General features: G+C 47.4%; 2 protein-coding genes across 19 annotated transcripts; one reads left to right on the top strand and one right to left on the bottom strand.

The window, feature by feature from the left end:
• Nucleotides 1-104047: 104047 nt before the first annotated feature.
• On the bottom strand, nucleotides 104048-278684 carry LOC147703752 (uncharacterized). Of its 14 annotated transcripts, none has more exons than XM_086932090.1 (7): nucleotides 187253-187734; nucleotides 167777-167808; nucleotides 159514-159620; nucleotides 158662-158782; nucleotides 135101-135212; nucleotides 113452-113596; nucleotides 104048-107323 (listed from the first exon to the last, which is right to left on the bottom strand). In XM_086932090.1, the coding sequence occupies exon 7, from the start codon at nucleotides 107307-107309 to the stop codon at nucleotides 104328-104330; it is 2982 nt and encodes a 993-aa protein (XP_086788216.1). In that variant the 5' UTR covers nucleotides 107310-107323; nucleotides 113452-113596; nucleotides 135101-135212; nucleotides 158662-158782; nucleotides 159514-159620; nucleotides 167777-167808; nucleotides 187253-187734; the 3' UTR covers nucleotides 104048-104327. The 14 variants fall into 14 exon arrangements, with proteins under 14 accessions (XP_086788216.1, XP_086788217.1, XP_086788219.1 ...); XM_086932091.1 differs by having other exon boundaries at nucleotides 158662-158775; nucleotides 187253-187671; XM_086932093.1 differs by having other exon boundaries at nucleotides 158662-158736; nucleotides 187253-187388.
• Nucleotides 187727-446500, top strand: INO80E (INO80 complex subunit E). 5 transcript variants are annotated; one of them, XM_086932096.1, is made up of 9 exons: nucleotides 187813-187933; nucleotides 212694-212776; nucleotides 260433-260503; nucleotides 260882-260934; nucleotides 261528-261603; nucleotides 353537-353651; nucleotides 382730-382873; nucleotides 420522-420629; nucleotides 445961-446500. In XM_086932096.1, exons 2-8 carry the CDS (start codon nucleotides 212696-212698, stop codon nucleotides 420612-420614), a joined length of 633 nt encoding a protein of 210 aa, XP_086788222.1. In that variant the 5' UTR covers nucleotides 187813-187933; nucleotides 212694-212695; the 3' UTR covers nucleotides 420615-420629; nucleotides 445961-446500. The 5 variants fall into 5 exon arrangements, with proteins under 5 accessions (XP_086788220.1, XP_086788222.1, XP_086788223.1 ...); XM_086932094.1 differs by lacking the exon at nucleotides 420522-420629 and having other exon boundaries at nucleotides 187727-187933; XM_086932095.1 differs by lacking the exons at nucleotides 187813-187933; nucleotides 420522-420629 and adding an exon at nucleotides 187980-188126.
• Nucleotides 446501-576716: the final 130216 nt, after the last annotated feature.

Raw genomic sequence — 576716 nt, 5'->3', positions numbered from 1 at the left:
GGCCTTTGGACGCGGTGGCAGACTGCTGACCACCCCTGCCCTTATGACATTTTTGGAAGGGCTTCCTCTGGAACTGCTGCTGTTGTTGCTGTCCAGACTGCTGTCCTTGCCATCTACCTTGCGCCCCGTACCATCTTTGGAACGGGCGGTAGTTTTTCTTCTGGTCCTTGGGCTTCTCCAAGCCCACCGCTGTCAGAATCTCGGCCTCCGCCTTCATGCGGGCCATCTCGTCGTCAGTGTGCTTCCCGAAGAGGGTCTCTCCCGAAAAGGGCAGATTGGCCACCTCTGCTGTGCTTCGGGCTTTAAAGATGTCAATTTTAGCCAATCGTGGTGCCTCTGGTTGATACCATGGCAGTAACCATGGGCTGCCAGGAGCGACGAGTCCGCAGCTGCGCTGATGAGCTGATTTGACACCAGCAACCCCTCGTTCAGGATCTCCATGAAGTCCTCCTTCTTCTCCTGAGGGAGGAGGTCTGTTGGAGAGACTCCCACAGAGCCTGATCATTGCGCCCCAACAGTGCTGATGCACTGGCAGCCTTCATGGAGGTAGCGGCCGTCCCGCATACATTCCTGCCCGCTGAGTCCAACCAGCGACTCTCCTTGTCCGGAGGCACATTAGACGATGGAGTGGTGGAATGTTGCTTTCTCGCCGCCGTCACTATTACGGAATCCGGAATGGGATCCGTCCGGAGGAAAGCCGGGTCTGTATCAGGTGCCTTGTACTTCTTCTGCAGCCTTGAGGAGACTGCCTTCGTCACTGCCGGAGTGAGAAAGAGCTCCATTGCGGGTTCCACTAACCCTGGAACCAAGGGCAATAGAGGCCGAGACAGGTGCTTATTGTGAAGAGTTTCAAAGATGACGGAGGTCGAGAGCGTGGGCACCGTCAACGTGATGCCCAGCTTGTTAGCACCCCTCAGCAAAACCTCCTGAAAGGACACCACATCGTCCACCGGGATACCCTCGTCTGAGGGGATTCGGATAAGGTCGGAGAATATTCCCTTGTGCTGGACGATCCCGTGCTGTACCGAGACCGACCCCTCCTATGGCGTAGTCTGGATCTCGTCGATGATCAACGGCGACTCCTGGACCTCCCTCTCTCCGTCCGGAGCAAGATCTGGGTCTACTAGGCCATGGGCGTTCCGTGGGTGCCTGAGGAGAGGCCGATTTTGGAACCTGCGGCGGTGGCCTGACCGGGGACCGCGGCCTAGTTGCCCCCTTAGGCGGCGTTGGAAGGTGCGGCAGTGAAGTCTACCTCGGAGGCCTTGGTGGTGCTGTACGTGGAGGCACCGGAGGCGGCAACTGTGGTGGTACACGTGGAGGAACCGGAAGAGGAGGCGGCGAAGGAGTGCGCAGCGGCGGCTCCTTCAGCAGTGGAGGAGGAGGACTAGGCGTCCTCGGCTTAGGAGGCGAGTACACCTCAGAGTACACCGAGCCCGGTGACTCCGTCGTCTTCTTCCTGGGTGTAGGCGATCGAGATGCAGCGCCCCCTGTCGGTGAACAACGTCGCAGTCTTGCCCCAGATGACCTGGAAGGACTCCTGGCTCCAGAACGCCTCCTGGAGGAAGATCTCTTCCTCTTATACGCTGATCGCCTCCTCGGCGTCGAAGAACGCCTCCTTGACTTCGACGAACGTCTTCTCGACGTCGGCGACCTACGCCTCGACGACGGGCTCCGCCGTCTCCACGTTGATGACCGTCTTGTCGACGTCGAACGTCTTCTCCGCTTAGACGTCGGTGAACTCCTTCTCAACGCTGACCTTCGAGTCGACGTAGAACGGTGGTGTCGCCTCGACGGCGAGCGCCGGCTGAAATCTTTTTGACATCGATGTGTAGACGACGAAGATGATAATGTCTTCGGCGGCGACCTCGACGGTGGTCTCGTCTGTCCCCTCGACGGACGTCGTCTCGACCCAGAGCCCTGGGGAGAAGGGGGAACAGACCGCCGTCATGCCTCTCGACGCCGTGGTCGATGCTGTCGACGGAGAACGGCGACGCTTTCTGACCTTCTTGACGCTGGGGAGCTCCCCAGAGGCCTTAGCACGTGCAGAGGAGGCAGATCCAGCCTTTCCAGACCCACCTTGGCTCTGCAGCCTTCTTTCGTCCAGTCCTTGGAGCCTGATCTTCCTTCTGTCTCTCAGGGTCCTGGAGGAGAAAGACTGGCAGATCTCACACTTCTCAGGTAAATGAGAAGAAGGGAGACACAGGATACACAGTTCATGTGGATCTGACTTGGCCTTCTTCCTGGAGCACTCCGGGCATTTATCAAATAATGAAGGCATATTTGATAAAAAATAGTGTGCTCAGATGATAGAAAAAAGAAGAGGGCACCAAAACACGTTGTGTGAAAACACTTTAACACTCAAAAGTGCAAATATTCTTTAATAAACCCAAAAAAGGGAGAGCTCAGTGCTCCAGGGTCCTGCTAGCAGGAGCCGGAAAAAAGAAATGAAAGTAAAAGGGACCCGCTGTGCATTCCGGGATACTGAGAGAGTTCTGGAAAGTTTTCTTAAAGGCACAGAGTCCCTGTCTGAGCCACATAATGGCAGCCTATGGGGCTTGTCTGTCACCCCTTTTTCTCTATCATTCCTGAGGTTTTTGTGAGAAAAGGGAAGTTTTCTCTGTGAGGAAAAACTGGACAGGCTGTGCTGTTTGTGGTTTTTGGTGGAATTTCTAGTTGAAGTACTGGACAGTGTAGCCTGTGGATATATGCTGCATTATCTGTCTTTAAATTCTCTCTTAAGTGTCTGTGCAGGTCTGCATTTTTTTGACAACTTAAGAGAATATTTTTGATTGCTCCGGGTCCACGCTCATGAGCGGGACTATTCACTAGATTATGACTATACACAGAGATCCCCTACTACATAAACAGTGTTGCCCAAAGAATATATCCTGGATGTTAATATAGTCATGCCATTGTCAACAAAGGCTAATGCCTTTTCTAGGTAAATCCTATCAATTTCTCGCAGTCTCTCAGCTTCTTCATGTTGGGAGATTTTCCAAATGTCATTATAGAAAGCATATATGAAACATTTCTGATGTGGTTTCCTGGGGCCAAATAAAAAATCCCTTAGGTCCACATCCTCTGATAGTAAGAATAAGTGTTATTTCACATGTGTTAGTGTTGAGGTTTTAGCCAATCGAGGCATAGCTTCCCAACACGGTATGACATTACCACCCCAGATGTTCTCTTTGTACATATTATGGGTCTGGCCTATGGATACTATACCCTTCTGTGGTTCCCCTGAATCTTTCTTTACATCTAGTAGTGTCTGTGGGCCAAACCAACCATCCCTTCCAATTGGGGTCTGATCTATTGTATGTCATCTATTGTAGCCCCTCCTTCTGATGTATCATTTTTCTCGTTTGTGTAGGAATCCAAGGTGTGTTCAAGTCCTTGCTCTTGGCTATACCAAGACAGGAGGTCTGCTGCACAGTTTCTTTTAGAAAAATCATCTGCTGCGAAAATGAGGCATGCTCTAAATAGCCTTCAGTTCCCTGGGCTTGCCAATCCCTAGAACCCCAGACTGATTTTAAGTCTATAGCGTCTTTCCATAAGTGGATATACTGTTCAGACAGCTGGGTAATAAAGGAAGCAGAGTAGATCGGTTTGGGGTTTGTTAGCATGTTTTTCTGTGCAGATGTAGGTGCAACCTTATAGTAATATGAGGTTGGATCTGAAATATTAAACCCTGAAAAATATGACAATTTCTGTGCAAACGTTTTTGGACATCTTTTTGGAGGTGTAGGGCAATGTTCCCATTGGTGATAAGGGAAAACATTCCTAGGGCTGCTGGATTTGTGTAGAAAGTTATGACCATAATGTTGATAACAATACATAGTGTCAAAATCTGAGGTCTCTTCCAACATTTCATTGCTAGAAAATGCAGCAGATTGTTAAGACAACATATTATTCACCGTTTCAAAATCCTAATCATCTGAGAATATACTGGAGGTAATAATATCATTTAAGGAAATTTTAAACAAATGTAGTATTTCTAAAAGTTCTGTTTGACCAAATATATCATAAATAACCTTGTCCCATACTATACCATCAGCTATGGGAACTGCTGTAATGTTCACTGATGACAAGTCTCTTTGTTCCCGATGTGATGAAACATGGCGTTTTAGGACGAAGTTCACTTTTGACGCCGCAGAGCTTTGGCGAAGATAAGTTCCAGTAATAATTAAGTGGAAAGTAGTCACCAAGCCTACCGAGAAAAGAAAGAAAAGTATCCTGGTGATTATCCAAAGTTCTATCCAAGGTGACACCAGGTAAGTCTTTTTAAGAAAGATGAAGAAATCCTTGATTTGATGTTTGAGTTTTTGGGGCTGGCATAGTTTAAGGTTCACTTGGATCCAATTAAAAAGGTATCAAAGTCTATGAAATAGCCAGATATGGTTCGATTTATATTTGGTAGCTCGGCAGGTTTTGTTGAACTTGTTGATTGCTCTTGTTGAGGCATGTTTAGGTAGACATCTGTGTTAGGTCGACTTGAAATTGGTCTTTCATTTTGAATTTCTGTTGCAAGAGGAACTAGTTCCATCACATCGTTGTTTATTCCAGTGCTTTGCAAGGGTGACTCTTCAAACGTGATGAGCCTTTCCGTCGGAACTTTCTGTATGGTAGCGAGAGGACGTTGCCTACCCAGGAGCCCACAAGCCCTACTATTCAGTATTGGCCACATAATGTGGTTTTATCAGATCTATGGAGTCACATTTTTTCTCCTTTTTTCCAGCTAGAGGCGGCAGAAGTACAGTTCTTGTTCCTTCAACTGCCAGGACAGGTACAGGCTTTCTGTAAGATGGTCTGAATTCTCTTTTGTCTGTTATCTTTTCTCTGACAAGATCTCTGACCTTAGGAATCCAGACAGGTCTTGCCGTGACTGACTTGACTTCCCCAGTGGCAAACCTTTTCACCTGGACCTTGCTCTATAGATCCCTTGCTTCATTTAGTTCCTGTAAAACAGCCAAACGTTGATTAATGTCAAAAGGTTTTTCATCCGCCATGTGCCTTCATGATCTAGGTCAGGTACCCACATTCTCGTCCCAAAAAGGACCTCATAAGGAGTGACCCCGCTGGAGAGCTTCTTGGCATATTATTTAAGGCACTCTGGACCCCGTATAGGTGATTGACCCAACTACCACCCGTGCCTAATACTTTAACTGTTAATGATTGCTTTAAGTCTCGGTTCTTCCTTTCCACAACCATATTTCCCTCAGGATGGTACAGAGGGGAGTACCACAATGCTACACCCAAACTTCCCATGGCCTCCTTGTAATCCCTAGAGCTAAACACGGGGCCGTGGTCAGAATGTAATGTGCCAACTGCGTATGTACCTATAAAGACTCGCAAATGTTTGATAACAGTTTGAGCGTCAGCGGAGCGCTGAGTCAACACCCATTGTATATCGCTCACTTGTCCTGTTTCTGTTGATTATATACTATGCTCCTACTGTAAAGCGCTCCAATACCTTTGGGTCTTGACAGCGCTATAGAAAACTTCTCAAATAAAATAAAAATAGGAATATTGAGCAGGAATCCACTGCAACCATTATGTACTTGTAAGCACCATCAGATTGTAAGGGGCCACAGTGGTCCAAATAAACACACGTGAGAGGTCTGTCTGATATCAATAATGTCTGCGCTGGACATGTTACGGTGGAGCCTTTCATCTGTTGACAGATGTTGCACTTTAAGACATAGTCTTGGGTCTGCTTAGTTAACACTGGCCACCAATAGTGTTGTTTCAATAAAGACACTGTTGCTGTAATTCCTGCATGTGCAGAACCCAGACCCTCGTGTGCAGCTAAAATTAAGCCTAATCTTCAATCCATGTTTGGTATTACTCTATCCCCCCTCCTGAAATCTGAGCAAATGGAACATTGTTTGCATCTAACTTGTAGGGGTACTTGAGTGGAAAACCTTTCGGAAGTGCTTTGTTGTCTTTGCGTGAAGCAAGACAGCTACCATTATCTGTCCGTCTATTCTCGTTCGTGAATGAGTGATTGCAGCTACGGATGCAGTTCGTACTGTCCCCTTAGTGGCTTCATCACCCAATGTATTCCTTCAGCGTGAATGCCATCAGGTTGATGACTCAGCGTGTGTATCTCGTGAGCTCTTGGTAGCTCGTTTTTCAACTCTGCCACCTGTTCCCATAGCATTTTGTGCTTTATTGTGCCACCTTTTGAGACTTTAAACCCATTTTGCCCCCAATAATGTAAATATTCATTATATGACTGGACACAGTAAAACGAATCGCACACAATTAGTGTGGGGAATTCATAATCTGTTTTAACCAGTGCCAGTTAAAGAGCTTTTAGATCCGCTAACTGAGCCATGCAGTTTCCTAAGGACTGAGTCTTTGTACATCTCGGATGGAATTTGCCATCCTTCATCCTACCCTTAACAATTGCACGTGCGGCGCTGTATTCTTGTTCGCTATATTCTTGTTTACTCTCCATGGCCGGTTGAGCAGATCTGTCAGTGTAAATTATAAATTCATACGGATCATGAAGCATAATTTTATTCTGGAGAGGATATTCTTATTCATATTGCAGGAATGCCTGTGTTTTTAAACTTGGGTCATACCTGTATTCTACATCGGATGCTGTGAGAAATAGCACCATTGTATCCATCACAGATGTAAAGCTTTAGCATGGGAACGCTCGCCTTTGTAGCAGCCTGGGGTCACAACAATTAGTATTTCCTGAGCCAGTGCTCTCTCTCTTACTACAGCAGTCTGTACTGCTGTCAGAATTTTCTGTGGATGCAAAACGCATCTCAGCATTTGTGTACAAATGTGATTTGTATGCTATTGTTTCACCTTCATTGTATGTCAAGTAGGTGTACTCAGATTGACCCACAACTATACGAATCACCAGGTTGCGGATATTTACACGTGTCTAAGTGTTTAGATGCTATCATGTCAGCTTGTAGAGAACAACACATTTCTGTGTGTTCCTGTGTCCATTGCCTAACTAAAAAATTAGGTCTTATTAGGTCGTAGAAAGGTTTAATCCTTTCTCTGTAATCCAAAATGTATTTTTTGACGGAATTTAGGAATCCCAGTATTGATTGAATTTTTTAAAATGATTTTGGAGGTTGGAACAGTGCACACTTTTCCAGAAAGTTCGCTGCCAGACTTTTTCCTTCACTTGAAAGCTCATATCTCAAAAACAGGTCTTTGAGGTGGGCTATTTTGGATTTTTTAAAGTTAATCTAGTAGTCCTCTGAGGCACATCCCAAAATGATGGTACTTACCTTGGTCTAGTGTTCCTCCATGTCATCATCCGTCAGATAAATATCATCTACATAGGATAATGCCTCTTCGTCCAGAGTCTGAAGTATTTCAGTTACTCTGGCGGAAAATAACCGAGGGCTGTTCTTATATCCTTGGGCTAGTCGACAAAATTGCCGTTGTGACCCCAGCGCTGAGAATGCTGTCTAATATCTGCTCTCAAGCGCTATATTTTGGGATATCTAATGTGGTTTTGTATTTTTTCCGTACAATGTTATTCATTAATGCAGCACTATGTGTGTTTTGTACCGCAAATGTTTTTGTGCGTGAGTTCAGATGTCTGTAATCTAAAACTAGACGATATAAGTGATCAGGTTTCATTAAGGGAAACAAAGGATTAATCATTGATGAGGTGCATGTTTCAACCACACCTTGGTATTCAGGTTGATCTAAGATCTCCCTGACCTGTTTTTTGCTTTTTGTTTAATTGGATACTGTCTCTGTAGAATAGGAGTAGATTTTAGTGGTATCACGTGGTGAGCTGATTGTTCATCCCACCCAACATGGTTGCGATATAGAAACGCTACAAGGCAACAGGCGAGCCATTTCAGCCATACCCATAAGGAGAACTCTCAAGATAGTTTATTAATTTACTTTCAGCAAAGCTGCGATTTCAAACATTGAAGTTCATGTATAGCACTTGTAATTTCTCAGGCGTAACCATACCGGTATTAGCAGCCTACACACCACACCCTGACATTGAGACAATGCCAGGACGAGGCTTACTTATACATCATAAAGAATTAATAAAACTTTACAGAAACATGACAGTTTGTGACGAGAACACACACACTTCATCCAACACCGGCTACACGACCAGGACCAGTCTAAAATTCTACAACCAAAAATTACACCACAAACGTTACACGCAGTGATGAGTAAAATGCCCATTAAATGTGAACAAATGCCTTTCTGGATAGCAAAAAAATTAACAGTTGAAGGCAGTATTTCCACACACTGGTCCAAAAAAAAGCAAAGAATATTAACCTGCATTGTGTCAATGTCAGGGTGTGGTGTGTTGGCTGCTAATACCGGTAATGTTGCTCCGTCTCTTCTGAGCGGACCAAGTCTTACTCTATTTCATGTACAGGGAGGGTGCCTTTAAACCAGTATAAATGTTCCTGGTAAGTTAGTGGAATTTCAATGTCCTCATATGGACTATATTAGTTCGGTATGTCGTCTTCGACATAGTAATGAAATGTTTTTGTTGGTGCATTTGCCTGCGGGAATCTAATCCATGAATAGAATACCTCCGTTCAATATGATGTGTCCCTCAAGGACGAAAGTTACTTGCCCACCCTTTTACGCTAAATCGTATGCTGCTAGTTTTAGTGTGATGGCATTTCTGACATGTCTATTGCACTGGCATCTTCTTTGGCTGAGAAGTTCAGCTCAATTACTGGGTCTTCCTGTACCACCATTGTTTTTAGTAAGAAGAGCTTTTCAAGAGAACTGAGATCAGGTTTATGCACAATAGGAACAATGTATCCTTCAAGCTTGATTAAACTAACAGCCAATACATAGGATTTTGCCTACTCAGCTGGGGGGATTTTGTTCCCTCCCACTCCAGTCGTCTCTGGGGAAGTGTGAGCAGGGGTCTCTGAGAATAGCACAGCTGAACTACTCAGATTTGACAATTAAATAAGTACCCAACCAACGTTGGGCGCCATGTCGTGTATTTATATAAGATCGGCGCGTTTAGACAACATGGGCTTGGTGTCTGAACCAATTCCAGACGCCCCCACCGGGTACTGGGCCTAAATGCCAGCTACCTCACAGTGCCACTAGAAACTCCTCTTATTAAAGAGAGAATAGTTCTTGGCAACTATCTAACATGACAACCCTGATCCCTCAGAATCGTGAAAGCAGTACAATACCTTTTGCTCAGTCACTCGTGCTCACTTAGTCTCAGAAATGTACACAGAATAAAAGGTGTGGACGTTTTCAATAAGCATTTATTGACCATTCATCATTATAGTGTAAAATAGGTGTGCTGAGACGATCATTAGACAGTAACAGATATAAACGATTAGAAGCACTAGAAAAGTGAAAGGATGATAAATATCTACCATTTTGTTATAATCATGAATACAGTCAGGTATATGAAATGCACAATAAAAAGTGTTTGCTCCTATGATGCAATCCTAACTAGATGTACCTAAGTGTACCTAGCATGTATGTAGGTGTTAAAGCCAAGAATCCCTCTAGGATAAAGTCGACCCCATTACCTGAAGTGAGAGACTGTGGGACCCCCGTCTTGGTCACAAGTTGGACACCCCGCAAAGGATTTTCAGACTGCTGCGAGCTCGAGTGTCTGCATGCAGGAATCTCAGGGTCTCACGTCAGAGAGTTGGCATGGAAGTTGTGATCTCTTCTCTCTAATTCAGCAAGATGTGATGTTTATATACCTGAAGGTATCCCCAGGGGTTATACCTTGCTGTGCTACTGTCGGACTAAGGATGGCAGCAGGAATGAAGCATGTACATAGTCATTATGCAGGAAATGATAGTCCTGCTGATTTTCCGAGAATCCTGCATCCTCATGCATAATGTAGGAGCCTATTGTTCAAGGAAAACCCCACATACTGGAAGGACTACTATAACTAGGTAAACGGTCAGTCCTAGCAGCAGTTATGTATGTAATGTAGGGACAAATATAGGTGAAAGGTTGGGATGTTACTTCAGCCTATATTGGGGTACCTATTTGGAATAGAACATATGGCATGAATGCATCATGCCTCTTCCGGTGTTTAGACCTCCTGAGAGCAGTGAACAAGTACTCCAAAACCCACGCAGAGGCCAATTAAAGGCATTGTTTCTGGATTACTTTTTTATTTGGGTGATCAGTCTCACCACAGGTTAAACCGTTTGAGCGCACATTGGGAGAAGATGAACTGCTGGGAGGCCGGCAAGAGCCACCACATCCCCTGCCAGTTCAAGATGACTGTTTTCGTGGGATGCTTATGCTGTATTGCCAGGCGCTTGCATGCCCGGCACAGTCTGGATCCCGCACATCCTCATTGTGAGCGCAGCGATGCTGCCCCAGAGGAAGCTCACCCAAGTCTGCACGAACCCACCAGGACTGGTAAATACTCGCTCGTTTGTTTGCTATGGGACATAGGTGTGTTTACAGGGCAAGATTTGCCACTTCTCTTTCCAGTTCGATGTTGCTGTGGCCTTAGGTTCCGGGGAATGCGGAGGATGCTGTGGCTGCTTTGCCAACCACTTGCATGTCCGGCACAGTCCTGGACCCTGCAATTCTCATCATGTAGGAAGGTGAGTAAGGAAAATGCTACTTACCAGTATGCATCTGTTCTTGGGATGTAGAGCTGCAGAGTTACACACTGTGCATAGATGGGCACTTAGTGTTGGGCCCGGATATTTGCAGTTTGTTTTTGTTGTAGAAAAGTCTTTGGAAGTCACAGGACAGGTGACTCCTCCTTTGGATAATACTGCGCATGGGCATCGGCTCCATCCCCAGATTGTTTTTTCGCCATTAGGGAAGTGATGGAGCTGAACAAGAAGTAGTGCTGTCCATGTCATTTGTATCTAATGAAGATAATACTGGAACAGATAAAGGCAGCTGGGGAGGCGTGTGTAACGTTACAGCTCTACATGACAAGAACAGATGCATACTGGTAAGTAGCATTTTCCGTTTGAGGCATATGAGCTGCAGATTACACACTGTACATAGATTGTATAGCAGTACCCACTTTTAGCGGAGACTACCCGCATCTGTTGCAGTTGTTTGAAACAGAGCTTTTAGTACAGCCTGGCCCACAGTGGCTTATTGTTTAGTTTGCACATCTACACAATAGTGTTTTGTGAATGTGTGCGGTGTAGACCATGTAGCTGCTTTGCATATATCATCTAGGGGAATGTTGCCTAAGAATGCCATTGAAGGCCCTATTTTCCTCTTAGAATGGGCTTTCGGAGGAATTATTAACGTACATTTGGCTTTCTGGTAACCTATTTGTATGCATTTAACAATCCACCTAACTATCCCCGATTTTGATATGGGGTTGCCTTTATGTGGTGGTGAAAAATACACACAAAGTTGTTTAGTTTCACGAAAAGTTTGTGTCATTTCAATGTAGTATTGTAATGCTCTTTTGACATCAAAGGTGTGTAGAGCTCTTTCTGCGACTGTTTGTGGCTGCGAGAAAAATACGGGCAGCTCAACAGATGGATTTTGATGGAATGGTGAAATGACTTTTGGAAGGAATTTAGGATTAGTACGTAGAACCACTTTGTTATGATGCATTTGCAGAAAAGGTTCTTGAATGGTAAATGCTTGTAGTTCACTAACTCTTCTAAGAGAAGTAATAGCTACTAGGAAAGCTACTTTCCAAGTTAGGAATTGCAATACACATTTATGTAACGGTTCAAAGTGAGGTCCCATTAACCGTGTGAGAACAATGTTTAAGTTCCACACTGGTGAAGGTGGCATTCTGGGAGGGATTATTCTTTTGAGTCCTTCCATGAAAGCTTTTATAGCAGGTACTCTAAAAAGAGATAGATGTCTATTTTGTAAATATGCTGCAATGGCAACAAGGTGTAATGGGGCGTGGTCTGGACGCCGATGGCGGAGGCGGCGTGAGCGGCGAGCTCCGTCCCTGAACCTGCCGCTCATCCTGAAAAACTGCCCTGATAACGGTGAAAAAGAACGCAAAGGACGTAGGAAGGTGGTCGGAGGCTTTTGTGCCCACCGGGTGGTGAATTGATACCTCCGGGAGCCCCTGGATGTGTGTTAAAGTCAAGAGCCGCATCGGTATGAGCGGAGGCAAGATGACGGCTGGACCCGATCGAGGGAGCTAGTTCGAGACCACGCCGGAACAAGGCGCAGGGGCGCGAATCTGGGCACGGACAGCAGCGGAAGTGCGGTCGACCCACTGCGGCCTCGCATGAACTTATGAGGCGGACACGAGTTGAGGCGGACTGGGACTCGGAGTGAACGAAGCAGCCAAAATGGCGGCCGTGGAGATGAAGGCATCAAGTAAAGGGCCCAACGCTGAATGCACAGCGCAGCCAGGAGCAGGCTGGTTATAGGGCACGAGCAGACCAGAAACGCTGCACGTGAGAGCGGAGGACCAGGAGTCGACACGGGGCTCCAGTGCCCCGGTTTTGGAGTTAATGAATTGCGGTGTGTCTCCGAGGGCACGACGACAGAGGCCCAGGACGGTGAAGCAGAGGCAGGAGTGCCCTGGAGCGGTGCAGCTGGAGCGGAGGTGCTCGAGGCTCCCTTACTGGGGTCGTCGGTGAGTGCGGTGTTGCGGGCCTGATCTTAGCGCTGCGGAGGTGGGGGCGGAGCAGGCTCGCGGCGCTGTGCAGCCTGGGGCTATGGAGGGCCGGCCGGCGATATGCGCCCATGGCGGACGCTAAATACGGTCGCACGGACCAAGTTTAGGGGGCCGAAGACAGGGGCTACTTACTGCTGAGACATGAAGCCCAAAAGTAGGAAGGAGGAAGATGCGGACCCTGCGGGGGCCCACGGAGACGGAGATGTCGATGAAACGTCAACATCGGAGCAGAGATTGAACAAATGCTTTGATCAGATCCTGGATGCCATAAAAGCAACAAAAGAGTCCCTCCATCAGGACATATCTCAGGTGGCAACGGGACTGGGGTTATTAAGAGCGGATCATTCAAAATTGGCTCATAGGGTCAAAGAATCCGAACTGCTTCTTCAAGACCTCAAACCAGCGGTTGTCACAGTAGAACATAAACTGGATGATGCACTAAGGCGACTGGAGACCCTGGAAAGGAGGGCAGAGGACGCAGAAAGCCGCAATCGGCGCAACAACGTCCGAGTGGTGGGACTGCCGGAGCGGATTGAGGGGACGGATATGGTTGTATATCTGGAGAATTGGTTTAAGACTACAGTGGCTCCAACGGATCTATCACCCTTCTTTACACTAGAGAGAGCGCATAGGGTCCTGGCCAAACCACCTGTGCCGGGCCGCCCTCCTCGCCCGGTGGTAGCTAGAGTCCTTCATTATAAGGATAGAGATCTCCTAATCCAAAATGCACGCTCGGCTGGTCCTTTTAAAGTGGACAATAGTGCTGTAACGATATTTCCGGATTACACCCAGGAGATACAAAGGCATAGGGCATCATACCTATCTGTTAAGAAAGAGCTTAGGGAAGAAGGCATACAGTACTCTTGGTTGTTCCCAGCTAAACTGAGGGTGATAACGGATGGGTCGACAGTTCTTCCAGACACCAGAGGAAGCTTGGTCGTGGCTTGAAAAGTACAGGGCAGGCACGGATCGTAGGACTATGGGATATAATGGAATGCCCAAACCACCACGGATGCGCCAATCACAGCGTCTCCGCAAGAAAAATAAACTACAAAAAGAACGGCAACGTGCACGGATGGCAGCTGATAAGGGCCCGGAGGTGACGCCCAGATTGGCTGATGATCTGTAGGTGGCTTCTAGCGGATTGAGATCACAGAAGACGAACTGTACTACAGACTCTGGGAGGCCTGGTAACGAATGTGAACTTTATCATTGTGCCTTAATATTGTGGGGTGACGGGGGGATGGCGCGGGAGCTGCTGCCTGTTGGAATCAGACCACAACCCCACTGCTCTTAAGGCAGCCTGTAGTGGCTACTGCAGGATAGTAGTATGTGTTTTGATATGGTAGTTTGGACGGGGACTAATGATGTGTTATTGGGACCTGTTGGGGGGGGGGTCAGGAAAGTTTTGAGGGTTTTTTTGTGTTTGGGGTTTGGCAGTGCTGGTGTGGGCACACAAAACATACAGGGGAAGGAGGACTGGAGGGGTTGCAATGGGAACGTTACCCGAGTTAAACTGTATCACATGGAACGTGCGTGGATTACATACTATGTCAAGGTGTCACAAGGTACATGCATATTTAATGAGAAGGGGGATACAAATCGCGTTGTTGCAAGAGACGCATCTTACCAAACAGGAGTGTGTTGCACTACAGAAAAGATGGAGGGGTCAGGTGTTTGGCACCACTTACTCGGCGTTTGCCAGGGGAGCATTGGTGTGGGTAAGGGCGGGAATCCCATTTCAGGCCACACAAACCGTGGTAGATCCTGAAGGCAGAAATGTGGCGGTAGCGGGGAAGCTATATGGTAGAGAGATGGTACTATGTAGCGTATACGCTCCGAACGTAGACCAGCCCCGATTCTTTGACACCATATCTGGAAAATTAGCGTATTTCCTGGCTGGTCAGGTAATAGTAGGTGGAGACTAACTCAATTACGGCTGTGGAGCTGGACAGGTCACACCCCCGCTAGGGGAATCCCAGGTCCGAAAGATCGCAAAGAAGAGAGCTGAGTGGCAGAATGGGTGGGGGTTAATTGACGTGTGGCGAGTGCAGCACCCTGAGGATAGAGACTACTCCTTCTTTTCTGCTCTTCATGAGCTACATGTTAGAATTGACGCAGTGCTGTGCACCCAATCACTAGCACCATTGGCAACACACTCCGAGTACCTAGCAAGGACTATATCTGATCATAATCCACAATTGGTGTCCTTTAAATGGCAGCAGGTGAGGACGGAGATTCCCACATGGCGACTTAAACCAGACACAATGGAAGATCAGTCCTTTAGGGACGATATCCAGAGGGGTATTGAACAATATTTCACTATAAATAAGAAGTCAACATATGCTAGAGGAATGGAGTTGAATGCTTTTAAAGTAGTATTGAGGGCTCTGTATTGGTAAATATAGGGGGGAAAGTAGTGTGGTGTTGAATGATGTCCAGAAGGCAGAGGAGGAATTAAGGGAAGTTGAGAAGCTGAGACCGGAACAGAGAGAGTTGCAGGATCGGCTTCTAACGGCTAGGGAGCGCTTGGCCACTGAGACAGAAAGGTTACGTAGTCATGACTGTGGTAAATTTTAATTACCTATACGGAATTTATGCGGTAAAGTTCAATAAGAATAACTCAGTCAAAATGAAAGGCAGAGTCCGTGGCATCTGAGGTTTATGAAGGTTTTATTCCTTAAAAAGGAATTGGTTCGAACCAGGTAGCATGATCCATCACCACGAGGGTTCAGGATGGGAATTGCAATGGACATGTACAATGATTTATTAACAGGATATCATATATATAGTCAATGCATACAGTAGTATTGAATGCAGAAGGCGTAACAGCTGAGAGAAACGAGATAAGAACAGGAGTACGTAACAGAAGGCGTGCACAAGGGCGTACACGGAGGTGTGTGCTAGAAACGTCACATAGAGGTGTCATGAATGGGTGGATCCCTAGAAGGATCCTGCAGAGTCAGCAAAAACATGTGGCAGAGATGCGCGCGCAGCAGCATGATGTGTGATTGACGTGTAACTGGAGGGTGAAGGGGACTTGACATTTAGCCCTACATGTGGAGACAGAAGTCTGGGGTGTCAGAACAACCTAATCCCAAATCATATCTATTATCTTGTGTTTGAGGAACTGTATTATCTAGAAGGAAAGGTCTCTCGGGCAGAGGCTATTCTATACTGACTGCTAATGCGTGCATATGCGACTGCGTGTCTACGTGTAAGGCAAGGGGGCCATGGGCCTACCATGGTAACGGAAGCTATGAATTACTTGCATGGAGACAGAAAGGTCGGGCCCTGTGCTCTGCAGCTGGGAAGGATGTTTACCTAAACTACTAGACAGGAATGTATTTTTCGAGGAGCGGAGAAGATAACTTGAAGGCTGAATACAGTCTTGGCAGGCGAGCAGGCCGAGCCAAGCAGCGCTAGCCACGCAGGGAGTAAGTAAAAGGTCATGGATACAAATGCAGGTCCAGGCTGTAGCTTCCAGAGGCAGAAGGCAGGAAAAGGCTTGAATGGCAGAAAACAAGGCCCAACTCGCCAGGGCCAGAAAAACGTGAAAGTGCACCATGTAAAGACGTTGGCAAGGCACACTTAGGAACTGAATATCGGACCCATTCATGGTAGATCTGAAAGAGGACATGTTAACGTTGGACGCAAATGTATTTGCGTCTTCATAGCTGGTTGTGGAGGGAACTTACATGTACTAGAAGCACGTACATGGATCGTTGGGGTCTACGATAGGGGACACAATTGACCATAAAAATTCATATTACCTCATTCCCTCCTTGTCCCCTACGGACCCTTCATGATATATCAATCCTCATTAATCTATCAATCTGTTCATGTAACATCATTTGCTCTTCTTTCTTCTTACGGCGTTTTGAATGTGAACTTGAATGAGGAATACATGATGTGGCGCACAAGCCGCAAATCGCTGGCCCACATTGCAGACATAGGCAACAACTGAATACTATAAGAAGGGCTATACCTAGGAAGGATAGGACTTTCCATCCCCAGGCTGACAACGTGGTCCAGAACCAACCGGACCAAGTCCAGGTGCCTGGATTCTGGTGTATCAGACTTGCAATCTTATGAAGACGGGTAATGGCTTTATATACTGATGGCGCGTTTTCTGGAATGAAAACACAGCAGCTCGATCCGATGACTCTACAAGCTCCGCCCCTATCGGCCAGGATGACGTCAAGGACGAGACGATTTTGAAGAACAACAATCCGCATAGCAGACTGCTCCTCTGTTAAGTTACCTAGGGCGGAAGTAGTTTCATTCACTACAGCTTCAAGGGTTCTAGTTAATTTTCGTATCAGTTTACTATTAAAGACAGCACCTAAGTAGGGAAAGAAACCTTTATTGAAATCTGTGTATTGCTCCCATGCCGTTTCAGTGTAGTCGACAATCGGGAGATCTCTCTGTGGTCTATTGTGTACTAGATGGGTATCCCTATGATAATCAGGAGGGGCTAGAAAAACAGGTGGCAGAAGGAATGCAATGTAACAGGTGCCATCCCAGTCTAGAGGTAAACGTATATATGCGGTATGACCACAAATGAAGTAGGAATGACGAGAAGCTTTGAATGTAGACTTGCCCTTATCACTGAATTCGATCACAGTAGTACATTTACTATGACCCAGGTGTACTGAACCATTCTTTCTGACACATAATTCACCTTTGACTGGAAGTACGGACATGGCGGGCAAGACTGGTTCTGTTTCGGATTCAACACTCAGAATCATGAGGTTAAGTGTAAAGTTACCTAATCCATATACTTCATTTTCTAGATCAGTTCCCGTCCTTTTGGGGAGACCCTCCTTGTCAGGGAAACATACTTTATGCAGAACAGTGTTCAGGTTTCCCCATACCCAGTTACCCTGGTAAACTACAGAATCTGAATTCAAGGAATTAATCAAACTAAACCATGCACCACAGGATCCATTGTGTGTGAACGGGTACGGAAAAAGAGGCAGAACTCCCTTGTATTTCTGATAGGGAGGGAGTCGGCCACATATCCAACAATTTGTAGCGTTGCTGGTCTGATGGGAATGATGTAACATACTAATGAATGTATTGTTGCGCAACGCAAGTCTGTAAGACAATTCATGCGGGGGCAGTTCACTGAAAGAATGCTCGGCAGTAACATTGAAGGGAGACTGTGCACGCTTGAAAATAGGATAGTATACATGTAGAAGCACACTTGCAGCAATAATCATAAGGCTCAGAAAAAACATAATCAATAGTGTCACAATGCAGTGGCTGCAAAGAGATTTGCAATATTCACGTTTCTTGAGCTGTTTCTGTCTATCTCTCTCTCTGTTGGGGTCTAGGGGATACATGTCAGAAAACACGTCTAACCGATTCACCTAGGGGAGGACTTAAACAATTAAACTGTCTGACTTGCTAGACCTCAATTTTTCTTTATACTCCTGCTGTGGAGTTTTCTCTATCAGGGGAAGTTTAGAGTCACTAGAATCTGGACAGTCCTTAGAGGGGGAGGGGGAGTCAGTCTCTGGCAATGCATGAAATCTCTTCACGTGACTCGAGTGGAGCCATCCCTTGCGGCCCTCCACCTTCACTGCGGTCCTGGTTGTAAGAAGCACCAACTTCGGCGCCTGCCAACGGGGCTCCAGCGGACTTTTCCTGTCGAAGTTCCTCACGAGGACGATGTCTCCTGGAACAACGTCATGCGGTTTCACCTCGGTGTTGTCGGGAAAGGCTGCAGCGACCTGTGAACGACATGATTGTAGTGCAGACATCAAGGAGGCATGGTAATCTGTCAACATATTACAATCGACATCGGTAATTTTTCTAGGCAAAGTCGTCCCCCACATATTCGGTGGCCTACCAAAGACCACCTCGTACGGGGATAGCCCTGTTCTGGAGTGTGCGACTATTCTTATATAGAAAAGAGTGACTGGCAAAGCTACTATCCAGTCGACACCTTTCTCCCTACAGATTTTAGCAAGACGAATTTTCAGAGTCTGATTATGACGTTCCACGAGACCTGCTGCCTCGGGATGCCGGACACAGTGGAACTTCCATTGGTAGCCTAGCAGGAGTGATACCTGCTTCATAAGCTCGGACGAGAATGGCTGACCGTTGTCTGAGTATACGATGCGGGGCAAACCATATCTGGGGAAGAATTCACGAACCAGCTGCTTGGCAGTGGTCGGAGCAGTGTAATCTGGGACTGGATATGCTTCTGTCCAACGGGAAAGTGCACATACAACTACGAGGACATATTTGAAACCTCGACAACGTTCCATCTGGATATAATCCATCTGGAGGACTTCAAAAGGGTGATCGGGAGGATGAAATCCACCTTGCTCTACGGGAATGCTTTTACCTGGGTTGAACTGACAACAAATCATGCACGTACGCACTTTCTGTTTGGCTGCTGCTCGTAAATGTTTGTTGAACCAGAGGTGTTGAATACTGTCTAACATGGCTTTTTCTCCTAAATTCGCTGGACTGTGTACTGTATTAATGATAACTTGAACCATAGAGTCGGGGAGAAACCATGTGGATTTTCCCTTCGTCATCCATCCCTGTTCTGTCTGGATCCCTCCTAGTTCAGTCCATTTCTTGATTTCGTCTGGTGTAGCATGTGTCTGTATGTCAATTACATCTAGGGCGGGATCCTTAACTGTCATGCAATGTGTCAGTGTCGCGACTATTGTCTTTGTCAGGTCAGTGGTGTGAATCTGATTCTGAGCTGTATGTTTTGCGGTTCGGTCTGCCAGGTCATTACCCTGGGAAATAGTATCTGTAACCTTTGTATATGCCTTGCACTTCATGATGGATATTGCTGTAGGCAGATGTATTGCATCTAACAGAGTCTGAATGAGAGGACCGTGTTGAATTTTGGCACCGTGAGAAGTCAAAAAACCTCTCTCTCGCCAGAGGACACCGAAGTCGTGTACGACTCCGAATGCATAACGGGAATCTGTGTATATGTTAACTCTCTTGCTCTTGGCTTGAATACAGGCTTGTGTCAGAGCGATGAGCTCTGCTGCTTGGGCTGACAGGGTGTCAATACAATTTGTTTCAATGACTTCAGTTTCTGTTGTGACTGCGTAGGCGGCCACTAATTCTCCTGTACTTGTTCTCGTGCATGAACCATCCACATAAAGTGTCAGGTCTGGATCTGGTAATGCGGTGTCTGTCAAGTCTTGTCTGGGTTTCGTCGTGATGGTAATGACTTCAATACAATCATGTGCCAATGGGTCTGTTTCAGTTAATGGCAAAAGTGTAGCAGGGTTCAATGTATTACAACGTCTAATTTCTATGTGTGGCTGAAACAATGTCAATTCATAACCTGTCAATCTTGCTATAGTCAAGTGTTGAGTCTGTGTTCGGTTTAAAAGAACTTCCACGGAGTGTGGAACTTGTACTGTTAATGGATGTCCTAACACTATTGAATCACTTTGTCTGATTGCTAGAGCTGTTGCTGCAACTGATTTCAAGCACGCAGGCAGAGCCTGGGCTACTGGATCCAATGTACTAGAAAAGTAAGCACACGGTTTGTGTGAACCTGCTTGATCCTGCGCGAGTACCGACAATGCAGTACCTTCACGTTCTGTGACAAAAAGTGTAAAAGGCTTGCTGTAACATGGTGTCGCTAAAACTGGTGCTTGACATAAGGCTTTCTTTAAGTCGTCAAAAGCTTGTGTATGTTCCTGAGTCCAAGGGAGGACAGTCGAAGACGCTGCCTCCTGAGTTGTCAACTGAATGAGTGGCTTTGCTAGAAATGCATACTGAGGGATCCATTGTCTGCAGTAAGAAGTGAGGCCTATAAAAGCCTGCACCTCCTTTTGTGTCCTGGGTGGTAACATGCTTGCAATTAACTGGATGCGGTCAGGCGTTAGCTGTCTCCCCCATTTGGACAGCAAGTGCCCAAGGTACACCACTTGCTGAACACAGAATTGCAGCTTCGAAGGGGACACCTTGTGCCCCTTGTCAGCCAGGAAATGTAAAACCGTCAATGACGCTAGTTCACATTCAGGTTCACTTCGGGCGGTGATCAGTAGATCATCGACATACTGGAGCAGGGCAGTGTTGTCAGGCATGTGAATACTGTCGAGTTGTCTTTTCAGTGCTTGGCTATAGATGCTGGGGCTTTCTGTGAATCCTTGAGGTGCGCGTGCAAATTTGAAGCTTCGTCCATTTAAACAGAATCCGAAAAGGTATTGGCTTTCCGGATCAATTGGGACACTAAAGAAGGCGTTCTTCAGATCAATTACAGTAAAGAACGTTGCCTCAGAATCAATAGCTGTCAATAGAGATGAGATATCTGGGACCACAGGGTACTGTGGTACAATGCATTTATTCAATTCGCGCAAATCAATAACTAATCGATAGACTGGTGGTGCATTGGGATCAGTGCGTTTAAGAATTGGAATGATAGGAGAATTACATAAATTCGAGTTGGTTTCTACAACCACTCCTTGTGCAATGAGCTCGTCAATGATTTTCAGCAAAGCCACTACAGCATCTGGGGGTAACTTGTATTGTCGAATTCGTGGTAAAACAACTCCTGGCTTGAGTGTGACTCGATACGGTGTAATGTGCATACAACCTACATCAGTGGGGCCTTGCGCCCATAAATGTGCAGGTACATTCTGTAATCGGGGATCAATATCTCTCAACACATAGTGACCTTTAAAGTCACGCAAAAACAATCGTACTCCTTCCGGAGAACAGCAAATAACAGCTCCTAGAGCTTTCAGAGTCTTGATACCTAGCAAGTTTTCTGGACATGACTTTGTGAGCAATAAATCTGTAGTACGTGTTAATGGACCAACTGCAAGGGGAAGTGGTTGCGATACTTCATTAATAATAGGCTTGCCTGAAAAACCAAGGGAAACATTCTGTGAGCCTGAGAGGGGTGCCCCTGGGACCTCGTCATGACTTATCGTTGTTCGGCTTGCCCCTGTATCAATTAAAAACTTTCTGTCTTTCCCTAATACTGGACTGTGTACATAAGGACCCTCTTGATCTATAGGAACCTCAATAAGAGGCAAGCCAACTTCCCTCTCTAGGCTGTTTCATGTGTATCGCTGATAGTCGGGATAATCAGTCTGGGCATACTGGTACATCTGCTGTGATGCATGTTGTGTTGCGGCAATCGGTTGTGGCTGTGGTACCGCTACTGTCTGTACTGTCTGTTGTGAGGCTTGCATAGGCTGGATATTCTGGGGTGCTTGTTGTTGGAACTGGTCCTGTCTAGGAGGACGCGGTCTCTCTTTAGTTTTTCCAGTAAGTATATTATGTTTCAAAACTGCACAATCGTTTATATAGTGACCTGGCTGTTTACAATAGTTGCATGTCCCTTTAACAGGAGCTGCTGAATTATTAGACTGTGTCGTGCCCTTTTTCTGACCGTCAGCTGGAACTGACTGAGCAACTAACATTTTAATTTTCGTGTCTTTCATGCGTCTCTGTTCGTGTTCTTGTTCTTCTCTAATTCTATTCTGGTAGTACTGTAACATTTGTAACATTTGTGAAGACGTATTTGCCTGCCATGTGCTCTCGACTTTCTGTACACGATTTTTAACTTGGGGCAGGGAATTCTCGACTAACTTGGTTACGAAAAGATGTGGATATGACTCGCTACTTGCTTTCAGGCCACTATTAATACCAAAACATTTCTCAAATCGGGAATAAAAATCACTAGTGTCTTCATCGGGTTTCTGTTTACAGGCTGAGATTGCATCCCAGTCCTCCTTTTTCGTTGCTAATAAACGTGGCAATACTTGCACTAACAATCCTGGTAATGCTTTAGATTTGTCCCCAAGCCCTGTTCCTGGGGTTCGAAGATTTTCTTCATTTCCTAATGCAGTCCAATCAATCTTTTGTTCTCCCACCTCCCAATCTTTTTCTTTGAGTTTCTCGTAAATACCGGCAGGCATTAACACTTTCAATATTTTCATAATGTCGGGATAGGTATAATCCCCCATGAGTAACATGTCTTTGATTTCACGGTGGAAACCTGCAGGGTCTTTATCGTGACTAGGCACTAATTTCTTCATCTCCAATAGTTCCATTTTAGTTATGGGCGTGTACACAAATACGCATCTAAAGGTATTATCATCATTCTGGACTGGATGTACTTCTCGCAAGGGATTCTGTCTGTCTATGTAATACATTTTTCTTTCTACGGGTGGAGCTGGAACAAACTGTTTATTCAGAAAGGTATTATACCTGTGTCGATGTTCTAGAATTACTTTAATTAAGTCGGTACCTAGACCTCTCCATTGGGGCGAGAGTAGTTCTATTAAAATATCAGGTAAGGGACCTGGATCAGAATGTTGGCCTTTGAATAATGTAATGAGATGCTGAATCATATATATTCCAGCAAATTTCTGTTCGTCAGGGGAAAGGTTTAAAAAGGTCTGCGCTAAACCGTCATCACTATATTTCTCAGGATTGTCAGCCCATTGTACTGCTGACCTGGCCAATTCTTGTTCATCCATGGTATTGAGTACATGGTACCCCCTTCGTTCTTGAAGTATTCTATCAGTAGCCTGAAATAGATGTTCAGGGGTCTTCGGATTTGACATGGCAGCTTGAAAAATTCTTTTACTTTCTGGGCGTACCGGTCGCATTGAATTATTAAAAGGTCTTCCCTTACCTACGTATGCTATCATTTCTCTAGCTGGTAATTGTCCTGTTGTCGTTTCTGGTTGTTCCTCCTCCTCCGAGGATTCATTCTGATCTGTATCTATTTCTGGTTCTGGCTGTCTTCTCTCGTGTATTTTTAATACTGCTTTTCGGATCCTTCGGTACATGTTATCTATACAACCCTGTTTATCATGTTTTCCGTCTGCTATATTCTGACCCCATTTATTAAGTGCTCTCATTTCTTCCTGGTCTACACCAGGCCTGTCTTGGTCTCTTATTAGGCAGTTTATGAAAAACCGTAATATCATGCCTTGAGTGTCGACTTTTTGGTAAGCCATGGCCTCGCCAATACTTTCAGGACCTTCCCCTGTTTGAACAAAATGATATATTCTGTCTAGATGATCAACCATTCCTGGTAGTTACAATAAAAAGTTTGCGACTCGTCGCAACCGTACTGATGCAAGCATCATTCTGTCGTCTTTACCGGGTACTGGATCATATCTACAGTCTGTAAGAGGCTCTTTAAGTATGTCGTAATTAGCTGTTTGAGGTGTACGTTGTTGCGCTAAATCTCTATAAGTCAATCGGTGTGCTTGTGGTGGCGTTTGAAAACCTCCTGTCGCACCTCCTGAGGTGCCAGGTCCAAAAGGATTTTGTGGATGCATGATAGGAAGAATAGGTGCAGGAAGAGTTGGGAGAACAGGTGCAGGATGTAGAACGGGAGGAGGATGTGGAGCGGGAGGAGGAGTCTGTTGTTGCGGAAGTAGGTTATTATTTCGGGGTGGGGTGCCGTCATCGGGTGGTACATGGACACGTCTATTTGCATATGCGGGAGCTACGTCGTCTAAATAGGAAGAAAGAAATATGTCTTTTGTGGTCTTATGATGTACTTTAGTCGGGAGCAATGGAGGGGGCAGATCCTTCGGTATTTCCGGAGTGGCCTTAGGTAAACCCTCGGCCAGCAGAGGATACATACCATTCATAAGAGTGTTTCGTTGTTGGTCTACTTGTTCTGCTTTTACTCGTATCCCCTCCTCAACTAATACGTTTTCTTGGGCTTTGTCTGAATCCTCTCTATGTTTTTCTGCTTTTCTGAGTGCTTTCTCTGTGCGCCTGTGCGATTCTTTACGCCATAGTTCAATGGCGTCTTTCTGTGACTGTCTGGCTTTCTTTTTCCATAACGCTTCTTCTACTCTCATGATGCAATCGGCATCCCATGTCCCTGTAGCGGGCCATGTCTGACTCTCTACTAAATCTTTGGTATAGTCTACCCACAGATCGAGATATAATATGGCATCTAGGCCATGTTTGTGGTACATAAAGTGCCCTGGAGTGTCCCTAGGTGGAACAGGCACTGCTTCTTCTAGAATCCCTTTTCTAGTTCCTATCTGTTTCAGTTTGGAGAACAACGGCATGTTTCAGCCGTACTACGTGGGACTTGATACTTACTTGAGCTTGGACACAACTAATACAGTAAACACAATAATGTAGATCGAACAATCACTCATACCACGACATTAAAACATACTAAAACATTTCAGAACGAACAATAATGATTAGAATAAAACTAGCTAATTGCATACTGGATATACTGCTAAACAGTACAGATACACCGCTAAACAGTGCAGACCGGGTCTGTGTACCCAAACCCGTCTTGACCGGCACAAATTAATGCGCTCGTCTAGATGCGTCCCTGGCAACGGTACTCACCGGGAAGCACGGAACAGAAGGCCTCGGAAACTCGATACTGGACTGGACCGGACTCGACTCGACTCGTGACGTAAGCACTTCGGAACTGGTGGGCCTCCGGATACCTTGGACTTTGCTCTCTCAGCTAGGCTCTGGTCGGGATCCTCCGCACTCCTCACCGCCTCGTCTGGGTGTCGATCGCAGCCTCAGTCACCTCCGTTGGCCTGAGGGAGATACAGGAAATCCTGCGGGTACGCGTAGTTGTCCGTCAGCGCTGTGGCAGGGGACCAGGCCTTCAACGCACCGCCGGCGCGTGGGGTGGGGGAGGGGTCCCTGTTCGGGCGCCAATTTTGTGGTAAATTTTAATTACCTATACGGAATTTATGCGGTAAAGTTCAATAAGAATAACTCAGTCAAAATGAAAAGGCAGAGTCCGTGGCATCTGAGGTTTATGAAGGTTTTATTCCTTAAAAAGGAATTGGTTCGAACCAGGTAGCATGATCCATCACCACGAGGGTTCAGGATGGGAATTGCAATGGACATGTACAATGATTTATTAACAGGATATCATATATATAGTCAATGCATACAGTAGTATTGAATGCAGAAGGCGTAACAGCTGAGAGAAATGAGATAAGAACAGGAGTACATAACAGAAGGCGTGCACAAGGGCGTACACGGAGGTGTGTGCTAGAAACGTCACATAGAGGTGTCATGAATGGGTGGATCCCTAGAAGGATCCTGCAGAGTCAGCAAAAACATGTGGCAGAGATGCACGCGCAGCAGCATGACGTGTGATTGACGTGTAACTGGAGGGTGAAGGGGACTTGACATTTAGCCCTACATGTGGAGACAGAAGTCTGGTGTGTCAGAACAACCTAATCCCAAATCATATCTATTATCTTGTGTTTGAGGAACTGTATTATCTAGAAGGAAAGGTGTCTCGGGCAGAGGCTATTCTATACTGACTGCTAATGCGTGCATATGCGACTGCGTGTCTACGTGTAAGGCAAGGGGGCCATGGGCCTACCATGGTAACGGAAGCTATGAATTACTTGCATGGAGACAGAAAGGTCGGGCCCTGTGCTCTGCAGCTGGGAAGGATGTTTACCTAAACTACTAGACAGGAATGTATTTTTCGAGGAGCGGAGCAGATAACTTGAAGGCTGAATACAGTCTTGGCAGGCGAGCAGGCCGAGCCAAGCACCGCTAGCCACGCAGGGAGTAAGTAAAAGGTCATGGATACAAATGCAGGTCCAGGCTGTAGCTTCCAGAGGCAGAAGGCAGGAAAAGGCTTGAATGGCAGAAAACAAGGCCCAACTCGCCAGGGCCAGAAAAACGTGAAAGTGCGCCATGTAAAGACGTTGGCAAGGCACACTTAGGAACTGAATATCGGACCCATTCATGGTGGATCTGAAAGAGGACATGTTAACGTTGGACGCAAATGTATTTGCGTCTTCATAGCTGGTTGTGGAGGGAACTTACATGTACTAGAAGCACGTACATGGAGCCGTTGGGGTCTACGATAGGGGACACAATTGACCATAAAAATTCATATTACCTCATTCCCTCCTTGTCCCCTACGGACCCTTCATGATATATCAATCCTCATTAATCTATCAATCTGTTCATGTAACATCATTTGCTCTTCTTTCTTCTTACGGCGTTTTGAATGTGAACTTGAATGAGGAATACATGATGTGGCGCACAAGCCGCAAATCGCTGGCCCACATTGCAGACATAGGCAACAACTGAATACTATAAGAAGGGCTATACCTAGGAAGGATAGGACTTTCCATCCCCAGGCTGACAACGTGGTCCAGAACCAACCGGACCAAGTCCAGGTGCCTGGATTCTGGTGTATCAGACTTGCAATCTTATGAAGACGGGTAATGGCTTTATATACTGATGGCGCGTTTTCTGGAATGAAAACACAGCAGCTCGATCCGATGACTCTACAAGCTCCGCCCCTATCGGCCAGGATGACGTCAAGGACGAGACGATTTTGAAGAACAACAATCCGCATAGCAGACTGCTCCTCTGTTAAGTTACCTAGGGCGGAAGTAGTTTCATTCACTACAGCTTCAAGGGTTCTAGTTAATTTTCGTATCAGTTTACTATTAAAGACAGCACCTAAGTAGGGAAAGAAACCTTTATTGAAATCTGTGTATTGCTCCCATGCCGTTTCAGTGTAGTCGACAATCGGGAGATCTCTCTGTGGTCTATTGTGTACTAGATGGGTATCCCTATGATAATCAGGAGGGGCTAGAAAAACAGGTGGCAGAAGGAATGCAATGTAACAGGTGCCATCCCAGTCTAGAGGTAAACGTATATATGCGGTATGACCACAAATGAAGTAGGAATGACGAGAAGCTTTGAATGTAGACTTGCCCTTATCACTGAATTCGATCACAGTAGTACATTTACTATGACCCAGGTGTACTGAACCATTCTTTCTGACACATAATTCACCTTTGACTGGAAGTACGGACATGGCGGGCAAGACTGGTTCTGTTTCGGATTCAACACTCAGAATCATGAGGTTAAGTGTAAAGTTACCTAATCCATATACTTCATTTTCTAGATCAGTTCCCGTCCTTTTGGGGAGACCCTCCTTGTCAGGGAAACATACTTTATGCAGAACAGTGTTCAGGTTTCCCCATACCCAGTTACCCTGGTAAACTACAGAATCTGAATTCAAGGAATTAATCAAACTAAACCATGCACCACAGGATCCATTGTGTGTGAACGGGTACGGAAAAAGAGGCAGAACTCCCTTGTATTTCTGATAGGGAGGGAGTCGGCCACATATCCAACAATTTGTAGCGTTGCTGGTCTGATGGGAATGATGTAACATACTAATGAATGTATTGTTGCGCAACGCAAGTCTGTAAGACAATTCATGCGGGGGCAGTTCACTGAAAGAATGCTCGGCAGTAACATTGAAGGGAGACTGTGCACGCTTGAAAATAGGATAGTATACATGTAGAAGCACACTTGCAGCAATAATCATAAGGCTCAGAAAAAACATAATCAATAGTGTCACAATGCAGTGGCTGCGAAGAGATTTGCAATATTCACGTTTCTTGAGCTGTTTCTGTCTATCTCTCTCTCTGTTGGGGTCTAGGGGATACATGTCAGAAAACACGTCTAACCGATTGACCTAGGGGAGGACTTAAACAATTAAACTGTCTGACTTGCTAGACCTCAATTTTTCTTTATACTCCTGCTGTGGAGTTTTCTCTATCAGGGGAAGTTTAGAGTCACTAGAATCTGGACAGTCCTTAGAGGGGGAGGGGGAGTCAGTCTCTGGCAATGCATGAAATCTCTTCACGTGACTCGAGTGGAGCCATCCCTTGCGGCCCTCCACCTTCACTGCGGTCCTGGTTGAAAGAAGCACCAACTTCGGCGCCTGCCAACGGGGCTCCAGCGGACTTTTCCTGTCGAAGTTCCTCACTAGGACGATGTCTCCTGGAACAACGTCATGCGGTTTCACCTCGGTGTTGTCGGGAAAGGCTGCAGCGACCTGTGAACGACATGATTGTAGTGCAGACATCAAGGAGGCAAGGTAATCTGTCAACATATTACAATCGACATCGGTAATTTTTCTAGGCAAAGTCGTCCCCCACATATTCGGTGGCCTACCAAAGACCACCTCGTACGGGGATAGCCCTGTTCTGGAGTGTGCGACTATTCTTATATAGAAAAGAGCGACTGGCAAAGCTACTATCCAGTCGACACCTTTCTCCCTACAGATTTTAGCAAGACGAATTTTCAGAGTCTGATTATGACGTTCCACGAGACCTGCTGCCTCGGGATGCCGGACACAGTGGAACTTCCATTGGTAGCCTAGCAGGAGTGATACCTGCTTCATAAGCTCGGACGAGAATGGCTGACCGTTGTCTGAGTATACGATGCGGGGCAAACCATATCTGGGGAAGAATTCACGAACCAGCTGCTTGGCAGTGGTCGGAGCAGTGTAATCTGGGACTGGATATGCTTCTGTCCAACGGGAAAGTGCACATACAACTACGAGGACATATTTGAAACCTCGACAACGTTCCATCTGGATATAATCCATCTGGAGGACTTCAAAAGGGTGATCGGGAGGATGAAATCCACCTTGCTCTACGGGAATGCTTTTACCTGGGTTGAACTGACAACAAATCATGCACGTACGCACTTTCTGTTTGGCTGCTGCTCGTAAATGTTTGTTGAACCAGAGGTGTTGAATACTGTCTAACATGGCTTTTTCTCCTAAATTCGCTGGACTGTGTACTGTATTAATGATAACTTGAACCATAGAGTCGGGGAGAAACCATGTGGATTTTCCCTTCGTCATCCATCCCTGTTCTGTCTGGATCCCTCCTAGTTCAGTCCATTTCTTGATTTCGTCTGGTGTAGCATGTGTCTGTATGTCAATTACATCTAGGGCGGGATCCTTAACTGTCATGCAATGTGTCGGTGTCGCGACTATTGTCTTTGTCAGGTCAGTGGTGTGAATCTGATTCTGAGCTGTATGTTTTGCGGTTCGGTCTGCCAGGTCATTACCCTGGGAAATAGTATCTGTAACCTTTGTATATGCCTTGCACTTCATGATGGATATTGCTGTAGGCAGATGTATTGCATCTAACAGAGTCTGAATGAGAGGACCGTGTTGAATTTTGGCACCGTGAGAAGTCAAAAAACCTCTCTCTCGCCAGAGGACACCGAAGTCGTGTACGACTCCGAATGCATAACGGGAATCTGTGTATATGTTAACTCTCTTGCTCTTGGCTTGAATACAGGCTTGTGTCAGAGCGATGAGCTCTGCTGCTTGGGCTGACAGGGTGTCAATACAATTTGTTTCAATGACTTCAGTTTCTGTTGTGACTGCGTAGGCGGCCACTAATTCTCCTGTACTTGTTCTCGTGCATGAACCATCCACATAAAGTGTCAGGTCTGGATCTGGTAATGCGGTGTCTGTCAAGTCTTGTCTGGGTTTCGTCGTGATGGTAATGACTTCAATACAATCATGTGCCAATGGGTCTGTTTCAGTTAATGGCAAAAGTGTAGCAGGGTTCAATGTATTACAACGTCTAATTTCTATGTGTGGCTGAAACAATGTCAATTCATAACCTGTCAATCTTGCTATAGTCAAGTGTTGAGTCTGTGTTCGGTTTAAAAGAACTTCCACGGAGTGTGGAACTTGTACTGTTAATGGATGTCCTAACACTATTGAATCACTTTGTCTGATTGCTAGAGCTGTTGCTGCAACTGATTTCAAGCACGCAGGCAGAGCCTGGGCTACTGGATCCAATGTACTAGAAAAGTAAGCACACGGTTTGTGTGAACCTGCTTGATCCTGCGTGAGTACCGACAATGCAGTACCTTCACGTTCTGTGACAAAAAGTGTAAAAGGCTTGCTGTAACATGGTGTCGCTAAAACTGGTGCTTGACATAAGGCTTTCTTTAAGTCGTCAAAAGCTTGTGTATGTTCCTGAGTCCAAGGGAGGACAGTCGAAGACGCTGCCTCCTGAGTTGTCAACTGAATGAGTGGCTTTGCTAGAAATGCATACTGAGGGATCCATTGTCTGCAGTAAGAAGTGAGGCCTATAAAAGCCTGCACCTCCTTTTGTGTCCTGGGTGGTAACATGCTTGCAATTAACTGGATGCGGTCAGGCGTTAGCTGTCTCCCCCATTTGGACAGCAAGTGCCCAAGGTACACCACTTGCTGAACACAGAATTGCAGCTTCGAAGGGGACACCTTGTGCCCCTTGTCAGCCAGGAAATGTAAAACCGTCAATGACGCTAGTTCACATTCAGGTTCACTTCGGGCGGTGATCAGTAGATCATCGACATACTGGAGCAGGGCAGTGTTGTCAGGCATGTGAATACTGTTGAGTTGTCTTTTCAGTGCTTGGCTATAGATGCTGGGGCTTTCTGTGAATCCTTGAGGTGCGCGTGCAAATTTGAAGCTTCGTCCATTTAAACAGAATCCGAAAAGGTATTGGCTTTCCGGATCAATTGGGACACTAAAGAAGGCGTTCTTCAGATCAATTACAGTAAAGAACGTTGCCTCAGAATCAATAGCTGTCAATAGAGATGAGATATCTGGGACCACAGGGTACTGTGGTACAATGCATTTATTCAATTCGCGCAAATCAATAACTAATCGATAGACTGGTGGTGCATTGGGATCAGTGCGTTTAAGAATTGGAATGATAGGAGAATTACATAAATTCGAGTTGGTTTCTACAACCACTCCTTGTGCAATGAGCTCGTCAATGATTTTCAGCAAAGCCACTACAGCATCTGGGGGTAACTTGTATTGTCGAATTCGTGGTAAAACAACTCCTGGCTTGAGTGTGACTCGATACGGTGTAATGTGCATACAACCTACATCAGTGGGGCCTTGCGCCCATAAATGTGCAGGTACATTCTGTAATCGGGGATCAATATCTCTCAACACATAGTGACCTTTAAAGTCACGCAAAAACAATCGTACTCCTTCCGGAGAACAGCAAATAACAGCTCCTAGAGCTTTCAGAGTCTTGATACCTAGCAAGTTTTCTGGACATGACTTTGTGAGCAATAAATCTGTAGTACGTGTTAATGGACCAACTGCAAGGGGAAGTGGTTGCGATACTTCATTAATAATAGGCTTGCCTGAAAAACCAAGGGAAACATTCTGTGAGCCTGAGAGGGGTGCACCTGGGACCTCGTCATGACTTATCGTTGTTCGGCTTGCCCCTGTATCAATTAAAAACTTTCTGTCTTTCCCTAATACTGGACTGTGTACATAAGGACCCTCTTGATCTATAGGAACCTCAATAAGAGGCAAGCCAACTTCCCTCTCTAGGCTGTTTCATGTGTATCGCTGATAGTCGGGATAATCAGTCTGGGCATACTGGTACATCTGCTGTGATGCATGTTGTGTTGCGGCAATCGGTTGTGGCTGTGGTACCGCTACTGTCTGTACTGTCTGTTGTGAGGCTTGCATAGGCTGGATATTCTGGGGTGCTTGTTGTTGGACCTGGTCCTGTCTAGGAGGACGCGGTCTCTCTTTAGTTTTTCCAGTAAGTATATTATGTTTCAAAACTGCACAATCGTTTATATAGTGACCTGGCTGTTTACAATAGTTGCATGTCCCTTTAACAGGAGCTGCTGAATTATTAGACTGTGTCGTGCCCTTTTTCTGACCGTCAGCTGGAACTGACTGAGCAACTAACATTTTCATTTTCGTGTCTTTCATGCGTCTCTGTTCGTGTTCTTGTTCTTCTCTAATTCTATTCTGGTAGTACTGTAACATTTGTAACATTTGTGAAGGCGTATTTGCCTGCCATGTGCTCTCGACTTTCTGTACACGATTTTTAACTTGGGGCAGGGAATTCTCGACTAACTTGGTTACGAAAAGATGTGGATATGACTCGCTACTTGCTTTCAGGCCACTATTAATACCAAAACATTTCTCAAATCGGGAATAAAAATCACTAGTGTCTTCATCGGGTTTCTGTTTACAGGCTGAGATTGCATCCCAGTCCTCCTTTTTCGTTGCTAATAAACGTGGCAATACTTGCACTAACAATCCTGGTAATGCTTTAGATTTGTCCCCAAGCCCTGTTCCTGGGGTTCGAAGATTTTCTTCATTTCCTAATGCAGTCCAATCAATCTTTTGTTCTCCCACCTCCCAATCTTTTTCTTTGAGTTTCTCGTAAATACCGGCAGGCATTAACACTTTCAATATTTTCATAATGTCGGGATAGGTATAATCCCCCATGAGTAACATGTCTTTGATTTCACGGTGGAAACCTGCAGGGTCTTTATCGTGACTAGGCACTAATTTCTTCATCTCCAATAGTTCCATTTTAGTTATGGGCGTGTACACAAATACGCATCTAAAGGTATTATCATCATTCTGGACTGGATGCACTTCTCGCAAGGGATTCTGTCTGTCTATGTAATACATTTTTCTTTCTACGGGTGGAGCTGGAACAAACTGTGTATTCAGAAAGGTATTATACCTGTGTCGATGTTCTAGAATTACTTTAATTAAGTCGGTACCTAGACCTCTCCATTGGGGCGAGAGTAGTTCTATTAAAATATCAGGTAAGGGACCTGGATCAGAATGTTGGCCTTTGAATAATGTAATGAGATGCTGAATCATATATATTCCAGCAAATTTCTGTTCGTCAGGGGAAAGGTTTAAAAAGGTCTGCGCTAAACCGTCATCACTATATTTCTCAGGATTGTCAGCCCATTGTACTGCTGACCTGGCCAATTCTTGTTCATCCATGGTATTGAGTACATGGTACCCCATTCGTTCTTGAAGTATTCTATCAGTAGCCTGAAATAGATGTTCAGGGGTCTTCGGATTTGACATGGCAGCTTGAAAAATTCTTTTACTTTCTGGGCGTACCGGTCGCATTGAATTATTAAAAGGTCTTCCCTTACCTACGTATGCTATCATTTCTCTAGCTGGTAATTGTCCTGTTGTCGTTTCTGGTTGTTCCTCCTCCTCCGAGGATTCATTCTGATCTGTATCTATTTCTGGTTCTGGCTGTCTTCTCTCGTGTATTTTTAATACTGCTTTTCGGATCCTTCGGTACATGTTATCTATACAACCCTGTTTATCATGTTTTCCGTCTGCTATATTCTGACCCCATTTATTAAGTGCTCTCATTTCTTCCTGGTCTACACCAGGCCTGTCTTGGTCTCTTATTAGGCAGTTTATGAAAAACCGTAATATCATGCCTTGAGTGTCGACTTTTTGGTAAGCCATGGCCTCGCCAATACTTTCAGGACCTTCCCCTGTTTGAACAAAATGATATATTCTGTCTAGATGATCAACCATTCCTGGTAGTTACAATAAAAAGTTTGCGACTCGTCGCAACCGTACTGATGCAAGCATCATTCTGTCGTCTTTACCGGGTACTGGATCATATCTACAGTCTGTAAGAGGCTCTTTAAGTATGTCGTAATTAGCTGTTTGAGGTGTACGTTGTTGCGCTAAATCTCTATAAGTCAATCGGTGTGCTTGTGGTGGCGTTTGAAAACCTCCTGTCGCACCTCCTGAGGTGCCAGGTCCAAAAGGATTTTGTGGATGCATGATAGGAAGAATAGGTGCAGGAAGAGTTGGGAGAACAGGTGCAGGATGTAGAACGGGAGGAGGATGTGGAGCGGGAGGAGGAGTCTGTTGTTGCGGAAGTAGGTTATTATTTCGGGGTGGGGTGCCGTCATCGGGTGGTACATGGACACGTCTATTTGCATATGCGGGAGCTACGTCGTCTAAATAGGAAGAAAGAAATATGTCTTTTGTGGTCTTATGATGTACTTTAGTCGGGAGCAATGGAGGGGGCAGATCCTTCGGTATTTCCGGAGTGGCCTTAGGTAAACCCTCGGCCAGCAGAGGATACATACCATTCATAAGAGTGTTTCGTTGTTGGTCTACTTGTTCTGCTTTTACTCGTATCCCCTCCTCAACTAATACGTTTTCTTGGGCTTTGTCTGAATCCTCTCTATGTTTTTCTGCTTTTCTGAGTGCTTTCTCTGTGCGCCTGTGCGATTCTTTACGCCATAGTTCAATGGCGTCTTTCTGTGACTGTCTGGCTTTCTTTTTCCATAACGCTTCTTCTACTCTCATGATGCAATCGGCATCCCATGTCCCTGTAGCGGGCCATGTCTGACTCTCTACTAAATCTTTGGTATAGTCTACCCACAGATCGAGATATAATATGGCATCTGGGCCATGTTTGTGGTACATAAAGTGCCCTGGAGTGTCCCTAGGTGGAACAGGCACTGCTTCTTCTAGAATCCCTTTTCTAGTTCCTATCTGTTTCAGTTTGGAGAACAACGGCATGTTTCAGCCGTACTACGTGGGACTTGATACTTACTTGAGCTTGGACACAACTAATACAGTAAACACAATAATGTAGATCGAACAATCACTCATACCACGACATTAAAACATACTAAAACATTTCAGAACGAACAATAATGATTAGAATAAAACTAGCTAATTGCATACTGGATATACTGCTAAACAGTACAGATACACCGCTAAACAGTGCAGACCGGGTCTGTGTACCCAAACCCGTCTTGACCGGCACAAATTAATGCGCTCGTCTAGATGCGTCCCTGGCAACGGTACTCACCGGGAAGCACGGAACAGAAGGCCTCGGAAACTCGATACTGGACTGGACTGGACCGGACTCGACTCGACTCGTGACGTAAGCACTTCGGAACTGGTGGGCCTCCGGATACCTCGGACTTTGCTCTCTCAGCTAGGCTCTGGTCGGGATCCTCCGCACTCCTCACCGCCTCGTCTGGGTGTCGATCGCAGCCTCAGTCACCTCCGTTGGCCTGAGGGAGATACAGGAAATCCTGCGGGTACGCGTAGTTGTCCGTCAGCGCTGTGGCAGGGGACCAGGCCTTCAACGCACCGCCGGCGCGTGGGGTGGGGGAGGGGTCCCTGTTCGGGCGCCAATTTTGTGGTAAATTTTAATTACCTATACGGAATTTATGCGGTAAAGTTCAATAAGAATAACTCCGTCAAAATGAAAAGGCAGAGTCCGTGGCATCTGAGGTTTATGAAGGTTTTATTCCTTAAAAAGGAATTGGTTCGAACCAGGTAGCATGATCCATCACCACGAGGGTTCAGGATGGGAATTGCAATGGACATGTACAATGATTTATTAACAGGATATCATATATATAGTCAATGCATACAGTAGTATTGAATGCAGAAGGCGTAACAGCTGAGAGAAATGAGATAAGAACAGGAGTACATAACAGAAGGCGTGCACAAGGGCGTACACGGAGGTGTGTGCTAGAAACGTCACATAGAGGTGTCATGAATGGGTGGATCCCTAGAAGGATCCTGCAGAGTCAGCAAAAACATGTGGCAGAGATGCACGCGCAGCAGCATGACGTGTGATTGACGTGTAACTGGAGGGTGAAGGGGACTTGACATTTAGCCCTACATGTGGAGACAGAAGTCTGGTGTGTCAGAACAACCTAATCCCAAATCATATCTATTATCTTGTGTTTGAGGAACTGTATTATCTAGAAGGAAAGGTGTCTCGGGCAGAGGCTATTCTATACTGACTGCTAATGCGTGCATATGCGACTGCGTGTCTACGTGTAAGGCAAGGGGGCCATGGGCCTACCATGGTAACGGAAGCTATGAATTACTTGCATGGAGACAGAAAGGTCGGGCCCTGTGCTCTGCAGCTGGGAAGGATGTTTACCTAAACTACTAGACAGGAATGTATTTTTCGAGGAGCGGAGCAGATAACTTGAAGGCTGAATACAGTCTTGGCAGGCGAGCAGGCCGAGCCAAGCACCGCTAGCCACGCAGGGAGTAAGTAAAAGGTCATGGATACAAATGCAGGTCCAGGCTGTAGCTTCCAGAGGCAGAAGGCAGGAAAAGGCTTGAATGGCAGAAAACAAGGCCCAACTCGCCAGGGCCAGAAAAACGTGAAAGTGCACCATGTAAAGACGTTGGCAAGGCACACTTAGGAACTGAATATCGGACCCATTCATGGTGGATCTGAAAGAGGACATGTTAACGTTGGACGCAAATGTATTTGCGTCTTCATAGCTGGTTGTGGAGGAAACTTACATGTACTAGAAGCACGTACATGGAGCCGTTGGGGTCTACGATAGGGGACACAATTGACCATAAAAATTCATATTACCTCATTCCCTCCTTGTCCCCTACGGACCCTTCATGATATATCAATCCTCATTAATCTATCAATCTGTTCATGTAACATCATTTGCTCTTCTTTCTTCTTACGGCGTTTTGAATGTGAACTTGAATGAGGAATACATGATGTGGCGCACAAGCCGCAAATCGCTGGCCCACATTGCAGACATAGGCAACAACTGAATACTATAAGAAGGGCTATACCTAGGAAGGATAGGACTTTCCATCCCCAGGCTGACAACGTGGTCCAGAACCAACCGGACCAAGTCCAGGTGCCTGGATTCTGGTGTATCAGACTTGCAATCTTATGAAGACGGGTAATGGCTTTATATACTGATGGCGCGTTTTCTGGAATGAAAACACAGCAGCTCGATCCGATGACTCTACAAGCTCCGCCCCTATCGGCCAGGATGACGTCAAGGACGAGACGATTTTGAAGAACAACAATCCGCATAGCAGACTGCTCCTCTGTTAAGTTACCTAGGGCGGAAGTAGTTTCATTCACTACAGCTTCAAGGGTTCTAGTTAATTTTCGTATCAGTTTACTATTAAAGACAGCACCTAAGTAGGGAAAGAAACCTTTATTGAAATCTGTGTATTGCTCCCATGCCGTTTCAGTGTAGTCGACAATCGGGAGATCTCTCTGTGGTCTATTGTGTACTAGATGGGTATCCCTATGATAATCAGGAGGGGCTAGAAAAACAGGTGGCAGAAGGCATGCAATGTAACAGGTGCCATCCCAGTCTAGAGGTAAACGTATATATGCGGTATGACCACAAATGAAGTAGGAATGACGAGAAGCTTTGAATGTAGACTTGCCCTTCTCACTGAATTTGATCACAGTAGTACATTTACTATGACCCAGGTGTACTGAACCATTCTTTCTGACACATAATTCACCTTTGACTGGAAGTACGGACATGGCGGGCAAGACTGGTTCTGTTTCCGATTCAACACTCAGAATCATGAGGTTAAGTGTAAAGTTACCTAATCCATATACTTCATTTTCTAGATCAGTTCCCGTCCTTTTGGGGAGACCCTCCTTGTCAGGGAAACATACTTTATGCAGAACAGTGTTCAGGTTTCCCCATACCCAGTTACCCTGGTAAACTACAGAATCTGAATTCAAGGAATTAATCAAACTAAACCATGCACCACAGGATCCATTGTGTGTGAACGGGTACGGAAAAAGAGGCAGAACTCCCTTGTATTTCTGATAGGGAGGGAGTCGGCCACATATCCAACAATTTGTAGCGTTGCTGGTCTGATGGGAATGATGTAACATACTAATGAATGTATTGTTGCGCAGCGCAAGTCTGTAAGACAATTCATGCGGGGGCAGTTCACTGAAAGAATGCTCGGCAGTAACATTGAAGGGAGACTGTGCACGCTTGAAAATAGGATAGTATACATGTAGAAGCACACTTGCAGCATTAATCATAAGGCTCAGAAAAAACATAATCAATAGTGTCACAATGCAGTGGCTGCGAAGAGATTTGCAATATTCACGTTTCTTGAGCTGTTTCTGTCTATCTCTCTCTCTGTTGGGGTCTAGGGGATACATGTCAGAAAACACGTCTAACCGATTCACCTAGGGGAGGACTTAAACAATTAAACTGTCTGACTTGCTAGACCTCAATTTTTCTTTATACTCCTGCTGTGGAGTTTTCTCTATCAGGGGAAGTTTAGAGTCACTAGAATCTGGACAGTCCTTAGAGGGGGAGGGTGAGTCAGTCTCTGGCAATGCATGAAATCTCTTCACGTGACTCGAGTGGAGCCATCCCTTGCGGCCCTCCACCTTCACTGCGGTCCTGGTTGTAAGAAGCACCAACTTCGGCGCCTGCCAACGGGGCTCCAGCGGACTTTTCCTGTCGAAGTTCCTCACGAGGACGATGTCTCCTGGAACAACGTCATGCGGTTTCACCTCGGTGTTGTCGGGAAAGGCTGCAGCGACCTGTGAACGACATGATTGTAGTGCAGACATCAAGGAGGCAAGGTAATCTGTCAACATATTACAATCGACATCGGTAATTTTTCTAGGCAAAGGCGTCCCCCACATATTCGGTGGCCTACCAAAGACCACCTCGTACGGGGATAGCCCTGTTCTGGAGTGTGCGACCATTCTCATATAGAAAAGAGCGACTGGCAAAGCTACTATCCAGTCGACACCTTTCTCCCTACAGATTTTAGCAAGACGAATTTTCAGAGTCTGATTATGACGTTCCACAAGACCTGCTGCCTCGGGATGCCGGACACAGTGGAACTTCCATTGGTAGCCTAGCAGGAGTGATACCTGCTTCATAAGCTCGGACGAGAATGGCTGACCGTTGTCTGAGTATACGATGCGGGGCAAACCATATCTGGGGAAGAATTCACGAACCAGCTGCTTGGCAGTGGTCGGAGCAGTGTAATCTGGGACTGGATATGCTTCTGTCCAACGGGAAAGTGCACATACAACTACGAGGACATATTTGAAACCTCGACAACGTTCCATCTGGATATAATCCATCTGGAGGACTTCAAAAGGGTGATCGGGAGGATAAAATCCACCTTGCTCTACGGGAATGCTTTTACCTGGGTTGAACTGACAACAAATCATGCACGTACGCACTTTCTGTTTGGCTACTGCTCGTAAATGTTTGTTGAACCAGAGGTGTTGAATACTGTCTAACATGGCTTTTTCTCCTAAATGCGCTGGACTGTGTACTGTATTAATGATAACTTGAACCATAGAGTCGGGGAGAAACCATGTGGATTTTCCCTTCGTCATCCATCCCTGTTCTGTCTGGATCCCTCCTAGTTCAGTCCATTTCTTGATTTCGTCTGGTGTAGCATGTGTCTGTATGTCAATTACATCTAGGGCGGGATCCTTAACTGTCATGCAATGTGTCGGTGTCGCGACTATTGTCTTTGTCAGGTCAGTGGTGTGAATCTGATTCTGAGCTGTATGTTTTGCGGTTCGGTCTGCCAGGTCGTTACCCTGGGAAATAGTATCTGTAACCTTTGTATATGCCTTGCACTTCATGATGGATATTGCTGTAGGCAGATGTATTGCATCTAACAGAGTCTGAATGAGAGGACCGTGTTGAATTTTGGCACCGTGAGAAGTCAAAAAACCTCTCTCTCGCCAGAGGACACCGAAGTCGTGTACGACTCCGAATGCATAACGGGAATCTGTGTATATGTTAACTCTCTTGCTCTTGGCTTGAATACAGGCTTGTGTCAGAGCGATGAGCTCTGCTGCTTGGGCTGACAGGGTGTCAATACAATTTGTTTCAATGACTTCAGTTTCTGTTGTGACTGCGTAGGCGGCCACTAATTCTCCTGTACTTGTTCTCATGCATGAACCATCCACATAAAGTGTCAGGTCTGGATCTGGTAATGCGGTGTCTGTCAAGTCTTGTCTGGGTTTCGTCGTGATGGTAATGACTTCAATACAATCATGTGCCAATGGGTCTGTTTCAGTTAATGGCAAAAGTGTAGCAGGGTTCAATGTATTACAACGTCTAATTTCTATGTGTGGCTGAAACAATGTCAATTCATAACCTGTCAATCTTGCTATAGTCAAGTGTTGAGTCTGTGTTCGGTTTAAAAGAACTTCCACGGAGTGTGGAACTTGTACTGTTAATGGATGTCCTAACACTATTGAATCACTTTGTCTGATTGCTAGAGCTGTTGCTGCAACTGATTTCAAGCACGCAGGCAGAGCCTGGGCTACTGGATCCAATGTACTAGAAAAGTAAGCACACGGTTTGTGTGAACCTGCTTGATCCTGCGTGAGTACCGACAATGCAGTACCTTCACGTTCTGTGACAAAAAGTGTAAAAGGCTTGCTGTAACATGGTGTCGCTAAAACTGGTGCTTGACATAACGTGTGGGCATACAAAACATACAGGGGAAGGAGGACTGGAGGGGTTGCAATGGGAACGTTACCCGAGTTAAACTGTATCACATGGAACGTGCGTGGATTACATACTATGTCAAGGTGTCACAAGGTACATGCATATTTAATGAGAAGGGGGATACAAATCGCGTTGTTGCAAGAGACGCATCTTACCAAACAGGAGTGTGTTGCACTACAGAAAAGATGGAGGGGTCAGGTGTTTGGCACCACTTACTCGGCGTTTGCCAGGGGAGCATTGGTGTGGGTAAGGGCGGGAATCCCGTTTCAGGCCACACAAACCGTGGTAGATCCTGAAGGCAGAAATGTGGCGGTAGCGGGGAAGCTATATGGTAGAGAGATGGTACTATGTAGCGTATACGCTCCGAACGTAGACCAGCCCCGATTCTTTGACACCATATCTGGAAAATTAGCGTATTTCCTGGCTGGTCAGGTAATAGTAGGTGGAGACTAACTCAATTACGGCTGTGGAGCTGGACAGGTCACACCCCCGCTAGGGGAATCCCAGGTCCGAAAGATCGCAAAGAAGAGAGCTGAGTGGCAGAATGGGTGGGGGTTAATTGACGTGTGGCGAGTGCAGCACCCTGAGGATAGAGACTACTCCTTTTCTGCTCTTCATGAGCTACATGTTAGAATTGACGCAGTGCTGTGCACCCAATCACTAGCACCATTGGCAACACACTCCGAGTACCTAGCAAGGACTATATCTGATCATAATCCACAATTGGTGTCCTTTAAATGGCAGCAGGTGAGGACGGAGATTCCCACATGGCGACTTAAACCAGACACACTGGAAGATCAGTCCTTTAGGGACGATATCCAGAGGGGTATTGAACAATATTTCACTATAAATAAGAAGTCAACATATGCTAGAGGAATGGAGTTGAATGCTTTTAAAGTAGTATTGAGGGCTCTGTATTGGTAAATATAGGGGGGAAAGTAGTGTGGTGTTGAATGATGTCCAGAAGGCAGAGGAGGAATTAAGGGAAGTTGAGAAGCTGAGACCGGAACAGAGAGAGTTGCAGGATCGGCTTCTAACGGCTAGGGAGCGCTTGGCCACTGAGACAGAAAGGTTACGTAGTTATGACTATAAGCAGTATAGAGCAAAGGTACATGCGGATGGAGATAAAGTAGGCACGCTCCTGGTGAGAATGGCGAACCAAAGAGACCTAGTCCTAAATGTCCGATCAGAATCCGGGGAGGTGGTCTATTCTCAGACTGAAGTTATTTCCCGCTTCTTCAGGTACTATACCACTCTATACCAGAGTCACTTAGAGGCGGAAATGTCTGATATTGAGGATTATCTAGCAGGGCTCGCGCTTCCGCAGCTAGAAGAGGAGGACGTTAAGGAACTTGGCCAGGCTGTCACGATAGCGGAGATCAGAGGGGCAATCAAATACATGGCTAGAAACAAGACCCCAGGGGTAGATTGTCTCCCAATAGAATTTTATGCAACATACATCCACTCTCTAGCGCCCCAGTTGCAGGAGGTTTATAATGAAGTGTTTGAATTGGGTAAACTACCTGAATCCATGAGGGTGGCGCTAGTCGTCCCCTTGTCGAAACCGAGAAGAGAGAGCGAGGACGTGACCCCCTATAGACCACTGTCCATGCTGACAGTGGACTACAAAATACTGAGTCGCATTCTGGCTTCAAGGTTACTACCTCACATGACGGCCTTGGTTCATGCTGATCAGGCGGGGTTTATACCAACTAGGAACACCTCACATAATGTCCGGCGCTTGGTGGGAGTATTAAGTACTGATCTTGGGGCGGAGGCGACGCCAGCAGTATTATCAGTGGATATAGAAAAGGCGTTTGTTAGCCTTGAATGGGAATATCTGGATAGGGTTCTAGAGAAATTCGGACTGGGCGAGAATTTCTGACGTTGGACAAAGGTCTTGTATTCCTCAGCAGCAGCTAGGGTTCGCCTGGGCTCAACCATATCGCCAGAATATCCGGTACGGAGAGGTACGAGCCAGGGGTGTTCCCTATCACCACTGCTGTTTGCATTAGCAATAGAACCATTAGCGGTCTATGCCAGATCAGGGGCAGAGTATAGCGGTTTGGTCTGCGAGGGATTTCCGTATTATATATCATTATATGCGGATGATTTGCTCCTGTTTTTAGCGACCACTACGGTCGCCCTGGAGGGGGCAGTGAGCATGTTGAGGACCTTTGGGAGGCTATTGGGACTGCGGGTGAATTGGAACAAAACATGTGTATTCCCACTGAGGGCGGATACACTCCAGCCGCAACTAGATGTTGATTTGGTATGGGAGCGCTTGTGCTTCACTTATCTAGGGGTACGGATATTTCATAAAGTAGAAGATATGTTGGAAGGGAATATAGGGCGCTGCATAAGGGCACTTAGGGGTAACATGGCATTTTGGGCAACACTACCCCTCTCGGTGTTGGGGAGAGTTGCACTACTTAAGATGGTGGCCTTACCACACCTACTCTATTACTTCCGTACACTCCCGATATGGGTGCCTCCTCGGTACTTCCGGGAGCTGAGGACACTTACCATCGATTTTCTATTGGGAGGGGGGGGGGGAAGACGGAGAAGGGTAGCAATGGATACACTGTTGCAGCCGAAACAGGAGGGGGGACTAGCGGTCCCTAATTTTGAACTATATTATTTGGCGGCACAGCTGCAGATCCTAACAAAATATAGCACAGGAGTTTAGGGGCCCAAAAGAAGCGCGCGGATCGGGGATACCGAGGCATGTCCTATCTTACATAGTTCTGCAACAGCACCTAGTGATCCGGGATTTAACCGTGGAAGAGAAGACCCTGAGAATGTGCTGGAATAGGAGTCAAAAGAGAGCAAAAGTGGTGCACCCGTACGCACCCGAGATCCCTCTAGGCTTGCTAACCGCATTGCCACATGGAGGGGACTGGTCTCAACTACTGGAGTGGGAGGAGATGGGGTTGCAAATGGTGGGCGACCTATATGCCGATGGTGAGTTGTTGCCCTACGAGGCGCAACAAGAACAATTCGGACTTCCGGACGGAGGTTTTCTATTGCACATGGCAGTCACCACTGAGATGCGGAAGCATTGGAAGACCGGGCAGTCAGAACGGCAGACCACGATGGCTTGCCAGTATGTGGTGATGGCGGAGGGAACGGTCAAAGCGGTCACTTGCCTGCACACACGAATGCTAAATGAAGGGCTGGTACCTCCGACGGGTCTCAAACAGATGTGGGAAGCGAGTGTGGGGAAGTCAATACCAGACGCAACCTGGGGTAGCAATATGTTAAGGACCTGGAAGGGATGTAGGAATGCACAAATTCAGCAGGTACATTTCTTTACGATTCACAGGGCGTACCTAACACCGGGAAAGATCAGGAAGTATTTCCATGTGCAGGACGCGGCATGTCCCAGATGCCTGGCACCCGATGTAGAGATAGAACACATGATGTGGGAATGTCTGAAACTGGGGACATACTGGACTGAGGTGGGAAAGCTTCTTAATGAGGTCACGGAAAGGCAAGTGGAATATACTATGGCGACTTGTTTGTTGCTGTGGTTTCCTCACACCAGGAAGACCAAGATAACTAACAAATTAATTGATCTGGGCCTAATTCTGGCACAGAGGGAAATCACTTGACACTGGAAGTCAAGGGAGGGTCCATCCAGTAAGCGATGGGCGAACGAACTCCATAAATGGGCCCATAGTGAGACCATGGTCAGATTGCGCCAGGTAGCCCGTACGGCTAATGAGAAAAGTTTGGAAGCAGCGCGCACATGGACCGAACTAGTGAGGGTGTTGAGTGATACCCTAGCCCCAGAAGAAGAATAAACCGAGAAAGTTTAGAGAGTTGTTCCATGTGAGATACAGATGCATAGATGGAATCCAACAGGTCTCCTCCATTTGAGTTGTTGGAAGAAATTGTTGTAGCCCACACCACCTGCAGTTCGGGGGGAGGAGGGGTTTAGTGGGGGAGTTCGAAACATTCGGTCCCTTTAGTATAATAGGACCTATTAGTACCCAACAGATGGTATGTTCTAAAGTTCTAAGTAGGAGGACTTAGGCTGATGACTCCATAAAGAATAGGATGGGAACAGAGCACTACTAGTAGTTCACTACAGATAGATATTTAATACCACCAGGACGAGGCTCCAAACTGAAAATACTTGAGTAATACATACCACTAAGTGCATGGGTTTGGTTATCTAGATGAGTAGAAGGGTGGTGAACTATAAAAGCAGTTGCTATACGTCTCTGACACACAGTGACTAAGGTTTTATCACGCGGGTGCTGCTCGCGACATTGATAACGAACGCCGCCCGGCCTCCGGGTTGTGGGCTAAATGGCTGTCATACTTATGTTGTACTGTAAATGAGCATGCCGCGATGTACGCTGGTGAGTAAACCAGATTGAATAGATGTACAATGTCTAGCTCTACAACAAAAATAAAGTTTAAAAAAAAAAATGGCAACAAGGTGTAGTCTGATAGACATATAGGCTAAATTACACTTTTGAAGGTGTAATAGGCATCCTATGATGTGTTGAATAGACCCATCTAAAGGATTTATGTGGTTGTTTTGACATTAGATCACAAACAGTTTCCATTTAGCAGCATAACATGCTCTAGTAGTGAGACGTCTAGCTTCTTTAATAACGTTCATACATTCTGGAGGAAGGCTGACGTAACCAAACTCTATGACTTCAGGAGCCAGATTGCTAGGTTGAGTTGAGCTGGGTCCGGGTGTCTGATCTCTCCATGGTTCTGTGTTAATAGGCGTGGAGATAGGCTTTGTTTCTGGTGTGGTACCACAGATAGTTGCAGCAGCGTGGTGTACCACTGTTGTCTGGCCCAAGTTGGAGCAACTAGAATGAGTGTTAGGGAATGTTGCTGTAGCTTGCGTACCACTAAAGGAAGTAGTGGGAGAGGAGAAAAAGTGTACGCAAATTGTCCTGACCAGTTCAACCATATCGCATTGTCTTTGGACAGCGGGTGTGGATATCTGGCGGCAAAGTTTGGACATTTTGCGTTTTCGTGGGTGGCGAAGAGGTGTATCTGAGGTTGTCCCCACATTTGAAAGAACGGTTGAAGAACTTGCGGATGAAGTTCCCACTCGTGGATCTGCTGTGTCTGTCGACTTAGCAGATTTGCCATGGTGTTTTGTACTCCTGGATTGTGTTGGGGTAAGAGGAAGATCTTTAGTGGTATAGCCCATCTCCATAGCTGCTGTGCTAACAGAGAGCTGCAGAGAGTGTGTTCCCCCTTGTTTGTTTATGTAGTACAGGGCTGTCATATTGTCTGTGCGGACTAAGACAGCTTTGCCTGATATTTGTTTTTGGAATGCTTTTAGGGCTAGAAAAACAGCTTGTAACTCCAAGTGGTTGATGTGGAGTAACTTTTGTTGCAGTGTCCACCTGCCTTGCATGGTGTGATGCAGTAGGTGAGCTCCCCAGCCGGAGAGCGATGCGTTCGCTGTCAGGATTATTTGAGGAACTGTCTCTAGAAACGGTTGGCCCCTTGAAAGGTTTTTGGTGCTCCACCATTGCAGAGAGCGAGGAGTCCGACTGTCTACCAACACTAGGTCTGTTAATTGACCACAAGCCTGGTTCCATTGGCGTGCTAGGCACTCTTGAAGTGGACGCATTTGCAGTCTTGCGTGAGGTACTATAAATATGCAAGACGCCATCATTCCTATGAGTTGCATGAACACTCGAGCTGGAAGCGAGTGTTGTAGTTTGAATCTTGTTAGGAGAGTTTGTACCCTTGTTATCCTTGCTGGAGAGGGATAGGCTGGTGTTTATTGTAGCACCGAGATATTGTATGTGTGAAGGTTGCAGATGTGATTTGGTGTGATTTACTGTGAATCCCAAGTTGTGGAGCAGTTGAATGGTAGCGTGAGTGTGTTGTACACACTGGCTGTATGAGCTGGCTTTTATGAGCCAGCCGTCTAGGTATGGGAAGACGTGAATATCCTGTCTTAAGTGTGCTGCTACTACTGCTAGGCATTTGGTAAACACCCTTGGTGCTGTTGTGACTTCGAATGGGAGCACTTTGAACTGGTAGTGGTGCTGCCCGTCCAGCACAAATCTGAGATATTTTCTGTGCGCTCTGTGGATAGGAATGTGAAAGTAGGCATTCTTGAGATCTAGTGACAAGGAAGTTGTTTTGTAACAGGAGCGGAAGGACTTGTTGGAGTGTGACCATATGAAAATGATCCGACTGTATGTAAATGTTTAGAGGTCTGAGGTCTAGAATAGGTCTTAGAGATCCATCCTTTGGATTTAAGAAATGTAGAGTATACTCCTTTGTTTTGCTGATGCATTGGGACTATTTCTATTGCATTTTTGTGCAGGAGGTATATCACTTCCTGCCTGAGCAGTGACAAATGTTCCTGCGACATTGGACGCTGCCTGGGTGGTATGTTTGGGGGGGGGGGGGGGTGTTGTTAGTTCTAGACAGTAACCTGGCTGAATTGTTTGAAGCACCCACCTGTCTGCTGTGATATTTTCCCAGGCTGGTAAGTGTTCTTGTAGTCTTCCCCCGACAGGAGTGGAATGGGGCGGGGGAAGGGGGGGGGGGAAGAGTCTTTGGGCAGGGGTAGAGGCAGAGCGGGTTTTTTTTTTATCCTCTGCCCTTATTGTGGTTACCTCTGTAACCACCCCTTTGGTAGCCCCTACTATAGGTGGATTGTGTGGGGGCTTTGTACGAGGTAGAAGGTGTGTCTGAAGAGTATCCCCTGGTGGCGCCTCTGTAAGATGAGCGGCGAAATGAACGTCTGGGAGCCTGCGACTGCAGGGCTCCCATAGATTTTGCCGTATCTGTATCCTTTTTCATCTTTTCAAGGGATACATATATGTTGGGTCCGAATAAGTGTTGCTCATTGAAGGGTTGGTGAAGTATAGCACTTTGGACTTCAGGTTTGAACACTGATATGCGTAGCCAGGCATGTCTACGCAACAAAACACTGGTGTTAACTGCTCTGGAGGCAGTGTCTGCTGCATCAAGTGCACAACAGATGGAGGTGTCTGTAATATTTTTCCCTTCTTGGATAAGCTCATTTGCTCTATCTTTGTACTTATCAGGGAGGAGCTGCATTAACAAATCTAATTTGTCATAATGTGCCCTGTCATATCTTGGCAATAATGCTTGTGTATTGGCAATACGCCACATGTTTGCTGCTTGAGACGCAGTTCTTTTCACCAATGCGTCAAGGAGCTTAGACTCTTCATCTGGTGGGGGAGCTTCTAGTGATGTTTGTGAATTTGCTCTTTTGCGTGCATTGGAAACCACAAGCGAGTCTAGTGGTACTGGGCCTTTAATATATGCTGGGTCTGAAGGGGCAGCTTTATATTTCCTCTCTATTCGTGGGTTTATAACCAGAGTTCTAACTGGGTCTTTAAAGACTTCAGGAGCATGCTTAATCACTCCTCTAAGCACGGGTAAAATGGATAAGGATCTTTGTGCATTATCAAAGGTATCCATTAGGAAGTCTTCATCTACGGGGTATGTACGCATGTCCACCCCATGATACTGCACAGCTCTGTGTACTAATTGATTGAAGCCCATAGTGTCTTCTGGTGGGGAAGGCCTAGAGGGGTATATGTCTTCCTGAGGGACATTTGGGATGTTATAATCATCCCACGGGTCAGGTGAGCCTGGAGGAATAGATGGATCATCTGCATTATTCCCTATATCATCCTTGTTGTCATCATATCGTATGAATGAGGTTGTAGGGGAATGTTGTGGTAGTGATGGCATAGGTGGAGGAGAAGGGGAAGGAACTCTTAGAGGAGAGGAGCCATGTCCTTTTTTGCACGAGGAGCCGGTACAGGTGTATCTAGTGGTCGTTTTTTTTTTTTAACTTAGAGTTAAATCGACCAGTGATTGGATCTTTAACCAGAGTCTTTTGTGCAGGGTCTGGGTGAAATAAGTCCTCAATAAGTATATAGAGGATCCCTGGAGAGCACCGTTCATTCACTCATTCATACTAGAAACCACCATTGGTCATAAACTTTTTTATACCGTTCAGACTTTTTTTTATTAAAACAAAGAAAAAACATACATAAATAGATAAAAATCAGTGCATTTCAGAATTAATGTTGTCATTTAAAAACACAAAGAATGAACAGTCCATACAGTGGGTAAAAAATCACAGTTACAAATTAATTCACCAATTTATAAGTGAAAATCAATATCCGGTCTAACATATAACAGGGTATCAACAGATCCTAACTTCAAGCATAACAATTTACTGTAAAGAAACAATGTCAGCAGTGTGAATTCGGAATCGGAAATTAAAAATAAAAATAAATAAAACCCCAAGAGTCAAAAGCAACCGTTACAGTTGTGAATTGTAAGATTCATAGAGCCCTGTCGATAGTTTTCAAACAAATCTCTTTTTATCCTTTTTTTGGTGGTGTACCAGAGATTTACTGGGCTTGAATTCTTTGTGTCAAAAAAAGGCGTCGACGCGTTTCGGTGTCACTGCCCTTGGATATCGGCACACCTTCCTCAGGACAAAGATTCAAGTCCCTTGGGGTAAAACTCACGTTTCCTCCTGCGTGTTAGAAAAGTAGTGGATCAAAACATTATCAGTACTAATTGATTGAAGCCCATAGTGTCTTCTGGTGGGGAAGGCCTAGAGGGGTATAGGTCTTCCTGAGGGACATTTGGGATGTTATAATCATCCCACGGGTCAGGTGAGCCTGGAGGAATAGATGGATCATCTGCATTATTCCCTATATCATCCTTGTTGTCATCATATCGTATGAATGAGGTTGTAGGGGAATGTTGTGGTAGTGATGGCATAGGTGGAGGAGAAGGGGAAGGAACTCTTAGAGGAGAGGTAGCCATGTCCTTTTTAGGTCTCGTAGCGATACAGCGCGTCAGCGCTGTACTCGCCGAGATCTTATGTCAGGGAGCATGCTTCCCAGGAGACAGTCTGGGTCGCGCGCTTTGCCTTTTCCGCCGGCCGCGCGCGCGCGAACGCGCTCGCCGTGTCTGTCTCCTGGGAAGCATACATACACAGGCACCCTCTGCACGCATGCGCACACACAGACACACACACACAAGCACACATACACGCACGCACACATACAGAGACCCCCGTCGCGCACACACACACGCTCCTCCGTTGCACACACACACACGCTCGCACACACAAGCGCACCGCCCCCCATCCCACTTACCGCCAGTCCGGTCTTTCCCCTCATCTCGCAGGACACCAGTTTATGCATCCCCTCTCCTCGCGCGCCACAGTCCACGTCATCACGTCATCACTTCGCCCGACAGAAAACGTGCCACGTGACGTCGCTGGTGGTGTTGTTATTCTGTCCCAATATGGCTGTGGTTCCCAAAGTGTGCGCCGCGGCGCCCTGGTGCGCCGTGATGAACAGCCAGGGGCGCCGCGCAGCCATGCAGGAAGTCAGATGCAGATGATCAGAACAGTGGCTTTTCAAAGTATTTTTCCAGCTTATCTTCCTTTTACCCGTGTGTTGTGCCCTGCCCTGCCGTGCCTTGCCTCGCCTGACCCTGTTCAAATCGGTAAGTAAGTGTCGCAGACGAATGTAGGAATGTCTCATCACAATGCTTTTTAATTTTTCAATCGTTTGAACAGTAGCAAGTGCAGTGGCGCGCGATTTCACTGAGCTCCGCTTGAAAGCCCTTCGATTTTGCGGGTAACGTGAGATTCATGCCAAGCTTTAGAAGCGAGCCAAATGATCAGAACCGTGGCTTTTCAAAGTCTTTTTCCAGCTTCCTTGTACCCGTGTGTTCTCGGCTTTGCAGTGAGAGATAGTGTGAAGGGAGTTCTACGTGGGAAGCCCGAAGGTGTCAGAGCGCTTTCACAATAGGAACAGTAATGATAAATGTGAAAATTACAAGTGACCAAATTACAAAACCAAACGTTAAGTTACATGAGGCAGTAATATGAGCAAACAAAATACAAGAGGTAGCAAAAGGTACATTATAGGGGGCGCACAGTGGCAGCTGGGGGCGGGGGGGTGTTAAATAGTCCGGAATTAACCAGGACAGGTGGGAACAAAGCAAAGCACACACAAATGAAACTTCTGTATTTTGCAGGCATGACTGCACCCATGCAGTTTTTCACTGATGGGTTTAAAAAAATGTATTTGCAAAAACTCCGGGTAAAAAGGAAAAACAACAGTCTGGTGCTTTAATGCTACCTTCATGGAGTGGAGCTCAGAATTTGGAGGTATTTACCACTTCCAGTAAATACCCGATCCTCATCTTCCAGTATTTGCAGGTGCATTAAGTGCCCCACCCTATGCCACCCTGCTCAAAATCAGGGCCTCATTATATGTAATTTAACCTCACATGGCTATCGTGAAAGTGCTGCACAGGTCAGGCACTTGTGGGCCTACGTGGAATGCCCAAAGATGGCAGAGCGCTTCACAATAGGAACAGTAATGATACATGAGAAAATTACAAGTGACCAAATTGCAAAAGTTAAGTTGCATGAGGCAGTAATATGAGCAAACAAAATACAAGAGGTAGCAAAAAGTACATTACAGGGGGGAAAAGTGACATGTGTGCAAGTTGTAAAAACGTACAAACTACAAGTAGAGGTATAATACTGCAATAAATGGCAGACACTCGAGCACAAGAACACATTGGGAAGGCACTTCCATAGTCATGGAGAAAATAATTTTCTGTACTGGAAGGTCTTCCTTAAGATAATAGAGAGGGCGTGAGTTACATTTGGAAGTGTCTTTGAAGGAGGCGAACTTTGAGGTCAGTTTTGAGGCCTGGGAGGAGGTGGTGGCTCCCGAACACATGCAGAAAAAATTGGTTTTCTCTGAGAAAAAGGCCCCCAAGCAGGGCGAGTTTGTCACTCCCTGGTGAAACTAGTGACGGGTAAACGGAGTGTGGCTGATCCAGGGGCCACCATGTCCCAGGGCGCCTCCATGCATATTTTGTTACTAATATCATTATAATACCTTCATTGCGTCCCAATTACTTTACGGAAGACAACAGGAAGTACTCCCGAGGTCGGGCTTACATCCCGCCCACTGGTAAAAAAAATAAACGGTGGGGAGCCACGGCCAACTGCCGATTAGGTCAAGGGAGCCACGGGTCAAAAAAGTTTGGGAACCACTGCAATATGGCGTCTATCATGGAAGGTCCGCTAAGCAAATGTCCCTGGTAGGTACGGGGTCGAGGCCGTTCCATAGCGCCAAACCGCACTCTGTCGGCTGCTCCGCGGGTCTAGCCCCTGTACTGCCTGGGTCCTAACGAGTCAAGCGGGTTGGTTCTCTCGCACGGGTTAGTGAGGCTGGGGTAGAGTCAGTCACATGTATAGTTAACTCTCTAAGCAAATGTCCCTGGTAGGTACGGGGTCGAGGCCGTTCCATAGCGCCAAACCGCACTCTGTCGGCTGCTCCGCGGGTCTAGCCCCTGTACTGCCTGGGTCCTAACGAGTCAAGCGGGTTGGTTCTCTCGCACGGGTTAGTGAGGCTGGGGTAGGGTCAGTCACATGTATAGTTAACTCTGACTCGGCTCAGACTTCTTAGATTTTGTAGCAGAACTTACTACTTCATTTTACTCGTCTTAATATTATCGCCACAGCCTCTATGCTTTAGCCATTTACACCATCGTTTCTGCAGTCGGTGCATTTCAGAATTGTGGTATAAAATACCTATTTTCCTAGCCTGTGTATGTGTACCTCAAATTACTTTAGATCGCTCTATCTCCCTTGCCGCCCACACCGGATTGGCAGGTAAACTCTGATTTTAAGTTTCTATTTGAGCTCTGGTAGCAGTTACCAGGTCTAACCAAACCCCTATCCTTCTGCCGTCTTAATTTAAGATACTGGGTCAAACTACTTTCTGAACCCTGTTTGTCTGCATGCGATCACCTTATTTTACTAAGTCGGTGAGCTGTGTGTGGTGCAAGTTTAAGAGTAAATCGATTTTCCTCTCTTAAGCTGAAAAGACCAGCCGCTCTTATCAAGTGAATCGGAGGTCCGTATTTAAAATCTAGAACACTAATGGCTCAAAGTGCCAACATGCTGAAAGTGTCCTGTGAGATTTTGCCTCTAAAAAAAAATTAAGTAAAAATGCACCTACGTACGTACTGCGGTCCTCCCCATCTCTTCTGCATGTCTTTGCTCTAGGTAGGCTCTCTTGCTAAACGACTCTTTGGAGTTGGTACGTTTGGTTTGTGCTTGTCAAATGTGCTACTTCCTGGTGCTGTTTAGAGAGGAAAACGAGGTCTACCAGCATCTGCACCCTGCAATGGAGGGTTGGCAGGCGGTATGAATGCGGGTGGGTGAAGGCGTTTCAGATGGACTTGACGTGTGGGAGATTTGTAGCTTGACTGTTTTTCAAGGGTGCTTGGCTTTGGTGTGATGCCCATTTTGGTCTTGTATGGGGTAGCCTGCCTTTGCATGTGCCCTCTTTGGTAGATTTAGGGGTGTATTTCTGTTGTAGGTATGTCGGAGGCTAGTCGGTTTTCTTTTATTCATTATGCTTATCTTGATTGGTTCTAGGTGTTGGTGTACAGGTCCTGTTATTAGACCCGCCTTAAGTGTTAAGCAGAGTAATTTTGTGTTCATCTTTAGATACGAAATTTACTAAAGTGGTTATGTCTGGTTGCATAGTTGGGAGTAATTCGATCAAATCCTACCTCAGGAGCACAAACTTAACAAGTACGAGAAGCTGTTACATTCACTGCTGTACTAATAGCGCAAAATGCACCCTCTGGAAAAAGGCGCAAAATGCTAGTTATGCTCCCTGTGTAAATTGCATAATCTTGTGCATTTTTACTTTCATTACACAGCAAATTACATACTTTACGCCCCTGCTGTGTGTCACTAGGGCACATCCTGATGGGGCAAGGGTTGTGCATATGGAGTGAGGGGGTGCTGCATTTTCTGCTTGTTCTCTGGTTGTGGCACACCACAGATCCATACTCTAAGGTGGAGGCACCCTCTGGGTAGGCCCTCACACTGGTCAACTCTTGCTGTGTGCGAGGATGGATCCATTGTGTCTTAGGGTTTAAAGAACATAGGATGACTTTTGGAGAGAAGAAGAGTGGAGGTCATGTGCGATAAAGTGCCTGGCAGCAGCAGAGAGCGCTGTGCTGACATCAGTGACAGTTCTGCCTTCGTAGCACCCTCACGCAGGCCCCGTGGTATGGACAGCGCCTTGCAGTAATGGCAGATGCACTCTCGGCGCTGCACAAAGCGTCACTACCTCAGTGTGCATTGGAAGCCGCAACACACACTAGACCGCGCCTAGAGGTAGTAATTAAGTGCAGTGTGCCCTGCCAGCTTACAAACACACTGCCGCCATCAAGGAGAGTCACCAGGCACTGCGCTGCTGCTCGCTTCAAGGCACCTAGGCGTGTGCACACAGCGTCACTCAGTCACGCTCTTCCTCTCATCCCATTCTTTGCCCAGTTGTCTTCTCTTCTTCTCCATTTCAACCTCTTCTTTCTCTATCCCTCCTGTCTCATGTGCTCCTCCCGGGTTTGTGTGGTTTCTCGTTTGTTTTTTTCCTCTCTCTCCACAGTGCTTGTATCCGTGTTCCACCTTTCTGCTCCTTCAGTGTTCTCCCTTTTCTGTTCTACTTTCCCCTCACCCCACCTTCTCTTTGCCCCTTACCACACCTAACCTTCTCTTCGCGGTCTTTCCACATCTTCCTTTTACATACTTTTCCCTTCTCCCCTGTCCCCAAGCTGAAGACAGTCAAGGGGGGTTGTAAATCCAGTATTTGTAAAGCACGAACAGTTACCCGGAGGCATCCCGGCGTTGGGGGCCGTCAGGAATATTACGCAATTTATTGCCCAGAGTCACATGGTGCTGGGCTGACTTGTTTCCGTTTCCCACCCGCTCCTACATTACGACCGCTCTACCTCACACCAGCTTTTTTATTTATTTATTTTAATTGGAGCTTTTGTGCTAAAAAATATTTATTTTTCTATTTGCCGTCTTCCAAACTGAATTGGAAAAAAAAGAAAACTGGAGCAAAACACACCTATGTAATGTCAGCGAAGTGCGCATACATTCTGATGCATGCTTTTGACAGTGGAATAACTGCACAGCCATTGTGTGGGCATTTTGTTATACATTTTTATTTTGATGATTGTGGGCAGCATCTCAATGCTTTGCAGCCCCACCAAAGGCAATTGGCAAAGCTAATACAGGCTTGAGCAAACTGGAAACACCCAAGGCACAGGCAGAAAAGTCGATCAAATCCTCAAAACCCCTGCTTCTGCTCCCACCCCAGCCTCTCTCCATGGAAAGTTCTGTCCTGACGTCCCTTTCCCCTTCAGATACAACTGCCCTCAGCCTGGTCTCCTGAGCCTCCATCTCTGCTCACCACCCATACTTCAATGGTACATTCTTAGACTTTGGTACATCAACAGAGGTTAGATTTTTGCCTCACTCTTTAGGGTCTTGAACCTCAGTGACATCATCCAAAAGAATATAGCATCTCAGGGGCCACAAACACAAGCACAAAAACAAAGCAGGGAAAGAGGACTTCCGACCAGTTATTGAGGGCCTCACCCTTACCCACCACTATCCGGTCCTACCCTCTTCAAGGGAAACTCACCTGATTTCCAAATCTCCTCAACAAAGACATTCTTTTGAAACCATATTAACGTATAATACTGATTGGCCCAATCCTTCTGCTATTAGTAACACCAATACAGACTTTGCTAAAAATTTAATGCAACCCATTGTCATATACAATGCCAATAACTCAAACTTTAATGCTGCGAGACCTATTGCATTGCAAATGCTTGTTTGGATGAGGAGCCGGTACAGGTGTATCTAGTGGTCGTTTTTTTTAACTTGGAGTTAAATTGACCAGTGATTGGATCTTTAACCAGAGTCTTTTGTGCAGGGTCTGGGTGAAATAAGTCCTCTGCAGGAGGCCGATCTCGTGGTACGGAGGGAGGTTTTGGCACCGAAGTAGCTTCTTTGGTTTTTTTGGCACTGCCTTTAACAGGAGAAACAGGAGTCTTTTTCGGCTCCGATGGTTTTTCGGTTACAATGGTTTTTTCGGCTCCGATGATTATCTCAGTTCCGCTGCATTTTTCGGATCCAATGTTTTTTTCGGTTCCAGTGATCTTTCTGAATCCGAAGCGTGTTTGCTTGGTTCCGACCTGGGTTTTGGGCCGAGGGACTAGCGGTATGCTTCGGCGCCGATTGTTTCGATGCCGGCGTGTCAGGTGATGTTGTCTTTTTCAGTGCCGATAGGTGTGCGCTGGCACCGTGGGGAGGCCGACTAGAGCCCGAGTCACTGGAAGGCTTAGCTAGCTTCTTAGCCGGGGCCAAAGGTGGGGCAGTAGAAGCAGTGTCTCGGTGTGCACCCGAGTGTGTGACAGGAGCCTTTTTTGGGAGTGTCGAGGAAGAGTTAGGGTAGATGTTCTTACTTACGACCCACTGTGATGGAGTGATGACCTCGACTTCGGAATCTTCTGCCTCGGAGTTGCTGTCGACGCCATGTTGTTCTGCGACGTCGACACCCTCTGCGAAGATGTCGTCTTGAATCGGAGCTGAAGATCGAGCCATTATTCTCCTAGCTCTTTGGTCGCGGATCGTCTTCTTGGAGAGGAAGGAGGCACAAGCGGAACAATATCTGGCCTCGTGCTCCGGGGAGAGGCAAAGGTTACACACCTCATGAAGGTCGGTGTGGGTAAACTTCGACCCACATTGAGGACACTTTTTAAATGGCGTCCTTTCCATGAGCTGGAGTTGAGGCCTAGTTAGGCCTGAAGGCAGTCGTCAACGACGGGAATCAAAATCTTCGATGTTGAAGAGTAGTGTTGACTGGAAACGCGTTCGAAACGAAATTCTGGAAGCTGGTGAGGATTGCGCGTCGAAGGAAATCGGTTCCAACACTGAGCGCTTGAAACACATCCGAGCCCGGTGGCGGGAAAAAAACAATCTGGGGATGGAGCCAATGCCCATGCACAGCATGATCCAAAGGAGGGGTCACCTGTCCTGTGACTTCCAAAGACTTTTCTACAACAAAAACAAACTGCAAACATCTGGCCCAACACTAGGTGGCCATCTATGCACAGTGTGTAATCTGCAGCTCATATGTCTCGAACAGATTGTTTTGATTTTGTAAATTTGTGACCAGTAACCCTACACTTTAAGCAGTTAAAACACACGTCAAGAGATGAACCGCTGGTGGTTCAAAATTGCTAAGCGGTGTTAAGTTCGTATATTTATTCCCTATATCATCCTTGTTGTCATCATATCGTATGAATGAGGTTGTAGGGGAATGTTGTGGTAGTGATGGCATAGGTGGAGGAGAAGGGGAAGGAACTCTTAGAGGAGAGGTAGCCATGTCCTTTTTTGGATGAGGAGCCGGTACAGGTGTATCTAGTGGTCGTTTTTTTTAACTTGGAGTTAAATTGACCAGTGATTGGATCTTTAACCAGAGTCTTTTGTGCAGGGTCTGGGTGAAATAAGTCCTCTGCAGGAGGCCGATCTCGTGGTACGGAGGGAGGTTTTGGCACCGAAGTAGCTTCTTTGGTTTTTTTGGCACTGCCTTTAACAGGAGAAACAGGAGTCTTTTTCGGCTCCGATGGTTTTTCGGTTACAATGGTTTTTTCGGCTCCGATGATTATCTCAGTTCCGCTGCATTTTTCGGATCCAATGTTTTTTTCGGTTCCAGTGATCTTTCTGAATCCGAAGCGTGTTTGCTTGGTTCCGACCTGGGTTTTGGGCCGAGGGACTAGCGGTATGCTTCGGCGCCGATTGTTTCGATGCCGGCGTGTCAGGTGATGTTGTCTTTTTCAGTGCCGATAGGTGTGCGCTGGCACCGTGGGGAGGCCGACTAGAGCCCGAGTCACTGGAAGGCTTAGCTAGCTTCTTAGCCGGGGCCAAAGGTGGGGCAGTAGAAGCAGTGTCTCGGTGTGCACCCGAGTGTGTGACAGGAGCCTTTTTTGGGAGTGTCGAGGAAGAGTTAGGGTAGATGTTCTTACTTACGACCCACTGTGATGGAGTGATGACCTCGACTTCGGAATCTTCTGCCTCGGAGTTGCTGTCGACGGCATGTTGTTCTGCGACGTCGACACCCTCTGCGAAGATGTCGTCTTGAATCGGAGCTGAAGATCGAGCCATTATTCTCCTAGCTCTTTGGTCGCGGATCGTCTTCTTGGAGAGGAAGGAGGCACAAGCGGAACAATATCTGGCCTCGTGCTCCGGGGAGAGGCAAAGGTTACACACCTCATGAAGGTCGGTGTGGGTAAACTTCGACCCACATTGAGGACACTTTTTAAATGGCGTCCTTTCCATGAGCTGGAGTTGAGGCCTAGTTAGGCCTGAAGGCAGTCGTCAACGACGGGAATCAAAATCTTCGATGTTGAAGAGTAGTGTTGACTGGAAACGCGTTCGAAACGAAATTCTGGAAGCTGGTGAGGATTGCGCGTCGAAGGAAATCGGTTCCAACACTGAGCGCTTGAAACACATCCGAGCCCGGTGGCGGGAAAAAAACAATCTGGGGATGGAGCCAATGCCCATGCACAGCATGATCCAAAGGAGGGGTCACCTGTCCTGTGACTTCCAAAGACTTTTCTACAACAAAAACAAACTGCAAACATCTGGCCCAACACTAGGTGGCCATCTATGCACAGTGTGTAATCTGCAGCTCATATGTCTCGAACAGATTGTTTTGATTTTGTAAATTTGTGACCAGTAACCCTACACTTTAAGCAGTTAAAACACACGTCAAGAGATGAACCGCTGGTGGTTCAAAATTGCTAAGCGGTGTTAAGTTCGTATATTTATGCATTCTCTTTGTCACACTGACCCTATGCTGTCTATCGTGTCTTGAAATTCTTTGCATTACTCTTTATGCAGCGCTAAAATACCATAAACCTTACCCTCTTCGTATTCTAAGAAAAATGTTCAAATTTAGAAACGAGTACGTTGTGAAACTGGAGTGCAAAGCTGCTTGTAACTAAATGAGGTCCGTGGCCAAGATTAATCACCGGACATGCATGCACGCTGATCACTGGTGGTGACTTGAGCGGACACAATCATTCACCACAGATCTAGGGGCAGATGTTCTGGTCCCCCCGACGGTTGGCTTTCTGTTATTTTCTGGTGGATGTAATTTTAATTTCAAACATTTTGTTGATCGACAGTTTCATGTTCTTAGTGCAGTCTCGTCCAGACCATGGCAACGCCGTACATCTGGTGGCCTTGGTGACACTTCTGCAAAGAGTACAGCATGTTCAGTATGAAATATTCATATGTGCATTATCCTTCATGAGATCTTTAAAGTTTCAGTAAAAATTCTGCATACGTGTAGAGTGCAGCTACATGGCCATTTCTCATTGGGTAGGTTGGGGGCTTTAAAGGTCCAAACACCTGAAGCTAAAAACAATTGTTTGGAAATGGCCAGAGGTATGCAGCCCTGCAAGGAAATCTAAAAATCTCGACGGGCAAGCTCCATTGAAGGCTTGCAGGACTGATGATGTCAGTCTTCATCCCAAAAGATATGTCTCTGCTCAAACTGCTCTTTAAAAAGGTAGGAGCACTTAAACACAACTCATACTCATTAGGGTACTTCAAAACTACTTGAATGAAATGGGTTAAAGGGACCGCAGTGCAGGGAGATTAAAGCCCCCTCACGACTGAACTCATAATCTATATGAGGGGCGCTAGAGGGCGCGCTTGCGGAATGGCTGCCTAGACCTGCAGCTCCCGCTCCTTGGTCACTTATCCTGCCGTGATCCTTCGCCACGGGGTGCCGCGGTGCCCCCAGGAGACCGGATTCCGCATCCGGGGGGTGCTATCCACAATTGTGTCCAGTCTGGTGTGGCTGCGATCCCCAGAGCCGAAGATACGGGCTTCTGAAATCTGCCCGGTGCCTGCTCTGGAGCTGCCTGAGGCGGGCGCTCGGCCGCCACAACTGCGCGACCTCGGTGCCTGCCACAAGGCTCCCAGGCCGCAACGGACCCTCGCCTGCCCGATCCTGCTGAGACGGCGTGCGGACAGGACGGTGAAGGTAGGAGACTGCTGCCTGCTCTCCTTGGGTCTCCCCCCGGCCGTCACCGAGCTGCCACAGAAGGCGGGCTGCTCCTGCCGCGACGCCTGCAAACGCGGCACTACCTGGCCGCCGTGCCTGTCTCCCCTGGCGCCACAGCCCCGTGCGGCGATGCCCGCCTGAAATCCTGAATCGGGTGTAGGGGATGCCCCATCGCGCGGATTTCCCCTGGCACTTTCCCGCATTGCTGGGTTATGAACTATTTCGAGCGCTGGATGCGCTGGGGGCTGTACACATATCACACAGCTGCCATACAGAGAGGCGCCAATCAATCTATGTGCCACGCTATTCCCGACACTGACCTGCCTCCCTGGATCTGACCCTACAGCCCATCGGGGAGGGCCGATGCTCTGGCCTCTGCACTACCTGGCTATCACACAACGAGTGCCTGCTACTGCAACAGGATGCCCAGGACTGGACTAGTAACCACTACCACTGGGCGGTTGGTAACCATATAGCGCTACTGGTGATACCGGCTGCATTGCGATATACCACAGCACACTGAGCCTGGGACCCTATTACCTACTCCTGGCTGTTTACTACCCACAGTGCTCTGTCGCCCTATCTCTTCCTTTTTGGCCTCTCACTTGCCTCCGGTCACAACCATGGGACGGCCTGAGACTCGCCAGCCTAAGCTGAGCTTCGATAACACACGCAGAAGCAACACGTCGACGCAGATGAATCCGGGGCCCAGCGTACCGCCACCACAGCCTGCCCCACCCATCGCTCCTGCTGCGGACCTTACCAACCTGATACAGGAGATGCGTCAAGGCTTCGCCACCGTCGTAGAGAAGGTGGACGGCGTCACGGCTAGGCTGGACGCCCTGGTCCATAAGGTAGATCGCCATGAGGAGCGCCTTACATCTGCGGAACAGAGAATCTCCGACAACACCGATGCCGCCGCGTCCCATACGACGCAACTAGCGAGAATGGACAATCTCCTCCGCATCATAGCGGCAAAGAATGAGGACTTGGAAGCGCGTAGCCGCCGGAATAACATCCGCATTACGAATGTGCCGGAATCCACTGCTACGGGCAGGATGGAGCTCTACGTGGAGAAACTGCTCAAGGGTTCGATCGGAGATGAAGCTTTCTCATCCCAGTTCATTGTGGAGAGGGCCCACCGATCCTTGGCGCCTATGCCCCAACCAGGCCTGCCTCCGAGACCTATCATTGCTCGTCTTTTGAATTATCGGGACCGCGACACGGCCCTCAGGGCTGCCCGGACACAAGGATCGCTGCGGTTTGAGGGCATTACCTTCTCCATTTATCCTGATTTCACCCCGATGGTCCAGGACGAGCGGCGCAAATTCCTCCCAGTGAAGAAAAAACTGCGGGAGGCCCAAATAGACTACGCCCTCTTGTACCCAGTGAAGCTTAGAGTCACCCACCAGGGCAAGCAACGCTTTTTCACCAACCCGCAGAAAGCTGAGGATTTCCTCAAGACGATCCGAAGAGCACGCAGAGATGGACAGGCCCCTGCAGACGAACAAGAGAATGACGACCTGCCTCCTGAGCACCATGCAGACTAACGGATCTTACACACTCTGACTCACATTTGCATCATACCGGACCACTAGCTGGCACTGACTCACCACTTGAGAATTGGGGAGATGCGTGAGCGGCGATCATCTGGACATTGCACCCCAGTGGTAACGTATACCAAGGACCACTCTCTCGGCCCTAGACTCCACCGAGGGCGGTACAGTTTGGAGCTATGGGCCGGATAGTGGCAGCGCGTACTTTCTGATGTACCCCTATTGGGTGTTCCCCACTGACTTATTGTTTGTTTGGCTGTTTGCCTCTCTGAAGTTGGGGGGGAGGGTGAAGGGGGGGGGGGGGTTCACGTTGAGGGGATCCAAGGCTACTGGCATGTTTGGGATGCTGGGGTGGGTGGGGGGGGGCTAGTTTTTGTGAGGTTAGCATTGAATGCGCTGTGTATATATTACTTCGCCTGGTGTATGACTCGGTCCTTTGGGGGTGGCGGTGGATCCTTTGTTTGGCCCTCTTGGGCACTTTCATCTTTGCTTTCGCTATGTCCATGGCTGCTGTGAGCACTGCTGCGCGACTGACATGTCTATCGTGGAATGTCCGGGGGCTGAACAATGCTAAAAAATGCAGGAATGTTATTGCCTACTTGAATAGACATCATGTACAAGTTGCCATGCTGCAAGAGACGCACATGCCCATACGCAGGGACAAGTCCTTTGGACTCAAATGGGCGGGTACCCGTGCCTTCTCCTCCTATTCGACATATGCGAGGGGTGTGGCGATTCTCATTGCCCGTGGCGTGCCTTTCCATCGCTTTGGGGAGGAGGTGGACAGGGAGGGGCGGTATGTTTTGCTGTGGGGCAGGGTAGGGCATGACGTCTATTTATTTGTCTCTATGTATGCACCGAATGTTGACTCGCCTGCCTTTTTTTCCACACTGTGGGGTAGGATTGTTTCCATAGGAGCACGACATGTCGTCTGGGGTGGTGATTTTAATCTGGCGCTGGCGCCCCCCCTTGACAGGGCGGATGGTGTTGGCTCCTACAAGCCCCGAGCCAGGGAGATTTTGGAGGGAGTGGTGGAGGAGGGTGGTCTGTTTGATGCCTGGAGACACCTGCATCCCCTCGGACGGGAGGGCACACACTTCACACCTCACACCGGGACATGGGCGCGCCTGGACTATCTCTTGGTTACCCAAGACATTACTATGGAGCTGATAGGGGTTGACCACTTGCCCAGAACTTTTTCAGATCACAGCCCTGTGAAGTTGCAGTTCAGAAACCCTGGTTGGGACAGTCCGAGACCACAGTGGAGGCTAAGCCCCGACGTGCTCCTTGACGAGCTCTTTCGCACAGAGCTGGGTGAAGAGATTAGAGAATTCTTCCCTAGAAACAAGGGCTCAGTGGAGTCGGTAGAGCACATATGGGAGGCTTTCAAGGTCACTATTAGGGGGTTCTGCATTTCCAAATGCCACGGGGTACTACGTGCTATCCTGCGCACCATCACCACACTAGAGACAGAGCTGCGTGCTCTGGAGCTCCAAATGGCGGTAGATGATGATCCACGCCTGCAGGTGACCTTTAGGGACACGCTATCCAAATATGAGGAAGAGGCTGCCAGGGAGGCGAAATACCGGGGTAAACACTGGGTGGCCCGGAGATACTGCGAAGGGGAGAGACCTGGGAAAGTGCTAGCTTCACTCACACGCACGCCACGCGCACACAACACTGTCCTAGAGCTTACGGATGCAACTGGCGCCGCCATTAGGGAAACGGATGCGATCCTTACTCCATTCACGACACACTACTCGACACTATATACGTCCACTGCGGAGGAGGACGCTCCATATGCCGAATACTTGAGCGAAGTGGCCCTCTGCTGGCTTAGTGATGGAGATAGGGAATTCCTTGCGGCGCCCTTCGAGCTCGATGAGATTCGCGAAGCCATCATGTCCCTCAAAAACGGTAAAGCCCCGGGGCTCGATGGCATCCCGGCTGAATTCTATAAGGCCTATATCGAAATCATGGCTCCCGTGCTGAGTGAGGTGTTTGCCGAATCGTTGGCTGATGGGATACTGCCCTGCTCTATGCGGGAGGTGGTTATCACCTCGCTTCTGAAACCGGATAAGGATCCCACCTCCTGCGACTCTTACCGCCCACTCTCCCTTTTGAATTGTGACGTCAAGATCCTCGCCAAGGTCCTGGCCACACGACTTTCACTACTCATGACCAGACTTGTCCTACCTGATCAGTCTGGATTTGTGGCGGGCAGGTCTACGTCTCATAATCTCCGCACCCTTTTCTCCCTGCTCCGCACAGTCCACCCTGATATCCCTGTGGCAGCTGTGTTCCTGGACGCCTCCAAGGCGTTCGACTCTGTCGAATGGCCCTACCTCTTCTCGGTCTTGGCCAGCATGGGTTTCCCTAAAATGTTCTTGGCCTGGGTGCGCCTCTTATACACAGATCCCACGGCAAAAGTGCTGATAAATGGAAAATTGTCGCCACCCATCACCCTTACGAGAGGCACCCGCCAGGGGTGTCCGCTCTCGCCTCTATTATTCGCTATTGCAGTGGAACCTTTGGCTTGCCGTCTACGCCAATTACACCGAGCAGGAGCGGTACAATGTCTGCAGCGGCAAATCGATGTATCCCTCTATGCGGATGACATAACGCTGTACGTCAAATACCCGGATCAACACATTAATCCCCTGCTTCGTGAGTTTGTCCTTTTCGGAGGTCAGTCGGGCGTTCACATCAATTGGTCTAAATCGCAATTTTTTCCTCTCACGGATGCTGTGCACGATTTCCCCCTAGATTACCCATTGGTGTGGTGCCGTGATGATCTCAGATATCTTGGGATTCGTATTGCGCGCACCAGGGACGAGACACTCCGCTCCAATTATGGCGTAGCCGTGACCAAATTTACTGCCTCCGTTGATAGGTGGATCACGTTGCCTCTCTCCATGGCTGGTAGAGCTTCCCTTATAAAAATGATATTATTGCCCCGATTCCTGTACCTTTTCCTCAATATTCCCTACTACCCTGGTGCCTTTTTCTTCAGGACACTTCGCACGGAGCTGCGCAGACTTTTTTGGGGCGGTAAGTCTCCCCGTTTGAAGTGGTCGACATTGACCCTACCCTACGACCAAGGGGGGTTTGATGTCCCCGATTTCGAAACGTACTATTTATGCGCGCAGGCGCATTACGCCTATCATTGGATGGCCCCCACTCCCTTCATGCCACACATAGCGGTGGAGGACTGGATAGTACACCCCCTCCCGCTGAATGGCCTGCTGCACTGTCCTGAGACTTCCAACACCACTTCGAATACCTCGGTTTCTTGCACGCTGGATGCATGGCGTCGCATTGCTCGCCGACTGCTTTGCACGCTGCCCTACTCCCCCAAACTTCCTCTTACTTATCATCCACGTCTTGCCTTGCTATCGGAAATAGGGTTTCGGCACCTTTGTGGCAAGCTTCTTATCGCCTGCTGGGGAGATCTGTTCCACAACGGACTTTTCAAATCAGCCGATCAATTTTTTGGAACGCATAACCAGTCGCCCCTTGACCTATTTTACTATATCCGACTACGTGCTGGGATGCGTGACATCCTACCTGACTATCCTGATGGGCCTGCGACCCTACCGCCACTACACTATCTTTTAGAGTCACAGGACGGGACCCATTTGGTCTCTGGGCTCTACCGCCAGTTTCGCGGGGCTGCTCCTTTACAGGCTTCTGCTGCCCGGTTGCACTGGACGGCGGAACTGGGAACAGATGTCTCGGATGACCAATGGAAATACTGCTGCGTATTAACTTCCCGCATCTCGGCCAGCTGCAGATTGAAAATAATACATTATAAATTCCTTCAGAGGATATATTACACGCCGGTCCGGAAATTCAGGTTTGGACTGGCCGATAATGATCGCTGCGAACGATGCCGTGCTGAACATGCTGATTTTCTCCACCTGGCATGGTCCTGCCCCCAGGTTGCTGACTACTGGCGACAGGTCATCGAAGCCGTCGCGGAAATGGTAGATGAGGAGGTTCCTGCGGACCCTCTGGTAGCCATCCTTGGATATACCAAGCAATTACCTAGGGGATGCATAAAATTCATTGACATAGCATTGCTCTTGGCCAAGAGACGTGTCGCTTGCCGCTGGAGCAGGGGCAGAGCTCCCAAGTTCAAGGACTGGCTAACTAACTTAACATACTGCCAAGACCAACACACCACCTTTGCTGAGCTGCTGCCTCTCTCTTGCCGGCCTGGGAACATCTGGGATCCACTGGTACACTATTTGCTTAAACGCTCACCAGACGATGTGCAGTCAAGCGACGCACCCGACTCTCCCCAGCTACAGTGACACTTTTCTAGACATTGCCTGTGACCCTGGATAAACAGCGCTGCCTTCTTACCCCTTTCTGTGCCTAAGCGTCCTCCCTGCCACATAGGCGGACGGTCCCGCCTCTGGTAAACTATGTCCTTCATACCCTGCTGATCCTGAGACTACACCCCGCGAACTTCCATTCACACTAGAAATCAAGACTAGGACAGTCACTTTTCCCGCACAGCGCCACCTGCCAAGACAGCCGCGATGCACCGCTACCATACACTAACGCAACACAGTCATGCGACACCTCTAAGTTTGTTACCTCGTTGGGATGCTTCGTGGTTCTCGTTTCACAGACAACAAAACAATAGTGAGACTCTTCTCTCGCTCAAAAAATCTGTTCGACTGCTGCTCATCCTCGCTTGGCCTGCTCCACCGGATACTGATGTGATATAGCGACACCCTATACTTTGCCGCCGGGCCCCCGGGATGCCGGCTCCCAGGCTGTGTATTGTTGCTTCTCCATTGCTGCCGGCCTCCGGGTTGTAGGCGATCCAAGCTGTGTATCCTACTACTTTTGTCTCAATAAAGCAGATTTGAATCCCAAAAAAAAAAAACCAAAAAAAAAAACCTCATAATCTATATAAGAACCCCATTTACAGTTATGTGGGCCACCACTATATTGCTGGGATGATAAACTCGCATTCTGCTGCCAAGTTTGTGGCCTATCCTCCTCCCACCATTCAATCTCAGTTTCCATGGCCTGATGGGTTAGGCGAGGGAGGTGAGACAATAGATTCGTTACACACCAAGGTCTGCCCTCTTGTATGTTTTTCTTCTTAAGACAAACCCCCAACATGGGGGTTTCTCTTCTGAAAATATAACTAAAGACCCCCTATGTTTCATAAGTTTTGATGAAGTACTTACAGGATATTTGTGAACCTTTTCTTTTTGGGATGGCCAGGATTGTGATGGGGATCAGCACAGAACCAACACTAGCACTTGGTGTTAAAAGGGGCAGCCAGATGACAAAAATAAGGTCTATCATCACTTGCATTGAGGCTGCACAAAGGTGACCACAATGGAAGAGCCAACAGCGGCTCGACTGTCTGAAATTATGTATATGAATGAAGCAACAGAATTTGAGGAAAATTGTTGCCCAACTCTGAATGGGGCCACCAGTGTGTGTGGCACTACCTGTTTCCCAATAGTGGCTGGTGCAAGAATACTTCAAGCAGAAAGGCTGATGGGCCAACCAAATTACAGATTCAGCAAGATAGGGCTTTAAGTGCTCACCAGTTACATTAGACAATGCCACATTTTTGTTTTTGTTGAGATCCTGCTTTAATTAAGGTTTTCCCCATCAGTCATTACTTGCCCACCACACAATCCCTTCCTGCTTCCCCGCTTGACCTGTACCCCCACTACCTCCCTTGTAGCTGCTGCTTTTTATTTGCACAATCCAATAGTATTGGAGCACTTGTTTCGTCCTCCATCTTGTCATAGCGTTAACACCAGCAGATGGTATTGCAGCACTTTTAGTTCTCAAAAGTTACATTACACAATGACACATCCATTGTTATTGGCCAGGGGGACGTGTACGCGATTTGACCGCAATCTCAAATTATTCAGCCAAACCAGAGATTCAAATCTGGTTCCCCAGTCGGCATCCCTGGCCGTTACACCATTTCCTCACCACTTCAAAGCTCCTCAACTGTTTCTCACTATCACTTCCACATTTGTTCAGCAAGACCCAGTCAACACTAAACAAAACTTGGCAAAGCCAATAGTTCTAGGCAATGCCCAAGCTTTTATCCTTGTTAATGTGAATGTCTTTTAGCAGCACATCTGCTGTTCAGCAAGGCTGAAAGTCACTGAAAGCCCAGAATCACAGGATGTTGAGCAGTCTCTTCGCACCCTCCCTCCCCCATGCTGAGTTTATTGTCCTGCCCTCTCCCACATGAAAGCAATCTGACGTAGCCTTTTGCTGGCCGCATCATGGCGCCTAGTGCAGCCATGCTGAACAGCCGATGTGCTACTAGACAACATGGCTTAAAGACATTCACATTGACATGGCCAATAGCTGGGGCATTGACGTGACCTATTGCCTTGGCCAATGCTTCTTTACTAGGCCATTGGGATGCACTAAGGCCCCGATTCACAGATTTATTTAAAGATATATTTCTGGTTCCAAATCTGACTTATTCAAATTCTGTTCCGCTCTGCACAGAACGTTTCCAATTAAACGAGATGAACCTTCTACTACTGTAACTTACTTCTCTTCCACTGTTACAGTAAATCCCACAGCTTTCAAATCAGATGAGCCGATATCTGTCAAACTTGGAATGATAGCAACATTGACCTAGTCAGAGGACTAAGATTTTTTACCTTTACGGAATACATCAAAGACAAGATTACATGGACATCATTCTGGTACCGGTTTTATAACGTTTTAACATTCTGATTTACGGAGACTGGCTGACTACTCTCTCCCTTTAGTTTCTGGTGATTTTCCATATCACACTTGGGCTTTATAGGCCTCTATGCAGCACCATTGTTGTCTTTTTCCAGATCCTGCAACTTACCTTTGCTTACATGATTGGGCTTTAACTAAATCACTTTTTTCTTTTTAATCCTTAGAGGGGCGCCAACAACTGGCTTTCCTTTTAAATTTCTATGCGCGTGCCAGGATAGCAGCTTTTGACATCTCCCATAGGAGAGATTATAATTTGATGTCAATCTTAAAATACTTTATGCTGCAATCTTCGTTTAACTAACATTGGACAAAGAGATATATACACTGACCCCATTCCCTCTCCCATTGCTAATAGGGGAAGCTGCCATGTCACAATTATGCCTGAGGAAAGGACCCACCTCCTCCACCACATTTTCTGTCTCATAAGACTGAGCTTTTACCAAGGCCTCACTTACAGGCCTAACTAGTCGGCAGACAAATGTTCACTTTTTGTAATTCCCCGGTTATATTCTGTAAGAACAGGGAGTGTATTCAGTGATTTGGATTTAGCACAACCTATGCTACTAAAATGCCTTTCAAAGTCCCTTGCATGAGTAATAAAACATCAAATAGAGCAGATGGAGTTGTACTATTCTTTGTTCAAAGTACTTTATTCGGTTAAAATTAATAACCATAAAAGCATACAGCGTACAAATTTCATTTACAATAAAATATAGTTAGAAAAACATAAATCAATTTTCCCTGTGGACAGACAGTAAGGAGTCAACCCAACAAGATAGATTTTGAAAGTTAAAAAAGAAACAATTACAATCGAGGAAGTGAAATGAATATGAAACTGTATCTGGGCTATGTAAAAGAAAGCACATAGGCGACATCAATTAAGATTCATTACATTTGACAAAGCAAAAAGTTAACTGTACTTATTGGATGCTTTCAGATTACCATATCTAAGCCATGAAGAAGGTCATAACGATTGTAGGTGGGTATCTTGTAACTACTCGTTACGGGGCCCCTCCTGCCCATCCAGTGGTTTTCCTCTACGCTCCATCTTCTGGGGGGCAGATACGCGGTTCTGGGATAGAAATCGGACAATGCTTTTGTTGCTATGGGCCAGTCTCCTATTTGTGGGTCCCAACTACGTAGATATGGGATGACCTCGTTATCCCTGAAGTTAACAATTACCAGGTCTCCAACCATGTCCTTAGGACGGGAACCTAACCATCCCACCCTTCTGATATTTAAAATTATTCCATCAATATTAGATGGAAGTGGTCTATTCTTAGTTAACCAAAATTGTACTTTATTTTTGAGGTCCTGATGCCCTTCAGTTTTCCCGTTTGTAAGCACCGGTATTCCCGAGCGGACGCACACATAAGGTGCTGCCTCTGGTGGTAGATTTATACAATTGATTTTTCTGCGCATATTACCTTGGTTAGCAACGGACCCCTCAGAGCTCGTGGCTACTACTGACGGCCCTGCTCTAGCGGCAGATCTCGGTTCCTTTGTCGTTTTCTTGGGTACTTCCTTGCTTATTGAGGCTAGTAATGTGGAATCTAGTGACTGTTTTTGGGCAATTATACTATGTGCAGTGGTTTCGAGCAGATTGTAAGCAACTAGGCTCTGCGTTGCTTACTTAGCTTGATAGTTTCTTCTATCGACGTGAGCTTTTCCCCAATTCTCTCTATCCTTTCTATAAGTGGGGATAATAACGTTTTAACCAGTTCTTCAAGCTGGGCCAAGAGATTGGATGGTAAAGTGGATACAGAAGTTTCCAGTATTGGACATGCTTTGAGTGGTTCAGGTGTGATGGTGGCATTGACCGAGGGGGGACTTGAAATCATTTTTGGATGTCGCTAGACTCCCCCTATGTTCCGCACCTTTACGCTTTCTGTTCTGGGGAGGGACCTGGGAATGCGTGATCGCTTGAGTGTTAGCTTTGTCTATTAATGGAAAAGGGGATTCCAGGGGGCTATTATTCGGGTGGGGAGTTTTACTAAACTGGGGGCATCTATTTCCCTTAGGGCATGTTGGGGGACTGAATTGCTCAGTTCCCTGTGCTACAGGGAAGTACCTAGTGTTACTAATTTCATTTATTTCCCTCAGTAATAAAGAATTCGGTGAGTCAGTTGAAATCAAAGGGGATCGTTTGCAGGATATAGAATCTGTAGACAAACTGCTCTTACCCTAATTAGTTCGTAGTCCAGTGTCCCCTTGAGTGACCCCCCCCAGAGAGAGTGTTTGTTTGGAGGCCCCTTTGAAAGCCATGGTACAACTAAGTTATAACCAATAATAACATACACGAAACTATATCGGTCCAGTGGGTATCTTAATAACCAATAGGTAGACCATTTAGAGGAAGCAGAAGTATTCATGGATAGTCTCTAGATGTGCATACCTTAGTTCATGTACTTAGTCCCCCAAAACCAAGGGGGGTTGCCCGGCCCGGCCTCCTCTAGCCTCTGAGGGCAACAGAGGGCCCGCCCTTTCCCCAGGCTTGGCCCGGCGCGCGTCCTGCGTGCGCGGCTGTGGGCCTGCCTATATGCGGGGGAGGAGGGGGGCGGGAAGAGTCACAGGTGCGCCTGATGGTCTGCACGCTCTGCCCACTGGGACTCGCAGTCCAGACCCTCTGAGGCAAAGAACGAACAGTCAATCAATCCCTTCCACAGTGTACCCAGGGGAACTTCTGGCAGGACCTTCCCTCCTGATGGCAGCGAACAAGCGCCACGAAACGGCCGCGAGCCGTAATAAGCTGAGGGGGAGGAGGGGGGCGGGAAGAGTCACAGGTGCGCCTGATGGTCTGCACGCTCTGCCCACTGGGACTCGCAGTCCCGCACCCTCCGAGGCAAAGAACGAACAGTCAATCAATCCCCTCCGCAGTGTATCCAGGGGAACTTCTGGCAGGACCTTCCCTCCTGATGGCAGCGAACAAGCTCCACAAAACGGCTGCGAGCGGCACCCCACTACAATCTCAAGACTCAAAATCCAAAAAAGCCAGAATTTGCCAAGAGTGCCGATTTTCAAGGCTGTGCCTAGATGAGTTTTGTCAGCCAATTGCCACTATTTCTCCACGTTACAAAGTGGCCCATGTAATGCAACACATTATCAGCAATGTATAAATGTATAAAAAAAGAGAGTCGATTTTCATGTAGACTCAAGATCCTGACCCAGCGGGCCCAAAAGAGGAGCTAAACACTTGCTATGGCCAATTATGCTCTCAGTACCTGGCGGTTTCACCCGCTGCAGCGGTCTTCAGCTGTCTTTCTCGACGCTTGCTCCCAGCGCGGCTTGCGATGTATCTCAGCTCTTAGCGGTTCTTCCTGCCTTAGCCGGGTGTCCCGATCCTGCAGCCTCCAGAGCCTTTTCCGCGTCCAGCTGCGAACACATACCACAACTCCGCCTCGGCTTGATCACAGCTCTCCACTCCGTATCGCGGTCACCTGGCTGCGGATCGGAGTTCCGTCCCGGTGGCTAGTTCTAAGCTCCTTGCACCCTGCATACACCGCCGTTGATAGCGGCGGCTCAGCCCAGATCAAATCAGGTCAGTCCGACCCCCGCACATCCTCCAGCCACCTCCTGTTGTAGTATTCAGTTTCAGCGAAGATAAAGATTTTAGTCTATATTCATTTTGTGGCAATTGGTCAGTAGCTACTTTTTCTCAACTGCAGACATTCACTGGGTTCCCGAATTATTGGTACTAAATTGCTCATAGACCAGAATGTAACATCACAGATTATTTGCTGTAGGCAATGTGAGGATGAGAGTCTTGGTTCTTATAAACTCTTAAAGGTGGTAGGCAAAACTGAAGCATCCAAGTTACATATCATGTCCTGATCAAGGTGCTTGATAATGTCCTGGGTGCTACACCCAGCAGCTTCTTTCTGGGTATCGGCCTCAACACCATATTTTGCTGATTTTTCCCCTTTCGCCTAGAGAAAATGCTTTGTTACATATTTCCTAATAGAATTTGATAATGGAGATCTATTATCCAAGTCCATTAGGGAATCTATATTAGACTTCAATCCACATCCTGTATTTAATTTTGATTCCTCTGGATCCTTTATCCTGTTTGAAAGCTTTCTCCGCTGGTCATTACAAGTTTTATTTGACCTGAGCAAATATTTTTATTGTAAATGCACTGAATTTTGTACTTTTTCCATTGTAAAGTTAAAAGAATTTGGAGCGGTGTTCAACCCGCTACAAGCTCCTTCCTCAATAGGTAGACTAACACTCTAAAAAGCTGCCCCCCTCCTGTGTTCTAATATCAACCATGGCTGGCTACCCAGCGTTACAGTCAACAGAAGGTCAGTGGATGGAAGCTCTTGCTGCAACGTGGGTGAAGGCCCTTCTTTTCAGGGGGCACTCGGATCGCTTCCACAGCACTTGAAACATCAGCAGAATGCTTCCTTTCCTCAGGGGTGATTTTTAGGGGAAATTAGATGCCGAACTGTGTTCAGCTCACACTCACTCATTTATTAAGCAAACAAATTTCTGCAGATTTAACTTCTAGGAGGAAGCAACACCAGTCCACAGGTTGCACACTTGCCTAGCTTGGTTGTTTCCATGCTACTGGGCTCTACTCACCAGTGTTTTCTAATCACTGCCCTACCGAATTTACTTTTGTTAGATTGCCTGTTTTTCGTTCCTAATCTTTAAAGATGAAAGGCAGCAGGAACAGAGGAGATAAGCAGGTAGGGGCTGGCCTCTCAGTCTTCAGCTGCAGCCCCCAGCAGCGATTCTTCCTAGATAGCGTTCTTGCAAGGAATGCTTCTTGGTTTGCCTAATACCAATTTTCTTAAACTCCTCCAAAGACAAACATGCAGATTCAATATTGCACCCTTTTGTTAGAGTGACGCGTGTGCAAGTACAGCTTTCAGCTAACAAAAGCTTGGATGGTATATACTTTTGTGGACAAAGGCGATAGAGCTCTGAGGCGGGGGACGGCAGTGAGAAAGGATGTGAGTAAAGAGGAGAGGATCAAACTTAGCACAGATGTTGCAAAAAACACAGATGCCTGGACCAGCCACTTCTGAGCCGGCCCCAGCGCCGCCTTACGCTACCAGAAGCGCTTCTGCCTTTTACCCACTGCAGAGCCGAAAACAGATGAGCAGCCCCTCTCACCCCTTCTCAGAATAGAGGGCTGAAATTCTATGGCAGGACTCAAGGCTCCGATTATGCTTCTCAATCTTTACTACCCTCAAAATAGCAGCCAATTAAAAAAAAAAAAAAAGTGTAAATAGATTATAACACAATATGTCCCATGAGGCTTTGAACCATGCCTCATATAAACCCACCGAAAGTCTCTTGGTATCATCTACAAAATAGAGAGCCATCTTCCTGCATCTTTCTATGCTGCTCTGCATTCAAGATAAGTTCCTATTTTGTTACATTACCGTAATGTATTTGGGTTTATGCTTGTGGGTTTATTGTTCTCAAGAATCTTGATTAGCAAACGCGCTGTTGGCAGCTTATCTCTATATCTTTAACAGTTTTGTCCTCCGTTTCTGCACTGTGCACCAGCGCTCTTTCCCTTTTGTTGCACCGCATACTTTTTCTTTCCAATTTGTAATGCTTTAATATTGACATCACTTCCCTCTGCCCCAAACGTGCTTAGCGCAGCCGCAGGGTGCGGACAGCTTTCCTGGGAACTAGGTTGCTTGCAGAGCCCAAATGGGCTACTCGCTCGCATTCCTCTGGGAAGGCTACCGGTGTGCATTTCTTTCGCCCAGCAGATTCCCTGTGAACACGCTGGTGCCTCCTTCCCCGAGCTGCAAAAAAAGTTTTTTTTCCCCAACAACTTGGCCACTTTTTTTTTGCCTGATTCCTCTAGGCTTTTGCGGAGTATTTCTCTGCTTGCGAGTCATTGGCAATTTCTTTGCCCTCCCTGTGGATTAATAATTAAAGTCCAGCTGCCAGCTCCTGCTCCCACTGACGTCCTGGGCTGGGCTGTAATTATATATATATATTCCAGCTCCAAAAAACCTCCAAATTCAAAAGGAAGTAATCCAGCACTCGAGGGGTGATTCCAAACGGCTTTCTAATTAACAGTGTTGACAAACGCGTTTCGGAGAATGCTCCTTCGTCAGTGTCGATGCGTTGAACATACGCAGCGCCAATTAAATCAATCATTATACATCCTGTGACCTCCCCTTCTCTTGTCACCCCGTTCTCTTTTGACCCTTTAAATATTGTACACCTTAGATCCTCAGATTGGATCCCTGCTCCTGCGGTGGTGGAATAAATGCAGTTGAATCTGGGCAAAAGCTTTGATAAGGAAGTCCAGTCTTGTATAAAATCTGAATGCCCTAGGGCTGATCTTCCTCCCAAAACTGCTTTCACCCCGATACGGACACATCCATTTTCACCTGGCTTCAGAAATACAATAAAGAGAGTCAAAAAAAGGGCAAAGATAGAGCCCTCCTGTCCTGGCAGATAAGCTCCTCGATATTTTTGGCCCCTTGGCCAAGATCCTTGGATTGGCCCTCCTGGCGCAGGAGACCAGTTCCCCTGCTCATCTCGAAGTGCCAGCTGGTTGGACACAGAGGGTAATATGCCTCCTGGGAAATGCAAACTGCGCAATGGCTTCTGAACGCCCCAAATCAGTGGTACTGTGCAGTGACCCACAATTGGTGGAATTGGAGACTGCTGAACTGGGCTCCCTGGCTTGGGGGCAGTTATTTGGTGATCGGTTTGTGAAGGACACTGCAAAATTTGTCAAAACCTTTACCTCCATTGACAAGTCTCAATCATCTCTGAAGCGAGCCTTCAATCCTCTTTTTGGCTGTGCGTGGCATAGGACGCTCGACCCACTGCTTTAATCAGCAATGTCCTCCACAAGGATACAACCAAATGTGCAGGGGTTTCACCCAGAACCCAGCTCAGGCAGGCTTCCACCTAATCAGATCCAGAGAATTCAGGGGTGGGTTTAATAAGAGTTATCGTAACTCCGACAACCAGTCTTCAGCAATGGACAGCTCTCAACCTCTTCTTCCTCTGGGGGCAGACTATGGCATTTTTCACACAATTGGGACAAGATCACTTCCGATTGCTGGGTACTCAATACAGTTTGAGGTTATCACATAGACCTGTCCCATTCCGTCCTCCCCCTCCCCTTTTTTCCACAAACAAGACAGGTATTTTATAGATTACGAAATTCTAGAGATTTGGTCAATAATGGCCATTGCGCCTACATCCCCTCATCCACAGGGTTTCTGCAGCAATGTATTTTTGGTACAGAAGAAGAGTAGAGGTCAGAGATTAGTTCTGAACCTCAGACAATGCCACCTTTTGTGATTTGCCGACATTTCAAGATGTAAGGCATCCATCTGCTGAGGGATCTATTTCAAGAACGAGATCAAATGGTCCGTCTCGATCTCAAAGACTGGTCAGTCCTCATTTGTCCCTCTCAGATGGGACCTTTAGTTGTAGGATTATCAGTCTCTACCATTCGGTCTCTTGTCAGCACCAAACTTTGAAACGGGTGGTTGCTCACCTATGGGAGATTGCATTATTGTTTACCTAGACAACATGCCATCTTAGATCAGGACCAGCCTCAGCTTCGGACGCAATTGTCTTTGGCAAAGTCTTTTCTACAAATACTGGGGTTTTTGATAAATACCAAAAAAATCCATGAGGATTCACTTTCAAGTAGAATTCTTGGGGTTTTGGGTGGATTCTGTCATGGCTCTATTGTTGCTTCCTCCACGGATAGTGAAGTCAAACGAGAATTGAGGTCTACTCTAACTAAACATGGTGTCTGAGATCATTGGCTCGGATTGTGGTGGTTGCTAGCATCATTGATTCAAGCAGTGTTCCTGCGTCTGCTGCACTACAGAGAACTTCAACACCTGAAGATTCAGTATCAGTAACAGGGTTTCAGTTATGATCACATGATTCCATGCCCCCCCCCCCCCCCGACGCCCAAGAAGAGCTTTGGTAGACTCCTTCATATGGACGTGTGGAAGGCAAGGCCACTTTCGGGGACTCTCCCGAAGCGGACGTAGAATTAGAAGTCAGTTGTTTGGGCAGGGGAGCCCGATGCAGATATTTTTCTACCAGTTGCCACTGGTTGGCCAAAGAATTACGAGTCCACATCAACTGCCTGGAATTTCTGGCAGTTTTCTTTTGTTGCTAAAAAGCCACTCTCTCCTTTTAAGAGCAACAGCTGCATACTCCAGATGATAGGCTTTGTCTACTGGTTCATTACACCAGCCACTTAGGCGGGGAAAGAGATTGCGCCTTCTGGAAAACATTACCAGCGATTTCTGGCACTTCTACCTGTCAAGGCAGATAACTGTTCTAGTGGATTTCCTTCCAGAAGGACAATTGAGTAGCAGATTAGAATTCCAGGTTTCAGCGATTGGAAACTCATCTCTCGCATCTTCCAGAGAATTGTGTTTTTTCTGGGGAAGAGTCAAATGGACCTTTTTGCGTCCCAATGGAATTTTTGTATAGTAATTGCATTTATACGGTGCTTACTACCCCCGATGAGGCGTCAAATTCGCTTTTTCAGCGAGTAGCATGCTCCTCCGGAACCAATAAAGAAACAGTTTTGAAGCTGGAAACCATATCCGATGGCCACGGCGGCGGATGCCTTTCTACAGACATGGACGGGTCAGGTAAACTAATAGTTTCGTACCCGTCGGTGTAGTTTTGCAGCTTGATGATCTTTCTGGATTCACTATGCTGTGCATTATTCCGCGGTCTTGTGGTTGGGTCCGGATTCGTAGTTTTTTTTTGTAGCCCAGGTGGGCGTCGACGTCCCACCTTCGGTGTATTTCCGGTGAAGTCGGCACGCTTTCTGCGGAAGCTCCCACTCCTGGGCGCCATCTTCGGATTCTTTTTTCTCGTGTTCGTCTTGTTACCGAAGTTATGGCAATTTTCAACTAAAGTTTTTTCACCGCTTTAACCTTTAAGGCTTCTTTTCCAAGTATTGTCTTTGTTTCAACCACCTTATCTCTCCAGCCTCATCTTTCTGGCAGAGGTGGGTGGGTTAGTTCGCTAGTGAGTCCAGAAAGATCATCAATCTGCAAAACTACACCGACAGGTAAGAAACTATTCGTTTTGCAGCGTGAATCTTTCTGGATTCACTATGCTGTGCATAGACTTTGGAGCGGTTTCTCATGTTTGTGGCGGCTGGGTGGAAGATGAGCGTTGGTTATTGAATATGTGTTGAAGCACCCTTTGTCCGACTTGTGCTTCCTTGTTCATCTGTATATCCACACAGTAGTGCTTCGTGAACGTGTGCACTGAAGCCCATGTTGCCGCCAGGCAAATGTCCTGAATTGGTGTGTTACCTAGGAAAGCTATTGTAGCTCTTTTTTTCCTGGTAGAGTGGGCACGTGTCCCCTCTGTTAGTTCCTGCCCTGCCTGCTTTTGGCAGAACTGTATTGTTTGGGCGATCCATCGCGCAATTGTTCCTTTAGTTACTGGTTTCCCCATGAAACTGTTAGCGAAGGACACAAAGAACTGCTTTATTTTCCGGTGTTCCTTTTGTTCTCTCAATGTAGTGCATGACTGCCCTTCTGGCGCCCAGAGTGTGCAGTGCCCTTTCAGCTCTTGTTGCCGGTTTTTGGAAGAAACTCGGTATATGTATAGTTTGATTCAAGTAGAACCTTGACACCACCTTTGGCATGAAGTGTGGGTCTGCTCTCATCACCACCCTATCGCTGTGTATCTGTATATAGGGTTCCTGTAGTGTTAGTGCATGCAGTTCGCTCACTCTGCGCAGTGAAGTGATTGCTACCAGGGAAGCCATTTTCATGGGCAGCATTTCTAGGGAGGCCTTGTGAATCTGTTCGAAAGGTTCCTTCAGGAGTTCCGTTAGGACTAGGTTAAGGTTCCATGCAGGTGGTGGCAGCCTCTTTGGCGGTGCGATCCTCTTTGCTCCCTCCAGGAATCTCTTAACGCCCTGTAATGTGAAGAAACTCTTGCCCGTTTCTCCTCTCGTGTAAGCGACTATCGCTGCCAAGTGAACCCTCAGTGAGGATTTTTGTCGAGCAGGTGCGTGAGGTACTTTAGCACTGTTGAGTCCTTTTTAGGTTTTGCCTCGCCAAAAAGATGCGCTCTGCGCATCTTTTTTGCGCAGGCAAAAACTAATGAGTACTGTAGTGTGGGTTTGGGTCGGCCCTCGTCATTCATTGGCTGGCTCCATAAATGGAGCCTAGCCATTGGACGAGGGGCCTGTCCGTCAATGCCGGACCAGACACGGGGGCGTTCCCGAGATTTTTTGGCTTTTGCCGACGTCACGCGACGCCGGGAACGCCCCCGAATCTGGTCCGGGATTGAGGGCACCCGCCGGGAAAGGGCATGAAGGTCAAACCAAGCTGCAGGGAGGTATCGCCGGCAGCCCGTCATCCGAGGAGATGGTTGGCTGCAGGGAAAGTAGGAGGCATGAAGATTATACTGTGCTTACTTTGAGCAGCTGAGCTGGTTGCAGGGGTCCACCAGCGCTCGTATTTGAAAACCCGCACTTATTATTGTTTTAACACCAGCCTCCATCCAAAATAAGAGAGAGAAACGGGGTGAAGACTGATAAAGAAAATGACGGTAAAACGCTGACAAAGGGAGAAAGCAGGGATTAAAAAAACCCATGCATGAGTGAAATAAATGGGCAGGATATGTATGGTGGTTCATGAAAGAGATATGAGGTGGAGCTTCAGAGTGGAGCTTCAGAGTGGAGCTTCAGAGTGCAGAGTGGAGCTTCAGAGTGGAGCTTCAGAGTGGAGCTTCAGAGTGCAGAGTGGAGCTTCAGAGTGCAGAGTGGAGCTTCAGAGTGGAGTGCAGAGTGGAGCTTCAGAGTGCAGAGTGGAGCTTCAGAGTGGAGCTTCAGAGTGGAGTGCAGAGTGGAGCTTCAGAGTGCAGAGTGGAGCTTCAGAGTGGAGCTTCAGAGTGGAGTGCAGAGTGGAGCTTCAGAGTGCAGAGTGGAGCTTCAGAGTGGAGCTTCCGAGTGGAGCTTCCGAGTGGAGCTTCCGAGTGGAGCTTCAGAGTGCAGAGTGGAGCTTCAGAGTGCAGAGTGGAGCTTCAGAGTGCAGAGTGGAGCTTCAGAGTGGAGCTTCAGAGTGCAGAGTGGAGCTTCAGAGTGGAGCTTCAGAGTGCAGAGTGGAGCTTCAGAGTGGAGCTGCAGAGTGCAGAGTGGAGCTTCAGAGTGGAGCTTCAGAGTGGAGCTTCAGAGTGGAGCTTCAGAGTGCAGAGTGGAGCTTCAGAGTGGAGCTGCAGAGTGGAGCTTCAGAGTGGAGCTTCAGAGTGGAGCTTCAGAGTGCAGAGTGGAGCTTCAGAGTGGAGCTTCAGAGTGCAGAGTGGAGCTTCAGAGTGCAGAGTGGAGCTTCAGAGTGCAGAGTGGAGCTTCAGAGTGCAGAGTGGAGCTTCAGAGTGCAGAGTGGAGCTTCAGAGTGGAGCTTCAGAGTGCAGAGTGGAGCTTCAGAGTGGAGCTTCAGAGTGCAGAGTGGAGCTTCAGAGTGGAGCTTCAGAGTGCAGAGTGGAGCTTCAGAGTGGAGCTTCAGAGTGCAGAGTGGAGCTTCAGAGTGCAGAGTGGAGCTTCAGAGTGGAGCTTCAGAGTGGAGCTTCAGAGTGGAGCTTCAGAGTGGAGCTTCAGAGTGGAGCTTCAGAGTGGAGCTTCAGAGTGCAGAGTGGAGCTTCAGAGTGGAGCTTCAGAGTGCAGAGTGCAGCTTCAGAGTGCAGAGTGCAGCTTCAGAGTGCAGAGTGCAGCTTCAGAGTGCAGAGTGCAGCTTCAGAGTGCAGAGTGGAGCTTCAGAGTGCAGAGTGGAGCTTCAGAGTGCAGAGTGGAGCTTCAGAGTGGAGCTTCAGAGTGCAGAGTGCAGCTTCAGAGTGCAGAGTGGAGCTTCAGAGTGGAGCTTCAGAGTGGAGCTTCAGAGTGGAGCTTCAGAGTGGAGCTTCAGAGTGGAGCTTCAGAGTGCAGAGTGGAGCTTCAGAGTGGAGCTTCAGAGTGCAGAGTGGAGCTTCAGAGTGGAGCTTCAGAGTGCAGAGTGGAGCTTCAGAGTGGAGCTTCAGAGTGCAGAGTGGAGCTTCAGAGTGCAGAGTGGAGCTTCAGAGTGCAGAGTGGAGCTTCAGAGTGCAGAGTGGAGCTTCAGAGTGCAGAGTGGAGCTTCAGAGTGCAGAGTGGAGCTTCAGAGTGCAGAGTGGAGCTTCAGAGTGGAGCTTCAGAGTGGAGCTTCAGAGTGGAGCTTCAGAGTTCAGAGTGGAGCTTCAGAGTGGAGCTTCAGAGTTCAGAGTGGAGCTTCAGAGTGGAGCTTCAGAGTTCAGAGTGGAGCTTCAGAGTGGAGCTTCAGAGTTCAGAGTGGAGCTTCAGAGTGGAGCTTCAGAGTGGAGCTTCAGAGTGGAGCTTCAGAGTGGAGCTTCAGAGTGGAGCTTCAGAGTGGAGCTTCAGAGTGGAGCTTCAGAGTGGAGCTTCAGAGTGGAGCTTCAGAGTGGAGCTTCAGAGTGGAGCTTCAGAGTGGAGCTTCAGAGTGGAGCTTCAGAGTGGAGCTTCAGAGTGGAGCTTCAGAGTGGAGCTTCAGAGTGGAGCTGCAGAGTGGAGCTGCAGAGTGGAGCTGCAGAGTGGAGCTGCAGAGTGGAGCTGCAGAGTGGAGCTGCAGAGTGGAGCTGCAGAGTGGAGCTGCAGAGTGGAGCTGCAGAGTGGAGCTGCAGAGTGGAGCTGCAGAGTGGAGCTGCAGAGTGGAGCTGCAGAGTGGAGCTGCAGAGTGGAGCTGCAGAGTGGAGCTTCAGAGTGGAGCTTCAGAGTGGAGCTTCAGAGTGGAGCTTGAGTGGAGCTTCAGAGTGGAGCTTCAGAGTGGAGCTTCAGAGTGCAGAGTGGAGCTTCAGAGTGCAGAGTGGAGCTTCAGAGCGGAGCTTCAGAGTGCAGAGTGGAGCTTCAGAGCGGAGCTTCAGAGTGCAGAGCGGAGCTTCAGAGTGGAGCTTCAGAGTGGAGCTTCAGAGTGGAGCTTCAGAGTGGAGATTCAGAGTGCAGATGCAGAGTGGAGCTTCAGAGTGCAGAGTGGAGCTTCAGAGTGCAGAGTGGAGCTTCAGAGTGCAGAGTGGAGATTCAGAGTGCAGAGTGGAGATTCAGAGTGCAGAGTGGAGCTTCAGAGTGCAGAGTGGAGATTCAGAGTGGAGATTCAGAGTGCAGAGTGGAGATTCAGAGTGCAGAGTGGAGATTCAGAGTGGAGATTCAGAGTGGAGCTTCAGAGTGCAGAGTGGAGATTCAGAGTGGAGCTTCAGAGTGCAGAGTGGAGATTCAGAGTGGAGCTTCAGAGTGCAGAGTGGAGCTTCAGAGTGCAGAGTGGAGATTTAGAGTGGAGCTTCAGAGTGCAGAGTGGAGATTCAGAGTGCAGAGTGGAGCTTCAGAGTGCAGAGTGGAGCTTCAGAGTGGAGCTTCAGAGTGCAGATTTAGAGTGGAGATTCAGAGTGCAGATGCAGAGTGGAGATTCAGAGTGCAGATGCAGAGTGGAGCTTCAGAGTGCAGATGCAGAGTGGAGCTTCAGAGTGCAGAGTGCAGATTCAGAGTGGAGCTTCAGAGTGCAGAGTGGAGCTTCAGAGTGCAGAGTGGAGCTTCAGAGTGCAGATTCAGAGTGGAGCTTCAGAGTGCAGATTCAGAGTGGAGCTTCAGAGTGCAGATTCAGAGTGGAGCTTCAGAGTGCAGATTTAGAGTGGAGATGCAGATTTAGAGTGGAGATTCAGAGTGCAGAGTGCAGATTTAGAGTGGAGATTCAGAGTGCAGAGTGCAGATGCAGAGTGGAGATTCAGAGTGCAGATTCAGAGTGGAGCTTCAGAGTGCAGAGTGGAGCTTCAGAGTGCAGATTCAGAGTGGAGCTTCAGAGTGCAGATTCAGAGTGCAGATTCAGAGTGCAGATTCAGAGTGCAGATTCAGAGTGGAGCTTCAGAGTGCAGAGTGGAGATTCAGAGTGGAGCTTCAGAGTGCAGAGTGGAGATTCAGAGTGCAGAGTGGAGATTCAGAGTGGAGCTTCAGAGTGCAGAGTGGAGATTCAGAGTGGAGCTTCAGAGTGCAGAGTGGAGATTCAGAGTGCAGAGTGGAGATTCAGAGTGGAGCTTCAGAGTGCAGAGTGGAGATTCAGAGTGGAGCTTCAGAGTGCAGAGTGGAGCTTCAGAGTGCAGAGCGCAGAGTGGAGCTTCAGAGTGGAGCTTCAGAGTGGAGCTTCAGAGTGGAGCTTCAGAGTGCACATTCAGAGTGCAGAGTGGAGCTTCAGAGTGGAGCTTCAGAGTGGAGAGTGGAGCTTCAGAGTGGAGAGTGGAGCTTCAGAGTGGAGCTTCAGAGTGGAGAGTGGAGCTTCAGAGTGGAGAGTGGAGATTCAGAGTGGAGAGTGGAGATTCAGAGTGGAGATTCAGAGTGGAGAGTGGAGATTCAGAGTGGAGAGTGGAGATTCAGAGTGGAGAGTGGAGCTTCAGAGTGGAGATTCAGAGTGGAGAGTGGAGATTCAGAGTGGAGATTCAGAGTGGAGAGTGGAGCTTCAGAGTTGAGATTCAGAGTGCAGAGTGGAGCTTCAGAGTGCAGAGTGGAGCTTCAGAGTGCAGAGTGGAGCTTCAGAGTGCAGAGTGGAGCTTCAGAGTGCAGAGTGGAGCTTCAGAGTGGAGCTTCAGAGTGCAGAGTGGAGCTTCAGAGTGGAGCTTCAGAGTGCAGAGTGGAGCTTCAGAGTGGAGCTTCAGAGTGCAGAGTGGAGCTTCAGAGTGGAGCTTCAGAGTGCAGAGTGGAGCTTCAGAGTGGAGCTTCAGAGTGCAGAGTGGAGCTTCAGAGTGCAGAGTGGAGATTCAGAGTGCAGAGTGGAGATTCAGAGTGCAGATTCAGAGTGCAGATTCAGAGTGCAGATTCAGAGTGCAGATTCAGAGTGCAGATTCAGAGTGCAGATTCAGAGTGCAGATTCAGAGTGCAGATTCAGAGTGCAGATTCAGAGTGCAGATTCAGAGTGCAGATTCAGAGTGCAGATTCAGAGTGGAGCTTCAGAGTGGAGCTTCAGAGTGGAGCTTCAGAGTGGAGCTTCAGAGTGGAGCTTCAGAGTGGAGCTTCAGAGTGGAGCTTCAGAGTGGAGCTTCAGAGTGGAGCTTCAGAGTGGAGCTTCAGAGTGGAGCTTCAGAGTGGAGCTTCAGAGTGGAGCTTCAGAGTGGAGCTTCAGAGTGGAGCTTCAGAGTGGAGCTTCAGAGTGGAGCTTCAGAGTGCAGAGTGGAGCTTCAGAGTGCAGATTCAGAGTGGAGCTTCAGAGTGCAGAGTGGAGCTTCAGAGTGGAGCTTCAGAGTGGAGCTTCAGAGTGGAGCTTCAGAGTGGAGCTTCAGAGTGGAGCTTCAGAGTGGAGCTTCAGAGTGGAGCTTCAGAGTGGAGCTTCAGAGTGGAGCTTCAGAGTGGAGCTTCAGAGTGGAGCTTCAGAGTGGAGCTTCAGAGTGGAGCTTCAGAGTGCAGAGTGGAGCTTCAGGGTGCAGAGTGGAGCTTCAGGGTGCAGAGTGGAGCTTCAGAGTGCAGAGTGGAGCTTCAGAGTGCAGAGTGGAGCTTCAGAATGCAGAGTGGAGCTTCAGAATGCAGAGTGGAGCTTCAGAGTGTCAAGAGCAATGCCAATAGCTCTAACTTTAACAAAGGCAAAACCATTGCATTGTAAATGCTTGTTCATCTTATTGTGTAGCTTTTCCCTCCTGCACCACAGTGTAAATTTCTTCCATTTCGCTACGTAGCACTTCCGTGTGCTGGGTCTTCGTGCCTCCCGAAGTACCCTTAGGGTGCTTTCTGGCAGTTTCAAATGCGCAAACTCGGTCCTCAGTAGCCACGCTACGAGGCTCAGGCTCTCTAGCTCCGGGTGCAGCACTTCTCTGTTTTGCATGGAGAGTAGGTCCTTTCTTCTCCCGAATCTGTGGGGTGCACTCTGTCATCTCCATGATCTGAGAGTACCATGTCTGCCTGGCCCACTGTGATGCCACCAGTATCAGGGTCATGTTGCTCGCTCTGCACTTTGAGTATCAGCGGTATTGGGGGAAAAGCGTAAGCAAATGTCCTGGACCAGTCTATCCATAGGACATTCCCCAGGGTGACTGGGCAGACGCAGGAACACTGCTTGAATCAATGATGCTAGCAACCACCACAATCCGAGCCAATGATCTCAGACACCATGTTTAGTTAGAGTAGACCTCAATTCTCGTTTGACTTCACTATCCGTGGAGGAAGCAACAATAGAGCCATGACAGAATCCACCCGGTCTACCGAAGGTGTCCCCAACTGTCGAAGAGCCTTCTCGTCTCTTGTGCATTGAGTTCCCACTCGTGGGATGCCGATGTGTCTGCTGAGGCAGTCTGCTTCTACATTGTCCTTTCCTGGTAGATGTATGGCTAGCAGGTCTATCTTGAGTGGGATGGCCCATAGCCATATCTCAGGGCTAGCTTCGAAAGCGGGGCCGATTGTGTTCCTCCCTGCTTGTTGATGTAAAACATCGCTGTTGTGTTTTCTGTCTGGATCAACACTCTCTGGTTGTACAGTTTTGTTTGGAAGGCCTTTAAAGCTAGGAAAACGGTCTTTAACTCCAGGTAATTGATGTGTTTGGCCGCATCTGCTGGTGTCCACAGGCCTCTTACTTAAGTTTCTCCGTGTGAGCACCCCATCCACTCTGGGAAATGTCTGTGGTAATGGTCACTGTTGGCGTTGGTTGCATCAGAGGCTTCCCCCTTGTTATGTTCCCCAGGTTCCACCATGGCATCTCTTTCTGCACTGCGTGCGTTACAACCACTAGATCCTCCCAACAACCTGTAGCTTGTGACCATTGCTCCTGTAGTCATTCCTGTAAAGGTATCATGTGGAACCGTACGTTTGGCACTAGGTGTATGCATGATGCCATCATGCCCATGATTTTGCTCGCGGTCCTCACTGTCCGAGCTTGCCCCTTCTGGTAGAGCTGCGTCGCCCTCACAAGCGCTATCGTTCTCTTCACGTTGGGGAACACCTTGCTCTGTAAGGTGTCGATCTGTGCTCCCAGGAAGATTTTTATTTGTTCTGGTTCCAGGGAGGATTTCCCCCAGTGGATGGAGAATCCTAGGTTCATCAGTGTGCTGGTCACTCTCTGTGCGTGCTGCTTGCACGTTTTGTATGAGCTTGCTTTGATCAGCCAGTCGTCCAGGTAAGGGTACACGTGTATCCCCCTTCCCTTCGTAGGTGTGCTGCGACTGTTGCGAGGCACTTTGTGAAAACCCTTGGTGCCGATTTGAGCCCGAACGCCAGGGTTGTGAACTGGTAGTGGAGGTGTTTGTGGCCCCTGTTCATTGGGATGTGCAGGTAGGCATCTTTTAGGTCTATGGTGACCATGAAGTCCCAGCCTTGCAGTTTAGGAAGTACCTCTTGTAGGGAGGTCATCTTGAACATTTGCGTTCTTACGAACTTGTTTAAGAATCTTAGGTCCAGGATGGGTCTCATAGTTTGATCCACCTTTGGTACCAGGAAGTATGTGGAGTATACACCCTTGTTCCTTTCCCTGTAAGGTACTGGCTCTATGGCTTGTTTTTGCAGGAGCTCCTTTGCTTCCTCCCGAAGGAGCTCTAGGTCTTTCCTTGCTAGTGGGCTTCTTTTTGGTTTCCTGTCCGTTGGCTTACCCTCCAACTCTATGCAGTACCCGTACTGTATGATGTGGAGTACCCATTTGTCTGATGTTCTACTCTTCCACTCCCTGAAGAAGTGTTTCAGTCTTCCTCCCTCTGGTCTTACATGTACGGAGGTGTCTAGTTCGTGTAACTCCCGTCTGATGTGTTTGTGCTCGACCCTGGGAGTTTTTGCTCGGGTGGGCACATGGAGTTTTATGAAGTCACTTAGAGGCAGGCTGCTGTTCCCCTCTCTCATGTCCACGTCCATTCCCTCTCCCACGAAAGGACTTGCCTCTTGGTTGGTACTGCCAGGACTGTTTTTGCTGCCCCTGCTGCGTCTGGGTGTCTGCTTGGTGGGCTTGTTGGAACGCCTTGTGTGATGTTCCTGGCTGGTTTCCTCCCCTCCAGTTAGGTCTTCGTGACGGGGTGCCCCTTTTAGTACCTCTGAACTGAAATGCCCCCATGGATCTTGCAGTCTCGTTATCCTTCAGTTGGCTGAGTTTTTCGTCAACTGGGGCCCCGAACAGCGTTTCTCCGTTGAACGGTGTGTTGAGGATGCTGTGCTGCACTTCTGGCTTGAAGCCCGAAATTCTGAGCCAGGCTTGTCTTCTCTCAGTGATGCCCATCATCATGAGCCTGCTGGAGGTGTCTGCTCCGTCCAGGGCAATCTTGAGGCAAGAATTGGCTACATTCTTCCCCTCTCCAAAAAGGTTTTCAGCTCTTTGCTTGAATTCCTGTGGCATGTTCTTTACTAACTCGCCCAGCTCTTCCAGGATCCGGTATTAGTGCCTGTTGAGCAGAGCATTGGAATTCGCCATGCGCCAGTGCATTGCGGCATTGCGTTCAATTCTTCTCCCCACCAGGTCCATCCTCTTGCTTTCTTTGTCTGGAGGTGGCCCAGAAGTTGTAGGCGCATTGGGCCTCTTTCTTGCCGTGGCTGCGATGATGGTGTCTGCTGAGACAGATCCCTGAATGTAGGGTGGGTCCTTGGAGGAATGTTTATACTTTTTCTCCGACCTGGGAGTGACGGCTTTGCATGTAGCTGGTGCTTTGAAAGCCTCTTTTCCCTGTGCCAGGACACGGTCGAGCATGGGCAGAACTGGCTCCTTGTTTGTGTAGGGAGCAGTGTCTCGAGAAGAAAGTATGCTTTCTGCTTTTCTTCGAGTTTTACTTTGAAAACTACAGCTGCATTCCTGATGACTGTGTTGTAGACCCCCATGTCATCTGGCGGTGAAGACCTCGAGGGGTACGTGTCGACTGCTTCCTCTGGGCTCTCTGTGTCGACGTCCTGCCAATCTATGTCCTGAGTCTCCGAGGATGCAGACCCGAGGAGTGTCCTGCAGTCATCGTCTCCCTCCTCCTCGTAGTAGGAGGCCTCCTCCTCTTCTTGGTCGTCGAAGGTCTCGACGTACACCGACTGTCCTTCGACGTCGTAGTCCTCCTCCTCAGTTTCCTCGACCACCTGTAACCTAGGTTTAGTCAGGATTGTGTATTCTTTCATCCTGGCATCGAAATCTTTCTTCCGCTGCAGGATGTTTTCCATCTCGGCCTCGGGCGTCTTTTCTTTTTCTCTATTTTGGCCGCGTGGTCTGCGTCGAATGGATCGTCCGCTCTTTTCGGCGCCGAGCCGACTTTCGTCGTCGAAGGTTTCGGTGCCGAGCTGGCTCACGTGTCCTTCGGTGGCGCTGAAGGGTCCTTTTCACTCAGCGTCATACACTCCTTCTCGGGGGGCGATTTTCGACGTCTTTTGCTGTTCTCCAGCTCTCGGGAGTCCTTCTCAGAGGATCCGCTGTGCCTTGGTGTAGCCGCGGACGCCGAAGTTTTCGGCATCAGCACTTTCTAGGTTTTGCCCTCAATTTTTTGAGACTCGGGGTCTCTTGGTGCCCTAGGGGCCGTAGAGTCTCCTACCTTCTTTGGAGTCTCCGTAATGTCGGTCTCTACGACCGTGTAGCCGTCTTGTTCGGCGGCGGCGTTATCCTCCTCGTCTGATGATAGCCCCAGGTCTCGAAACGATGGTGGCTGTCCCTTGCCCTGCATGGTGGCGTTGGCTATCCTCGTCTCTTTCTCACTGGAAGAGTCTTCGGCGTGAAGGCGGAGCAGGTGTTGCAGTCCTCGCTCTTGTGGTCGACCGGTAGGCAAAGGTTGCAGGCCGGGTGCTGGTCCTTCTGCGCGTACTTGTGGTGGCAGTTAGGGCAGAATTTGAAAGGAGTGTTGTCCAACTCATGCGTTCAGGGGGCCCCCTGAGCTTGCATTCTCCGATGGACGTCAAAGTTTTTGAAGTTCTTCTTCCCCTTCGTCGTCCTCTTCGATGATGTAGTCTCCTGTAGTCTTATCAATCTCTTTTCTTGCAAAAAAGTGTGTATTTTTCTTCTTTCTCCAAAAAAGTCTGGAGCCCTTTCGGGAACGATCCAGACCCAACCGCGGAAAAAAAGAATCTGAAGATGGCGCCCAGGAGTGGGAGCTTCCGCAGCAAGCGTACCAACGTCACCGGAAATACACCAAAAGTAGGACGTCGACGCCCACCTGGGCAACAAAAAAACAAAAAACAAAGAAAAGACTACGAATCCGGACCCAACCACAAGACCGCGGAATAATGCACAGCATAGTGAATCCAGAAAGATTCACGCTGCAAAAGGAATATGCTACTTACCAGTATGCATCTGTTCTTGGCATGTGGGGCTGCTGACATTCATATCTGTGGATAGATCGCCGCCTAGTGTTGGGTCTGGATGATTGCACATTGTTGTCCTGGAAGAGTCTTCGAAGTATCACGAGATAGGTGGCTTCTACCCTGGACTACAGTGCGCAAGGGCATCCTCTCCATCCTTAGATTGTTTTTCACCATTGTGGCAGAAATGGAGTATGGTACAGTAAGAGATGGGCATGCAGGAAAGTAAGAAAGTAATAATGAATGCTGCAGCTGCGACAGGCACCGGGAGGAGGATGGGCGATATGAATGTCAGCAGCCCTACATGCCAAGAACAGATGCATACTGGTAAGTAGCATATTCCGTTCGAGGCATGTGGGCTGCTGAATTCATATCTGTGCTTAGAATGTATAGCAGTTTCTCCCTTTGTGGAGGCTACCTGTGCCAGCTGCAGCAGTCTGAAAAAGAGTTTTTAGAACAGCCTGTCCTACAGCTGCTTGCTGTTTTGAATGTACACCATGTGGCTGCTCTACATATTTCCTCTAGAGGAATGTTTCCTAGGAAAGCCATGGATGCCCCTAGTTTGCGTGTAGAATGCGCTCGGGGGAACTGTTAAGGTGCGTTTTGCTTTAATGTAACATATTTGGATGCACTTAACTATTCATCTGGCTAACCCAGATTTTGAAATGGGGTTGCCTTTGTGTTGTGGTGAGAAGGCCACAAACAATTGTTTAGTCTTTCGAAAATCCTTAGTTCTATCAATGTAGTATAGAAGTGCTCTTTTGACATCTAGTGTGTGTAGAGCCCTTTCAGGTACTGACTGGATTTGGAAAGAACACTGGCAGTTCTATTGTTTGATTGATATGAACATGGGATACCACCTTGGGCATGAATTTAGGGTTTGTTCTAAGAACGACCCTATTTGCATGTATTTGGATGAATGGCTCTTGAATAGTTAGGGCTTGTAGCTCGCTAACTCTTCTAAGTGAAGTAATTGCTACTAGAAAGGCCACTTTCCATGTTAAAAATTGTAAATCACATGAATACAATGGCTCAAAAGGTGGTCCCATTAGTCTGGTTAAAACAACGTTTAGGTTCCAGACAGGTGAAGGTGGGTATTTTGGGGGAATTATTCTTTTGAGTCCCTCCATGAATGCCTTAATTGCAGGTACTCTGAATAGCGAAAGATGCTGTCTGTTCTGAAGATAAGCTGCAATGGCAGCTAAGTGTATTCTTATAGATGAATAGGCTAAATTGCAACAATGTAGGTGCAAAAGATAGCAAATGATATTTTGCGTTGAAGCATCTAGTGGGTTTATGTCATTGTTATTGCAGTAAATGACAAAACGCTTCCACTTTGCAGCGTAGCAAGCCCTGGTTGTAGGTTTTCTTGCCTCTTTGATAATGTTCATGCAGTCAGGAGGTAAGTTTAGGTACCCAAACTAAGACTTCAGGAGCCAGATTGCAAGATTCAGTTGTTGCGGATCTGGGTGCTGTATGTCTCCATGGCTCTGAGTGAGTAGAGTGGGTGTTAGCCGCAGCCTTTGATGAGGCACCACGGAAAGTTCTAGGAACGTTGTGTACCATGGTTACCTCGCCCATGTTGGGAGGAACCAGGATCAGGGTCAGTGAATGCTGGTGTAGTTTGCGTGCCACTAGCGGTATTAAAGGTGCTGGGGGGAAGCGTATGCAAATCTGCCGGACCAGTTCATCCATATTGCATTGCCCTGCCATTGCGGATGTGGGAACCTGGCGGCAAAGGACTGGCATTTTGCGTTTTCTTTTGCGGCGAACAGGTCTAGCTCTGGTTGTCCCCACTGTTGGAAGTATGGTTGGAGCACTGTGGGGTTAATCTCCCACTCGTGCAGCTGTTGGCTGTGTCTGCTGAGCAGATCCGCCACTTGGTTGTGTTTGCCTGGGAGGTGTTCCGCCATGAGAAAAATGCTTCTTTCAATGGCCCACTTCCACATGCTTTGTGCTAGATGTGATAGCTGTGGAGAGTGTGTTCCTCCCCTTTTCTGTATGTAGTACATTGCTGTCATGTTGTCCGTCCGGATCAACACAGCTTTGTTGCATAAATGTACTTTGAACGCTTTCATTGCCAGAAAGATTGCCATCATTTCCAGCAAGTTGATGTGCATTTTCTTTTGTTGTGCTGGACACTGCACTGTGTACTGAAGGACATGGGCATCCTATCAGGGATGCGTCCGCTGTCAGCACTATTTGTGGTACAGGCTCTTGGAAGTCGTCCCTTGCAAAGGTTTTGTGGATTCCACCAATGCAGAGAGTTGTATGCACGACTGGTTACCAACACTAGGTCTTTCAATTGTCCTTGAGCCTGGTTCCACTGCCGTGCTAAGCACTCCTGTAACGGACGCATGTGAAGTCTGGCATGAGGGACTATAAAGATGCAGGAAGCCATCATGCCTATGAGTTGCATAAACACTCACGCAGAGAGCGAGTGTTGGGGCTTGAACTTCTTGATTAGCAGCTGCATACTGTTGATTCTTGAAGCGTTTGGGTATGACTTTGCTGTCAGAGTATTTATTGTTGCTCCCAGGTACTGCTGTACATGGGATGGCTGAAGGTGAGATATCTGGTAATTTACCGTGAAGCCTAGGCTGTGCAGTTGATGAATTGTTTTGGACATGTGGCTGCCACACTGCTGGGCTGACTGTGTTTGTATTAGCCAGTTGTCTAGGTACGGGTAGATGTGAATATGTTGTCTTCTTAAGTGTGCAGCCACTGTCGCTAGGCATTTTGTGAACACTCTTGGAGCTGTTACACCAAATGGAAGGACTTTGAACTGGTAATGTTGATTTAATAGCGTGAACCTGAGATACTTCCTGTGAGCTGGATGTATTGGGATATGGAAATATGCGTCTTTGAGATCTGAGGTTGCGAGGAAGTCTCCTTGCTGCAACAGTGCCTCTGCCTCGTTTCACCAACACCTCGCTCAGCCGATTTTGGCACTGCTGCAGGCGAGTGTTTGGAGAATCATCCACCACACCTGGCACAGCGGACACGCCCATTGACGCTGGCCACGCCCCCTTTCTCTCCTATGTAAGCGCGCGCTGACTGCTAGCGCAGTGTTTACTGAACCACTCCTGAGGCGAAAAGCCGGGAGCTTTGACGGGGACCTCTGTGATTTTTAAAACTATTGTGTGTAACTTGTATTTTATCTCACTCACCCTTGGCCTCTGCCTCGTTTCACCAACACCCAGCCCAGCCGATTTTGGCGCTGCTGCAGGAGAGTGTTTGGAGAATCATTCGCCACACCTGGCAAAGCGGACATGCCCATTGACGCTGGCCACGCCCCCTTTTTCCTCACCCCTACCTATATAATATGTTCACTCACCGGAAGCGCAGCGGACGAGCGCAGCGGGCGCGACGATTGCACGCTTAAGGCAAGCTCGTCTGCGCTCGTCCGCGCCAGAGACTAGCCACTCTGACACGGGTCAGCCACATCTGACTCCTAAATCAACCATTCTCACTTATACTTCTGAACAACTTCGGAACTTGAACTGCTTAACAGAAGTGTCACACCCCTTACCTCATCTACTTTACACCAATCTCAATATAGGGCCGTACAAATGCCCATGCTGCACCTCCCCTATACACCCCGCTATCCCCATTCCTAAGGTCCTAGGAGCACTTATTAATGTCCGTTCAGTCTCTAAACACAAACTTGAAATTCTGGAATTTATCGAGCTACATCACATAGACCTCCTCTTCATCACCGAAACATGGGGTGATGACTCCTCAGGCCCAGACTTTAAAGCAGCCATTCCCGAAAATTACTGTGTCTGTAGACTTGATAGGAAGAAACGTAAGGGTGGAGGAATAGCTATAATATATAAAAACCACTTCAAAGTCAAATTTCTCGACTTAAATGATAGCACCTGCGAGGCTGCTTCTTTTTCCATCACTATTTCCGATATCCAATCATTTTTAGGTATCCTACTCTATCGCCCTCCGGGGTCTAGAACGAAATTTCTTAATAACCTCAACAACTTAATCGAGCTCTCCGCAGGAGCTTCTCATTTCAACATACTGGGCAATTTTAATTTTCATCTTGAGGCCTTATCTGACACTGACACCTTGACGCTAACTAATGATCTAGTTGCTGTTGGCCTACAGCAAATTGTCACGCAGCCCACTCAAATAGCCGGTCACACTCTTGACTGGCTATTTACTAGCAATCCTCATTTGACTTTATCAAACGCGACCCCTCTCTTATGGACGGACCATTCAGCAGTCTGTTTTTCTTTAAAACTGACTCCTCTGCCTTCTCACCCACCATCCCACTCTCCTACTACGACAAGAAATTGGAAAAATGTCGAACCTTCCCACCTTTCAGCTTTGCTGCTAGACAGTATTACTACTACTGAACATGATCCCTCTCTAGCTTCTGTCAACTATTTGAACAGCCTAAATAAGGCTCGTCATACCCTAGCTCCCCTTCAAACCTGCCATCACACCAGACTTTCCCCTTCAGCCCCATGGTTCACAAAATCCCTTCGACTGCAGCGTCAACAGTGTAGAAACCTTGAGAGACGCTGGCGTCGCCACTACAATGAATCAGAAAAAATCACCTACAAAAGTGCTCTCTCGAGATACAAAGACCTCATTACAATGGAAAAATCATCCTACTACACTTCTCAGATCACCCAGGCAAAAAATTCAGCAAAAAAACTAGTTCAGGTAGTTACTCATCTTTCCAACCCTCCTTCCCCCCAGCTTCCATGGAACCCAATCCCTTTGCAACTCCCTCGCAACTTTTTTCAAGGAAAAAGTCACTGACATTTTCTCAGCCTTTTCCTTTGCACCCCCCATTACTTCAACCAATTCCCCTTCCAATAATGATACACCTTCACTTCCGTTCTTCGAAGCTGTTACGGAGGAACAAGTTCACCGACTCATTCTGGGCACAAAATCAGGATCACCTCTATATCCTTGTCCCCCTGCCATCCTTAACCAAATTCCTGAAGCTATCTCTCCTATCTTAACGTCCATTTGCAATTCCATGTTTACAACCGGTATCTACCCTTCAGTATGGAAAGAGGCCATTGTTAAGCCACTTCTAAAAAAACTTACCCTCGATCCCCTTCTCCCTGCCAGCTACCGTCCCATCGCCTGCCTCCCCTTTCCAGCAAAAATTTTCGAAAAGGCGATGAACTTGCAATTATCTAATTTTATAGACAATAACAATTTATTAGACGAGACTCAATTCGGTTTCAGACGGGGTCACGGAACTGAAACCGCGCTACTCAAAGCAGCAGACGAAATCAGAACAACCCTAGATATGGGAGGAGCTGCGGTACTTATATTGCTAGATCTTTCAGCAGCTTTCGACACGGTCGATCATGTCACTTTGATCGACCGTGTCTCAGCTATAGGAGTCGAGAACAAAGCAAAAGACCTTCTAGCATCCTTCCTAGCTGATCGTCCTCAAACCATCAAGATGGCCAACTTCACTTCCCAAACGTTCACTCTCCCCTGCGGTGTCCCCCAGGGCTCCTCGCTAAGTCAGACACTTTTTAACATTTATATTTCGGACTTAGCGAGGGTAATAAAATCTTACCGCATTGCCCTGTCAACCTATGCTGATGACACCCAACTTGTGCTTTCTGTACACAACAACAGGACATCAGTGGCTGCAAACTTTCAAATGGGAATGAAGGCCATCAGCTCCTGGATGTCATCTAACTGTCTCAAACTAAACTCTGACAAAACAGTGGTGATGACATTCGGGAGGTTGAACCCTACTTGGTCCCCTCACTGGTGGCCTTCGGAGCTAGGAGATCCATCTCAACCTGTCACCAAGGTTCGCAACCTTGGAGTCATATTTGATGACAAATTGACATTTCATCATCACGTCAATGCAGTGGTCTCCTCTTCTTTTTACGTCTTAAAAAGATTCAAAAAACTGCTCCCTTACCTTCCATCATCGGCCGGCAAAACTTTGGTTAGCACATTGTTTTTTTCAAAAAACGATTATTGCAATGCTCTTCTATTGAATGCTCAGAAAAAAGTTATCAATCAACTCCAACTAGTCCAGAACGCCTCGGCCAGAGTCCTTTTAAACATCCCCAAATCAAAAGCCATCTCCTCCCACATCCGCCAATTACATTGGCTCCCGGTCAGGAGCCGTATAATGTTTAAAGCCCTGTGTATCACTTACAAGGCAGCCAACAACGTGGGCCCTCAGTTCCTTAGAGCAGCTTTCTGCCCGCTTGATCACCCAAGAACTCTTCGTTCCTCGTCGGCACATATGCTGAAAGTCCCTCGAACAAAAAAGGTCAACTGGGGTGACAGGTGTTTCACTATCGCTTCATCCAAACTCTGGAACACACTGCCCATCCACATCAAAACCGCCCGAACTCTCCTTAGTTTCAGGAAGAAACTGAAAACCTGGCTCTTCCCAGTATAACTTATCACTTCAGCGATGGTTCGGTATTCTAGCGCCGAGACACCCCCGGGTATTTGCGCGCTCTAAAAATGGCTCAAACATAGAGTGAGCATATGAAAATGTTCTGATAAGATGCAATGATTATGGGGTCTGAGGTCCAATATTGGTCTGAGAGACCCGTCTTTTTAGGGGATGAGGAAGTATAGTGAATATACTCCTGTACCTTGATGTTCTAATGGTACTAGTTCTATGGCCCCTTTTTGCAGCATGCGGATGACTTCTTGCTGCAATAAGTTGAGGTGTTCTACAGACATAGGACGGTTTTTTGGAGGCATGTTGGGTGGAGTGGAGGTTAGCTATAGGCAGTAGCCATTTTGGATAATTTGCTGTACCCACTTGTCTGTAGTGATGTTTTCCCAGACTGGTAGGAATTGTTGTAATCGTCCCCCGACCTGTGTTATATGGTCTGGGGGTAGCACTAAGGAGTCACTGTTTAGTATTGGTAGAAAGGAAACAAGCTTCCGGGGACCGGTTTCTGGCATTACAGCCGTCTTCGGCCCGGCTTGCTTGAATCCTGATGGTGCAGTGAGCAAGGGACTCATGTCTGAGCATACCCTACCACGCGTCCATCACCACCCCCTTTTCTGAATCGTTTTGTCCACCACAAGCGTGGAAGGGTATGCTCAGATGTGAGTCCCTTTCTCACTGCACCATCAGGATTCAAGCAAGCCGGGCCGAAGACGGCTGTAATGCCAGAAACTGGTCCCCGGAAGCTTGTTTCCTTTCCAGTAAAAGAATTGGCTTGGTAGTTTGGTCTGCCCTGTTCCCATGATGCACTGGGCCAGGAATAGACTAATTTGCATGTAGCCAGGTTTTGAGCTGGGATGGTGCAGTGAGCTAAAAAACGGTGATGGATCAAGCCCTGATCTTTTGACTGGGTACGAGTGTTCTGTTTAATTCAGATACTCTGTCCATCACCACCCCCTTTTCTGAATGACGTTTATGCATCAGGCTTGGGCTCCTTTCACCCGCTAGAGAGATTCTTCTGCATGGAAGTGACGGGTGGTTTGGGGCCTTCTACGGTAGGTGGATCCTGTGGGATCCAAGTTAAAAGATATTTTGAATTTGCTTTTAAGTGTGCTGACTCTGGATTATGTTCCGGGTCAGTAAATAACTACAGGTCAGCTTTTTACACTGGACACGATCTTATTGATTTCAAACCGGTTTCCGGTGGTCTATGTTCTAAACTCAGATTACGGTATTTGCACCCATTAAGATGTGACATTCTGAACTGTGGTAACTCTTCGTTGAGTGTTTGGAACGGTTTTCTTGTTCAGTTTATGGACTGAATGAATAAGGTATTTGTTGAGCGCACGGTGGCCAAGCGGCTTCCTGGCGCTGAGAGCTCTACTGAACAGAACAGAACGGGACTGAGGAGGTTAACAGGAGTAGGCCTGGGCAAACAAAAAGGTTTTAAGCGCTTTGCGGAAGTGTGAGAAAATGGGGATTGAACGCATAGATAGAGGAAGGGAGTTCCAGAACCGGGGGGCAAGAACAGAGAATCTAGTACCACCAGTGCGGGATTTGCGATAGCGGGGAACAGTAAGGAGGGCAGAAGTTGAAGAGCGGAGGGTACGGGCAGGGATGTGAGTGGAGATCAGGGTATTGATGAACGCCGGAGCAGAGCGATCAACAGCCCGGAAAACTAGGCACCCTAGTTTAAATAGGGATCTCTGCAAAACAGGTAACCAGTGAAGTGATTTGAGGACAGGAGTGATATGGTGAGTTTTGGGAAGATGAAAAATAAGACGGGTAGCCTGGTTCTGGATTGCTGGAAGACGGCGGGTTTCGTAGGCGGGGATGCCCACGAACAAGCTGTTTCCATAATCAAGGCAGGAGTTGATGAGGGCCGAAATGATAATTTTAAGGGAATCCAGGGAAAAAAACGGGAGATTTTTCGAATCAGACTGAGGGAAAGAAAGCAAGAGGACACTACAGAGCTGACCTGGCCATGCATTGACAGGTCCTGGCTGACCTTGATGCCCAGCGTTTTGACAGAGGAAACCGGGGTAGGAGGGGGACCAAAGATGAGGGGCCAGAAAGCAGAGGACCAAGGACTGGATGAGCCACTAGTCAAGACAAGCTCAGTCTTGTCTGGGTTGAGCTTGAGATGATTGGCGCTCATCCATCCGGAAATAAAAACCAGAGTGGAACGAAAAAATGATAAGGAGTGAGAAGAGGAGGAAAGGTCAAAGACGAGCTGGAGGTCATCTGCGTAATTATACACAGAGACCCCCAGATCAAGAAGAGAAACAATAAGGGGACGAATATAGAGGTTAAAAAGAAGAGGAGAGAGAGAAGAGCCTTGAGGAACCCCACAGGACACCGGGAGGGGAGAGGCGGAAAAACCAGAGAGGTGAACAGCTTGTGAACGTCCTGTAAGAAAGGACGTGATCCAGGAGAGAGCAGAACCCCGAATGCCCGCTGCGCCGACACTGTCAAGTAAGATGGTAGGATCAACCGTGTCGAACGCAGCGGACAGGTCGAGGAGAACCAGAGCTTGAGGGGAGTTGGTATCGGCCTTGGCTTTCACCTCATCAAGAACCGCAAGCACCACTGACTCCGTAGAGTGGCCCGAGCGGAAGCCCGCTTTATGGGAAGCGAGTAGATGGTTCTGCTCAACCTAAGAGGAAAGGCAAGAGGTGACGTAACTTTCAAGAATTTTGGCGAGAGGGTAGGAGAGAGATGGGTCTGAAGTTAGAAAGGAGAGAAGAATCCAGACCAGGTTTTTTAAGAATAGGAAAGACGATCGCAGATTTAAATGAAGAGGGGACCAAGCCAGTAGAAAGAGAGGCATTAAGAAGAGAAAGGGGAGTGGTAGGGCAAGAGGTAAAGCGAGTTCTCAGCATGCGAGCAGGAGCACAATCGGCTGGAGAGCCGGACTTGGTTTTAAAGAGCAAGGCAAGAAAAGATTCCAAGGAAATGGACGGGAAGGAATCGAAGGAAGAATTAGGAGCAGGGGGGGCAGGATGATGAGAGGGGAAGGGTGTGGTAGGAATGTTAGATTTTATTTTAACGATCTTCTCGATAAAGAAGTCGTTTAAGGAGGAGCAGAGGGCCTGGGAAGGAATGAGCTTGGGGCATACACGATCAGAGGTGGCCAAGTTGTTGACCAGAGAAAAAATCTCTTTAGATTTGTTAGCAGACAATGCGACCTGCTCAGAGAAGTACTTGGTCTTAGACGCAAGGATGGCTTTCTTGTAGTCGTTCAGCAGGCGTTTGTATTTAGCCCTGAGGTCGGGGCAGTAATTACGGCGCCAAAGACGCTCAGAGCGTCTGAGTTCCAGTTTAAGAACCTTGAGTTCAGAATTGAACCATCTGTGGGCTTCATGTGGGCGAATAGACTTAATGATCTTGAGAGGGGCAACTTGGTCGCAGGAAGAAGATAGCCAGTTGCTAACATCAGCGGCCTGGGTATCAAGAGAAAGGCCATTAAGGTCAGGGGGAGAAGATGCAAGAGAAAGAGAGAGGGAATGCAGATCCGCACGGTTCCAGCTGCGGGCAAAGATGTTCTTAGGGCGAAGGGGTTTGTGAAGGGAGCCAAGATTAATGGTGAAAAAGATAAGAGAATGGTCAGACCATGTGCAGGGAAGAATGCTAGGAGGAGAGACTATGTCCTGAGATGACCAGACTTGATCTAGTGTATGGCCAAGGTTGTGGGTGGGAGCAGAAACATGGGACTGGAGGTTAAGGCACAAGAGAGTGGCCGTGAAGTCCTTGGACGCTAAATCCTCCCTGGGGTCTCGAGGCCAGTAATTGAAGTCTCCCAGCAGGAGAACCGAGGAGTTATTAACTACAAGCGTAGCAAGGAGTTCCTGCAGGGAGGCCACAAATAAGGGCATACTCAGGGGGGGCGGTACACAAGGACGACTGTCAGAGGGACGGGAAGGTTAGTGGAACGGGCAACCAGAAAGTCCACCCCAGCTATAGAAGGTTGAGAGAGAAGCTGGAATTGAAGACTGGCCCGAACAACCATGGCTACACCCCCTCCGATCCTGCCGTCACTGCGATCAGCCCGGAGGGCGTAATAGGAATCGGGGAGGATGGCCAGGATATCAGGAAGTGAAGCCTCAGAAAACCAAGTTTCTGTTAAAAACAGAATGTCAGGAGAATCTGAGGTAAGAAGGTTGAATAATTGCAGTTGGTGCTTGCCTGCCGAATGAGTGTTGAGAAGACAGGCAGAGGCAATATGAGAAGGAGGAGAAGTAGTGATAGAAGGCGTGGAATCCTGGGAGTGCAAGGAAGGGATAGACTGCAGGAAAGCAGCACGGCCAGGATGGGGGGCGTAAATACCTAAGGAAGTGAGGTGCTGCGTGAGGGAAAGAGGAAGAGGCACATCAGCCGAGCAGGAAAGGAGTTGCACAGATGAATATGCACGCGGAGGGACAGGGTGAGAGGCCCCAGGTCCCGGCCTGTCGCGGACGGGCGCAGACGGGCTTAACTTAGGTGTAACTTCCAGCGCCTTCGTCACGCTCGCTGCGCTCGTCTGCTGCACGGCCGGGATAGAAGTGCCATAAAGTAGGCCGCAGGAAGCAGAAGGGGCGTGGCAGGGGGTGGAGGGACAGAGGAGCTACTGCTCGAGATGGAAGCCACGCCCGTCCCCGCCCCAGTGACCTGCCGGTCAGAGGGGGGAGAACGCTCAGCGTGGGGCGCTCTGGTAGCGTGAGCCAAGGGGGGTGAAGTGGCGGCGGGGGTGAAGTGGCGGCGAGGGGTGCGCGGCGTCCAGAGCGCAGCCCCAGGACAGGTAAAGTCAAAGTCTTAAAAGCGTTTTATAAGTGCAAAGTTGCGCCACAGCAGGTAGCGTTGTTGCTCCCGGCGAAGCCTCGGGAGGTCTGTGTTACAGGAAGAGCTGGGGCGGGACTCGCCAAGTCCGGAAGAATTAGCCAGGGGGGGGGAGGGACAGAGGAGCTACACCGCCAACCCCAGAGCAGCCCGAGATGGAAGCCACGCCCGTCCCCGCCCCAGTGACCTGCCCGTCAGAGGGGGGAGAACGCTCAGCGTGGGGCGCTCTGGCAGCGTGAGCCAAGGGGGGTGACATGGACCTAGTTTTTATTGCTTGAACTGCGTGTTCGCAAACAAAGAGGCAGAAAGAGGGCGCCTCTCTATTTTGTACATGATACTAAGACTTTTGGTGGTTTCTAGGTGGTGTGGTTCAATATTTACTGTTGCAATGCATTTACAGTTTTGGGAGTAGTAAAGATTGAGAAGCATAATCTTCCCCTCCGTGTCCTTAATAGAATCCAAACTTCTTGTGGCAAATGCTAGAAAATATTCTATTGTGAGCCCTTAGGTCCAGCAGCTGAACCCGGAGCTCACCCGCCACACTCTATACAGGGGGTGACCAAACGTGAGCCGAGAGGAACAGGGGTAGACACTGGCAGAAGCCAGCGGAGGCCGGCTGGTCAACAGTTTCGAGACTGCACCGTGACCAAAAACCAGTGGTTATTCAGTGTCTCTGTGGGTCCGCAGCTCTGCTTCTGTTTGAAAGATCTTGGGGTGCATGGGGCCCTCCCAGCTGCAGGGGTTGCATAGGCAGTAGGCTATGGGTGACTTTATATAGACCTTTACCCTTTGTTGCAGCAGACTGAGTTTAGTCTATATCGGTACACCTTACCTTTTGCAAAATAGAACACTATATTTATTCATTATTCTACTTATTTCTGTGCATGTTTGCAACAGAAGAACAATACTGTTGTTTTTTGGGCTTTATCGTTCTGCCTTTTGCTAGAAGGCCAGAAACAGCTGAACAGCCCCTTTCACCCAACCTCACATCTAACAGTCTTGTATAGATTTAAGCAAATGTGGCTAATCACACGGATGCCAGCCAACATAATTAAGGTACTAGTAAAGCGAAAGTTAACTTTGATTATTCAACATGAAGGATTAAAAAACAATAACAGTAATTTTGAACATTACACTTCAACAAAAACATCAGTTAACTCTAAAATGCCATTAATTAGCGTTTTATAAAAACTGCCACTGTGAACAATAGTGAACCCAAAAGAAATACAACTGAAAGTTACCTTCCTTTTGGTGATCTTCATTCTGTGTTAAGCTAACGCCCATGCTGCACTACCGCATACTTTTTCTGCATACACAAGCTAAAACAAAACCTGCGCTTCCAAAAGGCAAAAAATATATTAACTGTTGCTTGAGGGCTGCAAAGAGCTTTGTTGAAGACATTTCTCTCTTACACATAAAATACTGCGCAATAAGTTTTTTAAATGTTTGGCAAGCTGAAAGAGACTACATCCTGAACACACACAGACACACAAAAAAAGCATTGGTCATGCCAATAGGTTGCACCTGTGGGCGAGCTATTATTGGCTTTGGCAACAAGATGGGTAATGGAGGGGGGTGGAGGGGTGTTTGTGGATGAAGTGGTGGGGGTGCAGTAGTAGGATAACTGAATAGATAACAAAAAATTATAAATGAAATGCTAAGCTCCCTTGGAAGACCGAACCGGGCATTTGATCCCGGTCTTTGAATGCATAATCAAGGACGTTGTGGAAAAGTACATTGTATAATTGGAGGCAAATGTCTTGCCCACAGAGCTCTACAAGTCTGGGAACTTCTTGGAAGTTCTAGAAGCTTAAGCCTATGTTTAGACACGCACCCAATTGTGTAAATAAAACCCTTTTTTCATTTATCTACATTACGCCGTCCAGTAAACCAGCATTTAAAGGCCCGGATTTCACTGTTCTCCTTTTCCTCTCACCATAAGGAATTAAAGAATGAGCAACAATTTCTTGAAAGCATATTTCTAAACATTTCGGTGAAGAGGTAGATAGCCTGGGCCGTACCATCAGGTAACATGGATTTGATACTCTAGCGATGAGTCACAGCTGAAGACTTCATATACAACTTGGTTCATTGCCTTTACGAAGCTGCTACTCCTCATCTAAGTCTGAATCTACTATCCAAAATTGTCTAACTGGTTTTCCAACAGCAGGGTTCTGCACAATTTTTCACTTTAACGCCAAATCCCTCTAAACCATGATGACCAGCAAATTAAACCTCATCCATTAACAGGGCCACTGGAATGGAATTATGGGGCAAGGTAGGGCCAAATTATGCAGGGGGTTGAGTAAATTCTGCGGCAAGAAAAGGCAAAATGTGCAGCATAATGCTGCACATTTTGTAATAGTATTACTTCATTATTTCAACACTCAAATATAAGCAACAGAAAGGTGATCATATAAACACTGGCTGACTGCTTGGAGCATTAACCAATAGAAAAACTTGGGTGCCCCAGTTAGCCCAGTGGAGAAACAATTCACTTATAACATTCCTGCAAACTCCACTCCATTGAACTAGAAAACTAGAAATCTCATGCTAGATCAGCTGTACGCTCACATAGACACTTGGTCCTTAGTGAGGTGTCTGCCCTCTTTATATTGGAGTGTAGGGACTTCTGAGTCTTTTTCCCCCTGTGTATACCCAGTCCCTCTGCTTAGCATTGGGGTAACTCCCTCCTCTTTTGAAAACAATACTGTGCCATTTGAGGAGCAGAAACTTTCCATGAAGTGGAAAACGCTTATTGAAAACTGCCGTTGTGGAGGCTGTGGCTGAAAGGGAATGTGGCGGACTATACACCAACACGCTGCAGTACTACACCTTGTAGTCGGATTACGTAATTTTATTTTTCTCAGACGTCTCAGTCCACTGTGACACAAACTCCATGAGACATGCCTTATGGTTAGTTAAGCATTCTTTATTACTATTGTCACCGATAAAGCTGGACAAGCCTACTGCGAAACATCCATGGGGTGGATGCTTACGATGCACTGCTATCAAAATGGAAGTCTAAGGTTCTACACTTGGAACATCAGTCATACTACATAGCCTATTGACTAGTGTTGAATGAAATTTTTCTATGAAAACTGGAATAGGCAAAGAAAGTTTTAGTTTGCATGCAGAGCGTAATCAGGAGTTGCTCCATGAGAGGAAAAACGAACAAACACGTGCGGCTCCGTATTCAGAATGTTCATGGAGGTGGCGCAACTCCTCCTCCAGCAGCCATGAAAGGCGTGTGGGGCTGAGAGGGATTCTTGTTGTGCAGCCTCTACAAGAGATTGAGCGCGAGCCCTGCACCTGGGTAGAGGTGGCCATGTTGCTGGTGGGAGGAAAGTGGCTGCAACAGTAACTGAGGGGCCCAGGAAATGAACAGCCCAGCTAGTGCGCACTCCGTATCTTCCCACGTTATATTTGTCTAGGGAGGGAGCAAGCAGCGACAAAGCTGCATTTAGTAACACTTCTACGCAAGTTTGAGCACGAGCCCTCCAACGGTGTAGAGGGGGCCATGTTGCCTGCGGGAAGCACCACAAAGGCACACTGATGTGGATGCCTACTTTGTCCCTTGGGACACTGGAGAGTGCATAAAGAACACTGGAGCCTGTAAGGAGGTCCCTGCTAGTGCCCCAGGTAAACTGTGGTGTGCACGCGCAGGAAGAGAATGTTGAGGGGGAAAAAAAAGGCCCTACACTGAAAGTAAAAAGAGGACGCAAACAAGTCCAGCGGCAATACTCCAGACTCACAAAGTACATACAACAGATCATCCTGCAGCAAAAGAACTGTAGGCTCGACCTAAAAATCTGTAGGTTTTATTTAGGCAACATTTCTTCTTACCACCCATGTGATTATTTCCTGCGGGTCATCCTTTTGTCTCCCGTGGCATAGCAGGCACCTCCAAGCTCTATGACAGACAAAATGATCTGAAGGCTTTGCCACACAAAGGTGGGTTTAATAGCCTACTCTAAAGGAATCTAATTTCACCTATCTCCCGAGAGGAGAGGAAAAGAAAAAAAAGGTTAAAACAAGAAATTCCTAGCTCGAACTACTCAATAGAGGAATATGAACAGCATGTGAATCTAAAAGAGATTCATGCCTTAAAGCATTTCCCAGGGAAAACGCAGGTTGTGCGCTGCTCGTACTACTGTTCTGCGACAAGGATATAGAAATGTGAATTATGGAGTATTACTCAGTCCTACCAGTTGCGTCCGATAGTGTCAAATTCACCATTTCTATATAGGTGGGGTGAGATTTTAAAGAAGTTCTCAAGCTTGCCAAAACGGGTTATTTTGACAGGCCAAAGTTGCAGTGAAAACATGCATCAATATGCTACGTAAGCATGCATGCTTGTCCGGTCACTGCACTGGGCTGCAAAATACGTACTGCAGCCCACTGGTGACATTTAACTTAAAGGCCCTGGGTACACCTTACGAACCATATGCTAGACATATAGATAAGGTAAATATGCCAAATAGGGGTTGGCCAATTATTTTACCACCGGTTACAGGGATACAATGCACATATTAATATAGACAGCATAAATAGGGTTGAGCCAAAAGGCATAAAATTTGAGGTGACCCTTAAGAAAGGGCAAATTGCCAACAAATTCATTCATTCCTTTGCCGTCAACTATGGCATGTGACACTTATTTTGCACTGTTAAGCATCTACCATGTTCAGGTTTTTTCCCCAGCCATTTCCACTCATTATTAATGGCTACAGTTCTCCACTTATTAGAAACCAAATGACTGGAGCATAAAGAAATGAAAAATTGCCAACCTTTGTTTCATTTTATTTATTAAGAACAAACAGGAACTAGCTGCACTCTAGACATGTAAAAAATGGATTTATTTAACACAGTGTCCAGAAAGGCTTTTCATGGCCTACAATGGAATGAAGATGCCCTCTTTACCGGTAAAAAAAACCCTGCCCGTTTCATATTCTGATAATACTGATCAGCATCTGTTCTTTTACCCTCTTCAGTTGAACTGGTTTGCTTTCGTTCTTCTCTTGGCTCATTCAGCAGGTGTGCCACCTTCTATTCACAGCTTCTAAGGACTACTTAACTTTGGTGGCCTGCCTCGTCTTTTCAGCTCACCACCCGATCCGTCACTGGCAGTCTTGCTTGTGCTGTCCTTTGGTGGCCTCCCTTTGCGACCAGGCTTCTTTTTCACATCATCTTCCTCCACCTCTACTTCGCTTCTTTCACTACTGCTCTCGGGTTTGCCCCCTTCCATCAACACAGCTACATTTTCTTCACTCATTAGCGACTCAGTTTTGTCCTCAGTGTTACTTTGATCCGGTCTTGCTTTAGGTGGTCTTCCTCTTTTTGCAGATGTAATTGATTTTTCTGCCTCCACTTCCCTGAAATTACCCTTGACCAGTTTTGCTTTGGGTGGTCTTCCTCTTCTTGGGGTTATAACCTCATGTGACCCATCCTGCTCTTCCTCGACCTCCTCAGTACTGCTCAAAGACTGTTTTGACCTTTTTGGGCTTAAAATCCCTTTCGGCCCCGCCTCTTCTTGCTCCTCCTGCTCATTTGACTCTTGCTCTTCCTCCTCATCCTGCTGCGCTACCTCCTCTTCTTCCACCCCCTGCTCTTCCTCTTCCTCCCCCTGCTCTTCTTCCTCCTCCCCCTTCTCTTCCTCTTCCTCCCCCCGCTCTTCTCCCTCCTCCACCTGCTGTTCTTCTTCCTCCCCCCTCTGCTCTTTCTCCTCTTTCTCCTCTTCAAAACTCTTAACCAGTGTAACCTTTGGAGGTCTTCCCCTTCTTCGATTTTCAGTCACCTTTGATCTTTCCACCTCTCCTCCCTCAATACTGTCATTAGATTGTTTTTCTTTTGGTGGCCTTCCTCTTCTTTTTATCTCAGTTGGCCCCTCTACATCTTCAGAACCACTTTCAACTGTTCTCATCTTTGGTGGCCGTCCTCTTCTTGGACTTGTAATCACTTCTGTTTTATCATCCTCCTCCCCCTCCTCCTCCTCCTCCTCCTCCTCTTCTCTGCTGGTCTCCGCAACTTTTACTTTTGGTGGCCTTCCTCTTCTTGGAGTAGAAATCTCTGCTGGTTCCGTCTCCTCTTCTTCAGTGTTGCTCTCAACCACCCTCACTTTTGATGGCCTCCCTCTTCTTTTTATCTCCTTTGGCTCCTCTACCTCTTCCTCTGTGCTACTATCATCTAATCTCGCCTTTGGTGGCCTGCCTCTTCTTGGACTTGCAATTACTTTCGGTTTTTCATCCTCCTCCTCTGAGCTGGCATCTACCTGTTTCACTTTTGGTGGCCTTCCTCTTTTTGGACTTACAATCTCCTCTTGATGTTTGCCCTCTTCCTCAGTGCTGCTCTCAACCAGCCTCACTTTTGATGGCCTCCCTCTTCTTTTTATCCCTGTTGGCTCCGCCACTTCTCCCTCTGTGCTACTATCATCTAATCTGACCTTTGGTGGCCTTCCTCTTCTTGGACTTGCAATTACTTTTGGTTTTTCATCATCATACTCTGAGCTGGAATCTGCCCGTTTCACTTTTGGTGGTCTTCCTCTTCTGGGGCTTGAAATCCCTTTTGTTTCTTCAGATTCGTCTTCAGTACTGGTCTCAAACGATCTTGCTTTTGATGGCCTGCCTCTTCGACGCACCTGCCCTAATGAGCCTCCGTCCTCTTTGCTACTACTGGACAATATTGCTTTAGGTGGCCTTCCTCTCGGTCTATTCTGCTTTGGCGGTCTGCCTCTTGATCGAGCCAGCTTTGGTGGTCTTCCTCTCGATCGAGCCAGCTTTGGGGGTCTTCCTCTCGATTGAGCCAGCTTTGGTGGCCTTCCTCTCGGTCGTGCCAGCTTTGGTGGCCTTCCTCTCGGTCGAGCCACCTTTGTTGGCTCACTCTCGTCTATCTCCTGGCTCTCTTTGTAGAAATTAGCAGCTCTTGCTTTTACAGGCCTTCCTCGTTGACTTATTTGTAATTTAACAATCTCTTCGCCCTCCTCATTGTCACCAGCATCCTCAGTACTACTCATGTGTGTGCTTTTTGGTGGCCTACCTCTTGGACGTGCAGGCTTTGTTTGGACTTCCTCCTCACTCTCTGAGTAACTCTTGGGTGGTGTTAGTTTTGGTGGCCTTCCTCTAGTTCTGGTCTGCTTTGTGGAGCCTTCCTCCTCTCCACGGCTGTCACTGTCCTCTGTGCCACTAGAGGCCAGTCTTGCTTTTGGTGGTCTTCCTCTGGGTCGCGTTGGCTTCACCGGCTCGTCCCCCTCACTGCTACTCGTAGCTATTTTTTCTTTTGGTGGCCGTCCTCTTGGACGTGCTGGTTTTGCAGGTTCGGTCTCCTCTGTACCACTTTGTATTAGTCTTGCTTTTGGGGGCCTTTCACTTAGGTTCAGACCTACACTGAGGGGCTTTCTTTTTGGTGGCCGTCCTGGTGGCCTGGACTGCTTTCCATCCTCATTGGCACTATTAGACCGTTTTGCTTTAGGTGGCCGTCCTCGCCTTGGACTACCAAGCTTTAGCCTTTCCTCTGCATCGTCAACCACCATCTCATTTGTCTCGTCATCGCAATGGCTGGCTGTGTTATCCCGTGGCAGCAAAACTCCTTCACCAGTGGTCCTTTTCTCTCCAGTTTCCTCACCACTGGAGCAGTCTTCTCCGTCTTTCACCTGCACTACTGTTTTCCCCAGCGGCTGTGCCTTACGGCTGCTCCCACCTACCAGATGAGGGGGATCACACTGCTGCTTCACTTGTACTACATGTTTTGGTGCCTTCTTTGGCTCACATTCATTTTCTTGGTCACTTTTGTTCCTTCGATTTGCAGCTTGTATTCCCACAACCTTCTCCTGGTCCTCTTCATTCTCAGTGTTTACTTTCTTAGAACTTCCTTCCAACTCAGATTCATTTTCACTGCCTTTAGCACCTAAATTTTGAGACGCAGTGCCGTTTTCATTCTTTGACTTATCTCTGGAACCCTTACGTGTTGTCTCCACTGCTTTTCTTTTTGAAGACTGTTTGGAAATGGGCAACTTGGTCTTCACATGATCGATTCCTAAATTCTCCATGTCAGAGTTCTTGCCTGTAATTATATATTTAAAAAACAAAGTGTCTGTTAAGTTTCTAAATCATTTTGTAATAGAAACTGTCAGCAATCATATTGAGCCTTACAAGAAACCAACCAAAATAGTGCAACTTCACATAGTGCAAAAACTCACAATGTAATCATTTCGAACCGCACACCAAAATGTGAGAACAATGCAGTCTAACAACGCCCATTACTATAATTATGCCTAGGTCCCACTCTGTTACACATCTGCAAATATTCATTAATGCTAGTGTTGTGGTATCAACAAAAATGAAGTGCTGTTAATTGTGATGTACTGTGGAGTTATTGAACTTTAGAAATGCAGGTTATAGATAAGTAAAAAGAAATGGAGTCAAAGCTTGGGTTATAGATGTTTTCTCATTTAGACAATTTGTAGGACCACACGGGCCTTATGTATGAAAAGCGTTGCATGACACAAAAAAGGACCAGGATCGAGAGCACATAAAAAGTGCAGCAACATTCAGAAGTTCTGCTGAGAGCAGTCTTTTCAAATGTGTTCAAGAGGATTGAAGATCTGGTTAAAAGTAGACTTATTCACTGCTCTTCAGTATACAAATACCCATGTTAATAGGCTATTTTTTATGTCGCCTTTCTGAGGCTGAAATTTACTCTCCAGTTACCTTCAAAATTAACCATGTCACAAGAATTGGGATGTGCAGGGCAAGGACTTCGTTAAGCTACCAGGACATTTGTGCATGGTCACATATCCTTCCGCCATCACCAGTTAATTACACTTGAAAACTAATTATTTGTCCCACCACTGCATGATTCACGAACATCAAAATAAAATGTTAGAAACGGTCACAATGCTATAACCCAAAATCTACTGTCCAAAGATAAAATGATCTTGTTTCCTACTTTCTTACCGGAATGAATTAATCCTAGTTTTCAAAGTAAATAACGGAAAAAATAAGTAAAATCTTTCAACTACATTTATGAAAGAAAAGAAGAAAATAAAATCAATCACACTGGGAACAATTTCCTTGCATATGATACCACTGTTGTGGCTTGAACGCAGTTTTAAGGGCATTCGAGTTAGAAAATAGTCTGTGTTAGTGTGATCTATGAAGTAGTAGTGGATAACTTTATTCAGTTAAATAGCCATCAAAGTACACACAACAAATAAAAACAAGCTCAAACAGACAACCAATTCACGGTAAAAAAATAGAGTCCTATATACACCAATACAACCTCACTACAATTATCAAAAAACATTTCAATCAGTTCATTAAGATATTCATAATAACAATAATGTACATCATTTAAACATTTCCCTCCAGGCAGTTTAAATACAATATAAAAACACTATAAAACATCCCATAAAAAGTACAACAAACTAAAATATATATATTACTTCAAGTATCGACCACTCTGACCATCAGGTTCTCTTTATAGTCATTTGTTTAAACCAGCAACATTTTTCCTCCTGTGCATAAGCAATTCTATCGTCACATACCATGAGTGAAGTGCAAATATACAAAAAAGTGACTGGGCATGGTGCGTAAAATACATGTAATTAACTGCAGTACATAATGGAAAAAGATCAACCAAAAAACTCATTATTCAAAAGCCTGTAGGATTTTTGCTCTCCTACACCACATTGCTTCTAAACATTTACTTACAGCAAATACTGTTTTTGTGATGTATCACTTTTCAACACCCTAAAGGCTTCTAGGTGACTGCCAGTGGCCATGCTACGACAAATGGGAACTAGCCGATTACGGTGTAGTAAAAGTACTCCTTACAAAAAACAGTACATGCTTTTCTTCTTCGGGTGCCAGGTCGCAAATGGGACAGATTTCAGTTTCTTGGTTTGCCAACTATTTGCTTGTAAGGATTCTCAGTGGGAAAACTCAATATAAAAATTCTTCAAATAGTGGAGAGCACTTATGAGGCACGAACGTAATAGTTGCAGGGCCATTGTGGGTATTCATAACAGATGGTCATTTATAGAAGCCCAGTACCTATATTTAAGTAGTTTAATATGAGATTTTAAAATAGAATTGGGCTCATCCCCACAAGTTCTGCATACTGACTTTGGAAAACCATCCAGAAACAGATTTAACCCAACAAATTTCCCTGGCTCCTTGAAGGGTCATTACCTCTATCAGAGAGTCTTTAAAGACTATATGTTCTTGTGTAGACCATAGTCGGATCCAATATACAAAAGTTTTCAAAATAGCCCGGTGAGTAACTTGTTTTATTCCAACATCAAGATACATGGGGATTAATGAGGTACTAGATGGTAAGCCTAATAGCCTTCTAAAAAAAAGCTGTTCTTGGCAATGGTTACCAACTGTAAAATTACCATAACCCCATTTCTCTACCCTATAGAGCGGCACCCTGAGCCGTTGCTCAGTACATTTTTAGCACTCAAATTAGTTTGATTATAAAACCTTAAAATGGCATTGGATCGGTGTTCAGTAATTAGTTTTGATTTCCCCAATTGGTTTGTCCACCCTAAATTGTCTTTAAGTCTGACCCCAAAATAATCAAAACTATGTACTCCGCTTAGGGCCTTGCCCCCCGCATGAATACTAGGACTTCCTTTTTTCTTCTTTCCAAAAACCATAAACTTAGTTTTGTTTATATTCAGTTCTAAGCCTCTCAAATTACAAAATTTTAAAAACTTATCAATTAAAACCTGGAGGACCATCGGAGATTTAGAAGATGAGGAGGGAATCGTCAGCAAAAGGTAAAATAGGTACCTTTTTGTTATTCACAATTGGAGAGTCATTTCTACAATGTTCTAGGGTGTCCACAACATCTCTAATGTATAGAGTAAATAGGGTGGGCGCTAGCACACAGCCCTGGCGAACTCCTCGCTCTATGGGAATACGATCCGTCAATTCACCATTTGGACCTCAGCGGACCTGTGCAAAATTATTCACATGTAATCTACTTATTAAATGCACTAAATTGGCCGGAGCGCACACGTTTATAAGAGATTGCCAAAGGGCCGATCGTGGTAAAAGATCAAACGCTGCTCTAGGATCAATAATGCCACGTAAAGTGGTTGTTTCTGAAGTAAAACATATTTCCAGTATAAAACAATAAATCAAAACATTTGATCTGTTGTACTAATTCTTGGTCTAAAACCTGCCTGGAGGGGAGATAAAATATCTTGTGCATCAGCCCAGTTCAAAAGTCTCATCAGGATTGGTTTCGAAAAAAATCTTTTGGGCATTATCAATGAGGCCGACAGGCCTATAATTAGATGGCTCCCCCAAATCACCTGTTTTATGTATAGCTATAATGTCAGCTCCAAGACACGAGTCAGGTACCTTCCGCCCAGCTGCAATAGCATTAACTAACATTAAGGTAGGTGGACCAGATCAATGGTTCGGATTTATATAAATGCCCGGGTATTTTATCTGGTCCAGGGGCTTTAGCAGATTTCTCTGACCAAAGTGTTGGGTGTTGTGTATAATATGAGAAAGGTGCTCTGATTAAATCGCAGGAAACCAGTAGCTGCATTTAAGCATAAAATTAAGCAGACCAATGCAAGACAGATCAGGAAGGACATGCAGAACCATAATATGTTCCTGTAGTTAAACTTATGCGTGAGGAGCCATTTATGTGTTTATCATGAGCAACAAAGTGTTTGGAGAAGTACTGTTGTAATTTACAAGTTGCGTGGGGCATATTATTTTCCTATGTTTACCCGACATAGAGGGAGAGTTTTCCCCATACCTACCACCAACCTTCCGATTTGGCAGTACAAACATTTTGCCCTGGTTCTCTGCCCTGCTGTTTTTTTCTATTACTCAGTTCTACAGTTACCACAATATTTCAACAAGGGACCATCCCCGACGCCCTCAAAGTTGGACAAGTCACACCTCTACTAAAACCTACAGCCAACCTCTCTGATCTAAATAATTACCGCCCCATTACCAATATTCCGACTCTTGCCAAACTGTTGGAAAAATGCGCACAAATACAATTGACCAAACACATTAATCAGTTTGATCTACTCAACCCTCATCAATCAGGCTTCAGAGCAGATCACAGTACAGAAACTGCTATGACTCACATAATTGACGACGCCCTTCAAATCCTAGATCAAAACGATACCTGCCTCCTCATCCTTCTTGATCTCTCTTCTGCATTCGACACCGTCAAACATGAGAATTTACTCGAACTATTAAACACAAGAATGGGTCTATCTAGAACTGTGCTCAAGTGGTTCACGTCCTTTCTACACAACAGATCGCAGAAATTCAAGAGTAACAACTTGATGTCTTCGCCAATACCTGTATCGCTAGGCGTCCCACAAGGATCCTCCCTATCCCCAACTTTGTTTAACCTGGTTATGGAACCTCTCACCACCTTGCTAGAAGCATCCAATGTTCACTTCCACATGTATGCCGATGACACCCAACTTTATCTCAAATTATAATCACCCAAAGACATTAATTATGCTCTTGAATTCAACGATCAGAAGCACCCAATCCTGGCTGGCCGCTAATCATCTCAAACTCAATGCTCTTAAAACAGAGTTCCTCTTGATCTCACCTCCCGCGAAGATCACTACCGCTCAAACTTGGCTTAAACACCTAACGGCACTCAATGTTTATCCCACCATCGTGGACTCAGCAAAATCTTTAGGCATAACACTTGACACCAACCTCAACATGCAGGAACACATCAACAAAGCAACTAAGGGTGCGAACTACCAGATCAATACCTTAAGGAAACTCAAACCCTTCCTTCCAGCCAAAGATTTCCAAACTGCGGTACAAGCACTAGTCATCCCTCGAATAGATTACGGCAGCATCGCCCTCTGCGGTCTCCCCCTAACTACTACGGCACCCATAAGAGCTTCTCTAAACGCCGCTGCGAGACTCATCACTGGATCAAAAAAACACTCACACATTTCCCCTGACCTGAAATCCCTGAACTGGCTGCCTTTTGAAGCCAGAATGTGAGAGTGTTGGGAGCCAGAGCCTGGAACAAGCTCCCACCCCAGATGCGTCTGATCCCCTCAGAGAACCTGTTTCGAAAGGCCCTTAAAACCTGGATTTTTAATGCCTCTGACACCTGTCTAGCGCTAATTTAATCTTCTCACCTTCCAAACACTTTTCAGATCCACCTAATTTCCCCCTCTTCTGGTTTTTATGTAGTTTCCCAATTTTTCTCCTCTGCGACACGTTATGACTAGCGCCAAGATGCTCCATGGAGTGTAAGTCGCGCTTTATAAAAGCCAAATCATTCATCATTCATGAATACATCTGAAAATCGCTTGCATGACGCACAAGGCTGTCCACCTGAGCTCACCCGGATACCTCGCTCAGAAGCTGACGATTTCTGGAGGCTCCAGAAACACTAGAGGCACAAACAATCTTTTGCTAAAGCCCCAAAGATTCCGCAAGGAAAAAACCTATAAACGCTCCTTCTCAGGAATGGCACCCAGGATCTGGAATTCACTCCCCCCTGAAACCAGGTTCATCTCCTCTACCATACTTTTTAAGAAAGAAGTAAAAGCTATCCTCATGGCTAAATACACCTGAATTATTATTGGGGATGATTTTTACAGACGCTGTACCATCCAGTTCTACTGATCTTTTTGCATTTTTGTATGACTCGTGTTATTGACTTACCTGATTGTTTACGCTACCACTTATTTTTACCTGTATCACTATTGATGTATCTGTCTGACTATGCTCCTGCATGTACCTTCCCCACCCCAATTGTTACTTACTCACATGTTGTACCCTTAGTCTGTAAAGCGCTCTGATATCTGCAAAGATCTTGTTCGCGCTATATAAAACTTTCAAAATGAATAAAATAAATTTGTCTCACTTCATCCATTTAAGCGCAAAAACCTACTAATTTCTAATGCAGAATTTATCAATTTTTAGAAAATATACAAATTGAAAGTTATTTCAGTATAATTTCAAGGTGCAACTAATGTCCATCAAAAAGCAATGGTTACTGTGCAAACAACTGAATCTGGGCTGATACGCTCTCAAAGAAAAAGTAAACTAATTCAGGAGAGGGGGGTCTGAAATGGTTTACCGTCAATTTATGCTAATTTTCAGCTAGTCTTCTTGAATATTGTAGATGAGCCTTCATGTTCAGGTAGTACAAGAGCAACTTACCAGTATGCTACGGTCCATTTATTAGATTCCTAACTGGTATTTACCCAAACCTAGCTGAGAGCACTTAAAGACCCCTAATTATCAAAAGGTCAAGTGTACTCTCGGTCAGGAAATGATCAATGGAGTTCAGAGTTGGGACTGGAAGCTGAGGAGACACAAGCAGAAAAGGGAACTTAGGAAATTCTTACAGGAGGGCAAAAAACTGAAAAGGTGAATGGGGGAGCAAAATGGACAATCAAATACAAATGGTTGCGTAGGATAGATCTTAAGAAGGCTGTTGTGCAGATCTGGCATCTGAACAAGCAATACGTAATCCAGTGAGCAGGCCAAATTTCGGTTAGGCAGATAAGCCAATTAAGCGGCATAAGAGAGCGCTTGACAAATACCAATAGGGAGAACAGGTAGTGTCTATGGCAGACAATGAAGCAGATCTGGCGTTAGTGCAAGGCAAGGGCTATTCAGTTAGCAGGCATTGAAGCAGATCAGGCATCAATATAAAGGGCCAGTAACCCGGAACAACGTAACACCAAGCAACAATCCTCAGTACAACATTTTTTTTATACGAAATTAGATTGCTTATGAGTTTTCTGCTGCATAAAGAAAGCAAGTTTAAGTGCAGTGCTCTCTGCCAGGCAGGAGTAAATTAGGGAAATCTCAGCAGACTTAACCACAAAGGTAAAACACGACAGCCACTTGAGCAGCGGGCATATGTGCAGTGTGGACGAAGGCATTATCAAAAGTGTCTGTCCCCATCTTCAGCAATCCAGGCCAGAGGTAAACAACAAACATAGGCCAAAAACTGGAGGGAGGTTGTAATGTGCCACAAAGGAAAATATAGGAACCAGTCACATTAGTAATAGAGAAAAATACGAAGGCAGCTGAAAGCCAGCTCCTCGTTTCAACTGAGAAAGCATCGCTAATTCTAATCCTGTAGCAAATATAGAAAAAGGTTTACCGCTTTTGGGTCTTAGGATCAGGAGTATGAAGAATCTGGAAATGAAGCTTGAAAACGTCCCTTGGGTCTTCAACATCACCTCTGGTTGCTTTTTTTTTTTTTAACACATTATAACCGAAAAGTCTACCTGGTATTAGTTGAATGAAAAGTAAAGCTTCCCCTTCTCACAGGAAGACAACATACGTGGACATTTTAAGATGGCTATACACTGAATAGAATTAGAAAAATGTCCAATCAAAATAAGACTATTAGAATCACATGGGGTTTCTCTGCATGTTCATGGAGTGTAAAAAGAGAAATCAAAAGTGGAAAGCTTTATTCGATTGGCCCATAATGTAAAGTGAGGCAAACGTTTTCTGCTGAAAATTTTTCTGGCAGTTAATCACTTTGGTCCCTTTGTTTGCTCCATAAAAAGTACACATTTTGTTGTGAACAAAGTAAACAAATGATCTTTGTGTTAGTTACCAGCTTTTGTATTGTCGAATGCCAGAGTCCCCCCCCCTCCTGCACGGTAGGGAGATGGTGTCTTAAGTTGAAAGAGGGGTGGTGGCGTCAGTCAAGGAATGATCTGGCCATGGGTCAGAACGATAGAATGGCTCTAGTACATATTATTCCTGCTCTGGGTGACATGGTGCATCAAAATAAGCCAAGAGGACATCACAAAATTAGGCGGGGGGCAGGAGCATTAGCACTTTGAGCTCCAAGATGAGGGCAATGTTTATATCGGAAATAATTAGGTTGAAAATGCTGAAGCACTCACAAAGTGCCTCTAATATTCACCTTCTGGGCTGCCACTTCCCCTGAAGACGTCCATTACTGAAGGCACTGAAATTGTTTATGATAGAAAACTTGGCCCCTTAGGAATATGAATCCTCAGTTTTTATGAGAAGGGTGTACATGCTTCCCTCTAGGTCTCTTGCACCACACAGTTAAACAGTTATTGTAGTCCCAGTGGATCCTGATCTCAGAGACCCTACTTTGAAGAAAGTAGGCTCTCTACACAGATCTCTCCAGATTGATGGGACTCTAATCATACTTTTCTTGATAATGTACTCTGATTTCAAAGTATTTTATTATGAATTTTATAAGCAAAGACATTAGCATTCGTAGTTTGTACAGCAGTGTTTACAGGTACTTCGAAATATATGCTTAGCTAACCCAACCTGACGTGACTTAGTGAGAACAAGAAAAAGGGTCATTTGAAAAAGAAAAAAAAAGAAAAAAAAAAGAGAAATGGGTGAAGGGAGGACACAAGAAAGGCTCCGTGTTGTGAGACTTATAAACGCTTGACAAAGCCGCCACACCACTGGCTTGCTTGTGGCGCGATTGGGAGACAAGACAGCCCACCTAACGACCTGTAGGGCCATAGTAGTTGGGCTCAGCTACGTACACTTTACGGCACAGAAAAAGGGGGTCGGGGGGGTTCCACGGGACGGATTTGTTTTATGGGGGTTCGTAAAAGTCTAGATATGTGTCGAGGGACTTCCACATCCTCTGGTTGCTGGTCTCCAGGGTGAGCTCTGTAGTGAAATGTTGCCTGCATCTCTAAGGTGCGTAATCCAGTTGAACCAGCCTTTGTATGAGGTCTTATTTGGGTCTTCCAGTTGGCTAAGACCATTTTTACCGCCGCGGTCAGCAGCAGGTCTAGTAGGTCTTTGTCATGCTCTGATCTTCGTTCCGCGGTCATGAATGAGGTAGCGAGGGAGGAAAATTCAGTTGTTAGAGTACAGCCCAGTACCCTATTTATAAAGCCAAAGATTTTCTCCCAGACTGTTTTGAGAATTGGGCATTGGTAGATAAGGCGTGCTAGGTCTCCCTTTTCTTTGCTACAATTCCAGCATAATGCATCTTCCCTGAGGCCTAGTGAGAATAAGCATGCAGGGGTCCAGAAAGCCTTTGGAGTAGCCAGAATTTTGTTTGTGAGAGCACCAGGGAGATTTTATTGCGTGAGACGGAGGTCCTTAGTGTTGCCAGTTCTTGTTCATGGAGTGTGTTTTTGGTTTGTTTTTCCCCAATAGTTAATTGTCTTATCATTAAGTTTAGTGGATTTCGGGCGTAGGAGTTTGTAGAGATGTCCTAGTCTATTGATGTTTGCCATGTACTGGGAGATTGACGGTGCGGGCGATAGTTTGATTTTGGACAGGGACGTTTTGATGTTCTAAAAGTTGTAGAGATCAATGTCTGATAGATTATGCCCAGACTTCAATTCTGCAAACGTGGCGGGATATGCCCAATCTTCTAATTGGTATGGGTGGTAAATACCCTTTCCTATCCATGTGTCGAAGGCTAAGCATTTCCACTTGGATAGGATCTTACTATTAGCCCAGAGTGACTCCAACTTAGAGCCTTTGATGCTGCACTCCATTTTCTTATCTATCTTTAGTATGGAGATTTTTGTGTTTTTTAAAAAGGACCTAGAGGCGCGATTATGCCTGTTTGCTATTAACAGCGCCATGGGGTTTAGATGGTTCAGGATGGCCCTCTCTACTTGTAGCCAAGCCGGTGTTTATCATTTAGGGGGTGATATCCAGTAAGACTCCTGCTTTGCCAGAAAAGCTATTTGGAATATTCTAAAGTCTGCTAGGTTTACCCCTCCTAGGTTTTTCTCTAAACTTAGTTTTTTTATGCTTATTCGTGCTTTCATCCCTCGCCAGAGGAATTTAGAGATCAGGATGTCTACCTTACGGCGAAAGGGATCTGTGAGCAGGAGTGGGGGCATGCTTATCAGGTAGTTAATCTTTGGGGTGATCATCATTTTGATAGTCTCATTTCTGCCCAACCAGGTTATGAATTTTAGGGACCAGGTCTCCAGGAGTTTCATGATCTTTTCTAGCAATAGTTTCTCGTTGTGGCCTCGTGTGCTCATTAGGTCACTCCCAAAGTGTATACCTAGATATTTAATAAACCCTGTTTGCCAGACTAGACCTGACCCTCCTAGAGTATCCCTAGTGCAGTGGATGTTTAGCGGTTTGCATTCTGATTTATCTCTGTTGAGCTTGTATTCCGAGTGCCCGGAGTATTCTCCTATGGTGTCTATCAAGGCCTCAATTGAGGTCTTCGGTTGCTCCGTTAAGATTAGTAGGTCATCCGCGTGTGCGGTGAGTTTTATATTTATGCCATTTTTATCTACCCCTTTTATTTTCGTGTTTATCTTGAGGTCAGAGATCAGGGGTTCCAGTGCCAGCAAAAATAGCTAGGGGACAGTGGGCAGCGCCGTCTTGTACCTCGTTGTAGTGTAAATGGATCAGAGAGTGGCCCATTAATGACAATACAGGTTTCTGGGTCCTCATAAAGGGCCATCACCATCCGTATATACTCTTCCCCTAAATTGAAGGATTGCATGCATCGCTCCAGGAAACTCTATCAAAGGCCTTCTAGGCATCATGGTTAATAGCTACTGCTGGCTCTGCTTTTGTGGCCGTATGCTGCAGTATGTGGCAGAGTAGTCTGGTATGGTCGTTTGACATCAGAGTATGTAGGAAACCCACCTGGGAGTTGCTTATTAGGTTGGGTAGGACAGAATTTAGTCTGGTTGCTAGGATTGTTGTGTATATTTTGCAGACCACGTTAATAAGGGATATGGGTCTGTAGTTTTTGGATGACAAGTGGTCTTTACCCTCCTTTGGAATGACTATTATTTTGGCTTCAGACATCGAATGTGAGACAGTCCCTCTATATGCACAGTGGTTAAAGACCTGTTCCATGGTCTGTTTTAGCTGCTCTAGGATGGTCTTGTAGAAGGTGGCTGTGTACCCATCCGGCCCGGGGGCTTTGTTATCTTTCATTGATTTGACCGCCATATCAATCTCAGAGGCGCTAATTTCTTGCCCTAATCTCAGTGAGTCTTCACCAGTTAGCTGTGGAAGACAGTCTGCTGAGGTATTTTGTGCATGCCTCTAGATCCATTGTCTGGTCATTTTTGTAGAGCTCCTGATAGAACTCTTGAAAGGTCTTGAGGATGTCTTCGTGTCTTGTGTGGGTTTTGTTGTTTGAGTCTGTGATGGAGGAGACAGTAAATTAGTTGAGTTCGTGTTTTAGGTAGGAGGCTAGTAGTGTCCTCTCTTTATTTGCTTCACATAGGTTAAAGGCCTTGTATTTGTTAAACCACAGACCTGCTCTCTCACTCAGGATTTTGTTATACTCCTACTTTTCTTTTTTTTATTAGGTCTGCTAGGAGTTTGGTGTCTTGTGTGGCCATGGCATGGCCGTTTCTAGGCTTTTAATTTCCTGAGCTGTGTCAGCTGAAGGTTTGTATTTTGGTTCATTTTGGATTTAATTTCAATTATTGTGCCTCCGACTGGCGCCTTCAGAGAGTCCCATAGTGTGGTAGTACTAGTCCTGGTGAGTCATTGTGTCTGAAATAGTCCGTTATGGCCTCCTCAATCTTTTTTTTGTTCGCGGGGACTGCTAGGACGTCGCTGTTAAACCGCCATCTCTGGGGTACGGCTTCATTGTGACAGCAGCTCAGCTTTAGACTAATACATGAGTGGTCTGAAACTAATCTAGGCGTTCTCAGAGTGTTCTATTAGGTGAGTGTGTGGCCCTGAGATTAGTATGTAGTCTATCCTGCTGTACGAATTGTGTGGGTTGGAGCAGAATGTAAAGTCCCTAGTGTCAGAGTGTTGGAGGCGCCATGGGTCCTTAAGATTGAATTTAGAGCAGATATTTTTGAGTGAGACATGTGCACTCGTGGGCTGGTATTGGCTGGATGACTGTCTATCCATTATGTGGTCCAGCGGAATATTACAATTCCCCGCCACCACCATGAGGTCGTTCTGGGGGAAACTATCTAGCTTGTGTGAAACCACTTCCCAAAAGGTTGGGCCATCCGCGTTTGGTCCGTATAGGTTAGCAACGTGGATTAGCTCCTCTCCCCTTCTCAGATGTGTGATCAAAAGTCTACCCTCTTCATCGTGGTACTGAGATTCTAGTGTTAGGTTGGAGTTTTTAGATATCAGAGTGATGACCCCTCGCTTCTTCCTTTCGGCAGATGAGCAGGCAGTTTGTAAGATCCAGTTGCCTTTCACTAGTTTGTGGTCTCTTGTAATATAATTACACCTCCTTTAGTTTTAGCTAAGTAGTCTAAGATCTTCCTGCGTTTGATGGGGTGGTTGAGCCCTTTGACATTGAGGGATACTATTTTCAGGTCAGAAGCCAGCTGAGAGTATCGCTGTGGGCCATTATCTATGGTGAGGCGTGTCTGGTTGGTCTACTCTATATACCCAATTCGCGGTTTTGTTATCCCTGGGACCTGTGCTGGAGGGTGGTGCTCTTAAACCCCCCCCCCCCACACTCAACTCGTGCGGTATGATTACAGGCCTCTTGTGAACTGCATGTGGATAGGGTGTCGGTGTTGTGTGGACAGATATGCTAGGTCTCTCACCTGCGAAGGTTATCAGTGCCAGCCAGAGCCCTTTTGTGGAGAAAAAAAAAAAAAAAAAAAAAAAAGGAGGTGAAAGTAGAAAGGAAGATAAAAAGTAAAGAAAGTAAAGAGCAAAGAAGTAAAGAAACTCAATGATGGGACGCCTGATATCGGAGAGTTCTTGGATGATCCGAACACAGACCGCTCACAAGTGACTTTGGACAGCCCAGTATGGGTAACAAACGTGGTGGACTTACAGGTCCAATTTAGATCCATTGTTGAAGATGAGCTCAGTTCCCTAGTAGCACTGATAGATATATTGGCCCATTTGCTTGAATCTTTTGTGGGAAGGTTAGTCCCAACCACAGGAAAAATAATCAGTGCCAGTTGCCAGGCTGACATTGATACCTTAACACCTGGCATTAGGTCCGAATCCCCAAATGCTCAAAACCCATCTCCACATACGACCCCAACAGGGCTACAAATAAGATTTGGAGTGGAGTCCTGGCACTTCTCAGCAAAGCAGCCAAGCAAGATTTTCTGAACCGGCAGGGGCCCAGGCATACTCATTTTTACCAGACCCAAACTCTCTAGTATCCGCAGCAGACACCAGCAAGGTACCAAATAATATTCTGGCAATCAGGCCAGGCAAACAGTGAGAATCCATGTCATTTAACACTATTTCTCGGCCACCCATGCCAGATAAACGCACAGAATTAACAAAGTTGAGGGTCCTATCATGGAATGTTGCAGGCCTCAGAAACAAACTGGACAATCCTGACTGGGGGGGATTTTGTGGACCAATATGACATCTGCATGTTCCAAGAAAACTGGGATAGGAAGGATACACCGCGGTTGGGTTTCGCGACTTTTAGAATAGTCGCTACCACCATGGGCATGGGTTGGCCATCGGGTGGTCTTTGTATATGGGTTGGGTCCCATCTGGGCTGTCAGCTAAACAGCTGAAGGTTTTTTGACAGATGTAAATCCCAGCAAAATGCACTGGGCATAACCTAAGGTCAGAATTACTCTGGTCAATGTTTACTCCAGCCCTGTAAGCAACAGCCATTAATCGCCAACCATTGATCAACTGGCAGCTTCCATAGCTACCATCCCAAACAGATATTGGATAGTTGTTGGTGGTGACTTTAATTGCCAGTTCGAGACCCTGAATGGTTGTAATGGGGAAACTCCCAGTGAAGTAACCTACACTGGTCAATTCCCGAGGCTAACATCTCACCCACAAGGGCCTGGACACCGCTGGCGCGATATCTCTTAGCAATCATATTCCCAAGGGTCACCCACTGCGTCTGTGCCACATCATAGTCATTCGGTTCCCAGACATTCAACAGGCAACGCCTAGCTTCGGGCAATAATGCCACCCCCGTGACTCTTTACATCACAGCATGTACACGATTCCAGAACACCACCACCTCCGGAAACTCCCAAATCATATGGAGGAAGGTTCCAACCAGTCCACAACCACACTTACATAACCCGTCCACTGAATAGCCCAAATGAATCAGGCCGGGCCAGTGACGTATATCCGATGTAGGATTTTAAGTTGAACCAGTCGGAGACGGGCCGGAATCACGACCTCCTTAGGCGAGGATAGCACCGACTGCCAGTCCTAGTCATCCAACTACAAACCGTCGCTGGTCCAAACCTCCCTGAGCCGCACCAACAGATCCGTTCGATTATTAATCAATTTCTTATATATCAAAGAAATAGTGCTGTCGGGCACGTATCCATCAAGCACCCGATTTTCTGGTGGGGAGGATTCGGGGATGTCAGTACCCTCAGGAAAAACCGAACTCAATGCGTGGGTAATCTGTGCATAACGGAAGAATTCCCTATCACTCAGCTCGTACTCCACCTTCAGTGCCTCAAAGGTCTTGATTTTACCCTTGAACCACAGATCACTCACCCTACTATTACCAATCACATCCCCCTTTTCAAATCCTTTCGTCTTCCACAGGCAACCCAGTCTTTCAGACGCGTAAAGTGGAGTCGCACGGGTCAGTTGATCCCTCCATCCCGTTGCCGCATTTGCATCATGCCACACTCGTACCGCTATCTTGGTGGGTCCTGAGAGTTCCCTTCCCGCTGCTTTGGAATAAAGGGCCCGGTTATAGTCCCCCTCCCCTCCACCCGATAACAGGTACTTAACCATGGAATATATAGACCAGCCTCTAACCCTGCATTCGGGATGGATAATTGCTCCCAACTGAGAGGCCCAATAATATCGCCTGATACCCGGAAGGGCTATACCTCCGTCATACCAGGGAAGTGTGAGCTTGGCGAGGGCAATACGAGAGCGTCCATCCCAGACCAATCGTCTCTGCAGACTCTCCACCTCCCGAAAATAGCTCGCCGGAACATCAAAGGTATTCTGGAGCGCGTATAGAAATCGCGGTAAGGACATCATTTTAAAAAGCGCTGCGCGCCCAAGTGGTGAAAGCGGTAGCTTGAACCAGCCCGCAACGTCAGATTTTAACCTCTGAAGAGGAGGGAGCAGATTACGATCGTAACGAGCCACGGGATCTGAAGTTACGAAAATCCCAAAGTACTTAAACCCCGTCTGCGACACCTGGATGGGCCATCCTCGCGGTAAAGGGGGAGTATCACGCGAAAGCACATACACACAGGACTTGGTCCAATTGATCACAAGGCCAGAGTTCCTTCCACACAAGGTGAGCACATCAAACTATAAATTCAACGACTTACGAGGGGATGTGAGGTACAACAAAATGTCGTCTGCATAGAGCGATATGCGATCCTCGAATTCTGGGGTCCACTGAACACCCTTCATCGGAGGCTCCCATCGCAGCCAGGCAGCCAGAGGCTTCAAGGCAAGAGCGAAAAGAAGTGGGGACAATGGACAGCCCTGCCGCGTACCCCTCCCAAGAAAAAAAGGCTTAGACACTCGACCATTCACTACCACCTGTGCCCAATGGCTCCTCATACAAAAGTTTCACCCAGCCAATGAAACCAGGACCGAAATCAAATTTCGCAAGAGCGGCCCAGAGATACGGCCACTTCACTGTATCAAAGGCCATCGTAGCGTCCATGGAAGCCAAAATGGCCAGCTGACGCAGCGACGATGCCCTCGCGAGAACACCGTGCAAGCACCTCAGGTTAAGTGCTGTATTGCGGTGTGGGATGAAACCGGACTGATCCGGGTGGATCAAGTCACTAATTACTTTTATCAAGCGGTTTGCCAGCAACTTAACGAGAATCTCAGGTTCGGCGTTTAAGAGCGAAATGGGCCTGTAGGACGCACAACGCTCCCGCGGTTTCCCCTCCTTGTGAATCACCACGATGGTAGCCAGACGCTGATCACGAGGAAGGGAGCCGATTTCTCGCGACTCTAGAAACATATCACGGAGATACGGTGCCATTTTGTCAGGACGCAACTTGTAAAGTTCGATGGGAAGACCATTAGGGCCCATAGCTTTGCCCGAGCGCACAGAGCGAATAGCGAGGGCTACCTCGTCAGCTGAGAATACAGCGCCCATTAGGTCCCCATCAGAATCCGACAGGCGAGGCAATGCAAGGTCACGCAGCAACAGGTGGGAGTCTTCCTCCGGTCTATCGCAGACTGAGGTATACACATTTCGGAAATGTTCCGCGAAACACTCGACAATCTCAGTCGGGTCAGTCACACACACTCCATCAAGTTTCTCAATCACAGGAACCACACGACTCGCCCTCTCCTTTTTATCCAGCCAAGCAATCAGTTTCCCTGCCTTTTCTCCCACATCATACAGTCTGCCCTGCTGCTCTCTACTCATGACTTTAGCGGTATCAGTCACTAGGGCCCTATAATCCAGTTGTTTGAGACTAAGGGCATGAAGCTTGTTAAGAGTCACACCTAGTTCCAAATCCCTTTCTAACTCCGTTATTTCAGTCTCTAAACGGACCACCTCCTCATTTTTACTTTTCTTGGCACCAGCAATTAACAATAATGCCTGTCCTCGGATGACTATCAAATGCCCCCCACAGTGACACAGAAGAAGACACAGACCCCTCATTCTCAACAAAGTACTGATCCAGGGACAATCAACTCAGCACGAGTTTTGGGGTTGCGAAGGTACCAGGGATTGATCGGGGCAGCTCGTCCCTCGACACTCATACTAGTGTCGATCTGGAGCCATAGTGGGGAGTGATCTGATATACCCCGGGTAGGATGCCTAATCTCCCTGACAGAGGAGGCCTGCGCCGCCGGCATCAAAACATAGTAAAGTCTAGAGAGACTACCGTGGGCCCCAGAGTGGAAGGTGTATTGTACCTGTCCCGGATGCATCAACCTCCAACAATCTACCAAACCCCGTGTCTCCAAAACCCACTTAACCGAGACTGTGACCCAGTGAGGTCTCTAGGGGGTAGCGATCTACACTATCGGAGACAACTGAGTTGAAATCTCCGCCCATCACCAGGATACCATCCAGAAGCCCCAGTACCACACGCCCAAGATCAGCAAAAGTCGAGGTCTGTAGACCAGGCGGGACATATACAGAAATCAGCGAGACAGGCCTCCCCTCCCACCTCCCTGTGAGAGCAGCGTAGCGCCCCCTGTCATCAAGGATCAGGTTGTCTATTTCCAAGGGGAGAGAGTTCTTGACTAGGATGCCCGCGCCTCTAGAACCAGTAGTGAACCCAGAGTGTGCAGCAAGACGATATCCTCGCCGATTCATAGCGTGACAAGTGTTTCCAATCAAGTGGTTCTCCTGCAACAACACAACATCAGGGGAGAGGCGTCTCAGCAGTTGCAACACTACTCCCCGCTTTATCCTATCCCCCAACCCATTGACATTCCAACACATTAGTTTCAACCCACTACCCCCCATCCCGGAAATGAATGCAGAATCCACCTCATAGCGAACACAGTACCCAAATCCAAAAATAAGACAATATGTTGCCTTGAGAAAAAATAAAACATACCTAAACTCCCCCCTCCACCCCCCCAACATGGACCCGTTACAGTACCCCCCCACCCTGCACCCCTGCGTTAGACTCAAAAGCCACCCCAACTTGCAGTGTGCCTGTTGCCCTAACATTAAACTAGTCTACAAAAAGAAACCCAGAGGAGGAAAGAGTCCCACTCCCCCCGCCACCCTCGGGTATGCCACCATAAATCACATAAGTATGAAAGACGTCAAACCGAGCTGTATGGTATGTAAATTGTTCGGAAATCAGGAACCACACTGTCATTGTCATTCTTGCTCCGGTACGCCACCCTCCGCTCCACCTGAGAGTTACGTTCGATCGCTCCGCATTGGTAATGTATCCAGCCAGTCACTCACTCTCTCGGGACGATCAAAGAAAAACGTCCTCATATTCGACACGGAGCCTGATTGGAAATAGCATTGTGTATTTCAGGTCCATGTCTCTCAATCGTCGCTTCACCCCCTGAAACTCCATCCTCTGCCTCTGAACGAACTTGGTAAAGTCTGGGTAGAAGCTCACCGTTGTGTTTTTAAACTTCACGGGGCCGCCCATCCGCCTAGCCTGTAGGATAGAGTCTCTGTCTCTAAAGTTGAAAATTCTGGCGATAATCGGCCTCGGAGGGGCACACGGCTTCGGCTTCCCACCCGGCACTCTGTGCGCACGCTCCACAGCAAAGAATTTACTTATGCCTTTGGGGGCGAGGTAATTTAGGATGAGATCCTCCACAAGGAGATCTGCAGCGGGATTTTCCGATTTTTTAGGGACCCCAATAATACGTACATTATTGCGTCTGGCCCTATTTTCAAAATCCTCCAGTCGACGAGCCATGAGATCATTGGAGGATCGCAGATTGCCGACCTCCGTCTGCAAGTCGGACACGTCGGTCGTGAGGCTGGAGGTCTTCAGATCTAAGGATTTGACCTTCTCATTAGTCTTCGATAAGTCAGCTCTAATCAAATTAACGTCAATGACCACGGTGTCGAGCTTAAGGGCGAGAGCCTCATATTGCTGGCCAATGGAAGTCTTAATACCAGCAATGGCGCCCATGACATCCTGTAGAGTCAACTCGATTGACGCAGCCGGGTCTTCCTTTGCCTCTTCCAGGGTCCCATTCATACCACCGGGGGACCCCTTGGGATGGGTATATCGATCCATGACATTCGTTTGAATGATTCTCCCCCGAATAGGCATCTTGGTTTTTCGCTTCTCGTTGTCGGGCCTCAATCAATCAAGCATTTATATAGCGCGCTACTCACCCGGAGGGTCTCAAGGCGCTTGGGGAGGTCCACTACTGCTCGAACAGCCAGGTCTTGAGCTGCTTCCTGAAGGCGAGGTGGTCTTGAGTCCGGCGGAGGTGGTTCGGGGGGGGGGGGGGGGGGGGGGGGGGGGTTCCACGTCTTGGCGGCTAGGTAGGAGAAGGACCTTCCTCCTGTGGTGGCTCTTCGGATGCGGGGGACGGAGGCGAGGGCGTGGTTGGTCGAACGGAGCTGGCGTGTGGGGGTGTAGAAGTTGAGGCGGTTGTTGAGGTATCTTGGGCCTTGGTTGTGTAAGGCTTTGTGTGCGTGGGTGAGGAGTCGGAACGTGATTCTCTTGTTGACCGGGAACCAGTGCAGGTCTCTCAGGTGTCCGGAGATGTGGCTGTGTCAGGGAATGTCGAGGATGAGTCTTGCTGAGGCGTTCTGGATCCGCTGGAGTCTCTTCTGGAGTTTGGCAGTGGTTCCGGCGTAGAGGGAGTTGCGGTAGTCCAGTCGGCTGGTGACGAGGGCCTGGGTGACCGTCTTCCTGGTCTCGGTGGGGACCAACCGGAAGATCTTACGTAGCATGCGCAGGATGTTGAAGCACGATGAGGAGACGGCGTTGACTTGTCTGGTCATGGAGAGGGAGGAGTCCAGGATGAAGCCCAGGTTGCGTGCGTGGTCAGTTGGTATGGGTGCGCTACCCAGGGCGGGGGGCCACCAGGAGTCGTCCCAGGCGGAGGGTGACGAGCCCAGGATCAGGACTTCCGTCTTGTCTGACTTCAGTTTCAGGCGGCTGTTCATCATCCACTTGGCTACGTCTTTCATCCCTTCGTGTAGGTTGGCTCTGGCGGTGGCGGGGTCGTTGGTGAGGGAGAGGATCAGCTGGGTGTCGTCGGCGTAAGATGATGTTGAGGTTGTGTTGGCGTGCGATGGCCGCGAGGGTGCTCATGTAGACATTGAAGAGGGTGGGGCTGAGCGAGGCGCCTTGAGGAACGCCGCAGAGGACTTCGGTGGCTTCTGATCTGAATGGGGGGAGGCAGACTGTGTCCTGCCCGGCGAGGAAGGAGATGATCCATTCTAGAGCCTTCTCTTGGATTCCGACGTTGCTGAGGCACTGCACTAGGGTGCGGTGGCAGACAGTGTTGAATGCCGCGGAGAGGTCCAGGAGGATGAGGGCCGCAGCCTCCCAGTTGTCGAGCAGGGCTCGGATGTCATCGGTGGCTGCGATGAGGGCGGTCTCGGTGCTGTGGTTGGCCCGGAAGCCAGACTGCGAGAGGTCGAGGGATCCGTTTGTCTCGAGGAAGGTGGCCAGCTGCTTGCTGACGGTCTTCTCGATGGCTTTGGCCGGAAACGGGAGGAGCGAGATGGGGCGGTAGTTTTTGAGGTCGGTAGGGTCCGCTGATGGTTTCTTCAGAGAGCGCAGAGATCGGCGTGCTTCCAGCTCTCCGGGAAGGTAGCAGTGTCGAAGGAGGTGTTGATGATGTCCCGCAGGTGGGGTGCGATGACGGCGTCGGTCTTGTTGAAGACGTGGTGGGGGCAGGGGGTCGGTTGGAGATCCGGAGTGGGCCTGCCCACCATGTTGGGCAATGTGCCCCGAGGGGCCTGTGAGACCTGGTGAGAATGGCCCTTCGCGGTCAACCCACCGGAGTCTTCAAAAGCAGGCACCAGCAGCTCAGCACACAGACACTTGCGACCGTTGGCACACAGTGGATTCACCGAGTTCGGCTAGACCTCAGGCAACCAGATCAATCTTGAGATAGGATAAGGCCAAAGACCCATAAGCGAAACCGAAAGTTAACTCCAAGGCACTGAGCAGAGCCCCGCTGGCCGTTGTTGTTCAACTACTGCCTGGGCGTCTCAACGACTCGAGCCCCAGACGTCGCCATGGGGTGGGCCTCAAAAGTTCAGGTTGTCGTAGTATCTGTTCCCGAAGTCCGAATCAATTTTTGAAAGCAGCTAATCTATCAGCTGAGTTTCATCTCCAATAACACGTCTTCATAATCAGGATACCGTTCAGGATATATGCGGAAGGCGGCGAGGGTCCCGGGAGCCCTGTGCTCACGCGGCCATCTCGGATGCACACAAAGCTCCTCCCCGTCAGTGATGGTACATTCATCTCCTTCACGTGAGTTGCTGAGACGCATGAGGTGTTGATTTCCACTCTGGCTGATATTCCCCTCCCTGTCATACCCAAGTGGATGGAAAAAGGCTAAACACCCCTGGTTCAAGGACAGTGGTTGGAGGGCCATGTTAGCATTAATAGAGGCAATCAATACAGAGGTAGGCCCCCAATCATCAGAGTAAAGAGGGCACTATATAGACCTAGCATCACTGAAGCAAAGAAACTGTGGGAGCTGGACAAGTGGGATACTTTGAAACAGGCCCTATCCACCCATGATGTGAAGGCTTTTTTGTGTATAGTTAAAACAGGTAGCAGTGTAGGCCATCAACCCAAACATTGCAGCCGCTGTCTGGAAACAACATTTTGAGGCCCTGTATCTTAGGCTGAAGAATGCGGGCACCAGTAAAGCTAAAAAGAATTCTTCACCGCAGGAGATCTGCTCCGAGGCCCCTCAGATAATGCTTACAGAAGTAATCAATGCCATAAGCAAAATTGTCCTTTCCAAAGGCGCAGGTCTTTACAAGATGCCAGGGGACCTTTTTCACACTGAAACTACTATCTGGGACCCCCATTTGTGGACCCTGTTTAACACCATACTGCAGGGAAAGGCAATCCCAGCAATGTGGCAGGCGGGAAATTCTGCCGGGTCACAAGAAGGGCTGACCACTTCTTCCCTCCAACTATAGACCCATAAGTTTAATTGATGTTGGCCAGAAAATCTTTTCCCAGGTACTGTTGGATCGTCTCCAGGCCTGGATGGACGAATTTAAAATATTGAGCCCATTCCAGGCTGGCTTTAGGAAAAATACGCCCACTATAGGCCAAATATTCAGGCTTCAACTCTTGTACTGGAAAAAAGGTGATCATAGAGGGTGGCAGCCTCTATTTGATCTTCGTGACCTAAAATCTGCATTCGATCTGGTACAAAGAGATACACTGTGGGCTGTCTGAAGTGATTTGGGGGTGCCGTTCTAGTTCTGTTATATGCCTAGGCTTTTGCACAAAGGCAATTATGCCCAAATCAGGTTTGGCAAACGTGGTGAACTTAGCACTTTCAAAGCTATAGAGGGGTAAACAGGGGAGTGTGCTAGCGCTCACCCTTTTTTGTCTATTTATAAATGCACTTGCAGATACACTGAATGCAAAGAAGGATAATGATGCACCCAAGTTAGCGAACTACAAAGCGCCTGCCATGAGGTTTGCCGAGGACACTCTCCTGCTCTCCGAGTCGCAGATGGGTATACAGAGAGTCCGCGACAACTTCAAGGCTTTACTGCCAGAAGACCAAATATATGGTCTTTAATCCAACCAGCTCAATTCGCCCCAATCCCGGCTTGCACAGTATCCCTTTGGGAGAGGATCACAATTTGAGTACCTTGGGGTCACTTTAAGGGAACAAATGGACTTGGGGGCCCAAATCAATAAACAAGTCTGAAGTTAGCGCAGAACACAGCAAGTTTGATGAAGATATTTAGTAACGCCTTCCATAAACCTATTGGCCCACTTTTGGATATCTATAGAGTGCAAACAAGGGACGCTGCAATGTCTCTCAGAAATATCACCAAGTCCGAGAACACTTTACCAGGTTGCTATTTGGTCTACCACTCCGGTCTCCCCCTTACACCGCTTCAGTTTGACAGGGGGGGGGGGGGGGGGGGGGGGGGGGGGGGTTAGGCCAATTGCTGATGAAATTGCCCCTAGACCCCCGATTTATTGGCGTTGCATATGGGTAACACCGGAACTGGCTGTGTATAGGGACGAGTTAAAGGAAATCTTGGTCCTGCAGGGCACAGGAAAATTACAGTGGCTAGTGTATGTCTGGAACTGCTGAGTAGAGCGAGTTTATGGTAAAACCCTGAGAAAGCTTGTACTATAATCTCTAGAAAAGAACTGGTTTGGAGCTACAGGGAGGGCAAACTTGCCCATTTACAGGGGTGCCCAGCAAAGGGTTCACTAACCTGTGCGTTTCTGAGAATAAAAGACCAGTATATCTTAGTCTGCCCTGGATAAGATACAACCTGTGCTAGCGTGGAAATTGTATATTCAGTTTAGACATGGGGTTCTCCCACTGCGCGCTTTGGCTAACAAATGGGCATGAACACTCTCTAGGTTGTCAGGCCTGTAACAATGCAGTGGAGTCAGAGCTGCATGTATTCTTTTTCTGCCCTGGCTACAGAAAATCCAGACGCAGTTTGTGGATCCAAATATGTAGAAACCTGGGGACCAAACACTGTGTAGAGAGGCTTTTAGGTTGTTGAACTACAACACTACCCTCAATTGTATTTGCGGTGTCACGCTTCCAACTCTCTATGTGGTGTGTGCACAAGTCGCTTCTGAAAATTAATTCACAAGATTAAGCAGACAAGCCTTTTTTAGGGCTCGCCTGCTGATGCGCTCAAGCGCATAGCTGGCGAGCTATATTGTGGCTTAAACAGAGCTTAACCATCTCAGCGATTTGTTGCAGTGCCCGAGAGCGTGTGCACATCAAAGCCACCAGCCTCCTCAGGCATCTCAAGCTTCCCCCAGCCGGCATTTCTCCTCCCCTAATTATTCACTGCACGGCTGGCCGGCCGGCACATCAAAGGCCCCTATTCTTCCCTTCTTGCCTCTCCCTGCCCCCCCTTCCCACCACATCAATGCCGAGGGCTTGTTTATATTGCAGCCTAACCATCTCGCACGCTGCTCTTGAAACAATAACCGTTGTTGGTCATGATATAATTAAACGCTCTAATTATTTTATCAGGGCCACACAGAATTTTATAAAGTCTTTTGCTGGAATTTTCGTTTTATGCCGATTGCTATTTTACACCTTTCACATGCTGCCGATTTGCTTCAAAGGAATACATTCATCCTGAACCCTGTTTCTCCTCTTCTGCTATATATGGGTTTTAGTTGAATTTCATTGATCTCTTTTACTAATGATTTATAAAAAGTGCAACCCACCACACAGCTCCACCGATGCACCCGCCACACAGCTCCACCGATGCACCCGCCACACAGCTCCACCGATGCACCCGCCACACAGCTCCACCGAGGCACCCGCCACACAGCTCCACCGAGGCACCCGCCACACAGCTCCACCGAGGCACCCGCCACACAGCTCCACCGAGGCACCCGCCACACAGCTCCACCGAGGCACCCGCCACACAGCTCCACCGAGGCACCCGCCACACAGCTCCACCGAGGCACCCGCCACACAGCTCCACCGAGGCACCCGCCACACAGCTCCACCGAGGCACCCGCCACACAGCTCCACCGAGGCACCCGCCACACAGCTCCACCGAGGCACCCGCCACACAGCTCCACCGAGGCACCCGCCACACAGCTCCACCGAGGCATCCGCCACACAGCTCCACCGAGGCACCCGCCACACAGCTCCACCGATGCACCCGCCACACAGCTCCACCGATGCACCCGCCACACAGCTCCACCGATGCACCCGCCACACAGCTCCACCGATGCAACCGCCACACAGCTCCACCGAGGCACCCACCACACAGCTCCACCGATGCACCCACCACACAGCTCCACCGATGCACCCACCAAACAGCTCCACCGATGCACCCACCAAACAGCTCCACCGATGCACCCACCAAACAGCTCCACCGATGCACCCACCAAACAGCTCCACCGATGCACCCACCAAACAGCTCCACCGATGCACCCACCAAACCGCTCCACCGATGCACCCACCAAACCGCTCCACCGATGCACCCACCAAACCGCTCCACCGATGCACCCACTAAGCTCCACCGATGCACATACCACTCAGCGCAACCACAGCGCCACTCAGCGCAACCACAGCGCCACTCAGCGCAACCACAGCGCCACTCAGCGCAACCACAGCGCCACTCAGCGCAACCACAGCGCCACTCAGCGCAACCACAGCGCCACACAGCGCAACCACAGCGCCACACAGCGCAACCACAGCGCCACTCAGCGCAACCACAGCGCCACTCAGCGCAACCACAGCGCCACTCAGCGCAACCACAGCGCCACTCAGCGCAACCACAGCATCACTCAGCGCAACCACAGCATCACTCAGCGCAACCACAGCATCACTCAGCGCAACCACAGCATCACTCAGCGCAACCACAGCATCACTCAGCGCAACCACAGCATCACTCAGCGAAACCACAGCATCACGCAGCGCAACCACAGCATCACACAGCGCAACCGCAGCATCACTGGTTCAAATATGTTCTTTCAATGTTTCAAGCGGTTTTCAAGCTTTCACGCTTTATTACAAATCACAAAAAGATGTTAATATTTCACTTCTGTTCTTGGATTTTCGTCACAATAAAAAACACTGAACATAATCTTCACAAAAGTTATTTACAAAAGTTTAAGCTATTGCCATTACAAATTAAATAAATTATTTAAGTATTAATTATTTAAAAAAATTAAAAGCCATTGTTATTTGTAATATCAATACATCTAAGTCACGTAAATACAAAACATATTGCATTACAAATGCTATAGGTGTCACATTTGCGAAAGTTATAACTATTGGCATTGTAAATGACAAAGCTATTAATTTAGCTATTTAAAAAAAACACATAAATAAAAAAAATTCATTTATAAGACCAATAGCTCAAACTTTCCTAATGCGAGCCCTATTGCATTTCCAATGCTTGTTTATATTTTAAAAATCGGGCTCACTATCTTTCTTAACATAACTTTTAAATGTTATTTTAAAGAGTGCTTTTTAGTGTTTTATTAATCTGAGATGCATCAGCTCTATTTCTCTGTATTAACTGTATATTTTATTAATATGGCACCATATATGGGTTGTCATGTACCTTGCTTATTTATTGGGGTGCCGGATAATAGCTTGCAATAATAATATAGGACCCAGGGGCCTTGAGTTTAGACCCTGGTGGATGCTTGTATGTATTATCATTTTTATGCACTTGCTCTGATCTGGTCGAATGACCGCAATAAAGTATTTGAATTGTATTATGCCACATTTCCTTCCTTTTCCTTAAATCCTTAGGAGGTGTAATTTACCAACAGGTAAATTTGGTAATTATTTCGAAAAATAAAAAATTCAATAAATAAAATATGGCCACTTCATCACGACATTTGCATTGACCACTATGAAATTCTAGTTTGGGGTTTTAGAATGCCAAGTGTGGGTTTTAGAATGCCAAGTAAGCTTTAGCTGATTTGTGGTTAGACAAACACACCACTGAGCGAACATTTGGCACATACCATGAAAATCAATGAGCACTGTTAATTCCATAGGCTATCATGGTAGTTTTTTTGTTGTTTTTTTTTAGTTTAAAATGTTTTTTTAGAAGATCGTTTTTATTGCCATTTTTGAAAAAACAGTACAGTAGTAGCAATTACGAATGGAATATAACATTCATTAGTTATACATCTTGGAATGCAGTAGAATTACATCTTAGTGCATGTCCCACCGAACTGTATTGGAAATGATAATGTTGTGACAGTTAATTAGGTGGGGCGGGGTAAGTCCATGCAAAGTAGTCGATGAGCCGTACTGGGAGTCGGGCGATCCATTGTCAGCCCTATGTTATAATTGGAGATATTGGAGATATAACTGGAGTACACTGTGTCTTATGTCTAGCGACGTTATGGGGGCCGCCTAACTGACATATTCCGGCTAGGTCTTGGGTTGTGCTCGCTCAGGTGGGGGGGAAGTTAATCATACGGAATAAGCAATATGCCACAAGCTCAAGAAGGTTGACCTACACAAACACTGGTGGACACTTCAGTGATAAAATATAGGAGTTATTTCCCAGCCCAACCATCAGGCTTTAACAGATCTGGGTCAAGGAGTAATTTGGGTAGCCGTCTTGGAATTCTAGAATTGCAAATAGGTTCCTTAAAAACAGTTCCCAAGACTGCAGCACAGGCTTTAATATCAATGCTAGATCTGTAGTCTTCAGAATGAGACGAGATCGAGTGTTTGTATCATCAAGGCCAGGGTGCTCAAAAGTCTGGGATTTTGCTGCATTGGCAGTTATCATACCAAAGTCATAAAACAGAAACCAAACACCAGATTCAAAGGATGATTCTTTGAGGTATGTTTGAATGGGACAAGATCTACTACAATGAAGCCTTCTGGAATGGACCTTAGAGGCTCTGGCAAGCTTTGTGGGTCAAAAAGCAAACATTAACTAGAGCAGACTGTATCAGTACTCATTTTGAGACCTGCAATTTCAGAAGCGGAGGTCTTCCTGTACAGTCACAGGCTTCATGCAAAGTGTTTGGCAGGAACGTACACCAAACTTTTACTGACTCTCTTGTGAGTCAGTCCAACTGTGGATTAATGACCCCCCCTCCATTCTCCCTCCCCCGACAGCAGCATAACGCCCATTCTCCCAGTCCCGATTCAAAGTTCCTTTGAGATAGGAATTGGGTTAACTTGTTCACCTCTTCTTCCCCATTTCCAAAACACCTTGATATCTTTGGGGGCTCATTTCCTAAAAATTGTTGAATCTGTGGGGTTCAGAAACAGATATGAAAGCTGAAGGTCTTGCTGGTCTTAAACCCAATTTTATGAAGAATGGAAGTGCTTGAGAACGGTTTTTGCGATACCAAAGTGAGCTGGAAAAAAAAGGATGCTGCATAGAAGGAACTTTTAAATCAGTTGAGGACAAGTAAAACCCAAGAAAAAATGTTACAGAGTCAAACTGTGGCTGTGTTATCTAGATGCTATATCGTGTCCCAAATTAGTCCAGGTCTAGAGGTAAAGTTCATTATTTTTTTAATGCTACCTTCAGTAAAATAAAGAATAAAGCTAGATTTAATAATAAAGAGTTGGCCAATTTTGATCGGGAATCTGGTCAATATCAGGCTACAACTGGAGAACTGGAGAGGTGCAGACATCTGGACTGGAGGCTGCGCGAGCTGGTCCAACAGGCAACAAACATCCAAAACGTTCAGTGGAATAGCAGAGAGAGAGAGAGAGCATAAGCCTGAAAGCAGCATTCACAGATTTTGATGTGAGGATTGCAGGAAAGGGCTGCGGGTTCTCCCAAATGATCACTCACCGGCATCATGCTTTTTCGCCCTGCCTTCCTCGCTAGAACAGCTGGAACTGCGGCTGCGCTTTTTTGCCTTTTGGCCGGCAGTGCTCGACTTGGAGAACTCCTCATTGTCCACCTGAGAAGGGAAAAAAGACAAGAAGAAAAACAGGCTTAGAAAAGTAATCAGACACCCAAATCCTTTTCAATCTTGCTGCACATCCGTTGTACAGGAATCTCAATCCGCCACAGAAATATAACAGTAACGAAGCCAGCACTCAACTAGCAACCAAATGTTACTTAATTGTAGAAGGAGTTTTGCAGCTTGAAGAATTTTCTGGTTTTGATTTACATTTTGTGCATTATTCTGCCATCTAGTGGTTGGGTCCGGAAACTTGTTAGTCATTTTTAGGTCAAGCTTTGGCAGCGTATGCACTGCTCTGCTAGGCATGCTGTATTGGAGTAAGGACTTGAAGCGCCTCTCATTTTCCGTCCAACTTTTCAATTGGCTCCTATTAACGTCCTTTCTAAATAGTGGCTTTTAATTTGTGAACAGGCTTAGTAGTCCCTCCTTAATACTATCTGGTCTGCCTTAGTAACCTCCCATGAGGACTGGACCTTTTACTTGTGTAGTTACTCTGCAGATTTTATTTTAAGTCTGCAGGCACTATTTTCTTAAAGGACTTTCCCCTACCTGCTGTTGCAGTCACACTTTTTGCTTTCCGGGCCTGTTCTTTTCCGTGCACCCCCGCTTGTTTATTAAATAACCATGAACATACTTTATCAGCACGGTGCTCGTTTAATGAGCACTGCACTGGTTTTACTTTCATTCTCGTGTCTTTTCCAAGCTGCAGCATCTCAATTTCTCTGCTCTCCCTCCCAAACCACACCTTTCTTTTTCTGGCGCAGCCCGCCAAACTTACTTTTTTTCAATATTGTACATTGAGCATAATATAGGACACAATCATCGGACAGTCCCTCCTTTTAAAATCTGCACAGCTAACCGTAAACAGATTTGATAATTTCCCTTTAATCTATAAAGTAGCCCCAGTTTTCTGTATTTCGTAAAAGACATGACCTCAACATGCAACAATGGATGCTTGTACAAGAGACTTTATCTTAGTCCTCCCTACTCAAATGACACAACAGCCTGACCTGGCATGGTTACCGCTCAGGACTTGGCCCCACCTTGGCACATGCTGACTCGCGCAGCAAAAGCAGTGCCTTTTAAATCCGTGATTAAACACAGCCGCTGGAGGTATCCATGCAGAGTGAAAATGGTAAGTAGCATGTCCACTGTGCTATGGCACACCTCACATGAGGCCAGCAATCAATGGGAGTCGGGCGCTGACCATTTGACAGCCCCATTCAAAATATAATCCTTAATCTCCCTTTGCCTTCTCTCCCCACCCTCTCACCCTACTCACAACAATACATGCATATCCCCATCACCTCTAGATCTCTGGATCGCTGCTTGTTTAAATAAAAAAAAATACATATTTCCCTTTTTTTTAGCTGTGATTGCTGTTTTTCTTCTATTCCATATGTACATTTATATAGCGCGGGCAGGGGGGTCCATAAGTGATTGGCAAAATTGTACAGATATTTACAATAATTGAGCAGACAGAGGCTCGAACACTGATCTCCAGCTCATGAGTTAACAGCTTGCAGGCAGGTTACACTGATTGGCTGTGGCCTCTCTACCCACCCCCTCCCACAACACTACTTGTCCACCTCCCAGCACACTTATTAGAGCGCTTCTTTTTCATGTAAATTGGATATTAATTATCAGCCTGTGGAAATGGCCATTGGTTCGTTTCCCTGCTGCTTAGTAATAGATATCAGCTATGCCTGTGTTTGTTAGGTCGAGTATTCAAGACCTCTTGTATATACTTTAGTATATACTTATATATTAGTATATACATGTGTTTATGTACTTTGTGAGCTCTGGAGATCAGTTCTAGGGACTTTTTTTCTGTTCAACTGCCTCTATTTAACGGTCTTAATACAAAACGACCAGTAGAGGTCAGTAAAACACCAGAATTGCTTTCTGCTGAAGGACTCATTTAATTGTTTTTTTTTTTTTTTAATTTTTCTGGCAACTGCCTCTAATAAACTTTCTTGATAGAAACGACCAGCAGAGGTCAGTAAAATACCAGATTCACTTTAGCATTTCCTAGATTCCGGTCCATAGAAATGGTCTTCCACGAGCACCCGTAAACAATAATATTTTTTTCAAATCTTGCATTTTTAGTGATATGACCACCGAAGACCCCGATTTTATAATAAAAACAGCTGTGGACTATACCATTTCCCGCTGATAGGCAATATTTCTCTCCATCTGCTCCCATTCCTGGCGTGTCAAGCAGTTTGGTGCTTACTTTCTACCAAGTTAAAAAACAGTATATGTTTCAGCACCCAGGGTAATGTGCTGCGTAGCTAAATACATATAATGTCCCAAAGGCGAGACCGATTGCATTGCAAATGCTTGTTACATGCCTTGAGCCCGGATATCTTGGTGTGTTGGTTGTGACTGTTTGTCTTTAGCAGTTCTAGAAAATGTTTTTATTCAGACCCCAACATTTCATTGAGTGAACAAGAGTAATTTTTGTAGGTCAGGTCGCTCGGCAGTGTTTGAGGACAAGATGTGGGTCTCGCCTTTTGGAGCCCACCACTAAGAATATAGTTTGCGAACAGAGGCCAAATAATTAATTTACATCACACCTTTCCAAGAATATTTGCAAGTGATCCGTGGGCTGTGCATGCATTTCTCACGTCAGACTCTTAATCCTACGCAGTACTTCTGGGGTTTCTTTGCTATAATTCTCCACAACAGTCAATCGTGTACATGAAAGTTGCCTTTCAATTAGCCAAGTGGGCTGCTGATGAAGAAGAATAGGGCGGCCTAACAGACGTTGGTGACGGAGGAGACTAATGCATCAACTTCAGGGATTTGTGTTTAACCATATAGTGCCCTGTCTGAATCCTGAATCCTAGCAGGCCCACACACACTTTCATCCTTCAGAGGTTGATGACGAGTGCCATTCAATTTGTGCACAAGCATTAGTCGGTCTTACATATGCTATAAATACACTAGTTATAGCATCCTCGGACAACTGACGGCCACTACCTGGCCACTGGACTATTCAGAATCAGTAATACGTGTCTCCATTGCCTAGTGTTTGTTCGTAGGCCAAGACGCTGCCCATGTATTGAGGATAGTTGGCTTTAACAGCGTACATGCCAAGCCACAGTCTGTGCTTTGTAATCAAAGTCCAGCATTTTATCAATGTGTTGTGCACCAGCTGGCCGGTCTCTTGCCACATCCGGGACTGCCTCTAGGTCGAAAGCAGGAACAATATTACTTGGCAAATCCTGAAACGCTTTGTGAGGAATATCTCTTAAATATTTAAGGGGAGGTTATCGTACACATGTATAACAGCCTAAATTAAGAACGATCTTGCACATCTCCCACCCCCTTTCATCCCCTTCTTCCTAGAGATGTATGACCATTAGTATATACTGGCGAGTTCCTAGTAGGCTGCGTGCTAGCTGGCTGGTTTGGGCGGAAAGGGTTTCCACTATCCTGGCTTGAAAGGGATTAATCAACTTGTTTGAAAAATTGTACTATAATATGCACGGTTTAAGTTAATTGTTTTTCTATAAATGTTTGATTGCAGCATTCCCATAAGCCCATTAGAGGCTAAGGCTTGCATCCCACGCTCCTTTGAATGAATTACATTTCTTTATTTGCATGATTAGTTAAAACCGTTGCAATAATTTACATAAAACAAGCATTTGCAATGAAATAGGTTTCACATTAGGAAAGTTTGAGCTATTGGTCTTGTAAATGACACATTTTTAGGTTGAGTTATTTATAACTCGATCCTATTACTGCTGAACCAAAGTCTCTTGAATAGCCGGATTTCGTGCAATGCAGGTTGTGCACTCAAGCATGAAGCTTCCCCAGGCGCGCACTAGGCCTCGCACACCACCATCAAAGGCTTCTGCTCCCACTCACTCCCTTTCCTCCCTCACCACGTCAAACGCGAGAGCTTTTGTAAAAGGGGCTTGCTTCCGACAGTGCATGAGGTGCGCGACCCGCTGGCATTTGTCTTCAAAGGCTTGAAGGCAATCTGCTTCCCCGCCCCCCCTGGTGTTTCTGGCTTTTCTCGCTCGCTAATGCTTTTTCCCCTTCCCACCCTTCCTTTGATATCTGCCGTGCGTGGCCTCTGCCTGTCGCCTCTCCGTCCTTCACAGCCCCTCTCTGTCGTGGAATCTCAAGTTTGGGGACTACATCTTCAAAACAAACCTGTTCATGTTGACACTTGCAATTAGAATCAATCAATCGAACCTTCCTTTCTTCCTCCTTTCCTGCAACAGAGTGAGGGCGATAGATGTGTGTGTGTGTGTGTGTGTGTGTGTGTGCGCGCATGCGTGTGTGTGTGGGGTTGTGTGTGTGATGGTTGCGTGTGTGATGGTTGCGTGTGTGAGGTTGTATGTGTGGCTGTCTGTGTGGTTGTGTGTGTGGCGGTCTGTGTGTGGCGGTCTGTGTGTGGTTGTGTGTGTGTGATGGTTGCGTGTGTGTGATGGTTGCGTGTGTGTGAGGTTGTGTGTGTGGCTGTCTGTGTGCTCCCTTAATAGCTACCTGCAAATAGTTAGGAGGTGCGGGATGTCCTCCTTCCCTTCCCCGTAGAGTCGACAAGTTACTTGAATCGGAGGGCGAAGACACGGCAGCAAGCGGAATGCAGTTGGTAATATACCTAGGCGGTATTTCAGGAACTTCTCTTTGATGGCCATGGAAAAGCAGATATGAAGGTACGTTTAAGGCATAGCTTTGGTATAACTGAATGGTGAACCAGACGTGTGATCTCTCTGACAGGATAAGTTTATCCTGTATAAGGAACACTCTTGATGGTTTTGTTGACTAGCTTTTTGAAGCTCACGTAAGTCCCAGATGTCTACCAGAGGCCGAGTAGGCCCAGTTGATCAAGCGAGTCTTCCAGGTAGCGTCTGGCTTGCATTGCCTCCTTAGCTTGCAGTTCTTTCAATAAGCGGGCATTTAGGGTCTCTGGTCCCCTTTTTAATAATGTTCTACCAGCTTTTAATGTATTCTCCTTTGTGGGGCAGCTGTTGTTCTTGAATCCCAAACTCTAATCTAAATTGTGCAGGGGACGTGCATCTCGGCAAATAGTAAATAATTTGTAGTGCTCTTGCTATAGAGACATCCAGTATTTCTACATCCGTCCCTCTAATGGCCTCACCTCTGTAGGTGATAGACAATATGAGTTCGCCAGTATCGCCTGAGTCAGCGAGGAGAAACTTGTGCCAGAGAGCTTATATTTCAGATTAGTGCCACGGCTGCCACTATCCCCCATTTTTTATGGCCGCCCGTTGGGCTACAAAATTCCCATTTAAGTCGATAATGACTCCCAGATATCTATACTCTGGTACAACTTCCAGCTGATATGTTGCCAGATGCCAGTGATGGAATGACTTTTCTCGGCGTGTATTCACACACGACTTGTTTTTTTCTAGGTTAATGCTCAGTCTATTATCTTCGGAGTAACAGGATGTTAAATCGAGCAGGCACTGAAGGCCGATTGGAGCACGACTAATGAGCACAAGACCAACCACGTAAAATAGATTTGATAAGGCCAAGCCTCCTAGCTTTGGGGCATGCGAGTTACATTTGCCCAACCCGGCTGATAAATCTGCCATAAAAAAAGGTTAAAGAGTGTTGGGGCTAGCAGGCAGCCCTGTTTCAATCCGGAGGTCGTAGGCTTCTTCCTTGTCAAGTAATTCCCTACGCCTAATTTAACTTGCAACCAAGTGCTGGAGTGTAGGAAGATTAACTATTTTAAGAGTAATGGTGGAATGTTCATCTTTTGTAGCTTTTGCCATAATATGTTTGTTAATGAGGTCAAATGCGGAGGTGTAGTCAATAAAGCATATGTACAGGGGTTGTTTGAGTGCTATTGTGGCAACTATCATCAGTGAGCGGGTTAAAATATTAGTAGTGTTCCCCATGTTTTAACAGAAGCCAGTTTTATTTTAGTGGAATTACTGCTTTTTATACAGCCCAAGATGTTAGTTCGTGTAACATTAGCATAGCATAAGATTTTGCATCATTGTCCAAAAAGGCTACAAACCAGTAATGTTTTGGGCTAATTCCCATCACCCTTTTTATAGATTGGGGAGAGAATAGAAACCCTTACGTGATGCTGGAAACGTCGATGTTTGCAGGGCTGCTTCAAAGATCTATTTTAGTGCTTTGGCCCAATACTCTTGGTCAGGTTTGAACAAAAAAGTTGCGGGATCCCATTAGGGCCTGGTGCACCCTCTCGCTTGCCCTTCGAAATTCTTTTCCAGATTTGATTGTCCAGAATGGTTAATAACTGTTCTGGTGTGGGGACAAAATCAGTTTGGGACGATAATACTACTAAATTAGTCAAAAGGTGTGTTTATGCCGGTTTGAGTCCCTAGATCTAATGTGAAGGTGAAGAAAAGTTCTCCAGGCCTCTTCAGTCAAATGTGAATTGATGCCTGGGATCGATGGGTTTGACAAAGTACTTACTGATTGTTCGCCCGGATCGCTCCTTTGAATGGTCCCATGCAGGGTGGATTTAAACCCCTTACCCATGTTTGCATTTAGTTCCTAGTCTGGCTCTGATTTTGCCCAGGTCACCTCACCCTGAAAAGGCTGAATTCTGGGATGGTAACAGAAGGTGCCCACGTTTTTAAAAAGTCAGCATCTACTGTCACCATTCCTGAATGCAGCCATGCTCCGTGCTTTAGTTGCACCTAGAGGCATACTCTTTACCCACACAAGCATAATCTAGAAACATCCAGTGCACGTGAAGCAACATCGTTAATGAACTGCACACAGACAGAAAGTAGTATACCTGGTGCACGCCAAGTGTTTTTATCGTGCTGCAGCATCTAGGGAGTATTTTCAGACAATGTCCTGCGACTATAAATTGCTTTCCTCTTGCGTATGGTCCTTGTTGCTAATGTCTAAATAAACATTCAAAGTCGCTGATGGAAATCAACCTTTCGTGACCCATTTCACCTTTCTAGGCCCAGGAAGAACTCGATCTCTGAACAGCTGTGCACCCCAATACTCTTCATCCCACAGACCACTGCTGACATGCACCCTGAATTCACGTAGAAAATCAGAGTACTTGAACATCTTGGTCACTGCTGCCCTGAATACGGTCTCTCACATCTGGTTTATTTGCATAGTCTGTTTTATCACATTGTCCTGTTGTGATATTGCCATGGAGGGGTATTGAGAGTAGCTACACCTTACGCTCCCTCTCTGTGGCCCTGAAAAGTTTAGTGTAGATTTAATAACAGAATTCTTTAGTACAGGTGGGTCTTCAAAGTCTTCCCAAAGGGTATCGTGATTTATCGCTCATGAAGCTCTAGGGACAAGGAGTTCCAGAAGGTGTGACCCACTTAGGAAAGAGCTCTTCCACTTTTGGAGAGGAGACTGGCACAACGAGTACTGAGTAATCTTAGATCTTTGCCTCTTATAGGAAGTGTTGATTGGCTGATCAGGTCATTTGGATGCAAGTTATTCATCCACTTAAATATTTTCAAGTGGATTCTTCCTTTGGAAGCCAGGAAAGGTTATCTGACTGGCGATTAGGTGTCTTTTTCTAAACATACCCAACAAACTTGTCATATGGCCAGTGATCACATGGCTTCAAATAGCATTGCATGCACTAAAAATGTATTCTGAGTTAGTCATTTACTAGAGTTTTGTTTAATTGCAGTCCAGAGTTTGTTTATGCCTGTCATTAGGTCGAGCGACCTATCTCAATGCACATGTGCATTGAGCGGGAGCTCGATATATAGCGGCCTATCGAGAGTTTACCTAACTGGCGATTCCACTGGCGATTTCTTGCAGTGCACGATATATAGCGGCCTATCGAGAGTTTACCTAACTGGCGATTCCACTGGCGATTTCTTGCAGTGCATGTGAAAGCGCGTGCACAATGCCACCAGCCGCCTGCCTCGCATTACCACATCAAAGGCGGCCGTGTCTCAGGCCCCTGCTGCTTCACACCCTCATGCCACTCTCTCCGCCCCCTCCCCTGCCCGCATTGTCGCATTTCTCCTAGTACTTTCACTTTGACGGCCGCAGGCCGTCTCTCGTGTTTCTCCTCCCCCCTCCCAGTGTTTTTTTTTTTAAACTGGTTTATATGTTTTTCACATTTTGCATAGGTTGGATCGCATCAGTGAGACGTTATAGCGCTTTGTATACAGTGTGTAAAATATGCATGGCATTTGTAGCATTCCTTATACGTTCATATTTAAATGTACATCCCCTCAAGTCGGCTGCCAAAGCACGTTTTCGGATGGCTCGTGTTACACCGTGGTGGAGTGCGTGGTAGTGTTGTATATGCTGTGTGTGAAGCCCTTTGGTGTCGTGCCGAGCGACCAGAGAGCTGATCTTGTCTATTGGCGCAGTGTTCAGTAGTGCGATAATCAGGGCAATACCACTGCATTTATATGATGCCACATATTCCATCATTTGCTGCATCTCTTTATATATAGCACAGGACATGACACAAGTTGAAAGGTTGAAATATATTTTATGAAAAGTTCACCCATCACTCTTTTTCAGAACCATAGCAAATCGACAAGCAGTTGTTTTGAGCGAAAGCGAATCTGTTACGATTGTTTTTACGAAGGGGTATTTATGCTGGTGGCTACTTGTGAAGGGCTGATAATATGGTCTTCTCACTTCTCACGTTTGGCCTACCTACGAATACATCCTAGCGATTGTTAAAAACATGGGCGTTTGTAATTGCAGTCGCCTTTAGTCTGACCGGCCAGCATTGCTTTGGGATACCTACTTGTCTTCCGGCTCCTGAAAGAACTGTTTTTTTATTATCAAACTGACCAAAAGCAAATCGACGCCTTCTGCAGAGGTCCTGCAGCTTTAAATCTTCACCAAAGCGTGCCAGTTCTCCTGGCCTGACAAGTGATTACGACTGTGGCTATGATGGATCAGGGCGCCCAAGGTATACATTTACTTAATTCCCCCTGACGCTGCTAGTTTTCATATCTCTTGTTATATTAGTCTGGCAAATCGGTACTTTTGCAAAAATGGAAAGTACTGCTGCAAAATGTAAAATCTGTGAGTAATTGCGATTGGTCTTTTAAAAAATTACGAGGAAACCAAAACATTTAATTAAAAAAACCGTTAATGCTCGGTCATCCCGCCTTTGGTATTCAGAACAGTCCTCCTTAGCATATCACCTGCATGTGAGGCAGGCTTGACGCCATTGCAGCTTTACAGGGGGCGGCACCTCTTTGCCCCTGTGAGTGTGAAACTGGCTTCTCAAAGACTGGTGGAGGCTACAATGTGTTGGTATGCAAGTGACAAACAAATTGTCAAAATACCGCATTTACACCCAAACAATTGGCTGGCTCTTATTTCAAAAGGCCCTTTTCTTAACACGGTATGAGGTAAAAAATGTCTCTGCTTGCTGTACTGACAACGGCGGTTAAACTGAGCATCGGATAATGAGGTGCCCTTTGCAGCCATTCTGCTATTGAGCACCCATTTTGCCCTGGTTTGTCGTCATTTCGCCATAAACGGTCTTCTAATACTGTCCGTGTCATGCTTTAGTTCTTGACGTAAAACAATTTTTATTCAGATAAAATGCGCAGTTCGCTTGTCAGGGAGCCCAGAATGGCAGGCGCGCATCTGTTCCGCAGACACCACAGGAGCCGTGGGCTGTGCTCGCTTTAAGCAGTGTGCACGAGCGTGCGGCAGAACTTGCCTTCAGAGCCTTCTCGTTTGGCTTGTAAATATATTGCTTCAGCTTCTGTCCCTGCACTACATTTGGCGACCGCTGGGATTGGAAGCGCTTTTTGGAAGGAATTTAATTGTAATAAAACATTTTGCTTACTGCAGCTCTAATGTGGGTGATTTAAGTTTCAATATAACTCCTTTAGTTTGTGGAATTAATACTCATCACACTTTTCCCTATCACACGCAATGCTTAAACTACTTTACTGAGAGTACTATCTAATTCCTAAAAGTACTTATTGAGTAAAGTTACAGGCAACGAGTTACCATAACCATGTAATTGACCAAATGTTCCGCATCATCACATTTAAGCATTTTCCTTATAGAGTGGGATGGCGATTGCCATTGGTAAATAGAAGGCACTCAGTAAAGTTTGTGGCTATTCTCACTTATTTGCCATGATTTGGCTGATGTAAGTGTTCAAATTGGATTGTGAAAAAACAGGTGGAGATAAAAAACATTTCACGGCCTTATTCACGTTTGCTTCACAGTCTCTACGACAGACAATCCACGGAAGAAAGTGTGGGGCAATTGAACCAATCGCCATAATCTACACATTTCATAGGCTCCCACGAGTATCCCCGTTTCTCTCAGTAAATATGAAACAGGCTGCCTTTCAAACTGTATGTGCACAGGCCTAGGTTTACCTTCTTTGTATTTTTTTATGAAAGCTTCGTGAAACAGAAATGCACATTTTCAAGCTATACAAACACTGTTCAAACATTGTCAATGCCTCCAAGTTAAAGGCCCATGTTGATAAACTGAGTCAGATTCTGAAAGAAGAGATTATGACAGGACTTTGAATAACTATTGTCTTAAAGACAGCAGCCTTTCCATGCAGACTTCTAATCACAGGTGTTGAAGATAGAGCACGAGGCAAGAACACAGTACAGTATGGATTTTGCATAAGTTATATAAAGTACTACATACTACGTCAAAACTATTTCTAATCTAATAGAACCTGCGGTACAAAGGTGGAAATTCCGTGCATCTCCGATCAGCCATTGATGTAATCGTCACAGTTCAAATATGAACCAATTGACAATGGGAATGCAGCTGATCGCAATTGTATCCATACTGCATTGTATGTTCATCGGTAAAATGCACCACACCCGTTTATAAAATAAAAAGTTGACAGTGTTTTGTAGAACTGGTTTCAGTGCATCAGAAAGAAAAAACAATGACATCAAAAGCATCATTCACAAACATCAGTGCAACATTCATACACATAGAGCAATATGGGGACTCCCACAGATGATGATAAACACCCGCAGGCACGCATTCACACGGAAACAGTCGCAAACACACAAACACTTCTACAACAGATGTCCCTTCAACCATTTTCTAACAAAGACTGACAGAGACACACAGACCTTCCCAGAATAAATGCATGTGAAAACGGACAGACACGCACCAGGATACACCACACAGATGCACACTGTAGGGGTGTAACAATGTCCTACCACTCACACCTCCAGGGTCACCAGGTCACGTGCATGTTACCCACCTGTGTGCCACTGCCGTTATGTCAATAATGCCCAGCTCTGCTGATACAAGGCTTCTAGACAATACACACAACCACCCCATCCACCACCACCACCACCGCATCCACCACCACCACCGCATCCACCATCACCACATCCACCACCACAGCATCTACCACCACCACACTCACCATCACCTCCACATCCACCATGACATCCACCACCACATCCACCACATCCACCACCACTGCATCCACCACCACCGCATCCACCACCACCGCATCCACCACCACCACCACTACATCCACCACCACATCCACTACAACCACCACCCCATCCACCACCACCACCGCATCCACCACCGCATCCACCGCATCCACCACCACATCCACCACCCCCACCACATCCACCACCACATCCACCATGACATCCACCGCCACATCCACCACCATCACATCCACCACCACCGCATCCACCACCACCACATCCACCACCACCGCATCCGCCACCGCCACATCCACCACCACCACCACCACTACATCCACCACCACCCCATCCACCACCACCACCACCACTACATCCACCACCACCCCATCCACCACCACCACCGCATCCACCACCACCACCACCGCATCCACCACCACCACTACATCCACCACCACATCCACTACAACCACCACCCCATCCACCACTACCACCACCACCACCAGCACCACCACTACCACCACCGCATCCACCACCGCATCCACCACCGCATCCACCACCACATCCACCATCACCACCACATCCACCATCACCTCCACATCCACCATGACATCCACCGCCATCACATCCACCACCACCACTTCCACCACCACCGCATCCACCACCACCACATCCACCACCACCACATCCACCACCACCACTTCCACCACCACCGCATCCACCACCACCGCATCCACCACCACCACATCCACCACCACCACCACATCCACCACCACCACCACATCCACCACCACCACCACTACATCCACCACCACCACTACATCCACCACCACCACTACATCCACCACCACCACCGCATCCACCACCACCACCACCGCATCCACCACCACCACGGCATCCACCGCATCCACCACCACCGCATCCACCACAACATCCACCATCACCACCACATCCATCACCACATCCACCATCACCACCACATCCACCATCACCTCCACATCCACCATGACATCCACCGCCACATCCAACACCACCGCATCCACCACCACCACCGCATCCACCACCACCACCGCATCCACCACCGCATCCACCACCACCACCGCATCCTCCACCACCACTGCATCCACCACCACCACCACCACATCCACCACCACCACATCCACCACCACCACATCCACCACCACATCCACCCCCACATCCACCACCACATCCACCACCACCACATTCACCACCACCACATTCACCACCACATCCACCTCCACCATATCCCCCAGATCCACCACCACCACATCTATATGTGTGTGGCTGTGTGTGTGTGTGTAGGTGCAAATGCAATGTTCTTGGATTTGTCACAATAAAATACACTGAACATAATCTTCACAAAAGTTATTTACAAACGTTTAAGCTATTGCCATTATAAATTACAATAACTTTTATTAAAGTATTAATTTACAAAATTAAAAGCCATTGTTATTTGTGATATCAATACATCTAAGTCACGTAAATACAACACACATTGCATTACAATTGCTATAGGTGCCACATTTGCAAAAGTTAAAACTATTGACATTGTAACTGACAAAGCTATTAATTTTGCTACTTTCAAAACCAACACATAAATAAAAAAAGTGTCATTTACAATACCAATAGCTCAAACTTTCCTAATGCGAGACCTATTGCATTTCCAATGCTTGTTTTTTATAGATTCCTTTCAGTAGCAACTATTTTCAATAATAGTCTGTACAATGAAGAAGACATTTAAAGCAATGGTACTGCTGTGTACCGACTCCAAAGGTACTGAAATACATCTCATCAACATGTTATATAACTACATGTAGGTCTGACTTCACGGCACAAATGGAGAGAGATCTGATGTGACGGACAGAAAAATAACTTCAGGAAGTAGGGCTTTGGCTCCTCCAAGTCTTGGTGACAGCATTTTACTGCAGAGTCCTTTTGGCTACAGGAACTGAAGACAGGCCAGGTTGTTTTCAGCTTGTGTCCTATTGGGCTGCTTCCAGCGCTGTGCGTACCGGCTTCATCTCTGAGCAAATCCAACTTCTCACCAAATAGGAACAGGTATGGGGAAGCGTAAGTGGGACCCCACCCAAACACCATTACTTAAAGTTTGAGCTATGTGTTTTGCAAATGATAATGTTTGTTACCTTTTTTTGTCAAGAAATAGCTCAGCAGTAGGTAGCACAATAAAATAAAATCGAGGAAGCAAGAAAAAATTGCAGTACCACAGGCTGTTACTAGGTGTCCCTGTGGCGTTGGTAAAGGGTCCTCTATTTGCCACATAAGGTGCTGCATTCTTAATGCAATTATAAAGAGAAAGATTGAGCATGTTTCAATTTCTTTTAATTGGAAATTAGATTTTTGTTAACTTAAGTTAAAAAAATTCCCCAATTGCTGTTTATGTTAATAGTGCATTTTGTTTTAGACGCAAGTATGCTTAGCTGGATACTCTCTTTATAATTGCATTAAGGGTGCAGTACATTATATAGCTAATAGGAATCCTTTTAAACTCCACAGTGGATTTATTTTTATTACTTATACTACGGCTGGGATATCGACAAAAATAAAAATCACAGAAACATTATCTGCAAGGCCAATAGCCCAAACCTTCAGTAATGCGAGACCAATTGCATTGCAAATGCTTGTTTTGTTTGTGGTCATTTGGTGCTATGTCCATTTTCTTGTGACATCAGATGTGCGCCTTGGAAGCCTCTGCCTGTAGTCGCTATTTTCAGATTATTTTTTCCTCTTGGTGACCTGTCTTTGTTGGCTTCTTGAGGATTTTAGTCACTGCAAAGTGTAAACCTCCACAAAACCTAATTTTTTGGGGGAGGCAGAGTCATGTGAACCCTGAAAATGCATCAAGCTGATAAACTACTACTAGTGGTAAGACAGTTTCATTTTGCAGCATGAATCCTTTTCTGCATTTACATGAATTTTGAAGCAGTATGGTGTTGTCCTGGGGTTGGTGCTAAAATGAGGATCAGTTGGAAAATGGATGTTACAGCATTCTCTGTACCACATGACTTTTTGTTCAAATGGATGACCATGCAAGAATGCTTTGTGCAGGAATTAACTAATGACAAGGTGGCTGCGATGCATGTCGCTTATCAAAACGCTTGAGAGTAATGGTAAGGAGGCCCCTTCCTTCTTTATGGAATCAGCTCTAGGTCTTGCCTCCAAATGTGTCTGCTTTATGGTAAGCAGTGTTGTATTGTTTGCAATATCCATCTTGCCATGTTGCCCTTGGTTACAGGTAATCCTTAGCTTGAATCAGCGAAGGATATGGAGAACTGGTTTCCCTTTCTGATATCTTTAGTTATTTACAGTTAGCACATCACTGTACTGCAGACATCCAGTTAGTATAGGGCTCTTTCGGACTGTGTTTATGGAAGAAACTGGGGAGACTAGGCGTTAGATTTGCGTGCAACTGGAATCAGATAATGGGAAGTAAATGTGGGTTTGTCGGCATTATGTCCTTGTGAATTTGCAGTACAAAAGGGGGTGGTGATGGACGGAGCATCTTAACCAATCAAACACTCACACCCAGTCAACAGATCTGGGTTTAATCCATCACCGTTCTTTAGCCCACTCTGCCACCCCAGTTCAGACATGGCCATATGCAAATCAGTCTGACCCTGTGCCTCATGGGAACAGTCCAACCCAAACCGCCAAGCCATGCCTTCCCTGGTCCGGAAACAAGCTTCTGAGGACCGGTTTCTGGCATTTCAGCTGTCTTCAGCCCGGCTTGCTTGAATCCAGTGGTAAAGTGAGTCCCTTGCAAAACCTGGGTGGCAGAGTGGGCTAAAGAACGGTGATGGATTAAACCCAGATCTGTTGACTGGGTGTGAGTGTTTGATTGGTTAAGATGCTCCGTTCAGATGCTCCGTCCATCACCACCCCCTTTAGTACCACCTTGTGAATTTGTAGGCAGGGTTCCTGGGTGGTTTGCTCACCCTACAAAGTGACGTGATTGCAATTAAGAAGGCAGCTTTTACAGTCAGGAATCACACTTCTGCCTTGTGCAGCAGGTTAAAGTGTGCCTTCATTAGTTGTGCGAGTACTAGGGTAAGGTTCCACACTGGTGTTGGTCCATGCCGGGTTGGATCTAGTCTCTTTGCCCAATCACTGGGGTGTAAAGAGGCTTCTACCTAAATGTCCTCATGTGTAGGCTACTATTGCGGCTAAGTGGACCTTCAGTGTGCCGTGTGAAGTTGTCGTCTAGCAAGTTTGTTACGTATCTCACTACTGTGGTGTGTCCACCCCCGAAGTGGAGTGGCCTTCTTGTACTCTCGTCTTTTTGCCTTTTAGGATGTCCGGGGACAGTTTTGAGAGGTTCAGAATGCCAAACTATGCCCTTAGGAGCCATGCTGCCACACTCATGGCGTTTACTTTGGGTGGTGGGCTCTTAACCCTTGCATGGCAAGATGGTTGCGCCTTGTTGGCAACTTTATAACATTCCCTTGTGCCATCTCCACCAGGTCTGAGAACCAAGTTTGTCTTGCCACTAAGTGACAATGAGAATAGTCGTCTGGCACTGCTGTTTGCAGTTGCTTACGTACGTACAGGCATATGAGGGGAATTGGTGAAAAAGTGTATGCATATCTCCCTGACCAGTCTATATAGAGGGCATATCCCTTGGAACCGTGGTGTGGGTTCCCATTTGTGCAATATATAAGCTTGTCTGCTTAGTCTGTCTGCTCTTGGTTTTGTACTCCAGGTAGGTGTAATTACTAAGGTCATTCTTCTTTGAAAGGCCCATGTCCAGATTTCCTTGGCTAATTTGGACAGCGCGCATAATTTTGATTCTCCTAGTTCGTTCAGAAAGAACATTGTGGTCGAGTTGTCTGTATTTGTACTGTCTTTTCCTTCACTTGTGTCCTTATGGCCAGGAACACAGTCTTTAGTTTCAGGACAAGTATGTGTTGCATTGCTTCCTCCGCTCTCCACGGTCCTCTGATTTTTTGCTCTCCCATGTGTACTCCCCAGGACTTGCGGGATGAGTCTGCGGTGACTGACACATGTGGAGTTGATTGTGGGAAGGGCCGGCCCGCAATTATGTTTGTGTTCCACCATTTAATCTCTTCTTGGACGTTCTGCATTACAACCACTAGATCCCCACCACTTTTGCTTAGTGACCAATTATTCTGGATCCACTCTTGGAAGAACCTCATGTGCTGTCTAGCATGTGGTAGAAGGGGATACAGGAGGCCATTATTCTCATACTTTTCCCAGACAGTCCTCACTGTCAGACTGCCCCTTGCGGTAGCAGCGAGCTTGCGGTGTGATGGTTTGAACCCTCTGGAGGATAGGGGACGTTTTGACCTCCATCCGCATGCCTCGAAAAACCTACTCGCCCACTCTCTATGGTGAATCAGATTTTATCAGCCGAGCTATTTTTAGCATCTACTCATCCGTTCTGGCGAGTTAACTTAAGCTAGAAGGAACTAGTGTTCTGTTCATTCAGAAAGTGAATGAGCAATAAAGGCATTTTTAAATCTTGTTTTTATCCTAACACATTTGCTTTAAAGAACAGAGGTTAAATGTCAGTGTGTCTTTTTAATCATGGTTTCAAATGTTATCCTGGAAAATGGGGTTTACTTTTCTTACTCTTATTACAATCAGCGGTTTTTGTCAAGTGACCTGTCTGACAATCATTCTGAAACAAAAGGCTGTAAGATGTCAGTCATCTTTCTAAATGTCCAACATTTAAACAGCTTGTAATGAATAGTGCTAGTATTTCAAAATATAATGGGAATGACAAAAACATTTTTTTTTTATTCAGAAGTGTGATGCCAAAAAAGATTTAAATAGGAGCAAAACAAAATCAGAACACTTTGCTTGGTGATGCACAAATGACAAATATTTGCAGAAACTATTTCCAAACATTGCACCTATATAGTTTCATCAGTAAAACCACATCAGTGGGAAATGGTGATTGTACTTAAGTGCGCAACCACTTCATGTGAGGTTCTGTGATTCTGAACCTGTTCAATAAAGGTCATCGGATGAAGACGATTTTGGTATCAGCGGACCGCAAATGACAAGTGCGGCATGTACGAGTGTTTTCATCATAATTCGATCAATGGAAACACTACGTATTCAGGGATTTTGTTCGAACCTTCGGGTTCCATTTTGTGTACGGCAGCCATTTTGTGGTTGCCCTCACATAGGCCGATGACTACGGCCGAACGAGTCTTTGGGACACGTACACCTTTAGTTGACTTTTGTGTGACCTGAACGAGCTGACTCCCTTGCCCGAAGCGGACTTCGTTGAGCCAGTTCCTTGTTAGGCAGCTGGTCAGATAGAGATCAAAGAGCAGGACATTGCTGAGTTTATGGTACATGCACACACCCTTCTATCTTGCTTCTCAACTGTTTCTGTTCCTTCCTTTATGGCTTAATTTCGGATTTGGGTTGAGGCCTTTTATTATGGGTTCGTCCGGCCTGTCCGAGCAGGAATGTTGGATTTTTTTGCCTTTACATTTCTGGTGGGCTGGACAGCGGAAAGTGGGTTTGTCGTCATGCGATATGTTTGAAATGTCATCATCTGATTGGTTCATTTATACATAACTGATGCTAGCCAGGAATGTGATTTTTAGCATAAAAGACGATGCTTCGCTCTTTGAATTTGTGCAGTCTCTAGCGAACCACTCGTGTTGTGCTTCGTAGACCTCTGTTCCTGGTTGCAGCCAATAAACTTGGTCTTAGACGTCACCGAGAAGTATCCCGTGTCTCTGTAGTCTAAGACAGGTGAACCCGAAGACATCGGGCGTTTCCCCTGGCGCTGCTGGGTTCTAAAACCTGGTTCTTCACATGAAGGTATTTATTAAAAGCGATCGTTTCTAAACCTGATTTAAGAAACATTCCTGCCCAAGACGGATAACAAGAACGTTAATGAACTAAGAAGCAAGCCAGCGGTTATGTGTATCCTATAGGTAGCTAGATTTGTATTATATATAGAGCAACTGTATAGTTAATTAAATCAACCTAAAGTGTTTTTTATTTTTTACAGCAGACATGTTGAACTCGCATACTTGAATGCGCTCTCATATGTGAAAGATGGCAGCCCCTAAAGGTGCTGTGAGGCAGGGCGATGGCCTGTAGGCACTTGGCTGAAGAGCCGGCACGTGTAGGAAGCAGTCCTTCTCCCATAGGTCTTTCAAGAAAGGGTTGTGGTTACAAGGTCTACAGCAGCCACTGTTGTACCGCTGGTGGTTATAGTTGTCCAGTGTGGTGGTAGGACGGCTGTGGTGCCATGCCCAGGCAGCTTACCCTCTTAACTGGTCTTCTGATGAGGGCTACCCCGCTATGTGGGAGGCAAAAAGAAAAAACGAATACTACCATGGACCGGAGAGTGTTGTTATCCTCCTTCAACTGCGGGAGTGTTTTATTCACTGCAGAGCTAAATAGGTGTTTTCCAGTGAAGGCGGTGTTAATGGTGCTTGCCTGCATCTTTCTTGTGGATCCGGACACTTGTTGCCAGGCCATGGCTTCTCAGTGTTGTGCCCATGACCAGCAGTCTACCGGCTGTATTTCAGGCACATGTTGGTGATGGTCTTGCCTTCTTCCACTAGAGTGACTTGACAGCTTTTAGAACTGCTCTGGGAGGCGCTTCATGAGTTTATCCATTTCTTCCAAGTGCTGATGAGCGTACCGGTTTCGGAGGCCATTGGAGTTTGCAATCCTCCAGCGTTTTGCTGCTCTTCTCCCCATTTTTGTCTTACCATCTCCACCCTCTTGCCTCCTTTCTCGGATGGAGGGCCTTTAATAGCGGCGATATCGCCACTCTTCAATGCTGCATACACTATTATGGATTTGCTGTGGCATTGCTGGTAATGAAGAATGGGTCTCTGGAGGAGTGTTCATACTTTTTCCTCCACTCTCTGTGTAACTGCCTTTGAGGCAGCTTCCTCTCTAAAAGTATCCTTCCATGTTCCAGGACGCTCAATAACATGGAGAAGTATTAGTTCCTGCTCTGTGAGGACACAAGGATTTCGAGGAAGAAGGTCTGTGCCTTCTCCAAGTGGTACTTGTGAGAAGTTAACCTGGTATATGATGTTCACTATTCTAGTGAGCACCTTGCACCAGTCCAAACGACCACTATGGTGATTGGTTGTAAGTCAACCTTATAGACCAGCTATCCTAATGGTAGCATGGACAAAAGCAGTCTTAGGCTAAACTCAAGAGGGCATGGGAAGCCAGCTGTTTTATAATATGCAATCACTTTAATACCAAATGAAAGGACACCACACAAGTTACATATTATAAAATATATGTATTTATTACTAGAATAAACCCTGTACTCTTATGAGGACAGAAGCACAAACGTTAAACAAAGAACTTCATATAACATACAAAAGTTGCACAAATATGGATAGGCACGGGTGGCCCCTAAAACCATATACTAAAATAGTGGTGTAAGAACCACGTCACGAACAATGGTGAGGCCTAGGGCCTTGAGAATCGCTGGGGCTACACTGGACTAACAGCAGTTCGGACGTAGGAGGCCCACAGGATGTGGGTGCAGTGTCTATAGGCACACGCGTGCACCAATAGAAGTCAATGGTGCGTAAAAGTTAGAAAGTTACAGTTTTTGAAGTCTTCCGACTGGACTAGAACTTAACCACTTAAAACTAGGACACTAGAGGTGTAAACCACTACAGGAGCACCGGAGTACTCTCGTTACCTCACCCACAGGAAGCGGGTGCATAGGTGTAAAAGTGAGTCGGGTTTCGTCGTGGAGTTCTATGGAGCCTGGAGGAAAATATGTTGCAGGCGACCAGGAGAGAAGAGTCCAGTTGGATCGAAGATGTAGAGTACCTGAAAGCAGAGGGGACAGAGTCTGGGTCACTAGCCAATGACCAGGAAGGAACCAGGCGGTGTCAGGTTACTATCAGGTGATGTCGTGAAGCTTGTCTCCGCTGCCACGTGGACCAGGAAATATCGACGATGACCAGGAGGTGGACACGGATTGTCCCACACAGGCTCTCTCTGTCGGCGGTGTCGGTTCTCGAATCGGAGTCAACAGGCCTTGGCAAATGCAACCCACGCAGGAATCGAAGATGGCTTCTGGATCAGACCGGCAAGGTCTGATGGGCTGCTCCTTTTCAGGGGAGCAAGGGCCAGTCTTGAGCAACCAGACCAGCAGTGAAAATTCATTAGTTCGTCGTCACAGAGGTCATTAACCAATGGGCAAGTGACCGGACAGACGCATCGAGCAGGAAAATGCAAAAGGGCCCCACGCAGCACTCGGTGAGGGTGCAAAAGCTACTCCGGCCTGGGGCTTCTCAATCCCCAATGCACAGCTTAGTGGGTGCCTCGGGAGCTGCACAGGAAGCACTCCGCTGGCTTTCCAAGACAGCCGGTCCCACGTCTCACGTCGCCTCCACGGGTCTCAGCTTTGCTGGGACTGTGGATCGGGCTGTTGGATGTATGGAAGTCCGGTTCTTGTCGGTCTCTGTCGTTCGAGCTCCGGCGGGAGCTCGAACGAAGAAAACCTTTGAGCGCTGATGGTGCCTGCTTGTGCAGGGTGGTCACTTCTTGACCACAAGGGGGATTCTTCAGTCTTCTACGTTGAGTAGGATGTCGAAGGGTCCAGAGTTTCATTTCAAAGTTTCAGTCAGGATGATCTCAAGTCTAAGGGCACAGCTCCTACCTTTATTCCTAATCAAGGGGCTGGATCACCTGCTAGGTCCATCCTATGGGTGGGACCCAGGAAGTGGGTGGTTACACCCCTTTCCCTTTGTCCAGTTTCGCGCCAGAGCTGGGGCTGGAGTGCCCCAGCACCAGTTTGAAATGGGCTATGCATGGGACACCTTGTGTACCCCAGGCAGTGTCTAGTTTCATTCAGCCCTCCCTGCCCCAATCCACTATCTCCTGTCTGGGGTGGTGCTAGCACCTCCCTGTGACAGGAAACCTTTTGTTCAGGCCTCCCCTGCCGGAGTTTCGGTCAGCAGCAGGAGGGCAGACTTGTGTCTGTGGCAGCAGCATCCATTTTGTGATGCTGAGGCTCTGGTTAGTTTTAACCGTGTTTAAGGAAACTAACAGGTCTTCTCCCTCTAGAAGGGAGGAATGCTACCCCCGTCGCCAGGACTGGTGAGAGGGTAGTATTCCAAAGCGTATGACACCTTACACAACATGTTTTGATAAAGCCAAACCATAGTTAGCATTCAACCGCGAGGTGATAATGCACTTAAGAGTATATGGTATGGCAATATCCTAGAACAGCTATAGGGACATGGTTCCGAAAGCTGCAGACAGGCTCAGCTCATGCTAGAGAACCATCTCACACAAAACCAAGCACTCTGCCTCCAGGATTGTTAAGGCCTGCCATAGGAGTGACTTATAGGTGTATATGTGTCCAGATATAGGTATACTATATCTAAGCAAGGGGTGATTACACCACCTTGCCCCAGCTCAGTGATCAGCCAGTTGTGTCAATTTGGATGGCCAGCCAGGGGTGGCAAAATATATGCTGCAGCCCCTGGTAGGCCTTGGATGCACCTATGCCCTGGGTACCTATAGTACACACTACAGGGGCTCATAAGGTGACCCAATATCCAATTGGAGATGTACCTAAGGTACATGGAGTCCATTTTACAGAGAGAGCAGATAGTTGGCCTGGGATCCTGCTAATCAGGACCCCAGGCCAACTAAGTCGAAAACCAGCTAAACACTAGGCAAAAAATCTGGGGTAACCATAGTCAGGTAACCACCTTCCTACAGTACTCCACATTTATCTGCTGCCCCTTTCACCACTGAGTTGTACAAGGCGATATTGTCTTTAGGAGATGGTCTTGAAGGGTAGGAGTCTAGTCTCTCTGCAGGCAAGTCAGCTATTATATCTTGCCTGTCCTCAAGGACGTTGACGTTGTGGAAGAATCTCTGGTCATTGTCGAGCTTTTTGTCCTTGAGGAACCATTTCTTGTTCTTCTTGTGTCTCTGTTGTGGTCAAGCAGGTCTAGTTTGAACTCCAATTCTTCCAGGCGAAGTTCCTACAAAGGCTTCAAAGGGGTTTGAAATTCCAGAAAGGTAAGTCGGATTTAAAAAAAAAAAAAAAAAAAAATTATATATATATATATATATATATATATATGCGGCAATACGCACAAAGACTTGACATCATAAGAGGATGTGGATAGGCACATCACCAACTGCCTAAAGAGGTCGCCCGGATTAAAAAAAAAAATAAAAAAAAATAAAAAAAATGTCCAGTCCCAGCCAGTAGCAGAATAGATTCACAGCATTGTGAATCCAGAACATGGATTAATGCTGTAAAAGATGCATTACATGGAAATGGCAACGTTTTCCAATGAAGGAAAGTAGACACTATCCTGAAAAATGTAAGGATCATGGTATCCTAAATCTATGTTCACCCATGCATTAGAAAATGTTTTATGGAGTCAAATAGGGTAAAACAGATCAACTGAGATCGGATATTGTACTTTGATTGCTCAATGAATTAGGATAGTCTTCACATCCCCCCACCTCCACTAAAAAACAAGTTAATAATTAGCGCTAGTTCTCATCAAGTACTCTGCTTAAAAAGCAGTATCAGCCCAGGAGCGCTTTTTTTTTGTTTTTAAGTGCTTTTTTCATCACCGAAAAATCTAAACCTTTTTTGTTTCCTCTGAATTATTTGGCAAAGTTGCAGTACATGCAAGCAATCGGGCATTCGTCGATTCAACACTGCACCACCTATACACCAGCTGGTTGAAGATGTACATATAGAACACTTACCATTCCTGTATGTTCGCTCCCTTATCGCACACCATTTTATGTCAGGTCTTCTAAAATACAGCTGTGCCACCCCACAGAGTGGTCAATAGGAGGTTGTGGCGGGACAGGGAGGGTGGGGGGGGGGTGGGGGGTCTGGACACAGACAGGAGTGTGTGCTTCAGCATGACGATTGGCATTATTGTATTCTTTAACTACGGCTGGAGAGGTATACAGATAATTTTCTCAATTTTACTACATACAATCTAGATAATGAACTCAGCAAACATCAGGTCTTGGAACAGGCCATGCTTGATTTTCTTGCAGTTCCTTACCTGCATCTTAAAAGGCTTCTGTCTGGAGACCTTCTAAAGGATATGTGAAGACTTCTTCCAGGACCCCCGTTTATGCTGTTGTACACGAGATAACGTCAGGCGATATGTTGAAGTCTGTGCACTAAGAACACACACATTAGTAGAACAGGAAAGGCAGCAACTAACAGCACAACAGCACCCCCACTTAGTATTCAAGACCCGCTACTATTACTCCAGAAGCTCTATTCTGCCTTATCAAAAGGCAGACTGCAATTCTAGTTTCCCACAACTCCGATCCCTCCCATTTATTCCACAGGCGAGTCCCCAAAATATAGCCCAAATGATCTTACTCCTCTCTTTAAAACAAAACAGGCACCTATTTGCTCATTACTGATTTCCTTTATATGTGCACCAGACACCCTCCCTGCTGTTACAATACTTTAATTTCAATATACATACTGCTTTCAAAGCCAACTCTTCTTCAGCCTTACTAGCCTTTCAGAGGCACCTGCCTCAGACAAATAATTATTTAGACAGTATGAGTTTGCCTGACATTTTCGAAGTGACAATTAAGAAATTATAATCTTCTACGTTGCCATGAATGTTCAAGTTTTTTTTGTTTGTGCAACCTTTTTTTAAACAAATCTAGATTTAATAATAAAAAGTTGGCCTTTTGAGGCCTTGGCTTTGGTTGCAATATCTGCTAGCGCTGGACATTTAGAAAAATTTTGATTTCTGGACTGGAGGCTATGAGAGTTGGCAGCAAACATCCAGAAAGCCAGTTGAAAAGCAAAGAGATCATATGCCAGAAAGCAGACTTTAATATGGAAGAACATAGCAAAAGTCTGTGGGCGCTCCCAAACGCTCTCTCACCGTGCCTGTTCGCACCGCCTTCCTCGCTATAACAGCTGGAACTGCAGCGCTTTCTTTTCTTTCTACCTGGCAGGCAGTGCTCGGCTTGGAGAACTCCTCGTTCGCACCTGAAGAGTGAAAAAAAAACGACCACACCAACAAGAGAAAAACAGGTTAAGAAAATGAATAATCAGGCACCAAAACCATCTTCAATCTTGCTGTACTTCCTTTATACAGGAATCTCATTCTACCACTGAAATATAATTACACTAGGAACCCAGAGACAATAACCAAGCCAGCACTCTACTAGAAAGAAGCATTACACAGAAAAGGCCATATTTCTAAAAACGTGGGCTGTCTGAATAAGTTGCCATCATGGAAAGCAGAGATGCAGTTGCTACGTTCAAAGCACACACACTTCCACCACAGAAAGGTTAACAGGAACTGAAGCTTGTCATATCACGAGGGGAGAAGAAAGCCACTGCCAAAAGTTAGGGCATTCTCCTAACAAGTGCCACAAGGATATCGATACATCATGGACAGCAGAAATCCCCTGCCACAGACACCATTCCATAAGGAGAGCTGTGTTTAATATTGGTCCAGGAGCACGAAAACCATGCCATATTTCCAGGTTCTCCTAAGATACAACCTTACGGAGTCAATGGTTAGCCTGAAAATCTGAGCCAGGGTCTCCTGGACAATCCTACATTAGGGCCTGGTTTGTGGAGTCAAACCGAGTAGAGCTGAGGCCAACTGATCTAGGACGTACTGAGATAGAAGACTTCTTCTTGACACCTCTTTTAGCTGTTGTACAAGAGATAACATGAATGCAGCATGTGCACTAAATGCAGCATGTGCACTAAGAACACACACGTTAAAATAACAAAGTGCCGGAAAGGCAGCCCCTAACAGCACTATAACATCACCACTTAGTATTCAACACCCCCTTCCATTACTCCGGAAGCTCCACTCTGCATTATCAACTGGTAGATTGCACTTTCTATTTTCCACAACCCGGACTCCTCCCAATTATTCCATTGCGGAGTCCCTCAAAATATCACCCAAAAGACCTTTCTTCTCTTTACTAGAGAACAGGTCCCATTTTTTACATGACTGATTCGCTTCATTTGTGCCCAGACAACCCTCCAAGCCATTATCAAAGTTTAATTTCAACTGGTGCACTACTTTCAAAACTGCTTCTGGTTTGAAATACCCCTTCAAAATGCAGCCCAACAAAATAAATAAAATATAAACATCATGCATTCAAATAATGCCAGTCACTAGTAAACATCCCTCAAGTTACAATAACCCCAGGCGCAAATGTAATAACAGAGGGTAATCGGAAATAACAGGGAAGGTCTCATTTTTGCTTCACGCGTCCTGCTGAAATGCAATGAAAAGACCTGATCTTCAGATATATGATAGGCATGAGTCCTAATCTTTGTGCGGACTTTGGTTTCGGCTTATCTTTAATTCACTTCTGCTTGTTCTGCATGCAGGGCCCACAGGTGCCCGTGTGTTACTGCTCACTTGAAGACAGAGGAATTTAAGTCAATCACCAGGTCTTAAGATGCCAGAGAAAGCCAGTCAGTCGGCCAGTCTATCACCTTCACAGAACTATCAGAGGAACCAGCCATGAACAAATAATTACATAGACAGTATCCGTTTATAACCGGACATTTCATGAGTAACATAAGTAACCATAACTTGCTACGTTGCCATGAACAGGCAACTAGTAGTGTTTGATGTTCACAGGCGATAGGCTTGTGCTCAACCATCAGGGGATCCAGCTGTAGTCCATGCCCAACCTGTCAGCTTGACCAACGTTCTCTTAGCTATTGGGAAGGCTGTCTTCTCCCTAGAACAGATAAGCTGGTCTTCTGGGCAGAGCACATAAGCAGGCCAACAGCAACCAATGCGTAGTTCTAGGAAATTGCGGCGAAGTGCTGCTCAGACTCAGACATATCTGCCCTGCAGAACTCCCTTAGACTTGCACAAGAAGACCAGAATACGATAAGAAAAATTTACAAGCATTGGCATAGCCAATAGGTCTCGCCTTTGGGACCTTAGAAGTGTTTAACCATGCAACAGTTAATGTTGTTGAACCAAGGATATTGTGCTGCATATCTTAATACTTACAAGGTCCCTAAGGCGAGACATATTGGCAATGCCAATGCTTGTCCTTCCTTGCTTGCAGGCCTAAAACACCTAGCTACGCTCATGGCTGTGTTTTGTTGAAATTTGCCTAAGCAAATATGAGACAGTCAAAATTTGGGGCTGGTCATGGATAATAAAGTGTGCAAAATTTCAAATTTTGCAAATACCAACTTTTTTGAACCAGAGAGGCAGAAATATAGCGGACTTCGCAGCCGTCGAAAGGGGGCATTGAGCAGCTCCTAACCTGGATAGCAAGCTGGCGCGAAGAAGAGGACTGACATTAGAATACTAATGGCAAACACAGGAAGGGGGGGTGGCGCCTGGGCCCACGCGGCAGTCCTTCCCACAGTGCCATGTGATCTGTGTAATTATGATGCGTGGAGGCGGCTGTGCAGTACTTTGAGGCACTGTTTGTGGTTGTTAAAATGCTTTGATCCACTTGGATGGCAAGCCAGCAGATGCGCATCGTACTGCGCCAGGCGAAGTGAAGAGGAAGAAACCAGGGAGGGAGGAAGTCAGCAGCTGACACTCGGAGGTGGAGGAAATCTGTTCAACCAGTTACATGCTATCCAGAGGGGTAAAGTGGAATACTGTGGGTCTTCTAGACCAAAGGTACTGCAACCATCCTAAAAAGAGTTTGAACACAAACAACGGCAATTCGCCTCTGGAAACTAAGTCACCTCTATGCAAAACGGATACTAATGTTTAAACTCTCTCCAAGTACTCCTTATTTGTAAACCAAGAAAATGAATCAACGGTATCCCAACATATCGAGAAAAACCTTAGTGCCACAATATGGAACTTAGACATATCTTGGTTAAAAAAAAAAATACAAATGCACTGTGTGAACAAAACAGAACATAAACTGTGTTTTTCTGCCTCGACATCTGTCTCACATTCGTTGACGCCGGTGGCATAGTCCTTTTTTTTTAGTTCGTACTAGATTACCTAAATCCAATTAAAACATGGTTTAGAAAACTCTGAAAAGCACACACTCTCACCAACAGGGGCACGAAGATTTGCATTCATGTGGGCAGCCCCCATTATCTTGCCTCAATCAATCAATCAGTATTTATAAAGTGCGGCTAATCACCCAATAGGGTATTTAGATGCTAGCAGGCCCCGGAAGCTTATTCCAGCAGCCAGGTCTTGAGGGCCATTCGGAATTCCGGAAGTGAGGTGACGGTCCATAAGTGCATGTGGAGGCTGTTCCAGGTCTTTGCTGCAATGAGGGAGAAGGAGATTCCTCCACTTCTGCTGTGGTATATGTGGGGAGTATGGGCAAGTAAAAGGGAGACAGGCTTTTGGATGGTAGGTGGTTAATGTAGTAGAGTCCTTGGTTGAGTAGAGCCTTGTGTGTGAGGGTCAGCAGCTTGAATTGACATCTCTTCTTCAATTACATAAGAACTAAGCAAAAAGTGCACTTGACCCAAAGTATTTCATAAAGATAGCTCCAAGACAAGACATGTGGCGCTTACAAAGAGTATGAAGGCACGAAGATATATTTAAAAAACAATTTCCATCTCTGTTCTCCAAGTCTTTCGGTCAGCGACGACTTCTGCTTAGTCAACGCCCTTCTCTGGTACAAACTTAAGTATCCCTTCCTTCTGGGCAGTTCAAAGCAAAGTGGTTCCGGAGACCAGGAGTTACTCCCAGACATCTGTTGATGCAGTTCTCAGAAAACCCTATTCCTGGGGAAACGTGGTCTATGTAAATGATGCAAAGTCCTCTTGCAGTTCAAAAAATGTACAGATTCTCTGGCACAGATAGATGTTTTTTTCCTCATTATGGGCATTGGTGGGAAGCTAGAGACAATCAAAATGCAGGGCGTTTTCTGCAATTCAACTAAACGTTTTAAAAGCTGGTGAAAGGTGTCACTGGATTTGCCTGATTTGATGTGACATCCTCAGTAACAAATGATGAAAGTGCCTCGGAAGTACTGGTTCCGAGGTATTATGTGTGCACTATAGAAGTTCCCATCTGAGGTCTATTGCTACGTGCTGCGTTCCATTTCCCACCACGCCAAGTAGGTTATATACAGCATTACCTAACATCCAGTATTTATTTCCGACATTTATTCAAACAAATCTGACTTTATTTCAACTAAACAGCATTTCACATTCACACAGATGGAATGATTCAGAGTTGTTTCAAGTTTAGTGTGATAGTTTATCCTTGGCGGTTCTTTCTTTGTATTCTGGCATTTGTAGACAAGCAATTCCAAAGAGAGATGAACCATATTACAACAAAGATTATAACATTATTTGAAACCTGCATGCCATGGTCATCTAAAGAGTCCTTTTGTGGCGAGATTCTTAATGTAGCTCCTGCCACAACAATGCTAAACCAGCAGCAATGGTGCACGTTACTGAACAATTCAGCAGGACTATTGCTCAGATCAGCGAACGGCAGGTGAGTGAATGGCTCTTCCAACAAGCACTGGCGTTGCCAATAGGTCTCGCAGTAGGAAAGTTGGAGCTATTGGTTTTGAAAATGACATTTTATATTTTTGTTTTGTGATTTACAATGCCAATACTTTTAACTTTAGCAAATGTGACACTTTTAGCATTTGTAATGCCACATGTTTTGTATTGACGTGACTTAGATGTATTGATATTACAAATAACAATGGCTTTTAATTTTTTTAAATAATTAATACTTAAATAAAAGTGATTGTAATTTATAATGGCAATGGTCCGAAGTAGATAAAATAGTGGCAAAATAGAAAAACTGTGGCACCGAAAACAGGGCAGAAATTCATATCTGTCGTTTGCATAACAAACTAAATCTCAGCATAATTGTTATGGAAACTTTTACCAAAACAAATATTTTGAAGGCAGGTTAATAAAACCCACAATAAGTATTGGCGTTTTGATAGAGAACAGTGTTGAAAATCAGGGGCTGACCCTTATATGCCTTTGCGCTTTCACTGGAGGGACTTCCCATGGTTGGGGGAGGCAACCTTACTGCCCAGCAGCTGGCCGTAGCTTTGCAGACCTGATGCGAGTCACGGCCGCCAGGCCGTGAAGTGTGAAGCAGTGGGCGGGGAAGCAGATCCCTTTGAAGCTCTCGGAGGCAAGGGGAGGAGAAATGCTGCTGGTGGCAATCCTCTACAAAAGCACGAAACACTGAGGGGATATGTAGGTGGAAGGCCAGCAGGAGGGCCCGGGTAAAAAAAAAAAAAAATCTCTATTTATCTGAGACCTGTTCCATACTTTAGGAAAGAACTTAACCTCCGCGCCCCCGGAGACATAATTATTTGTATTACACTGGACCTGACTGCAGTTGCCAAATCAGAAGGCATGGGCAAACAGTTAAGGATTTTGTGTTGTGAGGTGGACACTCAGACCCTGTAGCTCCGCCTAGGCCACCAGCAAGGACACTGGACAACACTGCTTATTTCTGTTTGAGAGCTACACAGGTAGTGAAGGTAGAGGGACGGGCACTGTGGGGCAGAAAAGCACATGGACCTGCATGGGTGGAGACAACTTCCCCCCTGGAGTAGAGGAACAGTGTGGTAGAGAGAGTAACCAAAATAAAAAATTCGTACAGTTCAATGAAAAACACGACGGTACTCACAGACCTGGGTCTTGACTTTCTTGAGGCGAATTTTGCAATATACTGCTACTGCAGTCACTTGGAGATGGTCATCGCCAGGGCTTTCATGTGTTTTAAGCAAATCATTGTTTGAGGAGGGGGCTGGTAATGGGGTGTATTGCCATTTTACTAGAGGAGAGGGGAGGGCAACCAAAATACTTTACCGAGGGTGGGGCACGTTTGGGCAGGAAAATGCTGTTTTCAGGAGGCATAGATATTAAGGATGCAGCGTGAATTGAAGACCACCCAGGTGCAAATGACAAGTGGGTTGTGTAGCTGCTTTTCCCCCACCCACCAAGCGTGTCCATTATGAATTCACGCATTCTTCAGCCTTCCACTCAGGTGGATAAATAGAAAATGGATTCTAAGTGGCAGCGTGAGACATTACTCACAACCGTGTGTTTTGGCATTATAATGCTGGCTGGCGTGATTGCTTTGCGAGAACAGCGTGTGGCTTAAATTAATCACCAATGACGACGAGTCCGTTTCAAAGTCAGTCACACATGCACATTTCAGTGTAACCGCCTGCTGCATTATGGCTTGTCACGGCTTCCAGGAGTGACGGCAGGGAGCTGCTCATCCAACCAGCAGATGGCAGCATAGCTCCGGAGAAAGAAGATATTGTTGCATGTCATGCAATGATCTAATGTAACAAGAAAATGGTGCACGCGAAAGTGATCGCGACCGGAAATTGTGTGTGCGTGCCCACGCGCAAAAAGGAAATAAAAACAAGAAGAGAAAGGGGGATATGGAGGCGGAAATAACGACGATGATGAAAGAAAAGAGGAGAAATAGGAGGCAGAGACGAAGAGAGCGAAAGGGAGAAAGAATGCGAGCCAGTAAGACAAATGGGAAGAGTAAACAAGCGATGCGCGTTCTGTGCTGGGGGAGGGGGAGGGCCATTAGCCTGTAAGAACTTGCGGCAAGATCAAAGGAAGGGTGGGAGGGACATTGGCGAGCTGGGGAACAGATGGCCGTGAAAGTGTATGGCCCAAAAGCGCGTGCCTGTGGCCACGTGAACTCGAAGAAAACCGCACCAAAAAGCCCTTGGTTTCACGAGTATTTTGAGCACTTGAATTCTCTCCATTTTCCATTCCTTCGGAATGGAAAAGGCGAGACCTAAAAAGGTGATGTCTGCCTTTGGAATCACTGCTCGTTTGTAGCGCCAGTGGCACTCTTGGAATACAGATAATTGTGCCTTCACAAGCAATGATGCCAAGCCGCAGTGCATTTTTCCCCTTGCATAAAGTACCAACGAGCCCTTGCAAACCGCTGTAAAGAGGCACAACTTCAAAAATACAAAAGAAAATAGCCTTACAAAGGCAGCCAAACATCTTTCTGAAGGCAAGTATAAAAAAAGCTACCCGAATTACACTAAACCGCAAAAAAAGGTAGCTCTCTCATCTTGCCTTTCTGTAGCTTTTGCTCACGCAGAGAACAAACATTTGAACTGCACTAAAAAAGGCCATGCCACTCACCGATCACCTGAAGAAACTTTGGATATCACAATTAGTTTCCTCTGAATTGGGGCGTGTAACAGGGTAAATAAACACCAAGGGCACATGCAGGATGTCAACAATTGCAATCTGGTACTCAGGAGCACCGATACCTCACTAATCAGTACTCCCAGGTTGCTGAATAACATCCCACTCTTAGCAGGCCTCTGGAATTGGGAGAGACTGATGGAAATCAGTGGTTCTGCACCAGGTCCTACATACTATCTTAATTTATGGTTCTTTTGTATGAAGTCGCAAATTCAAGGTGGCTGGGGGTGGAGCTGAATACTGAGAAAAAATGCCATTTGCTAAACTTTCAAGAAAAAAATCTGAATACACACACTTAGGTACCATTTTAATTATTTTTGGTAAGGTCTACACATCATGCTTTTTACAGTCCTTTTCCATAATGTACCTCTTTGTCTTGAGGCAATTTAAAATGTTTCCCTATATCAATACAAAGATTTTCTGCAATACACAATTACTGTCGCCTGAACGGAACCAGCTTGTTTGATCTATAATTGGATCTAAAAGCGAACGCATTTTTGGTATTAGGGAACTGTGTAAAGCCGAGACACTCGTAGAATGACCTCATTATTTAGATTTTAAAAAATTAAACTGAAGAAATGTGTCATCCTAACTGCCAATTCATGCATTATCCAAGAGCCAGTCCCCAATTTACGTCATACAGTCCGATCCTTTTTTTGACGTATCTGGGCAAACCATTCACCCAGAGAGGAATCCCTACTTTCACCATGGATTTCTGGCAGAGAGGACTTTCTACACCACTTTAGAGATTTACTGTCACCTAAAACCTGAGACAATTTCCAACCCACTCAGAAACACATCCAATACCCATAAATAATTAGAGCAACAAGTTAATATTTCTACTTTTTAGCTGCCAACAATAAAGAATTTCCACATTTTAATGCAGCCAGATTAATGCTTCCCAAAACCCAACATCCTTAAGCACCTTATGTCATTCAGACCAGTGCAAAACTCATCCATCACCCAAACATCTTTCAAATGCTTACCATTTTAGTGCCTTTGGTGTCCTGGGCCCCACCTACGGATCACAATTAAACCAAATTGTAAGGCCAAACTATACTACATAGGATTAAAAAATAGTAAATAATAAAACAACAAGAACAACTGAAACCGAACGGTATAAACTCAACTCATCCTCTGCATCAATAGAGTTAGGACTGAAGAACGGCTAGGGTGGTGGCGCCAACATCTAATCACCACATCATTTATTCTGAAGATAGCCACCTGATCTGAATTTTACTAGCATGTGAACCTTTTTGCTTTGTCAGCGTTTTGTGCCAACCAACGCATGTGCATAAAAAAGGCCTGTATCCGACGTTATAAAAGCATCCCACGAAAAAAGAAAAAAAAGGCACAATGACTTGTACCTGCAGGTTGTGATGCCATGACTGCCCACTGTGATGATGTATGTGCCTGCGTGCATCAACAATCATGTATGCTCCTATAGCAGGAAGCTGCATGCCCACGTGCAAGTCATGCATTTTATACTGGTATGACAGCTGCTATTATTTTGTTAAATGTACTGTTCCAGGCTGGCAGGTTCAATTTAAAATATATATATATTATAATGGGATTTGTCATATATAAAACAAATTTCACAAACATAGGCCCAGCACCAAATGGATGCTGCCAGGCCCTCCAAAAATGTTAACCTAAAAAAAAAAACAAAAAAAAAAAACAAGTGTTTGACAACTAGGGGAGGGATATTGAGCAATAAAGAAATGGCTGGTAGGTTGAGAAGTCGCCGGGGGAAGTAACGGTGACTGGCTGGGGATTAAGAGCAGGATAATCTCGAGACAATATTAATCAAAACATTATGGGATTGGGTGGGAACATATGGACAAGGAGGGGGAGCAACACTGTGCACACAGGGTGGGAAGGTATTAAAGGAAGACAGTATGTGAGGGAGAGTGTAGAGAAACACAAAGTCTCACAGAGAACTAAAATAACACGCATTTACAATGCAATAGGTCTCGCAATTACATTGGCATTGTAAATGTTATCCCCCCACCTTTATTAAGCATTAATGAAATGGTCTAATGCAAAATGGCAACAGCTCAGTTTGTTGTAATTGCGAAATCTACTGCATAGCATTTGTACTAGTATGAGTTTTGTATTGTAAATGTTATGGTCTTTTAACATTTTTTTATCAAATTAATCTAATGCATAAAAACGGTTAATACCTACTTATTTTTTAATAAGGACTCCGAGTGGAGATTACAATCACTGAAGATAAGTGATTTATTATCATTGCATATACAGATGGTAGATTAATATTTCTGAAGATATAGGTGTGTGATCATTATTTGTTTAGATAGGTGTGAGATTTTAATCACTGCAAATGCAGGCGCGAGATTGGTATTATTGCAGTTATAGGTGTGAGATTTATGTGACTACAGCTATAGGTGTGATGTTAATATTACATCTGTGTAGGTGTGAGATTATAATTGCAGATATAGGTTTGAAATTATTATTACTGCATATCTAGGTGTGCGATCAGTATTAATGCAGATATAGGTGTGTGATTAATATTAGTTTAGGTAGGTTTGAGATTACTGTAGATACAGGTGCGAGATCCCCATTATTGCAGATATAGGGGTGAGATTATTGTTAATGCAGCTATCGGTGTGATGTTACTATTACTTTTGATACAGGTGTGAGATTATTATCACTGCATATATAGGAGTGAAATCAGCATCACTGCAGATATAGGTGTGCGGTTACCATCACTTTACATAGGTGTGAAATCACTATGTCTGCAGATATAGGTTTTTAGATTACCCTAACTGTAGATTTAGGTGGGAGATTAATATTACTTCCCAATTACATCAGGAGCCGAACGCTTTAGGATTTGGTTTACTTTGGTGATGGGTTAGGCGAGTGCATTTGTTTAAAACTCAGGAGAGGTTTTGCACGAGACGCAACGTACTGTAGCTTTATCTTCTAGATAAAGTGTAGAAAATTGCTGGTATTTTAAGTAAGCTGGTAAATACTGTAAAATATTTAAAACTAAAACGAATTTGAAGCTTTCAGTACGAGATTTAACTAAAAGCAAATTGTGTGGAGATACTAAAAACATTTCATGCTGAGCCTGAGAGGTGCAACACCTCAATGACGCAATTATAAAAAGGTTTAATAGAGACACACAGATTGCTACTCAGGTAACGCTACAAGGGGATTTAGGAGATGTGCAGCATGCATTTATTGGCAGACATGTCTGTCTGCCCCTCTTTAACCTTCAGTTACCCGATCTTTAGTTATTGTATCGACTTCAAGAGGATTAAAGGCTGGGATGTGAAGCTGTGACCCGGATGTCAACATAGATGACCGCTGAAGATGCGAGATTCCACTAATTGCTTCTGAATCCTTTCACAAACGTTTGACTCCCCTGCTATTACCGAAGTGCGATTTTTTTATGTGCTCACTTTCGTAAATGCACGCACTTCATTGGTAACCAGCAGGGGAATGGCATGTGGCCCCGCATTGAGCGTAGACAGAGACACAGTCGCCTGAGGCCAGGGCTGCGCAGTGAATAAACCCCAAAAACACAAAAGGGAAAGAGGGGTGTTTGTAGGTAACGTGAATTAGAGAGAAAGAAACAACCAACAGACCGAACGGAAAATATCCAGAAAGAGACTGTGGACGCTGCGAAGCCAGCCAGACAGCTAGGTTGGCGCTTTACAATCCAACCACCAAGGGAGACAAACGGGAACGCCAGAGAGCGCGAGAGGCGAAGGGGCAAGAGAAAGAGAGAGAGACCGAGAAAGAGTAGGTGTTAGGTGCAGGGGCTTTTCCTCCTTTGGTGCAGCAGGTGCAGGGGCGCCGGGACAATGAACCCTGAATACTGCCACATCCAATAAACCTGTAACAGGACCACAAATAACGAAACAGACACAGACCAGCGTTTCCAGAGGAACACGTTGTGCTCCAGTTCACAACATTTTAGCTAGTCATGGAAAGAAATGAGACTTCAGCATGTCTCACTCATCCTTATGCAATCTGGGACTCGTAGTCATGTATGTATGAAGCTCAAAATATAAGAACCAGCACCAGAAAGCAAATGAAAAACAGGAAGTGAATGAGCTGCGGTCTGTGTTTCTACATGGCGGTATGGGGCGGAGATGTAAGGTGGCCACGAGAGGCCATTCCACATCAGTGGGAATCAAAAAGGGAAAATGAATCGCCCCTCCTTCAAGGTGATGTGTAAAAGAGCTATGCAGATGCAATTACACTTCCAATAAGCCCCAGAGGCAGGTTCGACCTACGCTGACTGGCTCCGGGCACAAGCTCCTGTAACAGCTGCATGAAGGTCCTGAGGCTGCCCGGCAGGCGACTATTTAAAGAAAATAACTGTTCTGTTATCCAGGGTATGATGGGACGGCTAAAGCGCCAGCAGGCACACGCTACTCTGATGAGTGAGTGCTTAGAAGGCGCTGGGACGTCTTCTAGAAGGGTGCACAGCCACGGAAAGTCTGGGTGCCTTAGTGAGAGTAAAAGAAAGCAGCATATAGAGAGGCAGCGAACGAAATAGATGACAAACACAAGAGAGTCGTCCTTCTACCACTTATACTTTCTTATCTTTAGGGGAGAGGGGGCATCTGTTTCTAATCAGCAAGGCCGTGCTACGGCCATGCTAATTAGAAACAGTTGATCCCCCCTAAAGACAAGTAAGTACTTCACGACAGCCGTGAAGCAGACGTGCTTGTCCGAATGGGCCGTCTGAAAAGGAAAAAGGGCAGCGACAAAAAAACCAAAAAAAACATTTCCAATGGCTGGCCACGGTGACGCAAGCTAATGGAAAGGAGGGTCCGGGCTTCAAGCTCCCTTCTAAAATCTCCTCTCGAACTATAGGTCTCGCCGAGCACATAGCTCCCTGAATGTGCGCAGCAGAAAGGTACGAATCATCCAATCAAGAGTGGGAAAGAGACAATGTTCCAGGGGAGGGACAAACATGAGGAGTGGAAGGAAAACACTCAAATAAGAAACAAGAAAATGAGAGTGCCAAGTAAGTCAACCAATGGTAAGCAATCGTCTGGCTCTATTTAAGCCCACTTTACGTTTTTGGTACAGTCCCCAAGAGATCTTTCAATTCACCAGAAAAACATCAACCAACTGGCTGTATTTTACCCGCTTCAGTGGACTACGCCAAGGCTTATGAGGAGATAACTGTTCGCAATCTACGCAACGGTTTGACCCACAATGACATATACTTCACAGGTTTGGAGTGGTTGCCAGAAGAACCTGGAATCTCTGCAAAAATTATTTTAGACAAGAGGCCCTTCGGATAGCAGCAGGTATTTCTTACTTCACAAGAACAGCCAAGCTCCAGAGAGTTAGGCGTTGAGATGTTTAATGACCATCTCTGCAAACGCAATGAGAAATTCTACAAAGGACATGATCAAAAGGGGAACTCGCTTATCAAAAACTTGGTGACATTTCAGCAAAATCTTTTGACTGCTACTCACACGAATCTACAATGAAGCAAATAGAATACAGCCTTGTTATCCAAAAACACCACTGTTCGATCGAATCTGACGGACGCGATTCCTTTAAATCTCGAGATTTTGCGAGTTTTGCAGACAGTGCTTTAAGACTCACCAAGTCATTGAATTAGCTATCGGCATGATAATTGTTTCTAGAAATATATTTTCAAGAATATGATAACGATTTTTTACACATTACCAAAACTCCCCAAAATGTTTGATATAAGACTTTACAGTGGTGTATAAACAGAAAGCACAGATATTCCAACATTGAGCTATTCCAATAATTAATGGTGCATCTCATTTAACAGATGTTTATGTGGTGGGGGGGGGGGGGAGGGGTGGGGGGGGAGAAGAGAATGCGGCCTTAAAATGGGAAAATAATGGTATTAGTTTAATATCAGATTTCCTAAATGGAGTCATTGAAGTTATGGGACGATATAGAACCCGGGATTAGGCTCCATAAGAATATTCTGCTGTGGTCCTGTATATTAAGCGGCAGTTATATAAAGGACTTTGATGTAGGCAGAATACAAGCCTAGAGTGAGGAATTGCTGGAACTGAAAATGAAAACATCTATTAGTGGGTGGGTTTCGTTTTTGAGATTTGATAAAACTACAATAGTACATGAGAAAGTATGAAACACGTGGCTTGTTAAAGATAATATTGATATTTCCCTTAATGTATGTAAAAAATGAATTTCATTTTACAAAAAAACCCAGAGATCTCAGCAAATGGTTTCTGATGTAACCAAGGGGGGGGACATGGACATGGAGCCATATAATCTGGAGCTGTCCGTGTATTAGATCATTTCGGAATGAGAGATTAAAATTTTCTTTGCATTTTAGAATTACCCCAATCCATAGACAATCCGACTGCAATTTTAGGTCATTTGTTGGATATAAAAATGAACCTTTTGCAAAGAAAAAGGATATCCATTCTTGTATTGATTGCGAGATCAATCTTTTGGCAAACGCTGGAACGTGCGAAGATATGTAATGTAATATTTATGGCTTAGTATTTAACCCCTTGTATGCTTGTGACGGAACCGCTCCGTCACAAGCCACAGGTGAGCTGTGCTTGTGACGTAACGGTTCCGTCCCAGCCCGCTCGGCGCGCCTGCGCGGAGCGTTCCATTGGGCGGGCGCGTTCGTGACGGAACCGTTCCGTCCCAAGCACAGCTCACCCGCGAGCCGTGACGGAGCGGTTCCGTCACAAGCACGTGCCCACCGCGCGGCCGCCCTACCCCCTTAGCGCTGCAGCGGAATAGCCGCCGCAGCGAAGGGGTTAATTTATTGGCCATGGGGTATTTATGCTATCTATTAGCAATGTTTCTAAGATTCTATGGCCTTCTAACCGAAATAAATGTATTTTATATGTCTTTTTTTTTTAACTCTTCCAACAAATACATATTTTTAGGTCTCGACTTAAAGCTGTCAAGAATTATAGTAGGCAATGCAAGCTCAGAAATCATCGCAGATTTTGGACAGTGCGTAATGATTAATAGTGCGGAACGCGAGCGTCCACATCAAAGCCTCGGCCTCACTTCTCCTCTCACCCCCAATTGCTTTCACAGCCGCGAGGCCGTGAGCTACTTCAAAGGGATCCGCTTCCCCGCCCCCTGCTTCACTAAAAAGGAACAATAACACCACTGGGTTGGGCTCTCGACAGCAAGGCAAAGCCTCTAAGAACTAAATAACAAAATAACTGCCAATACTGTACAATGATTTCTTTTCTTAATAAGTGTACACTAAATGACACAAAACAAAAAGTGACATTGACTCCTTTTTCTGTCAGAATTTATCAAAAGTGAAATTATATTTAATAGAGTATCATTTTCTTGTTCAATTTTTTGTATTTTCCATTTTTCACAAAATACCAAAAGAAGTGGCTATTTTTGAAAAAAAACAGTCTGTCAGCAATCACCGAAATGGAAAAGAAACAAGCATTGGAAATGCAATAGGGCTCGCATTAGGAAAGTTTGAGCTATTGGTCTTATAAATGAATTTTTTTTTATTTATGTGTTTTTTTTTAAATAGCTAAATTAATAGCTTTGTCATTTACAATGCCAATAGTTATAACTTTCGCAAATGTGACACCTATAGCATTTGTAATGCAAAATGTTTTGTATTTACGTGACTTAGATGTATTGATATTACAAATAACAATGGCTTTTAATTTTTAAAAATAATTAATACTTAAATAATTTATTTAATTTGTAATGGCAATAGCTTAAACTTTTGTAAATAACTTTTGTGAAGATAATGTTCAGTGTTTTTTATTGTGACGAAAATTCAAGAACAGAAGTGAAATATTAACATCTTTTTGTGATTTGTAATAAAGCGTGAAAGCTTTAAAACAGCTTGAAACATTGAAAGAACATATTTGAACCAGTGATGCTGTGGTTGCGCTGAGTGATGCTGTGGTTGCGCTGAGTGGTGTGTGCATCGGTGGAGCTTAGCGGGTGCATCAGTGGAGCTGTTTGGGGGGTGCATTGGTGGAGCTTAGTTGGAGCATCGGCGGAGCTGTGTGGTGGGTGCATCGGTGGAGCTGTGGTGGGTGCCTCGGCGGAGCTGTGTGGTGGGTGCATCGGCGGAGCGGTGTGGTGGGTGCCTCGGCGGAGCGGTGTGGTGGGTGCCTCGGCGGAGCTGTGTGGTGGGTGCCTCGGCGGAGCTGTGTGGTGGGTGCCTCGGCGGAGCTGTGTGGTGGGTGCCTCGGCGGAGCTGTGTGGTGGGTGCCTCGGCGGAGCTGTGTAGTGGGTGCCTCGGCGGAGCTGTGTGGTGGGTGCATCGGCGGAGCGGTGTGGTGGGTGCCTCGGCGGAGCGGTGTGGTGGGTGCCTCGGCGGAGCTGTGTGGTGGGTGCCTCGGCGGAGCTGTGTGGTGGGTGCCTCGGCGGAGCTGTGTGGTGGGTGCCTCGGTGGAGCTGTGTGGTGGGTGCCTCGGTGGAGCTGTGTGGTGGGTGCCTCGGTGGAGCTGTGTGGTGGGTGCCTCGGTGGAGCTGTGTGGTGGGTGCATCGGTGGAGCTGTGTCGGTGGAGCTGTGTGGTGGGTGCATCGGTGGAGCTGGGTGGTGGGTGCATTGGTGGAGCTGTGTCAGTGGAGCTGTGTGGTGGCTGCATCGGTGGTGGTGGCTGCATCGGTGGAGCTGGGTGGTGGCTGCATCGGTGGAGCTGTGTCGGTGGAGCTGTGTGGTGGCTGCATCGGTGGAGCTGTGTGGTGGCTGCATCGGTGGGGCTGTGTGGTGGGTGCATCGGTGGGGCTGTGTGGTGGGTGCATCGGTGAAGCTGTGTGGTGGGTGCATCGGTGAAGCTGTGTGGTGGGTGCATCGGTGAAGCTGTGTGGTGGGTGCATCGGTGAAGCTGTGTGGTGGGTGCATCTGTGGAGCTGTGTGGTGGGTGCATCTGTGGAGCTGTGTGGTGGGGGCATCTGTGGAGCTGTGTGGTGGGGGCATCTGTGGAGCTCTGTGGTGGGGGCATCTGTGGAGCTCTGTGGTGGGTGCATCGGTGGAGCTGTGTCGGTGGAGCTGTATGGTGGTTGCATCAGTGGAGCTGTGTGGTGGGTGCATCGGTGGAGCTGTGTGGTGGGTGCATCGGCGGAGCTGTGTGGTGGGTGCATCGGTGGAGCTGTGTGGTGGGTGCCTCGGCGGAGCTGTGTCGGTGGAGCTGTGTGGTGGCTGCATCGGTGGAGCTGTGTGGTGGGTGCATCGGTGGAGCTGTGTGGTGGGTGCATCGGTGGAGCTGTGTGGTGGGTGCATCGGTGGAGCTGTGTGGTGGGTGCATTGGTGAAGCTGTGTGGTGGGGGCATCTGTGGAGCTGTGTGGTGGGGGCATCTGTGGAGCTCTGTGGTGGGGCATCTGTGGAGCTCTGTGGTGGGTGCATCGGTGGAGCTGTGTCGGTGGAGCTGTGTGGTGGGTGCCTCGTGTAGCTGTGTGCATCGGTGGAGCTGTGTGGTGGGTGCCTTGGTGGAGCTGTGTGGTGGGTGCATCGGTGGAGCTGTGTCGGTGGAGCTGTGTGGTGGGTGCGCAGGTGGAGCTGTGTGGTGGGTGCATCGGTGGAGCTGTGTGGTGGGGGCATCGGTGGAGCTGTGTGGTGGGGGCATCGGTGGAGCTGTGTCGGTGGAGCTGTGTGGTGGCTGCATCGGTGGAGCTGTGTGGTGGCTGCATCGGTGGGGCTGTGTGGTGGCTGCATCGGTGGGGCTGTGTGGTGGGTGCATCGGTGGAGCTGTGTGGTGGGTGCATCGGTGGGGCTGTGTGGTGGGTGCATCGGTGGAGCTGTGTGGTGGGTGCATTGGTGGAGCTGTGTAGGTGGGTGCCTTGGTGGAGCTGTGTGGTGGGTGCATCGGTGGAGCTGTGTGGTGGGTGCATCGGTGGAGCTGTGTGGTGGGGGCATCGGTGGAGCTGTGTAGGTGGAGCTGTGTGGTGGGTGCCTTGGTGGAGCTGTATGGTGGGTGCCTTGGTGGAGCTGTGTGGTGGGTGCATCGGTGGAGCTGTGTGGTGGGTGCATCGGTGGAGCTGTGTCAGTGGAGCTGTGTGGTGGGTGCATAGGTGGAGCTGTGTGGTGGGTGCATCTGTGGAGCTGTGTCGGTGGAGCTGTGTGGTGGGTGCATAGGTGGAGCTGTGTGGTGGGTGCATCGGTGGAGCTGTGTGGTGGGGGCATCGGTGGAGCTGTGTGGTGGGGGCATCGGTGGAGCTGTGTGGTGGGGGCATCGGTGGAGCTCTGTGGTGGGGGCATCGGTGGAGCTGTATGGTGGTTGCATCAGTGGAGCTGTATGGTGGTTGCATCAGTGGAGCTGTGTGGTGGGTGCATCGGTGGAGCTGTGTGGTGGGTGCCTCGGTGGAGCTGTGTGGTGGGTGCCTCGGTGGAGCTGTGTGGTGGGTGCCTCGGTGGAGCTGTGTGGTGGGTGCCTCGGTGGAGCTGTGTGGTGGGTGCCTCGGTGGAGCTGTGTGGTGGGTGCCTCGGTGGAGCTGTGTCGGTGGAGCTGTGTGGTGGGTGCATCGGTGGAGGTGGGTGCATCAGTGGAGCTGTGTGGTGGGTGCATCTGTGGAGCTGTGTGGTGGGTGCATCTGTGGAGCTGGGTGGTGGGTGCATCTGTGGAGCTGGGTGGTGGGTGCATCTGTGGAGCTGGGTGCATCTGTGGAGCTGGGTGGTGGGTGCATCTGTGGAGCTGGGTGGTGGGTGCATCTGTGGAGCTGGGTGGTGGGTGCATCGGTGGAACTGTGTGGTGGGTGCATCGGTGGAACTGTGTGGTGAGTGCATCGGTGGAGCTGCGTGGTGGGTGCATCTGTGGAGCTGGGTGGTGGGTGCATCTGTGGAGCTGGGTGGTGGGTGCATCTGTGGAGCTGGGTGGTGGGTGCATCTGTGGAGCTGGGTGGTGGGTGCATCTGTGGAGCTGGGTGGTGGGTGCATCTGTGGAACTGGGTGGTGGGTGCATCGGTGGAGCTGGGTGGTGGGTGCATCGGTGGAGCTGGGTGGTGGGTGCATCGGTGGAGCTGGGTGGTGGGTGCATCTGTGGAGCTGGGTGGTGGGTGCATCTGTGGAGCTGGGTGGTGGGTGCATCTGTGGAGCTGGGTGGTGGGTGCATCTGTGGAGCTGGGTGGTGGGTGCATCTGTTGAACTGTGTGGTGAGTGCATCGGTGGAACTGTGTGGTGGGTGCATCGGTGGAGCTGTGTGGTGGGTGCATCGGTGGAGCGGTGTAGGTGGAGCTGTGTGGTGGGTGGCACTTTTTATAAATCATTAGTAAAAGATCAATGAAATTCAACTAAAACCCATATATAGCAGAAGAGGAGAAAGCTCTAGTAACGGGATTCAGGATGAATGTATATCTTTGAAGCAAATCGCCAGCATGTGAAAGGTGTAAAATAGCAATCAGCATAAAACGAAAATGCCAGCAAAAGACTTTATAAAATTCTGTGTGGCCCTGATAAAATAATTAGAGCGTTTATTATATCATGACCAACAATGGTTATTTTTTCAAGAGCAGCATGTGAGATGGTTAGGCTGCAATATAAACAATCCCTCAGCATTGCTGTGGTGGGAAGGGGGGCTGGGAGAGGCAAGAAGGGAAGAATAGGGGCCGGGAGCAGCAGCCTTTGATGTGCTGACCGGCCGGCCGTGCATGACTAATTAGGGGAGGAGAAATGCCGGCTGAGGGAAGCTTGAGATGCCCGAGGAGGCTGGTGGCTTTGATGTGCACGCGCTCTCGGGCACTCAAAGAAATCGCCGAGTTGGTTTAACTTTGTTTAAGCTGCAATATAGCTCGCCAGCTATGCGCAAGCGCACAGCAGGCGAGCCCTAAAAATGAAGGATTATATATAACGCTTCACAGAGCCCCAAACACACACAGAGCCCCAAACATACACACAGAGCCCCACACACACACACACACAGAGCCCCCACACACACACACACACACAGAGCCCCACACACAGAGCCCCACACACACAGAGCCCCACACACACAGAGCCCCACACACACACAGAGCCCCCCCCACACACAGAGCCCCCCCCACACACACACAGAGCCCCCCCACACACACAGAGCCCCCCCACACACACAGAGCCCCACACACACAGAGCCCCACACACACAGAGCCCCACACACACACAGAGCCCCACACACACACAGAGCCCCACACACACACAGAGCCCCACACACACACAGAGCCCCACACACAGAGAGCCCCACACACAGAGAGCCCCACACACACACAGAGCCCCCCCCCCCCACACACACACAGAGCCCCACACACACACACACACACACAGAGCCCCACACACACACACACACACACACACACAGAGCCCCACACACACACACACACAGAGCCCCACACACACACACACACAGAGCCCCACACACACAGAGTGTTGCCTTTTCACAGTGCTTTATAAAATGAGTTTTAGCCACACTCCAGCACATCTGCGCTGTTGTACAACATGACTGCAAAACACTGCCAGAGTCAATAGCTCTCAATGGCAAGAGCCTTTGGCTTTGCCAATGCTTGTTAAAATCTGGGGTGGGCTGCAAATCTTGACTTCCATCCTTGGAAGGCCAACTCATGTTTTATCACCCCTGAGGTCCATAGACTGACTTATTAAATTCAGTAACAGAAGCACCTGCTATTCACAGCTCGAAGAAATTATCAAACCGCGCTACAGAGCGCTATATCAAAGAGACATGCAGTGCTATTGAAATGAAGCCCGCTAGGGCAAGGAAGGAGATGCCAAGGATCAGTGCTTTAAAGATGTCTCATTTGAGTGCACCGCGAGTGGAATCAGTAGAGTAATCCCTGCTAGATGTTTGGCCCAGTTTTCTTTTCGGGTCTGGAAAATACACGTTGTGTATCGCCCTTGTGTATAGAAAAAAAAATGAAAACAAGAACTTTGGACTTCAAATAAAGAAATTCCCAGCCGTAGCTTTTAGTGTTTAAAGGGGCAGGTGCCACTTTATCGGAAACACGACGCACGAGACTCGCTGAACTCCATCTCTGGAACGTGCGAGAATGTGTGGAATTAGACTGACTGCCGAGACGGCAGGGGTGTTCAAGCTCACACTGCTTTACACTTGTCTGCTTTCCAATCTGTCGGTGTTTAGGACCTATCTGTATCGCTTGATGTCTCGCCAGTCCTGTGCCTAGTACTTCCCTTAGCTCTACTGCGCCTAGAAACTAGTTAGTTTGCGCTGTAGGTTAGACGCTATAAATCAAGTCAAACCTGGAGCCGCTCCCAGGTCTGAATGAGAGCAGTAATCTGCTGCCAGACAATACCAGGAGCATCGGCAAGATAGATAATGGTACACAGGAAAAGTGAACTAAATACGACAGCTCACCAACACCTGAGGGAGGTACATCTTGAAAGGGTGATTTAAAAAACAAAAGCGGAAAAAAAAACATGTGCTGTATTAATTCTACCAAAAAGAGGAAAGGCAAGCGCAAGAACACGTCGGATATACCTTTGTTAGTAAGACAGCTCAGTGGACTACTGCATCCACTGCAGCGATCTCGAATAGTCCACTCTGCTTTGCGTATTGCCAATCACGCTCTCCATTATTTAGGGCACACAGGTTAATGCACAATCATTCCGCCTCCAGCTGGCAACCCGTTCTGTTACAGGCAGTCAGAGCAGCAACATCTGCTTGGCACAGTTCAAAAGAATAAATGCCCACTTTTTGTGTTTGCAAATGTCATCGCAAAGCGTTCCTCATGAGGTACAGAAAAAACTGCGCTCTGACCCCTCTTGTTGCGTATTGGGTATGTCTGGTGGTGGCAGTTGGATGTGTCAGAAGCTAGTGATGACTATTACAGAATAGAGTATCACAATTGTGTTAAAGAGGAATTTGGGGAGGGAGCCGCACCTTTTGATCCGCAGCACGAACTGTGCTGATGCCCTCTCGTTGCCCCAGTCGCTGCTCACTGTGGGATCCCAGAAGCTGGAGTATGAGAGGAGCACTGTCCCTGCCGATGGCAAGCCGCTCAGTGGAGAGATTGTGCCTATAGGTGGCATGGGTGCAATGGTCGAGATTGGGGGCATAGGAGCAATAGTTGCGATAGGAAGGACACCTCCGGGCGTCACTCCGTAGCCAGCTGCTGCCCATAACTCCGCTGGCAGGAAGGTGGCATTCCCCGCACCTCCACCAGACACCGGTGATGCCCCTGAACCGTTGCCGCCAGTTGCCATCACCGCGTTTAACACCGCATCCTCCCCAGGACTCTCCGCCATTTCGTCGCTACAGCCACTTCCGGGACCAGCAAGACGAGAACAGACTGTGCGTAGAGTAGATCATCAAGTTTGGAGACAGAACGTCTCAAACAGAATCAACGAGTCTTGATCCAGAGCGTCCCGTTTGGGAGATTGGATAGTAAATTGGTAATAAACAACTAGACTGCTAACTTATATTCTTTCTGAGCCCACAGTGGCGCCATGCTGCTGGACTAAACAACTTTTGGCCTCTACATCGATGCACTCGGCAGCATGACAAGTTGAGCCTAGTTGAAGATTGCCGAACGGTTATGGTAATGTTGAGATGGTGAGGCAGCAGATATCGCACTTAGTGCCTAGCCATCGTGAAATCTTACGTCTTTTGGTGATTATATGAGGAAGTGAGGTCACCAAAGTGATGTGAATAAATACAAGCATTTACAGTGCATCAAAACTTACCTGGAGTGGCAGGGTCATTGATGTGCCTGAGAGGACGACTTCTTCCGCCGGCGGTCGGCCTAAAATGGCGGCCGCTAAAGCTCCGAAAATGTCAGAATCAGGGCGTGTTTTTTTGCCGAGTGAAGGATGACGTCACCTATTAAAAAATGTAAAAAACACACGCCCCGGTATCTGCTCAAGCGGGGACTACAAATGAGTGACACACATCTCTTCCAATGGCTAGCCTCCATTTACAAAGCTAGCCAATGGAAGAGAGAGGCGGGTTAAAGCCCCACTGTAGAAAACATAAAAGCTTCGGCTACTCCCACAGCTATGCAGTGCGACGGTAGCCGAGACCTAAAAAGACACGTCTGTTATAATTAAACAAGCAGACAAAGGAGGCTCGATTATAATATGGTACAAATCCAAATATATTACTGAAGTTTTGAGACAACTAGAGGACATTACATGTTACAAAAGAAATCAATAAAGATCCATCACTGGAACTTAAAAATGAATTGTACTCCATTCTTGATGAAGGGAAAGCTCAAGGGATTATTGGGAAGAAAGAATTTGAATATCTGAAAATCAAATGACCACACACCACTTTATTTTACGTACTCCCCAAAGTACACAAAGACGAAACCACTCCACCAGGACGTCCAATTGTGTCCGGTTGCGAGTCGCTTATGGAGTCCATTTCCAAATTTGTGGATTTTTTCTTGAAACCATTTCTACCTGAGGTACAATCTTTCATAAAAGATACAACAGATTTCATCAACAAGCTGACTACTCTAGAATTTGACTAGAACATACACTTCCTAGTGGCTCTTGATGTGGTGTCTCTATACACTAAGATACCCCAAGATGAAGGAATAAAGGTGATCGAATCTTTCCTGGAGACACGAAAAAACCAACGAGGGTCCCCACACACTTCATTGTGAGTTTTGGCAAAATTCGCATTGAGGAAGAATTATTTTAATTTCAATGGGGAATACTATTTCCAGGTTGGCGGAGTAGCCATGGGCTGTCCATTTGCTCCGGAGCTGGCCATATTACTTATGGCAAAATATGAAGAAAAATTCATATATCAGAACAACCCTTTTGTACAATTTATTAAAAAATTGGTGTTGTTATATTGGCGACGTTTTTCTAGTATGGCCGGGTACTGTAGAAGATTTAATCTCATTTCATCAATGGTTAAACAACCGGACACAAGAAATACAGTTCACCTTGAATTACTCCAAAAGGAGAATGCATTTTCTTGATGTGAAGGTGTACCCATCAGATGGTGGTTTAGTCACCACATTATATACGAAAAAGACAGACCGGAATAAGGCTCTACACTTCGACAGCAATCACCCTCGGAGTTTGAAGGAGACTCTTTCCTTCGGGCAATACCTTCGAATTAGACGTAACTGCCATTTTAAAGACAAATACTTTTTTCATGCAGAACTACTATCAAAAAATCTACAAGAACGTGGCTACCCCAAGAAACTGTTAAAGAAAGCTATGAAATGCGCATGGTGGACACCACACGAATTCCTTTTGGAAAATAATCCCCAAAAAGAAACAGACAGGATTGTTTGTGTTTCCACATTTGGCCCAAATTCCAACATGCTGAAAAAAGTCATAATGCAGAACTGGCATTTGGTTAAAAATTTAGATTCAACTCTGAATGAAGCCCCCCTTTTTGCCTTTAAAAAAAGACTGCAGCATAGCTAATCATTTGGTCCGAGCGGGACTACCCCAAATAAGTCCCATGACAGTGAGATCTTTTGCCGGACTACCACCGATCCAAAGACATGGAAAATGCGGAACGTGTTCATGTTGTCCCTCTACAAAAGAAGGAAATATTTTTGAACATCAGAACATCTTTTGGAAACACGAAACGTTCACCTACTGCAAATCTAGATATGTGGTATATGGGATCGTATGCCCCCTGCAAGATGCTGTATATTGGCAAAACCAACCAAGAGGTCCGGGCACGTATCATACAGCACAAGTCAAGGATTAAAATGCAAACAGCACTGCTGGTAAATCACTGGCACCTGAATGATCATAACGAAAAAGACTTGTTGTGGACTGTTATCTCAAAAGTTGAGAAGGACCCACGAGGTGGCGACCTAGATCGAAAATTATCAAGAAGAGAGGCCATGCTAATTGTCAAATACAACACTGCAGTAGATGGAATTAATGAACTGTCTGAGATCTATAATCTCATATGAGGCTGAATGAATGAAGGATTTCCAGTCGCTAAACATCTGCTACTATTGACATACATTTAAGCAATCTTCCACACATTGCCAAGGGAATAATTGACTAGAATAGGTTTTCCATCTACTCATGAGAAGGACCTGGGAAATACTATAAAAACATCACAATTTCCATCTGACACCTCTGCTGCCGTTTTTTTAAAAACGGGTCAGTTCCGACTAATTCCTAAAATTGTTAGCTCAAGATCAAGCATAAACCCTTCACCACATTCCTTATGACTCCTTTGGACGTCCACTTTTATTGCGAGTAATCCCCGTTAAGAGCCAGCGAGACGGCAATAATACGAACAAAACTACCAATCCCATGACTCTGGGCGGGGCAACTACAATTCCCATGATCCCCGTTTGGACGCTGTTTAATCGTCACGGGAAACAACCGCTACCACTCACAACCCTGAAGCTGCATCTGGAAGGAGGCTGTTTTTCCATTCAGAGGGAAACAAACGGAGACGACTGCTCCGTGATTGATCCAAGGTACGGTCCACGTGTCATATGGAGACTTAGTAGTTCATGTTCTTATGCTGCACACATGGCACTACGTGAACACCAGTTAATATTTACAACTTCAATTCTTACAGAGCGTTGGTTTACGAAGGAGTCCATTAGACGCTCACATCGGGTACAATTTAGAGTAGTGTGTTCCTTTCTAGACTCCATTCTGTTGAATAATGCAATCCGGAATTCTCGAGCATACATTACAACGGAGATCTCATATCATAGGTGCACAAGATCCCGATTATCCCTCCATTCAGTCAGAGGCCCGGGTCCTTCCAAAATGATATGTAAGTTTAACCCTTAGTTGGCTCATGGAGAGAATGAGTACAATTAGGCCTTCTTGAGCAAGACGTGCTAATGCATTGATTGTACTTTCCTTTACAGTGTCTTGCAACGGAATCTTTTGAGATATATACAAATGTAGACAGGTAAGAGATGTTTCGTAGACGAGAAGAGAGGGTAAGAAAGCTCACATGAGCATCGATACTAATTATGTCACTATTCCCTCTTCCCACAGCTTGTCCCTTTGGTCCTGATGAAAACTCTATAAACCAGCTAGAGTTCGAAACGTGTATACCAGCCTTTCTTCAGCCGTAAGAGTGAAATACTTGAAACCTAAATATTCACGCAAAAACAAAATTGTGTTTGATTTATTATTTTTCTATGGCTTTGTAATAGGATTTGTTTTCAAAAAAATCTGACTAATGTAAATATATTGGTTGTTGTATGTGGTGTATGTGTTGAGTGGGTATGATTGAAGGTGTGAATATTCCGGATTTTTGAGTGTATGCAAATGTATTGAATTGTTTTGAATTTGTAACTTTGTGCTTTTAATGGTGCAATTTTGTAAAAAATGGAATACACAAAAAATTGAATAAGAAAATATGATACTCCAATAAATATAATTTCACTTTTGATTAATTCTGACAGAAAAAGAAGTCAGTCACGTTTTGTTTTGTGTCATTTAGTGTACACTTATTAAGAAAAGAAATCATTGTACAGTATTGGCAGTTATTTAGTCACTACAAAGGAAAGCGCATTTCCCAGCCGCTTGCATTTCCCGTACTTGTTTTACCTTTGTAAGCAGTCTTTGCTGTTTTTTTGTTTGTAGTTTTTCTGTGACCTTTTTCCATCCAAGTACAGTTTTCTTACTTCCAACTGCAGGGCTCGAAAAATCCAAAAAATGGTACTAGTCCTGCAGGACTACTACCTTAAAAAATGTCCTCGACCTAACTGCAACCTACTTGACCCCAGTCTCTCAAAGCGGAGCAAATGTGACAAGATAACAAGATTTAAAGGCATCTTTAGTGCTCATTAAATTTGTCAGCAATAAAAATGCCTTTAAATCTTGTTATCTTGTCACATTTGCTCAGTTTTCACATACAGAGGACAAAAGTTGGTTTGTTTTCCTACTCGCCAGAAAGGGCGAGTAGGACCTAAAAACAGCTCGACCTTGTTAAATTTAGCTCGACTATGCGAGTGGAATTTTCGAGCCCTGAACTGCACACATCAATGCCTATACACGCGTTTCCGTTTCTCTATGGTTCGTTTTCCTGTAAAACTAATTTAGCCGTTATTTGAGCAGAGGTTGGCGTGTTGAAGTTTCGAAGCTGTCATTTCTATCATTGTAGTCTGTCTACGTTATGAATGCATTTTTGTCTCATGTTGTTGAAGGGACATTTACCCGTAGCATGTACGAAGCTCTTGCCTCCATTAACTACCCACTTTCACCTCAGAAATGTTCCCGCGCTCTCCTGCGGTTTTTTCTGAATTACGCCTCGTGCCGACTTAAACGCTTCATAACTACCCCCTCGCAGAGCACCCTGTTCTCAGGCTGCCTCTTCCTGCCTTCAAGAGGATACTTCAATCTACTCTTAAATCAGAGTGCACTAATGTCTTCTACCCGAAGCTTGTTTCCCTTGTTTTTCTGCCCTCCTGCCCACTGTTAGACTCGCTTTTTGTGCCCTTCTGCCCTCTGTTAGACTCGTGTTTTTCCCCTTGCAACCCCAGCACTCTGCGCAACCCCTGCAGCACTCTGCGCAATCCCTGCAGCACTCTGCGCAACCCCTGCAGCACTCAGCAGCGCAACCCCTGCAGCACTCAGCAGCGCAACCCCTGCAGCACTCAGCAGCGCAACCCCTGCATCAATCTCTGCAACCATTCAACAACTGGTTCAAATATGTTCTCTCAATGTTTCAAGCTTTATTACAAATGTCACAAAAAGATGTTAATATTTCACTTATGTTCTTGGATTTTCATCACAATAAAATATACTGAACATAATCTTCACAAAAGTTATTTACAAAAGTTTAAGCTATTGCCGTTATAAATTAGAATCACTTTTATTTTAATATTTAAAAAAATTAAAAGCCATTGTTATTTGTAATATCAATACATCTAAGTCACGTAAATACAAAACATGTTGCATTACAAATGCTATAGGTGTCACATTTGCTAAAGTTATAACTATTGGCATTGTAAATGTCAAAGCTATTAATTTAGCTATTTTCAAAACCAACACATAAATAAAAAGATTGTCATTTACAAGACCAATAGAACAAACTTTCATAATGCGAGACCTATTGCATTTCAAATGCTTGTTTTTTTTAAAGGAAACCGACAGCCATGGAATAACAGACCAAGAGGGCTTACTTACACTGACAGCAAAAAAAAGTGTCTGTAGACAACACCTTAAAATGATGACAAAAAAACTTGGCAAAATCTCATATATTTTCGCTTTCGAACAAACACTAATTAAAACAATAAAAACGAAAAGCATTCTATTCTATAGTAGTCTAATTTATTCCTAAACGATTACTTGAACAAACGGGCCCAAAAATGCCTCGTTAAAAGAAAAAACACAGAATAGTGTAACAGCTTCTGGCCGTCTTCAAAATCTCAAAACAAAAACGAATGATCACAATATATTTCACTGAAACGGGGCTCCGATCCTGCCCAGAACAATGAACCGGCAGGAAAGGCCCTCACACGTGCGCAGAAAATACAGCACTCCGCCTGAAGACAAAGAGCCCATCGTTTCTAATGTTCATACACCCTATAAGGCCTGGTACTGACCTGGGAAGCCAGTCAATCCAATCCAGCTCCACTGATCTGGTCAACTGCTCCAAGATCCTAGAACTGCGGGATCAGTAACATTCCCTGGCACTGCACGGCCTGCAATCAGTGCGGTCTTCGATGCACCACCCGTATGATCGGGGTGCAACGAGGACTGATTGCAGCCTACCACATCAGGAAGAATTGTATTGAGTTTTGTTCTCCCTGTCGGAGAGAACGAACCGCAGGTAACGCGCAGGCGGCGTCAGTTAAGCCGGTCCCCGCCCCTTGGCCCACCCCCAAACGGATCTTCCAGGCCTCCCGCTTTGTTCGTTCGCCTGGGGGTTAAGTCGGAGCTCCCGCGCAGAGCAGGCATTGGCTGCTGTGCCTTTTCCAGCGGTTTCGCGCGCTACCTCCTGCTCCAAGCTCCGCCTGCGCTCTGTTGGGGGGTGGCGCCAGCAGCGGTTCGGTGGCTTTGCTCACCCGAAAGCCAACAATTGGTTAAGGACAATAAATATCCGCCCCGGAAAGATGACCACGTCGCCCCGGAAGTGATCCGTAGGAAGTGACGTACGTTGCACGGCGCCCATGTGATGAACGTGACTGACGTCCTTAGCAACTAACTAGGCATACGTCTGTCACGTGGCCATGTGAGGCTGCGCTGTTAATGTTAGTAATACAAATAATCTAAAACGTGATGAGGTAAGCAACAGACTGGTCTTTAAATATGTAAATAGAGCACATGCGTGTATTTTGTTGGGTTATTTGATGAAGTCACAGACTCGGGCACATTTTGTTTTTCCAAAAAAGTATCAAACGAACTAACTTTTTCTATTCGTGCAACGACCCGATTCCGCCCTGCATCACCGGGGCAATGCGCCATCTCCTTACCTGCGTAGGTACATCCAGTACACTGTGCCCATGATTGTGATGACTCTTTCAGGTGGTCTTATCGGGCCCATGGGTTATTGTAAATGGAAATTCAAGATAAGGGGATTGAGGGTGAGGGAGGGCTGGGGGTTCTGTAAAGGCAATTCCTTGTGTTGAATAGTAAGTTAAAAAAAATGGGTATTTATTTAACAGGGCTTCCTCGGGCAGATCTATTTAGTCCTCGCTCCATCGCCTTTCAGGGATACTATTGAATGTATGGAAGTAAGGTCAGTTATGAAGGGATCCTAGTCAAATGGTTGATTATTTTTAAGCAAACCTTTCCCAGCAAATGCCCTTTTGACACAGTTAAAACAATGCCCTCTTGACACAGTTAAAACTGTCTTATTCTCCTCTGCTCGTCAGCACATCCCTTCGTGTCTTTTTCTACTTTTATCTTATCTTTGTAGTACTTTCACGTTTGCCATTTTGACAGGGTTATGATGAATGTGTGGATAGTTTCCTCTTGACCTGGAGCTCAGCAAGGACTTTGTCACCGATTCCATGAGGGTTATCTTGCTAGTCCAGAGTCTGACAAAGTATTTCCTAAATGGGGAAATGTTAGTTAGGCAACCTGCATAGCCACCTTCATTGTAGCATCGAAACTTCAGTCATACTATTTGCTTTAGCCAGAACCTCATTTATTCTGATTAATCTCAGCAGTTAGCACTGAAAAATAATAATACAGGTTCTCCATAGGAGCTGGCCCTTACAAGGTTATTTTTGTTCACCCTACGTATTTCACGATTTTAGATTCCCGAGATCACAGTGCTTGTGCATTTTCTTGATGTATTCAAGAACTACCGTCATTGTTGTTGAGGGGCTTTGGTGAGTTTGGGGTCACTGCTGTTATCTGCGGGTTGTAATTTTCTGGTTATGGGGGTTATCAAATTAGGTGCCATAAATATTCCTTTGCAGTAAACAGTTTTGACTGTAAGTCAAGATAAGAAATCCCCTTTGGACAGTTAGACACTGGCATTCACAACTCATAGAACGCCTAGGAGCAATCACACTATTCAAAACAGCTATAGGTATAGACACTGGAGCCAATGGTGAACATGAGAAAATATAGTAGCAATGAAAAGAAATTAAAAAGTTTACAATTTATTTTGATTAAAAACATATGCTAAACAGCAAATATCACATTTGATACAAACATCAGACATAATATACAAAAACAGTGGGAAACATTTAAAATAAGGAAAATAATTCCTATAATGTCAAAACTCTATGTACAAGTATACAACAGAATCACACTACACAATTAATAGTATATTGTAATTGGAGTGGTTCCTGCAAAAACTTTGTGCACAGTAGTTCAAAAAATAGCATCGACGCGTTTCGGTGGGCGTGAAAGTAGAGAGCCAACACCTTCTTCAGGACAAATTTTCACGAGTCCCACACACAAATACAATATCTGAAATATAAGAACAACATGTGCAGGTATAAGATACACAAATTTAAAAACATAATATAAAAACATAGTTTAAAAAACCCACTACATAGCTACATGGCTCCAATTCACACAATAAGCTGCAGGGTAACCATCAATTCATATGCATATGGTGACAAAACCACATTTTATCCATCTTTATAATTGGATAGGAGCAGCATCTTAAGATCAAATATGGGTCCAAAGTATATAAGGTACAGAACTACGCTTAACTTTTATAGAGAATGTCGCCATATACTTGTACCATCCTGGTGTGCGAAACCAAACCCATGGCAATCTACTTAGTAAGTAGATTGCCATGGGTTTGGTTTAGCCCATATTTGATCTTAAGATGCTGCTCCTATCCAATCATAAAGATGGATAAAATGTGGTTTTGTCACCATATGTATATGAATTGATGTTTACCCTGGAGCTTATTGTGTGAATTGGAGCCATGTAGCTATGTAGTGGTTTTTTTAAACTATGTTTTTATATTATGTTTTTAAATTTGTGTATCTTATACCTGCACATGTTGTTCTTATATTTCAGATATTGTATTTGTGTGTGGGACTCCTAAAAATTTGTCCTGAGGAAGGTGTTGGCTCTCTACTTTCACGCCCACCGAAACACGTCGATGCTATTTTTTGAACTACTGTGCACAAAGTTTTTGCAGGAACCACTCCAATTACAATATACTATGAATTGTGTAGTGTGATTCTGTTGTATACTTGTACATAGAGTTCTGATATTATAGGAATTATTTTCCTTATTTTAAATGTTTCCCACTGTTTTTGTATATTATGTCTGATGTTTGTATCAAATGTGATATTTGCTTGTTTAGCATATGTTTTTAATCAAAATAAATTGTAAACTTTTTAATTTCTTTTCATTGCTACTATATTTTCTCATGTTCACCATTGGCTCCAGTGTCTATACTTATAGCTGTTTTGAATAGTGTGATTGCTCCTAGGCGTTCTATGAGTTGTGAATGCCAGTGTCTAACTGTCCAAAGGGGATTTCTTACCTTGACTTACAGTCTGTTGGTACCCCACCCCTTTGGTTTGTGGGTCCCTCTCTTTTACTAGAGGTAAACAGTTTTGACAACTTTGTCCCCAGCGAAAAATACAAGAAAAAGTAAAATATTACTCAAAAGCAACAGTTCTGTAAACTTCATCCTTTGATCTGCGACACATTGTTTACCTGTGGTTTCCAAAAAACGATGGTGAGAGCTTGCTGATTGGTGACTTGAATTGTTTTCCACACATATTCAGATAACATTGGCACCATTATCTTTTCAGCCTCATTATTAAATGGACTCTGGTTTTGTCAGACTGCGTCTGGCATATTCAATGATCTTATATGAGGCACAGGGATCATGATGTTGCTGGGTGGTCCTAGCCCACTGTATTGGCATCATCTATAGTTTCTGTGCCTCGAGATCATGGTATTTTTGGGTAGCACCCAGTGTCTTTTTTGTCTGTATTTTTTTTCTGTGTGTTGAGAATGGTTAAAGTAGGCCATTTGCTCACATATCCAATTTTGCTCAAATTGCACCAAAATTGTCCTGGCACCTTCAGACCATTTGAACTTTTGCTTCTTTGTTTTCACTGACAGATAAAAACATAATCCTGGATACATCTTGCACAATAAATCGCTGTGCCACTAAATAAAGGGTGTGCTGACAAGTTCTCATGTTCTGGCATGGAAGTTAAGGCCGCCATTTTACCTGGATCAGGTCTTACACTTTATTCAGAAAAGATATGTCCTAAAACTCAAAGTTGCCTTGAAATTAAAACTTGTTATTATTTTCAGTAGATTTGTGTTGGCTGGGGTTAGAAATACCTTTAAATATGCCTCTTTATGTTCTTGCAGGTAATTGCAAACAGACAAATCATTGTAACTGTAGTTCAGGGATCAGGATCTCTTTTTTATGTCTTCCTGAAAGACATCAACTTCTAATATTTCAAGGCCTGTTATCTTATAGTGAAACAAACCAATGTGAGTGACAACATACGGTTTATAATCTTTTATTCAAATCAAGTTTTAAAAACACAAAAATGCAACTTTAACAGGTGAATTGTCCTGTCCTCTTTGTGCCAAATAAGTTACACTTTTGGTGACCAGATTGGGCTGTCTTTTTGTCGATACAGAGGCCAATCTGGCTTCCAGACGGCCTTTTGCACTCCGGATCTGTTGGGGAATCTCAGAGAGTGGGCCGTACTACGTATTCAGTAATGTATTTGTTATATTTATGTTGGCTCGTGCACAGCTTGCCTCCAGCTGCTCGGCTCGTGGCATAGGACGTAGCTAGGTTCCATGTCTCCGTACTGAGGACTAGATTGTTTGGCAGTTGGAAGCAGGCAGTTTTCCCAGGCGCTTTTGGCCGGGTGTCCAGCTATTGGTTACAGCCTCATTCGTGACATGCACCCCCCTTTATATTTATTAACAGTTTGCCACAAGTCGTTTGGGGAAGCATATACTGCGGTAATATACACACCACAGCCCGAAATTAGTTACTTTTGGCATTTACATCTGTGGCTTGCACACCTGTTTATGTACAAGCAGCAAGTCTATACTCATTATTCTCTGTGTGTGCAGCCTTGATACGCACGCCAGTTGTTCTTACAAACAGCATGTCACAAATTATTTGCATATACAGTGGTGATACGCAGACCAGATTTATTTACACTCTTATATACTGTGCACTTACATCTCTTTGTTTAAAGTTTATAAGTGGCCATTGTTATTTTGTTAAAATGAATATTGCAAATACTATTACTGCATTTTATACACAACCACATAAAATCAATGAAAGTGTGGATGAGTTTGTATCTAGGTTGAAGGAGTGATCCACTAAGTGCCAACTTGATCCCATGCAAGATGATATGATTAGAGATCAGCTAATTGTTCAATGTTACAGTACGAAGGCTTAGGAGAGGCTGTGGGCGGCTAGCAATCCTACTTTAAAAGAGGCCATTAAGATTGCTAAGGTGGTGGAGGAGTCAGAAAAATGTATGAAACAAATTAAAATCATCCAAATATAGTAAAGGGTGTGTCACCAGTGAAAAATCCAACCCTGGGAATAATTTGAATTTAGCAGGACAAGTCGCATATGTCATAAATGTGACAGCACCTTTCATTTGGCGGATTCTACAAATTGTTTTGATTTAGGTAAGGAATGTCTTAAGTGTGGGAAGAAGGGACACTATGCCCGTATATGCAAAGCTTCTGGGAAGAAAATTGGGATGGGGGGGGGGGGAGACGACAATGAAGTCAAGATCATGGTTAAGGGAGAGGAGAACATTTCTACTGATTTATGTAATAACAGAATTCTCCCCAAAGCGGAGTTCTTAATCAATGGGCACACACTATCGCTTATGGTGGTTACGGGATCACTATACTATCATTCCAAAATCACTATGTGACTTGTTATGGAAAGGTGTTAAGTTAATACCTTCTGATGTTGTTTTGAAGGGTTATCAAGGGGCCAACATTGGTGTTCTGGGTTATAATGAAGCAAGGATCACGTTTCAGGGCAGATCCACTGAAGGGAAAGTTTATGTTGCTCCAGAATATCCAGCCATTTTAGGGTGGCTTCACCAGTATTATCTTAATATTAGAGTTGATTCTAGAGCTGAACAATAGGTGATGTGTATTAACGATGATAATGTGCAAAGTATTCTACAATGACTGTACTAATGCTGTACCTGTCAAACATATTGCCTGAAGGGTCCATTTGGGTGCTAGGGCTCAAGTTAAAGATATTATCAAACAAATGTTGGATGAAAAGGTTATTGAGGTTGTGGAGGCAGCTGAATGGTTGTCTCGATTCATCGTCACTCTGAAACAGGATGGTTCACTTTCTTTTTGTGTGGACTTGAGGACTTTAAACAAGGCTGTCATCATGGATAATTTTCCATTTCCAAACATCAACGAGATCATCTTGAGTCTGGCTGGTTGTCGTGAATTTTCTAAATTGGACTTACGCAGTGCGTACCAGCAGATCAAACTCGGATTCAAGGAAATATATATATTTTATTACAACTGAAGGCACTTACCAGTTTAATAGAATTCCGTTTGGTCTTTGCTCAGCAGCCATCGTTTTTCAACATTTCATTACGGAGATCTTGAAGGGGAACTTTCCACCGTGACAACTCTCTCGCCAAGGCCGTCGACTTCTCTCCGGATCTCGCGGACTTCCCCGGCCACCTCCTGCTTCAGCGCCTGAAAGTCGTCTCTCAGCGTCCCAAAAAGCGACTCCAGAAAGGACCGAGTGACTGGGGGTTCGCCGCCGCCTGTTGCATTGGAGCCACTCGCTGCGTTCGGATACGGTTGGCTCCTTTCACCCCTGGTCTGAGACCTGCCAAGCATCTCGGGGAGCGTACGGTCGTTTCGTTTATTGCCCTTCTGACTCGCCATCTTGTCCTCAAGGCTGCCCTGCCAAGAACTGGCTCCTCGTCAGCTGGGCACCGGGGCACCGGGGCAGCGACTCCACTCGCCTCGTCTGGCTAGAAGGACTCCGCCTCGTGTCGCAGGATGCTTCTCTGGGACCCTTCCGGCCCCGTCACAACCAGGGGTAGAGAGTCAACCGCAGCCGCGCAAATCGGGTCCTCTGGCCTGGCTCGTTCTTCGGCTACTGTCAGAGTTAGCTGCGGTGAGCCGATTATCCCCGACGTAGTTCTCAAGGGCTCAACACTCCGCCGTCCGACTCTTCACCATCACCGAAAGCCAAAATGGCGCCTCCGAGTGCCCCTGTAAGCCATCGTTCCCCCTCCAGTGAGGGTTCCAGCTATGGGCGTCTCCCCGCCCGGCCAGGGTCAGTCACCAGCCGTCCAGAAGCTGACTCCTCCACAGCAGTTTGAGGGTCTCGGTTCCCGTCTCGGCAACTCCTTCGCCGCTTATGCGTCCAGTGACCCCGCCCTTCCGGCTCGCGGGCCTCCGATCAGCTAGGCCGCAGCCGCAGTCTCAATTTTGATAGGGATCGGCAGCCAGGGGCGCGTCGTCTCCGCGAGCAGCCCGTCCCCTCTCCAGGTCGCAGGTCCTGTCGCGGCACCCAGGCGTGGCACCCGCTGCCCTCCGCTGTACCGCCGCCGACTTCTACGTGCTTCGGGGAAGGAGCTCAGGACAGCCGCAGCTAGGACGCCATTTCTCTTCGCGCCTGGTCTCTGCGTTGCTCAGTGTCTCGGGCCGGATTACAGGCACTCCGAGGTCAGATTACGGCTCTGGTACAGCCCGAACCGTTCCCGCACCTTCCCCACTCGGTTTCACACCGATGGGGGGGGAACAAGCTATACAAAAGGCTCAGGGCCCGGGCTGGGTCGGGAGCTCCGGGAGAAAGCGTCTCCTCACTCCGCCATCTTGGCCACGCCCCCTACTGGTTTATTTTAAAGCATCTCACCCACCTGTAAATAGTTAATTCGACCAGGCAGAGGCCTGAGGTCTGATCTCCATGAGCCTCTGGACTCTCAGTACCAGTCCCTTTTGGGTGGCGCTGACGGTCGGGTCATCTAGCAGGTCGAGTGCCAGTAGTTGCACTGATAGCGGATCATGTTATTTGGGCACCACTGGAAGGAATTGTCCACGCTTTAACAGTCTAATTCCAGCAAAGAGGGTCATCATCTGATATAAGGGCCGGCTGAGGCAGAAATTAGTGTGTATCAATGACAACTACAGTCCCTTCTTAATCCCTGGGCCCAGCTCACTTTCTGGCGGCCAGCAGCACATACAGCAGGGGTGTTCAGTTTTGGGTGCTAAAGCTGCACAGACACGAGCGGCAGCGCCATGACCAATTAAGGGCACTAAATGTGTGACATTTAATGCCAGTGCAGTGATGCCGGAATAGGCATTAAAATGCATTAGCCTAACCTGCGATGCGTGGCATTTGTCAGGGAGGATATGGGTGTAAGGTGTGATCCTCTATCTCTGAGATGATCTCTATTATCTTTGCCCATGCACGGTAGATCACTGGTTAGTCCCATGCCATATAATAAAACCCTGTCTCGGTTTGTCTGCATTGGAGCCAGTCCTGTGACGCAACCTTAAATATGTGTTGGATGCTTTTTGGGGTTAGGTAGGTCTGGTGCTTATAGTAACATTGTGTGAATTAAAACCTTGTTTTTTGTAGACCTCTTTTACCTGTTTTCATTTGCTCTTCCAATTTCCCCCTAAGTCGGTCACCCTCTGGGCTCTGATCGTCCATGTGCTGTTGTGCATTTAGTGCAGTGGATAGACCTGTTATAACCTTCTGAGTGTCCCTGTGGGACAATAGCACCTGTAGAAGTAGTGACGTAGCTGGTTCAGAGCGGCCACATCCCCACCTATTGCGTTAAGCACATGGTGTATCACGTCACATGTTATAAACTAACCAGCCGCTGGAATGTGCTTAGTGTACCATCTGTGTAAAGGTCTACAACAAACATCACTCTTGCTTATTTCCATGACCATACAACTTGTCTCCGCAGGACACCATGCATGTCAGGCAGTGTCCATAGTGGCATAGCAGCATTGCAGGCGCATATGTGTGGGGCGACCCGCCATTGTGCAATATTTATGCCAACATTTACTCGCTACTGGCATCTGGTGAGCTTCTGTGGTCACCACTTTAGGTGGGTGCATTATCCATGTGAGTATATGTGACCCATTGAGTAGTCATGTGATGTGTGTCTCCTTTGCGTTGGGAAAATCGCTCAACCAACTCATCAACCATTGCAGTTGAGCTGCTGCATGGTACATTTAATAATTAGGGGTGCCTAATCCCCCCCTCTAACATTAGTCACTGTATTTTGTGGGGTGTAACCCTTTCCTTCCTTTTCACCATATCAGATTGGACAGGAGCCCGTGGAGTTCTTTGACACGTTTTGGGGTGCAGTATTGGCAAAGCCATGAAGATTTACAGTAACCATGGCAATATCAGCATTTTGGCTATCGCGACTCGACCTAGCTGGGTATCTGGAGGGAAGTCCAAAAAGGGATAGAGCTGCGGATTGATTCAAGAGCCTGCCAGGCTGCCCTCAATAATGTCCGCGTCTGTGTAGGATATATTTACTCCAGATATTGAGCCCCATCAATGGCCTGTGTTTAGAAAGGTATCACGTTCTGGTATTACCCTGTTTTGGTCAGTATGGACTAGCGTTCCTATGGTGGGCAACAGTCAGTTTGCTAGTTTTTTGCCTAATATTTTATAGTATAGATTAAGAAGGACAACGGTCTGTATGACCGCACATCTAGGGAGTCTCGCCCTGTTTGGCTAGCACTATTATCAGTGTTTCCTGAGGAATTTCGGGGCGTGTGCCCATCTCTTTCGCCCCAATATACAATTGCAGGTAACTTTGTGTCTTGTAATGCCTTCTTACATAACCTCCAAGTTGGTGTCGTCAGTCACCCTCTGCCCCATTGAAGCACCAGCATCAACGGACAGTAGTCTGAAATCAATCAATCATGGTGTGTGCAAGGTATTCTGTGTCCTATTATCCTTCAACACAGTGAATCACTGCAGAAAAATAGGTCCAACCAAGTGTGGCTGTCATGCACCGGAGAGTAGAATGAGTACTTTCTGTACTCTCTATAGGGTGGGTGCCTCAGTCTCCACACGTGCACTCTCCTGATCTCTATCAATTGATTGAAATGCCTCATGCTATCGGTTGTGGCTCCCGTAAAGGGTGTGAGATGTGCCTATGTCTATATCTGGAAATCAATTTAAGTCACCTTCCCATATGCATGGGGCTTTTAGCTTACACATGAGAGGTCGGGTCAATTTGAGAGGGAATTCTGAGTTGTTAGAGTTAGGTGCATATATCGGTATTAGAGTTAACACATCCTCCATCCAACTGGTCCTCAAATCTACCTTCCAGTCTATTACCTGGGTCTAACACTGTGTCATATTATGTCAGAATTTGGATTCTAGTCCGGTTGTGATCATGCAATATTTCTAGTTATACTGGACTCAGAACATGGCAGAGTTCCTAACCTGAGCTAGAGGAAAACCTTTTCCAGTGTGTGACAGGATCTGCATCCAATATAAAGCTGGGGTGTAGGAAAATAAGTTTCTACATGCAGTGCAGAAAAAATATTCGCCTAGTGAAAAAAAGAAACATTTTTAACAAGTAAAGTAGCTCTTGCTATGGCGACGCCTGGGGCTTGAGTCGTTGAGACGCCCAGGCTGAAGTTGAACAACAACGGCCAGTGGGGCTCTGCTCATTGCCTCGGAGTTAATTTTCGGTTACGTTTCTGGATTTTTGGCCACATCCCGCCTCTAGATCGATCTGGTTGCTCGAGGTCTGGGTGTACTCTGTGACTCCATTGTGTGCCAACGGTCGCGAAAGATGGTGTGGTGAGCTGCTGGCGCCTGCTTTTGAATACTCCGGCGTGACGACTGTGCGGGGCCATTCTCACCAGGTCTCACAGGCCCCTCAGGGGCCCGCTGCCCAACATGGCGGGCAGGCCCGACAACGAGAAGCGAAAAACCAAGAGACCTCTTCCGGGGGGAATCGTTCAAACGAATGTTATGGATCGATACACCCATCCCAAAGGGTCCCCCGTTGGTGTTACGAAGAGCTTAGATGAGGCAGGGGCAGACCTGGCTGCGTCGACCGATCTGACTCTACAGGATGTCATGGGCGCCATTGCTGGTATCAAGACTTCCATTGGCCAGCAATATGAAGCTCTCGCCCTTAAGCTCGACACTGTCGCCATTGACGTCAACTTGATTAGAGCTGACTTATCAAAGACTAACGAGAAGGTCAAATCCTTAGACCTGAAGACCTCCAGCCTCACGACCGACGTTTCCGACCTACAGGCGGAGGTCGGCAATCTGCGATCTTCCAACGACCTCATGGCTCATCGACTGGACGATTTTGAAAATAGGGCCAGACGCAATAATGTTCGTATTATTGGGGTCCCTGAAAAATCGGACAATCCTGCTACACATCTCCTTGTAGAAGACCTCATCCTAAATCACCTTGCCCCCAAAGGCCTAAGTAAATTCTTTGTGGTTGAACGCGCACACCGTGTGCCAGGTGGGAGGCCGAGGCCGAAGCCGGGTGCCCCTCCGAGGCCCATTATCGCCAGACTCTTCAACTTTAGGGACAGAGACGCTATCCTGCAGACGTCTCGGACGGGCGGCCCCGTAAAGTTTGAAAACGCAACGGTGAGCTTCTATCCTGCCTTTACTCAGTTTGTTCAGAGGCAGAGAATGGGCTTTCAGGGGGTGAAGCGACGATTGAGAGACATTGATTTGAAATATGCGATGTTATTCCCAACCAGGCTCCGTGTCGAGTACGAGGACCGGATGTTTTCCTTTGATCGTCTTGAGAGTGTGAGTGACTGGCTGGATACATTACCAATGCGGAGCGATCGAACGGAACACTCTGGTGGAGCGGAGGGTGGTGTGCCGGACCAAGAATGACAAATGACAACGTGGTTTCTGATTTCCGAACAATTATCATACTTCACAGCTGGTTTGACGTCTATCGATTCATAGTGACATACCCGAGAGTGGCGGGGGGAGTGGGACTCTTTCCTCCTCTGGTTTCTTTTTTTAGACTAGTAAATGTTAGGGCGACAGGCAACACTGCAAGTTGGGGTGGCTTTTGAGTCTAACTCAGGGGTGCAGGGTGGGGGGTATTGTAACGGGTGTGCGTTCGGGGGCGAAGGGGGGAAGTTGGGTATGTTTTGTTTTTTCCCAAGGCAACGTATTGTTCTATTTTCAGATTTTGGTACTGTTTGCTATGGGGTGGCTGCTGCGTTCATTTCCGGGATGGGGGTAGTGGGTTGAAGCTACTGTGTTGGAATGTAAATGAGTTAGGGGACAGGATAAAGCGGGGAGTTGTGTTGCAACTGCTGAGACGCCTCTCCCCTGATGTTGTGTTGTTGCAGGAGACGCACTTAATTGGAAACACTTGTCACGCTATGAACCGGCGAGGATATCGTCTCGCTGCACACTCTTGGTTCACCACTGGTTCTAGGGGCGTGGGCATCTTAGTCAAAATCTCTCTCCCCTTGGAAATAGATGAAGTGATCCTTGATGAAAGGGGGCGATACGCCGCTCTCACAGGGAGGTGGGAGGGGAGGACTATTTAGTTGATTTCTGTATATGTTCCGCTCGGTCTACAGACCTCAACTTTTGCTGAGCTCGGGCGTGTGGTACTGGGGCTTCCGGATGGTATCCTGTTGATTGATGGAGATTTCAATTCGGTAGTCTCCGGTGGTGTAGATCGCTACCCCCCCAGCGACCTCCCTAGGTCACAGTCATGGTTAAGTGGGTTTCTGGAGACACTGGGTTTGGTAGACTGCTGGAGATTAATGCATCCGGGACAGGTACAATACACCTTTCATTCCGGTGCCCACGGTAGTCTCTCTAGACTTGACTATCTTCTGATGCCGGCGGCACAGGCCTCCTCTGTCAGGGAAATCAGGCATTTGGCCCGGGGTATATCAGATCACTCCCCACTATGGCTCCAGATCGGCACTAGCATGGGTGTCAAGGGGCGAGTTGCCCCGATCAATCCTTGGTACCTTCGCAACCCCCAAACTCGTGCCAAATTGGTTAAGTCCCTGGATCAGTACTTTGCTGAGAATGAGGGGTCTGTGTCCTCTTTTGTGTCACTGTGGGAGGCATTCAAGACAGTTATCCGAGGTCAGGCATTATTGTTAATCGCTGATAACAAGAAAAAGAGAAACGAGGTGGTGGTCCGGTTAGAGACCAAAATAACTGAGCTAGAAAGTGATCTGGAACTAGGTGTATCTCGCAGCAAACTCCATACCCTTAGTCTCAAACAACAGGATTATAAGGCCCTGGTGATGGACGCCGCCAAAGTCATGAGTAGGGAGCAGCAGGGCAGACTATATGATGTGGGTGACAAGGCAGGGACATTGATTGCTTGGTTGGATAAAAAGGAGAGAGTGAGTTGCGTGGTTCCTGTGATTGAGAAACCGGATGGAGTGTGTGTGACTGACCCGACTGAGATTGTCGAGTGTTTCGCAGATCATTTCCTAGAGGTGTATACCTCATTCTCCGATAGACCGGAGGAAGACTCCCACCTGTTGCTGCGTGACATTGCGTTACCCCGTCTATCAGATTCAGACAGGGACCTAATGGACTCTGCATTCACAGCGGACGAGGTAGCCATCGCTATTCGCTCCATGCGTTTGGGAAACGCTATGGGCCCTAACTGTCTCCCCATCGAACTTTACAAGCTGCACCCTGACAAAATGGCGCCGTATCTCCGAGATATGTTTCTGGAATCGCAAGACATCAGCTCCCTTCCTCGGGATCAGCGTCTTGCTACCATCGTGGTGATTCACAAGGAGGGGAAACCGCGGGATCGCTGCGCGTCCTACAGGCCTATCTCGCTCCTAAACGCTGAACCAAAGATTCTTGCTAAGTTACTGGCAAACCGCTTGATAAAAGTGATTAGTGATTTGATCCATCCGGATCAGTCCGGTTTCATCCCATACAGCAATACCGCACTTAACCTGAGGCGCTTACATGGTGTTCTCGCGAGGGCAGCGTCGTTGCGTGAGCCGGCCATTTTGGCTTCCTTGGACGCTACGATGGCCTTTGATACGGTGTAGTTGCCGTACCTCTGGGCTGCTCTTGCGAAATTCGGTTTTGGTCCTGGTTTTGTTGGCTGGGTAAAACATTTGTATGAGGAGCCATTGGCGCAGGTGGTAGTGAATGGTCGGGTGTCTAAGCCTTTTGTTCTTGGTAGGGGTACGCGGCAGGGCTGTCCGTTGTCCCCACTTCTTTTCGCCCTTGCCTTGGAGCCTCTGGCTGCCTGGCTGCATTGGAAGCCGTCGATGAAGGGTATTCAGTGGTCCCCGGAATTCGAGGATCGTATATCACTTTATGCAGACGACATTTTGCTGTACCTCACGTCCCCTCGTAAGTCGTTGAATGTATTGTTTGATGTGCTTACCTCATTTGGAAGGAACTCTGGCCTTGTGATTAATTGGACCAAGTCCTGTGTGTATGTGTTATCGGGGGATGCCCCACCCTTTACCGCGCGGATGTCCTATCCAGGTGTGGCAGACGGGATTTAAGTACTTGGGAATTTTCATAACATTAGACCCCGTGGCTCGTTACAATCGTAACCTGCTCCCTCCTCTACAGAGGTTGAAATCCGACGTTGCTAGGTGGCTCAGGTTACCGCTTTCTCCTCTCGGGCGCGCAGCTCTCTTTAAAATGATGTCCCTGCCGCGATTTCTATACGCGCTCCAGAATACCCTCGACGTTGTCCCGGCGAGCTATTTTCGGGAGGTGGAAAGCCTGCAGAGACGATTGATCTGGGACGGTCGCTCACATATCGTCCTTGCCAAACTCACACTTCCCTGGTATGACGGAGGTATTGCCCTTCCGGATATCAGGCGATATTACTGGGCCTCTCAGTTGGGAGCAATTAACCATGGAATGTATGGACCTGCCTCTAATCCCGCATTCGAGATGGATAAGTACTTGTTACCGGGTGGGGACTATTACAAGGCCCTTTATTCCAAGGCAGTGGGAAGGGGGCTCTCAGAACCTACCAAGATTGCGGTACGAGTGTAGCATGACGCGAATGCGGCAACGGGATGGAGGAATCGACTGACTCGTGCGACTCCGCTTTACGCTTCTGAAAGATTGGGTTGCCTGTGGAAGACGAAAGGATTTGAAAAGTGGGATATGATTGGTATCAGTAGGGTGAAAGATCTGTGGGTCAAGGGTAAAATTAAGACCTTCGAGACACTGAAGACGGAGTATGAGCTGAGTGATTGGGAATTCTTCCGTTATGCGCAGATTACCCACTCATTGCGCTCGATATTTCCTGAGGGTACCGATATCCCCGAATCCTCCCCATTGGAAGACCGGGTGCTTGACTGATACGTTCCTGACAGCACTATCTCATTGATATATAAAAAACTGATTAACAATCGAACGGATCTGTTGGTGCGGCTCAAGGAGGCTTGGACCAACGACGGTTTGGAGCTGGATGATGAGGATTGGCAGTCAGCCCTGTCCTCGCCCAAAGAGGTCGCGATTCCGGCCCGTCTCCGGTTCGTTCAGCTTAAAATCTTACATCGGATATACGTCACGGGCCCGCGCCTGATGCATATGGGCTACTCAGAGGATTGGTTATGTAAGCGTGGTTGTGGACTGATTGGAACCTTCCTCCACATAATCTAGGAGTGTCCGGAGGTGGTTGTGTTCTGGAATCGTGTACATGCGGTTATGGAAAGAGTCACGGGGGTGGCCTTATTGCCTGAAGCCAGGCGTTGCCTGTTGAATGTCTGGGAACCGAATGACTAAAATGTGGCGCAGACGCAGTGGGCGACCCTTGGAAATATGATTGCCAAGAGAGACATCGCCCAGTTGTGGGGCGCCCAGCGGCTGCCCGCGGTTTTGGCGTGGAACGAGAACATGGACTGGTGTATGTTGAGGGAGAAGACGGTGTATGTGGCACGGGGTAGACCCAGGAAGTGGAAGAAAATTTTTAGCCAGTGGAACTCCTACCGTGGAAATATATGCTCGCCTCCTTTTGTGGAGACCCCGAAGGGTTCCCTTTCCCCCTGATCCGACATTCCTGCCATGTGTAACTTATGTTTACTGATTTTGTTTCCCCACTTGCCCCCCCTTTTTGTATTGCATCGATGAGCTCCATATTATGCTGTTTTGCAGTTGCACTCCTCCTTGAACACATGACCACATGTACTGTCTTATTGCCTTGTGTATTGTTTCTTTTTCTTTAATAAAATAAAAATGATACAAAAAAAAAACAGACCTACTTCTGTGAACTTTTGTGAATTCCTGTATGTTGTAGATCTGCCCCAGTGCAAGGTCATAGAAGTTAGAAGTGTGAGTGCACTCTTGCACCCTTTGCTCCCCCCCCCCCCTTTTCAGGTCTCGGCCTGCTAAAGACTGCGCAGTCGAGCTGGCCATTGGAGAAGAGGTTCTAGTGACGTTTTCCTTTCTCTTTAAGCCCCGTCCTTTTCAGATTGACTTCACCGACTTACTGCTGGCGTAAAAGGTTTCTTATCTTCTTTATGGGTCCAGATGGCCCCATAAAGAAGATAAGGAACCTATTAAGTCAGCAGGAAGTCCGCGAGCCCAGTCTGAAAAGGACGGGGCTTACAGACAAAATGCAATCTTGGAATTTTTAAGGCTCTCGACCCGCGCGAGTCGAGATGGGCTGAACTTTACAGTGTGTGTTTGCTTTTCTGGTCCTCCCTGCCCCTCCCCCCTCCAAACAGGCTGGACAGCTAAATCGCTGCATCACCAGCAGCCCGAAGCCCACTTTACACGTATGCAGAATTCCTGGATATACTCCAGGGTGGGAGTGAGAGGAGGAACCGAAGCAGCAGGGCAGAGGAGCAGCGCACAGGCCACCCTCCCATTCTCCACAAGACCTCGCAGCACCTCCAGACCCGGGACCTTTCAGTAGTCCTCCCCCCAGCCACCGTCACCCATCACTGCCGCTATGCTGTGTGCCCAGCTGCTGCTGCTCTTCAGTCTGTTCGCCCTGCACGCGCTGGGGGACCCCGGGCCCCTGGAGGACGTGGTAATAGACCGCTACGACGTGCCCAAGGTGTGCCCGCGGGAGGTGCCGATCGGGGACTTCATCCGCTACCACTACAACGGCACCTTCAAGGGCGGCAAGAAGTTCGACTCCAGGTAGGAGTGCTCTATCCCGGGCGCAACGCATATTATAGGAGAGCAGTTTATGGGTGGCTGCAAAACTCTTTATAGTCGGCTGCAAAGCGCTTTATAGACATCTAGAATATACGTGTTGACGACCAGAGCAATATATAGAAAATCAAACTCTGCATAGATGCAAAGCGGACTCCCAAGTTTGTAAAGCGGATGAAAGCTGTTTCTAAAAATAAAAGCATATTTTAGAAATCCGCAGGCATGCAACTTATAAAAGTAAAGGAAGGCTTAATACAGGGAAAACTATGGGGTTATAGGAGGCAGATGCAGTTTGCATGAGAACAGATTTAGCGGTTTATAGATGATCATTCATCTTAATGATAAAGCAGTGTATAAAAGTGCAAACTTGGTGGATGGCTGCCAAAACGGTATATGGAAGAGTGCCCTGTTAAGGGCATGACTGCGGTTTGTCAAAAAAAAAATACGTGGCAGCTAAATGAGACTATTCTGGCCTCTCAGTGCATGACAGCCAAAGTTGTTGATAAAGATAGACCCGCAGACATCGCATGTAAGGACAGACAGTGCGACATATGAAAGAAAAGAACACTATTGGCTGCTCAAGCGATTTATAGATGAGGCGAGGAGCCTGGTGTAGGAAGGTGGATATCTGACTATGGTTACCCCCAAACTTTTTGCCTGGTGTTTAGCTGGTTTTTGACTTAGTTGGCCTGGGATCCTGCTATTCAGGGCCCCAGGCTGATTGCTCTCTCCTTAAAATGGACTCCATGCACCTTAGGTGCATAACACAATTGGAACTGGTTCACCTTATTGGCCCCTGTAACAGTGTACCCTAGGTACCCAGGGCATAGGTGCATCCAAGGCCTACCAGGGGCTGCAGCATGTATTGTGCCACCCCTGGCCTGGCCTCCATATTTGACACAACTGGCTGATCACTCAGCTGGGGTAAGTTGGTGTAATCACCTCTTACTTAGATATAGTATCCCTATATCTACCCTTAAACTGGACACATATGTTCCTATCAGCCACTCCTATGGAAGGCCTCTTCAATCCTGGAGGCAGAGTGCTTGGAAATATGTGAGATGGTGCTCTAGCATGAGCTGAGCCTGTCTGCAGCTGTCGGGAACCACTCCCTAAGCTGTTCCGGGATATTGCTATACCATATACTCTTAAGTGCATTATAATCCTCGCGGTTAAATGCTATCTTTGGTTTGGCTTTATCAAAACATGTCGAGTAAGGTGTCATACGAATTGGAATACTATCCCCTCGACAGTTCTGTCGACGGGGATAGCATTCCACCCTTCTAGAGGGACACGACGTGTGTAGCCTTAACCCCGGTTAAAGTTAACCAGAGTCTCAGCATCACAAAATGGATGCTGCCACCACAGACACGAGTCTGGCCTCCTGCTGCTGACCGAAACTCGGCAGATGGTGGCCTGGACAAAGGGTTTCCTGCCTTGGGAGGTGCGAGCACCACCCCAGACAGGGTTTTTATGTATTGGGTAGGACAGGGCTGAATAGAATCAGACATGCCCGGGGCACACAAGGTGTCCCCGTGCATAGGCCAGTCCAAACCGGTCCTGGGACTTTCCAGACCCAGGCTTGGCGCGGAACTGGACAAAGGAAAGGGGGTGTAACCGCCCCCCTTCCTGGTTCCTCCCAGAGGAGGGACCTAGTAGGTGATCCACCCCTCAGATTGGGAATAAGAGTGGGAGCAGTGCCATTGCACAGCAGATCATCCTGAATCAACTTTAAACAAAGAAGAAGACTGGACTTCGACATTCTGCTGCTCAGAAGACTGAAGAGAATCTCCCTTGTGGCCTAGGAGTGGCCACCCTGTGAAAGCAGGTACCAACCAGCGAATCGACGTCTGCTTTGCCGCCGCCTCCCGCCGGAGCCCGAGCCCAGAGCCCGACAAGAACCAGACTCCCAGACCTCTCCGAGCCCGATCCACAGTCCCTGCAAAGAAGGGACCCGTGGAGGCACCGAGTGACGTGGGACCGGACCTCTTGGAAGACACTCGAAAAGCTGACTGCGCAGCTTCTGAGGTATCCTCGACGTTGTGCTTTAGGGACTGAGAACCCCCACCACCGAGCAGCCCTTGCATCGAAGATCAGCCCTCCAGCATCTCCACGATCTGCGTGGGCCCTTTTGCATTGTGCCACTCGACGCGCCATCCCGGCCACTAGCCACGTGGTCAGCGGTCATCTTGCCGATGAAACCGACGATTTACACAGCAGGTCTGGTTGCTCCAGACCTACCCAAGCTCCTGTGAAAAGGAGCACTCGCTCTGACCTTGCTGGTCCGAGTGTTAAGCATCTTTCCATTCCTGCGTGGCTTGCATTAGCCAAGGCCTGTTTGCTCCGATCAAGTTGCCGACACCGCCAACAGCGACAAGCCTGCGTGGGACAGCTCGTGACCGACTCCTTGACGTCCTCGACCCCCGGTGTCCACGTGGCTTCAGAAAGAAGCTACCCGACAACACCTGTTTGCACCCGACATCGCCTGGTTCCAATCTGGTTCCACTGTAGTCACTGGCTAGTGACTTTGAACATTGTCCCCTCTGCTTTCAGGTCTTCACATCTTCAGATCCACCCTTGGATCCACCGGAACTCTTCACATCGAGCCGCCTGCAGCATCTTCAGCTCCAAGCACCATCGACCAGCGTGACGAAACCCGACACTACTTCGACCCTGTGCACCAGCTTCCTGTGGGTGAGGTAACTCAGCTCCGCCGGTGTTCCTACACTGGTACACATCTCAAGGGCCTGTGTCTTAAGTTTCAGCTCCATAGGTCACTCGGAAGGTTCCTAACGTTCTAACTTTGTACTTTTTACGCACCATAGACTTTGCATTGGAAAGTGCGTGCACTTTGAACACTGCACCCGAGTCCCGCGGGCCTTTCCCGACTTAGTCACTGCTAGTCTCGAATAGCTCCAGCGATTCCCAAGGCCCTAGGCCTGTTCCCTTTCCTATTGGTATCTCTTATACCACTTTCTTAGTATATGGTTTAGGTGGCCCCTAGGGCTCATCCATATTGTGCAACTTTTGTGTATTTTAAACTGTCTTGTGATTTAACGCTTGTGCTTCTGTGCTCATAAAGAGTCCAGGGGATTTTATAGTTAATAAATCAATATATATTTTCAATATATATCTGTGTGGCGTCCCTTTCATTTGGTATTCAAGGGGGTTGTGTATGGTAATACAGCTGGCTTCACATGCCTTTCAGAGTTTAGCCTAAGACTGCTTTGTCCACGTTACCACCAGGATAACTGGTCTACAAGGTTGAATTACAACCATCATCATAAGGGTTGCTTGGCATGGTACAAAGTGATCACTAAGAATTAGTGAGCATTATATACCAGGCCAACTTCTCACACCTGGCACGGCACCCCTCGAACAAAATGGCACAGTGAGATATCCGACTGTTTCAAGATAAGGCCTTATGCAGGAATTCATGCGAGTTTTTGAAGAAAAAAATACGTTCTGCATGGCAACTAAATCTGTTATCGTGGATAAACTTAAATGTGTCAACTTGTGCGGATGCAGACAGAGAAGGTGCGAGGCCTGTCCAGGCTGTCAGGCCTAGCTCTGCAACACTGATAAATGGTCCCTAGCGTTACCTTTGGTTCTCATTTCGAAGTTGCTGTAACTTGTGACGGTCAATCTGCGTTTTTTTTGCAAGGTTAATGTCACATTGGCGCATGGTGTTTTGCACGAGTTCTGCGAGCTCTGGTCCGGCTGCACAACAGTTTCCGGTTTAGATAGCCGAAGACCAGGGGATGAAAAACACAGAGTGAATGGGATTTACATCGGAAACGTTCAGCTGAATTCGTTGACGGATATCCTGAACTGAATCGGATGCCACATATATCGGAAACGTTCGGCTTACTTCGGAGAAGTTCGTGCATTGGCTTCATATAATTCCTCTGGGTTGCCGAATCTTTCCGACATATTGTCCCCAGGACGTAGGGAACCGACCGGGGAAGGGAAAGAACGCCGGCAGAGATGGGTGAGTGTTGATTGGGTACCTGGGGCAGGGGCCGGAGACAAAGAGACACCTGTAGGCATGGAGGAGTGCGGGGAGAAGCGGGAGGGGAAGATTGTAAACCCATGAAGCAAAATACCCTTTAATTAATTAATTAATTGCAGGTTTATATAGCGCTAGGATCGACTCCCGGAGGAGTATCTCCGCGCTTCGACCGCTGCGAAACCCTTCCTGGCTTCCCTGAGAGATGGTCCCTTAGTGGGTATCTCCAGGGTGAGACCAGGCATCCCCGGCGGTCTGGTGGGGCCGTTAGTGAAGATGAGGCAAGCTAATGCCCAGAGTTGCCGAGTGTGATCGCTGATCAGAGTGGGCACCGAGGCGAGAGAATTATCGAGTCCGCTGACCCTGGTCCAGAAACCTGCCGCGTCGGGAATCGAACCCTGGTCCCGGGCCGTCCTCTGCTCTCGGGTCTGCCGCCTCTAACCAGTGAGCCACACTACTTCAAAAAATGTGTGTGTATGGAGGGGACAGGAGATGTATGAAGAGGGATGTAGAGAGAGGGGCTCTGAGATCAGAGGTTTGGATGAGACTAGCAGAGGTACCTGAGAGCGGAGTAGTGATTCCTGAAAGAAGAGGCACGTGACACCCTTGGAGTTAGGGATACCAACCCAAAGGACTTTAGCTGGTAGGGTATGATTCTACAGTGTTTGAGACCATGAGCGGGGAGGGTAGAGATCGGCCAGGTTATAAGTGTGCCGTGGGCGGCATTAGTGAGGCAGAGTGGGAAACTGTCAAGGGGCAATAGGAGGGGCCATGGAAGGTTCAGTGCGGGAAATCATGTGCGAAGTAAGGCATGGGTCACGGTTGGTAGGTGGGAAATGGCATGAGGAACGTGAAAAGTATACCAGCTCCAGGTGAGATTACACGGGGATTTGAGTGAAGAAGGGATGGAAGGAGGCTGATGACCTGGATTGAGGAAACTGACCCCAAAGGGTGAGATCATGGTTAGAGGGGGACGACCTTTTTTGAGACCCTGAGGACCGGGAACATGATCAAAAGAGATACTCATGGAGACTTTTGTGCGTCAAAGGGGAAGATTTTGAGTGCAGATATCATTGGGAAGTTGTTACAATGCACGTTTCTTTATAGTTACCAGGCTGACTCCCCATTCTATGCAGATTACTTTTTCTGTGTGTGTGGGGATCTGTGTGTGTGTGGCTCTGTGTCTGTGTGTGGCTCTGTGTCTGTGTGTGGCTCTGTGTCTGTGTGTGGCTCTGTGTCTGTGTGTGGGGCTCTGTGTCTGTGTGTGGGGCTCTGTGTCTGTGTGTGGGGCTCTGTGTCTGTGTGTGGGGCTGTGTCTGTGTGTGGGGCTGTGTCTGTGTGTGGGGCTGTGTCAGTGTGTGGCTCTGTGTGTGTGGCTCTGTGTCTGTGTGTGGGGCTCTGTGTGTGTGTGGGCCTCTGTGGGTGTGTGTGTGTGTGTGGGTCTGTGTGTTTGTGTGTGGCATTTGTGAGAGATTAAGCTATTGGCATTGTAAATGACAATGCCATTTATTTATCTGTTTTCAAAAGCAACACATAAATAAAAATGTTGTCATTTACAATGCCAATAGCTCTAACTTTTGCAAAGGCGAGACCGTTGCATTGTAAATGCTTGTTTTGTTTGCTTGCAGTGTTGCCCCTAAAGATTTTACACTGATATACCCATTAAAAAAACACTATAGGGGATGGAGAAATCCTGAGTTTGCATATTTAAGGAGTGGCTATTGAGGAAGGTTTGCAAGATTTGGAGCAAAAGTTATCACTTTGGTGGAAAATCTGCAAACCACAGTTGTAAAAATGATTGGTAGTCTGAAAGCAATGAGCCCAGTCAGGAGTAAGATCACTACTATGTTGTATGGACCTATTAATTACAGAGAGGAACGTTTCTGTTGTCCTGCCTGTGAACTGATGTCTGCAGAAGAGACTACCCCGCTTGTTTCAAACACTCTGTAGATGCTGTGAGGTTTGCTTTGTACTAACCCAATTCAGGGCCTCCAGGTGGAATTCTTTCTCCAAGGTCTTTCCCTCCAAAGTTCTGTTCCATAATAACGTCCCAAGTGCCTTTTAATGGTCAATCTAGCATGGGAGATATTTGGCCCTTGCCTCTGCACAAACCATTGTTCAATGCGAGAGAAATAACATAATATCAACACAGAAAATAAGAGAGAAATTGTATGAAAAGCACACGACCAAAATAATTAAAAAACTAAATTGCATTTATTGTCTATGTGAAATACTTCATATTAAAACCATTTCATAAAAATTCATATTGAACCAGAAATTACATAAGCAACTTAATTACAAAAATTATGTACATATATCACAATTACAAGATGAAAATCATAAATAACAGTCACATTGAAAAAAGTCATAAAAAGGTGGCAAACAATGTAATTCGACGCACGTTTCGGCGTTCTTAGAAACGCCTTCTTCAGGAGCCACAATAAAATCTGAAAAACATGTTTAAAACAAAATTAAGAACGAAAATACAATCCCAAATTTCAAATTGAACATTGAGAAATTCATACAAAAACTATCATTGACTGTGCTTTCATAACAATGAATCCCTACTTGTGTAGCTAAGGTATACAGCTACACAAGGTAAAACCTAGTTATTATATATTTGAGCAGTGGCTAATTGGGAAAGTACTATAGATTCACAACAGGACTTTCCATATAATGAAATCTAGATTCCCTAAATTCAAGTTGGATGGATACATCTGCGTGTTATTTAAAGGAATAGAGTCCTTATCGTAACCCAATGGCATCAGGGCGCCTGGAAACAATTCTCAAAAAAATAGCCAGAACACTCTATATATGTTCCTTTTCATAAGTCACTGTCCATGATTGCAATTCTATATGCTGTATACATTTCAACACTCTTTTTTTTATATCAGATTTTATTTCTAAAAGGGGAAAACAAGGTAGCTACAACATAGCTTGCTAGAGACGTATCATTACGGTAAGGATTAGTTTGAATTAAGATTGGTTTATAATAGATATCTATCGGGACCTTAACGCTTGATTCATCGATTTTGAACCTGAGGTATACAAATTATCCTTTAAATACTGGACCATGGTTACCCATACCAGTTATCTGCATATATTATTGAAGTATATACTACATAGAAATCTATAACTTCCACATTCCGTAGGGTATTTCTTCTAATTTTTAAGCATTAAATCACTGTTATGCACTGGTTCCTTCATTAACAAAAAGAGTGTTGAAATGTATACAGCATATAGAATTGCAATCATGGACAGTGACTTATGAAAAGGAACATATATCGAGTGTTCCGGCTATTTTTTTGAGAATTGTTTCCAGACGCCCTGATGCCATTGGGTTACGATAAAGACTCTATTCCTTTAAATAACACGCAGATGTATCCATCCAACTTGAATTTAGGGCATCTAGATTTCATTATATGGAAAGTCCTGTTGTGAATCTATAGTACTTTCCCAATTAGCCACTGCTCAAATATATAATAACTAGGTTGTACCTTGTGTAGCTGTATACCTTAGCTACACAAGTAGGGATTCATTGTTATGAAAGCACAGTCAATGATAGTTTTTGTATGAATTTCTCAATGTTCAATTTGAAATTTGGGATTGTATTTTCGTTCTTAATTTTGTTTTAAACATGTTTTTCAGATTTTATTGTGGCTCCTGAAGAAGGCGTTTCTAAGAACGCCGAAACGCGCGTCGAATTACATTGTTTGCCACCTTTTTATGACTTTTTTCAATGTGACTGTTATTTATGATTTTCATCTTGTAATTGTGATATATGTACATATTTTTTGTCATTAAGTTGCTTATGCAATTTCTGGTTCAATATGAATTTTTATGAAATGGTTTTAATATGAAGTATTTCACATAGACAATAAATGCAATTTAGTTTTTTAATTATTTTGGTCGTGTGCTTTTCATACAATTTCTCTCTCATTTTCTGTGTTGATATTATGTTATTTCTCTCGCATTGTCCATTTCCCTGTACCACAGATTATTCTTTTTAAACAGGGGGTCCTTGTTGTTTACATTACAAACCATTGTTGTTCACATAAAGCTCGCGGGTGGGGATAGGGAGGCTGGAGGTTACAAGTGTGGCAAGCCCAAGTTAATTTCAGTTGACAAAAAGGAATGTGAGAGAACAATCTTTTTTCGTTTTAAAACATTAACTAGTCTAAGATGCGAATCTGTGTACTAGTTTTAAAATGGGAGCAGGTTTTTTTTAATTTGCTGAGGTGAATTCGGAGGAGATTTGCTTTAGGTGACAGTTGAATTACAGGGAATTCATTTTGTTTTCAAATAGATGATACAGTGTTTGACCATGGAGATTAGTTCATCTACCTCCAGCGAACAAATTATTCATCCCATGTTTTTGAGGGCAAGGTGGAAGGTGGAGTTTGCACATCTGATGTTTCTCTTTGTTCTTTTGCAGCAATGAACGGACAGTCGGATATCGATGTGGATTACAAGCGCAAGTATCGGAACCTCAAACGCAAGCTGAAATTTCTTATATATGTAAGTGTTGCTGTAGAATGCAGAGGTTGCATATGTGATCTTGAGCTATACTCATTTTGTAGAGCTTTTTCCCCTCTACATGGCGTGTGTTAAAGTAGCGGAAACTCCAGAGGGTAACTCAATGCTGCTTCTGCACCATTACATCTCTGGCAACACGTTTCCTGGTTTGAAACAACTTGAAGCCACGTGAGGCCTCTGAAAATACCTATTCCTCGTAAAAGGTGGTAGTAGGAGGGTCATTTGCCTATGCTAACAAAGAGAGAGTAAAAGCATAAGAAAATTGGTGCAGCAATGCCCCTTATTTGACAATGTGGGGAAGGGGCTGGTGAGCAAGCTTGAGCTCTGAGTGTCTTTGACTGCCCAATGTGATCCCGCACCTGGCCCTAAGGTATCCTGCTGAACCTAAAATTAACAACATAAATTGCCCTTGTGCCATATACCACTGTATACTAGCTGTGTCTCATACCATCATAAAGTCCCTGCTGGCGCATGCCTTCTGTTAAAAAATTAAGAGTTTACCCCAATTACCTAATAACCTAGGCTGCACATATAGGAAACATACAAAGCAGGATACTGTGAGGATAAATTTAAAAACAAAAGTACTTAAACCGCAATTAAACTATAAATTTTCACTTGGAATTAGATTTTAAACAATTACAAAGGTTTCTTATCTTAATTTTTCTTTTTTACCAGTTTAGTAATAGAACGTCATACTTGCAGAATCTTGTAGAGTTATACATATCTGTATCGCTACAGCTAGAATCCAAAAAAGAAACTTCGCCGGCTACATTTAAATTAGCAATTGAGAATATGTACTGCACAAAGTAAACCACTCAGACCGCCTTACATGACTAGCAGAACACGCCATCCGCGCTGCTCCTAGGGGAGAATAAGACACCAGCCGGAGTAGAGTTGAGTCGAGTTAGCATGTTCATGTCCAATAGTCAAAGCTCCCCCCCCCCCCCCCCCACTCAGCCACCCCAGTGGGCACCAAGCCGTGCTCAATTTGTGTGGCAGGTTGTGTCTGCACTGTTGCCGTGTAACGATTCAACAGGCCCCAGATGTCTTTTGGGCGGGACTTGCTGGGAAGTATGGTGGAGTATAGATCATAGTTCGTGCTACAGTATGCGAGACTGTTTAGTCAGCCCTTCAATGTTGGTGCAGTTTTACGCCCACAGTTGAGTGCTATTTCCCTCTTCGCCAGAAGTAGCCCAAACGCGGTAAACCGCCGCACAGCCCTCGGGATGTTTTTTACATAACCCTGCAAAGCGACCTCTGGAGAGGGTGTGATGTCCAATTCTGTAATTTCTGCTAATGTCTGAAAAATTGCGGTCCAGTAGGCTTTCATTTTGCCACAATTCCAAGTAAGATGGGCAAAGTCAGTGCGTGGGGAATTACATTTTAAACAACTCTGTGATCTAACAGGATCCAGCTTGTGCTCCATCACAGGGATCATGTAGATTCTACGCAAAAATTTAAAGTGAATCAATTTGTGGCGGCTGTTAAGGAACACCTCCTTGGTCCGGCTGCAACACACCTCCCATTGGTCATCTTGGATTGGGTGCCCCTGGTCTGCCTCCCAGGTGGCCCTAAGCTTGGAATCGTTTACTGGAATCATAGCTGCACAAGCCCTGTACATTTTGGAGACTAGATGTTTCCCCTCTGCACTATCTATAACGGCGGAGAGGAGCGGAAACAAAACCGGCTCTAAGGGGAATCCATGGACCACCACCCTCAATGTTGATTGTACACAATTAAGGACAAATTTATCCATAAAGGAGGCGCCACCAAATTTGACACCTTCTGTAACCGAGAAGGCATGTCCATTTATATACTGTGATGGGGTTGTGTCTTGGGATATCAATTCACACTAGGACCCATAAATGATGCACAAAAAAAACCTATTTTTTTATTGCCTCCTAACTCAGAGTCCAATACAGTGTTGGCTTCCTCAATTATGTCTCTGGGCTTCTATTTCGCCGACTTGTGTCCAACAGGAGGTGGTTACTAGCTTGTCCTGGCTTCCTAAGGTTTCGAGTACTCCATTACCGGAACAAGCCAATCCAAAACGAAAAAAAAACAAAAGACTGAATGAGCAAGGGAGTTGCAGCACTCTTTTTGATGCAGGTAGCGGGGAGTGAGGGACGAATCACCGCCAAACCCCGACAACATACGTGCCCCGGTGTGACCTCCCTCTCGTTCCCCACCCCTACCCGTGCCCAGAAAACCCCTGTTGTTTTGCCTGTACCTTGTTAAGCCACCCGCCTCCTCCTGAAGGGTGGAGGGGCGGAGCGTGGTCTCGTAGGCCTCCTGGCTTGGAGTCTTCTTCTCCGGCAGCGCTTCTCTTCTCGGGTTCTCTTCGTTCCTTGGTGTCTTCCGGTCTCCACGCCACCAACACTCTACTTTCCCGTGATTATCCTTCGGCAGACGTGCGGGGGCCCACCTCTATTGTCCCGTCTTTTCCCTCGTCGGATTGGCTGGTGGATGGAAACGTCATGGGCAACGCCTCCGGGGACTCCTCCAAGGGATATTCATTGAAGGGCTCTGGCCCCGCCTGCAGGTAAAGTAATACACTGCTGTTATTAGAGTCTTGGGGCGCTTCCCTTTCCCTGTTGTCAGAGGAACCCTGACATATACAAATCCCCAATTGTGTGCAGGTCGCATTTGGAAAGAGTGCGTTTCACAATCACTTCACCTGTGATAGGGATACATCTATCTATTTATTTATTCATTCAAGAGTTTTATATAGCGCTGGCTAGACCCAGAGGTATCAGAGCGCTTTAATTGAGGTTCAACAAAAATTACATTACAAGATTAAATCAGTTTCGATTTACATCAGTTGCTAGACAAAACAATTGCAAGAGCATTGAAGACGAGATAATTGAACTGTAGAGGGGAAGGGGGTAAGGGTAAAGGGCTAGGAGGGAGATACGGCAGAGAGACGAAAGGAAAGTCTGTCCAAAGTCCGTCTGGGTAGGTGACGGTCGAGGGGAAGTCCCAAAACTCATCTTCTCTTTAGCTATCAGGTAGCTCCACCGGGCATTGGCCAAAAAGCTCGGTCTCAATGGGAAAAACAAAGAAACATGGAGGGCAAAATAAATGGAACATAGAGAGGATGGGGCATGGAAGGAGAGAAAGGGGGGATAGGGGAAGAGACAACAGGGAGAGATTAAATAAGTCTGTCTAAAGGCCGACTGGGTAGGTGACGACCAAGGAGGGAGTCCACGGCCCATCTCCCCTATAGCTAAACCAGGTAGCTCCATCGGGCATTCAACAAAATAGTTCAGTCTCAATACATTGAGAGAGGAGAGTAGGAGAGACAAAAATAGAGGGAGGATGCGGGAAGCGACGACAGGAGAGACAAAAGGAAGTCTGTCTGAAGACCGACTGGGTAGGTGAAGTCCAAGGAGGGAATCCCCGACCTGTCTCCCCTATAGCAAAAACAGGTAGCTCCATCGGGCATCAGACAAAATAGCTAGATCTCAAAGGACGAGGGAAAGTTTGCAGATAGACAGGGTGGGGACTAGGGGCCAGGACAGGTGAAGGCAGAGGTCATCAGCAGGAAAGTGGAGAGGAGTAGAGTGAGGAGATAAACCGGGTGAGGACTAGGGCCAGGACAGGTGAAGGCAGAGGTCAATAGCAGGAAAGTGGAGAGGAGTAGCGCGAGGAGGGGTATGGGGAAGGTAGTTCGGCAAGAAGTTCCCATGGATCTGGTGGGCTATAGTTGCCAGCTTAGACAATGTGCGGGTACTCTGCTGATTCTCCGGCGCAATCTCAGGTACTGTCAGGTTCTGCATGATTTTTGGTTACCACATTTTGCAGGCTAGAGTGGATCTTTGCGTGCAGCCTAGATGAGTTTGCAGCATTTATTCTCCCAGCAGGGGTGGTGTACACGCAGGGACACATCAAAGTTGAGATGCGCACCTGCTAGACCTCCAGGTGTCGTTCTCAGGAAGGCTATTTGTTCTCCCATCTAGGCAGGCCTCGTGTGACATGTATCGCGGTCAGCCGCCGCCATTAAAGCCCAGTAGGTGGGCGGGCAGTGCTGAAAGACCGGCAGAGTCTCTTACTTTCTCTTGAGTCAGTCTGCGTACTCCAGCCCTAGTGTCTATCTCAATGCCTGAAAAGGTTAAGCAAGTCGCTGGGCCTCCGGTTTTTTCCCCTGCCAGAGGTACCCCCAAAGCTTCTGCTAGCTGCTGGAAGCCCAGCAGGGCCTTCCAGCAGGGCCTTACCGCAGGCCGGCGAGCCCGGTGGATCCAGAAAAAGAACATCATCTAGATAGTGCATCACATCCTGTGATGCCACCAAGTCCTGAACCGCCCATTCCCGGAAGCAACTGAATGTTTCAAACACCGGACATGCAACGGAGCACCCCATTGGCATACACAAGTCCACAAAAAAACTCCCCATAAATGTAAAACCTAGTAACCTCGTGTTGTCTGGGTGCACAGGCAGGAGGCGAAACGCCGCTTCTATATCAGATTTTGCCATCAAGATGCCCTCCCCAAGTCTCCGTACTTTCTGAATAGCTGTGTCAAAGGTGGTGTAATGCACTGCACATAGTTCTGGATCCAATCTGTCATTGACTGACAACCCCGTTGGACTAGATAAGTTATGGATCAGGCGGTACTTCCCCGCCTCTTTCTTTGGCACCAACCCCAGTGGTGAACATACTAAGTCTTGCCTTGGAATTTGCTGAAAAGGCCCCACTACCCTCCCAAGCGCTATTTCCTTCATGCTTATTCCCCTGGCACCCTCTGGATTTTGCAAAACTGAGCGCTGATTGCGTGGGGGAAATGTGGTGTGGTGGTGCACTAGATGGAATACGGAAACCGCATTAGAAACCTTGATATAATACCTGAGCCTCCTGTCTCCTCTCATGTCTACTGAGCAAGTGGGCCAGGACATGCAGCCGTATCGGAGTTGGTAGTTTTTTATGAAGACTGGGCGGGGCGGCCCCTGTTATGGGTGTGTGCACGGGTATGCTGTTCCTTGGGCTTCTTAACTCTCTTGTAACACTTGGTCTCTGGGTGGCCTTGCACCCCACAGAAGGAACATATATGCCTAACCTTGCATGTCACCCCCCTACTGCATTCATTCTTGTTGAACTGCCAGCAAGCTTGTTTTTTATCACCTGCCCATTTGTTCCCCCAAAAGGAATGAGTGGTCTTGCTAACTGGTGTTGCAGAGAAAAATTCGGCATGCCATATGTTGATCTCCTTCTGATCCCACTCCACTTCTGGCCTTACTGCCATCATCTGTCTAAATTTACTGTCATACTTCAACCAGGTCGTGCCCTGGAACTCTGAAGCTGCCCTGTGAATCAGTGATACGTAGCTTATCAACTGGGTGGACAGTGCTAGGAAACACTCCACCATGATTGCTGCAGAAATAGAGAACCCAGTGACCTAATTCTTGATTGACCAATCCACCCAACCTTTCTTTTGCTTAAATTCGCCCTCTGTTCTTCCCTGGCACCATTCCTGCATTGATAAGATCAAATACGTCTATGAATTCCCCCCTGAAGATCTTTTCTCTAGTTGCTGCCGGCACGTGCCATGTGATACTTGCAGATGGAGCTACTGCGAGCGACGCCGAACCATACAGCACTGAGCTCTGTGACAAAGGGTCTGTACCGATACCACCGCTGTCGGGAAACCGGCGGAGTTGTTGTAAGTGACCCCCACTACTGGCAAACCGGTACTATTGACTGGCCCCTGTGATGTCAATGCAACCACTACAGAAGATTGTGCCACCCCTCCTGACTGGAACCACACTTGCGCCACCCCGCTGCCTTGGTGCGCTACTACTGGAGCGGGCGCCTGCGCACTCGCTGGTGTTGCTTTTGCTACTCCCCCCCGTGCTGCCTCGGTATGCGATGTACTTGCAGCTGGTGGCGTTGATATAATGGAGGTAGCCCACAACTGTGGAAGCCCCCCGACTGAGGGTGACCCTACGTCCAACTGACCCTTCTGCGCAGCAGCAACAGAAGGCTGATTACTGTCCGTGTTTGACACCTGAGGTGCACGCCTGTGGTTCCGCAACGCGTTCGGGCTTGTCCTCCTGTGCATCCCTGAAACGTTCAGGCGTCCGCCTCGTGCGTTTCGTTATCGGGTCCTCTTGCTGCGGACTCGCACCAACCCCTTGCGCCAATGTTTGCAGTGCCCAATCGATGGTGCCTTTCTTTGTGACATCCCATGATGCCGACAACGACCGAAACTCCTCTGGTGTAGCTGGGGCCTCCTTGCCGCCTGTGCCTGCTTTGGTGACATCCTTTTCCTTTACGACTTCTACGCAGGGAGGCCCTCCCACCTCGGATTGCGCCCGTAACTTGCTGGCGGCGCCGATGCACCGGGCATCCGTGGCGAGAGGACAAAGAGGGAGAGTTCGTAGAGCTCTAATCCAAATCAGTTTCTGCGAGGCCCAACTAGTGGTGGATACTGTTTGGATGTCAGCAGGGTCTCGCAGGAAGCCCAGGGGAAGTATCATGTTAAGTGTATCCGGTAAGACCAGATCAGCCTCAGGAGGCAAATACGGAATTCTTGTATCATGGTGAAATCCGGAATGAGCATAGCTGCATTGTGCCACAAAGTAGTATAAATGTAGGTTAGGGACCCCAAATCCTCACCTGTCATAAGGGAGCGTCATTGCCTCCCAACGGACCCTATGTCTCCTGCCTCCCCAAATGAATGAGATGCGTGCAAAGTGTCTAGAAAAAACAATTTGTAAGGGGGATAGGAATGTTTTTAAAGAGCTATAGGAACTTGGGGAGGACGTTCATTTTGATCAACGCTACCCGACCTGCAATGGAAAGTGGGAGTCGCAGCCATTTATCCACCTGCTGTTCCAATTTATGAATAGCCTTACCATAGTTCAACTGAATGATTTCAGACGTGTCCGGGTGTATGTTAATCCCCAGGTATTTGACTGAGCCTGTAGTCCAGGGGTCTCCCAACCGGTCCTGGAGGGCCGGATCCATGCCAGATTTTTTGGATATCCCCATTGAGATACATGTAGTAATTTTAAAAATCTGGCATGGATCCGGCCCTCCAGGACCGGTTTGGAGACCCCTGCGTGTAGTCCAAGCAAGTGAGAACTCCAAGTCCCATTGCACTGTGCTGGAAGATGGGGGAAACATCACTGATTTGTGCCAGTTTATTCCCAGTACAGAGAACCAGCCAAAGCTAATAATCTCTTTGATCAATGGGCCCAAGTTCCTCTGTGGGTCTCAAACATAAAGAATAATGTTGTCTGCATATAGCGACACCAGAAGGGGCCCATGTTAAATTGAAGTCCTCTCTGCATGTGACGTTCCTTCAAGGGCCGGACCAAGGAATCCATTGCTAGTATGAAAAGCAGTGAGGATAAAGGGCAACCCTGCCTTGTGCCTCAAGATAATTTAAAAGAGCGTAAAAGTGTACCATTTAGTCGAATCCGGGCTGTAGGGGTGGAATATAGCAGGGCAGTGAGATCAACGAAACCCGTGGGCATACCCAGCCTGCACATTACAAACAGTAGAAAAGGCCACTCCAAGGAATCGAAGGCCATTTCTGTGTCCAACCGGACTGCTGCCACCGGTACAGCAGGGTTGATTTTATGTATTATCGCAAACAATGTACGCAGGTTCAAGGAAGTAGACCTGTTGGGTACAAATACAGATTGGACAGGTGATATTATCTTATCTAGTAGTAAGGCAAGTCGCATAGCGAACATTTTTGCCAATATCTTGTAATCTAAGTTCAATAGTGAAAGCAGCCTATAAGATCCGCAAACCAGGGGGTCCTTACCCGGCTTGGGCAACAGTATGATAACTGCCTCACTGAGAGTGGGAGGTAATTGCTGTTGTTCTAGGGCTTTGTGGTATAACTCAAGAAGTTGAAGGGCCAATTATTATCTTAATACTGTTTGTAAAAAACACCCATAAAGCCATCCAGGCCGGGAGCAGTGTAGCCGTTCAGCTCTTCTATGGCACTGAGGACTTAGTCTAAGGAGAAAGGCTCAGCAAGGAAATCTTGCATGTATTTCTCCATGTAAACCAAAGCAATTTCTGAAAAATAGTCTTCTAATTCCGCGGGTGTGTGCATAACCTTTGACTTGTACAAGGATCCGTAATAGTTAAGGAATTCCGGGTGGGGCTCACGATCAAGGGCCACCTCCCCCACCCTGCAGACCTGATTACACAACCGTATGGCTGCCTCCCAGGCTCACCCGAGGTCCCTGTCACCTCGGGGCCTTCGGAAGCGTTGGGAATGACGCACGCGCACCCCAGGGGGAACCAGGGAGTAGGGGGCGGAGCAATGGCTTAATCGGGTCCAATCAGGCGGGAGTAAAGGCTACAAGCGAATCACTCACTCCTGAACAGCAGTCAGTAGTGGGCCACCGCCGCCTCCTCCGCAATGCTGCATATTCCGATTCCGGCCGTGGAGGCCATCTTCAATCACGTCAGGATTACGGCAAAGGCCCCTTCCATAGCACAGCGGAGCAGATTCCTCCGGATTGCCACCAGCCAAGATGAAATCGGAAAGTGTTGTGACTGCAACAGTGTTAATGGAGGCGATAGAGTGGCAGACGCTCTTTACCGGGACCAGCTGACGCAGCTTCAGAGCCGCGCGGCCATCTTGGTCCGCGGCTTGGCCACTCAAGGTTTCTTATCTTAATTCATTACACAAAGCCTGTTCTTCTGTGAGTGTTTCTAACTAAACATATTTATAGATCTCTGGAAAAAGAATTTAGAAAGGCCGTTCGTAAATTAGGAAAGACTACAGAAAAAGTTCTTATTTATTGCAGCTGTCCACATAGGACAAAAACAGTCAATTTTCATCTGTTCTTTGTTACTTCCTTTTGTATTCTTAAAAATGTTTTTTTTTATTGAATTTCAAACAAGATGCTACAGCACTGTGTACAACATTGCTATATATTTCCACAGATTTAAGTAGTATTTACTGTTCCATTCCATGCAGTGCATCAGTAGGGAAACATTAGGGGAAGGAATGGGGAATCGCTCAGCCAGCAAAGTAGTAAGGTAGACATGGCAGCTTAGCAACGCAGATCTGATTCTGACTGGGCAACTTTCATCCCGCTCCGGCTAGGTACAGCTATTACCCTCGAGGGGCTTATTCTGCTGCAGTATAGTAGGCACAGCCTGAACCTCTGCATCGTTCGTTTTGACGGCCTCCTCCAATTCTGCTTGAGTGTTTAGGTACGCCACCAAAGGAGACCATATATCTGTGGGGCGGTGGGCATGCGCGCACCAGCATCAATTCTCAGTACACATTCAATTGCTCTTGGCAGTATGCCGCATCCTTGAGCCAATCTGCCACACGTGGCACTGCGCACCGGCCGCATCGCCACTCGTCACTCCGTAAATAAGAAAAGCATCACAGTTAGCCAGCCCCTCCGACAGTATGTCCTTCACATTGCCCAAAAGCACAACGCCTGAGGAGCGCTCCAGCACATTCCCTGTAATCGCCACTAGTGCCTCAAATACAGCATCCCGGACTGGCTGCATGCCTCGGCAGTCCCATGCAAGGTGCAGGAAATTAGTGCAGTGTGCTGCGCAGCACACATCATCAATCAGGCATGTTCTGTGACACTTCTCCGGCAGGCGGTATAGGCTATGCAGATATTTAAAATGTACCAGGAGCAGACTATAGGTAGGAGAAAGCACACGCAATTGAGCTCAACAAAACCTACATAGGTCATCAGTGAGCTGGGCATCAAGCCTGCGTCCCATTTCCCGCGGCTTTTGGGGATGCGCACCAGCGCTGTCACTTGCATTCCGTCATATAGCCGCATGATCAATCTCCGAGGTGAGGGGGTAGTTAGAGTTGCTTCGAGGATCTGGAAGACAAGCGGGTCTCCGGGAATTAAATGTGGGTCGCCTGAAAAGCTGCTTTTAATTGGTAATATGTGAAAGTGTCCAGAAGAATGGTATTGGGACACTGAAGCGCCAGTTGCAGTGGTATGAAGTTGCTATCCGAGTACATGGTCCCCATTGATGTCCGCTGCATATTGCGTAATCAAGTGCAGGTGCCAGTATCTTGGGGAATGAGGAGTGTCCTATGAGTGGCACCAACGGGGCAAATAGATCCTCCAGACTGAGCTCCCTCCATGCCCACACTGTACATGCCACTGTATCAGTCTGCACCCATGGGCGACTGGGGGCCTGGAAGAGTGGCATCCTAAAGGGGCACCATTCAGCCAGATTGTGTTCAGTAGCTGAATGGGCCTGAAATTGTGTAGGGAATAGCCAGCGGTGTGCACACTGCACCTGAACACTTTAGTATAGGTCCATATCTGAGGTTCCCAATCCCCCTTGTTCGAAAGGGATCATCAGTATTTCCCAAGCAGTCCGGGGCTGGCCAACAGCCCTTGCAAGGGACACAAAGCACGACCAGAGCTGCCATTGGTAGTATAGTGGCAGATTAATTAACAGGTAGAGAAGGAGAATCACAATTTTTGCAATGGCTAGCGTCCCTGTTAAAGATAGCCACATCAGCACGCATCCGTAATTGGCCCTCTAACGATGATCATCAATATCTCTACTGAGCCATATCCTGAGGGATTTTACTGGTCTATTCACCTACTTGTGCGCGTATTCAGGATAGAATTTCATCATCGCATTTGTCAAGGGTAACAGGACAGACATCGCCCAGTAAATGGGCACCCCCACATACAGCCAAACCTCATAAATACCTTGATTAATGGGCTCAGGTTGGTCTGTGGTTCTCTGATATATAGCATGACATTGTCAGCATACATTGACACTACGATTCTGTGATGTGATGCTTGCGGTGCTTTTGCAGCCTGGCTCGATCGCAAACAAAATTGGGGAAAGGCGGCATCCTTCACAAGTTTCCCTGGTCACTGAAAAGGGAGGCCTGACAAAGTCAGCAAATGTGCCAAGATAAAAAACAAGATTTAAAGGTGTCTTCATTGCTCATTCACTTTCTGAATGGACAGAACACCTGTTTCTTCCAGCTTAAGTTTACTCGCCAGCAAGGAAGAGTACGTGCTAAAAATAGCTTGCACTGATAACATTTCATTCACAATTGCAAGTTGATTTTTCTCGGTCTGTTTCACCCCTTGAGGAGCTTCCATCGTCACTTGCAGCCTCTGCACACAGGCTATGTTGAAGAGGACCAAAGATGGCCCTACGTCCCTGAGCATTGCAAGGCCTGAGACCCATGTGGGTTCAGCCCGACTGGCCTTCCAGCCACAGTCTTCTGACTCTTTTCGCAGAGACCAATGTCCATAGAATAACATTGGGCTCCTGATGCTGTTTTGCACCCTACACCCAGCCGCCTTAGTTCCCTGCTGCTTTGGAATTTGCCCACCACTCACCTAAACTCATGGCGATTGGCCTTGTATGTCGCTGTACTGTATACCTGTTTGGAAAACTTGTTCTTCCTTCCATAGGATAACATTGCAGAACACAAAATTGCAATGTCACAGCTTCTGAAATATATATTTTGAATTGTTTGTACAGTTGATTTATTAGCTATTGAAAACCTCCTACCTTACAGCTTTTCATTTCGCACTTTGTAGAGTGGATAAGACAGTTCACTTTACAAAATCCTGGAACTCAGCAGTTAAAAAAGGAAAAATATTTGTAAACTAACTTCTGACCTCTGTCTTTGAACACAGAGCAAATGTAACAAAATAAAAACAAATTTCAAGGCATACATTTTGCTCTTTTACTTTCTGACTCGCGGGACAGGCGAGTAGGTCCTACATGTAGCTCGACCTAATAAAATATGACTCTCAATATTGATTGGGCGAGAAGATTTTTTAAGGCCTGCAACCCCACATGGGGGTTGGGGTTGGACAGATGGGAAAATAAATTCCTGGGCTGACGAAAGGTTTTAAAGCAGTCTGTAGTCTTCATACCTGCTGTCTGTAACAGACCATACCGCGCTAGGGACCTATCATAAAACTCCAGAAATCAAACCTCCTAAAACTGTTCCAGAGTACCCTGGCAGCGAGAAACGGGTAAATTAAATGAAGCGCTTGTTCTACAAAACAAAATTTCAGTGCATATCACCTGGAAAAACCAATTACCGTTTTAATCCCTGTATGCTTGAAAGTGTAAAAGTGGCAACAAAGGACCTAAAATAAGCAGTATAGAGTTTCACCATATGGGAGGAGAAACTGATTGTTCCTGTAAAACTCCTGGGCCTTGTAACACATTAAATTACCTTGCTACCGGTCAAGGAGGGTCAACCCGTTACATTTCATTGTGGCAGTGTGCGTGCTAGTGTACTAGGAAGGAAGTGCTGCGGACTGCTACGCGATTGATTTGAAGGGGGATCGGTCTCGTGGGCAAAGATATTAAATAAGAAGTCTCCTGGCTTCCGGGTTGTGCGTGGTGCATGCTGGAAACATAGGGGAATCACGTGGAATATCATGTCAAAGCGCCTTAGAATGGTCATGGACAGTGGAGAATACAAGAAGCGCCGCACACATTCTAAGAATTCAACAAATGAAGTATATATTATACTATGCATGAAAAATATTCTAAAAACTAAGACACGTAAACACATTGATAATTATATTGTTACATACATTGGCATCAAGTGTTTTATAGTTCAGAAATAATGTTTTGTGAATATATTGCGTGACCAACTACACTAAAGTCGTTTTTTATTCTCCCTCCTTAGGACAAGGGTTGTCAAATGTATTGTCATGTGTTCATGACCGTGAGCAGTCCTTTATAAACTGTAGTAAGTACATGTCAGATAAATGATTTATTGCAACACTTAAGTTAATTTAAACACAAGCCCTAGAATTAAGTATCAGTCAGCTGAAAATTTAATGAGCCCACATATAAAGACAAGATTGCCATGTTTTTTCTCTAAGAAAAGCAACAAAAGGAAAAGCTACCTGGCTTATTGTTTATATCAAGACCACATTTCATCTAGATCATTCAAACCAGTATTAGCTGTCCAAACCTTTTCAATCATTCTTGCCTCTATTTTGGACATGGCAACATAGCACCACCTCTGAGGTCAGGTTGTACTACATAGATGACTGACCAATTGAGTTCATTAGCTTAGTGATTGATACTCATATAATGTTCAACCAATAGAGCACCTTGTACTTGACACCTAACTCAAGATATATGCTAAAGAATGCATACCTTCACAGGTTGCATGTTTGGCCTATTAACACCAAGCCACAGGGGCATTTCACATAGTAAATTACACTCTCCTTATTACAGTTGAAGAATCTGGTATGTTTTATACACAAGTCCTTTCATTGTTACAGATTTGGTGTCATAAGTGAATTTACAGCGGAACATTTCTGACACCTGAAGTGCACAACTATCAGGGAAAGCCCCAACATTTTGTGGAAGATCTTTAATTTTTTTCACTGTTCCTGGTAGCTCTTACAAGTTGCTGCCGCCTATCATTTATTTTTTTGAAAGAGAACAGAGATTTTGGAATGTCCAAGCCTGATTGGAATTTCCAGCATTTTTAAATTATACGCATTGCTTTGGTGGCAAAGTGTGGATTGAACCTGTCTGTATCCACTGAGATTCTGTTCTTCAGGAGCAGCTCACTGCCTCATGTCCATCAGCCTGGGCCTTCAAGATTGGCTTTCTAGCTCCGTACCAAGCCTGACCCCTCGCCCACCTGCAGTATCCCTTAAGGTGTGTGCAGGGTACCCCAAGCCTGCCACCTCCATCTTGTAGCACCAGCCTCTCTGTGCCCTACAGAGCCCAGAGAACAAATGACAGAGAAGGTGGTAAGAACACATACATGTGTTGTGTTTTTGAATCTTTAAAACTGCTGTTTATCTATCCTTAACTGTTTGATTTTAATATCTTGTCCTGTGTGCAATTGGTACTGTTAAAAACTGCGTTTTGTTGTCTTGTTTGAATTGAACTCTTGGTTTGTGTGAATTTGATACTGTTTATACTGCTATTTCTCTACCCGTTGTTTGAAAATCTGTCCTAGTTTCCCCTGTACTGTGCTTAGGTATGCAGGGGCACCCCCCCTAATTTCGGGTCTTTTAAAAGATAAATAGGCTTAAGCTACACCCTCAAAGGCTAAGCTGAGTGTGATTTTGAGACTAGAAAATCTGCTTTAAGGTTTAAGACTGTGTTTGGAAAGTGCATGTATCCCTTTTGTCGCTAGACAAAGGGATTTGTTGAAGAGCGCAAAAACGAGCATTTAAGTGGCTTAGGTTCAGATTTACTTGCAGGGTGAACCAGAACCAGCAAAGTGTGGGTTGAACCTGTCTGTATCCAAGGAGATTCTGTTCTTCAGGAGCAGCCCCCTGTCCCTGGCCATCAGCCTGTGCTCGATGTCACACACTCTTTATTTAAGTTTGCTTTTGGGTGTTACATCTGTGCTCTGATTGGTTCCTGTGTCTGGTGTTTCTATTTGGCTAAGGTTTTTGATTGGCTGGTAGGTCTGGTGCTCTGGTTGGTCCCTGGGGCTAGGGTTTCTATTGGACTTGGGGCTTGGATTCTGATTGGCTGCTAGAACGAGGGCTGTGCTTGATTGCAAGGGCTTGAGCTCTGATTTACCCTAGGGCTTAGGCTAGTGTTGTGAATGGTTAGGGCTAGGGTTCCTATTGGCTTAAGTTGTTACCTGACCAATAGGTGTATTTAAGCCTAGGCTCAGGGCACCTTAGCTAAGGCTGGAGAGGAGAAGGGCAGTTGCCTGTTTGGGCCTGTACAAGACAGGAAGGGCATAGGGCCAGAGATGCTGCCCTTTTTTATATTCTCCAGCAAGTACCTTAACCCACCCACACCCACAAACATATTAACACTCACAGCAAATACATTCAGCTCATTTAACTATAAAAATACACTAACCACAATTCACCATTCTCTAAACAACCACCAAAAACACCACAAACCACACTTATTCCCCCTTCTACCCCCAACTACCACACAATGGCACCTCCACTCACACACAAAATACCACTCCATCTTGTTCCACTAACAAATCCATTCACCTCCAACACAACACAAATGCACACTATACGTAACTGTATCTCATCCAGACACCCACTCCCTGCTCGTACAAAGCACCAGCTCTTCCCTCACTTAACTCTTAACAGACCCCTTTCTGTCAGCACCAAACCTATACTCAGCCTTCCATCATTTCAACCACCAATAACTTCCTCTGCTTTTTAACAATAAAACCCAATTCTTACAGTTTACTCTACCGAACATATTACCTCTTCCAGTGATTAAATCTAGCACAAACACTCTTTAACTCTTGTCCATCCCTCTCACACACCACGTACTCTTTTCTAAAACACAACACTACCCCCTTTACCTTTCAGCTTACACTCACCAACAATTCTTTACTTGGCAATACTTCCCAGAAAACAACTACATTATCATCTCCTCTCACTACCCCTCAAAACATAACACACACTGGCGCATCAAAATTTCACACACTCGCTACCTCATAATAATTTCTGTCATAAACTATTAACATACACCCACTCCCCTCCCCCCTCCCGACTACACAAATAATAGACATCCTAAACCAACTCTACTGCAGTGCTTTCTCTCTTCCCACACTCCTAACACTCTACAGCAACAGCCTCTCATCTATTGGAAAATTTAGAACCTTACAACATTTTGCCACCCCCCCAAACTCATACACCTTCCACCCTAAACAGATGCAAACAAAATAAACAGCATGCCACTTTTCACACCTTCGCATCTCCATGCCTACTGTACAACAAGAAGGCTACTCTAGGGGGCGGAGCCAGGCCGGCGGCCAAGATGGTCGCCCGGGCTCCCGGGTCCGTCGACCTTCTCCCCCGGCTGCTGGATTCGGCTGTTGAGGCGGCGCTGCCGACGTATTTTCGAACGTCGGAATGGGACCTGACCCGCCAGGAGTGACTCCGGAGGTTCTCAGAGTTCGGAGGGCGGAGATATGCCTTCCCGGTCGGCGTGGCCTGCGCGGGTACCGGAGCCGGGGCCTCGCGTGAGGTTGCTGCCGCCGCCGCAAGTGGAACAACATCGGTCAGGAGGACCTGAATAGCGCCGGTCACCCACCGGGGCGTTCAGCCCTGCCCCGAGAGGAACCCTGGCTCTCGCTGCTGAGTGCCGTCCCCCCGTGCTGGATTGACCCCCCTCCTCCCCTGAATGCTGCCTTGCTAAATGGAGGATTGTGGCATCGCTCTTTGTCTCCTTGCTGGAGCTTGACGCGACCCGCTTGCAGCAGACAGTGTCCCGCGTTTCGGGGGTTCGGAGCCGGCTGATATGTGGTGATTTGGCATCGCTTGGATGCACTGAGCATAATGCATGGGACCACCGGTTGGATAGTTGAGACGGCTATCACATTGTCTGCAACCGAGGGGACGCTTGGATGGTTTACAAGATGGCGGCTTGGGTGAGGGCTCCGGCGGCACCTATGCCGTGGGCCCGATTGGTGGCGTCATCCCCACGGAGCCGCGTCCACCCGTGCTGATGGCGATGCGCATCTCAAGAGGAGCATGGGGATCGGATGCCCCCCCCCCCCCCCCCCCCCCAGTGATATGGCAGCACAATGTGTGGATTTGAGTTTGCATGGAAATCAGACCCCGGCACTTGTGGAGATACGAGTGCACATGATGCTGGCATTTTTCCAAGTGACTCTGGTTCAGTGACTCCCTCTCCAATCCTTGGTAAGGCCCGGATGGGTGTTTTTGCACATCCCTATATGTCGCTGGCAAGTGTGAGTTGGTGCGTGAGGCCTCCTTGATCGCTACAGAGGGATTCTTCGGAATGGCGCCTGATTCATGGGCACATGGAGTCGTCGGGGATTCCATTGGGTGTGAGGCATGGGGTGACTCTTATGTTGCCCTCTTACCGATGGCCGACGTCGTCATGCTGCTCAAACCACGTTGACTGACTACTTGTACTGAACTGGACTTTGTATGGCTGATCGGGAGGCTGTCGTGGGCGGCGAACGGCTTTTGGAATGTGTTGTGTCCTAGTGTACTGCAAGATCTCCTGCCTTTCTCTGGACATCCATTATTATTGTACTTGTGGCACTTTGATTGCAGGGCTACAGAATGTGTGGACTGGGACACAGCTTCGGTTTTGGCCGGGTGGGTCGGGGCTGCAGTGGGACGATCGTTTTCCTGGGCTGCTAAGAGGGAGGGTTACCATCGAGGTTGGGTGATCTGGCGTGGCGATTGCTGCTCTGTTTCGGTGGGTGTCCTGAATATTCTGCAACAGCGCTGTTATAACTGTATGCTATGGGGGGGGGGGCGGGGGCCTGTACTGGGGACCCCCCACTACATCTTTCTTTTCTATACTTCCCTTCTCTCTTATATTTTGGGTTCACATTGGGCGACAGGCACGCTGCTAAGGGGGAGGCCGTAGCCGGAGGCAGGGGTGCAGGGTGGGGGGTTAGGGGGGGGGTAATACTGTTTTTCCTTTTTCTGTTTCTAGGGCCTCTTTTTTCTCCTCTGTTTCTTTCAGCTTTCTCTTCACTTTTCTTCGTTTTCGTTTCTGTTGGCAACCGAGTAACGGGCTACTCTCCGTACTTTCTGGTGATGCGAATTACAAGGGTGGATGTCTCTATAAAGTTTTGCGTTACGGCGGGCACATGCTGTATTGGGGGGCGGAATGTATAGCTTATTGTTTATCCTGATAATTGTGCGCTGGCGCCACCGTCCTGCCTGCAGTAGTCCTGACCGTGAATATCCTGACCTTTGCTAACCCCTTGCTTTTGTATTATTTGATTGTGCGGCAACAGATCCTGTTTTTCTTAAAACTCTAAAAGAAACCTCTTTAATCCTGGTACCAATTTGGTACGGACATTATCCTGAGCTACAACGGGGCATTTGGGAGGCGGACTGTTGCTATTCTTATGGCTTGATTGTTTTGCTTTGACCGCCTCTGAACTACTGGCCGACTGTGATGGTTTTATGCCTGTGATTGTAACTGCTTTACGTAAAATAAAGGTTTACCAAAAATTAAAAGAAAAAAAAAGAAAAAAGGCTACTCTACAAAAACAGAGCTCACCACCATCTCTACCACCTGCACATGTAGACCCATCAAAATGCCTTCTTAGCCTGCTTGGCGAGGAATATGATAGAGAAAAACTAAACTATTGCTCTCCTCATACAGCTAATGCCAGCGCCAAGAACACACCTGCTACCAGTCCACAAAATACTGCTCAGTGTTCTACAAAACAAAGTTACAGCCTCACCAAAACACAATCTCTAAACTGCCTACTAATAAATGCTCAATCACTCTCTAAAAACAAGCATCACATGTATGAACTTCTCACTGACACACAACCAGACTTACTCTTCAAAACGGAATAATTGTTGGGAGATGACATGGCACCAGTGTTGCATGAAGCCGTTCCTCTACACTATCAAACTATAAACCTAAATTGTATAGGCAAAAGAGGAGATGGTCTAACTGTTGTATTGAAGCAAACTTTTAATATCACTAAAACTGACAACTTCTCCATCCAAGGTTGTGAGGCGCTCTTCACCATATGCAACCCTACACCATCTTCCTCCTGTAACTTCCTACTCCTTTACAGATATCCACCTAGCAATGCAACATTCCCAGACGCACTTCTATACACAGTTTCAAACCTGATAAGACTACACTCCAACCTAGGCATTCTTGGTGACCTAAACATTTGGTTTGACAAACCCAAAATACCCCATCCGAAAACAATCACTGGCCTACATGCATTAAGCCTACATTAGATCGTTCACAAACCCACACATATCGCTGGGCACATCCTAGATGTCATTTTTGCAAATACAGAACTAGTTTCCTTTCAAAGAATTACTCAAGTCACATGTTCAGACCATCATTTGCCGGCTTTTCAACATAAAACGAGTAACAAACTTGAGTAACAAACACAATATCCACACTTGTATAAACATAAAACAAAACCACCTTACAGGCATCTACTCATCGACCATGGAACAAATTCAGTTTTGAACACTTAAAAACACAACTAACATCCAATATTGATCTTGGCACAATACATTCTGTTCAAAAACTATTTTAGTGGCTACAGGGAGCTTTTGATATCATAATACCACTAAAGACAACAAAACAGGACAAAAGAAAATAGGCACTTTGGAGAAATACAGAGCGAAAATTGGTAAAATCGCAAATTAAAAAGCTGCAACACACCTCGCTCAAAGCAAACCCAGTCAAGACAAACTTCGCCTACAGAAACTTAGATGATCTTTCAGCAACCAAAAAAGCTAAAAAAATACTATTCAGACAAAATTCAAAATGCTAAATGTGCAAATAAACCATATAATAAAATTCTTACCGAATTTCCTAAATCAAATTACCTAGAAGAAACTCATCCCATTACTAAAGAATTCACGAACAAACTGGCAAATCATTACACAACCAAAGCAGACATGTTGGGATCCTATTTGAAACCAAGGAAAATCACCAGCATCGTCTCATTTCCATAAAGCCACTCAAGCGTAGGCTAACCCAGCCTCTGTGTTCCTTTTAACAAATATCAGGCAATTAATTTATTGATCTGGTCAAAGCAAGCAGGCCTGCTGGCAGCCACTCTAACCCCTATCAACCACAAACTTTCAAGAAAATTCTTCTAATTACCTCTGCTGCCTCACCAGTAAGAAGAATCATGAACAATTCCTTAACTACAGGAATATTTACAGAAGACCTAAAAAGTCACATATATAGCCATTACTAAAGAAAACAAACCTGGACCCTCTTAACCCCAAAAACTACAGCCCAATTACAAAAGGACCTTTCCTGGGTAAACTGATAGAAAGAGCAAAATTCGCCTAGATATCACTGTTGAAGGTAATTCCATACTTTCAGACTTTCAAATAGGATTCTGACAGGAAGAGGCATGGAATCTACCCTCATTGCTATCTGGGATGACCTTGAGAACACAGTTGACTGAACGGGGCTGCTGCACTACTTCTCTTGGACCTCTCAGCTGCCTTTGACACACTTGACCATTACACTTTAATACAAAGACTCTATGAAGCAGGTATAAATGGGACTGCTCTTGACTGGATGACATCCTACATTTAAAACGGAACACATGTCACCCATACTCCCCTTTTCCATCCAAACCGTACTTCAGAAAGCAGGGTCCCTCAAGGGTCTAATATCTCACCCATGCTTTTCAACATCTACATGAAGTCATTGCTGGCATTGAACAATGCATTTCACCTCACATGCTATAACTATGCATATGACACACAAATACTCCTTAAACTGGAAGGCCCCAAAGACATAGGAAACTCACAAATGTTCAGTTACCTCAGAGCTGTTGATCAGTGGATGACATGTAGCAATCTCAAATTGAATGCTTCCAAAACTGAAATACTCACATGTGACGACTAGAAAAATGATGACCCACTCACCGCTTGGCCTGCCGATCTGGGAACACTGACTAAAGTATCTAAGGGAGTAAGAAACTTTGGACGTACTATGGGCTCCAAGCTATCAATAAATGCCCATGTGGGCAAACTAGCAAGACCAAGCTTCATCACTATAAAACTCAGAGACTCGTCTTTCCCCCCACCTGGGATTTCTACACCCGGTCCAGGCTACTCTCTCTCTTCTGCTGTCTAAACTCCATTTTCACCAGTAGCCTCAACCACGGATCATCATCAACAACTGAAAAGACTACAACAGATTCATAGCTCTGCTTTCAGACTACTCCTACATGTAAAGACACAAGCCTGCATCTCCTTTGCCTTGAAGGCCCACACATTGGTTACCGGTTGCCAGAAGATCCAAATTCAAGCTGCTTTGTCTCACCCACAAAATGATACATGTAACGGGGCTGCTCTTCATTAGGAATAAAATCACCAAATACATTCAACAAAGGAACCTCCATTCTAGATTGGCATCTCGCCTCAAAATCTCACCATACAATAAAAAAGCCATGCGTCTCAGCACATCCTTCTCTGTTCAAGCAGCCAAACTATAGAACTCTGTAACCCCAAACTTAACATCCACTTTTAACAATATTATCGTCGAAAGACTACTCAAGATTTGGCTCTTCTCCACATAACCACCATTCTCAAACATAAATGTACAGGATATCTCTGTGTTTATAAGCATTTGTTTAGATTATATGCATCTATATATGTATGTTCCTTTGTATAAATGTGTATAATAATCATGTTTATAAATCTATAGATATTTGTTAGATCTGCTTAACAAATGTACATATTACTTATGGTTCTATTATTCTGTGTTTAACATATATGTTGGTCACTGCATAAATAAGTAAATGTTATCATATCTGTTTATCTACAATTGTTTCACTATTGAATTTTTGAAAAGAAAAAAATATACAAACAAATAAATTAGCCTAAAGTACAGCAACACTTTAAAGTCTGAGTTTATTAAATGCAACTCAAATATATATATATATAAGTATATATATGTAGCGAAAGCCAGTGTCCGAGAAATTAAACTCACTGGTGCCGTGGCCTCTATATGCAGTAGACTTTATTCAAAGCAAACGGGTGCCCAACGCATTTCGAAGTTACCTCGCTCCTTGTTCACGGGGAGTGAGGTAACTCCGAAACGCGTTGGGCACCCGTTTGCTTTGAATAAAGTCGACTGCATATCGAGGCCACGGCACCAGTGAGTTTTATTTCTCGGAAACTGGCTTTCGCTACATAATTTGGGAGTGGCGTCCCGGCCGTGTTTCCCCGCCGTGTTCGGAGGCTTGACACGCCGAAAACTGCGTTGGAATAAAAAAAAAAAAAAAAAAAAAATATATATATATATATATATATATATATATATATATATATATATATATATATATATATTCACTGAAAAAACCATAGGTTAGAGACCATATATAGTTAGCTGGACATTTTATTGACATAAAACCAATGAAATTCCATATATAGTTAGTTGCACTAACTATATATCGCGCACCCGCAATCCACTGCTGATGATGTCACATATTACATCCACTGCTGATGATGTCACATATTACATCATTCATGACATGGTCAGTGACATCACTGATGACATCACTGATGACATCTCAAATGACATCACTGATGACATCACTGATGACATCTCAAATGACATCACTGATGACATCATCTAGTGTCTGTGTGTTTTTGTAAAGTTTAAATATGTTTTACATATTGAAGAATGAGTGGATGTATGGAAGACTGAGTGTGTGTGTGGCTGGCTGGGAGGTGTGTGACTCTGTGCATATCAATGTGTACTTGTATCAGTGATTGTATAAGAGAGTAAGTATGTGTTAGTATATGTGTGAAAAGTATGGTGTTCTGGGTTTAACTGTATAGATTAGGAAATCGAAGTGTGATTGATTCTTCACAGGACTGACTAGGTGTATGAGTGCATATGATAGTCTTGTAATAATGAGTGACTGTATGTATGAGTGATTGTATGGGTGAATGAGTGAATGTGTGTGTAGACGTAGGAATCAGTGAGTGCGTATGTAGTAACTGGTATTGGTGTGCCATGATGTCATCAGTGATGTCATTTGAGATGTCATCAGTGATGTCATTTGAGATGTCATCAGTGATGTCATCAGTGATGTCACTGAAGTATGGTGTTCTGTGTTTAACTGTATAGATGAGGAAATGGAAGTGTGATTGATTCTTTACAGGACTGACTAGATGTGTGAGTAACTCCATGGATGAGTGGCAGTGTGTGAGTGTCTGCATAGGTGTATGAGTGCATATGATAGTGTTGTAATAATGAGTGACTGTATGTATGAGTGATTGTATGGGTGAATGAGTGAATGTGTGTGTAGACGTAGGAATCAGTGAGTGCGTATGTAGTAACTGGTATTGGTGTGTCATGATGTCATCAGTGATGTCATTTGAGATGTCATCAGTGATGTCATCAGTGATGTCATTTGAGATGTCATCAGTGATGTCATCAGTGATGTCACTGACCATGTCATGAATGATGTAATATGTGACATCATCAGCAGTGGATTGCGGGTGCGCGATATATAGTTAGTGCAACTAACTATATATGGAATTTCATTGGTTTTATGTCAATAAAATGTCCAGCTAACTATATATGGTCTCTAACCTATGGTTTTTTCAGTGAATTTTCAAGGTTTTGTAAATGCAAATTCCTAACTATATATGGTCTATAACCTATGGTTTTTTCAGTGAATTTCATTGGTTTTTTAAAAGCTAATATCTATAGCTGTAAAATATATTCTTTATTACGTGACGTATCACGTAGCCACGTGAGACGCCTCATGACGCGTCGCATAACCGTGACGTATCGGCTCTGCAGCGCAAACAAAACCCGTAACGTAAGCGTGCCGGAGCACGCTTACAGATATATATATTTTTTTTAACCTTAATTAGACAAAATCCACACGTGCACATATCTTGAGGCCTTGCAAAGGCACATCAAACAAACAGTCCCCACAATTTTGTCAAGTTTGCTGGAAATCTATTCCCTTAATTTTTTTTTTACTGTTTCTCTTGGTTTTCCCCTTGTTACGCTTACCGGGACGCTACCCGGTACGCGAACCGGACGCTCCAAAAACACAAGATGGCGGACTCCCGTTACGCTGCCGGTTAGCTGCCCGGTTCGCTTACCGGGAAGCGCCTCTACCGCGAAAAATCGCGGGGGACTTTAATATCCCCCTCATCAATCCTAGGGGGTCAGGAGGGGTTTACCTTGCCCCCTTTCCTTCATTTCCCCCTTCTTTTTTCACCACATCTTGTCTCTCGAACCTACCGAGAGACAAGATGGCGGCCGCTCCGGACTGTTTACAATGTTGACAGCTACGCTGCCGGTTAGCTGCCCGGTTAGCTGCCCGGTGAGCTGCCCGGTTCGCGTACCGGGACGCGCCTCTACGGCGTAAAATCGCAAAAAAATTATTTATTTTTTTTTGCCCCGCGGGGCACTTTAATATCCCCCTCATCAATCCTAGGGGGTCAGGAGTGGTCTACCTTGCCCCCTTTCCTTCATTTCCCCCTTTGTTTTTCACCACATCTTGTCTCTCGATCGTACCGAGAGACAAGATGGCGGCCGCTCCGGACTGTTTAGAATGTTGACAGACACCGGAGAGCCAATCAGCTTCGCTTCGCGAAGTTCCGTTACGCGTCAGGTACGCAAACCGGGGCGCTAACCGGAGCGCCGTCACAGATATATATTTTTTTTTAAATGTTAATTTCTCAAAATCCACTGGAGCACATATATTGAGACATAGCAAAGGCACGTCGGGCAAACCATATCTACAATTTTGCCAAGTTTCATGTAAATCTATTCAGCCGTTCGAGCTAAAAGTGAGTCCAACCGCCCTATGGAAAAATGAATGGGAAAAACGTGTTTTGGGACCCCCCTTGTTTCTCGGCTCCCCCCTTGACGCAACCCCCCCAAATTTTCAGGGGCTGCTCAGAAACGAAATGTGCCATTTTCCTGAAAATTTCAGCCAATTCCGTCCACAAACGCCAAAGTTATTAGACATAGAATTTTCAGAAATCCCATAGAGAAAAAATCCTAACTATATATACCCACTGGCTATCGCCAGTAGGTAATATACATATATAAACATATATAATCTGCATATCTATATAAATATAAATGCATGCATACATATACATATATGCATACATATGCATGTTATTTACATGAAAGTTTTAAAAACACTAATAAAAGCAAAGCTAAAAAGCCACCTCATTACAAACAGAATGGCTTTAACTTAAACGAGGGCGAGATCTATTGCATTTTCAATGCTTGTTTACTTTGGTTCTATCAAGAAGGCATTCAGATGTTTCACACATTTGCCATGAATTCTGAATGTTAGCACTCTAGTTGCTCATTAGATCACTGTAGTAAAGCTAGTGCTCACCAGGGAAGTCTGCTGCTAATCATGGTTTGCAGCCATTTTCCCGCATTTTTTATCCCGCAGACTTTCAGTCCGCATACAATTATCCCGCAAGGTCATTGACCTTGCATACCATTATCCCGCATTTTTTCAAAACGCATGTGCATTTATCGCGCATGCCTTTACAAAGAATTACGTTTTAAAGGCATGTATGGTAAATGCATTTGCGTTGTGAAAACCACGATGACGAGAGAGGTAAGTGGGTTTGTGTTAATTTTTTCGTGGGTTAGTGATTGTGTAGTGTAGTGTTGTGTAGTGTAGTGTTGTGTTAGTGTAGTGTAGAGTTGTGGTGGTTGTTTAGTGTAGGGTCATGCTGGGGGTAGTGTTTTAGGGTTTAGGGTTGTGTTGTAGTGTTTGCGTAGTGTAGGGTCATGCTGGGGGTAGTGTTTTAGGGTTTAGGGTAGTGTTGTAGTGTTTGCATAGTGTAGGGTCATGCTGGGGGTAGTGTTTTAGGGTTTAGGGTTGTGTTGTAGTGTTTGCGTAGTGTAGGGTCATGCTGGGGCTAGTGTTTTAGGGTTTAGGGTAGTGTTGTAGTGTTTGCGTAGTGTAGGGTCATGCTGGGCGTAGTGTTTTAGGGTTTAGGATAGTGTTGTAGTGTTTGCGTAGTGTAGGGTCATGCTGGGGGTAGTGTTTTAGTGTTTTGGGTAGTGTTGTAGTGTTTGCGTAGTGTAGGGTCATGCTGGGGTGTAGTATTTTAGGGTTTAGGGTAGTGTTGTAGTGTTTGTGTAGTGTAGGGTCATGCTGAGGGTAGTGTTTTAGGGTTTTGGGTAGTGTTGTAGTGTTTGCGTAGTGTAGGGTCATGCTGGGGGTAGTGTTTTAGGGTTTTGGGTAGTGTTGTAGTGTTTGTGTAGTGTAGGGTCATGCTGGGGTGTAGTGTTTTAGGGTTTTGGGTAGTGTTGTAGTGTTTGCGTAGTGTAGGGTCATGCTGGGGTGTAGTGTTTTAGGGTTTTGGGTAGTGTTGTAGTGTTTGCGTAGTGAAGGGTCATGCTGGGGGTAGTGTTTTAGGGTTTTGGGTAGTGTTGTAGTGTTTGCGTAGTGTAGGGTCATGCTTGGGGTAGTGTTTTAGGGTTTTGGGTAGTGTTGTAGTGTTTGCGTAGTGTAGGGTCATGCTGGGGGTAGTGTTTTAGGGTTTTGGGTAGTGTTGTAGTGTTTGCGTAGTGTAGGGTCATGCTGGGGGTAGTGTTTTAGGGTTTAGGGTAGTGTTGTAGTGTTTGCGTAGTGTAGGGTCATGCTGGGGGTAGTGTTTTAGGGTTTAGGGTAGTGTTGTAGTGTTTGCGTAGTGTAGGGTCATGCTGGGGGTAGTGTTTTAGGGTTTAGGGTAGTGTTGTAGTGTTTGCGTAGTGTAGGGTCATGCTGGGGGTAGTGTTTTAGGGTTTAGGGTAGTGTTGCAGTGTTTGCGTAGTGTAGGGTCATGCTGGGGTGTAGTGTTTTAGGGTTTTGGGTAGTGTTGCAGTGTTTGCGTAGTGTAGGGTCATGCTGGGGGTAGTGTTTTAGGGTTTAGGGTAGTGTTGTAGTGTTTGCGTAGTGTAGGGTCATGCTGGGGTGTAGTGTTTTAGGGTTTTGGGTAGTGTTGCAGTGTTTGCGTAGTGTAGGGTCATGCTGGGGGTAGTGTTTTAGGGTTTAGGGTAGTGTTGTAGTGTTTGCGTAGTGTAGGGTCATGCTGGGGGTAGTGTTTTAGGGTTTAGGGTTGTGTTGTAGTGTTTGCGTAGTGTAGGGTCATGCTGGGGGTAGTGTTTTAGGGTTTAGGGTTGTGTTGTAGTGTTTGTGTAGTGTAGGGTCATGCTGGGGGTAGTGTTTTAGGGTTTAGGGTAGTGTTGTAGTGTTTGCGTAGTGTAGGGTCATGCTGGGGTGTAGTGTTTTAGGGTTTTGGGTAGTGTTGTAGTGTTTGCGTAGTGTAGGGTCATGCTGGGGGTAGTGTTTTAGGGTTTAGGGTAGTGTTGTACTGTTTGTGTAGTGTAGGGTCATGCTGGGGGTAGCGTTTTAGGGTTTAGGGTAGTTTAGTTGTTTAGTGTATGCTAAAGGCATATTCGTTCTAAAAGTTTTCGTTATTTTAATTTGCGGCCTAATAGTACATGCTGGATTTTTTTTGCGGACTGATGGTATGCGGGATTTCGTCATATATTCGCTAATCATACTTTCTATGGCAAAATGAACCCCCTCATTTTGTTCCTTTTTAAATTAAATGTTTTAAGAGTTACCACTTTATTCCAATTAAGATGGCTTCAGGTGTGCCATACCTTTGTAATAAGTAGGACTGTTAGCACTCTAGTTGTTCTTTAGAACACTCTGGGACATTCTGTCATTGGGCTATAGTTGGGCTACATTTGTTTTTTTTGTCTCTGGTGGCCATCTTTGGGCTACATTGGGCTACATTGGGCTACATTGGGCTACATTTGGGCTCCAACATATATATAGCCCAATGTAGCCCAATATATATTTTTCAAAGTTAATTTTCGTAAAAACCACTGGAGCCTATATCTTGAGACATAGCAAAGGCACATCGGGCTACCAGTCCCTACAATTTTGCCAAGTTTGGTGTAAATCCATTCAGCCGTTCAGGCTAAAAGTGAGGCCAACCGCCCTATGGAAAATTGCATAGGAAAAACACGTTTTGGGACCCCCCTTTTTTCTCGGCCCCCCCTTGACGAAACCCCCCCAAATTTTCAGGGGCTGCTCAGAAACAAAATGTTCCATTTTCCTGAAAATTGCAGCCAATTCTGTCCTCAAACGCCAAAGTTATTCGACATAGAATTTTCAAAAATCCCATAGGAAAAAAATCCTAACTATATATACCTACTGGCTATCGCCAGTAGGTAATATATATATATATATATATATATATATATATATATATATATATATATATATATATATATATATATATATATATATTCAGCATCTCCAATGCACTACCCAATATCTCACCCTATACCTGTATCAATATATCCTCTGTCTCTACTCTACTCATGCCAGACCCCCATTCTACTACTAAGGTCTTCAAAATAACCCTTTGTAGACTCTTCCCTCCTCTGTAATCTGCAACAACACCAGATTCTTTAGCCACATAATAGAATAACCTAATTCCTCAACAGTTGTGATAGTGCTGCATTCAGTGGTATACTCAATTGGATATGAATTAATAAAAAGTATTTTTGTTAACTAACAGTTGAACAACACATCTAACCTGTTGGAGGACTGTTCACCAAAATGTATTTCCTGGTTGGGGGGGGGAGGGGGAGGGGGAGTAGAACAGTTAAATCAAAGGTCACACCGATAATTAACTGTTTAATACGTTAAATAAAAGTCCCTTTGGTCTTCTGGACAGTTTCGACAAAAAGATAGATTTGATTACTGGTCTCATTTGGAGGCACAAAAAACATTGACTCTTGTTTAAATATAGAGACATGGTAGGAGTTGTGCTGCATTTAGTGGTATGCTCAATTGGATATGAATTAATAAAAAAGTATTTTTGTTAACGAACAGTTGAACAACACATCTAACCTGTTGAAGGACTGTTCACCTTATGTATTTCCTGGTTGGGGGGTGGGGGGGGGGAGTAGAACAGTTAAATCAAAGGTCCCACCGATAATTAACTGTTTAATACGTTTAATAAAAGTCCCTTTGGTCTTCTGGACAGATTCGACAAAAAGATAGATTTGATTACTGGTCTCATTTGGAGGCACAAAAAACATTGACTCTTGTTTAAATATAGAGACATGGTAGGAGTTAACCTGCTATCACTCTTGCTGTATCAATCTCCCTCTCTAGTGAGACAGGGTTCATTATGGTTTCAAAATGATACTGAGGTGGACCTTGACTGGTTGAGAATTGAACAAACACTAGTTGAAACTATACCTGTATGTTCGATTCTGACTGGACCATACCTCGAGGTTACCCATTTATTTTTATCCTGAAGAATATTGTGAATCCATTATTACAAGTAGAAAATAAACTACTAATAGGTTGCTCCTATTTTATGTATTTCTGATTTTACAAGAAAATAATATTGGAGAAAACATGTTTTTACTGATCGAATTGGGCTTCAAAATGTGTTTATCTTCTTGGACACCTGGGGCCAAGGAAGACTCAATGTCATGTGATATTCTACAGAGTAAGAATGACCTATATAATATATTTTTTAACTTACTAAAACCTAAATAGCCTACCCCGAGCTTCAGTATTATGAGACTTCTTATCCCCCAGCGATTGTTTAAAATGCAACAAACAGGGTTGTAAGATGGCCAACATGTACAAACTGTTATACCTCTCAGATCCCAAACTCAAATTGAAAACACAAAAGATGATTTCTGCCACTACTTCTCGCAAATATTTCACACAACCCCTGTGACCTCTGATTTGAAAATCTTCCTTCTCATCAAAAATCACTCCCATCTACCGTGGGGGTTCCTCCTTCTACAAAGATAATTCTAGACACCAGCTAAACGTCTCAAAATAAAACGTAATGAGTCCAATAAGTGCTGTAGTTGCATACAACCAGTTAGTGATCTTCCCCGTATTTTATCAGTGCAAGAGGGTTAGAATCTCTGGTATTTAACTGAATCGTTTTGCGAGGCAGAATTACAGAAGAAAATAGTTATTGATCTATTTCTGTCTTGTTTGAGTGTTTGTGCATCACCGTAAAGTCTAGATTTGATTCTTTAAGGCTTTTCACTTTTGCACATTCTTCTAGTCCTTGGAACCATGATAGGCCTTTTAACTGTAACTCAGTGGACAAAAACTCTGTTCACACCTGGTGGCCTTTAATGTGCTATTTATGCAATGCAGATAATAAATCTACATCAGATAATCATATCCAATATCTCAATCAGATATCATAGCCAGTAAAAAGAAATACATTTTGGAACAAATCTGTCTCCAAAAACAACACCACTTTGATGCTCTTCCTTGATCAAGAGTTCACTGATATCAGGTCTAGGCTAACGCTTTTTATACTGTCTGCAGTGAAAGGAGACTCATTGGCAGTGGAGGCCCAACAATATTGGCACTGCAACCCCCTTTTCTTTGATTTTTCATGCTAACAGTAATAATAATCATTTAGTTATTTATTCTGATGAAAACACACCCATGAAAACTCCAATTAAACAATCATACAATCTAAAAATCATTACGTACGGATGAAACAGTGCAACGTTAATCAAACAGAACAACATGAGCTACTGAAACCTCCAAGATCTGCGGCTGTACTCCCCATCACACCAGCAATAACTTCATAAGTACAAAATTATGGAAATCAATCAATCCTGGCTAGCATAGATGTATAGGCTGCCCGCAAAAACCCTATTACTGCATGAAGGGTGTAGGGGTTTGGTAACCGCTGCAAGTGCAAAAGTGCCACTTTAGCCTGCTTGAACTTCAAACTCTTTAGTGAAGGCTGGAGATATTGCTTTCTTGGCACTGAAAACAGATTACATAATAAAACAAAGGGAAGTGTGTCCTGTGGAGATCTGAGATCACAGCCACAAGGCCTCTTCTTTGGGTTAGAGGGGGAAATCTAGCCAGGAAGGCTAAAAGGTGGTGCAATTGATTGAATCTAAAATGTATGATTAAAAATCTGTCATGGGCGCTGGAAAGTGCAAAAATATATGGCTCCATATCCAACACTGACTTTAAGATTACATAGGCCCTCACAGTAGGTTTACCAAGCTCCCTAATTTCATGCTGGACAATAGCACATTTAAAATCTAGGTCTTTTATTAAGTTGCATCCCAGGGGCCAAAAGAGTTGTGTGCGGAAAAAAGTCTAGCCTCACTATGTGGAGTAGCTGCGAGCTCTACAAATGTCTTTTATTATTATGGCCTTGAAGGATTCCTTTATATACTCTATCCAAGGGTGTTTTGTTACCATGTTCCAGGGCTAGACAATCTGCTAAGATTTAGCTGTTTGAACCCTTAGCTTCACATGTCCATATCTTTGTCCACCAAAGTTGTGGTTTAATAGCCACCAAGTCCGTCAAATACTCAACCCATAACTCTTCGTACACTGATCAAGCTGGCTTTCCTTGGGGGACTCAAAGGGGCCAGTCAAAACAGCCACATTCCACGAGTTGAGTATGAGTTCCCCTCCGGGATGTCGGCTAGTACCTCCTAGATGGCCTACAGGAAAGGAAGGTGTACAGGGCCTAACTTGAGAATCAAGGTTGGCCTTAGGGTGGATCTATGCAAATCCCATTTGAACTTAACGCAGGTGAGACCCCCCCAACAACCTCTAGACACTGACGCAGGCGGCTTGGGTGATGGTGCGGCTGAACCTGACTTGCTTCAGAATCCTAACAGAGTAGTGGAGTTCTGGACTTTTTGGTTCCGTCCAGAGGTGTCAGGGAACAACACCCAAAGACCCCGGAGTTCCACCTGCCTTGGTGCGCAAATGAACAGAAACACGGGCTTCTCGATGGTGGCGTCAAAGACCAAAGGTTTATTACTGCAGGGACACAGAAGTCACAGAAACTACGCATAGGCAGTAACCAGGAGCCTGTTCGATTTGTACATTGAGGGTTGCTCCTTATATACTAAAATTTGTGCTCCAGGCAAATATTTCACATGTTAGTACATTCCCAAACCTTTGTGTCTCAAACAATAAATATTTGGCGTTACACAGGAACTGTCGATAATATCTGATGCCAAACATCACGAAGAGGGGTTCCTACTAGTCCATCACAATCCCTTGTCAATATTGCATTCAAGAGCCGGACCGCCTCATCGTAAATTTCGTTACCTCCCCCTAATAAAGGCCCAGAAGGAAAGGAGCAGAGCCAGGTGCAGGAGATAGGAAAGCGGGATAAGAGATGTTTGTGGGTTGTAAATGGGCAAGGCTACCGGCTTCGGCCGCCTAATCATGATCGGGACAATGGACACGAGAACCAGTTCAGGTGGGCTAGCCTCGGGCAGAAGAGGCAGCCTTTGTTGAGTCATGCAGCTACAGCGTGATCTGGTTTAAGGTACACGTGTCGTGAAAGAGGTGAATCTCCGGCTAAGGCCACGTGTCCTTAATCGAAATGAAGTGATCAGAGGTTATTGCGTATGTGAGGGCAAGAAACACAAAATGGCGGACATGATCTAAGATGGATGCCGTGGGTAGATCAGAAATGTGTTCATAACGGGAGTGCTCTTGCCCGTATCGTAGCGAAAACACCAGGATATGCTAAATGGATCATTTGCGGTTCGCTGATACTAATATTATGTATTTCCGACAATATTGAAAACACGGGTTCAAATCGTCACGGAACCTCAGACCCTCCTTTTGCCCTTACATAGGCAATTACTCAGTCTATATCAGAGTCTAGTTCTATACTCATCAGGTCGGTGACATGTTGTTGTATCATCATCCTTTCTCGTGCCTTTTCTCCAATCGCAGGTGGTTTCCTAAAACAAGTTGCAGCACAAAGACTACACAAAGCTGGACCACACTGGATAATCAGGCAGCATGAGAATAGGAATACTAAGATGACACCGATGACCATTAGAACCTTCCACCCCCATGCTGAGATCAGAGTCCAAAACCACTCCATAAAGGACCAGTTTCCCTTGTCTATATGTATAGAGTCGGAAATCTTGTGTAGCTTAGAGATCGCCTCATAGACTGTTGGAGCATTATTAGGAATAAAGACACAGCAGCTCGATTGGATCATTCTGCATACCCCACCTCGATCTGCAAGTATAACATCTAGAACCATACGGTTCTGCAACGTCATGAGTCTATCCGCCTGAAGCTCAGCTGTCAAATTACTAAGGGCACCAGCAGTTTCAGTAATAGTAGATTCAACTACCCGTGTTAGCTGACGTATGTTTCTACTATTGGCCATAGGCCCCCAGAACGGAAGGAAGCCTTTGAAGAAGTCTCCAGCTTCCTGACCAGCAGTATCTTCCTTGCTGAAGACACCTCTCGCTATTCTGGTTCTGTGGTAATCAGATGACGCAGTGCATGTTGGAGGCAACAATCGAGCAATATAGCATGAACCCGAAAAGTCAACAGGTAACCATGTATATGCCCGGTCTCGACAAATGAAGTAGGTACCCCTAGCAGTGAGGAAGGCAGGGGAAGAGTTAGCCGGAAACACATAAGTCTCAACGCACTCACTCCTCCCTAGCTGAGCTCTTTACCTTGCAAACAGACCTGACCTCGGTGAGGTACGACCCAGATTGGAGTTGAGCTTTTACGCTTGCTTTCTCCTAAACTAAGGCGATACTCTGAAGAATTCCAACTTAAATATACTCGCAATTCGTCTCTAGGGTATGATGGAGTATTATTGACATCCTTGATCATGTCAATAATTCCCTGTACTAAAGCTTTGTTGGCAGAGTTATATCTAGTGGAACGTGGTGGACGTGGAGGATAGGTCTCAAGGGTATAAGCAAAGATGGTTTGAAGGGCCTGAAATGATCCATTGTAGCTGAAAGGCAAAACCAGATAGGGAATACCTTTATCCATAGTGTGGGGTATCAAGCCACACACCCAGCAATCTGTAGTGTTGACTACCAGTTGGTGTTGGTGCAAGAGCTGTACAAAAGTGTTGTTAATGAACTCTGAGCGTCGGGCTTGCTCATGTTCAGGAAACGGGTGAAAAGAGTGTATAGAAGAAACAGTAGAAGTAGCAGGATCAAGGGGAGGTACTGTAGTAACTGGCACAAAAATCAGATTTATACTAAAGACGATTCCACCCACCAATGTTGCTAAAATAATCAAAAATGTAACGGTACATTGCATCAAAAAGCATTTGCTACGAAGAATTCTATAAAGTCTGTTTCTGCGAACATAAATCACATTTTCTCGTTGCAGCGCAGGAAGCTCCATCTTCTACAATCCGCTCGCGACCACTGATGATGTGTACGTAGATGAAAATGCCTCTATCAGCCCTGGGAGTTCCCAGAACCAACAGAAAGATCGACCTTGTGTCAGACCCCTGCAGATTCAAACTAGGCACACAGCCACGACCCTACGGCTACCCAGACGGCAAGGCAATTTAAAAACAATAAACAATAGCAAACTTCCTGGCTGAAGGCAAATGTTCAATATATCAAAATCACAATATGCAGTTGCCTGCTTTATTTGTCCATTTTACGTTTTCTCAAGTTGTATCTCTGCTTCGCAGGTACTGTCTGATCGGAAAATAGTGTATCTCTAGCAGCTGTTGCAGTGTTTAAGTTCGCAGATAGCAAAGTTTCTTCTGATGTTGGAGACAAATGTTCAGTGTTCAAAGTAGTCTTTTCAGGAGGAGAGTCATGTTTTGAAGTGTCAGTAATCAATTCGGCATCGCTGAAAGAGATGAACTTCGGTGTGCTTTCAGATTCGGAGGCACCAATTCCCTTCTTTACCCAGTCATCATAAGGGAGCGGCAGGGGTACACGCTTTACATGTGATGCGTGTACCCAGTGTTTGCGGCCAGCTACACGAACTGCTGTCCTCGTTGTCAGTAAGATCTGGAAGGGCCCCACAAATCTTGGCTGAAGGTTCTTCGTCCTCGCAAAGTTCTTGATGACAACCAATTCTCCTGGTTTCAGCTGATGCCCTGGACTCTCCGGAGGCTTTGGCAAAGCATCGAAAACCTGTTGATGAATAAGACTCAATTTAGCAGTCAAGTCGTAAAGGTAGTCTATCAACATAGGATATTCTAGAGAGTTAAATTCCTTAGGCCTTGGCACGCCCCAGATATTTGCTGGGCGGCCAAAGACTATCTCGTATGGGCTAAGCCCCACTCTAGAATGTACAGTTGCTCTTGTTGATAACAAAGCCAGAGGAAGTGCGTCTGGCCAGGCTAAACCCGTGGATGCTTGTATTTTAGCTATCTTCAGTTTGAGGGTGCCATTGTAACCCTCCACTAAACCAGCTGACTGGGGATGGTTCGCACTGTGGAATTTTTGTTTTAAACCTAGGCCTGCACATACACTCTGCATAACTTTCCCTATAAACTCACTTCCGTTATCTGACCATACAATCCGTGGCATTCCAAATCTAGGGAAATATTCTTTGAGAAGAATTTTGGCAGTTGATAAGGCAGTATTGTCCTTCAGTGGGTATGCTTCTATCCACCTGGAAAAAGCACAGACCACCACCAGGACATATTTCAAATTATTACAGCGGTCCATGTGAATGAAGTCTAACTGTATCACTTCGAAAGGGCAGGAAGGAGGAGCGAAATGACCAGCAGGAGTTGGAGTTCCCTTGCCAGGATTATGCATCAGGCATACCATACAGTTTTTCACCACTCTTTCTGCACACTTACTAATTCCCTCATTTTTCCAGACTGGAGCCAACATCTTACAGATACCTTTAGAACTTATATGTGCTACTCCATGCGCCATTGTCACTACTGCAAGCACATACGCATCCGGCAACATCCAACGCTGCTGCTCTGTCAAATCAATCCAACATCCATTCGAGTCCAACTTGCCCGTACTCTCTCTCCATACACGTTTCTCTTCCTCAGTTGCTTCTTTCTGAATCTCTTTCACACTTTCCATTGTGTCCTCACACATCCCAGACTCAGCGATCCATCTTGCAGACGTTGCAACATACATTCTACTCATCGTGTCTCTAGCTGTCTGTTTAGCAATTTCGTCAGCAAAAGCATTCCCACGACCAACATCATCCGTGATTGCTTTATGAGCACTGCACTTAACAATCGCAACTTCAGTCGGCAAGGTTAGAGATTCCAACAAGTCGTTAACTAGCTGACCATGCTGAATCTTAGTCCCATGGGACGTAATGAAACCTCTTTCTCTCCACAAACGGCCAAAACTATGGGCCACGCCAAACGCGTACTGACTATCTGTAAACACATTCACTCTCTTTCCCTTAGCTAAAACACATGCTCTCGTTAGAGCTATTAATTCTGCAGCCTGGGCAGAATTCTGACTCACTCTTGCAGTCTCTACAATCGTCTTCAAAGTCGTTACTGCGTAAGCAGCAGTCACATCACCATTCTCCAATTTAAAACATGACCCATCCACATACAGCGTGCCATCCGGATCTGATAATGGAGTATCCCTCAAGTCAATGCGTCCTTTTGTCTCTTCCTCCGTTTTGAAACAGCAATCATGTGGTTCGGAATCACTCGACTCTTGATTAGCCGGCAACAACGTTGCTGGATTCAATACATTACATCTTTTGATCTGAATATGACTCGCTAGTAATGTCAGCTCGTAACCAGATAATCTCGCACTAGTGAGGTGTTGTGTCTTAGTTCGGTTCATGAGCGTGTCCACTGCATGAGGAACCATGACCACTAGCATGTTGTTCATTACCAGACCAGCAGATTGTCGAATGGAAGCCGCAGCTGCCGCTGTAGCCCTCAAACAACTAGGTAACGCTCTAGCTACCGGATCTAATGTTGATGAGAAATACGCACAAGGGCGTTGTTTATCACCAAATTTCTGTGTCAGGACACTCAACGCGCAACCTTCTCTCTCGTGAACGTAGAGCGTGAATGGCTTACTGTAATCAGGGGTACCCAATACAGGAGCTGAACACAAGGCTTTTCGTAATTCAGTAAAACCCTCTTGACATTCATCAGACCATGGCACCGGACTCGGAACATTTTTCCCAGTCAAAGCTACCAATGGTTTCGCTAAAAGAGAAAAATTTGGGATCCACTGCCTACAGTAAGAGGTAATACCTAAAAAGGCACGTACTTCTCTCTGTGTGCGTGGAACACTCATTTGCGTAATTGCTTTTATTCTTTCTGGGGTCAACTTCCTTCCCTCCTTTGACAAGAGATGACCTAGGTAGGTTACTTCTTGGCAGCAGTATTGCATCTTGGAAGGTGACACCTTGTGATTCAGATCAGACAAATGATGCAATAAGGAAATTGTAGCTGCTTTGCAAGTTTCCTTGTCATCGGCAGCCACTAAAAGATCGTCTACATACTGTACTAGGGCAGAACCTGGAGGAAGGACAAAAGAATCTAACTGGCTTTTTAATGCTTGACTATAAATAGACGGACTTTCACAGTAGCCCTGTGGAGCGCGTTTAAATCTAAAACTTCGACCTCCTAGACAGAAGCCGAAAATATCTCTGCTTTCCTCGGCTATCGGAATGCTGAAAAAGGCATTCTTTAAGTCGATGACTGAGAACCAAGTGGCTGTAGCAGGAATTAATGTTAGCAAGGCAGTAATGTCTGGAACCACAGGGAATTGCGGAACTACAATCTTATTAATTTCTCTAAGGTCTATGACAAACCTGTACACTGGAGGTTTCGTAGGATCAGTTCGTTTCAGAATCGGCAATACAGGACTATTACAGACATTTCCCCGAGTTTCTTCAACCACACCTTTTTTAATCAAATCTTGCACAATTAATAAAAGTGCACGTTCTCCTTCACTAGATATTTTATATTGGGGAATTCTTGGAAATTTTACATTTGCTTTCAAAGTTACTACATACGGTGGTATTTCTAAAAGGCCTACATCATCAGGACCAGTCGCCCAAAGAGAATCAGGGAGTGAGCGCAGCTCTGGCGGGAGTGTGTCCATTGACAAGTACATCGGAGAAGTAATTCTTTTACCCAAAGTAAGCTGTACTCCTTCCGGAGAACAGTACAATGTCGCATATAGTCGTTTTAACAAGTCTAAACCAAGCAGATTTTCATTACAACCTGTCGTCAAAATCAGGGGTGCTTTCAATTGACACGGTCCAACAGAAATAGACAAAGGACCAGATATCGGGTTGTAAACAGGGGCGCCTGAAAAACCTACAGAAACATTTGTTGAGCCAGACAAAGGTGCGCCAGGGAGTTTCGCATGAATGATAGAACTTTTTGCGGCACCAGTATCCAACAGAAACGGTTCGACTACACCTGATGTTGCTACTGCGACATAAGGCCCACTCTGATCCACTGGAACTGATACTACTCCCTCTCTCTGTCCATGGCTGTCCTAGTACCCATTTTGCTGAAATCCCTCATCCACTTCACAATAGTCTTCAACAAGATATTGTTGAGATCTATTCTGCTGAGTAGACTGTCCATTTCGCTGATCAAAGTGATTGGAAGGACGATCATTCGTCTGCGGAGGTATAACACCTCGCCCTCGACCTCTAGAATTCTGCACAAATCCACCACGACCTCTCTGAGCTGCTGCAGCATTATTTTGCGCTAAGATCGGACATTCATTTTTGTAGTGACCCTCTTTCTTACAGTACGCACACTGATTCCACTGATATTGAGGCCTCGTTGAACTATAATCTGTCCTCTGATACGAATTCTGTTGCATATTAGTCTGATTCGTGCGAGGCGGATACGCCTGCTGTAAAATAACTTTAGTTTTTAAATCTTTCGTTTTCTTCTCTGATTTTTCCTTTTCCTCTTTATCCCTATTTTCGTAGTACTGTGCAGTCGCAAATATTTGCGCAGTTGTAGAAACTGCCCACGCACTCTCTGAATCCTTTAATTTATTGCATAACTCAGGTAACAAATTATGCACAAATTTATCGACAAACAGTCTCTGTCCTCCTTCAGTGCTCATATCCTGACCACTATGATCTACAAAAGTCTCTTCGAACCTTGTGAAGAAGTCGGAGACACTTTCATCTTTCTTTTGCTTGCATGCGGATAATTTATCCCAATTAACACGCAACGCAGGCATCAGAGTCTTCATTAAGTCAATTATTCTACCTGGAAGATTAGCAATTAGGGGTTCGGGTTTTGCACCACCCGTTTGCTGACCATCCGCTGCAGTGATAGCTGCCCAATCACCACCTAAGGCTGCTTGATGATCTTCCCTACGAATTTTAGCCCACACTGGTTGTGGAACTACATTTCCAAATAACATGTCAATGTCCGCTAAGTTCATTATACAAGCCTCAACTGTCTGTGTTAATTCCTTGTAATATCCAGCAGGATTTTTACGCGGATCTGGCAAGGCCTGTTTCACCGCTAGCACTTCAGCTCGCTTCCATGGAATGTGTATTCACACTCGTTGGAACTGTGCTGGAGCAGCTGCAATACCCGCATTATCATCACGTTGTATTGCTTCGCGCCAGATTGGAGGAACCTCCCTCATAGGATATTGGCGACTTAGCTTCATTTTACCTTTCTCTAAATCTCTCGGCGAACGAAGAGATGGATCATTCCTAAAACTTAAAATAAGTTCCATCGCTTCTTTTATATTATCGCCCACTATCATTCCTGCAGCAAACTCTTTTTGAATTTTAATTAAATCTTCCAAGTCTGATTCAACATCATCTTCCTCTATTTCCTCACGTAACAACGAGCACATCTCATCAAAGACGTACCGTTGCGTTGGTTCCTTCCACTGCATAAATGTGTCTAGCACATCTCTCGTACTGTATCTTCTACTTTTCGTAATCCATCTGAGAGCCGTGGAATCTAAAATTCCCCGTTCCTCAGTACTTGGATGCTGACTACGTCTCTGAACTGAATCAGAAGTAGGAGTCTTAATTAAAGATTTATATAAAGGAGACAGTATATTAGCAACAGAATCAGTGATTTTTCGACGTACAGAAAGTGGAGTTAACACACTTGCAGACGTAGAGAACACAGTAGAGGTAGGAACAGATAGCGAGGCAGTAGGAGTATCGAGAAAAATAGTTTGTGAAGTAGTAGGTGTAAGCGAGACAGATACAGGTATAGAAGTCGGCAACCCAGGAAGAGGAGGAGCCGTAGGAACATTCACATTAACCACAGGAGGCACAGGGGCTTGATTCTGAGGGGCAGGAGCAGGAATACCAGGTTGTCCAGCAACCGGCAATTGAGCATTCGGTACAAGTGGAGCCGTAGCACCTTGTGCATACGGTGGAGGTGACCGTAACAGATAAGACAACAGGGGATCATTTTCGGGATCCTCTAGTATCTTAGCTGTTTTCGATGGCAAGGCAGGATAGCACTTGTCAATCGCTAAATTATGCTCTCTAATTGCTACATCTATAGCCTTCTCGCACTCATTATCCTGCAACTGTTTAGTTGCTTGCTCTAGAGTTAGCTCCTCTTTCTCTTTCTGTTCTCTTTTAAATTTCTTCATTTCTCTCTGTTTGGATTCCTTTCGCCAATAACGGAAAGAATCAAACATTGCCGGCCGGACTTTCTTACTAAACAATTTCGTTTCTAAATTATCAAGAATCTCGGGTTCAAAACTACCATGTAGTGGCCAGCTAAGGACACCATCCTTCTTAGTATAGCGGACCCACACCTCATTATAGGATATAGGACCCACACCATGTTTGCAATATAAGTCATAAAGGGGAGTCCCAATCGGAGGAACCAGACAGGAATCCTCCAATCGTGAGTCATGGTTGCAACCGAAACAAGACAACATTTTTCGACTTACCATTTTCAATCCGGAACACAAGACAAACAAAACACGGAACAAATATGTGCACTCGAACCAAGAACTTAGGCCTACCAAAACCAAACTAATGTATCGATACCCAAACTGAACCAAATAGATTATCGTAACCAGAATAACTAGTGATAACCTTACGAAACCAAACCAAACCAAGAACCGATCAAGGATTTTAACAATCCTCACAAAGTAACCAGCTAGCTATCACTAAATACTTAACTGAGGCACTGAAGACGTCACCAAGGAGAAACCCGTCACGTTTCGCTGTACTAAGGGCTGCACCTCGGGTCCAAGACAGGGCGACGGTCAAGGCAACGGCCCACTGCAGCCGTCCTGAACGGGAACCCTCGTGGAAGAGAACTTCGGGCCACTTTTGCGATATGCCGGGATCGATGAAGTGGGGCGCCTCCCTCGGAAATCTTCACACGAAGCCTCTCGAACTCTTCAGGCTTTTGGACCGGTACCGAATGACGTCGCCCCACGTTGGGCGCCAATTGGAGTTCTGGACTTTTTGGTTCCGTCCAGAGGTGTCAGGGAACAACACCCAAAGACCCCGGAGTTCCACCTGCCTTGGTGCGCAAATGAACAGAAACATGGGCTTCTCGATGGTGGCGTCAAAGACCAAAGGTTTATTACTGCAGGGACACAGAAGTCACAGAAACTACGCATAGGCAGTAACCAGGAGCCTGTTCGATTTGTACATTGAGGGTTGCTCCTTATATACTAAAATTTGTGCTCCAGGCAAATATTTCACATGTTAGTACATTCCCAAACCTTTGTGTCTCAAACAATAAATATTTGGCGTTACACAGGAACTGTCGATAATATCTGATGCCAAACATCACGAAGAGGGGTTCCCACTAGTCCATCACAATCCCTTGTCAATATTGCATTCAAGAGCCGGACCGCCTCATCGTAAATTTCGTTACCTCCCCCTAATAAAGGCCCAGAAGGAAAGGAGCAGAGCCAGGTGCAGGAGATAGGAAAGCGGGATAAGAGATGTTTGTGGGTTGTAAATGGGCAAGGCTACCGGCTTCGGCCGCCTAATCATGATCGGGACAATGGACACGAGAACCAGTTCAGGTGGGCTAGCCTCGGGCAGAAGAGGCAGCCTTTGTTGAGTCATGCAGCTACAGCGTGATCTGGTTTAAGGTACACGTGTCGTGAAAGAGGTGAATCTCCGGCTAAGGCCACGTGTCCTTAATCGAAATGAAGTGATCAGAGGTTATTGCGTATGTGAGGGCAAGAAACACAAAATGGCGGACATGATCTAAGATGGATGCCGTGGGTAGATCAGAAATGTGTTCATAACGGGAGTGCTCTTGCCCGTATCGTAGCGAAAACACCAGGATATGCTAAATGGATCATTTGCGGTTCGCTGATACTAATATTATGTATTTCCGACAATATTGAAAACACGGGTTCAAATCGTCACGGAACCTCAGTAGCTTCTGACATCAGTGCTGTCTATGTGCAGCTCCATTCCCCCCTTTTAGTTTCCATGGTTGGCCAAAATAATCCTGTTCGAAGTGTGATGGTCCCTGATTCATATCAGACTTTGTTGCCCCCAGTGCCCACTAATGTAACCTTCATTTTAGATTTTTTTTTTCTCCCACTGTTGGTTTCATAGGTGTGTCGGTGTAACTCCTGAAAAGTTTTCAAAAATAGGACAAAGAAGTTGTTGAGGGGTCATCAAAAGTTATTGAGAGATCAGCCGAGATTGATACTCAATGCTGAATTGAGGTTTGGGTTTTATTTTTAGTATTCAAAGTAGTGAGACATGATGTGGGCTTACCAAGGACATACAGGGCCTTGGATCCCATCCATTGCTTACAATTGGTTGTCTTTTCTGTAACTCTGCCTGCTTTATATTAGTTTCCCAGCTTGTCAATCTTGTGTTTAGCCCTCCCATGAAGTATGCCTCTTTACAGTCACTTTGGACTGTGTAGCTTCCACTGCTTGCTTTTCAAGCACTACTTTTTTCTTTTCGATTAAGCACTCCATGAGAGTGCATGTTGTTTCCAACTGTCTCCCTAGCGTACTTCTCTCGTACTGTAATCTGTGTTACTCTGTCCTCCTTGTGATTCTCCCTGCCACCTTTCATGTTGCTCTCACCCTCATGTACTCCCCTGTTGCTTTCTCTCACTTGTGCTTCTCCTCCACTTAATCTGCATTGTTCTCTCACCCTTTGCTTCCCCTCATCACCCTGTTGCTTCCACTCACCCGCCCCCTCCACTCTTGCCTGTTGCTTCTCCCCATCCACCTACTCCTAGTGTTGCCTGTTTGCTTCTATTCCAAAAGTCCAGCATTGCTCTCTCGCCTGTTGCTTCTTCTCCCCTACACATGCACTCTTTGTTGCTTCTGCCTCCCCCTCCCTACCTGGTTTACCTAGCCAACTCTAATTGGTACCTAAAAAGAAAAAAAGAGCATCCATCACTTTGTAGGCACTTACATGCCTACAAATTGAGCAGGTGGCTGGGTCAAAGGTTTTACATTTTTTATTCAAAGGCATTTTGTTTTATTCATTTGTCATGCCTCACCACATCATGTTTGCAGTGCATTCTGGTTAAAAACCATTGGCATAGCTAGTATGTTTCAAAGGTGATACCTCATGGCTTTGCCATTACTTGTGTATTATGAGCTCAGTCTTCAATTTTTGTTCCTATTGCCACTGGGCGTTCGTCGACGAACATCCAGTATTCATGTTCTGCCTCCTGAGTGACCATAAGTCCAAAGACTTTTATGCCTGTTTGCTTTTCAAACCAAAAACACTAGTACCTAGAGACAAGATTTTGCTTGCTCACTAAGCTGTATCAGACATTCCGGACAGCCTAAATTTCAGACGCAGTTGTGAAAGGTACTGTCGATGGAGGAAAAGTGTTTATTGGAAGAAGAAGATAATTAAGTAAGCTGGGAAATTCAGGGGGGATATAGCTTATTCATACATCTAGGATATGGCATTGGAGATTCAAATCTCAACTCACAAGAAGTCCGCACCTAAACATACAGTGCCCTACAGAAATAAAGTATTAGAAACTGTCAAAGGACACGGTATCCAAGCTTCTGATCACAAAGTCGAAAACTTTGAGCAACCACAAGGGTTACTTCAATCCAAACTCTTGACACCTAAGAAGTCCTCAGTCAAAGTGATTATCTACATTTCTGTCCTACCGGTTCCTAAGAAAAGGTCACCAGGAAAAAAGTGCCTAAGGCTTTTGGTTTGACAGTATGATTGAGTTCGAAAAGGTCAAAAAATAAATTTGGCCATATAAGATGAGTCCTATGAGGAATAAAATACCTTTGGCACCATGGGGGTCGAGAATGAAGAGGAATCCATGGCTGCCCATAAGTCATCCAAGCTAGGGTGGTTAAGAGGCCTAAGGTAGGAGAGAGAGCATACCAAACAGAAAGATAAACAGAAATAGGTTGAGCAAGAGAAAAAGAGTGGGGAGAAGATCCTTAATATGCTGCAGGAAACAGACCAAGGGAGATGATGTTTAAAATCAAGGAAGTGGGAGTGCTTTTCTGACATGACATTGAAGCAGATTTCCCACAGGAAGAGGTAGACCTGTATCCAACAATGGCATCTCTACTAGTGATGTTTCCGTGTATCACAGAGTAGTGAAAAGTGCAGCGGATGCCTTTTGAAGTGCAGATGGAAGTGGAACAGGAATATACATACTTCCTATTATAAATCCTACACCCTCTGTATAGGAAAATCAGTATTGCCCATGTTTCTTAGAACAGTACAGCAGGGTATGTCTCCTGTATTATACTAGTAGCAATATTGAAGGCAGTAACACCAAGAAATGTAAGGCATCAACCCAATATCTAAAATACACCAGAGCACCTGTAGACATTGCCATTTATCTAGTTTCCACAGCCAGGAAAGAGCTCAGTCACTGGCAACCATAGGACCCCTTCCAGATATGGATAGTAAAAGGTTTTAGGGCACTAAAAGGAAAATAGAGCGAGCATGTGCCACATAGTTGTGTATATACAATTCAAGTCCTCTGCTAAATAAACATATGCATTATCAGTGTAAGGATATAGAAACCCACATCAAAACACCTTCCTAAGGCATATCAAGCGAGCTATGTCTGTATTTGAAGTTTTCTCTAGATAGATGTTCTTGGTTGGTCATTTGAGGTTTCAAGCCCGGAGTACCTGTGAATATCAAAGATATGCCTCACAGGCCAGCCCATAGAAAGTATGAAAAATAGTAATAAAACAGTAAAGGCACTGGGAGCATTGCCACCTATGAGAGAAACATAGAAAAGAGAGTGCACCAGCTGAGAGAGATAATGGACGCTAAACTTAGTGGAACACAGATAATCCATAGTGTTTGTTTAGAAACCTTCAACATTAAAACCAGAATATCACATATGCAAACTAGACCAATTACGGGTTATTCAGAACAAAGTACATCAGTTACTTGAAAAGAAAGCAATAGAGAGAAACACAGTAGTATACGCATTGTACTTTCTAATTTCAGAATAAGACTAATATTACAACTAGTATTGGCCCTGCGGTATGTGAAAAGATTGATGTAAGCACAAAAGTTCCAAATGATAACCCTCAAGATAGTAAACCGATACTGGAGGAGTATTTGGCAACAATAGAGGTGTAGAGGTGTGGCTCACTGGTTAGAGGCGACAGACCTGTAAGCAGAGAACGGCCCGGGACCAGGGTTCAATTCCCGACGCGGCAGGGTCGTGGACCAGGGGTCAACGGACTCGATAATTCTCGCCTCAGTGCCTACTCTAACCAGGGAACACACTCGGTAACTCGGGGCATTAAGCTTGCCTCATCTCTACAACGGCCCCCACAGATGCCGGGGATGCCTGTTTTCACCCTGGAGATACCCAGAAAGGGACCATCTCACAGGGAAAACCAGGACGGGTTCCCCAGCGGTCTACAGCGCCAGGACACTCGGGTAGAGTAACAGTGCGCTTTACAAGAATCCCACATTACATTACATTACATTACATAGATCTAGACTGAGGATGCCTACTTTAATATTCCGATCCAGCCACAGATATATCTCGGGTTTGTGATGATGGTTGTCAATTATTAATTCAAGATCTTACTACTTGTCATCAAATCTGTGCTGTCAGTATTTATGAAAATTTTAGCGTTTGTAACCTTCCACTTCAGAAGGCTTGGTGTTAATGTTCCTTCTGATTTGTAATACTGGCAGGTGAAAGTACTTATTCATTCAAACAATGCAGACTGAACCTAAACATAGTGGTAGAGCCACTATATCAGTTCGGATTCACAGTCATTTAACAAAAAAAAAGACAACCCATTACTAGAGATGAATAAGACATTGCTGGGGGCAGGTTTATACACACTGAAAGCAATTGCCTACTCAACAGAGAAACGGCTCAAGCATTGCAAGATAAGATAAACTTTACCAGACATCAAAGTCCCTGACAGTGAGGACAGTTATGAAGTTGGTGGGCTTGATGGCTTCATGTGTTTACTTGGTCTATATATGATCCCAAACTGGAATGGCCTAGCGGGGGATCTAGTCATTGCAACAGAGTCCGCAATGAGTTAAAATATATATTGAAGTGGTAGGGGTCTCTCAAAAGAGAAAAGATATCTTAACAGATGCGCACAAGTTGGATGAGGTACTCGCATGGGACAGATCAAAATAAGGAGAAGTTGGTCACCTTAAAAAGTAGTCAAACATGTGTTACCTGTAAATCAAAAAGCTTTACCTAGCTGTACGAGACTTGCAAAGTTACTTTTTAAAAGAGTTCAGCTTTTATCAAACAATACAACTGCAGTGGTTTACCTAACCAAACATAGAGGAGCAGTCTCATTGTCAAAACTAGCAAAAGTGATCTGCAGGTTGACCATTACAACAAAAAAAATCCACATTTTAGCCAATCATGTAGCAGACGTAGAAAACATTCACATGGATGAACTAAGCAAACGGACAAGCTCATTGCATGAGTGGGAGTTATAACCGGCATAAGACAGCCTGTTTCTTCAGTAGGGCAAACCTCATGTAGACCTGTTTACAACTGTTGAGAACAAAAAAAAAGCTAGTACTTTGCATCCAGACATTACCATGCCCAGCCACACGAGAATGCACTGTCGATGAGCGGTTGGGCAAAATGTGCTTAGGCCTTTTCTCTGATAACCATAGATTCCAGCAATTCAAGTTCAAAGTCTTCAATGTTACATTGATTGTGAAGGCATAAACCTAACAATATCAAAAATGGCACTCACATCACTTGCAATTGCACGAAGCAAGATTCCAGTACACAAAGACATGGGCTGTGGTTTTTCATCCAAATCCAAAGGAGATGCAACTTACAATTCAGTTCCTGAAATAGCCATATTTGTTCATTTAAACCTTTCAGAGAAAACTTTAAATATCATAAGGAAGCACATATACCCTCCACTATAAAGTGCTAAGCTTTAAAGTGGAATAGAAACAGATACATTATGTGGTGTAGGTGCAGCAATTTACAACAAAATCTAACAAACAAATCTGTAACATTGAGATATCTTACACATCTAACAAACTGCAAGCATATCTATGCTTCCTTGTGAGTGAAAGAATAATACGATTGTGCTATGAGAATGCATCTTATCTTCTTACCATGGGTAATTTCATACTACCCCAACTGTTCAACCGATGTAGTAGAAAGAGCTTTAAATACATGATTAGATATATGAAAACCAGAAATGTACTATGTGTTAGAAATAAAGAGCATTAGAAAGTATATGCAATTTTTGCAGCACACATCCACCACAAGCATTAGCTCTAGCGGTTGCTAAAGGTACCATTGCCACATGGTTTTTACAGACCTTTGAGTACTGTTATCAGTATGCACACACAGCAATAAAGGTTAAATCAAGGGCACATTCTACTAGAAAGACAGGGGCGACATTAGCTTCTAGGTTGAATGTCTTTCCACAAGATGTTCATGGCTGCAACACACATTCACAGAAGTGGAAGCTGAGAGATTCTGCTATTTGCATTCTGTTTTCAAACTCCCTCATAGGACCTAATACTGCTAAAGAGTTGGTGCACACTCTGCAAAAGAAACCAGTTATGTGCCTGTGAGAAGGCTTCTGTAGCTCTTCTACTTCCACACACAACCTCCCCAGCTCCCCAGTAAAGGTGTGAGAGTGGTACAGCATTTAGAACAAAAACACAAAAAAGTAGCTTATGTCAGGGTCAATGTCAGTGAGTCGAATCTCATTAAAAAAAATGTTTGTATTGAAAACCCTCCAGATCCAATCTTCAGAAGACAGAATAATGCACAGCTTGTGAATATGAGTGTCAAGCTACAAAATCATTGTTACAGGTAAGTAACTGGTTTCTTATCCATGCGATTGAAGTTCTTGTTCTGTGGTAAATCCATTGTGTGATAATGATTCGGAAGTAAAGGTATACTGTTCTATAGCCTCTAAGAGGAAATCGGAGCTTATTTAAAAATGTTTTACATATTGCTCACACAGGAGCAGGAGTGTTTCCAAGAGGAGCTCAGAAAGGCCCAGAGGAAGCTCCTTAAAGTGTCTCGTGATAAAAGGTAAGTGTGACCCACAGCTCTGCTGATGCCCTGTAATGTTCATTGGTATCAAGGTCCAAAACCCAGAAACAGCCTTGCCTTTACACTGCAGCCCTGATCTCCTGGTGCACCTGCTGTTCTAGTATTGTAATATATAGGAGTTGTCTCTTATATGCTGCTATCGTAATGTTTTAATTGATGAAAATGTTTAAAATTGGGTTGTTTTATGTATCATGTATGTATTGTGTCTTTTATATTTGTTTGTATTCTTATTTAGTAGCTTGTGGTGTACTTTTATGATCTAAAGTCATCGAAATAAAGTCTTTGATTGATTGTTCTAGTATTGTCTCCACACACAACTCTACCTAGGCACAAACATTCTGACTTTTCTTTTTGCAGCTTTCTGTTGGATCGCCTTCTGCAATATGAAAATGTGGATGAAGACTCCTCGGGTAAGTAGGGCATTCTCAAGCTCTGTTGGGCGCACCACAGCCGGGTCTGGTGGCTCAGTGCACTAAAACAGCCAAGGCAGGGGCCTGTGTTCGACCTCATGGTCGGTCACAGGTTCAAATGCCGGCGGGTCTACTCAGCCTTTCATCCACGTGAGGTCGATAAAATGAGTACCATTGAGTTGGGTAATAATAAACATCTGTTATTCAGCGCCAAGACACCTACGGCTAATCGTGCGCTTTACAAATAAATACACGTTATGTTATTTTATTTTATCACTTGAACTCCTCTCAGTGTTTATATTTGCGTCGTAAGTTGTTCAGTGTCCATTCATTTGCTTCTTGCTTCACAAGTGGTAAATGCTTGGGCTCTATTTTTTTATTTCTTTTGTTAATTACCCAAGTTTCTCAAATTGTATCTCTTAGAGCCCCATTTTCCTTTGTTTTCCCTCTACTCTTGCTGCGAAAGATATTAAACAAAAAATTCCAACGATAATTTCAGTTTATCCTAAAGAAATTTAGAACTATTGCATGCTATGTATAAAATGTATCCAACGTTGTAAATTCATATTTCGTGTCTGTTCATTTTTTTACAGACTCTGATGCCACAGCTTCCTCTGAAAACAGCGATGGGGATGGGCCCAAATCCTCTGATATGCACACCCCCAAGAGGTCAGAGACACCACTTTCTCATTTTTTCTGCATGCTAGCGCTGATTCTCACCTAGCATGCACACTTACTTTAACTGACCACACAACCATCAGTTCCCTTGAGTGAGTGAAAACTCTCACTACTGAAATCTTTGATATATATTTTGCGAGACCCATAAGTGCTCTTTTTAAGGAAGTGTTGACTCTGGTCCATCGCTCCTCTTTGTCGTGCAAGCCTTATCTCTATCCCATGTTTAATACTTTTTCACTGCTGGATAATGACGAAACCGTTGCCATGGCTTCTTTTCCCTTAATGTTGGCACTATAACTGTTCTTTTTCAGCACATCTTCTCCTTTTCATACTTCCTGTCTGTGTTGCTGTTACAAAATATCTTGCCATGTTATTAATTAAATCTATCAAAAAGCTTACTGACTGCCAATCCTCATCTGACTGAAAGACTTTCAGATGGACATCTTATTTGTAGTTGTAGTCAGTCTCACATTTTGTTTGCTCACTCAATGCTCGCCATTCCAGAACAGAATCTCATACAGGTGGCTGGTATCCCAGTGAGCTTTTAGCCCTCAAATAAAAGCTCTTAGGCTCGAAAATAAGTAGAAAAAACGAAACTAACAAAAATCTTAACAAACTTTCCATATAAAAGAAGTATTTGACTTGAAGCAGATTAGAACAGGCACCCAGTTGTCCATACCAAGTACCCCTCAACATAGGGTCCAGCAGGACTGTTTCATCTTGTTTCTCCAGACAGTCGTAAGTAAATGACACCCTAGTTTCTATCGGATTGTTATTAAATAATCAATCTGGTATAGATCTACAGATGTGCAAGGCTTGTCAAGACTGAATGTCAGCAAATTTCTTGCAGCTCAACCAGTCTAATGGAGCTTATCGCAAATCACAAGCAGCACTTTTTAACTTGCAGATTACTGCTACTAAGATTTTATTCTCCAGTATTAGGGGTGTCTTTCGTAGATTCACATGCTTGAATATTCCCCGTCGTCGAAGTGGGATTCCAACGGTACATAAAATAGCAGTAATATATGCATATATAGGTAAAATTATTATAATTATATAAATACATATACCTATATAAAATACAGTAAAATATCCAGAAGACTCAAAAGTACCATAGAACTGAATAGGCCCATAGAAAGCCTAAGTGAAAAACTCAACTTGGTAACATATAAGTGTCATTATGTTTTGGTCCAAATTCCAGCCAATCAGGCTGTAGCTCCCTCTAGAACCTTCTCCTCAGAAGCCCAAGCCCTCAGATTTTCTACCGCACGTCGTGTGAATGGAGTCTCCCTGAGCTTTGCTCAGTTTTTCAACTTATTTAGCTGTATTTTCAACTCTAATGTCTTCTTCAAGGAAATCTTTGTTCAGATCGTCTCCATCCTGTGGAAAACTGCGTCTCTTTCATGAAGATCCACACAGTAAATGTATTTACTGTCTCTACCCTGACCATGAAGTGAAGACCTGTAAGTACTGTCGTACTTTTCCACCTAAAACTTTAAGGGACAGAGAGGCCCGTCTCCTTCTGTGGCTTCAGAAGTTGAATATAAGCATGGTTTATATATGGTTCCTATCTCTGTGCGGAGCCTGTTCTATGCGGCCGACTTCTCGATCCTGGCGTGTTTATATGCCAAGAAGGTTCAAAAGATGCCTGCTCGCTGTTTTTTGAGACTAAACTATTGAAGCGGCCACTTTCATGCTACACTGTATTTCGAACTATCAAGAGACTATAGGAAAGTTTTTCTAAATATGCCTGCACGCTGCTGTGCTAGATAAAGGAACTGAACCAGCAGGTTTCATGTTACACTTTAAATCGAACCACCGAGAAACTATAGGACATGGCTACATACGTATATACTTCTTCGGAATTTGATTCTTCGAGACCGGGACCGCTGGGTTCTCTTGTCTTCCTACATTTCTATTCATCTATCTACCCAGATATGCTGTACTAGGATGCTGTTTGCCCAGAAAGTTTTGAAATTGGGATTCTTCTATTCACTTTGAAAGTCTTGAAGGACCTAGATGGCCGTAATAAACTAAATGACTGGCTCCCTGATGAAGGAGTTCCCCACTGTGGCATTTCCGAAATGCGCGTCGGCGCTTTTTTATGTCTGACTGATGAGAATCTGGGTGTTTTTTGCTTAGTTGTTGGTACTTAGATGAATGTTTTGTTGTATAAGTATGACTGCGATTTTTTGCTTGGATGAATGAGTCTGCAGAAATGTTTTTAATGTTCCTTTGAGTTCTGGGCTTACGCTATATTAATTATATATGTTGTGTGATTCACTGAAATAATGAATTTTTTATAAGTAAAAATGAAAATAAAATAATTTAAAAGATTATCAGCTTTTCTGTGGGCAATTGTTAATTTCGGAACCTATTGGTCCGCTTGATTTTTGGGAACCTCCCTTTCATGTTGTTGCTTATATTTACTTCCCTGGTGGGTTGTTCCCCTCCTGTATCCTTCTCCTAGGTTCTGGTTCAGGGTCCCTCTTCTGTTTTTGTATATATGCTTCAGAAGTTGAAGACAACGGACGCTGTGGTCTCGGAGGATGAGAGTGTCTCCTCTTTTATTCAAAGACCTCTCAGAAACGTGGGTCGGAGACTGAGATACCTTCTCCTTTTCTGAAGAAAAAGAGACTTGTTGATGTTTCTAAGGTTGTCTCCCCAGTCCCCACAGGATTTGCCTCCACATGCGCCTACGAGACCTGGTTCTCTGGCGTCATTGTCCAAAGCCATGCCTTCATCCTCTAAAATGGGCATTGGCTCGTCGACGACGAAATCCGTGGATGCTGTCTACACGTCGACGACGACTTGCTCTATGTCCTCGAGAACTACGTCGACGACGTCCAACTCGTCGACATCACATGAGGCGAGGCCTATTACCTCTGTTTTGAAGATCTCGTCTACAGCTTCTAAATCCACCTCGTCGACGAAGATTCAACAGTCGACGCGCCTTTCGTCAACGCACTCCTCGTGGTCGACCAAGACTTCTACATCGTCGCCGGGTCGTCGCCTGTCGACGGGACTTACTTTGTCGACGGCTGCCTTACCATCGACGACGGCTTCGTCGACGACTGTCACTTCGTCGACGGTCCATCCTTCGTCGACGGGACCATCTTCGTCGACGAGGAAGTCCATTGCCACGTCGACGGCGCCGTCGACGGCGAAGAAATCATCGTCGACGAAGCCTAAGACACTTCCGTCAACGGAATCCTTGCCTGTGGACACAGTGCAGACGCCTCAATCGGCTGTTGACTCTTCCATCGTCACGTCGACGGACTCGTCGACGCTGCACCACTCTTTAGCCACAGCTACCACCTTCACAGTGGTTACTGCTTCTACGCTGCGACCCGTACCTCTAATTCAACTGAGTCCAATTAAGAGTGGGTCTGCACTTCCTGACAAGTTATTTCAGTCTGCGGAGGAGGACTCCAATGATGATTCGGAGCATGATAATGCCTTTGGTCAAGCGACTAGTCCATCCGAGCTGCACATTAAGTGCCAGGATTATGATGAGGAGGAGGAAGAGTACGTCGAAGATGGGACAGAACTTTTTCCAGTAGATATGTCAGAAGCACTTATGTCAGACCAAACGACACAGATACCACTGTCTTTGGTAAGGAATCTGCAACACATGCTGGATGATTATAACCGCAGATTTCCTCCATCTCGGCCTGTTTCTCCAGTCCCGCAACCTCCTCCGCAAACACAAACCTCTGCACCAGTTCCGTCACGATCACCGGTGCATGCCCTGCCTGATGCGGACAATGACGATCCTGATCCTCAAAATAAGGATCCAAATGATGATGACGACAATGTCCTTCAAGAATGGGATGATTACAGGGCTCACAAGCCTTCCACTCCACCAATGTCGCCATTGGCTTCGCCTCCTGTGGACATTGGCAGCTTCCACAATTTGATGGTCCGCGCTGCTAAGAGGTTTCATCTCATTTTGGACGTCCAACAAACTGACTGTTTTCTCTACGATTTTAAGGACCTGCCTCAAAGGCAAGCTCACACTATCCCTATAATTGACCACATTTGGGAGGAAGGTCTCAAATTAATGGAGCGACCGAATTCGATCCCAGCTGTCCTGCCAAGACTTGATAAAAAATATAAAGCACCAGCAAATTCTCCAGCATGTTTGGTGTATCAACCCAAGTCGGACTCCGTCATTACTCAGGCGGCTCAAAAGAGGTCTCGCAATCCTTCCACGCTCCTTACTTCTCCTCCGGATCAGGAAGGCCGAAAGCTGGATTCCATAGGGAAAAAATTTACTACCATGGCAGCCACCACTGTAAGGGCAGCTAATTCCTTGGCCATTCTTGGACGGTATGACCGCCAAATGTGGTCCGAGATTGCGGCATTGCTTCCACAATTTCCAGACGATATTTGCACAGAGGCACAACCATCATTCAGGAAGGTGAAAAAATCTCCTCGGAGATCATTGACTGCGCCATTGATATCTCCTCTACGGGGTTTAGACAGTTGGCGGGAGCTGCTGTTTTACGGCGTCAAGGCTGGTTAAAATCAACAGCATTTCGCCCTGAAGTCCAAGCTAAAGTCCTCGATCTTCCTTATGATGGGGAATCGCTTTTCGGAAAGCATGTCGACGAGGTCCTCGAATCAATTAAGAAAGACACGGATACAGCCAAGGCGTTGGGGTCTCTCCAATATAAGAAACGCCCCTTTCGAGGAGCACGTGGTAGAGGAGGCAACTATTCCACTTTTCGTGGCTCAAACCAATATCGCTCCTACAATGACAATCGACAAAGACAAACTTACCAGTCCCAGAGTCGTCGGACCTCCTCCAGACCATACCAAAGGAAAACTACCTATAGAGGTGGTTCAAATGCAAAGAAACAGTGACAGTCCCAGCACTATTTCTCCACCGACTGTAAAAATTGGAGGTCGAATCTCAAATTACATCTTGAATTGGTCCAACATTACTGCTGATCAGTGGGTCCTAGATCTGATTTCAAAAGGACACACCTTGGAATTCACAAAATTTCCTCCACCTCGCCCTCCTACTGGCCCACCTCCTCCCCATTTCAAGGACCTTTTGACTCAAGTCAAATTAATGATCAAGAAGGGTGCCATCGAGGTAGTTCCACAAGGCCAGCAGGGCAAAGGATTTTACTCCCGCTTTTTTCTAGTAAAGAAAAAATCGGGAGAATGGCGCCCAATTTTGGATCTACGAGCTTTAAACAAATTCATCATATCCAAAACTTTTCAAATGTTGACCCTGCTCCAGATTCTACATTACCTCAATCCCGGAGAGTTCTTCTCCACGATCGACCTCCAGGACGCCTATTTTCATGTTCCGATCCACCCCAGGCACAGAAAATATCTTCGTTTTACAGTTGGACACCTACACTTCCAATTCAGAGTCCTGCCGTTCGGCCTCCGTTCAGCACCGATGGTCTTTACCAAGATCATGGCCCCGGTAGCTGCTTTTCTGCGCCTGCAAGGCATACAGTTTTATCCATACCTGGACGATTGTCTCATAAAGGCTCCGAACCTCCAACTGGCAATCCAGCATACTCAGTCTTGCATCTCCCTGTTTCAAGACTTGGGCCTTTCCATCAATTGCCAGAAGTCACACTTTCGCCCGTCTCAGCTGCGAGATTTTCTAGGAGCCTCACTAGATTCTCAGCTGGCAATGGTTTTTGTCTCCCAGGAAAGACAAGATCGTATGCTCCAGATGGTACGGTCCCTGCAGTCAAAACTGTACGTTTCAGTCCGGATGTTGAAATCATTCCTCGGCATGGCTTCCTCTGCCATACAGTTGATTCCCCACTGCAGACTACATATGAGGGTTGTCCAAGAGGAGTTAGACAAGCAGTGGAAACAGATTTCAGGGTCATTCAACGACAGGATCCTTCTCACGCCCCGCATTCAGGAAGCTCTGGATTGGTGGGCTCACCCTCTGAACATTTAAAAAGGTCGGTCTTTTCAAGACGCTGCTCCGACTTTGACGCTTACAACCGATGCGTCCCTGGAGGGCTGGGGAGCGCATCTCGAAGGTCTGTCAGTACAAGGGATATAAACCGCCTAGAGCTTCTGGCGATCTTCCTTGCCCTGAAGTCTTTTCAACAGATTGTTCAAGGTCAATCTCTGCTGGTGAGGACAGACAACACCACCAACATGCATTACCTGAACAAGCAGGGTGGCACAAGGTCCCTTTTGCTTTCCCAACAAGCACTGGAGATATGGAATTGGGAGATTCGTCATCAAATTCATCTCACAGCCATCCATGTGCCGGGTGCTTCCAATGTTCTGGCGGATTCGCTCAGCAGGTCTTTCTCGAACAACCACGAGTGGGAGCTCAATCAACCAACTCTCGAGTTCATTTTCCGCCAGTGGGGCCAGCCGCAGATGGATCTTTTTGCGACTATCACCAACAGGAAATGCCAACGCTTTGCAAGTCTTCGTCCCCACAGATGAAGAGCGGAAATGCATTTTTGATCAGCTGGTTGAACGCATTCAGCTACGCTTTCCCTCCGCTTCCTCTGATTCCGCGCTTGTTGCACAGGATGAGGCTTCAACCCTGCCACATCATCCTGATCACGCCCTAGTGGCCGCGGCGCCCATGGTTCTCGGACCTGCTCTTGTTCTCCCAGAACGAGCCAATTCCACTTCATCCACTGCCTCACCTCCTCACGATGCAGCAGGGGCAGATTTGCCATCCGGATCCAGCTTACCTCCAGCTCCATGCCGGGAACCTGAACACCATGAATTTGCGCGTCTGACCATCAACGCTGACTGTAGAGAGGTCTTAGCGCACGCCCGTGCTCCTTCCACCATTAAAACCTATCAGTCGAAGTGGAAGCGTTTCTGTGTCTGGTGCCACACCAAAGCCTTGGATCCGATGACCGCCAAACCAGAACAAATCCTGCCTTTCTTCCTATCCCTTGCAAAGTCAGGACTTTCCCACTCCCCTCTGAAGGTATTTCTGATGGCTCTCTCTCGCTTCCGTCATGATGGTTCTACCTCACTGTATTTGTCTAGAATCATTCAACAGTTTTTCAAAGGCCTCTTCCGTATGTTTCCACCCATTCGGCGTCCTCCGCCTGCTTGGCGCTTAAATCTGGTTTTGTCTCAGCTCCTCCTACCTCCTTTTGAACCCATCCATTCAGCAAGCTTAAAATTCCTCATGTCGAAAGTTGCCCTATTGCTCGCTTTGACGTCATCTAGGCATGTCAGTGACATTCAGGCATTCACAATTCAGCCTCCTTTTCTCCAGTTCTCAAAAGAGGCTGTTACACTACGTACTAATCCTAAATTTATTCTGAAAGTTCCCACTGATTTTCATCTCAATGAACCAGTCATTTTAAAAACTTTCTTTCCTGATCCACAAACTCCTGCGGAACGTTCATTACATTCCTTGGATTTGAAACGTTGCCTTTAGTTTTACATTCAGCGCACTGCATCCATCAGGAAATCTGATCAACTGTTCGTGGCCTATGGCCCGACCTGCAAAGGACAACCTGTTACCAAACAAACTATTACTAGGTGGATTTCTTCCACCATTACCTTTTGTCATCAACGGGCTGGCAAGCCTCTTTCAGCTCCAGTACGTGCTCATTCAACTAGAGCTGTGTCAGCTTCTACTGCCCTCTTTGCGGGGGTACCTCTGCGACACATTTGCAGAGCTGCTACGTGGTCGAGCAGCCATACTTTTACGAAGCACTACTATCTGCAGTCAACAGACGCCGCTGATGCAGCATTCGGACAAGTGGTGCTGCGGAATCTTTTCCATTAAAGGTGAGCCTCTGTTGCTACCCGCCTCCAGTCATAAAGGTTTTCTCTTTAATATGATATGTTTATTATATGCTTGAATTTACTGTTACCTTTATGACTTATATGATGATTACTGCTTTCTACTCTTATTCAAGCATGTGAATATATAAAAGACACACCTAATACTGGAGAAGAACATAAGTTACTTACCTGTAAACTGTGGTTCTCCAGTATTGGTGTCTTTCATAGATTCACATGCGACCCTCCCGTCCTCCCCTCAGAGGCTCTCTTCTCCTCAGGCACTTTTGGTTACTCTGTGCTACGAAAATCTGAGGTCTTGGGCTTCTGAGGAGAAGGTTCTAGAGGGAGCTACAGCCTGATTGGCTGGAATTTGGATCAAAACATAATGACACTAATATGTTACCAAGTTGAGTTTTTCCCTTAGGCTTTCTATGGGCCTATTCAGTTCTATGGTACTTTTGAGTCTTCTGGATATTTTACTGTATTTTATATATGTATTTATATAATTATAATAATTTTACTTATATATGCATATATTACTGCTATTTTATGTACCGTGGGACTCACACTTCGACGACGGGCAACATTCAAGCATGTGAATCTATCAAAGACACCAATACTGGAGAACCACAGTTTACAGGTAAGTAACTTATGTTCTTTTTATTCGTTGCTAGTTTTTATTAACAGGTTAGCAGACATATTCCTTAAGTTCATTTTCTTTTCATCAGGAATTCAACTGTGGTTTGGGGTGTGGCTGCAAATGCCCTTCTGGACTACTGCAAAAACAACAGTTGATTGACAGAATGCAGAACAATGTCATACATTCACCCCAGTACAGAGATCTGGGCCTAAATCCATCGTTTTTTTGCACTCCACACCACCCCAGTTCAGACATGGTCATATGCAAATCAGCCTTGACCCTGTGCCTCATGGAAACAGTCCAGCCCGAACTGCCAAGCCATGTCTTTCCTGGACCGGAATCAAACATCCTAGGACCGGTTTCTGGCTATCAGCCGTCTTCAGCCAGGATAGCTTGACTCCAATGGTGTGAGAGCATGCGACTCACGTCTGAGCATACCCATCCCACTCGGGGTGACAAATGCAAAAACAACAGTGAAGGACAGAATGCAGGACTACTGCAGCACTTTATGCAGGACCTTCTGAATATTTTCTGCCATGAATACTAAGGACTCAGAATGCCTTTGATCGGACTATATTTAACATTTTGAAACTAGACCATATAGCACTGTCCAGCTAATTCCTGCATTGTTTGCCAGTTACAGACTGCAACAAATTTAAAATTCTATATTTGATTTATCAATGTTTGCACTATCTATCACCATATTATCTGTGACCCAAGTTCTCCATATGAGCCCATCAGTGGGATCGTCTGGGTGCTAATTTACTGCTACTAAATATTCCAAAATTTTGTTTGAAATCCTGAGGGTTTGCCCCCTTTTTTCTGGTTTGCCAATAGTGGTGGCCTCTTGTTTTTCGTTTTCGGAAAGATATAAAAAATCTTAGTTGTTTATATAGGCAGTTTTAAGATCAATAGCAAGTGGCCATGTGGGATAGTGGGTGCTTTATAAATGTTGTCATTCTTCCCTAGATGAGAGCCAGTTGGTCTAGGAATGTCAGAGACCTCCGTTTCCACAATCACCTAGTCCCGCCCATCACTACCTAACAGCTTGTTCAGTTTTAGCCCGCTGAGGTTATTTAAGCTGCAGCTTCGTTCCTGTCCATATATTTACAGGGTTGTTAAGAAATCCTTTACATGGATCCTTTGGTCCCCATTGATCAGTTTCTGTTACACCTGGGCGGAATTGCACATAGTTCCCCGGGGGAGCAATGGGTGTGTGCTCCCTGGGCCACTATGGTACTACAGAAGGGGCCAGAGACGCATATGCAGCATCTTCTATATACTGGTGGCGCTGGCGCACAGGAAGCTCTAACACTATCTTTAGAGAGCTTCCTTCATTTGCCTCTGCTCAGTGCCCTCTTATGGATCCTGGCACAGAAGCAAAAAGGTCCGTAGGAGGCGCACAATCAATGTGCCCTCTGAGCGAATCTCTCTGGAGAGGGTAGAGAGCCCCAAGACATCCCTTTGCAGTAAGGTTTAATCACTCATTACACCCAAAACAAGGTATCTCTGGCTGCTTAGTATAACTTGCACCGTACTAGATCTCAGACGAGATCAGTGATATAATGTGAGCAGTCATAAGCAGGCACAACCACAATTGCCTCCAAGGCTTAACTTATTTGCATTCTTTGGGCTCATACCTATACACACAGTACCTCTATGCTGTATATTTCTATGAGCCGTTTACGAAAAACCTTTTTTTTTCTTTAAATGAAGTAGTGATTTATGGAGTAATGTGAATTACAGTATCATGGATGATGTAATTTTGGATATCATCAGTGATATTATAAATGATGTAATTCGGTAATTGGTGATACAATATGTGAGGACATATGGTGTGGTTATAGCATACTCACTTAACTATAACTGGTAAATTGCAATGTTTTTTCAATATTAGTTTGTATCTCTTTTCATACCCCAATTAGCAGACAACCCCTGCTGCGCCTGTTGTCACTCCATATACCTAATCCGCTGCAGAACAACTAACTCCTTCAGCTTACTGCATTTTTCATTACTAGTTTCAGTAGAGTTATACTGCTGCAATACTGCAGTACCACATGGTGGTCCTTGCTGAGTCCCACCAGGGGGTCAACTGTGGCTTTCCCTGCCCCCTAATATGTGCTTTATTCTTGAAATTCTGGACACTGGGATTGTGGGCCCGCTTCCTTTTATCGCGGCCTCAACATTTTGTGAAATATTTTGGGCAGCCAATCAGAACATTTCGGTCCTCTTGGACCGAAATGGCAGATGGGAGAAAAAGCTCCCTCAGCCAGTCACAAGCCGCTATTTAAACAAGCATTTGCAATGCAATAGGTCTTGCATTTGCTAGAGTTTAAGCTATTGGCATTGTAAATGACAATGCCTTTTATTTGTGTTTTAAAGACCAACATGTAAATAAAAGGCATTGTCATTTACAATGCCAACAGCTCAAACTCTTGCAAATGCGAGACTTACTGCATTGCAAGTGCTTGTTCTTTATGTCTGGAAACCAAGCATATTACAAAACAGTTACCCTGGTAGAACTCTAATAAAGCAAGAATGCTGCCAAAGCTTCTCCTGCTGCAGCTGGGAGACAGATGGCCCATAAAAATGGGTCCCTTCAGCCCTCTGTTCTTTGAAAGGGGGAACAGTGAAGGGCTGTAGCTGCCTTTCCGTAAACACAAAGAGGAACGGAAGTCGGAGGTAGAGCTGTGGGAGCCCGATCTGACACTGGACTCGAGCTGGGCTGCTGCTGCAGAGTCAAGCATGGAGACCCCACACCCACCCAAGCTAAAGCAAAATGACATCTGCTTTAGGGAAAGAAGAGAAATAGAAAAAAATATTTTTTAGGTTTCGCCTCGTCAAAAGCTGCGCCGCGCAGCTTTTCGGCGCAGGCGAAAACTTTTGAGAAGAGTATGTGGCTTGGTCACCGCCTCTCACTTCCATTGGCTAGCTCCATAAATGGAGGCTAGCCATTGGAAGTGAGATCTGTCCGTCAGGCTCCGAGGCGACTCGTGGGCGTTCCGCAGAATTTCTCCCTTTTGCCTACGTCAGTGCGGCGGTGGGCGGGGTTTATTTTTTCGCTCGTCGAGGTTTAATTCGGTCATTCCGCGGCCGACCACCGCCGGAGGAAGTCCAGGTGAGTGCCTTTCTTGCTGTTCCCTCCCCCCTCCCGCTGTCCATGTGCCTGTAGTACAGAATGCGGTAGATTTATCTGCGGGGCTCCTAAGCTCACAAAAAGCGGGTCAAGCTCGAAACTATGTTTTTTTCGTGTCGGCCTGTTTTTTTTGTTGCTGCAAACATGAAGGCGATGTTTTGTGAAGGCATTTTTCTACGAGTGCTCTGTGAAATGCGGCTGGGAGGGGAGGTGTGTGGGAAGCAGTCGGGTGTTTCAAATCCAACGTCGAACTGTGCTATCAGGCTGCTGAAGGCCGCGGAGGAAAGCTTTGCAGGCTTCTTGCTCTCTTGGTGTTATTTCCAGGCAGGTAGTGTTTACTGGCACTGCATGCATCCATTTTTATTGAGACAAAAAACGGCTCCGAAAAGGTTTCAGCAATTTTATTCACGGCCGTATCGATGAACCATTCCAGGCCCATCTTTCCTAATGAGCTACGATTCACTAAACATGCTGAGGCAGCAGCCTTTTGTAGAATCTAAATAAAGGCAGTGATGCTAATTTAGATTACAAAAACCTATCCCCGGGATGATTTGTTTAGGACTGGCCTTTATTAAAATGCCATTATTACCCGTTCTTGCTTAGAAGAGAAAGTATTTTGCAAATATTTAGAAAATGAGAATGAGCCTACCAGCGTCTAGGGTGTGTGAAACTGAGCCAGACTGCTTAAACATGTCAGCGAGGAATCTATTTAAACGTTGGAAGTCCAGGTGAGTGCCTTTCTTGCTGTTCCTTCCCCCCTCCCGCTGTCCGTGTGCCTGCCCGACCCCCTCCCGCTGTCCATGTGCCTGCCCGCCCCCCTCCCGCTGTCCATGTGCCTGCCCGCCCCCCTCCCGCTGTCCGTGTGCCTGTAGTACAGAATGCGGTAGATTTATATGCGGGGCTCCTAAGTTCTCAAAAAGCGGGTCAAGCTCGAAACTATGTTTTTTTCGTGTCGGCCTGTTTTTTTTTTTTTTGCTGCAAACATGAAGGCGATGTTTTGTGAAGGCATTTTTCTACGAGTGCTCTGTGAAATGCGGGCTGGGAGGGGAGGTGTGTGGGAAGCAGTCGGGTGTTTCAAATCCAACGTCGCACTGTGCTATCAGGCTGCAGAAGGCCGTGGAGGAAAGCTTTGCAGGCTTCTTGCTCTCTTCGTATTATTCCCAGGCAGGTAGTGTTTACTGGCACTGCGTGCATCCATTTTTATTGAGACAAAAAACGGCTCCGAAAAGGTTTCAGCAATTTTATTCACGGCCGGATCGATGAACCATTTCAGGCCCATCTTTCCTAATGAGCTACGATTCACTAAACTTGTTGAGGCAGCAGCCTTTTGTAGAATTTAAATAAAGGCAGTGATGTTAAATGTTACAGGATTTCTAAAGCGCATGGCTGCCCGTGAGCGTCCCAGCGCTGATGCTAATTTAGATTACAAAAACCTATCCCCGGGATGATTTGTTCAGGACTGACCTTCATTAAAATGCCATTATTACCCGTTCTTGCTTAGAAGAGAAAGTATTTTGCAAATATTTAGAAAATGAGAATGAGCCTATCAGTGTCTAGGGTGTGTGAAACTGAGCCAGACTGCTTAAACATGTCAGCGAGGAATCTATTTAAACGTTGTAATTTATTAGATCGAGCGTGTTTGAAGAATAGATAAGGCCGTCGTTATTGATATACCAATTGTGGTTGAAAGGGTCTTCTTTTCATTCGCCCCCTGCCCCTCCCATTTCTCCTCATAATTTCCACGCTATTTGACAGCTCCCCCATTGTATTTCCTGATATTTACAACATTTTCCTCGTTGTCTATTTATTTCACCATTTTCTCATGAACCTAGGTGTCCTAAAATGCGACACTTGAATCTTATTCTAAGATGCCCGAATGTCTGTGTTTGACAGTGCGTTCAGTGTCAGGCATTCATCAAATGACCGCGGTTTCAGATACCTGAGTGAAACTGCGCTCCCGTATTTGAAACTTGCACCCAATGTGCGCTTCTGTGCTCCATATTTGGAGGAGGGTACTCCATACAAATGTAGGCATAGATAGTTAATAGGGTATTAGGTGGAAGCAGGCGACCAAGCGTTTTCAGATCGGTATTATAAAATGTGCACATCATATTTTAATAACGCTGGTTAAGGAGCTGGCCCTCCGAACTCCGCAACCTGTTTAGCTGCGTTTGACCTGGCATCAGCTACACTCGACTCGGCACACAGACTTACTAGCCCCTCTTTCACCCAAACCTTCGAAGTTTGAAGCCAAGTTCCCAAAATAACCTGATGATTTTAAGGCTTGAATAATTCATTTAGCTCACTAATCATTGTACAGCGCCTCAAGTTCGAGGTGCTTAAGCGGCTTACATTTCACACTGTCAAAGAAACAAACTTACAGTAAAAGTAACAGTGACGTTTCGCGCAAGTAAACGTTTGTGCAAAAGGTGCACGAGTTGTGAGTGCAGAGTTGTGAGTGCAGAGTTGTGAGTGCAGAGTTGTGAGTGCAGAGTTGTGAGTGCAGAGTTGTGAGTGCAGAGTTGTGAGTGCAGAGTTGTGAGTGCAGAGTTGTGAGTGCAGAGTTGTGAGTGCAGAGTTGTGAGTGCAGAGTTGTGAGTGCAGAGTTGTGAGTGCAGAGTTGTGAGTGCAGAGTTGTGAGTGCAGAGTTGTGAGTGCAGAGTTGTGAGTGCAGAGTTGTGAGTGCAGAGTTGTGAGTGCAGAGTTGTGAGTGCAGAGTGACTAGGGAGTGCAGAGTGACTAGGGAGTGCAGAGTGACTAGGGAGTGCAGAGTGACTAGGGAGTGGCTAGGGAGTGCAGAGTGACTAGGGAGTAGCTAGGGAGTGCTAGGGACTGCAGAGTGGCTAGGGAGCGCAGAGTGGCTAGGGAGCGCAGAGTGGCTAGGGAGCGCAGAGTGGCTAGGGAGCGCAGAGTGGCTAGGGAGCGCAGAGTGGCTAGGGAGCGCAGAGTGGCTAGGGAGCGCAGAGTGGCTAGGGAGCGCAGAGTGGCTAGGGAGCGCAGAGTGGCTAGGGAGCGCAGAGTGGCTAGGGAGTGCTAGGGACTGCAGAGTGGCTAGGGAGTGCTAGGGAGTGCAGAGTGGCTAGGGAGTGCAGAGTGGCTAGGGAGTGCAGAGTGGCTAGGGAGTGCAGAGTGGCTAGGGAGTGCAGAGTGACGGCTGAGTGCTAGGGAGTGCAGAGTGACGGCTGAGTGCTAGGGAGTGCAGAGTGACGGCTGAGTGCTAGGGAGTGCAGAGTGACGGCAGAGTGCTAGGGAGTGCAGAGTGACGGCAGAGTGCTAGGGAGTGCAGAGTGACGGCAGAGTGCTAGGGAGTGCAGAGTGACGGCAGAGTGCTAGGGAGTGCAGAGTGACGGCAGAGTGCTAGGGAGTGCAGAGTGACGGCAGAGTGCTAGGGAGTGCAGAGTGACGGCAGAGTGCTAGGGAGTGCAGAGTGACGGCAGAGTGCTAGGGAGTGCAGAGTGACGGCAGAGTGCTAGGGAGTGCAGAGTGACGGCAGAGTGCTAGGGAGTGCAGAGTGACGGCAGAGTGCTAGGGAGTGCAGAGTGACGGCAGAGTGCTAGGGAGTGCAGAGTGACGGCAGAGTGCTAGGGAGTGCAGAGTGACGGCAGAGTGCTAGGGAGTGCAGAGTGACGGCAGAGTGCTAGGGAGTGCAGAGTGAAGGCAGAGTGCTAGGGAGTGCAGAGTGACGGCAGAGTGCTAGGGAGTGCAGAGTGACGGCAGAGTGCTAGGGAGTGCAGAGTGACGGCAGAGTGCTAGGGAGTGCAGAGTGACGGCAGAGTGCTACGGAGTGCAGAGTGACGGCAGAGTGCTAGGGAGTGCAGAGTGAAGGCAGAGTGCTAGGGAGTGCAGAGTGACGGCAGAGTGCTAGGGAGTGCAGAGTGACGGCAGAGTGCTAGGGAGTGCAGAGTGACGGCAGAGTGCTAGGGAGTGCAGAGTGACGGCAGAGTGCTAGGGAGTGCAGAGTGAAGGCAGAGTGCTAGGGAGTGCAGAGTGACGGCAGAGTGCTAGGGAGTGCAGAGTGACGGCAGAGTGCTAGGGAGTGCAGAGTGACGGCAGAGTGCTAGGGAGTGCAGAGTGACGGCAGAGTGCTAGGGAGTGCAGAGTGACGGCAGAGTGCTAGGGAGTGCAGAGTGACGGCAGAGTGCTAGGGAGTGCAGAGTGACGGCAGAGTGCTAGGGAGTGCAGAGTGACGGCAGAGTGCTAGGGAGTGCAGAGTGACGGCAGAGTGCTAGGGAGTGCAGAGTGACGGCAGAGTGCTAGGGAGTGCAGAGTGACGGCAGAGTGCTAGGGAGTGCAGAGTGAAGGCAGAGTGCTAGGGAGTGCAGAGTGACGGCAGAGTGCTAGGGAGTGCAGAGTGACGGCAGAGTGCTAGGGAGTGCAGAGTGACGGCAGAGTGCTAGGGAGTGCAGAGTGACGGCAGAGTGCTACGGAGTGCAGAGTGACGGCAGAGTGCTAGGGAGTGCAGAGTGAAGGCAGAGTGCTAGGGAGTGCAGAGTGACGGCAGAGTGCTAGGGAGTGCAGAGTGACGGCAGAGTGCTAGGGAGTGCAGAGTGACGGCAGAGTGCTAGGGAGTGCAGAGTGACGGCAGAGTGCTAGGGAGTGCAGAGTGAAGGCAGAGTGCTAGGGAGTGCAGAGTGACGGCAGAGTGCTAGGGAGTGCAGAGTGACGGCAGAGTGCTAGGGAGTGCAGAGTGACGGCAGAGTGCTAGGGAGTGCAGAGTGACGGCAGAGTGCAGAGTGAAGGCAGAGTGCTAGGGAGTGCAGAGTGACGGCAGAGTGCTAGGGAGTGCAGAGTGACGGCAGAGTGCTAGGGAGTGCAGAGTGACGGCAGAGTGCTAGGGAGTGCAGAGTGACGGCAGAGTGCTAGGGAGTGCAGAGTGACGGCAGAGTGCTAGGGAGTGCAGAGTGACGGCAGAGTGCTAGGGAGTGCAGAGTGACGGCAGAGTGCTAGGGAGTGCAGAGTGACGGCAGAGTGCTAGGGAGTGCAGAGTGACGGCAGAGTGCTAGGGAGTGCAGAGTGACGGCAGAGTGCTAGGGAGTGCAGGGTGACTGCAGAATGCTAGGGAGTGCTAGGGAGTGCAGAGTGACTGCAGAATGCTAGGGAGTGCAGAGTGACTGCAGAATGCTAGGGAGTGCTAGGGGGTGCAGAGTGCAGAGTGCAAGGGAGTGCAGAGTGTGTATTGCTTTGCCCACTTGCGTAATCTGAACTTACGCACACCACTTACTCACAGAGAAACTCCAACACTCCACTGGAGGTACAAATGAGCTTTATTAATATTGTAGGCAAAGGCAATAAGTCACTGCAACTAAGAAAGTCGTAGGCACCGAGTGAAAGGCAATAAACAATGAATACACCACACTATATACATAAATATGAAACCGTGCATACAGGGATATAAACAGTTAATGTACAAAGCACCTCACCAGATTCATTTGCAGCACCGGAGACTTCAACATCCCTAGGCCAAGCACTAACACCAGGTCGGGAACCCGCAAGACCGGTAGCTCAGGGAGTAATCTCTTCGGGCACCAAAGTTGTCCCGCGAGTGCGTCCACTCCAAGACTGAGTTCCTGAGCTCCACCCCACAGACCCCGCTTTTTATAGCTTAAATCAACCTGTTCGAGAAGCCTCTAGCAGGCGCTCTCGCCCATCTATTCACAAGTGCTGGCCCCCATCTCTGCATCAGACCCACCCAGACAGACCTGGCCAGATTCTGTTTAGGCGGTGTCGAGGCAAAAGACATTCCTTTCCCACTCTCCGGCCTTGGAGACTGGCACGGCCATCCTCCCTCTGTCCTAGTGATAAGTATGGAATGCATGAAAACACTCTGAAGGTACAACATAACCTCACGAGGCATCCTCATGAGATGCCTTGCACCTGCTTGTACTGGTTTACGTGAATAACATGTTTATGTTACTGCTGAAGTGTAACTCCAGGTCAAGGCAGCTCAAGATGGAAGTGCGATGCAACAAAATGGAAGATCAGAGCATTGCATGGAATCGAGGTCAACATATGATTTAGCACGTTTAAAATGGCAAATGCAACAACATATGATTTAGCACATGTAAAAATGGCAAATGCAACACATTCCACCCCTTGACCTTCGATTCACACATCATACCCGATTGGTCTAAATACCATGGATCTGGGACGAAAAAGGGAGAGTACCCCTTGACCCTTGAACATCACCATTCACATATATCAAAAATAAAATCACTGAACTAAAGGCACAGCTATGACCGCATCTTTTAACTGCAAAATTTGAATTATTGCAAAGTAACTAGCAACTGAATATCATGATTGAAAAACAAAACTATCATTGGGGCACTGTATCTGGTAACTGTAAAAGCAGTATCAGTGCATAATAACCAGCAACTAAATAAAATCTAACTGGAGATCTGATTGTCATTAAAACATTGCATGTCTCATTTAAAGGCAAAACCTTAAAAACTAAATTGTCAGAGTGAAGGATACAAGACTGTAGGCCATATTTGAAAGAGTAAAAACTGCATTACAGAATAAAAAACATAATCAATAACTCTCGTGTTAAAGTGACTACTCAAAAACATTGAATTCAAAGCAGATCATAATGAACTGGTTTTCTCTTTTTGTTCTTTTTAAACTTACTGCATTACTTAAAACAAAAACTCAGGTGAAATATCTCAACATAAATCAGCTTGTGTCATTTGAAACTCTAATAATGAAACTGCAGATTATACTGCCAAGGCAGCCAACTGTAGCTCACAAAATATCTACTCCAATTGCAGCAAAGTGTCTCTACTGAAAAAAAGTGTTCTTTTCTGTGAAAAAAGCAAAGCAAAAAAAAAACACCACTGTCTCTTGTCAGGGTACACAAGCAGTTCTCCTGTGCGAAAGACACACAGCTCTCATGCTTTCAAAGTCAGCCTCACTTGAAGGGGACAGTTCCAATTGTAGCACACTCTGCTGATCCCTTCTTCGCTTAGAAAGAAGCAGTCCATCTATGTAGATGACAGCTCTCTGGCATCCATCTTCATCAGTATCCCCTCGACAAGGAAGAACCCCATCTGATCTGGTTCTCCATAGATCATCAGCTCCCGTCTGCCATCAGCCCCAGGACATCACCACCGTCCAGTCTGGCTCCAGGCTTGGGGGAGTTTGGGGGTCCACTCTCCAAAAAATAACAAGCTAAAATAATAAAAGGGGGGGGTGAGGGCCCATGCATACAGGGAGGGCATCACTTGCACCCCGGCACCGCAATCTGAAACGATAAACAAGTATCACATGTCTTGCGAAAAACTTCAATTCAAAAACACATAATGTTCTTTTTACATCTCTCAAGGTCCCATATTTTATTTCTGTCTGCAAAGCTCTCCTCAAGATCTGGGGAATAGTTCAAGAATACTACCTGCATTATATCCTCTAAATTTATTTGGGCAAAATCTGATTTTTTCTGTCACAGTCAGAGGGGCTGGGGAAATCCCTTCACACCCTTCTCACTCCTAGCTAGCAGACCCCCTCCCTTCGGAGATGTCCGCGTCCCAGGGCTGGCTCAATTTCAACCCTAACAGAGCCTGCTCTCCGCCTCGCAACCCTCCCTTCGAGGAGCTCACATTCCAAGAGCGAAGCGCCTGCCAATTTCTGTCTGCCCTGCCTACCTCCTCATAGGGAGGGGGCATGATGGTGATGAAGCCTGCACCTTTGCAAGCCTCCCTCTCTTTCCTATTAAAGGAAGCTTCACAGTCTGAAGAGTGAAATCCCCCCTCCTTTACACTGAGCTCTTCCGCAGACACAATTTGGGTGCTCGCCAAACATAACAAGCAGGGAAGACTCTGCTCCTGTACTCGCTTTTGAGCCCCGCCTTCACAAAATGCTCCGAGGCAGGCTGTGCTATCTTTTTCTTCAAGATCAAAGCCTGTCAGTTCCCAGCCGTTCACAACCTAAAAGCGGTGGAATTTTCCCTTCTTAAATGGAACAGCATGATGTTAAAAAACCCTTTCTTTAGTCTAAGACAAAAAACAGACTCAACCTCTTTTGACCTCCATCAACACCCTGCGTTCTCTTTTTAAAGCTTCACACTTCTAACTAATTCAAGCAAATTCTAAACTGTCATTTATCTATGAGACTATTGGTGAGTCAAAAGCAAAGCATTGGCAACAGTAAAAGGTCACATACAAAGTCTCATGGTACTTCTGTAACATTATCTGGGGCAGCATCAGTTTATTGTCATAATCTAGGAATTCTCACATTTCCGAAAACATTTTATTCTTGTGATTGATGTTAACAAATCTGTTTCTGTTTAATTCTGTTCTGCACAGACAACCTTCCCTGTCTAAATGGGCCATTTTATAACCAATGCAATCTCCCATAAGCAAATCACATTTTCTCTCATACTGTTCTGTCCAGTATCTTTTAGTGTGCACAAGCACAGATTCATGGGCATTTGTTCTGCATCTAAATTGAAAAGTCCCTGCACTTCACTGTAGCTAAAATGGGCACATTGCTTTTGGGTAATATCACAAAATACATTTTTAAACCTTTTAATTAACCAGTCATACACACTCTGCTGTTGTACACTTTCAAAAACATATGGGTACATTTCTCCTTTAAAGCACAGTTCATCATACACTGTTGGGTCTGATTTATTTCCACCACTGGTGATCGTTAATTCTAAAACACAGGACTTCTTATCTTTCCTTCCTGACTGAAAACCCTCTTCGGAAGAATTAATTAAAACAGCCTGTGCAATTGGCAACCTGACTAGATTTTCTGTAACATTTTTCACATGTAAATCACGCACGTTTAATTCTGTTTGCAAAGGCATATTGTCACACTGGGCATCAATTAACATTTCCTTCAGCTCTTTTTGCAAATGCTCAAATTGTGGACGCATGTTAAACAACACATTAAAAATAACCCCACTATCTATGTCTGAAATGTCATCCCACCTTTCAGGGTTATATTCGGAGATGTTACATTCACGTTGCAGCTGAGCACATTTTAAATGCATCTTTTACTGAACACTTTTAAAGGGATCCCGCCCTTTCTGCCTAACGTAAAAAAGCTATTCACAAGCCCTTTATACAAAACACATTTAAACACACAGCAATTCTCATTCAACCCAACACAATTAGCTCACTCATGAGCCAGAACACCATATGGGCTACCCCCATGCAAATAAATCAACTGATATCTGAGAGTCTGCTTTCAATTACGAAAAAAACCAATATTTTCCCCTTTTAAATCAACGTTCATATCCTGCCGACTACGCCAAAATGTATTGCTTTGCCCACTTGCGTAATCTGAACTTACGCACACCACTTACTCACTGAGAAACTCCAACACTCCACTGGAGGTACAAATGAGCTTTATTAATATTGTAGGCAAAGGCAATAAGTCACTGCAACTAAGAAAGTCGTAGGCACCGAGTGAAAGGCAATAAACAATGAATACACCACACTATATACATAAATATGAAACCGTGCATACAGGGATATAAACAGTTAATGTACAAAGCACCTCACCAGATTCATTTGCAGCACCGGAGACTTCAACATCCCTAGGCCAAGCACTAACACCAGGTCGGGAACCCGCAAGACCGGTAGCTCAGGGAGTAATCTCTTCGGGCACCAAAGTTGTCCCGCGAGTGCGTCCACTCCAAGACTGAGTTCCTGAGCTCCACCCCACAGACCCCGCTTTTTATAGCTTAAATCAACCTGTTCGAGAAGCCTCTAGCAGGCGCTCTCGCCCATCTATTCACAAGTGCTGGCCCCCATCTCTGCATCAGACCCACCCAGACAGACCTGGCCAGATTCTGTTTAGGCGGTGTCGAGGCAAAAGACATTCCTTTCCCACTCTCCGGCCTTGGAGACTGGCACGGCCATCCTCCCTCTGTCCTAGTGATAAGTATGGAATGCATGAAAACACTCTGAAGGTACAACATAACCTCACGAGGCATCCTCATGAGATGCCTTGCACCTGCTTGTACTGGTTTACGTGAATAACATGTTTATGTTACTGCTGAAGTGTAACTCCAGGTCAAGGCAGCTCAAGATGGAAGTGCGATGCAACAAAATGGAAGATCAGAGCATTGCATGGAATCGAGGTCAACATATGATTTAGCACGTTTAAAATGGCAAATGCAACAACATATGATTTAGCACATGTAAAAATGGCAAATGCAACACAGAGTGCAAGGGAGTGCAGAGTGCAAGGGAGTGCAGAGTGCAAGGGAGTGCAGAGTGACTAGGGAGTGCAGAGTGACTAGGGAGGGCTAGGGAGTGCAGAGTGCTAGGGAGTGCAGAGTGACTGCAGAGATTAAGCTAATGGCAATGTAAATGACAATGAAAAACAACCAAGCGAAACCACTTGCCCTCTGTGCACTGTTGCTAGTCCCTGTTGGGAATTTGTAAACAAAGCTAATCAGATATGCTTCATAACATTCCACAAAGTGTTCAACATTTAGTTTTGATCAATGCTTTTATACTGAAAGTTTATAGTCCATCAGAACATTATTATGATTCATAATATCCAGTGTGCATATACAATACATTCCTTTCACAATCCAATACTTTTTTCAAGAAATGCTCGGATGCCCAATGCATTTCGGGCCCCACGGCCCTTCGTCAGGGGCTGTATCTGAAAAACATTAAATAATAGATTCACTGCACTAATCAAATCTCCAATGACATGGGTTACAGTCTAAAGCTTCCTCATTACATGTGCAACATAATGTCATCCATTGGTTATATGTAAACAAAAATTCTTTAACACTTAACTTGTATTTATAGTGAGAAGAAGGGAAAACGAAATAGTGACATGATTATACAAATAAACTGAATCCGCTTTAAAAATCACTCACTTGTGTGTGAAAACCCGTGATACTCAAAAAAAGATGGTCCTGGCTTTTCAAAGTTGTCCCGTAATAAACTTGCACCTAACTGTTCACAAAAAAAAATGATCTCACTTCACTGTGGCAACAATGTAAAGTGAAAATAAAACATGCTAAAGTTGCACGAGACTAACCTTAACGGGGGCGACGCTCTATGTTCATACAAGTATACACTTCGGTTTCCACTTTGCTGGGTGCCTGTAAAGCACATAATTTTTGTAACCTCATTCTATTTAATAAGGGCTATGCCTAGTAAAGGACTTAAAAAAACGTATGAGAAACGGGTCACGAACCTGTGTTTCAACGGCCTGCCCGGCGGGGTCACTTTCACTGTTTACAAAAATTCATGTCCGTGTTACACAAACGCGGCATATGGTATTGTTCTTTCTAAAAAGACAACAGAAATAAGGGTTCATGGCCTGTTAGTGCCTCAACTTGTTTATGGCGAACCTGCCCACCAGAAGAAAGTGGCCCGCCATACCTTACTTGGAACCAAAAAAGAATTCCCGATGTCCGTGGCCGGTGTCGCTCGAAGTGTTAGATGACGCCCGGTGTCTGTAAACAACACTCTCTCGCGCAAGCGTGTTGAAGTGTGATAGTTAATTATAAAAAGAGGACTTACTCGGTTTCGAAGGGCTCGATACTAGCTTATGCAGCACGCCATATTGTAACGTTTCCGTAAATATGAAAATGAGAGAGCAATAGGAGGTGGTCTATTGCTCTCTCATTTTTGAAGGGTAAGAAACAAGACTCTACCCATTCATGGGTTATGTTTTTTTTAATTAATCTCATCCACCACATTTAGTAATCTCCAACTCTATTTTTCATAGGGTTATTATTATCCCTTGGTTGCCCCCGTCTGTTTTTCCAGTCCTGATGAAGACTCGCAATCCCCAGGTTCATATCACCGGTTGGGCATAAGACGAGTCGAAACGTCGACGCTACCTTTATATAACCTTGGACCAACTATTTAAAACTCTTTATATATAGTGCAAAAACCTTAGGACATATATGTCTGGATGTAATAATGTTTTGATTGCAAAAAGTTAAAAAGGTTTGGCCAGGTACTCAATACGGCAAATCGGATATCCGATATTGTTTGTCAAATAATGTGAATAATTTCTGTCCACTATTGTCAATTTTCCTTTCTGTACACCTGTTTCACACTCCTGATCACGCTTTTCTTTGCACGCTCTTTTTGGGCAACCATTCTGTTTTTATCTATTCTGAAATTATATATCGTGTATAAAATGAACTGCTAAAAAATGAAAAACAAGCTAAACAATTAAAAGTATTTTCTTCAACAGTGGTGTTTGGTTTATCTCATGGTACTAAACAACTTGAGTACGATGTAGCAGACTGGTTGTGGTTGCTCTACCCAAAAAACTTTGGGTATTATAATTGATAAAGTCAATCATCATAATTAATAGGTTCAGGACCATTGTTTTTCTATATCATTATATACTCAGGTCCATACCTTATGGGTCACCCCATTTTTCTTAATGGCTTTTAAATTGGGCGCTATGCTGTAGCCTAGGCGTTTTCAGCAGAGCGCCATTGAACGAAATGAGAAGGGGCAGGGCTGGCCTACATCGACGAAGTGGGTGGAAACAACTGAAGCAGTCCCTTCATGTTTGCGCCACTGTTTAAGCTTCCTGATTGGACAATGGAAGCTGGGCGAGTGAGCTATGGGAGAGGTTGTCTACGCAGCGGCAGCTCCGATTTCATTTCGGTGTTAACGAGCATGTAGCAGGTGTTCGTGTTGGCGTGTTATCGTTCAGGAGGGAAAGCACTGGCGGGCAAAGTATAACTGCAGTGCAGTGTGCAGTCGCATCGGAAGGCTCGGGTGAGAAGAGAACACTTCTGAAATGAACCAGGTGTAAATTAATGACTTTGAAACAATGGCCTTTGACTTGATATTTGCTAATTCCAAAATGTTAAGTGCCGTGCCTAGATATGAGCAGGAAATGCAGGCCACTTTGCAAACAAGCACACATTCAGTCAGACATGGCAAGCTGCAGCGGGCCTATAAAGTGAACAATGGGCGGATGAGGCATGTGTGATATGTTCTTTTTGTGGGGCATCTTTAAGCATGGTGGGTGCCTAGTCTCTGACCGCTCTTGTAAGTGGTAGCAAGGCAGAGTCCATGTATGCTCAAACGGAGGTAGCAAAGTGTGTATCAGATTGGTAGCCAAGGAGATCGGCTAATGAGAAGTGTGGCTCAATGATTAGAGCGGCAGACCCTGATGCAGAGGTCTAGCCCGGGACCAGGGTTCAATTCCCCTCCTCGGCGGGTCTTGGGCTCAAAAATTCCACTGACCTGATAATTCTCGCCTCGGTGCCTATTCCAATCATGGAGTCTCACTCTGCAACTCTGGGCAATAGCTTGCTTAATCTCCACAACGGCCCCCACAACGCTAAGGATGCCTGGCCTCCACCTTGGGGGGGCCCAGGAGTGGATTCCTCACAGGTAAAGCCAGGATGGGTTCCATAGCGGTATTCGTACAAGCACCTTGAGACCCTTGCGGGTGAGTAGTGCGCTATACAAGTATCAATTTACAATTTACAATGCTTCCCGCAAGGCACGGCTGAAGTATCCTCATACTTTCTCCATGAAGAGTACAACGGAGGTGCGGCTGGTGGTTTTATTTCATCCGGTTTATGTGTATATTCAATTTCAAACACTTCCGCCTCAGTATGAATTCAAGTCGAGAGTGAATTTAAAAGGTGCCAAAGCCTAGGGCCGTGGGTATCTAAACTTCTCAAAACAAAATTCTCTTGATTTGAGTATTTCATGGAAAGCCTTTAGCTATAGCAATTAACAGTGCCCACAAGAACCTAATCCAATGTAAGAAATATTAACAATTAATTATTTTAGGGGTGATGTGAATGCAGATATATTTCAAAAGTTTGGGGATAAATTATTTCTGAGTGTCCTTGTTAAGAGCGAATACGCTTCTTCAAGCCACAACGGGAAGACAGAAGGTGCAAGACTGTGGACGGGCACGTAAACAATTAGGATGGAACGAGACTGGGGTTCACATGTTCAGCGCAGCATACACACAAACTAACTAGATTCAAAATACACAGCTGAGGGCCAGAGAGGAGGCTAGACACATGGACTATGGCAAGAGAAGCACAGGTGGCAGTGCAAGCCCCTGGTGTGTCTGAATCCGAAAGCACAGCACTCAAACGGTTGGAACTAGAAGGCTCTGGAAATATCAGGGCCTCTCTAAAGCCCCCTCTTTATTTGATATTCTTTAACAGAACTGCAAGTGTGATCCCTCTCGTATTTCATATGAATCTCTTGTTCTCATAAAATCTTGTCACTTGCTGATGTCTTAACACCTTTACTGCTAAGGCAATATTTTACTGCTCATTTAATTTCCATTGAAATCAATGAAAAGTGCATGACGAGTTACCCTTGTCATTAGCAGCCAAGAGGTTAAATCAAATGTTCTGTCGTTGCTGCAACGCTGTTTGAAACCTGCCACTGTGGCGCAGAGAGGGGGCTGGGCTACTACGAAAAGGCCTCTGTGGCTGGGCTCTGTAAAGCAATTTAAAAGAAACAGTGCAAATTCAGTTTTAGTGATATTCATACAGTACCTCACTGCTCTGTGAGCTGAGCTAAGTTTGGCTCTCTTGTCTCTGTGTGTGACGCGCACCAACTTCTCTTGACGGCGAGGCGGTGTTTCAAATAGGCACCTACTGCATAAGCAGCAGCCACAATTACAAAATGGTGGTCCACCAAATGCTGTTTTCAAATACAAACAAGAGGGGATGTTTCTCTCTTCTGTCCTCCTTTGATGTTGGTTCCAGGATGTTTGTCCTGCTTTATTATGCATGCAAGATCCTGCTGGACTCCTGGGGTTTCCTTCACCAAAGTTATTTACAGCCCAGGTATCATTAAATGTCTTTATTAACGTCATCATAACAAGACTGAGAAGAAAATGACAGACAGGTGCACTTCAGAGAGTAGACAGACAAGACAACCATGTGTGCAGTTAAGATAATTAAGAGCTGCTTGTTGTACTGTGAAATGTGCACAGTACAGTAAATAAACATTTAAATTCTGTAAACTATGGGGTATTTTTCATATGTTTCAATATTTAAAGTACATTATCGCAAGTGCTTTCTAAACCATCTTGCTTCATCAAATTTTCTTTACAATGCAAGATTTTCTCACTCCTTTTTTCATTTTTTTCTCGGGGGGGGGGGGGAGAACCCTCGAACCCTCCTTATGACAGTTGTGCTTGTGCTCTTCGCACTCGATGTAACACTCAACATCTTTTACGCCTCACCACTTTCAAAGGTCACCAGCCCCCCCCCCCTGTTAAAACTTGCAGCCGTGTTCAGGATTGCAAGGGAACAAAAGTATAGTGCAGCACCATTATTAGTGCTAAAGGCTGCTGCACTAGTTAAATTTAAAAAAAAACCATTGTGGGAGAGTGCGCCCTGCCTGCAAACACAGGCAGGTGAAAGCCCTTCAAGAAAATACTGCTTGGAGAATGTAATTGAAGCATACTGTGTAACAACCAAGTAAAAGGTCCAGTTCTTATGGGTGTTAACAAATGGAGACAAGGTGGACTAACAAGCCTCATAATCAATCAAAAACCAGCATTTTCGAAGGACAATGACACAAAGCCTATGACAAATAGGGGCAGCGAGTGGACGAGGCATCCACAGCATACCCTAATACAGCATGTCTTGCAGAGCAAGCAGACCATGCGCCCTGCCGTTAGGCTTGACCTAAAAATTGTTGTTACAGTTGGACTCCTGCAGCACTCTGACCGGGCCAGCCAGCTAGATATATCTATCATTTTCTGAGGGTTAACTCATACATGCCCAAATCAAGCCACTCTTTATCTGGGGTACTGACAAAGCGAAACACTAACACGTTTGAATGCATTTCTAGAATTCGATTTTATTATACTAGGTTCCTTCAATGGAATTGCCAGTCTTCTTGACTACATTCTGATCTTAATTTAACACTCCATCACTAAAATAAGACATAAGTATTAAAGTACACAGGTATAGTATACCCACCATGTTTCTTGCAGGCATACCCTACTCTTTGCACATAAATAATTTTGGGGAGACGCTGTGTTTCAACGAGGAGAGCATGTGTGGGGACTGCATGCTCCAGGAAGCTGCGTGGGCTGACAGCTGACCACCCGCCCCTCACCCTGTTACCGGAGACTTTTGAAAACCTCTTGCGCCTCCCGCTTCTCGGGAGACGCTGCGTTTCAACGAGGATAGCCTGTGTGGGGACTACATACTCCAGGAAGCTGCGGGCTGACAGCTGACCACCCGCCCTCCCCCTGTTACCGGAACTACTTGAGAGAGCCTTCGTCCCCGCCCCGCGGGGCGTGCACCGGGCTAAGCCCGGGCCAAGGACGGGCCCGTTTGAGCCCGGAGAAGGCCGGGCGGGGTCCACTCTCTAACTTCCGGCTTCGGAGATGGACGACCAACGTTGCCTGGTAAGTCAAGCACCAGAGTCTTCCTAAAGGGGGTTTAAACCTTCCATTCATCGGAAATGGCGTTGGGTGCAACTAAGGACCAGTTGAGCATGAAAAGGGGGGCATGATGGGAACACTGGACTACTTCTTTACGAAAGCATCCAACGTGCTTGCGCAGGAGGTAGTAACAGAACAGTGGCTATCATTCGACACGCTCGCATATTCCTGCCAGTCGGGGGATGGACATTCGCCGGCCAACTCAGCCAGGCAGGGCGTGCCATGCAATAATTCTTCGCCCTCTAGGGTGATTAATAATCGGACAAGCGACCTGGCAGACCCCGTAATTGTGTTAAGGACTCCAGTCGAGTTATCCTACCCTAAAACTAGGTCGATGACTATCCCTCCAACGAACGGGAAAAATCATACACCCAAGCCACAAGGAGCTAATAATAAGAAACGGGCCACAGGACATCCAACAAAAAGGTGCCTTAACAAACCTAAGAGAAGAAGGCAGGAGCAGGTTGAGCAACAATCGCTGGCAGCCCGTGAAGAGCCCGAGCAAGTGACACTCGATGCAGAACTCGCGGCTATTGACATTCAAAATGCCGAAGCGTCCAATGTGACTAATGACTTCTGGGTTAAAGTGGGGGCCCTTTTCTCTGATCTTCTATCTCCCTTAAGTCTTAGACTGGCTGCAATTGAAGCTAACTTATTAATTCTAACTAATGCCTCCAACCAGTCTGAAGGGGCCGCAAAGAAACGTCCAAGGGCTGATGGCAATCACCCTCTTCCGATCCCAAATGGCTCAAACACTGCGGGCCCAGCCAAGCTACCTGCATTAGATCTTGGTCCTGCAGGCTTGGCTGGGTCCGTTGAATTAGATTCTACATCACAAGGGCCGGGAAGTGTGGCAATGGGCACAACAGGACGCACTGCTGCTGCGCTCAATGCTGTCCAAGGCACAAATGCACGATACAAACCCATACCACGCAATGATTCCAACACATCTATACAGCTACAACGTACTGGTAATTCCAGGCGTGTCCGAATTAATCTACCACCTGAATCTAGTCCCTATGTGGTGGTTTTAGCTAGGGTTCCTGAATTGAATAATGAGAGGGAGGAGTCACAAATTTTCCTTAAGAACAAAGTTACAGATTGGCTTAACAGAAATAGGCCTCTGCTGCCAACTGTAACTAGCGAAATCTTATTTGTTTGTAGGGTGTCATGGCTGGGCAACAGGGCAAAGGACCTAATCAGCGACTGTGTACTGATAAATTTTAGAGACACACGGACGGTGTCTCACATTTGCCAATGGGCCTAGTCCCAATCTGTGGCAGCTATACAGTCGCTCCCCCTGTCATACTTCTATCCCCCGGATCAACTGCGTACTAGCAAAGGTTCTGAACAGCCCTGGAATTTGGTAGTGCGCCCAATGGCGGAGGGAATCAGCCAGTGTAGACATAGAGACTTTCCTGGTCCAGAGGCAATAAGCCTACTAAATAGATTCAGTACCCTGGACCAGGTGGATTGACGGTGGTGTAGTCAGGGGCCCACTAATGGGGATGTGACTGACACAGACATGGCTGACAAGGTAGCGGTTGAACTTGTAAAAAAAAAGAACAGAAACACCTCCAGTGGGGCTAGGAAGGTGGGAAGAAACAGGGAGGCAAAAATAATACCACCCATCCCCAGCAATAGCCAGTCCCCTATTGATAGAAGCGAGTCCGGAACGCTTGTAGCTGTGGCTGATAATTTACTGTTGCCCACAGTGCATACAGTGACCTGGATCAATACAGGCAGCATGGATTACTTAACCCCTTCGCTGCTAGGCCTTTTCCCCTCCTGTGCTGAGCCCTTTTTTGGCAATTTGGGGTAGTGCGCGCTTAGGCCCCTGTAACTTTTTGACCACATAAGGTATCCACGCCAAATTTGCGTCCTTTTCTTCCAACATCATGTGGAATCCAAAGGTGCCCAGGGTTTCTGGATTCTCTTGGAGGGGTCCCAGAAAGTAACCAAAATATAGTGATTTTTTTGTTTTTTTCAGAAAAATTGGAAAAACGGGCTGCAAATGAAAGCCTCTGGGTTTTTCCCTAAAAACGTTATCAAAAAAGGGTTTGTGGGGCTGAAATCTCCATTTTCATAGCTTTTAGGGAATAACAGTCTTTTGTCAGAGAACCGACATTTTTCACACAGTATTGGCATTTTTCTGTGACATAGCCTATTTTTGCTATTTTTAGAGCTTTCTACCTCCTTCCAGTTAATGGTAGAAAAGAGTTTGAAAGCAATAATGGATCCTGGAATGCTGTACATTTTCGAAAAGTACACAAAATTCTGAATTCTGAAAGGGGTCATTTGTCTAAATCCATGAAGGTTTCTTTATAGAAACTAACAGTTAAATATCGAAGAAAATGAAAATTTGTTTAAAAAAACAGCCTTTTGTCTCAGCGTTTTCACCTATAACTTTTTCTAATTTTGAGAACTCTTGGAAAGCAATATACCGTTATGTCCGGTAGACCTTCCTGGTTGTGGGGATATATAGGACTTGTAGTGTCACCAAGAACCCGACAAACCCAGATCCAAAAACTGAGGAGCAACTTGCAATGGTATTTTTTCATTTACCGGGTATAGAGCACTTTGTTTTGGAAAATGTATACATGGAAAAATCTGTATGAAAGTCACCTATGTATTTCTGAATTGGGTACAAATTATAGAGTTCAGAAACAGTATATAATTGATAATTTTCAAAATTGGGAATACTCATACTAGCATGAGAATTATTGGTCATTTTTCAAAAAAAAATTTTTTTAAACACAATGTGTTTCATTGAAAGGGAGAAATGCATGAAAGCTCAATGGGTAATAACAGTTAATTTACAAATTTGAATTACCCCAATTCTCCCGATAAAAACGGTACCTCACTTGTGTGGGTTGGCCTTGTGCCTGCGACAGGAAACGGCGAAAAATGCAACGTGCTCACACCTAAATTTTGCAGTTACAAATTGACCCTTTTTTGGCAAAGTGCCTACCTGTAGTTTTGGCACCCTAGCTCTGCCGGCATCTAGGGAAACCTTGCAAACCTATACATTTTTGAAAAGTAGACACCCAGGGGAACTCAGGGTGGGGTGACTCCTCTGCCTACCCCCAGGTTTTGTTACCCAGAATCCCTTGCAAAGATAAGATTTTGTCAAAAAAAACACATTTTCCTGACATTTCAGTGGTGGAAAGTTCTGGAATCTGCGTGGATCAACAAATTTCCACCCACCCAGCGTTCCCCCATGTCCCCCGGGAAAAATGGTACCTCACTTGCCTGGGTAGGCATAGTGGCTGCGACAGGAAACAGCGCAAAACGCAACATGGTCGCACCTCAATTTTCCTGTGAAATTTTGAGCTCTTTGGACAAAGAGACTACCTTTAGTTTTTGCGCCCTGGCTCTGCCTGCACCTAGGGAAACCTAGCAAACCTATACATTTTTGAAAAGTAGACACCCAGGGGAATTCAGGATGGGGTGACTCCTCTGCCTACCCTCAGGTTTTGTTACCCAGAATCCCTTGCAAAGCCAAGATTTTGACAAAAAAAACACATTTTCCTGACATTTCAGTGGTGGAAAGTTCTGGAATCTGCGTGGATCAACAAATTTCCACCCACCCAGCGTTCCCCCATGTCTCCCGGGAAAAATGGTACCTCACTTGCGTGGGTAGGCATAGTGGCTGCGACAGGAAACAGCGCAAAACGCAACATGGCCGCACCTCAATTTTCCAGTGAAATTTTGAGCTACTTGGACAAAAAGACTACCTTTAGTTTTTGTGCCCTAGCTCTGCCAGCACCTAGGGAAACCTAGCAAACCTACACATTTTTGAAAAGTAGACACCCAGCGGAATTCAGGGTGGGGTGACTCCTCTGCCTACCCCCAGGTTTTGTTACCCAGAATCCCTTGCAAAGCTAAGATTTTGACAAAAAAAACACATTTTCCTGACATTTCTGTGGTGGAAAGTTCTGGAATCTGCGTGGATCAACAAATTTCCACCCACCCAGCGTTCCCCCATGTCTCCCGGGAAAAATGGTACCTCACTTGCGTGGGTAGGCATAGTGGCTGCGACAGGAAACAGCGCAAAACGCAACACGGTCGAACCTCAATTTTCCAGTGAAATTTTGAGCTTTTTGGACAAAAAGACTACCTTTCGTTTTTGCGCCCTATCTCTGCCAGCACCTAGGGAAACCTAGCAAACCTACACATTTTTGAAAAGTGGACACCCAGGGGAATTCAGGGTGGGGTGACTCCTCTGCCTACCCCCAGGTTTTGTTACCCAGAATCCCTTGCAAAGCTAAGATTTTGACAAAAAAAAACACATTTTCCTGACATTTCTGTGTGGAAAGTTCTGGAATCTGCGTGGATCAACAAATTTCCACCCACCCAGCGTTCCCCCATGTCTCCCGGGAAAAATGGTACCTCACTTGCGTGGGTAGGCATAGTGGCTGCGACAGGAAACAGCGCAAAACGCAACATGGTCGAACCTCAATTTTCCAGTGAAATTTTGAGCTTTTTGGACAAAAAGACTACCTTTAGTTTTTGCGCCCTATCTCTGCCAGCACCTAGGGAAACCTAGCAAACCTACACATTTTTGAAAAGTAGACACCCAGGGGAATTCAGGGTGGGGTGACTCCTCTGCCTACCCCCAGGTTTTGTTACCCAGAATCCCTTGCAAAGCTAAGATTTTGACAAAAAAAACACATTTTCCTGACATTTCTGTGGTGGAAAGTTCTGGAATCTGCGTGGATCAACAAATTTCCACCCACCCACCGTTCCCCCATGTCTCCCGGGAAAAATGGTACCTCACTTGCGTGGGCAGGCATAGTGGCTGCGACAGGAAACAGCGCAAAACGCAACATGGTCGAACCTCAATTTTCCAGTGAAATTTTGAGCTTCTTGGACAAAAAGACTACCTTTAGTTTTTGCGCCCTATCTCTGCCAGCACCTAGGGAAACCTAGCAAACCTACACATTTTTGAAAAGTAGACACCCAGGGGAATTCAGGGTGGGGTGACTCCTCTGCCTACCCCCAGGTTTTGTTACCCAGAATCCCTTGCAAAGCTAAGATTTTGACAAAAAAAACACATTTTCCTGACATTTCTGTGGTGGAAAGTTCTGGAATCTGCGTGGATCAACAAATTTCCACCCACCCACCGTTCCCCCATGTGTCCCGGGAAAAATGGTACCTCACTTGCGTGGGCAGGCATAGTGGCTGCGACAGGAAACAGCGCAAAACGCAACATGGTCGAACCTCAATTTTCCAGTGAAATTTTGAGCTTCTTGGACAAAAAGACTACCTTTAGTTTTTGCGCCCTGGCTCTGCCAGCACCTAGGGAAACCTAGCAAACCTATACATTTTTGAAAAGTAGACACCCCGGGGAATTCAGGGTGGGGTGACTCCTCTGCCTACCCCCAGGTTTTGTTACCCAGAATCCCTTGCAAATCTAAGATTTTGACAAAAAAAACACATTTTCCTGACATTTCTGTGGTGGAAAGTTCTGGAATCTGCGTGGATCAACAAATTTCCACCCACCCAGCGTTCCCCCATGTCTCCCGGGAAAAATGGTACCTCACTTGCGTGGGTAGGCATAGTGGCTGCGACAGGAAACAGCGCAAAACGCAACATGGTCGAACCTCAATTTTCCAGTGAAATTTTGAGCTTTTTGGACAAAAAGACTACCTTTAGTTTTTGCGCCCTATCTCTGCCAGCACCTAGGGAAACCTAGCAAACCTACACATTTTTGAAAAGTAGACACCCAGGGGAATTCAGGGTGGGGTGACTCCTCTGCCTACCCCCAGGTTTTGTTACCCAGAATCCCTTGCAAAGGTAAGATTTTGACAAAAAAAACACATTTTCCTGACATTTCTGTGGTGGAAAGTTCTGGAATCTGCGTGGATCAACAAATTTCCACCCACCCAGCGTTCCCCCATGTCTCCCGGGAAAAATGGTACCTCACTTGCCTGGGTAGGCATAGTGGCTGCGACAGGAAACAGAGCAAAACGCAACATGGTCGCACCTCAATTTTCCTGTGAAATTTTGAGCTCTTTGGACAAAGAGACTACCTTTAGTTTTTGCGCCCTATCTCTGCCAGCACCTAGGGAAACCTAGCAAACCTACACATTTTTGAAAAGTAGACACCCAGGGGAATTCAGGGTGGGGTGACTCCTCTGCCTACCCCCAGGTTTTGTTACCCAGAATCCCTTGCAAAGCTAAGATTTTGACAAAAAAACACATTTTCCTGACATTTCTGTGGTGGAAAGTTCTGGAATCTGCGTGGATCAACAAATTTCCACCCACACAGCGTTCCCCCATGTCTCCCGGGAAAAATGGTACCTCACTTGCGTGGGTAGGCATAGTGGCTGCGACAGGAAACGGTTCAAATCGTACGGTGGTGAATTTACAATAACCAATAGCAACATTACCTTTTTATGGGGGGGGGAGGACTGAGTTTTTGGACCGGGGCTCAGCGGGCATCTTTGGAAAGTTCCAAACCCAAACAGTTCTGAAAACTAGACACCCAGGGGAGTCCAGGGAGGTATGGCATGCGTGGGTCCCCCAATGTTTTCCTACCCAGAAATCCTTGCAAACCATAAATTTTGGTTAAAAAAACAGTTTTCCAAACATTTTTGCGTGGGATCTCCGTGTCGGCACAAATGTCCAACCACCCAGCGTTCCCCTTGTTCTCCCGAGTTAAATGATACCTCACTTGTGTGGGTGGGCCCAAGGCCTGTGTCTAAGGCAGTGGGGCTTAATTTGTAAAACATAAATACTACTTTTTCAAAAGTCATTTTCGGACTGTTCTGCTTTGGGGCACCCACACAAGTGAGGTATCCTTTTACTCGGGAGAACAAGGTGAACGCTGGGTGGTAGGACATTTTTGCCAACACGGAGATCCCACGCAAAAAAGTTTGGAAAAGTGATATTTTTACCTAATTTTAAGGTTTGCAAGGAGTTCTGGGTAGGAAAACATTGGGGGACCTACGCATGCCATACCTCCCTGGACTCCCCCGGGTGTCTAGTTTTCAGAACTGTTTGGGTTTTGTACTTTCCAAAGAATACCACCGAGCCCCGGGCCAAAAACTCAGGTGCCCCCCCCCCCCCCAAAATCAAGGTTGTTTTGCAATTGGCTATTGTAAATGCACCACCGTACGATTTGAACAGTTTCCTGTTGCAGCCACTATGCCTACCCACGCAAGTGAGGTACCATTTTTATCGGGAGACCTTGGGGAACGCTGGGTGGGCGGAAATTTGTGTGAGCCCAGTGACGCCACGCTTTCCCACACAAAAAAAGTGTGAAAAAACGGATTTTTTCAACATAAATTGAGGTTTGCAAGGGATTCTGGGTAAAGGAACGTTGGAGGATCCACGCAAGCCATACCTCCTTGGAAGCCCCCAGGTGTCTACTTCTCAGAAATGTGTGGGTTTGGTAGGTTTCCCTAGATGGGCGTCTAGCACGGGGCCAAAAACCCAGGTAACCCCTCTTGCAAAAGCTGGTGGTAATACCACCAGCTTTTGCAAGAGGGGTTACCTGGGTTTTTGGCCCCGTGCTAGACGCCCATCTAGGGAAACCTACCAAACCCACACATTTCTGAGAAGTAGACACCTGGGGGCTTCCAAGGAGGTATGGCTTGCGTGGATCCTCCAACGTTCCTTTACCCAGAATCCCTTGCAAACCTCAATTTATGTTGAAAAAATCCGTTTTTTCACACTTTTTTTGTGTGGGAAAGCGTGGCGTCACTGGGCTCACACAAATTTCCGCCCACCCAGCGTTCCCCAAGGTCTCCCGATAAAAATGGTACCTCACTTGCGTGGGTAGGCATAGTGGCTGCAACAGGAAACTGTTCAAATCGTACGGTGGTGCATTTACAATAGCCAATTGCAAAACAACCTTGATTTTGGGGGGGGGGGGGGCACCTGAGTTTTTGGCCCGGGGCTCGGTGGTATTCTTTGGAAAGTACAAAACCCAAACAGTTCTGAAAACTAGACACCCGGGGGAGTCCAGGGAGGTATGGCATGCGTAGGTCCCCCAATGTTTTCCTACCCAGAACTCCTTGCAAACCTTAAAATTAGGTAAAAATATCACTTTTCCAAACTTTTTTGCGTGGGATCTCCGTGTCGGCAAAAATGTCCTACCACCCAGCGTTCACCTTGTTCTCCCGAGTAAAAGGATACCTCACTTGTGTGGGTGCCCCAAAGCAGAACAGTCCGAAAATGACTTTTGAAAAAGTAGTATTTATGTTTTACAAATTAAGCCCCACTGCCTTAGACACAGGCCTTGGGCCCACCCACACAAGTGAGGTATCATTTAACTCGGGAGAACAAGGGGAACGCTGGGTGGTTGGACATTTGTGCCGACACGGAGATCCCACGCAAAAATGTTTGGAAAACTGTTTTTTTAACCAAAATTTATGGTTTGCAAGGATTTCTGGGTAGGAAAACATTGGGGGACCCACGCATGCCATACCTCCCTGGACTCCCCTGGGTGTCTAGTTTTCAGAACTGTTTGGGTTTGGAACTTTCCAAAGATGCCCGCTGAGCCCCGGTCCAAAAACTCAGTCCTCCCCCCCCCATAAAAAGGTAATGTTGCTATTGGTTATTGTAAATTCACCACCGTACGATTTGAACCGTTTCCTGTCGCAGCCACTATGCCTACCCACGCAAGTGAGGTACCATTTTTCCCGGGAGACCTGGGGGAACGCTGGGAGGGAGGAAATTTGGGTGAGCCCAGTGATGGCACGCTTTCCAACACAAACATTGCTGAAAAAATTGTTTTTTTTAACTAATATTGAGGTTTGCAGGGGATTCTGGGTAAAGGAACGTTGGAGGATCCACACAAGCCATAGCTCCTTGAAAGCACCTAGGTGTCTACAATTAAAAAATGTATGGTTTTGGTAGGTTTCCCTAGTAGCACATCAATTCCAAACACATACACACATACTGGTTGGATTTGGCACGAGGTCAAGTGATGGTTCAGTATATAAAAACATTAACAAGAGATTTCCCAAAAAAGAAATGCACTGTCAATTACATGGACAAAGAAACTGAACCAATTACTTGCAGCTCGTGAGCTGTAAAGCCAGCGTCAAGGCACCAACCGCTTTACAGGCCATTCACACTCCTTTCATACCTAAAACAAAGAAAAACAATCACACCACCATGCACAAAAGGAACACATCACAACATTTACACAAAAAAAAAACAGAGCACCCGTACTGAAAAATATAAAAATTAAAAAAAACAGCAAACAAATCCTCAAACACACACACTGGTTGGATTTAGCACGAGGGTGAGTGAAGGTTCAGCATATACAATTCAATTAGCAAGCAAATTCACAAATAATGAAATGCACTGCTAATAATTGAGAGAACGAGAAACTGAACCATTGACTCACAGCTCGTGAGCTGTAAAGCCACGACAAGGCACCAACCTCTTTACAGGCCATTCACACACCTTTCATACATGTGACACATACAAAACATTCACACCGCCAGCCGCAGGCCCTTCACATCAAAACACTCACACCAGCAGACAGCGCCATTCAAGGGCCCATCACATTCACACGCCCACATTCCAGACACAGCAAATACACAAATTGATGGACTGGGTGGAGTGGCACTCAGCTAGCACTGTGTGTAGTGACCATCAGAAAGTAAATACTCACACACCGCCAGCCAAGCGCAAGTCCACCAACACCACCAACCAAGCACTTGTCCACACACACCGCCAGCCAAGCACCTAACCTTGCACACAAACACCAAAGCACCATCCATTCACACCGCCAGCCGAGCACCAATCCTTGCACACAACCAGCAAAGCTCCATGCACTCACACCGACAGCCAAGCACCTAACCATGCACTCCGCCAGCCAAGCAAAAATCCACGCACCCCCCAAGCACAACTCCAATCCATGCACTATGCCAGCCAAGCACCAGTTCACGCACACCACCAGCCAAGCGCCATCCACTCACACCACCAGCCAAGCACCTAACCATGCACTCCGCCAGCCAAGCAAAAATCCACTCACCCCCCCAGCACAACTCAAATCCATGCACTATGCCAGCCAAGCACCAGACCACACACACCACCAGCCAAGCGCCATCCACTCACACCACCAGCCAAGCACCTAACCATGCACTCCGCCAGCCAAGCAAAAATCCACTCACCCCCCAGCACAACTCAAATCCATGCTCTATGCCAGCCAAGCACCAGACTACGCACACCACCAGCCAAACGCCAGTCCACGCACACAGACAATCCAAGCATAATGCAGCACACACCACCATCGAAATTAGATTTTTTTTAAGAAATACCACAAATCAAATGATGAAACCTACAAATCTGCTAACACAAAGTCAAAAACTAAATGCTGTGCACCAATGCACACCTTAAAGCAGACTAAAAATATTACAGAATACAGACCAGACAGTACACTTACAAGCTCAATGAAACTCCCAAAACTTCTTTTGTGTGTGGTACGATTTAAAACAAGCTGGCACACACAATCCAGGTTTTGAAGGACAGTCAGGGCAGTACAAACGAGACTCCCTCCGCACTTCTCTTCGCCAACAGACTCTACATCTTTTAGTGGGATTGTCTTTTGCAGTTGTGGGAGGAATGTATTCTGGAAAGTGGCGATCTTTCAGTCTGGCAACTTCCTCCACCACTCCAAATCTTGGGACACTTGCCTGTTCCACTAGTACAAGGCTGCCTATTATACTCTCCTGAAACTTAACAAAAGGCATCTTTACCTCAGGACAAGATTTCTGGAACACAACGAAAGCATTAAAGGATGCCAAGTGGAAAAGATGAATAGCCAACTTCTTGTACCAAATGTAAGACTTTCGTAGAGCAGCATAAGGTTCCAACCTCTGATCTACTCTGTCAACACCACCCATGTACTTATTGTACTGTAAAATGCACACAGGTTTACGCACTTCAGCACGCTCACCCCAAACAGGCAGAGCTTCAGTGCTTTCATCATGGATTGTAGTCAACATGTACACATCTCTCCTGTCACAAAACTTCACAGCTAGAAGCTTACCACATCGCAATGCAGTAGACTGTCCCCGCACAAGCCTTTTGCAAACAAGTTCAATAGGGAAACCTTTCCGGTTACTGCGCATCGTGCCACAAGCAACAGTGCCCACTTTGGCCAATTCCTTGAACAAACGCACACTAGTGTAGAAGTTATCTACATATAAATGGTGGCCTTTGTTAAATAATCGTCTGCCTAGTTCCCACACAATTTTCTCAGTCACTCCAAAAGTGGACGGACAAGCAGAAGTGTTAATGCTGGAATCCTTACCGGTGTACACCCTGAAATTATAAACGTATCCAGTCTCACTGTCACACAGCATATACAGTTTGATTCCATAGCGTGCCCTCTTACTAGGAATGTATTGCCTAAAAACCAAGCGGCCCTTGAACAATACCAAAGACTCATCCACAGCTATTTGTTTTCCAGGAGCAAAGATCTCAGAAAAACGATCAACAAAGTGATCAAGGACAGGCCGAATCTTAAAAAGACGGTCACAATCAGGGTGATCACGTGGCAACGCTAAATCATTATCAAACAAATGCATCATGCGAAGAAGAAGCATATACCGATCACGAGTCATAACTGCTGGAAATATAGATGTTGCCATCAAGGGACTAGTGGACCAATAAGAAGACATTGATGGCTTCCTTAGCAAGCCCGTCAAAAAAATTAATCCCAAAAACTTCTTCATCTCTTCAACATATGTGGGAGACCAATAGGTAGCTCTAGAATGGGGCTTAAGGCTGGCACTGTGGTCCCTCAAATACTGCTCTGCATACAAATTAGTTTGCTCCACAATCTCTTGCAAAAACTCATCGTCAAAAAACAATTGAAAAAATTGAATTGGCAGAAAATTGTCAGTATTCACTCTACACCCTGGAACACCAGTGAAGTCTGGCAATTCAGGCTGCACCATGCCAGGGGCAACCCAGACGTCATCACTAATATCGGAAGAAGAAGCCACCCTAGCCTGCAGCCCAGCTGCCTCTTGCTGCACTACATCAACGGGAACACTAGCATCCCCAGCTGCCTCTTGCATCTCAACATCAACAGAGGAACTCGCCTCCCCAGATGCCACTTGCTGCTCAACAACAACAGAAAGACTAGCAGCACCAGATGCCTCATGCTGCTCTACAACAGGAAGACTAGCAGCACCAGATGCCTCATGCTGCTCTACAACAGGAAGACTAGCAGCACCAGATAACCCTTGGCGAACAACAGCAATGTGAAGCTTTTTGGGCGCAGCCTTTACCACACTTGCCTCTTCCCGACGAGAAAGTAAGCGAAACCTTAAGGACCTAGGCAGCCGCTCAGATGGCTCTTGCCTCTCTACCGGCACATCAATGTCCCTCTCTACCACAGGCACTTCATCAGCACTAGAAGAATCATCATCCGATGAAGAAGATACCATGCGAAGAGAAAACTCACTGCCTGAATCTTCAGCAGCTTCCTCATGCTCCGAATCTGAGTCAGTGTCTGGACCATGCTCAGAGGAAGACTCAAAAAGCAAACTAACAACGCGCTGAGCAGTCATCCTGCGAGCAGCCATTATCCTAACAAAGCAAGAAGACTACACACACAAGTGAACAACAAGCTACACTGTGCAAAGTAAGAAGTAAACAAGGTAGAGTCTTCACACAAAGATCAATACACTTTAAAAACAATTCAAATCTAACCAAATATAAGAACACTCACCAGCACCTACTCTGCTGAAACACAGCAAAAATAAAGGAAATCCCACTAGAAAGAAACAAAAGTATAGATTAGACAAAGTACACATCAAGCAGCAATACCAAAAAAAAAGGTAACAAACAAGAACCACAAAGCCACACAAACAGCAATAACTAGACTTTTCATAAAAACACATTCATCTAGGGAAAGTAGTACAAAAAACCTTTACTTACCAAGCACATGCAACTACACAGGCTGCAAAACCAGCAGTAACTGAACCACAACCTACACCAATACAAACAGCAAAAGCCTGGATCAAAAACAAAGAGGAAATAAAAAAATTAATACTACATTTCACAAACAAATGAACAAACAACACACAAATTTACCCACAAAATCACATCCACACAGATGGGCCATCAAAAAGGGCAAAACGGACAAAAGTACGGGTTGATTTGCCCACCGGGGGGGCAGAAAATCTAAGTTAAAAATCCAACCCACCAGGAAGCGACCCTTGCGAAAGGGGTCACTTCCTACAATCTAAAATAAAATCCCTGGTGCTAGTGGGGGCATTTCTACCGCACAATCGCAATGCTGTGCGCGACCGTGAGGCAGAAATGCCCTGGAAAGAGACATCAGGAGAGAGGAAAATCACTTGCCTCTCCCCTGATGCCTCTTTGCGGCCCCCCCCCCCAACACTCTCAAAAACAACTTAACACCTCCAGGCGCAGGAAGCAAATGGCTTCCCGAACGCCTGGGAATCCCTGAAGATGTTGACGCGTGCTGTGCGCGCTGACGTCCTCAAGGATTCTCATGGGGATGGGGGCAGCAGAATTAATGTGGTTAACTGTGATGCTGGACAGAGGCACTTGCATCCTTAATATAATAATCCTCTGAGGATGAATACATATTTGCTTGGCGGCCCCTGGCAGGGATTTTGCGGTCTCCAGCTTTGTTCCACTTCATAAAACCCTGATCCTCCCCCCTCATGAGCTACGGGTGGCTCCACCCCGCCCGGAGCCCCTCTTCTGGGGGCCCCCTTCCTACGCTCCCTGCCCAGGGCCGCCATGAGCCTAGAGCCGCCCCTGTCCACCTGTCCTTCCTTCCTCAGTAGCTGTGTGTGGTAAGAGCAGGGAGGAATCAAGAACAAGCTGTACTCCCCCTCCACCAACCCAGCTCAGCCAGATCTCAGCTCCAGATCAATGTGACCCAGCAGAAGCCGCCTCCACAGCGTAGGAGAACTGAACGGTGACAAACTCCTCCTACTGCTATAGGTGTGGAGGTGCAGAGACCGCCCCCTGCCCTTTCTGGGTGAACCGGATGGGGAGGCTGCTGGTGATGAGCAGCCAGTCAGCTACAATATTGTAAAGGGGTGAGGTAGTGCACCTCTGGAATAACTGAAGCTCAAGGGTAGGGTGTTTGGCACTGGGCTGAAGGATGCAACTCAGGGGTAGAATGTTCACTTTGGGGGAAGCTGGGACTCAGAGGTAAAGTTTGTGGCACTCAGGTGAAGTTTGCACTTGAGGGGCACCAGGGTCCCATTGTGGAGCTGAGGAGTGAAGTTTGGACCAACGAGGCAGATTCTGAAACTCACAGGTTCCATTGCTTCGCTGGTGTAAATGCTGCTTGGCACAATCTTACTCTCTGGGGTAGACAGAGCTCACAGACCCAGGGGCCAGTGTGCTGTTCGGGGGTCAAGGGCTCCTGTCCAGCCAGAGTTATGGTTTCCAGGCATTTCAGAGTTTGATGGAAGAAAAGCACCTCCGCTGCGTCTCGTCTTCCTCTCCAGGGCATTGCCCCTTTCTCCCTCCCACTTTCCAGGAGATTTCCTTCCTTTCTCCAGGCCCCCTGCTCATTCTCAGTACTACGCCCCTTCCTCTATCTTTTGGCTGTGACTGGCCTTCCCGCCATGGGGGTTTCAGATCCACATACACGTGCCTGTTTGTGGATTGGTGCAATTTACATTTAGTGCACCTATTTCTGGTTAGTGGCTCACATGTTTGTAATGTTCCTCGTGCTTCTGGTGTGGGCTGAAGCACTGCTGCCTTTGTGTTTATATCCCACATACTGGGAAGAAACGTAAAAACAAACTTAGCTCCCCTTTGGCAGCACACTGTTCCTTCCCCACCCACGAAATTGGCAAAAAAAAAATAAAAAAAAGTTAAATCCCTAGCATTCCAGCTGCACGATCGCACGATCGTGCAGCAGGAATGCTCTAAAGTTGCATCGAGGGAAAGGAAAAGCCTTTCCTTTCCCTCGATGCAAGTTTCAAAACGATCCCCCCCGCCCCAGCCACAAAACATACCTCTTTTCACGAAGACGCGCAGGAAGCAAATGGCTGCCCTGCGCGTCGGTAAACAAAAGGAACCCCCGGTGACGTCAGCGCGCCTCGCGCGCTGACGTCATTGATGACGCGGGCGGGGAGGGCGGGGGGAGGCAGGGGAAGGTCTTCCCCTGCCATCCCCGCAGAAAAGAAAAAAATCGGGCAGACTCGGGAGGAGCGCTGGCGCTTCCCCCGAGTATGGGGCTCATGACGAGCTGGGCTCGTCATCAGTGTTTGAGGAGGCTACACCATGACGAGCCCAGCTCGTCATCAGCCCCGAAGGGGTTAAAGAAACTGCTGTGGACCCTGGTCCAGTCCACTTAAAATACTATTGTGGAATTTGGCAGGACTGCCTAGTAAACTGACCTGTCCTGACTGGGGCTCCTTTGTGGATGAAAACGATGTGTGCCTCTTTCAGGAGACATGGGCTCGTACTGAGCTACACTGGACAGGTTTTGCCACATTTTATGTATTGCCGGTATGGGGAGGGAAAGGACGCCCGTCTGGGGGCCTTACAATTTGGGTTGGCACCCACTTGGGCTGCACAATCAAATCCCTAAACACTCATTCCAAAGACCTCCAATGTGTGCTTCTTACCTGGCCTAACGCGTCCAAACTTGCGCTGATTAATGTTTATTCCCGCCCTGTAAGTCCAGCCAGCGAATCTATTACCATGGAGGACCTATCCCTCTTTACCCCAACAATCCCGACTGGTACCCGCTTGCTGGTGTGCGGTGATTTTAACTGCCACTACGAATCCCTTAAGGGCCTAAATGACGAAGCTCTAACTGCAGAGGACGAGCACTGGTCTATACCTGTAATTCAGGCTCCCGCCCCCAAGGCATGGTCGCCGCTAACTATTCAAATGACTGCACTTACTCTCAATCACTCTTTACGAGCCTGCAACGGCCGAACTCCTTCCTACATCCCAGCGAAATGTACTTATAACAAACCAGAACAAATGTCTCTTCTTGATTACATTCTGGCTGAGACAAGGCTTTGGCCACTGGTCATTGATTTTAATGTTGTTACAAGAGCAGCCAGTGACCACAATGCCCTTATCCTAAAACTGGGTCTACCCTATAGAAGTAGGAGTGATGCTCCATCCTCTGATGTTAATGATGGTAATCTCACCCTCTCCAATGATAGGCGTAGAGTTAGTTGGCACAAATTGGTGGGACATCTGGAACAACTAGGGAAACTTTACAGTTCAATAATCCCCTTGCTCCGTGAGATTGCAACGCTAATTAGCCAACCTCTACCCCATAACTATCTATCCAAACTGGAAATACTAAATGAGGGTGCCTTGCTTAACCTGGCTGAGCTATTTAATCCTCGGGTGTCGGGAGGGTAAAAAGAGCGCCCCACTCTTCGTGGTTCAATTCAGCATGCAGGAAGGCTAGAAAAGAGCAACTGCAGGCCATAAAAGACAATGATAGAGCTGTAACCAAAACTAGGAGGGTGCACTACAAACGTCTGACTAATTGCGCCAAGGAAGAGTGGGACCACGAAAAATGGTCCAGCTTTTTGCTGGCGCTTGAAACCAAAGACTCCCGTAAATTTTGGACTATAATTAATAATGGTAGTAGTGAGCCGAAAGCAGCAATTGAATTGAACATAGTCCCAGAAGTTTGGGAAGGTCACTATCGGGCTCTATATCCCACCAAGGGTCCTATTGACCACACCCAGGACTCAGTCGACCAGGCTGCACTAGCATCGCAGCCTGAGGTGATCGAATTCACGGTGCCGGAAGTATGTAATGCTATCTCCAAACTTGCCTCCGGCAAAGCCCCAGGTCTGGACAAACTTCCGCGGGATCTTTTCAAGCCGGTACCTAAAGTCTGTGGTCCATACTTCCAGATTTTGTTCAATGTAATTCTGAGAGACATGACGGTTCCCTGTACTTGGTTGGGCGCAGAGATATTGCCCATATTCAAAAAGGGCTCCCCTCTGCTCCCATCCAACTACAGACCGATCAGCCTCATTGATGTCTCCCAGAAGATTTTTGCTAGACTTATTCTGGATCGGTTGCAGAACTGGATAGAGGAGTCTGCAATTCTTAGTCCCTACCAGGCGGGGTTTAGAAAGAATACCTCCACTGTGGAACAAATTTTTCGTCTACAAATCCTATATTGGAAAACAGTGACAATAGAGGGTGGCAGCCTCTATATGGTATTCGTTGACCATCGCTCCGCCTTTGACCTTGTTCCCAGGGGCAAACTCTGGGCTTTCCTCCTGGACCTTGGCATCCCCATGCACCTTTTGTCTGTTTTGATGAGGCTGCATGAGGCCAACTTTGGCCATGTCAGATGTGGGAAAAATGCCACACTTTCATCTAGATTCCCTGTTGACAGGGGGGTAAGGCAGGGTGCGTGCTTGCACCAACCCTGTTCTGCCTCTACATCAACGGAGTAATCAACCATCTTAATGTAGTCCCTCATAACGATGCCCCAAAGTTGGCAGGTACCAGGGTCCCGGCAATTATGTTCGCCGACGACACCCTTTTGCTGTCTAAAACCCCCATGGGGGGGTACAGAGAATATTGGACTGCTCTCAGGAATTCTGCACAACCCGAGGTTTGGAGATCAACTCTTTAAAAACAAAATTTATGATCTTCAACCCTCCGAGAATTATCCTAGCTTAGGAGCTACACTTTTAGAAAGGGTAACTACTTTTGACCATCTCGGGGTTACAATTAATGAAAATCTTATGTGGGGACCCCAGCAGATTAAGTCACAGCTAAAATTGGCCCAACTCTCGGGTGGAATCCTTAAACTATCTAACAAGTCCACAATCAAACCCCTGCGACCCCCTTTGGAGGTCTATAAGGCGCAAGCAAGGGGTACCATCATGTACGGCGGCGAACTCTGGGGCTATTCCGTCAGGTCCGAAATGATTAGGACAGAAAATTACTAGCTCTACCGTTAAGCACCCCACTTTTTCCCCTAAGGTGTGACTTGGGAATCAGACCGATCAATGAAGAGCTAGCACTAAAACCCCTCAGATTTTGGCGCAGGCTCTGGGTCACCCTGGCGCTGTTACAATATAGAGAATAACTTAAGGAGATTCTGTCCTTTACAGGCTTGGGGAATATTCCCTGGCTTGTTTACATAAGAAATGAACTAACAAGGTTAGATATCTCTGATCTATGGTCTGACCCAGACCGGGGCTGCAAAAAACTTTTGCGCACCCAACCCACGAACATATTTCGTGCCGATAGGCTTAATGCTGCACAACGCAATCCCCTAATTGGCTCTACAACAGCCTCTTTCCTGCTGGTCAAAGACTTTTATCTATTTGAGAAATTCTTAGATGACATTTATCCTCTTTTAGCAAAAAAACTATATGTTCAAAGGAGGCACATTGTTTTGCCACTGCGAGCTGTCACCAGCAGGTGGTCACCTTCTGCCCCGAAAAATTGTCCAGCGTGTAAATATGACTCTGAAACCGAACTGCATGTGCTGTTCTTTTGCCCAGGTTATTGCAAGGCTAGGAAGCATTGGCTTGTTCCTTTATGCAAAAACCTAGGTTTCCGCCAATGCATGCTGGCATTTAGAATATTAAAAAGTTATACAACTGGTCCGATTGTATTTGCCGTATCAAAATTCCTGGCTTCCATGTGGCACAAGCGTAGGTCACTAATTGTATACGCCTAAGCATGTTCTTCCAGCCCATGGCTACACAATGTCCTATTTTACATGTTCTTAAATTGTTACATGAAACTTATTTATTGTTTTAACAATTTTAACCTTGTTTAACATCTATGAAATCTGGCCAATTGTCTTTGTGACAAAATTTTGCTGAAATTGTTTTTTCTATAATGAATTTATACTGTCATCTATTTTGTACTGTTTTTATACATTGTTCTCTTTCATGGCATACCGCCGAAATAAAGATCACTGAATGAATGAATTTTCAACATCCATGTCTCCACAATGGCGTTCTACTTTCCTGTATTCCACAAAAACTTCAGTCAGAAGGTGTTGGCTGTAGCACTTTCCTGGCTTCACTGGTATAATCTATTTTGTCATCTGAATGACTTCTTAATCTATGCCTCTAGCTGGACTAATCTCCACCACTGATAAGCCATCTCCAACAACACAAACATTTAGATTCTGATGACTTTTACTAAAGACTCCCCAGATATCCCTTTATCCCGACTCGTTTTATATTACACCTGACTGTTTTCGTCTTAAGTCTGCATATTCCAATACATGTACATTGGTAAAAATGGGTCTCGTAACTCAGATCATCTTGATCTGATAGAGACTACTAGCCGCAGATTCCTTAATGTAGAATTCTCCCCAGGCGTGAGACTGGGCCCGGAAAACTTTTCACCCAGCATCCCTGCGCGCTGGGGTGACGGCACCACAGGACTCCGCCCTGACGTCCGCGTACGTGCCGTCAGCGAAGACACATAAGTTTCACCCCAGCACGCCTACGTCAGTTTTTTCCTTTACCGCTTGCCACGCGTATCCGGATCGTGCTCCTGGTCTGTTTCGGGCCTTTACCTTTCGCTTGTTGCGTGTGTGTAGGAACGGTGTGCGAATGCCTTCGGGCTTTAAGTCGTGCTCGTCTTGTGCGCGCCAGGTGTCGGCGACGGATCCTCACCCCATCTGCATGTGGTGTTTGGGAGAACACCACGACTCCAATGATAGTGAGGCGTGGCAGCAGATAAAACCGAAGTCCCGGCAGAAGTGCCGGATGAAACTTCTTTCAGCTCGCATGTCCAGGTCGGCGTCATCACCATGTCCGGCCCCTGCAGAGGGTTTCAGGAATCGCTGCCTCCGTCTTCGACATCGGCCTTCTCCCAAGTTGCAAGAGCTTCGCTCGCCTGTCGGTTTCTGCCCGATGGGGGCGCAGGCTCTCCGAGTGTGGTGCGGCCCCGGGTGTCGTCCCCCTATCTGCCCTTTCCCGGTGTGGGGGCCTCTGGAGCCCAGATGGAGACATATGCGGCGGCCTTGAAGGTCTCGCTGGCTTCTCCTCTTCCTCCTCCTCCTCCTCCTCCTTCCCCCTCCTGGGACGTCTGCGTATCCCTTGCAGTGTGTTGGGCCCTCCATGGCGTCGCCGGTGGCTCAGGCCCGGCTCCTACTGGCTCGGATCTAGGTTTGGAGGATGTGGTACCTTTAGGGTGCGGCCCTTTGGGGGTCCCTCCTTCGGACCACGGGGCCTCTGCTTCGCCGCAAACTCCTGCGGGAGTCCCTGTGGTGTTGCGGGAGGTCGCCGGGGCTCGGGTCGCATCCCCGAGCCCCTCTCGGCCCTCTGGACAGGCGGTGACCTCGTCCGAGGTAACGCCGCTTAGGCGCCGACGGCTGCTGACCCTGGCGGCAACACATGGGCTTCCGGAGGGCACTTCTCGTCCTGTCACGGGCCGAGGCTGGCGGGGGTCCCAGCGTCCCTCACTGGGTCCCTCACGCCCCTCCACGCAAGCGGCTGCCTCGTCGGAGGTCGGGTTGATGCCTTTCCGACGCCGTTCCTTCGCCGTCCTGGCACCGGTCTCCTGCACCGTGCACTGTGGCGGAGGTCGTTCCGGCATCTCCCATGGCGTCGGACAACGATGTTCTGCCTCAGATTGCGGACTCTCTGGCGTCAGGCCGACATCGGGTCGTTGACTCGTCTTCGGACGCCTCCTCTTCTCCAGAGGTTTGGCGCTTGCTGGTTTCATCCTCACCGGAGATGGGCCGCCGCGTCGTGGATTTTTCCCTAACGTCATCTAAGGACGGCTCCTCGCCGTCACCGCGGCCGCGGTCTTCGCTGGATGCGCCGCAGATCCCCCACTCCTCGGTCCCTCTTCCTCCTTTCCGGACCTGGCCCTTCCTTCCTCCAGTTGGCTTGGTGGACAGCCGCCTTAGCTTGTAGCCGTCACCTACTGAGGAGCTGCTTTCTCCACCGCGAGGCCCTATGGAGGCGGGTGTTGCCTTTGTTTGCGCTGTTTCCATGGCGGTGGGAATCTTGCGCATGCGTGATCCAGCTTCCCATTTCCCCGCGGATCATCTTTTGGAGGTCCTCCATCAGGGTTCTGGTGGTAGGGAGCTGCTGCTTCCCTTCTAGGGTTCGCTCCATTCTTCTCTTCTGGGGGCTTGGGGCCGCCCTGCCACAGGGGACCCGGTGCCCCAACACCTTCTGCACTGCCACCATTGGGCGCCTCGTGATCCTGTCTCTCCACCCTTCTACCAGGGACCCTCTTTTGCAGAATGCCTTTCCCTCTCTGCCACCGCTGTTGTCTCCCCGTCTCGGGAGGCCCGCTGGCTTGACTCCTGGGGACGCAATATGTTCGCCTCCACCAGTGCAGCTCTGACGGCCCGTAACACTCTGTGTGTTTTGGCTAGGGCCACTTCTTCTTACCTACCATGCTCCTTCAAGAGGGAGAATCAGAGGAGGATGAACAAGATGCATATAGCTATGCCAATAGTCCTTCCCAACTATTTGTCAAATGCCAGGACACTGACTCAGAGGGCGAATACGGCCACGAGGAACATGGTCATAGTCAGCAGCAGCAGCAGCAACCTGAACAGGAAATGGTTTCAGTGCCAACATCTTTCCTGCAAGATCTACATAAGATGCTACAGGACTATAAGTCTAAGGCCAGTAGACCTCTGCCAAATACATCAACGCCTGCTACACCTTCAAGGATTCAGGCTTCATTGGTGCCACCTACTTTCTCGGCTCCAACTTCTCCACAGCCTCAAGCGTCCGTCCAACAGGATTCCTCTGGATTGTCAGGGTCTCATGATGTTGATGAATCCTCGGATGAGGACCAGCAGTCGGATCATGTCTCTAATCCCGACACGGAATATGATGAATACGTTATTGACAATCCCGCATCGCCAAATCCGGACCCGGCGGACTCCCCGCCAGCGGATATTGGGGGCTTCCATCAGCTGATGGAGAGAGCGGCGGCAAGATTTAAATTGGCAATGCCTAAAGTTACCACAGATTGTTTCTTATATGATTTTAAGGAACCCTTTCGAAAGACTGCCAGGTCTATTCCTATCGTGGATCACCTATGGAAAGAGGGCTTAAAGACAATGACACACCCGGCGACGGTGGTCCCGGTGCTACCGCGTCTCGAAAAAAAGTACAAAACGACCGATGATGCCCCTGCGGCCTTGACAGGTCATCCAAGACCAGACTCTGTGATCTCACAGGCAGCGCAGAGGAAATCGCGCAACCCTTCTGCACCACTGACAACTCCTCCGGACAAGGAAGGGCGGAGGTTGGATAACGTGGGAAAAGGATTCTCTTCGATGGCAAGTTTGCTTGTGCGAGCCGCTAATGCCTTGGCGATCCTGGGTAGGTACGACCGTCAACTCTGGTGCGATGTCGCCCCGTACCTTGACCAGCTACCTCCTGAATCTATGTCGGAGGCAAAGAAGATTTTACAAGAGGGAGAGGCGACGCCGATGGAAATCATAGATTGTGCAATGGATATTGCAACTACTGCATTCCGTTCACTGGCTGGAGCAGCAGTACTCCGTCGCCAAGGGTGGCTTAAAGCTACTTGGTTCCGGCCCGAGGTCCAGAATAAAGTATTGGATCTCCCCTTTGATGGAGAAGCGCTGTTCGGCAAACTCATTGACGACACCCTGCAAGATATTAAAAAGGACACAGAGACCGCTAGGTCTTTAGGAACACTTCAGTACAGAAAGTCTCCTTTCAAGGGATCCAGAGGCAGGGGTGGTACTTATAGAGGATCCTTCCAACAACAACGATATTCCAACACAGGATCCGGTTCCCAGCAACACCGTCGGCCTTACCAGCAGCGGCAAGGCCAGTCTTCCAACTACTCCAGGCCTTACGGTAAAGGAAAGCAAGGGGCACGAGGACGAGATTTGTCCAAGCACCAATAGCGGCCTCCTGGCTCTTCCTACTGGACCCTCCTCCAGGAAGTCATCAGTTGGAGGCAGGGTCAACAAATACCTTCACAACTGGTCCCTGATAACATCGGACCGTTGGGTGCTCAACATCATTCGGAAAGGGCATACCTTAGAGTTCACACAAGTTCCGCCACCCAAGCCCCCGGCAGCCACTCCTTCAAAACACCAGCGTCTCCTTCGGCTCGAAGTTCAACAAATGCTCCGAAAAGGGGCGATAGAGCCAGTTCCATCGAACCAAAGAGGCCAAGGATTTTTATTCCAGGTTCTTCCTGGTGAAGAAGACGCTCGACAAGTGGCGCCCAATTTTAGACCTCAGGGGGCTAAACACCTATCTCATTTCTCTGTCTTTCCGGATGGTGTCCCTCCAGGACATCTTGAAGCTGATCAGCCCGGGGGATTACATGGCCACACTCGATCTTGAGGATGCCTATTTCCACGTTCCGATTCACCCAGAGCACAGAAGGTTTCTGCGATTCACAGTAGCCAAGAGCCATTACCAATTCAGGGTTTAACCCTTTGGACTCCGCCCAGCCCCAAGAATATTCACAAAGGTGCTGGCGCCAGTAGCAGCTTTCCTGCGAAGGCACAAGTTTCAGGTCTTCCCCTATCTGGACGACTGGTTACTGAAAGCTCCGTCCAGAGAAGCACCGCTACAGGCAGTTCAAGCATGTACCAATTTATTTCAGAACCTGGGTCTCACTCTAAACGACGAGAAATCTTGCCAGATCCCGTCCAGAAGAGCTCGGTTTTCTTTGAGCCATCTTGGACTCAAAGCTTTCACAAGCTTTTCCTACTCTGGAAAGGAGGCAGAAATTGCAAACCATGGCCCAAGACTTACAAACAAGAAAGTCTCTTTCAGTACGCCGCTACAAGTCTCTGCTGGGAGTAATATCATCGTGTATTCCACTAATCCCCCATTGCAGACTGAGGATGTGTCCCTTGCAGGAACAACTGGACAATCAATGGCAGCAAGTCCACGGTTCGTTCGACGACAAAGTGGCTATCACTCCGGAGATGAAGGACGCGGCCTTATGGTGGACAGACCAAAACAACTTGTCCCAAGGCCTATCCTTCGCAAGCGACCCGTCTCCACAGGTGATAACGACGGACGCGTCATTGGAGGGTTGGGGGGCAGTGCTGCAGGACCTACATGTCAGTGGTCATTGGTCACCCCAGGAAAAACGCCTCCACATCAACCTGTTAGAACTCAGGGCGATACGACTGGCTCTGCAAGCGTTTCTTCCTCGCCTGCAAGGTTCACAAGTGCTTATCAGGACGGACAACACCACGGCCATGCTCTATGTGAACAAGGAAGGAGGGACCAGATCGCGCCCATTGTCACGAGAAGCCCAGCAGGTTTGGGAATGGGCGATCCGACACAAGATGTCTCTGATGGTAGAACACTTGCCTGGCGTCCTAAACGAAAACGCCGACAGACTGAGCAGGTCATCCTCGGTCAGCCACGAATGGCAGTTGAATCAGGAAGTCTTGGAACAAGTCTTCAGCCGGTGGGGAAGGCCTGACATCGACCTTTTTGCCACTCCGACCAACAAGAAATGCCGGTCTTACGCAAGCAGGCTTCCCCATCAAGATTCACTGGGAAATGCCCTTTCGATAGCCTGGTCGAAGACATTTGTCTACGCTTTTCCTCCCATTCCTCTGATACCACGACTAATCAAGAAACTCGAGGTGGAACCGTGCAGGATGATCCTGATAGCCCCGGCTTGGCCGAGGCAGTTCTGGTTCACAGAGCTCAATCTGTTGTCGATAGCTCCCCCCATGCCTCTACGGATTCTGCCGGATCTTCTCACGATGTCCGAAGTACAGATTTTGCATCCAGACCCTCAGTCGTTACACCTGACTGCATGGCTCCTGAACAGCGAGAATTTATGAACCTGCCATTGTCAAAGGAGGTTAGGGAAGTTCTGTCCCAAGCAAGGGCTCCTTAAACTAACAAAACTTACCGCCTTAAGTGGAAAAGATTCTGTTGTTGGTGTCGAAAGCAACACATTGATCCATTCAATTCCAAACCTCATCAGATCCTCCCTTACCTGCTGTCTTTGGCCAAGTCTGGTCTAGCCCATTCATCAATTAAGGTCAATTTGGCTGCTTTGTCACGATTCAGAAGGACAGACTCTGGGCCTTCATTATGGTCTTCCAGAATAATCAAGCAATTTCTTAAGGGCCTGTTCAGGGTCTATCCACCGGTGAGACCGCCTCCTCCAACATGGCATTTGAATCTGGTCCTTTCTCAACTCATGAAGGGCCCATTTGAACCAGTCCATCGTTCTGACATCAAATATCTTTCGTGGAAATTGGCTCTTCTCCTGGCTCTCACGTCGGCTCGGCGTGTAGGGGAATTACAGGCTTTGACCATTCAAGAACCTTTCCTTCAATTCAAGAGGAACACTGTCATCATGAGGACTAACCCTAGGTTCATGCCAAAGGTTCCCTCGGATTTCCATTTGAATGAACCGGTCATTCTGAAAACATTCTTCCCTCAGACTTCCACGCCAGCGGAAAAAGCGTTGCATTCGTTGGATGTGCAGCGATGCTTGAAATTTTATTTGCAACGTACTAAAGATTTTCGAAAATCTTCTCAACTGTTTGTGGCCTTCGGGGGACCGAGTAAAGGCCTTCCACTATCCAAACAGGGGGTTTCAAGGTGGATCACAAGCGCTATATTACATTGTCACAAGGCTGCTGGTAAACCTCTGACTGGAAAGATACGAGCGCATTCCACAAGATCTGTGGCTTCTTCCACAGCACTCTTCGCGGGGGTGCAAATTAAGGATATCTGCAGAGCTGCAACCTGGAGCAGTGTCCACACATTTACCAAGCACTACTGCTTGGAATCTATGCAACAGGATGATGCAGCAGTAGGACAGGCTGTCCTGAGGAACCTCTTCCACTAATGGTGAGCTTTCCTTTCTTCCCACCTTCCATTTTTTCACATTTTGTATCTAATGTCATGTTGTCTACTGCTATTATTTACAATGCAAAATGTGATTATCTTGCCAACTGCTTACTACTCTGATACAAAGCATGGGAATCTATGAAAGTTCCAATACTGGGGTAAGAAAACAAGTTACTTACCTGTAACTTTAGTTCCCCAGTATTGGTAACTTTCATAGATTCCCATGCGCCCACCCACCTCCCCGGGGAAAGCTCAGCCTACAACAGATATGGTGTCTAAGTACACAACGGCTACGAAAATCTGAGGCTCTGAGGTTCCTTCAGGAAGGTTCTAAGTGGTGAGGCACTTCTGATTGGCTGAGGCCAAAGTTTGGTCTCTTTTACACAAAGAGGGTGATATGCTACAAAAGGGAATGAGGCCTAGGCCTTTTTCCATTGTCTTTTGTACCTACAGCTATGGTATTTTTGTTACCGAGACTCCCATTCCGACGACGGGGAATGATACAAAGCATGGGAATCTATGAAAGTTACCAATACTGGGGAACTAAAGTTACAGGTAAGTAACTTGTTTTCATCTCAGGCGATGTAATATGGATTATTAGCTTGTGGAATTTTTAATGTGTTTTCCTAATTTTCTTTTTTTTTTAAACATTAACTTTTATGGTTTTGTATTTAAAAAAAACAAATAAAGTTATTTGAAATTGAATTGAAATTGTGTTTTCAATGGATCATTGGTTACATCCCGTTCAAGCACTCTTATAATTGTTCCTATCCAATAAGGACTCCAATTCCATTAATTCTCTGGTTTTATCCATTTTTTATTTTTGCTTTTATGCAATTACATCATTGCTGTTTTTTTTCCTGTATTAATTTTTGTATCAATTGAACATAATCTTTTTGTGCATATTTTTTTTATGAGCTCCAATGCATTTCGGGCAACGCATGCCCTTCATCAGGGAGCAAAAACTGTTGAAAATACAAATATAGCTCTAATCACAAAACAAAGAATTCACATATAAACAATTTCATCAATCTTGGGGATTCAAGCCATGCGGGAATTTCTGGTGAAGTGTTCGTGCTCGTGCGTGTGAATGGTAAACATATTCGAGAATGTGTGGTAATATGCCCGTGATCGCTACCGATATGTGTCGCAATGTGAATAACAAACGTCGGACCAAACGTCAGACCAGTGTAAGTCGTGATGTTCTCAAACTTCAAATGCTGCATGAGAAAACAAGTATGTAAGCAAGTCGTTCTAGCATAAGATTAATCATAAGTTGAAATGTCAAGCCTTAGTACTAACCGTTTCTGCCTTGAAGTGTAGTTTCGTCTATCCTAAGAACGGTCCTACCCGTCATCTAACATTCGAAACGCGAGTGTTGCCGGCACCCATAACATTGCTTCCGTGTCACGTGGACATCGGAGTGAAAACTGAAAGCATACTATCTGCACGGCCGAAGCCGAATAGAGAACAGACTCAGAGCGTCGAAATTCACGAAAGCGATAGATTACAATAAAAGTGAGCGTGATTGTGAATCATCGACGTATGTGTGAACAATCATTATAAAAATTATAATGATGTCTAAAATAGAAATTGTGAAAATAAATTGAACATACACACGGAGTGTGTTCTGAACTACGAAGTATGCGTGTGTTAAGTGCGTGGCCTGTGTGTGGTTCCCAATGATAATGTGAATTGCAAACGATGATATAATACAATCATAAACCATTATAAACCAAGGTAATGGGTGCTTACACCCTTCTTGAAACGTAATCATGCTGTTGTACATATTGTTTACAGGTAACAAAGTTCAATACGTTCATTGAGTCCATTAGGTTTAAGGGACCCCAACATCTGTATCCAGTGGTTTTCTCTCTGTAGTAAAAACTGGTTATTGTCTCTTCCTTCTTTCTTTTCTATGGGTTCAAGTACAAGAAACTTCAACTGCAAAATGTTATGATGGGCTTCCATGAAGTGACATGCAACCGTTGATTTGCTGTTTTTTGTGCCAATGTTGGATTTGTGCTCCACAATGCGTGTTTTTATTTTTCTTTCTGTTTTGCCGATATATACCTTCCCACAAGGACATTTCAACAGATAGATGACATTAGGGGTGTCGCAGGTTGCTGTGACCCTCAGTTTGATGTTGTGTCCCCTCATGGGGTGTGCTATCACATTGCCACTGATGATGTTATTGCAATTGCTGCAATTGAAACACGGCAGTGTTCCTTTGTGTTGTGTTGGGCCCAATGTTCTTTGTTTGAGTATTTCACCCAGATTCTTTCCCCTTGAATCGCATTTCTCTTATCCTTACTGTTGCTTTCTGAGGGTCTAGAAATAAGGATAAGAGAAATGGGTGAACGTTTCAAAAATAGAGGATATCCAGAGTTCTTAATAAAGAATGCTGAAGAAAGAGTACAAACCCAATCAAGAAGGGATTTGCTTACTCCAAATGTCAAAGCAGACAATTTGAGAATTGTAGCCGTATCCAAATTCTCCACCTCCAGCACGCGATTCAAAAAAGTCATCCACAAGCATTGGTCAATGTTGAATCGGCAACCCGATTTTAACAACATTTTTGCATCAACACCACTATTTGCTCATACAAGGGGAAAGAATCTGGGTGAAATACTCCAACAAAGAACAATGGGCCCAACACAACAACTATGTTTTTCATACAACTTGAAACTAGTCAATACTTAGCCTGAAAACCAGGCATGTATCCGGTTGTCCTTTAACTACTCTGGACACCTATTTCCTAAAAGCAGTTACGCGCACTAATCATGTGTTCAACTTCAATTTATAGCTATACATATTGTTCACACATCGTTCCACATCTGCATCATTCCATACTTTGTCTATTAAGAGTGTTAGACTCATACACTGTTTTGCTTTCAGGCTTGGACAGACTGCACAACCATAATATATAGTATTTTTCAGCATATCTGACATAGCCTCACCCTCTGTGGCACGGCTCCCAGGCTCCCACCCTCCCCTAAAAAGCATTCAGTTTGTGCAGAATTCACCTCAATGATATTTCTAAATATGCTTGAGTTTCCTTGTGTACAAAAAAACAAGAGGATGAACTTTTATTACGCTAAATAAAACCACCTTATCTGTAACTTTAGCAAATTTTGCAGTAATTGCCAGACTTAAGTTTCATTTCATTCGAAATGTTGTCTTTTACAGTTTGTGTAACCCAACATACACCTCTGATGTTCACTTGCACGGCCTCCCCATGATTTACGAGCGAGCAGTAATGTAATCTTGATGCTTCCTAAGTTAAAGATGTCAACAATCCTCTGAGCATCCAAGCACCAAATCTCTCTGAGTAAGGATCATGGTTCAAACAACACAGACTTGCAGCTTATAGATTTCGAGGATTTCATTTTAGCACCAGTGTTTAGAGGCAGATTGAGAACAGTGTTGATGGCAGTTCTATCGCGATCATGTTGATCAGCAAGGAACTGTCATGACTCATGTCTTGCGATAAGTATTCAAATCACGTCTGCTCAATACTCCTTGGTCTCCACTGGGTCAAGTTAGATGCTAGGATTACATTTAAAATTGGTTGCATCATTTTCTAAGTCCTTCAAGTTGAGTAAGCCCCCTGTCTCTTCAATGAAAGTGCTTCTTTTCACAAGAAAATTAACCAAAACGAATTGTTTGAATACCTCAATCAAAAACTATGAGAATCTCTAGTCTGGCTGCCAACTGATTTGTTACGAGACAATGGGGCGTTCTCCTGAGGAACACGATCTGTTGTCCTGTCACACACTGTGAGACAGTGGCTCTATATATACTGGACCAAGATAAGGTACAGTATGTATAGAGTCCACCAACCCCAGCGGTATAACAGAGGTTAAAGCCAGGTGTGACCTTACTCTCTAAAGTGGTAGCTTGGTGGAGCAGTAAGGCAGTACCAGAGGACCGTGTAAAGCATTTCTTGTACACACTCATTCAGCAAAAGGTTTCACACACTCTAAGACTGAACTCCAGGCCAATTGTTTTTATACCTAAGATATAGTTGTTTTATTTCTAGAACCAACAGGTATCAAAATATACTGTTCTCAACATGAGAAGTCTCAGATGAGTCTCAGATGAGTACTTTGCAGGAAGGCAATAAACTTTGTAAACACAATAGGGTCAGGGGTTGCAGTAGGCAACACAATTCTAAACACAATTTAGCATTAAGCTCAATGGGTTTTCCTCATATAAGTACAGTGGATTACTTTGTAGTTGCTTTGGTAGTTCCAGGACTGGATCCTAGATTCAGTCCTGGGGTCTAAGCTGAAAACAATTTAGTAAAAACGTTTGTTATTGCACTCAAGGACTGAACCTCAGGCCAATTGTTTTTATATCCACAGATATAGTTGTTTTATTTTTAGAACCAACAGTTATAAAAATATACTTTTCTAGTTATGAGTACTTCCATGTAAATACTTGGCAAAGGATCAATAAGGTTTGTAAACACAATGATTACAGTATTGGTAGTAAGCAACACAATCTTAAAACACACTTTAGTATTGAGCTCAATAGGTTTTCCACATATAGGTACAGTTGATTACTTTATGGATCACTTTGGTAGTTCCAGGATTAGAGTCTAGGTTCAGGCCTGGGGTCTAAGCTGAAACCAGATTAGTAAGAACGTTTTAGTTACTGACGTGAATTTTCATGAATATAAAGCTGTTTTAAAAGTTCACACTTAGAAACTTTTCAATGTAAATCAGACAATGTTATTCAATGGGAGGAAATTCAGGTTGCAGGTAAAGTACGATTGCGTTACTTTTGTAACCCAGCACTGGTCTCCTAGGGCCAGCACTGGGAGCTTAACTCAAAACAGATAGGTAATTGCGTTTCAGTATTTCGTATGATTTTTAAAGAATATTTGCATTTTTCAAAAGTAGGCACTTAGAAGAAATTTCATAGAAAAGCAGACAATGGGTTCCTATGGAGAAAAAACAGATTACTAGTAAACCCGCTAGGGATTACTTTTGCGGTTCAGTACTGGGCTGAAAGGTACAGTACTGGCTTCTCTCCTGATCCCAGGTGAGTACTTCGGAATTCGGACTTTGGCTGATTTTATAGGAATATTTTCAGTTTTCAAAACTTCACACTTGAATCAATGTTATCCAATGGCAGGTAAGTGAATTACCGGTTTCCAGGTAAGTACTTGGTTGATGAAGTCAAGGTTCTGGGCATAGACTCCGGGGTCCCCCAGGGTCAGGTAGGTACAGTTGGTTCACGTTCAACGGCACAGGGGCGGCCGGGTGCAGAGGTAGTTAGGCCCAATGTTATCCAATGAGGGGCAGGGGTCCTCCGGTTGGTGGCTGCTGGCTAGCAGACCACCCGGCTGTGGGAGCTGAGCTCCTGGTCACTTGTTCAGGGCATATGGGGAAGTAGGATAGGGCAAAGGTTGCACGGCCTAGTGGTACTTGGGCGGCTGGGTGCAGGGTGATTTTGAGCCGTCAGGAGCTCAATGTTATTCAATGCGAAAGGTAAAAAATGAACAAAGACTGCAGGCTCGGGGACGGAGACTCTTCAGGGGCAACCACCACTTCGAGAGGTAAGTTGGGATCTTGGAGCACAGGTAGATACCCCAAAGGAAGGCACAGGGAGCTGCAGGGCGCCGGGTGCAGGGGTGTCTTTTGGAGTCGGGGAAAGCTTAACTTCAGCTGGTCGCGGTTGGAGGGGCCCTTGGTTCTGAGTCTGCAGGCGTTGTCTGGGTCTTCGAGGAGGGTCTTTGGGCACTGGACTTCGGGTCCCAGTCGTTGGGGGGACGCCCTCGTTGTCTTGGATCACTCTGGCACCGGCCGGGCTCGGGGGGTATAGAGTGGGCTGGTCTGGAACTTTCTGGCTGGCACCAGGGGTGTTGTTGCAGCAGAGCCTCTGCTGATGGGAGTCCCAGTCGTTAAGAGGGTCAAGGCAGGCAGGTCCTCTGGGTGTCCCATGGCTGCTGTACGCAGGAGTCGCCAGGATTAGGCAGGGGCAGGTTCCAGGATCTACAAGCCTGTAGGGCTGGAGCCAAATCAGTTGTTGTCGTCCTGTTAGCAGCTGCACGGCAGGTCTTCTTCCTCTTGATCTTCTTTCTTCTTCTCTTATAGGGATCTGAGGAAGGAAGTTTCAGGGTGCCCCCAAATAATACATTTAGGGGTGTTACAGGTAGAGCAAGGGCAGGGACCAATAGGTCCATGTCTTGGGGTGGGTACACCCCCTAGCCTGCTCCTCTCCTGTGGGAGGGGGCCAGGAGACTAGCTGTGATTGGGCAGGGCTCCCCATCTCCAAGATGGCCGGAGCCCGGGGTCTTGCTTCACCTCCCCTCTTCCACCTGAGGGGTGGGGTTGGCACAGGCTGGCACAGCCCCCTTCCTGACGTGGGGTTTCCCGCCAGTCTTCCTGCCAGAGTGGGTGTTGGAACTGGTGGGGGCCAGTTGCTGAGTACAGCAAATGGTCTGGAGAAGCTCACAGAGGCGGCATGCCTTTGAAGCTTCCCCCTGCCCATCCTGGGGGAGGAGTCCTAGCACCTCGCCCAGGATGTCCATTGTTGCAGGCCCAGGAGAGCGGGGTCCAGTAACATGTCTGCTGTGTGGCAGCCTCTGCAGCCACTCAGACCAGACATTGATTGTGGATTAGGATTTAGGGGGCATCTCTAAGATGCCCTCTGTGGTGCATTTTTCATTAAATCCCACACTGACATCAGTGTGGGTTTAATGTGCTGAGAAGTTTTATACCAGACTTGGCAGTCTTCAGTGTAGCCATTATGGTGCTGTGGAGTTCGCAATGACGACCTCCCAGCAATATTTACTCTTATTTATTTATTTTATTTATTTTAAAAGTTTTATATAGCGCGGACAAGATCTTTGCAGATATCAGAGCGCTTTACATAGAGGGGTACATGAGGGGGCGTAATCATACAAATAGATCAAGTAGATCAAAACAGTATAAATCGGTTACATATAGGGGTATATGAGGGGGCATAGTCAGATAGATAAATCAATAAATCAAACAGTACAAATAGGTTACATAAAGGGGTATATGAGGGATCATAGTCAGATAGATAAGTCAGTAAATCAAACAGTACAAATGGGTGACTGCAAAGCCAATCATGTGAGCAATGAGACAACTCATACAAGTAGGCAAAGGGGTCAAGCATGTAGAATAGATCGGTGTCGAATGTTAACAGAGTTCTAGATACTGGTTCAAGTGTATTTAGCCATGAGGATAGCTTTTACTTCTTTTTTAAAGAGTGTAGTGGAAGAGATAAGCCTGGTTTCTGAAGGGAGTGAGTTCCAGATCCTAGGTGCCATTCCCGAGAAGGAGCGCTTATATGTTTTTTCCTTCCGGAATCTTCGCGGTTTCAGCAGAAGATTGTGTGTGCCTCTAGTGTTTCTGGTTCCGCCAGAGATAGTCAGTTTCTGGGCGAGGTAGCCGGGTGATTTTAGGTGAACCGCCTTGTGTGTCATGCAGGCGATTTTCAGGTGTATTCTGGCTTCAAATGGCAGCCAGTTCAGGGATTTCAAGTCAGGGGTAATGTGGGAGTGCTTTTTTGACCCAGTGATGAGTCTCGCTGCTGCGTTTAGGGAAGCTCTTAGTGGTGCGGTTGTGGTTAGGGGGAGTCCTCATAGGGCGGTGCTACCGTATTCAATTCGGGGGATGACTATTGCTTGTACTGCGGTTTGGAAGTCTTTGGCTGGGAGGAAGGGTTTAAGTTTCCTCAGAGTATTGATCTGGAAGTTCGCTCCCTTAGTTGCCTTGCTGATATGTTGCTGCATGTTGAGATTGGTGTCAAGTGTTATGTCTAAAGATTTTGCTGAGTCCACGATGGTGGGTTGGACATTGAGTGCAGTTAGGTGTTTAAGCCAGGTTTGAGTGGTGGAGATCTTAGCTGGAGGTGAGATCAGAAGGAACTCTGTTTTCAGGGCATTGAGTTTGAGGTGATTATCGGCAAGCCAGGATTGGGTGCATCTGATTGTTGAGTTCAGGAGCAGGATGTCATTGGGGGATTGTAATTTGAGATAAAGTTGGGTGTCATCGGCGTACATGTGAAAGTGTACATTGGATGCTTGTAGCAAGGTGGTGAGTGGTTCCATGACTAGGTTGAACAGAGTTGAGGATAAAGAGGAGCCCTGGGGGACGCCTAGCGTTACAGGTATTGGAGAGGACATCAGGTTGTTGCTCTTGAATTTCTGTGACCTGTTGTGAAGAAAGGAAGTGAACCACTTGAGAACAGTTCCAGATAAACCCATTCTTGTATTTAGTAGTTCTAGCAGATTCTCATGTTTAACGGTGTCAAATGCTGAAGAGAGATCAAGAAGGATGAGGAGGCAAGTGTCGTTTTGGTCTAGCATTTGAAGTGCGTCGTCAATTATGTGCGCCATGGCCGTTTCTGTACTGTGTCCTGCTCGGAAGCCTGACTGGTGAGGGTTGAGGAGATCAAATTGTTCAATGTGTTTAGTCAATTGTAGTTGTGCGCATTTTTCCAGTAGTTTGGCGCGAGTGGGAATATTGGTAATGGGTCCTTAGTTGTTGAGATCAGAGGGGTCGGCTGTAGGTTTCTTTAGTAGAGGTTTGACTTGACCAACTTTGAGGGAGTCAGGTATGCTTCCTTGTTGGAGAGAGCTGTTGACAATTTTAGTCCAGAGAGGGAGAAGCAAAGGGGTAAAGTCTTTTACTGCAGAAGCAGGAAGGGGTCCGTGAGGTGATTGGATGGTTTCAGGGTGCTGAGCAGTTTGCCAATTTCTTCTTCCGAGTATGTGCCAAAGGTTGACCATGTAGCATTGTTTTTTGGTTCAGCGGGTGCTAGGCACTGGGGTTTGGAGTGGAGGCTTGCGTCAATAAGGAGATCGCTTTTTATGTTGTCAGTTTTTTGGATAAAGAAAGCAGCGAAGTCTTCGCAGGAGGGTGATTTACTCACAGTGTTGAGTGGTTGGGGTTGTTCCTTGGATTGTGATCTGATTAGCTCAAACAGTTTTCTAGGGCGGTTTTTTGCTTGGTCGAGCTGGAGGCTGAAGAAGTCTGATTTTGTACGTTTTATTTTCCTGAAGTAGGCGTTTCTATTTTTCTTCAGGTCTTTTAGGTGCATTGCAGAGGGAGCTGATCTCCAGGTACGCTCTGCCATTCGCATGTCTCGTCTATCATCATTGAGACTCCCGTCGTACCATGGGTTGGAGATTTTAGTAGAGACTCTTTTTAGCTGCATAGGTGCAGCCTCATTAATTATTGAGGTCATAGCGTTGAGATAGTGGTCAGTCAGGGTTTGAACGTCCGTATCGCCTGTTGGTGGAAGTAGGAGGTTGCAATTGTTGGGGGCAAAGAGCCTGGGTTGAGTTTTTTCATGTCTCTTTTCCAGACTTTCGGCTTTGAGAGTTGAGCCGGGTTAACTTTAACTTTTTCATTGATGAAGAATGTGATAATATGGTGATCTGACCAATCACAGGGTTGGATGGACTCGAGTAGGATAGAGTCCTCTTTGGAGATGATCAGGTCAAGGATAGAGCCTTTCTCATTGGTCGGGCTGTTGCATATTTGGGTGAGGTTAAGGGCGTCGAGGAAATTTTTAAGACTATTTACCACCGCGTCATTGCGATCGTTCCAGTGGAGGTTAAAGTCCCCAAGGTATATTTGGGTGAGCTGCCGCCCGGAATTGGTTGAGATCATATCCATGATTTGTTGGGAAAAGGTGAAGTTGTCCCTGGGAGGGTGGTAAATGCTGTGAAGAGAACATATCGGTTTGTCCTCACTGATAATGTCGAGGCAGATGTATTCACAGGATGTTGGGGATGGTAGTGAGGTGGAGTTGGCTCTCAGAACAGAGATGTTGTTCCTGTAAATGCATGCTCTTAATGGCATCACTGCACTTACAGTGCCCAGGAATGGCCCTGGGTACTGCAGGGGCACAGGGCTCATGCACCTGTGCCTACACCCCTGGCATAGGGCACCCAGCTAGAGGGGTGACTGATGTATGCCAGGGCAGTGAGTTTGTTTTCATGGCACACAGGGATGTGTGCCATGTCGACTCTTTGTTTAGTTCTGTACTTAGGCACTCAGCCTCAAAGGCAGTGTGTGGGTGCCCTTGTACAGGGCCCCTAAGGGTGGCACTATAAGTGCTGCAGCCCTTACGGGTCTTCTCTGGTCACCATGCCCTGGGTACCTAGGTTACCATTTACTTGGGGCTGACAGGTGGCCAGAGATGCCAATTGGGTTTTAGTTTCACCACAGTTTTAGGGAAGGAACACAGGCCCTGGGTACCTGGTTGGCAGGAGCCCAGGGCACACTCAGTCAAAGCACATCAGCAGTTCAGAAAAAAGTGGGGGCATACCAATGCAAGAAAGATGGCACTTTATCACACAGCCCTCCCCCCCCTTTCCCCCCAAGCGAAAGGTGATGAGACTATCCTTGCCCTAGGGGTCTTCATTGTCTAAGTGGAAGAACTTGGAAAGTCCATCCACATTGGCATGGGCAGTCCCTGGTCGGTGTTCCACTTCAAAGTCCATTCCCTGTAGGGAGATGGACCATCTCATTAGTTTTGGATTTTCCCGTTTCATCTTCATTAGCCATCTGAGAGGTCAGTGGTCAGTTTGAACCATGAAGTGAGTTCCAAACAAGTAGGGCTTCAACTTCTTCAGGCACCTAACCACAGCAAAGGCCTTCCTCTCAATGGCACTCCAACGCTGCTCTCTTGAGAGTAGCCTCCTGCTTATAAAAGCAACAGGTTGGTCTTGGCCTTACTCATTGATCTTGGAGAGGACTGCTCCTATCCCCAGCTCTGAGGTATCAGTCTGCACTATGAACTGCTTGGAGTAGTCTGGTGCTTTTAGAATGGGTGCTGAGCACATTGCTTCTTTTAGGGTGTCAACAGCCTTTTGGCAGCTAACAGTCCAGTTTACTTTCTTGGGCATTTTATTGGATGCGAGTTCTGTGAGGGAAGTCACAATGGACCCATATCCCTTCACAAACTTCCTGTAGTATTCAGTCAAGCCAAGGAATGCCCTTACTTGGGTCTGGGTTGTTGGAGCTGCCGAGTCCATGATACTCTGGATCTTGGGCTGTAAGGGTTGGACCTGGCCTCCACCAACAAGGTGGCCCAAGTACACCACAGTGCCCCGACCTATCTGGCATTTGGATCCCTTGATAGTCAGTCCTGCAGATTCCAGGACTTGTAGAACCTTCCCAAGGTGGATCAGGTGATCCTGCCAGGTGGAGCTAAAGACAGACATATCGCCCAGATAAGCTGCACTAAAGGACTCCAATCCAGTCAGGACTTGGTTCACCAACCTCTGGAAGGTGGCAGGGGCATTCTTTAACCCAAAAGGCATTACTGTAAACTGATAGTGCCCATCAGGGGTGGAGAATGCTGTTTTCTCTTTGACTCCTGGGGCCATGCCAATCTGCCAGTTAAGTCAAAGGTACTGAGGAATTTGACTGCCCCTAGCTTGTCTATCAACTCATCTGCTCTTGGAATGGGGTGAGCATCTGTCTTGGTGACAGGGTTGAGTCCTCTATAGTCCACACAGAACCTCATCTCTCTCTTTCCACCCTGTTAATGAGGCTTGGGGACCGGAACCACTGGGCTAGCCCAGGGGCTCTCAGAGGATTCAATCACCCCTAGCTCCAGCGTCTTGCTGACTTCAGCTTTGATGCATTCCTTGACTTGGTCTGATTGTCGATAGATTTTGTTTTTGACAGGGTTACTTTCACCATTGTCCACATCATGGGTACACCAGCTGGTCAGACCAGGGGTCAAGGAAAAGAGACTTGCAAGCTGTTGCAAGACTTGCTTGCAGTCAGTCTGCTGTTGGGAAGCGAGGGTGTATGAGAAGACCACTCCATCCACGTAACCATCTTTTGGGCTGGAAGAGAGGAGATCAGGGAGAGGTTCACTCTCTGCTTTCTGTTCCTCATCAGTCACCATCAGCATGGTGAGGTCAGCCCTGTCATTGTAGAGTTTAAGGCTGTCACATGGATAACCCTTTTGGATGACCTGCTGGTGCTAAGGTCCACTAAGTAAGTGGCCTCACTCTTTTTCTCCAGGATAGGGTAAGGGCCACTCCATCTGTCTTGGAGAGCCCTTGGTGCCACTGGCTCCGAAACCCACACCTGTTGTCCAGGTGAAATTTGAACATGGCAGCTTTTTGGTCATACCAGTGCTTCTGAAGCTCCTGGCTGGCCTCAAGATTCTAGGATGCCTTGTCCATATACTCAGCCAATCTGGACCTTAGGCCAAGCACATAGTCCACACTCTCTTGCTTGGAGAGGCCTCTCCCAACCTTCTTTCACAAGACAAAGGGATCCCCTTACAGGTTGACCAAACAGAAGTTCAAAGGGTGAAAACCCCACTCCTTTCTGTGGCACTTCCCTATAAGCGAAAAGCAGGCATGGCAACAGGACATCCCATCTCCTTTAGAGTTTTTCCGGGAGTCCCATGATCATACCTTTCAATGTCTTGTTGAACCTTTCAACAAAACCATTGGTTTGTGGGTGGTATGGGGTAGTAAACGTGTACTGCACACCACACTCCTTCCACATGTGTATCAGGTAAGCAGACATGAAGTTGGAACCTCTGTCTGAAACCACTTCCTTAGGAAACCCTACCCTTTGTGTAGACACCCAGGAGGGCCTTGGCTACTGCAGGAGCTGTAGTAACCCTAAGGGGAATTGCTTCAGGGTACCTAGTAGCATGATCCACTACTACTAGAATTAATTTGTTCCCTGAGGCTGTGGGAGGTTCAAGTGGACCCACAATGTCCAAACCTACCCTTTCAAAGGGTACCCCCACCAGTGGCAGTGGTATCAGGGGGGCCTTTGGGTGGCCACATGTCTTGCCACTGGCCTGACAGGTAACACAGGAGCTCACAAACTCCTTCACCTTTTGGTGCATCTGGGGCCAGTAGAAGTGGCTAACTAGCCTTTCCCAAGTTTTGTTCTGCCCCAGATGTCCAGCTAAGGGGATGTCATGAGCTAAAGTTAGGAGAAACTCCCTGTACGTCTCTGTGGCACTACCACCCTCCTGGTAGCTCCAGGAGTAGGGTTTCTTGCCTCAGCATACAGTAATCCCTCTTCCCAATAAACTCTGTGGGTACCACTGACATCTCCCTGTGCTTCTGAAACTGCTTGCTGCCTCAGGCTTTCAAGAGTGGGGCAGTCTTGCTGACCCTGGTACAGCTCTTCCCTAGTGGGTCCCCTTGGGCCCAGAAGTCCGACCTGGTAAGACTCAAGCTCCATGGGCCTCTAGGGTTTCCAAGTCCTCTCCCTGAGGAGAGGTGTCCCGAGAGGCTTGCTGTGGAGAAGCTGGCCCCCAGTCTTCTTGCTTTTTCTCTTGGTTGGTTGGGCCATACTTTCAGGCTCCAAACCTACTTGTTCACCCTTCTTTTTGCTCTGTGCTCTGGTTTGCACACACACCAGTCTAGGGATACCCAGCATGGCTGCATGGGTTATTTGCTCCACCTGAGCCCAGGCTGAGGTTTCTAGGTCATTTCCAAGCAGACAGTCAGCTGGCTATTGTGGAGAGACCACTACCAGTTTCAGGCCAGTAACCTCCCCCCAACCTATTGTCACCATAGCCGTAGAGCGTTGGGTGGTAATGCTGTCAGCATTGGTGACTGGGTAAGTCTTCCCAATCAATTATTGCTCTGGGGAGACCAGCATGTACTTCACCATAGTGATACTGGCACCTGTATCCCTCCGGGCTTCTAATCTAGTTCCATTAACGGAGGGATATTGCAAATAATTTTTACAGTTGGGTGGCCAACCAGCTACAGTGGCAAACTCCTTTTCCCCCAAGAAGACTAGACTAGCTTGAGTGTATTCCCAGATTTGCTCTGGGCACTCTGATCTCATCTGTAGATTCACTGTCCCTGGAGTAGCTGTACTGGGTACCTTAGGGGCTTTATTGTAGGGGCAGTTTTTGCCTACAGTTAAATGTCCCAACTTCTTACAGTTGTTACAATAGGCCTAGTTAGGATCAAAGTTCTTCCCCCTGTAGGGCTGAGGCACATAGGGAGTCGTTTGGGACCCACCCACCTGTACAGGTCTTTGGGGCCCTTTGGAAGACTCAGACTTTTTATCTTGGGGATTCTCACCACCTTTCCCCTGGGGAGATTTTGTAACCACCTTCTTTTGGTCACCCCCAGTGACTGTCCTTGTCACCCTAGTCTTGACCCAATAGTCTGCCTTCTTTCCCAATTCTTGGAGAGAAATTAGACCTAGGTCTACCAAATGCTGATGCAACTTTTCATTTGTGCTATTACTCAAAATGTGTTCCTTCATAAACAAATTATAAAGTCCAGTAAAATCATGCACATTGTGTCCAGTTAACCAACCATCCAGTGTCTTTACTGAGTAGTCTACAAAATCTATCCAGGATTGGGTCTGGGTTTTGTGAGCCCCCTGAACCTAATTCTGTACTCCTCAGTAGTGAGTCGAAATCCCACAATCAGAGTTTTCTTCATGAGGTCATAAGACCCTGCATCTGGCCCAGAGATGGTCAGAAGCCTGTCTCTGCAGTTACCAGAGTCCAGTTCCCACAGGAGTGCCCCCATGAGAGGTTTCTTTAGTCTTCTGAGTTCACAAGCCCTCTCAAAGGCTGTGAACCACTTGGTGATATCATCACCTTCCTCAAATTTAGGGACAATCCCTTTGGGGATTTTAGGATCATAAGATTGCTCTTTATCCTTATTATTGGTATTGCTGCCACCAGAGACTGGGGCTAAGCCCATCTCTTTCCTTTCTTTTTCTAGAGCCAGGAGTCTGGACTCTAGGTCTAATCTCTTGGCCAACTTTTCTAAAAAGTTGTCCTCTTCATTGAGGCTCTCCCCAGTGTGTTCTCTGGGGCCTAGTCCACCTGTGTGGTTCCTAGGCTCCCAGAAGCTGACTCTTGGAGATAAGGGTACCTCCTCTACCTCTGACCTGGTGTCACCCTGTTCAGAGGGGTGGCCATTTGCGTACTCAGCCAGGAGATCCTAGAGCCCTTGTTTGGTTGGATGCAGGCCCATGACTATATTTTTAAGTTTACATAGGGACCTCAATTCCTTGAAATTCAAGTGCAAGTAAGGTGTGATGTTGTTTTGAATGTGGCTTCCCACCAATAAGCCACACCCAATCGCTGCACTCCCATCTGGGAGGCAAATATATCTTCACACCTTTGAATAATATACACTTTTAAGCATGTCTCACCACCCCTGGCACAGCAAGACTTCAATACAAAACAAACAGCACCTTTTGAAATGGAGTTTTATTTAACAAAATGCAAAGACTATCACTTTTAGAATAAGGCTTGGGGTTTATTCAATTCTTAGCTTTATTCGATTTTCATAAAAACTTACATACAGAAGCACAAAATGTCTACAAAATAAAAAAAAACTTTGGTCCAAACTGTGGGAGTAAGTTCCTTAGTTCCATATGATAATTCATAGTTTTCCATACTTGTGGCCAATGTGCATTGTTACGGGGTGATTGAAGGCGGAAAGGCCACTGCCACTCAATGCGCAGATGCTTCTCCCCCCGCGTATAAATTGTCTCTGCCTTTGGTCTTAGTCGAGGGATGAATGCCATGCTTGGATAAAAATCGTGTAGGTCCCAGATGGATATAGGGCCGTCGCCTTCTCAGGGATGCAAAGTTTGGAGGTAGGGAACAATTAGTCTACTTCTAAATCTTATTAGAACCAAGTCGCCGTCAATGTCCTTTTGTAGGGGACCTAACCAGCCCACCCTTCTAACAGTCATGATTGTACCATCAAGATCTAGAGGCAAGGGCCTATTTTTAGTTAGTCAGTACGTGACTTCATTTAGTAGGTCTTGTTCCCATTCGGTTTTTCCGTGTTTGAGTGCTTGGACTCCCGCAAGGACACACACGAAAGGTGCAGCCTCCGGAGGTAGCTGTATATGAGTTGTTTTATAAGGCTCTACTCTTGAAGCAGTGTATTGTGATAGACCAGGTTTGGAGTGGACTTTAGGCGCAATAGGGGGTGGTGAGTTAGAGACTAGAGGATGAGTTTGATCATTACTGTTTTTTGCAGGTGGCATTGGCACTTCGGTTGTACCAAGTGGGTGGGAACAGTTAGGTGTTACAATCTTTTCAATGGGAGGTACGTTGGCCTTGATACTTTTCTCTATTCCCAGCACCCTATCCTCTAGAGTGGTAATTTTTTCAATCAGCGGAGAAATGATTGATCTAACCAATTGTTCGATCTGAGACGGAAAAATCAAGTTGAAAGGAGGTACTAGTTGGTCTAATTTTTCCTCCGAATTTTAGGGGGGATTAGTTACGGTCGATGGAGGGCTAGAGCACAGTTTTTGTAGTTTGGGTTGGTTCCCTATGGGATTAACCCAATCCCACTTCCTTTTACTGGATGAGAGCTGGGGAAGTACTATATTTTGCATATTTGCGTTTTTGGGTAATGAAGGGTGTTCCAGTGGGCTGACGATTGGAGTTGATATACTGGTTCTTTTGGCGGGGCAAGGTGGGGGACTTTTGATTTCATTTCTATCTTCTACAGTGGCATACCTAGTTTTGCAAAGAGAATTTAACTCGTCCAGCAGCGAGAGGGTTTTGCTCTGTACCATTCGTTAGTTCGGAGATTGCTTGGTGGATGTGCTATCTGTAATCTTGCAGGATTCATTCGTGTTAGCGGTGGGTGGAGATGACCTACCATGATTTTGTGACCCAGGACGTGAGCCTCTCTGGCTGATAGGTTTCTTGGTAGCCCCCTTGCGAGTCATGATGGGGTTTGCTAATGTTAGAATATTGCAGGACAACAAGACAATCTTGGGATATTTGAGAATTTTCGACTAGTGTCCAGTAGGGATATCCCTTAACAAGTGTGTAGGAAGGGGTCAAAGACTCATTACCTCAGTGATGTAGAAAAGTCAAGGGAGGTGGACCGTCCCGGCCTCTGAGGGCCGTAGAGGGCCCGCCCTTTGCCCGGGCTTAGCCCCGTGCCCAATTCCGCGACCCGCGGGCTGGACTGCTTTTAATGCACCTCCTGGCGCGAGATGTCAGTGGGCGGCGTGTCGCGCCGCTATGGCGCCTGGGTAGTGTAGTTCCAAGAGTCTATAAGGGACCGGTATGCCCCCCCTCGCTCGGCGGCCACGGATGGGCTTGCGGCGGCTGAGGGGAGGTATGGAAAGAGGATGTCCCCCGCCGGGAACAACAGCAACAGAGGTATGACCCCAAAGGATTGTGGTGTCCCCCGCTCCACCGGGGCTGGACTGCTTTTAATGCGCCTCCTGGCGCGAAATGTCAGTGGGCGGCGTGTCGCGCCGCTATGGCGCCTGGGTGTTGTAGTTCCAAGAGTCTATAAGGGACCGGTATGCCCCCCCTCGCTCGGCGGCCACGGATGGGCTTGCGGCGGCTGAGGGGAGGTATGGAAAGAGGATGCCTCCGCCGGGAACAGCAGCAACAGAGGTATGACCCCAAAGGATTGTGTTGTCCCCCATTACATAATACTCTCTAAACAAAGGCTGTCTCAGATACCAAATGCGTTAGATTCAAATATATGTAGCAAACTTATAATCTAAAGGCATGAATCAATAACTGAGCAAACTATTTTACTGATTAATAAACAAGCAATAACTGATATAAGGTAAGATACACTGGACGTCCTGCAAGAGATCAGAAAGATATATATATACAGAGTAGAGATTCACTCCGGATGTGCACCTCCCACACCACAAAGAAACACCTCAAACGATCACAGCCACTGGCTCACATCACAATGGCACTAACCACAAAACTCAATACATCACCTGATGCATACACTACCCACTTCTGGCCGGGGGAAGTCTTCACACAGCCGGGGATCAGAGCTCAGCAATCTGGGTTCAATCCGAAATAGACACGTCTGCCCTCTCTCAGAATCCAAACTCCCAAACTTCCACTTCCGCCAGATCAGTGGAGGCTCCCCCTTTTAATACAAGTGGAAACGTTGGTCGAAGCTTCTAGCAAGCCTCGCCTCCTTTTCCCATCAGATTCCGTACCACTCCGTGCCAAGGACACAGCATCGGTTGATCAGGACTTTGCTATGACTTCGAGAAGGAGCCTGTACATTCCTCTGATAAGAACCGGTTTCTACTAGCATGCAGAGTGCAGAAAACAAGTGAAAGCAAAACATAACTTCTCACCTAGAAAGACTCAGAAGATGGGGACAGCTCAGAAAATGGAGTCGCTTAAGCATAGACCACTAATGCAAGATGGCATAAGATTATGCTAAAGCCAATAGGCAAGCCCTGCCATTAAGCAAGATAAAGTCAGAAATCAGAATGGTCAAAGCCAATAGTAAGAACTCATAATTCTCACCAATGACACAATCCTACACAACTGCACGCCTTCAAATGCACATCCCACATGCTCTGCTCTTGGCAAGACTGTTCCACTCAGTAACAGCTCCCACTGAAAGACAGCAAGATTACAGAACAGAAGAGAAGCAGGCAAATCCAGGACCATCCTACATTAAGGAACACACTAAAATCAATTAAAATTGTGGTGGTGATGTTCATCATAGGGTGCTAAAATCACAAAAGTGTCTCATTTATTACAGGGTTCGAGCTCCTCAACCAGGTCCATGTTATCTCCACTAATAGCTGGGTTCTGTTGAAACATTCTAACCTGACAGTTCTAACCCTCTACACTAACTATAGTGACTTTTATTTTTCTGGAATTCTAATGGGACTTAAGCAAGGCCCTACCAGACTTTTAGTATTTTGGAAAAAACAATTTCAGAATTCTGAAGGCAATTTATGAGTTCTGTTGTGTGATCAGATGGTAACCAAGTAGTCCAACAAATGCAAGTTTGTATTCCACATCTGATCCACCAATGGGAGAAAGTGGCTCTATATATACTGGACCAAGATAAGGTACAGTGTGTATAGAGTCCACCAACCCCAGAGGTATAGCAGAGGTTAAAGCCAGGTGTGACCTTACTCTCTAAAGTGGTAGCTTGGTCGAGCAGTAAGGCAGTACCAGAGGACAGTGTAAAGCATTTGGTGTACATACTCAGTCAGCAAAAGGTTTCACACACTCAAAGACTGAACTCCAGGCCAATTGTTTTTATATCAAATATATAGTTGTTTTATTTCTAGAACCAACAGGTATCAAAATATACTGTTCTCAATATGAGATTTCTCAGATCAGTACTTTGCAGGAAGGCAATATACTTTGTAAACACAATAGGTACAGGGGTTGCAGTAGGCAACACAATTCTAAGCACAATTTAACAATGAGCTCAATGAGTTTTCCTCATATAAGTACAGTGGATTACTTTGGTAGTTCCAGGACTGGATCCTAGATTCAGTCCTGGGGTCTAAGCTGAAAACAATTTAATAAAAACGTTTTACTTATTGCAGTGATTTTTCAGGAATATAAAGCTATTTTAAAAGTTCACACTTAGAAACTTTTCAATGAAAATCTGGCAATGTTATCCAATGGGAGAAAATTCAGGTTGCATGTAAAGTACGATCTTGTTACTTTTGTAATCCACTGCACTGGGGCCTCAACTTAAAACAGGTAAGTAATTAAGTTTCAGTACTTCGTCCAATTTTTAAAGAATATTTCAAGTTTTCAAAAGTAGACAGAAGAAATCTCATAGAAAAGCAGACAATGGGTTCCTATGGAGTAAATACAGGTTACTAGTAAACCTGGTAAGGATTACTTTTGCGATTCAGTACTGGGCTACAAGGTACAGTACTGGCTTCGCTCCTGATCCCAGGTGAGTACTTCGGAATTCGGTTGATTTTATATGAATATTTTACGTTTCCAAAACTTCACACTTAGAAGATTTTTCGAGTTAAACCAGTCAATGGCAGGTAAGTGAGTTACCGGTTTCCAGGTGAGTACTCGACTGGTGAAGTTAGGGTTCTGGGCATAGACTTGTTGTAGATGATTCTAGGACTCTAGTAAATAATCCCGATTTCATGTCCTTATGTGGTTATATCAAATCATACCCTTATATAAGCATAAGAATCATACCCATATTAACCCCTTCCATGCTCATGATGGAACGGTTCCGTCATGAGCGTCGGTTGGCCTGTGCTTATGACGGAACTGTTCCGTCATGGTTCCATTGGTTCTTTATAACCTTCAGCACCGCAGCGGAATTCACGCAGAGCTGAAGGGGTTAAGACATAGCCAATGTAGTCCAAATACGGCAAGGATACTCCCATAGACTCCTAGAAAGCACAACGTGTTCTTAAACAAACCAAGCCTCCAGCAGCCCGGGAGTTCCCCCTGCTTCTGTATTGATTTGTCCTAGAACTCCTGGAGTCCTGAAAGAACTGCGAGTTCTTAGTGACGTCTTATGTCCAACCTTACATCAAACTCAGCACCTTCCAGGTATAAATATACCAGCATCTGCCTTAAGCAACACAGGGTGGTTTGGAGCAGATCGGCTATCTACTTGCCCAACGCCCTGCTGATGCGAGTGCCGAAGGAAGCCGACCCTCCCTGCTGACGCACTGAAAGAGACGCTGTCTTTTCTCCTGCCGAGAAATCCAGCTCCAGTGTTTGCTGTCACCCGTGCGGGTTGCTGGGAGATAGAGTCCTAAGAAAGAGATACAAGACCTCCTTCATTCTATAACCAAGGTACGGAGCTGATTAGACCCATAGAGAATTCTTGATTCAGATTCTTGGCAAAAATGATAACTCATCTACTCCTTCCCTGTACTAGGCTTAGGTTAGATACACTGGGGTAGGCGTATCTTAGAAACACCTGTTGAGTACGTTTAGTCATTATTTTATCATTGTATGTATTTTATCCATTTTAAGTATCTTATGGCTTAGAAACCATATAAATGCTTTTACAGTATTATTTCATAATACTCCTTTTACTCTACGCACTTTACTTTATGACAAGTATTGCAATTGTGGCAATTCACTTCTCTTGCATGAGAAAGTAGACTGCTCAATAAATAACCTTTTTATTGAAAACGCCCGTCTCTCTATTTCTCTGCACTCCTGGTGAAACTAAGCATGCACGATTGACTGAGTGAAATAGCTATCTAACTTTTCTGCGACTGTGGAGATATACTCCTTATTCTGGGGGAGCAAAGTTGTCATGTTTATGCGGTTGTCAGAAACTAATCCCTTCTTGTCTATTCAGGAAAGTTAACACCTTCTTGTTTACTCGAGAAAGTTTCTAGTGACCTCTGAGCTTGCTGGCATTTCATAATTAAGTCTAACATATTCAATAGAGACCTAGTCGACCTCAGTCCTACGTCTACACTGTCGTTTGTTATTCCAATGCGCAGAGCCTATTGGGAATCAAATATTTGCTAGCATTCGCGCCAAGAATTTTCAACTCTATTAAGGACACGGAGGCGAGGATTATGCTTCTCAATCTTTACTGCAATAAACACAACAGCCAATGAAAATGAATATTTTCATAAATAACAGTAAACAACTACATTTCCCATGAGTATAGGCACGCCCCCATAGTCCATAAGAACCCCTTGCGTGCTCCCATCATTCTCTTTCTTTGAGGCGAACTAAGTCCAACAAAAACTTGAACAATGAATAACTCCTCCAACGTGGAAGAAACAAGGTTTCAGGCCAAACGTCCTGTCGTCCGTCGTCGCTCAATCAGACTTCTTATCTGATCCTGAAAGAAAGGAAACATACCACCGTAATCACTGCATAACTGGGTGGGTAAGCTTATTTACTGTAAAATTTAAGCCGGGTGGGATAATCCTCGCCTCTGTGTCCTTAATAGAATTGAAAATTCTTGGCGCGAATGCTAGCAAATTTTTGATTCTATTACAGGACCGGAGGCTTCAGATTATGCTAGTTTAACGCTCATTAAAAACCACAGAAGAAATATCTCCCACTGGCTTATAATAAAACGTCTTAAACGTTGATTCAGAAGACCAATCTGCACATCGCATAATATCCTGGATACTAGATCCCAAACCGTAAGCCTCCATAAGACTCCATAGCGCCTCTCACTGAGTGAGCACCAAAAATCTCCGTATCAATACCTGCCTCCTTAATTATGAAGCGAAGCCATCTAGCAATTGTGGCGGCTGCCACAGGTTTAAACGGCTTTTGCACCGCAATCAATAATTGTGAACAACCTTGAGGCCTCAAGGCCTTTGTACATTCTTCATAAGCTTTCAAACATTTGACTACACATACTTTGTCATTATCAGGGAATGCATTATAATCAATGTGTCTTGACATCGTTTTGGTTCGACCAGTAATAGTAAAAGAAACCCCTTCCGGGGTAAACACTCTTCCTGTAACGTCAAGTGCTCTCACGTCTGATGATCCTCTGCATGCTGACAAGCAAAGTAACATGGCTAATTTTGCTGATAATTGTTTCCTAGACAGAAGTGCATTATCCGGCCATCTATTAAACAATGAAAGGACCAATGAAACGTCCCACAAACTGTATATTTGGGTTTTGGGGGATTAGCTACCCTAATTCCTTTTAAAAGTTTACACACCATCGGGTGCATGCCTACTGGTTTCCTGTCTATCTGGGCATGCCCCGCAGAGATTGCTGAACGAAAATTGTTAACCGAGCGATAGGCTAGGCCACTAGCTGCCTTATTTGCCAAAAAATTTAACACTTGGGGTAACTCTGCCCCCACGGGATCCACCTGTCTTCCCACGCACCAATCCACCCAGTTCTTCCAGGCCGCGGAATAACGCTTTTTGGTAGATGGTGCCCATGCCTGCTTGATGAAACCTGAAGTTTCGCTCGAAACTCCTGGCATATGCCACTGCTCCCTGAAAGCCTCCATGCCATCAGGGATAGCCTGCCCTCCAGCAGCAGAGGATGCTGCTCCTGACTAAGGCCCTGCAACAACCACTCTGAGTCCGGTAGCAACCGTGGGCGATCGCAGCTCCACTGCAACAGCTTGGGGAACTAAGCTTGAGACGTCCACCACGGCGTCACCATGACCACTTCCGCCCGTTGTCTGATCACCTGTGTCATTACTCTGGGGATTATCAAGAACGGGGGAAAGGCATACTGAATCCCCTGCGACCAATCCTGGAGAAAGGCATCGGTTGCAGTCGCCATCGGATCTGGCCTCCAGCTGAAGAACCTGGGGATCTAGTAGGTCAGCCTGGAGGCGAAGAGGTCCGTCTGAAACGGACCCCAGATTGTCTGTAACCTTTAAAAGACCTGGGGGAGCAGCTTCCAGTCGCTGTAATCCCTGAGGTGCCTGGAATTCCAGTCTGCTACCTGGTTGAATTGCCCCGGAATGTACTCCTCTATCACGGAGATCTGATTCTCGAGGCAATAGTGCCAGAAGTCCTTGGCCATTTGAACAAGAAGGGACGACCTTGTGCCGCCCAACTTGTTGATATATCTCACTGCAGACACATTGTCCAATCGCAGTAGGATACAACATGATGTCTGCTTCGGGGATAACGTGCGGATCGCAAACGATCCTGCTAGCAGTTCTAAGCAATTTATGTGTAGTTCGAGCTCTTGCGTTGACCATCTGCCTCCTGTGGAGATATCTCCGCAGCGCGCGCCCCAGCCCCATCTGCTGGCGTCTGACTCGGTTACTACCTCCGGCTGTGATCCGAAGATCGCCCTGCCGTTCCAGGCCTCCACGTGCCCGAGCCACCACTGTAACTCGGTTCGGACCTCCTCCGACAGTGGAATGGAGTCCGTGTACGACAGACCTCTCTGAAGATGTTTGATCTTCAGGCGCTGAAGAGCCCTGTAATGAAGAGGGCCCGGGAATATCGCTTGGATGGATGAAGCCAGTATTCCCACCACTCTGGCAATCGCTCTGAGTGTAACCGTCTGGTTGTCCAATAATTTCCGAATTTCCTTCTTGAAGTCTCTCAACTTCGCCTGCGGAAGACACAGTTGCGCTATCTGGGAATCTATTGTGAACCCTAAGAAGTCTATTACCTGCGTCGGTACCATCACCGACTTCTTCTGATTGATAACAAACCCCAAGCTCTGAAGCAGCGACATTGTCATGTCTAAGTGCTGCTGGAGCGTGGACTGGCTCTGTGCCAGAATCAGTATGTCGTCCAGGTAAATTATCAGCCTGACACCTCTCTCTCTGAGGTAAGCTACAACTGGTTTCTTCACCTTGGTGAAGCACCAGGGAGCTGAGGAGAGCCCGAAAGGAAGAGCCGAATATTCGTAACACTGGCCGTTCCAGAGGAACTGCAGGAACCTGCGGTGCGGAGGGTAAAATGGGTATGGACAGGTAAGCGTCTTTGAGGTCCAACCGGACCATCCAGTCCCTTTCCTGTAACAAATCCGCCAACAGATGAATACCTTCCATTTTGAAATGGTTGTAAGTAAGATATTGGTTGAAGTCTCTGAGGTTGAGCACTAACCTGTTGCCACCTCCTTTCTTCTGAACAATAAAGACGTTGCTGCAGAAACCGCAAGGTCCTTTTTGGCATTGTGTGATCGCGTGTTTCTGCAGCAAGTCTGCAATTTCCTCTTCTATGAAATTCTGATCTTGTCGGGAAAAATGGAGCGCAGGGGGGGTAAACACTTGTGTCGGATGAGAGAAGAATTCCAACTGAAAACCTTGTACAGTCTGCAGAACCCAAGCATCCTGAGTCAGAGTTTGCCACTGCGGAAGGCAGTGCCGTGTACGACCCCCCAGAGGAAACTGAGATATATCTGTTACACTCACCTGTTTTCTGCTGGGACTTGAAGTTAGCTCTGTTGTTTCCAGATTGGAAACGTCCTCTGTTGAAGCCTCTGTGGGACGGGTAGAAGGTCCCACCGCGGGTGCCGTCCCAGTCTCCTCTACCGCGACCATAGTCGCCTCTCTGGGAGCCTTGCTGATAGCCCCGGCCTGATGAGCGGCCCCGCCTCGCCCGGCCCTGTTGAAAACACGCTGTGTAAGGGCTCGTTTGATCCCCCTCTGGGCTTTGTCCAAAGCCGTAAATGTTCCAACATATTTGGACACGTCTTTGACAAATATGTCTCCGAACAAGTGACCATCTGCCTCGGCCAGTTCCGCCAGGTTGCTGTCCATCCTAAGGAGTAATGACTTGCGTCTCTCTGCGAAAATCGCGTTACCTATGAGGCAGAGTGCTCGTTGAGTCCAGCCTGCTAAAATGTCCGGGTCGACAGGTGTCGCACCTTCTTTGGCCGCCAGAGCCATTTCTAGTATCTTTGCTAAGGGACCCACGACGTCCAGCATTTTATCTTGGCACCCTCGCAAAGCTCGGTCGAGTCCATGTTTGGGGTCCTTCGAGAACTTTTTCAGGAAGGTCAGCATGCTGGCATCGATTTCTGGAGTTTCTGCCACATTGTTTGGCAGTTCCGGACGGGGACATTCAGATTTCAACCGATTGCGGACTTCTCTAGAGAAGCATTTTCGTAAGTTATCATGCAGATACTCAGACACAGCTGGAGGCGGGATCCAGTCCGAGGACCGGGGATGCATAATGTCTGACGGGTCAAATGTGAAAGGTGTGTTAACCTTGTCCTCCATAGCCTTAGGAGCCACTTTGGCCTTTTTAGGTCTCGCCTGTCGATGCGCATGCGCATCGAGCTTGCGAGACTATGGGGGCTTAAACAGACTTTAACCAACTTGCAAGGAATCGTGGCGATTCCTTGCAGTGCCCGTGAAAATCAAGCTCAATGCGCATGCGCATTGACATAAAAAGCGCGTGCACATGCCCCCAGCCGCCTGCCTTGCATGTCTTTTCCCTCAGGCGCACTCCTCCCACACCCCCGCTCCGCCCCCTCCCCTGCCTGCCCGTGTCGCATTTCTTGAGGGCACCTCCCCTCATCAGTTCCCCAGCAGCATCTGTTCACCAGCCTGCCGAGAGCAGCTCTTCCTGCTCCGCCCTCTCCCCACTCTCTCTCCCCTCACGACGCCCATCCCGCTCCGCCCCCTCCCCACTCTCTCTCCCAGCACTCTAGCACTGCTTGTTTTTTTTTTTTAAATGATTGTGCTCGGCCATCACGCTGCCTACCGCGATGCCCGCTATCATGGGTTTTATTTTCATTAATTTGCTCCTGCTCCACGCTGCCTAGCTACCCTCTTCCCCTGCACGCCTCCTCTTCCTCACTGGTGCCATTGTATCCGCCCCCCCTCTCCCCCTGCTATCATGTTCTCTCTGTTCCCCAGCCTGCCGAGAGCAGCTCTTCCTGCTCCGCCCTCTCCCCACTCTCTCTCCCCCTCACGACGCCCCTCCTGCTCCGCCCCTCCCCACTCTCTCTCCCAGCACTCTAGCACTGCTTGTTTTTTTAAATGATTGTGCTCGGACATCACGCTGCCTACTACGATGCCCGCTATCATGGGTTTTATTTTCATTAATTTGCTCCTGCTCCACGCTGCCTAGCTAGCACTGTGCCCAGTTTACTTTTTTTTGTAAATCTTTCCTGCCTGTGTTAATGTACATAAAAACGTTAGACAATAAACACTGGCCTGAAAGTAACTTATCACCCAATGCACGTGCATGCATCTCCCGGTCGCCACCCCAGTCTCCACTGCCCTCTCTTCCCTCCGCCCCCCACGGTCGTCTGCTCGCCTTCTCTACACCAGGTCCCATCACCCCTGCAGAGCACCCTTGTCTCCCACTGGTGCCATTGTATCCGCCCCCCCTCTCCCCCTGCTATCATGTTCTCTCTGTTCCCCAGCCTGCCGAGAGCAGCTCTTCCTGCTCCGCCCTCTCCCCACTCTCTCTCCCCCTCACGACGCCCCTCCCGCTCCGCCCCCTCCCCACTCTCTCTCCCAGCACTCTAGCACTGCTTGTTTTTTTAAATGATTGTGCTCGGACATCACGCTGCATACCACGATGCCCGCTATCATGGGTTTTATTTTCATTAATTTGCTCCTGCTCCACGCTGCCTACCTAGCACTGTGCCCAGTTTCCTTTTTTTTAAAAATCTTTCCTGCCTGTGTTAATGTACATAAAAACGTTAGACAATAAACACTGGCGTGAAAGCAACTTATCACCCAATGCACGTGCATGCATCTCCCGGTTGCCACCCCAGTCTCCACTGCCCTCTCTTCCCTCCGCCCCCCACGGTCGTCTGCTCGCCTTCTCTACACCAGGTCCCATCACCCCTGCAGAGCACCCTCTTCTCCCCTCCCTCGCCCCGCCTGTTGCACCATGCCTGCAAACGCTGCGCAGCTCCACGCATGGACCTGTGTGGACACCATGGAGTGTAACAACAGCATGTTTGTTGTGCGGATTATTTTCCTTTCGAGAATGATGTCATATGCAAAGCCACATGGTAACACAACGGCATGACTTGTAATTGAACGTCACGAATGCAATACTTTGAATAGTAAAGGTATGAAGCGGATTTCAAACTCATTCGTTCTTTATCATGATTGCAAATCAGACACAGCGTGTCTCGTGGCGCATGCGGAGACCAGCTGTAATTAAAACATAGGGATGATTAATGTAATACAATTTTGCAATGGTTCGCATCACTTCATGGTTTGGTTTATTTTGATATCGATTGTTGGCAAAGATTGAATCCACATAATGTGTTCAATGTTTATCCTTTCGTAGTTACATGACAGAATCTAGTTCAGGACGTCCCTTCAGACATCATAGGCTGGTTAAACTAAAATATCTGTGATTATTTATTACATGTATGGCCTTCATGCGCGCCCCCCCTCTCCCTCTATCTTTTCTCTGTGGTCTTGTACTTTAAGGGTGTTGGTGATTACATCAGAGGCACCACCATCATTTGTCTTCAAAGGCTTGAAGGCAATCTGCTTCCCCGCCCCTCCCCCCCCCCCCCCCCCCCCCCTGGTGTTTATGGCTTTTCTCGCTCGCTAATGCGTTTTTCCCCTCCCACCCTTCCTTTGATGTCCTCCACGTGTGGTCTCTGCCTGTCGCCTCTCCATCCTTTACAGCCCCTCTCTGTCATGGAGTCTCAAATTTGGGGACTACATCTTCAAAACAAGCCTGTTCATGCTGACACTTGCAATTATAATCCTTTCTTTCTTTCCTTTCATCCTTTATTTCCTTCCTTCCTTTCATTCCTTTCTTTCTTTCCTTCCTATCTTCTTCCTTCTTATCTTCTTCCTTCTTTCTATCATTCTTCCCTTCCTTTCCATCCTTTCTTGCCTTCCTTTTCTTTCCTCCATTCCTTCCTTCCTTTCCTCCCTCCCTTTCATTCCTTTCTTTCTTTCCTTCCTACCTTCTTCCTTCTTTCATTCCTTCCACATTATCACTCAGCACCACCACGGCATCACTCAGTGCCACCCATCACTCAGCGCCACTCCAGCATCACTCAGCACCACCACATCATCACTCAGCACAACCACAGCACCACTCAGCACCACCACAGCACCACTACTCAGCACCACCACACCATCACTCAGTGCCACCACAGCACCAACTTCCCTTCAACATCATCACTCAGCACCACCACAGCACCACCACAGCACCACTCAGCGCCACCACAGAACCACCACAGCACCACTCAGCACAACCACAGCGCCACCTTAGCACCACCACAGCACCACTCAGCAACACCACAGCACCACCACAGCATCACTCAGCAATACCACAGCATCACTCGGCACCACCCCAGCATCACTCAGCACCACCCCAGCTTCACTCAGCACCACTCACCATCACCACATCATCACTCAGCACCACCACAGCACCACTCAGCATTACCACATCATCACTCAGCGCAGCATCACTCAGCACCACCACATTATCACTCATCACCACCACATTATCACTCAGCACCACCACATTATCACTCAGCACCACCACATTATCACTCAGCGCCACACCAGCATCACTCAGTGCCACTCAGCACCACCCCAGCATCACTCAGCACCACCCCAGCATCACTCAGCGCAACCACAGCATCACTCAGCACCACCCCAGCATCACTCAGCGGAACCACAGCATCACTCAGCACCACCACAGCATCACTGGTTCAAATATGTTCTTTCAATGTTTCAAGCTGTTTTCAAGCTTTCAAGCTTTATTACAAATCACAAAAAGATGTTAATATTTCACTTCTGTTCTTGGATTTTCGTCACAATAAAAAACACTGGTTATAATCTTCACAAAAGTTAGTTACAAAAGTTTAAGCTATTGCCATTACAAATTTAATAAATTATTTAACAATTAATTAAAAAAAAGCCATTGTTATTTGTAATATCAATACATCTAAGTCACGTAAATAAAAAACATGTTGCATTACAAATGCTATAGGTGTCACATTTGCAAAAGTTATAACTATTGGCATTGTAAATGACAAAGCTATTAATTTAGCTATTTTAACAAACACATAAATAAAAAAAAATATATTTTATAAGGCCAATAGCTCAAACTTTCCTAATGCGAGACCTATTGCATTTCAAATGCTTGTTCTGGGGAGGAGGTTCCTCTGAAGTGTCGGTGTCTGTGTCCGTGTTGGTGGTTGTAGTGTCAGTATCCACCTGAGCCGGGCACTTCCCTTTCGCCTTGCCACCTGCATAAGCGTGCTCCGCTGTACCTGACGCTGGCAGAGATGCCAGAGTTTGAGAATGTGGTCACTGATCTTGGGGCTTTGAAGTAGTGGCTGTGGAAGGGGCTTGCTCCTTCTTCTGTTTCTTTGGTTTATCATACCCATGTCTCTTGGCAAACCCTTCTAACTGTTTTCTAATAGGCCGAAGGGCCACAGCTAGTGCCTGCTGCACCGTTTGAGGAACTTTGGTTTCCATGGCCTTGTTCACCGAAGCCTGGACTGAAGCATCTAGGGCTTCCACAATGTTGTCCTCCACAACAGCCTCTTGCTGACTCTCACCAACTTCCTCCTCACCACCATAGTAGTCATCAGGGTCCTGAGCCCACTCTTCCATTGTAATGCTTGTAATACTCAATATCAGGGACAGATCCTTGCTGTGCCCTACACAGGAGGGATAATGGGGGGGGGGAGGGGGTGTCAGCCCACTGCAAACTGACACACACGGAAGGTTACCTAAACCCCCTCAGCAAAGCTGTACTCAATAGGGTCAGAGACCTGGCCAATTATTCCCTGGAGCGTGTGCTCACTCCCAAGGCCTTGTATTTTACTGCCTTAAGCCAAATGCTGAAGGCGATCTAACCGGGAGCCTGCCGGTGTGTGGGACGCATGGAAAATGCATCCCATGTATGCTTGGGGATCGCGCTCAGGCGCGCCGCCCAAACGCGACCAAGTCCTACTAGAAAACAGCCCAATTTGGTCAGCGTTTGGGCGCGCGCGTCGGCCGTGAGCCACCTGGCCTGTACGCGAGGGGCGTATCTGGGAAGCCTCAACGCGCGCGAAACGCTACCGGTAACGGGGCTCCTCTGAAGAATGCGACCGGCTTCCTGCCGGTCAAAGACCGTGTAAGAAAAGCGCTCGAAGCGCGCGATCGGGAATAGGCGTCGGAAGCCGGCGAAAACCTAGCGACGCCAGGCTGAGTCCCTGAGCGCTTCGGAGCGCGAGCAGCCCAATTTTTTACCACAATTAAACGGAGTAAGTGCAAGCAATTCAATAAACATTCAATAATCCAGAAATGTTAAATAAACTGAGTATATCAAAATGCCATATCAAAATCCGTAAATACAAATAGATATAACCTCATGCTAAAGCAGAGTGAGGGGACCCGTAAATAGGTGCACTTAACTCTTGCTGTGAGCAGCAAAGAAAGAGGATGATGGGAGCACGCAAGGGGCTCTTATGGACTATTGGGGCGTGCCTATACTCATGTGTACTCATGGGAAATGTAGTTGTTTCACTGTTATTTATGAAAATATTCATTTTCATTGGCTGCTGTGTTTATTGCAGTAAAGATTGAGAAGCATAATCTGAAGCCTCCGGTCCTGTAATAGAATATAGGAACTACACTACAGACTCAGGGGTCCCCCAGGGTCAGGTAGGTACAGTTGGTTCACCCTCAGCGGCACAGGGGCGGCAGGGTGCAGAGGGAGTTAGGCCCAATGGTATCCAATGAGGGGCAGGGGGCCTCCGGTTGGTGGCTGCTGGCTAGCAGGCCACGCGGCTGTGGTAGTCAAGCTCCTGGTCACTTTTTCAGGGCAAATGGGGAAGTAGGATAGGGCAAAGGTTGCACGGCCAGCGGTACTCGGGCGGCTGGGTAAAGGGTGCTTTTGAGCCATCGGGCGCTCAATGTTATTCAATGGGAAAGGTAAAAAATGAACAAAGGCTGCAGGCACGGGGACGGAGACACTTCTGGGGCGACCACCACTTCGAGAGGTAAGTTGGGATCTTGGAGCACAGGTAGGTACCCCAAAGGAAGGCACAGGGAGCTGCAGGGCGCCGGGTGCAGGTGTGTCTTTTGGAGTCGGGAAAGCTTACCCTAAGCTGGTCGTGGTTGGAGGGGCCCCTGGTTCTGAGTCTGCAGGCGTCGCCTAGGTCGTTGAGGAGGGTCTTTGGGCACTGGACTTCGGGTTCCAGCCGCCGGGGGGACGTCCTCGTGGTCTTGGGTCGCACGGGCCGGCCTCTGCGGGTGCAGAGTGGGCTGGTCCGGAGCTTCCTAGCTGGCACCAGGGGTGTTGTTGCAGCAGGGCCTCTGATGATGGGAGTCCCAGTCGTTAAAAGGGTCAAGGCAGGCAGGTCCTCTGGGTGTCCCAAGGTTGCTGTCCGCAGGAGTCGCCGGGATGAGGCAGGGGCAGGTTCTAGGATCGGCCAAGTCAGTTGTTATCGTCCAGTTGTTAGCAGCTGCGCTGCGGGTCTTCTTCCTGTTGATCTTCTTTCTTCTTCTCTTATCGGGATCTGAGAAAGAAAGGTTCAGGGTGCCCCTAAATACAAAATTTAGGGGCGTTATAGGTAGGGCAAGGGCAGGGACCAATAGGTCCCTGTCCTGGGGTGGGTACACCCCCTAGCCTGCTCCTCTCCTATGGGAGGGGGCAGGAGCCTAGCTGTGATTGGGTAGGGCTCCCCATCTCCAAGATGGCCGGAGCCCAGGGTCGTGTTTCACCTCGCCTCTCCCACCTGAGGGGTGGGGTTGGCACAGGCTGGCACACCCCCTTCCTGACGTGGGGTTTCCCGCCAGCCTTCCCGCCAGAGTGGGGGTTGGAACTGGTGGGGGCCAGTTGCTGAGTACAGCAAATGGTCTGGAGAAGCTCACAGAGTCGGCATGCCTTTGAAGCTTCCCCCTGCCCATCCTGAGGGAGGAGATCTAGCACCTCGCCCTGGATTTGCATTGTTGCAGGCCCAGGAGAGCGGGGGTTCTCCACCCGGGGGTCCAGCAACATGTCTGCTGTGTGGCAGCCTCTGCAGCCACTCAGACAGACGTGGATTGTGGTTAGGTTTCAGGGGGCATCTCTTATATGCCCTCTGTGGTGCATTTTTCATTAAATCCCACGCTGGCATCAGTGTGGGTTTAATGTGCTGAGAAGTTTGATACCAAACTTGTCAGTCTTCAGTGTAGCCATTATGGTGCTGTGGAGTTCGTAATGACGACCTCTCAGTACCGTATACTCTTAATGGCATCACTGCACGTACAGTGCCCGGGAATGGCCCTGGGTACTGTAGGGGCACAGGGTTCATGCACCTGTGCCCACACCATTGGCATAGGGCACCCAGCTAGATGGGTGACTGATGTATGCCAGGGCAGTGGGTTTGTGGGCATGGCACACAGGGATGTGTGCCTTGTCAACTCTTTGTTTAGTTCTGTACTTAGGCACTCAGCCTGCAAAGGCAGGGTGTGGGTTCCAGGGTACAGGGCCCCTAAGGATGGCACAATAAGTGCTGCAACCCTTAGGGGTCTTCTCTGGTCACCATGCCCTGGGTACCTAGAGTACCATTTACTAGGGGCTGACAGGTGGCCAGAGATGCCAGTTGGGTTTTAGTTTAAACACAGTTTTAGGGAAGGAACACAGGCCCTGGGTACCTGGTTGGCAGGAGCCCAGGGCACACTCAGTCAAAGCACATCAGCAGTTCAGAAAAAAGTGGGGGCATACCAATGCAAGAAAGATGGCACTTTCTCTCACAAACACCCTCAAAACAATACCTATTTTGTCTGTCTCATTTCGAGTGCTAATGGTGCCCTTCCCCTTTTTGTTTTCTTCTATGGCATTCACTTTCTAAAACCTGTGCATTTGTGGGTTATATAACTTGGTTTGTTACTTTTTTATTTTTATAATTATGACAAGGCACTCCAATTCTAAAGCTCATATGCAATGGTCTATGGAAGACCTATGAAGTAGGACCGATATTTAAGCACACATATGGCTACACTCTGAGAAAACCATTCACTAAAATCATCAGTGCTTGCGTTAAATGAAACTTGTATCAATGTAGGTAATTTGTTTTGGAACCACATGTTTTCACATAGCTATGGGAGATCAAAGACTTCTATCAGAAACGTCTTCTTGCAGTAGCGCAAAACATTCTACAGTCAGGACCTTTAAGAGGAATAGAGAAGTGGTCCACATTCAGTCTGAATGTCATGAGATGCTTGGACTAGTATAACAAGCATTGGCATAGCCGATAGGTCTCGCCTTTGGAACCTTATAAGTATTTAGTTATGCAGTTCAATATTCTTGGAGCAACAACATCAACTGTTGCATGGCTAAACACTTTTAAGGTCCCAAAGGCGAGACTTATTGACTATGCCAATGCTTGTTTTTCATTGATCACAACCATCCTCATCCTCCATCCCATGGAATAAAATTTGGCCAAGTCTTACTACCTTTAAAATTGACCCTGCACTCTCAATGTAGATCAGAACTAATCATAAAGCGTTTTGGACTTCTCTAAACTATATAAACTAGACCTAACAGACAAATGTTGGACCTGCCTGGAGTAACCCAAAGACATTAGGCACATGTTTCTAAACTTCAGCCACCTCAAAAATTCTGCCAGTATACACATCAGAAAAATCTCTCAGACCTCCCACCGGCACTTTTGGGGCCTCTCAAAAACTAAATGCTGACTTTGTTTTATGCATAGATTACCTGTGCTGCTTGATCTTAGTCACCTTGGGATCAAAATACTTCCTGATCGACTGGTAACATGTATATGCTTCTCTGTACACTGTTAATATGGTTGGGTCTAATATACCAGAGGCACAGACAAGGTTATTGTATAGTCACGAAAAAGTAACTTTTAATGTCACTCATGCTATAAATACTGAATCCTGACTCCTAGCAATGACCCTCAGATACTTTTTCTGTGCTCAGTGGACTGAAGTTGGCTGCTTCCGGGTGATCAATTTCAGGATACTACGTCAGCTCACTTTCTTTACTGCTAGTCACCGCTGTGCACACTTCCCCCCCATTGTCTTACTTAGCTCCATCCTTTTATCCTGCTCCCTTTCATCCAACACATTTAGCCAGTTTTAGCATGGATTTATTGTTGACCCTTAGCACTGCTCAGCTAAGATTGTGCACCTTGATCTGTAAAACTGTGTTGAGCATTCTTCAAATACGTAAAATGTTTCTCAACTTCTACCATAGGTGCATCCCTCTATTACTCATCTCCTTGATTTATTTAGTTCAGATTTGTATTTTTTACAAGATCATCCCTAAATCAGATAACATAACCTGTTCGGCATCCTCGCCTCGCCATAAAGCGACAAATAAAATTATGTTTAAGAAGTCTTTGTACAGATTCTGTATAAAGCGGGCATCTCCTCCCTCCAGCATACAGGTTTTTCTTCCATGTTGGAGTTAAAACTTCCCGTCTGTGTCATTTTTTTGGGGGGGAAAAACCTTTATTAAGGCACTCAGTAAAAATACAAGGATGGGCCTACAACCGCGAGGCCGTCCGCTAGACAAATTAAAATCTCCGATATCACAGTATGACACAGCTCAGCAGCCGACAACCCAGAGGTCCGGCAGCGATTCAGGATAAAACTTGTATTAGAATGCACAACTGGGTTCCAGGATGAGACCGAGGTTTCATTTTATATTTTATAAGAGAGGATCAGGTGCCATACAATCAAACAGAATGCGGGGGACAGGGCCAAAAACAGGATATGCATGTAATAACCACTATAATGGAGAATTGGCGCCAGAGCATATAGATCGGTACAAAAGAACACACAATATACATTCCATGTTGCGCCAGTACTCGGAGCCTGCCCACCCAGGAATCAGGATATCATAAGAGCATAAGCACGAAATACAAGCACACAATAAGAATCCGAATGATTCGTAGCTATTCTGATCCTTTAAGAAAGAGAGAGAAAGAAAGAAAGGCCATAGAAAATAAAAAAGGCAAAATAAAAAAAAAAACCTCCAGCCCCCCCGTGCCTGTCGCCCCTAATAACTAAAACCCCAAAGGTAGGAGAAAGAACGGAGGAGGGCATATCCATGTGGGCTCCCAGCCCCTTCAGACCCCCCGCCAGAAACAGCCACCCCCTATCACTAAAAGACAAGTTTAAGACAACAATATAGAAGAAATTAAAGGGTACTGTGAGACACCGCCCAGCCTCTTAGAGCAAACAGTTTCAGGTCCAACACTTATGAAAGCCATGCCAACCCTTCCGGACCCAGTCGATCTTAACCTTGGCCCTTCCGAACAAGAACACAAACCCCTCCCAGCGAGACCCAAAGGCACACAAAGAAGCAATAAAGAAGAAGAGAGTCATCAGAAAGCAGCCCATGGCTACCGGCAGGCAGTGAGTCCACAGGAACTGTAGACGCAGACGAACTCTCCCTCCTAGTTGAACAGTCCCAATGTGTCTTGCACAGGAGTCATAGCGTCACCAGGAAAGGAGAAAATGACCACAAAATGAATGGAAAGTCACAAACAAAAGTCTCCGGGAGGGGAACGCCTGACGTTATCTCCAACGCCGGTGGTAATGGAAGGTTCAGCAATACCATGACATCCTCGGGAACTCTGTCTCCCAGGGCACCATCCGATGGTTCCAATACTTGGTTCCTCAAGGGGTTCTCGCAAGGAGTCAAAATGGCCGCTGTAGATTCCTGTTCCAACAATAAGGCTGGGCCCGGTTCCACCAGGAGCATCTCAGATAGGCGAGTGTCAATTTGCTCAACAGAGTATCCACATGTGAGCAAAATGCCCAAAGTTCTGCCAGTATTGACCTCAGCGATGGCTCATGCACCGTTCGATCCATATTCTCATGTCCAATATCAGTCACAATCACCTTCCCGGGTGAATCTGGCATCCTCGGGGGGGACAGACAGGGCCACGAATGTGCAAATGCGAACAATGACCAGTCTTTGTCCGCAGCCACGGTAAACCCAGTTAGGGCCGCAGGCCAGAGACACCGAACCCCGGCGGGCGCAAACCGGGTCCGCGGGACAGGGGCCCCCACCCGCAGCCGGCAGCAAGCTGACTCACCCCTCGGTCGATGCTGAGCAATGAAAACGATCGCTGCCAATTTCGGGCTGAATTAAAGCCTCCACTCCGGTCGACCGGACCCAGCCCGATTCCCTGGCCGATGTTTTTGCACTACAGCCCGGCTGTGAAAGAACTCCAGGCCCCGACTTTACCGCTGGAGTAGGCTGCAAACTTCAACTCGATGGAACTTCGTCAAACAAACCAATAAAAGTTTCCGAATTTCACCATCGGAGTGCGGAACAGTTCATGCACACAGAGACTAGGCGTAAAGTCAGGATAATGTACAGGATATTGTGGCGGGTTACGGAGGTCGGCGGAGCCGGGAGCCTAAGCAGCCATCTTGCTTACATAGCTCCTCCCCCAGTCTGTGCCGTTTGATACTCCAGGTCACTTATAAAACCTCTTGAGAATTCTTATAACCATCCATTTCAGAGAAACTGCTGCCCATTCATGTTGTTTGGCATTAATTCATTATGCCTTACCTCTTTCCCAATTCTCTGGCGAAATCTTACGGCCTTGCATCTCCTCATGTGTTGCAGCCCCTAATCAGCGTATTTGTTTTCCTGAACGAATATTTCTTGCAGTTGACTCCCAGAATAAGATCATTAGATCACTGAGTGGGGAAACTGTAGTTTACATTTTGAAATAAAGCTGTAATATTTCTCAAGTTAACTGTCAAAATTAACTGGCCTCAACTGTCAGTGCATTGTATTGTGGATGCCAACTGGTAAAGTGACTGTTCACTTTTGGCTGGTTTAGGATCAGCTGCGTACCCGTTTTGTTTTGATTCCTTTTAAAAACAGGGTTAGGAATGAAAATGAATATCACACTAATTCTTAAAAACCGGACAGGAGTTTGCTGGCTGCCTCATTTACTTCTTGATGGAAGGGCTAAAACGGCTGCCTTATTCCCACCATAAACCAAACAGAACGAAATGGCAATAGACAATGGCATTTTTGTTCTTATCCTCTTAAGTAAGACAACAACATGCCTACCTTGTTCATATTTTTATTTATTAAGACTGCAATGGCAACATCATTTTATTGACCACCTATAACAAAAGGGAAGAGGAGAGCAGTCATATTCACAATTTTGATAGTGTGAAGGATGATTGTTACTTCAGTTTATTACGCTGTTTCAGGCAATTAGTATAGTGCAAGCTAGTCACACAATCTACTGATTCTTTCTACCTTTGTGAAAAAAATATGGCTGTCTTATCTTAACTATGAAAAAAGAACCAAGATCATTGTTTTATGCTCACAATTGTTAACATATCTTTAAAGTCTCATAAAAAATGGCATAGCGAACTGAAAAATCTCACCAGTGCTTTTTGTTCTTTTAGGGTTGTTTGGGAAATTGAGCTAAACACATTGAAAGATATGTCTTGTTGCAACTAGAATGCAATAAAATGTTTGTGGGTCATTGTGCGTGTTTGGTCCATATGGTTCATGATATCCTATCATTGTGCGTGTTTGGTCCATATGGTTCATGATACCCTAAAGGCTCCTAGAATTCCGATGCTAAATAGTGGGTGAAATGTCTAGACACTCTTTAGTATTCGGGTCTTAGAAGTAAGGTTTTAGATTTCATGTACCCAGTATAAAAGCCACAAAGCCCAGCCGCTTCTTTAGCTTACTGATATCTTCTCCGTCCCCATATTATTCTCATGCACCAGACTCCAGCCAATTATTCCTACATGCACGTTTTGCAAGAAGAGTAAGCTGTTCTCTTCCTGGTGCCATTGTGTTACTTGCACGTCAGATAAGGTCAATAGTTCTGACCTTATCTTTATATTTGACTAACCATTAATCATGAATGTATCTAGAAAGTAATTTTAGAAGGTGCAAAATTTTAAAAGGTGGGCTATAAGTGGCAGAAAGTATTGTGAAGCAAATTGCATTCATGGACTTCAGGTACAAACAGAATGTCAGCTTAAAACTGCTGCTTGTAGCTTCATAACACAACTGCCCAAACTGCTAATGATGCGTGTATTTCTCTATATTTTTCAGAAAGAGAAGTCCCCAGTTGGGAAGTGCAGCCTCACCTTCCTCTAGCCTGTCATTACAGATGTCAGCTGGGTTTCCCTTACAGACAGCCGGGGCACCATCGTCTTACCTAAGCTCTGTGAGTATTCTGATATGCTAGGTACATAAAAAGATTAACTGCCTTAGGTGGAATAGTTGGAGAGTCGGATGTGACATCCCATATGGATATGCTCTGATCATGCCAGGTACATAAAAAGATTAACTGCCTTAGGTGGAATAGTTGGAGAGTCGGATGTGACATCCCATATGGATATGCCCTGATCATAAGAGCCTGATTCACAAAAGGTAGGAAAAATAAATCTACAATTTTCTCTCATGGTATCCTCTCTTTATTTAAGGCAAATTTAAAGGTATTCTGAAAAATTTGTAAAATGTCTGACTGTGTAAAAGGCTCTCCAGGGAAATCTGAACCAAATGTGCATTTTCATGTATACCTTCCACCCCCACCGAAAAAGTAGAGTGTTCCCACTCAGTCCGTTCTTGCTAGACCCCATCTCGCATCTGCCCTAGATAGGAGTCGTATTTTATGCATTTGTAGGGTGGGAAATTAGTGCAAGGGTTTGTCAGTAACCACAACGCTACCATTTATTGTATTATTTTTCCTGAGTAAGTCATCTTCCCCATTAATGTTTGCTATTTACTTGTAACTATGCAGTTTCCCCATATTTATCCAGTATTATGGGTATCTTTCATAGATTCACATTCCTGAATCATTCCCCGTCGTCTGGGTGGGAGTCCCCGGTACATAATAATAGTAATGTCATATAGACATATACATACTAATAGGCCAGAGGCCTCACATTAGTAACCTATCCAAGTCCTTTTGTAAAAAGGACCAAACTTTGGCCAGGAGCCAATCAGCTACTACCACCCTCTAGAACCTTCCTGGAAGGAGCCCTAGTCCCTCAGATTTTCTACCGCACGTCGTGCTAAGGGAGTCTCCACTGAGCTCTGCTCAGCTTTCTGGTATTTCTGGATTTATTCCACATTTTTCTCTTCAATATTACTCTTGTGGAGGGATGCTAGAGTTGACTATGTCTACCACTCCTAAAAAAGGGCTCTTTAGACCCTGTGCATCGTGTAGTAAGCTGAGACTGCCTGTAGATGACAAACATGAAGACTGCCTCTACTGTCTCTACCCTGAACATTCTGTCAAGGATTGCAAGGTCTGCTGCACTTTCTCTGTCAAGACTTTAAAAGACAGAGAGGGACGCCTGCTTCTGTGACTTCAGAGACTAAAGGACAAGGATCAAACAGTCTCTTCAGGTGAGAGCGAGTGTTCCTTCAGGAGCTCACACTCCTCTGCCAAAAGGCCTAGACAGACATCTCCAGGTCCGTCTAATATGCCACCTCAAAAGAAGACGCCAAAGTCTTCAGAGGGTCGTCCAAAAGCCATGGCAGGTAAGACTTCTCTTCCGAAAGCCACCTTCAAGAAGCCTGTGCTAGTGTCTTCTGCCATGCCTGTGACGGCGTCGACAGTAACCATCTCTATGTTGACAGCATCAACCTTCACCACCTTGTCGACAACTACCTCCGCATCGTCGTAGGTCGATTACATCTATAATTCCTGTCAAAAAAGCGTCGACAACGCCTCCGTCGACGACGGCTTCCACATCGACGAAGTCGAAGCCATCGTCGTCGACGAAGGGCCCGTCGACGACAACCTCGTCGACTATGTCATCGCCGCGAAGCCATCGACGTCGACACCAGCGTCGACGAAGCCATCGACGACGAGATCGTCGACGAAGCCATCAACGATAGCACCAGCGTCGACGACGCCGGCGACGAAGAAACCATCGTGGACGACGCTACCGTCGACGACAGCTTCCACGTCGACTAAGTCGAAGCCATCGTCGTCGACGAAGGTCCCATCGACGTCGACGACAACCTCGTTGACGATGTCATCGCCGCAAAGCCATCGACGTCGACACCAGCGTCGACGACGAGATCGTCGCCGAAGCCATCCACGACAGCTCCAGCGTCGCCGCCGCCGTCGACGAAGAAGCCATCGTCAACGACGCTACAGTCGACGACAGAGATGTCTGCAGTGGCTGACAGCATCCCACCGTCGATGACCACTCCGTCGACGGGCCCGTCGACGGAAGACTCTCCTAAGCTGAAGTATACTTATACACACTTCAGGATGTCCATGCGTATTCTGACGCCAGAGACTACGTCTCCTAGCAAAGTCCAGCCACTGCCACCGGTCCACTTACTGGAGACTGAGGATTCTGATGTTGGTGCCATGTTCCACACTGCAACAAGTCCATCACAGCTCAATGTCAAGGTCCATGAGAGTTCGGATTGCGAAGACCTGGGTCAGGCAGAAGTGCCATACCAGGAAGAATATCAACCGCCTCCTCCTTCACAACCTATGGTGTGCCTCCCGGCCTCAATAGTCACGGACCTCCAATTCCTCATAGCGGACTACAAGCAGCGGTATCCGCCTACTCCGCCACCTTCGGTAGTGCCTCCACATCTTGTGACACCAGCTCCTCCTCTTCGCCCTAGACCACCACTGCTGGTCATTTGTCCGGATCCTGTGACTTTGCCTCCTATACCGTCTTCTGATGAAGAAGAGGAAGCAGTAGGAGAAAATGAAGAAGGTCAACAGGAGGAGGGAGAAATAGAGGATGACGAGTGGAATAACTATGTTATTGAACATCCTGCATCCCCAGACCAGGCGCAGGCGGATTCACCCCCATAAGATATAAGGTTCATAATGCAGTAGAGAGGGCAGCAGCAAGGTTCAAATAGAGATGACCACGCAACCACAGGATTGCTTCCTATATGACTTTAAAGAGCCGTTCAAGAATGCGGTTCGGTCAATCCCTATTATTGAGTACATCTGGGACCAGGGGGTAAAAATAATGAAAAACCCCTCATCTTTACTACCAGTGCCGACCAGGCTTGATAAGAAGTATAAGGCCCCGGACACGGCTCCGGCATGCCTTACAGGCCATACCAAACCGGACTCGGTTATTACCCAGGCCGCGCAGCGGAAATCCAACAACCCATCTGCTGCGCTGACTGCGCCTCTGAATAAGGAAGGCCGTAAACTGGATAACATCGGGAAGAGATTCTCGTCGATGTCGGCCCTTATTGTCAGGGCGGCAAACTCGCTAGCGCTCTTAGGGCGTTACAATCGCCAGATGTGGGCGGATGTTGCCCCTTATCTAGGCACACTGCCAGAGGAGCAGAAAGAAGAGGTAAAGAAGATCCTCCTTGAGGGAGAGCGGTCCGCCTCGGAAATGATTGACGTGGCGATGGATATCGCCTCTACAGGATTTCGGCAGCTGGCGGGGGCAGCAGTCCTTAGGCTCCAGGGCTGGCTGAAAGCTAGATCTTTCCAGCCGGAGGTACAGACCAAAGTACTGGACATGCCGTTCGACGGAGAGCTGCTCTTTGGGGAGCATATTGATGAGATGCTGCAGGGTATCAAGAAAGATACTGAGACCGCAAAAGCCCTGGGTACCCTCCAGTACAAAAATACTTCCTTTCGGCGCTCCAGAGGAAGTGGCCAGCAGACAAGAGGTGGCTATCAGGGATACAAATCCTCCTACGGCTCGTCCCAGCAATACAAGCCTCAATACCAACAGAGGCAGCAACAAGGCCAGTCCTCATACAATAAGTCTTCCTTTCGAAGAAGAGGAGGAAAGAAAGAGTCTGCCAGAATTCAATGACTTCTTTCTCAAACAGGCCTCCACTTCTTCTCCACATGACGTAGTTGGAGGGAAAATTTCCAACTTCCTCCACAATTGGCAAAGAATAACGACGGATCGTTGGGTTCTCCAGCTGGTTCGGTTTGGTCATACTCTGGAGTTCGTGGAAACTCCTCCTTCGAACCCCCCATGTCCCATGCAGCACAAGAATGTGCATCTCCTTCAAGCGGAACTCCCACTAATGCTCCAGAAAAGAGCCGTAGAAAGAGTTCCCAGAAGTCAGAGGGAGAAAGGATTCTATTCCCGGTTCTTCATAATACGAAAAAAGGAGAAGAAATGGAGACCTATATTGGATTTAAGGAACCTCAACAGATACCTCAAAAAACAATTGTTCCGTATGGTATTCATTCAGGAGGTGTTACAGCTACTCAATTCCAAAGATTGCATAGTGTCCTTAGACCTCCAGGACGCCTATTTTCACATACTCATCCACAAAAGTCACCACCAATACCTAAGGTTTGTAGTGGCTGGCAGACATTACCAGTTCAGAGTGTTGCCATTCGGCCTGAAGTCGTCGCCACGCATTTTTACGAAATGCCTATCTCCAGTGGCAGCGTACCTTCGCCAGCACCATCACCAGGTATTCCCCTACTTGGACGATTGGCTCATCAAGTCTCCTACTCTAGAAGGCGTGAACAGATCTTCCAACGCCTGTCTTCAGCTCTTCGAGAGCCTGGGGCTTACGCTCAACCAGGAAAAGTCAGTATTGCAGCCCTCTCAACGCCTCACTTTCCTGGGAGCAACTCTAGACATGCATCAGGAGAAGGCCTTCCCATCACAGGAGCGTCAGGTCAAACTGAGGTCTCTGGCAGCCCATATTCAGGTCAAAAAGACCATCAAGGTGCGACTCTTCAAGTCATTGCTAGGAATGATGTCCTCCAATATCCTCCTAATACCACACTGCCGCCTCCGTATGCGTCCCTTACAGGAGGCGTTATCTCAGTGGATCCAGTGTATGGGATCCTTCGACGATCTTATCAGGATCACTCCGTTCATGGTGAAGGCCCAGCACTGGTGGCTTCAAACAAAAAACCTGAACCAGGGCCTTCCATTCCTGCTTCCAATCTCCCCACAGGTGATAACAACAGATGCATCATTGGAAGGATGGGGCACGTTCCTGCAGGAACTTCAGATACACGGTCAGTGGTCTCTGGCAGAGAAACAGCTCCACATTAACCTGCTAGAGCTGAGGGCTGTATACCTGGCACTTTGAGCATTCCTGCCCCAGATCAGGAACTCCCCAGTGCTTGTGAGGACGGACAACACCACCACAATGCACTATCTAAACAAGCAAGGGGGAACTCGATCCATGACGTTGTCTCAAGAATCACAGCGAATTTGGAAGTGGCTACTCCAGCACAACATTTTGCTGAGAGCGTAGTTTGTCCCAGGAGCAGACAACACCCTGGCGGACTCACTAAGCAGACAACGCTCCATTTGTCACGAGTGGGAGCTCGACCAACATGCGCTCGGCGCAGTATTCTCCCGATGGGGCAGACCTCACCTGGATCTATTTGCGACGGAGATCAACGCAAAATGCCAACATTATGAAAGCTGGCTTCCCCAGAAAAGATCTCTTGGGGATGCATTTTCGATCGCGTTGTGCAACGTCTTTGCTTACGCTTTTCCTCCATTTCCCCTGATCCCCAGGGTCCTCCGGAAACTGAAAGCAGAGCATTGCACCCTGATCCTGGTAGCCCCAGCGTGGCCGCGCCAACACTGGTTTACAGAACTCCACATTCTGTCACTGGAGCCTCCGATTCCATTCAGGCCTTACCCGCATCTCCTCACTATGAACCAGGGGCAAGTCCAGCATCCAGATCCGACATTTCTCAGATTATTGGCTTGGCTCCTGAGTTCAGAGAGTTCCAGGACTTAGATATTCCTCAGGACTGCAGGGTCGTCTTAGCCGGGGCCCGGGCTGACAGTACCAACAAGACGTATTCCCTTAAGTGGAAGAGATTCTGTTTGTGGTGTAAAGCTAACAGACTGCACCCGTTCTCGTCATCTCCGGCACAACTTCTGCCTTACCTGCTTCATCTGGCCAACTCGGGATTGGCCCACGCCTCAATCAAAGTCCACCTGGCAGCCATATTTCGGTTCAGGCGCTCTTCGTCTGGTATTTCCCTATGGTCCAATAGACTGATCAAGCAGTTTATAAAAGGCTTATTCAGGACTTATCCTCCAGTGAGACCTTTACCACCTACATGGCGACTCAATGTTGTCTTGGCTCAGTTGATGAAACACCCCTTTGAGCCAATACATTAAGCAGATCTCAAATACTTGTCATGGAAAACAGCTCTTTTACTGGCTCTCACGTCAGCAAGGAGGGTGGGTGAACTGCAGGCTTTCTGTATTCAAGACCCGTTCCTTCAGTTCAAACAGGACAGAGTCATTCTACGGACTAACCCCAAATTCTTACCAAAGGTTCCGTCTGCTTTTCATCTAAACAAACCTATTGTCCTGAGATCTTTCTTCCCGAATCCATCTTCAGCAGCGGAGAGATCTCTACATTCCTTAGACCTGAAAAGATGTCTGAAATTCTACATTCATAGACGGAACAATTTCGCAAGTCCAACCAATTGTTTATTGCCTTCAGCAGGTCCAGGAAGGGCCTACCATTGACAAAGCAGAGCATTTCAAGATGGATCTCTGCGGCCATCGCCTTCTGCCACCAGCAGGCGGGACATCCTCTGCCCTCCAAGGTTCGGGCTCATTCCACTAGAGCGGTTTCCACCTCCATGGCGCTCTTTTCTGGGGTGCCCATTGTCGACATTTGTAGAGCGGCGACATGGAGGACACCACATACGTTCACCAAGCACTACTGCTTGGATTCAGAACTTATGAAGGATGCAGCAGTGGGACAGGCGGTGCTCCGTCATCTATTTCATTAGAGGTGAGCCTTCTTCCTTTCATCCCACCTTTCCTATTACCTAATTGCACATTTCTTATCCTGCTACTGTTTGCAGTTTATTGTTTTGCACTATTGATAAGTTATTATCAAGTGTCTTACATGATATATTATGCGAAATGCGCTGCCTATTGCTTGCTACTCTGATTCAGGCATGTGAATCTATGAAAGATACCCATAATACTGGATAAGAAATGCGTTCCTTACCTGTAACTGCAGTTATCCAGTATTGGTATCTTTCATAGATTCACGTGCAACCCACCCGCCTCCCCTGGAAGGGCTCACCTTAGTTCTCTCAGTAGGTACTACTTAGCACTGTACTTACAAAAATCTGAGGGGCTAGGGCTCCTTCCAGAAAGGTTCTAGAGGGTGGTAGTAGCTGATTGGCTCCTGGCCAAAGTTTGGTCCTTTTTACAAAAGGACTTGGATAGGTTACTAATGTGAGGTCTCTGGCCTATTAGTATGTATATGTCTATATGACATTACTATTATTATGTACCGGGGACTCCCACCCCGACGACGGGGAATGATTCAGGCATGTGAATCTATGAAAGATACCAATACTGGATAACTGCAGTTACAGGTAAGTAACGCATTTCTTTCTGAAACTCCTTTTTCCACTGTAGCTAACCTTCCCATTCTTCTGTCCAATACTGGGTAAAAAACAGTGATTCAGCCTCGAAAATCATTTTTAAAAATGGTCTTCTGAGTTTTCTCAAGTATCAGACTCCTAGTCTGATTTATTCGTTTTTTAAAAAAATATCTTTATTTGATTTTTCAGTGCAAAACAGAAGAACAAGCATGTCCTCATCACTCAGCACATCCCATCTCGGAGCCCTTCCACCTCCCCCCAGCACCCCGAATCCCTGTACATAAATAGGTAACACAGTCAATACGATCACTGTAATCATACCGCAACTCAGGAGGATAGGGTAATAGCCAGCAACCCATAACCCGTTCACCCCGCGTCCCAGCCACCTCCACCATTTCAAAGACCACCATCCAGCCCATGGTATCGACGCCACTTCCCCCATACTCTTCCAAACTTTTTGGGGCACCCTCTTGCTTTATACGTGACCCTCTCCACAGCCATATACAGGTCCATGCCCCTGCGCCACTCCTCCAGCTGTGGGCATTCTGGGGCTCCCCACTTCCTGGCCACATTCCTTTTAGCCACCACCAAAGCCAGTACTAAAAAGATTAATTGTGGGCGATTCACGTCAACTTCATTCGTCATTCTCAGGAGGACCAACTTAGGGTCGGACTGAAGAGCAATCTCCAGTACCGCTCCCAATTCCCGGAGCACCTCACCCCAGAAAATCTGAATGTTCGGGCAGGACCAAATAGTGTGAATGAAATCTCCCCTCTCAAAACCACATCTCAGACAGCAGGGGTCAGGCACCCTCCCTATTCTATGTAATCTCGCCCTGTCAAAGTATGTCCTATGCAGCACTTTGAATTGTATAAGCCGGAGGTGAGATTTAATCGCCACTTCGCGCGGGTGCATTAAGACCGTCCCCCAGTCCCTTCATCCGTGGTCCCTACGTCCCTACGTCCCTCTCCCAAGCCTCCCGTAGCTTCACCAACCCGTTAGACATGTTATTCAGTAGGGTCCTATATGTAAGGGAAACCGCCCTATGTGTGATTTGTTCCTTCAGTAGGCGGCCCTCCAGTGGAGCCTATTCCGGGAGGGGACCTGCCAGCGCTCTCTCTGCCCTCCAGGCGTGCCTCAGCTGCGCGTATCTAAAAGACTGTGTGTGACTAAGTCCATATTCCTTTCTCAGCTCAGCAAACGATTGCAGTTCCCCCCTCTTCATCACAGCTCCCAGTGTAGAGATACCTATAGTATCCCAGGCCATAAAACCCTTCAACTTATGCAGTTCCTTGAGCCAGGCACACTTCCAAAGGGGAGTTTGACGTGTGGGTTTACCCTCCCACCCCGTAGCCTTTGTCGCTTTCAACCATACCCCCAGAGTAACTCTAGTAGCCAGGAGCAGCCTATCCCTCCCTTTGCCCCCATATAGAAAGTGTATGCAGGTGTGTTTATCCATCGAGTAGCGTTCTAGGGCATAAGTGGGGTGATGTGCCGGGGCATGTATCCATTCATTTATAGGCGTCAGGTGCTCGGCCCAATAATATGCTTCTATATTGGGCAGCAAAATACCCCCATCGTATTGATGCCTCTGCAGGGTAGACAGTGCCACCCGGGGCTGCTTCCCCAGCCACAGGAACGCGCGCAGTTTCGCGTGAATGTCACTAAAGACCTTCCCCTGGAGGGGGAAATACTCATTCTGGAAGGCGTACAAGAATCTCGGGAGCGAGATCATCTTAAACATGGCCGCTCGGCCCAGGATCGTCAGCGGGAGTAGCCTCCATCATTTCGCATCATCCGTGAAATTAGCCAATATTCTCTTAATATTCCTGTCATAGGAGAGCGCACTGTCTGTAGTCACAAAGATCCCTAAATACGTAAAGCCCTTCCTAGTCGTCTGGTGTCTCTCCGGTAGAGCTGGCCAGCTGTCCCTCTTCCTGGGGTCATAAAGAACTTATTTGTTCCAGTTTATCTGGTATCCTGCCCGAGCCCCATATCTGGCCAGTTCCTCAAACAGTGCAGGGATTGTCGTGTCTGGGTGTGTAATATAAAGGAGGACATCATTAGTCTGATTTATTCTTACGTGATACATCACCCAAAGGTTCTTCAATTCAGGAATAGTCTAACTACATGTACACTTATCTAAACCCAGATAGATAGCTTCAGTTGCCAAATTATATTCCTACTCGAGTGGTGCCTAATGCATATTTTGCCGTTGACCTACAAATTAGTAGCTGTTAACTTACTTTTTACAGTAGGACCCCACTCCCATGGAACAGAAAGCAATATGCTGCAACTTTAAATTTGTGTCGCTGAATGTTAAAGCAAAAGGGTGAAAATCTGTGTTTGCAGATGATGTGCAATGGTTGTATTCCATCTACAAAATCAGAATTGGAATTTGTGCCTATAAATACTTTTGTGAATCTGAACCTACTTGACAAAAAATGGGCTCTGCAGTAATCACTGGAAGATTTCAGTTTAACATACCAGCATCGAACATGACTGACCTGCTTTCATGAAAGAAACATTGCTGTGTTAATGCAGCACTTGCAAATATTGTCCATGGTATTGTCAGTTATTTTTATTTGAGTCCGATTCCTCACCTTTTGAATATTCCCCAGGCATAAGACTGAATCTGAAAACGTATCTGAAAGAAACACATAGTGATAGATTCCTTACCTTAGAATTACCCCCAGGTGTCAGACTGGATCCGGAAAGTTTTCTTCAGCAGTCCCCCTGCGCGTCGGAAGGTGGCGTTGTGGTCGCCAAGATGACGCCGCGGCAGCTAATTAGACGCCGCCCTTGCGTGCTGACGTCCTTTTTTTTTTTTGTGCGCCAGCAAGCGCAGATCCGGAGAGAGTGGTACCCCCAGTCACTTTTTGATTGAGTTTTTCAAGGCCTTTTTGTCTCTTCTTTACGGGATGCCCGGTTTCAAGTCCTACGGGGGTTGTCATCAAATGATGTCGGTGACGGACCTGCACCGCGTGTGTCTCTACTGCCTGGGAGCGCGACCACGGCCCAAAGTCGTGCCCCGCCTGCCGGGCCATGGTGCCGAAGATTTTGCGGTAGCACTCCCAAAAGTTGCTGGAAGTCCGGCAGTCAGCTTCGTGACGCTCGAGGTCCTGGTCCCGTGGGAGATTGAGGGACCGGTCCCTGAGCCATCACCATCGTTCTTCAGGATCGTAGTCTTCGCACTCTGGGTCAGGTAAGGCGAAGTATCACAAGAAGTCGAAGAAGCGTCCTCACTCACCGACTTCCCCATGCCCGTCGTGAGACACGGCTGAGGGTGCGGATGGTGCCTCCGCCGCGGCTCCGGCGGGGCCTGTGGTGTCCCTGTCTGCCTACCCGCCCTTTCCGGGTCGTCGGCAACTCCGGCCCAGCTGCAGTAATTTTTGTCAGCCATGGCCCGCCTCTTTGGGCTGTTGGGCCGCACCGGTGCACCTTCGGGGCCTGCGGGCCTGACTGATGGTCCTCACTCTTCACTGTCGGCGGCTTCGGTTCAGGCATCGCTGTTGGCTTCTGCCCCGGTGCCGCAGGGCCCCCTAGGATCCAGGCCAGGACGCCGGTTGACCTAGTGACACCTCCACCAACGTCAACCCCACTGGCACCACTCCTGACGTCGCTCGTGCCCCTGGACAACGATGCCCCGGTTTCAGCCCTGATGTAGACACGGCGCCGTTCCACGCCGATTCCGACGCCGATGGGGCCTTTCTCCCCCTATTTCCAGACTCCGTATTTTCGGCCTGCCGCTCAGTCTTCGGAGGAAGGAGAGGACTGGGAGGGGTCTGAGGAACCTCTCACAGCACAGTGTGAGTTTGACCCGGCCTGGGTTGAGGAATTGGGGGATGCCAGCGGTCTTGACACCTCTCCTGACCTTGGCATGCTAACTCCTCCTACTGTGGCTACGGATGGTGCGAGTTATGCAGTGGTGTTGCGTAGGGCTGCCGAGGCTCTCCACCTAGAACTCCCTACTGTGGCCGTCAGCACTAACCTCCTGACAGATATGCTTCAGCCGGTGGCTACCTCTGCGGAGCCACTGCTGCCCTTTAATAATGCACTTTTGGACGTTCTTTTGGGCACCTGGTCCAGGCCCAAGGCAGGGGCTCCGGGTGACCCCCTCTTCCTTCCCCAACACCCCACCCCAGAGAGCTTGGTTTTCCAAGCCTCTACGTCACACAGTGCCTTCCCTACAGTACCCCCGGATAGGGAATCCAAGAGACTGGAACAATTTGGGAAGAAGGGGTTTTCTTTCGCCAGTTCAGGGCTGCAGTCTGTGAACACCGCATGCCCTTTGGGCGGTTATTCCCACTCTGTGTGGGATACGGTGGCGCAGGTGCTGCCTCAGTGTCTGGACACTGCTCTCTCAGTTTTTTGCGAATGGGAGAGATGCAGCAAAGTTTGTAATACGATTTGGCCTAGACACCGCCGACTCGCTGGGTAGGGCAATTTCCGCAACAGTGGCACTCTGCCACCACGCCTGGCTGAGGACTACTGGCTTCTCAGGGGATGTCCAGAACACCCTGTTGGACATGCCCTTTAATGGCATTCGCCTTTTTGGCAACAAATGCGTTGGAGCGTTTTAAGGAATCCTGGGCTACGGCCAAGTCCTTGGGCCTTTTAACCACTCACGCTCCTCTGCCTTCTGTTATTCGCTCCTCTCCTTGCCACGTAAGAGGCGCCCGAACACGTTCGCTCCAGAGTCACAGGCCCCAGCAGCAGCAGTCTCAGTGTGGAAACGGACGTTGGACCTGCAGAGGCGGGTCAGGAGGACAGCGGGTGGGTCAGTTCACCTCCACCCTGGCCACCACTGTCTCCAAACCTTCCTAGTCCGGTTTTTCAGGCCCCTCAAACACCAATGGGGTGCAGGATTCGCCATCATTTCCCCCACTGGCGCACCATCACTACGGACAGGTGGGTTTTACAAAAAGTCCGGAGTGGCTACTCCCTCGCCTTCGAGACTACCCCTCCAGTAATGCCACCGCCGTACAAGCAGGAAGCTGGGGCCCTCTTGGCCAAGGAGGCCATCTAGCACGTTCCTGCACCAGAAGTAGGTTGTGGTTGTTATTCTCACTACTTTCTGGTGCCCAAGAAGGACAAGGGCCTGCGTCCTATTTTAGACCTCCGGAATGTCAATCGCTTCCTCTGGAAGGAGAAGTTCAAGATGTTAACTCTGGCTCAGGTCTTGTCTGCTCTCGACCCTGGAGACTGGATCGTAGCGTTGGATCTGCAGGATGCATATTTCCATATTCCCGTCCTGCCGGCCCACCGGCGTTACCTGCGGTTTACAGAAGGCCACGAGCACTTTGTTCACCATGCTCCCCTTTGGCCTTACCAGCGCGCCTCAGGTGTTCACGAAAGTTATGGCGGTGGTTGCAGCTCATCTGCGCAGATCTGGTGTTCCAGTCTTCCCCTATCTCGATGACTGGCTGTTGAAGGCGGGCTCACCCCAGGCAGTCGTCTCCCACCTCCAGTCTATGGCAGACCTCCTGCATTTGGTGAGGATCTCCATCAGCGTGCCAAATTCGCACCTGATTCCCTTTCAGAAGCTCCTCTTAATCGGAGCAGTTCTGGATAGGACTCTCTTTCAGGTCTGTCCTCCCGAACAGGGAGTCCAGCATATTCAGGCTCTGATTCCGATCTTCCGGCCTCTATCCTGGGGTTCGGTCAGGCTGACCCTGAGGCTGCTGAACGTAATGGCCTCATACATCCTGCTGGTCGATCTTGCCAGATGGCATATGCAGGCTCTGCAGTGGGGCCTGAAGTTCCAGTGGGCGCAGCACCAGGGAAACCTGTCTGAGTCCGTCCAGATCTCGGAGGGCACTGCAAGACAGTTACAGTGGTGGCTCACAAACCGGCATTGGGTCAATGGCAGATCCCTCTCCCTTCCCCAACCGGAGCACAAAGTGGTGATGGATGCGTCCCTCCTGGTATGGGGCGGTCACATGGGAGAGGCGGAGATCAGAGGCCTCTGGTCTCATGCGGAGTCCCGGCTCCAGATCAACCTTTTGGAGCTTTGGGCGATCCGACTTGCACTGAAGGCATTCCTTCCCTCTGTCCGGGGAAGAGTAGTGCAGGTGTTCACGGACAACACCACCGCCATGTGGTACTGCAACCAACAGGGCGGGGTGGGGTTGTGGACCCTATGTCTGTGCCTCTGGACATGGCTGGAACATCAGGACATTTCCCTGGTGGTTCAACACCTGGCAGGTTCCTTGAACGCCAGGGCGGACGAACTCAGCCGCAAGTGCATGATGGATAACGAATGGCATCTTCACTTGGACGATGCGCAAGGTCTCTCTCAAAAGTGGGGAGAGCCTTGGTTAGATCTATTCGCCACCGAAGAGCACGCGTAATGTCAGCAGTTCTGCTCATTGGAATCTCCAAGGCGGCACTCGCTAGGCGAAGCATTTCGTCGCAAGTGGCGTTGCGGTCTGTTGTAAGCCTTTCCGCCTATACCACTTCTGCCCAGAGTGCTGAAGAAGATCAGGCTCCGGACTGGGCTCTAAGAGTATGGTATCCCAAGCTTCTCAGTACGACCATCGATCCCCTGATCCGACTGCCTCTTCGGGAGGATCTTCTATCGCAGCAGCAGGGGACGGTCCTCCACCCGAACATATCCAGTCTCCACTTCCTTGTGTGGAGATTGAACGGCGGCAGTTGATTCCTTTTTACTTGCCTCCTGAAGTTTGTAATGTTATTCTGGCGGCCAGGCGGCCCTCCACTAAGTTAGAATTCCCTGCAGGTGGATCAAATTTGTGGCATGGTGCACAGCAAAGGCTGTGGATCCCCTTTCTGCCCCTTTTTCAGAAATCCTTTTGTTCCTTCTTTCTTTGGCCGAGGAGGGCTCTGCTCTGGGCACTATCAAGGGCTAACTTTCTGCTATTTCGGCCTTTGTCAGACTCCCTGATCAGCCCTCTCTTTTCAAGTCCCCTGTTGTAAATAGATTAAAAGCATTACTCCCCTTTTCCCTCCCATTCCTTTTGTGATGCCACAGTGGGACTTGAATCTGGTTCTCACAGTCTTGATGTGCGCTCCCTTTGAGGCTCTTCACAACTGTCCTCTACGTTTCTTAACTCTAAAGACTGCTTTCCTGGTTGCCATCACCTCCGCTAGGAGAGTGAGTGAGCTCCAGGCTCTGTCTTGTAAACCTCCTTTTCTGTCTGTCCAACTTTACAAGGTTGTGCTCAGAACTCGTCCTTCCTTTTTGCCAAAAGTTGTCACTTCTTTTCAAAACGGGCAAACCATCTCTTTGCCCACCTTCTTTCCGCCTCGACATCCTTCTAGAGAGGAATAGAGGCTTCACCGTCTGGCCCCAAAATGTGCGCTCTCGTTTTACTTGAACCACACACATCAGTTCCGGGTGGATGACCAGCTCTTTGTTGGCTAAGTTGGCGCAAAGAAAGGTCGCGCCGTACACAAGCAGATTCTTTACAGATGTAATGTAATGTAATGGGCATTTATAGAGCGCTGCTACCACTCCAAGGAGTATCTTGGCGCTTACACAACCCAGATGGAAGGGTTGGATAGGGAAAGAAGTCCAGTTTCTTAAACACAGCCACTACACTAGGGTTCTACACATTGAGTCCGGCATGGAGAAAATCCAGGTTTTCAGTGCCTTCCTGAAAGGGGCCTCTTGGGAGAAAGAACGCAAGGGAAGGGGAAGTTTATTCCAGGCCTTGGTTCCCAGTACAAAGATGGATTTGCCACCCTTTGTAGCCAGTTTAAAACGGGGAATAGTAAGTAAATTCTGACTGGCAGATCTTAGGCAGCGTGCTGGGTAGTATCTTTTGAACCCCCTTCGTAGATAGATCGGGCCACGTTGATGGAAGGCTCTAAAAGTAATCAGGAGAAGTTTAAACAAAATTCTCTTTCCTATTGGCAACCAGTGTAAGGTATTTAGAGCTGCAGAGGCAGATGATCTGCGGGGCAGACGCAGTACGAGGCGGGCAGCCGCGTTTTGGATCATCTGCAATTTGTGGAGCACGATTTTATTTGCTCCAGCATAGAGTCCATTGCAGTAATCTAGCCTAGAATTTATTAAGGCCACTGCGACTGTTTTCCTCGCCGAAAGGGGAAGGAGGTCAAAAAATTTCCTAAGTGCTTTGATAATTTGAAAGCACATACCTGCCACTGCTACAGCCTGAGGTTTGAAGGATAGGCAGTTGTCAAACTTTATGCCTAGGTTACGGGCGGATGCAATTGTGTTAGGTGGAGCTTCTGCATCCGATGGCCAGCATGCTGAAGGGGAAAAAAGATTATTGATCCCTATGGGTAAAATTTCCGTTTTTCCGGCGTTGCACTTTAGATGGTTGTTATTCATCCACTTGAATGTCGCTGCAAGACAGTTCCTAAGGTCTTCCTCGGCACCTGGTTGTTCCTTATCCAGCACCAGAATCAGTTGGGTGTCGTCAGCGTATGAGATAGAACTGATCTTGAATGACTCGATCAAGTTCATCAGGGGTGTCATATATAGATTGAAAAGGACAGGGCTCAAGCTAGAGCCCTGTGGCACCCCTGACCTGACGTTTTTAGCCTCAGACTGATATGGGCCAAGCACTGTTATTTGGCGTCTGTTTGTGAGGAAGTTCCTACACCAGGTCAGCACCTGTCCTCCCACCCCTGCGGCAGCCAACCGGTCCAGTAAGATGTTGTGGGACACGGTATCGAAGGCTGCCGACAGGTCAAGAAGGATAAGGACAGCCTGTTTTCCCCGATCCATTGCTGCTCTTAAAGTTTCAGCAGAATATAATAAAGCTGATTCGGTAGAGTGTTCTGACCGAAAGCCAGACTGATTTGAATGGAGAACGTTATTCTTCTCCAAAAAGTTTGTCAGTTGACTATTGACAAACTTTTCAGTCAGCTTAGATAAGATGGGTAGCAAAGAGATCGGGCGCAGGTTGGACAGGGTAGTAGGATCGGCCAGGGCCTTTTTTTGGAGTGGCTTTACAGCTGCAAGTTTCCAGTCCTCTGGGATACTTGCTGTTGCTAGAGAAGAATTGATGATACTGTTAATCATAGGATTAACTATCTCTATTAGGTGGTGCAACACCGGAGGAGGACAGGGGTCAAAAGGGGAACCTGATTTGCTGGCTAAAATAGCTTTGGCAGTTTCCTCCAGGGGGACTGGGCAAAACTCGTCAAAGCGGAGGGGGGAAGTCATCTTCGCTATCTGTTCACCATCCGTTGTGATGGTAATATCTGAAGGGAAGGTATTAGTGATCGTTAGGATTTTATTATCGAAATAATCCGATATCGTGTTACAGAGATCTTGTGATGGAGGGATCTCTTGCGATAGAGCTGAGGGCTTGATAAAATCCTTAACGATCCTAAAGATAGCTTTTTGTTCTTGGCCTGCAGAAGAAATGGCCTGTAGGTAATGGGCTTTTTTTGCTAATTTTAATCCTACATGATACTTTCGTCTAGCTGCTATATAGGTGTTACGTGCAGATGGGTTGTCTTATTTATTAAAGCCTGTTATTCTCTGGCTAAGAAGGAGCCTCCAGTGGGGCTGCGCGCCCATTCCACCAGGGCGACGGCGGTCACTACAGCATTGGGATGTGGTGTCCTCCTGCAAGACATCTGTCAGGCAGCTAAGTGAGCTTCGCTGCACACTTTTACTAAGCACTATTGCCTGGACAGGCAAGTCCGGAGAGAGGGCTTCTTTGACCGTTCAGTTCTCCGGGACTTCCTGGTGTGATCGTGGTTCGCAGACCCACCACTGGGATTGGTATTGCTGGGGTATCTATTCTAAGGTAAGGAATCTATCACTATGTGTTTCTTTCAGATGAACTACTTACTTACCTTCGGTAATGATATATCTGTAAGAAACAATAGTAGTGATAGATTCCATACCTCCCCACCCATCCTCACCGTTCTGCGATCTGATTTCTAGGGTTAAAATCATCCCTTTCAGGGCCCTAGTTTCGAGGCACTAGTGGTCAGTATCTTGCATGGCTCTGCATTCCTGGCGCGGAAAGTCGTGTACAGAACTGAAGTTAGTGCGCGAGGGCGGCGTCTAAGTAGCTGCCACAACGTCATCTCAGCGACCACGATGCCAACGACGGACGCGGAGCCGCTCCACGTCACCTTCCGAAGTGCAGGGGTACTACTGCCGAAAACTTTCCGGATCCAGTCCGACGCCTGGGGGTAATTGTAAGATAAGGAATCTATCCCTACTAATGTTTCTAACATATATTATTACCAAAGGTAGGTAACTTGTTCTTCAGTTGTACTTCCGTGCTAGTAAGTGGTACCATGTAAATGCACTGATGCCGTTCCATACCAGAAATTACATGCAGAGCTTATTTAGGTGCACACTGTCAGTTCCTTCCTGTCCCCACCACCAGGCATGGAACCAGAGCTGCCGTTTGAGACCCTTCAACTTAAAAAAAAACGGTGTGCAGTAAAATGTCACCTCCCAAACAAAAGGTAAGGACTGTCGCAAACACAGATCTATGACAGTTCCTCATCAGGTTTGGTGAGGGGGAGGTGGAGAAATGTTTAAGTGTACAACTCTAGATGCCTGCAGTGACTGCGTGTCGATGATCCCGGAGACCATATATGACTGCAAGGCAAAACTGTCACCAAGCAACGGAAGAATCTGTGGCGAGATGAGGCCAAGTCAGAGGGATGGCCCTATTCTCGATCAAGAAATCCCAGAAGTCTATCCAAAGGTTGGTCGTTGTTACGCTGAAGTCTTTGGGTCAGTTGAAGAAAAAAACGGAATTCCAAGCGGAACTTGGCCCCTTACCTCCTTCACATACTCCTGAGAATGCATAAGGGCATCACCATGCCTCTTGATCTCACTCCTGAAGTTAGTCAACGATGGAGCCTGTCCGGCAACTTGTCTTGCCACAGTCCAATTTTCTAGGGTTGTCAGCGACACTGAGGCAGATCAAAGAGTTCTGCATGGCCCTTCTCGGAATCTTTGGATCCTCACCAACTCCCTCTGTCAAGCTCAGGAGCCCCAAGAAGCTGAGGGCCTTCTATCTGGAATACTGCAGACAAGTTTTTCTGCCCCAGTTGGACCCTTTGAATCAATCACTGGATCACCTCAGCTGCTGCCCTTACTCCACCTCCCTATAGGGAGTCCAGACAAGTGGAGACCTTTCAGAAGAAGATATTTCTTCCACCAGCTTGGCCCCCAGGTCGTTAAATGCCAGTTGCCTTCTGGGCCACTACTCTTACTCTCTTTGGGATCTGGTGCCTCATGACGTCGCCAATTTCCTGGTAGAATTCCAGCCAGTTATGACCCAAATCATGCAGGATGGCCATGATACAGCAAGTTCACACTTTGTTGTGGTTTGGATACCACTGATTTCCATTGGGAGACACATTGGATCCAGTGTCCTCATTTGTCGCCACGCCTGGCTACAATTGACCATGTTCTCAGTTGATGTTCAGTTGTCCCTTATGGACAAGCCCTTTGACAGGACTTGCCTCTTTGGGAACAAAGCTGATTTCTCACTGGAGTAGTTCAAAGAAAGCAGGGCCACAGTAGGCTCCATGAGCGTATCTGCCCCACCTCTCCAACTGCAACAGCCCCATCGTTCCTTTAATGGGTTTCGGCAGAGGCACCCCATACCGCCAGTCACTTTAGCTTCACCTAAGTGCCCATTCTCTATGTCACTTCGTGGGCAAGGCCTTGGCAGCCACGACTCGGCAGACCAGGTCAGTACACCACTTAGCCCCCCATCCACCCTGCAGCCCCACCTCGCAAACCCCTTTAGGGTGCCCATAATAGAGCCTTGCCACACTGTTGGCAGCAGGATCCAGTGAGTTTTCCTGGGTTGGCAAACCATAACCTTAGACAGGTGGGTCATGCAGATAATCCAGACAGTTTACGCCTTACTCTTCATTGCCATGTCGCCACAACTTTCAGTGTCCCTGGTACAACTGAGGACCATCTGTCCACTTTAAGGCAGGAAGTGAATGTCCTTTTGACCAAAGGGGCTATTGAGAGGGTTCCTGCTCCGAAAGTGAATTTTGGTTGTTATTCCCACTACTGTCTGGTATCAAATAAGAATGAAGGCTTTCAAACCATTTTAGACAGGTGCCCTCTCTCCGCCTGCCTCCAGCAGAACTAATCAAAATGGTCACACTGGCTCAGGACTTGTCTGCTCTTAAACAGAAAGGGGAATGGGAGCACACTGCTGCTCATCTTAACTCAGTTCACCTCATTGCATTCTAGTAAATGCTGTATGCTTACTTCAAAGTTGCTGTAGTTTTTCACCAAAGTTGACGCAGACAGTTCGGTTATCTCTAGACACATATTTCTGGGTTTAGCCTTTCACCAGTAGTTTCCAGAAGTAGTAAAAAGGGCAGAGAAGTCCTACGGGATTTCTGAAAATGCTGCCCAAGTCTTCACAGGTCACAGTACCACTCACAGGCACATAGGTGCATCCCAGGAGAGCTCATCAGCTCAAGGAAGCCTTTTAAACAACTACAGTGGTGGGAGCACACTGCTTCTCCTCCCAGCACAGTTCACCCCATAACACTCTGATAAATGCAGTGCGCTTACTTCACAGTCGCTGTAGTTATTCACCATATTTGGTGCAGACAGTGCTGTTATCTCTAGACAGGTTTCTGGGTTAAGCCATTCCTCAGTAGATTCCAGAAGTAGTAGAGACAAAAAAAAATTTCATCTGGAAATTCTGCCCAAGTCTTCACAGGCACAGTATCACTCACAGGCACACAGGTGCATCGCAGGAGAGCTTGTCAGCTTGTTGGCTCAAGGGAGCCTTTTAAACAGAAAGGGGGGTGGTAGCACACTGCCTCCCATCCGAGCACAGTTCATCCCATTGCATTCTGGTTTGCTGTTAACCCTGGAGACTGAATGGTGGCCTGGATTTGCAGGATGCCTATTTCCGTATACCTGTCCTACAGGTCCATTCGCGCTACATACAGTTCATGGTGGAACAGGAGCATTTTCAATTTGCTGTGCTCCCCTTTGGGTCTCATGTGTGCCCCTTGGGTGTTCATTAAAGTGATGGCTTGTGTTAGCAGCAAACCTTCGAAGGTCAGGGGTCCAAGTTTACCCCTACCTCGGCAATTAACTTTCAAACTAAGGTTTTAACCAGGTAGTCAATCAACCTCAGACCACGGAAAACCTCCTATCATCTTTGGGGTTCACCATCAAAGGACCAAAGTCTCACGTGACTCCTTCTCAGATGCTTCTCTTAATCCGAGCAATCCTGGACTCTGTATGGTTTCCAACATTCCCATGTAAGGAGACTCAAGGACATTCAGGCTATAATGCCAATCTTTCAGCCTCGTTCCTGGAACTCAGTAAGGTCGACTCTGAGACTGCTGGAACTGATGGCCTCCTGCGTGTGGTGCGTGTGCAACACACCAGGTGGCATATGTGGACTGTGCAGTGGGACCTGAGGTCTTAGTGGGCCCAACATCAAGGGAACTTCTCCGACCATGTCCAGATTTTGTAGGATACTTCAAAAGATCTGCAGTGGTGGTTACTGGATCATGATTGGGTCGGTGGCAGACACCTCTCCCTACGGCAACCACAGCTCACAGTGGTGACCAATGCGTTTCTTTTTGTTTGGGGATGTCCACTTGGGTGAGGTAGAGATCAGAGGTCTCTGGTCTTCGGCAGAGTCCTGGCTCCATATCAAACTCCTGGAGCTGAAGGCCATTCTCTTGGCATTGAAGGCCTTCCATCTATCCATCAAGGGGAGGCTGGTACAGGAGCTTATGGACACCACTACCACCATGTGATATTAAAATAAGGCAGGATGGGGTCACGGACCCAGTGCCAGGAGGCAATGTGTCTCTGTGAATGGCTGGACCATCACAGGATTTTCCTGCTTGTGACTCCCTGGCAGGATTGTTGAATGCCAGGGTGGAGGAGCTCAGTCGCTGACACTTAGCAAATCACGAATGGCAAGTGCATTCGAAGGTGGCACATGGTCTGTTCCATGAACAGGGAGAACTTTGACTCTATCTGTTTGACTTCAATGAGAACCCGTGATGTCAGCAGTTCTCCACGATTGAGTTACCAAACATATCTTGCTATGTGTCATGTTTTCCCCTTGTTCCATGAATGACCATTTAATGCTGGTGCCACTGTAATTCATTGGGTGTGCCCAAAAGGGACATTGAAATTCTTGCACTATGTCCAAGGGAGATCCTTGTGCCAGGACCATTATAATGCCTAGAATGACCACTGTAATCTTCACCAGTGTCACCATCCCCTTACTCTCTAAGTTCCCCTCTCAACTTCACCTCTCTCATTCTGTTGCTTTCATTTTCTTGTGTGTCACCTCCATGTTCTCAACATCTCTTACCCAACTCTCTAACACTGTCTCACTAATCTATTTTATTGCCCCCAAACTATTGTTTCTGCCTCACTTCTCTTCATTGATATGTTTCTCATTGCTTTCTGAAATCGCTCTTTCCCCCTTACTATTTGTTCGTGCTTGCTTTTTCAGTCATCTCCTCCCAGTAACCCATCTCCACACTCCTTGTATCTTTCCTCAATCTTCGCTTCTAATCTTTTATCTGCTTACATGTCAACCGTGGTTTCTTTTTCTTCTTCACCCTACTTTTTAGTCCTTATTCTTTCCTTTTTCCTTTGTCTTTTCCTTTTGTAGTTTGCTTTTTGTAACTCTTGTTTTACTTTTATTGTTCAGTCTTTCTCTGCTAACCATTTTTTTCTCATTCCTTACCTTTGTGTATTTTCTTCTTTTAGTCTCCACCCTTTCCTTTCCTGGTCCGATGTGGTAGGAATGCCGCTGGGCTGCTAATCTGTTTTTATCTTAATGAATGTGCGTTTATGGTGTTTTTAAAAGCAAGACGGTAGCATTCTCTTTTTAATCGCCACATTTGCACTTACCAGGGAATCCCGCCCCACACCCCGGTCCATCACGGCAAGTGTTTGTATGGAGGGTGAAATTGGGCTATCACACTGTGGTGTAGTGGGCTAGTTCTCAGCCCTGCAAACACTACTTAAACTAATGCCAGAACAGACGAGCAGCGGACGCGCACAGCCGGCGTGCCAAAGGCAAGCCCGTCTGCTCCAGTACGCGCCTGTCCAGGGCCAAGGGCCACAACCCCTGCACAATTATCTAATGAATTACCAGGTATACCTTATTCTCATGAGGAACTGTATAAATAACTGGTTAATATAAAATATCCACGCCTGGACGCGCAGCAGGAGATTTAGCAGTGTGAACACTGTAAGTTATCGCTTTCATATTCCAAAGCGAGGTCTCCATAACCAGAGTATAACCTACCTGTTAAAAAGAACTTAAAGTTCCTAAAGGCTATGCTACTCAATACAAGGTCTTTAGTGAAACATAATGCAGAAATGGCAGAACTGATAGAATCACATGCAATTGATGTAGCATTCATAACTGAGACCTGGGCAGATGGAGCCTCAGGAGTGGATATCTCATGGGCGCTACCGGTGGGATATTCAATTATTAGGGCAGATAGAACATGGAAGAGAGGTGGAGGGTTGGCAATTATTTTTAAATAACTGCAAGTAAAGGGGTCAACAGAAGATAGCTCCCACAACTGTGAACTACTTCCCTTTCAAATTGCACTTAACAACAATAAAACACTAAACGGTTTACTGCTTTACAGACCACCTAGGGTGAAAACTCCACTGCTGGATACCCTCAGCCTAATTTTAGAATCTAGTTTGGATGGTCCTGACTATACAATTCTAGGTGATTTTAATTATCACCTAGAAAAACCATCAGACAACAATATGGCCTTAATGGCTGATGCTATGACTAGTTTTTCTCTGGATCAATTAGTCAAACATGACACATACGTAGCTGGTCATACGTTGTACGGGATTTTTAGATCTAATCCCAATCTTAAAATTGACACAATATTACCTGTCCTGTGGTCAGACCATAAAGCTATCCTGTTCACTATAAATACAGATCAGGGACAATCAGATCATAGAAAAGAACATAGGCGGATCACCTACCAGAACTGGGATAACATTGATGTCTCACTGTTTCAGGACATACTAGCTATGAGTAATTGGTTCTCCATTTCCTTTCTGCCCTTCTGCATGATTGTTTTTGTGCCCTTAGTGAATCCGTGAACCATGGGTTTGATGCATTTATTCTTCTGGAGATCAAACTTTTTAGAGGGGCTGCAATATCAACTGCTGACTTAATACAGTCACAAAGCCTGTCCACAGCAACACTGCTGTTTTGTGATGGTTAATTTTGTCACCCAGGCCGCTCACGTTCCACGACATTATCTGTAGGGGTGCTACCTGTGGTTCTTGGATACTGTCATCTAGGGTGTTAACCTGTGTGATGTGTGCCATACCTAATTAGAGTGTGAGTACATGAGTGAGTTCCGGATGGTAGCGCGCATGGCCTATCCCTTAGCCACGCCATTAGTGCGTCACCGCCGTCGAGTCTTGCCGCTGGACATTGAGTCAATAAACCAGTGAACAGATCTCCTATATGTGGAATCAACCCAATAAAAACTCCCTCCCCCCCTGCAACTCCCCCCTCCCTGCTATACGGACATTGAACCGCCCGCCCCCCCCCCAACGTAGCAGAGTGCTTAACCCACCCTTCACACAAGATACTTGCTTGTTGGGGCGAAGGACCCACCAGAGTCGGCGCCCCCTCATTCCCTCTTCGGAGTCCCTTAGCCCAGTGTCCAGAAGCAGTCCGCCCGCAGGTATCATGTCCATCAATTAGCAGGTAAGTACCGGGTGATTATCGTCCTGTTCCGGTTTCGTCGGTGAGATCGTCTCTCGTCGGCGAGTGCTCCCCCTCTTCAGGCACTGACATTTGTGATCCTAAGCTACCTTCGGGTCGCTGACCATGTGGACCTCTTTTCGAACGGCGTGGTTGATTGGCCGTTCTCCACCCATCCAACCAGTCTCGGGCCACGTCAGGTGTATCGAAAAACCAGGTTTTATTGTCCGCTACCACCCGCAATCTAGCCGGGAATAACATTGAATATGGCATTTCTTTCGCCCTTAGCTCCTTCTTTATGTCTAGAAAAGTTCTCCGGCGACGGGCATCTTCTGCCGTGTAGTCCGGGAAAAAGGCAAGTGTAGAGTTCTGAAGTTCGATGCTGGGGGGATGGGGAGGGGACACCCTCGCCGCTTGGAGGATTGCGTCCCTGTCGCGGAAGTTGAAGAGTCTCGCCAGTATGGGTCTTGGCGCTGCACCCAGTTTTGGTCGTCCTCCCGGGACTCTGTGTGCCCTTTCGACTGAGAAGAAAGTGGACAGGCCTTTAGGCTGTAGTTTCGTTTTGATCAGGTCTTCCACATATGGGTCTGTCGCTCTTGTACCTTCAGACTCCGGAACCCCAAGAATTCGGACGTTATTCCTCCTCGAGCGTCCTTCCTGGTCGTCCAGTTTGTCTTTCAGGGATTTATTCTCTGCCGTCATCTTCTCCATCGCTGTCTGTAACTCCGCCACATCTTCCACTAACGATTTTGTGACCACTTCAAGTGATTTCACACGTTCGAACATTTTGTGAAAGTCTGCGCGTATCAGGGTAACTTCAGTGGATATCGAACCCACAGTGGCCTGTACTTGTGTCAGTGCCTCCATAACATCTTCCAATGTTACTTTTTTACCCCCGTGTCCGTCTGTTTGCCTTCCTGAGGATGTCCTTGACTCTGCATGAGGTGAGCTAGCTTTGTCGTAGGCGAATTTGTCTAGGCGGGCCTGCGCCGTGTTGCCCTTTGCGCCCCTGCCCGCCATGATGTTTAGCGCAGGGCCTTTCTTCCACCAAAGTAGTTCACCGTCTTCAGGGGCGGGGGAAGAGATGGGGCGAGGGGTAGGGCCCTCTCCAATCTTATACGGGCCCCGATTAGACTGTACCACACTTGTTCCGACCTCAGTTGGCGTTGGTCGCCGCACCACGTGTTCTACAGTACTCGGGTGGACTGCCTTTATCACTTGTGGGGTCCTTTGTGGTGTTGCTGCTTATAACGCTCCTGACGGATTGTTCCACCTGCGTCCGCCTTTCAAGCTAGGGGAGGCCAGCCTCTGTCAGATCGTACACTTGCGCACAGGTGAGGCCGGACTGTATACTAGTGGGTTTTCCCTTTCATGTATTTAGGGAGATCCTGCTCCTGCTCCTGTTAGCGTCTCGGCTGTCCCTTGTTGCCGGTTCTAGCGCTGTACCTTATGCCTCCGTGGTCTCCCGCTGCCTCGCCGCTTTGCGGGTGCCCTTGGTGTGTCAGGATGCTTTGGTATGGGCCAGATGTGTTATCGCTAAGGTATCCTCACAGGCACTCAATGTCGATCTTGCCCCATTTAGAGCCTTGTGCGTCACGCTATGCCGCCTCCGGGACAGTGTGTGGTCGTGGCTGTACCCTTCCGCCGTCTCACCGCCTGTATGTATTTTCGTTGTACCTGGAAGCTGCTGCTGGTGCGTCTCCCCCAGTGCCGGCGGTTTCACGCACACGTGCTCCACTGTTCGCGTCGCCGTGTCCCGCAGTCTGGCCTCGCCGCCACTCGTCCTCCCTTCCGCCGATTTCTCCTACGCAGTGCTCAAATCTTCTGCAGCTGCAACACCAGCTCCCGGATTTCGCCGTCTCTCACCTCCGCTGCCGCCTTCATTTGTCACGGCCAAGGGAACTTCCAGTGGACTCTTCCCGGGCCGTATGAACTTCCGCCCGGCTTCTCCGAATAACACAGCGCGGGGCTCACCGACGTTGTTTAGGCCACAACTGGATGTTCCTCGCACCGCCCGCACCCGGTCATGGATCAGTACCGGTTCTTCTGCAGTTGGTCCCGGGATCTTCCTTTAGAGGCTTGAAAATCACCAGATAGATGTTCGGATTGTTGGAGACGGCCGCCCTACTCGCGGAGCTCCGCCTCTATGCTGCTGCCATGCTCGGCTGCAAGCCACGCCCCCCGAGCCCCACACTTTTTAAATATTTGTTTCCCCCTTGGCGGAAATTATTAGGCATTTTGGGTTTATGCCAGTGTCATACGTTGATGACACCCAAATAGTGGTGTCAGTTACAGGCTGAGTTGAAGAAACAGCTGCACGCTTCAATGAATGCATGACTCAGGTCGGTCGATGGATGCAGTCAAACTGCCTGAAGCTAAATGGGGACAAAACTGAGGTTATGCTTTTAGGAGCTGGGGCAGATTTCTGGTCGCCCAGATGGGGGCCGGATAGTCTGGGTGACTGTCCAAAACCTGTGAACAAGGCTAGAAATTCGGAAGTCATTTTCGATAATAAACTTCCTCTTAATGACCAAATAAATAACCTCTCATCAACCATTTATATATATTGAAAATGATCAAAAGAGTATACCCCATATATTCCTCAAGATTCATGTAAAACATTGGTGACTGCACTGGCCCTGGCCAGATTAGATTATGGCAATGCCTTATATTCAGGAATACAAGTCCAACACCTTGCAAAGCTCCAGTGGCTGAAGAATGCAGCAGCTAGGCTGGTGCTCAAAGTTCCTAGATCTGAACCAGTTGGTCATAGACTTAGTAGTCTTCACTGGCTCCCCATGGGGAAAATAATCCGGTTTAAATCATTGTGTCTGGCTTATAAAGCTATACATGGGACGGGACCACAGTTCCTAAGAACCCACATGAAATGGTATGTACTGGCTAGAAATCTGAGGTCAGTTCACTTAAAAACCCTGCAAATCCCCAAAATTAAGCAGGCAAGGTGGGGAGAGAGAAGCTTAACCCTTTCGATGCTGATGACGAGCTCAGCTCGTCATCACCAAAAGGTGTCGTGTGCTGATGACGAGCTGAGCTCGTCATGGTGCCACTAAAATGGCATTTTCCAGCACAGGGGGGGAAAACGCCCAGCAGCCATGTGGTTAATACATCGGACTGCCAAGGATTGGAATCTCTTACCCATCACAATAAAAGGCAGCCCCTCTTTGATGCACTTCAGGAAAGCCTTAAAAACTTGGCTTTTTAATGCCTAGACAAAGCATGCATGGCCAGATTTTCTTTCACATCGGATACAGCGCCAAGACGCCCATGGGCAATTTGGCGCTCTAGAAATAATAAATCAAATTTTCCTTGTCTTCCTCTCCTTTGCTTAGTCTTCCTTGTTCCTCCTCCCCTTCCCTTTACTTACCTTTCCTTGCTTCTTCCTTTCCATGTTCTTCTTCCATCCTCCTCTAATTCCTTTTACTTAACTACATTTCATACCTCCTTCCACTTCCTTTCATTATTTTAGTTCAAATCCTTTCCTTCCCTTCTTTACCCATTGGTCTCTCCATCCATCCCCATTTTCTCTCCTTCCTTTATTCCTCTTTTTCTCCCTTACTTCATTACTCTTCTCCCTTTCTCATGGTTGGCCATTCCATCCCTCCTATACTTTTTCCTTTTCCCCCTGCCTTTCCATTCCTATCTCCCTCCCCTTCTAAGTTATTCCTTCTCATCCTATCCTTCCTTCCTTATTGCCACCCCTCCTTTCCTTCTCACTGCCTTTCTGCATCTCAGTATCCTTCCCTATTCCTTTTGTGCTCTACTTTTCTCCTGTCTTTCCTTCCTTCTTCCCTGAGAGGCCAAATAGACCCAGCAGCATACACTAACCCTCCCAGTCTGGCTGCAGGAGGTGGTGGTGCCGGGCTCGAGAAATCCACTCGCCCGCTCGCATTAGCGAGGTAGAAATAATGAGGACAAGCTATTTTTAGTTCCTACTCGCCCTTTCTGGCAAGTAGGAAGACAAACTAACTTTTGTCCTCTTTCTTTAAAAACGGAGCAAATGTGACAAGATCACAAGATTTAAAGGCATTTTTATTGCTGCCAAAGTGAATGAGCGACCTGCAGGACTAGTACCATTTTTCGGATTTATTGAGCCTTGTGGTGAGTGCACCAGTATCTGTGTTTATCATAATTTCCTTTTAGAAAGGATAGCTGTGTTTGTAGTCACTAGGTGTCCGTCATAGCTTCATTGCGGAATGTGTGCCAAACCCAGTGTTCACGGTGGCGTCAAAGAAGGAAGAGCAGCCAAACCTGAGTGAGTGTCCAACATGATTACATTTAAGGAGGAGCATCTATATTAGTATTAGTTTCCAAAACCATTCAGAAGAGGCCATCCTTGGACCAGAATCTCTTTCAGAATTTCTTTTCAGCATAGCTCCTAGGAAGAAGGGTGGCCATGTTTTTACCAGTCCGTACCAAAAATTGCTGCAGTAAGTAAATGGAGGGACGTTTGTACTGCAGTCGGTCCATCTCGTTCTGGTAGGGGAAGGCCAGCTATTGTTGTTCTTGTGTCATACTCCAACTCGGCTTCTTGGCTGAAAGGACGGCTATCTTTGTTTTGTGCATGGCTTTAGGAGAGTTGGGTTTATGCACTATTTCCCTGTTGTAGTGCTTATTGTTTCAGTGGAGGCTATATTCTGATTATGTTCTTTGGCCAGTATGCATGTTCACTTAATGGATTCATGTGTCTGGAGTAATGCCACACAAGCTGTTGATTTATTATTGCTTCAAAACGTTTTCCTTGTATTTGATTTGGGTTTACATAATAAGATGGGACCAGAAGTCCTGTACCTGCTAGTTTTACATACTTCCTGTGATTGCTGTGTGTGATGAGCGTCTGTCAGTCTGCTGGATTTCATTGATTCCTCAGAGCATTAGTGTGAGAGAAGTTTACATTCGTCAAATGTGCCCGCCCTGAAAGAGTGCAATGCTTCTACTGTTTTAGTCTGGGCCTCAAAAGTAGTCCAGGAGTGCAGGGTACAGTGTGGGGGGTATGTGTGCGTGTAAACCAAAACAAAAACGTAAATATAGCTTTACATATATATACTCTCTTGAATGCTGTAGATGGCTTATCACAAAAAATTAATAGGGCAGAGGGTAGATTGACCCTTGTCTTCATTGCTTATCATATGCATGTATGCTTCATCTGTCATCTTTTTGTTGCTGTTCCCTTCCATCCCCTTTTTTGCTTTGCTTTTTTTTTTCCTTCCTCCTTCTCTCCAGATGACATCACCACCTTACGCCCAGTTCCCCACTGAGTACCTGGCTCCTGAACCTGGCCTGAGCAGTGCTGGTCTGAGCACTTCTAAAAGCGAGAAACCTCGGAAAGAGCGGAGGCCCAAAGCACCCAAAGCTAAGAAACCCAAGGTACTAAAGGAAGGCCTGGAAAAGAGTTGGAAGAGGAGGGGCCTGGGAAAGAGGCTAGACAGGAGGGGATTTCCTGGGTGAAAGCTGGGAAGCTGAGGTCAGAGAGAAAGCAGGAGAGGGCTGTGTAAAAGGAGTGGGGAGGAACGGAAAGGTAGAGAAAAAATCAGCATGGGTAAAAAGAAAAGGATGTCTTTCTTGCCCAAGTTTCTGTATTCCTACATGTCTCTTTTGCCCAGGCACATGCAAATGTGACTGGTAAAGAATTATCCTAGGGACAGAAGAGGAACAAGGTTCTCGGTTGGCCTGAATGGCGACCAGAGGAAGACCCATGATTGTGGACTGACAGGGCACGGCAAATGATCGGAGGATAAACGTAGGGTGGAGATTGCCGTTCAGAGGATGAGGATTGAAGGGAATATTTCTCATGGACTCAAAGTTGGAGGCAGGTTCAGAGCGAGGGAGAGGAGAAGATGATTTTGAAGAGAAAAAAAGATGTGAAGCAAATAAGACAGCTGTAGAGGGTATGAGGAATGCAGTCTTCATTAGAGGTTGAGATTAGGAGGCCAGGCGAGGCTTAGAAGTGACTTGTCACATGCAGTGACCTTAGATTAAAAGAAAGGAGGAACTGTTGATTTAGGAGAACAAGTGAGGAAGAGCCTCTGGGAACTGTGGCTTTGGGAGGGATTTGAGTAGTTCAAATTGGTCAGTGGTGTGTCTGAAGAGAGTAGTAAGGAAGTGCCAAGGAATGGGCAAAAAGAAGGTTGTAAACAGAGCAGGAGACCTAGTGAGTTCTTTTTGCCTTTAGAACTCCACAGATTCATTTTCTTCAATCCCAGGCATTAAGATGCTAGATCTTTGTATGTTAATGTATTACGTATTGCCCATTCCATTCAAAGCTTTGTTATGGAAAGAAGAAGCTGGAAAACAGATCTACATTTGTAATGGATCACTTTTACTATGGGCCAGAGTACACAGTCTAAGGAAAAAAACAAAGGTCAATTCCATTTTGCTGCTTATGTAATATGGAATGGAGCAAATATATTTTGCCCCAGTCCATATTACAGAAAGGGTTTTGCACCAGGGGTGGGAAAAATATATTGGGAAACCGCTGGGAAACGTGTATAACTCGTTCTGTTTCGGTTCTAAAGTTTTAACTTTTGTGATGGAGGTTTTAAGAAAGAACTCCTATCTAGGAATAACTTTGAAAGACAAGAAATATTTTAGCGCAAACTGAAGATGCATTATTTGTGTTTCGAGCATTGTCCTGTCTTCTGCCTTGAAAAACTCTAAAAAAAAAATAAATACAAAAAATGTTCTTCGTTTGTTATTAAATAAACTGCGCAAAAATGGCTTTAAATTATTTTTCTCAATATCTCCCTCTCCATTACATGCTGTTTACGCCATTCCCCAGTACAAGTTGTGTTGCAAACTTTCTAGAATATGCACTAAATTATCTCAAGTATTTTTACTAACCTATATAAATATGGACTATAATTTTTGTGAGGTCTATTTTTAAAAGTTTCTTTTACTCATCGTTTATTTTTTAAATGTTCACATTGTAATACTTTTGCAACAGATTCTTGTCAATGTTATGTCAAAAGTAGGCCTTTTTTTCGAAGTTGGGCCATTGAAGTCTGGACTCAAGAGTAGGTCTATAGCAGTGCAGGTTGATAGCAGACTAGTGTATCCTGCTCAGTGGTGTAAACAGTTGTCATTAGTAGTGGACGGTCATCAGCCAATAAATGTTGATAATGTGCAATCAGTAGTCCAGTTTTCACACCATGCCTGCAGTATGCCAGTTGTTTGATGGCAAGGGATCAGTAGTCCAAATACTAGGCCTGCGTTGAGGTTGGGCAGAGAGAGCAGGTCTATGTTGATGGTAGATCTGCAGTAGGTTTCTATTGACGATAGGCTAGCTTTATGCCAGTAGGCCCAGTGGTCACAGTAGGTCAACATTAAGTCTTTGTCTGTGGTAGGACAATGTTGATTGTAGGCCAACAGAAAGCTAATCTTAAAGCCAATCTAATGTTGATGGCATTTCAGCAGTAGGCCAATGCTTGTTGGCGTTGTTGTGAATAGTAAGTCATTTTTGACAATTAGTCAACATTGGATGAACATCGAATTGTTAATTATGGTCAACTGTTGAGCACCGTTGAGTTTCGATAAACAGTAAGACATTGGTCAAAGTTGACGGTAGGCTAAGTGTAGTGCAGCATGGAATGATAACTTAAAGTAGGCGATTTTGCAGATTGAATCTTTTCTAGATTTACATGTTCAGGAGTATCCCTCCATTTAAGGATTGTGCAACAATAGAACAAGTCTTTATAACTCACAATGATGAGGAGCCCAAAACAGCAATGACACACAGCATTACAATTTATCTGTAGATTGCATTTTTTGCCATCAGTTTTGGAAGGCTATGTTCAATGGGACTGAAAGATAGAATAATCTTTGGGTTAATTACCATTTTTAAACATTCCTCAGAGCCTGAACATAGAAGAGGATGTAGATGTCACTGGGTGTTAAATTCATAACCATTGAAGTTTCAGCAATATTTGTTAGAGAGCAAGATGTTTTCAGCAAAATGGACATCTACATTTTTGGTAGTTGACAATATTCACAGGTCACTAGAATTACATCAGAACTGTACATTTTATTCATTTGGGTCAAGCGAGTGATATGTTTAAAATTTATGCCTGAGGTGTTAGAAAACATTGTGTCTCAGGAAACTATAATAGCACTTGGTATTAGCCTTGCACCACTTTTTACTAAAAATCACCAAAATATAAGCAAACGGAGAGCATATTATTCAGTGGTGTTCCACCTGGATCCCAATGACACATGTATATCAAAGTTGGTGTTGCAGGATTAGGGTTTCAGGATTCACACAGAACCATCTGCAGTTGAAGAGGCATTCTGCTCATTCTCAACAAGTCATGACTTCTGATGCTTAGCAGCAGCAGCTCGTCCACCTATCCAGAAATGTCCCCAAGAGTATTTTGACTTTGGCTAAAACCTCCAAGCCTATCATTTTTTGTTTAAATCAAACTTGTTGCTATTGAGGTTACAAAGCATCAATCAACAAGCATGGTAGTACATCCTCTTTATACATTCGGATAATGCTTTCAGTTATCTATTACCAGATACAAATTCTGCCAAGTTATCCGATTCTATCTTCATGTATTACCTGCACGTCTACATTATTGAATGATACAACAAATAAAGAGGATAACAATAATAAAAACATACCCTCTCTATCGATTATCCATTTATCTACCCCCAATCCCTCCACTGCTATTTTCCTAGTGGAGTACAGCTTTGTTATTTCTCTCGTTTTAGCATTGGGGATAGGGGAACCCAGGGTCGAGGTACAATGGGAAAAGAGGGTTTAAATAAATTGTGACGGGGTAAAGTGAAATACTTGGAGTGTGCGTGGTCTCGGGTGTCCGGAGTATGTAGTCTTGTTTTGCGGAGGTTTCACATGGACTTGTGGGGTCAGTTTAAAATTTAAACAAAAGGAGCGCCCTGACTCTCGTGGGACAGTTGTCAGTGGGAAACCGCTGGACAGGAATTCTACAAAGGGGCCCCATTCAAATTCAATTTTTTTTAATTCGGCCCTGTAAATTTCACTCATACGCTCCTAGGTTCGTGCCTGCCACAACCTTGCGTGCCATTGAGTTATGTCTGGGGATTCTATCTTTTTCCAGGCGGCAGCTATCCCGTCTTGGCTGCTCCTTGGCAGAGCCCAGCGGTACAAAAGGGGGCGGTGATGGACGGAGCATCTGAACCAATCAAACACTCACACCCAGTCAAGAGATCTGGGTTTAATCCATCACCGTTCTTTAGCCCACTCTGCCAGCCCAGTTCAGACATGGCCGTATGCAAATCAGTCTGGCCCTGTGCCTCATGGGAACAGTCCAGCCTGAACCGCCAAGCCATGCCTTCCCTGGACCGGAATCAAGCTTCCGAGGATCGGTTTCTGGCATTTCAGCCGTCTTCAGCCCGGCTTGCTTGAATCCAATGGCAAAGTGAGCAAGGGACTCACGTCTAGGCATACCCTGCCAACTTATGGTGAAAAAAGCGGTACAAAAGGGCCTGAACCGCCAAGCCATGCCTTCCCTGGACCGGAATCAAGCTTCCGAGGATCGGTTTCTGGCATTTCAGCCGTCTTCAGCCCGGCTTGCTTGAATCCAGTGACAAAGTGAGCAAGGGACTCACGTCTGGGCATACCCTGCCAACTTATGGCGAACAAAGCGGTACAAAAGGGGGTGGTGATGGCCCATCCGCACCATCCAAACTAGAATTGACATTCGACTACACTACCTTCACCTAAAAGTCCAGAGCCCTGTCAGGTTGGAATTATCACCGATAGAGCGACTTCCTATTCTTGCCTATAGCTTGTGTAGCCCGGAGGAGTCGCTGGATTATTGTCCCTTAACGCGACGAAACACGTGTCGGCTGGTTTATCTGTTACGAACATTAAAGACACCACCCAACACCCGAGAGACTCCTAGATGTATCAATTATCAATTGTTGAATTGCTAAGCTTTGTCCATGCTCACCAGTAGTCAAAACTTTTTGACTGTTTGTTCTTACTAAGAGTGTGCAGGGGTAATCTTGTTTTTATGTCTCCGAACTGGCCCCATTGATCCGAGAATTTGGATTTAGTTAGACATCTTATGCCGATGAACCCCAGATTGTGGTAGCAGCCAATAAACATCAAACCTCTCCCTTTCAGCAGTTTAAAAACGGCATGAGTGCAATCAACAATTGGATGACTACTCATTGCCTCAAACTTAACTCCGATAAAATGGAAGTTTTGCTTTTTGGCAATATGCAGCCCTCTTGGAGTAATCTGTGGTGGCCGGCAGAGATGGATGCCCCCCCCCCCCCAATCCTGTGGCGAAAGTAAAAAATCTAGGGGTACTGATTGACAACAGACTAATGCTCTGTCATTCAATCAAAATTGGACTAATGTAATGGGCTGTATCTGAATGCCCAGAAGCAGTGTCTAAAGAAGCTCCAGATGGTGCAAAATTCAGCAGCACGTATACTGTTCAATCTCCCCAGGCACAAAACTGTTTCCAATGACATTCGCAGTCTTCATTGACTGCCGGTACCTCAGCGCATTAAATTCAAGGCGTTTTGTCTTGTCTATAAGGCATTGAATCATTCTGGTCCGGCGTTTTTACAGAATCTTTTTGCTTGGTACCAACCTACTAGACTTCTTCGGTCGACAGGCGTGAAACTTTTCCCATTGCCTAGAGTTCGGACCTCCCACTGGGGTGGCCATGGCTTTTACTACGGAACATCTAAACTCTGGAATTCTCTTCCATTTGATCTCAGGAACGCTAGTTCCTTAACTGGCTTCAGGAGAAATTTGAAAACCTGGCTATTCCGGGGCTAGGCGTACATCAGGTTATTGTGGTCCTAAGCGCCAAGACACCATTAGGTATTCGTGCTCTTTTATACATTTTATTAACATAACATAACATCACATTTGTCACAATTAATATAGTTCAAATCTTTTTATTGCATTTGTATAGAAATAAGCAAACAGTGCCAATTGTGGACCATGTATTTTCGTGGCTGAACGAGCCCTGCCTACTGTACCATTAAGCAAAGGTCAACTAGGCGAACTAACCCCAAACCCACCCCTCCCGCCACCCTCCCTCAATTCACCTTCATGTTATCTCTTGGGAGTCAATGTTGGCGGTACTGCCAATTAATTCTGCTCCGGAGTTAGGGGTGCAGCCGTCTCAGGCAAGCATAATAGGCGCAGGTATTTGGGGCAGGTGAACTCTCGGAATTCTTGTGATAGCAGAGATAAGAATGGTTGCCACATGTTTCTAAAGGCCGAGCCTTACTCGGACATCGTGAGCTTTATCTTTTATTTTTCTAGACTGTGCCACAACTGTAGGAACCAGCCCGTGTTAGTAGGAATCTGTGGAATCCCCCAGTAGGTGAGAACATTCTGCTTTGCCGCCCCTAGGGCCTGTCCATCAGACGCCCCTTTCTAGATTTCAACGGGTTCGTAAGGGGGTTAGGGACCCCCAAGAGTATATATGCGAGGGACCTTGGTAGTTGGGTATCTAGGTGTACGTCGGTTTCATTATGCACTTGAGTCTAGTAGTGCTATAGTCGCTGACAGTCCCATAATAAATGCTCCAGGGTTCCCCACAAGCCTGCCAGCAGTGTGCGCTCCGTGCAGGGTTAACCTTGTGTATCCTCGCTAGGTTGTAATACCAGTAGGTGGTTACTTTTGTTAGCCTTTCTGTCAGGCCTGTGTTTGTAGCTGTGTGCCTGGCTCTATAGTATATCCCTTCCCATTCCTTGTCACTCAGTGTCCTCCCTATGTCTTTTTCCCACCTGACCCTTGCCATGTTGTGCACATGCTTGTTTCGTGTGTTCAACAGGGTGTAGAGTTCTGGGATTAGTTTCTTATCTGAGGACTTGGACAGAAGCCATTTCTCATATTAGAAGGTGTCTGTGCGTGCTGGACCTATTTTATGGCTGTATTACCCAGTGCCGGGAGTTGCAAATAGCTTAGTCGCTCAGTCTCTGGAATCCTGTAGACAGTTTTGACTCGCAAGAAAGGGAGCACTCCTTCCTTGTCGAAAAGATGACCCAGAGCGCGGCACTCAGAGCTGTGCTACCTTGTAAGCCGAGCCTCTCTCACCCTTGGCTGGAACTCCGAATTGTCGTTTAGAGGAGTCAGGAGGATGGGAAAGTTGTCAGGTTGTCTTGTGCTGGTCTGATCCCACGCCACCATTGTTGTTTGCGGAATGGGGGTCAGGTACAGGTTTCGGGGTCTGTGCAGCTTCTTGAGGAAGGGGACCTTCTGAAGTGATGTTCCGGCCACTGCCCTGTCCTGAAACAGCCAGTGCTTCTCTGATTCAACACTGTTCCATTCCACTAGGTCACTCCGAAGCGCTGCGTAAAAGTACAATTGGCGGTCAGGGATACCCAGCCGTCCTTCGCAAGGCGGGAGGAAACTAATGGCTTTTTTTCATCCGAGGTTTCCGGCCCTGCCAAATGAGCTGCATCATTTCTGTCTGCATCTTATGGATCGTGCAGGGGTAGGGTCTGGAATAAGTACAGGATCTTGGGAAGAACCATCATTTTAATAGCGACTACTCTGCCAAGCCACGAGATCGGGTGGTGTTTCCACCTTTGGATAGCGGCACATGTTTGCCTACAGAGGTTATGTTATTGATGTTGGCAGTGGCTTGTGTGGTTGGGGCAAGCAGGATTTTCAAATATGGAATGGTGCTGTGGGAACACTGTAAAGGGTGTTGTTTCTGAAGCTGTTCCACCACTGGGGGTGGTAGGGAGATACTGAGTGCCACAGACTTCTCTACATTTACTTTGACGCCTGAGGTCCTGCCAAAGAAATCCAGTGTCTCGGTAAAAGCACCCAGGGAGGTGTCTGGGTCGTCAAGTGTCACCAGGACGTCATCTGCATAGAGAATTATGGTGTGTCTATCTCCCCCACATGGCACCCCGGAGATGCCTGGGTGTGTGCGGATTTTCTGCGCTAGTGGCTCCATATATAGCGCGAACAGGAGGGGTGATAGGGGCCACCCCTGTCTCGTACCCCTTCCTATCTAAAACCAGGCCAATGTGTGGCCATTAACTCTAACTTTTGCAGTGGGAAGACGATAACAATTTAGTATCTGGGTCCTCATCCTCTGGATGCCTTCTCTATGATGTGGAGAACCCTTTAGGTATTATCGCTTGTCTGCCTATGAGGGATGAAGCCTACCTGCTCGGGGTCAATTAGGACGAACATGTGTGTGCTCAGCCTGTGGGCCAGTATTCCTATAAATAATTTCAGGTCTACATTTTGAATTGGGATGGGTCTAAACGAACTACAGTATTTTTTGTCTTTCCCAGGTTTGGGGATAACTATAACTGCGGCCTCCAACATTGAAGTTGGGATCGCAATGGGCTTTGAGAACGTGTTAAAGAGCCATTTCAGGAGTGGTGCCACTACTGGACAAAATGTTTTGCAAAAGACTGAGGTAAAGCCATCTGGGCCTGGGGATTAAGCACGTTTTAATCGGGAGAATGCCACAATCACCTCCTCAATCCGGATTTCACCATCTATTTGTCCGGTTTGCTCATGGGTCAATGTTTTCGACTGCACATCTAGCAGGTACCTGTCGCTCTCTGCACTATCCAGTGTTTGGCCCAGATAGAGGTGTGCATAATAATCTTGAAAGGCTTTGGCTTTCCTCCGACACTATACACCCGTCCTGGTCATGTATCACCTTGACACCTTGCCTCTGCCGGTTCTCAAGTATTTTATCTGCTAGAAGGCAGCCACACCTATGCCCCCCCCCCCCAACGTAAAAAGAGTGAAGTAGATGAAGGGCTGCGTACTCTGCTCGATCTAGATCGATCGCTGCTAATTGTGATCTCAACGCAGAGAGTTGGTGCCACATTTTGGGCGCGCCCATCCTCTGGTGAATCTGCCCTAGTTCTCTTATCTGCTGGGAGAGACCCTCTCCTTTATCCTTCCGTAGTGCGTAAGCTGCAGCAGATATCACAATGAATTCACCCAGAATAACCATTTTTAGTACCTCCCCTAGTGTTGCCGTGCGTATTTCTGGGGTGTCATTGTGTAGGAGATATTCCCCTAGAAAGCGGTAAATTTGTGTCACCACCTCTGGGCGTTGCAGAAGCGTATCCCAAAGGGCCACTGTCTGAAAGGGGGTTGCATTGGGGGAAACAACAGTGTAACCGCCACCAGAGAGTGACCTGAGAGAGTGACTGCGAGTATCTCTGTGTCCACTGCAAGTGTGTGGAGGTCTTCAGTGCCTATGAGATAGTCAAGCCTGGCATATGTTTTATGTGCTTAGAGAAAAAGGAATATTCCCTGGCGTGAGGGCGAGCAGTCCTCTAGAAATCTATCCGCCCCTCAATCTGGTTGACCCTGTGTGGACAAGGCAGCAGCATGTCCATGTCGTTGCGCAGACCTGTCTAGGGTATTGTTAAAACCCAAATTGAGATCCCCCAGTAGGATTTTACGCTTGTCCGTGGCCAGTTCCTCCGAAATTGCCATGTGAAGGAATTTCTCTTGTCCCTCATTCGGTGCATGTATCGACCCTATAATCAGTGTGTGATCCCCCATTGTGAATCTGTAGGTGAGGGGCCTTCCTTTAATGTTGTCCTCTTTCTGTACCACTTTACCCCTGAAGGTTTGGGACACCAAAATGGCCCCCCCGCTGATTTGGTAGGCCACGAAGAGAACAGTTGAATGGGGAACGCACGAGCCCTGAGCCTGTGGCAGTCTTTGGATAGGAGGAGGGTTTCCTGCAAGAGACATACGTCTTCCTTTTTGCTTTTTAAATATGTTATTGCTCTGCGCTTTACCGGATTGTTCAGTCCCCTGCCATTGAGGGTGAGAATTCTAAGATTAGTAGGCTGCATTATTTAGGATAAACAGCATGTTTATTGAGTAGACCCCGGGAACTGGTTGCGCAGGCAGTTCTATACCTCCGTGGGGGGTGGTACTCTGATCCCCTACGTCTTGCCCTGTGATGAAAATGTTAGTTGAATGAAGGACCCCAAAAGTAACCCTTGAAAACCATATAACAAAAACAACTAGCTGAACTAATAGAATGTGCATAATCAGTCCTTTGGCCAGTCTTTGCCGTCAGGGAGTAAACATGGGGTCAATATTGTGGCCAATCTGCCGACGCCCGCCCTCGGCTCTCTGAGGGACATGAGCACTCTTGTTAAGCCTATACATCCGCAGTCTTTGCCTATGTTGCCGGGATAGACTCCAGTGCCTCCTGTTGGCCCTTCACAATCTACGCCCCGTCCGGACTTTGCGGCGTTCGCCCGGAGCCTTGTGGTCGCCATCAAGGTTTCTGTTCACCCTGGCCGGGGGGCAAGGCTCCCCCATCCCTGTTTCCTTCCGACGGTCACAGTCCCACCAACCGGCAGGCCTCAGAGAGGAAGCGTATCTGTTGGAGATTGCCACCCTAATGAAAAATAAGCCTGAAGGAGTGAGCAATATCTTGTTTGCTGAGATGTGTAGTGACTGGACGGAACACCTTTGTTTTTGTAGTGTGAGCGAGGCGTGATCTTAATATAGTGACGGGGTTTGGTCTCTGAATGTGATAGGATGCAGTGTCCTCGCTTTGCTCAATATCTCTTTGGTTTGGAAGTCGTGCACACAGACTAAAATGTCTGCCGGGAGGGGTGTTGAAGCAAGGCGGGCCAACTCTGAGTGCTCTGTCCAGTTTAAGTTCTGTACCGAGAGGGTTACCGAGCACATGATTAAAGCAATCTCTCACAAAGCCGAAGATGCTTCCTCTCTGTTTTGGCAGCGATTCCTAATATCCTAATGTTGTTCCTGCATGCAGGTCTATATGTTGATCTTGGAGTCGGAGGACCTCCTGCTGTAGGGCTTCCACCTCCATGTCTCGACTATCACCTTTGTCTTCCAGGGCTGCAACTCTTTCCCCGAGAGTGTCCACATCTCTTCTGGTCCCTTTGATCTCTTGCGTGAGGTCTTTCTTAACTGTCTAAAGGTCCTCCAGTAGCACTGTGAAGAGGGACTCCAAGACAGCACGTGTCACTGGTTCTTCTGTTGGGCTTTCGGTTTGTGTGCGGGAAGTCTCCCCAGGGGCGGTACCGTCGGTTGTGCCGCTGCCGGGAGCACGCATGATCATGTCTTTAAGAGATCGATCCTTCTTCATCCGACTGGTGGACATTGTTCTGTTTCTTAAGGTTGCTTTTCTAATGGCTCTGGGGGGCCAAGCACTGGGTCGCCAGGCTCGTCCTTTTGGGCCTAAACTTCTATGTGTTCTAGCACAAGGTTTCTGGGTCTCATCGCATCCATGCAAGGGTAATAAGCCACCAGATGTGTGCCACTCGCCGCTCCGGAAGCCCAAGTCCCAGGGCCACTGAGTTTCAATTTCGCTCTAGCCTCACAGGGTGCCACCGTTGGTCCGTGGCTGAGTCCCGCCTCTTTCTGATGCTGTGGTGTCACAGGCTAGCTGTTTGATGCTGAGGTGGAGTCTGCTCCCCCCTCCGGATATCCCTAATTGTTCACGGACCCCTAGAAGCAGTAGGAACCTTAATGATGCCCCAAGGGCCCCCCCCCCCCCCCCCCCCCCCCAGAGGCCTTGGCACGTCTCCGTCCTCCCAGTCAAGGGGAGTGTTACTGCCACTTTGATCTTGCGTTTGCCACTAGTGATGATGACTGTTCTTTTAAACACACCAGCTGGGGGGGTCTGGGAAAGGGCCCCTCGCCTGGGGAGTAACGCGCTCGGTTTAGAACTCCACACTGCTGTCTTTCTCCTTTGCTAGCCTCCCTACACGCCAGCACTCAGGTCTCAAGGCCTAAACGCGAGCGGATCGCCTCTGCCTCCTCTATCCACCCGTCAGTTTTCCTCACCTTGGGGGTGGCAGGACCGGGACTCCAGTGTCGAATGTGCCAATTTCCGGGTAGTTTCAGGGAGCACTTCTGGGGCTCGTGCTAGGTCGCAAGGCTGTGGGCGTCCGTAGGTGCCCGGCCCAAGCCATGGCGAGAACCAGCCGCACCACCGGGCATGACCCGTCTCCGCTATTTCTCAACTCCGCCGATTCACTGTGCTCAGTACAGGCCCTCTGAAGCCCTTGCCGATTGTCATCCACTCTGCAAGCAGGACACTCAGCCTGATCTGTTGCAGGTAGGATTGGTCTCCGATCTATCGTTTCGGGCCTCCATCTTCTCCTGGTCATGACATCGTCGCCTGTGCCTCGGTACAGGACTCACGCAGGGAGGTCCGGTCGCTCAGCTTTCGCCAGCATCACCTGAGTCCAGATTCCGGGTGCTCCATGCATGCCACTACTTGTGGATTTGGCTAGGATGTTGCTACGGGTCTGCGACGGAGCAGAGCGTCCTACCTTGCTGCTATCTTGGCCACTCCCCTCATTACAATTGATAGAGGGAGAAAAACAAGGGGACGGACAACGAAGTAATAGAATGACATTGCTAAGGTGACTCTTAAATTGAGTTTTTAAGATGATGATGAGGAGGAGCATGAATAAGTCGTTGTTTGTAAAATTAAGGAAACGAAGATAGAAGTAGTCAAAGGAGACAAGTTTCTGGTGATGTGCAACTTCCAACACGTCAACTTCTGATGTATCCGAAGCAGTGCAAACACCTACAAATTTATGTATGCGCAAAATATTGTCATGTCTGGTTTTAAGCTTCTAAATCTTTTTGGTACCAAGGGTGTTTACAAAATACTTATCAGTAGAGGAAGCACATATGCAGTTCAGAAATATGCATGTGTACCCATTCCTGGATGATTGATTGGTGTAAGCAACCTTGTTTCTGTAGTTTCAGGGCATCCGCTAACAATGCTGTTTAACTACTGTGGCTGCTGTTCTCCACGGTTAATCTTCGAAAGTTGTTTCTGATATATTCGTCATAAATTATGATTTTGGGAGCCAATGTCAACATTGAACAAGCATTGGCATAGCCAATAGGTCTCGCCTTTGGCTAAACACTTATAAGGTCCCAAAGGTGAGACTTATTGGCTATGCCAATGCTATGCCCATGATGCAGTTGAATATTTTATCAGAAAGAAAAATAAAACAATACTGCTGAGGATTGCATCAGCGTCAAGTAGCATTAGAAAAAGCTATGCTTCTAAGGGCTTGCATTCTGCTTTTTATGATGTCCTGCATTCCAGGCTAAGCAAACATCAGAACCTGAGCAGGAAATTCAATGTCGAGCATAGTGCTTCAGTTTGCAGCGTTTCTAAAAAGCAGATTAAAAAAAATAACTAAACTCTAGTTAACAAATGGTGATGACAAGATTAAAAAAAAACGTGTGTTGAGACTCACCAAAAACTAAGCAATTTATACTGCCAGCATTTTCCTACAGCTTATAGGTATATGTTCACAATTGTATTTGACAACATTAAAATTGTTCCTCGGTCACTCAAAACTTGTGGAAAATTAATGTGACAAGCAGATGCAGCATGTTTTTTTTGTGCAGAGTTTTATATAGCGCGAACTAGACCCAAACCGAATCGGGTTTAAAAGCGCTATAAATAGCACCAGTTACGTTACATGAGGACACACATTCATTTTAGACACGGGGAGATTAAGTGATTTGACCAGAATAACAGGAGGTTTTGGGGTCGTTACCGTGGCTCGAACCCAGATCCCCAGGTCCGAGGTCGTGCGCCCTAGCCGTTAGGCCAACTCCTCTCCCCATGTGATAAACGATTTGTTCAAGAGGCATTTGTGGCTCTAATTTCCTAACCATAGTACACTCAATAAACATCAGAGGAGTTTATGGGGTGTAGCTTGGTTAGTCCCATTTATTTAGTCATCCTGCTGGGGTATTTCAAGCCGCATTCTCAAGCACAGTGAAATGACCAGCTGAAGAAAGGAAGCACGCAAAGGCTACAGAGTAGTTTGTTGTTACTTACCTGCACCTCAGAAACGCATGTGAACATAAAAAATACCGGTATGCATTTTGTAGGAAATGGGACCCCCGGCCGGCCAGGGCTTGCGCCACAGCCAGTCAGAGACCACCACTCCTATGTAAAGTCGACCCCTGCTCGCCCTCTAGGTAACGCGGCGCGGGCAGTCAGGCCTATCTCGGAGGACGTGTGAAGCATTTGCGCACGCACCCACCAACAGCAACATCCCAGGCCTCCCACAAAAGGAACTCCACGCAAAGTATATATAAAAATAGTCTTTGTATTAAGCAGGGCACATAGGAGCACACATTGTACAAGGTGCCAGGGGCACGGGCAGGGGTTACAGGGAAGGAGGTACAGAGCAGAGCCAAGGGACCACTGCCAGGAAGGTGCACATGATGGAGTTAGCATCTAGGACATAGAACAACTGGGAGCTACCTCGGACTAGGACTAGAACACATAATCACCCGGAGCTTAGCATTAGGATACGTCACGCCCCGGGGTCTCATAGGACTAGCAATAGAACTCACTCTAACCAGTATAGACATACATGAGGCAAGGTTATGCAGGGGGGAAGGAATGGCAAGGTACATCATACAACAGAGGCCCCCATCAGCAGGGCCACACATAATCATTCTCAGCAACACATTGATAATAGTCATTAGCGCCCCCTAGGCCAGATGGCCGTCCTGGGGCGAGGGCGCCTTAGAGTCTCGGTGTCCTGAGTGGGCTGCAAGGGGCCCAAGGCAAACCTAAACGTGGCGGCTGCCCACGAAGTGCTGGGCAACCGGGGATGATGGGGACATCATGTAGGAGCCTCGCAGGCTCGAGACAGCAAGGGACAATGGAGGGGGGAGCCCCTCGGGCTCAAGGAGGAAGGGGCCACGTGGGAGCCTCTCGGGGCTCTTAGGACAGGGTAGTGGCGGAGCCTCGCAGGCTCGTAGGGACTGGGGCCAACAGCGGAGCCTCTCGGGGCTCGAGGACAATGGTGGAGCCTCTCAGGGCTCGAGAACAATGGTGGAGCCTCTCAGGGCTCGAGACCTCTGGGCGGAGCCTCGCGGGGCTCAGGGACAAGATTGCGGGCAGGTGGGGTCCCCCCTCGGGGAACCCGGCATCACTGGGGGGCCCGCGGGTCTCCAGGCACATGTGGGCTCGCGCTGGAGGGGAGGGGCGAGCACCGACAATGTGCTCCGATGCCCCGCCTCCCCTCCGGCGCACTCACCGCTCATCTGCCAGTTGCGCCGGTCTCTCCCGCTCTCCGGGCCACCCTCTCGCTCCTGGGGGGCCCCGGGGGGGAAGCGGCAGTCTCCTTGGTGGGACGCAGGGGCGCGGAGTAGGCTCCCGCCGACCCCTGCCTTCTCGGCTCTCTCCGGTCGTCCTTTCAGCTCCCCGGGCCGCCGGCCAATCAGTGCGCGGCCCGGGGAAACGTCATCAGCCCAGCCCGGGCCGCCAGCCAATCAGAGCGCGGCCCGGAGGCGGGCCTCGCGAGGGGTCCCGGGCTGCGGCGGTGAATACCAGGGGGATTAACGAGGAGCCTCGGGGCTCGCTCGATAAATACAGCGAGGTGGGGGCAAGCGAGGTAGGCACTCGCTGGGGGCTCGGGCCCCTCACACGAACAGGGCCATTGCCGGGTGACACCGGCTGGTGGAGAATGGCGCTCCCAGCGCTAGGATCAGAACGGCAGTGCCTCGAGGCGCTAGGACAGACGGATGGCGCTAGCAGCCGGGAGGAAGCGCCTCAAGGAGCTAAGACAACAGGAAAAACGCTCCCCAAGCGCTAGAAGCAGGAATGAGCGCCCCCAGGGCGCTGGGATAGCAGGAAGACGCTCTCAAGCGCTAGGGCCATAGAAATCAGGGTCCATAGGCAGTCCAGGAGTTCAGGGGGAGCACATCAGCTCCTAGAAGGGAAAGGGGAACATCAGCCGTTCAGGAGCAGAGCAGGGCCCAGGGAGGCCAGCCAACCCTGAGCCCACGCAGCAGCACGACCCAGGTAGGGACCCAAGCAGGAAGAAGAAGAGAGAGAGAAGAGGGCCCACCCCCCTTTTATACAGGAGCTCCCTTTGTCTCCAAAAGGGGCAGGCAGGGAGAGAACCAGCCAGAACTGGTTATAAGGAATTTCATGCTACTGGCCAGGCCAGGGGCACTGGACGCACCCTAGGGGGTGGAGCCAGCCTGGTGGGAAAGGCCCAGCCGGCTTCAGCCAATCATACACCAGCACACCTACTGCACACAGGCACCAAAGTCTAGAAGTGGCACTTCCCTTCTAGTCACACACATGCTGCATACATCATCTTGTAGCATTCACCCTCACGAGCGCACACATACCAAACACGACCCGGCACGCCCCCACGCATCAGGAACTACCAGGGCCACATACATTCCCCATGCATTCCTATGGGAGGCAGGTCTCTCTCACCACACACACACTCAGAGGGGGAATCACCATTCCCCGGACACATCTACTAAGCACCAAACTTCAGGGGCGGACCTACCAGACAGGCCAAGTCCAACACATGCCCCTCCCAGCCCAAACGCAGGGCAGACCAATCACTACCGTGATGGACTTCCCTGCTGCAGGGCGATAGAATTTGGACGCGGCCCGCACCGCCGGACCGATAGACATACACAGACTAAAAATAATAAAAGTTTAAAAAAAAAAGAAATTAACAAAACAAAACAAAAAAAAATGAAGACATAGGCCCAACCAGGCTACCCACCTGGTACTCCTGAGTTGTCCATGACTAGGACCAGGCCCTAAGCCATCCAGATACCACTGGTCCCTGCTAATCCGAAGTGGGGGGTGGTAACCCCGGGCCCACAATAGCCCTTCTCCACTCCCTTTCTCAGGGTAGCCACGACTACCACTGTTCCTTCCACCTAGGGTCCGCACCCTCAGGCTTGCCAGAGGTCACGGGCAAGAATGCCCCACCCTACCTCTACTTCTGAGGTTCCGCGTTCTCCCAGGAGAAACACCCTCAGAACACACTTTCCTACCAGTCTTGGAACTTCCTCCCTCCACTGGTCTTCCACCTGGGAACTAAGCGTTCAGCTCTCCCCAAGGCAAGCCGCGGCCGCGCCAGCAGGTCTTCCTTGTCCGGGATACAACTTAACATACATTCAGCCAGGGCGACACCTGACGCCTAAAACACAACAGGGATACCACTTAAGATAAATTCAGCCAGGGCGACACCTGACGCCTAAAACGCAACAAGAGTAGTCTCAGTGTTCAGCTCTCCCCAAGGCAAGCCGCGGCCGCGCCAGCAGGTCTTCCTTGTCCGGGATACAACTTAACATACATTCAGCCAGGGCGACACCTGACGCCTAGAACACAACAGGGATACCACTTAAGATAAATTCAGCCAGGGCGACACCTGACGCCTAAAACGCAACAAGAGGAGTCTCAGTGTTCAGCTCTCCCCAAGGCAAGCCGCGGCCGCGCCAGCAGGTCTTCCTTGTCCGGGATACAACTTAACATACATTCAGCCAGGGCGACACCTGACGCCTAGAACACAACAGGGATACCACTTAAGATAAATTCAGCCAGGGCGACACCTGACGCCTAAAACGCATCCAGCGGGATACGGAACACATGATGCGTCAACCACATTCAACGGGGTAAGGAAGGACAGGATTATCGTTGTTTCAGCAAGCTCCCCATCCCAGAGGACTTACACTCCATTACTCAGCGCACCTCAACATTCATCCACACACCGTCCCCTAGACCGGTAAGACAGTTTTACACATTCAGCGGGGTAAGGAAGGACAGGATTATCGGTGATTCAGCAAGCTCCCCATCCCAGAGAACTTACACTCCATTACTCCGTGCACCTCAACATTCATACATACACCGTCCCCTAGACTGGTCAGACAGTTTTCCACCGCCCCTGATTCCTCAACCCGACCCTCGGGGCACAGGTACCATTACTCTAGGGACAAGGACCCTTCACATTTGAACACAATTACACAACCACCACTGGATCCCACCCTCCTGGTGAATCCAGAAAACCAAATTACACTAGGGAGATGATTTACCCTCCCAAGCTAGGGGCACCTAACTCACAGTGCATACGCACACATTTTTCCACAGAACGGACATTTAAGTAACCTTAAAAAACTCTCCACAGAACGGGTATTTCTATTAATCATTAAACATTTCCACAGAACAGACATTTTCAGCAACCTGACCCGACCCATGTGGCACAGGTATCATTACTCCAGGGAAGGGACAGGGACCATGCACATTGAACACAATTACGCTGCCACCACTGGATCCCCCCCTTCTGGTGAATCCAGAAAAACCCATTGCACTAGGGAGTTGATCTACCCTCCCGAGCTAGGGCCACCTAACCCATAGCGTACCAGAATACATTTTTCACAGAACAGACATTTAAGTAACCTCTTAAAAGCAATAATCTCCTTTCTTTGCGACCATTTACAATGCAGAGTTTTGTAGGGAGGCCAGTTATCGTTGTGGTACTGCGCAAACACAAGTCCGGATCCCACCGCTGCCACCAGTGTAGGAAATGGGACCCCCGGCCGGCCAGGGCTTGCGCCACAGCCAGTCAGAGACCACCACTCCTATGTAAAGTCGACCCCTGCTCGCCCTCTAGGTAACGCGGCGCGGGCAGTCAGGCCTATCTCGGAGGACGTGTGAAGCATTTGCGCACGCACCCACCAACAGCAACATCCCAGGCCTCCCACAAAAGGAACTCCACGCAAAGTATATATAAAAATAGTCTTTGTATTAAGCAGGGCACATAGGAGCACACATTGTACAAGGTGCCAGGGGCACGGGCAGGGGTTACAGGGAAGGAGGTACAGAGCAGAGCCAAGGGACCACTGCCAGGAAGGTGCACATGATGGAGTTAGCATCTAGGACATAGAACAACTGGGAGCTACCTCGGACTAGGACTAGAACACATAATCACCCGGAGCTTAGCATTAGGATACGTCACGCCCCGGGGTCTCATAGGACTAGCAATAGAACTCACTCTAACCAGTATAGACATACATGAGGCAAGGTTATGCAGGGGGGAAGGAATGGCAAGGTACATCATACAACAGAGGCCCCCATCAGCAGGGCCACACATAATCATTCTCAGCAACACATTGATAATAGTCATTAGCGCCCCCTAGGCCAGATGGCCGTCCTGGGGCGAGGGCGCCTTAGAGTCTCGGTGTCCTGAGTGGGCTGCAAGGGGCCCAAGGCAAACCTAAACGTGGCGGCTGCCCACGAAGTGCTGGGCAACCGGGGATGATGGGGACATCATGTAGGAGCCTCGCAGGCTCGAGACAGCAAGGGACAATGGAGGGGGGAGCCTCTCGGGGCTCTTAGGACAGGGTAGTGGCGGAGCCTCGCAGGCTCGTAGGGACTGGGGCCAACAGCGGAGCCTCTCGGGGCTCGAGGACAATGGTGGAGCCTCTCAGGGCTCGAGAACAATGGTGGAGCCTCTCAGGGCTCGAGACCTCTGGGCGGAGCCTCGCGGGGCTCAGGGACAAGATTGCGGGCAGGTGGGGTCCCCCCTCGGGGAACCCGGCATCACTGGGGGGCCCGCGGGTCTCCAGGCACATGTGGGCTCGCGCTGGAGGGGAGGGGCGAGCACCGACAATGTGCTCCGATGCCCCGCCTCCCCTCCGGCGCACTCACCGCTCATCTGCCAGTTGCGCCGGTCTCTCCCGCTCTCCGGGCCACCCTCTCGCTCCTGGGGGGCCCCGGGGGGGAAGCGGCAGTCTCCTTGGTGGGACGCAGGGGCGCGGAGTAGGCTCCCGCCGACCCCTGCCTTCTCGGCTCTCTCCGGTCGTCCTTTCAGCTCCCCGGGCCGCCGGCCAATCAGTGCGCGGCCCGGGGAAACGTCATCAGCCCAGCCCGGGCCGCCAGCCAATCAGAGCGCGGCCCGGAGGCGGGCCTCGCGAGGGGTCCCGGGCTGCGGCGGTGAATACCAGGGGGATTAACGAGGAGCCTCGGGGCTCGCTCGATAAATACAGCGAGGTGGGGGCAAGCGAGGTAGGCACTCGCTGGGGGCTCGGGCCCCTCACACGAACAGGGCCATTGCCGGGTGACACCGGCTGGTGGAGAATGGCGCTCCCAGCGCTAGGATCAGAACGGCAGTGCCTCGAGGCGCTAGGACAGACGGATGGCGCTAGCAGCCGGGAGGAAGCGCCTCAAGGAGCTAAGACAACAGGAAAAACGCTCCCCAAGCGCTAGAAGCAGGAATGAGCGCCCCCAGGGCGCTGGGATAGCAGGAAGACGCTCTCAAGCGCTAGGGCCATAGAAATCAGGGTCCATAGGCAGTCCAGGAGTTCAGGGGGAGCACATCAGCTCCTAGAAGGGAAAGGGGAACATCAGCCGTTCAGGAGCAGAGCAGGGCCCAGGGAGGCCAGCCAACCCTGAGCCCACGCAGCAGCACGACCCAGGTAGGGACCCAAGCAGGAAGAAGAAGAGAGAGAGAAGAGGGCCCACCCCCCTTTTATACAGGAGCTCCCTTTGTCTCCAAAAGGGGCAGGCAGGGAGAGAACCAGCCAGAACTGGTTATAAGGAATTTCATGCTACTGGCCAGGCCAGGGGCACTGGACGCACCCTAGGGGGTGGAGCCAGCCTGGTGGGAAAGGCCCAGCCGGCTTCAGCCAATCATACACCAGCACACCTACTGCACACAGGCACCAAAGTCTAGAAGTGGCACTTCCCTTCTAGTCACACACATGCTGCATACATCATCTTGTAGCATTCACCCTCACGAGCGCACACATACCAAACACGACCCGGCACGCCCCCACGCATCAGGAACTACCAGGGCCACATACATTCCCCATGCATTCCTATGGGAGGCAGGTCTCTCTCACCACACACACACTCAGAGGGGGAATCACCATTCCCCGGACACATCTACTAAGCACCAAACTTCAGGGGCGGACCTACCAGACAGGCCAAGTCCAACACATTTGTTTGTATTTTCATATCAAAATCACTGGGAGGTTTTTTTTGAAAAATATATTTATTGCGCAAAACATAGAAGGCGCAATTCAGCATAACCTCTCAGAAAGACAGAGAGCAGAGATTAGCCACATGTAACATTCAGGATAAGACACAGCCATATGGGCCCACATCCCGGAGGGTGGGCGGCGTAGAGTCAGTACATGTCACAATTAATCATAGCCGTTTGTAAACGATATGCATACATCATTGTAACCGCTGATTTTCATATATGCTCTCTCCTACGTCCTCCATGGAATCCTGCTCCTATCCCTCCGCATAGATATACTTTTCAAAAGAACACAGTCTAATATAGAACAACAAACAAACAAACCCGTGCGTGGCATCAAATATAAGGTAATTGTAAAAGTCAGGTTATCCATGTGTGGCCCGAAAAGGTGCAGACATCACATTCGGAAGTAATCATTCGGGAATCAAAGCAAATCACAGACATATACGACAGGGAACATTAGTGCGCGAACCTGCTCCATCCCTACCATTAAAATAAATAATATGAAGCGAGATGATCGTGGAGCGGGCGAGCTTAAAAAATTAAACAAAACCGAAACACTACTGGGAAGAGCTCATCCTCAGAAAAGTAAATAAAGGTAGATAAAGCACAGCAATCTTGTAGCAAGCAGGAGATGCTGAGTTCAAAGTACGCCGACCAAATATCGGCTAAAAGTGAAACTAAAACCGCAGTATGCAGTGGAACAAGCTGCGAGGCAAATAAGCCAGAGGAAATAAATAACGAGCAAAAAAAATAAAAATAACAGACCCACAAACTGTTTCCCTTGTGGGTGCGAGCAGGGGCACCAACTGTTTTAAAGTAAATTACAAACAGATGTCGCCAAAGCTCGCTCCCGCAAGGGAATTGCCAAACGTGCACGCCATTGAAAGCAATGCAACGCGTGCACGCAAAGTGAATCGATTTCAAGAGGTCTCCTCCTATGCAATGCATGCGCTCTGCGTAGGCCAGACCTAAAAAAGTGGCAGCTCCACCAGTGAAGGGCATATCTGAAAGAAACAGGTTAGTGTTAGATTCATTACCTTAGAATATCCCCAGGCGTCAGACTGGATCTATAAAGTTTTGCGTAGCCGTATACCTGCGCGTCGATAGGTGTCGCCTGCGGCTCCGCTTTCGTTGTCGGTGTCGTAATCGCCGGATTGACGTCGTCGTAGCACATAGACGCCGCCCTCGCGCGCTGACGTCAGTTCTTGTACATAGCTTTCCGCGCCAGGAACGCAGAGCCATGCCAGAGACCGACACTGGTGCCATTAAACTAGGGCCCTGAAAGGGATGTCCTTAACCCTAGATATCGGTTCGCAGAACGGAGAGGATGGGTGTGGCGGTAAGGAATCTAACACTAACTATTGTTTCTTACAGATATATTACTACCGAAGGTAAGTAACTTGTGCATCTAAAAGAAACAGGTTAGTGTTAGATTCCTTACCTTAGAATAGATACCTCAGCAATACCAACCCCGGTGGTGGGTCTGCGAACCAAGATCACACCAGAAAGTCCTGGAGAACGGGACGGCTGAAGAAGCCAGCTCTTCAGACTTGGCTGTCCAGGCCACCTGAAATTGGAGTTCCATTGCGCCGGGAGGCTCTGAGAGAAAAATGCAGATAACCTGCAGTCTTTGGCTGCCATGATTGCTGGGTGTGTATCTACCTGTGCAAGGAATGCACAGAGCTGCTCTGAGGGTAATATACATGCTCTGCTGAGCGCTGGTGGGCATGGAGTCTCCCGACCTCATTGCTGGAGGCCCAGCATACATCCTGAGTCAACATCAACTGTTAAACCGCATGAAGTGGTGTATCCGCAGCCCATTTTCAGCCCTCTGCAATCCTGAAGGGCTGGGGAAGGACTGAGAATAATAACGATGATGATAATTCTGCCTCCTTCTGTTACATGATTGGGGCCATTTGGCAGTTGACACAGGCAGTCAAAAGATGAAATATGTGTTAGAGGCATATGCGCCATAGATCATATGCTTTAGCATAGATCGGCATCTGGTGTTGTGCTTGGTTGTTTGCACTTTGTTTTTCTTCGAAGAAGTCTTCCTAGACACGAGGTAGGTGACACCTCCTTACGATGATCGTGCACATGGGCATCGACTCCATCCTCAGATCGTTTTTTTCCACCGTCGGGTTCGGATGTGTATTGCGCCGCACCAGGATAGTCTTCAGACCTTTTCGACGCGCAATCCTCACCGCTCAACGGTATTGTTTTCGAGCGCAGGTTCCCTTCTGACGTGCATCGTAAAATCCAACTACTTCGATCATTGCTTCGACGCGGGCCATGAGGCCTACCCACGCCGACCACGCCAGCAGTCCATGGAACGGACTCCATTTAAGAAATGCCCCGGGTGTGGTGCTAAGTTCACACACATGGACCTGCATGAGGTCTGTAGCTTCTGCCTCTCCCTGGAGCACGAAGAAACGAACTGCGAGGCCTGTCGATCATTCCAATCAAATAACGATTTGTGACCGTCGGGCTCAACGTCGCAAGTACTAGTCCAGATATCTTCGGAGAAGAGTCGGAATTCCAACCCGGCGCAGAAGAAGAACAACACATTTCCCTGTCCGAAGCCAACAACTTCGACGTGGAAGAGGACTTGAACGTCACTCCGGCTCAACGAACTGTGAGTAACGAGCCCCAACTGCCCACAAAAACGCTAAAGACTCTGGTTACACCTTTGCCTTCGGGCTCAGGTCGACACCGTGATACCATTTCAGACGCCACGCCTTCGAGCCCCGCTATGAAACATAAAGACAAGTCTACCGGCTCGGATCGAACCGACCCCATGCTGTTGTCGAACCCACATCTTCAGCACCGAAACACAAGGCTGAGCCTGATGCTCCGCTGTCTGCACCGAAGACATCTTCGGCACCAAAAGATTCCCATAAACAGAAGGCTTCGGAGCAGATACCACCAAAACCAAAAGCTTTGGAACTGACACCAGCTAAGCCGAAAGCATCGGAACCAAAAAAAAGTCAAGCCTTCGGAGCCATAACATGCTGCACCGAACCTCAAAAGCACGAAAGCCCTCTTAAACCTTCCGAACACACACAGTCCATCCAAAGATATTCCTCCACAAGAATCTTTGGATCTGAAACAAAAACAATTGGATATGGACCCAAAAGCTTGAAAACTTCGAGCAACACTTCCTAAAAAACGGAAGCTGGACCTCCCTGAAGACTACCACATACCTCTTAAGAAAAAAGACATGGTACTAACCCCTCTCCCCCTTACATACCTCCCTTTCCTCCACCTTTTAACTCAAATCTACTCACCAGCAAACTCACCATCACCATGTTTTTCCTGTGCCACAGGATGATAATGATGGGGACGGAGATAGAGACTGGGATGGGGATGATAATGAGGACAACATTTCACAGGACTCAAACCCCTGGGATGATTTTGATAAGGACCCGGATAATGCTAATGACCCGAACTATATCCCTCAAGACCATCATCACCCGATGACAATATTGGTTTTGCACAGCTTATTAATAGAGCTGCTCAATACCATGGGGTAGAATTACATGCTGATCCCTTGGACTAGGATGTTTTAGTGGAAACTTTTGCTCGCTCCCAAAAAAACACAAATAATTGCCCATGCTCAAAGGTGTGATAAAACACGCCAGCGAAGGTATTCAAAGACCCTGTTAGAGCTAGAATACTTGCACCAAGGGTAGACAAAACATATAAAGCAGCTCCTACAGACCCAATTTACATCAGGGGTAAGGTACCTTTAGATTCTCTTGTTTCAAATGCACGGAAAAGGGCAAATTCTCAGACAACAGGTGACGACCCTCCTGCTGATAAGGAGTCAAAAAATTATAGGTGCATCAGGCAAGAGAATCGCATCTCAAGCTGCCATTCATTGGCGCATTACCAATGCACAAGCGCTCCTTGCGCGTTATGATAGAGCTCTCTATGACAAGCTAAAAAAACGTATGCAACACTTACCAGACCGATACATGGCTAAACCTCACAACCTCATTCAAGAGGGTAAGCAAATTACTAACACTTCAATGAAATGTGCTCCCGATGCAGTTGATACAGCCTCGTGTTCCATTAACACCAGTGTTTTGCTACACCGACACGCTTGGCTTCGAATCTCAGGATTCAAACAAGAACAATCAGCACAACTTAATCTGCCATTTGATCAGGAGCATCTATTTGGTCCCACAGTTGATTCTTCATCGGAGAAAATGAAAAAAGACACAGAGACTTTTAAATCCACTGGGTCATTACAACTACCTTCTAATAGAGGCTCCTTTTGTCGCTCCTTTTATAGGGGTGGCTCAAAGACAACTGCTTTAGGAAACACCTACTTGTCTTATAAAATCCCCAATCAATCCTCATCAGAGGTTTTTTTCGGTAGGATACAGAGGGAATAACAATTGAGGAAGAGGCAGAGGTAACTCCACCCGCACTTCCCCTACCACCAAACAGTGACTTCTCTCCACTACCCCCGATCATTCCACTCCTGTCGGGGGACGTCTCTCACAGTTCCTACCTGTCTGGAATTCCATCACAACAGACAAGTGGGTAAGACAAATTATCCAACGTGGTTATTGCCTGGAACTTACCTCCACCCTACCAAACATTCCTCCCAAACATCGTGTGATGTCTTCAGAAGATCTCACCCTCCTAAAACAATAGGGTTTCTCCCTGTTACAAAAACATGCAATAGAACCAGTCCCTTTAGCTCACCAGGGCACAGGGGTTTACTCACTCTATTTTCTAATCCCAAAAAAGGATGGCTCTCTCAGACCAATACTGGACCTCAGACAGCTACATCTCTACATTCAATCCAATCATTTCCACATGGTCACCCTCCAACAGGTGAGCCCATTGATTCACCAAGGCGACTTTCATTCCACTTTGGATCTAAAGGTTGCCTACTTCCACATTCCCATTCACCCCACTCACAGGAAATATCTCAGGTTTGCGGTGGGCGGTCAACACTACCAGTTCGAAGTCCTCCCGTTCGGAGTAACCACAGCACCCAGAGTTTTCACCGAGTGTCTAGCAGTAGTTGCAGCTCACTTAAGAAGACAACACATTGACATGTTTCCTTATCTGGACGATTGGCTCATTAAAACCAAATCGCAACAAAGCGGTGTTCAATAAACCCACAAAACAATTCAGTTGCTTCACCTGGGATTCACAGTAAACTTCACCAAATCCCACCTCCAACCATCCAACACATAATTATATCTGGGAGCTACAATAGACACTGTCAAGGCTCTAGCTTACCCCAACCCAGTCAGGATACGCAGCATACAGTCTCTAATATCACAATTTCCACCTCAACTCTCATTACCAGCTCGAGTGTTCATGCAATTAATAGGAATGATGGCCTCTTGCAGGAATGCTTAGCATGTCAGTGGAACCAGGCTGAAGGCCAGTTGACAGATCTGGTGTTGGTAGACAGCCGCACCCATCGATCTCTGCAGTGGTGGAACACACAAAACCTTTCCAAAGGGCAGACGTTCCTCGACCCGGTTTCACAAATACTGGCAACAGCAGACGCATCGCTCACTGGTTGCGGAGCTCATCTACAAAATCATAACATTCAGGGCATGTGGACTCCACAACAAAAACAGTTCCACATAAACCACCTGGAACTTCTGGCAATTTTTCTAGCATTAAAAGCCTTTCAAGTCCATCTGCAACTGACAGCTGTCCTAGTCCGTACAGACATGACAGCAATGTACTATATACAAAAGCAAGGAGGTACACACTCCCTACAGCTCTCGTGTCCAGCTCAAAGCATATGGAGATGGGCCATTCCTCAAAAGATATATCTCCTTGCAGAACATCTTCCAGGATTAGACAATCAGATTGCAGATCTACTCAGTCGTCGGCGACAACAGATCCACAAATGGGAGTTACATTCTCAAGTTCTCCTTCCATTCTTTGAAACATGGGGCTACCCATAAATAGATCTGTTCGCCACACACCAAAACATGAAATGCCCAAACGTCGCTTCCAGGGATCTACACCCATTGTCCAAAGGCAATGCGCTGTGGATGAACTGGTCCGGAACATTTGCTTACGCTTTTCCGCCTCTCCCACTCATTCCATAAGTGGTTCGGAAGCTCCAACAGCATTCACTCAAAATGATCCTGGTTGCTCTCACATGGGTGTGACAACCATGGTTTACAACCCTGTTGAAACTATCTGTAGTTCCTCATCAAAAACTACCTCTCACCCAAGCTTCTCACTCAGAACCATGACATCCAGATCCCAATCAACTCAACCTTGCGATCTGGCACCTGAGATCATAGAGTTTGGTTACCTTACTCTCCCACCAGACTGTATGAACATCATTACAGAGGCTAGACGTTCTACCACAAGCGCATGCTACTCAGCAAAGTGAAAACTGTTTGTAATTTACTGTACAAACCATCAAATCAATCCACTAGATGCCACTATTCAAAACATCATTTGCTATCTCTTACACCTACAACGCTGTAACTTGGCATACACATCCATACGATTGCATCTCACTGCAATAGATGCTTATCTACAAAACAGACAACACTTGTCTTTATTTAGAGTACCCGCTATCAAAGCATTCATGGAAGGAATCGAAAGAATAATTCCCCCTAGAGTTCCACCCTCTCCAGTTGGAACCTTAATTTTGTCCTTACAAGACTCATGAACCCACCGTTTGAACCTATGCACAAATGTGAACTACAGTTCCTCACTCGGAAAGTAGCCTTCCTTATAGCCATCACATCTCTTAGAAGAGTTGGTGAGCTCCAGTCACTAACCATTCTTTGGACTAATCCAAATGTTTTACCTAAAGTTGTTTCTGCCTTTCACCTCAATCAGTCTGTTGAACTACCAGTGTTTTCCCTCAACCAGACTCAGTGGCAGAACGTGCTTGTAACGGCGGGACTAGTAAAAGGCAAGAGTCTTGTTTTAGTTATGCCAGGATTTAATCTTTCATATAAAGAATCTGTACAGGTCTTCCTAACTGCTCCTCTGCGGGGTGATCTGCTCCTTTCCCGCCTGGTCTTCCTGATCACTCCCTCTTCTCTCCTTCTTACGGGACTCCTCCTCCTGCTGGGCTCCGGAGGCTCCGTGCTGTCCACCCTCGCCGACACCGTAAAGGGGAAAGAGAAGAGAGGCCGGTATCAGTATGACAGCGACAGCAGTTCCTAGAGATCCAGGTGGGGGACCGTGTAGGGAACACCCAGTGATACACACAAACAGGGAATTAGCTTACCAGCCACTGAGAGGGTATGTGTCTGTGAAGGGACCCCGGGTTTTAAGTGAAACACAAAGCGGTCTACGTAGTGCGACTAGTTCGCTTTTTAAACCAGCCTATGAAGCGATTACGCACCTCAGTGAGCCGTACCCCTCCTGGCGTACGGCTGGGCGGATCGTGGTGTTGGCCTCCGGGCGTCTCCAGTGCTTCCTCGGCGCTCCCGTTTTGTCCTCTTCCCTGTTCCTCGGTTCTCGGCTCTTCCGCGATGCAGTCCTCACTGATCCACATGTAGCTGTGGTCGTGCTCTCGTCCTCCGCTCCTCCAGTCGGCCTCTCCGCTCACTCGTCCTCCGCTCCTCCAGTCGTCCTCTCCGCTCACTCGTCCTCCGCTCCTCCAGTCGTCCTCTCCGCTCACTCGTCCTCCGCTCCTCCAGTCGTCCTCTCCGCTCACTCGTCCTCCGCTCCTCCAGTCGTCCTCGCTACTTCCCGCCACTCCGCCCTGCTCCTCACTGACCGCTCCTCCGGTGAAAAAACACACCTGGGTCTTCTCGGATACGCCCTTTAAGGGATGTTCTGACTCCACCTCCTCCTCAAGGTCTTTGGTCCAGTTAAAGGGCCCGTCGTCTTCCTCGTCGCAACTGTATCTCTCCTGGCCAGGCCATCTCGCTGTAGGTACGGGCTGAGGAAAAAAGAGGGGGGGTCACAAAAGGTCAGTTTGCGCCCTATTGCGGGGCTTACGCTGGGATCCCGGTTACACACCTCCCCCCTGGATCCTTCCGATCGGGAAGGGGATTACGGGACAGGAAATCGGCCCCCTTGTTGTCCACCCCCTTTTCGTGGCACACTTTGAAGGAATACGGCTGTACTGCTAGAAACCAGCGCATGACCCTGGCATTGGTGGACTTGTTCCGAGCCATCCATAATAGCGGGGCATGGTCCGTGTACAACGTAAAGGTCCTGCCCTCCAGGTAGTAGGCCAGTTTTTCAATAGCCCACCGTATACCAGGCATTCCTTCTCCACAGTGGCATATTTGAGTTCTCTCGGGAACAGTTTTCTACTGATGAAGAGGACCGGATGATCCATCCCGTCATCGCCCTTTTGAGACAGCACTGCTCCGATTCCGAAGTCCGAGGCGTCTGTATGCAGAGAAAAGGTTCTCGTGAAGTCAGGCGAGGTGAGAATAGGGGCTGAGGTGATAGTCCTCATTAAAGCCGAATATGCTTCCAACATGGCAGGGGTGGGACACCTCAGGGCTGACTGTTTGACCCGGGACTGTAGGGCATCCGTGAGAGGGGTTGCCAGCTGCGCAAATTGCGGTATAAACCTCCGATAATAGCCAATGAGGCCTAGAAAGGCACGCAGTTCCTTCTTTGTACTGGGAAACGGAGTCTCTGCTATAGCCCTCACCTTTTCCGTTTGGGGCTCGATGAGGCCATGTCCCAAAACATACCCTAGATACTTAACTTTGTGGAAGGCTAATCGGGATTTCTTGGCGTTTATCCGTAATCCTGCTTGGTCAAGGGTTTCTAACACCTTCCGTAAATGTACTAGATGGGTCTCCCAGTCAGGACTAAACACGACAATATCATCCAGATAGGCGGAGGTAAAGGTGGATATGTCTGTTAACACGTTGTTCATGAGCCGCTGGAAAGTTGTGGGTGCTCCGTGTAGTCCAAACGGAAGCACCGTAAATTCATAATGAGCCTCAGCAGGTGAGAAAGCGGTTTTGTGTCGGTCTTCTTCCCGCAGGGGAACCTGCCAGTACCCTTTTGTAAGGTCAATAGTGCTGATAAACTTGGCTTTTCCTAATTTCTCAATCAGTTCATCAATACGCGGGATGGGATATGCATCAAATGTGGATACTTCATTTAAGGCGCGAAAGTCCATGCAAAAGCGTCTTGTTCCATCTGGTTTAGGTATCAGGACGATAGGACTCGACCAGTTACTGTGGGATGGACGGATCACACCTAGTTTTAGCATCTCAGCCACTTCACGTTTTATATCTTGTCTTCTGGCCTCAGGGATCCTGTATGGGCGGATTTTCACGATTTTTCCCGGGCTGGTCTCGATACAATGTTCTGCTAGGGTGGTTTTTCCTGGTAGGTCGGAAAACACATGTTCCTGTTTTCTAAGGACTTCCGTCAACTCCTGTCTTTCTTTTTGTCGTAGGTCCTCATTGATCACGAGTTGGGGTATGGTGCTGGGGTCGGGGAGCAGATCTCTTTCCACGATATGCACACCCACCGGAGGCTTACTCAGCCATTTTTTTAACATGTTTATGTGATACGTTTGTTGTTTCCGGGGGTTCATCTGTAACCTGTAACTGGTGTTTCCGATCGTTTCCACGACCTTATACGGCCCACTCCACTCTGCTTTGAATTTTTGCGTGGATGAGGGTAACAACACCAGCGCCCAGTCCCCTTTCTCCAACTTACGCCACTTCTTTCCTTTGTCATAGACTCTTTTCTGTTTATCCTGGCTTTTTTCTAGATTGGCGAACGCCAGATCACGTAATTTGCCTAGTTTAGAACGGAGGTTGCGTGCATATTCTAGTGTACTGGCTGTTTCTTCCGGGGTTTCCTTCTCCCAGGCTTCTTTTGTCATGTCCAGCAAGGTTCTGGGTTGACGACCGTAGAGCAATTCAAAAGCAGAGAAGCCTAGGCTGCTTTGTTTCTGTCCTCTGATAACATATAAAGCAAGAGGCAGTACTTGATCCCACTCCGTACTGTTGATTTCCAACATTTTTCTCAATGTGGTTTTTATCGTACGATTGTACCTCTCCACGAGGCTATCCGTTTGCGGGTGATACACAGCAGTGCGTATTTGATGGATGTGCAGCACCTTGCAGACCTCACCCATGAGGCGGAAGACGAAGGGGGTTCCTTGGTCCGTCAGTATTTCTTTCGGGAATCCCACTCTAGAAAACAGTTCCAACATTTTGTCCGCGACATTTTTAGTGGTCGTTGAGGTAAGGGGAAAAGCCTCAGGGAATCGAGTAGAGTAGTCGACAATCACCAGGACGTATTGGTACCCTTTTCTGGTTTTCGGTAGGGGCCCGATGATGTCCATCCCTATCCGTTCAAAAGGAACTCCTATGATGGGAAGGGGCTGTAACGGTACTGCTGGTGGTCTGGTCATATTCCGTTTCTGGCAAATGTCGCATTCCTGGCAATAGGTCATGGCATCTTTATAAATACCAGGCCAATAGAAGCATTGCAAGAGATTCTGAGTTGTTTTTTCTGCCCCTATATGACCTGCTACCAGGTGAGAATGTGAGAAAAAAAGCACCGGTTCTCTGAAGGGCACCGGTACTAACAACTGTTCCGGGTCTTCTTCTTTTCCTTGTCTGTACAAGAGTCCATTCTTGATGAACATGCGAGGATACCGCACTGGTACCAACCCCTCGTTTTGATGCGCACTCTCCCAGGCGTTAAACAACGTAGCATCATTAGCCTGCGCGAATTGGAAGCTACGGTCCAATGTCCAGGGGTCGGGAGAGATCAATGCGGGAGCATCGCACCTATTTCTGGGTTTTTTTCCGGCTTTGGTCCCCTCTCCCATACTCTGTTTAAACATTTTCAGAAAGGTCGGGTTGTCTGTCCCGATGATCAAGTCTTCTGGAAGGGTGGCTAGCACCCCAACGCGTACTCGGGAAGGGGGGCCTTCTTGGGATATCAATGTGATTACTGCCACGGGGTATGGTTTCACGTCCCCGTGGACACACCGTATATACACCTGTTCTTTGGGTAGGACTTGTTGTGGTAGTACATGGTGGGCCTGTACCACAGACTGGCGGCAGCCTGAATCTAGGAGGGCTTGTACGGGGTTACCGTTGATTCTCATACTTACTCTGTATGCGTTTCCCATTTCGGCTGAATAGAGTACGGTGCGGGGTAAGTATCCCACCTCCATTGGTTCCTCGGTCGTTTTTTTCCTGGGACAAAACCTGGCAATATGACCCCATGTGCCGCACTCAAAACATTGAGGTCCACTGTGAGGAAGAGGTTCGGCTCTCCAGGGGCGTGGTCTAGGCTGTTCTGGGAGTCTTACTGGTCTTTTCTCCGTTTTGAAGGAGGGTTTCTGTTTTTCTGTTTCTACTGGTAACATTGGTCTCTGTTGCACCCGTGAGAATGTATTAGCCATCTCGACTGCTTGAACTGTGGTCAGGTCAGGGTGCTGTTTTAGCCATCTTTGAGTGGCAAAGGGTAAGGCCTCGAGGAATTGTTCCAGGTATATCCTGTCCATAATTTCCTCTTTAGTACTTTCAGTAGGGCTCAGCCATTTGTCGGCGGCCATTTTTAATCTAGCAAATAGGGTTTTTGGCGTCTCCCCTGTTACTCCTCTTTCTCTCCGGAATCTGAGCCTATAAGCTTCTCGGTCTAGCCCCAGATGATCCAGGATGATCCGTTTAATGTCGGCGTAAGGTGTGTCACCCCTCGGATTAGCTACCTGATAGGCGGCTTGGGCTTCACCGACTAGTAAGGGGGCCAAAAAGAAGGGCCATTTCACTCCAGGCCACCCACAGGCCCGAGCAGCCCGCTCGAAGTTCATGAGGAAGGCGTCCGGATCTTCGCCGGGTTGATACTTCTGTAAGGACACTCCTCCTATAGTGTGCGGTATGTTGCTCACAGTGACTGGCCCAGAAGCAAGGGGGGGGGTCCAGTGCTCGGGCCGCCACGGCGGTTTTAATCAGCTCCCTGTCGGCTTCTGCGGCCCGGAGTTGCTGTTCAGCAAGTCTTTCCAGTCTCTCCTGGCCCTGTACCAGGGCTTGTACAACTCCTTCCATCGTCTTGGTACAGACGGTAACTATGCCCGCATTCTCCACCACTGTAACGGCGGGACTAGTAAAAGGCAAGAGTCTTGTTTTAGTTATGCCAGGATTTAATCTTTCATATAAAGAATCTGTACAGGTCTTCCTAACTGCTCCTCTGCGGGGTGATCTGCTCCTTTCCCGCCTGGTCTTTCTGATCACTCCCTCTTCTCTCCTTCTTACGGGACTCCTCCTCCTGCTGGGCTCCGGAGGCTCCGTGCTGTCCACCCTCGCCGACACCGTAAAGGGGAAAGAGAAGAGAGGCCGGTATCAGTATGACAGCGACAGCAGTTCCTAGAGATCCAGGTGGGGGACCGTGTGGGGAACACCCAGTGATACACACAAACAGGGAATTAGCTTACCAGCCACTGAGAGGGTATGTGTCTGTGAAGGGACCCCGGGTTTTAAGTGAAACACAAAGCGGTCTACGTAGTGCGACTAGTTCGCTTTTTAAACCAGCCTATGAAGCGATTACGCACCTCAGTGAGCCGTACCCCTCCTGGCGTACGGCTGGGCGGATCGTGGTGTTGGCCTCCGGGCGTCTCCAGTGCTTCCTCGGCGCTCCCGTCTTGTCCTCTTCCCTGTTCCTCGGTTCTCGGCTCTTCCGCGATGCAGTCCTCACTGATCCACATGTAGCTGTGGTCGTGCTCTCGTCCTCCGCTCCTCCAGTCGGCCTCTCCGCTCACTCGTCCTCCGCTCCTCCAGTCGTCCTCTCCGCTCACTCGTCCTCCGCTCCTCCAGTCGTCCTCGCTGCTTCCCGCCACTCCGCCCTGCTCCTCACTGACCGCTCCTCCGGTGAAAAAACACACCTGGGTCTTCTCGGATACGCCCTTTAAGGGATGTTCTGACTCCACCTCCTCCTCAAGGTCTTTGGTCCAGTTAAAGGGCCCGTCGTCTTCCTCGTCGCAACTGTATCTCTCCTGGCCAGGCCATCTCGCTGTAGGTACGGGCTGAGGAAAAAAGAGGGGGGGGTCACAAAAGGTCAGTTCGCGCCCTATTGCGGGGCTTACGCTGGGATCCCGGTTACAGTGCTCTTCATACACTAGATGTCAAAATAGCAATACTCTTATTACATGGAACAAACTAAATCTTTTAGGAAAGCCAAGCAAATCTTTGTTGCTTTTTCACCTCCACATAAAGGCAATCCCATTTCAAAAACTGGTATTGCACGATAGATAGTTCAATGCATCTAATTATGCTACATTAAAGCCAAACGCACATTAAATATTCCCCATATAGCGCATTCCACATGCAAACTAGGGGCTTATATGGCATTCTTAGGAAATATACCCTTAGATGACATCTGTAAGGCTGCAACTTGGTCTACACCTCACACATTCACAAAACACTACTGTGTAGATGTGCATTCAAAGCAACAAGCTAGTGTGGGCCAGGCTGTCTTAAGAACACTTTTCGGAACTACTGCATCAGAACAGGTCAGCCACCGCGGGGAAAACAACTGCTGTATTGTCTATGCTAACGCATATGATCTACAGCGCATATGCCTCGAACGGAAAATGCTACTTACCCAGTATGCATCAGTTCTTGGCATGTAGAGCTGTAGATTCATATGCACCCACCCGCCTCCCCGGGGACCTTTATCTGCTGCAGTGTTATCTTACTTAGATACAACACACATGGACATCCTTTTCTTTTCTTACTAACTCCATCATAGAATAGAATAGAATAGAATGGAAAGAAGATTTGTAGAGCGCGGTAGCTACCCTGAGGCGTCCTAGCGCTAACAGAATTATGAGCAGGAGGTGTAGGCAGAGGGGCTATTCGAGATATGAGAAGAGTAAGGTCTTTAAGTGCTTACGGAAGGATAATAAGTTGGGTTCTGCACGTAGGTGGAAGGGAGGGAGTTCCAGAGCCTTGAGGCGTTGTATGAGAAGGCTCGGCCTCCAAATCTGGCCTATTTGATCTTCGGGACTGTCACTAGGAAGGAGGTAAATGATCTAAGCTGTCTTGCGGGAGGTATGGGATGATCAGGAGATGGTGGCTAGACGGACCCGTTTTCCAATAGGCTCGGTGGGTAGTACATAAGGTCTTAAATTCAATTCTCCGTCTAACTGGCAGCCAGTGTAAGCTCCTCAGTCCGGCCTTAGCCGAAGTGTGACGGGGGATTAGGAGTAATGTAGGCACTGCACAATTCTGTACGATCAGTAGCGTATTCAGGGTAGACTGGGGGGCACCTAAATACAGGGCATTTCCAAAATCCAATCTAGAAAGAATGAGTCCCTGGATCATTATTTTCCTGGCTTCAAAGGGCAATACAGGGAGAATCTTCCGTAGTAGCATAAGCAAGCCAAAACAAGTTGCCGATAACCTGGTGACTTAGGCGTTGAAATTAAGGGCTTTGTCGAGCCAAATGCCTAAGCTCTTGATTTTGTCTTTAGGCGAAGGTGGAGTGCCAAGTGAGTGAGGGGGGCCAGAGTAGCTTAAGAGCTGTAGGGGAGGGGTTGCCAAGGAGCATTACCTCATTTTTTTCGCTGTTCAGTTTGAGGTATGACATGGTCATCCAATTGGAGACATCTTCCAGGTAGGTTCTGAGATTGTCAGGGTTGGATTCCAGTTGGTTGAGGGACACCACTAGTTGGGTGTCGTCCGCGTAAGTGATGATTTTTACTCCGAACGGACGGACAACCTCAGCTAGTGGTTCCATATAAACATTAAACAGCGCCGGGCTCAGGGAAGAGCCCTGGGGACACCGCAGACAAGGGGTTTACTCAAAGATGTAGTGTTGCCCTCGAACACTTGGAAGGAGCGATCGGAGAGAAAGGATTCTAGCCAGGACCTGGCCTTGCCTGAAACCCCGATGTTCGCAAGCCGCAGAAGTGGTTGCCAGTGTCAAAGGCGCCACTTAGGTCCAGGAGGATAATGGCTGCTGAGCCCCCCTGGTCCAAGATCATCCGTGCCTCCTCTGTCACTGCCAATAGCGCGGTTTCGGTCCCATGTTTGGGCCGGAATCCAGTTTGAGTCATCGAGCAGATGGCTAGATTCGATGAGCTCTACTAGTGCGGGATAGATGTGTTTTTCGAGTATTTTGCTCACCCAAGGGAGAAGGGAAATTAGCCGATAGTTTTTTGGGTCTGCCTGGTCCAAATTCGTTTTTTTTAGGAGGGCCTTGACCATGGCCCGCTTCCAGGGGAGTGGGACTGAACCTGAGGTTAGGGAGGAGTTGAGTAGGTTCAGTACAGTTGAGATAATATTATCATTTACCATTTCCAGGGTACGTGGCGGGGCCGGGTCATTGGGAGAACCTCATTTTACCTGTAAGACCATGGAGTTAAGTGTAGCGGGAGTAATCAGGGGAAAGGATTGCAGGGAAGGGGTGGGGTGAGTCTCAGTGGTAGGGATAATCGCTATCTGAGTAGAGACAAGACTCGTTGGAAAGGAGGAGTAGATAATTTGATTTTTTCCGAAAAGTAGTCAGCTAACTTGATACAGCGAGCTTGTACGTTGTAGGGGTCTTTGGGCTGTTCTCGTCGTTTTAAAAGGGTCTTTGCGATCCGATAGATTTCTTTCGGTTTGGAAGCTGCTGAATTGATTTCCTCTGCAAAAAAGACTGACTGAGCAGATTTAATCTCCCTTTAGTAGGTCATAATCATTTCTCTGTAGATGGCTTTACTGGCGGGGGAGAAACCAGTCCCCATTTCCTTTCGAGACATCTGCACTTACTTTTTAGTTCGCGCAGTTCAGGGGAGTACCAAGGGCAGTCTTAGAGTTCCGCTTAGCCTCCATCCTCCTCAAAGGAAGTACAGAGTCGAGGGAATTAGTGATCCACCTATTAAAATCCTCATTTGCTGAGGTGGGATCCGGGTTAATAGGGGGTCTGGTGTTATCCAGGGTTAATTGCCAATCATGCACAGGGAGCTTGGACCAATTCCTCTGTAGGGGTAGATTTATTTGTTGCGGCTGGTGGAGGCTGTGCATAGTCCAAGTAAAGGAAATAAGATGGTGATCGGACCATGGGATGGGGGAGGGCGTACGTACTTCCAGCCCCGGGCAGTTGCTAAAAATAGGGTCAAGAAGATGGCCTTTTATATGGATGTTTGGGTATATCACCCTTAATGGCGAAAAAACAATCTGGGGATGGAGTTGATGCCCATGCACACTATCATCGTAAAGAGGAGTCCCCTACCTCGTGACTAGGAAGACTTCTTCGAAGAAAAACGGAGTGCAAACATCCGAGCCCAACAGTACATGGTGATCTATGCTAACGCATATGAATCTACAGCTCTACATGCCAAGAACAGATGCATACTGGGTAAGTAGCATTTTCCTTTTCTTTTAAGACACTCCAATCAATCAACAGCTGTACAAAGTCAGTGGCAAAACATCTATTTATTTAATTATTTGTTTAACTTTTTTCTCTGGCCATGCTGCACCTGAAAAACATTAGTGTGCTTTATACAGAGCAGCTACTCTCAGCCCCTGTAAACCCTCCATTTCTGCAGGCAATCCTGAAGGGCTGTCAGTTGGCCTGTGAGTGGTGCAGTACTATTTCTATGGGTGGCCTTGAAATTGATGGTACTTTTGCATCTCAAACTATCCCTGGCCCAGGGTTTGTATAACAACGCAACAGAAGAGGAAGCCAACAGTGAGCTGTCCCTCATCAGTACATAAAGCTTTAAAGTCTGGGGTTAGGGCTGCAGGAGAATAGAGAGCTCGTTCTAGCAATGAACCAGGGAAATCATGGTTCACAGAGAAACCCTCCACATGGCATTAGTGAACAGACCCTGGCACACTAATACCCAGATGGGCAATGCCTAGGTCTGGTCTTATACTGTGTCTGTATGACTGCAAGATTCAGGTCCCAGGGTCTTTGTTGAATGAAGGCCATCAACACATTGGCAGCATGCGAGAGGATGCAGGACTCTTTCTCTTTCATTCTGCCGTTGCTAGAACAGAAGCCAATAGTAGCAGCAAACTGCCAGCCCCAAGGGCTAGAAAGAGAGGGTAAACAACACTATTTCACCACCTCTTGCATCACAGCCACTACTCAGGGGCCAAGAATTTCCTACAACTGAGCTAGTAGGTGCAAAATGGAACCATTCACTCCCACACGGATCAACTACGTGGTGTGTAGTTGGTCCACCAAAAGAATGAGATCTCATGACTTGTGCAGTCTGCCCCTTTCAACACACCAAGGGCCTGACGCAACTGTTTTTTTACATTCTCCATTACAGGGCATAGGCTACTTGGGCTTCCGGGCCACCTGCGCTCACAGTGGTCTATCTCTTCTGAAAGGCCGAACAACATCAGCAGCAGTGGATACCTGAGGAAACGGTTTGGAAGTGAGTGCTCGCACCCGGATTCAGTCTGACCCTCATACATAATAATGCATTTCTCCCCAGAGGGGACATATATTCTCTGCTCCAAGGCAACTGCTGGCTTGTAGTATCCACCAGCACATGTCCCACTCATTCCCAGAGGGCCCAAGGTATTGCAGATAGCCTTGGTATCCTGGTTCACCACTGGTCTGCCCTTTCAGGCACAGTTGGATACCGCCATAGAGTATTGAATCAAAAAGGGGGAGAAGGAAGTGGTCGTGATCCATTCAGCTTCCTTAATACATGATACAAAAAATCAGAGGGGGAACGGATCACTTGTCCTGGGTCACCAGGGTTTTGTGTGTCGTTTCACGGTGCCGATAAAAAACTCAATCATGTGCCAAGGCTCAGGTGGCGGTATATCTTGGTTCTCCGCCTTTATAGGTACGTGGCAGCATCATCATTGGGTTAGTGGTTATGCTTCCTCCACCTGGAGGTAAACTACTGGTAGAACCAGTTGTGATCAGTGATCAAATAATAGTGATAACAAGTAAATAAAAAAGGTTAAGAAGTATGAGTATCCAGAAAAAGTGAGAATTTATTGGGTCTGGATTCAGGCTGTTTTAAAATCTTTGGCGTGCATTGGAAGGGGAGTTAGGGGTGTTCTGCACTGATATTTGTCCATATAAAAGGTCGACATGTTTCAGCCTTTGGATGCCCGGGAGGGGTCAGTTAGGCTTTCATCAGGACCAAGAATTAATGAGAAATGTGATAATGACCTTGATTCTAGGGTTTTATTTTATTGGTCTAGGTTTGTTGTCCTGACAATGGTGAGGTCTATTAGTACCTGCAAGAAAAAAGGAGGAGGGGAGGAAGACATGACGTACAAACATATACAAAATGTGTCAGAATCCTGTACATTTTAACAGGATGCTGCACTTGTACCATATTGTGGTAATCTCTGTATGAAGAAAGAAGCAAAAAATGGCAATTCTCTGTATACTTTACATGACAAAATTACCCCTCATTCTTAATGGCAAATATTCTCTCATTATTCGATTATTGACACTCAATAGTGTGTATCAGAAACGTTGTGTAGTATGGATCTATTGGTGTGCTATAGGTTGCTAAAGCACGTATGATCCATAAGAGAGGTATTTTCTAATGATGGTACTATTCGATATTCGTTTCATTATCATCCATTTCATGTGTGAAGCTCAACATGGCAACAACCTGGTCGTTTAAAGTTACTCAGTGTTTTAATGTAATATGCAGCGATTTTCGTTTCTCGGTAATTCGGAATTACGGAGGACCCGTGCATACTTGGGCGCATGACTTTGTTCTCGGTGTGTAAATAAAACCCCGTCTGGAGCCGTGATCTATGTATAACAGTAATCAATTAAAACAGTTAAGTATTTTGACCGAAGTATCGAGTTGATGCAGCTCAACCGTTGTCTCTAAACCTGGAGGTTGTGAGACTTAGCCGCATGTGGGCGAGGTTCAAAGCAGCGTTAATTTAGAAGTAAACTGCCTCGTTGTGTTTGATTACGCTCTGGTGCTGGCAAGGGTATTATTGTGAAACTGTGACCCTTAACAAGAGTTTCCCAGTTAAATAGTAGTTCCCCCCTGTGGTCCCTCTAGAGCGTACCTCTGAGTCAGAAGTTTCTGACCTTTTCGGGTGATCTCAGGGCGGTATGCCTGCTGGGAATAATGACATAAAGTTTCAAGTTAAAAAGTCACATTCGGCAAACGATTGGTACATTACGGTTTTGATGTTTGGACTCCATTGCCGACTTGGTACATTACGGTTTTGATGTTTGGACTCCATTGCCGACGTCGCGTCTACTTCGTGTGCAGGGTGCGCACTACTTGTGCTGTCTCTGCCTCTTGATCCCCGGAAGTGGAGGGGGATTCATTTCCTGTACTTTATTTTTTTTTTTGGTTGTAAGACTTTATTTGTAATTGCCAGAGATACATCTTAGTTCAATATAGCCCGGTGGTTTGTCGTTAAACATATAGAAATTCATCTTCATTGTTACACAGCTCTTCAGCCGACAACCTTCCGGTCCGGCAGCGTTTGTCGACACTTTACATAGGGCATTCGCATAGTATGTATGCAGTATAACTAGTCTTACTTTTTTTTTTTTATGTAACAAAACATTAGACTCATTAACTTTAGGTATTTACAGACATCAAAGGTAGTGTACCTTAAGCATCACATGCTGGTTGCGAGTCTCGGGCATCCCTTCATATCCCTCTCCTGTCCCCATGTCCTAGTGGAACTTAGATGCGTTCATGTCCCATTTCCCTTCCCGACTCCTCCCAGCCGTCCTCTGGTGTATCAATCATCCATCCCTTCTTCGTCCCCTGAACTATCTGTCGTCTTCAGGTAAAGGTTCGCACAGATCCCCCCTATAACTGTTCCATGCTTGCCAAATCTTATTCCATTTGTGAGGGTTAGCCCTCATTTTGTATACTGCTCGCTCAATCACCATAAGTCTGTCCATTTCCCTGCACCACTGCGCTAAGGTCGGTGACTCCGCCACCCCCCACTTCTGCGCTATATCTCGCTTGGCAACCATGACCCCAATCGTCACCCACTGCTGCCCCCGACGCGTCAAATCACTTCCTTCCCATACATTCAGTAAGCACACCCGTGGGTCCGGTGCAAGTGACATCTCTAAGGTTTGGGAAATGGTGCGCATGACTTGTCTCCAGTATGCAGTGATAACCGGGCAGCTCCAAAGTGTGTGTATCAGTGTCCCTTCCTCACCACAACCTCTAAGATAGTTCGGGTGTTCCGCTCTGTGAATTTTATGCAGGGTGGATCTAGTGTAATAAACTCTGTGCAGTATCTTAAATTGCACCAGTCTAAATCGTGCTGAAACGCCTGCCTCTCGTGGTGATGCCAACGCAGTATTCCAGTCTGTCTCATCCATGGCACCCAGTTCAGCCTCCCATTTCTCCTTCATTTCCTGTACTTTTAATGTGTTTACGAAAAATGGGTGTAGACCTAGACAAAAGACTTTTTGTTCTTATGGCAGCGGTGTCATCTATTGGTGCAAGGTACCAAATTTAGGTTTTAGGTTCCCTAAAAAAATGCTGAAGACTCCAGCGTTGATTTGAGACTAATGAAATCTAATAAAAAATAAGCTAAAAACTCAAATTCCATGAGGTAGGAAAGTGTTTTTCTTGATAGGGAATCTGTACTTTTACTTGTCTTTTTCTTTGTCAAGGGTTAATAACAGGAATACAGTTGTTGAATCCAGTCTATATCATCTCATGATGTTTGATGATATTGTGGACTAGTTTATGCGGGCTGTGCGTTGAGCATATGAGGGTCCATGATTTTAAGAGCCTTCTTGGAATAATCGGATATTTAGATTTTGTGAGTACCGTTGGGGCTCCGCCTGAAGGTCAGTTTAAAATCGGTTCTTCTGATGTGATAGTTTAAAAAAAAAAAAGGCCTACTTAATAAAGTTTAAATCCTATGTGGGCCCTTCAGTAATTAAGACTTAACCAGGGTATATTGTCGTTGAGTCCACATTCATTAGTCCGTAGGCGATGCACCCATCTTTGTTCTTTTTCAAAAAGTACTCTTTCTGCATTGTGTGTTTGTTGTTGCTAGGGTTTCAAGAACCACCCATTTCAGGTCATTCGTCGTATGTTTAGCCTCTATAAAGTGACTGCTCGTTTTTTTTGTGGTCATGCTTTGGAATTTAACATTGCTTCTCTGTTCATCTATCCGTTATTTTACCTTGCGGCAGGTCATGGCCTACCACAGGGGGATTGTCCCATAGTTGTGGTCTGAGTTTGCCACATTTTTGTGGTGGTGGTCGAGTATGAACCAGGATGTCTCTAAGGTTTCTGGTCCTTTTGTTCGCAAAGTTCGGTTTAGGCCAGGTTATTTCTCCTGATGTAATGATTCACCAGTTTTTATTGACAATTTTTGTTGGAGGCCACATTGTAAGTTGTAAACAACGTATGCGAAGTACCTCTAATTATGACCTATATTGCTTTTTAACCAGGAATAAATCTAAACAATCTTTATACAGGAGAGAATGTCAAAGAGGAAAGCTAACACTTGAAAGTATTATAAAAACATATTTTTATTTATTTTTTATATAATTTATATCGATTTGAATTTTTTTTAATGCATCTGCATATTTCATTTTGTCAGTTTGCATATTAGACAGAGATTCCCCATATTACAAGAAACAATTGGTATAATTAGGATAAGTGCAAAATGAAACAATATGACTTAAGAAAAAGTGCTTAACAACAATGGAGGAGTACCCCCTAGATGCAAAATATACAGTGTAGGGATTTCCTCTGTATCTAAAGCATAAGGCTTAGGTTAGCAATAAGTGCCCCAACCTAGAACCGGACAATAATTGTCTTTTTGAGAAGACCCCTCACTCACCAACCTGGTTGGTGACATGCTTCATCATTAGGGTCCCACCCCATAAGCCGAATGCCTATGGGGTGTGCTGCGACACCTGGTTACAGTGGAGCGGGTTCTTTTGTTTCACAAAAGTTGAAAATCTAGCACCGACCAGCCTCTACATCTGCTTTTGCGAGGGCTGGTGCCGTATCTGGGGGTTCCTGGGTCTATCTTGCAAGATACACCCAGGAACCCCCAGATACGGCACCAGCCCTCGTGAAAGAAAACATCCAGTAGGACCAATAGCGCCTGCACTCATTTCTGATTGCCCATTGCATCAAATTTCTACCAACAACCTGTGGATCTTTTTTCTTGTTTGACGCGCCCTGCGCTGCAAAGATCATGTCTCAGCCAGACTCAGCAGCTACAAGTATTTGACCATACATAGCCTTACTCATTAGAAAAGGAATACACTGTGCAATGCCCCTGTTGTTTTAACTTGTGTGGAGAACATGCCTATATGTTACCTTGTTATGTGTTTTCCTTGGCCCTGAGGAAGGTGACATTGTCACCGAAACGTACGTCGGCCCAGCATCCACAAATTTGGATATAGTTTGGTCAAATCCACACAGACCAATTTCTAACTGGTAGAACCACCCCATCTAGGCTCTCTTTGCAATCTACCAAGTACACCTTTTGGGTCTCCTTGTCTCATTGTGTTCAGTTTGTTTCCCAATGTTTGTTAGGAATGGTTTTTAATAACTGTTATGGTATGTATGGTATGCAAGTGTGTATGCGAGAATGTTAGGATCAAATAGAATGTTAGGGGCACTTTTTCTTAAGTCATATTGTTTCATTTTGCACTTTTCCTAATTATACCAATTGTTTCTTGTAATATGGTGAATCTCTGTCTAATATGCAAACTGACAAAATGAAATATGCAGATGCATAAATTTTTTTTTCAAATCGATATAAATGATATAAAAAATCAATAAAAATATGTTTTGATAATACTTTCAAGTGTTAGCTTTCCTCTTTGACATTCTCTCCTGTATAAAGATTGTTTAGATTTATTCCTGGTTAAAAAGCAATATAGGTCATAATTAGAGGTACTTCGCATACGTTGTTTGCTTTTGTCTCCCCCCTCTGGACCTAAAACCAATTGGGAGAACTCTCTTTCTTTGCACATTGTAAGTTGTAACACAGGTAGTTGGGTCCTTTTCCGTTTCTCTCGGTGTGGTATCCAGCAAGCTCTCTCTTGGTTGGTTTATGGCTCTTTTTTTACGTTTTTTGATGGTCTTGTCTGGATATTCTTGAAGTCTCAGCTTTGTGCACAGATCTTTAGCTTGCATCTTGTAGTCTTGTGTTTTGCTACAATTACGTCGCAAGCACAATAATTGACTGTATGGGAGATTTTCCATTAGAGGGCGGGGATGAAAACTCTTGTATGAGAGTAGACTGTTCTTCGCTGTCGGCTTAAAAAAGGTTTTGGTTTGTAAAGCTCCATTTTCCACAAAGATGGTAATGTCTAGAAAATCTAGACTTCTGTTGTCGGCTGTGTAGGTGAATTTAAGCCATACATCCCTGGTATTCATCCAGCTGTGAAATTCTTCTAAACTTTCCCTGTTACCTTCCCAGATTAAGATGACGTCATCTATGTAACGTTTCCAGAACAAGATCTTCTGTTGGTAAGGGTTCACATTATTTTGTATATGTGTTTCCTCGAAATCACTCACATAGAGCCCTGCCACACTTGGGGCTAATGTGCTGCCCATGGAAGTCTTGTGGCATTGTTGGAAAAGCATATTGTTGTATTCAGAATAGTTCTCTGTAAGGGCGAGCCTACAGCATTCCAATACAAAGTGTCTAGGTGTCTTATGTTCCCGCTGTGTGCTGAAAAGTAGTTTCTTTAAGGTGTCAAGAGTCTTCTATTGGAGAAGACTCATATAGAGACTCCACGTCAAGTCCTACAAGTAGCATGTTCTCATCCGAAAATCTCATGTCGGCCAAGAGATTTAATAAATCTCTTGTATCCTTTAGGTAGGTTGGGGTATTGGGGTATACCGCCATAGAGATCTGCACTAAATTGAAATCCCCTGATGTCCCCCGCCTAGGACGTGGAGACAGACTGTCCACACCTAGATATTGTCCATTGCACATTGATCAACTGCACGCTGGCCCAGGATGGCTTCTGGGAAACCAACAAGGCAGGAGCTCATTACAGCGGTGGTCTCCCAAACTTATCCTTCATCCTCTCCGCAGGGACCTTTGGAGACCACAATGGACCTGATCCTGAAAGAGGTAACTTCGGTGGGTCATAGGCTGGAGATATAGGACGTGAAAACTATGGCACTCACCACTGAATTGAAGTCGATCCGTGCTGAGATCTCTGGTTTCCATGACAAGGTGGAGACTAAGGACCACCGCTTGTCCGTTTTCAAATCCAGGTCAATATCCTGCCAGACAAGGACCTGGAACTTCATGCTTTTAATGACAAAATTGTGGACCTTGAGACCTGTAGCCGCAGGGATAATGTACGCTTCTTCGGGATCCTTGAGAAAGCAGAAGGCACAGATGTCAGAGGCTTTCTTTGTGACTTCTTGCCAGCCCTCCCTGGGTTTGCCTTTTCTTTTCCGAATGAGATGCAAAGAAAGCATTGAATAAGGCCACGGCCAGCCTCAGCCTCATGTGGTCTGAGACCTAAAAGGTCTGGGACTAACACAAGCATGTGCGTCAGATCCCGACAGTGGCAAGTGCTCATGGACTGTAAGCCTTTAATGGTCCCAAGATCCAAGTGTCAGCAGACTTTTCCAAGAGACAAACGACCAGAGAAAGGTTTTCCTCTCCTTCACAAATAGGACGTCAAATTTAGCCTCTTCGAGCCGGCACGCATGCGGATTACCATGGACGGTAAATCCAAGAACATTTTAAATCCAGGGAAATTACAGGCTTTTTTAGGTGGACTAAATGAAGGGGCCATGGACCCTTCCCAAGGCCCTCCTGATCACTCTGTCATTGAGGGATTTTTTTTGTCCTGAGGAGCTCTGAAACATATTTACGGGGGCCTTGGCACCAAGGCAAAATCATTGCATGCAATGTGACAAAACACACGCAGGAAATAGGTTTTGGTAAATCCCCCACACCACTTAAGATGATCTTGCCTGCAGTCTGATGGCTGCTGTATTGGACGCAAATATTGATCCCTCAGGATTCCCCTGGCTTGCAGACTAAGGACCATATGTATCATGCTGCAGTTATGCAATTCTGAAATGGCGTTTTTTTGCGAAACGCAAAATCAAAATCGCAAAATGGTATGTATGAAATAAATCGCACAAAAATAGCGATTCCCCAAAAATCGCTATTTTTTTTTTACATGTCCAAAATTGCGATTCCTTAACGGGGAAAAATTGCAAAACTGCGAATTTTGCAAATCTGAGAATCGGAAACTCAGGTGCAGCTTGATGACATCACAACCAGGAAGTGTGACTACCCATGCTGCACCTGAGTTTTTGAATCACAGAGAGAAGGAGTGTTGGAGAGGGAGCTCTGGAGTGTTTGAAAAAATGGAGGACACAGGAGACAGGCCTGGCAACCAGAGGAAAAGAAAACAGAAATTCTCTGAAGCTGAGCTGGAAGTGCTGATTCAAGAGATGGTCACAAGCCATGAAATGCGGTTTGGGAAAAAATCTCTCAGGGTGCCTGAGACAAGGAAGAGGCGCATTTGGGCAGACATCCAACAAAAGGTGAATGCTGTTGGGGTAACACACTGGAGTGTGGGAGACTTAAGGAAGCGCTAGTACAACATGCGCCAGCGCTCCAAGGAGAAGGTGGCTGCCAGGTTGGGTGAAGCCAGGAAGACTGGTGGAGGGACCTCCACTGCCACTGACTCAACACCTTTGGAGGAACTGGTGGAGGGAACCCTACTTCCTGAATGCGTCGTGGGCGTGGCCGACCTGGACAGCTCCGACCCCCCGGGACCAGGACAAGGTAAGAGGTATGCCATCACACCCCTGACCCCCACCCCCCCCCCCAACTACCCCCACTCACCCAGCAGCGACCCAGGGGCAGAACAAAACTAGACGGCCAGTGCAGGTACACAAGCACACACTGCAATGCATTATGGGAGATGTGGTCACATGCACATAACAGTGGTGCATTTACACCAAGCCAATCCCCAAATGCTTGTGCACATCATGAAAGGAAAAAACAAGATACATGTAATCCCAAATAGTGATATTTAATATTTTACAAGTGCAAGTCAGAACAGAAAATAAATGTGTGCTTTTACGTCCACAGCATCAACTGCAACACTGCCAACAGCAAGTGAGAGACAGGGCAATTCCCCTACAAGATCAGCAGCTGCGCAGGAGGATGAATCTGAGGACAAGCCTAGTCCAGTGAACCCACCCAAGCGCCGCAGACAGAATGTTGTGCGCCCACTAACCCCTTTGGAGGACGAGGGCCAGGATACTGATGGTGATGGACAAACTGATACCACACAGCCAGAACCACAACAGCGCCCACGTGCAGAACCTATTGCAGCTGTCCCAATCAGGCACAGGTCCCATGCTCCCAGCAGTGGTGCTGATACAGGGGATGGGTCCGTGTTTGCTGGCCTGGAGCTAAACATGTTGCAGGTACAGAGCCTGCAAGCAAAAAACATCAAGTTACACCAAAGGGAAGTCAGGGCAGGCTTCAGGAACATGACATGTGCCATGGAGGCACTGTTTGCCGAACTCAGGGCCGACCGTGCAGCTCCGCATAGGGAGATGCAGCGCCTGGACTTGTATACCTGGGCTGTGAACCTCCTGTCCTCTGCCACCAGTGTATTAGTTAGGCGCAGCATCTGCATGCAGAGCGAGGTGGCGCACAATAGCTAGGACGTGGCAAGGGCCTTACTCGGCTGTGGATGAGCTGCGCGCAGTATGCACTACTGGGCCATGAGTCCTGACCCCCACTGATGAGAACGCCCTATCAGTACGGAGCAGCACCACCCCCCCCACCCACCATGGAGAGGCGCCGTAATGGCCGTAACACCAGGCCGAATGGCCCAAGTGAGGGAGGCACTGTGCATCCCGAAACAGAGGCTTCCTCCCGCCACCGCTGTTAGTGAGGAGATGTATATGGGACCACAGGATGGGTGCAGCTACCCACTGCACATGGACACTTGCCCCTGATGGGATATTTGCACTGTGCAGGACATTTTGAAGGACATTGTGTTTCACTCAGCCTGTGTGACGTTAATAATCCTGATATTAAGGAGAAAAAAAACACAGTCTGACAACTGATATATAGCATTGTGTCACTTTGTCTTACCTAGAAATAGTTGCGTGTGATCTCATCCCGCCTCTGGCGCCCTACAGCTGCACCATGTACCCCGGCTGGCATGCGTCCTGGAGCTGGCCCCGCCACATCTGATGTCAGATTCACTGAGCTCCACCGGTGTGCCTTTCCTGGTGGCGATGTTGTGCAGCATGGCACATGCTACCACTATCTTGCAACAGGTCTGTGGGCTGTATTGTAATGCCCCTCCACTTTTTTGAAGGCATCTGAATCTGCTTAGAGTATCCCAAATGTCCTCTCAATGGTTGCTCTTGTTGCAATGTGGGCGCTGTTGTACTGCTGCTCCGCTGCATTGGCCGGATTCAGGTAGGGCGTCAGTATGAAGTCACGGACCGCATACGCACTGTCACCTGTGGGGTGGGAGGTATATGGTTAAACACTGTCCTGCACATGCTATCCTTAACAAGTGTGGTCTCTGTTCAAATGTATTTACCTAGTAGATAGCCCTCGCCAAACTCCCCACTTGTGAGTCTACGGTGTATCCCACTGTGGCGGAAGATGAAAGAGTCGTGGGTGCTGCCAGGGAATTTGGCGACAATGTCTGTGATGATGTGTTTGGCATCACACACCACCTGTATGTTCAGGGAGTGGTAGGAACATGTACTCATTCTGTGAGGGGGGATATTGCAACGTGTGTCCCATCTATGCATCCTATGATGTAGGGAAATTGGGCTATTTGATAAAAGGGCTGTTTGGTCTGGTCTAGTGCCTGTGGGGTGCTTGGGAAGTGAATGTGGTGATGCAGCCTCTGTACCATGGCATCAAGGAATGCGTGGAAAAAACGCGAAACTGCACTCTGACACCCCTCCTACAGAGGAAATCACCCCCTGGAAACTACCAGATGCCAAGAGGTGGAGTGAGCACAGGACCTGGATGTGGGTGGGGATGGAGTGTGTCCTGCGTGTGGGGTGTTCAAGAAAGGATTTGAGTTCCTCAATTAAATCAAGGATGCTCTCTTCATCCAGCCTGTAGTGTGTATGGATGTCCTCCTCAGTGCGTTGGAAGATGGTAATGCGCGCACGGAATATCCTCTCCTGGCGTCTCCTCCTTTGTGCAGCAGCTCTGAGTCGCAGCCTCCTGGTTATCACGTAAAGCTCAGCCATTGTGGAAAAAAGTCTGTTGCATTGTGGGTCTCCTATATAGTTTGCACCTGGTTACCACCTGCTCCTACTTGGTGTTAATTGCGATTCTCTAAAATGCGAATTTCGTGTATTCACAAATTGCGATTTTTTTCATACATTCCGTTGCGATTCCTTATTTTGAGATTACCCCATTTGCGATTTTCGCAAAATCTGCTAATCGCAAAATAAGGAATCGCTTGAAAAATTGGAGAATACAGGGTCTCGCAAGGTAAGGAAGCGCTGTTTTAGCGATTCCTTATTTTGCTATGAGATTGTGCTTCATCCATTGGGAATAGCAAATTTTTAGTCGCAAACGCTATTTTTTGTGATTCACAGCGTTTGCGACTAAAGATTTGCTTGATACATATGGCCCTAAGTGTTGTAGATTACATGTTTGTTACTGATGAGGTCATTTTTCTCCCTAGCTGTCTTTGGCTCAATTGTTAATTGTTGTTCAATATCAAATGTTTGATAAAAGCCCGCCCATAGGTGATTCAGCAAAAACAAACATCCACTTCCCCTGCACCTCCCTCCATCATATACCATGCTATGTTGTGCTCCACTTGGCCGCCCTCCCTACAGATTATGACTAAAAACCCTTCCTTCACTCCCCAAAGTATACCCAATGAGGTTATGATTCACATTGCTGCATTACCCCGCACCCCCACCCCCACCCTAGGTAGTGCTGAGACACAGTGTGTCCTGTCTTCTCATCAATTGATATTTCACTTAGCTCGTAATTGGAGTAGACCTCTCCCTTTCATATTATTGGTCACCCACCCTCCGATCTTTGCCACCGCCAATGTCCTGAATTATTGTTTTTTTTGGGGAGGTGGGATGGGGGGCCTGCTCCCCACCACCCACATTTCCTCACGACCACTTGGTTCTGGAAGCGCGGCCCCTCAGGTGTAGACCCACCGACTCCAATTAATAGAACACGTAGTGCAGTGCACTTGATTGTATGGTTGTTTTTTGGTTAGCATAGCATTGTGTTTATTTGTGCATTGTTCTTTTCTTTTCCTCACTAATGCGTGTTCCTTTCTCCCTTCTCCCCCTCCATCTTTTCGGTTTTCCCCATGTTTTTTTTTTTTTTTTTTTACATCTCTCTTGGGTATGTAGTTAGTCTCCTTCTCTTTTTTTTGTGTTCTTTCTATTGCTCACTCCCCTCTCTTCCTCTGTTTTTTCTCTACCGCCCTTTAAACATCCTGTAGACTGCCTGAGGGATCTGACTTACCTCCGTGCCCGCCCAACATCATTCACAACCCTTGAACTCCCTCCTTGGTTCTTGCCATCTTCATGTCCGTGCACAAGTCTTTATGCATTCTTTCCTGGAACCTCAGTGATCTTACACATTACATCAAGCGTAAAAAAGTTTGCCTCTATCTCAATTCCAAATGTACGGACATAGCTCTCCTTCAGGAGACGCACCTCACAAGACAGAAGCTGAGCAGCTCCGGCAGGATTTGGGGGGCAAAGAGATACACAGTTGCTGTTCTCTGTGAATGGCAGATGGCTTACCAGCGTCCCAGAGCATCTTGATTCGAAATACTTTGCCCCATGTAGTGCTTAGGACCTGGGTTGATTTGAAGGTTTCTATGTGTTCTCTAAACTAAAGATTAATCAGAATGTACGATGCATAGGTTCAATATATGCGCCTACGGGTCCGAATCGCGCCTTTTTTCTTCAACTCACCTATGTATTGTCTGAGATAGATACCGCCAACATCCTGATAAGCGGGAATTGGAACCCGGTCCGAGACTCAGCCTTATATTGCACTGGCCCAATTGACATATCCAATAATGTGCAATAGAGGCCTCTTAGGAGACCTTGGGGCTGATCATGGCGTTTGAGACTTATGGCGTCTCTTGCATCTGACGCTCCGGGAACACAGGATTGTCTCTGGTTCACGGCACGCAAGCAAGGTTGGATTTTTTTTCCTGATGACCCACCCCTTGCTTCCCTATCTCCGTGAGACTTCAATACTAGAGGGTTCACTTTCGGACCACTCTCCTGTACCCCTAAAGGCTGATCTGGGTTTGTCACAGCCAATTCGCAAGCCCTGGCATCTCAAATTGTCCAACTACAATCACCCGGTGGGCAAGAACCAGTTTAAAACCCATGTGCATACCTATCAGGAGCACAATGGCGGCTCGGTTGATCTGCCCTGACGTGGTCGCCCACCAAGGAGCAGCGGATGAGGGATGCTGCCCTGTCCCAACAGGCAGAGGGAGGAGCATCAGAAGGTGCTGGAAACGGATTTAGCCTGTCTTACGCACGCTTCATCAGCCCACCCTTCTGCTATTACCAAGTGCAGTTTTGAGAAGGTGCTCATGAGCCTCAATACTCTCTAAGCCCAGTATGATCTTCAGAGGTTGATGTTCCAGCACTATGAACAGGGAGAGGAGGAAGGAGAGGCAGACGGAGGCAGGAATGACGCTGGTCACCAAGCCACAGGAAATCTCATACACATTTGCATCTTAATGAAGGGTCCTTTACTACAGGGTCCTCAACTCCCCGGAAATTGCTCAGGGACCGATGCAGACGAATGCCTTCCTGGATGGTATTAGCTTACTATGCCTATGAGGACGGCAGCTAGCTGCTTCAGGCCGCGATCACCAAAGTGGAGATAGAGCAGGCCATCTCAGATATATCCTATCACAAAGCCCCAGGTGAGGACGGCTACTTGGCAGAGTTCTACAAGTAGACCAAATCTGAGGTTGCGGATCTTCTCCATGAGGCATTTGCTGAGGCTGATTTCTCGTGCTCCCTTGGTTTACAATCCAACAGGGTGCTGATTTTGGTCCACCCCAAACTTCCTTTGTGGCAGTTATTACCCCCCTATCCCTGCTCAATGGGCATGTCAAGATACTTGTAAGCATTCTAACTGCCCACCTCGTGCGAGTCCTGCCCTCTCTTGTTCATCATTCTCAAGTGGGGTTTGTCCCAGGTCGTGCGTTATGCAACCCTCTTTGCACGTTAGCTCAAGCAGTTTGGCTAGCAGCGGGTCTTCCGGATGAGGCCTTGACGCGGTCGTTGGACGCTGAGAAGACCTTTGACAGGATAGAATGGGACTACCAGTTTGCCGCCCTCCTGAAATTTGGCCTTGGTGACGACTTTGTCTCCGGAGTGAGATGGCTCTACGACTCCTTTCGATGCAGGTCATTTGTGGGGGCTTTCTTTCTGACCCCTTTTCAGTTCGCATGGGTACCCATCATGGTTGCCCACTCTTTCCCCCTTCTATTTCTCCTTGCGATGGAGTCTTTAGACCGGAGGTCCCTCAACATTGCATTTATACGCAGATTACATCTTACTCCCTTTATTGGCCTAACCCTCCTTCATCCCCGTGGTGCTACGGGTCATTGAGGCTTTTGCAGCAATATCTGGTTACAAGGTGAACTGAGGAAAGAACTTGGCCATGCCGCTGTCACCGATTACCACCTGTGCCGCCATTGCCTGCTACCCATTCCAGTGAAAGAATTACCACCTCAGGCATCTGGGCACCCTAGTTAACAGGGACCTGGAGTACATAGTGCTGGATAACCTGGGCCCAATTATGGAGCGAATGAGATTGAACTTCATATAGTGGTCCCACCTGAATCTCTTTCTCTGCGGATGAACTTGAGTGGTGAAAATGGTTACCCTCCCCAAATTCACATATGTTTTGGGCATACTTGCCCAATTCATACCTCCTCAACCCTCAGTGAGTTAGATAGGACCATTAATGCCTTCATCTAGGGTTCAGTGACGCCTCGCCTAGCAATTTGGATGTTTATCTCCCATAGATCAGCACCCCTTGGGCCTTCCTTCTGTGGAGCATTGCTGTCTAGCCCTTAATTTGCAACAAATGGCATATAGGCACCCCCAGGTCCAAAACCCCCGTTATGGGTGATTGAATGCAGACTCCAGGATGCCTCGTTGGGACTACAGGCCCTCTATCTTTTTTCCAGGCCTGCCATCGCTGGCACCAACTGTGAGAAAGTGCCATCTTTCTTGCATTGGTATGCCCCCACTTTTTCTCTGACTGCTGATGTGCTTTGACTGACTGTTCCCTGGACTCCTGCCAACCAGGTACCCAGGGCTTGTGTTCCTTCCCTAAAACTGTGTTACAACTAAACCCCAATTGACATCTCTGCCACCTGTCAGCCCCTAGTAAATGGTACCCAGGGCATGGTGACCAGAGAAGACCCCTGAGGGCTGCAGCACTTATTGTGCCACCCTCAGGGGGCCTGCACCCTGACACCCACACACTGCCTTTGCAGGCTGAGTGTCTAAGTACAGAACCAAACAAAGAGTCGACATGGCACACATCCCTGTGTGCCATGCCCACAGAACCCACTGTCCTGGCACACTTTAGTCACCCCTCTAGCTGGGTGCCCTATGCCAGAGGTGTGGACACAGGTGCATGAGCCCTGTGCCCCTACAGTACCCAGGGCCATTACTGGGCACTGTAAGTGCAGTGATGCCATTAAGAATATATGGTGCTTGGAGGATGTCATTACGAACTCAACAGCACCATAATGGCTACACTGAAGACTGAAAAGTTTGGTACCAAACTTCTCAGCACATTAAACTCGCAATGATGCCACTGTGGGATTTAATGTAAAATGCACCAGAGGGCATCTTAGAGATGCCCCCTGAAAACCTAGCCTACAATCCACGTCTGGGCTGAGTGGCTGCAGAGGCTGCCACACAGCAGACATGTTGCTGGACCTCTGGGTGGAGAGCCCCCCCCCCCCCCGCTCTCCTGGGCCTGCAACAATGCACATCCTGGGCGAGGTCTCCTCCTCTAGGATGGGCAGGGGGAAGCTTCAAAGGCATGCCGCCTCTGTGAGTTTCTCCAGACCATTTGCTGTACCCAGCAACTGGCCCCCACCTGTCTTGACCCTCACACTGGCGGGAAGAACTACGTCGGGAAGGGGGGTCTGCCAGCCTGTGCCAACCCCACCCCTCAGGTGGGGGAGACGATGTGAAGCACGACCCCGGGCTCCGGCCATCTTGAAGATGGGGAGCCCTGCCCAATTACAGCTAGGCTCCTGCCACCCTCCCACAGGAGAGGAGCAGGTTAGGGGGTGTACCCACCCCAGCACAGGGACCTATTGTTCCCTGTCCTTGCCCTATCTGTAACGCCTCTAAATTCAGTATTTAGGGGCTCCCTGAACCTTCCTTCCTCAGATCCCGATAAGAAAAGAAGAAAGAAGATCAAGAAGAAGACCAGCTGTGCAGCTGCTAACAACAGGATGACGACAACAACTGACTTGGCCCCAGCCCTACAGGCCTGTCGATCCTGGAACCTGTTCCTGCCTAATCCCGGCGACTCCTGTGGACGGCAACCTTGAGACACCCAGAGGACCTGCCTGCCTGGACCCTCTTAAAGCCTGGGATTCCCATCAGCAGAGGCTCTGCTGCGACAACACCCCTGGTGCCAGCCAGAAAGCTCCGGACCAACCCACTCTGCACCCGCCGAGCCCGGCCCGTACCCGAGTGATCCAGGACCACGAGGACGTCATCCCGGCGACTGGGACCCGAAGTCCAGTGCCCAAAGACCCTCCTCGACAACCCTGACGACGCCTGCAGCCTCAGGACAGAGGATCCCTCCGACCGTGACCAGCAAGGGGTAAGATTTCCCAACCTCAAAAGACACCCCTGCACCCGGGGCCCCACGGTCCCCTGTGCCCAACTCCTGGGTGCCTACCTATCCTCCAAGATCCCAACTTACCCCTCGAAGTGTTGGTCGCTCCAGAAGATCTTCCGTCCCTGAGCCTGCAGCCTTTGTACCCTTTTCAAGTTCCCCCTTGAATAACATTGAGTGCCCAACGGCTCAAAAGCACCCTGCACCCAGCCGCCCGAGTGCCCCTGGCAGTGCAACCTGTACCCTATCCTACTTCCCTAATTGCCCTGAGCAAGTGACCAGGAGCCCAGCTCTCACAGCCTCGTGGCCTTCTAGCCAGCAGCCACCAACCAGAGGCCCCCTTTCCCTCATTGGATAACATTGGGCCTAACCACTTCTGCACCCGGCCTCCACTGTGCCGCTGGCGGTGAACCAACTGTACTTACCTGACCCTGGGGGACCCCTGAGTCTATGCCCAGAACCCTAACTTCACCAACCAAGTACTCACCTGGAAACCGATAACTCACTTACCTGCTATTGGATAACATTGACTGGTTTGACTCTAAAAATCTTTTAAGTGTAAAGTTTTGGAAACTAAAAATATTCATATAAAATCACCCGAATTCCGAAGTACTCACCTGTGATCAGGGGAGAAGCCAGTACTGTACCTTGTAGCCCAGTACTGAACCACAAAAGTAATCCTTACCGGGTTTATTTGAAAAATTTGAAATATTCTGTAAAAATCATACGAAATACTGAAACGCAATTACTCACCTGTTTTAAGTTGAAACCCCAGTGCTGGACTCAGGAGCCTAGTACTGGATTACAAAAGTAACAAGGTCATACTTACCTGCAACCTGAACTTTCTCCCATTGGATAACATTGCCAGTTTTTCATTGAAAAGTTTCTAAGTGTGAACTTTTAAAACAGCTTTATATTTCTGAAAAATCACTACCATAACTAAAACGATTTTACTAAATTGGTTTCAGCTTAGAGCCCAGAACTGAACCTTGGATCCAGTCCTGGAACTACCAAAGTAATCTACAAAGTAATCAACTCTACATAAAAGATGAAAACCCATTGTGCTGAATGCTATAGTGCGTTTAGAATTGTGTTGCCTACTGCAACCCCTGTATCTATTGTGTTCACAAAGTTTATTGCCTCTTTGCAAAGTAATTACATGAGAGTACCCATCTCGAGAAAGGTATATTTTTATACCTGTTGGTTTTAAAAATAAAACAACTCTATCTGATGATATAAAAACAATTGGCCTGGAGTTCAGTCCTTGAGTGTGTGAAACCTTTTCTGACTGAGTGTGTACAACAAATGCTTTACACTGTCCTCTGGTACTGCCTTACTGCTCGACCAAGCTACCACTTTTGAGAGTAAGGTCGGTCCTGACTTTAACCTCTGTTATACCTCTGGGGTTTGTGGACTCTATACACACTGTACCTTATTCTGGTCCAGTATATATAGAGCCACTTTCTCACACCAACCCCCTGTCGAAAGCCATGTACGCTTCCTAAAATGCGGGCTTGCAGGCTGCGTATGGTGGATGCGTTTCTCCATGACTCCATGACAAAGCTCCCCTCTGGAGCAATACTGGTATCTGCCTGGAGGGGTGGGCATGCTTGATTAGTGCCCCTAGGCAGAGCTGGTTTCCCGACAATAACACACCTGATCTCCAGTGGCAAATTCAAGTCCTTTGAGATGTCAAGGGTCGAATGTGGCCAGTTGCATACTCAACAGAGGCGCTCTGCACAACTAAGTCATTGCCTGCTGATCAAACTGGGTCCCCAACTCTGGAACATCATCTGTTTCCCGGTGCCCTCTTACCATAATGCTTGGGGTGCAATCTCCTGATTCGTCACCTTTACTTCCAGCCACAATTGACTAGCCTCAGGGCGACCTGGCAGGCTCGCCTGTAAGTGGAATATGACGAGGAGCAATGGGCAGAACTTCTGAAGGCCCTGGAACGGGGTGACGGGGAGGCACGGATGAAGCTCAGTCGTTTTAAGATCCTTTAGGGCTGGCACTGGATGCCTGCATGGCTTCAGGTGGCAGGTTGCTCCATCACTCTGTCTGCTGGCAGGGCGATCATGCGCCCTGTGATCATGTTCATATCTTGGATTGTCCCGCGATTCGCCCCTTCTGGATGGCAGTGGTCTCTACACTCCGAGATCTATGGATTTGCCATCGCCACTTTCAGACCCCCTAATTCTCCTCCATGATTTATCGTATCTTTCCGAGCTAACCCGCAATGCCTGTCGCTTGCTAGTCACTGCCGTTACAGCGGCCAAGATCTGTATTCTGTGACATTGGCGGTCTCCACAATTGCTGTTGCATGAGGAATAGCTTGCGGAAATGTACAAGACTGCGTCTTATGAAAAGGTAATTTACAATTTAATAGACAAAGTAGATATTTTTCTTCTCACATGATCCCCCCTTTCTGCTGGATGCCCCCCTCGAATTCGCATTGAATCTTGATTCTTCCTTATCACTGTCATTGCACTCCATCTTTTTGCCCCTGCATTACTATACCTGGCATTCGCCTGACTGGTTTTCTCTTCCATGCTTTGTAGTACTGTCTTCCCTCCCTTCTTTTCTTTCTGTCCTACTGCCTAATTTTTCTTTGCTTTTCTCCTTCTCAAGCTTATTGTCTTTTTTCTGTTTCTATTCTCCCTTTCTTGTATATTTGGATTTTTTGTTATTGATGCAGATATCACAATCAACATTTGAATCTCAATATGGGTCCATGCTGGACGTTCATGTCACTGTATTTGCTGTTATTTTTCAGTACTTCATTTATGGCAATAAAAATAACTGCTACACGAAAAAAGGGCCAGAATCATGGGGGATTGGTAGGACTTAGTGGGTTAATCACAGGTGTTCGGGTCACATATGCACCAGTCAGTTTGCACACTGATATTTCTTGTAACCAGTAGCCCCCACACCAATTCCCCCACCTCCAAACCAGTAAAAGTCACTACAGAACCTTTGAAAAAAAGTAATAAGAGCAAAACCCCCCATGATAGTTCACTCTGCATCACTCAAGTGATGCTGCACACAATTACTATAGCACTGAAAGCATTTCAGGTTAACACTGTAGTTTAAGTTATGCCTGACGGACATCTTCAAACAATGCTTTCCCTCAAAAAGCTAGCTGTTGCAAATCCCTTACCTGTCCCAAGACAGACTCAGCAAATTTTGCAGTGGGTGATCAAGAACATAGTAAAGTTGCCTAACAGCCAAAATTGCAGTTGCAGGCAAGTAATGAGTTACTGACCCCCGAGTTGGGGAAGCAAGTTATTTAAAACTAAGTAGTCCCCAATAAACTCCCCCCTCCTTTCTGGGACTCATGCTGGCACCCTAGGAGGGGGAGAAGGCAGTGGCCCAAAGAACCACTGCCTTCTCCCCCTGAAGTTTTCCAAAAGGAAAAACTATTTTTTTATTAAAGTAGCACTGATGGCCTTAAGGAACATTAGCTTTTTATGCAGTCACAGGAATAGTTACATGCTGTGGTTTGCAGGTCACCATTGCAATGATTTCAGCCAAAGAGGTCGCAAATTGCAAGTTCCCTAAAGAATATTAATTAGATCATTCCACGACTGTTTCAGTATTTTGTAAACCAACCTAATAATACATCGGTTGATTTGCAAAATACTATTCAATTTGCAAGAAGTTGGCACACAATTTGTGTCTACTTTTTGCAATTAGAATAATAGTACACTAGGTCCTAGATTTCAGAGTACCCAGAAACAGGATGAAGTTGCAGTGGCCATTTAATTGATTGGTGTGGGATTTTTGCATATGCTTTTTTCACCCGCCAGACTCCACTCCCTTAAAGTTTTCTTATAGCACGTACTACAAGATAATGCTTATCATGACTGCGCCTATGTGGGTCAGTCATCCATGCACAGACAGGCTTAGTGCTCCCGACACTTGGCATAGGAAGTAGCCACTCAAACACACTATAACAGAGGGGTGAGAAGTAGCCACCAAGCAAGATAGCCAGACCCCAAATAATGGACTTGGCAGCTTGCCTTCTGAAGCTTTAGAGGTTGATTGCATAAACCTCCCTCAACATTGTTTGGAAATCGTAAGGAAAGTAGGGCTCCACTAATGCACAGTCCCTTTCCTTCTAAGTGGATGATTCCTTGGAAAACACATAGGCTCCTTCTTCAGTAGCAACATATGTCAATACTCTGCTTTATTTGCTATTTTGCCACTTAAGCCTGCAGCCAATCGAGGCCATTTGTCTGATATATCAGGGCACATTAACAGCAGGGACACCAACTGACGTTTTCTGTTTCTACGTGTATTTCTGAAGAGCCTCAAGGATTTTTATCTGCACACACCATACCCATCACCTAAGTCGTAATTTCCTACCGTTCAAACACATTTTTCTGCAGTCTTCATTGGAGCCAAATGCATGGTTGTTCTCCCAAACTTGCTCTGAAAGTAGCTTTTATGATTGCTATTCCTTCACTTGATGCAAGGGCTAATGTTACACACGTATAGTAGTATTGCACGCTCCTACGAGGCCCTTTCTAAAGTCCCATGTTACTGAAACCAATAAATTACCCTCTTTCTTTGCACACCCCTTCGAAGATCCCCTATAGCCACTGAACGTGAGATATTTGGATGTGAGACACGCTGTCATGTATTACATAGATAGCATGAACAACATTGGGAAGATTCACTGGTTATTTATGTCATATACTACATAATCAGACCCTCCAGGGTTTCACGAATCGTGATATTTCCGCAAAATAAACTGAAAAGCGATATGCCCGTAAGTTCTCATAAAACAACTACAGTAAATGTTTTACATTGTAGTTTCATTTTTTTTAAAAACATGCTTCTTTCATGCTTTAGGCTGTACGTGCTCTACATCAGCGCATGCTGCCTTCAGACTTTTCAATAAGCACATCATTTTGAGAGACAGCTCGGACTCGGCACTGGCAGAATCGTTCAAGGCGAATTACGATTCTTCTCCCCTTGCTGATTTGACGGGGCTTCAGACACATGACCTGCCCCCACTCCCCCTCCTTCCTGCTGTCAGATCAGCTCGAGGGAGACAGAGCGGCAGCCACAATGGCAGCCACAATAGACTGTGTTTTATACTGTGGACAGCTAACCTCCATATAGTAAACACTTGTACTCATCCGACTGCTGTTAAGATATCCAACGTGAAAATGAATGCTTATTTTGTATTTATAATGTGCACATAATGCGGGGAGAGAGCGCTATATAAAACCTTATAAATAAAATAAATAAAGAAGAAGAAAATAAGATTCCCAGGAACAGAGGAACTTTTTTTTTAGATTAATTCTGGTAAATTGATTAAAACTCCCGTCAACTGAAGTGGTATGTAACAAGAGCATGACCACATATTTTTGAGTTAACATGGTAGACAGCCAGGCTTGGCCCAAGCTTAGGAAATTCGAAAATGTAACAGGATTTGATTTTTTGGCTGTCGGACATTTTTTCTGTTTTCTTATTACACTGCGTCCATCTTGAGCTGATGTTGCTATCTTGGTATGCATTCTCTATGTTCTACCCTACACAGTACGGTATGCTTTCATCCATTAAAAAAAGCTACTTTTTTGACTAGGATGCCAGGCAGTCCCACAGTCCTTTATACAAGTCCAGAGCTCATACATACTCTATTCAACCTTACCATTAACCGTTCTGCCAAGGTTATCATTTCTACTCCCAACTCAGCCTTTATTTTAGAGATAATCTACAACTGCTATGTGCACACCGATAACACCACATCTTCCAGGTTGTCCTATTTTGGATGCTGCTATGTCGTTGTAAGGGTGTACAGGAAAGAGTAAAGTGTTCTTGCTTCACTCGCATGGTCCAACATGAGTCAACCAAAACCAACCCACCATTTTCAGAGTTCACCAGCCACTATTGAGTGCGAGTGTCTTGTTGACATCTGTTGGAGTTAATTCAGGATGCAATAGCAGGGGCAAATAATGTTGAAAATACCTTACGAAAAGCAGAACTGCTCTTACACATAGTCTCTGACAGAGGCTAGTGGGGAGAGGAAAGGCAAGCATATGGTGTACAGCCCCCTCAGATAATGTGGCACCTATTTGACAATCTTAGACTAGGGTAGAAGAGAACTTGCATCTCTTCTCACCTTATTCTGTAATATAAATGAGATGTAGGACGAGGAGGGTGAGACAGTGTAGGAGTGAATTTATTTTAGGTAATTGCAGGAAGTATGGGTTATCTTTGCTGGTTTGCTCTGTTTACATCAGCTATTCAATGGGAAATGATAAACAACAGAACCGTGTCTTTCTTGTCTGGGTTGATGGTAGATTTCTGGTCTTTGCCAATGTCTTTGTTTTGGTTACGTCTTGGGTTCAATGGCCAGACATGATCACTGTCACTCTGGAAAAAATGAGGAATGTATCAGTGAAAATTAACGTTTAGACTGGAGAAGGCAGCTAAAAGGAGAAAGCGAGTTCCCTTTCACCATGGCACCACCATAAGGTTCTAATCACCTTGCAGTTTCTCTCTAGCTCAATTGAGTGCTTCTGTTGACCTCTTTCAGCCTATCTGAATCTCTTTTGAGGCTGTCTGTATCCCTCTCTTTCTCCTTTCACATAGGTGCACATTTCTTTGTCTACCTATTGGTCATATCAGAGAGCATTTTACTCCATCCTTCCCATCTCTGTGATGTGCTCTCACATTGAATCAATTACACCTGGATCGTAAGTGGCATGTCAGTATTGTGAGCCTGACCTAAGTGGCTGATGTATTCCAGGAGGATATGTGTTCCTGGGCTTTCCCATGTCCACAGGTGCATAAAACCGGTGGTGGAAGTCAGTAGGTTGAGGCCTGTAGACAGTTTCCTGCCACATAGGGGTTCTAACATGTATTAAAGGCCAAAACTCAGTAGCAGGGATGGATAGCAAAAGTCTTTGTAGTTATTTGTTATATGCTTCTAAGAAAGGGCTGTATTTTCTGGGAAAAGCTTGCATCTTTTTATGCTGCTGCAAACTGTTAAATACTTATAATTCTGAACAAAATAAAGCTCTACAAAATGCTGCAAAAACGAAATTGTGTGCCGCAAAATTTGCTTTATTGTGCCACAACATTTGCAAATTCATACTGCAAAATCCTGGCGGGTCTGTATAGTCCATGGGTAACATAACCATAACATGTAGACTTCCACAATGAATTGGCCATAGAATTGTTATTTGGTGCCCAACACATTTCTGTGACCTTCATTGGCAGTTGTCAGTCTCGCTCTCATAAAGTTGTAACGCTGTAACCAAACTATCTGTGCACACATTCACCAAATCACTAAACATTTAACAGTCCAGGAGTAAGACCACTTTAGGGCGAATGATTTTGAATAATCTTTTTGCTACTACTCACTTTTTATGTTTGCTGCAGTAAGACTGGGGACAGTGCTTTGCACAATGCTTTGCAAATGAAGCACAGCTTGTGAATCTGTTAAAAGAGCACATTATAAAACGAAACGTTTTCTTACCAGTATCAATAGTTTTGCTGTGTCAGACTATTCAGGAGTAACATTACCCACTCCAACTTGCCCAGTGAAGACAAGTGATATCAATCAATTGTTTTATACACTGTCATGGTTCGAGAACCACTGGGGGGACATGGTCACGGAAATACAGTCTAAAGATGGCATCCACCCTGCGTGAGATAGTCCCTGCTTCTTTTATTGAAAAGCCTTTGTGTCATTCAAATCCAACCACAGGATTACGAATGACCCACAGTATGTCAATCTCAAATAGTCTCAAACTGAAAAATCAGTGAGCCTACTATCGATAATAACATAGTGGCTTATCCTAAAACGTGCAACTCCAATATCAGTTTCTTCTTTTCAACCATTGATGACAATAACCTTCTGTTGAATTACCATCCATATTGATTGTCTCTGTACTGGCTGTCAAGATTATCCTACTCAACATTTGTCTACAGCTGAGCTTTCAATTCCATCACCTGCTTCTATTGTACATTTCACACTAACTTAACTGTTGACCGGGAGCAGCAAATTAACTACTTTTGAGTTGCTGTCAACAAAGTTTTTTTTAAGCTTTATTAAAGTTTTGAGTGAGAAAGAAGAGCACAGTGACCTTCTTAGTATGCATTGTACAGATTTCAAAAATATGCCGTAGCCACTTGACTCAACATTTTGTGATTTGACATTGTGACCACAGCGTCCTCCGAGCACGTTGCTATGCATTCTTTAATCCGCCCTTTAGTCAACAGTTATGTTTGTCTTTGAGGACCACTTATATTATTGTTTTTCTTCTGATATTGACCTTTACTTCTGGCCATCAAGATTTTAAAGGTTAGTCACCGATAACTATTGTAGACAGTAAGGCAGTAATAGATCATTATTGTTAATATTAAAAAATAATTAGGCCATTGGTGATGGTAGGCCAGTAACCAAAAGTATATTTGTGTCAAGAATAGGTGAGTCACTGGTGTGATAAAAGGTAATTGTCAACATCAGATAATTAGATCAACAGAATATGAATTCTGAAAGTAGCTTATAAGTACGTCCACATAGACAATAGTTCACTGTTGATGTGGGGTAATATTTGGTCAATGTTGAAAGACAAACTCTTCGTCGGAGACTTGCTGACGGTGGAAAGGCATATCAGTATTTTAGGTCAGCAGTAGGTTAGTTTTGATAAATGCTCATATAGTTCAACATATATTTCTCACAATGTCTCTGTGTTATTGTAGCAGAGTTTTGTAGGTTAATGTTTTGTATTTAAGTGCCCGGCTAAGGGGGCTGATGTGCTGTGCTTGCCTCATTCATGGTCAGTGTGTGGTGTATGCAGATGTTTGCTTACTGACAACACTACTTCCTAACTTTGCTATCTTCCTTCCTCCCCAGATGCCACTGACCTCCTCTTCTCACTCAGAGATGGCTGTTGGAGGGCTACCATACCCACGAGCAGGGGCTACTCTGAGTGCACTCTCATCCCCTAAACTGCCACCCCCCACCATCCTTAGTACCGTCCCACAGCAGATGTTCAGCGACACAGGAGAAGGCAGTGGAGATGACCCGCTAGATGGCGATGATGACGATGACCTGGTCATCGACATTCCAGAATAACGCTCAACTCTCCCATCAACAATGTGAAGCAAGAAGAGTTCAGACAAGCATCTTATCTCTGTCAACTACCAACAGGAAGCCATTACAGTATTTCATTATTGTAGTCTGCCTACTATTCAAGTAGTCTAAAGAAATGTACATACATAGTTACTTTTTTCAAATTGTTCTTGAGAACCCTTGCAGTGCAGTGGATTTCTCAACACAGTAGCTTGCAGGTGATACATTTTGATTTCAAAGTGAAAGGAATTATCCAGTTTGTGTACAAAATGTTGTTTGTAAGTAATTCATTACACAATATTAAAATTTGTAAATAATCAATGAGTGAATAATTATCTTTGTGGTGTTCACATTTTTTGACATTATTACATCTTCCTTTAACAGATGACATGTAAATAAGTCATCTTAGTTACAAAGCCATGTCCAAATTGAGCTAGGAGTTTGTTCTCTCCGTCTAAAGATGCTTGGGTACTTAAAGCTCATTAGTGTTCAAGAAATGTGAGACATGGATGTTGTGTAATGGAGGACATAGGACTGTTTATTTTGAATTTATATTTTCGTTTTCTTTATTATTCAATGTAATATATCGGAAATTACTTTTATACTCAGTAATTGTACTTTGTGGTGTTTATAAATGCGATAGCCCTGGGGGATTAGACTATAAATTCCCTTCTAGCCATCAATGTCTCACAGCATTGCTGTTAGGAACAAGACAGTGAGGTTGTTAATATGTTCATGTGGCTCTATATTCAACAACAAAGTCCACAGAATAGTGTGATATAATGTGGGAAAACCTAAATACACTTTAGTGGGTCAGAAGGAACGGGGCCAAGACAACTTGTTTTGTGGATTGACCTATATGCTCAATCCCAGCTCACTGATAATTGTTCCCACTCCTTTATGCCCATTTGTTCACTGCTTAAAGATGTTGAAGATAGGTATCTATTGCATTACTGGCAACTGCCTGGGTTATTCTAGTTCTACACCATTCACTCATCGTTCTGGTCCATTGATTGTCATGAACTGCTTCTACCTCGCCTATAGATGGATTGATGGACTAGGTGGAAGAGCATATGACTGGCAGGGGCCTAGAAGAAATAGTGGTGCTAAAGTACCATATTGGCCAATTAGGTATTCAGTGACCTCTGGGTCAGGAATCAGGGAGTCCTGTTCAACTCCAATCTCAGATTTGATGAGCACATAAAATCACTAGCAAACACAACAAGATGATGGATGAAGTGCTTAAACTATTCAACCACTCAGCCCCAGTCAAGAGATCTCGGTTGAATCCATCGGTTTTCTGCTCACTATGCCACCTCCATTTCAAACCCAGCCATATGCAAATATATCTTGACCCTGCTCCTCAGGGAAACAGCCCAGCCAGGTCCTCCCTGGACAGAAAGCAAGCATCCTGGGACCATATTTGGGGTATCGCCCCTCGTCAGCCAGGCTAGCTTGATTCTAGTGGCACAGCGAGCAAGGGACCTACGCCTGGGCATACCCTTGGCCACTTAGGGCGAACATAGCAAACAAAACAAGATGATGGACGTAATTCTGTAACTATTCAACCACTCACCCCCATTCACGAGATCTGGGTTGAATCCATTGTTCTTTTGCTCACTATGCCACACCAGTTCAAGCCCAGCATATACAAATCAGTCTTGATCCTGCTTCTCATGCGAACAATTCAGCCTGACCTACCAGGCCCGGTCCTCTGTGGACCGGATCTAAGCATTCTGGGGCCGGTTGTGTGGTATCAAAAACCTGCACAACCTCCTGTTTCCATCTTCAGTCAATTATTAGTAAGATTCTTCTATTTCTCCCAGTACCGTCCAAGAGAGACTTGGTCAAAGCCCTGGACCACTGTAATTTGATTGTAGGCCTCTCCACTCAACTCGTACATAAAATACAGCTAGTACAAAACGTCACAGCCCGGAGCATCCTAAATCTAAAGCTAAATGCACACATGTCAAATTGCTTGCAACAACTGAACTGGCTACCCATTTCCAAGAGAAGCCTTTAAAAAGCACTCTGTCTTTGTCAAAAAACACTGTATGGGACAGCATCTGACTCTTGCATGGCCATCATGTTATCGTGGTTCTATTGTCTGCTCGCCCTCTATGATCAATGTTCCAACTTTAGGTTAATGTACCTAAATTAAAAAGAACCAGACGGGGAAGTCGATCGCCGTCTGTAACGATAGCCAAAGCTTAGACTGACATGCCAATCTATCTCCATGCGCAATCCACTTGGTGAATGTTTCAAGAAAGGACTGACATTCTGCATCTTTACTTAAGAAGAATCCCTCTTACTGGACTTCTCTTTCCTCCTCGGAGGAGTAGTTCAAGGAGCACATGGTCACCTCTTTAAGAAGCACATAGTCACCTCTTTATGAGTTTTAGTGCGTTCAATACATGCACTATTCATCCATTCATTTATCAGCAAAATCTAGGGATCCTGCAGTATTGTTGTCCCAACTCAGCCACTTTTGTGGCTCATGAAGGACCTACACCTACATGGGAGGTTTCAATTAGTACAGCAGTCAAGACCAACGATTTTAGACCAATCATTTTAACCCTTCCCCACTATCCCCCCATGACAGCCCAGATACGACCAGGGATATACTCACAACACAAACCAAAGACAAGGGTAGATTGTCTGGATGGAAGAGAGGCACCTCTCAAACGCGCCCACACAACAAAGGAGAGCTTGACTCCTGCAGGTGACCCCTACCACCTCGAACTGAACAAGTTTGGAGAATTTCACTTTCGGACCAGTGAGTGGGGAGGATTGTACACTCAACACATGCATTGGAGTTTTTCAGATACCACCTGTCTGCCTGCCAAGAAGGAACATCAACTTCACTTGAAGGAACTACAGCAGGCAATTCTCCTACTCCATTAAGGACGTGATATAGACAGTCCAGAGATCAAAGAGAGTCCAGAGATTTTATCCCAGATTCATTTTGATAAAGAAGAGAAACAGGACATTGTCAGCTGATTCTGGACCTCAATGAGTTGAACAAGATCTTGGAAAAACTGCCTTTTTACATGGTTATACTCCAAGAAGTCCTCCTGATGCTCCAGGGAGGAGATTACCCAACCTTTCTGGATTATCAAGATGCCTATTTTCATATCCCTATACACTGGAAGCATGGGAGATACCTCCACATTTCAGTGACAGGGCAACACTGTTAATTCAAGGCACTTCCATTCAACCTCAAATCAGCACCTTGGATATTTACCAAGTTCCTAACGCCAGTTGCTCACGTCCTCAGACAAGGTCACCAAGTGTACCCATACGTGGACAACTGGCTCGCCAGTCCATCAAGGGAACAGTCAAGGACTTCCACAACCCCCTGGATCAAAATGTTGCACAGGTTATGATAGGCACTAAACATCAACAAATCCTGTAAGAATCTCTATGCCAGCCATCCAGTCATAGACCGTACACATATCTGCAATGGCCTTATACCTTATTGCAGGCTCCAAATGAGACTAGTCAAACAAGAGCTGGATAATCAATGGAAACAGATGGAATGCTTGTCGGACGACACAGTCCAAGTCACAAGCCAACTGAAGCAGACCCTGCTATGTTGGGGGTTCTTCAACAAATCTCAACGTAGGACGCCCTTTCCATCTTTCAGCAGATTATTTCTAACAACAATTAAGTCCATGGAGAACTGGGGAGCTCATATGCAGAAACTGTCGACCAGAGACCTCTGGTCAGGTGCAGAAAAGATGCTCCATAATAATATGTTTGTGCCATAAGACTAGTGCCTACAGTCGTTCTTCCCAAGATCGTCTGCTCAATAAGTCATCTTCAGGACATACAACACAACATTTTAAATTGCTGTGTTGGGGGAATGAGGTTCCAGCCTCTCACAGAAGATGCGCAACTGCTATGGGACACCGGATCAAAATTGTGCAACACATCTACCACCATTACATCAGTGCTCTCAGTCGCACTCAATCAGACTGCCATGAGTGGGAGCTCCACCAGGATCAAGTAGGGTACATCTTTCCTGTTAAACGCAACAGCTTTAGGGTGGTCTTCTCCCTAACATGTTACCTTCCACTTTTCTGACATCGTTTTTTGCTGGTATTAGGACATTGCTAACCAGTGCTAAAGTTCTCTCGCTTACACATGGTAATATTGTTTAATTCCCAAATGGTATATTTAATTTTACTTATACGTCCCAGGTACAGTGGTGGTACATATAACCAGGGCCTGTGAATTAAAGGCCACTAGTGGGCCTGCAGCTCTCATTGTGGCACCTACTTAAGTAGCCTTTAAACCATGTCTCGGGCCTGCCATTGCAGAGTATGTGTGTGCAGTTTACACTGTCATGCCAACCTGGCAAAATAAATCCTTTGTCACTCCCAAACCTTCCCTTTTTACACATATAATTCATCCCTAAGGTAGGCACACGACAACCCAGAGGGTAGGGCGGCACTGTATTCATCAGGCAGGACTTGTACTTTTAGGTTTTGTGTGTCATGGTACTGAAAAATTCTCAACTTCGTTTTTCACTAGTGCAAGGCCTATCTATGTTATGTAAAGTGGGATTTTTAAAGCGCGCTGACACCAAGGGTTTCCTGGCGCTGTAGGACAGAGGTGGGGCTGAGGACGGGAGAGAAGCGGAGTTAGCAGGGTGGGGGGGAAAGGAAAGGTTTTGAGCAGCTTCCTGAAATGAAGGAGGGAGCTACTGGATTTGATGGTCAGGGGAAGAGGATTCCAGAATTTGGGGGCCAGGAGGGCGAACCGACGGCCGCCAAATTTGTTGGTTTTGGTTCTGGGGACTGCCAGCATGTTGAGGTGAGCTGAGCGGAGATTGCGAGTTGGACAGTGTGGGTTGACAAGTGAAGTCGGGAAAACGGGGCTGGTGCAGTGGAGGGATTTGAACGTGATGCAGCCCAGCTTAAAGGCCGCCCTTTGCTCTATAGGAAGCCAGTGAAGCTTGTGCAGCAGGGGTTTAGCCGACTGCCATTTGGGGTTTTTGTAGATGAGACGGGCTGCTTGATTCTGCACGACCTGGAGGCGATGAAGTAGTGATTTTGGGAGTCCGTGATACAGGGAATTGAAGAAGTCCAGGCGGGATAGTACCAGGGAGATGATTACCTGGATCAGAGCGGCTGGTGGTAGTAAATGACTGACTTTGCGGATTTTCCGAAGCTGGAACGTACATGATGAGATCACAGTGCTAACTTGAGGTCTGAGGGAAAGTTCGGCATCGATGGCCACACCGAGACTCTTTACTGATTTCGGAGGGGGGCCTAGTATGTTGGGCCAGAACTGCGGGCCCCAGTGGGAGGGGCTGGATCCAGGGAGAAGGAGCTCAGTTTTTCCAGGATTTATTTTAGTTGATTGCAGTTCATCCACTCCTGGATGTGTATCATGACGGAATGGAAATTGTCCACAGCATTCGGGGAGTTGAGTGGAAAGATGATCTGCAGATCATCAGCGTAGTTGTACACTGTGATGTCCCAGTTTTGGAGTAAGTGGATCAGGGGCCGAAGGTAGAGGTTGAATAGCAGGGGTGACAGGGAGGAGCCCTGAGGGACTCCACAGGTCGTGGGAGTTTTGAGTGCTGTGTAGGGGCCCAAGAGGACGGCTTGTGTTCTGCCGGTCAGAAAGGAATGAGTCCATTTGAGGGCAGGACCCTGGATGCCATCCTGTTCGACACGGTGGAGAAGGATGTTGTGGTCAACCGTGTCGAACGCGGCCGACAGATCCAGGAGTACGAGTGCCTGGGCGGTCCCTGTATCAGCGTTCCTCCTCAGCGAGTCAAGGACTGCCAGAATGACAGCCTCAGTGGAGTGGGCTGGCCTGAAGCCGGCCTGGTTAGGCTCCAGGTGGCAGGAGGTCTCGATGAAGTTGGAGAGACACCGGGTGACGTGAGCCTCCATTAGTTTGGAAAAGTATGGCAAGAGTGATATGGGGCGATAGTTGGAGAGTTCCACCGGGTCCGCACCAGGTTTCTTCAGGAGAGGCACTAAGATGGCCTCTTTGAAGGTGCTGGAGACGATACCCGTGCTGAGGGAACCATTCAGCAGAGGTAAGATGCAGTCGGGTAAGCTGAGACAGACGTCCCGTAGGACCGAGGGGGGGGGCAGCAGTCATTCGGAGAGCCTGATTTTACCCGGGTCGCGAGTTCAGCTTGTGAGTTGGGGTTGAGGGTAGTGAAGTGGGTGAAGATCGATGAGTTGTTCAGAGGCGTGTCTGGGGGGAGGATCTGAGGGAGGGGGGGTTGAGTCGTTGATTTTAATGATTTTCTTTATTGAGTGCGTTGCAGGTCTCTTGGGTGGGGGTCTGACCTGGGAGAATTCTGTCGTCTGAGGTGAGTTCGTTCATGATTTTAAAGACCTCCTTTGATTTGTTGTCCGTGGACAAGATTCTGTTTGAAAAGTGTTCCGATTTAGCTGAGGAAATTGCATTTTTGTATTCTCTGCGAGCTATAATGTATTGCAGTCTCTGGTTCGGAGTAGTTGCGACTCCATAACCGTTCCATCTGGCGCGCCTTCAGTTTATGTTTCTTAAGGTCATCAGAGAACCATCTGTGGGAGTTGTGGTGTCTGGTGGGGGGAAATTTGGTAAGGGGGGCAAATTGGTCGCTGGCCGATTTTAACCAGGTGCCGATGTCGCTTTCCCTCGTGTCGATATTGGTTAGCGGGTTGAAGGCTGGTCGGGTGTTGGATCGGGTCGCGAGAAAACCTCGGGAGTCGTGAGAGCTCCATTTGCGTGAGAGGCCACCAGCCATCAGGGGGGCGGAGGTCCTGCCAATGACAGTGAGGGTGGTTTCAACTAGGTGGTGATCTGACCGGACGCAGGGGGAAACAGATGGCTGGGAAAATGTTAAGTTTTGGGTCCAGCTCTGGTCCAGGGTGTGGCCCTTGATGTGGGTGGGCAGGGAGATTTGTTGGATCATGTTAAGGCTATTGAGGGCTTCAAAGAGCTCTGTGACGTGGGGCCCGGCTTTGGCATCGTTGAACCAGTAATTAAGGTCGCCGAAGAGAGCTAGTCTGGGATGCGATGTAAGTAGGTCGGACAGCCGTTCGATCAAAGTGACCACGAAAGATGGCATAAAGTGAGGGGGCCGATATAGGAGAAGGAGTGTTAAGGCTCCTGCGTCCGTTTTTAGGCTGATGATTAAGTTGTCTACTTCCGGGAGGGTAAGGGAAGATGTGGAGATAAAGTTGAGGCGTTTTGATATTATGGCTGCCACCCCACCCCCAGGGCGAATTCCAAAGCGATCAGCATGGAGGATGTAGTAGTCTGGGGGGAGGGCCGCCAGAATGTTAGGGAGAGAATCTGTAGTCAGCCAGGTTTTTGTGAGCAGGAGTACATCTGGCTTCTCATTAGAGAGAAGGATATATATGTCGGCTTGGTGTTTTACCAGGGAGCGGGTGTTCAGATATAACACCCGGATGGAAGTGTCACTCCTGACCGGTTTAGCGGGGGGAGTGCTCCAACTGGGGGGACGTAGGTCTGAGCGCGCGAGGCCGGCTGTGGTGATGCATCTGATGGTGGTGGGAGAGGGTGAGAGGTGGGGAGTTGTAGTTCTCTGAGGGAGTCGGCCGAGTAAGAGATAAAATAGCCGGCTTGGCTGGCCCCTGGGCCCGGACGGGCGCAGACGGGCTTGCCTTTGGCGCGCTGGCGGCGTGCCCGCTGCGCTCGTCCTCTACGCGTCCGAGAGATGCACATTGTTATAGGGGAGAAGGGGGCGTGGCCTCACAGTGGTGGGCGTGGCCTGTGGGCTATGGGGTAATGGCGGCAAAGATGTTTGCAACCTGCGACAGCGCTAATATCCGCTGCGCAGGGATGTCCAGCGCGTTATTAGAGGGGAAAAGTGCCCAGGGAGAAGGAATCAGGCAAGTGCAACAATCAAATTCAAGTACAGTTTTTAAAAACAATCGAGCGTTTCTCCCGGCTTCCGCCTCAGGAGATAAGTGTCCTCTGCCTCCCGCTAGTGATCAGCACGGCTAAAGTAGCTTTGGCGCGGAGGGGGCGTGGCCTCACGGTAGTGGGCGTGGCCTGTGGGCTATGGGGTAATGGCGGCAAAAGATGTTTGCAACCCGCGACAGCGCTAATATCCGCTGCGCGGGGATGTCCAGCGCGTTATTAGAGGGGAAAAGTGCCCAGGGAGAAGGAATCAGGCAAGTGCAACAATCAAATTCAAGTACAGTTTTTTAAAAACAATCGAGCGTTTCTCCCGGCTTCCGCCTCAGGAGAAAAGTGTCCTCTGCCTCGCGCTAGTGATCAGCGCGGCTTAAGTAGCTCCGGCGCGGAGGGGGCGTGGCCTCACGGTAGTGGCCGTGGCCTGTGGGCTATGGGATAATGGCGGCAAAGATGTTTGCAACCCGCGACAGCGCTAATATCCGCTGCGTGGGGATGTCCAGCACGTTATTAGAGGGGAAAAGTGCCCAGGGAGAAGGAATCAGGCAAGTGCAACAATCAAATTCAAGTACAGTTTTTAAAAACAATCGAGCGTTTGTCCCGGCTTCCGCCTCAGGAGATAAGTGTCCTCTGCTAATAGGATAACATTGGGAGTACCATATTACATTTTAGAAGAGTAATTTCCAATTGGGAAGAGATAAACCTTCAAGTAAGGTGTCTCTGCAATCACAATTTAAAATCCAAACTTATGGTGAAGTTGGATTTTAAATTGCAATTCTGACAATGATATTTTTAGAAAGTTGGCCTTTTCTTGCTCTGCCATTTGGAGCTTGTAGCCGGTCTCTGATCACATGACTGGGTGTAGTTGGCAATTGGGCTTAGTGTATTTCTCCTAGACAGCCACACATAATGGTAGTGTATTTGTCTCTCAATGGGCCATCTCTGACAGGATGGGAGGGAGGATCTGAGCACAGCATCACACCTGAATAGGCCGTGTCTTATGTACACCCAAAGGGCTGCACTCCCCTGAAGTGAGTCTGGAGCTAGGACAGGAAAGTAGGACATCTGCGCACTTCAAAAACACCTGTGTCATTCAAGTATCCCCACTTCAAAGGCACCACTGGGTTTAAGTTCTGGACCCATGGATACTCTGCCAGGAAGAAGGACTGCTGTGCTGCTGAAGGGCTGCCACTCTACTGGACTGCACTCTTCTGGACTCCTGCTTTGCTGTGCTGATCTTCTGCCTGTGGCCCTCTTGCTTGGATGAGACTGGACCTGCATCTCTTGACACCAGAACCCAGCGTGACTCCAAGGGCTAGTTGGCTTGTCTCCTGTTCTGAAGCCTCAGGGACATAACAGGCTTCCAACCCCTGCCACCCAAACTCTGCCATCTGTGAGTCTACCCTGCCAGGTGGTGCAACCCCAGTCTTGGACCATTTGAAGTGGGCATAAGTTGCTTGCCAGCGGAAATGACGCAGCTTCCCTTCTGAGCGACTCATTCCCAAGCAGAACAGACGCATCTCCTTGGCTGAGCGGCTTAGCCCCAAGCAGAATTGATGCATCACAGCTGCTGTGTGAATTGGACCGGTTGCAAAAGACTCACATTGCGGCCGCCTCCCGCATCTTAGGACCGAACAATCACCTTCGGAACAGCTGCTGTGAAATGCTTTTCCGGAAGCTCCTTGCATCCTTCGTTGACATTAGCCTCCACGCCGCCACCAAAATTCCACATCCTAGCTTCACCCCTCATTTGAATCAACGCACCGCCCCTGCTTTACCCGCTTCCTCTACACCAGACGTTGTATTGTGAGCCACATCGACAGGATCCTTGACGTTTATGCAACAGGACCTTGCACCGCAGCCTCACCGAATCTTGAATTCAGTGATTTTCTTAGGGGAAGCCCCTTGCATCTCTTCTTGGTGGCAGCCTCCACCAGGACGACTAAACTTTGCAATGCAACTTACCGCTCATCAGGATCGACGTACGCCTCGGCAGCGCCCCACATCTTTGACAACCGACTGCATCACAAGCCTCGTTGGCAGGATCCTCAATGTTGACGCAGCAGGACCTCGCACCGCAGCCTTGCTGCACGTCGGAACCAACGCATCTCCTCTGGTGCACGATGCACCTTTGACGCAGATCCAGGAAACGCTCCGCAACAAGGATTTAAGGTACTCTGTTCAGCTGGCCTAACTGAATCCATGTAGCCAGTCCATGGTCCATCGCAGTCAGTCTGAACTTGTGACTTTGTCCAGTTCCGGTGCGACTAGATATCCCCAATAGTGCTTTGTGATTTTTGGTGCTATTTTACTTAAAAGCGTTGAAATTCAATATCTCCAGTTCCACTAATTGGTCTTTTGTTGTTTTGGGTCTTGTTTTATTATTAAAGTCAGATCTATTTTTCTAACCTGATGTGGGATTTTTTTGTGTTGTCTTTTCACTGTTTTTTGAAGTGTTACACAGATAATTTACATACAGCCTCTAAGTTAAGCCTGACTGTCTTTGCTAAGCTACCAGAGGTTTAGCCCAAGTTAATTTAGGGTTTGCCTGCTCCTTACCCTGACTAGGGTTGTGGTTGCTGCATGATCAGGGCTTACACCCCAGTCAAGCAACAAACCAATTTCTAACATTGGTGATCAATCATGGGATAAGGGCATGTGTTTGTGCAGTGCCATACAGTGATTAAATGTACACTGCCATTTCATTTTTAAGACTAATTGGAGTTGATGGGCCTTTCTGATTTTCCAAAATCATGTCTCTGTCTGTTGGATCTGAAACTACACCAGCAAGCATGGGATTTGAACTGGCTAACATTGAGCTCTACACTGTAGACCACCTCACGGAGTTTGGGCTTCCTGCCAAGAGCACCCCCAGGAAGGTGGAATTGCAAAAAGCGCTAAGGACCTGGGCAGAAGCTCACTCCATACCGGGTGAGACCATAGGAGATGAAGAGAAGATGGAGGAGCCACCTGCAATGGAAAGGGATGACTTGACCCCTGGATTGGAGCCCCCTGCCAGGGCAGGTAGCAGTGTCTCTTCCCGTGGCCTATCCTCCGTGGAATTGGTGGAGAGGAGGGAGGAAAGAAAATTCAAACTTCATATGGCCCAGTTAAAGATGGAGGAAAATAAACTGGCCATTGAGGCGGAGGAGAAGAAACTATCCTTGGAGGGGAAAGGGCCTGCTTAGAGGATGAGAACATCTTGCTGACTCATGCACTGAGTCTAAAGGAACTGTTCATCAAATACAGACTGGCAGATTCCAATAGTGATGGTGGCAGTATACCCACAGTGTCTGAAGGAGATAAAATAGTTTGCATTCTCAAGGATTTGGTGCCCAGTTATGTGATGGGAGACAATATAGACAAATGGTTTTCTGCCTATAAAGTAGTTCTGAGGGTTACCAAAGTCCCAGAAGAGCATTGGGGGAATGGTCTGTAGAAACACCTGCCTACTGTGGGACGAGTCACACTTCTCATGCTAGAGTTTGGGGATACGCTCCAATAAAAAACATTTTAATTGCGAAGTTTGGGCTAACTGCTGAAAGTAGAGGTTCAGGGACAGCCAGAAGCTCCCCAACTGGCCTTGGGTAGATGTTGTGGATTACTCTACCAAGGCACTGAATGGTTAGGTGCTGGAATGATTACAATGGGTTGATTTTGAGAGAGCACATCCTGAGTATTTGTTTTGCAGAGTTGCGCCAGCACCTAGTTCTCACGGAGTTGACTGTCCCCAGTAAACTTGCTGAGGAGCAGACCTCTGAGCTATCACCAGAGTGTCCAAGACAGTATCTGGTGGGGGTGGAACTCCCTCAAAGATGATCTGGGTTCGAAGGAGAAGGAGCACAGGGGGAAAACTTAAAAATTAGGGGTTCTCTAAAGGCCCCCAAAATAATTCTCAAAGGAGTAGTATTAACCAGTCCCAGTCTGACCCTAAGAAGAAGGGGTTCTTTGATAAGAAGACTGGGATGTTTGTACCCCAATGTACTAAGTACTATACGAACGGGCACTCCAAGGGTGACTCCAAATGTCCTAAGGAGGCACAGCCCCAAACCGATGGGCAGACACTAGGTATGGTGAGTGTAGCGCTTGGGGAGGAGATAGTCTCAGTTAGCTTTGGGGAACCAATAGAGGTAACCCTAGTGTCCGTGGGGATAAAGAGATGGAGCCAAAACCCTTATGCCTGGCAATACTTCCAAGTACTGGCAATGGTTCGCCATCAATAACCAATGGGTGGAGGTTCTGAGAGACGCTGGATCCAGCATGACTACTGTAAAGAGTCAGCTAGTGACCTAAAAGCAGGTGCTTCCTAACACATTCCACCAAGTCACAGTTGCCAACAATTGAGAGAGCGATCTACCAGTGGGCCTGGTTCCTTTTGAGGGGGAGGGGGGGGGGGGGGGGGGTCTTAGGTTCTCTGAAAGTAGCTGTGAGCCCTGCTATGCCTGTAGATTGTCTGGTAGGCAGTGACCTGGAGCAAGTTCCTGGAGGGATATAGAGTTCAGGTCACACTTGGAGATAGTAGGATTGCCTGAGTGGGTCTGTATGACCACACGGTCAATAGCTGCCAAGCAGGGAGTCTAGGGCATCTGGAGCCAGGAACAATGGACCAGACAGCTGCCAAGAAAGAGAGGAGCAAGGGGCGTGGGAAACCAGTCCCTGAAGTTCCTACAGTTGAGGTGGAAGGGGCACCTGAAGAGGAGGCCCCAGCTAACCGGGGAGGACACTGCCGGCCTTGGTGATCTGCCCGAGCATGCTGGTTGGCAAGTTGAGAAAAAAAAGTTGAGGGTGGGCCCACTAGGGAGGAGTTGTGCAAGATGCAGAAAGAGTGCCCCACTCTAGAGGGCTTGAGACAGCAAGCCGAAACTCAGGCAGCAGGTGACACCTCTGGGATCAGTGGATTTATTGAGAGAATGACCTATAAAGTGAACCTAAGGATCTGTGTGCTGGTGGCTCCCCAGTGTTACAGGACCTTTCTACAGGGGTTGGCTCATGATATACCCATGACAGGACACCTTAGGCAAGACACGACTTTGCCAGGCTTCTTGCCCACTTTTTTTTGACCCTGGATGAAGACTGCATCAGATGCATTGTGTAGTACTTGTCCCACCTGCCAGGCAAGTAGGAAGTCAGGGAACAAGTACAAACCTCCCCTGACTCCCATTACCTGTCACTGGCACTCCCTTTGAAAGGGTTGGCATTAATATCATTGGACCCTTGGACAGCAAGACAGCATTTGGCAACAGATTTGTCTTGGTCTTGGTGGACCACACCACCTGTTACCCAGAGTCCATTCCTCTGAGGTCAGTGACTGCACCCGTGGTGGCCAGAGCTCTGATGGGGATCTTTACCCATGTGGGCTTCTAGTCAGCATACATGAAGTCCATGTGGGATGAGTGTGGGGTAACGTACAAGTTTACCACACCCTATCATCCCCATACTAATTATCTTGTTGAGAGATTCTACAAGACCTTGAAAGGCTAGATAATCGACCTGCCTGAGCCCTTGAGGCATAAGTGGAACGTCCTCCTTCCTGCTTTCTCTTTTCCTACAGGGAGGGCCACAGAAAGGAGTAGGGTTCATCCCCTTTGGATTCCTCTATGGCCACCCTGTTAGGGGACCTCTGAGCCATATAAGGGTGGAGTGGGAGCAAGCTCCCAGGAAACCTCTCTAGGATGTGGTCAGCTACATGCTGGCCCTCGCAACCAGATTCAACGCTTCTGGAAAAATGCACAAAGCAACCTTGAGGGTAGCCAATAGATCATGAAGCTCTGGCATAACCAGATGGCCACTCTGGTGGCGTTTCAACCTGGCCAGAAAGTATTGGTCATGGAGCCTTTGGAGCCCAGAGCGCTTCATGATCACTGGAAGGACCCATACGAGGTGAAAGAGAGTTAGTCCCCCTTCCTGTTGGATTTCCAGACCTCTAGGAACCCCTAAAGGTTGCTCTATGTGGATTGCTTCAAACCTCACTTAGAAGACATTTGTGAATACTTTGGGAGAACTTGGCGGCCAGCAAGGAAGCAGGTGGCTAGAGCACACATCTCTCTAGGATGTTCCTTCTAAACTTTTGCGTGGAAGAGCCTCTAACCTATTCTTGTCTGAATAAATATCGGCAAATATGTTTCTGTAGTAGGGGATCTCTGTGTATAGTCATAATCTAGGGAATAGTCCCGCCCATGTGCGTGGACCCCGGCAATCAAAAATAATCTCTTAAGTTGTCAAAATAATGCAGAAACTGCAAAGACACTTAAGAGAGAATTTAAAGACAAATAATGCAGCCTATATCCACAGGCTACACTGTCCAGTACTTCAACTAGAAATTCCACCAAAATTCACCACACACAGCCCAGCCTGCTAGTTTCTACCATAGAGAAACCTGCCTCCCCCAGTCAAAGACTCAGGAATGATAGAGAGGAAGGTAGGGACAGACAAGCCCCATAGGCTGCCATTATGTGGCTTAAATAGGATACTGTGCCTTTAAGAGAACTTTCCAGACTTCTCCCAGTATCCCAGAATGCATAGCAGGTCCAACTTACTTTCAGTTCTTTTTTCCGGCTCCTGCTTACAGGACCCTGGCATTGAGCTCTCCCTTTTTCAAGGGTTTATTGAATTCGTTTTTGCACTTTTGACTTTTAAAAGTGTTGCAGTTACTGCTTGGTGTTCTCTTCTCACTTTTGTGCTGTTTTTTAGGCGTTTTGGGGCTCCGAAATGCCTGGCCTTTTTGTTAAGTGCCCAGCATGTGAGAGGAAGAAGGCCAAAAGCGACCCCCATGATGTCTGCATTGTGTGCCTTCCAGAAGATCATGGCCCTGAGGAGTGTGTTATCTGCCAGCAACTTTCTGCTAGGACCCTCAGGGACAGATTGAAGATCAGGCTGGCTGGCCTGGAGGATAGGCGTCAACGCGCTGCAGGTGGGTCTGGGCAGCCTGGGAGGGATCCCTCTGCCTCTGCTGAGGCCCCTGGGGGGCTCCCCGGGGGCAGGAAGTCCAGCCAACGATCCCATTCTCCGTCGACGTCGAGGGCTTCGACGACGGCGTCGAGAGGGATGACGACGGCGTGCTCCCCGTCTCCCCGGGGCTCCGGGTCGAGACGGCGTGATGGCTCGACGGCGAAGGAGAAGCCGACGTCGAAGCCGCTGTCGACGTCATCGTCTTCGTCGACGTCGAGGTCTTCATACCGACGCCGAAGGCGCAGGGACGTGTATCGACGCTCGCCGTCGAAGCGGCACCGACGCTCGCCGTCGAGGCGACACCGTCGGTCGTCGTCGAGGCGACACCGCCGATCGACGTCGAGGGGCTCCTCGACGTCGAGGACATCAAGACGACGACGGCGGTCGACGTCGAGGGTGGACCGCCCGACGTCGAGGGTGGACCGCCCGACGTCGAGAGGGCGACGTGAGAGGTCGCGCAAGAGGAGATCGACGTCGAGGAGTCGACGTTCGACGCCGAGGATGAGAGGGTCGACGTCGAGGGGACGACGTTCGACGCCGGAGTCCAGGAAACGCCATTCGACGCCGGAGAAGCGTCGTTCTGCGTCCAGCAGACAACGGTCAGCGTCGAGGAGTAGGTCACCCTCTCCAAAACGACACAGAGGGGGCTCTAGCCCCAGGAGTCACGCCACTTCCAGTGGACGCAAGAGGAAGCGGTCGCCTGCGGATGGGGATGGATCTCCTCACCCGTCCCCTAAAGGGTCACTGGGCTCGGTGTACTCGGAAGTGTACACTCCGTCTCGACCCAGGACTCCTACTCCTCCACCCGTACCTAAGGAGGACCCTCCGCCTTTGCCACCACTTCCTGCGGGGGATCCTGCTCCACCTCCGGTCCCTCCGCATGGGCCCACCCCGCAGCCGGTGGTTCCTCCGCCGAGGTCCACTTCACTGCCGTCCCTGCCTGCTCCTCCCAAGGGGACCCCGAAACCGAAGCCCCGGGAGGATCCGAAGAGGCCCGGTGAGGAACCACGGAAGACCCCTCCTCGCAAACCGAAGGAGCGCCCTAGAGCTGGCAGGTCTCGTTCTCGCTCTAGGCGCAGATCTTCCACGAAGTCGAGACACCGCCATAGGAGGCGCGAATCTCGCTCTCGCACGAGATCATCTGGGACCAGGGACTATTCACCTACGCTATCGGGGTCGCCGGACACCAGAGTGTCCCCGATAGATGACCTGGTTGCCTTTCAGGACGTCCTGTTGAGGGGCGCGGCGAAGCTAGGCATTACACTGACAGTGCCTACTCCGAAGACGTCCGTCATTTTCGAGACTCTGCATCAGAGGCACATGTCTCGTCCCCTCCTGCCCTTGGTGCCGGGCCTGGAAGAACCGGCTATGGCGCTGTTTCTCACCCCGGCGGTGACGAGAGCGGCCCCGTCCAGACTACTAAAGAAGTACCGGGCTCCCGACTCGGATCCGGCCTTTTTGAGAGCGGAGCCTCCGCCTGACTCCGTCATCGTCACGGCGGCCCGCAAGCAGCATGCCACCACTCCGACCTCCACGGTTCCCCCGGACAAGGAATCTAGGTGGCTGGACTCGGCGGGGCGAAAAATCTGTGGGACTTCCGCGACATCCATGAAAGTGGCGAGTGCCACGGCTCTGTTGGGGCGTTACGACCGCGCCCTCTGGGACTCCCTCGAGCGCTTTGCGTAGCATTTACCTCGGGAGCAGCGTGAAGACTTCATGGAAGTCCTGAGTGAGGGGATGCCGGTGGCCAACCAGATAATCAGCGCGGCTGCGGACTCTTCCCTGTTGGCTGCTCACGGGTTCTGCCACGGGATCAACCAACGGCGCCACGCATGGCTCCGGCTGACGTCCCTGAAACCGGACGCACAGCAGAGGGTGGCCAATCTGCCGTTTTCCGGGGAGACCCTCTTCGGGAAGCACGCAGATGATGAAATGGCCCGCATGAAGGCGGAGGCTGAAACGCTGACGGCTGTGGGCCTGGAAAAGCCCAAGGAGACCAAGAAGCAGTACCGCCCTTTCCAACGGCGGTTCGGAGGACAAGGCCGAGGACGGGGACAGGCTTCGGGGCACTCGCAACAGCAGCAGCCGCTCCGTAAGCCGTTCCAGAAGCGGCAGAAGGGCAGAGGAGGCCAGCAATCGGCTCCGGCGCCCAAGGGCCAGGCGGGGTCTAGGCCCTAGGAACTTACTTCCCCCGGATCCGTTACCCACTCCGGTAGGGGGAAGCATCCGACTTTTTCTGGCAGAGTGGAGAAAAATTACTCAGGACAAGTGGGTGCTGAATATTGTTTGCTATGGATACAGTCTTCGGTTCACCAGCCCTCCTCCAGCGATTCCCCCGGTCAGCTCGCAGTTTCAGCTGCGCGAGCTTCAGGCGGAAGCGGATATCCTGTTAAGGAAAAGGGCGATAGAAGACGTGCCTCTGTCTCAGAGAGGAAGAGGTCTGTACTCCCGGTTCTTTCTGGTTCGCAAGAAGGACAAGAACGAGTTCAGGCCCATTCTGGATTTGCGACAGGCAAACAAGTGGATTCGCAGAGAAAAGTTCCGCATGCTGTCGTTGCACCAGATCTACCCTCAGTTGCAACAGGGAGACTGGCTTTGCGCTATAGACCTACAGGATGCTAACTTCCATGTGCCCATTGCACACAAACACAGGAAGTTCCTGCGGTTCCAAGTCGGCACCAATCACTATCAATACACAGTACTCCCATTCGGACTGAAGTCTGCGCCAAGGACATTCTCGAAGTGCATGGCGGTGGTAGCGGCACACCTGAGGAAGAACAAGGTGTTCGTCTACCCTTACTTGGACGATTGGCTGATCAAGGCATCCTCCTTCTCGGAAGCGCGAGCACACTTCCAGAAGACGTGCGTTCTCTTGAACAAGCTGGGGTTGCACATCAACATGGCCAAGTCTGTCCCGACTCCGGTTCAATGCATACAGTACTTGGGAGCCTCCATCAATACGCTGTCAGCAAGCGTGTCTCCTTCGGAAGAGCGACGATTATCACTCCTTCGGAAGGCTCAGGCTCTTATGACGACTCCATCTGCAACAGTGAGGACGGTGTCTTCTCTACTGGGATCGATGGCCTCTTGTATCTTCCTGACGCCACACGCACGGCTGCACATGAGACCGTTGCAGGAGTGCTTGGAGGACCAGTGGGATCAGAGGAAAGGATCTTGGGACGACAAGATTCGCCTATCGCTGCATGCTCTTCAGTCCCTGAAGTGGTGGTGTTCGGCGGAGAATCTCCTCAGAGGGGTTCCCTTTCACAAGGACATTCCCACGCAGACTGTCGTGACGGTGCGTCTCTTCTGGGATGGGGAGCGCACTCCGGGACTCTGCAGATTCAAGGCACGTGGTCACCCATGGAGGCCACGTATCACATCAATTTCCTGGAACTCAGAGCTGTTCACTTGGCGCTGAAGGCCTTTCTTCCGTCCTTCCGGACCAACTCTCTGCTTGTACAGACGGACAATACCACCACGATGTATTACCTCAACAAGCAGGGGGGGTCGAGATCACGCACTCTGTCACAGGAGGCGCAGACGATCTGGCACTGGCTCCTGGCCAGAGGACTGACGATAACGGCCACCCATCTACCAGGTGTGCAGAATGTTCAGGCAGACGCACTGAGCAGACTGCTTCAGGAAAACCACGAATGGGTCATAAACGACGAAGTACTAGGAGAAGTCTTCGCAAGGTGGGGAACTCCAGACATAGATTTGTTCGCCACCGCCGAAAACAGCAAGTGCAGAGACTTCGCCTCCAGGTACTTCCAGCAAGGGACGCTGGGGAATGCGTTATGGATCGACTGGACGAACAACTTTCTGTACGCCTTTCCTCCCATTCCCCTGATTCCGGCGGTGCTCATCAAGCTGGCCCGGTCCAGGGCTCGGATGATACTCATCGCCCCGGAGTGGCCCAGGCAGTGGTGGTTCACGGACCTACTTCACCGGTCTCTCCTTCCTCACATTCGGTTGCCGTGCAGGCCGGACCTTCTCACGAAGTTCGGGGGACGGATGTTACACCCCAACCTCTCGTCTTTGAGTTTGGCGGCATGGCTCCTGAGATAGTGCAGTATGGCCATCTTAATCTGCCCGATGATTGCATGGACATTCTGAAGGAGTCCAAGAGACCTTCCACTAGGACTTCATATGCTTACAAGTGGAAGAGGTTTTGTATTTGGTGCCAGTCTAAGAACTATGATCCTACGACCTGTAAGGAGGATGTCATCCTTCCTTACCTTTTACATTTGGCGCAGTCTGGCCTTAATGTGCATTCCATTAAGGTTCATCTGGCTGCATTGACTGCCTACAGGAAATGCCCTTCACAGACTTCCTTTTTCCAGATCCCTGTGATCAAAGATTTTCTGGAAGGATTGAAGAAAGTATTCCCTCCTGTCAGGCTTCCCTCGCCTTCATGGGAATTGAATGTGGTGCTGTCCAGATTGATGATGGAACCTTTTGAACCTATTCATAAGGCTTCGTTGCAGCACCTGTCCTGGAAGGCGGCGTTCCTCGTGGCCATTACATCGGCCCGCAGGGTGAGTGAAATTCAGGCGTTGTGTTGTAATGAACCTTATACTGTATTTCATGCTGCTAAGGTTGTTATGCGTACTCACCCTAAATTTCTTCCCAAGGTTATTTCTGATTTTCATGTCAACCAGACTATAACTTTACCTACGTTCTTTCAGAACCCTTCATCCCCAGCGGAGAGGTCTCTCCATTCTCTGGATGTTAGGAGGGTGTTGAAATTTTATCTGGATACAACCAAAGATATTCGTAGGTCTGATCAGTTGTTTATCAATTATGGATCGGTCAGGACAGGTCTTGCGACCTCTAAGCAGTCCATCTCTAGGTGGATTGTGTCCTGCATACAATTGTGTTATCAGAAGGCTAATAAGACCTTAGGAGGTAAGCCTAAGGCTCATTCCACCAGGGGCAAAGCTGCCACGACGGCTCTGCTCCGTAACGTGCCGATTGCTGAAATCTGCAAGGCAGCCACTTGGAAGTCGGTTCATACCTTTGCTAAGCATTACTGCCTGGACACTGACGCCAGGGCAGACGCTCAGGTTGGGCAGGCTTCGCTGCGGAATTTGTTCGCACAGTAGTGGCATTATGTATTTACTCTCCACCGCCGCTTAGTTGTGGGGATGGGCTTGCCATTCTATTCACTGGATTATGACTATACACAGAGATCCCCTACTACAGAAGGAGTAGTTTCTGTCCTGTAACTCCAGTTCTGTAGTAGGGGTATCTCTGTTATAGTCATAAGCGCCCTCCCTCCTCCCCGGTGGAGAATTCTTCATGTAAACAATGCTGCAGGTCTGGCGTTTTATACGCCTTCAAAAAGAACTGAAAGTAAGTTGGACCTGCTATGCATTCTGGGATACTGGGAGAAGTCTGGAAAGTTCTCTTAAAGGCACAGTATCCTATTTAAGCCACATAATGGCAGCCTATGGGGCTTGTCTGTCCCTACCTTCCTCTCTATCATTCCTGAGTCTTTGACTGGGGGAGGCAGGTTTCTCTATGGTAGAAACTAGCAGGCTGGGCTGTGTGTGGTGAATTTTGGTGGAATTTCTAGTTGAAGTACTGGACAGTGTAGCCTGTGGATATAGGCTGCATTATTTGTCTTTAAATTCTCTCTTAAGTGTCTTTGCAGTTTCTGCATTATTTTGACAACTTAAGAGATTATTTTTGATTGCCGGGGTCCACGCACATGGGCGGGACTATTCCCTAGATTATGACTATAACAGAGATACCCCTACTACAGAACTGGAGTTACAGGACAGAAACTACTCCTTTTTTACCGATATCCCAGAAGCAGCAGCAAAGGTGGCAGAAGGTAAAGTGGTAATTAGGGCCATAGTACACTGGTGGTGAACCGCTGTGGAGCTACGGAAGAGCTGCAGGGCAAGTGCAAGAGTCCTCTCTCCAGGGGAAGAAGGCAGCGCCAGCATATGCAGGGTCACTGCAACGTCGGTGGCTGCAAAGGAGGTGGGAAGCGGACAAGAGAGTGAGCCTGTCCCCGGAGATCTCTTCAACGGAGTGGTAGACGCCGCAAGCAGGGGTAAGGTGCCAAAGGACTGTGCCGGGATTAAATAAGTCTTGGAGGGTGTCGAATAGAAGAAACTCCTGAAAACCTCAAGAAGAGAAACAGTATTTCATCTCGGTCTGTTCCTATGGAAAAGTGCAGAGATTCACCTAGCCATCTTACTAAGCCCTGTCAACAGACCGTGCCACTTCTATCTATTAAGGCGGTCACTGCTGCAGACAGAATCTGTCGGTTACCCCCAGACTTTCAAGGTGTTGCCAAAAAGCACAGACCCTAGCAAGGTGGCTAGTGAACTGGAAAGGGGGGGGGGGGTTGTTTGAAGGGGCTGTAGTGGGAAAAAGTAGATAAACAAAGGTTAAAGGAGATGGCAACCGGATGCGGGCTGATGAGAGTTGGGAGCAAGAGATGCCTGGTCTTAGAAGAGTTAGAGGATGAGCCCAATTCGGAAGCTGAAAAAACACGTCAGAACCATGCAGAGGCCCTACCTAAAGTCCTACCTAATGAGAGTGCCCAAGGCCGCCCCCTTCCAGTATCTGCTACAGAGCCTGGGGAGCAGGCAACTATTGCATCATTTGAGTTAATGATTCTATTATTTTTCCGATATTAAAAATGGGTTTGCTATTTCAGAAGCAAAACCAAGAGAAATAGTGGTCATGTGAATTACTTGAGAAAGAGTCCAGTGTCTTGGCTACCAGGACTCAGGTTTTTGAGGATACATTTACAGAACTGAAAAACAACGTGGAAAAAAATAAGGTAGAGTTACAGGCATTGAGGCATAGTGAACAGGAATATCAGGAGAAATTAGAGCTGCTGGAGAGCAATTCAAGAAGAAGCAACCTAAGAATCCTGAATTTTCTTGAGGGTGTGGAAGGGGGAGCTTTAAAAGTCTATGTGGTCACTTTGATAAAGGTAGGAACACATATTAAAGACAGTGAGGAAGACATAATTAAAGATATTCATAGAATACATAGGAATCGTTTTAGGAGAAACCCCAATGGAATTAAACCACCGAAAAACTTTGCTGAAATTCTACACGTACTCTTTGAAAGAAAGGATTTTGTTAAAAGCAATGAAATAAAAATCTTTGAGCGAAAACGACTTTTCATTTTAGATTAGATCGGATATTTCTCGAACAACCATAAACAGGCAATGGGAACTCGGGAAGGGGATAGAGGAGTTCAAATAGTTAGGGGCTAAGGCCCAGCTAAGATTTCCAGCTTCCCTTCGTGTTATGCACAACAACAAAATGCAGGGACATAGAGAAACAGATAAAGAGTTGGAAGCCTTTAAGATAGGGTATTCATGATAAAATTAAAGGTAACAGGCCACAACAGTAGGCCATCGTAGTGACATAGGCTATGTTTAGAAATTACTGATTTTTTAGGCTTGAACTCTTCTTTCTTTTTCATATTTGTTTTTCTATGCTTTTTTAAGGGCATCCCAGGGGCGCTCTAAAAGGGACTAACAACAGTCCATGTGGAAACAGGAGAGGGTTCTCCTGGGTGTGTGTACACAGGTTAGTTGGGTCGGTAACACAGGGTGGGGAGCATTGAGTAAAAAAAAGAAAAATAATCCTCAGCTAGTGCACAATACGGCTTGCCAGAACCCTCAGGACATTCAGCGGTGATGGCTACAATAGTACCAATGCAAATGCTTACCTAGAACATTAATGTGCTACATACAAAATGCAGGCGGGAACGATCCAGCAATGTCTGAGGGACTCACCAGCCCACGTTATTATTTTTCTAAAAAACGCTTTGACCAGGGTAGAATGTTTAGAATTGTTCAAGTCCCAGAAATGGGTCCAACAAAAAGCTTGTACAGACCAGAGCACTAGTACCAGAGAGGTGGCCATTTTGGTTAAGAAACAGGTGAGTGCATCTATTTCAGGAAATGTCACAGATAAATCAGGAAGGTGGATTATCACCACACTGCAACTATCTGATAGAAATTTTACACTTGTGGGATATTGTGTTCCGTATCCCGATGACATTGAGTCCCTGCAGACGATTTTCTGCAATCTCTTAGACTTCACCTTTACCATTATAATGGCCTGAGATTTTAATATGCCATTGAGCAATAAATTTGCCAGATCTACTAAAAGTAGGTCAAAAGGTTTTTTCTAATTTGCAGACTTACTTAAAAAATATGATGGGACAATTAGCACTATGTGACTTATGGAGGGAAAGAGCAGGGTTACTCCTAGACAATGTCTTAAAAGAGGAAATTCAAGAAGTTACCTACCTAGCAGCCCACTTGTCTGATTAGTCTGCCATGGTATTAAAATGTAAGCCTATATTTAAGGCTGAGCTAATAAGATGGACCCTAGACTGCACCTTATTACTGGATAGAGATTGGGTCAACAACCTTTGCTAGGAAATGGAGGAGTTCCTCAAGTTTAATATTGGTTCTGCCCCTTTGACTGTGGTATGAGATTCACTTAAGGTTTTCTTAAGGGGAAAGATCACCAGTTTATCTAGTTTCAGGAATAAGAAGTACAAAAATGAAATTAGGACTTTGAAATCCAAAATGATAAAACTGTTACTGGGATTCAATTAGTAAACTTTTGACTACATCTTTAGGGGTAGCAATCTCAATCAATGCAATGACCGTAATCTTCGGATTATTTTCGGGAGTTCGAGGCCCTGCTAAGAACCTTCTTTGTTACTGCATGTTATTGGCCAGAAGGGAAATCTGCAGGAAATGGAAAGACCCAGCACCTCCCATGTTGTTAGACTGGCGTATCTCAGTCCTGCAAACATCCAAAGTTGACCTCGCAAGATCTGGCAATCCCGAAAAACGTAAATTTTGGCTTCTCCTAAATTTGAATTAGTTGGCTTTTGACTGTGGGGTTTTTTTTTTTTTTTACCCCACTGTCCTATGATTAAGCTGCTTGGTCTATATTTTCCTTTTCGGTATACCCAATGGTTTCCCCAAACGTCAGTGGGTATCGAATTGCAGCAACATCTCCCTGCTACGGTTATATCGGGGTGCTTTATGGAGAGATGTGATAATGCTGAGTGTCAACATCGAATTATCGGTGAAAGCACTACCAGTATATCTGTGGCAGTATATTTAAAAAAAAACAAAAAACTGGAGGGTCTATTATTTGCTAAATTAGATACTGAGAAGGCTTCACCCCTAGAGAACAGGCTATGCTTGCTGAGAGAGCAGTTGGCAACAGTATTCTAGACCAGAGTGAAGAAGTGATAGGAAGCAAGTAAGCTATCTCGCGTTGAATATAGGGAGCCAGAGTGAAGAAGAGATAGGAAGCAAATAAGCTACCTTGCTTTGAATATGGGGAGAACACAGGGAAGTTACACGCTAGGAAGATCAATGCAGATCAAGAGAGGAATGTAATTAAGGAAATAAAATGTGGTCTGACCGACTTAAGGTTGACTAGCAGCTTGGAGATAGAGAGAGCTTTTCATAGGTTTTTGGAGATAATGGGGGAGGCGGCTAATCAATGGATAGGCGTGGATGTCCAACCTACTCTAGCATTAGGTGCCCAGTCTGTTTTGAACAACTGTGTCACCCAGGTAGAGGTAAAGGGGGCTATTAGTTCAAGTGAAGGGTGCCAAGTTGAGGGCCCAATGGTCTGCCAGTGGAGCTGTACAAGGCCCTTGAGGATTCTAATTTTCCATGTATGATGATTCTGGGGAGATTTCAGCTGATCCCTTTCCAAACTCACATATGGCCTTGTTGGCACAATTTATTTGGCCACAAGCCTTAATATTCCACTAGCAGTTCCATATTTGGGAAAAAGCTTTGTACCGGGTTCAGTACACACATAAAACACTACAAGCACTCATCTGCTGCTTTCTGCGCAGGTCGCGCTGCCAGTGCGCTGCACTTTTAACTTGCCTTTATCGCATTTAAGTTTATTTTGTTTGCTGTATCCCCTGATTTTAACGTAGCGCCCCTGTGTGGCTCAAGTCCCCTTACCTGCATTTAATTTGAGGAACGCTCACCGCTGTTTGGCGGGTCCGGGTCCCGGGGTGGATAACTGTGGGCGCCATTTTGGATTGGGTGAGTTCTACTTCCTGTGGGCGCCATCTTGGAGCGTCCCCACGCTCGTGATGTACTTTGAGACGCCTATTTAAGGCGGACTTTAGCGCCTCATTCCTTGATCATCTGCTGCTTTCTGCGCAGGTCGCGCTGCCAGTGCGCTGCACTTTTAACTTGCCTTTATCGCATTTAAGTTTATTTTGTTTGCTGTATCCCCTGATTTTAACGTAGCGCCCCTGTGTGGCTCAAGTCCACTTACCTGCATTTAATTTGAGGAACGCTCACCGCTGTTTGGCGGGTCCGGGTCCCGGGGTGGATAACTGTGGGCGCCATTTTGGATTGGGTGAGTTCTACTTCCTGTGGGCGCCATCTTGGAGCGTCCCCACGCTCGTGATGTACTTTGAGACGCCTATTTAAGGCGGACTTTAGCGCCTCATTCCTTGATCATCTGCTGCTTTCTGCGCAGGTCGCGCTGCCAGTGCGCTGCACTTTTAACTTGCCTTTATCGCATTTAAGTTTATTTTGTTTGCTGTATCCCCTGATTTTAACGTAGCGCCCCTGTGTGGCTCAAGTCCCCTTACCTGCATTTAATTTGAGGAACGCTCACCGCTGTTTGGCGGGTCCGGGTCCCGGGGTGGATAACTGTGGGCGCCATTTTGGATTGGGTGAGTTCTACTTCCTGTGGGCGCCATCTTGGAGCGTCCCCACGCTCGTGATGTACTTTGAGACGCCTATTTAAGGCGGACTTTAGCGCCTCATTCCTTGATCATCTGCTGCTTTCTGCGCAGGTCGCGCTGCCAGTGCGCTGCACTTTTAACTTGCCTTTATCGCATTTAAGTTTATTTTGTTTGCTGTATCCCCTGATTTTAACGTAGCGCCCCTGTGTGGCTCAAGTCCACTTACCTGCATTTAATTTGAGGAACGCTCACCGCTGTTTGGCGGGTCCGGGTCCCGGGGTGGATAACTGTGGGCGCCATTTTGGATTGGGTGAGTTCTACTTCCTGTGGGCGCCATCTTGGAGCGTCCCCACGCTCGTGATGTACTTTGAGACGCCTATTTAAGGCGGACTTTAGCGCCTCATTCCTTGATCATCTGCTGCTTTCTGCGCAGGTCGCGCTGCCAGTGCGCTGCACTTTTAACTTGCCTTTATCGCATTTAAGTTTATTTTGTTTGCTGTATCCCCTGATTTTAACGTAGCGCCCCTGTGTGGCTCAAGTCCCCTTACCTGCATTTAATTTGAGGAACGCTCACCGCTGTTTGGCGGGTCCGGGTCCCGGGGTGGATAACTGTGGGCGCCATTTTGGATTGGGTGAGTTCTACTTCCTGTGGGCGCCATCTTGGAGCGTCCCCACGCTCGTGATGTACTTTGAGACGCCTATTTAAGGCGGACTTTAGCGCCTCATTCCTTGATCATCTGCTGCTTTCTGCGCAGGTCGCGCTGCCAGTGCGCTGCACTTTTAACTTGCCTTTATCGCATTTAAGTTTATTTTGTTTGCTGTATCCCCTGATTTTAACGTAGCGCCCCTGTGTGGCTCAAGTCCCCTTACCTGCATTTAATTTGAGGAACGCTCACCGCTGTTTGGCGGGTCCGGGTCCCGGGGTGGATAACTGTGGGCGTCATTTTGGATTGGGTGAGTTCTACTTCCTGTGGGCGCCATCTTGGAGCGTCCCCACGCTCGTGATGTACTTTGAGACGCCTATTTAAGGCGGACTTTAGCGCCTCATTCCTTGATCATCTGCTGCTTTCTGCGCAGGTCGCGCTGCCAGTGCGCTGCACTTTTAACTTGCCTTTATCGCATTTAAGTTTATTTTGTTTGCTGTATCCCCTGATTTTAACGTAGCGCCCCTGTGTGGCTCAAGTCCCCTTACCTGCATTTAATTTGAGGAACGCTCACCGCTGTTTGGCGGGTCCGGGTCCCGGGGTGGATAACTGTGGGCGCCATTTTGGATTGGGTGAGTTCTACTTCCTGTGGGCGCCATCTTGGAGCGTCCCCACGCTCGTGATGTACTTTGAGACGCCTATTTAAGGCGGACTTTAGCGCCTCATTCCTTGATCATCTGCTGCTTTCTGCGCAGGTCGCGCTGCCAGTGCGCTGCACTTTTAACTTGCCTTTATCGCATTTAAGTTTATTTTGTTTGCTGTATCCCCTGATTTTAACGTAGCGCCCCTGTGTGGCTGAAGTCCCCTTACCTGCATTTAATTTGAGGAACGCTCACCGCTGTTTGGCGGGTCCGGGTCCCGGGGTGGATAACTGTGGGCGCCATTTTGGATTGGGTGAGTTCTACTTCCTGTGGGCGCCATCTTGGAGCGTCCCCACGCTCGTGATGTACTTTGAGACGCCTATTTAAAGTCGTCCTCTCCCGTGCAGCGGGAACGCGCAGGGGAACGCCGTCGCTTAGCCGGAGTCGTGCCAGAGTCCTGCCCGTCTGCGCTCGTCCGCGTCGAGGTAGCGGGTGCGGGCACAGGACTCTGGCTTCAGTCCTCATTACACCATGGACTTCATTACGCCTCTCAGGTACAATCGTGCTGAACTCCTTACCTTTAGAGATGGTCACTCGGTTTGTACTCATGCTCCGGTGTGCCCACTTGTGGGACCTTATGACTGTCCTTGTGGCAGGTTTTCATTAGATCCCCCTAGTGGGGTGCGCTCCTCTGAAAGACCTACTCTAGCTGCTCGTACTGACATTTCTGGGTGAGCACTTAGTATATGGAGCCTTAATGTCAGATCATTGGTCAAGCACCATCAGTCCCTTCGCGATATGATCGACAAGGACTCACCGGACCTTATTTTTCTCACTGAGACCTGGCTACAGGACACCGACTCTGCCATAATAAATTTGGCCTTTCCTTCCACCTATACGGTCTTCACTCTGAACCGTACTTCCAGGGGTGGAAGCATAGCCTTGGCAACAAAATCTTGCTTTCCGGCGGTCTGGCAAGCTCTCGATCTGCCGATGTGCGAAAGCGCCTCTTTCAAGGTCACTGTCAGCCATCAGTTCACTCTTAGTGGACTGTTAATTTATCGCCCTCCAGGGAATGACACGGTCTTTAAGGCCGCTCTCGTTGACATGGTTAACTCTCTAGCTCCTAGATGTGCTAACTTTAACATCATTGGCGATCTGAATATACATCTTGATCAGACGTCTTCTTTACCCATCAGCTCTTTGATAGCGGATCTGGAAGCCATGCAATTGAACCAACTTGTCACCGCCCCCACCCATAGAGGAGGTCACATTCTTGACCCCTTTTTTACCACCTTGGACCGGGCCCTGGCATCTGACCCGATGGTGGTGGGCTGGACTGATCATCTATTGGTCAAAGTATCATGCCCTCTGGATGATCACCAATTTAAACCTGTGGACAGATTGACCTTTAAAAGAAATTGGCGTAAGCTTAAAATGGAGGAGTTCGTTAATATCCTCGAGGCACAGCCCTTGGGCAACCTGTCGAATGTTGAACAGGGATATGAACAGTTCTGTGCCTGGGTTCGTACTGCCCTCGATTCTCTTATACTAATGCGTTGGTCGAAGTGTCATGCTAAAACTCGCAGCCCTTGGTATAATGAGTCCCTTGCTGAGCTCAAGAGAACTTGCTGACAAGCGGAGAGGGCGTGGAGGAAGTCCTTTGACCCCACATTGAAATCATTGTACTTCACCCAGCTTAAGAGCTATCACAGAGCTATCTGTCAAGCCCAGGTGGCATATTATGCGTCTGAGTTCTCTAACAGCCCTAACCCATCTAAACTAATTTTTAAGGTGCTCAAAGATCTGATGGGTAAACGGGCCACCTCGCTAGAAATCTGCACGGACTCTCATTGTGAAAGCTTGGCATCCTTTTTCGTGGAGAAGGTGCAGGTAATCTACCGAGGGTTTATGCCAGCTGTGCCCGATGCTGAGCCCAGGCCTGTTAGGGCTCCAGATTGTGAACCTTTGTCCTCCCTGCCTGCTATGTCGGTCGAGGCGTTTGACACCCTGAGCCTCAAAATTAAATCTGGCTCTCCTTTAGACCCTTTGAAGCCAGAGCTTATCACTCTCCTCCCGCCCCTATGTCGTGAACCCATACTGGACCTGATTAATCTTTCACTTACGGAAGGCGTGGTTCCTGCTTCTTGGAAGCAAGCTGTGGTCAGCCCTATATTGAAGAAGCCTAGTCTAGACCCCTGCTTCCTGAGAACTACCGCCCCATCTCCCTCCTGCCCTGGACCGCCAAGGTCACTGAGGCACACGTGAATTCCATCCTGTCTGCCCATCTCTCTCGCAATAATATCCTTGACGAGAGCCAGAATGGCTTTCGGGCACAACACAGCACCGAAACGGCTCTGCTCTTTATGAGCGAACATCTCCGTTCGGTGCTGGATGCTGGGCAGACAGCGGCGCTCCTTCTGTTAGACCTGAGCGCCGCATTTGATACGGTGTCTCATGACATTCTGTTGCGGAGGCTGGAGGAAGTGGGACTTGACGGTAAGGCTCTTCAATGGTTCCGCTCTTTCCTTTCGGACCGGTTTTTTAAAGTGGCCATTCCACCTGGTCAGTCCTCGTTCCATCCTCTGGGGTTAGGAGTCCCTCAGGGATCTGCGTTGAGCCCCACGCTGTTCAACTTGTATGTGAAACCGCTAGCTGCTGTAGTTAGACAATCTGGCTTAACCATGACATCTTACGCCGATGACACGCAGCTAGCGGTGACACTCAGTGGGGACCCTGAGGTGACTGCCCCCAGGTTTCGCGCAGGGCTTCTTGCCGTGGCAGACTGGATGCGTATTAACTGTTTACAGTTAAACGCCAAGAAAACCGAAGTCCTGATTTTAGGAAAGCAAGCGGAATTGTGGGGAGATCAATGGTGGCCTCCTGAGTTGGGGGTGACTCCCATTCCAGCGGCCGAAGTGAAGAACTTGGGGGTCTGGCTGGATTCCAACCTTTCTTTTACCAGCCACACTAAGAAGATCGCAGCCACCTGTTATGGGATTCTGCGAGGACTGAGACCTGTCCTCAAATTCTTCGACCCCCCTACTCGGCAACTGGTGGTCCAAGCCTCCATTCTTTCCCGGCTGGACTACGGGAGTGCTCTGTTGCTCGGCGTTAATCAGGCCGAGGCGACCAGACTGCAGAGGGTGCAGAATGCCGCTGCGCGGGCCATTGTAGGCCTCCCGAGACGGTGCTCTGTATCGGCAGTCCTGACCTCCCTGCACTGGCTGCCGATCAGACAGAGAATCAAATTTAAGGCACTCTGTCTGACATTTAAGATCTTGAAACTCTCGTCTCCTCCCGCCCTGATGGGCCTTGTTTCCCCATATGTCCCCAGGCGGTCTCTTAGGTCGGAATCCCTCTATCTAGCGAACATGCCTAGATTTAGACTGAGTAGGATAGGAGGTCGCTCTTTTCGTGTCATGGCGGCTGGATTATGGAACTCCCTTCCTGTCCATATCCGTGCCCTGAATAGCCTGACTCTCTTCAGACGGGCGATTAAGACCCATCTGTTCACCTCCGCTAACTAATTTCCTCTTCTCAGCGGCGATCTGTTATGTTGTGGTACTTGATCAGCCGCCAGGACGCCCCTTCGCTGGGGCAGCTGTGCGCTGAATAAAAGTTATTAACATAACATAACATATTAACATAACATAACATATTTGGACCACAAATATAAAAGAAATACTGTATAACATATATATATATATCAGCGCCAGTCCTCCATACCGGGCCGGGAACGAAGAAACGGCACTCACGGGCTCAAGTAATGCAGCAAAGTTTTTATTCAAGCGAACGCGTTTCGGGACAGCGTCCCTTCGTCAGTGGTTCAATAATGAGGAACGCGGCACCATTTTTAAAAAAAACAAAATTGGTCACAAAAATGAAAGACAGACTGTTCTCGACCACAATAAGGTAGCGCCATCTTAGAGTGTCTAAAACGGCTTCAATGCCCACATTTGAGTGTACAATTCAAACGAGATTTCTTTCAGTTTTTGAATTTGACAAGACATTTCGCCATGTATCGGCAAGCACGACTCTAATATTATAGTTGTAGCACAACTCCCTCATATTGTGTGTCTTGAGGTGTGTTCTCTCGATTGGGCTCAGCAGTGTGAACTAGACATATCGATGTCATAATGACAGTCACAGTCTACAAACCACAACATTGGTTATATCTTGTAAAACCTAATCAAGGTTCAATCTTGCCGTGGATCGGCAATTGTAGCCAAACGGCTGCATGGAGTCACACATGCTTCGGCCCTCTCAGATGACACCCTCAATGCCCATTATTTTGGTTAAGCCGTCACATGTTCAAAACCTCACAGACATAGATACCCACCACCCACCACAACAAGCCTATACACATGCATAGAGCATGGACAAGGACTTAAGGCTATTGATTATTTCCTGAGGAAAAGGTCACTAAAATATATCTAGTTCACACTGCTGAGCCCAATCGAGAGGGCTACAGTACTGATTCTCTGGTACTCCTCCTAGCCGGCCACACACGTGTGCCCGGGTAAGCGCCTTTCAATGAGTTATTATATGGAATTCCGTATCCCCTCGGCATGATTCGAAGAGCACTAGTGTAATTCCGGAGATCACTACTGAATGAGCATAACCACCTTGGTTTCCCCCTCGGCATACTCCCTTCGGCATGAATCGAAGCGCACCAGTACAATTCCGGCAATCTCTACTGAACGAGCTCAATCACCTTGATTCCCCCGCTGCTCCTCGTAAATCACCCCACGAGCATGACTATAATCACCACCAGTTCACTACGCTGCCCCGCGAATTAGAAGGGCAATCATTTACCCTCATGCCCAAGTCCTTTGCTTGGTCCAATCCATTCACCGTCCTGATTCTCACTGTCCGCACCACTAGGCTCGCCGCTTTGCACGTGACAAGCATGGTTACGTTCCTCCTGAGCTCCACCGCACTAACTAGAGCCACCAGTCGAGCGACACCTGCGTTTGTCACTTTCACGTTGACGACCGCCTTTTTATATACTGGTTCACTTTCACTACAAGTCACCCACCTTAAACAATGTCTGTCTTTCTCAAAATAAATGTGATTCCCTTTCTTCTATTTTTCTTCTTTAGGCAATTAGAGGCTAAACAACGTTAAAGCATTATTCTAATGTCCTGATGATGGTCCCTAGAATTAATAGGGGGACCGAAACGCCGTCGACCTTTGTAACACCTTATACAAAACGTGATTACTATGTGATGTAATGGTGTTTCTTTGAATTTTCTGTACAACTGCATTTATTACACAGAAAACGTTTGTCTGCCTTAAAAGCCCTTCTTTGTCTGTAAACTTACCTTCTGTATTGGATCTGTTAGTGTTGGGCACAGGCTTGTGTACCACACTGGTGATTAGTTGAAGGTATTCTGGTTGAATTGAAATTGTTTATTGAGTAAACTTGAAGACCTCTGTCCGGCTGGACATGTCACTCGGAATATAGAACTGATTCTGTCTATATTTATTGTTTCTTTTATTAATGAATGCATGGGACCGTTGTTGTTTGAAAAAAGTTAGTTCCCCGAGGTCCCTTGTTGACTTAATTGGGGCCCCTTGTTGTTGTAAATATAACAGATCTATAAAGCCGCACTGAAAAAATATCATGCATTGTGTAAAAAGGCACGTGCTGATTATGTTTCATCGTCCATTTCGGGGGCAAAAAAGGCTCGCCGACTCTGTTTTCCATGGTTAAAAAGCTGGCAGGTGCTGGGACTGAACCAAGTCCGCCTGTTCTTGATGAACTTCAATGTGATTCCCTAGCCGAGTTCTTCATAAACAAAGTTGAGCAAATTTATCAGAAACTAGGGGGAATTAATGTGTCAACCCCAGCCCTCCAGAACACTGCCCGGATGTATTCCGGGTCAGAAGTCTTGCGGTGAAAACTGGAGCAGTGGGATCTTTTGGATATGGGTTCACTATTAAAAATGTTAACTAGTATTAAATCGGGTTCTCCTTGTGATCTGCTTCCAGCCGCAGTGCTTCTTCAGATGGAACACCTTGCTCTTGAAGTAGTGATGGGACTACTAAATGGTTCTCTTGGAGAAACACAGATGCCCACAGTCTGGAAACATGCAATGGTCTTACCTCTGTTGAAAAAGCTTAATGCAGATCCGACCATGCCATCTAATTTTAGACGCATTTCCCTGCACCCGACTTTCTCGAAGGTCTTGGAGAAACACGTGAATGGACAGTTATCCTTGTTCGTGGAAGCGTCTCAATTTCTGCTCAACTCGCAATCAGGGTTTAGAGCAGGGTTCACCACGGAGACCACTTTGCTGGGCATTACTGAGATGTTACGTGTTAGACGGGGACCTGGAGGGTCGGCCGAGGACAAGGGGAGGGGCCTCCGGGGAGGGCCGTCTCCAGCGATCGTACAGACAAGTAACTTCCCCCCCACAGATGGACACCACACAAGGATAAGGTTAACGCTTTTTATATGCAGTTCTTGAAGCAAAGTATCACGGTACAGTGAGATCTGGACACAAGGGTCCTCTCAATTCTAGTCTCTGGAAGGGAAAGGGGTAGCGGGACAGTCTTAGTACCGATCCGGTACAGAGGTGGTAGGGTGGATAGCTCACAATCCTCGAGCTCGAAGTTCTGGGAGGTTGGGCCGCAGCAGCACCAGCGGCTCGGATGGTAGTTCACACAAGGAAGGGCCGCGGCAGCGCCAGCAGGTTCCGAGGAGGCCGTAGATTGCAGAGGGCCGCGGCAGCGCCAGCAGGTCCCGACGAGGATGTAGGTTTGCAGTGGGCCGCGGCAGCGCCAGCAGGTCCCGACGAGGATGTAGGTTGCAGTGGGCCGCGGCAGCGCCAGCAGGTCCCGACGAGGATGTAGGTTGCAGAGGGCCGCGGCAGCGCCAGCAGGCAGGACGATGATTCACAAGGCAGGGCTGCGGCAGCGCCAGCAGTCCGTCAAGGATGAGTTCTTCAAGGTGTCTCTCGACTCCAGGATACAACTGCCTTCCTGCTCTGGAGCTGCCCCAGTTATAGGTCTGGCCTCCTTTGATGTCCGGACCCTCGCTCTTGGAGGTCGGGAGGTCCGGGATGAGGGAGTCCAGACACCCAGCGGGGGGTGGAGCCAGCGCCCGGGGATGCTGGGGGCGATCGGCACCTGGCGGGGGAGAGCCATCGACACTCCTCTCCCCCATTGACCTGCCAAGTGGTCCGTTCACCTCCTGGGTGGATGGTGGTGCCGGGATGTCGGGGCCTGGCCAGGCCCAGGGTTTGGGTCGAGCTGAGGCCACGCGGCCTCGTGGTGCAGTGTCCAAGATGGCGGCTGGGCCGGGCAATGGTGCTGACGGTGGCCCGGGCCAGTGATACAGAGATGTCCGGGAGCAGGCGTCCCGTAGGGGACGGGTTGCGGGTTGCTTCTGTGGGTCGTCGGGGTTGTTCTTCTGGTGGCACCGGGAGAGCCGGTGTCCGGGCTCTGTCATGCGGGGAGGGAGCGAGCCCTTCACGAGGCCTGTCCAACATGCGTCCCCCCCAGCTGAAGGCGGGGAGAGTCACCCATCCTCTTGGGGACTCTCCTCGTCGAGGCGGAAAAAGCGTGACAGGCCGTCCGCGATGGCGTGGTCCTGGCCGGGACGATGCTCCACAGTGAAGTCCATCCCCTGCAGGGAGATGGACCATCGCAACAGTTTGGGATTCTCCCCCCGCATCTGCATCAACCATTGCAGGGGTCGATGATCTGTTTGTACCCGGAAGTGGGTACCGAAGAGGTAGGGCCGGAGCTTCTTGAGGGCCCACACTACTGCAAAGGCCTCCCGTTCGATGGTGCTCCAGCGCTGCTCTCGGGCCAGCAGGCGTCGGCTGATGAAGGCCACTGGCTGGTCGACTCCCTCGGGGTTTAGTTGGGAGAGGACTGCCCCAATGCCATGGTCTGAGGCGTCTGTCTGGACGATGAACTCACGGCTGTAGTCGGGGGCCTGGAGCACAGGGGCGGTGCACATGGCGGCCTTCAGCTTCTCGAAGGCCGCTTGACAGTCTGGGGTCCAGTTGACTGTTTTGGGGTGTTTCTTGGATGTGAGTTCCGTGAGGGGCCCCACAATGCTGCCATAGTCCTTCACAAACCGCCTGTAGTATCCGGTGAGCCCCAAGAAGGCTCGGACCTCGGTTTGGGTGACGGGTGGCTGCCAAGACTGGATGGCAGCGATCTTGAGCTGGAGAGGGGCCACCAGACCGCTCCCCACTTGGTGCCCGAGGTAGGTCACGAACCCCTGGCCAATTTGGCACTTGCTGGCCTTGATGGTGAGGCCGGCCTGTTGGAGGGCGTGCAGGACCTCTCGGAGGTGGTGAAGGTGGTCTGTCCAGTGGCGGCTGTACACAGCGATATCGTCCAGGTAGGCGGCGCTGAATTCTTCGAGGCCCGCCAATACCTGGTTCACAAGTCGTTGGAAAGTGGCGGGAGCGTTTTTCATGCCGAAGGGCATCACTTTGAAATGGTAGTGACCATCCGGGGTAGAGAAGGCGGATCGTTCTTGGGCTCTGGGGGTGAGGCCGATCTGCCAGTAGCCCGCTGTCAGATCAAAGATGCTCAGGTAGCGGGCAGCCCCCATGCGGTCAACCAGTTCATCTGCTCGGGGAATGGGGTGAGCGTCGGTTCGGGTGACAGTGTTCAGGCCCCGATAGTCGACGCAGAATCGGAGCTCGGGGGTGGTGCCCGGGGCAGCAGCTTTGGGGACCAGTACGACTGGGCTGGCCCAGGGGCTGTCGGATGGTTCGATGACTCAGAGTGTGAGCATTTTGGAGACTTCGTCTTGGATGCAGGCGCGCACCCGATCTGGCACCCGGTACGCCCGGTGTCGGATAGGGGGACTGTCCCCAGTGTCCACGTCGTGAAGGCACCAGGGGGTGACCCCGGGGGTGAGGGAGAACAGGTTTGCAAATTGCAGCAGGAGAGCCCGACAGTCTTGGCGCTGCTCCGGGGTCAGGGCATCGGAGAGTCGGACCCCGTCCACCGAGCCATCTTTCTCACGGGTCCTCAGTAGGTCAGGGAGGGGCTCGGAATCTTCCTCTGCCCCACTATCTGTGGCCATCAGTAGGCTGAGCTCCGAGCGTACGAAGTGTGGTTTGAGTCTGTTGGCGTGAAGGACCCGGAGGGGGTTCCGGGGGGACTCCATGTCGATTAGATAGGTGACAGGGCCCTTGCGCTCAACCACCTTGAAGGGTCCTGTCCATTTGTCCTGCAAGGCACAAGGCTCGATGGGAGACATCACCCATACCTGTTGACCAGGCTCGAACTCGATGGAGGAGGCATGTTGATCGTACCATTTCTTCATGTCCTCCTGACTGGCCTCGAGATTGGCTTTAGCGAGTTCCCTGAATCGCCGGGTCTGGTTGCGGAGGGTCAGGAGGTACTTATATACGTCCGGAGGGGTCTTCTGGGGGGCCATTTCCCACTCTTCTTTAACCAGGCTGAGGGGCCCCCGGACAGGGTGTCCGTACAGGAGCTCGAAGGGGCTGAAACCGAGGGATTTCTGGGGGACTTCTCGGTAGGGGAAGAGGAGGCACGGGAGCAGCACGTCCCACTGGCGACATAGGGGTTCCTCTAGCCCCATGATCATCCCCTTGAGAGTGCGGTTAAACCGTTCGACCAGTCCGTTCCCTTGCGGGTGATAGGGGGTCGTGAACCGGTACGTAACCCCGCACTGCTGCCAGAGAGATTTCATATATTTGGAGATAAAGTTCGTGCCTCTGTCGCTGACGACTTCCCGGGGGAATCCTACTCGAGAGAAGATCCCCATTAGGGCTCGGCCTACCACTGGTGCTGTTACGGTCCGAAGAGGAATGGCCTCGGGATAGCGGGTGGCGTGGTCCACCAGGACCAGGATGAATCGATGCCCTTGTGCTGTTCGGGGGTCCAGGGGCCCCACAATGTCTATTCCCACCCGTTCGAACGTAGTGGTGACGACGGGGAATGGTTGCAAGGGTGCTTTTATTTTTCGGCCGCTCTTCCCGCTGGCCTGGCAGGTGGGGCAGGCCCGGCAGTGGTTGGAGACGTCATTTCGCATTTTAGGCCAGTAAAAGTGGGTTACCAGGCGGTTATACGTTTTGTCTTGCCCCAAGTGCCCAGCAAGGGGGACATCGTGTGCCAAGTTCAAAAGGAAGTCTCTGAAGCGGAGAGGCACCACCAGCACCCGACTGGCCCCCAACTCTGCAATTCTTTGCTCGCTGTATAGTAGGTCATTGTCCCAATAGATCCAGTGGGCCCCTGCGGTGTCTCCCGCGCTCTGGGCGAGTGCTTGCTGTCGGAGTCCCTCGAGGGAGGGACAGGTCTTCTGCTCCTGGCGGAATTGTTCCTGGGTGGGTCCCCCCTCTTGACGCCACTGAGCCAGTTCTGGAAGATCTTGGAGCTGAGTGGGCCCCTCTTGGGGTTGCGCTGGGGGATCAGTACTGAGGGTATCTTCCTCTGGGGTGATCGGGGGAGGAGGTGCTGGCCATTCGGGTTCTTCGGGTCTGGGGATGGCGCGGGCGGCCATGGACCGGGTTGTTACGCACGCCCAGTCCGGGAGGCCCAACATCCCCAGGTGCTCTCTTCTCTCAACGGCTGCCCACGGGGAACTCTCGAGGTTGTTTCCCAGGAGGCAGTCCACTGGGGCATCATCGCGGACAGTCACTTTTAGCATACCGGACACTCCTCCCCATTCGAAGGGGACGCAGGCCATCCGACACAGGCTCTCTGAATTGTCGGCTGTTCGGACGGGGCAAAGAACGTTTGGCAGGATTTGTTCCGGGGTCACCAGGTGACAGCGGACTGCCGTCACACTGGCCCCGGTGTCGCGCAGGGCTTCGGCCTTGCGCCCATTTATGTTCACCCACTGACTGTATTTTCTTGGCGGGTAGGGGAGCCGGCGGGATCATGTCTCTTTCCCCTAGGCAAGCCAGGATCATGGCGGCAGGTTCCCACTCGGGCTGTTCCTGCTCGTACTCTTCATACTCTTCGGAGGTTTGCTCCTCTCCTAGGGCGGCGGCAGCGACCTGGCGGGGCACGGGAGTCTGGTTCTTCGGGCAGCTCGGGCGTTGGCATAGTGGCCGATTCGCTGGCACCGGTGGCAAGTAACGTTGGCTCGGAACCCTGGGTGCATCGGGGGGTTTCCCCGACCGGCCGGGGGCGGGGTGTTGCTGGCGGGGGCTGCCGGGACGGCCTCTCTGCCCCGGCCCTGGCCTCCTTCTCCTCCTCGGGGGCGATGGGGACCTGGGTTGGTTCTGTTTTGTTCACTTGGCCCACTCCGGGCCACTCGAGTGCTTTCCCATCGGTCAGCTTCAGCGGCGAGCTACAGAGGTTCAGTCAATTTACTGTCGAGGAGGTGCTGCCTGAGCTCGACGAAGCAATTGTTGGAAAGGTGCTCCCACACAATAAGGTTAAAGAGTTGCTCGTAGGTGGTTACGTGGCTGCCCTTGATCCACCCCTCGAAGGCTCGGCTGAAATAGTTCACATACTCCACCCAAGTTGTACCCGGGATCCGTTTGCAGTCGCGGAACCTCTGGCGGTACATCTCGGGCGTGAGTCCGTATCGAGTGAGGAGGGCGGCCTTCATGTGGTCATAGGAGGTCATCTGATGGTCCGGGAGCTGTAGCAGGGCATCGCGGCCTTCATTTACGAACCTCCCCCATAGCCCGGCTCCCCAGTCACTTCGATCAATCCGGTGGGAGGTCATGGCGATCTCGTAGGCCTTGAACCACTGCTGTATGTCGTCGTTCCGATAATATTCTCTGACGACATCCTTGGGGATGTGGACCTTTGGTTCGGTAGTGCCCGGGGTGTGCGGGCGCTCGGTCATCCCTAGATCTTTGTTCTGTTTCCGCATTTCTATTTCTGCTAGCTTGCGCTCGTGTTCGTATGCCAGTTTTTTCTCTTCGAGTTCTCTCTGCCTTTGTTTCTCTTCCCGCTCCTCTCGGAGCCGTAAGTGTTCTAAGTTTATCTTCTGTTCCGCCAGTTTCAGCTCTCCGTCCAACCGGAGCCGTGCCAACTCTAATTCATGGAGTCTGCTTTTCTCTCGTTCTTGGATCTCTTCCAGGGAGAGACCCGCTCTCCTTTCTTCCGTCGGAGTGGTGTTTGTTTCTGGTGTCTCGCTGTTTTGGTTCCGGGGTACAGCTGTACCCGTTTCTGCCCAAGATTCTAGGGCGTGTTTGAAGTCCTCTTTCGTGCTCAGCCCGGTGGTAGCAATGCCTAGTTCCGTGCAAAATTGCTTTAGCTCTCGATGGTTGTACTCTTCTAGTTTCTCCATCTGGAATTTCTCTGCGGATCCGCTCTCTTTTGTTGTCATTGTGGTTGAGTCGTGGGGTGAGTTACTCTCTGTACGATTACGCGTTGGTTCGGATCGCGCCGCTGGCCACCAATGTTAGAAGGGGACCTGGAGGGTCGGCCGAGGGCAAGGGGAGAGGCCTCCGGGGAGGGCCGTCTCCAGCGATCGTACAGACAAGTAACTTTCCCCCCACAGATGGACACCACACAAGGATAAGGTTAACGCTTTTTATATGCAGTTCTTGAAGCAAAGTATCACGGTACAGTGAGATCGGGACACGAGGGTCCTCTCAATTCTAGTCTCTGGAAGGGAAAGGGGTAGCGGGACAGTCTTAGTACCGATCCGGTACAGAGGTGGTAGGGTGGATAGCTCACAATCCTCGAGCTCGAAGTTCTGGGAGGTTGGGCCGCAGCAGCACCAGCGGCTCGGATGGTAGTTCACACAAGGAAGGGCCGCGGCAGCGCCAGCAGGTCCTGAGGAGGCCGTAGATTGCAGAGGGCCGCGGCAGCGCCAGCAGGTCCCGACGAGGATGTAGGTTTGCAGTGGGCGGCGGCAGCGCCAGCAGGTCCCGACTAGGATGTAGGTTGCAGTGGGCCGCGGCAGCGCCAGCAGGTCCCGACGAGGATGTAGGTTGCAGAGGGCCGCGGCAGCGCCAGCAGGCAGGACGATGATTCACAAGGCAGGGCTGCGGCAGCGCCAGCAGTCCGTCAAGGATGAGTTCTTCAAGGTGTCTCTCGACTCCAGGATACAACTGCCTTCCTGCTCTGGAGCTGCCCCAGTTATAGGTCTGGCCTCCTTTGATGTCCGGACCCTCGCTCTTGGAGGTCGGGAGGTCCGGGATGAGGGAGTCCAGACACCCAGCAGGGGGGTGGAGCCAGCGCCCGGGGAGGCTGGGGGCGATCGGCACCTGGCGGGGGAGAGCCATCGACACTCCTCTCCCCCATTGACCTGCCAAGTGGTCCATTCACCTCCTGGGTGGATGGTGGTGCCGGGATGTCGGGGCCTGGCCAGGCCCAGGGTTGGGGTCGAGCTGAGGCCACGCGGCCTCGTGGTGCAGTGTCCAAGATGGCGGCTGGGCCGGGCAATGGTGCTGACGGTGGCCCGGGCCAGTGATACAGAGATGTCCGGGAGCAGGCGTCCCGTAGGGGACGGGTTGCGGGTTGCTTCTGTGGGTCGTCAGGGTTGTTCTTCTGGTGGCACCGGGAGAGCCGGTGTCCGGGCTCTGTCGTGCGGGGAGGGAGCGAGCCCTTCACGAGGCCTGTCCAACATTACGCCAGCTCTTGGACGCCGGCGACATAGTTGCTTTTATTTTATTAGATCTAAGTGCCGCTTTTGATACGGTTTCTCATACCATATTAATTGAATCTTTACAGGCACTGGATATTGCTGGGACGGCGCTTGGTTGGGTGTCTTCCTTTTTAGCTGAACGAACATTCCAGGTGTTCTCCACTAGGGCCTCGTCTAAGTCTTATTCCTCCCCTTATGGTGTGCCACAGGGCTCTATTTTAAGCCCGTTGTTTTTCAATATTTATGTGCAACCATTAGCAATTATTGCGGAAGCGGCAGGGCTTGCATTGTCAGTCAGTCAGTCAAGAACACTTTATTCGATTATTAAAAATCATAGAAGCAGAAATATTACAATTCATTATCCTTAATTTATGTACAAACGATCATCAGTACAAATTTATCATCTGATAAAAACACTTTAAAAAGTCTCCCCCACAGGAATATTTAAAACTGGGCAAAATGATAAAATAAATCAGTCTTGGTTAATGCGAATGGCTAGTCTCTTGGCGTTGTTCCGCACAGCTGCTACCAAAAAGCTTGCAACCCCAAACATTACCCGATTATTGTTTAACAGTTTCAGATAAGTCAAAGCGGGTCTAACTTGTAGAAACCCAGCTTCCCTCAGTAACGGTTTTAAATAAGTTTTCCTGAGGTCGGCGTAATGCTCACAGAACATAATGAAATGCATTGTGTCTTGAGTAGAGAAGTTGTCGCAGCTACATGGTTGGGAGGTTTCTGGTCTACCCCAGACTGGAAAGTGACCTAACAATAAATAAATCATACCAAACCTGAATCTAATTAAAAGGTGTCGGTGAAACGGGATTGTGACGATTTTCAAATAAGGTTCTAGTGTCATAGATGTTAACAATGCATAATTGGCCCTGACACAAGGTTTCCTCATTTCCCGTTCTTCCCGTTCCAATTCTAACATGCTCAGGGCATTCTTCTTTACCCAGGTTAAATCTGCCTCCCTAATAAGCTCTGGTGATACATACATTTCTGGGCGCCCGAGTTTAAAAAACATTTCCTTTATGTACACTAACCAGGGTACCCTGTCCACCCTCTCTAGGCCCATGCAATCTCTCAGTATCAAATGGTTCAATGAGATCTCCTGATTCAAACAAGTATTAATCCAGCTCACCAGCGGGGCGACCCTCAGCTAATCACTCACGTGTCCCAGCCCCAATTCAGTATGAATTGAGAATGTGGGGGTAGACTGTGGGACCGCCAAGAGGGTTCGTAGAAATTTATTCTCGACTATCTGAATCTTCTCCTGAGGTATATAGCCCCATAAAGAGACCCCATACGTGGCTATAGCCAAACTTTTTGCTCTATATACCTTCAAAAGAGCCTCCATGGGTCCCCCCCCCAAGCGTTTGGCAAAACCCATAAGTTAGGCCGTTGATCTAGCAACAACGTTCGCCTTCTGCTTCTGCTGTGGGCCCCATGTGCCTCTCTCATCGAATAAAACCCTGAGGTACGTGAATACAGGTACCCTTGAGATTTCCGCACTATCGCAAAAAAAAACTTTTACGTTTCTGCCCCCTTGGACGTTTTCCCACGATCATAACATGGGACTTAGAGTTGTTAACCTTAAGGTCTAGGGAGTACATAAATGTCCCAAATGAATCCAAGAGCCTCTGGAGACATAGGCCCGTCCTAGCCAAGAGCACTGCATCGTCCGCGTACAGGAGGACCGGTATTGCAGACCCTCCTATACGCGGAACATCCAGTGAGGCTCCCTCCAGGTTTTTATTCAAGGCATTTATATACAAAGTGAAGAGGAGAGGTGCCAGGATGCAGCCCTGTCTGACCCCCCTCCTCGAACTAAAGTGACTAGTGCTTCCACCCTCTCTCGTCACCCTAACTGATGCTGACAGCCCTTGATGGAGAGCAGCTAGAAAGTTTACCAGGGGAGGGTCAACCCCTATACTTAATAAAAACGCCCAGAGCTTCGCCCTGTTTACCAGGTTGAAGGCTGAGGAAAGGTCCATAACACCTAAGTAAAGCAGCCCTTCCTTAGCCTGAGTATATTTGCCTATCAACATGTGTAGGTTTTGACATTGGTCTAGGGTACTTCTCTTTTCTCTGAACCCATACTGCAAGTTGGAGAGAACCCCTCTTTCCTCTAACCAATCCCTCAGCTGACTCAGAATGACTCTGCCCAAGATCCTAACTGCAGAGTCAATCAGCGAGATTGGTCTATAGCAAGCGGGGTCATCCCTTCTGCCCTTTTTAAATACTGGCACTATAACAGAGGTTGCCCACGATGCCGGAAACCCATTTTCGCTAGTCGCGTTAAAAACAATTGTTAACATTTTTGACCAAAATTTTGGTAGGGTACTATAAAAGTCCGCTGGGACACCATCCGGGCCTGGGGCTTTGTGTTTGGACATTTCTAAAATTGCTTAAAGTACGTCCGCTTCTTAGAATAGAAGCGGGGGTCCAGACTGTATGGGTTCATAAGGTGTCTCTTGAGTAGGATTGCCCTCACTGTCTTAAATCCCTTTAAAATGTGATAACGATTTTTCCTCCGGGATCACACAGTCTAGCGTAGCAATCTCTTCCCCTGAGAAGAAAGAGTGATTAATGGTTGCCCAAAATTTACTGCTATCTTTTAGGCTTTCTGCTGACAAAAGGTCATTCCAGGCATCAGATTTAATAGCCTGTTTCCTATTGAGGATTGCCCTTCTGTAAGCCTTCCTTAAGTTGGCAACGAGCGCTCTGTCTCTCGGTTTTTGCTTCAGAGCCTGTAGAAGGGCTCCATGTGCTTTGGAGCAACATCCATCAAACCACCTTACTGGCTTCTTTAGGCCCTTTTTAGGGCTCGGCGACGTCAGCACTTCGTCAGAAGTGGGGCGGAGCTGCGAGCTCCTATTCTTACGGGGTTCCGAATCGTGCTGGAAAAATTCCTCTGTGCGCGAGCTTTTGCAGTGCTTTATTTTACCATCTGCATGGTGATTGGTCCTCGCGGTGTTGTCTTTTTAGTAGTCTTGACGCGATAGGCCATATATAATTTTCGTCCGCCATTTTTGGCATTTTCTGTGCGGTTATGCGCACGGCAGTCCGTTAATTTCAATTAGGAGCTGTCAGGGTGCCTCTGTAATGCAATCCAGATGGTGTGAGCGCGTTCACCATTCTGCATTGCATATGTCGGGCGCGCGTTCGTCTGCATCGCAGTTCAAAGTCGAAAATGAATTGTGTGCAGAAGGGTGTGTACTTGTGTGCCTTATTTTCAGGACTCAAATTCTGATCTTTTATATTGTGTGGCGGTACATTGTGTTGGTAAGCAGTTAGATTACATGCAGAAATTGTGATTTATTTTTAAGCCTGCAAAAAGAATGAAAATACTCATTGCTGTCTCAGGCAGTTCTCTCTCTCGCATGAGCGCCATGTTATAGATAAAGGGGCTTCACATTTCAGTAGTTTTCTGGTATGGTTTCAGTGGTACTTAATGACGCATCCATTACGTAATACACGGCGACGAAGAGAGTGGGACTGAAATACAAACGTGTCGGTTAGCCCTTAACATAGTGAGTTCATGTGGTATTTTATGTTAAATAAGCGTCTCTCTTGACAATGCAAGTGACGGGGTAAGTCAGGCGTTTGCTATTACTACCCCTTCACATTTCATAACATGCCTGCCTGAAAGAAGAGCAGTGTATGGTTTTTATTCCTAAATGTGCGACTAATATTTCCTGTGGGAGTCTTGTTATGCTGGCAGCGAAAGGTATTCATTTCTTTTTCTACACAGGCTGTTCTTTCCAGACGTATCACAGGCGATCTGTTTCCAGCTACCCATTATTTGAAGCAAGAAGTGTGGCCTCAGCTTTTAGTCTCTCCTGTTTGTTGGAGCTTATAAAGACGTTCACTGTGATGACATTCCACTGGCCCATGCTATTGCCTCAGCGGCGAGTGCAGCAGTTTTGGAATAAAGGACCATGCATAAAGAAAAAAAAAAGTGACCAAATGAAGGCACCTAGAACTAGCCTTGTTTGTTTTGTGTCTGTCAGTGACTCTATCCGTTTTGGTCGGTTCTTAGTATATCATGTCTGACTCCCGGGTGGCTGTTCAGGGGCATCTAGGTGGTGGTGGGGCCTTTCTCCAGGGCTTTGCCCTAAGGTCGTTGCTAAACCGTGTGGACATCCCCTCCCAGGCCATCAGACATCTGTTCTCTTCTACCCCCTTCATGATCTCCAGGAGCAGACAGCCTCACTCTCTTGCATTGTCCATCCTGGTATCTCCTCTCCGTCCATCGGCATGTATGGCTTCTGCTTCCAACCCCACCCATCGACTTCACCTATGCCGTCCATATTTTGTACCGCTGGGACCCTTGCTGCCTTCCAGTTCATAACTATATTTCTCTTGTCCAACAAAAGCACAAGGACTATGAATTCACAACCAATTATTTTCTGCTGGGAGCCCCTGCCCACAGTGCAGAATTCATTTATTAAGTGGCACTTCTGGGCAGGGAAGGAATTCTCCCCTTCTCTGTAGCCACCTCCGGAGTGGCAGCAACGACTGCCAAACACTCGGCTATCCCTGGAATTTTCCACAGCATATGGCAGAAATCCGTTTCCTTGGCTGTGCAATGCGGGCACTCTGCTGTGGGGAGCGCATATGTTTTTAAAAGTGTACTGGGGTCGAGAGATACTCTGTGGAGTATATTATATTGAAGCAACTTGGTGTGCATTTCTGCATTTCTGAACACTTTCACGGTGTTCTGGTGTTTCAACCTCCTATCCATGGTCTCCAGTTCCCCTCCAAGGGCGTGCAACCACTTTTCCATGAATTTCTTCAAGCCACCTTCTGATTTGCCTACAAGGGCCAAGTAAAGCACCGTTACAGTCTGCTCCTTTCCCCTTTCATCAGGATCTGTCGCAGCATCTCTTGCAGCACTCCTTCCCTGCCCAGAACTGCCACTTAATAAATGAATTCTGCATTGTGGGCAGGGGACGTGGCCCTCAAGGGGATGAGAGTCTAGTGTTTGGGACGGGCTTTGAGATATTAACCTGATGGTTAACTTGGAGGGGTGGGGGACAAACAGAGCGGGCGGTTCTTATAACCCTGCTTTGTCTGTGTAGAACCTCCTCACCATAGAAAATCAAGCTTCCAACGCTTGGGAGGCTGTCGCTGATGTCCTGATTAGGGAATTAAAACCCCTGCTTAAAGTGTGCATACCGTGTGATATCAACTCCTCACTGGGTGACCATGTGAAGGCTGCTGATATTGTGTGATACATGGTGGTGTTGTGTGAGATGACATGCCTGTCTATCTATCATCTATTTTATTATGTATATTACCTTACCAGTTGTTTAAAATTGTCCTACTGGTCTCCCTCAGATTAGACTGTGAATTCCTGCCCCTCACCAGCCATGTACCACTTTACAAGCGTGTCCAGTATTGCCTGCAACCAGTTACCAATTGGCGTGCCCATTCAGTTCCTGACAATTTCAGTGCATCAGCCACAGGGCATCCTGCTGCAACCTTGTTAGAACCAATATTGCTTGTCATTTTGGTTTTCATTGCAGCTGGGTTGCCCAGTAGTGAAGCTCATAATTTAGTACACTAAGTACACCCTTCAATAGAGTGAGTGCAGAGTGACAGTGAGTGCAGAGTGACAGTGAGTGCAGAGTGAGTGCAGAGTGACAGTGAGTGCAAAGTGACAGTGAGTGCAGACTGAGTGCAGTGACAGTGAGTGCAGAGTGAGTGAGTGCAGAGTGAGTTCAGAGTGACAGTGAGTTCAGAGTGACAGTGAGTGCAGAGTGACAGTGAGTGCAGAGTGAGTGCAGAGTGACAGTGAGTGCAGAGTGACAGTGAGTGCAGACTGAGTGCAGAGTGACAGTGAGTGCAGAGTGACAGTGAGTGCAGAGTGACAGTGAGTGCAGAGTGACAGTGAGTGCAGACTGAGTGCAGAGTGACAGTGAGTGCAGAGTGACAGTGAGTGCAGAGTGACAGTGAGTGCAGACTGAGTGCAGAGTGACAGTGAGTGCAGAGTGACAGGGAGTGATAGTGAGTGCAGAGTGACAGTGAGTGCAGAGTGACAGTGAGTGCAGAGTGAGTGCAGAGTGACAGTGAGTGCAGAGTGACAGTGAGTGCAGAGTGACAGTGAGTGCAAAGTGACAGTGAGTGCAGACTGAGTGCAGTGACAGTGAGTGCAGAGTGACAGTGAGTGCAGAGTGAGTGAGTGCAGAGTGAGTTCAGAGTGACAGTGAGTTCAGAGTGACAGTGAGTGCAGAGTGACAGTGAGTGCAGAGTGAGTGCAGAGTGACAGTGAGTGCAGAGTGACAGTGAGTGCAGACTGAGTGCAGAGTGACAGTGAGTGCAGAGTGACAGTGAGTGCAGACTGAGAGTGAGTGCAGAGTGACAGTGAGTGCAGACTGAGTGCAGAGTGACAGTGAGTGCAGAGTGACAGCGAGTGATAGTGAGTGTAGAGTGACAGTGAGTGCAGAGTGACAGTGAGTGCAGAGTGAGTGCAGAGTGAAAGTGAGTGCAGAGTGAAAGTGAGTGCAGAGTGACAGTGAGTGCAGAGTGAGTGAGTGCAGAGTGAGAGTGAGTGCAGAGTGAGTGTAGAGTGACAGTGAGTGCAGAGTGACAGTGAGTGCAGAGTGAGTGCAGAGTGACAGCGAGTGCAGAGTGACAGTGAGTGCAGACTGAGTGCAGAGTGACAGTGAGTGCAGAGTGACAGTGAGTGACAGTGAGTGTAGAGTGACAGTGAGTGCAGAGTGACAGTGAGTGCAGAGTGACAGTGAGTGCAGAGTGACAGCGAGTGCAGACTGAGTGCAGAGTGACAGTGAGTGCAGAGTGACAGTGAGTGCAGACTGAGTGCAGAGTGACAGTGAGTGCAGAGTGACAGTGAGTGCAGAGTGACAGTGAGTGCAGACTGAGTGCAGAGTGACAGTGAGTGCAGAGTGACAGTGAGTGTAGAGTGACAGTGAGTGCAGAGTGACAGTGAGTGCAGAGTGAGTGCAGAGTGAGTGCAGAGTGACAGTGAGTGCAGAGTGACAGTGAGTGCAGAGTGAGTGCAGAGTGACAGTGAGTGCAGAGTGACAGTGAGTGCAGACTGAGTGCAGAGTGACAGTGAGTGCAGACTGAGTGCAGAGTGACAGTGAGTGCAGACTGAGTGCAGAGTGACAGTGAGTGCAGAGTGACAGCGAGTGATAGTGAGTGCAGAGTGACAGTGAGTGCAGAGTGAGTGCAGAGTGAGTGCAGAGTGACAGTGAGTGCAGAGTGACAGTGAGTGCAGAGTGACAGTGAGTGCAGACTGAGTGCAGTGACAGTGAGTGCAGAGTGACAGTGAGTGCAGAGTGAGTGAGTGCAGAGTGAGTTCAGAGTGACAGTGAGTTCAGAGTGACAGTGAGTTCAGAGTGACAGTGAGTGCAGAGTGACAGTGAGTGCAGAGTGACAGTGAGTGCAGAGTGTCAGTGAGTGCAGACTGAGTGCAGAGTGACAGTGAGTGCAGAGTGACAGTGAGTGCAGACTGAGTGCAGAGTGACAGTGAGTGCAGAGTGACAGCGAGTGATAGTGAGTGCAGAGTGACAGTGAGTGCAGAGTGAAAGTGAGTGCAGAGTGACAGTGAGTACAGAGTGACAGTGAGTGCAGACTGAGTGCAGAGTGACAGTGAGTGCAGAGTGACAGTGAGTGCAGAGTGACAGTGAGTGCAGAGTGAGTGCAGAGTGAAAGTGAGTGCAGAGTGACTGAGTACAGAGTGACAGTGAGTGCAGACTGAGTGCAGAGTGACAGTGAGTGCAGAGTGACAGTGAGTGCAGAGTGACAGTGAGTGCAGAGTGAGTGAGTGCAGAGTGAGAGTGAGTGCAGAGTGAGTGCAGAGTGACAGTGAGTGCAGAGTGACAGTGAGTGCAGAGTGAGTGCAGAGTGACAGTGAGTGCAGAGTGACAGTGAGTGCAGAGTGACAGTGAGTGCAGAGTGACAGTGAGTGCAGAGTGACAGTGAGTGCAGAGTGACAGTGAGTGCAGACTGAGTGCAGAGTGACAGTGAGTGCAGAGTGACAGTGAGTGCAGAGTGAGTGAGTGCAGAGTGAGAGTGAGTGCAGAGTGAGTGTAGAGTGACATTGAGTGCAGAGTGACAGTGAGTGCAGAGTGACAGTGAGTGCAGAGTGAGTGCAGAGTGACAGCGAGTGCAGAGTGACAGTGAGTGCAGACTGAGTGCAGAGTGACAGTGAGTGCAGAGTGACAGTGAGTGACAGTGAGTGTAGAGTGACAGTGAGTGCAGAGTGACAGTGAGTGCAGAGTGACAGCGAGTGCAGACTGAGTGCAGAGTGACAGTGAGTGCAGAGTGACAGTGAGTGCAGACTGAGTGCAGAGTGACAGCGAGTGACAGTGAGTGTTGTTGGACGTGGCCCATCTGGCAGGTCCGCCCCTGGAGTTTTTATGGTATATGTAACCTGGGGAGGGTGATTCCCCCTCTGAGTGAGTGTGAGGAGAGAGCGACCTACCCTTCCATAGGAATACATGGGGCATGGATGAGTCCTCGGTAGTTCCCGGTGCGTAGGGTGTGCAGGGTCAAGTCTGGTATGTATGAACTCGTGAGATTGAATGCTGCGCAACGGTATATGAGGTATGAGTGTGTCTAGTGTAGAAGTCCCCCTTTTGGAAGTTGGTATATTTGTGGAATATGTGCCTGGCGTATGATTGGCCGGGGCTGGCTGGTGAGCCTGGCTCCCAGGATCTGGGAGGGTCTGCCCCGGTGGTGAGTGGAGTGTTTAGCATACTGATGTGAGGGGAGGAGTGAGCCTGGGTCTGCTTGTGGATTGACTGTCTGGTTTGAGTGTCATGAATGAGGCTGGGTTTTCCCCAGACAATGCTGGCTCCACCCCCTGGGGTGCGGCTGATGTTCCTAGCCTGGCCAGTGTAAAGAATCCCCCCATAACCAGTTCCAGCTGGTTCTCCCCCTGCCTGCCCCCTCAGACCAAGAATGTGTGTATAAAAAGGGGGCTGTGACACTCTGGGGTTGTTCTTGTTCTCAACTTGAATCTACCAGGGGCTGCTGCTGCTTGGGCTCAGGGTTGGCTTGCCTCCCTGGGCCCTGCCCTGCTCCTGGACTTCGGATGGCCTTTCCTCTTCCAGGAGCTGCTATGCTCCACCTGAGGTCCTGGACTTCCTATGGACTTTGTCATTTGTCATCTAGCTCTTGGGAACGCTTTTCTTTGACCCCCCGGCGCTTGGGGAGCGCTGTTCCTTCTGCCCAGCGCCTAGAAGCGCTGATCCCTGCTTCCTAGCACTTTGGGGCGCTTCATCCATGTCCTAGCGCTGGAAGCGCTATATTCTACAAGCCGGTGCCCACCCGGCATCTGCCCTGTTTCACGGAGGTCCTACACTCCCAGCGAGTGCCTTCCTCGCTTATCCCCCGCATTTGCCGCATTCTTCGAGGGAGCCGCCCGGGATCCTCGTGACTCCGCCCCCGGGCCGCGCTGGTATTGGTCGCCGGCCCGGGACTGATCCGTAGCGTCATCCCCCCAGGCCGCGCCGTGATTGGCTGCCGGCCCGAGAAGAGGAGAGAGGCCGGCGGATGGCGCGCGACGACGGAGGAGCAGCGGGAGCCGACTCCGCGCTCCTCCCTTGCCCAGGAGAACTGCCGCTTCCCCCCCGGGGCCCCCATGAGCGAGCGGGAGCCCCGGAGAGCGAGGAGAGACCGGCACGTCCACTGACCGGTGAGTGCGGCAGGGAGGAGGGGCGTCGGGGCATGTTGCCGGTGCCCGCCCCTCCCCTCCAGTGATTCCCTTGTGGGCTCCATGGTTCCGTGGGAGCCCCTGGTGATGCCGGGTCCCCCGAGGGAGGGGGGGCCCCGCCTGCCCACACCATTCCTTCCTGAGCCCGGGGAGGCTCCACCTTCGGACTTTGGCCATCGAGCCTGCGGGGCTCCCAGCCCTCCTCATGTTTCCCGAGCCCGGCGAGGCTCTACCTTGGGCCCCCTCATCTCTCGAGCCCGGCGAGGCTCCCCCTTGGGCCCCCTTCTTCCCTCGAGCCCGGCGAGGCTCCACCTTTTGGCCCCTCAAACTCCTGAGCCCCGAGAGGCCCCACCATTGTCTCTTGCCCTTGCGAGCCTGCGAGGCTCAGCCCCAGTACCTCTGTTCCCGAGCCTGTGAGGCTCCCCCCTGCTGCTTGAATTATGCCGAGCCTGCGAGGCTCCAACGTGATGCCCCCATCATCTACAGCTGCCCAGCACTTCGTGGGCAGCTGCCACGTTTAGGTTGATTGATGGATATCTGCAGTTCCCCCCCTGACATTGAGACCTTGGGCGTCCCAGCCCCCGAAGGCCGGTTGGCCTGTTGAGAGGACTAGCTAAATGTCAACTGTGCTCCTTGAGAGTTATTCTATGTGTCTTTCCTGCAAGTACCCCTGCAGTGTTATGTACTTTTGTCCCTTCCCCCCGGAAATACCAGATGTCCCCTGTATGTGATTCCTGGCAGTGGTCCCTTGGCCCTGCGCTGTACCTTCTTCCCTGTAGCCCCTGCCCGTGCCCCTGGCACCTTGTACAATGTGTGTTTATATGTGTCATGCTTAATACAAAGACTATTTTCATATATACTTGGTGTGGAGTTCCTTTTGTGGGAGGCCCGGGATGTTGTTGTTGGTGGGTGCGTGCGCAAATGCTTCACATGTCCTCCGAGATAGGCCTGGCTGCCCGCGCCGCGTTACCTAGAGGACGAGCAGGGGTCGACTTTTCATAGGAATGGCGGTCTCTGACTGGCTGTGGCGCAAGCCCTGGCCGGCCGGGGGTCCCATTTCCTACACTGGTGGCTAGCGGTGGGATCCGGACTTGTGTTTGCGCAGTACCACAACGATAACTGGCCTCCCTACAAAACTCTGTATTGTAAATGGTCGCAAAGAAAGGAGATTATTGTTTTAAGAGTTTACGTAAATGTCCGTTCTGTGAAAGATGTGTTCTGGTTAGGTGGCCCTAACTAGGGAGGGTAGATCAACTCCCTAGTACAATGTGTTTTCTGGACTCACCGGAAGGGTGGGATCCAGTGGTGGCAGCATAATTATGTTCAATGTATATGGTCCCTGCCCCTTCCCTGGAATAATGGTACCTGTGCCACATAGGGTCAGGTCAAGTTGCTAAAAATGTCTGTGAAAAATGTTAAAGATTGTTAGAAATACCCGTCCTGGGGAAAGTTTTAAGGGTTACTTAAATATCTGTTCTGTAGAAAAAATGTACATGTATACTGAGAGTTAGGTGTCCCTAGCTTGGGAGGGTAAATCACCTCCCTAGTGTAATATGGTTTTCTGGATTCACCAGAAGGGTGGGATCCAGTGGTGGTTGCAAAATTGTGTTCAAATATGTATGGTCCTTGTCCCTGCCCTAGAGTAATGGTACCTGTGCCCCGAGGGTCAGGTTGAGGAATCAGGGGCGGTGGAAAACTGTCCTACCAGTCTAGGGAACGGTATGTGCATGAATGTTGAGGTCGCTGAGTAATGGAGTATAAGTTCTCTGGGATGGGGAGCTTGCTGAATCAACGTTAATCTTGTCCTTCCTTACCCCGATGAATGTGTTGGAGGCATCATGTGTTCCGTGCACCGCTGAATGTGTTTGATGCGTCAGGTGTCCCCCCCCCTTTTTTTTTTGCCCTGCTAATTGTGTTTGATGCATCATGCGTTCCGTACCCCGCTGAATGTGGTTTAGGCGTCAGGTGTCGCCCTGGCTGAATTTATGTTAAGTTGTATCCCGGACAAGGAAGACCTGCTGGCTCGGCCGCGGCTTGCCTTGGGGAGAGCTGAACCTTGAGACCTGCTGGCGCTGCTGCAGCTCGTTTTGTTAAAGTTATGGTAGTTGTATCCCGGACAAGGAAGACCTGCTGGCTCGGCCGCGGCTTGCCTTGGGGAGAGCTGAACCTTGAGACCGGCTGGCGCTGCTGCAGCCCGTTTTGTTAAAATTATGGTAGTTGTATCCCGGACAAGGAAGACCTGCTGGCTCGGCCGCGGCTTGCCTTGGGGAGAGCTGAACCTTGAGACCAGCTGGCGCTGCTGCAGCTCGTTTTGTTAAAATTATGGTAGTTGTATCCCGGACAAGGAAGACCTGCTGGCTCGGCCGCGGCTTGCCTTGGGGAGAGCTGAACCTTGAGACCGGCTAGTGCGGCCGCGGCTCGTTTTGTTGAATTCATGTTAGTTGTATCCCAGACAAGGAAGACCTGCTGGCGCGGCCGCGGCTTGCCTTGGGGAGGGCTGAACACTTAGTTCCCAGGTGGAAGACCAGTGGAGGGAGGAAGTCCCAAGACTGATAGGAAAGTGTGTTCTGAGGGTGTTTCTCCTGGGAGAACGCGGAACCTCAGAAGTAGAGGTAGGGTGGGGCATTCTTGCCCGTGACCTCTGGCAAGCCTGAGGGTGCGGACCCTAGGTGGAAGGAACAGTGGTAGTCGTGGCTACACTGAGAAAGGGAGTGGAGAAGGGCTATTGGGGGCCCGGGGTTACCACCCCCCACTTCGGATTCGCAGGGACCAGTGGTATCTGGGTGGCCTAGGGCCTGGTCCTAGTCACGGACAACTAAGGCGTGCCAGTGGGGTAGCCTGGTTGGGCCTATGTCTTTATTATTTTTTTATTTTTCTTAATTTTTAGCCTGTGTGTGTCTATCGGTCCAGGTAGGCGTCGAACTGGAGGGTGGCTCTGTAGCGCGAGCCACGTCCATGTTCTACCGCCCTGCAGCAGGGAAGTCCATCACGGTAGTGATTGGTCTACCCTGCGTTTGGGCTGGGAGGGGCATGTGTTGAACGTGGCCCATCTGGCAGGTCCGCCCCTGGAGTTTTTATGGTATATGTAACCTGGGGAGGGTGATTCCCCCTCTGAGTGAGTGTGAGGAGAGAGCGACCTACCCTTCCATAGGAATACATGGGGCATGGATGAGTCCTCGGTAGTTCCCGGTGCGTAGGGTGTGCAGGGTCAAGTCTGGTATGTATGAACTCGTGAGATTGAATGCTGCGCAACGGTATATGAGGTATGAGTGTGTCTAGTGTAGAAGTCCCCCTTTTGGAAGTTGGTATATTTGTGGAATATGTGCCTGGCGTATGATTGGCCGGGGCTGGCTGGTGAGCCTGGCTCCCAGGATCTGGGAGGGTCTGCCCCGGTGGTGAGTGGAGTGTTTAGCATACTGATGTGAGGGGAGGAGTGAGCCTGGGTCTGCTTGTGGATTGACTGTCTGGTTTGAGTGTCATGAATGAGGCTGGGTTTTCCCCAGACAATGCTGGCTCCACCCCCTGGGGTGCGGCTGATGTTCCTAGCCTGGCCAGTGTAAAGAATCCCCCCATAACCAGTTCCAGCTGGTTCTCCCCCTGCCTGCCCCCTCAGACCAAGAATGTGTGTATAAAAAGGGTGCTGTGACACTCTGGGGTTGTTCTTGTTCTCAACTTGAATCTACCAGGGGCTGCTGCTGCTTGGGCTCAGGGTTGGCTTGCCTCCCTGGGCCCTGCCCTGCTCCTGGACTTCGGATGGCCTTTCCTCTTCCAGGAGCTGCTATGCTCCACCTGAGGTCCTGGACTTCCTATGGACTTTGTCATTTGTCATCTAGCGCTTGGGAACGCTTTTCTTTGACCCCCCGGCGCTTGGGGAGCGCTGTTCCTTCTGCCCAGCGCCTAGAAGCGCTGATCCCTGCTTCCTAGCACTTTGGGGCGCTTCATCCATGTCCTAGCGCTGGAAGCGCTATATTCTACAAGCCGGTGCCCACCCGGCATCTGCCCTGTTTCACGGAGGTCCTACACTCCCAGCGAGTGCCTTCCTCGCTTATCCCCCGCATTTGCCGCATTCTTCGAGGGAGCCAATACCTCGCCATTTCCCCCGAGTTCACCACCGCCGCCCGGGATCCTCGTGACTCCGCCCCCGGGCCGCGCTGGTATTGGTCGCCGGCCCGGGACTGATCCGTAGCGTCATCCCCCCCCCCAGGCCGCGCCGTGATTGGCTGCCGGCCCGAGAAGAGGAGAGAGGCCGGCGGATGGCGCGCGACGACGGAGGAGCAGCGGGAGCCGACTCCGCGCTCCTCCCTTGCCCAGGAGAACTGCCGCTTCCCCCCCGGGGCCCCCATGAGCGAGCGGGAGCCCCGGAGAGCGAGGAGAGACCGGCACGTCCACTGACCGGTGAGTGCGGCAGGGAGGAGGGGCGTCGGGGCATGTTGCCGGTGCCCGCCCCTCCCCTCCAGTGATTCCCTTGTGGGCTCCATGGTTCCGTGGGAGCCCCTGGTGATGCCGGGTCCCCCGAGCGAGGGGGGGCCCCGCCTGCCCACACCATTCCTTCCTGAGCCCGGGGAGGCTCCACCTTCGGACTTTGGCCATCGAGCCTGCGGGGCTCCCAGCCCCCCTCATGTTTCCCGAGCCCGGCGAGGCTCTACCTTGGGCCCCCTCATCTCTCGAGCCCGGCGAAACTCCCCCTTGGGCCCCCTTCTTCCCTCGAGCCCGGCGAGGCTCCACCTTTTGGCCCCTCAAACTCCTGAGCCCCGAGAGGCCCCACCATTGTCTCTTGCCCTTGCGAGCCTGCGAGGCTCAGCCCCAGTACCTCTGTTCCCGAGCCCGTGAGGCTCCCCCCCTGCTGCTTGAATTATGCCGAGCCTGCGAGGCTCCAACGTGATGCCCCCATCATCTACAGCTGCCCAGCACTTCGTGGGCAGCTGCCACGTTTAGGTTGATTGATGGATATCTGCAGTTCCCCCCCTGACATTGAGACCTTGGGCGTCCCAGCCCCCGAAGGCCGGTTGGCCTGTTGAGAGGACTAGCTAAATGTCAACTGTGCTCCTTGAGAGTTATTCTATGTGTCTTTCCTGCAAGTACCCCTGCAGTGTTATGTACTTTTGTCCCTTCCCCCCGTAAATACCAGATGTCCCCTGTATGTGATTCCTGGCAGTGGTCCCTTGGCCCTGCGCTGTACCTTCTTCCCTGTAGCCCCTGCCCGTGCCCCTGGCACCTTGTACAATGTGTGTTTATATGTGTCATGCTTAATACAAAGACTATTTTCATATATACTTGGTGTGGAGTTCCTTTTGTGGGAGGCCCGGGATGTTGTTGTTGGTGGGTGCGTGCGCAAATGCTTCACATGTCCTCCGAGATAGGCCTGGCTGCCCGCGCCGCGTTACCTAGAGGGCGAGCAGGGGTCGACTTTTCATAGGAATGGCGGTCTCTGACTGGCTGTGGCGCAAGCCCTGGCCGGCCGGGGGTCCCATTTCCTACAAGTGTAGAGTGACAGTGAGTGTAGAGTGACAGTGAGTGTAGAGTGACAGTGAGTGTAGAGTGACAGTGAGTGCAGAGTGACAGTGAGTGCAGAGTGACAGTAAGTGCAGAGTGACAGTGAGTGCAGAGTGACAGTGAGTGCAGAGTGAGTGCAGAGTGACAGTGAGTGCAGAGTGACAGTGAGTGCAGACTGAGTGCAGAGTGACAGTGAGTGCAGAGTGACAGTGAGTGCAGAGTGACAGTGAGTGCAGACTGAGTGCAGAGTGACAGTGAGTGCAGAGTGACAGTGAGTGATAGTGAGTGCAGAGTGACAGTGAGTGCAGAGTGAAAGTGAGTGCAGAGTGACAGTGAGTACAGAGTGACAGTGAGTGCAGACTGAGTGCAGAGTGACAGTGAGTGCAGAGTGACAGTGAGTGCAGAGTGACAGTGAGTGCAGACTGAGTGCAGAGTGACAGCGAGTGACAGTGAGTGCAGAGTGACAGTGAGTGCAGAGTGACAGTGAGTGCAGAGTGACAGTGAGTGCAGAGTGACAGTGAGTGCAGAGTGACAGTGAGTGCAGAGTGCCAGTGAGTGCAGACTGAGTGCAGAGTGACAGTGAGTGCAGACTGAGTGCAGAGTGACAGTAAGTGCAGAGTGAGTGCAGAGTGACAGTGAGTGCAGACTGAGTGCAGAGTGGCAGTGCAGAGTGACCGTGAGTGACAGTGCGTGTAGAGTGACAGTGAGTGCAGAGTGACAGTGAGTGCAGAGTGACAGTGAGTGCAGAGTGACAGTGAGTGCAGAGTGACAGCGAGTGCAGAGTGACAGCGAGTGCAGAGTGACAGCGAGTGCAGAGTGACAGCGAGTGCAGAGTGACAGCGAGTGCAGAGTGACAGCGAGTGCAGACTGAGTGCAGAGTGACAGTGAGTGCAGAGTGACAGTAAGTGCAGAGTGACAGTGAGTGCAGAGTGACAGTGAGTGCAGACTGAGTGCAGAGTGACAGTGAGTGCAGAGTGACAGCGAGTGACAGTGAGTGCAGAGTGACAGTGAGTGCAGAGTGACAGTGAGTGCAGAGTGACAGTGAGTGCAGACTGAGTGCAGAGTGGCAGTGCAGAGTGACAGCGAGTGACAGTGAGTGTAGAGTGACAGTGAGTGTAGAGTGACAGTGAGTGCAGAGTGACAGTGAGTGCAGAGTGACAGCGAGTGCAGAGTGACAGCGAGTGCAGAGTGACAGCGAGTGCAGAGTGACAGCGACTTCAGAGTGACAGCGACTTCAGAGTGACAGCGAGTGCAGAGTGACAGTGAGAGCAGACTGAGTGCAGAGTGACAGTGAGTGCAGAGTGACAGTGAGTGCAGAGTGACAGTGAGTGCAGAGTGACAGTGAGTGCAGAGTGACAGTAAGTGCAGAGTGACAGTGAGTGCAGACTGAGTGCAGAGTGACAGTGAGTGCAGAGTGACAGCGAGTGCAGAGTGACAGTGAGTGCAGACTGAGTGCAGAGTGACAGTGAGTGCAGAGTGACAGTGAGTGCAGAGTGACAGTGAGTGCAGAGTGACAGTGAGTGCAGAGTGACAGTGAGTGCAGAGTGACAGTGATTGCAGAGTGAGTGCAGAGTGACAGTGAGTGCAGACTGAGTGCAGAGTGAGAGTGAGTGCAGACTGAGTGCAGAGTGAGAGTGAGTGCAGAGTGAGAGTGAGTGCAGAGTGAGAGTGAGTGCAGAGTGAGAGTGAGTGCAGAGTGAGAGTGAGTGCAGAGTGAGAGTGAGTGCAGAGTGAGAGTGAGTGCAGAGTGACAGTGAGTGAAGAGTGACAGTGAGTGCAGACTGAGTGCAGAGTGACAGCGAGTGACAGTGAGTGTAGAGTGACAGTGAGTGCAGAGTGACAGTGAGTGCAGAGTGACAGTGAGTGCAGAGTGACAGTGAGTGCAGAGTGACAGTGAGTGCAGAGTGACAGTGAGTGCAGAATGACAGTGATTGCAGAGTGAGTGCAGAGTGACAGTGAGTGCAGACTGAGTGCAGAGTGAGAGTGAGTGCAGAGTGAGAGTGAGTGCAGAGTGAGAGTGAGTGCAGAGTGAGAGTGAGTGCAGAGTGAGAGTGAGTGCAGAGTGAGAGTGAGTGCAGAGTGAGAGTGAGTGCAGAGTGACAGTGAGTGAAGAGTGACAGTGAGTGCAGACTGAGTGCAGAGTGACAGCGAGTGACAGTGAGTGTAGAGTGACAGTGAGTGCAGAGTGAAAATGAGTGCAGAGTGACAGTGAGTGCAGAGTGACAGTGAGTGCAGAGTGACAGTGAGTGCAGAGTGACAGTGAGTGCAGAGTGACAGTGAGTGCAGAATGACAGTGAGTGCAGAATGGCAGTGAGTGCAGAGTGAGTGCAGAGTGAGAGTGAGTGCAGAGTGAGAGTGAGTGCAGAGTGAGAGTGAGTGCAGACTGAGTGCAGAGTGACAGTGAGTGCAGAGTGACAGTGAGTGCAGAGTGACAGTGAGTGCAGAGTGCAGAGTGAGTGCAGAGTGAGTGCAGAGTGACAGTGAGTGCAGACTGAGTGCAGAGTGGCAGTGCAGAGTGACCGCGAGTGACAGTGAGTGTAGAGTGACAGTGAGTGCAGAGTGAAAATGAGTGCAGAGTGACAGTGAGTGCAGAGTGACAGTGAGTGCAGAGTGACAGTGAGTGCAGAATGACAGTGAGTGCAGAATGGCAGTGAGTGCAGAATGGCAGTGAGTGCAGAGTGAGTGCAGAGTGAGAGTGAGTGCAGAGTGAGAGTGAGTGCAGAGTGAGAGTGAGTGCAGACTGAGTGCAGAGTGACAGTGAGTGCAGAGTGACAGTGAGTGCAGAGTGACAGTGAGTGCAGAGTGACAGTGAGTGCAGAGTGACAATGAGTGCAGAGTGACAGTGAGTGCAGAGTGACACTGAGTGCAGAGTGACACTGAGTGCAGAGTGAGTGCAGAGTGACAGTGAGTGCAGAGTGACAGTGAGTGCAGAGTGACAGTGAGTGCAGAGTGACAGTGAGTGCCGAGTGACAGCAAGTGCCGAGTGACAGCGAGTGCAGAGTGACAGCGAGTGCAGAGTGACAGCGAGTGCAGTGACAGTGAGTGCAGAGTGACAGTGAGTGCAGAGTGACAGTGAGTGCAGAGTTAGTGCAGAGTGACAGCGAGTGCAGAGTGACAGCGAGTGCAGAGTGACAGCGAGTGCAGAGTGACAGCGAGTGCAGAGTGACAGTGAGTGCAGACTGAGTGCAGAGTGACAGTGAGTGCAGAGTGACAGTGAGTGCAGAGTGACAGTGAGTGCAGACTGAGTGCAGAGTGACAGTGAGTTTAGAGTGACAGCGAGTGACAGTGAGTGTAGATTGACAGCGAATGTAGAGTGACAGCGAGTGCAGAGTGACATCGAGTGCAGAGTGACAGCGAGTGCAGAGTGACAGCGAGTGCAGAGTGACAGCGAGTGCAGAGTGACAGTGAGTGCAGAGTGACAGTGAGTGCAGAGTGAGTGCAGAGTGACAGTGAGTGCAGAGTCACAGTGAGTGCAGAGTGACAGCGAGTGCAGAGTGACAGCGAGTGCAGACTGACAGCAAGTGACAGTGAGTGCAGAGTGACAGCAAGTGACAGCGAGTGCAGAGTGACAGCGAGTGCAGAGTGAGTGCAGAGTGACAGTGAGTGCAGAGTGAGTGCAGAGTCACAGTGAGTGCAGAGTGACAGCGAGTGCAGAGTGACAGCGAGTGCAGAGTGACAGCGAGTGCAGACTGACAGCGAGTGCAGACTGACAGCAAGTGACAGTGAGTGCAGAGTGACAGCAAGTGACAGTGAGTGCAGAGTGACAGCAAGTGACAGTGAGTGCAGAGTGACAGCGAGTGCAGAGTGAGTGCAAGAGTGACAGTGAGTGCAGAGTGAGTGCGAGAGTGACAGTGAGTGCAGAGTGACTGCAGAGACAGTGTGTAAGGGTGCAGGGTGCACATTGTGTGAGTGTGCAGAATGAGTGTGCAAGATAAACAGTGTGTGACTATGCAGGGTGATATTGGGAGTGTGTGGGTGAGCAGTGTGTGAATGTGATGGGGCAGTGTGTGAGTGTGCAGAAAACACCACACACACATACACCACACACACATACCACACACATACACCACACACACATACACCACACACACATACACCACACACAAACCACACACCTCACTCTCTCAACACCACACACTGTTCACCACTCACCACAACACAGTCAGCACCACACTCACTCCCCAGGCTCACCCCCACAGACTCACCACAACACACTCACCACTACACAGAAAACAACACACACAACAACACACCCCCAGCCGTCAATGAATGCTTTCACCATGCACAAACACCAACAACCATCAATGTACGCTTTCACCAAAAACAAACAAGACCATGCATCTGTGCCGTTAAACACCCACGCACACAACAAACAATGTCAGTGCAACTTTCACTAAACACGCACACACCAACAGCTGACAGTACACCAGCCACTCTTTCAATTGGCACAATCATCAGCAGCTGTCAGTGCACATTACCATTTACAATGCCATTATCTCAAACTCAAACAAACCCGAGCCCTAATGCATTCCTAATGCTTGTTGTCATCTACTCTCAGATCTGCTTCGATCTGGGAACAGATGGCAACATAGGCCCCCACAATCTCACTACTAGGGGCTGACCTATCAAACAGATCCCTAGTTGGCCCTCAGCCTTCAGAAGCAAACCCTCCATAAAGGCTTCTGGAATCACCTTATCCCACTTGAGTCTCCTCCCTTGATCTCTCAGGGTCAGATGTGCGATCTCACTCTGTAATTTTTCCCTTGTGTTGGTAGCCTCTCCCCAGTTAAATTCCAGAGTTACTGGGTTATGATCGCTAAACCCTGATTGGATCACTTCGCACAAAATTGCCCTATTTGCTACTTCCGAGGAGACAAATATAAAATCAATAACGGTGTCCGTGTCTCTCCCCTTAAATGTGGGGACCCTCCCTTCTTCCCCCCTTGATGCCACCTCAAACAAATTCAGGCTTGCTAGCAGATCCTCTAATGCTTCGCCCTGCCTATTATGTTCGAAATGCGGGATCAGCGAGCCGGAAGGTCCGTAACTATCCTCCAGGTCGCATTTCCAACCACAAGGATGAATATTAAAATCCCCCATCATGATTATCTCGAATAAAGTGTCATGTGCTAATTTATAGTCCTCTAAAAAACTCGCCAGGGCACATAAATGTAAGTTCAACTGTTCCTTGTCCATAGCGTTGTAAAAATTAATTAATAAAATAGTGTGTAAACCCTGCCTAGCCCATTCTAGCACTAGTAAATTTTTGGACCCAGTATCTACCATAGAGAGCGTACCAATTAAGTTTAAGGAGGTAAACATAGCGAGACCACCCTTCGGTCTCCCTCCTAGGCCCGGTGTAGCACTTACTCCAAAACTAGAATAACTATCCAGAAAGAGCCTGTTAGATGTGTCCCAAGTCTCTTGTAAGGCTATAATATCACATTGTTTAACAAGATCTACCCACACATCATCATTCAACTTAGTTCTGATCCTGGCCACATTCCAACTTAAAATTTTACAAGAGGATGGGCACCCCTGGCCATATTTGATAAGGAAGAAAAATGGTTTGACAAGGCTATATCAGTCACCCAATCTGTAGTAGCTCTATCAGGGTTGCTGGGGAGGATCTCTCCTAAATTCTCTGCCCCTTGTGAGGCCCTAGTCCCTCCACCCACAGTCTTTAAAGAGGCATCAGTCCTTAGGTTGGGTCTAAGAATTTGGTTATTCTGTTGGGATAAGGGTAAATGCATACTGGGGACCGGCGGGTAGAAATATCCCTGAGGGAGTGGCCAATACCCCCTCCTCCGATGTCAGAAGCATCCCAAAATAACCTGTCTGCAGTGTTTGAACTGTTAAAATTTACCACAACGCAGTCCCCCGCAATGCACTTTTTCCGCTTCCCCACCCAACTGACCCGTCTAGCCATGATAACCTTAGAGGCAATGTCAGAGTTAACACTACTAAATTGGACACACCACCTTTTTGTCCTCTCTAAAAGATCTCGTGTGGATTCCTCAGAATTACTAGATAAGGGAGGAACCCCCGTCAGCACCGCCACCAATGGTGCTGAGTCTGGGGGGGAGATATAACGTGCGGCCCTTCCCCTGTTGTCAACCCACACTAACACTGGGGTTAGTCCTGTGATGGGTTGTTCCTACACTTTCAGTCACATAGCAATGATAGAATTTAAGGGCTGACAGACAGGTAATATGTTTTGTACCCCTGCCTGCCCCGGTTTAGGTGCTACAGTGGATGACCCTTCAACTACGACGATATCCTTTGATACCGAACGTCTTCTCCTAGCCCCCTGGTTTAGGTGCTGGTCCTGACCCTGCGTGACCCCCATACAGCAATCCCTATGCCTGACCATAAACTTGTCAATCTTAGTACATTTTTCCAACAAACTGGCAACACAAGAGTTCAATGAGTCCACAATGTTCTTACATAGACTGATGAGAGCAGGCTCCAGTCGGGTTTCACACATTTCTTCCACCAGTGACTCCAGGCGATCAGTAACAATACTGTCTAGGGGTTGCTGTTCTGCCCGTGTGTCCGCTTTTTAAGTGGCTTGGGCAATTTCCTTCGCTTCCCAATCGTGCCCATGGGTGGCCCTGCAAACTTTTCCGGGGTATCTTGAGTAGGCCCTGCTTCCCTTATAACTTGCTTCCCCGGGCTGCCTCCCACACTACTTAGCCCTTGTGGGGGGTTCTTATTCAATATGACAGGGTCCAGGGGAATCCTAGATGGTAATATATCCTCAGTCAGATCTGGGGTAGCATCCCCTGAGGTGGCAGGCATTACCAGTCCAAGTTCCTTCTCTGCATTTGCTATTTCATCAGTCAATACCCCCACTGCCGAAGTCAGATATGAAATAATTGATCCTGACTTTCTGGCAACTTTTGCTTTAGTCCCCTCTCCTTCTCCAAAGTTACCATTTTTCCGCTTACCCATATCAGCAGCCAAGTGTAGTGTCCCGACCCGGCCTCCTCTGGCCCCTGATGGCCACAGATGGCCCCGCCCTTGTCCCGGGCTTCGCCCGGCACGGCCGCGCGCGTCCCGCGGGGCGGGAGGTGCTCTGATGTTAAGTAGCGCCTCCGGGCGCTGGCTGTAGCGTCACCGGTGCGCCGGTGTACTGCTGCTGGGGCACCTGGGTATTGTAGATGGTTACAGCCATTCCCCTCACGGCGCTGGAAACACTGCTGCGCTGCCCCGCCGCCACTGTTTCCCTCAGGACCAGAGCTTCCTCCTGGCAAGTGCTGCTTGCTGCTTAATTAGGACCCCCAGAGCACTCGGCGCACTGATGTTAAGTAGCGCCTACGGGCGGTGGCTGCAGTGTCACCGGTGCGCCGGTGTACTGCTGCCGGGGCACCTGGGTATTGTAGTTGGTTACAGCCATTCCCCTCACGGCGCTGGAAACACTGCTGCGCTGCCCTGCCGCCGCTGTTTCCCTCACAGCCGGAGCTTCCTCCTGGTAAGTGCTGCTTGCTGCTTAATTAGGACCCCCAGAGCACTCGGCGCTCTGATTTTAAGTAGTGCCTCCGGGCGCTGGCTGTAGCGTCACCGGTGTGCCGGTGTACTGCTGCTGGGGCACCTGGGTATTGTAGTTGGTTACAGCCGTTCCCCTCACTGCGCTGGAAACACTGCTACGCTGCCCCGCCGCCGCCGTTTCCCTCACGGCCGGAGCTTCCTCCTGGTAAGTGCTGCTTGCTGCTTAATTGGGACCCCCTTGCATTGTTTTCCTATGCTGGTGATACACAAATCATCTTTTCATTATCAGCAGGGGGGAAACAGGACCCTTCTAATCTGCAACTAGGCTTGCGCAGGATTGCAGCTTGGATGCAACTAAATTTGCTCAAGCTTAACGGGGAAAAGACGGAAGTACTCATTTTTGGGAAAGAGTCTGAACGTTGGGGCCCCCAACATTGGCCGGCTGAAATGGGACCTTTACCCACACCCTCCTCTCAGGCACGTAATCTAAGCTTTATCAGTGACAATAAATGGTCAATGAAACAACAGGCAGTTCAGACAGCAGCCACCTGTTTTACCATCTTTTTATCTGGATGCTCCCTGTAGACACCCAAAGAACAGTCGTCCAGGCTTTAATAACATCTCGCCTGGACTATTGTAACATTCGCTTCCTGGGGTCCAACAGAGAGGTACTACGTAAGCTCCAGGTGGTGCAAAATTGTGCCGCTAGATTGCTCTGCGGCCTTCCAGAATGTCCAACATGGGAAATGCCCTGAGAGAACTGCAATGGCTCAGGGTAGAACATCGCATAAAATTTAAAGCCTTATGCTATATGTTCAGAATAATGATCGGCTCTGCCCCCAAATATTTACAAGATCTGGTTCATGAGTACCACCCCGGATGCCTGCTTCGTTCGTCATCAGGAGAACTGTTTGAAATCCTGAGGTTTAAACTGTCGAGAATGGGAGGCCGCTCCTTTTCTCTTCTTGGGCCAACCTTATGGAATTCCTTACCCGATGCGATGAGGAGGGAGAAGCTGTTTCCCGTCTTCCGGAAACAATTAAAAACCTGTTTTTTTAACCTACATTGCTAATTCCGATATTCTCATAGCTTCTGTTATGGCCTGCGCTGGGAAACCCTTGTTGGGTAGCTGTGCGCACTACAAAATAAAATAACATAACATAACAACAAGGGTGCCCGCTCTCCGCCTTATTATTTAATCTTTACATTGAGTCCTTAGTATCCAGGCTCAAGACGAGACACCTCCATTTCTCCCTTATCTTGCAATGGATGGGAGAAAAAAGTTTCCCTACATGCAGACGACCTTGTAGTATGCACTTCAGATCTATATACTGCTCATCCAGCTATAGTCCAGTTGACATTGAAATTTGGGGAGGTCTCATGATATATAGTCAATGCAGACAAAACTGAGATCGTGGTCTGATACCAGGGGAGGGATAATCTTTTTAAAATAAAATATTTTATTTTACTGATCAAACAGAAAAGATCTGTTACAAAACGATTGCCATGATTCACACTACATAAGTTCATCAATTCGAATGAATAATACATTAGCGTTTGCATTAATATAGCCACGACATTCGCACAATAAATATAAAACCCGCATAGATGAGTAACAAAACCCCAGCTACAGCCATTATATGAAGGGGGAAATCTCCTTTGCACACCGGCATATGATTCTGAATTCATAAGTTCATTGCTGCAAATTCGTAACACCTGAAGTTCACATTAGTATAACGCCGACATTCGTAAAGTAAATTCAAAAATCAGCAAAGATGAGCAGTGGACCCCAAGCAAAAACCAATCTACAAACAGGGGAAAACCTCTCTTACGCACTGCCAGGCAGGCATAGAAACCATAGGCTTGCATAATACGAGCATAGTCTAGTGGTTACATCTGTGACACTGAAATAAGTCAAGCAGTTTGCACCAAATGTCCCAAAATCTTTTAGGGCCCCAATTATTTATGCATAGAGCTTTTCTCTACTTCACTCATTTTATTTTGCCTACTCATGAATCATAGGTGCAGACCTCGGAAGACTTCCACTTTTGAGGGGTTAGGGATTTGGCTACCAAGGTGGCAATAAAGAGAAACTGGTGCTGTGTTAAAGTAACTTGCCTATGTGGGCCGTTAAACCAAAACGCGCCCCTACGGGATCAGGGGTCATGCGAACTTGTAGCCTGTCGCTAATCGCCATGAATATTTTAGACTAGAAGTGAACAAGAGCTGGGCAGGTAAACCATATATGAAGTCAGTCGCCCTTGTTATGTTCGCATCTAAAGCAAGCAGCTTAGTTATTGGAAAACATTTTCTAAATCCACTAAGGCATGTAGTACAACATCCATTTGTGTAATTGCTGATGAAGCAGGCGGTACCAGCTGCCTATTCCAGTTAAATTATTCACGAAGTAGGCTTGGCTGATACTTTCTGCTAGTGAATTAGCTGTCGGTTGATATTCAGCATGTAGTGATTAGTTTGTACCTAGGAAATTGCAAACTCTGTATGCTCGATTACTAATGGTCAGCTGTCCCAGGATTTCACTGTCTCGCCTGCATAAAATCGCTAAGCCTAGAAAAGCCCACCTTTTCCCAGTCCCTTATAACTCCGATCTCTAGATGTATACCTTAAAAAAAAATCCTGTATATACAGACTGAGCTGCAACTGGAATTCCTCTATGAGTTTTGTATGCCTAAAATCCAAAAGGAGTGGGAACTTATAGTACCATCATGGCAACAGGCCCCCCCCCCCCATCGTAGCATGCATCCCACAAATAACTACACGCCACACAAGTATTAACTTGGGAAAAACTGCTGCAGGTTTTTTACATACAATGTTATGTAATCTTTTGGGTTAGCTTACGGGCGATCCAAGGACAGGCAGCATTCTCGCCACCTTCCCACCTGATGAGCCAAGCAGCACCGTGGCAAACCACCTATGTACTGCCCCTTCTTGTAATCCCCTTCCAGGATCACATGACCATTGGTTCCTTATACTCATGCCCCTTTCAGGGGCGGAGCGTAGCTAGGCAAGCCCCCGGTTGCTCTGGCCCACAACCGCCCGAAGGACTAACGGGGCGCCGACACAGGTTCCAGGAACCTCCCATGAGGCCCCTGGGGTTAGGCTCTGGCACCCCTATGTGCCACGCTGAGGTACCCTTCTGTACCCATATGCTTCCAGATCGCCCTGTAACTCCGCCACAGCCCTGGAGGCGGCAACCGTTGCCACCAGGGCCCCCCACTAACCGCTCTTGTCTTCAACTGCAACCCTTCTGCGCTAAGGCTTCCTGTAAGTCTAACAGGAACAAGTCCATTCCTACTGGTGATAGGTGTACCCCATCTGGTTCAAAATATCCTTTGACCCTCTCTTGGATCATTTCGTGTCTAATGAATCCCAGGCCCCTCTGTTCGGTAAATTTGCGCACGGAGCTGTTCACGCATCTCTTGGAGCGCTCCACCGCTTCGCAAGATTTCGCCCTGTGCCACACCCTACGTGGCACAATCTCCGACCACTAGAGCTCACACTGCCCTATGCGCTTGCTGACCTCCCCTAAATCGGCTTTCATCATTTGAAGGAGTAAAGTCCTCCCAGAGGTAGTGAGGTCGTTGCCCCCCAGATTTATCACCAAACAATTGGGCGGGGCCCCCAGCGTAGCTATCGAGTTCTCAAGTCTGTTCATGAGGCTGCTCCATGGCATTCCAGGGTAACCCAACCACTCAAACTTTGCCTGTGAAAATCCACGCATCCAGTTCCTGATCGATGCCCAACGGGCTAACCTGGAGATGGCTGAGTGCCCAATGACCCACACTCTGGACCCTGATAAAACAAAGGACACGTTTCAACTCAGTATTTTTATTTTTCAAAGCCATTATGCTATTGCACTAAAACACTGCAAAAACACAGGAAACCATATTAGCACACAACACTGCAAAGCTGCGTCCTACAACACAGATCCCTTCAAGTGCGGATATAGTGTTTGTAACATTGGGACTACCAGCGTCCCACTTTCTTCACACCTGCTGGTTCCATGCCTGATTTAAATGCAAAGGTGGCGGCCCCAATCCTGAATGAATGGCTGGAATATTTTTTGCCAGTGCGCAGGAGGCCAGCCTGGACAAGCACGCCCCCATAATACGCTCCATCGGATACTTAGTTAGGGGCCCCCGGTCTGCATGGATCAATAAGTATCCAGGTGCCAATGGGCGCAGCGCTATGTACTCCCTGACCATGAAGACCGGGCAGTATCTGGGGTCACCCAAGGGCATTAATACCACCTCTACACCCTTCCCCGCCTGGTCTGTTTTAGACTTCCTGAGATGGATAGTCAACCTGTCCTCCAAAGCAATATCTATTATACCCAAGGCGTCCTCTGAACTGTCTGTTTTAGAGCGCGCCACAAGCTCACTAATGAGAAAGGCTCCAAAAAAGGCCAAGTAGAATGCAGCAGCAAATAGGGAAGCCTCAAAGGGCGAGTGGGTAACAACTCCCAGGACATCCAGCATGGCCTGTAGTATTGTGAAGTCGATAGGGGACCTGTTGTCTAGAACCCTAGGCTCATCTCTTGCCCAACCTCTCAAGGCCGCCCTGATGACAAAGGACTTAGCTGGGTCCTGCCCTCCCTTCAACTTAACATCATGGCTGGCTGCCGCCAAGTGTCCACATACCCAGGATTGGCTTTTTCCCTGTTTCTTTGCCCAAACTACAAAAGCCTGTACTTTGCCCTCCGTGGGTATCTCAGACAAACCCAAAGCAACCGCCACTTTGTTAAACGAAGCCAACTGGGCCAGGTAACGTTTCCTAGTACCTGGGGCCAAGGAACGCTCCCCCAGAGCTCTCAACTCTTCTTCCACTCCAAGATCCTCCAGAGGGTTGACGGGAAGGGGTCATCTCCGCTCTCGCCCGCAGCCAGGCCTCCCGGAAACGGTGCCACTGAAAATGAGAGAGAGCGTCAGCTGCCACGTTATTGACCCCCTCAATATGTCTGGCCCTACACTCAATATTGCAGCGCAGGCTCCCTCTGGCTAGCTCCCTCAACAAGCACAACACCAGTGGGCACTTGGCTGTCTGCCCATTGATGGCCTGAACTGCCGCATGTTGTTAGACCAAAATAGAACCTTTCTGTCTGACAGGATCTCTGGCCAAAGGTGGAGTGTAATGACAATGGGGAACAGCTCCAGGATAGTGATCTTGGCAGTGATGCCGCTCTAACGCCAGGCGTTGGGCCACTCCTGTGCACACCAATGCTCGTACCAGGATAGCCCCAAAGCCCTCCCTCCCTGATGCACCAGTGAACAAGCTAATCTAAGGTCTGACGACCCATGGAGCCCTCCAGATAACCGTGCTATTGAAGTGAGACAGGAACTCGCCCCACAAGGCCAGGTCCTTCTTCAAGCCTACTGACAACTTAACAAAGTGGTGCTTCTTGGAAACCTTAGCAGTGGCCCTAGCCAATCTCCTGGCAAACACCCTCCCCACCGGAATGACTCTGGCTGCGAAATTAAGCTTGGCCAAGAGACTCTGGACAACACCTAGAGGCGCCTTGTCTTTCCCCAGCACTGACCGGATGTCCTGTTGCAAAGCCTGCACCTTCTCAACAGGGAGTCTCGACATACCCTTAACCGTGTCCAACTCAATGCCCAAAAAAGTGAGAACCTGCGCAGGGCCTTCCGTCTTGCCAGCTGCTAACGGCACCCCCAGGTGTCGGGCCAAATCCTGAAAGCATTGAAGTCGCCTGCTGCACTCCTGCGTACCCACACCCCAGATGAACAGGAAATCGTCCAGGTAGTGGGTCACACCCTCCACGTGAAACTTTCGTGAGAGTGCCCACTGCAGGAAAGAGCTGAAGGCCTCAAAGAAGGCACAATAGACCGCACAGTCCATGGGCATACGCCTGTCGAAAAAGAATTCCCCCTGCCACTTGAAACCAAGAAGGTGCTGGCTCTCTGGGTGGACTGGCAGTAGTCTGAATGCTGACTCAATGTCAGCTTTGGCCAACCATGCTCCCCTACCAGCCCTCCTAACCATGTCAACCGCCATGTCAAGGGAACAGTATGAGACCGAGCAGGATCCCTCCACCAGCCAGGAGTTCACAGAGTCACCCTCAGGGTAAGACAGGTGCTGGATCAACGTGAAGGCCCCTGGTTCCTTCTTAGGGACCACACCCAAGGGAGAGATAACAAAGTTCGGGAGGGGAGGATGCTGAAAGGGGCCCGCCACCCTCCCCAGGGCAACTTCTTTACTAACTTAAGCCCCTACCACTTCAGGGTGGTCTCTAGTCGACTTCAGGTTCTCAGAATCCCTGCCAACCATCGGCCCCAGATAAGGAATTCTGAAGCCTTCCAAGAACCCTTGCGCTAATAAAGTTCTGTCCTTAGCATTAGGATACTCCCGTAACAGAGGTAGCAAGTTCGGACTGGCAATGTGTGACGGACCTCTGGCCAGGGGCATCCCAAGCTGTGTACCAGTGAGAGAACATGCCGCGCTAGTCATATTGGTGGGAGGGGGACATTCAGAAGTAGCCGTGGTGGAGGGGAGGTGTGGGACCGAGCCGGGGGCGGCAGGTCAGAGACCTTACTTCTCTTGTCGGGCAGGCACTGTGTGGGGCACGCGCTTATCGCACGAGGTGGCCGGGTGTGTGCCGCCACACTTGCTGCAGGTGTGTGAAAATCTACAAGCTTTCCCTCAGGAGCATGCCCCCGCGTTATAGAGCCTGCACGTCCCATTAAAGGGTCTTCTGGTTCCCTGCTTTTGACCCCAACCATGTTCTCCCCGAAAGGGCTGCTGAAACTGACCCTTCTTGTCCTGCTTCTGGCCCTTGCTCGTCTCCCCCTTCTTATAGTTAGAAGTAGACTTCTCGCTGACCTCCCCCTGCCCTTGCCATATACTGCATCCAAAGACGTACTTCCATCTGGTCCCACCACAGTTCTGGGCACATGGCCATCTTCTTCCTAAATTCACAGTCGTACTTGTACCAACCCATCCCCCCATTTGTCTCTGCCTCATTGCTGATGATGCTGGCATATTGAAACAAACCCGGTCTCTGTTCTGGGTATTACTACATCACTACAGCTGCCAGAATGGCGAATGCCTGTCCCCATGTTTTGATTGTTTTTTCTGGCCAGGCCTGAAAGCGCACCTTCTTCTCCTCATCCTTGCCTCCCATTTTCCTGGTGTCCACTCCCTTCGCCCCATGCATCAGTAATGTAAAAATATCGATGAACTCCCTCCGCCAGATCCGTTCCTTAGCTGCAAGTGGCACTTCCCACGCTAAGGAGCACCAGCCTGACATCAGGGGTGCCAGTGTTACTAATGTCCCAGACGCCACAAACGCGGTTTGCATCGCGGCTGGAGGGGTGGGGTTGCTCGCTGCTGGGAGTGCGGGTAGCGGGGTCGCGGCTGTGGCAGTCACCAGAGGTGGAGAAGATAATGCTGTGGACGGTGTGGCAGACTCTGCCCTCTGCTGGCAGCCTACAACATGTGCGGTCCCCACTGTCGCTTCACCACTTGAAGGGGTGATGTGTGTACTCAGGCATCCCTGTGTCCTAACTAAAACTTCCCCTCCACCCCACACCTGCGTGATAGATGGGCCATCCTGTGCCTGCACTGGTGGAGCTAATGACACTAACCCCCACCCCACTATTCTTGTCGTTGACCACACTGGTGTTGCTGGCAGCCGGAGGCCAGCTCTGACTTCAGCCATAATGTCCGATAACGTGTCCGTGAGCTTACCAAGAGCCTCACGTGTGGCAAAAGTCGACGACCACATGGTGCAGGCTAGGGGTACCACAGGTCCGAATGCGGGGGAGTGGGTGAACCACTGGTGCGGCTGCTGCTCGTGAATTGTCCGTGTTCCAACTCTTAGCTGGCAGCGGTTCTGCTGGGAAGTCTCTTACTCTGGGCTTTCGAACCCTCTTAGACCTAGTGGGGCCTGTGTCTTCAGCGTGCTCCTGCCCCGTAGGCGGGACAGACATGGTGATTCCGGAGTCACCCGGACTGTGCGCCCTCAATAGCGCGGAAGCCCACGCCACTCCTTTAACCCTGACCATCTCCATAACGGCTGCGCCCCTTGGGAGGTTCCTGGCAGGGAATCCTCACCTGGGACATCAGCGAGAAAAGCGGGGGGGGGGATCCCTGGCTAGTCATATTGATCGTTTGGACTCGGTTCACCAGAAAAAGAAATGAAACTGTAAGCCAACGACCTAGCTGAAGGCGGCGATCCGACCTTCCTAGTCCTCCCCTCGGATGCTCTGTCCAATCCCCCCGCACACCGTACTTACTGCACTGTTCGTTGCAACGATTTATCCTGACGACCCTTGCGTTGGGGGGCGGGGGTGGTTGAAAGGGGGTACGTTCTCACTGAACCTGCCTGCAGAGGATAAAGAGAGAATTATTAACAACCCAATGCCTGGCGCCGCCGGGCTCTGGCACGGCTTCGCCCTTGCCAGCCGATCCTGTCCCTTCCCCTTCCCCCTCCCCACAGCCCCACAGGTGAGACTCTATGTGTCCCACCCTGGTGTGACCAGTTGCACATCATCCCCACTGTGTGTATTACCTCAGAAAGCGTCTCCTGTGTCTGGCCTGTGCTGAAACCTACACCTCAACGAACATCAGACAGCATGGAATGAGACTGAAAGGAAAGACAGCCCAGTATGAGACAATGCTATATCAACCATTAAGCCGTGGGTCCCCAGGTATGACCCCATTTGAAATTGCAAACCAAGTGCTGGCGTACTTGAACCCTGTCCACCTTCGTCAACACCAGTTTCATATCACCTACTAAATTGCCCCATCTAATCCATAGTAGAGCACTGAAGGCATTCGCATGGAGCGTGCCACACACTGGATTTTTGAGAAACCCCCACACGTGCAACGCCCACTTCCCCATTACCTGCTAATGCATGTCATCGCAGGGCCTTAGGAAGGGGGGAAAAGCCTTCTGTTCTGTAGCCTGCACAAAGTAAAGAAATTACATTAGTAACACTTTCACCCATTCCCTACGCCGTCCCATTATATTGGTTGTGCGAAGGCAGGGAGGTCCCACTTCTAGGAAACGCGACAAGGCACATGCTTGGAATTGCTTTAATCATTAAGTATTCCATAGATTATTAGGTCCCGGGAGGATAATTAATTATTTCAGGGCATGGGAGCGCTATGTTAATTAAATATCTTTCCCCAACGGAGGAGGCATGGGCATGCATGGGTTTATGCGGCACTGTGTTGCGTGACCTGGTGGAGGGAACCACTCCCAACGGGATTCCCCGTGATGCCTGCCTGGCGGGTGCCTACCCCGCTCATCATCGCATTACATTGCAGGTGCCCACCCTGCTTTATATCTTGACTCATGCGGGAACCTACCCCACCTATTTACATATATAAATGCGCGGGTGCCCACCCCGTGACTTTGCCGGTATTCCAATGCATGGGTGCCCACCCCGCGACTTTGGCTGTGGTTCATGTGGTGGCTATCTCTATTAGGAGGGAGCCTACCCCTCCTAGCTGCCGCCGAACAGGAATCGCCGCCGCGGCCCGCCTGGTTGTGGGCGGGGCCTGCGGACGGAAGCAGAAGTGCAGCCCGCGAGGGCTGTGACCGATGGCTGGAGTGTTGTGGGGCTCCCCAAGGCAGGTGGGAGCCCCGTGGTAATGTGGATGCGCTTGGCGGTGCAGGGGGCCCGAGGCACATTGTCAGTGCCTGCCCCCTGCCGCATGTCGCAAAAGTCGAATGCAGCGCGATGCTGCCGCCCGTTGAGTGCGGTAGCTTGAATGCCAGTTGCGTGCTGAGTTGCGGAGCTCCCAAAGGCGAGTGGGAGCCCACGGTATTGTTGGTGCGCTTGGCAACGCAGGGGGCCCAAGGCACATTGTCGGTGCCTGCCCCCTGCCGCATGACAAGAACGGGAAGAATTAGCGCGACGCAGCCGCCCGGCCACCCATGGGAAGAGGTGGCCCAAGATCCCACCCACCCGACAGCCATCTTCGTACCTGCATGCCGCCATCTTGGGGTAAGGGGGGGTTGGTGCACGCGAGGGGGGGTGGAGGGCGATCGTAGGGAGAGAGGTCGGCTTCGCCTCGGTGTCCCAATGGGCCATGCGACGCTGTGCTGGCCGCTGTCCTGCATGGCCACCCCCGTTGCCCAGGGCTAGCACGCTAAATGTACCACCCCATTGGCACCCTCCGCCATCTTAGGCAGCGAGACCCCGCGGTAGACGGTCACCTGCAGCGGACCATAGCAGCCTGCCTGGAAATAATTTACCCCAAATCACACAATGCTGCAATGTGAGCCGAGGCAGGGATCCGAACCCCGTTATCCATGTTCCAAGGCTGGTCGTTCTAGACACTAGGCCATACCACCTACCCGGACACCACAATCTGCAGGAAGCAATACCACACATGCACGGAGAGTAGCGGGTGGTGAGTCACATGGACGGGCCCAAGACGGCCCGCACCCCCGCAATACTCTTATTTACTACAACGAAGGCCCTCTACCGCACCGAGCAGTCCAGAGACCCCGCCTCACACCTAGTAACTCGGCATGCTTCTTCACAACATGTCTCCTCAAACAGACTAACCACGCGATGGCCAGACCCAAAGCGACTGCGACAGGGCCCCTCGCATGCATGGCCCACATGGTGAAACCCAAATGGGGGGATGGGAAGGGATTTCTGACTAACCTATTTCTCCCTCCTGATGTTCTCGCGGCGATTCTATCAGCACGACCGTCACGGCAGTAAGAGACCAGACAGCGTGTCCAACCCCCAGGTGTCCACAGCACGTCCTGTGCATCAATAGGTAGAAAACATGGCGAGGGGGACTAACGTACCCCTTGCCCTGCGTGACGTAGCACTCCCACGACCCCCAAGGAAACTCCTCCCTTAGCCAACCCCCCCCCCCCGCCCCCCCCTTGGTGGACAAAAAGGGGGAGGGGGGAAGCCCAATGGCACTAGAGGGCCGCCCTCCTGAGTGGCCCCCTACGGTGGCCTCGGGCAGCCACATATCTGGTGCACTTTGGCAGTTTGGGGATTTCAAGAAAAACAGTGAGCCGGATATCGACGGCCTCAATTATTTGCTGGAGGTAAAAACAATTCTAGTTACTCGAGGCCACTGCAAGTATGAACCAATCAAGAAAGGCTGCTTGGCAGTAGTTCCTAATGCGCGGGAGTGCCAGTCCGCCCATCCTCTGTATTCAGTTGTAATGTCATTAAATTGGCATGAGCCTTCTTCTCCTGCCACAAAAAATGGCGTAGTGCTTGGTCTATCTCGTTGAAAAAAAGATTGATGGACTTTGATCATAAAGTAGGAAAATATGAAAATGAATAGCAGGAGATTGGTCATTTTCATTAGATCAGTACATCTTATAATCATTAGGGCAGGGACTGCCATTGAATAATAAACTGTGCACCTTATTAAGTTATGGGAAACATAAATGCCTAGATATCTAATCGGGTGAGTAGCAGAATAGTGCGGCCTCATTTCAGCAGGTAGGATTGAGGAGGTTCTATTAAACAAAGGACCCTCTTATTTAGAGTGGTGTATTTTACAGCCCCCAATATCCTTGAATGTCTGTATTTTGGCCTCTGCAGCTAAACAGAACATCATATAATCCGAAAAAGTTTAATCTTGTATGCTCCTTGGAGGGGGCTTTGACCTGTGGATCTTGCCTCAATGAGGTTGCCAAAGGTTTCTATTAAGAGGGCAAACACAACCGGAGACATAGGGCATCCTTGTCTTGTACCTTTTCTGATGGAGTCGCATTCCACCGCGTACGAGTTGACTACAACTTTTGCCACTACCTTTTTTTTACAGTTTCTTCAATAAATTAACCAGTTTTGAGTGGAAACCAAAGTGAAGCAGTATAACGAACAGAACATCCCATTGCATGACATTGAATTCCTTTTTGGTGTTGATCATAATAACGGCTGCCTTTAATTAATTGTTTGAGTAATAGTTGATTGTCTCCAACAGGAAATGAGTGTTTGATAAGAAAAATCCACTTTTATCGCTGTGGACCACAGTGTGCGCTAAAGAGGCCAGCCTAAATGCTAGGATTTTCGTAAAAAGTTTGTAGTCGCTATTTAATAAGCTGATTCGACGATAGGAGCCATGCTTCTCAGGTGGTGTGCTCTTCTTTAAAAAAGTAATAATTACAACCTCCATTATAGCACTGGGTATCTCACACACTCCCAAAATTTCATTAACTAGGGCGATTAAGAATTTTGCTTCCTGAGGCTCAAATAGCTTATAAATTTCAGCAGGCAGTCCATCACTCCCACACGCTTTGGCATTAGGCTATGTTTTAATAACATCTTTCACTATGTCTAGTGTAATGGGAACTAAAAGTCTCAAGCCAAGAGGAGTTTAGGCATAAACAAGACTCTACAACTGCAAAAATTCAATCAGAATTGGCTGTACTACAACTTAAACTTGACGATTCCAAAAATAGACCTACCTTGCTGCTCTAACTTGCAACCCGCAAATCCAGAACTCCATGAAAATGGTCAGACTGTTCTCAAGTTAGTTTCGGATCTTATCAACAAGCATGTGCACCCTGAATTGGCAACTGAGGACATGGATCTCACAATTACCTGCGTGCACCGCGTCCCTGCATTAACCCCCCCCCCCCACTTCCCCCACAACGCTAACCCCCTACAAAACATCTTGGGGAACTTTGGTGCCTTCTGTATGAAAGAGCGAATCCTGTCCAAAGCCATTAGGGACAAAGTGTACCTTCCCCAGAAAACCTTTTCAAAATGTTCTCAAATGTGTCAATAGCCACTGCACAGCAGCACATGGACTTTAAAGATTTGATCAATAACTTCAAAGGACGCCAGCTGGGATCCTCCAGCAATCCAAGTTGAAAGGCTTCTATGGGGGATAATCGCAAATGTTCCACTTAGTAGATCAGGCTAAGGACTTCCTACACTTAATCCAAAAGTCTTAGGCAGGGGGATGGGAGAAGGTAATATTTGATGCAGTGTTCCAAGTTTGCCACAGCGTGGATCTCCTTACATTTTGGTTTTGTGTCTTTTTCAGAGTTTATGATATGTCGTTCCAACTGGATAAGTCCTACGAGGTTATGTAACAGACTGAGAAGCCCTCGGCTACCCCAGTTTGAGGTCTCAGGATTGCGCTGTCAGGGCACTCACTTGGGGGATGAGGGTGTGGGGAAGGGGCACTAAGGGTGGATAGGCTTCTCTTTCTGAGGGAGCTCAGGACCGGTGGGTCTCCAGGGGCAGAGGGTGCAGGTTAGGGGTGTAGGGCCACATCAGGTCAGGAAAATTCAGGAAGAGAGGTCTGGGTGTTCATCATTTTCTTTTATGTAGAGCGATCAGTGAGTGGCCTCAGAATGGATCCAGGAGCAGAGGGTCGCAAAAGGTTTGGTAGGAAGCCATTAATGTTTTCTCATTTAGTGGGGCAGAGTCCAGCGGGGTACTATTAGGCCGTGGTTTTGGGAAGGCAAGTAGACCGCTGCTCAAGTCAGTATGAATGCCCCTGTTATGAATCCCAGGTCCCTTAGGGTGGCATACTGCAATGCCAATGGTATTAACAACAGAGCCAAATTTAGGTCTATACTGGCGTGACTCAAGGTGTCTAAAGCGCTGATTATGCTTTTCCAGGAAACTCACCTTAAGGCTTTGGTAAAGCTTTTATTTAACTGTATCAAAACGCAGCTGATTCGACTAACATGAAGAGTGAAACCGCCCAGACTGGCGTGGAGCATTATGACTCTGCCCTTCGAGGACGGTGGATTTGAGATCCTGGATTTGGATCTATACTTTGCTTGCACACAAGTGCACTTTGCGGCTTACTTTTCCAACCCCCCCTCCCCCCCCCCCCAAGTATGCCTCATCTGGCTATTGAGGATGGGTATATGGCACCCAGACTGTGCACTGCATATCTTAGCGCGACCCAGGCACTTGGCGGCCACCACCGTCCAGTGCACGACCAGTGCCTGGCGCGACTTAGCTCGTACACTTCAGTGCCCCCTTCTTTACTCGCCACTAGTACCCCTGCAGGGGAGGCATGATATACCGGTCACTAGGGAGGGAGGGTGCCGTCGCATGCTGCGAAAACGATCTTATCCCACTTGGGGTCACTTATACAAAAATGGGAAGTTTAAGACGAGTGAAGAGTTTTTTGGACCCTGCACCCCTACTCCTTTAGAGCGTTTTTACTACATACGACTTAGACAAGATGTACGATCAATAACCAAGGACTGCCCATTGGAACCCCCCATCATGGTCCCTTTACATACTTTACTGCAACAAGACCCCCCTGAACATGTGTCGCGTTTATATAGTTCCACTCAAAGAGAATGGGGAAGAAGCCCTGCTCCAGCTAAAGGGAAGTGGGAGGAGGAGTTGGAGGCTTCCATTTCGGAGGAGCAATGGGCCTATTGCTGTCGCCAAACAGGGGTCATCTCTGCAAATATCAGGCTACGCCTGATATACTACAAATACATTCATCGCTTATATTATACGCCTGCTAGGCTACAACGGCTACACTTGCGTGACACGGACCGGTGCGACAGATGTGGGGCTGCAGGCGCTGATTTTGGACACTTGGCATGGGAATGTCCTCTTGTTCGAGCGTACTGGAGGGAGGTACTGCAGGCGCTGCAAGCAATGACTGCGATACATGTGTCTGATGATCCCCTTACCGCCCTGCTGGGATATACGGAGCAAATTCCTGCTAAAATCCGTAGGTTTGCCTCTCTAGCTCTTTTGATGGCAAAACGGGTATAGCTTGTCGCTGGAGACATGTGCGAGCTCCTAAATTTAAAGAGTGGCTTAGTGATCCTGTACACTGCCAGGAGCAGCTGGACATTTATGCTGACCTTATGCCACCTTCCTCACGCCCCAAAGATATTTGGGGCCCTCTTAGGGCATATCTTCTGGAACATACTGACAATGAGAGGGTGGACCGAAGTCCGGAGCGGATGGGGATGGGAGGGGAGGCCGGGAGGAGCTTTCGGAGGCGGGAGAATCCCTGGATGTGGGCCCATATGATCCTGGGGCGTGACATTGGGGCGGAGGGTGGGGCATGGGGGGAAGCAATCCTTGCCCATACCTAGGGACCTGTGACACTAGTGGCAACTGGTCTGGATATTGGATGGAATGGTGGCCAACTGTGACGGTTGATCTTAACATAGACTTATGAGTTAGGAGGGTTCTGGTGTTTTTCGTTACCTTTTAAGAGACCTAAATTGACTGCTGTCTGCTCTGATTGCCTATCTGACGTGGCCGGCCCATTGGGTTGTAGGCGACTTGCTGTATATGCATCCTCCATTACTTTTTGCACGGAATATCATGTAATGCTGTGCCGGCCTGATGGGATGTAGGCACCTGGCTGTGTTAATTCCCTGATGTCAATAAAGGTCAAGTTTAAAACCAAAAAAAAAGACTTTGGTCATGCTTCCGAAAACTCCAAGCTTTTCTAACACGCATTTTACGCATCAGCTAGCGTGGCAGTTAGGAGGTGGCAATTATGATTTTACTGGATTTTCCAGGCGAAGTGCAATAGGTTGTCAGTGACCCAAAGGCCCGATGGATATTGATGAGCTTGATGGTTCATAAACCGCTTATCCACCTTGTTAGTTTCTATGGCCCAATTGAGGGCGACGGCACCTCCCTCAATGAAGTTTACAACATTCTGCCTCCATTGAATGGATTACTGATAATTGGGGGCGACTTTAACATTTTAAAGGATATTTTATTAGATTGTTCTTGCAGCAATAAACAGCTAAATAAACAGAGTTCCTCATGCTTTCTAGCAAATGTGAATAGCGATCTGGCTTTAATTGACCCTGACGAATAGATCATCCATAATAGAAAGAATACACCTGCTTTTCTAAACGCTTTAATTCCACCTGGAGAATCAATTTATTTTTAGTATTCCATAAATGGGCAAGGAACAGATCTGGTATACTGTTGAACCCCTTCTCGGATCATTTGATACCCTTTTTTGACATGTCAATAAATGATCATTGAGCCGAATGGCCTCGATGATCGCTCGACAAATCATTGCTGGTGGAGGAAAGCTGTCTCATGATCATGCGGTCAGCCGTAGATAACTTTTTTCTTAGAAAGATAGGTACAGTTTCCGTCTTCGCAGTGAGGGGGTCAATTGAAGCCTTTATTCGAGGTGAGGTGATCCCCTTCAAGGTTCAAGTCAATAAGTTAAGGAGAAAAAAGATCTCGGTCTTACAACACAAACTCGATCAAGCCACGCTTGAACTCTCCATACTTCACTCTTTATCCTCAAGAGTCAAGGTCCTGCAAGCCATACAGAACCTGAAAGGTCACTTCCAGCTCCAGGAACTAGTCAATCAAAATACATGCTTTCAGAAATTTTATGAGGAAAGCAAGCATGCTGGGTGTTTTTTGGCTTGGTCTGTAAAGAAGAAAAGGAATAATGGGACCATTAAAACAATTTTTGATGAGGCAAATAATCAAATGGCCAATCAACCCGATCACATTGGCAAAGTATTCTTAGAGCACTGCACAGGCCTGTATACCTCCATGAGCAGCACCACACTAGAACATATGGAGGAGTTTCTGCATCCAATCAAGCTACTTTTTAAAAAGATTGAAAGTGCTACAAGCAATAGCCTAGATTTAGTCCCGTATAAGAAGCACTGCAAAATTGCAATACTATAGTAACCATGCTCGTATTTCGGACTCCCCTGGCACCCCAGAGTGTCTAAAAGACAAATTACCACTACCAATTAAGGCGGTAGGTATACAATTGTGGGGTCAAATCACACACGATGGTAAGCTGCTCCCATCCAATGAGCTTCTTGCGGCTATGGTGGGAAGTCTCTATAGGTTCAAATATCTTCAGTTAAAAAGTTGTACTCAGAATTTGGGATTATGAAGGTGGAACCATAAACCATTTGGAAGAGCAGCTGATGAAAAAGCCGATAGGGAAGAATAGCATCCTTATGGTATTAGGAGCTGTTGGAGATTATTATTATTTTTTAAATATATTTTTATTGCAATCAAAAACACATGACAGTGGTAATCATCACATTCAGCGTCAAATTACATAGCATCACACATATCATCACAGTTATCGCTGTTTTGTTGTGTTACCTATCCATCTCCTATCTTCCAGATCCCAGCGGCATAGCTATCTTACTTTCACCTTCAGTCTTCCTTAGGATGAGGAATCCTATTAACAGGCAAAAAATCCTACTTTAATTTCAGCACCCCCAATTCTTTGCCCTTTTGTGTGGGCAACCTCTTCCCTCATAGACCACCCTCTCCGCCTAAATGCACCAATCCACATCGGTTCCCCAGTCACAGAATGCGGGCCCTAAAATTGCCCTCCATTTCCTTGCTATGTTGCGCTTGGCCACCAGTGTGACCCATAATCGTCCCACAGCCGTTAGGTCTGTTGTCTCCCAAATGTTCAGTAAACACCATTGAGGCAGGACCTCTACATTTTTCCCACACAGTGTCATCATACATGTTATACCCACATTCCAGTACTCCCGAATCAGCTGGCATTCCCACCATAGAGGTAAAAACGTGCCCTCTTGGCAGCAACCTCTGTGACAGTCTGTTGAGACAAGTATGCCCATTTTAACTAATGTTATGCTCGTATAATAAGTTTTATGTAAAAATCTTTAACTTGATCAACCTGATTTTGGACCATATTGCCATTCATCATCACCCAAGTTACCCAGGTTTTCCATCCACTTAGCATGCACTCTCTCGAAGGTTTCAGGGGAATTGTATATTATTTTTTGATAGGTTAAAGATATATATTTTCCCTTCAAATAGTCATCTAACAACCTTTCCTCCAGGGGAGAGGAAACCGGGAGATATGTCCCCCTTGGGATGGCCTGCTATAGGGCATGCCGTATCTGGAGATAACGGAAGGCCTCTGACGACGGCAACCTGGAGGTTGACAAAGGATCTTACTTCCCACCCGCCCATAGGTCACCTACCCTCGAGAGACCAATAAGGTCCCACTTATCAAAGCCTGGGTAGTTTGCCAGAAGACCCAGCTGTGCTGAGTCCCATAACGGAGTGGCTTGGGTGATGTTATCTTGCCACCCTAGTGTCACCGACGCTATATGCCATAGTTTAACGGTTATTGATGTTGGGGTGGTTTCTGGTGCCTCTCATTTTCCCCCATAGATGCCCTAGGGTGCCCCCCCGATCGCATATTATATCTGTCCATCTTATAGGCCGGTTCGTCTCGTGCTAGATGGACCCGTTGATTAATCACTGTAAGTTGCGCTGCCCAGTAATAGTACTGAATCGCCGGAAGAGCAATCCCTCTGTCATTCCAGCTCATAGTCAATTTTTGTAAAGTTATCTGTGGTGTCCCTCCATCCCAAAGGAGGGTCCGCACCACCGCTTCAACCGCTCGAAAATATTTGGGGGAAACGGAATAGGGCGTGTAGGAGAGTAGAGTCTGCTTCCTATGGTTCCCCCACTTTTTGATGTGATTCTCTGGTTTTTCGACTTTAGTGTGGCTGTGGACCTGCTAATCAGGCCCCCAGCTCAGTTGTTCTCTCTCTAAATTGATACCATGTACTTTAGGTATATACCAGATAGGTTACTGGGTCACCCTTGTGAACCCCTGTATAGTGTACCATAGGTACCCAGGGCATAGGTGCACCCTATGCCTACCAGGGTGTGGTTCCGAAATTCTGGACCCTGCTGTGATATAGTACCGAGGTCCAACACTCGTGTCACAAAATATCGTCGTACCATGACGAATTTGGTATTGGCAGACCGGTAATGATTAGGACATTATCCCTGTGCATTTGCGTCGTGATTGAGCGATGCCAACACCCTCAAAGCGTGGTTTCCGTTCTGAACCCTCGGACTCCATTTTGTGAACGGCATCCATCTTATGCCTTGCCCTCATATAAGTCAATTGATTAAGGTCGAGCTTGATCTGAAAGGACACGTCCACCTTAGCTGACTTCCCCATGACCTGGCCGAACTGACTCCACCGCCTCCAGCCAAACCTGTTTGGGCAGCTCCTCGCCCAGTGGCCGAGTAAGATATCATCAAAGCACAACATGCCATAAACCATTCACCACATACAGACCATGTTTTCTACACACATACACCTGTCCATGTTCCTTGTTTATGGCCAGTTTTATGACAAGGAGGTGCCCTGTTTTATTGGGGTTTCATCGATATCTGATTGTAATTACGGGCTGGGCTGGGTCATCTATCACAAACTGGACATCTAAAATATGGGTTGACCAACATGACTGTGCGTTTTGCTCTATTGTGTAAATATGTATATGGCCGTATTGTAAACTCAAGAATTCTTGCCTGAAGTGTAATATCGTATATAAAAGGAGAAGGCTGGTTCTGTAAAAACGAACAGTCTCCTGAGAACTTACGGCCCGTGGTGTCGTGCTTCTAGGACACATGTTACTTGGTTGCAGCCAATAAAACTCGATCTCTGACTTCACCTAGAAGACTCTTGGTTTCTGTGGTCCGGAACAGGGAGAACTCAGAGGTCTTCGGGTGTTATCCCCTGGCACCACCGGGTTCCTAAAAACCCAGCACCTCAGTTGGCGCCCAACTCGGGGCGGTATCAAGCGGTGACGGTCCAAGCCAGATGTTCGTGAGGAGCTTCGTGTGAAAATTCCAGAGGACGGCCAGCCACTTCAGCGACCCCTGTATGTCGACGTGGTTCCGAAGGTCTTTGCTGCGAGGTTCCCCGCGTCCCGACGGCTACGAAGGACTGCTGCCCTGACTATCGCCCTGTTTTGGACCCAGTGATCCTTGGTAGAGCGAAACGGTAGACGAGTCTTCTAGTGACGTCACCGATCTTCAATACTTCAGTTAAGTATAAGTGGAGCGTCTCCTAGTCCTCAGTTTGGTTCTTAGTCTTTGGTATCCTTGAGGTACACCTTGTTTGGAACTTGCAAGCGCCAAAACCGAGGTATTCGTGTATTCACGAAAATATCATAGTTAGATAATCCCTTGAAGTTTGAAGCTAGACTAGTGAGCAAAGATGCCTGGTCTTAGCAGACTTGGAAACTTGTTTTGTCTTGGTTGTAGTAAGGACTCACGATTAGAGGATTCGTGTCCGGTTCCTCCGATTGGAACTCCAACATATGAGTTATATATCAAGCACGGAGTAGGCCCTATCACATATAATGAGGTATGGATAAAATACACCCGCAAGGATGGTGTTTTAAAATGGCCCCAATATGGTAGTTTTGACTCAGAAGTTTTAGACAACCTCGAGGTCAAATTGTTTAAGAAGAAAGCCCGGCCGGCGATGTTTGACTCTTTTCGCTTATGGCGCAAAGAAGCCAAACAGAAAGAAATGAAACTAGCAAAGAAGAATAAAAGAGGTATGTCAATGGTGCAAGCCACCATCGCATACAGGGATAATGAGGAAGAGCAAGAAAGTGAACACATGCTCAGAAGCAAGAAACTAGCAGCAGATAAATGCTACCCGATGTTGCCTCATGAAGGACAAGATTCAAAGGGAACATCCGAGAAAGATCCATTAATGTCCCATTTGTTGAATTCACCACCCCCATATACATCGAGTATTGTTGGACCCCCGAAGCGTATTGTTATACCGCGCCCCGGCGCACGAAAAGCAGCTCTTGCACAAACACCAGCTCCTCTTCAGCTGGTTCCTACTTCTCCGGCGCAGCCTTCTCAAGGGCCACCGCCTTTGCTACATACTCCATCTACTTCTTCTACAACTTTGCCTACCGCTCCACCTGTTTATCCTGATACTACTTCTGCCACTGCCTCAACTTCTTCTGCTGTTGCTTCGACTTCCTCTTTACATCAGATTGTCTTTTCTGGCGCATCTGACTCTCCGCAAGCTTCTCCTTCCGTTCGACAGAGAGTGGCAAGTACTGTCACTGGTCTGTTCTCACCTTTCTTTGGGTCGCCTAGAATGACCCCTAAAACAGGATGTAGACAGTTGCGTAGTCAACTGCCTGATTATGAGGAAAGAGAAGTACTGAATGAGTTAGCACGCAAATGGGTTACTGACACTGTTAGATACGATGTTCAGTCTGTTATGGAAGTTTTCCGACAATGGGATGCACCCACTCAGAGATATGTATTCGAAGAGATGTGTGTATATCTTTGTGAAGATTTGGAGACAAACGATCCAAAGCGCAAAATGCAGGAATTATTTCGTATGCGTTTTAAGTTCTATGAAGGCATGATTGTAGGTGCCGATGTTGAAAAAGCAATAGATCTGTTATTATCCTATAGGAGTAAGGGAAATGTCTCTAGATCATTGTATGAAGATGCACATCCACCTGTTCCACCGCATTTCCAGCGTGTATGGGTACATGTCCCCTGGAAAAGATCTGAAGTTTTAGCACTCAAGCAGACATTACCTGATCCACGTAAAAATCCTGCAGGGTATTATAAGGAATTATCACAGACTGCCAGCTCATGTATAATGAATTTAGCAGATGTAGACATGTTGTTTGGGAATGTCGTTCCACAGCCTCTATGGAGTAAGATTCGTCATACAGATCATGATCAAGAACTAGGCGACACATGGGCTAATATTACTGCTACAGATGCTAGACAAATTGGTGGTTCTAAACCTGAGCCTTTAGTAGCTGAACTTCCTGGTAGAATTATCACGTACATGAAGACCTTAATGCCTGAATTGCGTGTTAATTGGGATAAGTTGTCTGCGTGCAAGCAAAAGAAAGATGAGAATGTGTCTGACTTTTTCACGAGATTTGAAGAGACTTTCGTCGATCATAGTGGTCAGGATATGGCTACCGAAGGTGGTCAAAGATTGTTTGTACACAAATTCGTACATAATTTGCTTCCTGAACTGTGCAATAAATTGAAAGATTCAGAGAGTGCTTGGGCTGTTTCCACGTCAGCGCAGATTTTAGCCACAGCCCAGTACTACGAAAATAGGCGCAAAGACGAGCTAGATAAGGCAGATAAAAAGACTAAAGATTTAAAGACCAAAGTTCTTCTCCAGCAAGCCTATCCGCCTCGCACTCCTAGTCAGCCCAATTATCAGCAACCACAGCAGTATTCGAGAAACGCGCAAGGGAACGAGTTTTCCCATCAGCGTTTACCGTACGGCCCGAATCAGTGTGCCTATTGCAAAGAAGAGGGTCATTTCAAGAATAATTGTCCAGCTCTGGCACGACATCTGAATGGTGTTTCTGGTGTGTCTAGTGCAAGAGGAAGAGGTGCTCAACAGGCTCCTAGGGGTAGGGGCCGTGGAAATTTCCCCCAGAATAACACTTCTTTTCCGCCTCAGAATTCTATGAATAGCTTTGATCAACAGAATAATGCATCTTCTAGGTCAGCTCAGTACTATGCCGATGACTATTACGCAGAAAACGAGAATGAGGGTAATAATTGCTAGGACAGCCATGGACAAAGAGAGGGAGTTGTTCCAGTTCCAGTAGATCAGAATGGACCTTATGTCGAGGTGATTACATCCGGAGTGTCAGAGCCATTTCTGCTGGATACTGGTGCTATGAAAAGTTCTATTATGCACTCAAAACTTCCTGGCGCACATTTGTCTGGCGAAATGAATATTTCAGTAGGTTTCTCTGGCGCCCCTGTTAGAAACCCAATATCTAGTCCTATTGCCCCTTTCTGTTGGCCCATGCGGATTAGAAGCACCCCTCATCCTTACAACATGTTGTGGCGAAAATTAGTTAGGTTTGGATTTGTTAAAAAGATTATATGCGACTTTGTACTGTTCTCCTTCGGGAGTACAACTTACCCTTGGTAAGAAAGTGATTTCCCCAATGTATTTATCAAAGGAAGATACTCCAACCGAATTGTCATCTCTTCCAGATATACTTTGGGCTACCGGTTCTAATGATGTAGGTCGTTTGGAGATAGCACCGTATGTCATAACATTGAAAGCCAATGTTAGGTTGCCACGTATTCCTCAATACAAGATCTCTAGCGAATGTGAAAAGGCGTTGTTAGCGATCATGTACGATCTGATTGAGAAAGATGTCATTGAGGAAACAACAGGCAACATTTGTAACAGTCCTATTTTGCCTGTCTTAAAGCGTACTGATCCTTCACAGCCCCCTGTATACCGATTCGTGATTGATCTCAGAGAAGTAAATAAGATCGTTGTACCGCAGTTTCCAGTCGTCCCCGACATTACTGCCTTATTGACAATGGTTCCAGCTGCAGCCTCTTGGTTTTCGGTGATTGACCTGAAGAACGCTTTCTTCAGCATCCCGATTGCCGAGGAGAGCAGAGACATTTTTGGCTTCAATTTAGGAGGACGAAGCTTCCGCTTCAAACGCGCTCCTCAGGGCTACTGTGAAAGTCCATCTATATTCAGTCAAGCTCTGAAGACACAACTTGATACGATTGTTCTACCTGATGGTGCGACTCTGATTCAGTATGTAGACGATCTACTGATCGCTGCAGATACTGAAGAAATTTGTAAGCAAGCCACACTGTCGTTGTTGCGTCATTTATGTGACATGAAGCATAAAGTCTCTCTTTCAAAATTACAATTTTGCCGACAAGAAGTGAACTACCTAGGTCACATCTTATCGAAGGAGGGAAGGAGACTGACCTCAGAAAGAATACAGGCAATTGCAAGATTGAGTGCCCCAAGGACACAAAGAGAAGTTCGGGCTTTCTTGGGCATTACATCGTACTGTAGACAATGGATACCGAATTTCTCCCTATTGGCCAAACCTTTGCTGGCACTACTCTGCAAAGACACACCTAATCCTATGCCTTGGTCTGAAGATTGTCAGACAAGTTTCCATGAGTTGCGCGAAGCATTGTGTTCTGCTCCTGTGTTGGGCAACCCCGACTACAGTAAGCCTTTTACGTTATATGTCCATGAGAAGGAAGGCTGTGCATTATCAGTACTGACACAATACCTTGGGGACAAACAGCGCCCATGCGCGTATTTCTCAGCGACTCTAGATCCTGTAGCTAAGGCATTACCAAGTTGCTTGAGTGCCACTGCTGCAGCAGCAGCTGTCTGTATTCGACAGTCTGCTGGGTTAGTCATGAATAATACTCTGATCGTTATGGTCCCACATGCAGTAGACATTTTACTAAACAGAACAAAGACGCAGCATTTAACTAGTGCTCGACTGTCCAGCTATGAGCTGACACTGTTAGCGAGCCACATACACATAAAGAGGTGTGATACACTCAACCCCGCTAGCTATTGCCCATTCCAACAGAGACAGATAAGGTCGAAATGCATGATTGCTGTTTTAGGACAGAAGAAGAGACAAAAGGGAGAGTAGACTTGCAGGACACTCCCCTTCCTGAATGTAATGACACTTTATGGGTTGATGGTTCATGTTTCAAGTTGCCAAATGGTGATACAACTGCAGCATATGCTGTGACAACATTGCACACGATTGTAGAGACAGCTCGCATCCCCCAGAATTCTGCGCAAGCAGCAGAGTTAATAGCACTTACAAGAGCATGTGTGTTGGCAACAGGAAAGCGAGTGAATGTGTATACAGATAGCCAATACGCCTTTGGCGTAGCCCATAGTTTTGGACGATTGTGGCGTGAACGTGGGTTCCTGACGTCACATGGTGCAAAAATCCAACATGGTCAGCTAGTTAACGAGCTCCTCGAGTCACTGACCATGCCGCTACAAGTTGCGATTGTAAAATGCAGTGCACATAGAAAGATTCAAGATGATGTTGGTCGGGGGAATGCATTTGCAGACGAAGTTGCGAAAGAGACCGCAAGGAACACAATGAGTCGAATGTATGTTGTAGGTCCTGCTAGATGGATCCCTGATGTGGGTATGTGTGAGGACACTATTGAAAGTGTGAAGTCCATACAAGCTGATGTCACTGAAAAAGAGGTGAATGAATGGAGAGAAAGCAAGGGAAGATTGTATGCGAATGGTTGTTGGGTCAAATTGTCAGAGCACCAACAATGGCTGTTACCCGACGCATATGTACTCGCAGTGGTGACAATGGCCCATGGAATGGCGCACATCAGTGTAAAAGGAATCTGTAAACTGTTGGCCCCAGTATGGCAGAATAGTGGTATCCCGAAATGTGCAGAGAATTTGGTCAGGAATTGTATGGTGTGTTTGAAGTACAATCCCGGTAGGGGGACCCCAACTCCAGCTGGTCATTTTGCGCCTCCAACGTACCCGTTCGAGGTTTTGCAGCTCGATTTCATCCACATGGAGAGGTGCAACAATCTGAAATACGTGCTTGTTGTTGTTTGCGCCTTCTCCAGGTGGGTGGAAGCGTATCCCCTCAAGGACAACACTGCCTTGTCAACTGCCAAAGCCCTTGCCAAGGAATTCTTCCCTAGGTTTGGGATGCCTAGAATGGTCTGGAGTGATAATGGAAGTGAATTCGTGGGACGGGTGATGAAGAGAGTGTGCGAATGTCTAGGCATCCACCAGAAATTTCACGCTGCGAATCACCCCCAATCAGCGGGATTAGTAGAGTGCTACACGTTAAAACTGAAATTAGCCAAGATCCAAGCCAGCACAGGCCTTAAATGGCCTGACGCCCTGCCTTTAGCACTCCTGTCTACCAGAATGATTGTCCATTCTAGATTAGGACTCAGCCCTCACGAAATAGTGTTTGGCCGCCCAGCTAACATCTGGGGCGTGCCAAGGCCAAAGAGGCTAACCGAAGTAGAGCATCCTGTACTGCTTGACTATTTACACGAATTGACAACTAAATTGCGTGTTTTACACCAACAGGTTCACAGTTCCTCTCCGCCAGCCTCTGACGATCTAGGTCACTCCATTGAACCCGGCACCTGGGTGCTGGTGCGGAGTTTTCAGCGCACGAACAACGAACAGCCCAGGTGGACCGGACCGTACCTCGTCCTTCTTTCCACAAGATCAGCCGTTCGGCTGGAAGGAAAGAAGAACTGGATCCACGGGACCCACTGTAAACGGGTCCCTCTACCTCTTCCATATGACCGGTGGGTCCAGGACGGAATCGCTGACTCTGAGACCGAAGCTGTACCTCGCTTTGCACTCTTCAGCGATGCACGACTGAAAGGAACTGGTACAGAAAAGGAGAGTGATCGTATTTTGCAAGGATTTGTGCCTCCGTCAATGCAGTTGGACACCACAGAACCTGAAACATTGTTCGAAGACCACACTGTACCTGGGAAACAACGATACAATCTGAGGTCAAGAACAAGAGACTAATGAAAACAAATTACTACGATTCTCTCTTCTCCTAGGAACTATTTTTGATTTTACAGCTCTCTCGCCCAGGGAACTTGCTCATTTTTGATTTTCGAACCGCCATCCGGTTCTGCTGCTAGGGTCGCGGTTGATAGTCTGAGGAGTGCAGCTGGGGACGCCTAGGTCAACGGTTCTGGTCGGTCTGAGGGAATTACCCCGGACTGAACAGAGCGCACTCCTTGGCAGAATCAAACTCCCACCGCGGGCAGCAACTAGAGGATGGAGTTTCCGAGGGTAGAGAGACCTGCTAGACCCACGAACTTTAAAAAGCAAATATGCACTGTGATGACCAGAAAGAGATTCTTGATAGTATGTATTCTACTGTTGTGCAGCATAACGATGTTCTTGATTAGCTACACTCTATCCACGTTCCAAGTTACCTTTGTAAATAACACTCAGCCCACACCTCCTCCTACTGTTCCTACACACTCCTTTCACCCTTTGCCTGAACATGAGTCCGCCAGAAGACTAGAATTTGTAAATAACTCATTCATTTTAGCTCCTACACCAGCACCAGTCTATAATGAACACATCGAACTGTTGGATATGTGGACTTATGCCACACACAACCAATAAGGGTATCCCTTACTTCGTCCTGCCATTCGGTTACTATGGTTCTCTGTGGGCTTTTCGGACAATGTTCCTGTTTGCCATAGAACCATATCCCCCACGTCCCACAGGGAGCAGTTCCAGCAACAAGGCACTAGTGGCAGGAGTAAGGAATATGAGCAGGGATATCGACACATATTGAACGATTCCCAAAGATGAGTTTACCCGGTACAGTAGGTGGAACATCACCAAATATGGGATTTCCTTAAATGAGAGCCAGAAATCGAAGAAATCCTCCCCAGTTTGGGTAGTACCCCACCGAGGTCACCTATGTCTGCAAGGTATTGGCAGAGATCCCAAAGCACAGTTGGGGAAGAGCGTATGCACAGAAACGTACGTGTTTGCATCCCGAACTTCCCCTCCATTCTTGGCAGCTAAGGGTACATACTTCATCTGCCATGACAAAGCATACACTTGGTTGCCCCCTGACTTCTCGGGCACATGTTTTATCTCGTTTCTGCTGCCACCCACCTATACGGCCGGGGCAGATTACCATCGGACAAGGACAGTTAGGGGTGTCGTGAGTCAAGACGACACTGCGGGTCAAGAATTTGGGGACTTCGCTAAGGGTTTTCTGCCCTTTTGGGGGCCTATGGTGAACAGCAGGAACATTCGCCAGTTAACAAGGGTAGTCGAATCCGCCGTGACCGAAACGGCCGGTGCCCTTAGTAATTTGACAGCTGAGCTCCAGTCGGACCGGCTTATGACTCTTCAGAACTGAGTTGCCCTAGATGTCATACTTGCAGACCGTGGTGGTGTATGTAGGGTGATCCAATCCAGTTGCTGCATTTTCATCCCTGATAATGCTCCGACAGTGTATCAGGCCATCTCCAAACTGCACAAAATCTCTGATTCCCTTCATGTGGATAAAGGGGACTGGTCCCTGCTAGGGTGGTTCTGGGAACTGATCTCTGCCTGGGGATGGAAAACTCTGATCTTCATTGGGATGATCTTAGCCGTTCTGTTTACGTTCTGCCTGTTCGTGCAGTGCGCTCCTGCAATATGTGGCCTCTGTGCTACTTCATGTGTAAGGAAGCCTGTGTCCAGGGACGAATTGAGCAACAGAATGATGCTACAGCAGCATCTCCATGAATTCATTAATACAGATTTGGACTCAGATTAGCATGAGTTATTGCCTAATATGAGGGCAAAAGGAGGGTCTGTGGTTCCGAAATTCTGGACCCTGCTGTGATATGGTACCGAGGTCCAACACTCGTGTCACAAAATATCGTCGTACCATGACGAATTTGGTATCGGCAGACCGGTAATGATTAGGACATTATCCCTGTGCATTTGCGTCGTGATTGAGCGATGCCAACACCCTCAAATCGTGGTTTCCGTTCTGAACCCTCGGACTCCATTTTGTGAACGGCATCTATCTTATGCCTTGCCCTCATATAAGTCAATTGATTAAGGTCGAGCTTGATCTGAAAGGACACGTCCACCTTAGCTGACTTCCCCATGACCTGGCCGAACTGACTCCACCGCCTCCAGCCAAACCTGTTTGGGCAGCTCTTCGCCCAGTGGCCGAGTAAGATATCATCAAAGCACAACATGTCATAAACCATTCACCACATACAGACCATGTTTTCTACACACATACACCTGTCCATGTTCCTTGTTTATGGCCAGTTTTATGACAAGGAGGTGCCCTGTTTTATTGGGGTTTCATCGATATCTGATTGTAATTCTGGGCTGGACTGGGTCATCTATCACAAACTGGACATCTAAAATATGGGTTGACCAACATGACTGTGCGTTTTGCTCTATTGTGTAAATATGTATATGGCCGTATTGTAAACTCAAGAATTCTTGCCTGAAGTGTAATATCGTATATAAAAGGAGAAGGCTGGTTCAGTAAAAACGAACAGTCTCCTGAGAACTTACGGCCCGTGCTGTCGTGCTTCTAGGACACATGTTACTTGGTTGCAGCCAATAAAACTCGATCTCTGACTTCACCTAGAAGACTCTTGGTTTCTGTGGTCCGGAACAGGGAGAACTCAGAGGTCTTCGGGTGTTATCCCCTGGCACCACCGGGTTCCTAAAAACCCGGCACCTCAAGGGGCTACAGGATGTATTGTGCCACCCCTGATTTGCCTTCCAAACTGACACCACAGGTCGGTTCACACAGCCTGGGTAAGGTGGTGTAATCACCCCTTACTTAGATATAGTATACCTATATCTATATATACATATAGATACATATACACCTATAAGTCACTCCTATGGCAGGCCTTAACAATCCTGGAGGCAGAGTGCTTGGTTTTATGTGAGAGGGTGCCCTAGCATGAGCTGAGCCCCCTGCAGCTTTCGGAACCATCTCCTTATAGTTGTTCTATGATATAGCCATACCATATACTCTTAAGTGCATTATAATCCTTGCGGTTAATGCTAACTTAGGTTTGGCTTTATCAAAACATGTTGTGTAAGGTGTCAAACACTTTGGAATACTGCCCCCCACCGGTTCTGGTGGTGGGGGTAGCATTCCACCCTTCTAGAGGGAGAACACATGTAGTTACTGGTTTACCCGGTTAAAGTTAAACAGAGCCTCAGCATCACAAAATGGATGCTGCTGCCACATACACGAGTATGCCCTCCTGCTGCTGGATGAAACTTAGGCAGGGGAGGCCTGGACAATAGGTTTCCTGCCCAGGGAGGTGCTGGCACCTCTCCAAACAGGATCTTAGTGTATTGGGGCAGGGAGGGCTGCATTCAGTGAATGTTTTCCAGACACTGCCTGGGGCACACTAGGGGCTCCATGCATTTCCCAGTTCAAACCGGTTGCTGGGGCACTCAGCCCCAGCTCAGGCGCGAAACTGGACAAAGGGGAAGGGGTGTAACCACCCCCACCCCAGGTCCACCCATAGGAGGGACCTTAAAGTTAGTCCAACCCCTAAACCTAGTATAAGTATAGGATCCCAGTCCCTAGGACTTTAGATTACCCTGGATGAAACTCTAAAACATATATCCTGGACCTAGTAAAAACCACAACATAGAAGGAGCGTGAAAAATTACAACTTGCATTTATCTAATTTCTATTTCTTATTTTCATTAAACAGACAGTTCACAACGATTCCAAAAAGTAGTCTTTCAAGCGAAAGTAGTGAAGTTAGTTTTCTTTATTCTGAAGAATATGTTGATGTTAGTCAGCTTCCAGAAGAAACATCATCATTACCTATACAATAGTTAACAGCTAACAGTCAACGCGTTTCATCCCCATCCGGGATATCATCCGGGCTGTAAATAAGGAAAAACATATAACGTCACCATGAAATCATATCACATTTGAGTACAAAATATAATAAAGAACATACATCCAATTAACATATTATTATCCTGAAAAAAAATCGTTCCAAATGTGCATAGCACAGATACCACTCTGCCTATTGAACAATAAAGAAATCCTATTGTAGCCAACAACTTATATTCCTTAAAAATTATATCCTGGACCTTCGACATTACATTTCGACTGGAAGATGGAAGACATCTCCCTTGTGGTCAAGGAGTGACCACCCTGTTCAAACAGGCACCAAAAGCATCTTTGCCGGTCTGCATTTTCGAGGCTCCCGCTGGATCCCGAAGAATCTGTGACACAGGACGTCCAGACATCTCTATCCCTGACCTTCGCTCACAGCAAAGCTGAGACCCGTGGCGGGCACGAGAGACGTGGGACCGGAACTCCTGGACATCCTGCATTTTGCTACCTGCATCGACTTCCCGAGGCATCCCGAAGTTGTGCATTGGGGTGCTTGAAGCCCCAGACCCGAGCAACTTTTGCACCTAAGCACAGAGCTCAACACTCCACGTGTGGCCCGTGGGCTTGCTTTGTGCATTTCACCTTGAGGCGTCTTCGCGGTTCCTAGTCAGTAAGCTAGTGCGCCCTCAAGAAGACAAACCTTTAATCTAACTTGCTTTCCTGGTTGCTCCAGTCTTTCTCCAATTTCCCTGCGAAGGAGAAGTTCCACAGACCTTGCTGGTCTGCACCGAAGCCAATCTTGACATCCTGCGTGGGTTACGTTTGCCAAGGCTTGTTGGGTCCAATCCGGATACCAACACTGCAGTCAACTAGATCCTTCGTGGACAGCTCGAATCCAGCTCCTGGTTGTCATTGACGTCTTCTGGTCCTCATGGCTGAAGAGACAAACTTCACCTTTTTACCTGAAATCAGCCGACATCTGGTGGCATCTTTCTATTGCCGCCCTGGTCACTGGCAAGTGGCCCAGAGTCTGTCCCCTCTGCTTTCAGGTTCTTCAGATCTTCGATCCACCCTTGGATCCACCCGGACACTTTTCCTCTGGTCGCGTGCAGCACTTCTTTGCAGATCTCCATTGAAATCGACGACGAAACCCAACACCAAAAGAGACCTATGCACCCGGCTTCCGTGGGTGAGGTAACACAAGTACTCTGGTACTCTGGTAATCGCGAGGGTATTGGCCTTCCTAGTGTCTAAGTCCAAAAGGGTTCCATCGTAGTTCATTTAGAAGTGTACTTAAATTGTAAATTTGTAACTTGTTTGTTTCCCATAGAAAGTCAATGGTAACCCGCCAGCTGTGTTTAGTCACTGCACCCGTCTTCCGTGGGCCTCCTACATCCTAACCTTTGGTTGTTTAGAGTAGCCCCAGCGATTCCACAGGCCCCAGGCCTGCTTTCTAATTCTCACGTGGTTCTTATACCACTATTTTAGTATATGGTTTGTGAGGCCCCTAGGGCAAAACATATACTGTGCAACTTATCGTATGCTAATTAAGTAACTTGTATTGTACTTTTACCTCTGACCTTATAAAGAGTGCAGAGGGGTTGTGTTTAGAATAAATACATATATATTTGATATATACCTTGTGTGCTGTGCTTTCATTTGGTACTCAAGGGATTATAATTGGTAAAACAACTCCCTTAATTTGCTCTCTAAAGTCTTAGCCTGAAGACTGCTTGCCACTGCTACCCCTAGGATAGCTTTCTATAAGGTTGACTTTACAACCACCATCAATAAGGGTCGATTAGATTGGTGCAAGGTGCCCACTAAAACTAATGGACATCATATGCCAGGCTAACTACTCACATCGGTGTGCAGCGGATGGGATAAGAGCTTGCATTGTTTTACCAAATAATCTTGAGAATATCAATTTAAAAATCACATCAAGGTACCTGTAGGTACACATGAATCAAGTCTTATAATACAGAAGTTCTACTGAACATAGCAGTTGCAGGTGGTAAGGGCTTAGCACACCCTGACTACAACTGCTAGAGAGGTTCTAGTAGGAAAACAAGTAGTGTAGGTAGTGTACACACCACACCCTCACTAGTCGTGGCCTTAAGAGCAGGAGCTAGTGCCTCTCTGCCAGATGTCAGCCAAGTGCAGACATCTAAGTATGATACCTTCTCATTTCAAGATTTGATAGGTTTATGTGTCACAAGAAAACTAAGGCAAGGACAGAGTCCAAACACCCAACACCTCATAGATATACTGGTGGCAGATGACTTAGCAAAAGCATCAGATCCAGGTACCCAAGGTAGTGGGGAGGGGGGCCATCAATCATCAGAGGAGGATCCTAGTGGGGCTCCCCACCAGGACTCTTAAGAGGATGAGGCTGCAGACCAGGAACTGGTTGATGAACCAGACATGGGAGAAACAGGATTAACTGGAGATGGAGATGGCCATGAGGGTCACTCCTTCATTCCCCCAGATAGGCCTACTGGTGGGCCCAGAAGACAAAGATCTAACTTGGTGAGGTAACCTATTTGGTTGATCTTGGAACTCCCAGGGTGCTTCATGTCAACAGACTGAAACCATATGTTGACAGGGCAGACATGGGCTTGCTCATGGCTACTGATGAAGGACAGGAGGAAACGAGTGACCCTCTCCCAGACCTGCTCTCTCAGGACCCTGGTGATGGTTCAGTTGATGGTGTAGCCTTGGCAGGCAGCCTCACTTGACCAACAGCAGAGTGACTGCAGACATGTTCTGCAGGCATACAGACATATGTTTTCACTGACTTCAAGTCAGACTGCTTGGTGTACTCATGTAGTGGACGCTGGGGACAGTCTGCCTGTTAAAAATAAGACTTACAGGCAACCTGATCATGTCAGGGACTGTATCAGGATAGAAGTCCAGAAAATGTTGGAACTGGGAGTGATTGAGCCCTCAGAGAGCCCTTGGGCCAGTCCAGTAGTCCTTGTGCCAAAACCTCACACCCATGGTGGTTGGAGAGAGATGAGGTTTTGTGTAGACTACAGAGGTTTCAATGCTGTCACCAGGACAGATACTCATCCAATACCCAGAGCAGATGAGCTCATAGATAAGTTGGCCTCAGCCAAATATCTAAGCACATTTGATCTGACAGCTGGCTACTGGCAAATCAGGTTAGCTGATGAGGCCAAGCCAAAGACAGCATTTTCAACCCCTAGTGGGCATTATCAATTTGTGGTGATGCCCTTTGGTCTGAAAAATGCACCAGCCACATTTCAAAGGTTGGTGAACAATGGCCTCTCAGGCCTGGATGACTACTGTGCAGCTTATCTTGATGATATTGCTGTCTTTAGTGCCACCTGGGAAGATCACCTGATCCACCTGAAAAATGTTTTGGAGGCCCTGCAAAAGGCAGGCCTAACTATCAAAGCTTGTCAACACAATAGGAGCTACAGGAGGAGAAAAAAGACAGGCCGCCCCCCACTCAACACATTATAAACCACAATAAGGCCTGACCCAGTATGACCACACCCATTTCTCTACTTCCAACATGGGAGGGGTCTAATAAACTTTTGTAACTCCCTCTCATACTTATTTTGTCCAAGTGTTGTGGTGTGTCTCAATTTAAAACCGCATACCATCAAAGACCCACCCATAAACTGAAAAAAGTATGGGGAAGGGAGAAAGCACCTCACAGTGACACCAAGGGAGCTGCTGGCTGGTACTCACCAGCAAGCCCGCTTATCATCATCGGTTACTTTCTCTCAAAAAGAAACAAATCTGTGTGTTATCATAAAGAAATCTCAACCCATGAAATCAAGAAAAACAAATGGAAGAACCTACATGTGGATGAACTATCTCTGCACGGTATTATGAGTAGTGCCCATTGGACCCCCGTGAGAATATAAACAAATGATTCTCACCGTTAAAAAATAGGTGGAGCTTACTGGCTCAAAGTAACTGTATTAAGTGCTGTAGACTTCCCCAAATTAAAAATGGTTCCAGTGAACCATAGTTAATCTTCCTAAGCTGTCATGTTTCGTTGCAAAAACAATTGCTGGGGGTCGCTAACTATCAAGGCTACCAAGTGCCAGATAGGACAGAGTCAGGTTGTGTCCCTGGGCCACCTTGTAGGTGGAGGCCAGGTTCAACCATTACAGAGCAAAATCCAGACCATAATGGACTGGGTTGCTCAAACCACCCAGACTCAGGTCAGAGCTTTCTTGGGCCTGACTGGGTACTACAGGAGATTTGTCAAGGGGTATGGTTCCATTGTGACACCCCTGAATGACTTAACTTCAAAGAAAAATGCCCAAGAAAGTTCAGTGGACAGTAAGCTGTCAAAAGGCATTTGATAACCTTAAGCAGGCCATGTGCACTGCTCACATTCTGCAAAGTCCAAACTACTCCAAAGAATTCATTGTTCAAACAGATGCTTCTGAGTTGGGGGTAGGGGCTGTACTATCACAATTGACTGAAGGAGTTCAAGGACAGCCAGTAGCTTTTATTAGCAGAAGGCAGACCGCTAGAGAGAAACGTCGGTCAGCTATTGAGAGGGAGGCCTTTGCTGTGGTTTGGGCCCTGAAGAAGCTGAGGCCATACTTGTTTGGTACTCACTTCACAGTTCAGACAGACCATAAGCCCCTCTTGTGGCTAAAACAGATGAAGGGTGAAAATCCCAAACTGCTCAGGTGGTCTATTTCCCTAAAGAGGATGGACTATACAGTGGAACATAGGCCTGGGAGTAACCATGCCAATGCAGATGGACTCTACAGATATTTCCACTTAGAACATGGAGACATAACTGGTCAAGTTTAGTTTAATGTCCCTGCATTTGGGGGAGGGGGGTTGTGTAGGAGAGTAGGGTCTGCTTCTTATGGTTACCCCCACTTTTTGCTGTGATTCTCTGGTTTTTCGACTTTAGTGTGGCTGTGGACCTGCTAATGAGGCCCCCAGCCCAGCTGTTCTCTCTCTAAATTGATCCCATGTACTTTAGGTACATACCAGATTGGTTACTGGGTCATCCTTGTGAGCCCCTGTATAGTGTACCATAGGTACCCAGGGCATAGGTGCACCCTAGGCCTACCAGGGGCTGCAGCATGTATTGTGCCAGCCCTGGTTTGCCTTCCAAACTGACATCACAGGGTGGTTTACACAGCCTGGGTAAGGTGGTGTAATCACCCCTTACTTAGATATAGTATACCTATATCTATATATACATATAGACACATATACACCTACAAGTCACTCCTGAGGCAGGCGTTAACAATCCTGGAGGCAGAGTGCTTGGTTTTATCTGAGAGCATGCCCTAGCATGAGCTGAGCCCCTCTGCAGCTGTCAGAACCATCTCCTTATAGCTGTTCTATGATATAGCCATACCATACACACTTAAGTGCATTATAATCCTCGCGGTTAATGCTAACTTTGGTTTGGCTCTATCAAAACATGTTGCATAAGGTGTCAAACACTTTGGAATACTACCCCCCCCCCCCGCACCAGTTCTGATGGTGGGGGTAGCATTCCACCCTTCTAGAGGGAGAAGACATGTTACTGGTTTATCCGGTTAAAGTTAAACAGAGCCTCAGCATCACAAAATGGATGCTGCTGCCACAGACATGAGTCTGCCCTCCTGCTGCTGGACGAAACTCCAGCAGGGGAGGCCTGGACAATAGGTTTCCTGCCCAGGGAGGTGCTGGCACCTCCCCAGACAGGCTCTTTGTGTATTGGGGTGGGGAGGGCTGCATTCAGTGAATGCTTTCCAGACATTGCCTTTCCCAGTTCAAACCTGTTGCTGGGGCACTCAGCCCCAGCCCTGGCGCGAAACTGGACAAAGGGGAAGGGGTGTAACCACTCCCACCCCAGGTCCACCCATAGGAGGGACCTTAAAGTTAGTCCAACCCCTAAACCTAGTATAAGTATAGGATCCCAGTCCCTAGGACTTTAGATTACCCTGGACGAAACTCTGAAACATATATCCTGGACCTTTGACATTTCATTTTGACTGGAAGACGGAAGACATCTCCTTTGTGGTCAAGGAGTGACCACCCTGTTCAAACAGGCACCAAAAGCATTTTTGCCGCTCTGCATTTTCGAGGCTCCCGCCGGATCCCGAAGAATCTGCGACACAGCACATGGAATTCCAGACATCTCTGTCCCGACCTTTGCTCACAGCAAAGCTGAGACCCGTGGGGGACACAAAAGACGTGGGGCCGGAACTCCTGGACATCCTGAATTTTGCTACCTCTATCGACTTCCCGAGGTATCCTGAAGTTGTGCATTGGGGTGCTTGAAGCCTCAGACCCGAGCAACTTTTGCACCGAAGCACAGAGCTCCACACTCCACGAGTGGCCCATGGGCTCGCTTTGTGCATTTCCGCTTGACGCGTGTTCACGGTTCCTAGTCTGTTGGCTAGTGAGCCCCCAAGAAGACAAACCTTTAATCTAACTTTCTTTCCTGGTTGCTCCAGGCTTGCCCCAACTTCCCTGCGATGGAGAAGTTCCACAGACCTTGCTGGTTTGCACCGAAGCCAATCTCGACATCCCGCATGGGATGCGTTTGCCTAGGCTTGTTGAGTCCAATCCGGATACCGACACCGCAGTCAACTAGATCCTTTGTGGGACAGCTCGAATCCAGCTCTTGGTTGTCGTTGACTCCTCCTGGTCCTCGTGGCTGAAGAGACAAACTTCACCTTTCCACCTGAAATCAGCCAAAATCTGGTGGCATCTTTCTATCGCCGCCCTGGTCACTGGCAAGTGGCCCAGACTCTGTCCCCTCTGCTTTCAGGTTCTTCAGATCTTCGATCCACCCTTGGATCCACCCGGACACTTTTCCTCTGGTCGCCTGCAGCACTTCTTTGCAGATGTCCATTGAAATCGATGATGAAACCCGACACCAAAAGAGACCTATGCACCTGGCTTCCGTGGGTGAGGTAACACGAGTACTCTGGTAGTCTTGAAGGTATTGGACCTCCTAGTGTCTAAGTCCAAAAGGGTTCCATCGAAGTTCATTTAGAAGTGTCCTTAAATTGTAAATTTGTAACTTGTTTGTTTCCCATAGAAAGTCAATGGTAACGTCAATGTGTTTAGTCACTGCACGCGTCTCCCGTGGGCCTCCTACATCCTAACCTTTGCTTGTTTAGAGTAGCCCCAGCGATTCCACGGGCCCCAGGCCTGCTTTCTAATTCTCACGTGGTTCTTATACCACTATTTTAGTATATGGTTTGTGAGACCCCTAGGGCAAAACGTATACTGTGCAACTTATCGTATGCTAATTAACTAACTTGTATTGTACTTTTACCTCTGACCTCATAAAGAGTGCAGAGGGGTTGTGTTTAGAATAAATACATATATATTTGATATATACCTTGTGTGGTGTGCTTTCATTTGGTACTCAAGGGATTATAATTGGTAGAACAACTCGCTTAATTCGCTCTCTGAAGTCTTAGCCTGAAGACTGCTCGCCACTGCTACCCCTAAGATAGCTTTCTATAAGGTTGACTCTACAACCACCATCAATAAGGGTCGATAAGACTGGTGCAAGGTGCCCACTAGAACTAGTGGACATCACGTGCCAGGCTAACTTCTCACCGGGCGTATTTAGTAAATTATATAAAAAGCGAGGTAACATTGCCTAAGTCTTCCGGGTCTATTTCCAGGAAGATTTACGATTAATAAGCGAAAAGAAATGAAAAATTACTTCAGTGAGTAAAAGAAATCACTGAGCCTGTTCAGATATGAACGTATATTTTGCACGCTCCGTTATCACTATCATAAATAAAGAAAACTACACTCTCTCGTCAAACCGCACTGATTTTGACTTCCGGGTCACCCCTTGCCCTTCCGGTTTAAAGGAAGCAGCCCGTAGCCATGCAAACATGCACACGCGAAAGCGGAAGGAACGACCTGCGGGCTATTGACTTTGGAACTGAGGGATTTCCCTTTACAAGTAAGTGCGCCAACCTGTTAAATGGACAGGCTTGCTCCCCGTTGATCTTTGCAGTTAATCAGCGATATTTGGTAACCTTAACAAATAGCACATTGACCTTGGCCTTTGATCAAGACAATACATATCCTGTGTCCGAGTGCCCTTTACGTTTACTGCATACCGGGCCGCTTCCCCATAGTTGATTTTTTTCAAAACGCCGTCTGCAAATAACTTTGCTTGCGCCATAGTTTCTTTTTTGACCCAATGTTCGATTATACACCCCAGGTCACCAACACTATCCCCGCTAATAATCCGTCCTGCTTTTATGATTTAAAAAACAGTGACCGCTTCTCATTGAAGTGCAACACTTTTAAGCGAAAAAATAAACATGATATAGGCTATGCCTCGCAAAGAAACTTAGCTTTATAACGTAAATCTAACAAAACACCCAAATGTGCTTATAGTGATTAAACTACAAGTATTCTTGTGTACTGCTTTGAAATTTGACTTGATCTAAAACGTTACAGTGCGGACATTATCTGCATTTGAAATTAGCCTTGCAGAGATAAGGTAAAACATAATAGTAAGCCCAGTAACTGTTCGTACCGCATAAGGTGCATTTATCTCTGTTTATTGGGAAAAAAAAGCTTTTGAAAAAAACCCATGAAGATATTAGACAAATGTATTACTTAAATGAAATGTTGTATTAACAGATCTACACTGTTGAAAAATCGGATGTTTTTTGGGAACCAGCGTAATAATGAGGAAGAACTGCAATGAGCAGACTCAGATGTAAATAGGTATGCAGCACCATCTATGAGTATTGACGACTATTTTACCCTCTCTTGTCGTGTTAATTTGATCACTCGGGACCCTTGTGGCCTGCCTTGGTTGATGTGACTTCCTGAATTCTTGCTTTTAAATATTCACACTCACCCTGCCTGCTGCTTCTATATTTTTTTCACAACTAAATATAAAAACTGCACATGCGCTCCTTTCTTCCCGTCTAGCATCAGCCCTTTCCCCTGCCTCTCACCTTTAAAGTTTGTCAACACTGCCCTTCTCAACAGTGGTTAAAAATTAGGAACTTCAAAATGGAGGTGCCACCGCAAATCACTAAGAAGCACTTCTTCAAAAACCTGCACCCTCTCCTTAATAATCACACCATGCATGAAGCATCGGATTTAATAAACTTGGGTCTCTCTCGCTTCACCCTAATCACTTTCCTTCTTCTTTTCAACACACTACTCACTCTCTTTGGGGTCAAAGGCCATTCTTTGGCATTTTATGTTAAATATACACATGTAATTTTGATCTCTTACAGCCTTGAAAAAGCCCTGGCGCGAATCGCCAAAGGGGGCGAAACACGTGTCGGCTGTTTATGTTTTTTACCTGAATCAATAAAGCTCTCCTTTCTATAAAAAAATGGACTTTTGACTCAATCTATATGAGTAAGGATTCAGCCTGATGAAAAGAAGAATTGTTGTAAACACACTTGTCACCCTTGTAAAGACTTTATCTGTTCAAAACTCAAGAGGCCCAGAATTTTTGAGTGTGTCCCTCCTACACAAACTAAGTGAAAACTGATATAGCCTTGGAGTCTTTTTTGGACCCCCCCTTTTTTCTAAAAAGCGAGGTAGCACCATGATTTCATATAAGGAACTCTTACAGCAACAAGGGCAAATACCTTCAGTTCTGTACATTTTCCCGAAGTCAACTTGGGGGGGGGGGGGGGGCACTAAATTGTGCTCATAAAAGACCATGGGGTCTCTGGTAATGTAAAATCCCAAATATTTAAATCCCTCTGTCACAACTCTTGCTGTACATGATCTGGAAAGCTTTGCTCTTACGCCACAAAGGACGTATATCAGTGACTTATCCCAGTTTATTGTGTATCCTGAGTCATTTTGATACATGGTAAAAATATCGAGTATTTTGTGTATGGAGGAGTAAGGGTTTGGCACATAAAGAAGGATGTCGTCTGCATAAAGGAAGATCCTGTCTTCTCAGTCTTCAGTACAACTGAGTCCCCGAATGAGCGGGTCTCCCCATATCCACACCGCAAGTGGCTCTAAGACTAAAGCGAAGCTCAACAAGGAGAGAGGACATCCCTGTCTTGTCCCCCTTTGTAATTTAAAAACCACCAATCACCCCCCATTTACTGTCACTTGTGCTAAGTGATACGTATACAAAACTTGGGCCCATGTTAAAAAAAAAATCTGAACCCCAATCTCTCGAGGACAGCAAACAGGAAGGGACATTCTATCATGTCGAAGGCCATCCTAGCATCTAATGACACCAGAACTGCCTCCTCCCGAATACTTTTGGCCCTTCCCCACACTCCCTTAACAGGGCTGAATTCGAAGAAGCAGTCCAGATTGGTGACCTGGACAGAGCGCGGTCAAAAATCCTTTTACATCCTCAAAGAGTCCATTTGTACTGCATTGGTACTCGAGGCTCTTGATTTCTCAAAAGAATTCACAGTGCAGTTGGACGCTTCAGAGCATGGCATACATGCGGTCTTAGCAAAGTTGATTGAAGGGGTCCTAGACCAACTGGTAGCCTCATTACCAGGAGGCTACTTCCACGGGAACAGAGGTGGAGTGCTTTTGAAAGGAAAAGCTTTTGCTGTTGGGTGGTCTTCCCTCCAACTTTCTGCCTTCCTCTTACACTTTTCTAACCTTGTTTTTGCTGGTATTGGAATTCTGTGCACTTTACGACTGCTAACCAGTGCTTAAGTGTTTGTGCTCTCTCCCCTAAACATGGTAACATTGGTTCATCCACAATTGACATATTTAATTTACTTATAAGTCCCTAGTAAAGTGATAATACTTGTACCCAGGGAAATTACCTGCTACTAGTGGGCCTGCCAGTATAAAGCAATCGGGTGACCCAGTTATGTGCATAACCTGGGGTTTAGTATATTAAGCGAACAGCGGTTCTGTCTCCTATCATATTCTAGAAAGCGTCCAACGTATTTACTCAATTTGTCCCTCTCCTCGTTTGAGACTAACATTTAATGAGAGAAAGCAAAAATAAAGCCCAAGAAACGGAAACTCATGTAATTCTGAATTAGTATATGATTTTATAACAAATTTGGTGAAAATTATGTACTCAAAATTTGAGAACAGGACATATGTATGCACACACAGATATATAATGTGTACTTACACTTATTGAATCATAACGTGAAGTGAAAACAAAGAAATCTATTTACATATCACAACACAATATATACATACCAAATGAACATATATCTTTTGAGTTCAAAAGAAGTTTATTAAACATGATATATATAAGTTAACAAACATAATACAGCATAAAGAATCAAATGGGAAAACGGGAAAAGAGGGGGAAACAAAGGAAGAAGGGCAGTATAAACTTCCTAATGAAGGCAACAGTAACAAACTTATCATGGGCATAAAAGCATAAAAATGAGAAACAAAATGATTAAACAATAAAGCAAATGCAAAATAGAATCTGCAGGAGATAATGTTGAAGAAGAAGGGAAATGACAAGGGGACACCAGTCTTTGACATCACTGGATTGCCATCGGGCAGAGGAAAGCCGTGAGGGAAACGGCGGAGTGTATTCCGGGAGGCACCGGCACCGGGAGCTAAGGACCACAATCCCCAGCAGCCCCTGGGGCACCAGCGCAACCGTGACGCGCTCGAAGCGCCCGGAGGTGCAGGTAAAACGCTGACCCCCACGAGACCAGGGGGGACACCAGTCTTTGACATCACTGGATTGCCATCGGGCAGAGGAAAGCCGTGAGGGAAACGGCGGAGTGTATTCCGGGAGGCACCGGCACCGGGAGCTAAGGACCACAATCCCCAGCAGCCCCTGGGGCACCAGCGCGACCGTGACGCGCTCGAAGCGCCCGGAGGCGCAGGTAAAACGCTGACCCCCACGAGACCAGGGGGGACACCAGTCTTTGACATCACTGGATTGCCATCGGGCAGAGGAAAGCCGTGAGGGAAACGGCGGAGTGTATTCCGGGAGGCACCGGCACCGGGAGCTAAGGACCACAATCCCCAGCAGCCCCTGGGGCACCAGCGCGACCGTGACGCGCTCGGAGCGCCCGGAGGCGCAGGTAAAACGCTGACCCCCACGAGACCAGGGGGGACACCAGTCTTTGACATCACTGGATTGCCATCGGGCAGAGGAAAGCCGTGAGGGAAACGGCGGAGTGTATTCCGGGAGGCACCGGCACCGGGAGCTAAGGACCACAATCCCCAGCAGCCCCTGGGGCACCAGCGCGACCGTGACGCGCTCGAAGCGCCCGGAGGCGCAGGTAAAACGCTGACCCCCACGAGACCAGGGGGGACACCAGTCTTTGACATCACTGGATTGCCATCGGGCAGAGGAAAGCCGTGAGGGAAACGGCGGAGTGTATTCCGGGAGGCACCGGCACCGGGAGCTAAGGACCACAATCCCCAGCAGCCCCTGGGGCACCAGCGCGACCGTGACGCGCTCGAAGCGCCCGGAGGCGCAGGTAAAACGCTGACCCCCACGAGACCAGGGGGGACACCAGTCTTTGACATCACTGGATTGCCATCGGGCAGAGGAAAGCCGTGAGGGAAACGGCGGAGTGTATTCCGGGAGGCACCGGCACCGGGAGCTAAGGACCACAATCCCCAGCAGCCCCTGGGGCACCAGCGCGACCGTGACGCGTGCGAAGCGCCCGGAGGCGCAGGTAAAACGCTGACCCCCACGAGACCAGGGGGGACACCAGTCTTTGACATCACTGGATTGCCATCGGGCAGAGGAAAGCCGTGAGGGAAACGGCGGAGTGTATTCCGGGAGGCACCGGCACCGGGAGCTAAGGACCACAATCCCCAGCAGCCCCTGGGGCACCAGCGCGACCGTGACGCGCTCGAAGCGCCCGGAGGCGCAGGTAAAACGCTGACCCCCACGAGACCAGGGGGGACACCAGTCTTTGACATCACTGGATTGCCATCGGGCAGAGGAAAGCCGTGAGGGAAACGGCGGAGTGTATTCCGGGAGGCACCGGCACCGGGAGCTAAGGACCACAATCCCCAGCAGCCCCTGGGGCACCAGCGCGACCGTGACGCGCTCGAAGCGCCCGGAGGCGCAGGTAAAACGCTGACCCCCACGAGACCAGGGGGGACACCAGTCTTTGACATCACTGGATTGCCATCGGGCAGAGGAAAGCCGTGAGGGAAACGGCGGAGTGTATTCCGGGAGGCACCGGCACCGGGAGCTAAGGACCACAATCCCCAGCAGCCCCTGGGGCACCAGCGCGACCGTGACGCGCTCGAAGCGCCCGGAGGCGCAGGTAAAACGCCCCCGCGAGTCGCGCGCGGGAGCGCCCGGGGCTAAGCCCGGGCAAAGGGCGGGCCCTCTGTGGCCCTCAGAGGCACGAGGAGGACGGGACGGGGCCACCCCATTTCGCCCCATTTCATCACAACTCTAAGGTACTTTTCATTGGCCCATTGGCCACTCTTCATTCGGGAACTGTGGTTACAGAAACATTGTCGGGACTATCTGCCTTTTATTTATTCATGTTTTGCTAGGTGTCATTGACATTTGTGTCTGTAGTCCCGCGTAGCAACCCAAATCGCAGAATAGGGGTTAGCACCTGTCAGCATGTCCCCAAGAGGCACCCGCAGCAGAACTGCTGCCGCTGTGACTGGCCCCATTGACCTTTTTATATCTAAGGCCAATGATGCCATCAATCAGGGCATTAACCTACTAGAACGCAGGGTATCACAAGACCTGGCGCATGCCAAACGTTCCTCACTTGGCCTCATTGCTACCGCCACTACACCTGCACAAGCTATGCCTAACAACATCAGACCCCTACTTGACGTCTGTGCTGACATTCACACCATCCCCAGCGAGGTTAATCTTTCAGCCTCCATTCCCCTGTTAGACTCAGACACCGATACTAGCACAGACCTGGAAAAAACCCCTGACCTACCCATTAACCCCTCTCCCAAAGCAAAATCTGCTGATAACACCAGGCAAGCTAGAGGTAGGCGAGAGGGGGCAGTTCAAAAACTGAAGTTACACGCACCCAAGCCCCGGGTCACCACGGTCAGGAAATATGGCCGGGCACAAAGGAAATCTGGGAAAAATACCAATTCTGTCCCTAACAATAATCATAACACGACCAGGGTTACGGTAATATCTCAGAGGGATGATAGTGAAACTGTTCAGCAGGGCAGAACAATGAACACTAACGAAAACATAGACAAGGCATACGACCCCCTGTTGGAAAGACTGGGGGAACTATTAAGCATTTATCTATCCCCAATTGAAAATAGGCTTGCTCGATTAGAAAAACAACTAGATGAATTGAGCAGCCCTCTTAAGAATTACCTAAAGGAAGGTCCTGCAACTAGTACAAATAATAGCAACCCCACCAAAATAGCAGGCCCCAAAACAACCATTTCACAAGTACCCCCAGCTATCCCAAATAACGCACACAAAGCTGCACCTGTTGCACTGGCCAATGGCCTAACTACCAAACAAAAAGCAGTAACATCGCACACTAATAGCAAACCCACAGATAAAAGGAAGGATCCTGGTATCAATACCCTCACTAATACTATACCCCCAAATGAGAGCACCACAGGTCACCCTTCAATTTCAACAAGCAACCCTATCTCGACCCAACCCATCCCAAAAACACCCAGACAAGTTCCTGCCCGCATTAACCTTCCACCGGAATGCGGTGCATATGTACTAGTGTTAGTAAATGTCACCAAACTAAGAAAGGATCAGGATGAAAATCCCACATCACTCAAAAACAAAACCCTGCACTGGCTAATTACTAACTGCAATTACCCTATTGATGGTGCAAGGGAGATTATTAACACACAGCGAGTGGGTTGGATTGGACCACTTAGGAAAAAATTTGAGGGTGACTGTGTCACTATAAGCTTCAGAAAACCACATTGGGCAGAGAAAACACTAGCCAATGCCCCTCTACCATCGTGTGAGACTTGGCCCTTTCCCCAGAAATTTTTCGCTTTTTATCCCCTGTTAATTTAGAATGCCCCCATTGAAACAACAGTGTGTAGGTCTTGTGTAGTGGAGAAGGGCCTGTGTAGTGTAAAACTAGTGTTAAAGTACAGGTACTTCCTACCCCTAACATGGCCGCCACAGACCTCTGCTGCAGCAGCGTGGTTTAGAGGGCGCATTCTAGTAGCCAGGGGCTGGCTGGAACCCTCAGGCAATGTATCCATCTTAGCCTGCCAGCCTGTCCACAGGTAGAATGGTGGAACCTCCTGGAAGCCTCTGGAACCTTCTGGGAGAGGTGAGGTGACACCAACTGACACCAACTGACACTACCAACTGTCAACTGGCACTATAAAAGGGAAGGGAGGGAACTTTCCTGAGGAGAAGAAGGAGAGAAGCTGAGGGGAAGACCTGGGGGAGGAACCTACGCAGGAGTTTAGGCAGAGGGGCCTAGTCAGGGACTATGATGCTGGAAGTGACAGGGCTTTGAGTGCTGCCTTTCAAGTATTGAGCACACCTGTAAATCCCCCCTGACCTAGCCCAGCGGAAGGGAACCCCCAGGGACCACTTGAGGGGATTGGCTGAGGAGATCCAACACCAGCCACCAACTTAACCCCCTTCAAGGAAACAAGAACCCAACTGCTATTTACAAGGGCGCCAGAAACAGCTGCGCCAAGAAGAAATCAAGGAACCAGAAACCAAGTAACTGAACTAAGGGCGCAAGAAACATCACGCCAAGAAGAGAACTAAATCCCCACAGGACTGTTGAGGAACTTCCCAGGTATTGGCGCTGTGTCACTCCCTGTGCCCCTCCTGACGCCACCTGGGGTTCCTGCGCTAACCTGCCACTGCTGTGTGGCTTGACCTGTGAACTGCCCCTTGTTTGAAGACAGCTACTGCTGAAGCGCTAGCCTCCTAGAAACTGCCTAAGCGCTACATTGCCCTCCAAGCGCTTATCTACTGTGTCCCTGTGAGAAGCACTGAGTCTGCTGATTGCCGAGTGCCGCTCTGCTTTGTGCCCTGGTATAAGTAGACCTGAAGCGCTATTAAAGAAGCTGTCCAGGCGCTGTAGCCTATAACCTGTTGAATGCCCAGGTGCTATCTTTACTAAACGCTGGATCCCTGCACTGATTGTGCTGTCTGCCCTGCTTACCCAGCGCTCTCCTGCTGATCCTGTGAGGAGCGCTAAGGTGCTGGAGGTGGTTGCTGCCTCGAGAAGTGCTGTGCCTGCAGAGTGCTGGGATACCCCCTGTGCCTCCCTTGAGAAGCGCTGTTATGGTAGTCTGTCCCCAAGCGCTCACCTTCTGTCTCCTGTGAAGCGCCGACATCGACGTCCTGTGTGGTGCTGCCGAGCGCCCTGAAGCCCCGAGGCGCTGTGTTTGCGAGGCGCTGTCTGCCGCCATCGCGGAGACCTGCTGCAGCCCTCATCACTGCCCTGGTCAGGCGTCTGGATCGAGGAGGCTCTCCCGTGGGATACGTCGTTGCGGCGGCCCCCGGTACCAGGAGAGGGCCGCCGGAGTCCACAAATTCCTGTCAGGCCGCAGTAGGCCCGATGAGGCCTGAAGCCTTTGTCCGCATCACGTGACGGGGGCGCGTCAGAGACCCCACCCCCGCCGCGCTTTCATTGGCCCAGGAGATTGTGCCCCTAGCCGGCCGTGCTGCCATTGGCGGCCGGCTCCACACCCCCACGGGGCCGCAACCTTATTGGTCCAGGGCCCGGGAAGTCTCTGAAGCCCCGGACCGGCCTGAGAATCGTGACAGAGGGGGCCTGGAGGAGTAGGAGCCCCCCTCCGACTTGCCGACCCTCAGGGCCGACTGAGTCCTCGGGTCGGGCCCCGTGACTGGCCCCACGGCGGGAAACAAACAGGAGGGCTCCGAATGGAGTGAGAGCCCTCCCTGAGCCCCCACCAGCGGACACCAGCCCCACGAGGCCCAGACATTGCCGGAAACCTCCGGAAGGGGCCCGACCGGCCTGAAGATTAAGGTAATCCCCGGGGAGGAGGGCGGGAGGCCACAGAAGGCCCCGTGTCCGCCCCTCCCCTGGGAAAAGCTGTTACTCGGCCCCATTGGTCCCCGTTGTGCCCCCAGCACTCCCTGAACTGGGCGGAGGCCCGGATTGACTGGTGGGCCCTTAAAAGTAGATGGTTATTCTTCTATAGGAAAATGCTGGTTAATTACCTACCAGTAAATGAGGAAATGTTCCATGCTGGGTTAATGAAATGCTGGGGTTGCTGTACTGAAATGTTTATTAGGGAGTAATGAAAGGCTATGCCTTTATTGAATGTTGATGCATGGGTGAATTGCTTCCTTTACTCTACCCCCCAGGAAATGTGTTGTTGAACTGCTTATCTTTACTGCAGGAAATGTTTACCCTGATATTGGACTGTTTTAGAGGTCCCAAGGCCCATAGTTTATAGGCCTCAATTCCTAATTGGGTAACCCCCCCTGTTTAGGGGCTGTAGTGGAAAGCCTACCATTCCCTGATGAAGAGAAATAGCGAGTGATAGACCCAAACCCAGGGATTTTCCATATTCCGCCTAGAGTCCTGTTCAGCCTAGGCTTTATGAAAGGTTTACCTATTAGTAAATGTTCACTAATGCTTGAAGCCTGACTTATTTTGGGATTATTGAACTGTTGGGCACTGAATAAGGAACTGTTACCCTTATCCGCTGAAATGTCATTCCTGGTTAAGGAAGGGGTCGCTCCTGCCAATTGAATGGTTTACCCTCATTTGAGGCACTGTTTATTCCTGCGTTTTAGGAAATGTTATTGCTGAGGAATGCAGTGTTTGTGCTACTAATGAAATGCACATATTTCAATAGGCCTAGTTATTACTGCCTTATTTAGGGGAATGCTCTGCATAGGCCCAATTAAATGTGCAGGTCTGAGTCATGAAATGGTTGATCTATTATTAAATGTTTATTTCTGCTCAGAGAAAGGCTACCCTGATCAGGGCCGTTTCTAGGTGTTGTGCCGCCCTAGGCGAGAATTGAAAAATGCCTCCCCCTCCCTTTTTCTATCATGGGGAACTACATTCACCACACGATCTCCTTCGTCTGTGGACAGTCCAGGCAGTTCTTGGGGTTCACATTGCACTTTCGCATCAAGAACTTCCCAAAGTGTATGAACCGCGAGAAATTTTCGAAATGTATTAATTTATCCTGTTGGCCTGCAGGTCGAATTTTGGTATTATATCCAGCCTAAAACCGCTCTTCATCTAAATAAAAAAAACAGCAGATTTTGCGTGTTTTGAAATTTGCTAAACATTTTCAAATATGTCCACAAAGCAAACTATGTTGCCTCTATCCTCATTATTACAGAGTTGATACAGCTGCAAGTTATCGGTTGCTGGTTGGATGAGACTGCAAACATTCTTCAAGAGGACCAAATGAGCTGGCATCTCCTAAGATCACCTACTTACATGTAGGACCAATAATGCCCACTAGCAGTCAACTTTAGATCATAGGATTTTCTAGAATATTTGTCTTTTCGTCCATTATGAACGTTGTCTCGTTTTTAGGCACATATAGAGCTCAGGAGATGGAAAGTGCTCAACTGCTGACCAGTTCAACCCTGGACATGTTGACAACTGTTGCTACATTTGTAGTTCAACTGGCTCTTAACAAGTGAAAAGCAAAAAGAGAGGAGTCTGCTTGCAATGGTTGCCTGTTATTAGGACTGCTGTCAAAGGTCTCGGAAAGATATATGGTACAAATAGATATTTACTGGGGAAGCTTTCTTTTTCTATTTTCTTCTGTAGTTTGGCAGTGAAGTAATGACCATCCCAGTTATTCAGTCTGTCTATGTCATTTATGCAATGGCGGAAAGTGCCATCATAAAGAAGTTACTCAATAGGGTCACAGTCTAGTCTTACATCCCTCATAGGCAAACCCGTTTTTCCATAAAGCACCCTTTGTAATATTGCTTTAGCATCACCGCTCTACTCTAAGAAAAAGTGTTTGTGGTGCATTTGACAAAATTAACAACAAAAGTGCAATCATACAATGTAATGAACTTCAAGGTTTGACGGCTTAGACAGATTTCCTCGCAGGAGTAGATGCAATGGGGTCTCCCTACCACTTTAAAGAACCACCGCTTGTCAACAAATCAAGCTGGAGAGTGAAATGTCCTCTCAGACTGTTCCTATTGTGAAGCGCTCTGACACCTTCGGGTAAAGTCTGCGCTATAAAAATGCATAAATAAGGTAAAGGGTCCTCTGCTCTTAAGTTCTGCACACTCTCTTCCTGCTTCCTTGACCCCCTCTCCCGTGTCCTACTACTCCTCCAGGCTCCAGCCTTGCTCACATGCAGGAGGATAGATTTATCACCTTACCTCAGTCACAGGCCGCAGGCCTGTACACATGGGGCCGCCACCACCTCCATCTTATGATCTCACTCTCAGATCTTTTTAGCCTGCCTGGCCTGCTGCAACAAACAGACCCGCCCCGCCCGCGCCACCTCACCCCTCACAGTGCTGCAGCCCGCTCTGCTCACCAGTGTTTTGCGCCACTCACTCTCAGTCCGGCCGTGACCGTGAGGACGGGCTCAGAGTCGGAGATAATAGATAATGATTCTCCCGCCCGCCTTATCATTTACAACATTATTAGCAATAGCAGGCTGCCTGAGATTATTACACATGATTCATTTGCAATTGAATTTGCATCCGATCCGAAATATATATATTTATTTTCTCTAGCGGCCTTCTGACTGACTCACCGGTGCGTGCACTGCTCAAGTCACGACCTGCGTACGTCCCCACGACCACCACGGCCAGGCCTGACCACGGCTGTACTGTTTTGCAGGTGTGGTGCTGGAGTCAGGAAAAAAAAGAGGGCCGGTGGGAGACGGAGTCGGGACCGGACAACAAGACTGTGTGGCACTGTGGCAGCTGCATTATGCTAATTAAATTATGGTTAATTCACGGCCATCAAAGGGGGAGCAGCGTGCCAGCCGACACACACGGAAGTCCAACCGTCCCCCGCGCGCGCCGAGAGAGATGGTGGCACTGGCGCGCCGTGCGCGTCACCGTCACTGGCCTGCCCTCCCTGGCTGAAGCACTGCTCATGGATTGGCCAAAAATGCTCCCCAGGGCCTTCACTGGTAGCGCTATCCCAGCGCTACAAGATTGACGGCCCTGGGGACCCACACTTACACTAGTGTGTCCCACACCCCGCTCGGCTCTAAACTGTCTGCGCAACATCATGATGTCGCATGCAAATGCAAACAGCAGGTGCGCTTGCACAATGCACTCTCCACTGCATGATTTCCTATTTACAGACTAACACAATGCCGCCCTCAACATTTTGCCGCCCTAGGCGGCCGCCTAGTCCTGCCTAATGGCAGAAACGGCCCTGACCCTGATTAGAGTGGAACTGTCTATTCAAGTAAATGACCAGTTTATGCCTATTAAATGACATGTTAAATCTAGCCTAGTGCCAGGTTTCCTGAAACTCCTACAGCTAGGTACTAAAATGGTTTGTTCCCAAACGTAGGATATGTATATTTCTGCCTAAGGCAGTGTTATCTGAATGCTATTCCAGCCTCAGGTGTTGTAGTAGTTTAACCTAGTTAAAAGAAAGGTTGATTCTTACCTGATGAAATGGGTAATGCTGGCTAAATGAAATGTTTTACATTGAAGTCTTTCCCCTGCGTAAGGAGAATGATACCTTTGACCAATAGTCAGTTATGATACCTCAGTTATTTATTTATGAGATATTTTACTCCTAATATGGGAGAAGAGTTATGCACAGCTAATGTTCCCTCTAATATGGTGTTACACATTTAAGGAAATGATGACCTACACTTAAGGAACCGTTATTGATTACAAGCTTTGAAACACATGTATGCTAAATGAATTCCTAATACCCTAATCCTGCTCTATCCTAATAAAGTTAACTTGAGTTTTTACACAAGCTCACTGGAGTGGTGTCACTAATTGCGTGCTCATGTTTCTGACTCAGTGGTTGCGTGTGCTGCATGGTTGCTTTACACATAAGCTTTCGAATGCCTACCCGCTCGTGCCATGCTACCCTAGGGGACTGGTGACCCCAGTTCCAACACATCGCCTTGGGAATTTAACACCACGCTCCTTCCCTTAGGATATTTCTACCGACACCTGATACCCCCAGAACAAGCCACGGCCAACTTTCCCAACAATTTCCCCATTAATTCGTACCAGGATATGAATTTTGGAGCAAGGGTCAAATCACCCCTTTTTGTCCAAAATCAGAACCTAAATGCCGCCTTTCCCAACAACCACAACTGGCATCCACAACCCCCAATGCCAATCCCTACCCCCAACCATCCGCAGCACTTTCAAGCCCCAACTATGCACCAGAGTAATCATAGGGATAGGTCTTACCCAATCCCTAACCCGTTCCAGTTTGCACAGATGACAGAAGCTAGGCCATTGTACAATATCCCTACTTTCAATCGGTTCGACTATCTATCATCATTAGACGAACAGGATTGACTGAGTACACCCCTCAATAAAGAAATATGCAATAATGCAAAGCTTGTAACCAAGAGGGTGCCACAATTACAATTCCAGCTGCATCGCTCCACGTTAAAACAGCAGTTACAGAAATTATATTGTCGGATAGTATCCCGGCCATTTCAAACGAATCAATTAACTATGATAATGGGAATACTAGGAGTACATCTATTAAACAGGGGTTCAAACATGGCCTATCAATTCTAAGCTGGAATGTCGCAGGTTTAGAATCTAAGCTCTCTGACCCTGCTTGGATCGAACTAATTAATGACGTAGACATACTTATGTTTCAAGAAACTTGGGCTGCTGATAACCTGTATATTGAAGGCTACCACTGTTTCAGCCTGACATCAGCAAAACCTAGTTTTGGCCGAGCAGTGGGTGGACTTTTCATGGGGATTAGAATTTTGGCAGGCGGTACAATTAATGATTTGAAGCCAGATAACCTTGCCAATCCCAATATTCAAATTCTGGAATATAAATTGAAATCAAAGACCACAATTTATTTAATCAATTTTTACAATAATGATTTTTATGCTGTACCGAACAAAAGTTTTGCGGCTTTATCTAAGGTTTTAAACATGATTGATTGTTCCTTGTCAGTAGACACTAAGACTAGTATTCTGATCGGGGGAGATTTTAATGTGAAACTTATAGATAACTATGGATCTACTAATTTTGATCACTGTAATGACCGCAGGGGTTTGGAACTGATCAGCATACTTTCTGATTTTAATCTTGTTGATGTAATGAGTGTAGGGTATGATATGAATTTTCCCTATGCCCCTACGTTTAAGGGCAGGGATAACGGTTCAATTATCGATTACATTTTTACATCACCTGTGTTAACGGACTGTTTAATCAAATCTTCTGTGTTGCAAACGTCCTTCAGTGATCATAATCCATTGTTTGCTATTTTTAACCTCGCACCCAGTCCGATTTTTATGAATTTAAATGGGGCAAGGGATATTACACCCTCAATTGACGGCCTTCGCCTTAAATGGAGAGGAATTGATTGTGGGGCCATTATAGACACGATTCAGGAGGCACATCCTGATTTATTGAAATGCCTCTCCTCCCCAAGTACAAATAACGAAAAATTGATTACAGATTTTGAAGCTTTATGCTCCAATATAAAAACTCTCCTGTCAGTCCCACTCCCTATTGACCACAAAGAGCCACGGTGGTTTGATACATCTTGCTCCGTGGCCAATAGAGAGTTAAGAAAGGCCCTCTCTGCTAAACCCAGGTGTAAGGATGTAGTTCGAGCTGCCAGGAAAAACTACAAAGATAAAACATCGAAAAGGAAGGCAAATTTGCTCTCCGATCACTGGGATAAGCTGGTTATCAGCGCCAATCTGGGTGGCAGCGCCCCATTTTGGTCGGCAGTCAGGAGAACGAGGGAAATGGGCAAAGAGCTTACAAAAATTAGCTGCAATATAACCAGTGCAGCCTGGGAGACCCATTTTTCTAATATTTATGCTGCCCCCTCTGATGAGCAACCTCTCCCCAACATGAACCAAACAGAAGGCTTAGAGATCTCGGACTTAGAAGTCAGGAAAGCCATCAAAGAGAGCCTAGGTAACAAGGCGCCCGGGCCGGACGGCCTCCCTATTGATATCATCAAATTTAACGCTGATCTTTGGACACCAATACTCCTAAACATTTTCAACAGTCTCCCACATGTAGCCATGCCTGCCACCTGGGCTACTAGTATCATTGTTCCCATTTACAAAAAGGGAGACAGATCAGACCCAGCAAATTATCGTCCCATTTCCCTCCTGGATAATACTCTAAAAATACTAGGACGAATAATCTATAACAGGGTATTGGAATGGGCGTCTGATTCTGACTTTTTAGATCCCTGCCAGATGGGGTTTAGGAGTGGGGTAGGAACAGTCGAGCAATGCCTAAATTTAAAATTGATAATAGACAAATACTGCATTGCTCGCTTATCCCCCGTCTACCTAGCTTTTATGGATCTTTCATCCGCATTCGATCTTGTGAACAGATCCAAGCTATGGTTAACTCTCCTGTCAAACGGTCTTGATGCCACTCTTGTTAGATTCTTAGCCTATCTCCATACTGACCTGAAAGCACGGGTACGTATTGGGATGGGCGGAGAGGTATCGGGAGCCATTAAGATAGGGAGGGGGGTGAGACAGGGGTGCGTTTTAGCACCCCTGCTGTTTATCATTTATATTAATGTTTTGTCCAACTGTTTAAAGAAAGCTACCCCTGATGTCCCAATTATTTCAGGAAATCCCTTACCCGTACTTTTATATGCAGACGACGCTGTCCTTATGGCACGCACACCTAACGCCCTACGTCTGCTTGTACATAGTTTTGTAAATTTTATGGAGGGACTGGATTTGAAAGTTAATTTTAAAAAGTCTTTTATTATGCCCTGTGGGCCGGGCAAAAGGAAACTCAGCACAATTCAAATTGGAACAGATAAACTCGAATCTGTCCATAAGTTCCCTTATCTGGGGTTGGTTTTCGCTGCGAACGGCTCTTGGAGTGGGCATGTGGCCCACGCCACGAGCAAGTTCTCGAAAGCCAACAATTCTGTTCTGAGTCTCCCCCGCCCTAAGAAAATCGGCGCCACTAAAGCCATCGTTAAAATTTTTAAACTACAGTGTTCCCCTGTTGCCACGTATGGAGCCGAAGTTTGGGGATCGGCCAGCAGCATTGGCATTCAAAGAGAGGAAAACCGTTTTTGCAGGAAATTGCTGGGAGCACCAATTTCCTCTTCCAATTTCATCTGCCATAACGAACTTAACCTCCCCTTCATAAATGACTTTATTAAAGCAAGACCAGCACTCTTCTGGATCAGAATCTGGAGGAATGAGGCTGCTGCTCTTACGCAAAACATCATTAGGGACTGCCTTAATTGTGAAAATGGCATGCAGATCCCCTGGCTTAAAGAAGTTTTTAAAATATTTAATGAAATTGGTAGAGGCATTTTGTTTACTGAGCCAACGGCTATTGAATTAAAGGACAAATTTGAGGTCCAAAAGGCACTCTATGCACTTTACCGCAATGAACGGCTTGGAATTGAATTACAGAAATCAGGGGTCAAAAAATACATTGGTAATGGTCTCTGTATGCAAATCATGCCACCCTACCTCTCACTCCCTATGTCAAATTGGGAGCGATCTCTACTGTTTCGTCTAAGGGCTGGAACTGTGAAATTTTTGCTGTCTTTTCCTTTGGGGTATCAATACCATACTGATCTTACCCCCTGCCCTTGTGACGGTACAAGCACTCAAGACGATTTGCACTTTCTGTTTTTCTGTAAATTTTATGTGAGATATACCAAATGGCTTTTAACCCCATATTTTAGAAAATTCAGACCTCTTACACTTCAGGAATCCTATATGTTGCTGCTCACCCTGGACACTGATGAACTGACATTTCGCACTAGCACTTTCTTAAGACTAGCCATACGCGCACGTAAGACTATGGAAAGTCCTTGAAATCAGATTCAGTCATAAAGATACTACTGCCAAAACTTTATAAGATAATGAATTTTACTGCCTAACCACTGTATGAATTGCTTTGTTACTATGGAATGTAATTTATTTAACTGTTTTGTATTATGTGTATATATGTGCTTTGGTGTGTTCGGTACTTTTATGAATTTTATCAAATTCGAATAAAGGTCTTTTGAACTTGAACTTGACAAGGGTAAAATGAACATATATCTCAAGACAAACATTTAAACAGTGTGAGAAAAAGCTAGGAAGAGGGCATGGTACTGTCATAGAGATATACTTCTACAAAACAACCCAGTCAGAACCACTGATAGTTATCGGATTGTCTGTGTCTCCACTTTTAACAACAGGAGCAATGACATTGAAAAGATCATAAATCAGAATTGACACCTGGTTTCAGACGAAATAGGGATCACAGACCGTCCCCTATTCGCATACAAAAGAGACAGAAGCATCAAAGATTATGTTGTAAGCTCATACCTCAAAGACAAGGAACCATCAGACACACGTTCCCTCTTGATGTTGCCACCACTACAAGGGCATTTCAGATGTGGACGCTGTAAAGCCTGTGCGCTAACTGTTGAACAAAAGGAATTTGTACAAAATGGTAAAACATACAACTTATACCATCACACGATTTGCAACACCCAAGACGTAATCTATTTAATCAAGTGTCCTTGCTAAAAAGTGTACGTAGGCCAGACGAAACACAAAATAAAGACACGTATTCTACAACACTGTTCCTGCATCCGTTGCAAGGTACAGGAGGCTCCACTAGTTGAACACTATATTGAGAAACAACACTCTAGCAACAACCTAGAAAGGTGGGTACTAGAGAAGATATTATCACACCCTTGAGGGGGCTCACTATCAGCAACCATGAACCTATGTGAATGCAAATGGATTCATTTGCTTGACTCGGTCAATGAGGGACTGAACGAGCAGGAAGAGATCTTTAGACAGATTTCACTGCTCAGTATGACTTAAACTGAATTTTTGTAACCGGGATCTGGTATTTACCAACACCTGAATAGTACTAACACGGATGATGTTTCTATACCTTTTTATGTAAACCTGTACTTCAGTCATGTGAACTGTTAAATTGTTTTGTGTATATTTATGTATAATACAGAATCAGTATACAAATGCATTCCAATATGCTAGGATTACACACTACAGGCTTGAATGTTAATTCCTGATATGTATCCGATGTTAATGTATAATTGGTTAAAGTAAGGGTTACACCATTATTAAAGCAACATAATTAATCAGAACCTGTCACCACACTAAGGTTTTTTCTAAGGCCGCACCTATTCGTCTGTACATAAATAATGCGAGGCTACATTCGGCGCCGCAATATTGGTCACAAATGTTATTCTCTGAAGTGTATTTAATTTTGACGTGCCTGTGTTAAGAGAAATGCATACACTGTTGTTAAATCACTGATATAATGTACAAAACTTCATACACTATATCAAATACGTTTGTGGGTGTGGCACATTTACCACTAAAAGGTTCACACGAGGGCCCTTCTTATAGGTGATCATTGGCCACCTCCATGTGGCCCTTTATTAACTCAATCTGCACGTTTAGCGTGAATCCCCTCTTTTCATAGTGGAATGGTCGTTACAGCTGATCCCCAGCAGAGGGCAATCTTGTCAAGCATGTGGCATCCTCACACGAGGACGCTACAGACACGTAAATGCAACCAAAAGGATTCTATTTTATTTATACAAGTGAAGGGAGGCTCTCGGGAAGGTAGCTTCCTGAGATTCTTTTCCAGTCACACGATGGCATAGGTAAGACGGAAATGTAATCGTCTCCACTCGCTTTTTGGTTAACTTGAAGTTCCGCAATACTTTCCCCTTAACTAATGAAGGTATTCCTAATTTATTACTTTACAGAGAACTCGAAGGCATTAATTAGCCTGGAGTCTGTCACGGAAGTTTTGCCAGGAGGCGATCTGCCCCGGCAGTCATTGCCCAGTTGAGAAGTTTGAATAATCACAGAAGACCCCAAGCACCAGACGCCGCCGGAGGTTAGTGGCTAACATGTTTGTACTCGCCAACAATCTACTCACTAATGTTGACTACATGCAGTCCTAAAAGGCAACTAATTGCAACTATTATTCATTTACATAGAGTTGCAGGCACGCTGTGCCACTGAACCTTAATACAACCAGCTGATAAGGAGAGCTGCTTTTTGATTCAGGTACAGTCCCTGCAAGGGCGCAATGTATTAATACACGCAAAACTGCTCTGTTTCGATCACAGGTCTTGACTGTCATCCTAATTTATATCTGACAGGTCAACCATATATATTCTGTTCAAGCTGCCGTGCTGACAGTATCCTATCCTTTAATATCCAGGTGGAATCTTAATTCAAGGTGAGCTGAGACACAGGGCCTCGCCATATATGATTAAACTTGCCCAACCTCATCTAAAATACGCACATTTTTCTTGAACAGGCCACACGCAGACTCTACATATAGTCCTGAAGAAGACCCCCCTTAGACGATCAAATTATCGCAGTAATATCTGGGGTTGAAACGTCGACGCATACTTTCTAGTGTTATTGATCACCCATAACAATTGAGAATAACCAGATCGATTTCAAGTCGAGATTGATTCAGATTTTCATTTTTCTCAAACTGTGTGTAAAAATTTGTCTTGAATATATGTCCATTTGTTATGTATATATTGTGTTGTGATATGTGTAGGAGAGTAGGGCCTGCTTTCCTATGGTCACCCCACTTTTTGCTACACTGGTTTTCGACTTAATGTGGCTGTGGGCCTGCTAATTAGACCCACAGCCCAGCTGCTCTCTCTCTAAATTCACTTAAATGTACTTTAGGTGCATTACCAATTGGATACTGGGTCACCTTATGAGCCCCTGTACAGTGTACTATAGGTAGCTAGGGCATAGGTGCATCCAAGGCCTACCAGGGGCTGCAGCACTTATTATGCCACCCCTGGCTGGCTACTCACATTGACACAACTGGCTGATCACTCAGATGGGGCAAGGTCGTGTAATCACCATTTGCTTAGATATAGTATTCCTATATCTAACCCTATATCTAGACACATATATACCTATAAGTCACTCCTATGGCTGGCCTTAACAATCCTGGAGGCAGAGTGCTTGGTTTTATGTGAGATGGTGCTCTAGCATGAGCTGAGCCTATCTGCAGCTTTCGGAACCATGTCCTTATAGCTGTTCTAAGATATTACCATACCATATACTCTTATGTGCATTATGAACCTCACGCTTAAATGCTAACTCTGGTTTGGCTTTATCAAAACATGTCGAGTAAGGTGTCATACGTTTTGGAATACTACCCCCTCGCCAGTTCTGGTGACGGGGGTAGCATTCCACCCTTCTAGAGGGAGAATACATGTTGTTCCTACTATTCCCGGTTAAAGTTAACCAGAGCCTCAGCATCACAAAATGGATGCTGCTGCCACAGACACAAGTGTGACCTCCTGTTGATGGGAGTCCTTCCAGCGAGGGAGGCTTGGACAATAGGTTTCCTGTCTTGGGAGTTGCTAGCACCACCCCAGACAGGCTCTTGTGTGTTAGGGCAGGGAGGGCTGAAAGAAAGGAGACACTGCCTGGGGCACACAAGGTGTCCCATGCATAGTCCAGTTCAAACCGGTTCTGGGTCACTCCAGCCCCAGCTCTGGCATGAAACTGGACAAAGGGAAAGGGTTGTAACCACCCCCTTCCCTGGTCCCACCCATAGGAGGGACCTAGCAGGTAATCCAGCCCCTAGATTTGGTATATAGGTAGGAGCTGAGTTACAAGACTTTAGATTATCCTGACTGAAACTCTGAAACAAAACTCTGGACCTTTAACGATCTACTTTGCAAGAAGCCGACTGAAGAATCTCCCTTGTGGTCAAGGAGTGACCACCCTGCACAAGCAGGCACCAGCCAAACGATCAACGACTTGCTTTGTCGATGTTCCCGCTGGAGCCCGAGCACAGAGCCTGACAAGAACCGGACTTCCAGACTTCCTTCAGCCCTATCCACAGCCCCAGCAAAGCTGAGACCCATGGAGGTGACGCGAGACGTGGGACCGGCCATCTTGAAAAGTCAGCGACTTGCTTACCGTGCAGCTTCTGAGGCACCCTCAAAGCTGTGCATTGGGAATTGAGAAGCCCCAGCCCCGAGCATCATCTGCATCGAAGATCAGCCCTGCACACTCCACGAGTTCTGCGTAGGGCCCTTCTGCACTTTCCTGCTCGACGTGTCTGCCTGGTCACTTGCCCGTTGGCTAGTGGCTATCTTGGCAACGAAACTTTGAATTTACACTGCTGGTTTGGTTGCTCCAGACTGGCCCCTGCTTCCCTGAAAAGAAGCAGCCCATCAGACCTTGCTGGTCTGATTAAGAAGCCAACTTCGATTCCTGCGTGGGTTGCCGTTGCCAAGGCTTGTTTACTCCAATCCGGAAGCCGACACCGCCAACAGCGAGAGCCTTTGTGGGACAGTCCGTGCCTGACTCCTGGTTGTCGTTGACGCCTACTGGTCCACGTGGCTGCAGAGACAAGCTTCATGACATCACCGGATTGCTTTGCGACATCGCCTGGTTCCTTCCTGGTCACTGGCTAGTGACCCAGACTCTGTCACCTCTTCTTTCAAGTTCTCTTCATCCTCGATACGCCCTTGGATCCAACCGGACACTTCTCTCCTGGTCGCCTGCAGCATCTTTCTTCAAGGCTCCATAGCATTCAGCGACGAAACCCGACACACTTTGACACCTATGCACCCGCTTCCTGTGGGTGAGGTAACGCGAGTACTTTGGTGCTCCTGTGGGTAGTGACTATCCAACTATCTAGGTTTCAAGTAACTTTCATCGAGTCCAGTCAGAAGTGCCCTAAAAGGACTAGTTTCTATCTTTTACGTTCCCATTCATTCTCCATGGTAACTTGCGTGTGAGTAAAGACTCTGCACACGCCTCCCGTGGGCCTCCTGCTTCCTAACTCTTGGTAGTACAGCGTAGCCCCAGCGATTCCCTAGACCCTAGGCCTATTCATTTTTCATGTAGTGGTCCTTATACCACTATTTTAGTATATGGTTTAGCGTGCCCCTAGGGCCCCACTGTATTTTGTGCAACTTATTGTATTTTATTAAGTATCTTGTTATGTGCTTGTGCCTCTGACCTCATAAAGAGTTCAGAGGGATTGTCTAGAAATAAATACATATATATTTTATATATATCCTGTGTGGTGTCCTTTCATTTGGTATTAAAGGGGTTACAAATGGTAAAACAGCTGGCTTCATATGCCCTCTTGAGTTTAGCCTAAGACTGCTTTTGTCCATGCTACCCCTAGGATAGCTGGTCTATAAGGTTGACTTTACAACCATCACGATAAGGGTTGTTTGGACTGGTGCAAGGTGCTCACTAGAATAGTGAACATCATATACCAGGCCAACTTCTCACATTGGTGTGCAGCGGTTGGGATTTGAGCTTGCTGTTGTTTTACCAATTGAAATCTTTGCAATATCATTTGAAAGATCACACAGGTACCTATAGGTACATATAAAACAAGACTTTCAATACTTAAGTTCTACTGAACTTAGTTGTTGTAGAGCAAAGGGCCTAGAACACCCTGACTACAACTCCTAGAGAGGTTCAGTAGGAAAACACTTAGTGTAGGTAGGTGCATACGCCCCCACCACACTCTAGATCATGTCAGGCCCATGTGAACCATCTGGATCTCTACCTGTGGTGGGTGACCTTCCCAAGGCACCCTCTAGATATGAAATCCTCAGCTTTGGAGAACTGAGACACTTGTGTACCACAAGAAAGTTGAAACAGGGTTCTAACCCTACCCTTCGACACCTGATGGAACTCTTAGATGAGAGTGACACTCTCAAGGCCTCTGGCACAGAGCCTACAGGGAGACCAGGTGAGGGAATACCCTCCTCAGAAGATGACCCCCCAGTCCCAGAAGAGGAAGATGAGGAGGTTGAAGAAGAGTCTGAGGAAGATATAGACAGCCAGGCTTTGGTCAGGAGACTTAGCCAGGCTAATCTAAACCAGCTTGGGGCTGAGGATGGGGTAGCCCCATTCAGGCCCTCAAGTGGGTTTAACCAGATATATAGGAGGGAAAGATCTCACTCAGGTGAGTCTATCCACTCCAATACCTCTGGACATTCTCAGAGAGGAATTACTTCCTCTCAGAGGAAAGAGCATGAGGCTAGGATGAGGGAGGTCAACTCAGAATAGAGAAGGAAGAGCTTGCCCTAGCCCAAGCTAAACTTGATCTTGCAAAAGAGCAAAAGTTAAGTGGATTAGATTCCACTGGTGGCAGCACTATCCCAAAGGATAAAGACAGGTCCTATGACAATAGACGCCTGAGTAAGATTGTGTCCCCTTACCAAGTAGGGGATGATATCCGCAAATGGATAACTGCTTTGGAGAGGGCCTGCAAAGTACAGCAGGTACCCCAAAGTCAGAGGGCAGCAATCTTGTGGCTCTCCTTTTCAGAAAAAGGTAGAGATTAGCTCCTCACAGTTAGTGATGATGATGCTAACAATTACACTGTCCTGAAGAGTGCTCTGATGGATGGGTTTGGCTTAACCACTGAACAGTACAAGTCGATGTTCAGAGATACCCAGAAGACACAGACTCAGGACTGGACTGATTTTGTTGATTGTGCCACTAAGGCTCTGGAAGGCTGGTTATTGGAAAGTAAAGTTAAGGACTATACAGGATTGTATAATTTGATCATGAGAGAGCAAATACTTAACAATTGTCAGAACCAGTTGTTGCACCAACACCTGATTGACTCAGATCTGACCTCCCCCCAAGAATTGGGTAAGAAGGCGGACAAATGGGTCAGAACCAGGGTTAAGCAGAAAAAACAGTTCCAAGGTGGTGATCAGAAAAAGGCAGACCAAAAAGATGGGGATCAGAAACCAAAAGACCAGAAGTCTTCTACAGGGCCCGAAAAGTCCAATGAGGGGGGGTCCCAAACTTCCAAGATGAAGAAGAATGATGGCCAAAGAAAACCTTGGTGTAATTTTTGTAAATCCACTAGTCACTGGACCAGTGACTGCACCAAGACAGATTCAGCCCCTACCACTGCTGCCCCTAAGGCAACTGCACCCCCTAGTTCAGCTGGCAGTGGTAGTTCTCAACCCAAGGCTATAGTAGGGTTAACCCTGGGAACTGAGATGGATTCTGGCCTAGTCAGAATACCAACGCAGGCTGTTCTTGTCTGTGATGTGGACATGGCTATGTCCTCTACTGTGAGTCCCAGTACTCTGGGCAAGTACAGACAAAAACCTTTAATAAATGACAAAGTGGCTCAAGCATACAGGGACACATGTGCTAGTGTCACTCTGGTGACACCTGACTTTGTGGACCCTGGACAGATTGTACTGGGTGATAATTACTTGGTGACCAATGCTAGCAATGTCACTACTACACATAGTGTGGCAGTTGTTAATTTCTCCTGGGGAGGGGTAACTGGCCTCAAAAGAGTTGTGGTAAGTGAGGATCTCCCCGTTGAATGTTTGTTGGGCAATGACCTTGAATCCTCACTATGGTCAGAAGTGTAGTATAGGACTCATGCTGAGATGTTAGGCATATCATCACATGTCCTTGCTGTGATCAGGTCACAGGCCAAAAAAGTGCCTCACTGAACAGGCCTTGGATCCTGAAACGATGGACCAAGTGCCACCCAAGAGAAAGAGCAGTAGGGTAAAGGCAGCGCCTTCCCCCTGCCTACAAGTGAAGATCAGCCTTCACAGGAAGCTGATTTTGAGACCTCTCAGGGAACTGTCCCAGAAGAGCTTGAACCTGATCAGGTTGAGTTTCTTGGGACAGGGGGACCTTCAAGGGCAGACTTGAGGCCTGTTCAGTGTGACAATTATTGAATGTATTGAGGATCGTGGAATGGGGCAGGCACATGGCGGTTTCTACGCTACCCTACTAGTTAAAGTTTCTACTGTCCGTGTGCTTAACTCACTGGCTTAACCCTTACTGGGTGGACAGTAAAGTAACTGTTCTTGGCGGCTGTCCGTTCGCGGTGGGCCCAGGACACAAACTGACTGCAGACAGTCAGTCAGTGCACTGCCTTAGGCTGCCTTATTAACTGATTGGGGGGCGGCGGGGCCAGGCCTGCTAGTTGAGCTATGATCTTGCTTGCCTTACCTGGGTACTGGCTACTAACTACTGCTCTGCTGCAGTCCTTTAACATTAACGCCGTCGTCATCGTCGGGGGAGGGGGGTCGCACTGGCTGGCACTCAGAGTGAGTAGTGACCGAGGCCAGTTCAAAGGCCGTCCGTGGCCTGTTGAACCACGATGTCTCGGTGCTGTGGGGTCAGGTGCTGTGCGCGGGTATGCTGGAGTGTGGCAATGCGCAATCATATCTGCGTACATTGCCTCCTGCCGCCCAACCCCGGCAGAACTAAATCCCAGCCCAATTCAGTGTCCCGCCCCGCCCACTGGGCCGTCAACACTGCTAAGGGCTGTGGCCTCCTCGCCAACACATGATCATGATCACCAGAGACAGTGAGACAGTCCAGATGCTGACTGCACATTGCAGCGATTGCGTCTTTAAGATTCATTTATCATTCATGAAGAATGTCCATGTTCGCCTCTTGGCTCAGGCAAGGCAGGGGGGCAGAGGGCTCAGGACAGGCCAGGCTCACAGCTGCCCCCGGCAACACAGTTTGCGCTCGGACGGACTGGGACACTGTCACAGACATGAGACACCTAACTCTCAGCATCCGCATCCAGTTACTAACGCAGCATGTCACATGCAGTCTGCAGACACCAGACAGACAGTATCTGCTTGTACCTGACCGGCGTGAGGCTTCCTGCCTGGCGACTTCCCTGCTTCCCGAACTTTTAAAAATTTTCCAAGCCAGTGGCACTGAAAACCAGAACATTGCTCTAGCACCCCTTCCCCTCCCCCAGCAGAGCCAGATGATCCAGTGAGGTGTGAGGTGTTCAGCATTGTTAATTAAAGCACACTGACTTTTCCCAAGTCATGACACATAGGGCTGCCTTCCAACGGACACTTCCTGGTGTGCAGTGTTACTGTCAAGTTACAAGACAAAAGCAACCACAGTAACAGTAGCACTCTGTGCAGTGGCGCTATCAAAATCAATGACGTGCGGCATTGTATGTAGATCCGGCCCTGATAATTAAGTGCCGGTGCTAAGCACCGGAAAGCACCGGCACAAATTAAGCACTGCTTTCTGGGCTGCTTTGGATTTCCTGTCCAGCACTAGGTACATTAAATCGTAGTGATGCACTAAGTGACTTGAAAAGTATTCGTTTCCAAACATGTACTTAAAAACATTCTCAAAGTCCTCCGTGCATTTATGATGATGCCATTAGGGTCAACCCATCATTCACACTGTCTATACACAAAAAATTGTTTTATATATTCAGTAATGTTATTTTATTATCAAACCATACGTGAGGTGTTTGTTTTGCATACATCATTAACTGAATTACTAAAAGGTGTCATCAGATTTGGTGATCATGAAAAATGAGGATCAGGGAAGTGAAGCGATTTGCCCAAGATCACAGGTCAAGCATGAAAGCTGAGATTTGGCCTCATGTTTTCCTTTTAGACATTGTATTACTCAGCTTTTGCCTGAATGTCTTTTTTTGCTCTTCGTTTTGACATGAAAGAAAAATCTTGGTTTTAGTTTTTTATACAGGAAATTAATTAGTATGTGTTTAGAGCCTCACATGTTAAATTAACTTGAGTTAAGAAGTCTTTCCAAAGAGCAAAAATAATCATAAAGAAAAATAGACTATGTTTTGTTTTGAAATCACCCGGATTTAACCAGACTGATAGCATAAGTGATTTGGCATCTGAACGTATACATTAGCAAAACAACAACATGTAAAGCGATCCCACTGAGCCTGCTTTCTTGTCAAACGCATTCTGAGCCATAAGTTTGTTTCAGGCCTAGAGACGTCTCGGGCACGTCTTGTTAATTTAAATGCCCAAAGCAAGATGAACCGTTAAAGAACGTCTACTGTGGGAGCTGACTGAAAAGAGTATGGGACTGTAAATAAATGTGACTGCAGTGTGTAAGCACAGCTTGAAAACATCGTTTTCCAAGAGGCAAGAGCATTCCGCATGTGGCAGATGCCGGATGCCTTGATTCTTTGTTTGATTTGTGTACCCGAGCTCCATTTAGCACAGCAGAAGGACTCTTTTGTTATGTGCTCTTCAGATTGGCTTCCTAACCTACACGTGCTTGAATATCAAAAGATAAAGAGGGAGCTACCCTTTTGACAGGAAAAGGATTGGGTCAACAATCTTATGAAAACAAAAAACTCCTTCTCCTGAGTTTGGCAAATGATTAGTGATGCTGGATTCCCATGGGGGCCGTTTGCATCAGTGAGAGGGATTTAAATATTGTGTAGGTTACCAAATTTACAACTTAATATGTATCTGACCACAAGATAGCATGAAAACATTGCATACACAAAAATTAAAAGTTTCATTCATTTATTCAAATAATTTAAACATAATAACACATTATTTCATAAAAACAATCTTGTGCACATTCGACTTTGCTGTTAGCTTTAAAAAAACTCACATTTTAAAAAAAATGCTGTTTAAGCATTGTTACACAAGTCTACATATACATCATATTTATGTATATGATGTATATGTAGCCTTTTGTAACAATGCTTAAACAGCATTTTTTTTAAAAAAATTGAGTTTTTTTAAAGCTAACAGCAAAGTTGAATGTGCACAAGATTGTTTTTATGAAATAATGTGTAATTATTTTTAAATTATTTGAATAAATGAATGAAACTTTTAATTTTTGTGTATGCAATGTTTTCATGCTATCTTGTGGTCTGATACATATTAAGTTGTAAATTTGGTAACCTACGCAATATTTAAATCCCTCTCACTGATGCAAACGGCCCCCATGGGAATCCAGCATCACTAATCATTTGCCAAACTCAGGAGAAGGAGTTTTTTGTTTTCATAAGATTCCTAACCTACACGGCCGCCAGACGCGCAGCTTACAGGGAAATGTGGTCGGAGGCCATCTTAGACTTTACATACGCTATTGTTGTGGGTGCCTTTAAGCTTCGGAAGTAGCGGTCTCAGCAGTAGTTCTGTGATAGTCATTCCATCTGCAGATGGTGTTTGGGAGTCTTACCTTCCTGATCCAGCCACATGTATGGCGGCTGCAGATGACCATATTCTGAGTCAGAAGCTTTCATGTAAGAAAAGGGACTCTGAGATCAGCGGCCATTTTTGAATGGTTGCCCCTTATTTTAATGGTATTGCCATTGTATGCACGTGAGGTCAGTCTGATTAGGTGGCCATATGGAAACACACACATTATGGGCGCACTTTTTGTGGGGTACATTATGCCGCAGTGGGGCTGTTCTGCGACTTCTTTGACTAGTGGCTGAAGCTAACTATGACTTAGCTTTCACGTCCATTTCAGGATGAGCGTGGATCATAATGGTTTATAGGATCCTTTGTGCTTCTGTTTTCTATTGACTCTAAAATTATTAGTCCATATGCCCACGCTGAGACGGTCTCGTTTATGATCTTGAATATCGCGTGCTAAGTATAATGCTCAGCTGCCCGTTCCCTGTGCTGTCGGACTCGAAGTCCACGTGCTAGCATGGAAGTCCAATTTCATCTTAATCGCTTTGTTTAGAGCCTCCATGGCAATATGGTTTCTGTTGATGTTGCTCTCTATTACATTAATGTTTGCAATAAGGAATTGGAGGTGCCACCTGAGTAGGTAACTGCTGCAGGCAAGTTCTTTGCTGGCCACTCAGCATTCTTGTTAGGCACATGTGAGCGGGTTCAATACTTTAATACTCTCTGCTGTTTGCTATGTTTTAGCTTTTTCCACCTGCAGCTGCACTAGTAATGGATTTGCCACTTGTATTGCTGTTGGCACCAGCACACATTGCAGGGTAGAATGGTGGGCACGGCCTTCATGAATACATTTGAACATAGCACTCCTGGGTTTGCACAGACGGGTGGCTGATGATATTAGCTGCGAATGGTATTATTTTGATGCCCCTTCCACTTTCAATGTTTGCCCATACAAGGAGGTTTAGTTTGCCAATGACTTCTGTATGTTCTGTTGCATGTGTGGAATCCTTGAGTGGGCAACTAAATCATGTGAAATGTTATGCATAATGTACTGCTCTCACATAGGTCTTTTAAACTCTTAAATTATACCAAACCACCCCTGCCATCCTCCATAGTCTTGCTGCTCCTTCCCGGGGCCCACCTCTTTGCAAGGCTCAGGAGCAGCAGGGCGTTCTTTGCAAAATATTTTGCACTTTGCACTTTGGTTGACACACTTTCCATTCCGTGTATCAAGCAAGCATGTATTCCTGATCAGACTGCATGACCCAGTGTGTAATAATTGTATAGCTGTTCAATCCCTGGAGAGACAGCACCTAGGATAGTGTGCTCTATAGCTAAGCACTTATAAAGGTGAGACCTGTTGGCTATACCAATGCTTGTATTTCTGTAATGACAATCAGTGCGCAGGGCGTGCTGACGGCATTTCAGTAAAAGTGAAAAAGTGACAGTAAAA

This window comes from Lissotriton vulgaris, chromosome 7, assembly GCF_964263255.1.
Source record: "Lissotriton vulgaris chromosome 7, aLisVul1.2, whole genome shotgun sequence".
Lineage (NCBI taxonomy): Eukaryota > Metazoa > Chordata > Amphibia > Caudata > Salamandridae > Lissotriton > Lissotriton vulgaris.
The sequence above is the reverse complement of the archived record's forward strand: the minus strand, read 5'-3'. Positions and strand labels throughout refer to the sequence as shown.

What these genes read in the sequence shown, in the direction of transcription:
- LOC147703752 (XM_086932083.1), bottom strand. An exon ending in GGCGAAAAAGCATGATGCCG is followed by an intron (nt 107,324 to 135,100) that starts GTGAGTGATCAT and finishes ATATAATTACAG; the next exon opens with GCAAGAACTCTGACATGGAG.
- INO80E (XM_086932094.1), top strand. Translation starts at nt 212,696, where the DNA reads ATGAACGGACAGTCGGATATCGATGTGGATTACAAGCGCAAGTATCGG. An exon ending in CATCGTCTTACCTAAGCTCT is followed by an intron (nt 353,652 to 382,729) that starts GTGAGTATTCTG and finishes CCTTCTCTCCAG; the next exon opens with ATGACATCACCACCTTACGC. An exon ending in CCAAAGCTAAGAAACCCAAG is followed by an intron (nt 382,874 to 445,960) that starts GTACTAAAGGAA and finishes CTTCCTCCCCAG; the next exon opens with ATGCCACTGACCTCCTCTTC.